General features: G+C 40.3%; 3 long non-coding RNA genes and 1 other non-coding gene across 8 annotated transcripts; all 4 read right to left on the bottom strand.

Moving 5' to 3' along the window:
• Window positions 1-132913: 132913 nt before the first annotated feature.
• Window positions 132914-162732, bottom strand: LOC136007302 (uncharacterized). Its single transcript, XR_010609604.1, has 5 exons — window positions 162515-162732; window positions 146724-146827; window positions 144306-144411; window positions 133574-133664; window positions 132914-133064 (listed from the first exon to the last, which is right to left on the bottom strand). It is a non-coding gene; the product is annotated as an uncharacterized LOC136007302 (long non-coding RNA).
• Window positions 162733-205728: 42996 nt separating this feature from the next.
• Window positions 205729-303747, bottom strand: LOC136007300 (uncharacterized). 4 transcript variants are annotated; one of them, XR_010609600.1, is made up of 7 exons: window positions 303728-303747; window positions 302745-302943; window positions 298578-298759; window positions 259241-259421; window positions 253170-253403; window positions 207152-207287; window positions 205729-205830 (listed from the first exon to the last, which is right to left on the bottom strand). It is a non-coding gene; the product is annotated as an uncharacterized LOC136007300 (long non-coding RNA). The 4 variants fall into 4 exon arrangements; XR_010609601.1 differs by lacking the exon at window positions 303728-303747 and adding an exon at window positions 300948-301016 and having other exon boundaries at window positions 302785-303184; XR_010609599.1 differs by lacking the exon at window positions 303728-303747 and having other exon boundaries at window positions 302745-303184.
• A 6178-nt stretch (window positions 303748-309925) lies between these two features.
• LOC136007301 (uncharacterized) lies at window positions 309926-551964 on the bottom strand. 2 transcript variants are annotated; one of them, XR_010609602.1, is made up of 5 exons: window positions 551885-551964; window positions 550475-550613; window positions 548089-548198; window positions 363280-363346; window positions 309926-310273 (listed from the first exon to the last, which is right to left on the bottom strand). It is a non-coding gene; the product is annotated as an uncharacterized LOC136007301 (long non-coding RNA). The 2 variants fall into 2 exon arrangements; XR_010609603.1 differs by lacking the exons at window positions 309926-310273; window positions 363280-363346 and adding an exon at window positions 525982-526030.
• LOC136007481 (U6atac minor spliceosomal RNA) lies at window positions 351850-351968 on the bottom strand. Its single transcript, XR_010609732.1, has one exon. It is a non-coding gene; the product is annotated as a U6atac minor spliceosomal RNA (small nuclear RNA).
• Window positions 551965-576716: the final 24752 nt, after the last annotated feature.

Below are 576716 nucleotides of genomic sequence, written 5' to 3'. Positions count from 1 at the left end.
ACTTGCTGAACAAATATTTCCAAAGAGGTAGATGTAGAAGAAATATCTGTAGATTAGACAGCCGGTCATATCAATAGGCCAAACGCGGCTATACTCAACAGACATGTTTCACGTGGTTGCAAGGCAGATTAGGGTTTTCTGACAGCTAGCATATTAACAGAAAAACATTGGGTCAATCTCTCTGAATTTAGGTCAAAAGCTTAGCCCAAGTATGAAGTTTGTCTCTGTGCTTTAAAATGGAGTTATTGACTTTTCGCTTCTAAAATGTCATTTTTTACTTTTTGCCCCCAAGTAACAGTTAAAATTTCATTCAAATTGAAAAAATTATTTCCCACCTCATGAGAAAAAGCAAAACCAAATAAACCCACACTGAATTTGAAGCTGGTGTTAATTATTTCTGAAATTTGTATTAGTTTGCTAATGTTCAATTTCCACCACCCCCCCCAAAAAAAAAAAAAAAAAAGGCAAAAAGAAAATCTATTTTTCAAAGTTGTGGGTTTGGTTGTTTTTTCCCCCACAGAATAACAATTGCAATTTTTTTGTCCAAATGTGTCTGTTCGAATAAAATGAAAACCCTAAGACAGTGAAGCTCAACAGATTTCATCCTGCGAAGATCTAGTTAAAAAATCTTGCAGTAGTCAGTCTCATTGAATTTTGCACCCCAATGAGTAACCTACTTTTCTTACAAAGTTGCATACATCCACCACAGCAGTAATCCAAACTAAGTACACTGTAAATGCTCAATCTAATTAATTAGTCTAATGTCAAAGGTCAAACACAAAATTTCCACATCTATTCAGTTTTATAGAAAAGATAACATCATAATTTCCATTTATAAGCCCAAAATAATTTTGATAGGTTTCTGAATGTCACATGTATATATACTTTTCTTGGTTCGTGTATAACCAACATCTGCGTTTTCACATATTGATTTATTTGTTCTTATTGAGAATGGTGCAAAATTCTATTCACGCTTCCTCAGCCATTAGGAAAAAATGGAAAGATTATACGCCAAATTATGCAAATTGACATTGCTGATAGTTTAAAATATTGCTGGGGGTTTTTGAGATATATTACCAGGATAACCTCTGTGCATCAGAAAAACACCAGAATGCTGGCTATCTCATTTCCATTTTATAGCTGTGTTACAGACATGGGTACATTATATTTCAGAAATATATAGCAAGGAGGCTAATAATTTATCCTCATCTGTAGAATGTGAAGTAGTGTTTTAGAGACTCCTGCTTAGGGCCATTCTGCAGTGCAACTTTGATAAAATTGACAACCTATCTTTTTAGTCAAAGATTTACGGGACACATGACTGCGTCCAATTTGCTGTCTCAACCAGAAACAGCATTTCATGTAGAGGGCTCCCACAGCAGACCTTGGGTGCAAACATTACTGTTGAGAGGGAAGGAAAATGGCTTTTGCTGATGTAAATTGATTTTGTACCTAGCTGAGCCTCTCAGAGTACCTGGGGCTGGCCAGTGTAGGAGTAGGTTGCCCAACTCCCCAGCTAAGATAACGGCAAAGAAGACTGGGGGGGTGTGCTCCCACTATGAGCAAACGAGACCTGCAGGGTCATGACTTCCACTAAATTAAGTATATTTGATGTCACAGAAAAGGGTATCATTATGTTACCTAAACTTTAGTTGCTCTAAGACAAAGATCACAGTCTCCACCCCGTGACCATGGTCTTCTGGGGCACATCTCCCTAAGGCTACCTCATCTCTGCAGCCAGAGCCTCTATATTTCCCTAAGTAATTTAGAGAACCTGATTACCTGAAATCCTCTGACATATTCCCTATACAGCACCCATGTGTGTGCTAACTGGGCACTTGGGTGTAAGCCCAGAGTCCTGTAATTTATGCCAAATACAACTGTACCTGCTCAACAGGGGTGTTATGATGATTAATTAATTCATCTTTGCAAAGCACTTTGAATGATTAAGAGCTGCAATTAAAGTTCTTGGCTTCTACAAAGCTGAGACAACAAAATACTTTGGAAGAAAACAATAACCGGTAACATTTAATATTAGTGCTACCACTTTGAAAGAGTACATGGAGAATGCAACAGTAAATTAATGAACTGTTTTTTAATGAATACTATAACCTAGAGGGACAGAAAAAAAGCAAAGATGTGCTAAAATATTCTCAACCACTTAACAACTATAGATAGTATCCAGAGGCTATGAATGAAGGAGGTACTGTTTTTGTATGCTGCTTACCAAGTCTAGGAAAGTTTCTAGAAAGTCACTTATCTTTCCAGTATCTAAACATCAAAGAAAGTTAAATCATAAAGCAGATGTTGCACACTCTGTCATGAAAAAGCTGCAACATAGTGGAAAAATCTGCTCTGCCTAGGAATTGTGTTGAAATAACTGAGGTAACTTCAGTTTCACGTTCTAAGCCCTGATCAGTGCACAGCAAAGAAAAAGCCATCTCTTCATCTGCTAACAGTAATGCAACTCCTGTTCTTAAATTTGTACTTGAAAAGAAAACAGATTTGTTCTCTTCAGGAAGAAAAATTCCCTATAGAAAAAGGGCCCTTGAGTAATTTGTTTTGCTACTAATGCTTTTATGTTTTGCAGCATGGGTTGGTATTGTGAACCTTGAATTCCACAGTGACTATAGAAGTAAAAGAATGTAACTGCAAATATGTGTGCAAATGTACTCTGACAGTGTTTTACTCCCTTCCCAGAAATAAAATAAAAAAGGCAGAAATTGCAGATCTCTAATAGAAACCCAGCACTGAAATGAGCAGCATCAACTTGTTTTGTATCTCTTAATTCTCAGGGTATCCAGTTGCAGCCAGGGTCGTGCGTGAGTATGACTCAGCACTAGATAATTTGAAATTCATCAGAGGTAGCTCTGAAGCAATTTGTTTTACCTCTCATTACACTATGGTGTTTCTTCCATTTCGCGTGAGATCCTTTACTGCTGTCAACTAGACTGATGTTATGACAGCAGAAGAAAACTGTGTACAGCTACAGAAATGAGGAACCCAGGAACAGATAAACAGCAGAGGATAAAATAAGTGGCAGAAGTAGCATGGGTCCTCTATGAAATGCCCACACCACATAAATGACACATTACAAGACAATATGATTCTATATATCATTAGAAAGGTAGAGCCTGGAAACCTGTGCAGTCACATCTCTACACACTTACGTGGACCTGAACTACAGGTAAATAGCACTGTCTTAAGTTATAAATATTATCAAATTGTCACATATATTGCATAGGTTAGGTAATATTTTCAAATAGTTTTAGATGTGATTATTAGTTGTTTATAACGCACAAATAATCTTTAATATATGGGATCCAAGCATTGCTCAACACTACACCATTCACTCCCTGATTTTATAGAGCAAATTTATTGTTTATTATTTGTTCTTCACATTTATACAGACATGCAATGGACTACATTCACATATCAGCTAGAGCTGAGGAGTCAGTGTTGTTTCTTTTTCTTAATTAATCAAAGATAACGATTATATTTCTCCAAGGACTGCAGGGAACAGCTACCATATACCTCATTAGTCTCCAAGTCTTTCTACAGCCTGATCATTCCTGGCTACAATACAAATGCATATGGACTACCTATGACAGCAAATCCCTTTTTGGCCCGATGACCATAGCACTGGCTGATCTTACAAAGGAGCACAGACATGGTGCCCACACCTCCCACCTCTCTAATCATCAGAATTTCAGTCCCAGAAAAGCACTGAACCCAAAAACCTCCATAATCTTGGTGCCAGCAGTCCCCAGGATATATCCTCCTCAGAGGTTTTCCATTTGCCTGCCTGTTACATTCCCCATCGTTCACTTGGCTGAATCAGTCTCGTGGCCACAGTTTCTGCTTCATTTCCAAAACAGTGCGCACACTTTCACAGCAAAGCAGCAGATCTTGAGATAGTTTCAACTTCCTGCTAATTTCCTCAAAGCTCTGTTGATTCTACAGTGTATTGCCATGCAGCAAAGATGCCAATAACTCTATTACCACACACAATTCAAAGCTTATTTCAGAACAGCTGCATATCCTTCACATTTTTATTGACATAGCTATCATAGGCTAGTAAAGTTTCATTAGCTATACTTAAAGACATGATTATCATGTTGTGTGTTTATATTCTACAGAAATAAATCCGGAAGGAATCTTGCATCTTTTTCATCCGTAAATGCAAAGCCATTTACACATGCGTATGCAAGTATGCAATATTTTATGAAATGCTAACTTCCCTAGACTTTCCTCATGATAAGACCTCGCAGGCACCATTCCTGCCTCAGGGATAAATTGCTCCTCAGTTCTTCATCATTCCTTGGCTATCTTTGAAAATATCAAGACACCATCAGTGATAATGGCTTCTGACCTGGGTACCAGAATGCCTAGCAAAAGTCCTCAACTGTGAAGGAATTTACAGTATTCTTGCAATTAATTTGTTAGAATGAACCACCAAAATTCTAAGCCCTTCAAGTATATATTTGTGCAAGGTTTCATTTCATCAGTTAAAACACAACATCTTTTAAAATATAATAATTTTCTCATGTAAATTTCAAAGCAAAAAAAATAAAAAAGCTATGCTTTAATGAGGCAAAAAGCTACTTTGATATCTTTTAGAGATGGAGTTTAATTGAAATCTGTACATTTCAGAGAATGTTTTGATCTTTTTGAATAAGCAGTTTCTGTTGGAAAATTGTATTTCCATCATTTCTGTGCAGTTTGGAGAAATTGGTATTGCTCTATCAACTTCAGTGATTTACAGCAAGTGAGGAGCTGGCTTGTAACAGCAGCAATCTTTGTCAGTATCTCGTGGACATGTTTAAACAGAAAAGGTATTGCTCAGTGACAAAGCATGCATTTTGGAAAGATTGAAAATGGTGGACGAGCAGTAAATTACTTTATATTAATAAGTTTTGTTTCAATATCATTCTTGGCAAGCAGAGCAGGCATTGAGCCTTAACAAAGAACCATTCCAATATGCCCACCAATAGCTACCATGCCATTCACTTTATAAATAAACTTCAAAATACTGCCTAAAGCCAGGTAGAGGGATCAAGCAGGGTCACAGTAGGCAAGGCTATAGCTGGCTGAGAGAAAATATGTTTTTCTGTAAGCAAGAACTGACTCTGACTCTTATCAGCTACTAAACAGTAGGGACAGAAACCTGGCTCAGAAGCCTGCTTAGTGTGTGTGTAAGCTGTGTCAAGTATGTGTGTGCATATACACACACACATATATAAGTATGTATAATATGCATATGCATGCAGCAAATGCATCGTTAATTATAAAAAAAAAAAAGGAAAAAAAAAAAAAAGAAGAAAAACATCTGCTAACTTGCTGATGTCCTCAGATGACACTGTGGGTATCCAGGAGGGATTTATCATAAGTTCTTGGGCAGCCTCCTCTCAGAGTGGCACATCTTTATTGCACATTATGGTCCTTTGTATTCACCTGCCTGTCAGCATATTACTTTCTTCTTATTCTTAGAAAAATAGGAATATTTTTTATTCTTTCTCTGTGTACATGTAGCTACAGTAAATTCTCTGTGACTTTGGTATCAAGAATAGCTATAATGAACATGCTCTATTAGTCCTGTTTCAGAGCCAAGAGAAATTTTGAGCTGCTTCAATAGCATTTTTATTTTGATGAACTGAAAGTTAGTTGCGTGGCAATTAAGAACCATTCCTACAGAAGCTCCTATGGAAGCATAAGCACCCAAACCAGTCACAGCTACACTTCTCTTGCTCAGGCTGTTTCATCATCTGACAAATTTTAACACTTGAGAAATAAATTATTTCACTCAGTAGTTAGAAAACAAAATCTTATCTTGTTACTACATAGAACTCATTAAATTATTAAATTTAAAATGGACACAGGTCAAATACACCTAGAACAGAGCATGTGATTCCCTCTCAGCTGCAGCACAAAGCAAAGCCCTTCCTTCCTCTTACTTTAATTCCTTAACTCTTACCTCCTGACAGTGCTCATGCCATGGGAAACAATCCCTACAAAAGTAGTCCAGAACTTACTCTCTAAAACAGCAGGAGCAACTTGAAGTAATTCAATGTGCCATTAACATTGATTAAACAATTGACAAGGCAAAAACATGGCGGCTGCAGTGTAAAGCAGTTGCTTTCACAACAGCTAACACAACATGGGCAAGTCACTTCAGTAGTGCTAATAGCATCTCTGTAAAATACAAACCTCAGTGTGGGAGGTGTGCCGTGTACAGGTCCTTACCTTCATAACAGAGATTTACCCTAACAGAAGTGAAAGCACACAGAGAAGAAAACAAAAAAGTGAACAAGTATGTCTCTAACATGATCATACTAATGGAGAGACAAACGTTGACAAAGATTACACCTTATGGTTCAACAGAAAATTTATTCTCTAGAATATTATATTGTACAGTTTTTATTATGAGTTACAGTGATTCATTTCTCTGAAGTAATTAAATTTCTGTTGACTCAAAAATCTCATAACTGAAGAGGTTCAGCAATCCCTTGAGCTACTTTCAAGGGAAAATGAAATTAAGGTATGTTGGATATAGACAAAGTGAACAGACAAGGCTCATAAAAGTAAGATAATCGAAAAAGTCTGTGCCATAGACACTCACACACTCAACTACTTCTGTAGTCACTTGATTATTCTAATGTCCTTCCTTTTATCGCTCATACCTGCATTAATTTATGGTCCATTGCACCAAAATGTCAACTGAATTAAAAGTAAAATTTTATAGTGGAATAGGAAAGCATGATTGCACTCTACAGCTCCAGGCAAAAACAGAGGTGATATGTCACCTGCTTTCCAAGGTAAAGATCACAAACTGAAAATAAACAAGCATTGAGGTTTTAAAACTATTTTTACTTTTTAAATTGGTTATATCTAACACATTTATGACAACATGTTCAATCACAAACTCCAGCCTGTTAAAGTGCAGTTAAGGTCTGGGTGTCTACTAGACTGCATGTCTCTTACCTTTAGGGAAATCAAAACAAATCACAATGCATAGCATCCAACAGTTACCCTGTTGTGCCCTCATTTATAGGAAGAAGGATCTTACTCCACAAGTTGCTCAGCTTCCACTAATAGAGTTGCCCTGCACCAAAAGTCAGGCATGGCGCCCGTGCCAGGTCCCAAGAGAGAACAGAGCACCAGATCCACAACTCTCATGAGAACTTCCTTGCTAAAGAGACACAGCTCCTGGGAAATAACGAACCTGCCAGCCTCAGTTGTCTCTCTTCCCAACCAACTGCAGGAAGAATAATTTTTGTTTTTCAGCAAGCTTTCCAGACTATCCATGTTTTTTTCTGGCATTTATCTTTGAAATGACACAGCATAATGCACTACTTTAACATTCACAAAACTGTAGGTCCAACCTAGGAAACTGTACAACCCACTAATTTAACTGTGAACAGAATTAACACTGAGATCAATGTGTTTCACAGAATCACAGAATCCCAAGGGTTGGAAGGGACCTCAAAAGATCATCTAGTCCAACCCCCCTGCAAGAGCAGGGTAACCTACAGTACATCACACAGGAACTTGTCCAGGCGGGCCTTGAATATCTCCAGTGTAGGAGACTCCACAACCCCCCTGGGCAACCTGTTCCAGTGCTCTGTCACTCTTACAGTAAAGAAGTTCTTCCTGATGTTAACGTGGAACTTCCTATGCTCCAGTTTACACCCATTGCCCCTTGTCCTATCACTGGATATCACTGAAAAAAGCCTAGCTCCATCATCCTGACACCTACCCTTCACATATTTGTAAACATTGATGAGGTCACCCCTCAGTCTCCTCTTCTCCAAGCTAAAGAGACCCAGCTCCCTCAGCCTCTCCTCACAAGGGAGATGTTCCACTCCCTTAATCATCTTTGTGGCTCTGCGCTGGACTCCTTCAAGCAATTCCCTGTCCTTCTTGAACAGAGGGGCCCAGAACTGGACACAATATTCCAGATGCGGCCTCACCAAGGCTGAGCAGAGGGGGAGGAGAACCTCTCTTGACCTACTAACCACTCCCTTTCTAATGCACCCTAAGATGCCATTTGCCTTCTTGGCCGCAAGAGCACATTGCTGGCTCATGGTCATCCTCCTATCCACCAGGACCCCCAGGTCCCTTTCCCCTTCGCTACTTTCCAGCAGGTCACCCCCCAACCTGTACTGGTACATGGGGTTGTTCTTCCCCAGATGCAAGACTCTACACTTGCCCTTGTTAAATTTCATCAAGTTTCTCCCCGCCCAACTCTCCAGCCTGTCCAGGTCTCGCTGAATGGCAGCACAGTCCTCTGGTGTGTCAGCCACTCCTCCCAGTTTTGTGTCATCAGCAAACTTGCTGAGGGTGCACTCAGTTCCCTCATCCAGGTCATTGATGAAAATATTAAACAGCACCGGTCCCAGCACCGACCCCTGAGGAACTCCACTAGTCACAGACCTCCAGCTAGATTCTGCGCCATTGACCACAACTCTCTGCCTTCTTCCTTTCAACCAGTTCTCAATCCACATCACTACTTGATCGTCAAGCCCACACTTCCTTAGCTTATCTATGAGGATGCTGTGGGAGACAGTATCAAATGCCTTACTGAAATCAAGAAAAACTACATCTACTGCTCTACCATCATCCCTCCACCTAGTCACTTCCTCATAGAAGGCTATAAGGTGGGTCATACATGACTTCCCCCTCATAAAACCATGTTGGCTGTACACTTTCCCTTTTTTCAACCACTTGATCAAAGCCCACTAAAACTACTTTTAACTTCGGTGGATCTGCAACTTGGCTCAATTATGTTAGCTTAGTATATCAAACTGAAACTTCCAGAGCTGGATGGCTGTAGCAGCATTTCAAGTTTGAATGCTAAAATTTAATACAACTTTGCTCCAAGATTATATCTTCTCTTTCTATTTTGCTCATCTAGGCACTGTTTCTTCCCTTTTATATAAGGGTGGGGGATGGAGGAAGAGACTTCCTGAAATCTACACATTACAGGTTTTTCCAACATATGCAAAATTAAAAAAAAAAAAAAATTATAAAAGCTATCCAAAAGTAAGAGTAGCTAAATCCACAGCTAACAGACATCCACAACAGCAGGAATAAATCTGATCTACACTACCTGACCAGTAGTTTCGTGTGTTTGTGTTCTTTATGAAAAAATTATTACATAGTAGTACTGCATTACTAACATGATCTCCTAGCTTGATTTGCTCCTTAATCAGTTTTCAAAATTACATAGTTGTTAGTCCTGAATATCTTTATGTGTCTTTACTCCACATTCTTATATTAGATGTAAGGTGAAGATAAGCCTTAATCCAAACCCTTCATATCAAACACACCAAAAAGGAAAAACAACCAAACCAAAACAAAACAAACAAACAAACAAAAAAAACCCCACAAACAAAAAAAAAGAAACAAACCCAAAACAAAATAACCTGATTAAGCTTCAATTTTTTTTCAAGAAGCTTCCACTTAATATTAAAGAACCAACAATCTTGAGAACACTTTTTTAAAAACAAGCTTCTTTTGATCAGATTGGAGCACTTCAAATGTTTCTAGACTCAACTTCCAAAAAGAGTTCTGAAGACCACTACTAAATTAAAAAATGTCTCAAATCTATAATTAAAAGTGTCACCCTAAAATTTTATAACCTTGTGAGAGATACAAATACCTAACAATGGGAAGCCAAACAAAATACAATACAAATCTAAGCAATTAAAATCATGGTTTAGCACCTATGCAGCATACAGTGTTTTCTCACTCCTGACCTCATGTCCTGGCATCATCTGTCCCACTCAAATTAAGATATTACTACAGGTAACTACAGAGCAGAGATTCCTCCTGGCTATCCTCATGAGATGGGACAGGACCATGAGATGATTAGGTTGAGAGTGTGTGTACATCAGATAGATAGCCTCTGCCAGGCTTCTGAGATCCTTACAACTTAATACAGGCGATATTCAGGACATACCTCTTGGTAGTTTGGCATTTTGTATGGTGCCCTGACAGTGTGGCAGGAATCAAGGAGCCTCAGACAGGCACAAGTAAAAGGAAAATTCATCCTGCTTGTAATGGGAAGAGAACAAGGAGTAAAGACTACATGCAACACTGTTCAAACTTCATCAGCAGTCATGTGCAATGAGAAATATTAATAATATCCAAATGAAATTTAAAGAAAACTAAATATGCCTCTCCAGCCCCTCGAAATACACATACATTGAAAGAATATCAACCTGCTGTCACACAGTGGATTTGATCACACTCTTCCCCAGAATCTGTCATAGTCTGAAAATAAGCATTTTCACCTAAACAGAGACAGGCTGCAACTTTTCTTATGTTGGAGCATCCCTTTGCTAGTGGGAGCCTGAATACACCACTTATTGACACCTCTGGCAGAAGGCTGTTTGTTTTGACTGTTTTGAGCTCAAGCCTATTTAACATCTTTTTGCTGAAGTCTTTAAGGAACCTTCAAGTTTTAGGCTTACTTCAAGAGGAGTGCCAAGAGCTGTCTTGGCTGACTCATTACCCTCACCTAATCTCTCCTGCTGAGCAGAGTTTATTTCCCTCTTTGTTTTGTTCTCCACATCCTCCCCATATTCACTGAATATAGACATTCACTCCACTGAAGGTCCCAATCCTGTCATCTAGATTAAAAAACTGACTAGTCTCTAGGCAGCGGGCTTGGGCCCTTTTTGTTCCCCCATCCTGACTTTCCTTGGAAAATCAAAGGTTTGTATGCCAAAGCCTGCTGAATGAACTGCCAGCAATCCATATCACTCAATTTGCCATGCAGAGTGAAAAAAAAGGGAAACTGAAAAACCTATTCTTCCAAGAAACAGAAATCAAAGAGCAGGATGAAAACAAAGCAGCTCAGTGCAGTCTCAAAACATGTTTCGCCTCAAAAGGCACTCAAACACCCAAAAAGTGGCAAAAAAACACCCCAACTGTCAGTGCTTGGTGTGAGGAAGTTTCCTCTAAACATCCATTTCCTCATGGGTTTGATTCTCCTCTCTCAATGAAGTGTACACAAATTCCTCTCCTACAGTGCCATCATCGTTGCACAGAATCCATGGCAGAAACAGGTGAGTGCTGTTTTCTGAAAGCTATTGCACATTATCACAGCTGACTTCAACAATAACTTCTAAATGAAATGTAGATAAGCTCCCTTAATTCCAATCACCTTTTATTTTAAAGCTTAATTACAGCAGTACAAGATTGTCACGGAATGATAATTACAATTTATTTAAACATCGATAAGTAAACATTAGGTTTTATTTTCCTACTGTGAAATATATCTAATGTAATGGGATGATAATTCCATTTAATTGTGTGCAAAGAAACTGGGTAATTTCTGTCAGGTATCATAAAATGGCAACGCTACTTTATCACAAGATATTAACATTTCCAAAAACAACTGTTCTTTTTATGAATCAGCATTTCTGCTCAGCTTTATCTAGTTCTCACTAAATGGACAAGGGAAAAAGTTGGAGACTTGTCTAATCAGAGAACAAGGCCTTCTGGGCCTTATCAGTAAAACATAAATGAAATTGTGGCAGAACAGATCTTGCATCTTTCAGGCTTCGGGAGAAGCATAGTGACTGCCACAAGGCTGTGAAAGCCCTACTTTGAGACCTAAGGTAACTATATAGAATTAATCAGCCAAGTATTTTAAGCTATGTCCATCTTAAGCTAAAATCTGACCTGCATCTAGTTATGGCCTCAGTCCTAAATCAGGCAGATACTGATCTCAGACACATCGCTGTAAATCAGGAGCCATTCATTAATAAACCTTAAGTTGCTTTTTAAAAACATTCCCAAGATTAAAATCTTCCTAAATTAACCTTGTTTTCCAAGTATCCCAATTGTATACCAGCACTACTTTATTTGTTACTGAAATAAAAGGATTGGTAGCAGATTTGCCTGCTTAATACTATAAACAGTTGCTGAAGACAGTAAGAAGGACTCAGGTTTAAGGCTTCAGGGCATCCTCAAAAGTTAACAAAACAGTTGGATCAAGCCCTTGGGCACTTTTATTTCCACTCCACAAAATTTGATGAGAGACTTTCTGTAAATCCCACCTACCAGATGGTGGTTCTCCTTTTGCAAACACTCTTGGGTCTATTTCCCTATATGAAATAAAGACTTTTTAATTGGGAAGAGGCGAAGTGGTGGAAGATATGGTAACATGGATACTGAAACTAAGGATTCAAATAAAAAATATTAAATCTTGGTTCTTTATTAAAAACTTTCCTTGCAAATCCCAGAAGAATTTTAATAACTGCAAGTCCACACAGACAGACCCTCTGCATCTGAGGCTGTTACATGTATCCCACACCACACCAAATCATCTTTCCCAATATTCCCAGAGCTGCACAGAGCCTGACTTCCAGAAAGACTACGGCTTCTTTTAATAGCAAAGAAACCCATGTCTACGTGGAAAAGCAACTTTGCCACAGCATAAGCTGAAATCAGCTCAACCTCCTCCTCCCATGTCAGAAGGGGAGCAAAGCTAACTACATGCTGGGGAAAATAGTCTTTACTTATTGAGAAGATGGACTTCCGCCTTTGTCTTCTCTGTGCTCAGACTTCCTCACCTACCTTTCAAAATGCAGCATCAGCAGGAGCAGGACTCAATTCCATAAAGGAATGCATTTTTTATAAAGGTATACAGCATTTCTGACAGCATCCTCTATAACAGTGACCTGGCCACACTGTTTTACCGAGTCTAGCATTAGTTTCTATCTAGACAGTGTTTGCTCTCCCAGAGAACTTTTCAGCGATGGGACCTGAGCTATGGAACACTGTATCAATCTTCTCTCAGTATCAACCACTTGGTACTCCTCAGCTCCCAAGTATGAAATGGATGAGAACCCTTTCCAAGTGCTCTGCTCAAATAAAGACAAGCAACTCCTTGAGATGTGTGCAAGCAGCTGAGAGCAGCATTTGCATTCTAACTGACATCAGTTCCACTTCACCAGCTTGTGTCACTATGAGAAAGTTGAAGCATCTGAACATTTTAGAGACAGAAAAAACACTTTGCAATGCTTCCACTACAAGAACCTTCATTTTACTGAAACAGAATTTTCCTTCTCTCTGCACTAAATGTTTGCCAATGATTCAAGAGGATACTACGTCTTGCTGCATCAGAGCAAATATTGTTTGACCTAGGATATTAATGACAAAAGAAGGAAAAGTTGTGGACGGAAGGTTCCTCTGCTCAAAATGTGGTGTCATTTTAATTAATAAATGTAAGTCTATGCAGTTTTCAGATACAGATTAAGATGGCAACGGTCTAGCAATATAATTGTCACAGAGTTGTGCTAGTAATTTTCAGATTTGTTCTGCATTGGTAATAATTACATTTCTGAAGAAGTGAAGACATGAGAAGGGGGGAATATCATAAAGAAAGAACTATAATTTTATTATTACTACATCTAAAATCATTAACTTTGTGGCATTACAGGATGCAGCAGTCTCTACATGAAAGTTATCCTGATATCTAGGTCACAACATACTTTAATGTTATTTCTAATTAACAAGCACATATTACACTTCCAATCAAACATTTCATAAATTTATGATAGTGAACCTAAGTAACCTTTACCAATATGGTAAGCAATTCCAAAGATGAAATCTGGATATTTATGTTGTCCACAAGCCATGTTAGCAAGAGGAGTCATTCCTCACATCTACCACGCTCAGAACCTCATTCAGTTGCAGCTCTCTGGCTCAATGTCGTGGTTTAAACCCAACCACAAACCTCTTTTACTCACTCCCCCCCTTCTTGCCCTCCCCCTGCTTCTGGAGGGACGGAGAGGAGAATCAAAAAGAATGCAACTCCCACAGGTTGAGATAAGAACAGTTTAGTAACTAAGGTATAACACAAATCACTACTGCTACCACCAATAATAATAGTGCTAAAGGAAATAACTAGAGGAAAGAATACAACACCTCAACACCAGCCGACCAATAACTCACCCCACTCCCCCCAGCCAAGCACCGACCGATACCTCCTCCAACCCTGCAGTCCCTCTACCCCTTCCGGGTCACTCTAAGTTACCTCCTGGGCATGACGTGCTGTGGTATGGAATACCTCTTTGGCTAGTTTGGGTCAGGTATCCTGTCTCTGCTTCCTCCCGGCCTCCCCTCCTCCCTGGCAGATCATGAGGCTCAGAAAGTCCTTGGCCACACCAAACATTCGAGCAGCAACTGAAAACATCGGCGTTATCACCACTGTTCCAAGGCCAAAAGATCAAAACACAGCACTGTACTAGCTCCTAAGAAGGAGAAAAATGACTGCTGCTGCTCAACCCAGGACACTCAATAAGGCTTTTAATTGTCTTATAGGTAAAGGCCAGGTTCAGGTAAGCACGCTATTTGGATTAGATACGTTTCTATGAGGGTGGAGTATCTGCATTGAAACAAATAGATTTGCAGCAAGCAAGAGCTAACTCTTACTTTCTACCCCTAACATATAGGTACAAAGCAAGAGTTACATAAGACCAATGCTTTTTTTACTGATGCAGCAGGACAGATCTTTGTGCGACCTAAATTAAGTTCAGCTACATCGATAATTATTTCAGATTGCTTTTTCCCCTATACAAACAGATGGGTCATTTTATCCTGTTCTCTTCCAAGTGAGCTGTTATAGATTGTTTGCTGATTGAAACAGATTGTTTTACTATGCCGTAGCTGTTCCCTCTTCCCCCCTGCCCCCTTCTTTCCCACTCTGTCACTTCTAAAGATGGCCCTACTATGAGGCAGGTTCCTTTCCCTTTGAGAGCCATAGAGTTTCCACCAATGACTCGAGTCACAGGATGGCTGATTTTACATTATAATCTCCATAAATTAGTGATATCACAAATCAGGTACAAAAATGGCATGCATTATTTGGTGTGCATGTGAAATTAGCACAAACGGATGATTTAATTTACTTAGATTCACCATATCTCTGCAAATTAAAAAAAGGCATCAGCTAGTCTTCTCATCCATATCTTGTTTATGAGATTATCTCTGTGGCTTAGAGTCATTTACAGTCAATGGCATCATATACTATAAACAGCACCAGTTAAAGAAAATGCATCCCCTTCATTAGGATAAGTAATATTCACAAAGTCAGGAATTAACTCCCAGAATGGCATAACTTGTGTCAGATATAAATGCTGCTGAACAAAACTAAGAGCATCAAAATAATATTCTCCAATAGTGAGTCATGGGATTGCTGCCTTGAGAGGAAAATAAAGGGGAGAAGTCTTTTTCCTGTTCAAGACAACAGAAAACGGACTTGGATATTAGTCATAACACCTACTCAATAAGGTAAAGTGACAGGCAGACAGAACAATAGTAGGGAGAAGAAGAGCACAGCGGAGGATGACACTGAATAACTGCATTTTATCTCATTTTTCCTCACCCAACATAGCAGTTTTTCCAAGTACTCCTCTCTTTTTGCACGCACGCATGCATGATGGGGTGTCTTTTTATGCAAGAAGAAGGTGAGGTAGGCCCCTTATTTCCCCTGAAATCACTGTAAAATAAACTGCACACAAAAGTCAGGCTCCTGCTTCTTCAAAAGCAGATTCTTGGTTGTGGTGGTAAATCCAACTTTTCCCTATTTTCTTCCCATACATTAAACACTTTCAGTCCTAGCTCAGCCCTGAACCAATTAATTGGCATAGCAGAGCAAGAAACCTTCTTTCATCCACAACACTTTGACTTTTCTGTCCCTGCTAGCTAGGAATAACTAAGTTGTGAAGCTTTTACAAAGAGACCTCAGCCCAGCAATTTGGTAATTTACCCTGTGTTTCAGGATACATCTAAAAAGATAGGTGAAGCCTGAAAACTTAACCCAACGTTCCACACTGGTTACAAGACTGGAAGGTGGCACCTAGTGACACTCTGCAGACGCTTAATGTTAGTTACTCTTGTGCCAAGATTGAGGCAGAAGAACATGCCCAAAACTAATGCATTTTAAACAGAGCTTTGCATCCTTAGAGACTGAATAATTTTAAATGCTAAATGGCATTTAGAAGAGTTCAGGGAGCACAGGACAGTGTTGCCTACTCAACATTTTACATCCACTGACAACTTCCAACTACAACTCTCAAAATAGCCCTATTTCACTTCAGTGTACATGGGGTTAAAAGGCCTAAGAAGGGCTTGGGACAGTTTCCTGGGACAAGGAAATACTATATATATATATTACATATAATATAAATATTATAGTTGGCATTTTGGTGGGCTTAAAGAAATCATGCCCTGAGCAGCTATAAAAAAGGGTTATGACCAACAAAAAAGAGAACCTAGCAGAGCTTTGAGGAGCTAACAGAAGGCATCTACTTTTTTGAGATCCCAGACAGCTAATGCTCCCCAGACAGCAGTTCATAGCACTCAAACAAAGCTCCAGGGTACAGTGAATTCCGTTCCAAGCCTCCCTGACAACATGAGGCAGGCTCTGGCACAGAGATCAGGCAGCTTTTTCCTTCAGCCTCCCAAGTTTGAAGATGTGAATACAGTTCTCCCTCTCCACTCTTTGCAGAGAAGGTGCTATGCAGTACTAAGCTAAGACAAATACATCCTCTCCATGAAGTTTCATTTAAATGTCATTCCTTGAAACTGCCTCTGCAGATACTGCTTGTGGTATCACTCAGCAGCACAGGCCAGATGCACTTTTAAGAGCTCCAGAATCCATCCCTTCTCTTATTTATCTGCTAGGTGCACAAATGACGACCCAGGCTTTATCTTGTGCACAGCACACAGCATCTTGGATTAGCAAGAGTTGCTGCCTTTGTTCCTACGCTGCATACTATCTCCCCATCACCCATCCAGTGCCATATTAAATTATTCATGAATGAAATAACAGTTTTCAGCATTAATAATTTACTGCTACACCTAGGGGATGTGTCAGGTAAAATGTAACTGATATGGGAGTCTGAGCTTTGGCAGCTTTTGTAATACTCATTCATCTAGTATTTTCCATCATTAATCCTTGTGCTTTGCTGACTAGAACATTTGCTCAATGACAGGCATATTTCCCCACTGACATGGATCTGGTACATAGGTTCAGTACCTGCAGACAAGAAGCATATTTTTATTAGCAGGACTTAATTTATTAAAGTGCTGACATCAGATTTTGTAAAGTCTTGCTCTCAGGAGTCACACGGACCCAACTACGTCTACTTCCTTAAAAAAAGCCTGCTGACATCAGTACAAGCTAGTGAGGACAAATCCTCACATGATAATAATAATATAGTTAATAATAGTCAATAATTTATTATCCAGCTTCACAGACAATTCCCTGCCTTTCTTGTCAGAAAAATGATACAGCCTTTCACTTTGTGACACCTGAACTAATTATATTTACTGAGAGCCTCATCAGAAAGCTCTAATTCAGTGTGGCAACGTGTAGGCACTGTGGCGATGCGGGTGCGGTGTAGCCACCTGGACAGGTACCAGGCACAGAGGTATTTGCTATGCTTCTCCATTAAAGTAACTGGACACTGGGCATTTGTTGTTTCTTCCTCACAACAAGAAAACCTTAATGAAAAAATATGCCCATAAACTTAAGCACAAATGTAAGATCGGTTGCAAAATATGAAGTTGTCTCTATCTATAACTCATCGCCATTAAAATAATAAAAAGCTCAAGCTTTGCTGATACTTCCCAACAGGAACTCCCAATGTCCAAATGGAATTCAGCAGAGTACAGAGTTAAAGACAAAATTCTCAATAGCTCTGTGGCACTGTATCTACCTCTGCAGTTACACATTAGAGGTTTGATTTGAAAATCGACATAGGATCATTCATCTAACACAGAGTAAACATAAGAACTGAACTGAACTTCAAGGGAAGTTTTCTATTCTAAGCAATTTCACCCATGAGACAAAAATTACTTAAAAAACTTTATTTTGGGGCAATTTTTAAAGTCATAGTTAGCTGAACTCCAAAAGTAATAATGGTTTTGCTGAGAGAATATTCATGTATTCTGACAATTCTGTTTGGTTTGGGGGTTTGGGTTTGTTTTTTTTTTTTTGTTCGGTGGAGGTTTTTTTGAGTAAAACGAAGTAAAAAGAAGCCTATCAAAACTTGTTTTAAAATGAACTCTCCCAAATGACATTTAAACCACCTGTTTAAATTTTTTTCAGCTGACAGGAAATGCAGGAAAAGCAGTATTTCCACCTAAATTCAATGGTGTGGTGATTTATTTCTTTGTTTTACTGAGTGAAGACCTGAATATTGGAATACACTTGAAGACCAGGTTCAGAGTTGTTGGATCTCTGCTTTCTGATAGCAGCCATATTAGTTGTAAAATGTTAAGTAACAATTTGTACATGGTTTTTCTATTGAGATCTGGGCAATGTCCTAACAAGTTTCATTAACTTGGCAAGCTGAGGTCTCTCACAGACTTACAGTATGCCAGAAAACATGTCATTATTTTCATTCATTCACTTGTATTTACAATGATTTGGCTGAGTTTGCCTGAAAAAAACAGTTTTCAGCCTCCAGCTTGCTCCAGACTCATTCCTGGAAGAAAACTTACATTTGCTTATATCCCTACCCATATATACCCCATATCCCCACAACAGAGCATATTCTTCAAAAGCAAAAGACAGTAGCTAATTGCTTTCCAAGATACTTGCATGCTAGTGCTGGGTCTGCCAGTTGCCTGTTGCATTGTGTTGGTCAAGTCACTACTTCCTCATTTCCCCACTCTGGGAACTCGCAGGCTGAGGACCTGTCCCTTACAATGCACTTATGTAATCGGTAGCATAATAGGGCCCTGATTTGACTGGAACTACTAGATACTACACTTAAGTACACCTTAACAACAATAATCAGAACAAACAAGAAATGCTACATAAGGATTCCAGTACAGAGAAGACATTCTCTGGACTGCGCAGTATGTCAGCATCAGTACAGTAACAAACCATATTTGGAGGCACAGAAGGAACATATTCATTAAGTGGATCCCTCTTGATACATTTACCCCTTTTACTGTAATGACAATCTAGTGATACTGAAATTTTCAGAGCACATTATTGAGAAGAGCAAACAAACAACAAATGATGCCACTGTTCTGACTCAGTGGAAAATTGCTACCGTTTCACAATGAAACTGCAAGTGCCTAGCTAATAATGTGATCGGCTCAATTGCACTTTCCTTGCTACACTGCTACTGCAGAATATTCTTCCCCTGGGTGGTGACTTGGTAGTGGTGACTTCTGAACCTTTCGAACCTTATTTATATCGCTCTGTAGGTTTCCTACTGGTGTAGCCAGACACTGATATTTTGCCAAGAAAAAAAGTTAAAACCAGTATGTCTTTGCTTTAAGACACATTAAGGAGGACAGACGAAGAGAGCTGGTGATGTATGCAGCTTGTAACTAAATAATGCATTTTTTTTCTGCAAACTTTTTGCCAGAGAGGGAAAGCTGATAATGCCTATTGCTTAACACATACAAACAACAAAAAGTAACCTACTTGCAGCAACATGCACTTAGCTAACCGAGAATTAAGTAATGAAACAGAGATCTGGACCCCAATTCAGTTATACACTTAAGCCTGACAATATCAGCACTTAATCACCCACAATTTCCTCTTTGACGGGCATGTTGAATCAAGTTGAAAATTGCTTCCTAAATCAAACGTGCTTAAATAATCGAGACAATGTTAGGGACATTTCCTTCTGGTTCTAGCTAAACAATTACCATTTTGCACAGTCAGATTTTCTCAAGGCTTGTGATTCAGTCTTTTATCCAATTCATACAGAAGCATGACCAAGGAAGTATATTAACCCATATTTGCACTAATGCCTTGCTGCAATATTCTTAGCTATGATATGCTGCTCCTAGGATGCATTAGCCATGCTGCAGACCCAGGTGTCCTCAGGACATACATTCCAGCCCTTAAATGACTAGTACTAGCACTTGATACTTGTTACCCACACTAGAGCTCAGTACTGACTAGCTACCCAGTCCCTAGAATGAGTTTTCCAGAGCAGATTAAATCCTGTTTTGAATGAAAAGAATCAGGGGAATTTGTGAAGCCAAACAAGCTGTTGTGTAGAGGCAGGAACACATAAACCTCACCAACATGGCATTAATGCAGATGACAGAGTCCCCTTATGCATAGGGTTGGTAAGCCAGGTGTATCTACACTGGAAGCCAAGCTGAAATTCCCAAGGTGATCTCTTCCCAAACAGTGGGTTTAAAACAAATTCAGATGCATCTATATAAGCTCAGAGTTGTCTATACAGAAAAAAGGAAGTAACGGTGTACTGAGATGTAAGTAGCTTAGTGGGCCTATGCCAGATGCTCCAGAAAGATACAAGTCCCTCAGAAAGGAACCACAACCAGTTACTGTGTGTAAGGGATGATTTCCTGCTATCACTAGCACCAAGCTTATGTGGTGTTGCTAAAATATATATCAGCACAAACAACAGAGCAGGTAAATGCATTACAAAAAGCTGCAAGCAGCTGGCATAGAAAAATTTGGTAAAGACTCATCACAGCATTATGGTCACACATCCTTTTCTTTGTTAACACAGCTGTATTCTTTGGAATGCTCCTTTTTTCCCTGATAGGTGTTGACAGCTTACAAACACCTACCTGACAGCTACACCAGAGGCCAACCCTTACTCAAATTTGTCCTCTTAACCCTTTTTAAGAGGAAATACCTTCCTCAAGTTATTGCTGTAGCTGTATTGCTAGGAGCTGTAGATTCTGCATTAACTGAGAGAACCCTCTGAAGTTGTGCAAAAACTCTGCCTTAAAAGGGATTTGACTTATCTCAAGATGTGTGCCAGAGCTTGATCTAATTGCATTTATCCTTCCTGTATCTTTGCACCTCGTCAGCTTTAAGCCTTTTTTAATTCCCTTGGGAAACATAAATTCATTTATGCTTTTGACCAGTTTCTCCTGCCTGCCTCCTCCCTCACCACCTGTGGAAGATGTTATACGTCTCAGCTGATAGACTGTAGAACAAAGATGTACCCAGCCCCGCTGTGTGATCTAAAGGAGTCTCTCGGACTCACCTATCTTTAATAACACAGAAGAATACACTCTTATCAGTGCAAAAAAAGCCAATATGATGTAGTTTTCAACAACAGTATAAATATACAGTTACATATACTGTTACACAGTTCTTGACAACTACTGTGATTTAATTCTGTTAACTTAAAAGAAAAAAATAAAGAAGGATGAGATCTTCTAGAATTCACTCTCACATGAATCTAAAGCTCTGGGATGCTGCAGAGTGCAATATCTACCTACAAGAGATATTTGGAAGATAAGGAAATAAATTCTGCCGTCAGGCAACAGAGACAGACTGTTGGAACCTTTAAATGGTTCAACAATCCATTCTGCAAACAGACGCCCCATATTGGCAGCTCTCTTCATCAAGCACATTTCAGGAATAATAAACTGGTAAAATACCAGATAGTATGTAAAGCAAATTCATCACGTCTTCTGAGCGCTAATACAGGAAACAAATAACCTGAAATAGAAGAGTTTTCCAATCCCTCAGGAAAGTCATAACATAATCCGTAATTAGAATGGAAGAGAACAGAAAGGACAATTTTAGGTGCATATATTTAACAGATGTGATTTTAGGTACATATATTTAGCAAATGGGATAATCAGTCTTCAGAATTCAGCATAGACAAAGAGTTTTGGTGGGGTTATAGTTTTGCTTGGTCCTAAACATTTTTTTCTCCACAAGCAAAGCAACTGAAAAAGTTTCAGTCAGCTACAGTAGGACAATAGCCACTCTGTGCTGGATTCCTGTGGGGAAGACTGAGTGTGTGACTGACCAGAACAGCCCCTATATCTGCAAAACAATTTCAGTTGCAGTTTTTGATAATCCGTCTCAGTTATGCTGAGATTAAGTGTCTCACTAAGTCCGTATCTCCCAAAACTATAAGCTGTCCTCATACAGATGATAGACTGTTTACCTTCTACTTTTCATAGTTATGCCCCATTCAGCTTCATTCATCTCCCTTGGGAGACAGCTATGCACTTCTAGAATTACCACGATCAGTCCCAGCCTGACAGACTGCTGATAACTAGATACCTGCAGTGTGTGTGACAGAGCACCCTACAAAATGCACCATAAATTCCACAAAGAGTTCTGCCTAATTAGAAGAAAGTATTAGGAGCTGGGGTGAAATCCCAGGCAGAGAAAGATTAAAGTAGCTTGCTCAGGCTTATGCAACAAAGCAAAACGGGAGATTCTGCCCAATTCACTTCAGTTTCACTTCTCATCCACCGGATCAGAGAAACATTTCTTGATAAAGGGTTCTTTTAAACTTATTTTAGTATAAAGACTAAACTAGGGACAAGAGAAACAGCTGCAGTTCTGACACCGTATCTCAGCTGACAGTCTGACCTGTTCATGGATAAATAATTTTTCCTACATCAAAATGTGTTGGTAGCTATTATCAGCAGCTCTTGAATTTTTTGTTGTTGTTGTTAATTAAGAATGAAGTGTTACACAGATCATAATTACATTGGAAAACCAACTATGATACTTGAGCATGTGAACAGACAGAACACTTTATCATCTTTTTAAGGAAAAATACAGCTAGTGTTCATGGAGAAAACTTTCTAAGATTTTAAAAGAAACCTAGAGAAGATCAGATTCAACAACTGTGTGGTATTTTAGGAGAGATTAATAAGAAGACTTTTTTTGTTAATTCATTAAAATCTGCCCTGTGACCCTGTCTCAGTATACCAAAGCCTGAAATGCAGAGATAGTGTGACAATCCGGTACTGTGTGCAGCGTACGCATTTAATGAATATATGAAGCCTGTATTTCACTGCAGTCAGAGGAGGACCATGCTACTTCAACACATTTTGCCATTTTGTTGGGGTTTTTTTTAGACAGTTTTTAGATCTTTACAAAAGTACACAACAAAGCGTTACATTTGCCAGAGGACAAAATAGGTTCAACTCATCTTGCGTTTTGCATTTCTGTAAGGGCTTGATCTAGGAAAGCTGACAGTTGCATGAAAATAGCCTTATCCCTTTCAACTCACCTCAGCAGAGATCCATCCTGATCACCACAGCACTGAATTACTGCTCACCGATATAAATACCTCTTTGTTCATCTGCTTAATCCCCAAAAGGAAGCAGCCAGGTGCTGCCCACCCTCCCCCCTGCCCCCATTAACATTTTTTCATATGACCTTTAAAAGCAAACCTACATGACAGCGCACATACGGAGCAAATTCTGAAAACACACATACACAAACTGAGCTTATGCTCCTCGCTCCAAGCTCCAGCATACATAGACAAGGTCTCCCTCTGGACCTTGGCAGACCACTTGAACAACAAGCAGCCCTTCAGACTGCCAGGCAGATGGTCTTATCTGTTCTAACTCCAGCAGGAAAGGAGAACCACTAAAGTAAGCATCTGACTGGCAAAGAGCCAACCTGAAAAATAATGGGGAAGAAAGGTCTTCTCTGGAAAGTGCTCAATGACGTTAACAGAACTCTTTGGATATCTCCATTTAGTCTACCCTACTACTAACTCGAGCAACATATTTATAGCATTATAACTGAACCATCTTAAACTTTGTACACGAATGTATAGATTAGAATCTATAGATTATAAAATTCTAGATGTTTGCAATAGTAGATTACCCTTTTATTCCCCTAGCTCTGATTCTTGAGGTGAAGTGTTTTTACAAAAAGCACTCACAAACTAATCCAGGTTCATCAACAATTTGCATCTGCTAATGATGTTTAACAGGCCACAGTGATTGCTGTCCAGAATTCTTCTAAGAGGCAAAACAAACATCTAAATTATAACTTTCTAACATCTGCTTCCTCCAGGGGAGGATTTGTATGAGGTTTGACAGATGCGAGAGCTCCGAAGAATGGCTGTTACAAATGAGCCAGCTAACGGAGTCTTGAAAAACGCAGCCAATCTCAGCTTATTGAGATGAGCTCCAACCCGAGGCAGAAATAACATGCAGCTGTTCCTTCTGACTGCCATTCAGGAGAGAGATGGCATCTCATGGAGTTATTAATAGATCTCTTTTACTCTGCATACCACCTAGAAAATGAGCACCCACAGTTTTATCTCATTTGATGCTATTTATAGTGTATTAATAATAGTAATAATAAAAACAACAACCAAGATAGTGCAGCAGTGACAGCGCTGAATAGAACAGTCAACAACTAACAAAGTCTGTACATTAACTTTTCACTCATAACGTGAATTTGAATACACTACAGTAAGAGCTTGCAGGGTTATTATATCTTCAGAGAACTGACGAACAGTTATGTGAATAATTCTTACTACAACTTACTGTGCATTTTATTTACAAAGCCCAGCACAAATTAAAATGGATGCAGCACATTAGCAATCCCCTTTAAGAGAAATTTAAGTCTGCCTCTACAACCTGCTTGTAAGACATTCCTCTGAATCAAGAAATAGATCCCTTCTAGAGAGACTGAAGTGGAAATTCTATGATTACAAGTCCTGCAAATAAAAATTAAAAAAAAAAAGGGAAAACGTCGCAAATTACAAGCTTTTTAAAAATTTGGTGATACAGAAGTTTTGGTTCTTTTATTTTTTTAACAGAGTTAGTGAGAAAACATGGCATGGCTCCTGATAGTACACATCCTGCCAAACAAATATCATGATCAGAAACGGCAGTGCAGTAAGGCTTACAATCGGAAAGAAGACAGGAAGAGCAGATGATTTGTTATGGCCAAAAATGCCTCATGAAACCAGTGAAAGACTGCCAGCTGCCACAGACTAGTGGCCTTAACCAATTCTGTGCAGAATTCCCTCTCAAACATGTGCGGTTTCTTTACTATTTTGGGACTGATGCAGTGCCTCTGGGATGACAAGCTGGGATGACAACTTGGGCTGACCTTCGCAGCTGTACATCCCTGGGGCCATCAAGGGATGACTCCTTCCCTGGAAGAGGTGGACAAGGACTGGGCAAATCTGTTCCACTAGTTGCCTGTTATAAGGTGAGCAGAGTTAACTTCATCAGGCAACACAAGTGAGGGCATATGCTGTCGGTGTGTTGAGCTGTATGTTTTAACACTGCTGCTGATCAGGGGAATAGGTGTTTGACCACATAGCCATTTCCCCTCCTTTGTAAGACAGCCTACCCATACAATGGCTTCCAATTGCTTACAATTTTGGGTCAAGCTACGGACAGGCTATCCAAATCACATGCCAGGTATAAAACCACAATCACATCTGTTTCTCATGCAGCAATTCCACATGGCTCTGTACATTTCTGGCCTCAAAGTACATACTCCCTCTTACATTCTCTCTGTATCCCAAAGCATAAATTCTCATTTGCATCTTATGCTTTCCCTTTCGATATCTCATAGGGAATAACACACATTATTTACCAAGCTAAACAGTACCTTTCCCTGTGCTCAGCTTCTGACACACAAAGAGAAAAGGTATTCGGGTTCAGCTGTAGCAGACTTAATTTTCTTCCCAGTAGCTGGTGCAGTGTTGTGTTTTGGATTTAGTCTGAGAACAATGCTGATAACACACCGATGGTGTAGCTGTTGCTAAGTAGCACTTACCTGATCAAGGACTTTCAGTCTCTCATGCTCTGCCAATGAAGAGGGGCACAAGAAGCTGTGAGGAAGCAGAGGCAGGACACCTGACCCAAACTAGCCAAAGGGTATTCCATACCACCGCATGTTATGCCCAGTATATAAACTGGGGGAGTTACCTCGAAGGGACCAACAGCTACTCAGGTCAGGCTAGGTATTGGTCAGTGGGTGGTGAGCAATAGTATTGTGCATCACTTGGGTTTTCTCATGTTTGAATTCTCTTTTTGTGTGTGTTGGTCCCTATTATTAACACCAGTAGTGTTATTATTGGCATTATTTCTATTAACACTATATTTTACTTTATTTCAATTATTAAAACTGTTCTTATCTCAACCTGTGGGTTTTACATTCTTTTGATTCTCCTCTCCGTCCCACTTGGGAAGGGGGAAGATGGGGCAAGCAAGTGGCTGCATGGTTCTGACTTACTGGCTGGGCTTAAACCAAGACAAAAGGCCAGCTATCCTGCAAAAGGGACCTTCAGCACAAGTTACAGAGTAGGATGGCTATACTCGGAGAGTAACTTCCATTAGTGCCCAAACTGACAGGGTGCTTATCAGCTGCCAAACTGAACAGAAGCTTGATGGGATTACAGCACCAGTGAAGAATGCTAGGCAGCACTGCTGCTGTTGTTTCAGTATATGCTGGGAAAAACATGATACCCATAGGTTTGCATCTGTATTGTCTGTCACCTAGCCCGAAGAGGGAATATAGTTTACAGTTATTTGGTAAAGTATCTGGTTTTGATTTCTTGAGTTTGCTTAGTTTCTCTTAATATGTCTTTACCAACCAGCTCAAAATGAAGGATAAATATTTAGCCTCCTTGCTTCAGACATGCACTAACACAAAGAAACAAAATTTTAATATCAATAAGCATATTATCTTGTAATGCTCACATTGTTACACAAGAGGCACTGAACATACAGTTCATGTCCCAAGACTGAGGTATATTGTCACATATGCACAATAAAGTTCCGATGTGTTACAATACACAAAAGTATAGCACACGTTATACAGCTGATACAGTAATTCAAGATATATAGGTGAGTTGCCTAGACTCTTTGAGAACCACTTTCCAGTCACCTACAATTTACAACCTTGTGTTGTTGAGTCAGAAAATTAACAGCCCACTGTGTGAACCACGTCGTGTTCGCACTGCTCACCATTAGGAGTAAGACTTTTGATTCAAAGGCTATACACTACAAGCTGAATAGAGTAACTGACCTTTACTAGTAGTGGACACCAGTCCTTAGATATGGGGAGGCTTGTCAAGCCATGATGCTGCAGAAGCTTCCTAAAGAAGTAGTTTTAAGAGTGTCAAAAAAGTAAAGTACTTTCCCTTAGAGTGTCCTATCCATCACAAATTATTCTCTGAGAAAAGTTAAGGAACACATCAGTGTCCAAGATGCTCACAGACTGTAGACTGCAAGCAGACGCAGGCAGCACGTGCACATAAGCATGTATTATTTTTCAAGGTACTCCGAGAACTTCTCTTTAGCTATAAGCTAAGGTAACCTTTCCCCAAAAGAAAGACTTACTGGGTTTGTTACTGGAACTGAAATCACCCACATCCAAGGCAGGAATTCAGAAGCGAAGTCCCTGCTACAAAAATGTGGTACTTGCAAAAGTCAGCATTTCACAGCTCCTTTATAGGGTAATGGACTTCCTTAAACCCAAAATTAAACCCCTGAATTCATACTTGAGCAGCTGTAAAGTCTTCTAGAAGAATGAGTGTCAGCACATCCTTGGGGAAATCATCTCCAAGTAGCAAAGCACAGAAGTCCACAGATTATTTATGTTCTAGTAGAAAGCTGTTGTTCCTTTAATAGGCCAGCCAGGGAGAAGCAGAGCCATGTGGAGCTGGTTCTGAATTGGAAACACATGAGAGAGATGCTGCCAGGATCATATCAATCTCAGGGAAATGTAGACTTCCACAGTCAGGATGGACTAGGACAAGCGACTGTTTTCTTACAGCATGAATATTTCTGAAGTACAGAGCCACTTCTTCCCCTTAGTCTAGCTCAATTAAAAGCAAAGCTTTGCTTTGTGAAGAAGAGCTTGAAGTCTGAGCAAAAGATACTGGACTTTTTATTTTTGTTTTCCCAAAGTATAGCAAGATTAACAAGACAATGAAGTAAAGTAGCATCCTAAAGTACGGTTCCTAGTCCTACAGCAGAAGCTTTTCGTGGAGATATAAAAGGAGCTGTGTGCTACCAGCAGCTTTTTTATCTTTCAATGATTCTATAAATGAGAGAAAAAACAGAATTTAGCAGTAGCTGAAAATAGATTTTTTTTCCTGACCATGGTCGTATAATCTGTAGGATGGACAATTCTTGCTACTTGCATTTAGAGCCATTGTCATTTAATCAAAAAAAGTCTGATAAAAAGAAAACCTTTCTGGATCAAATTCTGCCTCCCTTTCTCCTCTTCCCCTGTTTGGTAAAAAAAGCAACATCAAAGTACTTGTTAATGATGCTACTTAAAGACAATGCAAGACACTGAACATACAGCAGGTTCCACTACACGATAAACTGGAAAAAGACAAACACTTCATTACAATAAAATCAGGAGAGGAATCATTTCCAAAACAGCTGTAATGGGACAGAAAAGGGAGAGGCTGCTAAGAGGAATTGATTAATATTAGTAACCTTAGTGCTAATTAACTGGGAAAATCTTAAAAACAATAGGTGAAGATGTTATGCTGTATCGCTTCTCAGGTCATGTACAAGAGGAAATTAATCTAATAATTCAGAACATATTTGCCCTGGGTTGGTGATGGTTTCATATCCGCAGGTACAAGTCTCAGTGGGATGTGAGAGTTTTGTTCTAATCAGTGGCTGGGAAACAGTGTTCAGATGTCCTCCACTCAGCAATTAAAGGATTAGCAGAGCAGGGCAGCAGCTTTAAACCTCTAAAAAGTTCTGAATTTGTATTTTTACATGCTGAGCTTTCAGGGCTGTCCAAGCAGGAGATCATTTGAATAGATCAAGACATAGTTCAAAGACACTAAGAACACATCTAACCCCTTTCCATATCATAAAGTAAATGAAAAATACACATTTCCTGAAATTAAATTGTGATCATCCAGTAAGCCAAATGAGAGAACAGAACTCTTCACCGTGTAGTTCATGGAGGGGTAAAGGCATAGTGGGTAAAGCCTGAGGCCTAGGGAGTTCTGAGAAAGTTTTATCTTTATCTGCAGGGCCTGAAGATAAGAAATTAGTGTGTCAGAATTTCACCAGCAATCTCTGCCACTAAATACTACATAAATCAACTTCCTGAATGCTCAGACTTGAAAATGCTCCTAAATTAATGAGTGACTGAATTAGATACTTGATTACCAAGTATTTGAAATCCACTTTTGAAAGAAAGATTTATCCTGTGTTTGAAATGCTTCTTGAGTGAGTCACCTTGGTTTTGTTGAAACCATAATAATACTTGATTACCTGACATAGCTTCATTTTCTATATGGCTCACATGCTTCTCAACACAGGAACTGTCAGAACACATTAAGCCTGTTCTACACTTATCCAATGTCCTGAACCTGACCACAGCAGTGCAGGCTGCTTCATAGGTAAAGCACAAAATAGCGTGACTGACAGCATGGAATAATCCATTTAGGGAGGATGCACCTCTGCAGTGCTTTCACATAGCTTACCTCCCAAAGTTTATTCCCTCTATAATTATGAAAAGTCATACCAATAGTAATTTCTCATTAGCCAATAAAGCTACCTTGGCTTTACTGTCCATAGTGCCTAGCACATTAACATTCCCCCTACAAATGCACACTCCCTGTTTCCATCATATCTACCCTATTTCAAAGACCTCAACCTCCCAATTTGTTTTCTTCCCTGACCTGTGATCTTTGCCTGACAGACAGACTTGAATTCTTATTTTCTACTTTAATTGTAAAGCTCATTAGGCAGTAGCAGCTCAAACCACGCGACTAGCATCTCTTCAGCTAAGTATGTTAGCTATGAAGCTCTCCTCCTATTCTTAATCTCTGTCAAACCTTTACACCATCTTAACAGTGTGATGCCACTTGGAAATCCTTATAATATACCTTCTTATGCTAAATCAAGGTAGAAGTTTTCTACCTGGACTTGCAAATTCTTTCAATGCTTATCACTTTGTAGGAGCTCTTGTTACTGTCACTGTTAGTCAACCACTCTCTGGAAAAGTTCACTGAACTTCCTTCAGAGATATGTTCATAGTTGGAGGGAAATACAGACAAATACCTGGAAGCAGTAAGCCTGCTTCAGTGCTAATGGTCTCCGTGCCAGTTTGGGGTGATGACAGCTAGCAGGCAAAGCAGCTGAGACACTAAAGGAGTAGCACAGTCTCTTGGGCGATGGGACCAGCAGACACCTTGGGCAGTGCCACCCTCCTTCCCCTGGCCTATCAGGCCAGACCTTGTGACAAGAAGTTTGAACATGCAGGCTCACAAAGTGGGCCAAACACCACGTCTCGTACCGCCTCCCTGCCTTTAGAAGAGATAGATACCACATCACTATATTGTGCAGAGCAATATGGGTTGTCAGCATTACAGCAAACAAAGGTAATAATGTGGAGCATAGGGTGAAGAAACTAATCGTTTTTACCCTATCCTGTAATTCCATATGTGGCAGTGTATAAGACTGATGATTGAAGTTTGACGTTTTAGAGTAGGAATACAGTACCAAACAATGGTGTGGGGGACAACTATGAAAACAGCTTACCTGTTATCTACCTCTAGCATGCTAGCTTCTTCCACAAAAAACACATCTACAAGGAAAAAAGAACTAAGTTCTGATCAAACTGGAAACAGTGGCGAGCTTTTATGATTGTCATTATTACTGTATTTTACGTAATGCTAGAGTAACCGATTCCTCATGGTTGGAAAACAAGTACATTCGTGAAACTGGAAGGCTAAAGACCAATTGAAAACAATACTAATATTTGTATTGTTCCAGTTAAGCTTTGGTGGCAGTAGTCACCTACTCGCAAGTCTGGAAGGCCTGCAAATTTGCTATACCTCCATTCTGCCTGCAAGGACCCTGAGGGATCCCAAGTGGCCACTCAGCCAGGCTCCCAGCTTGCTGCAGCTCTGAATCTCTGCCTAGCCCCAGCAATGGAAGATACGCACTTTCAGCTCTTCTGGGCCAGGATTGTACACACACTCACTTTCCCCAGGAATAGGAAAGGGATAGTTTAAACTTCCTTAAAAAAAAAAAAAAAAACAACCAAAAAAAACAAAACCAAACAAACAAAAAACAAGCCCAAAAAACAAGCAAAACCAAAACAAAACAGAAAAACAAAACAAAAAAAAAAAAAAAAAACCAAACCAAAACCAACCAACAAGCCAACCAACCAACCAGAAAAACCCAGGTAGAGGACATACATCTGAAGAGACAAAAGACACAATCAGATACCATATGGATACTTCCAGAGAGAGTGCTTTAAATGCTCAGAGCTTTGGCTCCCAGCTCTGCATCATTCTTGCACGATTAAATAAATGCATGACTGAGTTTGTGTGCTATTTGGCTTGGATCCACAGCACAGGAGTCAAAATTAGACTCGTAGTTTGAGGAGAGAAGAAAAATAATAAATTTGTAAGCAAAAGTTGTGCCAGCCACCCTAAGCTGTTAAGCGCTGTGGATCTCCAAAGCAGTATTTTTGGCACCAATGCAAATAAATGTAAACTGAGTAAAGACTATATGAAAACAGCATGATGAAATTTAAATGCCAGCAAATAATGTTTTCACTCAACAGGAATTTAATTTAGAGATACCATTTTAAATTACCAACTACTTTAACATTTGCAACTAGAAAAAGAAGATAATTCATGGGCAGTTTTCTTCACAGGTCAGGATATAATTGCATACAAGTATAAATACAAATATTGACATTTTTCTGTTACAGATAATCTGCTATCACCATGCAATCATCAAAATAATACGCAAAGTATCATATATCAAGTACATGATAGTGTGGAGTGTTATTTTTAGCAACATAAGTTAAGAATGAGCCACAAAACTCAGTAGTCATAGACATAAGTCACATGGCTGTAATTAACCCTTCCTGTCGTACTGTACAGTTGCACATTCTTGATAGAACACACCTTGTGGAAGATGATTTTAACTGAACTAAGATGTTTCGACCTTTCCACGTACGACACAGTGCACTCTCACAGCAGACCTCGGAAGGATGAGCAAGCATCAGCTAAATGCAAACAGCGCTTCTAAGATGAAAAGAATACAATAATATGTGAGGACAATCAAGAAGGATTACAGAACCCTGGGAGCAGTGGTAAAGGACTCTGGAGCACAGGTAGTTTTCTCATCAGTCTTCCTGATCAAAGGGAAGGGGTTTGAAAGGGCCAGTAAAATCTGGCAAATCAACACGTGTTTATGGGACTGGTGCCACAGCCATGGGACTCACTTTGAGAAATCTCGTCTGCTTTAGCTGATGAGGTCCACCTTTCAGAGAAAGGGAAGAGTGTCTTAGGTCACAGCCTTGCCAAGCTGGTGAAGAGGGCCTTAAAGAAAACTTGCCGGGAGAGAAGGACCTCAATCCAACCTCCTACCAGTCTGATGCTAGCGCCAGCTGGAAATGCCCAGAAACTGGCAAGTGGTCACAGGTCAGCAAGTGAGCACCTGATGAGCAGCACAGAGGACTTCCAGCCACTCCAGCCAATAACCTAGGATCATCATGGGCCCAACTGAAATACCTCTATGCCAGTGCGCACAACATGGGAAATAAGCAAGAGGAGTTAGAAGTGTGCACACACCTGAAGGGCTATGAACCCATTGGTATCATGGGCACATGGTGGGACACCTCCTGCAACTGGACTGCTGGAATGGAAGGATACAGGCTCTTCAGGAAAGACAGGCTGGGGAGATGAGGAGGGGGTGTCATCCTCTACATCAGTGCTCAGCTGCAGAGCGCAGAGCTCTGCCTGGGGATGGATGAGGAGCATGCCCGGAGTTCATGGATCAGGATTAAAGGGAGGACAGACAGAGGACATTATAGTGAAGGTCTGCTGCAGGCCATCCAACCAGGAAGAGAGAGAGGATGAGGCCTTTTATAGACAGATAGGTGTGGCCTCACCTTCTGTGCCAGAGACTTTCCCATTGCTGTAGCAAGTCAATTGTCCATCAGCAAAATCTCCAGTCCTTGTATGGACAGCTTTTGCTCTGTAGCCTGTGCCCCACAAGACCAGTGCTAGCAGTGCTCTCTGTAATACAGAGGCAGGACTGGCTGTCTGGCTATAACCCTTAAGAGAGCTTTACAGCTTTTTAGAGTTTTGTGTGTCACAGCTTTCATTTTCCCCATCACATTAATAATGCACTCATCACTGTTCTTTTCCTGGTTTATCTGCATATGATAACTTCTTCAAGCTGAAAGCACTCTTGTAATCACAGTATTTCATTCACACCCTGTAATGTCTCATTTGCACTAACGTAGAAATGTGGCAACGTGTTGCCTAGTGACCAAAAGCATTCCCCTCCACCCTTTTCTCCCACAAGTGAGGCTTTTACCATGGCAAATAAGTAAGTATTTTAATGTTATGGAATTAAGTTTTATTAGATGTCAGCTTCCTAATAACATTGGAGAGATCTATAAAATAGAACTCCACACATCTGCTTGCCAAATGGCTTTCTAAGCCTCCTAATGTTTCCATTTATGCAACACAATCCTATTTTATATGGCATTTTACAGCACCAGGAAAAACACTTTCCAGTCAAAATGCATTTTAATACATATATTTGGCTTGCACAAATAAATACAGGATGCACTCCAGCATCTATTCCAAAAGATTTCCTCTCTTTTCTCACTCTAACCTCAAACAGTCATGGTCTGTATTTCACCTGTATCTTAATTGAACTTTCATTACACATTTAATTCAAACTGCAGGAATTACTGGGTAAAGTTCTTTGATTTGTGATCTGCAGGTCATGATAATGGTCCCTTTGGCATAAAAACTTGTGCGTCAGGTGGAAACAGAGAGAATGTGGGACGATGCGGAGAGCAGGATGTCAGCTGCACTGCTGCAAACACCTAGCTCACAAATCTCAGGTCTGGTTCCAAGAATACACAGGTTAGGCTTAAAAAGCAAGAACTGAAAATACAAAGAAGTGATGAGATGCTTGTTTGGTTTAGTGGCCATCTGTTTGTGGGTTGGTTTGTCTTTTTCTTTGGTTTGGGGATTTTTTTTTTCATGCTTCACTTCTCTTGTTTCTCCCACAAGTGGACTGGAAGAGGGAAATATTCAGAAACATGCCATGACATATTTTCAATTGAAAGGTGCAGGTTTCATATCAAATTCTAAGGAAAACAAAGGACTTCAAATTTCAGTCAATTTAGCTGTGGATGTCATGATGACACAGCAGTAAAATTCCTCTGCCATCCAGGTATAACATCTTTTCTGTGTCATCACATGACACTGCACCATCCCAAACCTTCTCAGAGGGTAATAGCATCCTTCATCCTTCTCTGCCTCCCTTGAAACACTGTATTGACAACCTCTGAGGCAACCAACCACCAGCATCCAGAATATTCATCTCTAACAAGAACCAAAAAGAGATGTCAAAAACATCCCCTGGCAATGATGACTCAAGTTTGCAAACTAAATTCTGGCATTTTCCCCTGCTTTGTGAAGCAGATTCAAATATTGACTAAAACATGGCTGCATAACATTTCCGCCAAAATGAGCAGGAGATTAAATGTGCAAAGAATGAAGTAAAAATTCCACAAGAGAAACTAAGAGAAATAACAGGTCCCTTCACATACCATGTTGTCTAATGTTAAGAGTATTAAAATCCATGAATGTTGCAGTAGGCAAATGCTTTCTCTTCTGGACCAGAAATACCCTCTCTCTCTTGTAAGGAAGTAAGAGAACAGCCTGAACAGAAACAAAAAAACACTACTGGGATTTGGTTATAGAGTTAAATTTACTCCGTCCCTTTTTGAACAGAGGTTTGGTTTAAAATTTTAAAAGGCTCTAATTCCCAGTTTCATAAGTGACTTTTATTTTTTAATATAACTGGCTTCTAATTCAGTTGAGCATATCCAAAAAGTGCCCAGTTAAACAGAAACCATATAAATATTGTTCAGGCTCCAGCAAGCCTTGCCGCAGTTGGCAAGGCTTACAACCAGAGTTCAGCTTTGTAACAGCCAAGAGGAAGGATATCAAAGGCACAAGTGAATTAAGACATTTTAAAAAGGGAGATGGGAAAGCTCTGCTGGACATCATTAGGGTATGGGCAAAAAGGAAGGACCTTCAGGCAGCCTGGAGGAATACGCAAAGCCCAAGTACACAGAAAAAGACTTCTGCCTTAGGCTGCAAGCAAGAAAGCTTTCTTGCTGTTAGATTTCATTCCTACTAAGGGAATTTGGAATTTGTCCGCCCATTTATCAATGAGAAAGATTCTTCCAGCTAGAGAGAGGATCAGGGATAGAACCATTAAGCCAAATTTCTACCTTCTGAGTTGGCTACAGCAGTGATAGCAGGAATAAAATTTTGCTATGGGTTGCACATTTACGATCTTAGATTTTATTAAAAAGTGATGGAAAACATTCTCTATACAACCTTGCTTGGGTTTTACTTATGAATACCAAGGGGACAGATTACAAAGTGAAATAGGGATTATTGGTTTTTTTGGCTGTAAGCAGCTCCTTATATCACTGAATGCAAGGGGAAGAAGGAGAAGAGATGCTGTTGTAAACCACTGAATATATACCATTAATTTTACTTCCTAATTGCAGCCTGATCCCATCTATCTCTCCATTTTGCCTTCTATCCTGTCTAGGATCCTCAGATGTCAGCTTTGAGCAATACAGGTGCTTCCTTTAATAAGAGATTGAAACCGGGTACTGGAGCTCTTAGACTGACCAAGGATCATAACTCCATTCCCTACCTGCTCCATCTGGAGCAAAGGCTGGCATGTGAATTGTGGCCAATCCAGTTGGAAAGCCAAGAAATGCAGAGAACTTGGCAGACACTTGCAGAGACTTGGCTCTTGCAGGGGGGTTGGACTAGATGATCTTTTTAGGTCCCTTCCAACCCTTGGGATTCTGTGATTCTGTGATTATATGTATGGATATACATCAGAACAATTATCAGCCCTGTACCAGAGCTCGACACATGCCGGCAATCAAGTCTTTCTGATTCAGGGCATGGAGACTACAGTCCAAGTAATTTGGTTGGGAAATGGGAGTAGGTTATTACCCTTGAGAAGCACAAGCAAACCCAATTCCATCTGTGCTGCTGCCTCTACGCCACAGGCATTAGTTTGCTAGATATACACTCCTGCGTCACCTAAGGCAAACTGACATTAGCTGCCTCACATGTGTAGCTGAAACAGCATCTGTAAAGTCTTCTGTACAAATGTGCTGTGGCCCGTAGGAAAGCAGAGAACAGGTGTTCTCTGAGGGTCCTTCTGGGTCTACTACGCTGCTGCTTGTGGGAAAAGGAATTTTTCCGGCCCTGTTTCTTCCTGCTGGAGCACTTAAAAATTTACGGGCTGTGTGCACCCCCATCCCATCTCCAAGCTCCCCCTTACAGCCAGCTTCTCCTTCCATTTATACTTCTTCCTGCACTGCCACCATCTTGAGACCTCGCAACCCACTATGGACTGCTTCACATTGCAACCTGGCTTAACTGTTTTACATAGGTTTAAAAACAACATCTCCACATTCAAAACCCACTAATTCAATCTCAAAAACAGAAATCAAGGAGTTACCTGAAAACATAGCAAAGAAATGAAATTTCTGTTTCTGGTTGCCATCCATCATATTTTTAAGCATATTATTTGCATTACAAATAGTAGCTTTCACAAAGCTCTGGGACTTGGAAGTCAGTCCTTAACTAAACTGCATAAAAGTCAGGGTAAGGAAGAGAAGGCCAAAAGCTAAAGACCTATTGAGAACAACAAAACAGAGAATAGAGGTCAGGGAAGACAGAAAAATCAGAGAAACAGAGGTCCTGAGGAAGTGGGGCTCCTGTTTTACTCCCTATAAATGTGGAGAACCTGCAGTACTACTAGATCAGTTTTCTACACCTCCTTTTAAAAACAGTTCTGTGGGTGTGGAAAAGAAATGCAGTTTTGATTTCCAAAGCACAAGTGCCACCAAAGCAAATCTTTTCTAGTCAGTAGGACAGTGTGTTTGATAAAACATGGTACAAGTATGAGCAGCACAACCTGGAGCTGTATAATGGGAAAAATAGTAGATAAGGACATGCCATGGGAGTTCAGCTGGGATAGAAGCAAGGTAACTAGGATGTGGACTCTATTTCAGAGCAAATAAATTATTAACAAGCTTTCCAAAGACAGAACTAGATACCTACCACATGCATCACTCAAACACAAAGGGCAAAAAAGCATCAGCTAGCTACAAGCATAAGGGATATTTATACACTTACAAATGGGGAAGTGATTCAATTTACACAGTAGAACAGCAAAAAGCCTTGCTTCACTACACCACCTGTGAGACCAAAAAGGGCTGTTTCTTATCTACTTTGTATTTTCAAGACAGAAGCTATCCAAACACCGCAGATAAGTATGGAAGTATCTTTTTCTGACACTTATTTGACCTCTTTAGTCTCCCAAGATTTTATAACAGTTGATAAATCCTTATGTTTTTATGAATGTTTACTGGAATTTCACAAAACAATTCTGACTTTTTGGTTATTCTAACTTGGGAATAACAGGAAAAACAGTTTTTCAAAGTTTTCTAGATGCCCACATTGTTACAGATCCTCTTTGCACTGGCCAAGTTTCTTATTGATGACTTTCACCTTCAGCATCTTCTCTCCTTCCCTCCCCCACCCTGAATCACAGAATCAACTAGGTTAGAAAAGACCTTTAAAAACATCAAGCCCCAGTGTTTTGTGGGAGTCTGTCACTGACTTCTTTCTCTGGTGATGGCTCAGCACTCTTTGCTGTCTTTTCCGATTTTGCCGTCTGTGCTTTTTATTGGCTACATATTGTTTAACCTCTATTTCTTATCAGACCCATACAGGGACAGAAAGAAAGAATGAGTTGCTCTCAGGTTACAGTGGAAAGGAAGTTTCCTTTCTTGGGGTCAAACTGTCTTTTCAAAAACATACCATACTGTTGCCCCATAATGAGGTCCTTTCCAACCCTAACTATTCTATGATTCTAATGCTGGGTGGGGAGGGTAAGAGAGGGCATGGAGAGAAGTAACGTAGCCACTTAATCCATATTCTGGGTAGCCGTGCAGTAAAATATGCCAGCCTAGGCACACCAATACACAGAATTGATTGAAATCTTATTCCTTTCTGTCCATCACCAAACAAGCACTCTGTTCACCTTGCATCATGAAGGTGGGACTGGGCGCTGGCCAAGGAGGCTCACTTGAAATGGTAGATAAACAGTGTAACGTGGAGACTTCGTTGAAGAAAAAACAATGCACCAAGATTAAAGTTTTGTGTGCTTGCTTAAGTATATTTGAACGTGCTCTAATACCTGTCACAGCATGACTGTTCAGCTGTATGACAAGCAAAATCAGCATGTTTTCCGGGCATATTTCTTTATAGAAGGCGGGGGGGGGGGGGGGGAGGTGTGTGGAATAAATCACTGAAGATCTTGATCATTAGGTGAGTATGATGAAAGCCCCCTTATATGCACACAACATGCAAAATGGAAGTAGCAGTAAACACTGCTTTCTTCCGTACATTCTATTTTTATCTCCTTTTTTATTTTGTTTTCAGTAGTAGTCTTGGAAACATAGACACGAAATTCATGCTGTAAGAGCTGATTAATCAGGTAAGAAAAAACCCATTACAAGATGAGCAAACAATTGATTTTTGTTTTCCTGGGAATCACAACAAGGTAACCCAGAACAAACACCAAACACACACTTACTTCAGGTAAACCTTTTGTCATCTTTTGTATTTATAGATAAGTAAAAAGACTTTAAATCAAACAATGGTTCTTGTTCCATGTCACTTTTGAATCTTGTTTTTAGTACTACATACAAGCAAACCACAACACAAGTTATTTCAGGAGTAAAACTGAAATCTCATTTCCAAAAAAATCAACAACAAAATATGTTTTTCAGTTTCACTTTATTGGCTACAACAGGTAATCAATCCCCAAATGCACCTTTGGCAAAGGGACTTTTTTACCAAAATATATATTTGGCTATAATAATTCGCACACATACACCATTTTGTTCCAAAGCTATAATAAGACTTATCGTTGAACTCTGATATTAGAATCCCCCAAATAAGTATTATCTTACAGCAGCATGCCTTCACTACTCAGACATTCTCAGAGGAATAAGACTGCAGGGCATACAGCCATTTCTAAAATTATACTGAAAGAGATGCTTGAAAGAAAACAGAATACACTACATGTTGGAGGAGTTATCCTGCAAAAATGATGCGCTTCCACAAGCTCCACAAGTCAGCAACATAGCTATTCCACCCCACTGCTGACATCAGGACTATTATATTGCTATATAATCTAGAGGAGTCACTGAAAAAGGACCACGCTGTGCTAAACACTAAGCACTCTACACACATGCAGAGCACCCAGAAATCCCTGTAGTGCCATTAGTTAGAGCCTGGGAAAGAAGACAAGACAAAAGAAGGAGTACGCAACTCTTAGCCATAAATGCTTATCATTAGCAATGTTAGGAGCAAAGGTCCAAACTCCTAAACCTCAGCTCAAGATGTAATCTCAACTACAAAATCTTTCTGAATGTTTATATAATTTAACCAACAGCAAGATCCAAGAACACAGGTTACATGTGCAGAAGTGACCTGAAAACCTATTGTCCAGCATACCAAGTACTCAACAATCAAACTGAAATCAAGGTGACCAAGAACCATGGCTACCTAAGCCAGGATATAGCTGACATGTTTTTCTAAACAGCAAATGCTTTTCTAGAGTGAACTTCTTATTTAAGCATCAATTTTGTGATTAAGGAGCACAAGTAAATTGACCATCCCCAGCAAAACTACTTGTCATTCCAGATTAACCACCAGTGCTTCATAACCTAGGAGGGAAATGACAGAAAATATTTTAGTATTTTACTGTGTACTTCACTTGCTTGAAGGCTGCCACATTTTAGCGAAATTGGACAGAGATTTCCCACTTTAGAGGATGAGTTTCATGCCTTTTAATCAGAAGCATTTGATTTTTTATTTCTTTAAATTCTTGGTGTATGCTCTTCTCTGTTTTGGTTTTTGTAATATGATAGAAATCCTAGTCATGCAAACACTACGACATAGGAATCATTTCATACATTTGTATTCTGCCAACTCCTTCTGCATAGTTTTGATCCAAATAGAGCCAATGAATACACTTCTATGTCCTCTGAAGAAATCACAGATTCAGTTTGGCTCATGCCTGTAAGTAGGGTCAAATGTTGTGGAGGGAGAAGAGAGAAGCTGCTAGGCTTCCATTTATCTACCTGATCATAACATCCAAATCTCCTAAGCCATTCATCTTCAAAGGAAAGTTATGATTCTGTCGGCTAAGCAGCCCAAATATTTGCCCATTCTCTCCTCAACAGGGACAATCATCTCATACAGACGTACTGACTATGAGATATGACAGTCTTGTAAATTAATATTTGCAGTCATATAGCCCATCTCCTGGGGTCAGAAGACCTAGTGTGACTACATGGTGTGCTATTTGCAGCATTCTTCAGTGCTGAGAATGTTTGCAATTAGAGAACTGGCAAAGAACTGTATTAATATAAAAGTAATAAATTCCAAAAGACTGAAAATGTACAGAACTTTCAAAATGTCTGCAGGGAGGCCATAATACAGAGGAGAAAGACTTGCTGGAAAGAAGTCTAAATTTCAGTACTCTCTACAGGTTTAGAAAACAAAACAAAAAATCCCCACCCTCCTGCCTTTAATTATTTAACAGAAATCAGTACCTGAAACTGTAAAGAGAAAGGCCTCAGAAAGAATGAGGGCAGTTCCAGGGTTGGTTAGTTTTATTGTTGGGTTTGTTTTGTTTTTTAAGCCACTGAAACTGGATGTCTTGAAATCTGCTCTGTGATTTCCGAGAGTGCGGCATTATTAAAGTCATGTTATTATAACAAAACTATGGAAAAAATACCCTGAGCTCATTCAGTACCTTTTAAAAATTGAAGTTTATAGAATCATAGAACAGTTAGGGTTGGAAAGGACCTTAAGACCAGCTAGTTCCAACCCCCCTGCCATGGGCAGGATTTCACACACTACAGCATGTCGCTCAAGACTGTCCAACCTGGTTATGTCTGAATTGTCAAAGATAAACACATAAAAATAAGAACCACAACAATATTTACATTATACCATAGAAAATTAATCATTGTATTGCAGTATTGGTTTAGACACATATAGTGCAGAATGAAAACTTCAGGGAACTTAAGTGTGCTGTTGTTTACACCTAGTAAATATTTCAAAGAAAGCAAACAGCTAACATTTTGGAAACAGTATTGTCTTCAAGTAGTAGGGGACTTTATTTGCTGTTGAAGAGGAATTGAGTCTTGACAAAAAAGTGCAACTTCAGTGAAACACAGCTCTTACACAGACTTGACTTGTTAGGGAGCAATATAAATTCAGCAGGAAATATTGACACTTGACTCCCACCTTCCACCCCACTCCCCCCCAAAAAAAAAAAGAAATTCTTCAATAAAAAGCTTCCTTCCAAACAGAATACCATAGAACAGCAGAGTGACCAAAACATTTTTTTTTTTTTTTGACAAAACAAAAAGTCTGACTTCCATTTGAGAGTCCCAAAGTACTCTACAAGTAATGATGGTGGTGGGGGCTCAACATGTACCGTTTGAAATGGAGAGCAAGAGCTCTCTGAACTTTACAGGAGAGACCAATTCCTATTTATCCCCTAGAAAATATTTTGTATAAATTGACATCCTTAAAATCTCTTTAATCTAGTCATATTGCTGACTAGGAAGACTCTTTCTTTCCCATCCTAAGCATAAACTGGAGTTGGTAGGATGTTCACCAGTGCAAGGTGCCATACCCTGAGGCACTCCTCAATTGTTAAAAAGTTTAAGTGGTTCTTGAATTTGAGGACATACCTGTCCCAATGACACAGAGGAGTTTATAACGCTTTCACTAGTGACAGAATCAGTGATCACATTCATGGCTACAAGTCGCTGTTTGCACACGCTACGTAAATATTCTTCAAAGAATTTTTGGCAGGGAACTTCAAAGAACACTGCAGGGGGTTTGCTGCCATAGACCAGCTCCCTCAAGCAACAACATTAACTTTCAACTTTGCCACAGCCAGGGTCAGTAGGAAACTAGGCAGTATTCCTACTGTCAGAGTTTCAACAGGAAAATCTTTCCTTTTTTTACTTATTCCTTTAAGAAACAATGATATTGCACAGGAAAAAAATAAAAAAATACAGAGGGACAAAATATAAAAGAGAGGAAACTACCACTTTGCATGAACAACTTGGCAAGAGTTGCCATTTGGAGTAAAGTCAGTGGCGTCAACCCCTGACTTTCTAAAAAATTGCTTCTTTATCCTTTTTTTTTTCTTCAAAAGCAACTGCAAATATTTGCAAAGCCTCACTGATAACCTCAATGGAAAATCTCAGCAGAACTCTCCTTGACAAGATACGAACACATCTGAGAATGGGAAGACAGGTAAAGGATAGGCCACTACATACTGTACCATTCAAATCTCTCTCTCTTAGTTGGACCCATCTGTCCTTCTGCAGCATAGTCTTGTACTCAGTCCAGACCCTTTGCAATCCTTTTGTTTTGACCTTCACAGCACATAGCATAAAGAGTGCTCATTTGGACTAAGCCAACGCCTTAATGCAGCAGGGCACGAAAGACCTCCTGAGAAGATTAATTATTTAAAGTTTAAATATCACTGCCCATTTGTTTACTTGTACTTGATTTTTCTTCTATTCAGACTTTGTTGCTTTGCTTTTTTTTTTTTCTTTTTTTGAGGAATTCAGCAGCTCTAGGTTAAAGGAAGTGGGCAGAACATTATCATTCTAACACATTATTTTTTGTACTGCACCCCTATTGCCCATGCCCTCTCAACGTACCCTTGTTCCCCTCTCATTGTAGCTTTCTCTACCAGAGAAAAAGGGAAGAAGGAGCATGGTACCTCAGTTTCCCAAAACACACTCCTCTAACACAAATTCAGGAACAACTGACAACCAGGCTGAATGACAGGTTTGTGCCAAAGTACTTTGTGCTGTACCTACAGAGTTGGTTGCGATGCCCCCAGCTAAATCTAGCTATCATGTAACATTTGTCTCCATACCACCCTAAAATAATCCTTTCTTAGAAGTAACAAGATTTTTATTGGATTTGCAAGGAGAAAGAAATGGTCTGTCCCTACCTTACAGCAGCATGGTTATGCACATAAGCTAGTGCTACTTGTTAACAGTCTGGCACCTGAAGGGGAAAGCTGTTGCTCAAGCAATTCACAATAAGTCTCCTATTTTTCGTACCGCTTTACAGGGTCTCCTTTATTTATTGGATTGCCACCACAAAATTTATTGCCCGAATCTATTTTTATTAATGCTCAAGGAAACAACACAAAATCAAATTGAAAAAACTTGGGGGGGGGGAAGCTCAAACTATTAATGCAAAAAATACTTTAAACTTATTAGCTAAATCACCTTGGTAAGCAACCCCCCAAAATGTATATACATACATTTCATAAAGTATAACTATCCACTGATACAGATAAGTTTAGGGTACAGAAATTTAAAACAAAAGCATTGCTTGTTATAGAGACAGATGTTTACGTTCCTTTAAATGAAAAAGCTAGAAACAAGACATTGTGCAATACCTGTAGCATCCACACATCCACCTTTTTAAAGGCTTTATAAGAGAAGGAAAACAATTATTGTTGTACTGTGGCCTTGCACATTTCAAATTCAACATATCTGACTGTTGATGAGGTGTGGGGGATAAACCAATAGCAGCAGCTTCTTCTGGTCAAAGCACTTTTCTGCTTCAGCTTCTAAAAGCAACACTCCTGAAGAGCCACAAAGTTTATAGAAGAACTCCTGGCTCAGGCTGACAGATTTTGCTAACCCTTCCCATGTTGACTATTAATGCTGTTCACTCCAGCCTCAAAGCCCACTGCCTTCTCAGTGGACGGTGCACCCTAGCAGCAGGACAGAAGGACACCCCCTTGTCAGCTGTCACAAATGCTATGCCCTATTCTTCTCACACAGCAGCTGTGTACTGCAGACATCTGCGTGCCTGAAAGTAGGGGCCTGCTATAAATGTGGTCTATCTGTAGTGAGATTTGGTGGAATTCACAAGCCGGACAAACCCACTTGAACTCCTGTGTATTTAAGAACCCAATTCCTTTTGAAAGGTATCTGCCAAAGGAGAAAGGCTGTCTGCACTTTGCATGCCTAAAGATTTTACACGCATAGTTACAGATTCTGTTTCCCAAACAGAAAGCAGCAGGCTTGTTTGTTTGTTTGTTTGAAGAAAGAGAGCGCACAAATGTTGCGGTTGTACAAGTCAGGGCATGTGTCAAACACTGACAAAGAGCAGCATAATAAAAAGTAAGTGCTATGACAAGCTACCAGACTTCCCATACAAGCACCACCAATCATTTATTTATAGCTACAGTTCATCCCACTTGAGTTGTTTTCCAGCAAGTGGCTCATCTTTTGGCCTAGAAAATGCATCAAATCAAACATGTTCCTGTTTCTCTACTTTTGTTGCTCCCCTCTGTTGTCTCCAAAGGCCCAGTTCTACATTTCCTTTGGGACAGAACAGAGAGAGAAGCACTGCAGACAAAAAGTGCAATGTATGTACTACAGCCAAGATGAGTAGAAGGTGCCCTTAGAAATGGAAGATAGAGGCACAAAATATTGTGGAACTATGTCTCCACATGGGCCTCAGAGCCCATAAGAGTTTAACAAAACCAACACCGCAATTCACAAATGCTGAAATATTCTGTTATCACTACAAAATAATGAAGTAAAAGACCTCTGTGCTCTGAACTTTCTGTTGAAGCATTTCACCTTTCCCCTGCTTGAGAGCAATGGCGCAACTTCCCAAGACATCAGATCCAACTCCTTTTGCTATTGCTTTATGCTTGACACTGAGCTAAGATTTCAAAACCACACTTTGCAGCCCTGCTAAGCACCTTCTAGTTTACATTGAGAGAAAGAAAGGTGAAAAACTGACCTCATTAAAGTGCCTAACCTGAGAGATGAGCTCCTCTGAATATGTGAGCCCCTATGCCTGATCATGACACTTTCCAGGTCTAACAAAAATGAGTGGCATTGCTTTCACCTAAGTTTAAATGTCTGTGCCTGTCACTTTACAATTGTGACCGAAGCAGACAGATGTGTCTCCAAAAGTGATTATATAGAGGGCTTCAGTCAGTTTTATGGATTATTTAAACACTGAAAAGTTAGTGCACAGGGATCCCATCTCACACCTTTGGAGCAGATGAAGATTACGGGGCTGCTCTGACAGTTGAATATTAAAGCTAGGGGTATGAGATTGCTACCTTTGAAATCAGAAGTTTCCCAGTGAGGAGCTGCAGTAGCCCACAAAGAGGCAGTTTGGGAAGACAAAGAATGAATCTAGAGGACAACACAGCAGCCCCCACAAAAGCACCTATGTGTTTGCTTGTGTAATATGGAGTGGCAGCATCCTGCTATCAGAGAACTGCTGTCAAAATAATGAGACAAGCAAACAGACATAGTTCTTTTCCAGAAAGTAATCAGTTTTTAAAATAACACAACACTTTCTACTTCAGTTTATTTCTACATTTACAGGCTGACGAGGCTATAAATTTGAAGAGAAGTGTCTTCCATCCTACTCTGATAAATAGATCACAAACAGTAGGATAGCCTTTTTAAATTAAGGACCTGACTTTCATCAAGAAAGATTCTGCAGAAATATCCCCCTCAGCAAACTTAACCTGAACTTTCCCAATCATAAGCAGAAAGCCATGCGGCCATCCTTCAGGAAGTATTTGTTCTGTCCAAGATATTTTTTTTCCTGCAGTCATTCCTGACATAGATTAATTTCTTTGCTGTTGGTGATTAAATTTCAGCTATTACTTGCAGGTTTTGGACCACAGTCCTCAGATTGCCCTCCTTAAAGAAGTAACGTTTGCTATAGATCCATTAAGCAAGGAGTCTATTTCTGTCTGCTGAGATATTTCCTTAGATACACACTTTGAGAAAATAAAGGGTTGTGAAAATACAGTTTATAGCTTTTAATTGGCAGATGCTTCATAGCTTTGGAAATAACTTTTTTTTTGCAGCATGAAAACGAGAAGCAATACCACACCCCAAGATTTTAAGAGTAGGATAGATGCATAAATCAACCAAATGGAGTGGGTGACTACAAGATGTTAGCAAATGCCACACTACTGTTTATCCAGATATTAGATTATCAAAGGCTTGGGAGCAGAAGATGGCAGACATAGCAATTCATATGAGACATCTTCCACCTTCTCCCAAAGCACCCACCCATGGTCCAACACCAGCAACACAGAAACATCAAGAGGAGCTGAAGAATGTGACACTTCAGTTGAGAAGGCTAGCTTGCTTTCAGAGGTCTTCCCCAGTTTTGTTTTGGATCTCAGTTCTTCTGTTGACCATGAAAGATTCCTTTTGGCTGAAACCAACCCAGATACACAATGTATTCAATGCCAGCTGGAGATAAAAGACATCCAAACGATCACATAAATGCAAAGTCCTTCAGCACATACTGAACATGCATACTCCAGTAAGAGTGCCTGAAACTTCGCATTTACTGTAAATTGCCATTCCCCAATTTTTCAGAACTTGCTATTTTGTCTTTCACCAAGACAATTCTGGTCTCAATATCCTGACTAATAAATACAAGCCAAAAGAAATAAAGGGTATAATATCAAGTCAATTGCTGGAAAGATGGTTGTTTAAGCCTGCAGCACCATGAGGAGACGGAAGTAACTTTTTGACAGTGACAGTCTATCAGAGAGCACATGATGCTTGTGGAGCAGGGACTTGGCCATTCTCTGCCAAGCTGACTGCGCTCACCAGCAAGTCCACTCCACTCTGGCCTAGTAAATCTGGCATTATTTTCTGCTCTAAAGTTCCATGAGAAAAGAGAAGGTATTCCACCATAAAACATCTTAGATGCCTAGTTATAGCTTATTCTAGTGGAAGACTTGAAGTGCTTAATGGTTTTGAACCTTGTAAGCAAAACTGAGCATCAAATCTTTCCCCACATCCCAAACACTCCACCTCAGCAGAAGGCCGCTGTACTGCTATTTGATAACTTTTGAACCTAAGTTCCTCCACCCACTTCAGTCTCTTCTTAAACCCTCAAAATGCAGGCAAGGAAATGCCTAGACAGGGATGTCAAGCTGAAGACAGTTTCTTGTTTCCTGTGCCCATATGGAATGAGAACAGCTCTGGGAACACACAAATCGTGAGATGCAAAGGCAGTTGGGGCACTTACAGTGGAGGCCTGTGTCCCACACACTGATTTAGCCACAGAGGGGAACTGAAACAATACTGAGTGCTGGAATCCAGCGAGGAATCTCCTCTTAAGCCTCTTTGCACTACAGTTTGCTAAGTATAATAGGGAGAATAGCATTTTCCTGCCTCTCAGTGTGGTTTGCAAGGACAAAGAAATGTATGCAGCTCAATTCTGTGTGTTACAGCACCAAAGACTGGTTTGAAGAGTCAATCTCTCCAAACCAATCTTTTTCAGAAAAGCATCTGCTCTCAAAAAATGAGCTACACATCCTTACATCAGCTTGCACATGAAGAAAGACAGGCTTAGCGGATGGAGACACTTCACACTGAACCATCCAAATTGGCTCATTATGGAAGTGAGTGGGATGAAAATAGCTCCGAGTTCAGGACAGTCCCTAGGACAGCCCAGGATGGGAAATGTCATCCAGTCTGCAAAAGTAGCACCTGAATCCTCAAAAAAACATGAAACAGGCTTTTACCAGCAGAAGCTAAAATTGTATTCCCCGAGTAGCTAAGGGTAATACATTTTGGAGGGGAAAATAAGATTATTGAAAGAAACCCCTGGAGGACTACAAGTTCTCAGGTGTAAGAACTAGGATCCTCTTCCAAGACCTCTCTGGATAAAGCAAGTCTAAGATGTAGGGCATGCAGAAGAACACAGTCTCTCATGACAAAAGATTCTAAAGGAGCTCTTCTGAGTAAAAGGAGAGATATTCTGTAGATCAGTGAATTTATAACAAGTATGCTTTTCTTTCATTCCTTCACCTGTAATTTCTTTAGGAACTTATATCTTAGATGTAGTTTGTAAGCTGGCTTTCATTTGGGATGGTTTGTGTTCTTTTATTTCCAGTTTCACCTTCACCTAATCTGAAGTTTCTAATACCTGACTACCATCAAGAGGGGATGTAAAAGTTCTTAAATTGAGACATTAGTGCAACAGTTGCACACTTCTGCACATTGCTTCCTAGTATGAAAAGAGTAGCTGAACGTGCTAACCCAGAAACTCTGTGGGCCTTTTTGGTAGTGATGGGAGAGGAGGAAGTGCCTGCCAGTGGTCAGAGAGAGACAGGAAAACCTTCTGGTATGGGGTAAAGCAATCAGAGCATACCTGAATACTAAGGAATCATTTGCAACAGCACACAATGCTACTGAAAGGTAAAGCAATTGGTCTTGCACAGTTGTAGCTTAGAGAATCAATTTGCAACTTGCAAGCATCATCTCTATGATTTTGTTCCTGCAGTGCGAGAATTTATATCTATCAAGTTGCTACAGATTTTTAGCAGGAGTCTTAACTTCGCTCACAATGGGTTCAGACTCACAAACCAAGTTACTAGGGAGCAACAAGATACTGCAAGCTAAACAACCAAGTGTGCTTAGCCTTCTTCTATCCAGCTATTTTGAATGCTAAGATACATTTGGCCAGTCGTGTCTTGGTTTGTTGAGCCTATAATGATGAGCTTAAATTTAAAAAGTTATCCCTGTGCTCTTTCTGCTTACAAATGATACTTGACACACAACGTTAAAATTTCCAAGCTGTTTCTTTCTGGCATTCACAAAAGCTTCAGTTACGTACGTCACATCGCCATCACACCCTAACAGTCATCAGCTCAGAACTATCCTCTCCCAGTACCAAATAAGTATTATTCCTATAGCAGGGCAGTGGATTTAGTGGGAAAAGCAGTATTAAAGTATTTTTTGCTTCTTCAAATACAGCCTAAAGGAAAATGAAAAGCAGACTGGCTACAGCTGTACAGCCAAGTGTCTGAAAGAAGAGTGGTGATATCCTAGTTTATGCAAACTGGTCTGTCCTGTAGGTTGTTCATATGTGTTCCATTTCATCTTCATATTCTTCTCTACTTATGCTACTCAACCAGGCTCTTGAATTAAATGGTATTATGCACCATGAACTGGTAACAGTTGTACAGGATGAGTAAAAAGAACAAGTTATGAGTGTACGTACAAGTTACCATATATGAAAATTTATGAATTTTAAGTATTGTAGAAGTCCCATAAGTCATATGCATACACACAAAAAAGGGCATATTTTAATTCTTCATTCAAAAAGAAAGTTACTTTTCCCCTTTCACTTGGTAGAAGTTAGTTTTGTATTTATTGGTGAGCTCTAGTCAGCAGGCTTAGATATACCAGTAACCTATTGCATGAATTGTGTGTCAACATATTAGAATTATTGTTGTATTTGCATGAATATTGTCACAGAGTTTTGATGGTTATACTTCAGACATATTTTCTCTGATTATACTTTAACAAGATTTATGAATAAATATCACAGCAAGAAGCCTGCAACATCTGGATGAGGTTCACCCAGAGTCATTATGACAGCATTTACTTTATCAGAGTCACTAGAAGATATTTTTATCTCTGGTTACATGACAAGCAGCAAGAATTCAATCTGTGTGTTTGGTGTACAGGCTGATTGCTATCCCATTAGTAGTCTGCATTGTTAACAGTTGTGGAGCTTGAACTGTTTGAAAGTGTTTTTCCTACATAATGGAACATAAAAGCTTTCCATCACCACTAAATTTAACCACTTGTTTGCCCTTCAGTGAAGATGCATGCTTCTAGGGAAGCTAAATCCCAACATGCTCTTTCAGAAACAGACCTGCATAGAGATGTCAGTCTTAGATCAAGTGATGTGTAAATTTAATGGACAAAGGTGTTACTGAAAGTAGTAACTACAGCCAGAGAAATTAAAAATAGAGGGACATTAAGTCAACTACCCAGTCTTTCCTTTCTCTGTTAGCATAAGCTCACAGAGAAAAAACAATCATCAAAACAACCCAACAGAAAAACGATAAAGACCAACTTGTAATTCTTCTTAGTTTCCAACAGAAGAAAATATATTCCAACAATTTTATATAACATGGATATACTATTCAGTTGTTTACAGAAAACCTATCTTTCCCACAACACTGTTATTGTACCATCACAGCATGTTAACTTGCCCTGTTTAGCTGCCATGTGAGATGGTCAGCCTCTTTGCAATGAATGACCAGAAGCAAAGTTACAGTAGAAATGGTTACCAAACTTAAGAACACCCTACCATTTGATGTCCAACATGAGTGCAATGGAGCTTAATACTTTCAGAACTGAACTAAAAAAAAAACACAGTAGAACCAAGTGAGTACATTCACCCTTCTCTTCTTGCCATACTTTGAGGATGAGGCTCTCTAAATACATTCTAAAGTATGACAAACTGCTGCTTCCCGATATAGAATCACAGAATCATGGAATAGTTAGGGTTGGAAAGGACCTTAAGATCACCTAGTTCCAACCTGCCTACCATGGGCAGGGACATCTCACACTAAACCCTGTCACCCAAGGCTCTGTCCAATCTGGCCTTGAACACCGCCAGGGATGGAGCGTTCATAGCTTCCTTGGGCAACCCATTCCAGTGCCTCACCACCCTTACAATAAAGGGCTTCTTCCTTATATCCAATCTATAACTTCATCTATTTAAGTTTTAACCCATTACACCTTGTCTTATCACTATAGTCCCTAATGAAGAGTCCCTCCCCAGCATCCTCAGCATATGTGAAAGGCCGGTGATGTACTCACACGACTAGTGATCTCTGCTTGGAAGGAATAACAAAAGAAAAAAATAAAAAACCTTCATCAGGACTTTTTTTGCACTTTCAGACTCCTGAACATCTTAGTAACAATGCTTTCACATTATTAACTCCACAGCATCACACAATCAGAAGAACTAGGAATGTTTCTACAGTTACTGCTATCAGAAACTTATCAACTCTTCCCAGCAAAACACCTTATCTGTGTTTAAGCATTCAGACCAACAACTCAACTATCTAGTGAAAATCTTTGCTAAAGATGCCCACTGGGGCAGGCTGGAGCAAAGCAGACAAGGGCACTTACTGCTTTTTGTATTTACATCAATTGTATGGGTTTATATTGTTATTATAAACAATACGCCAGCTGTATTTAGTGGCAATATTTTTATTAATTATTGTTCAGGGAACTCATTTAATTCTGAAAGAACAGATGTTGCTCCATTAAAGTAAGTCACAGCATCTCTTCTGAGAGAGTAAATGATGTTTACCTGAGACAAAGTCTTCATGTTAACATTTATGCCTTTATTATATTACTGGCACAAAAATAAGCCTTATACCAATGGAGGATAACAAAGAAATATTACAGTATAATAACAGGTAGAGTTAATTTTATGTGTGTTTCTTCAGCGAAGCTGAAGACCAAGAGCTCCACCATGAAGTTCATATGACGATAATATAGATTTTTTAACATTTAATTATGCATAAGTACCTTTCTTTTTGCCAAGAAAGGGCCTCTTAATTTAGATGGCTATTGTTTAAATTTGTACCCATATGTACGTATTTTGAACATATATTACACTTAATCATTCCTTTGATCTTGATAATCCTTTAGGAAAAAACACAGTAGAAGGAATTTGTGTTTAAATAGTATATATAACATGTAAATTCAAAATTGACAGTTAAATGTTTCTTAGAAAAGGTTGCAGAACAGGAACACTGACTGAAATTAGAGAAATATGCATTAGCACAAACTGTTAGCACATGCTGTAATGCGGGGACTTGGCCAAAGCTGCTGTTAAATCCCCAAATGAACCCAAAGCTTTTCAAACCTTGAGAGAATCCGCATCATTTCAGCAATATTCATTCATTCACACATTTCTCTTTGTGCTGCCATGGGGGTTTGAACACTCTGCTCAGGTAACCACGCTACCTATAACCTGGGGGTACCTTCCACAACCACAGCAGGTGTATGGGAATGATCATCCATCACAAATCCTACCTCTGGTCAAAGGGAGCTGCAAGGACCCATGATCTCCCAGATCAGACTGTCAATACCCATGTCTCTGCATGCAGGTCAGCAAAGATCTACAGCCCCAACTTGGCAAACAGCTATCCCAGCTAAAAGCTGTTGGATACGGGCAGTCTGAGTCATCCATCATCTCCCTACATAGTCATCTTTAAAGTACCAAAGAGGGAACAGGTTGACTCTGACATGACAAGAGCTCATACAAAGGACTGCCTTCCCATCAGCAGTCAGACCTGCTTATCTCGTGTAATCACTATCATTGCCCCATTCATGCAAACTAGAAGAGTGCATTGCACATATGGGACATGCTCATTTTCACTTTCTTCTAACCACTATTCTACACACCTGAAGGAACTGATCTTCTGGTCAAGCCTTTTTAAACAAAAGATGTGGCCATTTGAACATAATAGAAACAAAGTTTAGAACGGGTGACAGACTGAAAAAAAATAAAAATGGAAGCACCAGAAGCTGACAGAGGCCACATACAAATATCCAGAAATACAAGCACACGTCGTGAAAATCTGCAATATCATCATCCACAAATACATGCCAGACTTGCATCATTTGTTAGTCAGTCACAGGGAAGCCATATAGTAAAGATGGATAGCTGCACTACAGTGGCTTCCAACTGTTATGTATAAATGCAAACAGACAGTCAGAATCTACTGGCTTTGACTGCAACACTAAGAACTTCTGAAATGCAACCATGGATCATTTTTTTCCCCAAGCCCACAGTTTGTTTGTTGCACATCCATTTTGGACTGCTATCAGAATTGCCTGGAGTTATAAACCGCCACAGATCTGATTCTTGTTCCTGTGAGTCAGGGCAGTACAAACAACCAAGACTCCCAGTTGAACTTGGATTTGGATTACTGAAGCTTGGCAGAGAACATGCAGAAGGAACAGACATGAGAACTTCAACTAGGTGTCCCACAGCCATACTCAGGAACAGTATGTATGTACCATCTCTTCACAGCACCTTCTGTGCACTTCACTGAAGAGGTTTCTAATCAGTACTCTTTGGTGCACTTAAGAGGCAGTTTTTATGCAGCATCACTAGCAGATCATCTCAGCAACAGACTTCTGTTCTTTCCCATACTACTTCTATCCCCTGTACCACTTCTTAAGCCTGTGAGGTACAAATATGTCTACTTTGGAAAACCATGATTTCAAGGATGCTTCTTTCTATGCTTTCACAAGTAGGTTTAGCTAAAGAGCTTACACCTTCAGCTCAGATGTTTTGCTGGGCATATACTTTGAGGAAGTGAGGAAGGTACAAGCATGAAACCAGTAAAAGCCTCTAAAATAATTAAGAAAATTAAGCCTCTGCTTCCAAAGCAGCCTGGACTGAACTGATCACTTGCTGCTGCATTCCTGCTTTCTTTGTCCATCACAGACAGGTGGCTTTGCACCCTTTCTGTGCCAGCACTGGCCTTCCTCCAACCCTGCCCAGAGCCACTCCATCTTGTCAAGATGGCACAAAGCAAGTCACTGCATCAGCTAGAGATAAGATATTGTTCTCAGTCCCATGTAGCTTCCCACCAGACAGTCTGCCTTGTGGTCAGCACAGATGGCCTCATATCCGTCTCTCAGACCGTGTGAAGAGCTTCCCAAGCTAAGTTTCCAGGTCTCTCCTACAATCACTCTCATGTAACTTGAGAAGAAAATTATATTTTCTCCTTACTTCTCAGAATTAGAGGATAATAAAGATCCCTTTTGAAATCTAGTCACTCAGAGTTTGCACTGGCATCTGAGTATCATGTTCGGGTCACAGGACAAACCGCTGTCCTAGGAACCTCTCTTCTTGAGTACGTCTAGAAGCAAGCCATCCTAGATTTGCTATATAATTATTCCTTTAAAGGCCATCAGTCCACCATTCAGAGTATCCATACTCCTCTCCACACTCCTCAGGACTAACAATCCCCTGTGTTAAGTCTTCAGGAAACCTCCTTCATCCTTCGGCTCCTCCAAAACTCACAGGCCAGCAGAAAACAGCTGGTGTTTCATATACTGCTACTGAAGGATTTTTTCCTCTCCATTCATACTGTGAACCCATCCTCTTTCTCTCTTCCATACAAGCAATTACTATTTCACGTAAGCACAGCTATCAATTATCTCTTCTTGTTAATCCTTGCTTAAAAGATGAGGGATCAGCATGCCAAAGCAACACCAGCTCTGCTTATGGGTAGAGATTTCAGGTGCTGCTTAGATAATATCTATGCTAGGATTTCTCAAGAGACTTCCTACCCAAGACTTCCCTTGAGATGGGCTGTATCTGTATCTCTCTTTGGTATAGTTTATAGAGTACAGAGGAATGTTTTTAGGTAGGAGTCTAACTAGAGAAATGTAAGCATGAAACCAGGAATTCAGATTATTGGCCTCAGACCACCTGGGCAAAAAGGAATTATCATAGTCCCTCCTCCCTCAGTACCCTGGTAGTAAGAAACAAAAATGATGACAGAAAACTTCACAAGCCACCTGTATTGAAACATAAGTACATTTGACAGGAAAATGAACACATTGGATCCAATGTTTGTGGTTATGGCTGTCTTTTACCACTTTTTGTATTGCATAATATAGTTTGAGTGCCTCAGGCCTGAACTGCAGATGCACAGTCTGCTGGAACATTGGTTGTACTAGCCTCGACCCAGCTTTCTCTAAAATTTATCTTGATCCAAGATCAGACCTCTGCTGAGTACACAAACAAAGCTTGGTCATTCTCACATTAATTAAGACCTGCAACATTTGACTGCAAAATTGCTTTAGACATTCCCAACACCTAATCCCATAGAAATGTGAGAGCTGTTAAAGCATGGATTGCTCCAGGAGTTTAAAATCATTGTGCAAAGTAATTAAAAACATCGTGTTCCCAATCATTAAGACACCTCGTTAATTCTTCAATACTCTACGTCACTTTCTTGATATCAAGTACCACATGTGGTAAGCTGCCCATACTTCCTAAAACACAGAGAGGAAATTTGCTTTCAAACCAAACCTAGAACAGTTAATCCCCTAATGACTGCAAACACTTACTTGCAGAGTACCAAGCAATCTTTATGCTCCTTCCCTCAACCCACATTATCAAATGGATTAATTCCTATTTCTCTCTCACCTGCAGATCTTACGCAGAGTTTTCCTCTTGGAAGCAAGCATCCAGTATGGAATAAAGGGAATGGCTACAGCCAGATATATTCTGGCTGTCAAAGTAATTTGCATAATTGTAAGTATTGTTTTGAAAGTTAGATATCAATGTGGATTGAATTTCATGGCTGATTTTCCAGTTCTAGGTATCTGGCCGCGTACAAATACTAACTTCATTCTGCTACAAAGGATTCAACAGTACATCTACAGAAAATAATATTAGTCATATCCTGAATCATCTGCAGACAAAGGTTTTTGAGGGCTTTGAAAGACTTTTTCACAGATAAGCAAACATCTTGAAGCACTAAAATACAGCATTAAGAGTTGATCAATGTCACATACATACTAAACCCACTTAGCTTGGTACTTTGACTTCTTTTAAAAGCTACACTAAAGGTAGATTCACAACTTGCACAGACCCGCAATTTTAAATTTTACAAGGGATTTCAAAGCTGATGGGAAATTTGTACATCTAATTGAAAACGAGTATAGGGGAACAGGGAAGAACCAAGCCAGTGTGTATTTCAGAGTCTTCATTCCCATGAAATCCCCACATGGGAACAGATCTAGCATCAGACTCTAGAGAATAACATAGGACTTACTCCACTACCCAGCACCAGCTGGATTTATTCTGAGCCAAGGCAAAAAGTGATGTTTTATGACAGAAAGAAAGTACCATTACTAAAAAAGTGGAATGTGCCATTGAAGTTTCATGTAAATGGAGACTCCCAAATCATTTTACTAAATATTTTTTAAGATCTCCTAGTAGCTTTTCCACGTAATAGCAATTTCTCTGATTAAAGGCAATGCTATGTTAAGAGACATACAATAGCCTTATTCTGACCTCCAGTCATAGATCTGGAAAGGGCGCGTCAGAAGTTTGCCAGTTGTTGGAGGAATGGTTGTATTTTTACACATAACCCCCATCGTAAGAGCTGTGTGTGCTTCGGATCAGATCTCTTTTTGAAATCCACAGAAACAAAGTTTTTATCTACATCTATCACTGAAATAATTCACCAAACTCGACAAATTGTCAGAAAGGGCAGAAGGTGCTCCTACGGGAAAATTAGTTTAGGAGTCTTGTTTGCATGTGTTTCACTATTCATCCAGACAGGTGATCATTAAAACTACAAGACTAGACAATACAGGCTTCTAATGTGAACAAGTTAAAGTACATATTGTAAACAAAAAGGTGCATTTGAAGGGAATGGAATATGCCATATGAACAGCCTTGAAGTAACTCGAGAAAAGTGCCCAACAGATCACCACTTAGATTTACACAGGGTGCTCTGCAATATTCCCAGCCCACAGCCACCTCTGCAGGAGCACACAGAAGTCATATCCCCATAGCTTCATGGGATGCAACACACATTAAACTACTTTTTCTTCTGGCTTTTGTTTTGCTGGTTCACGTCCAAATGAACTCTACTGTTTGCTAAGCATCTTACTGGGGACAATTGACTATGTGAAGTGTTTTGAGGGAGACCCATACTGCAGTAGTGAATGCCACACTGGATGGAGGAAACAGCTACAAGGGTACAGGACAGAGTTCACCTTGCAGGAATGTTTTGCTTGCAAGAAAGGTGACACAAGGACAACTTAAAGATTGGTTATAACTATTCCAGAGCAAGCCACGAACACTTCAGACAACTAAGCTGGCATACCTCTTCAGGGAAGAGGTCACCATGGAGATGCAGCTCTTGATATATCTAAGTTACTATTTTGCAGTATGCAGTACTTGCCAACACCAGACATTTGAAAGTTGATGAGAAGACAGACAAATAAGACTACAGGAAATATACGCAAGGCAGGCTCAGAGAGATGAGACAGTCTTATCACTGGTTTTATCCCATATACCAAACTCAGCTGATGGAGGTAAAAAGTGACAATAAAGAAGAATGGATATGCGCTCCTCAGAAAAACTCAAGTGTCTAACACCTTCTACGTTTATGTCCCAATAGAATAAAAACATGCTTAATAAAAGAAGGCTGAAAGGCTACAAAAGTGAAAAAGCTACTGGCAGAGCCTTCAATGGCTGTATCAGGCAACCAATTAATACTGTATAACATTCCAGCAATGTCTGGGGTCCTACTAAGCCTTCAATGTTAAGACCTCTGACAAAACTATGTATATAAAAATTCAGTCAACTGTGATATTAAATCAAAAGGTGCAGCAAATTCTAGTGAGAACCTGTTAATAAAACTTCAGGTAACATAAAAAGATTTTAAATTTAAAAAGTTTTGATAGTAAACCATTTATCTACCTCAAAAGTATTTTATGACTATGGAATAACCGTATTTGGTTTTGTAATAAAATACAGGCCAGTATTCCATTTGGTGATCCTGACTAACGGTAACGGCTCTCCCTAACTAGACAGGTGACAGAGATTTTACTGAACATTTTCTTATATAGAGCTCTTTGCAGAGAAGGAAGGTGCTGCCCTCTCAGCAATTACCAGCTGCTCTAATTAACATTTTCTTCCCGAGATCTGCAAGACCTTCATCTCATTATAACAAATGAACAATGAAAGATTATTAGATTTCCTAAGCAACTAGAATAGTCAGCTTTAGAAATTCCAGTAATTTTGAAAGACACTAATCTTAGAAAAGCTGCATTCTTCAAGTGTTAAAGACAAAGGGTAAAGACCGTGGCTAAGCTTTCAAGATGAAAGAGGAGCAAGAATTAAAAGTAAGTTAGTGATTATAGAACAATATATATCAGACCTCTTTATCTGCAGTCAAAGTTTTCAGTCATCTGTGCTCCCAGAAAAATTAAGTATCTTTCTTTAGACATTAAGCTACAAATGACAAAAGTAGGCATAAAATCATATATACTTTCAGCAAGCACCTTTTACACTACACTCATATCTGGACTGCTGCCGTGCTCATGAACATCTCAGTTTGTCAGTGCTATGGAACAAATGGGGAAGGACAAAACACAAACACTTTCTTTTGCACTTTTATTTTCACTCTTCTTTGGGAACATGGAAGTAAGCAGACATTAACTGCTTGGTTCTATATTTTCAGAACACTTGTGTAAGAGAGAAGACTGGGGACTGGGTAGAAAAAGAAGAATATTTATGGTAAACAACAAAATCAGTCCATGAAAGAGGAAAAAGGGATTCAAAGGTTCTCTGTCAGAAGGATGGAGTGGGAAGACATTTCAAAAAGGTAAAAATTTTACCTCACTGGTAAAAGCTGTTGACCGAGAGGCAGCAGGGACCTCTGCCGGCTTCTTCCAGGGAAATGCTTGCACCAGCCAAACTTAGCTGACCAGCTCAGCTGAGAAAGTTTGTTGGCTCATCCTCTAGTGCCCTTATGGAAGCTTAGAGGTAAAGGTGGGTAACTGGGGCTCCTTCAGAGTCCACTTCAAAGAAGATGAAACTGGGCATATTTCAAAACACTGGCATGGATATCTTCATTCTGTAAAGTGGATAATGTGACTTGCACAGCTTCACGGAAAGTGAGGTACAAGAAGAGCCCAAAGCACCAGATAGTGAGATACCTCTCCAACCAAGATCAGCCTGTCATTCCAAAACCGGTTTAGGCCAGAAATCATGTCAGCATGGCATCAAGGATCTGTTGACACACTTCTTCAGGTTAAAAGAAAAATTCAGCCTCCAACCTCAACCAGCACAGGAGTAAAGACAAAAAAAAAAGCAGGCATTTTATGATGTGGATGTCCCTGAAGTAAAAAAAGTGCATTGAAGCCTTGCCAGCTGACTCATCACACAGACATGGGACTAGATCATAAACAAAGCCACAGCTATTAAAGCCTAACCTACTTCTTAATCTTGTCAGGCACTCTGCTCCTCTCCCTATATCAATATTGATTACAATAGTTTCTTATAGGTTTCCCCCCCTCATTAAAATAGGGTTCTGTTTAAAAGCTCCTCCTTCGTGTCTTGTTTGTAAATTCACTGACTCATTTCCTTCTAAGAAGCTCATGAATAAAATATGAAGATTATAAGTTCAGGAGTCTTTGATGTATTTTTAAGCATTAGAAACCTCAATCAGTTCTGTGCAGTTATCCCTTTGAAGTTTCAATTGGGCATTTTCTCCCTCAAAATATAAAAGCTCCTGTCCTTTTGAAGGATGGCTTTCTTAAAGACACACTTTATTTTTTTCTTCTTTATTCTTGATAATTGTTTAAGTTAGAGGACAGCACAAGGATCAGGAAAGAAAATAGTAGATATTAAGAAGAGCTACCTTTGGGGTAAACATGGATTTATGAACCTACAAGAACCTTTTGACTCAACCCATTTCCATATGTATCAACACCAATACAATTATTCCACATCAACCTAGAACAAAGTAAGGCAGACCTCACCCTTGATTATTCACAGCAAGTGATGTACACAAGTGTGTACATGTGACACAAGTCATTCCAAGGAAGGGCTTTACCTCTGAATTTATGAGCAAGTTAACTGACAGAATAGCAATGAATAATTTCAGAAAGGCAAACATGAAAAAAACCATTAAATTTTACCCTGGTTGCACAGAAACACTGCCCTTCATATTCACTTAGCATTTATAGTGTTATACCGCTTCTTAATTTTGTCAGATTTCAGGAATGAGATGTGATTGTTCAGAGCCCAAGTTGTTCCCACAGCTTAAACACCAACTTCCTTGAAGAAGTGCATTAGCGCCTTGCAGTGACATACATCATAAGGTTCTGTGGAGCTCAGAGAATACTTTACCCAAAGGGCTTCCATGCAGTCATCTTAAGAACAGAAATAAAATCAATTTCGTTTAATTCCCTTTCTACAGACATTCTTGTCTGCCAGGTTTTCACAAGGAATACTTCTGTTAGAAGATTAAGTTTCCTCGTGAGGAAACATGGTCTTTTATTCTCTCCACTAATTGCTTTTTTTCAAGCCATATCCTAATGAAGTGGCTTGTGCAATTTCTATAGTTATGGTCTTCTGCAACAATGACATGACTTCGGTAAACCCAGCCTAGCATTACAATAGCACATAGTAAGCTGCAATTTACGTTCAGATCAACACAGCTACAAAAATCAGTCAAATAGCGAGACTTTAATCTGTGTCACGTTCTGTAAGGCTTCATTATGGCTGTCGCTGGTAGCCAAATGAGGTATTTTGGGGCCTGCAATATCTGAGTACCAGTTTTCTTGCCCATAGGTGGATTCATCAAAGCAGCAAGAGGAAAAAAAAACACTCCAAAATACCAACCAACCAAAAAAAAAAAAAAAAAGAAAAAAAAAATCCAAACTCGAGCACCCACATACCTACAAGAATACTATAATTTTCCAAGACGAAATGGCCATATTCATATATCTCTGCTTTCAACCACATGTGAGCAGAAACTTGGGGTCTTACCTTCTAATAATCTCCTCAGTAAAGATGGGTTGTAAATGCAAGTGCTAGTCTCCTAACCCAAATACACATACCACCAATAATCAGTACATCCCATAGGAGATCAGCCTCTCTCTGCTCCCATTCGTATATACAACATAGGCTTGGCTGAAACAGTTCATAAGATGACCCTGACAGAACTCTTCAGAGCCAGTATGTTCTGGTCTGCTTAAGGTTTGCCAAGGGAAGTGATTTCACACCATTGCCTCAGAGGAGGCGATGCACCTGCATCTTCTGTTTCAGAGACTCAAAGGCTGTCAGACCTTAAGCCAACACTGCACATTATTGAACTTCACTCCTTGCTCAACCAAATGGAAATCTAAAATAAAACAAGCGTTTGAGTACACCGAAGAAACCCAGGTTTATTTAATATTAGCATATTAAAAATTAGACTTTTTACGTTCTCTGGCGAAAGACAATTTTATTCCAGCTTAAAAGGCATTAATACTATTTGTAACAGGCTGCAAGTGTGAAAACCATGAGAGAGATATAATAAACTCTGCAATAAACTAATAGCACTCAAATTAATAGTTCAATTAGAAATGAGGATGTTTCACTCTTGACCTAGTTTTTCTTCTATAGTGCGTACGGGTGCCAAGTTGCACTGTGCAATTTGTACACAATTTATTCTCTTACATGCTACTGAAGTGAGATTTAGAAAGTAGTTTTCAGGGAAGATTTTTTTAATACTTCTCATTTTTTGTACTTTTTATCAGTAGTTAAAAATTATTAAAGAATACTTTAAGTACACAATATCAGGCAAAAATAAATACAACTGAAGATAGCCAAAATATAATTTTGATACATTTTAACCATTGAAATAGTCTAGATATGTTGGTAATGAGCATTTTAAAACAATTTCCTTAACTCCTTGGATCGGCTTAAAGGAATACATATGTATGAAAAATTCTCTTCAGGCATAAACGCATTTAAAATAGTTATTACAGCTTTTACAAATTGCAGTTATTTTATGTGCACTTAGCTGAAAATAGTACCAACATTGTCAGCTGAATCCCAAAATGCATCGGACTCCTGTTGCTGTGGCAACACATTGTTCATGGTTTGCCTGTCTGAGGCAATAAAGATATAAAATATTGAATGTTTTAAATATATTTAAGTCCAGCAGTTAAATTGTGGCACCATGTCCCAGTAGAAAGCTAGATTATTCCATTTCCACCTAAAGATGTCCTCTCTTTGTGAGCCAAACTAATATTTAACAGATCAGAGGACAGCAAAAGGCTTTCCAGATGCTAAGTAAAAGGTTCATTTAACACACTGTGGAGCAGCACTACTAACAAAGGGGATTTTTCCTTCTCCACTTTCCACCACGGGATGGGGCAGAAGTCAGAAAGGCATTGCTCTGAGGCTGAAGACATTCTGCTCACGGAAGACAAATTAGGAACTTCTTTCCTATTTCACCGGTACTGGAATCATTCCATTGACCTCTGTTTACTTCTAAGCAAGCAAGATTTGGACGCCTTTCTGCTTTGCAGAACCCCCTTGTGTCAGTTGTGCTGCTCCAGTGGATGCTTTCCTTTCTCCCCAAGGCAGAGTTGCTGAGTGTCAGGGTGCAAAAGCAGTGAGACATCTCCTTTAAAACAGTGGAGCCTACTCTGTGTCTAGTACCAACACTGCATAAGCATTTGCAGAGATGGGGAAGAAGCTAAGCACTACTCAAAGCTCCATCATGTGTCATCTTAAAATCAACCCTAAAACACAACATTAGGTATGGAACATACACAGTTTGAGCAGCAAATGAATATGACCTCAGCATCATCTCTGCCCTCACCTTCCTTAGTAAGCTTTGGTATTTTGCTTTTTATAGTCCTTCTGTAAACAATTCTTCGGGAGAAAAAAAACAGTAAGTGAATTAATTCACATGTTTTCGGGAAATTCTCCAGTCCTGTGGAGCACACACTTTCCATATGTGTCAGCTAACCAGAAATCATATCCTTCCATTTAAGCAGAAGGGAAATAGTCCCTCTGCGAATCACTTGCAGTGACTTTGATTCAGCTTTCATATAGCTGCAAAATGGCTACCTAATACCTAGCTACCAATGTAGATGTCAAATGAGGCTCCCAGGAAATAAATTACTTGGTATACATATAACTTCACAAAGCAGAACGTTACTTTGTTTGGAAGAATATCAAAAAAACACAACACTAAAGCCAAATCTTCAATGCAATTAGTTCACCAGAGGAAAGCAAAAGCACATCTCTCAATTTCACATCCTCTTATTCCTCCAAAACCATCTACACATACTGATGGTAGGTGGTAAAAGGAAAGTCCACTGAGAATAGCAAGGTGACGATCTTCACGGAAGACTTGTTAAATGTGCTTACAAAAGAAGTTACAATGACCATAACCTGATCCTAAGCTATCCTAGCTAACCTACTGTATTCAGTGGGCCTGGCCTGAAATCCTGTTATCTGCACCCATAACCAACTGCCAGTCCTTTAATTGTACGCTACTGCCTTTAGCTAATTCAGGCATTAGGACACAGAAATTTCAGAATCTAAAATGACAACAAACGACCAATGACAGAATGGCTGAGGTTGGAAGGAACTTCTGGTGGTCATCTACTCCATAGTCCTGCTCAAGCAAGGTCACCTGGAACAGGACTGTATTCAGGTGGCTCTTAAATATCCCCATGGAAGGAGACCCAACAACCTCTCCAGGAAACCTCACATTAAAGAAATTTTCCTCATGTTCAGATGGAACTTGCGGTGGTTTAGTTTATACCCGCTGCCTCTCAGCTTATCATCTGGCACCACCGAGAACAGTCTGGTCCCATTCTTTTGACACCCTTCCTTCAGATACTTATATACATAAATCAGATGCCCCCTGAGCCTTCTCTTCCCTAGGTGAACAGCCTTTCCTCATATGAGAGATACTCCAGACCCTTAATCATTCTAGTAGTCTTCGCTGGACTTACTCCAGCAGCTCCATTTCTCTTTTGCACTGGGGAGCTGAGAACCGGACAAATAAAAGCCGTACTATAAATCCTTGACCAAAGAAGACTTTTCTAAAACATGCAGTTCACTGAAAAAGGTGAAAAGAATTCATGAATAAAAAAGGTACTGTAATACATGTCCAAAGTGTCTTGAATATTTTGTATGCTACTTAATTTCCTGTACCATGTTGATAATGAAAACTTTCCAATGACTGGCTACAAATGAAGAACCCCAAGCTTTTCTTGAGCAAGACATTACTACTAAACCAATCTGTGTTATAGGAAGACCAAAACTTTGAGAGGAAATGCTCTTGCAACCTGGACTAAAATCTTCTGGAAACAGATCAATTCAGGCAGACATGCAGGAACAAATCTAGAAAAGCACAGAAATACCCTGAATAAAAGCATACCAAAAAATCCTTAAGGAAACCCTAGGATGAATTATTTTTTTAGGCTGAGTGCTATGTGAAGGGAAGTAAAAAGTCTTGAGCCTTTGACATTCCTACCATTTGGTTCTTTCTCCTGCTCTTTGATTCTTCTTCTGTTCAAGCACAGCACTTTTTATTGTCTGGAAAGAAACAAGACTGAATAATATAAGTAACTGCTTTCACCATTAGTTCTTTGTCTTTGTTCCAGTAACAGCCTGCAATCCACTGACATGTAGTCAAGAAACAAGCACCTGCAACTTCTGTAAAAAGGTGGATTTACCATAAAAATTGAGAGGTCTAACTCGGGTATATTTTGGTATGTGTTTTAAAACAATGGATTAGAACCAATTGTTTTGCTGAAGACCTATTGTGTCAGCCTAAATTAATCCCATGCCCATCCTTAAAATACTGGTACTTTTCCTCAGGTCTATAAACCTCCTCTTTCTGCTGCCTTCAACCTGTCTGCAAACATTACAGCAGAGCCTGCTCCTCCAGGAATTCCCTTGGCCCCTCTCCAGCTAATCAGCAAAACACAAGTTACCCTTCCCCTTCAGTTGTGTTGGATATGCTTTTTAGGGTAAGCAGAACAGCCCACAGTCTCACTTCACTTGGGGGATCAGAGGTTTGAGTAACTAATTCTGTGTACTATATCAGTAGATGTATGAGGGGGAAAAAAAGGATTCAAACCACCAAACCAACTGGGGAGGGAAAGAAAGGTACTTTGTCAAAGAGGGAGCTTTATATCTCAGGGAATTGACATCACATCTGGAGCACATTTTACAAAAGGATTTTCAAGAGAGTCTGAGTTTATGGATATTGGGGTACTTCACAGACAAAAAAACCTCAGCGTGCTGTTAAGGTGGCAGTATCTCACCATTAATGACAACAGTAGTCCTACCCTGAGCTATGGCCCAGGGATTTCTTCAACCCTAGGAACTGCAACTATTTTTGCAGTTCAGAAATGCCCAAATAATCTTTCATGCCACACACCTCAAGGATAAGGTTCCCTTGGGCCATAAATAGCAACTTACTTTCTTTTCCTCACTTTGCCTCAAAGCAAGCTTATGAAAATCCCACATGCCATGTTAACTCTTCTCAGAGCAGGACCAGTGATATTCTCAATTCAGCTGCAATTCCCACTCTTCCTTAGCACTGGAGAGCCAGCCTTGCCAGGCATGTTTGCTGGCATCTGTTTATTCTCCTGTTTTAACAGTACTTCATGACCATCCTTGAGCTATTGGAGAAATTCAAAGGAATTCTGTGTTCAAATGCTATCCAACTACTTATATTTTGCTTTTATTGTTTGGTTAATGAGAAATCACTAGCAGTTCATTTTAATTCTCAAATAATGAAGTCATCCAGAATAGATTTTCTGTAAAGCTTAGTTCTCATTTCCAGTCCTCCAAAAAGCTGCCTTTCTTAAAGTGGTGCTGCTTACAGCAATCATTGGAAGCTGCACACTTATCAGAATCCAATCTTCAGTTCCACTGTTTCAATATTACTATAGCTACATGCCCAGGGAGTAATATCTCTTTCCTCAGGTGAACACATTATGGGCTGTTTAGCTCTGGTAGTATTATCTAGCAGTCCAACTTCCAAAATCCTGAAAATACCAAAGCAAGGACTTTGTACCACTCTTTTAGTACTGCAATAATTGACAATTAAAGTAAAATGTTAATAAAAACATTGTTTGGGGTCAGGTTTGGGGGTTTTATTCTTTTTTTTCCATTCCTTCTCATTCCCTCAAGAAATTTATCGGTATCATATCAGAAAAATATCACTGAAAAGGCATAACAAACATCCATCTGTGCAGTGGGATTTAGAGAAGCTAGTGGTTTACTAATTTATAATGATTTATTGATGTTCCTTCATATTCCAGCATTGACATCCGAGTATATGACAACCCTGGATTTAGTACCTAGAAATACTATCTCTAGAAGTCTGTAATTTTTGACATTCTTCTCATAAACTGAAGACTGTTTTTTATGATGTCTTACAACACAGATATAGACACCTTGGATCACGTCCAGCAAAGGGTCACAGAGATGGTTAAGGGACTGGAACACCTCAAATGTGCTGAAAGAGCTATCAGAAGAGAAATTTGGGGGAAGATATTATGCGTGTGCGTGTACCTGATGGAAGCATGGAGGAGGATGGTAAATAAAACAGAGCCAGACTATTCTCGGTAGTAGTACCTAGTGACAATTCAAGATTCAATAGACAAATGGAAATGTAGAAAATCTCATTTATATATATGAAAAGAAGACTTTTTTATTGTTGGGGTGGTCAAACATTGGAACAGTCTGCCCAGAGAGGTTATGGAGTCCCCATTGAAGGAGACATCCAGAACACAACTGGGCAAACCCCAGGAGCCCTTCCCAACTTCAGATGTTCTGCAGTTGTGACTCATTAGCAACCATGAAGTACCTACTTGATTTATTCCTTGGGAGGGGATGGGGAGGGTGAGTGTTGGGTTAGGTAACAAAACACAAAATGAAAACAAAGCCCCACCACAGGACAGAAATAAATCACTGTTCCTTATGAAATCAAAAAGACTCTCTCACAGGAAAAGAACAACATTTTATCCACAGAAAGAAATACGAAAAACTAATTTCTCAAAACCTGAAATGTTTCTATTCTCAGAACACAAAGAGAGACAAGTCAGACTATTCCACGAAAAGCAGCAAAAGGAGAGAGAAAACAATAGAGTTGTTTATACCATCCCTGGAAACAAAACCTGCTTTCCAGCCTATTTGTATGTCTGCACATCCATAGCTATTTGTCATTCAACTCATTCTAACCTGCCACTTCCCCCACTTACTTGTTAACTTTTTCTTTTCTTTTTTTTTTTTTTCCAGTTTCAAATGCAAGAATCCCTTTTGAAAAATCCTCTTTACAGAAACCCATAGCACTCAAAACCAAGAGACCCTGTTTCCTATGGAGTACTGAATGCTGGCAGGCTGTCAGACTTCACTCCCAACTTTCTCATTTTACACAATATCTTCAGAGCAGTTTGCTTTCAAGGGAGAAGTAAGGCAATATAAGCCTCAATAACAACAGCTTTTCCCTTCTGCCTACCCGGCTTCTGAGAGACTTGAAATACGTAGTTGAAAACGCAAAATGCTCATGGCTGAGAAAAGCAAGCATGAGATTGTTTCATGAGGTAAATTAAAAATTACTTGAAATAGTGTAATTCTTGTTCCAAGCTTTAGAATAGTGACCACAGAAAAGACAGATATTTCAGACATCTCGGTCACTCCCTACTAATCTGCACCTCCCTTACTTCTCCCTGCAGTTTGTGTTCATATTTTGAATCTGCACAGTGACTTCTATTATCCTAAAAAGGACATGATCCCACCAAACCTCACTTTTTCCTAGCAATTTCTCTCATTTAGCGCTTACACTGGGTCAGTATTTTGACCACTTTGCTCTTACTGTGTACAGGGCAAAATTGCTGAAAGTTTGATGGTCCTCCAGGTCCTATTATTTTCAGACCTCAACATTTTTACTTTATGCTTCTGGGATTTTTATATTCTTAGATGGTGCTGAACAGCAATATTAATTTCTAACTAGGTGATGACCAGATTCTTTGTCCTCCAGTACACCTAATAGCTCTGTTGTTCAACATTTGTGATCCTTCTGGTATCAGGTTCTTAAAACCAGCTGCTGTTAATTGCTTGGTTCCTAGAAATCTGGAAATACTCATAGTGGCATCATCTCTTCTGTAAAGCTTTTGACAATAATTCCTGTGTTTGTTGGTAAAAAAACTAGTTGGTCTTTAGGAAAGGACTACCATTTATCTTTAGATTCCCATTGGAATTAGGTGATAAAGGCTTCTATCTACCATCTAAATCTTGCTCTTTCTTGCAAACACTAGTCCATGTATCTTGTCAGTTCACAGATTGACTAATATAATTCCACACTGGCAGGTCTCCCAGATCACACTATAAGAAAATGTCAGCTGGTCCACTGTATTTCTGCAGAGTTAATCATCAGTTCAAAATGTCACCATCCCATTTCCTTCTTTCTTCACTTACTTGCTTTCCTTCTATAAACTTGTGAATTAACTTAAAAAGGCTGACTCTCCTTTGCACCAGCACAGAAGAAACTTTGGAAATGAGTAATCCACAACTGGAGCAAGGTGCACTGAAGCTTGCTGCCAATATAAAGTAACCAAAGCTTTCAATGCTGTTTAGATTCTCTACCCTATCGCTTTGGTACACAAGGGCTCTAGGCTACATCATGTGGTCCCAAGGCAGACAGAGAATACCGAAAGCTGTCACATCCCCAAAACACTAGGAAGAAATCTGTGATTGCTTGAACACACAGGCCTTCCAATCACAGGACTTGACTATGTAGTTCTTGAGGAACAGGCATATTTCACATCAGTAATCCTTATAACTGCCCTCCTTCAGCAAATACTGCTGAAAATGAGCAAGAACTGGAGCTGCAGGCTCAGATAAGGGAAGGATAAGTTTTCACATATGCTGCAGGGATCACTACTACACAAAAAAGTTTACTGTCACATATCAGATAAGATTCTGTTGCAAACCTGGGGGAGGACTGGACATAGCCTTTGACCCTAACATCTTGGATATGTCTCATCAAGATCCTTTCTTCCAAACTGAACAATCTTAGCCCTGAAACTATGGTACCCACATAAGTAATAAGCCCCGCATAGACTAAGTAGCACTACAGAAAGTAGCACTTCACCCGGTGCATGGTTTCATTTCAGTCAGACAATGCTGCACACTTTACCCTGTCAGTGATACCAGTATGCTGTGTGTTATTATGGAAAAGCACAGATGATCCTTATTTACCTCCTGTATGCCACTCAAGATTTCACAGATCCCTGTCATCCGTGATTATTGTCTGTTGTCCCAGTTGATGAGCATGGAAGCCTGCCCATTCTTCCTTTCTATACACCTTTTGAACTCACAGTCAAAATGTAAGCACACTATGGATTTAAAAAATACATGAAAATACCCAGTTCATTCTCCATCTTTTCACCTGATAATCAGTTACTAACAATTTATGTCTTTTTTCGTTGTTACTATCAATTAATATTATAATCCCTAATACACTTCCTGTGTAGTGGCAACCAGTCCAGAATCTATCATGGTATATGTGAAGTTTGAGTTATTCCCCTCTCCCAACACCCAAATACCTGTCTATCTCCGTTATGCTAGTAACATTTTGCTGTAATTGATAATAACAGAAGCTAGCCTAAATATTAATACAGCCATTTAAAAAATGCCACAGTGGGTTAAAAAAAACAACAAAACCAAACAAACCCAAAACCAACCAAACAAAAGAAATCACTTTCTTTAAAAGACGATTTAATCCTGATTTTAAAGGTACAAACATTTTCACTTCTTCAGTCCCTTAAGTGTTGGAATTGCTTATAGCCTCAAGTGAAATACATCCCCAGAGAAACAGAAGCAATACAAATTTGCCAATAAATTTTTTACGACCACTTTGTATTATTTACAGTAAATAAATTTGTGTGGAGAAGGGGTGCAAGTGGAGAAAAAGAGTCTTGACAAATATCTTTTGTTCTACATTTACAAAATAGAATTAAAAGAATAATTTAATTGCATTTTAATAAAACATCTGCTTTCAGGATTTCCTTTGCCCTGTCCCATTTCTTACCCTCCCTCCCTTAAATCTATGGAATGTAAAATGCATGAATGGTGCAGGAGTGCAGGGAGTAGAGACTGCAATTCCTTCTAGTTAATGAACTCGGCTACATTTCTTTAACAGAAAGGCTGCCTGATGCCTTCCAGTCAAGCTTGCATCTCTGTGGTTGGGACTGGCATCTGGTAGACATAGGTCTGAAGGCCTGAAACTGAAAGACAGTTTTCACAGCAGCAGCTCTCTAAAGTTTCCCTGAACAGCATGAGGCCTGCAGAATCCTAAGCTCTGTTCCTTGTCTCTTCTTGCAGGCTCATCTTCAACTTCCTAAAGAGCCACCAGCATTTCAGATGCATTTTTTCACCACTTCTGATATGGAAAAATCAGCCCCTGGTAGGGAAGTTTTGGGCAAGTTTAAGAAGTTGTAGTCCAAACAGCTCATTCTTGATGCTGGATAGTCACAGAATTCCTGCATCTCTGATCATTGTCTGGATCATTCGTTCCTAAACTCACAAAAAGATAGACTTCATTCCAGTGGTAGAAAAATTACGTGATCATGACCAAAAAACAGAGGAAGCAGCTCTGTGTGGGACTATGAGTAAAGTATATTCTTAACAAAAATGTTTTCCTAACTTAACCTTCATGATGTCTCTTCTCATCTATAAACTGAAACCTGAAGTAAAAGAATGAATGCTTAAAACTGCTTATTGACAAGGGCGAACAGTGGAAAACATGATTCCAATTTTTCACATAGATATTCTTGGGTGAATCCAGGGAATTAAAAGCTAACATTCCTGCTGTCCAAGCTGGATCAGCTGAATGAAGTGCAGTAAGAACAAAACAGATATAAAGCTAAGTATATTTAGGAAGACCCTATGTAGCTTTTGCAAAGGAAGATTCCTATCTCATAGGTCCACTAGTGGGTTTTTTTGTTGTCATTTTTTTAGCAACTGCTTAACACATGAACATGGAAGTCTAGCAGATGCAAACCTCTGGCCTAGGAAGCAATCCTGACACATTCACTGGGACAGAGCAAAGAAGAAGCAAGCAACCAATGTCCATTCTCAGTTAGAGTGAACAGGTTGCATCAGCAACTGTCCCCTGGAGAAATCCAGTGCCTATTCTGTAAGCCTTTGTGCCTTTCCAACACCAGCACCCCAACCCCAAATTACACTGTACTTAAACATTATACTGACCACAACAAGAAATTCCCAGAGAGGTGATATGCACTGATAATTGCTAGATAGTACTCACTTAACCAAGAGGTGGGAAAGCCTCTAAAGATGGGCTCTCACCATTTTCTTCCCAGTTAAGAGCTGGGGCTGAGGTAGAAGAGACCCCAAATGGAGCTAGAGCTGCTCCTGTCCCTAGCAGTGGAGGCAAGCACATACAACTACAGATTTCATCACATGCTTCCAGATAAATATCTGAGGAAAATACCCAGGTGTACAGCCTGACTTGACAATCCACTCCAGAACACTGGCTGACATGCCTGGTCCACTAATAATCCATCTCCACCTCTGTGACCACTCTAGACATGAGGCATGGAGATATCCAGTCATACTTTCATAAAGGCTGACTAGCCCTGATCCACATCAGAACAAACCAACACAGGTATGAGGCAGCATCCCCCTTGCCTTGCGTTATGGCTTCAAAGTCTGGCAATACACCCAAATGTGTGTGCTATTTCCTGTCAGCAAGTGCTGTTTTATCCAAATGTGTGTGCTATTTCCTGTCAGCAAGCGCTGTTTTAACCTAGCACAGGAGGTAAGGGGGCAGCACATGGCAATAGGCTGTTGCACATTTTCTAGTATGTCCAAGAAACAGAGATAAACATAAAGGTAAAAGAGTCTGAGCTGTTCAAGATTCAAAAAAAAAAAAAAAAAAAAAAAAAAATGCCAAAAGTTGACTGCAAAGAGCTGCAAAAGGATTTCATGATTCTGAGTAAATGGGCAATAAAAATGGCAGATGAAGCTAAGGTTAAAGAAATGTAAAGGGGTGCACCTAACAAAAGCAATTCTAACTTCATACCCAAAACAATGAACAAATTCTTACCTCTCAGGAAAGTGATGTCAGAATTAAAAGAGTTTTATTAAAACACTCCATCAGTAATCAGTAGCAGTCAGAGGCAGACAAAATCCTAGGAATTACTAGGTGAAAAAAGGCAGAGAAAAAAACAGAAAGCGTGTGTATAAATCCAAAGTGACTCCGACTTTTGAATACTGTTTACAGGTTTGGCCTGTTCACAGATCTCCAAAAATACAACACAGAACAAGAAAGGAGAATAGTAACCAGAGGTATAGTATGATTTCAATACAAGGAACAACTGTATCGCCTACAGCTTTTCAATCTAGAATACAAATCAAGTGAAAGGGATGATATAATACACATACAAACCAAACAAAAAAAGCTATTAAAATTAATATGAAATTAATACTGACTTTTTTGCTACTATAAGCATCAAAGCACATCATCAGGTAGTAGGTTCATAACAAAGAAAAAGCTACAATTTCCCATGCAACATATCGTTAATCCTGTAATAATGGTCCTTACTTTTTATGTGAATACCAAAATTTCATGTAGGTTCAAAGAGCAATTAAACATTTTTTATAGAAGGCCAATGCATTAAAAACCATTAGATGAGAACTTCACCTTGGCTACAAGTAGCGTCCAGGCTGCTAGAAAACATATCCCAGAGAAATTACACCACTCTCTCTCCACTTGAGGCTCCCCCAGACTTATGTCTCTGCCAGACTTGTTGCTTAATTTGATTAGGTCATCTTTATGCTCTCAGTGAAACTGTATTTGCCAATGAAGCCAGCAAAGTCCAGCAGCTTGTGTTAAAAAAGCCACTGAGTGCGCATGGACCATACTCAAGAAGTCTCAGCTATTAGTCCCACTAAAGACAACAGGATTAAAAGCAGCTTGCTGTTCAGCTCTTTCTGGACTCACCACAAAGATGTTCTTACAAACTCATATTTCACCTCCAGTTATAGATATCTATGTCAGGTAGTAACTAGGTAATCAATAATTCATTAATATCCATGAGCCAATAAACAGTTACTGAGTTCAGATGATAAGTTATTTCTATTCCCTTCCCTTAACAGTCTTCTAGAGTTCTACAATTACCAATAACTTACTCCTAATTATAACAACTATTATTTTTATTAGCTGGCAAGCACTTTACAAATCAGATAGTAAAGCAGCTGTAAAATAACTTCTGCTTATTTTGTTACTCAATTTAAGATGCTAACCTGTGACATTCTGTGCCTTTTCAAATGCCATCTGGAAGAGCAAGTAATTTCTCACTACATCTGATCAGCAATTTTATAATTCTTTCCAACACTTTATTTTTAACTATCTATAGCAAAGCAAAATATTGTATCGTATCACAGACTGCAACGTGGATGAACTGGGAATTTGCAATGCTGCACATAAGCGCACATAACAGCTACTACTGTAAGGTTGCCTGAAGCAAACCAAGTATGTCAAGCACTCGCTGCTGGTGAGCTTTGTCTGATTTGATATGTTCACACAGTGCAATGGGAACAATCGCAGAGAACTTGGCTACTGTCTCATCCACTTCAGCTCACACCAGGGCTAGGCATTTGACTGCCACTGCCAATTCATCTTCTCTTTTCTTCCTGTTGTCAAGACGCTTAGAGTACATAAGAATAAAAGGCAAGTCCCATCTATTCCAACTCAGCAACAGATAAAAGGGAATTAAATGGCACACATCAGTTGACTGTGTCAACATGCAGGGCACATATGACCCATGGGATACCTTGTCTTCAGGGCATACCTTTAGCCCAAGTGTCCCATGTCCCTACAGACCTTGGCTCTTTGAAAGAGCATTTCAGCCTAGAATTATAAAACTAATGAGGATAAAGAGTGAAAGATCTCCAACCCCCAACTTTTTCCATTCATGATTGCTTGTGCCACAGTTAACCAAAGTGATCTGTGTTTATAAAAAACAGTATTATCCAGAAGGACATGGAGAACTGGAAGCACAGCTGCTACATTCTCCTTTGAGTTTCCCCACTCATCTCAAATTCAACCTAGTCTAGGTGTTTCTTTTGTCAGATCTTTAAAGATTTATCTCTGTGATTTATCCTGTCCTGCTGGTCTTAATGCTAAGTGAAAAAATATCGCCTTGGCTTTCTGTGGCACAGGTAATCATGAAGGAAAAAGGTGTGGGGTTTTCACTCTTTCTGATCATCGTTTTTGTAATTCTAGGCTGAAATTTGGTTGGGGTTTTGTTATTGGGTTTAGTTGTGGGTTTTTTTACAGCCTGATGAAGATGACCAAAGCTTAGAGTGTGCAAAGTGTCAAATCTTCTTTCAGGGCAAAGGGTAGGAAAAGATAAGACCTGCTAAGGGACTTGCACAGTTTCATGTAAGTCGCAAACTATACCTAACAAATTCTAAACTGCACAGTCGTATATCAACTGCTGGACATGCAGAACAGGTGTGAAGTCTGCAAACACACATTTGCCATCCAAAATTTCACTTGTACCCTAAAGCTTTAATTCCAGACAGACCTAACATCACCTACAGCTCAAAGCCTCTTTTTCTAAGCTACCAACCCTCCATCTCTAGTTCTTAAGGGACCTGACCTTCAAAACCTTCTCCAACCTTACCAAACTAGGCTTGCCAGAAATCAAAAAAGCCAAAACCCTCTGAAAGAGGGCAACAGATTCCTGCCTTCCCAAAGGCTGAAGGAAAAGGATCTTCCTCTGAAGCAGTTTGAGAGAGAGTCAATCCAGAACAGCTCCTAAAAGTTCAAACTATGGGACTGAGCTAAGCAACTGCCACAAGCACGTCTGTGCTGTTCGGAGACAGTTGTATTGACAGCTCCTTTTTCCCCAAATGATAATTCACCTATTCTAAACTAAAGGTTATTCAGTACCACATTATTAAGTTTCAGTTACATAATTATAGATTTTTATGAGTAAAGTGCACACTGCTTCATTAGCAAGCTTCATCTTAGACATTAAGTCATTTCCCAGTCAAAACCACAAATTTTAAACAAAATTTGGCTTATACAGCAGACAAAAAGAGAGGTGCTTTCCCTTTTACATCAAGACTCCTCTTAAAATGTGTTCATAAATGTGCAATAAATACATGGTAAACATTACTTGAGAAGTAGACATGACATACATGAATAGAAACCATTATTTCAGGCAACCTGTATCAAGCCAGTTTATGTAAGAGTGCATTAACCATTTAGTCATCCCTAATAAATTGCATGAAAAAGAAGTAAAATATAAACCATTGCTGAATTTTGATCAGAACAGATTTAAGTGATTTAACACTTCACTTACAGAAAATGAGTTTGCCCTGAAGTGAACTCTTTTTGACAAGCCAATAACCAGCACAGCTTGTCATTAGGGACACTTTCCCAGGTCTGTCATTGCCATCACTACTCCAAAGCAAAAGCAGCTATTGTATCTGTACTCATAAAAACCAGCTCCAACCACAGGAGCTGGTCAGGTATTAGCAGATACCACCTCTGGGAGCTCATTACCAGCAACAAGTCACCATCCAAAGCCAAATATTTAAGCTGCACACAGTAATTAAAGGGTAATAAAAACAGGAACAGCAAAAAAGAAGCTCCAAATCATGTCTCCCTTACCTAGATACTGCTGCTTATCCAGAGATGAAGCACTTTACCTATACTCCCCCACACAGCTTCCATACAGAGAAGAAGTAAGTCGTAGAAGGACCCACAGCTATCTTCATTACTCCTGATTAGCCTTGCCTGGCCTTCCACTAATTGGAGATACCTGAAGGGTGTCTGTCTTGGCCATGTGCAGAGCCCCAGGAGAGGAACCACTGCTCTGCTCTACCACCCCACAGCTTGGCTGCTTTGGAAGTTAAACTCATTTTTCCTTACTCTGAGCAGCCCTACCTTGTTTCAGATGACATGCATGGCAATTCTGTTATAAATACTGCTCAGATTGTCTGTTGTAAATTCATTAAAAGATGAAAATGCCTGGTTGTGTTCTGTAAAGCTGGAAACAACATGGGCCTGAGCTACCTTCCTCTGCTCTGCGCCATCCCACCCCCCCACCCCCCCCCCCCCCCCGTGCATTTAGTAGAGTCACACATTTTGGAGGCTCACCTCCTCTCAGTACCTCAGCAAAACCTCACCTACCTGCTTCCTTGGGCTCACTTTTGGGACCTTTACTGGCTTGCATGCACACCACACACATGGTTGTCACCTGGGGTCCAAAACCCCACTGTGAAAGCCACAGCCTGCCAGCTACCACCCAACAGACACCACATAAACTCTTCAGCAACATCTTGAGCACCAGGAGCAAGCACAGCTCAAGCAGTCGACCAACAGATGCAGTGAATGACTGTGGTCCAGCTGCTGCTTTTGCCTAAGCCCAAACAGAGCTCTGTGGGATCCTCCTGCTGCCCCCAGTAACGGACTAACATGCCAGGTATCTAAGCAACAACAGACACACAGCAAAAGCCTTCAGAGATGAAAGTCTTAAAGATCTAATTGAGGAGATTTTTAGGTTTTGTAAATTTTGGAACAGTGGAGAAATCCAAAGACTAAACAGAAATGTGAAAATAATCCCCCAAGTAAGTAAATGTGACTGCGGCTTTGTTAGCTGGCCCACAGTTCTGAACGCTGCATGGGAAGACTGTGATGGTCAAAACCTCTATCCCAAACAAATCATGTGTTTTGACCAACTACAGCACCCACTTGAAGGCTGCTATAAAAATAATTGACGTCTCCTTTTTGCATTCAAAGCTCCAGAAACAGATGATAGAAACAAATAGTGTGCTGCCTGATGCAGAGTCAAAGCCAATTCTACAAAACTGTACAGGAATCAAAAAGCCATTTACCTGGGCACTGCTTTTTTCTATCACTGTTAAATTGCAAGTCAAACATTCACTAACTGTCCTTTCTTAGCCATGGAAAACAATAAAGCTATTGATTTTCAGCACTTTTTTTGTGTGCTGACTTCTTGCTCCCATTAAAATGACTCCAGAAAAGCAATAGGTTTCCCACTGAGTTTGTATCCATTGTGAGTTTGCATGGAAGCATTAATGAAGAGTAATAAAATACCAATAAATTAGGTGTGACAAGACTTGCAAAATGTCTGCTCAGGTGACTTTGGTTCCTTCTGTCTTCTCCCAGAAGATGGAGCCAAATGACCAACTGTCTGTGGCCCAGGCAAGATGCACATAGGCACTACTGAACAAATCCCTTTTCCGATGAAGGTAAAGTTAGTGTTACCCAACTGCTCCCATGAAGGAGGCTGGCTCGGAAGGCAGTCAGGTTTCTTGCAGATTTTTTTTGCATGTCACTTGCATGTCACAGTTGTTTCATAGCTATCAGATTCACTGATCCCAGCCTGGGCCCTTATGGAATGTTCAACCCTAATGGATTCTGGCTTTTTGTGCTATCACGTTGTTCTCATTGTAATGACACTGGGCTAAGTTCTCTCTCATGTAGGAGCAAGTCCTCTCATCTCCAGCGATGATACCAAGTTATTCAGGAGAGGTGAGGATTGCCTGACCAACTGCCTGAGCTGAGGAAGAACATCTAAGGCATGGTGACTAGTCAACATAATAGCAGATAAAATTCAATGCAGACTGCAGTGACTCATGTGGGGAAGAAAACAATCCTAATTTGACATACAAACATTGATTTTTCAGCAGGCTCCATTTTCCATTCAAGTTGTACAGCATGAAGAAAGGCTCCAGCTACATGGCAGGACAGGGCACAGTAGGCAAACTTTATACCCAGAAATTCAGCAGAGCTGTAACAATTAGGCCAGTTGGAGGCCACTAAAAAGGCTGGTAAGAAAGTCTGGGCTTGGAGTCAACTGTAGATACCCCTGTTGGCCTTACAAATAATCTATAATACAACAAGAAGAAAATAAGGTCAACCTTCTGACAGTTATGATAGCGGTAAAACTTATAACTTCCTAAAGTTGCAGCTAAGGCCACTTAATACTTGAATGCACATTTCAATGGAAATGTAGCAAATCTCAGTTTCGATTCCTCCCACACAGACCTCCACCTCTTACTCTAAAATGGACATTTTTCTCCCATTATTTTCAACAACTAAAAGCCTGTAAAACCATGGATTTCAGTTGTCACACACTGTTTTCAAAATATTTTTTCTCCCCTGCTTTTAAAACACACGTGGAAATTTTAAAATGCTATTTATTCTTTTCTTTCAAGGAATCAGATGACCATTGAAAATCAGTTTTTGTGGCAGAACAAGCTTGATTACATAAGACAGCAAAATTTATTTCAAATAACTTAGAATCATAATTAATTTTTTATGGGATTGAAATCTTCCCTGTTACCCTAAAAATAAATCTACGGTTTTATTTCAGTATCATATTCCATATATCTCCAGAGATTTCAGAGCTTCCACTTTAAACCATATCATACTTTAGGTGAGGTGGGCATTTCTGTTCTAAAAAAAGTCATTATTTTATCTTTGTGACAAAATGTTGAGAGTTTTGTCACAAATTATACAGACGTTTCTTATTACAGGAGATTTAGAATTGAGCCTGAGGTATATGCAGGATATATTGTCACACGCTGCATTTGCTAAGAAAGGGATGCAAAGGGATTAAAATTTGATGGTTAACATAAATATTGATAGGATATTGTAATTATCACATGGAGGTTTTGGATTCATAAAGAAGGGAAAACTAACAAGTGAGCACAGTGAGTGAAAGCCCAGCTGCATCAGTTCTGATTTTCATTTGACTCAGATCCTTAGGCACCATCTAAAGAGCAGAACAGTCTAAACAAGTCATTTGTGCTGGCTAGCCTTGATATAATTGCATATCTATGGTCCCACTTTGGATTTTTTTGCTATACAGAAAGCAGGAGGCTCATTAAATAAAGAAAAGCTCTATTTTCTTTAAAGATGAGTGAAGAGTCAGCTACAGTTTGGGAACAAATGCAAAACATGAATTTAGCTTAGCCTTGCCCAGGCATACGGATGTTGATGAACCCAGAGCAAACATGGAGATGACCCCTTTTTGTCCAAGGAGTTATTTAAAACAAAAAATAACAAACAATAAAAAACATGGGGGGGGGGGGGCACTTAGGGCAAAGGAAACTGAGCAGAGGAAAAGAATGCCCATCAGCCCCTTTCAGCTGCTGTACACCAAAAGGGATGTGGAAGTACATAATCCTGTAGGAAGCAATTGCAGCTGAGCTCATGGAGTACATAAAGAAACAGATCCATTGTGTAGGAGTTTGCAGATGTGCTGTGTGACTAGGTTTAGCCTTCACACTGCATTCTTCTTGGGCAGGTGGGATTCTTAGGAAGCCTAAATAATAGGTATAATGCAAATACAGTTGTGGAAATTCCAGGCATGACAGAATACAAGCCAGGAAGTAACAGAGGAATTCAGAACATAAGGTCTGATTTGCTCTAGATCCATTACCATGCTGATGGATGGAAAGAAAGAGAAATTGATTTGCTCAGTCCTTCCTAGTCTCAAATCACACAGCTGGGAATGTGTTTTTGGAAATGCAGTCCTCACCCCTTTCAGAAACTTAAAAGATGGAGGGTGTCTTTCAAACAAGATTATCACCTGCACAACATCTGTTTGCCAAAACAAGAGCTAGGCTCTTAAAACCTCTTGGCCCATTCTTTGAGCAAATACAGACCAAAGACTTAAACTTGCATTAGAAGAAAGGCGTATGTTTTAAGGAATACGCAAATCCCCATGATTTAGCTTTAAAATCACCGATCACACAACTTGAACATCATTACTCCAATAGTTAGTTAACCACAGGGTTAAACGTTTGTATCTGATTTCCTCTCCAGATTTCAGTTTCTAGCTACTGGATTTTGTTATTTCCTAGGGTCAAGCTCAAAGCTGTCAATTATCAATGTTTTCGTAGCCCTTAGAGGTAATCATAGCCTATGAGGAAGTTGCTCATTTATCTTTGCTTTGATGAGACAAATACAGACAGTTTCTGGAGTCTCCGTGTATAATGTGTAGTTTTCCAGCTCATTTAACCATGTGTGTTTTCTTCAAACATTCTCCAACCTCACAACACTTTGGAAGTATGAAGTCTAGAATAGGACTCTGTATTACAGAGGTGTTCCAGACAAGTCCAGTTGTGGGGCTGGTGGTGTCTTACATATATAGAGGTACTGTCATAAAGACAAGGAGACTATTCACAAAAACTATCAAACGTACTTTTATCCAGAAGAGCTATTTAGCTCCATTGGCAGAATATGGCATGAACATCTGCGAGAGAACTGGGTGAACAGTCTGATTTTATGTACAGCTACTTTAAAGTAAAATCATTGTGTCTGGCAGGATTCCAGTTCAACCCTTTCAAATTATCAGAGGGAGATTTTGAAGGAGAAATGCTTGAGATTCGGGATAAAAAAATCCAACAGCTTCAGGTCAGTAGCAAGAGCACAGCTCCCCTCCACAGTCTCTCCTTTATAATTTCAGGTGCCATGCACCTTTCTCCTCAAGAAAAGGAGGAGGTAATAAAAGCACATTAAACCTGTTCCTGGTAAATAGCACTCCTTTTGAATGGAAGCAATGCCTTATAAATTCCTAAAAGAAGCCTTACATAGTAGGTTATGTGACAACTAAAATTTGCCCGTGGCTATTGCTGCTGCTATCTAGTGGTGTACGGGGGAAGTAAGGCGTAAAGAGAACTTTGCAAAGATGGTGGTCAGTATAAGCATGCTTTGACATGAGATTCACGTCTGGATCAGCCACAGTATGTCAGAAGTTACTGAAGGATCAGGAACTGTGTTAAGCACATGGCCTGCCACTCCCTGCTTCTGTTTTGCAGATGAGACCGTCTAGGTATAGACTAGGAAGGCATTTCAGCTTCAGTTCTTATCTGAAGCTCTTGATACACTTTTTAATGGCAAGATAAAAATGCCTTGCACAAAGTGATTATTTTCTGTCAGATCTGGGTATTAGTGCTAAATTCTGATGCACACCATAAATAACTGCTTCCATTTAATGATGCTGAACATGTTAGGCTATGTCACTCATTCCTTAGAAATGAAGAGGAGATGTGATTTGAAATGACAAGCTGCGGGTGTCTAATCAATAATCTCATTATGTGTCAAGCAAACCAAATTTGATTATCACATAGCAGCTACAATCCTCCTCAGTGAAGCTGCAACTCAGTTACCATTCAAACTCTCAGTCTCAAATCCAGCAGGTGAAACTTGGGGGAGATTGTTTTGGAAGTATCTAGAGGGTTTGTGAGACTGCAGTCCCATAACTGCTGCAAACCACAGGAGATTCTACCCTCTGGTGGAAAAAAAGGCAAAAATGCTAGTGTTTCATCTCAAAAACCCCTAGCTTCCCACCATTCCTTGAGACATCACTTCTCCAGGCCCCTCGCTGGTTTCTTGCATCTCTAAGCCCTTTCAAATATTACTTCCAGGGCTTGACTAGATTCTTCACTTGCCCTGTAAAAACATTAGGTTTTTTCAACCCTTCTAGTTTGGCTCTTCTTAGCTCTATATAACATAGTCCATCTCATAGACTGCTCCTTTTCATTGATCTGCCCACAAAGGCTCATATTCTGCCTTGCTCTTCAACCTCGTAACCTAACTAAGGAATCTGGACAGGAGTAAGCTGCAAATCGAAGGATATTGTGAGATCCAACAGCGTATTTCTACAAAGGGTCTGCAAGACTTCATGGCATCAGTCAAGACACTCAATTATTTCCTCAGTATGCTCTCCACATTCACAAAAACATCAGTTGAAAGCTGTGTTCTGCTTACTCAATATCTACATATATGATAATGACACTGGATGCATTTGGTAGACGCAGATTTAGCAGTTGTGTCATCACCACTGTGAAGGTGGTGATACATACACAGGTACAGTGACATGGGTGTGCTGGAGTTAGTCCAGACAAGGGCCACAAAGATGATCCAAAGGCTGGAGCACTTCTACGAAGACAGGCTGAGAGAGTTTGGGTTGTTCAGCCTGGAGAAGAGATGGCTCCAGGGAGACTTTAGAGCATCTTTCCACTGCGTATAAGGGGACTACAAGAAATCTGGAGAGGGACTTTTTACAAGGGAAAGTAGTAACAGGGCATGCAGTAATTTGGGCTTTAAACTGGAACAAAGTAGATTTATATTAGATATTGGGAAGACGTTCTTCACTGGGAGGGTGGTGAGACACTGGCACAGGCTGCACAGAAAAGCTATGGCTGCCCCATACCAGCAAGTGTTCAAGTGCGGGTTGGATGGGGGAGTGGGAGCAACCTGGTCTAGTGGAAGGTGTTCCTGCCCATGACAGGGGTGGCATCATCAACAGAGTGGCAGACTTGGTGATCTGCTATCCCATACACATTGGCCTCAACAAGGACTACAAGGTGACAACGCGTCCAACCCCAGGCAGTGCCACTGTCATGACACACCAAGTTTGTGCAAGACATGATCAGGGAAGTCTGTGGCTTTCCACTGTATGAGAGATGTGCTATTGTTGAAAGTTTCCAAAGATCTTTAAGGTCCCTTCTAATCCAAGCCATTTTATGATGATTTTATGATGATTATGATTCCAACTGAGTCATTACAAAACCAGATTTTGCTGCAAGCTACCATTTGTGGTGAATCTATATCAAAAATAATGATAAAAATTATGCTAAACAGTGTGTCTATACCTATCTCTAGGCCAGTTTCAATAGACACATGGTCTTTTGGAAGTGATATCAGAATTATTTTTCTCCTTCTGTAGTGGCAACACAGTGAGAGGTTTGTGAAGATGAAGAGATAAAACGGACTCATTTTGATTTCAGAAATGCCAGCTGGAAGTGTTTCCAGTCCGATTAACAGCAGCAGTGTTTACAACCCTGAGATTAAGTTTTCTTATGCCTTATGTAAAACATTAAAAAAGTTTTAACATTTATTTACTAGGTTAATATTCTAAATAAAACTGAAAGTTTTAGCCCAAGATAAGGAATCTTTTATTGAATCAGACCGAAGATTTTTAAGAGGTGATGACTCACTGTACTTTGGGATATAATAAATCGATGCTTTTTCAGTCATAAGTAATGAAAGAAATGCTCCATGATATACTTTTGTAAAAATCAGCTTACAGACAATTCTGTAAAGCATTTGCCTTGGATCACTGTATTGTGGAGCTGAAAGCCAGATTCCACTTGTTAACCACACACAGGACAAGGTTTTTAGGGAGTTCCAGTCCCAATTAGGTACAACAGATAAGTCCTAAAGCATCCAACAGCCAGCAGCTTCTCTGTCACCTTTGCAAAACCCACACTGCTGCCACCATTACTGCTGCATATAGCTGACATAGGAACCTCTGGCATGTTGTAGAGGCATGCAGCCAGACAACAGTAAGGCCACGGCCATGTTCCCCCTCTTCAGAGCCTTCACACACAAATCCTAGAGTTGCAGGTCTCTCATCTTCACTTGCTAAGCTCTCTCATGGTTTCAGCATAGCCAGCGGACAGGGGCAGTTTGTTGAATCAACAGATAATTGGCAGAGCCTTAGATAAAATTTCCCTGTGACTTGCAGTGTATTTTCTTCCTGCTGTCATTCGTTTTTTGAAGTTCTGCTACCTCTCAGCAAAGATTTCAGGAACTTTTTTCCTTCACCCAAATGGTCATTTTTTCTTATTATTTTCTGAAGTAAGGCCTGAGATTATTTCAGCTCCTGAAGGAAACAGATGCCCTCAGGAAAGCAGGCAGTTCACTAGTTTTCTGACTGCGGGAGGTGAGGATGCTTTTACAATGAGAGGTACACAGAAGGGGCAGGATGTGTTTGTTACTTAATTCCACAGCTTGCCTCATAACCCTAGTTGAATTCTGAGCATGTTTCCGTTATCCCTTGTCTTCTTTCTCTTCCCTAACAACCTGGTTATAACAATCATAGTTAAAACCTAGAAGACCTCAGTAGGATTACAATGTTGTGATTCCAGTTTGGTGACATTGGCCAGAACACAGTTTGGTATGAGACAGGTAAGAGCTTAAGGAGCTAAACTTGTGTTGTGCACAATCCGAAGTGTATCAGCCGTGCAATGCTTTTTACAAAGAAACACAGGTTCTGACTTTGAAAAGCCCACATACACTGCACATCCCAAACAGCAGCATTCAGGCCATCGTATTCCCTTCCTCTGCTGAGTATAGAAAAGTGGGCAAGACCAGACTGCTGTGAAGCAGACAAGTTTTCCTATCGACATCAGTAGGAAATCAGCCTTTAAGCATCTTATTGCTTCTCTATTCTTTCTTGTGTAGCAACTGCAAGTACCAATAGCATTTTAATTTGAATTGGAATACTTAAAACTTTGATTTTTCAAGGACTCCTAACAGCACCTACTTATCCTAAGCAATGGCACCCTATGGTGTGCATGTTTATTAATTGAAATTTCTTAATGTTCCTAGAAATGTTGCCTGATTGAAGTTTTCCTCAGAGTCAGGGTGAGTTTTCTAAGGAATCAAAAGGAACAAAAGCTGCATTTTCCTCATTTCGTGTTCTATAGTCTAGCAAAGCACCTTCCAGCTTGGAGTATCTGAGCAAGCCCATTGAGACTAATGGGATTATTTCAAGCTGGTAAGGCTTCTGTATCTTGCTGAACCTTAAATAAGATGTGAAATGATTGAAAAGTCCCCAGAGAAAGCCTGGTTTGATCACCTTTGAATTTAAGGTGCAGTCAGACTCAGAACACAAAGTCCAGCCTGTATGGTAGGATCACATGAGGGAGGTATGTCACTCTCAGAGGAAGGCACACTAGAAGGAACATGTATGTCAGCATGCAGGGTCACATGCCGTGTCTCCAGAACAACTAAAATTTATAACATGCTTACCTCATACCAGCAAATCATAAAGAGCTGTTGTTCTTAAATAAAAGGAAGCCTGGAGCAACACAAGCACGAAGGCTCAGGCCCTGCAGTGCTACTCCCTGAGCTCTGATCCTGCCAACACTTTCCTGCTATGCCTCAGCAAAAGCAGATGTGCCTGTGAAGTCTTTGGTAAATGTCCTGGGGCTAAAGAAGTTTTGTTGATGATTCATTAACATATTTCTCTTCAGTCAAGCAAAGTGCACAAGAAGTACTGTCCGTCAGACTGAGGTTCTCTGCAGCCCCAGTGATCAGTATAAGGTCTGACATCACTTCCCATTCTGGTTTTCCAGAAAAAAGCAATCCCATATTGTGAACTTCTCATTCTATCTTTAGCATTTTTTCTATGCTCAGCTCTGCCAAGAAGGTGTTGGCAACCTAAATATCCATCAGGACAATTAGCTAGCTGGTGGTATCCTTCTTAATTTAAGAATTCTATGCTTTCTAATGTGAATTCTAGTACTTGCAAGTGGGAACTAAAGCATCTTCGCAGACATTTTCATAAAGAGAAATGCAGGTATAAGAGTTATACACCATTTTATTCAGTACGCTGAGGAAACACATAATCTGATTCATTTAGCTTTGCCTTATCAACTTAAATAGGTTCTCATGTACCAGGTGCTGCCAGTATTTGAATACTGAAATTTCAAACTGTACACATTATTAATGCTTCTAGGAGTAGACCTAGCATTTCATAAAACAGAAGGAGTAAGATTTGAAAGTGGTGGCACACTTGCTTTTAACAGTAATGAAAAACTGTATCAAGGAATCTAAAGCAGGTTAATACTTCACTGAGTAAGAGAAGTAGCAAGCTAAGCTACATAGAATATGTCACTGTCCCAAACCATACTTCAACAGCCAGACATTGTGTAGAAAATGTTTTGTAGAAATTTTGTAGAAAATGTTTGGATGTTGTTTTGTAGTTACAGATAAACAAAATACACAGTACTCAGAAGCATAAATTAAATCTCCGCACCAAGACTTTCAATTGGGTTACACTGGCTAAATCCCACATCCACTAAGTTTTACTTGTGACCGGTGTTATTTCTCTCCTGCGGAAGAGAAAATGTCTCAGGAGTGGGCATCAGGCTTGCCATTGTACCAATGGAAAGAAGCTGGTGCCTCTTGCTAGCACCTTTTGAAATTCTTAAGAGAAACTGGAGTGATTAGTTTCTCTTGGAGCTCAATGAAAGTGCATCTCCTCCATGATAACCTTTCTAATAACAGGCAACCCAGTATTAGAACTCCACTTAGCAATATTACCTTTACTTTGCTTTTCTATGCAAAGATGTGTACCTCTCCTAAAAGGTGCCACCTTCTGCCTCCATGTTTAGCATTTCCAACTTTATTCTAGGATATCCAAGTAGTCCCGGTGAATTATTTTGAGAAATAAAAGGTTGTGCTCTATAGTTGGTTTCAGTGCAGTCAGTGTACAGTATATTTAATCCTATAATCTACACTTTAACTGATAAGAAATGTTAACGCCACAGGTCAACCCTCCTGTGAGTGAATCCCATTAATACCTTTCAGTAGTGTTACATAGCATTGGAATAATTTGTTGTTTGTGGAAGTTACATGGAAAAAAAACCCACAACCCAAACAAGCTGTCCAGTGAGCAGTGAAACCATTGAAGGGGGGCATCCTGCACCTATACGATGGATGTCCCATGATACTATACTTGCACCTTCCCCAGACCTCTTTTACTCTTGGACAATCTTGCCTGGAAGAAGCTGTCGTACATTGTGGCTAATCTAAAGCAAAACTCATGCAGATTATACTGCCCAGTACAAGGAACCCAGAACTTGAGCTAGCTATTCCCTAACAATTTCTCAGGGCTATATTTGGTGCCCTACCCTCAGCAAGGACACTAATCTGCACAGCTCACCTCTTCCAGCCACCAATTCTCATGAATCACATAGGAACACAATGACTTTAAATGTCTCCTTTTCCAACTGGATTAGGAGATTTTAAAAGTATTGAAGAAATTGCCTTACCATGTAATTACCTGAGTCTCTCCCCTGGAAAAATTCCCCTGGAAGCTTTAAAAAAATCAGGACTAAAGAACAACCATCTTCTCCTGCAAAACAACCTATCCGCCCTTTTCCATCTATTAATAGGTACACAAATGTACAAGCACGCACACATTAACTTCTAGTGGAATTTTTATTCTTCAGTCATACCTTTTCATTGCTGTTATAATACAAAACCTTCAATTTTTTTTTACTTAGAACTTTGAAAGTGAAAAGCTATTTGCCTTTCCAGAACAGCAAAATATATTTGAAGTGAGCAACAGGAAAAATAAGTCATGCACCTCGCAAATGATAACTGTCAGTTTTCTCTTATGGAAAAGAAAAAATTGTCTGAACAGAGTCAGTCAAACAAGAAGATTCATTGATTACAGGATTGCTTTTCTTTTTTCCTTAAATTGGATTTAGGACTGGGGGAATAAAGTACTGAGAGACCGGGATGGGATAAAACTCAAGACATTAAAACAGAAACACTAAAAAAAGAAAGGTAGGTGCATTAGCAGAGCAAATAAGATATGGAATAATTAAGTGGGAGAAAAATTAAAGATGGACAGCTAGCCTCTGACAGAGATCCAGTCTTGGACAACACCTTGGAAGGATTAGGAAAGAGCTTAAGGACACCAGAGGAGACGGCCCTCTGACCCTAGTTCCTTGTCAGGACTGCATACAGGTGTGTCCCCATATTGCCTTTGACCTCCTCACAGTCTGTAAAAAGCCTGCAAAGGGGTATCTTCCACTAATACAGGAACGGATGATCTGTACAATAGGTTACCTTCACTATCTCAAACCAGTTCCTTAAGTATTTTTTGCCCCTTCACTTTCCATGTGGCATTTACTTCGCCTAAGTTAAAATGTGTCACCAAGCATTGCTGCTTCAGGAAACATAACTGCTCTGCTCAGGCTCCCAGCAGTGCACAGGTCTCAGCCGTGAAGAAGGAACAAGAATTTTGTTGCCAGCAACTCAAAATAAGTGTCAACAATAAGACCTACAGGGTAAAATTTTCCAAACCACCTACCTGTTTTAGGAGCTTAAGATCCATTTGTAGAAATCATTGAGGAGTGTAGAATTTTCAACTGAAAAATCCTATTTGACTTCAGAATGTCCTTAAAAATTACTCTTTAATTACAGGTAGCATTTGAAATATGGGTTGTAGACTAGCATGGAAACATGAGTGGGTATATAGTAAAATTTTCCATAGCATCTCACCCATTTCTGTACTTCCATATATCCCTTCAGCCACTTATGTACAACCTTTATTTATAAATCTTTTCCTCCAGACTCCTTACTGGACGAGGTGGGTCTGAGAATTATATCCCCTTTATCCTTGGAGTCAAATAGAATTTATCTGTACAGCAAACTTACTTAGGTTTGATTTAATTTTGGGGGGGCTGTGTAGGTTGAAAGCAGAAGTTTAAGAAAGCCAAATAGAGTAGTCTGACATGCCCATATATGACAACCGGCTCCTGGTAAAACAGTATATCATGTACTTGCTTGTACTCATTTGCAAAGATTGAAGAGACAGTGACGAGTTTCCAAAACACAGCATGTGGCTTTAAAGCCATGAAATCTCCTCTCCTGCTGTATACTCAGAGTGCTGCAGGCATGCAGGTATGTCAATTATTTTCCCTGAGCAGCTTGTGAAAGAAACTGTAATCTCTGAAATGCTCTGACACTGTCTGTATCTACAGGGTTCTCGCTACAGAGGGGACAGGCATGAATGTACTATATATTACCTGCCTACACACTAGTTTATTTATAGCATAATTGGCAGAGTACAGCTATTGCATGAATAAAAATGAAGCTTATGCAAATCAGTTTCTCCCCCCAAACACAAAGATCTTTTAGCAGCCATTGAGGTATATGCAACACAATAGATTTAGTCAGTTGGGATGATTCACTTGAATTTGCAGACAACAGGTCCCATCTGGGCATTGAGATGATAACATGGAAGATATTCTGAATGGCATATGCTAGGCCAAGGGCAGAGGCCCGTGTCCTATATTAAGCACCTGAGAATAAAAAGGCTAGATGAGTATCCAATGCCTACCCTACCCACCTGAGAACTAAGAAACATTTAAAACCTTGCTTACTCTGATGTACCCCCTTCATCTCTCCCTGAAAGTTGATCTAAGAAGTTAAAAAAGACCCAAGCATTTTAACAAAGGTCTATCAATACCTGCCCTAGTTTAAAAATTGTTTACATTGCAATCTGAGGGCAAGCTGGTCACATATATATATATTACAATTAATGGCAGGAAAGGGCAGGTAGTCAGACACAGCTGTGGGCTTCCCACTCCCTGCCAAAGCAGACAAGTTACAGAAGGGCAGCAACTACACCCTTAACAGTTTTTTTCAATAAACATAAACCATGCTATCCACGGCCTGTGACTCTCATGTAGTTTATAAAAAGGATTTAGCTCATGTTTAAGCCTACATCTTTAATGTTGTCCCAAAGGCAAAGGGGTTCGTCATAATCATGAGTTTAATAAACAATGGAGGAAAACCAAAATGCAATGCCAAGATTTTGCATAGTGTTCATAAAAGTACTCAGTTCTAGCAAATTTTCCTTCGCCTGCTAGAGCTGATAAAACATATAACAATGCACCATTAAAATGAGCAAATCTCCTTCCCTAACCAGGCTGGCATGTACATACAGCTGCACAGACAGATAGTGAGAAGGTTTAGACCCAGCTGGCAGAAATGCTAGGTCTCTCAGCTCTGTATCTCTATTAGATCATATACAAACAGCATTAGCTCCTAGCTGTCCCAGTCCTTCAGGAATGCAATATTTGGATGCAGAAAGATTGGATCAATCTAAGCTTGGACATGGCTGGAGTAATGACAAAGAAAGAGGACATAAGCAGGTGCCTGAACAACTTTTAAAGGCTTGCTTTTAGTATGTATCATTAACTATCACGTTTATCTCTTCTTTTACATGTGCCTGATCTAAAGATCACTAGAAGCTGCTATCTGAGCTCATCAATAAAATGAGCACTTCTCCTGTGCACACAGGACCAAGACATCACACCCACCCCCAAAGAGATGCAAAAAATCTGTTCATTTATTATCTAAGACCAGTTTAAAAACAGAAACTTGTGTGATGCTTCTTTCTTCACAGCTGCTGGAAACAGCACCTTCCTACAGCAAATGTAGACCCATGCCAGGAGAACCATTTGGGAAGAACTGAGTAGTCCTTTTTTGCCTTTGTATTTGAAAACAGGGTATGCATGTAACCTTCAACAGTCTGGGCTCAAAACGCCTTAAATATGTAGCAATACAAGCTGAATCTTTCTTCTTTTGACTTGCTTGCTGTGGCTTCTCACTCAATATAGCAGCAAAAGGAAAGCAGCAGTCCTAGGGACAAGTCTTCCAGGGACTGCTGTTCTCTCAGGGGGACCACTTTGCCCACATGACCAGAACATATGTGTTACCTGAAGAAGCTGACACTAATTCTTCATACTCCTGCTGTTTTTAGGATAGAGACTTGCTGTAAACCCAAGCATCTTCTTGGCAGTTTGCTAACATCTATGAAACTCCCAGATGAAGCTGGCTAGAAGGTTCATGAGCTTCAACGCGCTCCAGCAAAACTAACAGTTCACTTCAGAGCATTTTCAAAGTAAGAATCAAGAGCTAATAAAATAGGCCATTCCCAAATCTAAATCTTTAAAAATTAGCTAAGAGGGAGAGAAACAGAGAAGTGTACTCACATAGACCTTCCATCTGAATGGTCACAGAGTGTGATGGAGGAGAGTACAGACACATTGACAATTATCTGTTTTGCATTCAGTCTCAAACTAGAAATACTTAATTTTCTGACATGTTGGATAGAGCTACAAACAAAAGATAAATATGATTTAATAAGAAAATAATAGTTTTTTCAATATGAGATTCCTTCTAGTCCCAAACTCTGACATCTTCTATGTAAAGAAAAACCACAGTCCATACAATTCCACATACATGCTTGCACACATGTTGACGCCTAGCACAGAACATGGGAAGCTTGGAAATCCTGACTTCAGGGATGATTTTTGCCTCCTTTAGTTCAAGCCAATCAATCTGAAGATGATCAGGGGACTGGAGCACCTCCTGTATGAAGATAGGCTGAGAAAGTTGGGGCTGTTCAGCCTGGAGAAGAGAAGGCTGCATGGAGACCTCATAGCAGCCTTCCAGTATCTGAAGGGGGCCTATAGGGATGCTGGGGAGGGACTCTTCATTAGAGACTGTAGTGACAGGGCAAGGGGTAACAGGTTCAAACTTAAGCAGATGCAGTTTAAGTTAGATATAAGGAAGAAGTTCGTTATTGTGAGGGTAGTGAGCTACTGGAATGGATTGCCCAAGGAAGTGGTAAATGCTCCATCCCTGGCAGTGTTCAAGGCCAGGTTGAACAGAGTCTTGGGTGACACAGTTTACTGTGTGCTGTCCCTGCCCATGGCAGGGGGATCAGAACTTGATGACCTTAAGGTTCTTTCCAGCACTAACTATTCTATGATTCTATGAATCTCAAATCTCCACATTGCCAGGACCACAGACGAGATCCAAGAAGTATGATTGCTCATCAGACTGCAAGGTATTCCAAGCACCATGGAAACTTCTGTGATTGACTTCCACAGAATTACTGAACCTGGAGGTGTCAACCACATTGTCAAGAAATGGAGAGTGACAGTTTTTGGGAAGTTTTGGTGTTTCTAAAACTGAATGCTGTGAGGCTTTGGGAAGGGATTCTTCTAACAAGTTCAAGATCTCATCTCAGAGAGTATGTTGTGGTGACCAAACAGTTTTCTTTCAGTTGTCTTCTACTGGCTGTGAAGAGGAGCCTTCTCAGCACAAAAGGCCCAGGAAGACTGAAATGGCTTGGATTCAGTTCAAAGACTACAAGAGTACAGAGACTCAGCTTTCTTCTACATAGTCTTTCCAGATTGCAGAAATGCATGTTCCGCAAATACCATATGGGAAGTTGCTCATCTGCTGTTAAAGGGATTGTGTAAATAAGCAGTGAGCATAATTTCTCAGAGAAGCTGAGTACTAGAGCAGTGGGGAACTGTAGTGGGAGAGTAACTGAGTGTTGGTCCAAATCCCTCTTCTTGAATGACTGAGACCATGAATACTTTGTCATTTTCTTTCAATATTAAGTTTAAAAAAATGAGAACCCAGATGCCTTAATAAATTGTTCTGTGTTCCTTCAACTAAACTGAGAGTAAGAGATAGACAATGAAGCATCGCTGTACTTTGCCATGCAACTGCGAACAAAATTACTCTCTGGAAAGCCTTATCAACCTTTAAAGTTGCTTAAAGATCTTCAAGGCATCTTTATCAAAACAATGTAATCAACAGAAGTTCTTTCTGACCCTAAACTTTGCACAGAGAATTCCTAGTTCCCAGAGAAAAGCCATGTCTGCCAAAAAAAAAGCAACAGATGTCATCTACATAATGCCCTGGGACTGGTGCCTCTTTTCATCGCTTGCAAAATAGGATGGTCACTTTTTCCTAGGGTAGGCATTTGACAAAATAATTGCCACCAGCAAGGTCCTTATCTGCACTATTTAGTATGACCAGATGCTACCTCTCATGCATTCCTGAAATATTGCACCCAGGAAAAACTTTCCAGTACGAAGTCCCAGTTGGGTTTAATTCACACTGACTTTCGGTCCATGTTATTTCATGAGTTTTCAGGCTTTTCAGTACAATACTCCACTGGGAATCCAGAACAGTATCTCCTAGGTAAGTAACCAGCTTTACTCAAACTGGTGTTGGTCACTGGAACTCTGCGCACACTGGCTGATAGCTGTATTTTAGGATAGGGAAGTTTTACTTAACACTGACTTCCTCTTCAGCAGGTCACTGGTAGCACAGCTTGACAGCCAAGGTTAAGGAAACAGCAAGACCACTTCAAAGGGGCCAAAAGAAGTGTTTCTAGAGAAATGCAGTGAAAGTGAACCAAAATGGAAACCTTCAAAACAAACCTTGCACTATTTGCAATAAGAACTAGCCCTTTATTGTGTACTGAAAAAATATGTACAATCTACTGATCTGTAAATATACAGTAGCTTTTCTTAAAAAGAGAAAAAAATAATCCTTTGTACTTACATGCTTCTAGTTGATCCCTACCCCTAGGGGATTAAACACATTTGTATCGCTTACAGCCACATGGGTTCACAATGAAAAGGAATTTAACAATAATTTCACAATTAAGTTTTCCAGGCCAACAGTACAAGAATCATAAAAGCATGTGGTGTAAAACTGGAATTATACCCAGCAAGCCAGTTATTAGTAGGAGTAAACAGCTGTTTACTTGAAAAGGTGATTAAAGAGGTCAACAAAGATTCTTGTCCATCCTTCTCTTATTTTCATCTTACCTGAAAAATGCAGGCTTTCCTTCACACTTATACTTGTAAATGTCTTTCCTCATATTATTTGGAAGTTAAAGGACCTTATGTGTCTAATATAATTCAAAAGTAGGATTTCTAAAATATATGTGCATATATATGTGTATTTTTTACGACTTAAATGGCAGCCTTTGAACTAGCAACTTTCTCCTCTGGTGTAGTGAAATGCTCACAGAACACATTCATCTCTACTGAATCAATATTTAACCTACCAAGCCAAGAATTTTCTAAGTAAGACTTAAGCATAAATGACCTGAGGGGCTTCAAACACCCCTTACTTCATCTCTAAGCAAGAGGAGGTCTTTGCCTTGCTAGGATGCTGAGACATGTTTTGGGAAGCACTAGAAGACCCCTCTTCTAAAATTTTGAAATATCCCTATTGTACAGTTTTTGAGGTTTCATTCAGTTACTTCAAAAGCCAAAAATCTTACTTAAACTCTGCTGTGTTTGAAGATATCAACATTTTATACCACTGACCTTTCATTTCCTCCTCTTCTTAGTGAGTATTAAATGCTTCTCAATCAGATTTAAATTTACTTCCAATGTCATCTAGACTAACAGAATTAGGACTGCTGCCTTGATATTCAAGCATGGAGCTATTTTAATAAATGTCAATGAGCAAATTAAATATTTGAATTTTGATGTTGGTCTCCAGAAGCAGAAAAGATTTAATGCTCATCTAAGGAAAAGCATGATTAATATTCAGGTCAGAGCCAACCAGCAAAAGCTGCTGAGTCTTCAGCATTAACACATTCCTAGTGGCTTTTGGAAGTGCTAGTCATGAGATTTGTTTGCATATAAACATATGTGACAAAATTGACAAGTCAATTGTATATAATTTAAATATTTGCAGATTACTTCAACATGGTTATCACTGAATTGGTAACATGGATGATGTTGCTATGGGAGCTGGATATGTTTATGTAATACAGGGGGCATTTGCTCCCTCATGGTCAAAGCATGTGCGAGGTTGCTTTGTACTAACCAAGTTCTATATTTCATTTGGTTGTGACCAAATTCTGTTCAGGACGTTGAAGAAAACAAGAGCTGACCTTAGCCTGCCTTTTGCTCCCCAGCATGGGCATTGCAGTGGTTTATAATAGGCTGGATACTTCCCCAGCAGATGCAGAGGTGACATGCTCTATCCACCAGCTATCTTTGGCTCATGGTATTCCTGGATTACCTGGACCCTTTGACACCTGTCATTGCAGATCTAGGCTAGCTATGTGCAGAAGCAGGGCCTGTCCTAGGGTTTCAGGTAGCCCCCAGCCTGGTCAGAAGAGGAGCAGCTTTGCTGCTACAGCACAATGCAGGTCTCAGGATCAGCTGCACTAGCCTGTGTTATCTGGTCCTCTTATTATGTACAACAATATCACAGAATCCCAAGGGTTGGAAGGGACCTAAAAAGATCATCTAGTCCAACCCCCCTGCAAGAGCAGGGTAACCTACAGTACATCACACAGGAACTTGTCCAGGCGGGCCTTGAATATCTCCAGTGTAGGAGACTCCACAACCCCCCTGGGCAACCTGTTCCAGTGCTCTGTCACTCTTACAGTAAAGAAGTTCTTCCTGATGTTAACGTGGAACTTCCTATGCTCCAGTTTACACCCATTGCCCCTTGTCCTATCACTGGATATCACTGAAAAAAGCCTAGCTCCATCATCCTGACACCTACCCTTTACATATTTGTAAACATTGATGAGGTCACCCCTCAGTCTCCTCTTCTCCAAGCTAAAGAGACCCAGCTCCCTCAGCCTCTCCTCATAAGGGAGATGTTCCACTCCCTTAATCATCTGTGAGGCAGAAGGGACTAATATTGCAGCATTCCAGCCAACACAGCAGAGGGGGCTCAGCAGGACACAGGCAGAGACAGGAATGCAGTCTTGATTTCCTCAGTCCTGCCCAGAAGGCCAACATTTATTTAGGCAGGGCTCCAGAAACAAAGTTTGGAATGACATGAATGGACAAACAGGGGACAGCAGGACATGGAAGGAAAGTATACTGGGGGTGGAGTTTAACACATCATTTTGTGCATATAGACCTCACTAAATGAACAGCCTCTCTACTACATTCTATTTTCCACCCCACATTAATCAGCAAGCTCCACAAAGTCAAGACAAAGAGATGTACATTTGATCAGATCCTTGATTATCATTGATAGAAGAGTACAAACAAAACACACAACCCTGAGACAAGGTAAAACAAGGATGTGATTGGTATTATAAACAAACAAATAAGAGATGGGACACTGCAGATGCAGAATTTCATTTGTGAAAAAGTTAACAAGTAAAAAGAAAGCACTTTCACCTAGAAGCCTCCATGACCAAGACACATAAAGACAGCACCTTTATGTGTACTGCCATCCAGACTACCTCTGTGCAAGTTAAAGGACTTCACACACCACTACCCCCTCACCCTGTGCGTCCGTATTAATGGCCTGGGTCCTTACTTTTGATTAGTGCTGCTCCCAAGTAGTCAGTGGGGTGACATTGTGGGAAGTGACTGTGACGGAGAGAAGCCACTTGGCAGTGCTGCAGCCACAGACAAGCCCTTAACAAGTCTAGTACTGAGAGAACAAAGGCCAAAATAAATCCAAACCATGGCCAACACTTTTATATGAAAGAAGAAAGAAAGATCCTCCCAGGAAAAGTGCTGTTCTGAATTCAACCTTGGTTATTAACATGATCACCTTGAATCTCAGTCCCTGGAATCTACCATTCAAACAAAGAAGACTTATACAGAGAAGAAGGGAATGCAAGCCTTTGCTTTCTATCCTCAGATAATCCTATCAATGTGTCATTGAATATAGTGCACCAGAAAATTCTAAATTTCCCAATAAAGCTAATATTGTGGTATCTGGGGTCAACCTCTGATCTCTGTTAAGAGACTGTAAATTCAAATACTTCAGTGAAGTCAGCTCAGATTTACGAATGCACATTAGGCTCTGTGAATCTCTGAACTTAATGCCAATGGAGGTAATTTTGTGAGTTAAAAAAAGAAAAAAAAATTAAAAAGATGAGAGAAGTTAGGTTATGATCATTTCAACATCAGTTAATTTGAAAAGAAACCCCGAAAGGAAGTTTTCAGAGAAAAAAAAAAAAAAACACCAAAAAAACCAAAATTATTAAGACAACATTAAAGGGGCTGAGAAACTAAAAAGAAAATAAAGAGTTGAACAGCACTCAATTAAGAGATATTCTTATACAAGTTTTGTTATGAGCTGTCACTGGCAGAAATTATGATATTTAACTGGTAGAGAAGGCCTTCTGAAAAATGGGGAGTGGCAGAGCCAGAAAAACAGAGGCAAATCATTTTATTATTAACTTTAATGCACTGTGCAGAGACTTAACTGAGGTGCAAAGTATAAACAGTGATTCCTAGCCTCCCAGGGGAGAACGTCCCAGTGCTTCAACCTCTGAAATAAGAGGAACAAACTAAAGACAACAGAAAACTACAAAACAGGATGGACAAAGCATGGGCAATATCTTATATGTCTGAACCACCTCGAACCTATCCCGTCTGAGCAATGCCACCAAGAGACCCAAACATACTACTTATCTTCTAGAAATGGAACATATGAAAACCACACAGGATTATCATGTGAGAAGCATTAGGTTGGTTTCAGTGTGGTCTTCGTGTCTTCTATTAACTTAGGATGTTACGTGATATGGGTACCAGAGATACTATATTCATTCATTATTTCCCATGACGGAAACTAGGAGCTGCCAGGCTGAGATGCCAGGACCCATGTGTTTAGGGTCCAGAAGAGGGAACTATTAAGTTCCCACAGACTGCAGGGTATCTTAATTCCTGCAGTAGTTCCCTGCCCCACCGCTGTGGATCTTCTAGCTATAACAATAACTAAGGCAGTGTTCCTTATTTAGACACTGCCTACCCATTCAGAAAGCAACAAAAATAACAATCCCCCCTGTATCAATTTGTCTTTAACTGACAGTGTTTAACTTGACCCTAGCACAAAGCTACAAGGGATTAGAAGGCCACGTGAAAGATAGTTATTGGGAATCCGTAATCCAGCACCCTCCTGGACATTAATAATTTCAAAAGAGAACGTCTCAAAGTTTTTTTGATTTTGACTGAACAAAACACATTACAAAATTCTTTGCCATCTATTTAATTTATTTGGCGCTGCATTTAAGACTCCTTGAAACTCATGTGTCTTTTCAAATCAACTCAGCTGTGTAATAATAAGCCAAACATGTCAGCTGCTGGGAAATCTCATGATGTCCTGTCTATTTTTACTTCTTTTAGTATCCTTACTAATTCAAAACACCATCATTCTTAATGACATGCTATTCAAATTTTAGTAAGAACCCCCTCAGAAGCATTTGGTAAGATTCTGTCGTACCAAATTCAGGTTGATTAAACAGCAGTAACTATTGCTTCCAGGACCAAGGATATAACAAGCAGGTATTTGAAAAGGAGCTCCTTTGATGTTACCAAACAACTATGGGTCCCAACTGCTTCTATGTTATCAAAAAACTATCATATACCTACAGTTGGTTTATTTTTAAAATTCATAATAGTAAATTTGCATTGAATATTTCCTTGCCAGAAGAAAGCCTCCCTGGGCAGCATGTTTAATACAATTGAGTTTGTTGATTTGTGATTTGGTATTCTCCTTCACTGAGTTTTAAGCTTCTTTACCTGATGATGCATTACATCCCTATGGGCAATGCCCACCAAGTACCTAAAGCTGTGATTTGGGTACTTGATAAACATTAGTTTGATCCCAGCATATTTGATTGAAACACCTGCTGCATGAAAATAATTTGCATCTTTTTCTGATGTCAGAAAAAGTTCTGTTTCTATGGAAGCTGAAGTGGAGCCAACATAAATACATCTGCCTCAGCTTAAGAACAGAATGTGTATAGTTGAAATGATAGCTGTCCATTTTGACTGAGCAGAACAAAATATTTGGATCTACTTTTTCCTGAGTCTTCTTAGCACTTTACATGTTCCAGGTGCAGCCAGCAACAGACCCATGCAATAAGTTGTAAACACAGTATAAGATAAACCTCAGTGCAGGACAACTTCACTAGCCTGAGGGGCTGCTACATATATGGGTCTACCAGCCTTGTTAATGGAGAGTATGCAACCACTTCTGAAGAAGCAGCTGGCAGAAAGAGTGCATACCAGAGTAGGACCCAACTCTGTAAACTGCACAAGTCATCCAGAACAAAATCACAGTAATTGTATTTCCCCACTGGCATCCTATCCCATGACTACTAGATCATAAACCTGAGGTGGATCAGACATTGAGAATGGTAACCTTTCATAGCCCACCAGAAGCTGCTTCAGACAGAAATATCTTTTAAGATATTTAGAAGATGCCTTCTTCCACTGAATTTCTCAAGTATCATCACCAATCTGTTAAACCTGTTTATAAGCTCTTGACTGGCATAGCTCACTTCAAAACATCAACACTCGTTAAAGCATTAGAAGACAACAAACACACTTTATAGCAGGACATCATAATAGACATAGAGCTATTGTCAGTCCTGCCTGAATTTGTTCACCTGGAGAGACAGCAGCAACAACCCAAGCAAGACAGAAAGGAAGAAAAGAATCTTTTCCATTGGAAAATTTCAAGAAACTGAAGTACTTCACTAACCAAAAATACTTGGGTTTAATTATACATATCTATTGCTTCTTAACCAGCTATACTAATGATAATGTCTGTGTTAAATAAAAACAAAGGACAATTACAGCATCCAAAGGGTTTTATCATGTCTTGGGTCCTTTGAATATTTATTGCCAAGGGAATGTGAATTATTAGTGGTGAAAAAAAACTACCTTTAAATTCAATGCTTTAAAACTGTACATAATAAGCACTGTAAGGTTGTGCTGGTCAAGCTACTATCTCTTTCCAAAAGCCACCAGTTGCCACTCCGTATACCTATTACAGATGGTAGTACCGTTAAGTTTGTTCTCAGCTTTCATGACCTTATGTTTTCTTAAGAAGCTGTGGCTGAGCAAAAGGAAACAAGGTTTTTGCCTTGTTCTGGCTACCACCTTGTTCTGCTGTATGACCATCCAGCAGACAGAAATCATTTCACCAACCAGAGAACCCTGCCTTTAAAGTAGACTGAATGGATCCACTTGTTAAGTGCCACAGGCCAGGATGACATGGCCAGGGAGTAGTGGCAGCAGGAACAGGATGACTGTGATTAGACTGATCTGGGCTACTATGCATTTCCAGCCTAAATATACTCAGCTGGATGAACCTGACTGGGGAAAACAGGGAGAGAGAGTTAACAGATCTGAGTGAAAGGAGCAGCTGATAGCCAGCATTTGCATAGCTAAATTCAGGGATGACTGAAAGACATGCAACCCCCTAGGAGTTTGACATGGAAGACATGGAACCCCCTGGGATGCTCCAGAAAACTCCTGAATTGGAATAAACAACCTGCCCTAAAAGGGCTCTGTGGGCAAATCGGAGATTTACTTTCTGAAAATTAATTTACTTCATCCAACAGTCCTGACATTTATACAGCCAAAGAGGGAAAAAGGAAGGAGAAGACGATAGAAGCCAAGGGAAATAAAATACTACAGAGGGGAAAATGGAAGAAGCTAAAATCACAAGCCAGGAAAAAAGGCTCAACACAAAGCCTGACCAGAAGTAGGGCAAGTTTGCTGATGAGTTCTATCCAATACAGGGTGTCTCATCTTCCCCTTTCCACTCAATATATCCTCAAACCTGTTCCAAGGATGAGTCAGTGCATGTGTCAAGGGATCCTGTTGCACATTCTGGCAATCAGCTCCAGAGGACTGTCACCTCTGCAACATGCTGTACACCAGCACGGCTTGTGTGATAGCATACACCCTGCATGATGTTGCCCAAGTTTCCACTATTCCCACCAAATGCCCTAATAACAAGTTATTAAAATCCAGCCTTCCCAAACTGTCCCAAGTTAAACAGCCACAAATTAAACAGCCACACATCTGTTATGTGTGGGATGCAATTAGTTCAAATTCCTATCCTAGGCTGAGCCAGAGCAGGTATAGAACCCTCATCTCCCTTTCTGTGTAAATTCCCCAGGTCCTGTGTCAGAGTAAAATCCCCTCTTCTCACCCTACCAGAGAGTATCCCCCCATCCCTTCCTCTCCAAACTGGGAAATATTTCCTGAAAACACTTTTGTGACAAAAATTATATGTCTATCAAAAAAGTGTTGTCTGCTTTTTGCTGAGCAGAAACATTCCCAGCAATATCATCTGGTCTGTCCAACCAGCAGATTTACCTTACCCTGTCTTCTCATCTATTTCATACTGCTGATTTCTGAAAGTCTCATTGACAGCATTGCTTGCTTCCAGATGGTCCATAAATAGCAAACACACAAAATAACCCTTGAATTTAAGCATTTCCATCTCCATCAACTATTTATCCTGTGTATCAAACACATCTTTGATTACATTCTCAGTGGGACAATAAAATTATCACTTCTTATTAAAATCTGATGGACACAGGGAGAAAAGTGACAATTGCACAGCGTATCTGTTCAAGAACTGTGATAAACTCATCTGTGACGACTTCCAAATAGAGAAAACAATTTCTGAAGGTGGAAAACAGCTCTGTCCATAGGCTGCTATTAAAAGTGCTGTGATTTGTATCAAGCTGCATTTTTTAAAGCAGGAGACTACTGCACTGAATGCTGATCCATGCCCGTGTTGTATTTTTTTTAAAGAAATTTTGCTCCATCTGGAGCAATAAATTTCCCTTGCCTCAAACATTAAAACCATCTCTAATCCTACAGACTAAACAACAGGTGGTAGATTATTTTTCAGAATTAGCAGCCAACTGCTAGAGCAATTGTCAGCCCAATTAGTTTGGTTTGAGGTTTGAATTTCATGGTTTAGTGGCAGCCTGTTTCTTACCAGTAGAAAGCAATGTCAATCCTCCAAGACATGTGTCCCCATTTCCTCAGTCTCTCCAAAGAGAAGACAACTTCATAGCTCTCATTTTTAAAGGGAAATACACTTCCTCACATTAAAACCCTAAACGTAGTAGGATTCTCACTGCAACATATAGGAAGGTCTTTTCAAAGGTGTTCTGAGTTCTCCTGACATTTCTCCTACTGGACCTCAGAAAGGAATCACCCTTTTACTAAAATGGAATCCATTTAGACCAGCACTTGGTAGAGACAGATAGAATATTATTTTACCTGCCTAAGAAAATTAAAAAAATCTGGAAAAAAAAAATCCCCATATCAATTTGACACTAATACTGAAATTGCAAAACCACACCCTAAACTAAATGCACAGTGTCAGCTCAAGTCAGTTTAATACATCATATGTCTTGGTCTAAATTTGATCAGTTATCGAAACAAAAATCACCAAACAGAAGCTTTTATATATTTTTTAGGCTAGAAGACAGAAGCTTTTCAGTCTGCACATGCTGCTGTGAAAACATATTAAATCTAAATTTTTTTTTTCCTAATTTTGTTGTCAACATCTTGCAAACAGACCTTTGTCCCCAAACTTTGCCTTCAATAAGATGGCATTTTATGATTAAAAATATTTGAGATCATCCTGAGAAGTTCAGATGCTAAGTGCTTTTGGAAAATTCCAGCACTGATGGATTTAAACCATTATCCCAAAGTTGCATAGCTGTATATTTTTTGAAACAGAAGGTTTTGTACAAATGGCCATTACAGGTGCTGCCATGGGAACAGGCTTGCAGCAAGCTATTAGATAGCTGGGAGACCAGACATCAGGTAAGCCATGGGCATCTCCCCACTTCCACTTGCCTTTGTATATCTGATTATTAGGTGACCTGTTCGAGGGAGTTACCTTATTCGCCCCCAGGTGACAGCAGACACCTGTAGAGGGCAATTCATCTCATCTATCAAACACTGATCTCATGATGGGGCTATTCAGCCTTCTCTGCATCAGCTACAGGAGGGCAGCTGCCCGGTTTAAACAAAATGTTGTAGCACCTCCACAGCTCACCGCAGGGAACGTGGATCACTGTGTGGGTAATCAGCAGAACTATCTCTTGCAGACGTGCTTTCTTGCAGACTAGTTGTCCCCATGCTCTCTTGCAGACTAGTTGTCACCAAAGTTAGTTAAGGGACAAGCAATTGCTTGAAAAAGGCTCATCTGAGATTAAAGTGAAGCTAAATGGAAGATGACAGGAAGAGCTAAAGTTATCTAACAGCGAAGTTTTTCAGACAATGACACATTTTTATAAGCCTCTCTTCAATTTCAGTTAAACCTACCTTCACCCCACCACTGAAAACAGAAAGAACCATCTACCTTGTAAAGTTCTCCTCCAGACTTAGAGATTTCTTCTAACCATATTTATTAAAAATAATTAAGGCATCACGATATATTGAGCATGTTAATTGAAAAATGAGAGACTATGCACTTAGCTTTAGCAACTGTTCAGTATTTACTTAGGAGCTTGTCATGCTAGAACTTCTTCAGCTTGCTGCTAAGGATATTTTTGCCATACACATTTTTTATGTTGGTATGAAATAAAGGAAAAATGTGGAGTATCACATAAGGATACATACATTAATGCAGAGGCCTAACTTCTGGTATAATTCTAGAGGAGAGCAACAATGAAGACGCCACGATTATTTTTGCTCTGCTCAACCATGTGATAAAACTCAGAGCCTTACTATGGCTGTTTGCCAAACACATGAAACTCCTCCTCCCTCTCCAGCATAACACTCTCAAGCTCTTGCAATAATAAGTCCATCTCCAGAGCTAGTTCCAGCTCAGATCCACTCAACAAGCTGCTGCTGCTCTGCTCTCCTCGCTTGCTCCGCTGGCAGGCCCCAGAAGACTCCTTTTCTCCCTGCACCCCTGTCATAAGTTCACTGGTCCTGCTCTGCCACACAGGTTTTTCAGCTTCCTGTCACACTTACCCTTTCATTTTAGGGTGAGTGTTGCTATTCTTCAGGTGTCTCTATGCTTTCTGCTCTGTGTCCCTGTACACAGGGATCTATTTTATTCATGACAAAGGTCAGCCAGTCATTGATCTCATGTTTTGATTACACATGCAGCTCCAGAGGTATCTGCTTCTTCCATTTAGTTCCGTTACTCCTACTACCTCAGTTTTCTCAGTCTTCGCCCTCCTTCTCCAGGCATCTTGTGCTCCTGTTTCCTCCTATCCATCACCATTACTCAGGGTTAGAGTCATATGAGCCTCTATGCTTATAACACTTCAGCAACTCAGCTCTCTATCAGGGCTTTGCTTCTTCCCCTGACTCTACAGGTGCCTTATTTCTCCTCTGTTTTACTCCATGGATGCCATCTGACATGGTTTCTGCCGAGAGTCAGCAGATCAGACCTGCTCCCTACAAAATGAAGCAAGCTTTGCAAGAGAGGAAATGGAGTGATTTATTCCTTATGCCTGTTCTCATCAACACCTTACTACTGAGTATATCAGTGAGTGTGAATTAGTGGTACTAGTACTAGTAACTCAGTACTAGTAACGTCAACAGTGAGACGGGGCAGTAAAATCTTCAGTTCTATAGGTCAGAAGACGTGTGGTAGGTTGACCTTGGTGGGAAACTAGGGTCCTACCAAAGCCACTCTATCGCTTCCCTTCCTCATCTGGACAGGAGAGAGAAGAATATCTCAACAAACTTGTGAGTCAAGATAAGGACAGGGAGAAATCATTCACCAGTTACCATCATAGGCCTAACACACTCAGCTTGGGGAAATATTAGTTTAATTTGTTACCAGTCAAATCAGAGTAGGATACCGACAAATAAAACTAAATCTCAAAACCACCTTTCCCCTAACCCTCCTTTCTTCCTAGGCTTAACTTTACTCCTGATTTTTTCCTACCTCCTCACGCCCAGTGGGGTCACAATTCCTGCCAGCAAACCTGCTCCACCGTGGGCTCCTCTCTCCACGAGGACACAGGTCCTGCCAGAAGCCTGCTTCACCATAGGCTTCCCATGGGGTCACAGCCTCCTTCAGGCATCTTCCTCTCCTGTGTGTGGTCCTTCAAGTGCTATAGGTGGAGATCTGATGCACTGTGGATCTCCATGGGTTGCACGGGAACAGCCTACCTCACAATGGCCTTCACCTGGTACCTGGAAAACCTTCTTCCCTCCTTCTTCACTGACCTTGGTGACCGCAGACTTATTCCGCTCACATATCCTGACTCCTCTCTCCAGCTGCAATTGCAGAGAGGTTTCCTTTTTTTTCCTCTTAAAATGGTATCCCAGAGGTGCTACCACCATCTCTGATGGGCTCGGCCAGTGGTGAGTCCATCTTGGAGCTGGCTGGCATTGGCTCTATCAGACAGGCTTCTGTCAGGACGCAGCACAGGTCACACACCAATTCAATCAAAGCTCTGGAGTTACTACCTTTCATTTTTACAGCCTATTCTCCTGTAACATCTTCCCTTAAATACTGCATATTATTTAAAAACAGAACTGCTACAAAGACAAAAGTTATTCAACACCACTTCTTTAGAGCCTGCACTGTCTGCAATATTTCCAGACAATAGCAATAAATACATAATTTTAATTTTAACCTTAGCAATATCAAAAGACTACATGTGCTAAAAATTGAATGCAGACACAAAACCCCATAAGCACAATTTTCAATTAAATTAAGTGCCACTTCATTTGTTTTCTTTGATTCTTGACAGCTTAAAACTCAGTCTGGGGGAATTGTTCCTTGGTGAATGTTTTAAGGAGGTAAACACAATCTACTGGCTTTTCCCTTTTTGAAGCATTGTTTTCTTATAGCCAGCATTTGCAAGAATGCAATTATTAATTTTTAAAATGTAGCCCTTATCATCTTGCCTTCTTTTTGGAGAGGACGGGATGAATATAAAGAAAAGATGGTGCTTGTTCAGAATGAAATCATCATAGAAGAATAATTTCTACACCTCCAAAGAACAAATAGACAACAGGCTCCAAGTGTGCAGAAGTTGAACGTACAGCAGAAAAAGGCAAGGGAGGCTTAACCTACATAAACATTCAGAACACAGCATCTCAGCAGGATCTTCTCTTCATCTCATACTGGTGGGAACGAAATACGACCTTCCTGGGCTACACATGTGCAGCAATAGGTAATGCAGCCCTGTTTGAAGTAGGAGAACGGTAGACTGCCAGGGGTAAGAAAACACTGTGCAGTACTTGTGATGAACTACTCTGGCCACTCATAGGATTGCTACTAGCATGGTTATTAGCCAGCTCCTCTGAGCCAACATAAGACACAGCATCCAATACCTAATGGATTTAGGCATATTCGTTCCCAAAGGACTGCTGAAAATCTGCTATATAGCCTACATGCATATCCATGAAAAAGTTTGAAGCTGAAGCTCTAATAAGCCTACTAAGGACCCAAGTATCAGAAAGAGATTTGGATCCTTCCACTGCCTTCATAGTAAATAGCCTATTTTACTACTCTCTGCTATTGCCATATGCACACTTTCAGGTGAGGGTTTGTACTGCCATTATGTATTTTTATTACCTGCTAAGAGAGAAGCTATTGGACTTATAATTATCCATTACTGGTACCTGAATACATTTTCCTGAGAGAAGCTTTCCACTAATCCATACTCTTGTCATGTTTGCTGCATCACAACTAATGTCGTTTTTCTAAATTAGATAAATAAAATATTTATATTTGACGACCTTGAAAAGAAATGTGGACCTCCTGCTCAGGATGTATTTCCTTGAATTCAATAAATATTAATAGAATACAACAAGCACCAGAGCTGAAAAGGAAGGAGTGATACACCTCTAATGAGTGTGGTGGTATTTATTATTTAAATGACCATTAGAAACACTCTTAGCCTTTGAGGAATTCAAGCAGGAGCAGTAGACAAATGCTTCTGTATGCAGGAGATTAATCACTCTCTTTGTGCAGTGCAGGAACAATTAATTTTGGGGGGAGGTGAGGTGTTGGTTTTGGGGTTTTCTTTTTGTTTTTCTTCTCTCCAGTAAATAAAAACAAATTAAAATAAAAATCAGAATCTTCTTAGCTGTTTAATTTACATAGAAGGAAGCGCTACTTTGGCTTCTGGGTGGGAGACAATACTTCCCACACAAACTCCTGTAGCCTGGCTCCAACCAGTTTTGTCAATCCTCATGAACAAATCACATTTCAGACACAAGAGGGCAGGAATGCTGTCACAGAATAAAAAGAATTTTGATGTGTTTGTGCCAGAAATAGCAGTTCTGGTCAGGAATGGAAACTGATGGGTTTTAGCACATCTCACAAGCAGTATAACAGACGGATCTAGAGAACTGGCTTTAAAACTCAAGTTGCACCATGCTGATATATGAATAAGTTACCATCACTCAAATAGATCATCGTGATATACACTAACCAGAATCATGGCAGCCCATTGTAAAAGTTGACATAAGAAAGAATGGCGATATATAATGCCATTCTTCCCCTTACATCTACAGTCACTGGTCCCAGCATATGGCAAAGGAATACCACAAATCCAGGGTGACCCAGTTCCATCCTCTAATCAACTGCCCTTGCTTTACCATAGACCTGTACCAGCACCAAAGGCTTACAGAAATTGTTTATAGGGAAAAGCTGATCGTTTACAATATTCTTCACAGGTTCACAGGAGAAAACAGTCTCTCCATGAAAAATGAAACAACGATTAATTTTATTATAAACTTCTCTAAAACTGTGCCGGGACAAACAAAATTCTTGGTCAGTTATTTTCATAAAAGACATGAAGTAGAAGAAGAAAAGAAGAAAGGAAATAACGAAAGAAAACAGAAATAGGATAACCAACCCTTGGATCCAGCAACATCTCCTCTGTCAGTGAGTCGAAATTCTTTCAGTTGTAGTCCTTTCGGTTTTCAGTTGTAGTTAAGTCCTTGTGATCCTTGTGGTCAGTGAGTCTGCTGGAATCCAGGGCGGAGGGATGCACCACACAACTGAAGTACGGCTCTCTTGGACACCTCCCATAGGTCAGAATCATCTGCAGGGGATCTGGGGAGCTCTAGACCTAGTTCCCGTTGTGACCCACCAGGCGCCCCAGTGTCTGTGCCGTTGTTTCCGGGCAGTTTGTTGCTGGGGCAGTTGCTCTTCGCGGCCTCAGGGCAGACAACACAGGGAGCATCCCCACCTTTGTGGAGAAGAAGCCCTGCTATGCCCCCCCATGCTGTTTTCCCAAGCGATAACCAGCTGTCAGCACCTTCTGTCTTTTGACTTGTTTTGAGACAAACACAAGAAAGGATATCTTGACCATCACTTGCTGCAACTCACCTCCAAAACTCGGAGTTTGCAGAGCATCATCTATCATGAAACCACACGACAGAGGAAAAGGCATCAAGTTAGTATGGCATAAACAGACCCTGAAATCAGATAAAAGCTTTTAAGTTCCACATTGTACATTTTGCATTAGATTGAACAAGCACAGGAGATTTGCCGCAATGAAGTTCTGATGCTGGTTTCAATGTAATTCTGATTATTTCCACAAAGAATTGGAGATGAAAAGAGAAACTAATCATGTCAAATATCATGCTTACTGGCTATATAGGGCAAACACAAGGAGGGAAAAATAATCAGTGTACTCCATTGATATAATCAGTACTGCTTGGCATCTCAAAAAAAAAATAACCTCAAAAATGAGAGACTGCTATTCAACATAAAAATAAATTCAAATAAGGCTGATTGAAAATGGAAACAAAAATTACCATTTTTGTATATGTAAAGGAAGAGCATTAAAGGCTTAATACCACTCGTTCTGGTAAATCTTTGTAAAAGATAACAGAAAGCTGAAGCTTTTAGGCATCCTCTTACTAAACATAAATGCAGCAGTAGAGGCACATTTCTTATCTCTCTTGCTACTGCTTGTCCTTAGCTTCACACCTTGATTTTCTGGCTATTAAACAAGGGTAGCTCTTATTTTACAGCTGGCTTCTAGGGTTTTGAAAGGTTGTAAAATTTTGAGTAGCCTGAACCTGTTTAGGTAAGGTTTAGAAAAAAATAAGTTTGATGGGATAGTTACTCCACCCTTCTCTTCCCCTGCAGACTTCCACTGGTAGGTAGGTGTCTCTTAAAGGCTGGAGACAAGGTGGGCTTTGCCTCCAAGCCTAGCCTGAATCCATAAATATATCCACTCACAGGTTTGATTCAAGTTGGTGAATGGCATCGCTAATATGGGAACTGAGACATAGAAATCCTAATGTCTTTTGGGGGGTTTCTGGGGTGATGAAGGTAAATTTGCAAGATCTTTATTGCAAGCTTTGAAGTTTAAAGCCAGATCTGGTCTTAGTATAAACCAGAAAAGCATCTCTGATGTATGCCAAAATATTTCGATGAAGATCAGACAAGGAAAAGACCAAGTGAAGGGTAGCCTGGTTGCAGAAGAATAGAAGCTAGGAAAAGGATGACATTTGACTTTTAAGGCTGCTTTTGTAAAGGTCAGGTGTCTAGATGCCTGTACATCACATCACACTGGTTAAGGATCAAGTTATTTTACAATTGCCTATATAAAGTCAGATGTCTATTGCTAGGTAGATAATGATCTTGACATCTTGATAACTTGAATATGATGAAAATACTTACTGGATGCTGATATGACCCTTTGAAAAATAAGATTGGAGCTGAGATTTTAATTTCTCCTCCTCCAACACTCTCTATGGCAGTTTAAGTAAATTTCATGTTAAATGTACAAACTTAAATCTCCTGAGACCGATTTTTTTTTTTTAGTTCATTATCAAAGCAAAGAGTAAGGGTAGGAGCTAGACAGCTGGTTAAGCAGAACTTCTCAAGACATTCCCTGATGTCACAACACAGCCACATTTGCAAAAATGAAAACTATTTATTCTTCCTGATATTTAAACTTCTTGCTGCTAAACACACCAGAACCTGGCAGCTTTTGCCACCATTCACTGCTATGCAAAGCTACATTTAAGCTTGTGCTTACCATTACACATTGAACAGGTGTTTATAGTCCATTGATTTCAGTGTTTACAATCACCACACATTACAATCAAGAACTTTTTAGGTATTGTGGCATTGTGTACAAGTAGGTGGTTTGAACACTGGACACTAGACAGATCCTCTGCAGAAAAGCAGTGCTCCAAAGGTTTTGCTATTAGTCTTCAAAGTCATTAAAGAGAAGGCAGTGATAGGGCAGAGAGATAAGTGTTGGCATGGGTTCAAGTACTGCTTTGCCACTCACCTCCTCTGCTATCTTGAATAAAAGATTGAGGATAATGGCACTCCTTTGCTTTCCAAAGATGCTGCAAGAGGCACAGACCCTAGTAACTGAAGATCTTGCAGCCTCCTAGAAAGAGGTGGCAGGTCATCTTTGCATCTGCAGATGCTATCCTGAGGAATACAAGAATGCGAAAGGAAAGCATAGCCAACTGCTATCTCCCAAAACTAATATTTTAATAGGATTGAATTGTCTTGATTGCATCACAAAAGAAAGTCTTGCCAAACACAGACCTACATCCCCATATTAATAGGAGACAAATCATTCCTTCTGCTTCAAGCTACAAGGTACTTTAGAAAGTTCTATGTAAATTGGAAGGAGGAAAATTAATAGTTAAGCATTCACTTAACGATGAAGTTGTTATGACAACTTCTATGTAAGAACGCAGTATTTCCAGCTAATTACCTCTTTTAGTAATATAATTTGTCTATAATGTACACTGATATTTGTGTGTCTTACAACAATAACAATGAAAATGCACAATATATCTTTTGGAGGAGCAACAGACCTTTGTTCCTGTTACCTATTAGTCATGAGGTGCAACTATGTAGAAACATGAATACCTCTGAATTTAATGGAGCTTACACTCCCAGTATCACTCCATTTGTACCTCCACAAGCACTGTTGCAAATATGCAGCAGGCTTTATTTTCAGAATAGTTTTTTAACTAGATAAAAGGACATTCAAGACCCCTATGACTCTCTCTCACAGTTTAGTCACAGCTAGATGAATTAGAGGATGAAACACTTTCAAATGAAGCATGATGTCCATTCAACACTGGCAATCAACGCCCCTAAATTTGTGATGAAGTCTGAATTTTGCAGTTAGGCAGTCAGGAGCACATGATTCAGTCTGTATCAACAAACACAGTCAGGTAAATGGGTACCTGCATATGAGAATTTTCTCTCTGTCATTTGTTATAAATAAATGCAGGTCAGACCAGTATCTAATGAAGTGCTGAACAATCAGTTTTACTCAGGATGCAATGCTTTTCTTACTAACAGTGATTTTTACCATGACATTAGCACCCATAAATGGTGACTATAATGTGTACCTAGTGCACATGAACTTTACAAATGTGCTTGGAACAAAGAGAAAACTCTTAGACATCCATCAGTTGAAAACTGCTGACTAATATCAGCAATATTACAGGCAGAGTGGTATCATCTGTAGAAATAGCATCCTGGATCTCCACACCTCCAGATGGTCTATGGCAAACCAGACTGCCATTCACCAATTTCCTGAAGGGCTCTGGTAATGACACACACTCCTGCCTTCACACAAAACACAAGTCCTTTCACTAACACACCATTATTTTGTTAATGTTGAAAATTGTTAATGGCCCTAATGTTGAAATTGTTAATGGCCCTAGAACCAACAGAAGTGCCCTCAACATGATTCTTCCAGATGCTGTAGCTGCTATGTTAATTTACCTCCCTCCTGCATAACCAAAAGCTCTATGCTTCACTACATATAGTTGTTCTAGTAACAGAAGGCATGGGCTGTCTTGGTCCATGACACAAGGCACCAACAGCAGAGAACACCAACAAAAGAAACTGCAGCGAGTTGTACACACTAGCACTGTCAAAACAGACAGTTTGAAGTAATTTTTAAATAAGAAGTGGTTTAGTTACACTGACACCAGACTTTTCCTACTCTAATCCCACCAAGTCAACTGATGGTTATGTCCCACCATAATAGTTAGAACAGAATAACGTCTTTTGAAAGTCTCATGCCATGTGCGTGATGTTACCTGTCACTGGAAAGATGAAGAACATGACAGTGCTATTCCTAAAGAAAATGACACAGATGTACAAGAGTTAAAATACCTTGAGGCTCCTCTTTCAAGTAATACTGTGTAGAGCACTCAGGCTTGCCAGAGTGGCAGTACACCTCTGCTCACAATGTCAGTTTGACCCATCTCCTTTTTAATAAACAAAGAGCAATAAAAAAAAAAAAAAAAAAACAACAAAATATATAATCCAAAGTTTAACTCATTGTTTTGGTTTTAAAAAAAAAGGAAAAAAAAATACATTGTACAACAGAAGGCAGAAAGAATGTCTAGAGCATCATTATCAGAATTATAATAATTTAAACATTTTTCAGAAATTTTTAGTATTCTGCATAAAAATCAGGGAATTGTATATAGATTTTTAATCTTCTAATAATTTTTACATCCCAGAAGAAGCTAATCCCTTTTACATCCCAGAAAAAGCTAATCCCTGTTACACTCCACTGGATAAGGCACTAAATTACAGGTAAGCATGTGATACTGCAGAGTAGACAATTAAAAGCCTTTCTTTAAAAAAAAAATCACCCTTGATTGAAGCATCTGTGATTTGGTTTATGCAGGTGATACTAAAACCAGTTTCCTGATGAACATTGCATCTCACACGATTATTTATTTCAAAGTAGCTGTAAGTCTGAACTGGATTTCAAAAGGGATTTGGCAAAACAGGTATTTAAAACTTGGACCTATTCTTACACTGAATTGAAATGCTGTTGAAAAAGAAAAGAGTCATTACTCAAACTAGAAGCATGTTTTCTGCTTTAAAGAGCTCATACATACTGGGGAAAAAAAAAACCCTCTTTAAATGTGAGCAGTATACATTCACTATAACTCTTGTCTCAATAATTAATTAAGCATGTGTTTAAGTGCTTTGCTTAAAGACATGCTTGTTTAGTAAAGGCAGAAGTGTCTTAGTGAATTCAGGAGTGCAATATTAAGTACACACTTTGATGGTTCGAAGAACTGCTTTTGATTTGTTGGAGAATAATTTCAGAGGGAAATGAAAAAGATGGTCTCCCCAAGTTCTTAAACTAAACTGTGTATGTGATTTCTGATCTGCTGGAGAAGACTTCATCTGCAGCACTTAACTTCTAACAGAGGAGCTCTGTAATTACCTCTTTGAGCTTGCCAGTGTAAACACAACAGAATCCAAGAAGCTGCTTTGCAAATGAGGGTTAATGTAGCATATCATAGAATCATAGAATCATAGAATAGTTAGGGTTGGAAAGGACCTTAAGATCATCAAGTTCCAACCCCCCTGCCATGAGCAGGGACACCTCACACTAAACCATGCCACACAAGGCTCTGTCCAACCTGGCTGTGAACACTGCCAGGGGTAAAACATTCACAGCTTCCCTGGGCAACCCATTCCAGTGCCTTACCACCCTCACAGTAAAGAACTTCCTCCTATATCCAATCTAAACTTCCCCTGTTTAAGTTTTAACCCATTATCCCTTGTCCTATCACTACAGTGCCTGATGAAGAGTCCCTCCCCAGCATACTTATAGGCCCTCTTCACATACTGGAAGGCTATGAGGTCTCCATGCAGCCTTCTCCAGGCTGAATTTTCTCAGCCTATCTTCATACGGGAGGTGCTCCAGTCCCCTGATCATCATCCTAGCCTCCTCTGGACTTGTTCCAACAGTTCCATGTCCTTCTTATGTTGAGGACACCAGAACTGCGCACAATGCTCCAAGTGAGGTCTCACGACAGCAGAGTAGAGGGGCAGGATCACCTCCTTCGACCTGCTGGTCACACTCCTTTTGATGCAGCCCAGGATACGGTTGCCTTTCTGGGCTGCAAGCACACACTGAAGCCGGCTCATGTTCAGTTTCTCATTGACCAACACCCCCCAAGTCCTTCTCCGCAGGGCCGCTCTGAATCTCTTCTTTGCCCAGTCTGTAGCTGTGCCTGGGATTGCTCCGACCCAGGTGTAGGACCTTGCACTTGGCATGGTTGAACTTCATAAGGTTGGCATCAGCCCACCTCACAAGCGTGTCAAGGTCCCTCTGGATGGCATCCCTTCCCTCCAGCGTATCAACCTGACCACACAGCTTGGTGTCATTGGCAAACTTGCTGAGGGCGCACTCAATCCCACTGTCCATGTCACCAACAAAGATGTTGAACAAGACCGGTCCCGACACCAATGCCTGAGGGACACCACTCGTTACTGGTCTCCAGCCAGACGTTGAGCCATTGACCACAACTCTTTGTGTGTGGCCATCCAGCCAGTTCTTTATCCACAGTGATCCATCCATCAAATTGATGTCTCTCCAATTTAGAGACAAGGATGTTGCGTGGGACAGTGTTGAACGCTTTGCACAAGTCCAGGTAGAATATGATATACCATATAGGACTGGACAGCATTAAACAAAGTTTAATCCTCAGCAGCAAAAATATATTCAATGGACTCCTTATCACATATCAAAAAGGGAGAGAAGAAAAAAGCATTACCTCTCAGATACTTAATTATCTTCAGTATATATGCTAATATCCAGAATTTGATGAGGTCTTTAGTTTTCACCTTTAAACACCACATTATTAATTCATGAAGCTAGTACTAATGTTGTTGAGTGCAAGCAGCAGTGCAAATTAAGCACTAATGACTTCAAAGGTAGGGTGCCCATAAAATGAGCAGATACCTCTAAGGTCATCTGTACTATCTGAATGTAAGTGATGGAAAAACATGCATCAGCTCAGCATTGCATCAGCTGCACATTTCTAAAAAAGCATCCTTAATGCCAAGGGAAGTTATACGGACAGCAGGTGAGTTGCACTGAACAAAACTCACACCACTGTGACTAAAAAGATTCACAAACACTTATTGGCCTTAAAGCACATCAGCTTATGAGACAGTATTTCAATAAGGGCAGAGAATCAAAATAACAGACTAGCAAGTCACTGTCCTGGGGAGGTGTGTTAACAAGTAAGAAACTCTGACCACTTCAGTTTTGTAACCTTTCCTGAAGACAGGAAGATTCAAGTGAGCTGCAGAATAATGTTTACACAGTCATTGGGCTTTTCAGAACCACTTGTAAAATCTGAGCCTCAGTTATCTGAAGAGTTAATCTGTGACAAACCACACTGCAGCAAGTCAGTCAACAATGCATCTGTAATGCTGCTGCAAGAAATCCACTAGACTTTCAAACTATCCAAACAAGCATATAGTGGATATAGCTATTATGGCAAGTTTTGTTCTCCAAACTAGCAGTATTGCTTATGCAATATTTAGTAGCAAGTATTGAATTTACAAGATAAAATTACAAGGTCATTTTGAAGTGAATAATACATTAGTAAATTAAGATAGCTGCTTTTGGCATGAAAGCAATCAAGCCTCCTGTAGAAGATGTTTCCATACAACTCATTTTCCATCTTATTTTGCTTACACTATTTCAACCCAAAAAGAACACTGGAAGAAAAATTTATTACAAATAACTTTAAGAAAGAGGGCAAATCGATGGGCCCAGTGTTTCCACACTCGTGAATTATTTAAGTACTGTTTGGCTTGCGTGACTCCAATATATAGATATGTCAGAAAATGTGTGGTTCTGGAAGACCACAGCCCCTGTTGGTGTCCTTATTTGAATAGCTCATGGAGCTGCAGCAATTTACATCCATGAAGAATCTTCTCTAGACCACGAATAGAGAGAGGAGATTTGATTTTTAAAGTGCTATCTCCATGAAAAGCTAGGCCTGTAGAACAGAGATGTATCTGGCTGCTTTGGCTTTTGACAATAAGCATGAAAACTAGTGGAACATTATATTTAGAATCAATAAACTTGAGTCCTAGTATGGATGGGTGGTAAAAGCACAAAAGCTGATGTGCATTAGAAATAGTGAAATTGGTTCATTAAAAATAAAGAGGGACAACAGGGGGAATATTACATTTTCCAGAATTACAATACACCTCTTTAAGTGGGTTTACAATCCAAAATAGAAATGGCAAAAAAAAAAAAAAATCCAAATACAAATGCTGAGCAATCAGATCAAATGGCACATATTTCATTACAGGCAAAAGAAACAAGTAGTTGATTCTTTGCAACACACTGAGATAAAACATTCATTATGGTTCTAGCAGAAAATGAGGACAGAAGACTGCTGCCATCAGTGGCACTCCCTGATTTTAACAAGGTAGAACTTCTGTTCAGCTGGAACGGTGACATATTCAAGGTCTGGGAAGCACAGGACTGAGAAAGCATAAGTGATTTATAACTGACTTAGGACTCCACCTTACCATGTCTCTCAAAGCCATGAATTCATGCACCTGAGAAAGGAGAGGAATTCCTGACTATCAGCAGGTATATGTCTCTCTCATCTTTTCTCCCAGGCAGGACACCAAAGGTACATGTCAATTGCAAGGAGGAACATGGATCCCTTTTAAACTTAGTATAGCCAGTCCACTGAGTTTCTATGGAGCCATTTTCAGCTTTACTAGGTGCACCTCAGGTCTGCAAAAACTTGCCTATTCTCTGCAAGACTTACTCCAGCACTCCCCACTGCTGCAGTGCCTGGATCTTGCCTATTTACTACTGTGCCAGTCCAGCTTTCTATTCCTTCCAGGAATCATGCAAATACTGAAGATGTGGCATCAAAAAAAATGATGATGCCTAGCAGCTGGGGACCTTTGTCTTTCATCAGGGCCCAGCACTTGAAAGAGCACTGCAACCAAAGAAACAACCCCCTGGCAGCTCAGCACAGAAAGTCCTCCTACCCATAGCAACCAACCCACACGCTGCGTGAGAAAGGCTTGCTAACAAAATGCAGGTTTCCCCAGCAGGGAGTATTTTGCAACAAGTAGATCTTTCTTAGATGCCTCTATGGACTGCTGGCAATGGGAGAAGAGGTACACCAAGAAAGCAGCATGCCATGGCTTCACTTGGGCCCCACAGTGCCCCTAGAAGAACAGTTACCATTGGAGACAATAGAACATGTTCAAGAAATGCTTTAAGATAAGCATGGCCAAACTAGCCCTTTAGGAGCCAGCTGGACTTGTCAGACTAGAAAGCCACGTTACAACAATCAATTCCTGTTTGAGTTGTAAACTTGTATGCTGCAGGGCTGGTACTTATCCCTGAACCTGTGGAACAAGATTATAGCTGACAAAATTGGAATCAAGAGACAATCTGACAGATACTGTGATACATCTGGCACAGAAATGCTAGAAAACAACATTAAAATAAAAATTCTGATGGGGCTGGAAATTCTCAGACTTTGACGTGTAAAAGCCAGTCCTTAGTTACAGGGATTTAGGAAGGTTGTATCATAATTGCTAACCCCAGGACTTCTTTTTCTGAGGCAGGCAGCTCTGCCTATCATCAGCCCCATGTTGTCACTCTGCTGCCAGTCAGTCTTGCTCAGCAAGCATAGAAAGATGTCTAGTCAGTGGTCTAGCTATACAAGTAGTACTATGCTCCTTTGCCTTCTCCCCAGAAGTGGATTTGTGACTATTTAAAATGGAAATACTGCTTTCCAGCATGAGAACTCCACTTGCTGTTGGGGATCTTATGCAAAGAAAAAATAATATATATTAATATATGTAAAACTGAAAGAAGAAAACCTTTGAGAAATTCATGTAGCCAGCTGGGGAACAACTTGTGAGAAAATTGTTATACAGTGCCTAGTGAATTACCTTTTCCAGAGTGGCAGCAGCTAAATTATCAATATCCAGCAAGTGATAGTCTCGATTACAGTAAATCCTAAAGGCAATAAAGCCTCTTCAATGGAAGAACCTACTGCATTGTTATTTGCAGAATTAAATAATTTTATGTCAAGCCTTTGATTTCTGCATGCTTATTTTGGACTTTGAAGGTTGCATAATGCATTAAAGCCTGAGCCCCGCAAAGCTTATCTGCCTTGGAAAGTGAAAAGAGTTTAAACTGTGATGGTGAAGCTGTGATTAACCAGTGTTAAAATTGGTATAGAAAGTCCTGCACAGTCAGCAACAACTTATAGTTCTAGGCTGATACTGGGGACCCAGCAAGGTCTTGATTCAGCTTCAGTTTTCATGAATCCAGAAGAATGAGGCAGTCTTAACCAGAAGAAGACAAAGCAGCTGGAAAACCTACCCCAAACCCAAGAGGTGAAACGTCTTTATTGTGGCTTTATTTGTCCACAAAACACCATTTAATCTGTCTCAACCATTGCAGCTAAACTTTTATTATTTATAGGGTTATATTGTTCCAACCTATCTACTGTGTTCTATTAATTTTAAAACGGGAGATCTCAAGGCTGTGGTGGGCTGCTCTTGCTCATTTTAAACCACATCAAGCTTACTAATGTCAGCAGAAACCTTCATAGTTCCCCTGTAATTTTATTTTTGTTGGATTTCTGGGTAAGAAAGATTTCTGGCAAGTCCCAGATTGCTGCTCAGGTCGGGCTGGGTATTGGTTAGCAGGTGGTGAGCGGTTGTATTCCCTTCCCTTGTTATTTCCCTTATCATTATTATTATTGGCAGTAGCAGTAGTGGTTTTTGTTACACCTTAGTTACCGGGCTGCTCTTATCTCCGCCCATGGGAGTTAGTTACATTCTTTCGATTCTCCTCCCCATCCCTCCGGGAGAGGAAGGAGGAAGAAGAGAGAGAATGAGCAAGCGGCTACGTGGGTCTGAGTTACCGGCTGGGCTTAAACCACAACAGCAAACCTGCGCAAGAGAAAAAGGCAACCTAGAATTTTTCCATACCACCTTTCAATTCCTTCTCACTTTTCAAGATGTTTTTACAAGTCCTTAATTTTAAAGATAGGATATTCAGATGGCAGCTAATTCATTATAATTGCTCCTCCAATTTTCTATGATACGAGAGTGCCTAACTGCAAATACCACTTCCAGATTACAGTTCTCTCCCCTAGCTGAACACAGCTTTCTGAGAATGAGCTTACCTTTTGGAAAATAAATCTGAAGGACTCTAATTTAGACCTCTGGGTGACCAAGGAGCATCAGATTAACTCATGTCTGAAAATACATCTGCACTAGGAAACTAGGAACAAACTGGAGTTCAGAGACCCCAGGTGATACAAAAGGCAAAGGGGGCTGACTCTTTCAGGGGAGGCACTAGATAAGATTTCACCTGTCAGAATGAAAGTAAAGCAGATGCTGGGTTTTATTGATTCCTCAAACCTCCACAGATCAAGAGGGGTCTATTGACATTTAAGGGATGCAGTACGTTTTCCCTGAGGATCACCAATTATCTTGTGCAGACACCTGTCATTATTTAATAATGCTTCTGTCTTGCATTTAAAGTATATTGACATTCAGTATTTTCTCAGGGTGCAGCATAACCCAGAACTCACTGATCTCAGCCTTTCATCTGCAAAATGAGTTTGGCATTAGGAAGGGATAGGGGAGCACACACAACCCACCCCAGTTTCTATTTTTGCTAGGATATCTTTTGAAATCTTGCAGTTATTAAGACTGGAAAAATTAAAAGAATCAACAGCTTCTTTCTTAATATAGATATGCAAGAAAAAATCATCTTACCCAACACTGAGTGGCCAAAAGTCAGGCATCTAGGCTAAGCTAGTTATTTTAAAGAAATCCAATGCCTCTCACATACAACCCACTTTATCATATCAGAGGGAGCTTAAGCCATCACTTGGACACTTGCCCACAGGTGGACAAATTAATCCTTCCCCGGGATTCCCATTTTGCATATCCTAGCCTTTGCTTTACTGCCATAGTTGAAACCACAAAGCAGTAGCAACAATCCTCTATTTACAACTGACACATTTCAGCTCCCAAACAGAAACATTGAAACATTACCTGTCTGAGTGTTAACCCAAGAAGTTTCCATCACTCTTTTGCACAGGAGGAGACACTGGCTTCTCCCAAGAGTAGAATTATAAAGAATTTTTAATGCCGATAGTGTGACCTTCATTATTCTGAAAGAAATAAACACGAAACACGTGTCATAACTATGTTCATTACGAAGCAAAAACACCCTGAACATTTTATAGTGTTTGTTACTGAAGTGAGAAACAGAACTATGTCATAGCATTATAGAATGCTTTGGTTTGGAAGCGGCCTTAAAGATCATCCACTTCTAACAGCTCTGCCATGGGCAGGGACACCTTTCACTAGGCCAGGCTGCTCTAAGACCCCTCCAGCCTGGCCCTGAACACTTGCAGGGATGGGGCAGCTACAGCTTCTCTAGGCAAACTGTGCCAGTGTCTCACCACCCTCAGAGTGGTAATCTACCCTCTTTACGCTTAAAGCCTGTTGTCCTGTCACTACAAGCCCTTGTAAAAAGCCCCTCTCCAGACTTCTTGTAGACCCCCTTTATGTACTGGAAGGCTGTTACAAGGTCTTCCTGGAGCCTTCTCTTGTCCAGGCTGAATAAGCCCGACTCTCTCAGCCTGTGTTCATGGGAGAGGTGCTCCAGCCACCTCATCATCTTTGTTGCCCTCCTCTGGGCTCACTTGAGCAGGTCCACATTCCTCTTGTGTTAGAGGCCCCAAGGCTGAACACAGTACTGCAGGTGGGCTCACATGAGAGTGGAGCAGAGGGGGAGAATCACCTCCCTTGACCTGCTGGACATGCTTTTGTTGATGCAGCCCACCATACTGTTGGCTTTCTGGGCTGTGAGCACACACTGCTGGGTCATGTTCAGCTTCTCATCGAGCAAAACCCCAAATCCTTCTCCACAGGGCTGCTCTCAGCCATTCACTGTTTGTCCTGCAGCTGTGATTGGGATTGCCCCGACCCAGTGCAGGACATTCCACTTGGCCTTACTGTATTTCATGAGGTTGATATTGGCCAGCTCTCGAGCGTGTCAGTGTCCCTCTGGATCCCATCCCTTCCCTCCAGCATATCAACCAAGCCACACAGCTCAGTGTTGTTGGAAAACTTGCTGAAGGCGCACTCAATCCCACTGTCCATGTCGCTGACAAAGATATTGAATGGCTCCTTTCCCAATACCAACCCCTGAAGAACACCACTGATCTCCACTTGAACATCGAGCTGTCAGTCTATTATATCAGCTATCTTCAGGACTGAGCACAGCAGTAAACCTGGGTAATAACAAGTGACAAAAAGAAGCATCTTTGTAGCAGGTTTTTTTTTTTTTTTACCTAATCCTTTTTCACATAATTGGAATGAAAGTGGCTCAAAACATGCTCAAAACAGGTAACAGAAGACTTATGAATGACTCTGAATTAACCCCTCACACCTAAGACACAAAACTGATTGTAAAAACAAATTAATCTGTGTTTGATTCAACAGTCTCTCTTACACCCTGGATTTCCTTGCTGTCCCAGAGATTACGTTACACCCATTGCTGCAGACTATTTGGAGCTAGTTGCTCTTCCACCTCCAAAAAACAACTCCAGAGTTACCCCAGTAGGTTTAGCAGCACAGGGAGGCAGAGGCAGAACTCCACAGTGATTCAGTTTTCATGAACAAAGGCATTAAGACATGCACTAATAGAAAACCTGCTACACAATTCCCTGTAAAAAAAAACTAACAGATGGAAATTCAGAGGAGGAATTCTTGGAGAATTAGAAACAATGAGAAGTAAACCACAAAAACTTTGGCACAATAGCTCAATTCATGACCTTTATAAAGCCCTCTGTGCACACAAAGCCCAGCTGTAAATTTTGTGTCAGACTGAACAGGATTTCTTTACGGTTTTCAACCCCGCATGTGTAGATGAGTAGACAGAAAACCAGGGACAATGGCAGCATCTGCGGAGTAACCAGGGACTGGTTAAGGCATCTGGCTATTGCTTCGGTTTAGACATCACGTGGGGTTTGTGCCTCACATTGCGCTCCCATCATGTATGAGAACTCCATTACATATGGCTGGAAGTCAAAAGCTTGGTGTTTCCCAAAGGTGGAAGACAAGACACAGGCTATGTGCTAGGACAGCTCCTCCATGTGATAGCTGCAGTGATGGACAAGCCTGGATTGCTGCCTGCCACCTGTGTGCCAGAGGCCCTGGTGGTGGTGGCGGCACCAGCCAGAAGGTGCTCTTAGAGGTCGGCTCAGGCATTGTGCCTGGACACACCTCCTTGACCTTCTAGTGTTCTTGGTCCTCACTCACTGCAAAAGTCTTTTGGACAGGTGGATTCACCCTGGCTCCCTTATGTTCACCATCAAATGAGGATATGGGAAGGATTTTTCCCCTCGGTCCTTCAGACAGAAGATACACTGTTGAAGCAACATCTATTCCTAGTTTCCCTGCATGCATGGAGAATTTAAGTCCCTCAACACAAGTCCAGCGTACATGGGAAGGACTCGGTGACCCTTTGTCACTGCAGCTGACAGAAATTACCCTTATCCTACAAGCCCAGGAGTGTTGCATCCTGACTAGAAAGAAGTGCAGCAAGAGGGCCAGGAGACCTCGTTGGATGGATAAGGAGCTGCTGAGGAATCTTAGAGGGAAAAAAGAGGCTTATAAAAGGCGGAAGCAAGGGCAGGCGGCCTGGGAAGAATACAGGGATGTTTTCCGGGAACCTAGGGACCAGGTTAGGAAAGCTGAGGCCCAGTTAGAATTAAACTTGGCTAGGGATGTGAAAGATAACAGGAAGGGACAGACTGGGGACAACGTGGGCCCTCTCTGGAAGCTATCAGGAGAACTGGCTACCCTGGATTTGGAGAAGGCTGAGGTTCTTAACGACTTTTTTGCCTCAGTCTTCACTGGCAAATGCTCTAACCACACCAACCAAGTCTTGGAAGGCAGATGCAGGGACTGTGAGAATGAAGACCTTGGGCCCACTGTAGGAGAGGATAGAGCTCAAGACCATCTTAAGAACCTGAATGTGCACAAGTCCATGGGATCTGATGAAATCCATCTGTGGGTCCTGAAGGAGCTGGCGAATGAAGTTGCTAAGCCACTGGCCATCATATTTGAAGACTCATGGCAGTCAGGTGAAGTTCTCAACAACTGGAAAAAGGGAACTATAACCCCCGTTTTCAAGAAGGGGAAAATGGACGACCCAGGGAATTACAGAGCAGTCCGTCTCACCTCTGTGCCTGGCAAAATCTTGGAGCACATTCTCCTGGATGGCATGCTAAGGCACATGAAAAACAACAAGGTTTTTGTTTGATGGTGTCACAATGGTGACAGCCAGCATGGCTTCACTAAGGGGAAATCCTGCCTGATCAATTTGGTGGCCTTCTATGATGGGGCTACAAACTGATGGACAGGGGTAGAGCAGTTGATGTCATCTACCTGGACTTGCGCAAAGCATTCAACACTGTCCCACGCAACAGCCTTGTCTCTAAATTGGAGAGACATCAATTTGATAGGTGGACCACTCGGTGGATAAAAAACCGGCTGGATGGCCACACACAAAGAGTTGTGGTCAATGGTTCAATGTCCGGCTGTAGACCAGTAACGAGTGGTGTCCCTCAGACATTGGTGTCAGGACCGGTCTTGTTCAACATCTTTGTCAATGACATGGACAGTGGGATTGAGTGCTCCCTCAGCAAGTTTGCAGATGACACCAAGATGTGTGGTCTGGTTGATATGCTGGAGGGAAGGAATGACATCCAGAGGGACCTTGACACGCTTGTGAGGTGTGCTGATGCCAACCTTATGAAGTTTAACCATGCCAAGTGCAAGGTCCTACACCTGGGTCAGAGCAATCCCAGGCACAACTACAGACTGGGCAAAGAAGAGATTCAGAGCAGCCCTGCGGAGAAGGACTTGGTGGTGCTGGTTGATGAGAAAATGAACATGGGCCGGCTTCAGTGTGTGCTCACAGCCCAGAAAGCCAACCGTATCCTGGGCTGCATCAAAAGGAGTGTGACCAGCAGGTTGAAAGAGGTGACCCTGCCCCTCTACTCTGCTCTCATGAGTCCTCACTTGGAGCATTGTGCGCAGTTCTGGTGTCCTCAACATAAGAAGGACATGGAACTGTTGGAACAAGTCCAGAGGAGGCTAGGATGATGATCAGGGGACTGGAGCACCTCCCGTATGAAGATAGGCTGAGAAAGTAGGGGCTGTTCAGCCTGGAGAAGAGAAGGCTGCGTGGGGACCTCATAGCAGCCTTCCAGTATCTGAAGGGGCCTATATGGATGCTGGGGAGGGACTCTTCATTAGGGACTGTAGTGATAGGACAAGGGGTAAGGGATTAAAACTTAAACAGGGGAAGTTTAGATTGGATATAAGGAGGAAGTTCTTTACTGTGAGGGTGGTGAGGCACTGCCCACCAGTTGCCCAGCGAGTTTGTAAATGCTCCACCCCCGGCAGTGTTCAAAGCCGGGTTGGACAGAGCCTTGTGTGACATGGTTTAATGGGAAGTGTCCCTGCCCATGGCAGGGGGGTTGGAACTTGATCTTAAGGTCCTTCCCAACCTTAACTATTTTATGATTCTATGATTATAACTCTGAGCATCAAACCAGGTGGGAAATTCATTCACTTCCCCTTGGACTGGCAATACAGTCCTTCACTAATCTGCAATACAAACCAATCCAACCTTCTCCCACTATTATCACAGAAACATGCACAGTACACCTTCTGTTACCCAAATACTCCATGGAAGATCCAAAATACTAATTAAATTTGAAACTATACCCTTGGGCTTTAAAGACTGCCTCAGACACCCTTGGCCCAAGCACACAGACTACAATGCCTCTTGACTGGCTCTCCAGATTTTGAAAGCAAGGCTGTGCTCTGGGAGTAGTAAACTCAAACAGCAGATCAGAGGATTCCCTGTGGCCAGCTGGCATTGATAACAAGCGGGTGCTCATGCAAGCACTGCCAAAGTAGCAGGAAGGAGCTGCCAGACATCTGGCTTAGTAGTACAGGGAAGAGAACATGGTTGTCTCCTACATTCATCTATCCAATCTATTTAGCTAGATTCACTTAACTGGTACCCATCAGCAAAGTATCTGCCTGGCTATAGCTTGTGCTCATTGCCCCCAAAACATATGAAGCCTGACACAGCCGTTGCTGTGACTAGCATGGGATTGTCTGCAAACAGAAAAAAGAACAGACCTCAGCATAGACCTAGTTCTTTTGCACAAAATAACATGTAACACTGAATCATCTGCTTTGAAAACATGCAACTAACCACAGAATAGCTCACGAAGTCCAACAGTCCTCATTATTTCATTAATAAGGTGTTGTTCATCTAATTCCTCCTGCTGGTCTGTTATCAATATTAACAGGATGATTTCTTACATAGTAGCATACTGTCTTTGCAGTCACCACATGGTGCTTTTCTTCAGGCAAGTTTACATTACAACTTTTAGTAGAGTGAAACATAACTGAGTTTCATAGGAGCATAATTCTTTTAAGACAATAGCACTTCCCTTCCTAATAAGGCTAGTTAGGATTATTTATATATATATATATATATATATGCAAAAAACCTGAACCCCCCCAAAAAAAACAAAACCAACAAAAAATAGAAAGCATTATTTCATCCAAACAAGCTCTCTACAGACAGAGTTTTTATTAAGGAGAGTTTCACTGGGAGAAATTGTGCAGATCCAGGAAAGATTTCCAGTGAAAAGAATATTTTGACTATAGAGAACAGTTTGAGACACCTCTGTCCCTGATAGAAAGAGAAATGGAGCATAGATAGTGCTACACTAGACTTGGCTAATGGGTACAATACCAGATTCAGGCTCAGCTCAAGCTGGCACATAGGGAGCAGAAACCAGCAGCCTTCCACTGCGACTTTGGGATGATCAGGATGACGTGACCGCAGCTAGCCACCAGCTGGGCTGCAGTCATCCTCCTGGCAAGCAGAAGCATGGGCTGAACAGAGGGCCTCAAAAAAATAAAAAGAGCCAAGGCATTTGAAGGGCCAGGCCTTCACCACTGACTGAATAGTCAGCAGTGACTGAATTAGTAATTTATCCATGTACCCTAGAGCTGAGTGGACTGTCAGTGAGCTGTACAGCTTCAGCTGTTTGAGCTTTCTTCCTCCTACAGGAGATACCGGTTTTTCATTCAAAAATGATTCTTGAATTTAGCAACATTTACTTAATTAAAAGAAAAATCATAAAATATTTCATCATGTGAAATAATTTAGTATTTTATTAACAGCAGAAAAATATAGCATGAATTTAAAGTGACCTTTCAAATATAAAGTGGTCTTATTTTATATGTGTAGAGATATCCTAAAGTATAGGAGTTAAATCCAAAAGGGGACATCCAACAATCCACAGTGAGATTGTCACCTCTGAGGAGACTTGGGTGCTAAAACAGTTTTTGTGAGCATAGTCTAACTCTGTCAAAGCTTTTACTTTTGTCTCCCACAAGTTGCATGCCTCTAAAACCCATCCCTCAGGCCTGGTTATGAAACATGAAAGATCAGACGACTGTACAAATGGCTGCTCTTATACAGGATTTTTCTAAAGCATAGGCATACACACTTGTTTGAGCCGTGCCACAAAACTCAATGCCACATTCACTGCAACTTTTCTTATATCTCTGACCATGCACATAGATGCAAAGACAACCTTGGCATCTCCACTCCAGAAGCAGAACTCATGAATAGCAGCAAACTGACATTGTTGGTTTCACTGGGTTTTGGTGGTTGGGTTTTTTTTTTTGTTTGTTTTGTTTTTTTTTTTTTGTTGGTTTGTTTGTTTCAGGTTTTTTGGGGTTTTTTTGTTTGGTTTTTTTTTTTTTGTTTTTTTAAATCTGGTTGCTTGGGGAGAACACTTGAAGTTATCATCTTATTCCTATTCACTAAGGAGGCAGCAATAACCTAACAGAAAAACACATTCCCGCATCCAGCCAGGAATTCTAAGTTGAGAGGAAAATCCCTCAAAGATTGAAACACTAGAACTGAAAGACTTATTCAGAAAGACGGCAGCTAAACCTCACAGGAACTATAGCCATCCTAAAAGATGGTGTGTGCTGCCTAAATCCAGTGCACCAGTACTAGACTATTTCTCCTATAAATCCCGCCAAGCTTTCTTCCTGTGGTGGAGAATAACAATTTTTGGCTTGTCATCTGAACACGACCTGTAGCCTAATGCATTCCAAACACCTTCCTAGTAGTAGAGCTGCATCAAGCCATCATCCGTGTTGTACTTTGGAGATAGAGCCCTAGCTAGTTTTATATTAAAAAAAAAAAAAATACTGACAAAGAAAGGAGGGTCTTGGGCAAGATATTCTATGCCAAAACAAACTTCAGCCAGGCTTTCTTTTCTCCTTCACCTATTGCAGCAAAACCAAGATGAGATATGATATACCATTTACAGGCAGCCCTGTGAAACTTTCAAGTGCTATGCATAGTGAAGTCCACTACTCAGATTGTGTTTGAAAACCCTAATATAGGACAAATGTCAAAGTGAGAAAAGAGCTAAGAAATGTTAAAATGCCTTTAATCGCACACTGGCTCTTTATCACAAGGCAAACTGCTTGCAAAAGCTTCAGTTGTACTACAATAAGTTTGCTGAAATGAATGTAACAGCATTGTTAACGCAGAGCTACTATTATGTTCTTAAGTGTGCATGACTTACTTTTAACAGAACAGTTCAGTTCACATTTGTTACACAGACAATAGCAGCACTTTGGAAGAAGGTATAAAACTTTGAAATCTCCAGAGGCATGTTCAATGTGACAGTTATTCATGGGTTGTTCAAAGCTCACTTTCAACAGAAAATAGACTCTTGTACTAATGCAAGCCTTCCCCCCCCCCCCTTTTTTTTTTTAAGCAGTTGTTCCATTCATAAACTGGAAGTTGAAGTAATAGCAAAAATTTTATGACCACTTCTAAAAATATATGAGGAAAGTCTAAAACCATCTCAAAGTTAGTGCATTTAAGCTGCCAATGTATCTAGAGATCGTGAATTTCACTGTCAGGAAACAAGAAAATAACATCTGTTGATGTGCAACAGCCCACTGTTTATTCCGGGCAGACAGAGGGAGCTGTTGCTATTCAAATGAGAGATGCTCTCAGACGGACAGATGATGATATATAATCAAGTAGTTTGAAAGATGACTGGCACTGAAGACCTCATTTACTAAGGTCAAAGAGAAAATGCATCTGTAATCCCCCCTATTTGCTTGTATAGTTTTTATCATCTCTCACAAAAAATCACCAACAGTAATGCAGAAGTGTTGCAAAACATTTAAAAGAAGTTTTTCAAGCCTGGCTCAATCACAGTCCATTAGCAAAGCCAAATAGATTTGAGAGCATTTATCCACAGATGTGCCTCATATTATTGTAAAGAGAACACTTACCAGGGACCAACAGAGTGGGTTGCAGACTGAAAGGGACTGATGGGCACATCCAGTGCTGTCTCAGGGTATCACGGACCCATGTTCAAACTGACTGCTGCAGGGTTGCAGTATAACCTTTGTCAAGTCAGTTAACTCTGGACTCCCACCCTACAATAGCCTCGTGCCTCCTAGCACTGCTGGTAACAGTTCTATGTAGGACCCAACTCCAGTTTTCCAGTCTCAGGGCTATTTTAGGTGACCTACCTAAAGGCTGGTACCGAACTTGTTGAACAACAAGTTGTCCTCACAGCCTGGGAACAGGAAACTATGAGGACCTGTTCAGGATCAGACTGAAGTCTAGCTAACTGGTGTCTTCTATATATCAATTATTTAGAACAAAAGTCAATACAGATCTCGACACCACTACCTCCTTCCACTTTGACAGATAAGAGATGAGTGTTCCCAAGAAAGATTTTATCTAGAGCACTAACTGCATTCATGGATATTCAACATGTGCATTAACTTTTCTAAACCTTTATGAAGTTTTACTAATACCCCCCATAGCATTCTCTGGCAGTGAGGTCCCCAGGTTAATTTAGCACTGCAAGGGAAAAACAGTTTTAAACTTTAAACACAATGACTTCATTTGCTGCCTTATTTTCTTCCTGTGAGAAGTTTCTAAACAGCTCTTACTCTCCACCACATATACAGGAGCAAACCCACTGTCTAGTTACGAGCTATGGCACTAAACACTAGCCATCACTGTTGTTCTCCCAGGACAGAGTTTAACCACAGGATGGAGGAGAAAGCCAATACCTTACAGGTGCAGCCAGCAGACTCCAACTGAAATCATGAAACCCCACAATTGCTCAGAGTATCTGCCCAGCAATAGGCTAGGTGCACAACTGTTTCCTTTGCACTTCTTTACTTCTGCTTTCTAGCAAAGCAATGTCCTTGTCCTGAAGAACCATGACAATACTAGCAACGATTAGATCAAACTAGGTATCTGAAGCCCTTTCATTAGCAGGATCTGAAGCAAATAGCCTGCAATCCTCTTAAAGCAGGGATCTCAGTTCTGAATGGGAAATGTTAGGAATACAGAAAACATGCCAGAGTATTACCCTGCTGTATTGCTTTTGCTCATATTGGCAAGAGTGTTGTGCTCTGTGAAGTGAGCTTTAGTTCAATATTCACAGAGGGAAATAAAAAAAAAAAAAAAAAAGAAAAAAAAAAAAGAAAGGTTTGCAAAAATTAATGTCATTTTAACTAGAGCTGGGTGAAACACCCAATAAAACAAGAAAGCACAGAAAGCCAGCCTGACTTTCTGATCCATTTCTAGCACCATAACCTTTCTAGGCTTTGCTCTCTTACAAGCAGCAAAGCAACAGAGGATAATAAGAGGACATGTTTAGAAGACATCCTTGGAAGATTACCCGAGAGATTATTGATTCTTTTTTGCCATAGATGGTATACCAGTAAATAAACAGGGAATTCTATTGCATGAATGTATGGACTTGTATATACTCGATATCAGAACACAGGCTTCTTGTCCTGCACTCTATGCTGGAGTCCTTCAGGTGGGATTCCCCAGAGTAACTAGTATAGCCAACCTCATTGCAGCAAGTGGCATAAAACCTCTTAACCTAAGTAAGGACAGAGTTCAGTAATGCAACATCCTAGCTGCTCTTTCTCCTACCGTTGAATTTGTCTCCCTACTGCACAGTTTAATTGATGCCTGTCAAGTTGTTAAACCCCTTCTTGCGTAAGTACATGGAAGAGACATATATTATTATTTTTCTGAGAAAAACCTGAAGGTATCCATTCTACAGAGGGGATTCAATTTCAGAATATAGTCCAAAACTGTACTTTCAATCTTGTTTAATACTTTGATTTATATCCTCATTAGCATGGGGGAATAGCTCCTATTAAAACTATTAAAGATAATTTTTGCAATAATATCAAAGGATATGAGTAGGTGTAATGACAGTACTAACGATAAAAATTAATAACCATTCATTATTTTTAATCATATGTTCAGCTGAAATGAATAATCAGGAAAATAAACAAGACATTTTATATGAACCTAAAACTAAGGGATGTGAAAACACTATAAATTACATGCTACATTATTAGTTGTCCACTCAGCATTTAATATTGCACTTTTGCAGACAGGAAAGTATTCTGCAGGTTGGCCACACAGCCAGGATCCAGCGAGCAGCATAGCTTCAAGCAAACCTCTTGCATACCTGTATCTTTCAATGCCCCTCTCGCTCTGACACATCCAGGATAATGGGGGCACTTGGTATAGTACTTCCAGGTATGTATGGGAGATCACTGGATTGGGCTGTTATTAATGCTGAAAAGCACCAATAAAAACATTTATTTCCTTAGTCTCTACAGTTATGCCTTCGGCATCCCATTGGCCATGTCTGTTCTGATCACCAGCTCTTTAGCATGATGCTATTTCGCACTCATAAGCAGGGCAGCACAGACAATACCTCTACAGACTTCAGCAACAACATATCTTGGATTCAAGCTCAGTTGCCAGCATAAGCAACCAAAAGAAGTACCCATATGACTTGTCAAGGTTTATTTAGCACTTCCAGTCTGATCAGTGCCTACCCAAGCTAAGCTTCACACAAATGCTCTCAGCAGTGCATGTAAGGAGGCTGCGCTGACTTAAAGCAAGAACTCTTCTGTCAGACCGACATACACAGCACTTCATTCTTCCAGTCATGTTCCCTTCCCATTATGGAACAGTTTCAAAAACTACTAATTTGAACTACTTGTTTTGTAGTTCAAACATGCGAGAAAAATCCCCAGCAAATAAGATACTGTACTTCTCATCCTCGTTTCAAAGCTATGAAAACCCAGCTCATGCAAGCATCACCTTCTTAAGTACATACTTAAAAGATACTTGTACCTTTTGGTCTTAAAGGTGGAAAGAGTTCTTCTCATAAGGAGGACTGTCATTCAGGTTTTCTTTAAGGACAAAGAGGAAGGTAGGAAATCAAGCAAGAAATAGACCTCTTAACTGATCAAGTTATTTCCAACAATAGAACTGCAATTTTGTTTTCATTACAGGTCACCTTAAAGGTTTTGCAAGAGCCTTTGCTAGATATTAAATTCTTCAGTGAAAGTTACAACAACCACTTGTAAGTTGAAGCGATTTTATCGTCAGACTCAAATGTAAGCTTTCTGGCTGTCAAAAGCCCTGTGCTTGTGTCATCTAAAACATGTCCTACCTTAATTCTGAAATAACTGATATGGCTTTTGGTCTGCAGACAAGCTGCATCTTTGGAAGTTTCACTGCTCCAAAGCTTCAGTAGTTACATTATTCCACAGCCTCAGTAACAGCATGAAAATACCTGTCACATGGGGCTTTTTCAAGAACCATGCTTTTACCTTCCCCTCACATAAAGTTCTGGGACAGTGAAAAAGAGAGTGCCAGCAAAAGGCTACCAGGAGTGAGCACTACATGCTCATAAAATCCCTTCCCCAGCTGATGAATTGGAGTCCCACATACTAATTGTCACCTCAGCTGCTGGTTGTGGCATGCAAGACTTTCCAAACTTGGCCAAAGCTACCAAAAGTCCCAGCTGCTCCCATAACAAGACATTCTACGTCAGGAACTGCAGTAGCTCCCAAAAGCAGAATTTGCCTCCTGGACCACTGGAAAGGCCATCTTAAAGCTAATTTCCATTATCTTGTAATCCATGTATCCTAACACACCTGAGGTCAGAGGAACGTTTACACTAAATCAAGCTGCCCACATCTCTCCACTTTTGCATGACATGCAGAGCCCTTTGCCAACAACAACCAGGCATGTCAACAAAACCTTTTTCACCATCAGGGAATTAAAAATCCAGAGTCAAAGAGAAAAATAAGAAAAAGGCATCTTCTCTCCTGTAGTATTCACTTCTGCATTCCACCAGAAAGGTGATCATCCGGTCCCTCACACTGTTGGTCTGATACACAGCAAGTTATGCAGGACATTAGGCATCAAGTCAGTGGCCTGTCCTTGTAGAGGGAAGCCTTCACCATCTGGAGAGCAATCATAAGAAGCAACGTAAGTCCTGTTCCAGCTCATCAGAAAAACAAAGGGACTGTTGGTTTGGCAGTCAGAGGATGGCAGAAAACAAGCCCTTTGAAGTATGTACAGGGGCTTTATATTTTGTGCAGCTAATGGATCTAGAAGCTTTTCCCCTCATATTTGCTTATCTGCAAAACTTGTACTCTGACAACAGCGCTGAGTGAGTTAATGAATCCCTGCCCATGGCAGGGGGGTTGGAACCAGATGATCTTAAGGTCCTTTCTAACCCTAACTATTCTATGATTCTATGGATATGAGCACTGCCCTAAGCGCACACGGAGATGCTGGAGCACCCAATTTAAGAGCACTGTGGGGATTGTTATGCAGGACTTGCACAGGCAAGATAAGCAAACAAGTATATGTTAGTCCAAAAAATCCCTCAAACTCAAAAGTTCATGAAACTAGCTGCTCAACTCAGTGGAGGAAAGAGCCTTTAAGGCCAGACTAGGATTAACTGAGGCTTTCAAAGCTGCGACAGCCCAGGCTGACTTGACACAGAGCCCAGGGCAGCTATCCAGGCTTCCCAGGGCACAGCACACCCAAGCCCTTGCCAAATCCTGTCACCGTTTAGAGCCATTTCTCTACTTCAGAAATAAAGCCTAGGAGGTACCAGGCATGACTGACTGCTCAAGGGCATTTAAGACCTGCTGGTACGTACCCTCAGCCACTGGCTGTCCACAGGGAGATGTTGTGGGGAGGGCAAACTCAATGGCTTCCCCTAGGGATTCCTCCTGGTGTGAGCAGGAAGACGGAGGATTAACAGGGTGGGTATAAGAAACCATTAGAGCATCTTGTCTCTTCCCACATCCCTCCTGTTAGCAGAGTACGCCCCTGCATTGTCTTGGTGTCTTCAGGCATGGAAGATCAGGCTTGTCAGGGCCACCTTAAATTCGAGGCAGACAAAGCAAGCCCCTACCCACTTGTAGGATGTGGCCAGCAAGTCCCCCATCAGAAGCCCCGAAGTCATACCAGGAGAGCTGGATTGCTCACAATTTCTTCCTGTAAGTGCAAGAGGCAGGAGAAAGGTCACAGGCAAACCCAGGAACCACTTAGCTGATCCTAGAGGTGCTGATCCCACACCTGTGGCATCACACACCTATAACCCCAGAAGACTCAGAAATCAGCATCAGGCACAAGGGCAGAGCAGCAGCTGGTAAGGAAGGGGTACAAGGCACAGAGGCAACCCACGCCCTAGATGTGGAACCATTGTTATGGTGGTTTTTACTCTGTTTTTTGCCCTCAGAAGCATTAGTTCCTAGATATGAAGGTGCTACATGGCACCCACAAAGTGTGGCTTTCCATTGTTGCTATAAATAAGATAATGATTAGGAAGAAAAGAAGGAATAACAGTAACTCTATGAATTCAAATTAATCTGTTACTTCTCAGCTTTTCAGTTTGCAGTTTCAAGTTTAATAAACCTCAAAGATGACTTAAACTGAGACTTCTAGGGTAGTATAAGATACTGATGCATCCCTTAACATAATATAGGAACCTTAGGGAGGTTCGGGCCATAAGGAATGCCATTCAAATCACTCCTCAAATACAAGATAAAGTGCTACAACATTTTTACAGGTATAACTAAGAGGGCGAAGCTGAATATGTAAGCAGAATACATCAAAGCTCCTGTGAAAATACTAATTAGTAATGATGGCCTGCTGCAGAGGCTAATCACAAAAAATGAGAATCAGAAAGCGGCCCAGAAATCTCAGTTAAAAAGTAGGAAAAGACTGCAAGGTCAAGAAATAGTATCTTTAATTGGAAAAAAATATAACAAACCCAAACAACAAAAGCCAAACCACCACCTCAAAAACCTACCATAAACCAAAAGGAACAAGAGATGGCTACTCAAATCATGAAGCAAATGAAGACTCTGACAAAAAGTCCATACTTCAAGAATAGATTGTTTAAAAAAGTGATTCTCCAAGTTTCCATCAATCGCTAGGAAAATGATCCAAACTCAAGCATCTTCATGGCCTTGGTGGGGCTCTCTGGTTTGTTCTACAGGCTAATCCTCTACCAGACAACATAGAAAAAGAAGCAGCTGAAGCTATTGATTTCGGTCATGCTCTTTCAAGCAACTGTGTGCAAGTATGAGAGAATTCTCAAAGGGGAGAATAATGAATAGTAAAAGGTTGATTCTTCCAGAGTAGGAGTAACATTGAAGGAAAACAGTTGTTGTGGCTTAACCCTGGCCAGGAACTCAGCTCCCCGCAGCTGCAGAATTGGAAGGATAAAGGTGAGAAAACTCATGGGTTTGTATAAAGACAGTTTAATAGGCAAAGCAAAAGTTGCACACACAAGCAAATCAAAATAAGGAATTAATTCACTATTTCCCAGTGTCAGGCAGGTGTTCAGACATCTCCAGAACAGGGCTCCATCACAGGCAACAGGGAAAACAAATGCTGAATGTCCTCCCTTCCTCTTTCTTCTCCCAGCTTTTATTGCTGAGTATGACACCATGTAACATTTGGTCATCTGTCCCAGCTGTGTCTCCTTCCAGCTTCTGCACCCCCAGCCTACTCGCTGACAGGGCAGCGTGAGAAGCAGAAAAAGCCTCTGCGTTGCGTAAGCACTGCTCCGCAATAACGAAAACATCCCTGTATTTTCATTACACATAAACACTGTTTTCATCACAAATAAAAAATGTAGACCTATAAAAGCTACTATGAAGAAAAGTAAATCTATCCTGCTAAAACCATTAAAATAGTAAAGGACAATCATACCTGTTTATAACTGAGGCTTAACTGTTGCATTTCATGTTTCCTGAAGCTGACACTGGGGCACATAATTGTAAGTCACAGGTTAAAACCTTTCCTGTGAAAGAAAAAAGATGGTGAAAATCTATGCCTAAATGTAGCAACTGCAACTTGAAATTATAAGCTTTATCTCTTTGTTATAGGCAAAAAATGGAACCAAGAAATAGCAAAAAAATCTGTTTGGTTTTTTTTAGAATAATAGATATTAAACTGAATAAAAAAAGAATAAGAAGTCTGCTGGCAAGGCTGTTAACATCTGACTCCTATGGAGGAAGATGTTCTAGCCTGAGTAACTAAGACAATAACTAACAACATCTTTATGTTATTTTTAAATGTCTTCCATAAGAATCACAGAAGAGCAAGCTGTTCTTTCCACCCCCTAGATACTAGTAAGTACCTGCTGCTTAACTTTGCTTTAATTATTTTCCATCATTACATATTTATATGAGAAGGAAAAGATGTAACACCTAACTCAGGGCCAGGACTGAAGGTATAAAATGATGAAAACAAGGAATCCATGGTGCAAATTCAAGGGTGTCTCAAAGTCCAAGCAAGAGAAATTCTGTTTCCCTCCCACTATGATCAGAATTACCTGATCATGAATATAAATTGTGAAGTGTATATAAAAGTCTGCATAGATATAATGATATTTATTTGCAAATGATATCTGATTTGGTAGTAACAAGTGATTCAATTAAGTCCAGATGTTTCCCACATGCAATCTGGTAAAGTATAATTTTTTATGATTAAGCTATCTCGGCAACTTTGGCAGTGAGAACTATACTTCCTTGTCTTTGAGAAAACCATTAAAGGAATTGGTAGTCCCTGAATAGGTAAAAAAGAGTAGATCAAAATTAGGTTAAATATCGTACTTGGCAGATAGAAGATCTTCCTCAATTAGAGATTTCAAAAAAATAAATCTGTAGAACATAGAAATGTAACTTTACAGGAAAGTGTTGTCAAATGGCTAACCAAGTAATTATAAAAACATAAAGTTACTATATTCCTTTTTTGAATGTTAGCTATTTTTCCATTTAAATCCTTTGAGCAAGATAGTCAGTAAAAGAGGTAGTGTGTTATCTTTGCAGTATAAGACCACAGTCTGAAGTTGCTACCCACAATGTGCCTGTAGTAAAGAGACTCCATCAGCAACTGAGCCTGTGGGAATCTGTGGACAGAAGGGGAGCAGCCAGCACTGCAGGCTAAAATTGCTTCTAACAGGTTTGCCTGGGTTATCCACCACACCAAAATGTTACTCTGTACAGTCTCTCAATTACAAGACATGGTAACTTCCCAGAGGTTACACAAGTAGTGCAACTCATTCATGCCTCTTGCACTTGGTCTTGTACCCTGTTATCAACTCTCACTAACATCTGCTGTAGTGTGAAGTGTATGCGAATGGTTGTGTTACTGCATCTGGGCTACTGCATGTGTACAGTGCAAGCTTTCACCTTATCAGTGGGCAAGAACAGGGGGGTGGGCTGCAATGCTGGTTGCTGTCAGAGCTGTGTCCAGGGCATGTCCACAGCATGCTGTGCTAGGGTCATTCCCACTGGAGAGCTGTGCAGGGCTTTGACCTGTACCATGTGCTGTGGCTCTTCCCTTGAGTTTCATCACTTTGCACTGGCAGATCCTGAGGGCTGCATGCCTACTAGTATTGTCCTTAATGTCTGAATTATCATTTCTTCTGGGCTAGTATTAAGAGTTTAGACCCTTATGGAAGGGGGGAAATAGAGCTTAGAAGATAAGCTAGTAGCTAACAGTCGCTTAGGTAGCCAATAAGTACTTCCCAGCAATGCACCTGCACAGAGCTTAACAGCCAATTAGTGCTGCAACTTCTGTGCTGATCAAGCATGCTTCCTTCAGACAACACTATTAGCCTTGTAGGTGAGAAAAAGCAATAAGGAGATTGAGCAGGGCCAGATGAAACTAAGATGCTTTTCAAACACCTGAGTACTTGGCTTTCAGTTTACAAAGATCTCTTTAACAGCATGTGTTCAGGTCTGTTTTGTGTGTATATGACCCTCTTTTCTAAGACGTCTAAAGTAAGAATGATATGGTTGGAGGAACCTGAGTATGGCTGACACAGGCTAGAAAACATTGAACAAAAAATTTACCCCTAAAGCAAGAATGAATCTTCTGTATTTGGTACATTGAGTCCCCAGCAGTACAGAAACCCAAATATTAAGACCTCATAAGCCTGATGGGAAATCCCACATAAATCAAACTTTCTCATGCCACTACCAAACTTCCAGGATTAGCAGGTAGTACCTGAAGAACATGAACTGAAGCAGGACTCACTCCTGTCTGGGTCTGAAGAAATTTCCTTTTAGTGTTCAGACGAACTATAAGTAAACAACAACAACAAAAACAAAATGGAAACAAACCAGAAAGCCTTCACCTGCATAATGCCTATTTTGAATATAATAAAATCACTAAAACCGAGAATTTCTATAGACTGCTTTCTCAGGAGCTCCCTCCATCTTTCTGCACATAAAAGACAATCCTCAAACTGTCAGGATCAGGAAAAACTCCTAAAAACTGCATATAAAAATATTTCTCAAGTAAATTTTGTGAAGGAAGTGTCAAGAGTATTTCAAAGAAGACTGTTGATTATGAGAACAATTGCAACATTTCTGAATTGCATTTTTGTTCGGCAGCCCTGTGAGTACTACTGTGCCAGGTTTTTGTCTTGGAAAAACAAAACCATCCACTGGAGCCCAAAGATGAACATCAGTTTCCTGTGAAGGTTAAGTAGATGGAGTGGTGGACGTAGGCACAGCCCATTAGACTGCAAATGAGAAGTTCATGCTGATTTGCCCCATACTTTGCTTTGAGGGCCTCAGGTAACTAACACTTGAGTTCAGGGAAAACTTTATGGGGGAGACAGAACATTTTTAGGTGAAATGCCCAGGTATTAGTCAACAAATGGACTTCTCAATTCTCCTGTCTTTTGGGCTGTAGTCAGATGGACTCTGCCTTCTTTCACACATATTTAGGTTGAGCATTTCAGCTCCAAGAAATACTTGAAACAGTCAAACACATCCATCACCCTGTCTTCATAGCACCTCCTTGTGGGCTACACTAACTCTAGCAAGATTTCTTATTTTTACTACCTTAAAATAAAATCCCCAAAGTAAAACTCAAGGAGCTAGTCAGAACCTTGTTTCTTAAATGTTTATTGCCATTTAAGCTTAGCTATCCTCCCACCCCCCCCCCCAAAAAAAAAAAAATCCCTGTAGCTACCTTGCCATAACAAAGATGTGCAAAGTTACTGATGTCATTCTTCAAAACTTAGAAAAACCAAACATCCTGCCTGCTTTGTATTTCACTGTTTGTCTACGTGCAGCTAACTACTACAAGAGACATCCAGGCTTAGATAAAATGAATGTCTAAACTATTTCTAAGTGCAACCTTAACGCAGGGCACACACACAACTAGGAGACGACACATTTGCAGTTGTCTGACCGATTGTGAGATTTGACCCTGTCAGGCAGAAACCAACTGACTATGCTCTTCCATTGAAGATGCAGTCAGGATCTGTATTTTCCTGTGTGTGCATACAAAGACATTACCTGTTTACTATGTAAATAAGTAGGTCATCTAAGCTGTCTACACCTATTATTTTTGCTTTTTTGTGTACCACTTTAAATTCCTTTCTTGATTTTCTTATAGGAGATGTAACAGAAGAAATTACCCCTCTTTCCTGAGGGATACCTGTGTGGTTTCTGATTTACGTAGGCAACTGTTTTCCAACATGCGAGACCTGAACAAGATGTTGACCTTTGATGATAGGCTGCTGCAAAAAGCATCTGACTTGTAAGGTGTCATGGCAGTTTAATTCTTTAAGTTGAGGGGATTTTTTTGTTAGCAAAACCTGCTTTGTTGTCTGTGGTTCTATGGGCTTGCTGTCAAAGACATGGAGTCATACTCCTAAAAGGGAGTATTGGTAGGAATTTTTTCTCCTAATAATTTAAGTGCCTAAATTCCATTCTTCAAGTGACTTGGTCCAGAGTCAGGGAAGTATTTTGGAACCCAGAGTTATAAAGTAGCTCATTGGAACAATTATTGAAACAGCTCATAAATATTTCCAAATCTGGACCATGGGACCATTCTGGATAATGCACTTGCCAACACCTTTAAGTTCTCCTTAGTTTTCAAAATTCAGGAGTTCCTGAGTGAGGAAGGGGTTATTTGAATATAAAATTTATTTCAAATCACTGAAAAAAATGCAGACCTCTAGAAGCAGCAGAATATGGTTGTGATTTCAAATGAGGAGGGGAAGGAGGTTTGTTTTTTACAAAAGCAGGAAAACCTTCAAGCAAAATATAAAGGAATCTCTTTGAAACAGATAATCCAATCTCTATTCCTCAATTCTCTTCCTGTGGACTCTTTGGGGGAAAAATGACTGACGCAGCTAGGCAGGGAGAAATTGCTCCTAAGGGCTGGGTAATTAAGGAGGCAGGATGGCATCCAAAACCAGGCAGTATGCAACCATGGCATGTGTCATGGCTTCACCTGGGCTAGAGTTAATTTTCTTCATAATAGCTAGCACAGTGCTGCGTTTTGGATTTGGTGTGAGAATAATGCTGATAATACACTGATGTTTTAGTTGTTGCTGAGTAGTGCTTACTCTAAATCAAGGACTTTTCCGTTTCTCAACATCACTTACATTTTTTGAGGTTTATTCCCGTCTCTGTTTCTTGTGGTTTTTTTGGTCGTTTGTATTTTGGGTTTGGTTGGTTGTTGGTGTTTTTTGGGGTTTATTGGGTTGGGGTTTTTTGTTTTGTTCTGTTTTGGTTTGTTTGGGGTTTTTTTGTGACTTTAGCCTACAGTCACGTGGCACACAAACATGGACATGACTTCTTTTCTCCCCATAGGAGAAACAAAGTGTCTTCAGGATAGTGACACTTGAAAGTCAGAGCCTGTTCTGCTAGCAACTCTTTGAACTGCTTGTGAGTGCATTAATCATAGAATGGTTTGGGTTGGAAGTGACCTTAAAGATCATCCAGTTCCAACACCCCTGCCATGAGCAGGGACACCTTCTACTAAGTATGTTCCTCAAAGCCCTGTCCAACCTGATCTTCAACACTTGCAGGGATGGGGCAGCCATAACCCCTCTGGTCAAACTGTGCCAGTGCCTCAACGCCCTCAGAGTAAAGAACTTTTTCCCAATATCTAATCTAAATCTATACCCTTTCAGTTTAAAGCCATTCCTCTTTGGCTTTTAACTACAAGCTCTTGTAAAAAGTCGCTTTCCAGATTTCTTGTAGGCCCCCTTTATATATTGGAAAGCTGTAAGAAGGTTTCCCCAGAGCCTTCTCTTGTCCAGGCTGAACAATCCTGACCCTTCAGCCTGTGTTAATGGGAGAGGTGCTCCAGCCATCTCATTATCTTTGTTGCCCTCCTCTGGACATAGTTGAGCAGGTCCATATAGCTCTTGTGTTGGGGCCCCAGAGCTGAATGCAGTACTGCAGGTGGGCTCTCATGAGAGTGGAGTAGAGGGGGAGAATCACCTACCTTGACCTGCAGGACATGCTCTTTTTGATGCAGCCAAGCATAGAGTTGGCTTTCTGGGCTGCAAGCACACCCCCAAGTCCTTCTCCTCAGGGCTGTTCTCAATGTAGTCTCCACTCAGCCTGTATTTATGCTTGGGACTGGAAATATCTATCAGTTATGACTGGGAAAAGTGTTGTGCTACGTAGCAGAAGAGCCAGCAGAAACATATGCATGTATTTTTAGTCACCTTGTGATTAATTCCCAGGCAGGTCTTTGTTTACAGTGCTATATTTACATGGAGCAGCCATATGGAATAGGGATATTCATCCTGACAGCTGCTCTGCTTTCCTCAAAGCAATGGAGGGAGAGACTGTTTCAATATAACACCTGCCACATTTCTATCTTCCTCCAAACACCACCACAACTACAAAGGGGAGAGCTACATCAGTGCAACCGCTCTGCTTCTCACAACTCACGGGGGTTGGCTGGAGGCATGTGTTGCCATCTCCTTCTAGAAATGCTCCAGGCACAGACTTCAGCTCTCTTCTCTGGGGAGGCACAGTCTAGATCTCAGCCTATCACTCACCTCTCAGTACTATGAGGATGATGAACAGTGTGTAAACAATGCACGTTTGTTCCTCCATTCAGCTGAGAGAAGCTACTTGTTTTCAGGTGCCTTCATTGGCATGTCCATCCTCTCCACTACATTCATTTAGCAAACTGTCATTTCTTAGGGCAGAAGACAAAATAAAAAAAAAAGATAAAAAAAATTAAGTGTATGAGTGATAACCATAACATCTTCTGAAGTTGCTGGTCTGCATCGTACATATCCGAGTTTTTGAAAACAGACAATATTTTCTTCTCCCATAAGTCCAGTTAAGCTCTGATCTCTGAGCCCCCTTTGAACTCCTTCACAGGCTTGGCATGCAAGAAGGGTTTCTTTCCTTCTTTTTTCACCATAATGCAAGGTCAGAGACTCTTCAAGTCATCTCATTTCTAGAGAGCCAAACCTACTCAGGGCCAGACTTGTGGAAGCCCCCCATCAGTATTTTAGTCCTATACTGAAAGGTCCACCTTTTCAAGGTGCCTGTAGCTTCATCTTAAGGTGGTGGAGAACTAACCACCATACCGGTGACTTTTACAAGACTTTTGCTAAAATATTGTCATTCATACCTGTGCAGTGACTGCCTGCGTGGCTCACTATGAGAATCATGGTAATTGCTGAGGAACAAATAAACATAACATGTGCCATGTAGATAGAGAGTTTTCCCATTGCATTTTTCTGTACAGGATTGACGCGCTGTTAGTAAGAGAGGGTGAGAGCAGTTGGGCAGCTCTGGATTCTTCTCATTAAAACAAGATGAGAAGCAAAGCCTCACTATAACCTATCCCTTTGTCACAGGGCCAGCAAGTGGGTTGGACTGCTTTGTTCCTGCAGAGAAGCCCACAAAACAGCAAAATGAGAGAAGTGCATGCAATTGCCTAAAAGGTTGCAGGTAGTGCAGAAAGGTATCCGATTCCCTTCTGCTGTTGTCACCCTGACTTTACTTCATGCTGGGGATACAATGCAGAGACGTATCACCCACAATTACAGGCCATATTGTACATTTTTGAAAAAGCTTCTTCACAAAGGAATGTTCCCCCTATTTTGCCAAGATGAACATCACAAGCCAAATCTCCATTCTCATTCTAAAAAGCCTAACATCTGACCCTGATGAAAATGTAAAAGGTTTTCTTTTCCAAGTTACGCTGAACTGCATAATAGAGCAGTCATTGTTAAAAGTTGCCATAGAAATGGAGAAAGAAAGAAAAATGATTAAAAAGAAAGAGGACAGATGCCACCAGGGGCACAAGAGGTCACAAAACCCTGTCCCTTATCCTGCTGAGCAGGATGAAGTGACCTTAGCCCTCAGAAGATTCAGGCAGCTTACGAGAAATGCATTAAAAAAATCTGAAAATCCTTGAAATGCAAGAAGTGAGTTTTCCCCTTCAGCCAACAGATCAACACTGCAAATATTCCCAGATCCATGTGCTTCAAGTTAGGCTTCCCAGTCAAGAATGGCATTCCCTTAAGGAACATTTGGCGTGATTTACCTGCCTGAACCACAGTCAATTCCCTTAGTTTCAAGGAGCTTCAAAGACACTTTGATGAGTAGACCTAATTTCTATGAGCTGGCTACATATGGAGATGGTGACACCCGTCTCTAATCAGCCAGGCCTTTTTGTTGACCATAAAGCTTCTGAAATAGTTCCTCCCCAACCTATTGCTACAAGCTAAATATCTAACATAGAAAATAATTTCTAAATTGTTCTGTGGGTGACTTTGATGCAGATGATTCAAGTGATTCCAGCATGGATTCACAGAACTCCTTGGCTCTGGCATCTTCTTTTGTGCTCTGCTGGGACCATTGCAGTCTACCAGCCTGCAGGCATCTTTTTTAAAATTCCAAAGAATTGTCTTAGTCTCCTAGAGCTGTGAAAGGAAAGAAGGCATTTGCTAGAAGTGAATATTGCCTATAGGCAGGTCTTGTTGAATGATCTGGGTTCTTGAAAAAGGAGTGGGGAACGCTTATTGCTAAAAAGAAACTCTGAGTACCATTACAGCATTTCCTTAGCATCTGTGAAGGTGAATTAGTGCCCCAGTGGGACTTTTTAAGGTCATGCTTTCAGTGTCATGTTATAAAAGAGAAGCTCTCTGACAAAACAGTGGCAACAGACACTAGAAATGAAGTTGGGAGAAGAGACTGGGTTTGGCCCTTTTGCATGCAGAAACATCTGTGCCTGCACTTAAGCCAGCATGGGGATGAAGTGGAGGAGGATCAACCTGTCACAGTGGGCATTGTAGGTCCTAAGGAGAGGGATACAAGCAGGAAACTTGAAACAGCAATCTGATTTAACTAGATTGGCCATCTACTACTGCAGGGACAGGAAACAAGCTAAAATTTCAACATAACTATCCAATACTGTCAAATAATGTGCCAAAATAAATTTCCCCTCACTTGGCATAAAAATAATTGGGAGCATCCTTAGCATTTTCCACTTCCAGTACCCATAAGAGCAAAGAAGTATATATCTTAGCAGCATTAGGTGCCTGGCTTTCAGGTAAGCCATGCACCACATGCTTCTGACCTCCATTTCTAGGTTTCTTGCAGTTTTCCAGTTGTTAGGTTCTATGCACTACAACATTTCAGAAAAAGGATTCAGCTATTCCAAATCTAACTTGAAAATTAAAGCAACGTAAAATGATGGTAAGAAATTGAAAGGACTTTTGCTCTCAAATATATTTCCCAGAAGCAGATTTTACTGACTGAAGTACTGTATGAATGAATTCCGGCTATATGACTTAATAAATTCCCCACAGATTGGTATCAGTTTTCTTGTTCTTTTCTTAAAGGACTGTGTTGCCGCTGCCTTCAGTTGAAGAGGATTTCATCAACTGAAGTGCAGAGCTAACTCTAAAGCTGCTTTTAGCTGACTGCCGATGATCTGTTGTCCTTGTGCTCACCTGCAACTTCAGATGGATGTTCCATGCTCCTAGATAAGCACAAAATAGATAATTTGGTTTTCTATCAAAGAATGCTTTTTTGGGGAAAATGGTGATCTGCTAATACTACAGTACTTTTTGGAAAAAGAACATTTCAGTTTACCATGTCAGTGAGGGGCTAGGGGGGAATCAGAGAGAGGATTAAAATGATCTAGACATCTCAGGTTGGTATGCTGGGTTTGGTTTTAGTTTTCAAGTGAGTATTCATTCCCTTTCCATCTTACTTTAAAATGTCGTAAAACCTCGGCCAAAACCCAAACAAATAATAAAAACCCAACAAACAAAGAAAATTTGCTCTAAAATATTTTAGTTGACTAAAACTTAGTATTTTGTGTTTGTGTTGCATCAGGCTGAAGCAGAGGTTATCTTACTTTTCAATCCTGAGTAGCATGGAGTGGGTACATAAGGACAGATCATTCACTCTCTCTTCTAATACGACGGCTAAGGGAGCACCATAAAAAATTAAAAGAAAGCAGATTAAAATAGGCTGAAAGAACTGATTTTGTTCAGTAAGCCTCCAAGTCTCAGAGGATACAACTACATGGGGAAATTACATATGTGCCATACACTTCCTTATGCATTGTTTTTTGGCTGGTATAAAACAGGAGATACTGGGTGGAGTAGATTATCCAGAAGAGTACAACCCATTGTTTCCATTTAAATTCTCTGTTCTTTTTACACTAATATATATATATAAATTTTACGCACTAGTTTCATTAAATGAAGCCCTTATTTTACATGGTACCTCCAGCAAGCTAGGTAGAAATTTAATTTTAGATTAAAATAGCTAGCGGGTAACAGGTCCTTCTAGTTATTCTTCAGCATCTCCCTAGTCCCAGTACCAGCTGCTGTGTGTCTCTACCTTTTTCCACGCAGAACTGGTTAAACAACTCACAGGATCACAATTGAATTAAGAGCCATTGCCAAAGGATTGGGCAATGAGTTATATATATTTCAGTCTCACCTGTTTACTCTAAGAGCAAGACAGGACATGCAATGCACATCTGTCTAAGATGTATCCTTCACAAAAAATGTCACAAAGCTGCATGAAAAAGGAAACCTAGGAACAAAACAGCTTGTTTTGAGTCACTGAGAAATCCTACTAACAGACTGCTATCATATCAGTTTCTTTAAGAAAGACAGAGATCTGACATCTCTCTCGTCTAAATGGCTGAGATTTTCAGATGCAAAAAACTGATGGGCAATCAAGAATGAAAATACAGAATCACAAGATTCAGTAACACTTTCAGAATGATGCAGCAAGACTGATCTTGAAAAGGCCAAAACCTGTCAGTACAGAATAACATACAATGCTGTCTGTATTTTCAGGGAATCCTAGTGAGAGAGAAAGATCTTGTCTTCAGGAGAGTGACTGCATGGGCATTCAGCAAGAAGAAGGTGAGCCAATGTCAGCTGAGCAGAAAACGTACTGCCTGCATTTGGCACCGACACTTTGGTAACATCTGACAGGTCGTTTTCATCAGATTTCCTCAAGTCAGTGTTAAACTAGTTTAATTTTTATTTTGCAAAGACACAAGCACAACTCTTCACAACTGTTTCCATATGGTGCATTCAAGATACACTTACCACAGGTTTTTACAAAACAGCTGCAGAAAACAGTGCTGAAAAGCAAGTATTTTATAAGGCATTTCATACCTGTCTTTGGGTAGTCAACCCACAATCTTCTCTCTCAAAGGACAGTCTCGCTGCCTTGTAGGGAGCCTCATGCTCTCAAATCTCTCAGGTGCTTTGGAAAAATCACCTACAGAAACATTAACCCTGTGCTTTTGAAACTGTTAAGACATCTGAATGCTCACTTCCTATTAATTTTCATTCATTTCAAAACACATATATCGACAGCAAACCTAGTTCCCAAGGGATCCCCTGAATGGGGACAACTTTGTGCCAACAGCCCCCTCTGAAAGCAATTTGTCAGCTGCCACAGACATGCAGATCGTACGTGTACTACCATGACCAGCTTAGTTTTAGAGAGTCCTGCAGTGCTACGGGATCAACAGGTTACCTAATGGACGTTTCAGACTATCTCATCAGTTAGCTACTGACTAATGGGAGATAAACCTTTCGGCATTTTCCCTCCAGTTGTGGGCACTTAACTCTTGGGAAACTGATGGTGGAGTACCACAGAAATGGTTATCTCCATTATCTCCATGCTGCAGCATCCCCCAGCTAGATGTACAGCCTTCATGTTGATGTAACAGCTATGCCCTGCAACATCGCTGTTTGCAGCAGAGCCAAATCCAGCCCTATCAACAGTACAGCTGTCCTGTTGTGAATGAACCAACATCCACAGCCCCTTCCATGGGGCTTCCCCCACAGTGAGCCCCAGGGCCTTGATACAAAGCCACGTTAACACATGGCCCTGCTCCCATATCCATCTGAGGGGAGGGATTATTAGCAAGGCCACAGTCATAGAATCATAGAATAGTTAGGGTTGGAAAGGACATTAAGATCATCAAGTTCCAACCCCCCTGCTATGGGCAGGGACACCACACACTAAACCATGTCACCCAAGGCTCTGTCTAACCTGGCCTTGAACACTGCCAGGGATGGAGCATTCACAACTTCCCTGGGCAACCCGTTCCAATGCCTCACCAACCTCACAGTAAAGAACATCTTCCTCATATACAATCTAAACTTCTCCTGTTTAAGTTTTAACCCATTACCCCTTGTCCTATCACTACAGTCCCTAATGAAGAGTCCCTCCCCAGCATCCATATAGGCCCCCTTCAGATACTGGAAGGCTGCTATGAGGTCTCCATGCAGCCTTCTCTTCTTTAGGCTGAACAGCCCCAACTTTCTCAGCCTATCTTCATACGGGAGGTGCTCCAGGCCCCTGATCATCCTCGTGGCCCTCCTCTGGACTTGCTCCAACAGCTCCATGTCCTTTTGATGCTGAGGACACCAGAACTGCACACAATACTCCAAGTGAGGTCTCATGAGAGCAGAGTAGAGGGGCAGGATCACCTCCTTCGATCTGCTGGTCACACTCCTTTTGATGCAGCCCAGGATACGGTTGCCTTTCTGGGCTGCAAGCACACACTGCTCTACTAAGATGAAAATTGATGAAAAGGCCCATTTCATTTATCCAAAAAGCAGAGTAAGGAAGGCAAAACTATCTACAAAACCTCAATAATGGGTTCAGCACCATTTCTAGAATTAGAGAGAGCCACTCTGTGCGGTGCTAAATTATGTGTAGTGAGCAAGTGTGCTACAGGAAGACTTATAGAAACAATTACAGAAAAAAACAGAACTTAATAAAAACAAGGTTAAGAATTTTTTATCTGGTAGCCCCACAGCAATCAAATTGAAGAAGGTACTTTTTGGTGCTTTGCATGTACAAAGAAAAAGTTTTAGTAATTATAATAGCTAACAAGCAAAGCTCAACTACCTAAATACTTGCCAAATTCTGAAATAAATTACCCTTTAACCTGTCTCTATTTTGTATGCTTTATAGCTATAATTTCTAGCAGAGAGACAGTAGACGAAGCTGTACTCGTTGATACTTGAAATGTAGTATTATCACTGGATAAAACATGTTTGAAAAGAGTCAAGATTTTTAGAAACCATGCCCCAAAATTAAAGTTATCTAAACATATTCTGTTACAGTCCCTCCCAATCTGAGGAATTTTGTTGTCTAGGCAACCTGGTCACAGTGTACCTTGGACAGTTCAGACCATGTTCACAGTTTTAAATAGAAATACCATACATTTAACAAAGAGCTGTTTTTTAGCAAAAGGTATATATATGTAATAGATACTAATAGCCCATGTATTTGCTTTGTGCTAAGAGGCCAATATGCTCATGTAGTACTTGCGGAGACTAGTGTGATGTGTAAATCTGAGTGAACAAAAACGTAAGGGTGCTGAAACAGTGCTTAAGCCTGATTAGCTGGGTGGAATAATCATTTGCATAGAGCCCCCCACATGTACGGTCTTGTTGGTCTTATCAGAGATGTAAGAAATATTTAAGAACTGGTAGAGGGGGTGTATACAGGTATTTCACAGTTCTTCATTATAACCAATTAGAAACTGGTAAAGCAAGTGAATCACTTACCAAATTCCAGTCCTAATGTTTTCTTCAGGAGTTGGAAGTGATAGCAAATAGCGTGGGGTTGCACACTACTGGATCCATTGGCAAAAGCATCACTGGAAAACATCCTGGGAGTGGCCAAGCACAGTAAAATTAGGAAGTGTTCAGTGCAAGCCTCAGTACCTTTTGTATAGGGAGGCATGGCAGGTGGAGATTTCTATGAAGATATTAAAATTTCCTGTGTAAATATGCCCAAAAGATGTAGAGCAGCTACACTTTCTTGCTACAGGATTGTGGGAAGATATGCAAGATTCGGTTCTAGCTGAATATTTCAAATCTTGGCCTGAAACAAGAGGCATTCCTGCCTGACTCACAATGGCCTTGTCAGAAAAGGGAACAAAGTTCAACAAAATATGTATATGATGCTTTGCATTGCTCAGTCGCCTGGATAGTGTATATTTGGTGTCACATTACCAGACACAAAAAAAACCACTCACGGCTTGGTTGCAGTCTTGCCACTGCTAAATATCAGCAAGTTCACTTGAAGAAGTTGGACCATAGGGACTATAAGACCTCTGAGAAGAGGCTGGACTGTGAGTAACCACAATGACTGGTGGGAATTATGTTGATGGGCACTGCCTATGTTGAAAAAGAGAAGGAACTGGAACAGTTAGGCTGACAAGGAAGAATCAATTTTTGCATGAGTTTCTACTTATTACCTGCATGATGTTTACAAATGTATCACTTAGCCAAGCAATGCCAAGCTAAAGACTTCTCAGAATCCTGTTTAGTCCTTTGAATCACTACCAAATTCCATTTACTGCCTTTGCAAGCAGAGGATCTCCACACGAGAACAGGAAAAAATCGTTAGTACCAAGGTAGGAGAAAATCCTTAACCTAACTCTGCCTGGCATGGTTTTAAATGGCAAACTCTGCCTTCATACAGCCTAAGTGAGTTGTGGGAAGCCTTGTGTATCTTAAAAGATGTCAAGAGACTCAAGACTGCTGTAGGCAGAATGAGGGAGACATTTCAGAGATTGTACCCCTGTGTAAGTTAAATAGTATAAGAACAGTTACATTCCAGAAATACTTACATTATCTTCCAGTTACTTTTACATATTCTTAGGTATTTTATGCCTGATCCTTGGATAATGTACAGTAGTCACACAAGTTTAAGTGGCTGGGTTTAGCTGCAAGCATCATTCCAGCAATTAAGCCATTTCCTCAAATCCATAAATTCTGCTTCAGAGTTGTTTGGGTGACAGGGCACCATTGATTCTCCCTTCTACAGAAAACTTGCAAAGCAAATCAATAGGACTGTACATTTGGAGGTCCCTGGCACACACGCACTAAAAAACCAAAAACAAAGCAAAACAAAAAAACCCAAAATAAACACCCCAAACCCCACAAAAAAAAACAATAAAAAAAAAAAAAACACCCAAAACCCAGCTAACCAAAAACCAGAAACCCACATTCCATAAATAGTACCATGCTATGAGAAAAGTTTGGTTTGGAACAAGATTATGCTAAGACACTGAATTAATTGAACTGATTTACTGCCACTTGAAAAAGCTTGTAAATGATATTGACCTCAGCTTCTGTGCCCACAGGTACCATTACCTAAACATCTTTATTGCCCTCCTTGTAATTTTTTATTTGTTTAAAAACCTTATTTGCTAATAAAACTCATATATTTATAATTCTAGCATCCTGTATTGCAGGTAAGGAGCACAGTCACAAGGAATATCGAGAAATTTAGTAGAGGTAAATGAGCAATTAGATTATGATATACACAGTGGTTAAATAATTTACGATCCTCAGAGTACAGATAAGCACACTGTTCATTTCAAATAAAGAAGATTTAACTTTCATTTCTCCTTTGATCTAAACTGAATCCTTCCACAGATTATTTATCAGTTGACTGAATCTTGTAGGGAGATGAGGGTTCTGACCTCTGCTTATTTATTCCATTTTGCTATTTAACTTCAGTTTGCTTGAAAAAACAAGGACAAGGCTGTGACAGTTCAGAGATGCAATTTGCCTATTGAACTTCGCCTGGTATCTGTTAGACACACGAAACAAAAGAAACTGCATAAATATTCATCAGCAAAGAAGTCAACCATGATGGTAGTTTTGAAGCATTATATGATATTTTTGCAACTATAATTGTGATTCATCAGCCCTAATGATATCTCACTATATTGCATGACTTATTTTTGCTCATGTGAGCGTAACTGATTTTCCCATTTTATGTCCTGCCTCTTATTTGTTCCCAAATATGAAAGTAGTTTTACACAATAGAATTCTACTCCATAGTATTGGACAGCTTGGAGGTTTTCCTTTCAGGTAACAACAGTGGTATCAGTTTGTTCTACCCTTTGTATCTCATTTGAATAAAGCCTGTAATGTGACGAGTAAAAAGGATATGAACCTCTTGGAGTGAGTCCAGAGGAGGGCCACAAAAATGACCAGAGGGCTGGAGCATCTCTCCTGTGAAGACAGGCTGAGAGAGTTGGTCTTGTTTAGCCTGGATAAGGGGGGATGTCTTTAATCTTAAAGGGGATAGATTTAGATTAGATATTGGGAAGAAATTCTTTACTCTGAAGATGGTGAGACACTGGTACAGGATGCCTTGAGCAGTTTTGTATGTCCCATCCCTGCAAGTGTTCAAGGTCAGGTTGGGTGGGTCTTTGACAAACATGGTCTAATGGAAAGTGTCCCTGCCTATGGCAGGAAGGTTGTAACTAGATGATTTTTAAGGTCACTTTCAACCGAAACCATTCAGTGGTTCTATGAATTGGAAGATGGTGCTGCCTTACAACTATCTAATTGGGTAAGGAATTATGGGGTAGGCATTAGGGAGCACAGGCTCAGCTTTCAAACCTATCGTTACCTCTTCAGAAAGAGCTACTTTTTCAGCCTAGTTTCAAAAGGCAGCTTTATTTATCAACTCTGTTTATCCTTACAAATTAATCTTTTAATGACTTTTCTTCTCTTTTTTTTCCTGAATTGTAAATCTGACAGAACACAGACAAAAATTATCCCATGTTAGAAAAACACACAGTTCAACTTACTGTTTTCTGACTACAGCTATCCCAGCTAGGATTGTCAAGACATTGAAGTTACATTTTTAAAAGCATGATAGGGTCCTCTGCCCGACTGACTTTCAGTAGGTACCTAAATCACTGAGGGTCTTTCGCATGTATTCCAGAAACCACCTGAAAGGTGATGGGGGAAGAATATCTAGTCCTTTTAGACACAGGAAAATTTAGACCTGGGTGACAAACCTGCATATATTCTACAATACTTAACAAAAATGCCTATAAATCTTCTGGATTCCACTGAAAGTGTGAGCTGAGGGCTTGCTTGATTTATTGGAAGAAGGCAAAGGTAGGAACAAACAAATGCATTGTTGTAGCTTCCCTCTAGTCAAAGCATTACGAAAAGACTGGGGCAGATTTTATTCAAAAGAAAGGTGCTCCTCCTTCTCCTTCCAAAAGGAATTGGAGATATTATTTGAAATTACCAAATATGCAAGAAACATTCCCTAAAAAAAAGCTGCAAGGGACAAATGAACATGACAACTGGAGCATAGAAAGGTCTCTATAGAGCTGAGCTACAGCTACAGTCTGACCCTGCCAGGCTTGGCAAACCTCTGAAAACCCCAGTCCTGATCTGCTTCGTGCAGGGCTGGCCCTTTATGATTTGCCCTCCTTTTTGGACTGAATTGCCTGAATTGTCCTCACTTGCTGTGAGGACAGTCAGGTACAGGATTCAGAGGGTCTGCAGGATCTCAGACCTCAGGGGTTTTCAAGTGCCAACTGGACAAAGCTCTGAGCAAACCTGCCTGGATGCAGCATTGGGCTTGCTTCCGGAACTCCACCTCTGCCTCACTGTCAAAAAGTCTTATGCTTTCTCCTTTAGAAAGTCTCATGCTTTCTGAAAGATCACAGCCCACAAGTCAGCAACAGAGAAATCCAGTAAGTTTCTGCTGTTGTGATTCAAATCCCCAGTATTTACAGTATGGGTTAAGTGATTTCAGTATCACTAGCAAATACCACTTCTTGCTGAAAAGAAATGAGATTTTGATGAGCTTTGTTGGCAAGGCCCGTTCATTTTAGTCTCCAGGAAAGTTTTTCCCTAGGAGTCTTCTTTGCAAACTTACTCCCTCAAAATCCATTCTTCACAGTCTCACAGTTCCTCTTCAAGGTACATCCCAACAACACTGGGGCTCACTAGGGTCCATAGCAAACACCATTCTTGCAGCTCCTTTCACCTGTCCTTTGCTGAACTCTGACGAGCACCAGATATGTTGCTTTGAACTGGATGGAGCATCGTGCATAATTAATATATATCCCTTTCTCTTTGCTCATTTCAGAGAACATTTTTACTTATTGCTTGCTTGGTTAGGAACCATGAAACTAAACAAAGTAGGTCTGGAAGGGGCCACATGGGATCACATCCATTACCCTTTCCCTAAGGCCTACAAAGTTAATAATGGAACAACAAGCTTGCAAACTCCAGCTGCCAGGCTTTGAAAGTTTGACTTATCTAAAAGAAGTACACTGCTCTTGTCAACATGGGAGAGTCTGCATGTGTTTGCTGATCTGTGCAGAGATTCATTTTAAAGCGTACATTGTTCTCAGACGGCCCATTGCTACCATTATGTGCATCAGTAAGTTTCATATTATGCAACTACCAGCACTTATGTTCAAGGAAAGCACTTTTTATTCATGACAAAAGGTAGTTGCTATGCTCTCATTAAAAGACACAAGCAACAAAAGATTGGTCCTTGTGCAGCAACATCTTATGCCTATTCTGTTAAAAATATTTATTATATTGAGGAATGTGCTAAGTTTCTGCACCTTTCTCTCATGTAGCACCGCTAACTTCTAATGCATGTCTTCATTGGATCTGACTGCTTAGTGAGTTTTAGCTACTATCAAATACTCCTTTCACTGCACAGTTTCTTTATAGGTCATTCCTCTGAAGACACATCCATACATGACAAATGCTGTTGTCTTTTATCAGTTCTTTGTTTCATTTAGATTATTCTTCTGGTCATTCCCACCTCCATAAAGCTGCATTTAGAGACATTATGTAATGAGGAGCTGAGATATCTGAGTGTGAACCAGATCTGTTCCCTCCTAAGAAGGTTATGTCTATTAAGTCAGGTCCCGGGAGAGTCAGAAAAGACACAAGACTGTTCTAAACTGGAATGCAGACACCAAAGTCCTACAGTATATCAACTGCTAAAGCAGCCTGACAAACATGATATTCAATCTACAATACCACAGATACCCTCAGGTGTTCACATACACAGGGTCATGCATCAGCTCTGAGAAAGGTTAGCCTAAAATGGGAATAAATATGAACTATGTGGGCCCTTGAGGATCTCTTGACTGTTCCTTGTAGCTCGCTGTGTCCCAAAACTTACAGAAACACTCAACACTGTGGTAGGCAAAGGCATAATCATCATTTCAGCTAAGTGGAGGGCGCTGTCAGTGATCATTGGGCACAGTAACTTTTCTGTACCTGCAGTGCCAGCTGCATTGTCCTCTGGGATTTTTCTAACCATATCTGCCTCAAAAAAACCAAAGATTTCTTACAAGTAAAAGCAGGGGAGAATATTGCATGATTAGCAGTGAATTCCTTGTGAGGGTCCTGCAACAATGGGAATGTGGAAAATGCCCAGGGACTTCTGAAATCCTTGCATTGCATTTTCTGCTCTTGCCTATTTGACTACAGCAGCAACAACATATGGCACTAACCAGTACAGTCCAGTGTTCACACCCTGGTGTGAATGCAGCCACACCCAACTATCTACCTACACACACACACACACACACTTCAAAGAGACAGCAGACAAAAGCTGGACCAGAGAATGAAGTGCTTTGACTTTGGCAGCAAAACTCACCAGCTCGTATCTCTCTATGGAAGACAAAATCTCAGCACCACACTATGCTATTCCACAATTTTAAATGACCAGTCTCAAGCTCTGATTCCTAGATTAATTAATAATCACCAGAAAATGTTTGCAGGACTGTTCTATAAAAATAGAGGGGTAGGTGAAACTATGGAGAAATGTGCAGGGTACAAGAAGAAAACCACTGATAATAAAGTATATATTGTATATGCTTCTATACATAAAGGCAACATTAGCTTTCATTGCAAATGAAAGATATTCCTAATTTGCTAGTGAATACCAGCCTTCCATTTTTCGTTTTTCCCCATCAGATTGCAATGCAAATTATCCTTTATGAGTAAGTATCCTCTGCTCTGGCCTAAAATGTAAGCAAGACTAAGATATAAACTTAACAACAGAGCTATACTATGCCAAGATTCAATCAGGATCAGCAGATGTTCTCTACAGAAACCTTCCTCAAACAAGAAATCATGATTTCCAGCCAGTAATGTTTCACACACAACATGAGTACAACTTGAAGAGTATATAGTACTCACATAAAGGATACACAGAAATAGACCAGGTGGCAAAATCATTGTCACTTCCATGGAAATGTTGGCAATCGATCAAAAAAATTCTGCATTTTACTGAACCTTAACTGCTCATTTGTACAAGTGGATAAATATGGCTTTAGCAGGTGAGTCATTCTGCACAGGAAGGACTGTTGGGAGCATTTCACTTCCAGAGCTGTCTGCTCCTGTGTCTATGTACATTATGATCTTCATGCCTTCTTTTAAAAAGGTGTACTTTATGAATTCAAATAATATTTTGGTTTAAATCCTCTTTTAAAATATGTTAAAATTTTAAAGAAAATTTACAAGGAGACCACTGCTGCATCTCCAATAAATTGCTTTCATGGATACTTAAGGCTAACTAACTTTAAAGGCTATAAGCCACTCTTAGACAGCAGGTCTAAGCACATGATGGAGAAGGATTGAGGAAAAAAAACTTTTAGCAGTATTCACTGTCAGCACACTGCTAACTTTAAAAGCAATGAGGAAGCAATGAAAAGCATCACAAATTACAAAGATCAGCATTCTGATGAAACAGTCAATACATTTTCCTTCCACAGATTCCGTATATAAGATGTAGATTAAGAGCTACTCTCTGAACCTGCAAAGAAAACTTTTACTGCTCTATCTGCAAGCAAAGATTTCTTTGAATGCCGATAGTGGAATTTGTAATAGCTCCTAGCTGACTGCAATGTCAGAAAACAGCATTTTCTTTGGGCTTTGCTACAGCTGAAGTAACTTCGTATTGTGTGCACAGACTTCATTTTGCTTAGATGAACAGGGTGATTACAGCATTGTCTTCCTTCCTTTCTTCCCCCACTCCCCACGTTACAATGTGATATAAATTCAGTCACACCTTTGATTACTGTGGATGGGATACTGCAAACACAGAGGTGTGAGACAATATAAAATGCGTGTGATACAGTAGTAAATGAAAGAGCACTGCAGAGGCACTATTTCTCAGAAAAGAGATTAAAAGAGGAATGGAATCCACCTTCTCTTGCAGTCTTCCATGACAAGAATACTTAGTTGGTTGTGAACAGTGTTATGATTTGGAAGTGCAAGACCAAATGAAAAAGGAGACAGAACCAAGCAATATGGATAGTGAAGAAGCACTGAGTATGTTTCAGAGTCCCCCTGGTGTCATGACCTGTCCAGTGAAGTTGTGAACAAGAACCTGCTCAGTTCTGCTCTTAAGTATATTAGTTAGTCTGTGTTATTTTAACCGAGGGAAACTTGACTTTGCTTGACTTAGCAGTGTGCCTTTTAGGACTAGAGCAGCCTTGCTTCAGTTAGATCATAAAGGGAAAAGTAGCAAAAGCTAATTTGCAGCAAAATTCAATAGGAACGTGGATCTAGTTCCTGTAAAATGCCTTGGGAAATCTTCCTTTGTAAAACTGTAATCCAGTCCAATTCTAAGCAGGAACAACAAATCCCATGCTTTTCGAGGTTTTTGATTTCTGATCAGTTTCTAAAGGCATGACTCAAAGGAGTGACAATGAGATTCTTCTCATTTGAATTACGCCTTCCTCTATCCCTGGGATTATCTCTCAGATAACCATCTAGAACAAACACAGCATTTGTCCACCCTATCAAATACATAAACCTCCAGTTAGATGACAAATTCCATCAGGATCTCATGGTGACCTCTGCAACTTGTGCAGTGCTCAGTGCTTAAAAAACATTTAAAAAAAATCTAGCCAGTGCACAGAGAATAAATGAAGATTTATAAGCTTTGATGAGAAATGAGAGTAGGGAATTATCTAGGCATTAGCTGGAATGTGTAGAAACATTTGCAGTGTACATTATGCTACAGGGATGAGATCCTGCAAATTGTTAAACTGCTATATCTAAATCATTAGGTGGCTCTGAAACAAGTGTCACCCATCATGTGTAAATAACAGTTGGAATTTCCAAAGAGTCATTGTAAAGAGGTAGCCACAGTGTGTTCTTAGATTAAAACTAATGTGTTGATTTTAAAGTGGAAGGTCACTCACTGCACAGTAATTAACCTAGGAGGTTATCAGCAGTGATTTGTTCTGATACCCTATCATGGAGAATTGCATGCTGCTCCTCAGAACAGTATTGAAATATCTGTTACCCGCTATCCACTGTTGGCTGACTTAATGCCAGCCAAAAAAATCCCCAAGTTATTTTCCACAGGAGACAAACTGATCCTATACATTTTATGTTCCTGAGGAATTAGGTTTAAAAGAATATTAGCAGCACTGCAGAAGAAAATGAACTATCAGGCAGAAAGGTAGCTGTAGCTGAACTGAAAAAGAAATTTTTACACATACTGAAAGACAGAACAGGACTTGCCAACTGGAAACAAAGAGAATAGAGAACCGTACTTGGATAACTTGCTGTCACTCTTCAATAGTTATTCTGCATGACCATCTGGAAATTCCTCTGTGGTAATTCCTTTTTAACAGTTCTATAATCACATCTTAATTTGTCATTTCTTAGAAGGATTAAAAGAAATGCTTTGCCTCTGCCAGCCCCATCTGTGCCTGTGCACATGAAGACCATGTACAGGCAACGCACACATGAAAGCTGCGAACAGTCACACCAACCTGCCAAAGCCGGTAATGCCTGAGGAAACTCCTTGAGAGTCTGCTTGCTGCACCTACAATCTCTTACCAGACTGTTTCCATATCAGTAGTGTTTTATCTTTAAGAAAACGTCCCTCAACATCAGCGAATACTAAAGGTTAGAGAGACCCTAGAGACGATAGAGCCCTCAGGCAGGACAAGTCCTTTTTCTTATCCTGAGGGTGCTTGTCCTCAAGAACAAGTTTAAAATATCTTGGTGGAGATACTCAGTTAGGCAGTCTTCTCCGAGAGATATAGCACTACTAGTAGAAAATTTTCCTAATGCTTAGCATGATTTTTTTTTTTTCACTGCAACTGGAGTCCCATTACTTTTTCTTCTATCCACCATGAACACAGAGAACAGATTTATTGCCTTCCTCTCTGCAACAGCCTTTTATTTATGTGGAGAGGTGTCCTCCATCATGTTCTCTCCTTCAAATCAAGTAATCCAATTTATTCTCTTCTCCAAACTAAATAAACTCTTTTCTCACAGTAAAAAATTCCCAAAATGTTTTGCTTTTCAATGTGTGCCAACTGAATTAAAAAAAAAAAAAAAAAAAGAATTGCATGAGGAGATAATTTAAACTGAAAGTTTGGACGTTTCAGCAAACAAAAGGTTGAAATTCAGTACCTCAGATAATGTCAGTGTCGCAGATAAAATTTAAGAAATTTTAATGCATCAAAAGAACTAAAAGAATGTGCTTGAAAACATTCTGATATTGACAGATCTACAGCATTTTCTAAAAAAGATGTTTGCTATGAAAGCTTCTCTTGGCTCTGTCACCCCAACTGAACAAAGCTCTTAACAACATGCCTATCTCCAAAAATATGAGCAGCATCTCCTCCTCTGCCCCTTCTTCCCCCCATCCTAATCCAACTTAGAAATTAAGTGTCTTCTTAGAATTTATCCTCCAGGAAGCCAATGCTTGCAGATAGAAATTACCCCTACCGTGAAAGCCCTCACACCTTAGAGCTAAGTGTGTCCATCATCTGAAGGACTGTTTCCGTAAAAATGTATATTTAAGCATTCCCAGTCAGCATGCCTCCATGGAGAAGTATGGTCCAGCACACCAGGAAGAGGGAACGGAAGAGACATGACACATTGAACTGTGTGTGGAGCTGATGCTAATACTAATGTAATCTGGAAAGGGCTCAGGGATATCTTGCATGACCCAGGGCTCAGGGATATCTTGCATGACTCAGTCCAGTGATGACAGCTATGCTGAATTACTCAAGATAACCTTTGAAACTTGATAGAAAGATTAGCTGAGATTTGTCACACTTATTCTGGGAGGGTCTTCATGGTCAATTAAGAGGGACAGGCACCCCCAACATGGAATGAAGTTGTAGGTGGGCAGCTGGAAGTACCATTCGCTCTCCTGTGCCAATTAGACTTCTAACCGCATCTAGGAAATAGCAGGATGAATCTAGGGGTGTCATGTCTTTTGGGATCTCTTTTTGTCCCAAGTGGTACTCAGGAAAGATGGTTTCAGCAAGTTTCCTGCTACACTAGGGAAAAGCAAAGTGTACATGAGAAGTATAATGACTTGCAAACAGGAGGATTAGCATTGTATCAAACCTGTATGCTACCCATTGACTTCAGGGGCTAGGAAGCAAGAGAACACCAATGTTTCTCAAAGGGGAAGAAGAGTGGAATGAGTACTATATCACTCTCCCCAACAATTACTTCTCTATACTGCGGTTACAGTGGGAAATGGATGGATTATAATGGACTTTCTTTCCATTGCTGCAAGGTCCTGATGCATAACAGGCAGCACTGGAAATTATGTACATCAGATTTCTGTTAGAAATTTCATTCGTTTATCTTCTGTCCCAGTGTTTCCCTAATTTTGTGGCATAAACTTTGCTGCTTTCATAGTTAATTCCTAACCACTCTAATTAAACTTATTGATTGCTTCAGAGGAAGGATGTGTAGGGAATGGAAATGCTTTTTACCTTACTTCTTTTTCCCAACTCTGTGAACAGCTGCTCCTCAGAAACAAACTTACCCTTTTATTACTTGCATAAAATTTAGGTCAGGTGTGGCCTAGAGATGTCAGTTAACTGTGAGAGCAGATGCTTTGGGAATCTGTATTCATGGGATCCCACAGTTGAGCAGGACATGCTGGGAGGCTGTACAGAAGGAACTAGCTGCAGCTCGGTGCAGGTCTTATCTACTAGAGATTTGTCAGAAGCTGCAGAACCTGCCCAGGAGTTTGGAAGTTCTCTCAAGATCAGCTTAGACTGAGCCATTCTTTGTCACAGATGGAGAGGAGCACCTGATGCCTATACAAACTATATTTTCTTACTCTCTTCTCCCCTTCCTTCTACCTTCTCAGGAAGTTCTGATGAACAATTTTCCATATGCACTATCATAAGCATTGTTTCCTTGCATCTTCCTCCCAGCCAAAGTCCCATTCCACCTGGTGATACATCCAGAACCCGTCTGCCATATGCATCATGGCTGCACCTCAGCTTTGCTCCCCCACCCAGCTGCTAGTACCTTCCCAAAACATGGATCAGAGCAGCTGGGCTGTCCTGGCCTGGCAGAGCTAGGCTATGGATTTGAACAGCATGTGGGGCGTCCAGCAGAGCCCCCAGTTCCTAACTGTACATTACTAAATACATAGTGACAAGACATATTAGTACCTTGTTAGGGAAATCAGTACAAGTGGAGGAAAAGAGTAACTAAAGATGGGAAGTAGGGAGAAAAAAACCTTTTCACTTGGAAATGTAAAGTCCAAAGCAGAAATAACATATTTCAGTGATCATATATCCCAGTTTAAAGATAATGTATCCTCCTTGAAAAAGTTGCTGCTTAACGCTGAGCTATATTATTTCATATTCTTTGACATAATAGAATACATATATTATGTATGGCTGTAAAACTGTGTTATTTTTAAAAGTTATTTCATTAAAGTGCTTGACCTTTTTATGTTTCATGAGTACATTTCTTATACAGTAATAGAAATAACGACTGTAAACCATTTTATGTTAATGTGCCTGCTCATTTAAATATTATGACTTGGATAATGAAATAGAGACCACCGTGCAATATTTGGGGTTGCAAAGATAAAGAAAAGGTCCATGAAAAAAATGAATTAAAAAATACCCGTTATTTGTTTGCACTTACAGTTGATTTTCTTGTTTTTAAGTTTATACTCCTGGGTGTTAAAATGTTCAGCAATTATCTGATTTGTAGCTACAACTGCAGCATGTTTACTTGCAAAATGTCTTCCAAATTAAGATCATTATTTGTCCTTTTAGATTTTCCCTTAACTTTGAAACTGAACATTTGCAGCTCAACGAGAAGCAGCAGAATTTTTACATTCCAAATGGCTCTAATGCCAAAGCATTTTGCTGATTTAATGGCTGGTTTTGCAGGATAGAAAAACACTAATAATTCTCAGCAAGCAGAAAATCAACAGCTATCGTTTTTCAAATGGGATTTCTATAGCTCTGTCAAGTGTCCCATATTGTACAAAAGAAAGGCAATTCAGTGCTGTGTTTGATTTTGCCTCCAGAGACAAGAGCTTGATATACCTTTTACTGGAACCCAAAATGCCAAATAATGTGGAACCCCAAGTTGGTTGGGGTCCCTAAACACAAGACTTAAGTGTCAGGAGTGCCTGAATCACTTGGGTCCAAATATTCTACAAGATACTCAATGCTTAAGAGCTACTGCCACCTTTAAGTGCCTGCCATCGATGTCTTAGGGATATGGTGCTCATATTTCTATCACTAAAAACTATCTCAAAAGCCTTAAGCAGACTGAACAGCTCACCCACGCTATAACCCAGCAGATAACTTCTCTTGAAACACATGTGAATTGCAACACACACAACTGGTGCATATCCCAGCAGTCTGGATACTCACTTGCACTGGGGCAGAAATCGGTGCCTATCTTTCAGGTTACACTAGCTTAAGCACAAACTGCCTAAGTTTACCCTTTCCCATACATGCGTACTCTGAAATCAGGGCTGGCTGTTTTCAAGTCTCTTCTTTCCTTGCACATAAGCAGAAAAAAGGGCTTATGTCCAAAATTTCAGTGCAGCCAAAGTAGTGGAAAATAATAGACTAGTACATTTTCCTGGCATGGCCAGCTATGTGGGCTCTTGACCTGCATCCTCCCCTCTTTATTTCCTCCCTCTGTGGCTTTGGCAGTTGCTTGAACATCTGCTTTGTGAAAAGGATCCTATTTGCAGACTCCCTGATGTACACACTGAGATTGGGGTGCTGTGCACAAACCTAATGGCACCAGTTATCGCTTGGCTGCTTTGGGTGCAAAAGCAGCATGGCTGTAAGGTATGTGTGTGCTGGGAGTCCCAGGCTGCCTGCTGCAAAGCCTTTCTTCAAGTGTGGTTTCATTGCTATTTGCACAGTGGCAGTAAGCTGAGAGCTAGCTGAGCTGTACCCACATATGCTCCTGTGGCACCTCTGAATGGCATTGTACACATTCGTGCAGGGAGAGGGACAAGGCACTGACAAGATTCACATCTGAACCACAGCTGTAAGCACAAAATTGCAAGCTCTTAGAGTGCAAGCTAGCTGTGAGCACATCTGGATGCACAGAGGACATTTTGTAATCCACAGTAAAAGCAACGGTTAGGTAAAATAATTTAAATACAAATGCCCAGAATCTTAATTTTTTACTCAAGCTTACTTCTGGGTACTCAGGGTGTGATTGAAACTCATTACACACAGCAGCCGCCATGGCTACTCCAAAAGCAGCACAGAGCAAGGGATGTGGCTCTGCACATTACCAGAGTTTTAATGTGGTTGGAGCCCTTACGCCAGAGTCGAATGGGATCGCGCAGGCAGTTTTCAATACCTGAATAACCCCTTCACTGAACACCTCCTGTAACTGGTTAATTCTCAGGGGAAGCTGCAAAGTTTCAGTGTGCTCAGTACTAAAATAGTTTTGGTTTAGAGAAAGATAATTGCAAATCCACACTGCCTTTTTCTGAAATAAAACTAATTCGGAAAGGGGATTGATGTTGAAAAACAGTGGAAAAACTCAGTCAAATCTCATCCTATGGCTGCATGCTCTGATGACCTGCACTGCTGTGATGTCAGCACAGACCTGTAAGCTCAGTTTACCTGATCAGGCAGAATGCAGGACAGGCTGCTCTAGGTCATGGCTGTGTCACACCTGCCCCAGTAACCTAAAAAGCAGTCAGGATTGATGAATGTCCCCCACACTCTTTTCTCAGTTCCCTTGGGTGGCTAGGGGGTGGATTTTTAATTTCCTGACACCCATTATCAGGCATTCTGCATCCCTGATTTTTTTTTTTTTTTATTTTTTCTAAACCAACCACATCTGTGACTCTTGGAAGTTTTTTGAGGGTCAAAGACAAGGCAGTAAATTCCTGGGGACTGACAGTGTGACATTTAAATATAATGACTCTTCAGAGGGAACAAAAATGGTGGCCTGAAGAACAAAATATAAGAGATCCCCTTGTGTGTTGCACTTTCTGTTCTTTGCAGGACAAGCCGGAGAGGCCGGGAAAGCTCTTATACACCAGACAGAGACATGGCGGAGAGGCATAAGGACAGACAAGCAAAGGCAAGATGGTACCAAGTGCTTCAACTGGGGGCAAGAAACCTGAGGTATTGTAAGGATTCCTTTGTTCTAGCACCCTGGAAAATACAGGTTGATGTCAGTTTAGGCACAAAAGGAAGAAGAAAAATTATTAAGGGAAAGTGCTGTACATTTATGTAAGCCAGTAGCGAACTCATGAGCAGACTCAACACTAACTTGTCCAGAGTCTCCTATAACTGTGCGATACCGCACCAGCCAGCTGCCTTCAGCCTGGCTCCCATACATTTGCTTTACCCGTTCCAGAAACAAAAGCGGTGAGACGCTCAGCACAATCAGACATACTGCAGAAAAAAACCCAACAACCAAACTCTCTGCTTTTAAATAGCATTCCTAGTGCAAATTGATGAAATGGTTTGTACCCCCCCACCACACCACCTTCTGACATCCATCCATTGGCTTGACAAAGCAGGTAGTCACAAAGACTCCACATGAATGCACCCGTGGCCAGGTTGCCTTGGAAACCTTCAGTGCTACCTAATATTGTAATAATTGGCAAGAAAATATAGGTTTTCTCCAATGATTCACAGCAGGCTTCCATTTTACATAAATACAAGCTTTCCATCTGCAGTTTTCTGAAGGTTTGCTTTGCTTTCTCCCCAGAAATTTTAGAGACATTTTCTCCCCAGAAAAATTAAACTGTTTAAATGTTAGAAATTATGTTGTATCAGTACAGGGGGCCATAAAGCAATTCCAGCTTCCCTGTGTCTAGTGAGAGGGGTTTATAACAACCAGGAAAAGCCCTCCAGTCATCTCAACCACATTTAATTCTGTGCACAGCTCTGAGCTGTAATTCAACTCTGACAGAATAAGTCAGTCCAATTGCCCCACACAACCTTGCTCAGGCTGCATGCTCTCCATGATACCATCTACCCCTCGGTGATGCGCACAGCACAACTAGTAGAAACTCTGAGCAGCTTTTACTATATGAACATTTCCAGAGTGTACGAGAACTGTTATGGGATGTACTCACCCAACACATATGTCATGGAATCAGTAAATTTAAGCTAAATGAAATTCATTGTTTGAATCCAATTAAAGCTCCACCAACATCAACTAAAGATTTGGGATGTTACATGGACTTGTCACTACACTGCTGGTTCTTAAACTTTATGGTCAGTGATCCAAAATGTATAGTCACTCACCTAAAAGAGAGAGCTCTTCTCTTGCTGCTTCAAGAAGGACCAACTCTCATAGGGCTCCATTTATACCCTGGTTGAATCTGAGCTGTGGTTAAATATGATCACATAGCCCTTATGGGCTTAGGACCCAGCTTCCTGCCCCTGTCCCTGCTGACCACCACCATACAGATGAGATGAACAGCTGTGCATGCACAGGCTCTCCTGTGAGGGGGAAGCTTCTGCAGGTTTTGATCAGAGATTTATCAAAACTTTTGTCAGGGCAGATGTACCTGCCACAACTTAGTCTCAAGGGAGTGAGACTTTGGAGAAGACCCTTACATGCTCACCTAAACAAAGTCTGTGAATAAGCTACAGGTGTGCCCACATTGCATGTACTTACCAGAGAGGGGTAAACAAACTCTTGGTACTGTGGTGATAAATTCCTGTGTTCCTTTGGAGAGCAGCAGCCTTGCAGCTACTTTTCCAGCTCAAGGACCAGCTTGTGGTGGAAGGAAACTGAAAATCCTGTTTTTCTGCTGAACAGCTCTACCTAGAAAAAAGGCAGGAAAAAATGCTGGACCACTGCATGCTAATGGAACCAAAAAGAAATGTTTGAGGATGTCACTTGAAAAAGCATAACCTAAAACCATAACACCTAAATGAGCAACTTGAAACACTTGGTGGTGGTTGAACAGAATGCTTTAAGTCATGCTAAAATGAAATTTTGCTTGGAACAGAGAAGTAATCCCAATTTCACCATTATTCACCTGTGAGTCTGAAGCCCCACAGCTGTTTAAAAAGCTCCTCCAAATGCACTGTGGCCATCCACAAAAGCAAGTTCTGGGGTTGAAGCAGGCTATTCCTGTAGCTGCAGCTAGGCTGATGAAACACCCTAAGCACCCTTTCCTGGGGCTGCTGCCTCAGCTGGGTGTCAAGCTGGGGCAGCATTGCCATTCTGGCAGAGTTGGGAGGCTCCTCACCCCATCATCCTGCTTTTGGAAAAAAAAAGTGAAGACAGCTGATACCAAGCTGTATAAGAGATAGATAGAGTTTTATTATCACTAAAGCAATAAAAACCTCTGACACATGACTTTAGACTGCCGAGTTAAAACTACACTAAATCAACTGTACCAAGACCAGAAACTTTGCCTTCTCCATTTGTTTTGGGGAAAAATATGGAGAGGTTCCTTCCTGTGTTTGTGTAATACAGCTGTTCTGTATTTCTGTCTAGAGCTTCCACAAACCTCCTGAAACTGAGATGATGTTTTTTTTTTTTTTTTTAAATGTAAAAGCATTGACTTGTATTTTAACAACAGAAAAAAAGCTCAAAGCAATTAATTTCAGCATTTCTAAAATTATATCTGCATGTGTTTTGGAAGACACGCTTTTAGCAAATATTTGTGCTTTTGTCAAATGTAATTAAGTGTCGCAGTGCAAGGCTACCTGGCATTTTTCCCCCATCTACCTGGACAAAGCTACTAGAGCTTAGGAGATGCAGTGGTTACCTTAACTTTATCTGAATGAGTTTCAGACATGTGTTTTCAAAAAGAACCTGGAGCCTAAGCATACACATTTAGAATTGCATTTTTCAAATGATCTCAGGACTTTTGAGCAGAGGTGGCAATAAAGACATTATGTTTTGAAAAGAGCTGACAGCTGTAAGATACTCAGGTTCCAGCATTTCCACTCCAGAAAACATGTGGGTATTGGACTTTGAGATCAAATTGGAGAATCTGGCAAGTCTGCCTTGAAAACCTTGGTTTTAATCAACCAGAGCTGCTGCAGAAGGAAATCATCTAAACTAGTGGATCTATGTCTGACATCACAAGAAATTTAGCAAGGAAAGTAGAAGATAAAATGAACAAAGTAAAGGTTAATAACTCACTGGGTGCCACTCAGTACTCATCCTCTCTGAATACCACACTATTTATTAAGGGTGTCTACCTAACACTTCAAACCCAACATCAGGTATCAGTGTATGTGCTATTCTTGCAAATGAATCTGCTCTTAAGTTTGGGTTAAAATAAAAGCAGTCTAAATGTACCATCATGCAAAACTTGTACTATTCCTGGCAAAACCCTTCTTTGGTTCACCTTGCTTTAATTTTGATATGGTTCCAAGATTCCAAACTTTGCAAGCAGGGAGAAAAAATAAATCGATAAAAAGATAGCTTGCCAGAAGGGAGAGCTCGCTGAAGAGTCCAGGCTTATGAGACTGGACATTAAACTCTTCTGTGGAGAAATAGGGAACTGCCCCAAATGTTTTAGTAATTGTTTTAAGCCGAAGGGCTCCTAAATTGACCTCTTTAACACAGACCAGCAGAAGCTGAACTAAATCCTACTTCTCTAACCCTGAAGAGGCTTTCTCTAAAAGCATCTCGTTCATGGGGAGAATCACATTGCATTTCAAAATTATCTTGTACCACATCTTATGTTTGCAATTTTAAGACTAAAGCAACATAATTCTGTTCACATGGAAGGCTTCTAGATCAGCCTTTTATGAATTTTACAAAATTTCTTGGAAATCTCTCATGCTATGGAAAATCAGATGGTTTTACAGTAATCTCAGAAACTATTCTTACATTCTTATGGAACCGAAATACTGATGATCTGGCACATAAACCCTGAAAAAAATTATGAGATTTGGGACATATTTTCTCCTGCTGAAAATGTCAATGCTTGATTTATCAGTGGGTTTCTCTTATACTGCTATAACTTTGCTTGGAGTTGCTTCATTGTTGTTTAGGGGCATGGAAATTTTCTTCTGCCTACCCTTAGTCTGTGCTCATGCTCTTTACCTTTCTGATCGGAGCAAAATGCTGGGCAGATGATACACAGCAGAGGGAAAACGTTCTGAAAGACCAGCTGTTTCCTCAAACGTTAGTGTTTTAGGAAATATGCCAGTTTAGATAGAAGAGAAAACATCTGACATGGAATAAAATGCTCAGCATTTTATTACTGCCTTTTTTTTGGGTCTCAATTTCCTATTTCAATCCCAATTTTATATAACAGCCCATCATTTTGAGTCCTGCATCTTGTAATATACACAATATATCTTTATTTATTGTTCTCCTCTAACCCACTAATCACATCAATGATTCCAATGTGTCTGTTTCACTAGCCTCCATCTACATTTGCATGCAGCAAACAAAAATAGCCAAACACCCACATTTCCAGTGAGATGGCATATGGGAAGTAGGGCTCTTGCCCTGACCTGTTGTAAACAGTTGGAGAAATGTCCAATTACACTGAGAAATACTGTAACAGATATTATAACTACAAAAAATAGCTCCCCCCCTTTTTCTCTTTCGTGTAGTAAATGCTATCAAACTGCTAAACTGGGCTGGGTGCATGCTGCAGTGATTTCAGCAGAAAAGCAGCACCTGGCTGCAGGAGGTTCTGCCGGATGGGAAGCAGGTTTGAAACTCAGCAGATGGAACAGATGAGCACTGTGCCAGCCAGGGGGTAGTACCTGGTGCACCTAGCAGATCACTTGCCGCATTTGTTATCGAGCTGGGAATGAGAGGCATCTTTGTTTTATTATCCTTTTTTTTTTTCTCTCCCTTTATGTGATTTTGCTTCTAGCCACTAGACAACAGCAGTGCTCTTCTCTGGAGTGTGAAAGATTCAGTAATAAAAGGAGCTCAGAAAATACAAAACATAAAACCAAAGCAGCCTCCCCTCCCCTCAAAAAACCCTCAACCCTAAAAAAAACAAAACAAAACAAAACAAAACAAAAAAGAAAAAGAGAAGGAATCTTGTTTTTCTGTAACAACTGGCCACCTCCAACCTGCAACCTGTTGGCTTCCTGTGATTGCTAATAACTCTGTTTACTCGGAGCTAGACCACAGCGGTGCTTTTGGACCACAAACTGGGCTAGCATCGTGTAAGCACGTAAAGAAGCAGTATTTATCACTGTCATGATTTTGTTGCTTTTTCCTACACTTTTAAGTGTTGCTAACAAGCAACTCAAGATAGCACAGCTGGTCTGAGATATGTCTCTGCATGAGCAAAGGAATGGCTTTGTTCAGAAAGCAAGCACACGTTATTCCTCTCAATCCACAATGAAATGCTGTGGTAATGGAAAAAATATCAGTTGTCCTTGCACTTTCTCCCTTTGTTTTAGCTCAGGGCTTTGCTTTCCCATATATTCCATGGGGCAGATCTGGAGTAAGTGCTCAGGATAGTAGGGTTTGAATGGAAGAGAGGATAGGTGTTGGGGTTTTTTTCCACCTCTACATTTGGGTCTTCCCAGGCTAGGGGTGAGAAGAGGGCTGGGCATTTATTCTACCAACATGTCAGCCAACATGTTAGACTCTATCATCTGCAGTCAAAGTTGTCGCAGGAAAATCTCTGGTGTGTACCTGGAAATGAACTCTTGGAAAATCAGCAATAAGGAGACCTGTAATAAATAAAACCTCATAGATTTCCTGGATGAGTCTGATGATGTGAATTTTACAGATGACACACCTGATATCCATAACCCCCAGATTGAATACATGGACAGAAATTAATTAAATATTTTCTTCTGCCCATTGATGTCTTTTTTTTCTTCAGCTATAACCAGCAAAACCACCCTCTACTCCAATACAGCTCAGCAAGAGTAAATCTTTTCCCTTGGGAAGGTTTGCAGCAAGGCAATAGAGCATTTCAGGGCAAGTCTAAGGTAAATCGACTCAGATTCCCTCAGAGACACTTACCTAAATCACCCTTCTTGTAGTGCCAGCACAACTATCCTTCATTTTCACAAGCACTGGAAAGAAAACAGAATAATTGAATTCATTTTTTCCCAAATAAAGAGATGTTAGAAAGCAAACTCAAGTTAACCACTTGAAAAATACTTTCTTAGTGCTGTAATTCAAAATAACAGTGAAAGGAAAAGGAAACAAAAAGAAAAATATTTTATATTAAACTGCATTAGCCAGTTATCTAATAATCAGTCGATTAAATTTCCTTGTGAATAACCCCTGCTATATAATGGCAACCCACATACAGTACATTGATACTTTATAGTAACTGTGTATTTGCCCTCTCATTATAAAATAAAACATACAGTATTTTAATGTAAAGGATAATGTCAGGTTTGATAACATCAGGCAGTTCATAGCTACATTTTAATATGGCAACAGCACCACTCAGGCTTCCTTTCTTGATGAAAAGTAGATTCTTTTTGTCACACAAGGAAATATTCGTTGTTTCAAGACTTTTGTGAGAAAAATGGTACAGACATTAAGTCAGAGGCGTGAAAGATTATTCATGTTCAACTTGAAAGTCAGGGACATCCAAAATACTCTCTTTCAAATTGCATTTCTTTTGATCCACTAGACTTCAGCTGAGACAAGACAGGAAATTAAGTCAAAGACTGATTCCCTTCCAATTAAAATCTAGTAGAGACAGCAGTATTAATCCTCTGTCCAAGATGTGCCCCTGCAGCTACCAGGGACAATGCTGCAGCTGATAGATGCAGGTCATCAGTGATTAATTCCTCCAGAGCAGCATGGGATGCCCCTTGTCCTGACATAAAACACGCTCTTGCCCAAAATGCTTCTGAAGTGTAACAGTGGAAAAATTATGCAGGGCTTAGGTATTGTGGGCTTCAGTCTGAGCTTTTCTGAAGGGGGCATCAAGGCCAGGGAAAGGGGTCTCTGCAGCCATGTTCCTTTGGGCAGGAGCTTTTGGTGCATCAGAGGCTCTGAGCCTTGCTTTCATCCACCCCTCCAGTAACCAGGCTTGGTGCATCATTTATTACCTGACTTAACTGATTTTGGGAAGCAGAACTTGAAAATGGGGAGGGTTCATTGTCAGAGACCTCTATGCAGTGTGTCACAAAGCGTATGCCATAGTCTTCTTTTGAAAAAAAATATGCTTTTCTGCCTAAGCAAGAAGGGGTTAAGCTCTATGAAGCTGATACATGGTAGGACTGAAAACTGCCAGCAGTAAAGCCCACATCATTCATATGTGTATGTGCATTAGGATTTAAATGTGGATGCCAAAAATGAAAATGTAGCTTACTGATGAAAGCAACAATACATTTCCTAATATAGATAAATTTTTCCCATTTCTGGATGAAATTGGGAGAATTAGCAGCACCTGCAAAGGCAGAAAAAAAGAAAAGTAAAAGAATTATGGATAATTGATACTCCAAAGGCAAAGACATCTTTCATGGAAAAACATAATAGGCCAGAAATTCAGCTGCTGTACATTAGCTGATTTACATCAGCTGAAGAATTTTCCAGTATAACGTTTTTCTTATGTTACCTGGGAGATAAACTATTTAAAATAGAGAAATAACTTAGCATGCATTATCTGCCATCTTTTGTTGCTTGGTAATTTCAGATGTTGTTACTATTGTTTAAAATAGAGAGTCATTACACAGTAAATTACAATACAACAAAACATCAAACGCAGCAAAGCATTACTTAAGCAAAATCTCTTAAAATCCAAGCAAATGAAGCAAATCAATTTCAAAGGTCATTAAGGGAAACTGAAGCCATAAGTATGAAATTGCCAAATTACCTCAGGTTCCAGGCTACTCCTAGGACCGCTACTAGACAGGGCAAAGACAGAGGCAGTATTTCCAATTTTGCTCTCACAGATCACAATGAAACACTCCACTGTGGTAAGAACATCCTATTATGTTCTTACTCTTTAGCTAAAACAGAATGTTTCTGGCCCTGGTTTTCTAAGGACATGCATTTGCATGGTTGCACTGTGGCTGTCTGAAAAGCTTTTCCAAACAGCATTTGAGCTGCTCACCTGGTTTCAACCAAGTTAGAAAGAAGGGTAGAAATCTCAAAGATGAATTGCAGCAAACTGTGAAAATTTGGTTCAAAATAAGAAGGGTTCAGTGATCCCCCATGACACACAACCTGCCAAGCAGGAGAGCAGCCACTGGGCAGTTCAGAGTAAGCCTCAGAATGTGTTGTCTCCTGCCTGGGCAACCATCAGCAGAGGGATGGAATTAGGGGCAGGGAGATAAGGACAAGAGAAAAAAGAGGTGGTAAAGATGAGGAAAAACTGGAGCAAGTGGATGGATGAAAGTGAGAATAAGGAGCATCCCCTTCAGCACTGAGAAGCATTCACATACTTTTGCAAATAAAGAAACTAATGGGAGGGTTTTTTGGAAAATATATCAAAATAATGTGAAACATTCTCCTCTATAACATTTTTCCTTAGCAGGACAATGGTCTGCAAGAGACAGCCACATTTGCTTTGGTTATCCAAATTTTAGTGCCAGGATAACTGTTGGAGAATTACCATCCAGCCTTGCCTTGCTTCCTCAAAGAGGAGCAACTGAACTACCCCATTGTTAAACAGCCACAGATTTGAAGCTCACACCCCACACCACAGCAAAAGAGCTCTTACAGCAAAAGAAAATGCTGAACATTAAGGTATGTAAAAGTGCATCAGAGATAAATCTTGCCAATAAGGGTGATATAATCCCTCTATCTAGGAATTCTCCCAATATGAAATATACAGCAGCCAAAAGGATTCATGACACTAAAAGGACTGTTATTTTTTTATTGGCTGAATGATTAAAATAAAGGACATGGTTGCTCTCTCCTCAAGCACAGATGCAAATGATCATGAGCTACTGAACAAGGGCCGTTCTCTGCCCTGTGATGTGGAAGCTTGACAAAGCTCCTTAAAGGAGAGATTGCTCCAGATTTAGAAGGACCATCACCTGCCAGTTTGTTTTGCAAATACACTTTGCTCTATTGTCATGGTTTAAGCCCAGCCAGCAACTCAGCACCATGCAGGTGTTTACTCACCCTGTGCCATTTTCCCCTGGAAGGAATGAGGTGAAGAACTGAAAGAATGTAAAACCCGTGGGTTGAGATAAGAACAGTTTTATAACTAAAGCACAATATACTACTGCTACTACAGCTACTGCTACTTCTACTAATAATAATGATAAGGGAAATAACAAGGGGGGAGAACATAAAACTAAAAGGGGAAAGAAAAGATAACAATAAACCCAAGTGATGCACAATACAATTGCTCACCACCTGCCGACCAATAACCAAGCAGTGACTTAGGCCTTCCAGATGACTTCCCACAGTTTATATACTGGGCATGATATGCTGTGGTAACCCTTAGGTTAGTTTGGGTCAGGTGTCCTATCTCTGCTCCCTCCCAGCTTCTTGTGAGCCTCCTCACAGGCAGAGCATGAGAGAATGAGAAGTCCTTGAGCAGGGTAAATGCTCCTGAGCAACAACTGAAACATTGGTGTGTTATCAGTATTGTTCTCAGACTAAAGCCAAAACACAGCACTGCATCAGCTAGTAAGAAAAAAAAACCAGGACAACATGCAACAGGCATGTAGCTCCCTGTAAAAGTCTAATTTTCTAAGTAGCACCAACCATGTCATTCAGATCACTTTGGGTTGTGGTAGGAAAGGATCATCATCTTTGTTTTTCGAGCTAAGTTTTAAAAAAAAGCATGAGCATTTTTTTCTGAGTGGACAGAAAACATTTTCTTATGCCTGGATCACATATGAAATTCTACAGGAGCCATGACAAATGGTATGCCTATCATCCAGAACCTGGAACGACAAATTGTTGTTGCCAACATGTATGCATGTATAGGTCTAGACAAAATTGAGGAGAGACTGCCTATACTGAATCAACCCACTGGTAAGGTTGTTGCCAATGTGTCACCAATGACAAAGATGTAATTGTTGGAGCCAGAGCTGTAACAACCACTGTGTCTGGTGCCAAGGAAACTTGCTCGCATGATCACTGGAGTTATGGGCAAGACTAAAGAAGCAATGCAAGACAGTGTAAAAATGACCAAGCCAGATGTAAACGGCAGCATTAACACTGTCCTGGCAAGCCGCATGGTGCAAATGGTGAGCAGTGGAGTGGACAGTGCTCTCAATAAATCAGAGACCCTTGTAGACCAGTATTTCCTACTTACAGAAGCAGAAATAGAGAAAGAAGGTGCAAAAATTGAAGGTTTTGAAATTGAGTTCAAAAGCCAAGCTACTACATTAGACTAGGATCCCTGTTTTAAAAGTTCTACATGTGCGCCTACCAACAAGCCTTAAACAATGATCCCAACGCAGATCACTGATCTGAGTTACCTCTTCCTGCTGGGACCTAAAAGCCAGCATCTGAGAGCTGAAAATTTTGTCAAAGGGAGGAGAGAAAAAACTTTGAGTGCACCCAAAGGAGGAAAACACCTGCAGGTGCTAAGCCCACTTCCCATTCAACGTGCCTATAAGGATGCTGGGGAGAGACTCTTCATTAGGGACTGTAGTGACAGGACAAAGGGCAACGGGTTAAAACTTAAACAAGGGAAGTTCAGATTGGATATAAGGAAGAAGTTCTTTACTGTGAGGGTGGTGAGGCACAGGAATGGGTTGCCCAGGGAAGTTGTGAATGCTCCATCCCTGGCAGTGTTCAAGGCCGGGCTGGACGAAGCCTTGGGTGACATGATTTAGTGGGAAGTGTCTGTGTTCACAGCAGGGGGGTTGGACCTTGATGATCTTGAGGTCCTTTGCAACCCTAACTATTCTATGATTCTACGTATACAACAGGTTGCAATACGCACACACAATACATATGCATACACCAGTATGTATAAAAACAATTTACAAAAATCAATGTAACCAAGCAATCGCATTTTCCTGCTTTCTGAGCTGAACTCTGAGGTTCTAGTTTATCCTAAGAAAGACAGATGGAGATCTAGCTATAGGAAGAAGTGGACTTCTACTTACCCTACAGAGTAAGGTTTGGGGAGGACTACCAATTGCCACCCTCTCTCCTTCCCCTCAAGCTTGCTAGACAACACCACAGTGTCCAATACCAGTGCAGATACCCAGTGTGGATTAGAGCAGATTTGAAAAGCCCAGGAACTACCTGGGATATAATTCCAAAACAAAATGAAATGCCTGCCTTAACCAGCACGAAAAGCTGAATGCAAAAATAATTAGGGATAACATAAAATGGCTTCTCCCTGTGAGCAGCAGGAAAACATGCGTTGCAAGTAAAGCTGCATGACTAATTGATTTGGGTTTGTTGGCAGTCTGAAACCACAACTGAGGCACGGTATCAGTAACCTAAACTCGCATCGTTTTATTAGTTACAATCATGAGGGTAATTATCTAACGTACGGAGGAGGAGAAGAAGAGAGGAAAAGAGGTTAATAGTAGAAACAGTCGCCACCTGGGACCCTGCGGCGTCCCATGGATCTGCTGACGGTCCGCAGCAGCCGGTGGTGGGTGCACACAGGGGTTCTTCAGTGATGCTCTTTTACGGCTCCATTTCGCCAAGTCATTCCGCATGATCCATTTCATTCCAATCACTTCTCGGTGATGTCAGTGCTGCTGGGTGTGGCCAGGAACTTCGAGCCCTTGAGCCTGCAGCTGCTCGCCGGGTACCTGCGGTGGGCACGACCCGCAGCTGATCCCCATCTGCCGTGCAGGAACAGGAGCAGAGGAGGACCAGGGGGAAAGGGGGGTCCGTGGCTGGCATCGAGGTGTGGTGGGTTGTGCCAGTAGGACTCCCTAGCCCCCTAATACACGGTCTCTGCAGCCAAGACAGCCCTTGTTCAGTCCGCCATTTTGATCAGAAGGTAAAACTTGAAATGGCAGCATATTTTCTGAGGCATCCCAAAAAAATGGCGGAGCCAAGTCCCACACACCCTGCTCCACTGAGTCACTTCAGCTCTGGATCCAGACTGTGTTCTTTATGACCTTCACTGGCACCAGGAGACAAAACTGAACCACCATCTTTGCAGAGAGTCACAGGTTCTAACCTTGTGTGCCCCATACCACTGAGCAGTATTTGGGCAAGAAAACTGTTCATATCCAGCTGTATGAAGATGTCTCTTGCAGTAAAGGTTGAATTACCTTCATTGCCATGGAATTGCAGAGAAAAGAATTATTCTGACTCTACCCTATCGTATCATTTTTGTATCTCCCAAACAGGCTTGCTTTCTCCTTGGAGGAGTATATTAAAGAGTCAGGTGAAGGGGAAAAAAACAGGTATCTTTGCTCTAAGTTTTCAACAAACCATCACTGGATAATGACCTGATCCCTTTCCTTTACCAGCAAAGCAGCTGTGGACACTAGCAGACAACAGCTGATTGTGTCAATTCATTTTGGGAAAATTTCCAAAATACTGCGCTGCTCTGGTGGTGCAGTGGTCAGGGAAAAAAAAAAAAAAAAAGGAAAAAGATAACATTTTTCATAAATAGACAATGGGGGAAAATAGGACTTCCTTATTCTCCCCCTGAAAGCACTATGAAACAGGCCTTCTCTTTATTTGTCAGGGTACAGTGGAGCTCCTTCCTGAGCCAGCTGATCTCTGCAGTTATTACAGCATTTGTCATAACAACAAGTTTTCACAGTGAGACTGTTACAAGAGCCACTGAGGCAGAGAGAAGTATATAAACACAGAAATGTCCTGACTTGCTCATTACAGGAGAAAGCTGTTGCACAGGCAATTGTCAGGCAGTGACCAGCGTTCAGCTGTTCTCCAGGGCACAAGCTTGCAAGAAGCACACAAGAAATCCCTTTTTGGGACAGTTCCTGCTCAGAACTGGTAAGATGACACCAGTTCTTGTAGCTACAACAGGGATTTTATAGAGAGGATTCAGACTCATATGAAGTTTTAGGGCAGTCATTTGCTATGCAAATTTTTATTGTGTAATGCAACCACAGTTAAATGTAAGGATGAATTGCCTTCTCCCTTGGACCAAAAAATACTTGGGTCAAAAATCGATAGCCTGGATTGTTCTCTGCATGCCAGCTTTTAAGAACAGTGTCACTTCTATCTCAAAAAGTATGCAAGATACATGCAAGTATCTTTTGCTTTGTTTTCTTAAATATGATGATCTTTGCAGAGAGACAGAAAGAGGTGTACTTGATTTCCTAAGAGCTACATAGCATATTCATTGCTCAATTCCAGGCCTGAGAAAGAATTCTAGAAGCTAATTCACATCATTGAATCTGACAGCTTGGTCCAGCCACAGAAGAGCATAACCTTCAACCATACCTGAGGGCACAGTATAAAGGCACATGTAAGACACAGGGTTTTTACAAAAGTAGCATAAACTTAACAGTTAGCTATTAGTCTTTATGGACACAGAGGGTTTATTTCCCAAGAAGGTTTGAGGCCATGAAAAAAAAAGTCTCTGTCCTCAGGAGAGTTGAAAAGGAAGACTGAAGAGTGCAGGAAAAAAGGCTGGTGACAAGGGATCTTGGGAGGCTGCACAGCTGCTTCAACTTTCTTCTTTACCAGTGTGAAATGTCATGACACAAGCAAAAGCCACATTGAGCCATCAATATTTATAAATCCCAGAAACTACCAACTTGCTTTTGAGAGAAGATTTTTATATACAGTGCAACTCCAGCAGACTAAGAGACAAGCTCAATACCAAACTAATGAGAAATGAGATCAAGTTAATACACTGTAAGCCTTGGCTAAATCTGTTTATCCTATTTATTCATTGCCTTGTTGATCTGGAACCTTTAAATAAGAAATCTGGCCTGTCCAACAATTATTGCTTTATTAATCCTCCGAAGGTCTATGAATAATGAGACAAAAATAACAGCTCCCATTGTAGAAATAAGGAATATAAGTAGAGATGAAATATTCTGTCTGGAGCAGGCATTTAAAGAACAAATATCCCCACTTCTGCTCCTTTAGCAAATGTAAAATACCCTCTTTCCTAAAAAAATGAAAAGGATGCAAGTGTAACTGTCAGCCAGCAGCAAGTTGATAATCATTTAACCTGAGTTCTTTAGTTGAAATTTTTGGTGAAAATTTTCCAGGAGAGCTCATGGGCAGTAATGAAAAATAGCAAAAATTGGGTCTTGAATGAACGATCCCTACAACCGTAATACACTGTGAATGAAAGTTCAGCTAAAGCTGCGTGTCATCTAGCTCCCCACTCCATAGGCTTTTATATGGTGTGAGGCTTGGTCTGGAAAACTCTTATTTAGATACATAGTGATGTCTGAAAAGAGAACCTGAAGGACTGATAATATTTCAGGTAGCAAGGACTAAAACCCCATTATTAAAGATTCCCAAAACAAAGCAGCCTCAGGTTGACAAAGCCATTTCATTTTAGTTGAAAGGAAAGTCTACCCCAGTTACCATCAGGGAACTTTGTTTCTTGGCTAGCCAAAATATGTTGCTTCTTTTCAGGGAAGATCCAGCACTCCCCAGTGGTGATTGAAGTTGCAAAGAGAAGTTACCTCCTTGTTCTGAATTAAAAATAAACCCCAGGAGAAAGAGGCTACATCCATGTCAGAAAGAGAGGATTGCTGTAAACTTCTAAGGAACCTGATGATTTCTTTCATAGAATCAGAATGGTGTCTGTATCCATGCTCTTCTTCAGCTTGTTCAAACTCATCTTACATGTCTGGACTCTTCTCAGAAGGCCAGCATTAAATAAAAAGCAGAGGTCACTTGTGAGAAAGGGATTTTTTTGAGGAAAAAAAGAAAAATTATGGAAGAAGGGGAGACCTCCAGGGAAAAAGAAAGTCAAATGACCAGCTCATTTTAAAAAGGAAGTCCTTCATCTCACTGACAGGCAACATGCACTGAGCACTGAGTTGGGGCCCAGACTGTCAGCCCTGTGTTTTTCTAGCAAACTGAAGAGTCCAACATATTGCTGTATCTTATATAGGGTAATGCAGTTTTACCGGATGTGCTATTGGAAAAGCTCCCACATTGCTGAATTAATACATACAAGCTTTGCCAGTCTGTAGAAATTGAACCCCAACCACACACTTGCTCTGGGTGCTCAGGAAGGCCAGCTAGACGCTAGACTAACTTGGCAATGTGATAACATACTGTTTAATTCTTTCCTTTAGCACCAGGGTGGGAATTTTCTTGAATGCAGGCTGTCTTCAGTTTACTTTTCGCTATTACTCCTATTGCCTCTATAATTTTGGAGTGGGTGTTCTCCTGCTTTTTGGGCTGAAGGGCATTCTCCTTGGGCTGGGTCAGTTCCCCTTCAGAGAAAGGAGCAGCTCTCTCCAGCCTGGTCAAAGAAGTGTGTGTCACTTGCACCCACTCTAACAAAGACCTGACAAAAGTTAACAAAAACTTCCCATGAAGCTCTTGTCACACAGCAGGCCTGCAGCTGGGGACTCTCCCCTTGGGTCAGGATGCCATCCAAGGCAACTCCTTGAAATTGAGAACCCTTCCTTTATTAGGTGACTGATTGAGCATTTTGGATCGTTAGCCATAAAACATTAAGAATTAATTCATGAATCAGCAATGTAGAATCACAGAATCATAGAATGGCTAGGTTTGGAAAAGACCTTAAGATCACTTAGTTCCAACCCCCCTGCAATGATGAATTCATGTAGTTGATGTTGATGGAATTTGAACAATAATTTTTGTCTGGTCTCAAATGATTGGTCCAATGACACAGTGCAAATGCCAAAGTAGGAGTCTATTTTGTATTCTGAGGTAATAAGAAGAGACAATGAAGACAAAATAAACTATTTATCAAATTTTCCCTCCTAAGATATGTCATCTTGCAGTGAGAGACAAAGTTTGCAGTTTAATTTTTTCTCTTCCTAGTCCATTCCTGGAAGGGGAACTCCTTAAATCAGCCAGCCAAGGGCAGCCCACAAGGAGGGAGGTCTGGGGAAGGGGCTGCCAACCTCCGGGGAGACAACAGCTCTCTGGGCCCAGCCCCTGACGCTGCCTCTCGGGAAAGGGAGAGGAGGAGGAAGCCAGCCAACGAGCCTGGAATCTCGCAGTCCAGAGATGAAGGGCCACCTTTTTTGTGCTGGTGGAGGGGGATCAGAGCTGTCACTCAGAGATGAAGCACGGTTGGTCCCATGGAGGTGTCCGGGCTGTGTGCTGGGAGTTTGGGCCCGATGTTGCAAGTGGGAATTGTCTTGCACCCATGTGGACCTAGTGGGGATGGAGCTCCTGCCACTTTCCAGCGCTGCAGAGCCAGAGGATGCTGCCGATGGCTGCTGCCTGCTGGTGCTGGGGCTGCTGGTGTCAGGTATTGGCAAGCAGTGGGATAGCCACTCACCGCCTGGCTGTGTTTGCTCCTCTCACCATGTAGTGCTGGTGGTTGGCTTCTCTCCTGCTGTCTTGCGGGCCACGTGTAGGGAGCCTGGGTCTATCAGTTCAATCAGGAGCAGTTTCGCCTTTGGTCATGCCCTGGGGGGCTGGAGCTGCCACTGCCCTCACATACTGGGGAGCTGTGGCGTGGCCCGATTGCTGCAGTGCCAGAGCTGCTGCTGGTGCCAGGGAACTGTGTCATGGTTATAATGTCTCCTGGCTGTCAGTGCTGGTGCTGCTGCTCTCTGACTCCTGGGAGCCAGAGGACCCCAATGACTCCTGACTCTCACTGCTGGAGCTGCTGGTAGCACATGCTGGGGGCCACTGGGATAGCCCCGACACAGCCTGTGCATGCATCTCTTTCCACGTGGTCCTGGCGTGCGGCTGCTCTCCTGCCATCTTTTGCCCTGTATGGTGGGAGTTTGGTCCTGTTGTTCCAATGGGGAATGGTCTTGCACCTGCATGGGCCCAGTGGATCTGGAGCTGCTGCTTCTTTCCAGAGCTGCGGAGCCACAGGATGATGCCGATGGCCACGGTCTGCTGCTGCTGGGCTTGCAGCTCGCATGTGCTGGTGAGCACTGGGCACAGCCTGGCTGTGGGGGCTCCTCTCTGCTCGTGCTGCTGGCATTTGGTTGCTCTCGCAGCGTCTTCTGAGCTGTGTGTAAGGAATTTGATCCTGACATTGCAAGTGGGAATGGTCTTGCACCCACACGGGCCCAGTGGGTCTGCAGCTCCTGGTTCTCCCCTGTGCTGCGCAGCCATGGGATGATGCTGATGGCTGTCACCTGCTGGTGCATCGGCTGCAGGTCTCACATGCTGGGGAGCATTGGGAAAGCCTCAGCACTGCTTGGCTGTGGGTGCTGTGCTCAGCACATCTAGCTGGTTGTTGGCTTCTCTCCCACTGTCTTGTGGGCTATGTGTAGGGAGTCTGACAGTTGCCCCGAGTTTGGTTTCACCGTCAGTTGGGCCCAGGGCGGCTGGAGCAGCTGCCGCTCTCAGGGACTATGAAGCTCTACCATGGCCCTGATGGCATCTGTCTGCTAATGCTGGGGCTGCTAGACTCCTGTGCTGGAGGCCCCAGAGTCTGCTCTGAGGTGCCTGGCTGCTGGTGCTGGGGCTGCTGGATTCCAGTTCCAGAGATGCAGGAGACTGCCCCGGTGCTCCTGGGCCAGCAGTGCTGGGACCAGCAAGCTCTGGGCTTGCAGTAGAGACTGCAAGGGGAAGCAGGAAAGTCAAGGATATGGCTGCTAGGCCTGGGGCAGGATTGGCCGGAGCGGTGCCCCAGCCCTCCTGGCACAGAGAGGCTCTGCCAAGGCCACACCAGGCACCCACTGCCAGACCTTGCCTGGCCCCTGGCCCCAGCCCAGGAGCACCCAGGTGCTTTGACACTTACAGGTGCCCAGGCCAGCGCAGCTGTCACACTTCCATCTGGCCCAATGGCTGTGCTTCAAGCCAAGCAGCGCTCATGCGTACCCTCAGCAGTGCAGGAGCAGCAGAGAAACAGCTGCCAGGGCCTGGGGAAAGAAATAGGTTCCTATCTCTGAGGATAAAGTGCCCACAGCACGGCTCTTATCCAGCAGAGCTCTTGTTCTCAGCCCTTCTGCTTTGAGCCCTTGCTGAGACAGAGATCCCGTGCTGATCCCCGGGGTGCAGCTTTGGCAACTTACCAGTCTCTCTCTGCCACCCTCCTGCCCCCTGGACAAAGGCACTCCCTAGCATCGCAGCGTCTGTGCCTCTCATTCAATTCCGCACAGGCGTTGTTGTCGTCCCATGATGGAGGTCTGATGGATAATGGAAAATTGATAAATCACTGCTGCCCCGGCATAAGGCAGATGCAAACCCCCCTACTCCTCCCCCCCCCCCCCCCACACACACCCCTTCCAACTCCTCCATGGAGCTAAAGCCCAGACTCGGGGGACAGCTGACGGCCATGACCGCTGGGACAGGTCCAGGTGTAGCACAATGCAGGGCAGGAGGACACTAACCTTATGGGGATTCAGATCCCTATGTCGAACATTTCCACAGGAAACCAATTCTGATTTCTTCACAGAGGGCACTGTAAGTAGAAAATGCCTGAGCACATAGCCTGTCGCTGCAGGAGAAACACAAGCAGCATGAGTGAGGCTCTGGTGATGCTGAGAGCCTGCTATGCCTGGGATGAGGGAACGGCTCCTACCTGGACACAGCCCGGTGGAACCAGGCATGTCTGCACGCTGGGCACACCATGGTCCCATAGCTGGTTCTGCCTTCCACAGAGTCCAGGCAGATGAGGCAGGTGGTGCTCTCTGGAGCCACCTCCTCTTGCTGCTGTGGGCAGTGCTCCCAGCAGTAGGACCTGGGGGAAGGGGTAAGAGATGGGTGAGATGAGAAGTGCTGGGTCCTTCCAGTGACGGTGAGCAGCGGAGAGCAGATACCTGAATGGCAGGGTATCATGAGTGACGCGTCTGTCCTCCATAGCACAGGGGAGATGGAATCTGCGGTCGCAGCCCATCTCCCAGCAGGTGACGGTGGCCTCTCTCTTGCCACACACGAGGCAGACCTAGAAAGAGCAGAGCAGCCACCATGAGCGGCAGCCTCAGGGCCTCCACAGCCAGCCCCACACCTCAGGGCAGGGTGCAGGATGTGACTGCTGCTGGGTCACAGGACACAGATCTGCCTGGCAGAGAGGGCTCCTGTGCTGGAGCCTCTGTAGAGCTGCTGGGAGCAAGACTTTTGTCCCAGAGCTGGTTGGAAAGGCTGAGATTTTGTTCTTGGTGTCTGGGCTAAGCTCCCGCAAACCTCTTCTGACAAAAACCTCCCTGATCATCTCAGATCCTCACCATGTGGGCTGCCCGCTCAATTGTACTTTGAATATCATGTAAGAGAAAATCTCATCCGTCCTTCGTATTCGGTCTCTTCTTGAGGAAACTCAGAGGCAAAAAACTGCAGAAGAGGAGAGACGAGGAGGTGATGAGGGTATGCAGCAGGTCTGGCTTGTTACAAAGCTGCAGCCATCCCCAGAGGAACTCACCAGGCAAAAGAGGTGGGCAGAGATCCCTTGATTGCCCAGATGTAGCCCACACATATCCAGGTCTGCCTCTGTGCAGCGACACAGCACGCATGCTGGAGGGGAGAGAGCAAATGCCACTTGGAATGAACACCTCTGCGGGGCCGGAAACACATCCCTGAGAGCCATGGCTTCCTGGTGAACTTGACAGTGTTATGTTTACGGTTGGACTCAATGACCTTTAGGGCTTTCTTCAACCTAAATGATTCTGCAACTCTATTACCATTACACAGTTTCTTTATCACCATTTGCTTACCTTTTGATTTCCCTTCAATCGTTGATTTGATCATCACTTCACCATGAAGAAAGCCCTTTCAATCCAAATTTCTGATTATGTTAGGGGGATTAATTTAAAGCTATCCATGCCAAATTATACCATTTCTGAAGAAGCCTCAGGTATGGTATAAACTGTAGGACATAGTTTAATTCAGCTGATAAATATCAATGATTGTAAAAGGTAAGTGCTCCATGGCTTTGAAACAATTTTCCATCAAATTAAGGTTTTCTTAAAGAAAAAGGAAAATATAGGGCATGGATTCTAAATATAGGGTAAGGGATATATGTGTGAAAGAAGTGCAAAACAAAGGAAAAACAAGAAAAAACGGGTTTAATTAAATAATGAGAATGATCCAAATATTATTACATTTACACTAAATACCAACAAAAACAATCCCAGTGGTTTGACCCTTTAGTAGAGATGTGACTAAAAAAAAAAAAAAAAGATGATGATGCAAGTTCTTTTCCAGAAAAGTATACTTAAATGTGATGAAAGCACTGCAATAAAAGACTGAGAAGGCCGCTAAATAAGGTCACAGTTAGGTGCGTTGTGTGGAGGAAGTCCCACACAACTTACCTGCACCCCAACACCACTTAAAAAGGGCGACACAGCATACAGCATTAATATAGATTCCTCATCCACAGGGTTGGAAAGAGCAGAGTCCCTCTATGTACCTCAAGCCAAATCTCTTCCCCATCCTTTGACATTAGATGCATGGTTAAAATCTTTGAAACCTTATTCATGTTACCAAAAAGAAGAATCCTTCCTGTTAATTCAAACCTTAACTATTTTTTTCTGTCACTTCACTAAGAAAAACAATCTTCAGAACAAGAAACACAGTCATACCCATATGAGATTGCCTTATAGAATATTGCACTCATTCATAGTATCACGTCCTCATGCATATTCCTGAAACTGGCACCTTTCTTCAACATCTCATCTACTTCAGCTTCACTTTCCACATCTGAATGGAATATCACGTGTGTATGCTTGTCTGCCTGCTGGCTATCCTGTGGAAGAGTGAAACTTTGAAGTCAGACTTAGCAAATACTTGCTGCAGTTATACATAGTATCTAAAAGATGTTTCCATGACATGAAAGGAGGAATCTACTATTCCTCTTGCAACTCTAGATACTTTCCATGAATTAGGTACGCATCATTTTTTATACACTCACAAGAAAAGTGGAAACATAACCAAAAATTACAGAATATTATTTTTAAAATATCTTAAACCACACCTATTAATTCCCTGTTTCTTTTACTGTATACTATTGGGACAGAAGTTGTGAGTCTCACTACCAGATTGGAGAGGGCTCCTTGAATGAGTTTCTTCTGTAACTCTCTCTCCCAGAGCTGCTAGCTTCTGCTAGTTATCCTGCAACTGTTTCTTTTTTGGTCTACATCCCTTTGAAGCAGTAGCCTGAAGACAAAACTCTTTGTTTTCCAGAAAGCTTCTCTTCCCATCCTCACATTAATCAGCTTTACATTCTGGATTTTGATTGCTTACATCCCACTTTGATTGTGTTGAAAGCAGTCTGGGACTTATCTGTTGTCGTTTAGCGTGTTTCTGGGACACTGCAGCATTACCATCCATGACGCTGCTTTCATCTTCACTCTGATGCATAGAAGAAACAACATCTCCATGCTCTGAATTTTGCTTGTCTTGTGTAGAAGTTGCATCTCCATTCTTTCCTTGCACGTGTGGCCTGGACACAGGCTGACCCCTCTCACCTGCAAAGGAGGTGGCATCTGACAGTTTCTCATGTGGTTCACAATGCGTATTTTGTCTCTTTTTACTGCTGAGTTCAAGTGAATACATTGGATGTTTCTTCCACTGTCTTTTAGACAAATCCTCTCCAAAGTACAAAACACAATCCTCAAGATCTAAACTTTCTACAGACCTCTTCTCTAAACCAGTTCTGTCCCTCAGTAGCTCTTTTGCACAAAGGGACTTCATTCCTCTGAAGGGCTGATATTTCAAATGCAAACTATTTTGTCCCTTGGAACTTGCTTCATCAGCATCTTCCTCCCCCACCAAAATCCCAGCAACTACATCTTCAGGACAGATACATTTTTTCCTAACTGCAGGGCAAAATTTAGAGAGTTTTGTTATGGCGCTATTTCACAATGTGGGTCTGAGTTAAGGAACTAACCCAACATGATGCTTTCAGCAAGCAAACTTCCAGTCTTTACAAACAGGCTGGATTCTCTGTGAAAGGACAACCCAGAGTCCTTTTTCATGTCAGGGTCATAAGCCTTTAAGCAACCGACTTGCAGCCTAAACAGTGTATTCAAATCACACAAGCCTACTGCAAGATTTAATTCAGGAACCCAGTGAATCAACGTTAGCTACTATGTCACACTTCCAGACTGTGAAGCAAATGTTTCCCCATATGATGAAAAAAAGAGGGGAATCGTGCCTATGGCCAGCCAAAGTGAAAAGGGTATTTTCTTTTTCTGTTGACTCCTAAGGGTCAGGATAGGCAAGACTGTGCTAAATTTACCAACAACCTGTTTCTGAAAAAGAAGAAAAACAGCCAGTGTTAAACAAAGAATGAATGGAAGTAATCCTGGGAAAACAAGACGTATATTCTTGATAACAGAAACACTCATAAAGAACCATCTGTTATTAGTTCTTTATTTGTTTACTCTCTTCAGTGAGATGCATTTGTACTGCGCAAGTTAGCCAGCTTCCTTCGCAAAAAGGGAGAACAAACCAAAACCAACCAACCAAAAACCTGAAATTCTGCAACGTCCAAAAAGAGAGTGATAATAAAGAAATTAATTTCTTTAATTTATAAGTACTAATTTTAATCTAAAGCTTCTGGTTTATGAACTAATAGTGGTAACTATACAGACAGGATCACTATTATTTTGCACTTTTCTCAATACATGAAAGAAATCACATCCTCCCGCACCCATTCTATTTTATTTTATTTAAAACTGACATGCCTGTAAAACAAGGAGATAGGAAATGAGTAATTTCTTCTTAAAAAAAAAAAAAAACAAACAAAACAAAAAACAACACTTCAGGTTTAACTTTGCCTCTTTCTACAAGTTTCTTCAGCATGATCTTATTATTCACTTGATTTAAGTTTCAACATGAAAAGTCATAGAATCATAGAATGGTTTGGGTTGGAAAGGACCTTAAGATCATCAAGTTCTGATCCCCCTGCCGTGGGCAGGGACAGCACACAGTAAACCGTGTCACCCAAGACTCTGTTCAACCTGGCCTTGAACACTGCCAGGGATGGAGCATTTACCACTTCTTTGGGCAACCCATTCCAGTGGCTCACCACCCTAACAGGAAAGAACTTCTTCTTTATATCTAACTTAAACTGCATCTGCTTAAGTTTGAACCTGTTACCCCTTGCGCTGTCACTACAGTCCGTAATGAAGAGTCCCTCCCCGGCTTCCTGTAGGCTCCCTTTAGATACTGTAAGGCTGCTATGAGGTCTCCCAGTAGCCTTCTCTTCTCCAGGCTGAACAGCCCCAACTTTCTCAGCCTGTTTTCATGCAGGAGGTGCTTGAGCCCCCTGTCGTGGTTTAAACCCAACCACAAAAGCTCGTTTGCTCACCCTCCCCCCACCCCGACCATCCCCACTCCCGGAAGGATGGGGAGGAGAATCAAGAGAATGTAACTCCCACGGGTTGAGATAAGAGCAGCCCAGTAACTAAGGTATAACACAAATCACTACTGCTACCACCAATGATAATATTGATAAGAGAAAATAACAAGAGAACACGATACCACCGCTATCCGATAACCCGATAACACGATACCCCCCCGAAGAGAGAGTGTGCCCTTCCGGGTAACTCCCAGTTACCTCCCTGGGCATGACGTGCTGTGGTATAGAACACCTCTTTGGCTAGTTTGGGTTAGGTGTCCTGTCTCTGCTTCCTCCCGGCCTCCCCTCGTCCCCGGCAGAGCATGAGACTCACAAAGTCCTTGGCCAGAATAAACATTACTTAACAACAATTAAAACCAATCGGTGTTATCAGCTCTCTGCCCAGGCTGGAAGTCAAAACACAGAGCTTGCACCAGTTACTAAGAAGGAGCAAAACAGCTACTGGTAAACCCAGGACACCCCCTGATCATCCTCACACCCAAATCTTAAACAAGGGAGCTCACATCCAAATTTCAAGTTCTAACTTCAAAAGACTCATTCAAATCATTCAGATACATGTACTCTGATGTTTCGACACTACTGACAAATAGGCTCTTCTTTACTTCACTTCTTGTGCACCCTGAAAAACACAGTTAAGGACTACTGAAAACCAGAGGGAAAAGTCCCTTTTAAGTAGTCCCTGCTCTTTCTCTTCATAGACACACATGCATTTCCCACCCCTCTGAAAGTAAGGGCTGCAGCAGAAGAAAGGATGCAATCATTGAAATCCAACCTGCGAAGAGTACAACACCCAGTACCATCTTATGCAAGTTTTGCAGGTAGAAAAAGCCTGTCTGTCATTAAGCAACTGAAAGTTTGAGCCCTGTTTCCTTCAGAATGATGATAAAAGCAAACACAGATGGGATCAGGTTGTCAAAGAAAAAAGCCAAGCTTTTAACTCAGTTATTTAATCCAGACTGAAAATAAACACCCAGCCTGGCTGAATGCATTCAGAAGACTGACAAAGGTACAACAATGAGTAACTGCCATGTTCTCTCTTTACCTGGCATTAAACTGTGTGACAGAGGAAACAGTCAGAGGCCTAAGCATATTTGCAACCTGGAGTAGGATGGGTTCAGAAGCACCAGGATGCTTTGGGACTGAATTCCTTTTGTAACACCATTCTGCGTGGTTGGAGAGAAAAGGAAAGGGGCACTCTATGTCCTACACTTCAAGTAAAGTGCTATTTTTGTGCTTCAGTTTGAAGCCAGGGATCAAGGAGCTGGATGGTGTCTCCTAAGGAGCAGTGTAATTAAGGATCAGGTGCCAGATGCTCTGAAAACCTTCCAGACTGGAATTTTTGGCTTCTCTGCAGCTGGAAGTGCCGAATCTCACGTGACAGAAAGCTAAGCAGTACAGACACCACTAAAAGAGCCAGCTAAGAGTCATCTCCCCAGTCACTCCACGACTTCCCCCATCTCTTGCCATGTCACAGAACTGGGACTGACTTTGTGCTCCACCACAACCCTTTCTATGGCAGCCAAACTCTGTTGCACAAGCAGATGGCAAATGAAAGTAACCATCCCATTGGTACACAGGCAGATCAGGAATGTCTTCTTCTATAAAAAGTGGAATGACCTCAAAGCAAATGAGGTGTTTCTTACTACCTGCCTTAAACGCCACTAGAGTGTGGAATGAAGCCAGCTTCTTGCTAAACAGTTGAGTGTTTCAAGCCCAGACCTGACTCTATTGAACACTACCCAAACAGCAGCACTCAAACTAGTCAATAAAAAGCATTCCTAATGGTCACTTTTCTCCTCTAAGCCAAGTGGAAAAAATGGTGCCACACTGTTGCTGAGGATACATTTTGCAGCTAGCATCATCTCAATAAAACACATGCATTTCCAATTAAGAAATGTTTCCTCAGCAAGGCTTAGCACAGATCTCATGGAGCCACATTCAGCATTGGTATGAGCTCAATGACGATCAGGTCTCATATTGAGCCAATTGCTACACCCAGCAGTGTCTCAGTGGCCCCAGACCAAAACTTGAGCAGTAAAACAATTAGCAGTATGCTAGTGCTTTTATACAGTCCCTGCAACCAGCAGGGTAAAAGATAAGTAAGTTGTTAGCCTCTCCTAAAGGCTTCCAGACTATTTATTTATAGATTCATTTATAGGTGCCCTTCACAGAAGCATCTGACCTTTTCATAATGATTACTGAACCTCTCCCATAAAGCCTATGCATAATGAGACAGCATTATAGTGCCCATTTTAAAGAGATGAGAACATGGACTGAAAACAAGTAAATTAAATGATCTGGTTGCAGAAGCAATCTGTTCCACAGACATGTGCCAAACAAAGACTCTATTACTCTATCACATCTCCTTTGAAAACCACTCAGATGGCTCTGGTGCTGCTGGAAGAACTTTGTAACAGTCTAACATCTACAGATTGGCATTAGACCCAGCAAAGGCGGGAAGAAGATGCAAACCGTCAAGCAATCCCACCAAACACCATCAGCACCTTCTGATTACCTTCCTCTTAATGGGATGGACCTGTGAGTCACAAAACTGCAGTTCTAAGGCTGGCTTTCCTTCAATCTCCTAAATTGGTCTTGGTGCATGTCTCAAGGTGGGCAAAGGTTTCCTAAGCCTGGAAATGAAAACATGCTGAAGTGTCAGATCAAAGCTTCATTTCAGCCCTTAGAACAACCCCATCACTCACAATATTTACTTTTCATTTGCCATCACTAAGACATAGGTTGCTAAACTGGCACTTGGCCGTAAGTACCAGCTGCAAACTTGATATCTTTCTACACTACCCTGCTGGAAAGTTTCCAGACTGTTTTTCACAGGTGAAGATGCCATCTTGTCACAAAAGTAAACACAAAAAAGAGATTACTAGAGCTGCATCTAGTGGGTGAACTGAACCTCTTTATTGCTAGAGTACTACTAGTTCGCAACCTGTATTTCAGAACACTAAGAATCACCTGACAAAACCAAAGATGTGTGAAAACTTACTGACTGTTATTATCAGAAAAGAGATCAGATGCAAATCAAGCACTGTCATGTCCTAACTTTCTGCTTATTGCCACAGCAGCTGACATCTCTGCAAAAAATTCTGCAGGAAATGTAAGAAACATAACGGACCACCCAAAAACTCTTTCCAGGTTGTTATTTATGTCACAGTACTTTTGTCCAAATTTAGGGTAAAAAAAAAAAAGTAAAAAATTCAAGCCTGAAAATTTCTCCAGTAGTAAGTAACAGCAGCATGGGTGTAACATGTCTCTCCCCTGAAGCTAAGTTGTTAGCACATTGCTGGAAATTACCTCAATTCTACTCCTGTCTGATGTTGAAGGGCTGCACTACTGAGAAACATATTTTTCTCTTAAGCTGTGCTATCAACAGCCTCTTTTTACTACATATAGAATCATAAAATAGTGGAGATGGGTAAATCTGGCCCATTTCTTTTCACACCAGAACATTTTCCAGAACAACATAAAATATCCCCTCACCTCTCATGTCCAAGAGTGCCACGTTTGAGGCACCCAGGGTTCATCAGCAATGACTGCAGAAACTCACCCAGACAGCAAAGAGTAATTCCAGCAAAGCACATCAGACAGCTTGAAGGCAAACTCTTTTATGAAGGATTTAATGACCTCGTTGGAAGCTATTGCTCTGTTCCCATACAACATGTTCAGATTATTAATAGGTATTTATCTTCCAAAGGAAAGAACAAGAAGATTAAATGCACAGTTTAAGAAACTGAGAAAAGAATGATTTTTTAAGTATGACCAGGCAGGTGATCACAAGCACTTTTGAAAAGATATCTTCTGAGATATGCAATGATTTACCCAAAAATAGCCAGGCTCTCTTGGCTGCCCCATACAGCCAATGGGGGGGGGGGGGGTGGGGGGGGGTGGGGGGGGGGTGGGGGGTGGGAGAAGAGGAATGGGTGAGTATTGAGAGTGCCCAGTTTGTTTATGTATATCTGAAAAGAGCCACTCAATGCAAATAGAATTTAAACTTCAAGATAAATGTTATGTTTAAAAGTCAACATTTCAATGATTTAGGTGAGATAAAATTCTTTCAACACACTGGAGTCATATTTTCTTCCAAGCAAGAACAACAAGAGGTTTTATTTAACTTTTTTTCCTTTCTTGGCCTGTAAAAAAAAAACAAAAACAACATAGTATTTATATAGTTTTGTTTTACATTAAGGTTTTGTACTAATGATTTTATTTTATACTATAGTATTTTAATTGAAGCAACTGCTAAGGCAATCACCATACAAGTAACTTCAGACATCTGTACCACATTAACTAAATCAAATTTTCAAGTAGGAGCTCAAAAGCCCTCACCTTACATTTCAGCTGGGTATCAGTGTGGAAAACAGCACCATCATATTGTGTTAGATTATACAGCTACTCATTTAAAACAGTGTAGTTTAGAGGTTACCATGCTATAAAGTATTTATTTTTATTGCCTTCCTCTTTCGATACTTTGAAGAAAACAAGTGTATGAGAGGGACCCATAGAAAGCAATTTTATTGTCTGTGCACTCACCAGGTTACACAAAGATGCAGTGCTTTCTTTCCATTTTTTTATTATCATTTTTTAAATAATAAAAACCTTGCAGGAGACACAGAAATGGTTACAATTATTTGTTCAATTGACATGAAGCCTCTTAGGCTAGTTTCTAGTTTTAAGCTATTGTTCTGTCAAATAAAGATTAGACTTTACACACCAAGGTAGATATGCTAAGCCCCCTTTTTAATGCCTGCAGAAATGAAGATACTAATGAAAAAAAAAATATCTTTGGGATCTAGACCTGGCCACAGGTGTACCCTTGCCAGATATTTAATGAATATTTTGCTGCTCTGCTCCTTTTGCTAGTTATCTGCCCTCCAACAACTGCAGATTCTGGAAAGACTGCAATCACAAGAGATTGTGCAGTAACAAGCAGTATTTTAACTAAAAGCTCAAAAATATTTTTGATGGGTCTTAAAGGCTATTTATTTTTCAAAGGCAGACTTTCTTGTACTTCTAAATCTTGCCTTTTTATTATTATTAATTTTTTTATTCCCTAAGGATGCAGTGTTTTGCGCTGATTCGGAAAAGAGCCTGCCTGTGGAAAGCAACTGGGAAAAGAGAAAAAGCAAAACAAGCCCAGCCTTTTTCTACTCACAGGATTTCTAGTGAAAATCATTAAACAGCAACAGCTGGTCTCCTGGGCCAAGTAAGTCCAAGCTAAATCTTTACTGAATGGAGCTGACCTGTGATGCTGTCACGCAGTGGCAACAATCTGGAGGTGGACTTATGTATGATTTGAATTCACTACACATTGCTAAATCCTTCCATGACCATACCCTTACCCCCAACTCAGCCAGCATCACACCAAGGCACCAGATGACCTCTGCCTTGTCTGTGAAAGATGTGCTCCTGCACTTGGTTCTTGGCTGCAAGAGCTGGGGATGCCCAGTGCTGGGGATGCTTAGGAAACACAGACCTGTATTTCACAAAAACACAGGCTTAAGACCTGGTGATGGCACAGTGTAAGACACACACCTGTCGGGTTCAATGCATGGGACTTAAAAGGGGTGAGAGAAGGTTCAATTGCGGTCCCACAGCACAGCATCAGACCCACTCTTCCAACCCAGACTTAATAACCTGCAGTACTGGTTATCCTTGCTAAAAGTCCCAGACTCCACTAAAGTGTTACTAAAACTACTCCTCAATTTTAAGCAGTGTTTAAGTGGTCAACAAGGTTTGTTCTAGACCCCATATTTCCCCTGTGCCATAGCAGTACAGTATTTCTTGCTTTTATGAGCATTTCAGTGTGACTGACATTGGGTAGCAGGGAGTTGAAGTCATGCCAGACCTGTTTCATTCTGACATTTATTTGTGCAATGAAGTCCAAGGATCTTTTCTCCTTTTTTCTATGTGCTTCACTCTGTACTCTGTGACATTAAAATCCATCATACTGCTAGCCCTCCTGTACCCGTTAGGTTGCACGTGCCAACAATGCTAGAACGCTGTGGTGAGGGAAAGGCAGCAGAAAGAAAACAAGTACGTGTGTCCTGAGGAAGTAAATTTTAATTTCTTTCTAAGCTTTCTCTGATTTAGGGTAAGATTCTGTTGCCATGAATCAGTCACGGGTGGAGTTACACACTTCACTCCTAAGAAGCATCAATATACTTTGTTGATATAAAGTAGTAAGTTAACAAAGTTCAATGGTAAATGTGACTATAGTTTAACAAGATTTGGTGGTAAGGTATACTTGATTACTTACATCACAGATGACAGGGTCAGGCAAAACTGTATCAGGGAGATGCTCCTGTTGAGTCATGAGTTTCAGAAAAGACCCCCTCACTTTCTGAACTCCTTCTCTGACAGGAGTCTAGGTTGCAGATGGATCCACTCCTAGTCCCAGACTTGGTCATTTATGTCTAAAGGATTCTGTATGCACAATCAATCCTCTATATCACTTGGCTAAGATTTCAAAGTTCAGCATGTTATTAATCACTTACCAAGAATCTGTTGCAGCAAGGAATCTCTCATTATATAGGAGTAACCTTAAGAGGTGTGCCTACTCAAGGGGAGATCCTCGCGTACAGCCCATTGCAATGAAGTGCTGTGCTGTCCTCTATAAAGTAAAATGCTTGACTTATGTTTGCATATCCACAAGATATTATTGTCACTATTACAGACAGCCCTTGGCTGACATGTTGCCATCCATACCCCAAAGTCCAGAGTAAGATGGATGCAGCATCACAACCCCAATTAGTGGTTATGGCCTGATGAGGGGGGTGCTGGTGTTGGTGGTGTAGCACACTGCCACAATCATGCTGCAATACACTAACTTCTGTCTCAAGGAGGAGGCAACGAATAAATGCCATATAAATGCTATGCAGTCAAGTCACTTTTCCTCCCATTCATCTGAGTGCTGCACAAGACACCTGAAGTAGCTTTTGGTAGCATTAACCTGCCCGGTGGATAGATACACCCATAAAAAGAGCCATTTCTTAAAATAAATAAAGTTAGAAATGTCTCTTTCCTACTCCTTATTACTAAGCCACAGAGCTCCAGGGTCTGGAAGAGAAGCCATCTAGTCCTCTAGCATTTCCCAGACTCCTGCATTTTTTACTGTTCCCCCCTCCCCCAGTCCAGAAACTGGTTGGAGCTCCTGTCACCAATGCCTGTAATTTCAAAGCCCTCCTGTGTTGCTGATGAGCAGCCAATGGAATGAGCCTTCCTTCTGTGCGAAGGGGAAAGGTCACCTGAAGGACAATGCAGAACAGCCTTCCCATTGCTGCCTGTGTACCACTGGGGAGACAACAAACATCAGTCCCCACTGTCACAAATCCTATTAATCTTCAGTGGTTACTCAGCATGCTCACAAAATGCCATACAGGAAGGCAATCCATTTAGCCAGTGTTCGAGCATGCAGTGGCAATCAAGCATTGCCAAAGCTATGTGCTCTCAAACATGAAGCAGCAGGGAGGCAGGAAGAGCAGTATTGACATTTAGGGGCAGAAATGCAATGATGGCTCACTTAAGCTGCATGAGGCTAGTGGCTCTACTGCTAATTTTATCTGAGACCTTTTACATGCAGTTCTAGGTGATCTGTGTTCAATTTGGCTTGAACTTCATTCATAGCAAATGGCCCAAAATAATAGCAAACTTAAAAAGCTGAGAGCAAGCTCTCATTTTCATTGTGTCTCTTGGATGTGAGCACCATTAGCATTCCTGGGTTCACCAAAATTGCAAAAACATGTGTGTGTCTAATGATACTGGGTAACTGTAGTTCTGCTCTGACAGAGTTCAGCTCTGTTACTTACAGTTAGAAACAATTGGTCCTTATGGCATGCAATTCTTCACACCCCTTAGGGCTGCAGAAAAGTCAGGGAAAGACATAATATTGATTCAGTTAGACTACAGATGCTCAAGGTTGGTCCTTAGTCAAACCCCATCAAATGAAGGGTCTCTTCAGTACTCAAGGAAGTCTGCTGTCCACAGTGTCAGACTCCGCAGTCTGAGTGACAGTGTTTGAATTTAGGCAGTATCAACAGAGACAAAGGTGACAAAATAAAGAGAGAATAAGAACAATAACCACAAAAAAAAAAAAAAAGTCTCAGCAAAGAGTTAAACGGAACAAGAAGGCTCAAAAGAGACAAATATGTTTTACCTGGAATAACAAAATAATGGGGAGAGAGTGGAAAAAAATATAAAGGGAGGAGCAAAGGAGTTTGCAAAAGAAGAGAGAAATGGAAGATGGTTCGGAGGCACTGAGGAAGCTGAGATACACATGGAAATGAACAGAAGAGGAGAAAATTTGTAAAACAAGCCATACCTCTAACTACTGCCTTCTCCCTTCCTGAAAATTGTCTAAGGTTTTGCATGCACTCTGTTAACCTGGCCTTACGTTTAAGCTGTTATTCTAAATGAAACACGAAAGCTCACAGAAGTGAGAGGACACATTCAAAAATGGTGTCTTAAAATCTCCCATTCTGAGCAAAACACAACTCTCTGTTCATGTGTTGCCACTGTGAACAAGTTGCAGCACGCACAGTTTTCTGAGCACACAGCATTTTGCGGACCAGGCAGCTTGCTGTGTCAAGCAGTGCTAGCTCTAGAGAGGAAAATCTGATGATGCTACCCTCCTTTTCTAGCAACTACTGCCCTTATTTACCAAGACAGAGCTGCAGACATCAGCCCTCATCTTCCTAAGTAGCTTTTAAATATTTTGTCCCACTTGCAACATGTTTCCTCTGGAAAAGAGATGGAGGTGCAATGGATAGTACCCAAGAGGAAGTTTTTGAGCCCTATATTCTTATAAAACTCCATTGATGGAGAACAAAGCTCAGGATGAAGCTCTTTCTTCAGCTGTGATATTTACAGAATTGCTCTGCTTGTCTTTTGCTAAGCTTAAACACCATCTTTCCTCATTAAGGACTGAGAGAGACACTCTCCTATACTTGGCTTGACAAAACTTGTAAGAATTGACATACTTGTCAGATTTGTTCAGAGTAAGAACTACTAGGAAGGAAAAAACAGAAGAGGATTACTACATACGCCGCATTTCCTTTTGAAACCAAGCTAAAAGCATTATCTTGGTTTCCAAAGATAGGCTTAGAAAATAGTTACACCCATTAGTCTTTCATTGACCTTTCTGATGATATCAAAACTGAGAGCAGCGAACCATGTGTTTTCCATTTGATTTGCTGTGTTCTTGTTCAGTAGGTTAAGATCTTGAAAGACAACTGTTTGATCAGGGCAACCAGAAACCATCTGCTTGGTAATGCTCCTACACACTACCTGTAAGTTTTCATAATGCATTTACTGTCTTCCGATGGCAAGGGAGCTGTCAGCTCCGGAGGGCCACAGATCTGTGACATGAGTCTGACAAACAAAACAGGAGTTGCTGCTATTGCAAATCAACTTCCCAGTCCTATTGGAATCCCATGTCACTAACAGGTCTAATGAGGATTTGCCTAATTCAGGTTCAGAAAGTCAGGAAAGAGTTCAAGGTATTTCCAAATGCTAAGTGCTTCTTGCTCCACACCAGATTTCTGCATATATGACAATTCTGAACTCTGAAATAACAGACTGGCAAATACAAGTATCCAGAGGACAGGAGGGCTGAAGCTGCACAAGTCAAAAACAGTGACAGAAACCACTTCTGGGCACAGAAGCCTGACAGTCAGCTATGCTACATCTGCAGATCAGCTGCTGCATGCTTCAGCCTATGCCAGCAAGGCATTTCTCAAATTCTGCTGTTAGCACAGCCCAGGAACTATGTCCAAGAGGCAGTTTCCATGCGTGCATGTGGTGTAACTGAAGGAGTTTAACAGTATGGACAAGGTCAAGTCCTTCCAGCTGGCCTGAAAACCAAAACCAGCTTTCTGCTGTTTAATCTACTAGCACAGATGTAGTGCACAGCTGATGGGAGCTCTGACAGGGCTCACTTACTCACATGCCATCCACCATTTAGTTTTTCCAACCTGAATCCTTGAAAAGATGTCTTATGCTTTAAGGATCACCATCCTAGAATGTCCTACCCTTCTAACACTCTGTGTAAAATCACCCCCAAACACAACTCTAACTAGTTACCAATCCTTTCCACAGTTCCCAACTTTCCAGACATGGTGGGTAATATTTTTAAGAGATGCTGCTGTTATGTCTGCTATTGTGATCATCTAGATACCTCTAGATTTCTGTATTTTAACCCAGTCTTAGCACACGGGGGGAAAGTTTGCTGTTCGTAGTTCCAAAGAGTAATGGTGCAAACCGATATAGCTAGACACCACTGGCTAATGCTTACAGAGGACTCTAAGCAGTCAGTAATCCTAACAAACAGAAAGAAAAACATTTTGGTATGTTTAAACTCAATATCACAAGTCATTCAGCTGCATTTGAATGGGTAACATAGGTAAGAAAGAGGAAGTTGAGGTCAGATATCAGATCGGACTCCCTTTTCACGAGGAGTCTCATGGAAACTGATCATCTTTGTGGTCCTCCTCTGGACTCACTAGAGCAGGTCCATGTCCCTCTTGCACTGGGGGCCTCAGAGCTGGAATCAGTGCTGCAGGTGGGGTCTCACGAGAATGGAGTAGAATGGGAGAATCACTTCCCTTAACCTGCTGGTCACACTTCCTTGGATGCAGCCCAGCATATAGTTGGCTTTCTGGGCTGCAAGTGCACATTACTGGTTCATGTTAACCTGTTGTCAAACAAGACCCGAAATCCTTCTAGAGAGTGCACCAAGTCACTGAATGGTGCCTCCATACCTCCTGGAAGAGAGTTGTCTACTACAGTCACCCATCACCTTTTTTTTAATTACACTTGTTATACAAAGAGCAGACTGGGCTACTGTACTCTGCTGCTCGATCAGTCCTGCTGTGAAGCATCTTTCCTCTTCAGCCTGGAGAGTGGTAAGGATGTTCTGCAAGGGCACCTCAGTCTTCAGGGAAATCTCTTCCTCCTGCAGGTCTTTGCTTTTGCAAGCTTCATTCCCCTTCATTACTGGTGCCCCTCTGTTCTGTGTGTGTCACTGGGGGAGTTTTTAGCTGTTTGGCTGCAGTCTGTGCTTGGAAGCAAGTGTCTAGCTTGTAAGCAACTGTCTAACTCCTTCTCAGCCTCCCCGATGTTCCTCAGCCTCCTTACCGCTTCCTGCAGCTCAGCCACCTGCTCCAGGATGTCCTCTACCCAGGCACACCATCTGCAGGCAGGTCTGATGCCTGTCCCTGTCCCAGGAGACAGCTCTAGGCACCTCCTGAAGCCTGAGGTCCGTTCTGCAACTTCCGTCTGCAGCAGCTCCATCCAGTTGGAGGCATCATCCATCAATGATGTAGATGGTGCAGATGCCCCAGCTAGAGGTGTGGCCTTTGCTCTTAGACAAGTGCCCACTTGTCATTGGCATTGAGGGTCAGGTTGGGTAACTGCTCTGTGCAGATGCTCTCACAACAGTGCTTGTTTGCTGGGTTATGTGTATTTCAAATCTCTCAGCCTGTGGAATGTCCCTCCTTCGAAGAGATGCTCTTCCCTTTGTGCCGTCCTGCATAAATTGCTGCACCATGCCCTGGCTGACATGCCACACTCTGTTTGTGGTCCTCCCGGTCACTTGTGCTCTCTAGGGCTGCCTTTTGTGGGAGTGGGAGGTGGCTGCCACTACTCCTGGCCCCACACAAGCCTCATCTGCTGCTCTTGTGAGAGCTGCTGGCTGCTGGCAGCTTCATCTTCCAGCTAAAGGAGCCATGTGGCCCAAACTACATGAGAAAAAGCAGATGTTAGGACATATAAGAGAAGAAGTTGCATGTCCTTAGCTCCAGCTGAAATAAGTGACAAAGTGTTGACAACCTGAACATTTTTAGAGCTGAGATATCATACCCCAGACAGCTTTATTGTTTTTTTAAATCAGGCTTATTTATCCTGGTGCTAACACAAGGTGTGAAAATGAGGTATGTAGTTATCCAATCTTAGTGATCAGGTCTGTCAGCCTGTTCTCCAAGCTAACCCAGAAAACTTGGCAGGCTGCAAATCTGCCTTACTGACTTCTAACAGCAACCCTTGTCCACAGTATTAGAACACCAGTTCAGCTGTCAGAGCAAAACCCCATTTTCTGGGTCCTAACATACTGAAGGGTTCTTGAATTTTGTCTTCCAAAGAGGGAAAACAGACAAACAGACTGCTGTTCAGGCTGCCACATAAACTGCACTTCCAAAAATCTTCTGCAAGAACAAAATGTATAGGCACTGTACAGAAAAAAATTGCTTTTATTGGCTCTGCAGTCTAAGCCACAGCACTATTTTAAGACTGATAGACACAGGAGAGCTAGATGCTCCTAGACTGTTTTGGCATTAATGATGTGGCCAAGATAAATAGCTGAGCTTCACAGAATACTGCTTTCAGAGCTCACCCACAGTCTGGCATCTGTGCCTCGCTAAAGCCCCAAAGCATAAAGAATTAGCTCATGACACCTGCCCCATCCAAAATTCAAACAGTGGAACTGGCCTAGGCAATTAGGGAGAAGCTTACTGCCAGGCAAACGCTGTGTGTTGTATTCTTGCAGCAAAATTAAAACAGCATCTTTAAGAGTATTAATTTTGGGGAGGGGTGGGTGGGATCTATGTAATCAACTCAGCAAAGAACAGGAAGTCTGAAGCACCAGGTTTCACATTTTTTCCAGGGATTCAGCACACAACAGGTGCCCTTGGTCTTAATGAGGTGAGGAAGATGGGATTTCTCTGGTGCAGCCAAGCACGATTTCTTTATTTGAACATTTTTAAAGAATTTCTGTCCCACACTATCTCTCCCACAAAATACTTACGTCCGTGCTGAATTCAGTCGGACTCAAGATCCTAAGAAGTTCAAAAGAGTTAATGTCAAGATTTTACACAAGGAAATGCTAATGGTTTTTTTTTTCAGATTGAAATATATATTTTTTTAAATAAAATTAACTCTTCAGTGTGCATTTTAAAATATGCAAAAATTGAAACCCAGACTAAACAACCAGACACCAATTTCCTTTACTCTGAGTCTGTGGGAAAACAGAACATTTTTAAACCTGACTAAATATTCAAATGCACATACCAGTTGTGAAGCATGTGACTACTACAGGGATAGGGTAGGAAATACACAGAAGAAAGAGACAGAGAAGTGGGTAGGATGGAATTCTCATTTGTTTCTTAAGCCATAGAGACATCAAAGAAAGAAAAGTCCAGAGAAGATGGATCCTGAGAACCAGCTGAAGTGCAAAAATCTTGTTTTGCTTATTCCCTGGAACCCTTTCACTGACCAGGGAAACATAACGGTCCCACTGTGGTTATGACTGCCCAACCCAGCAACACCACACCAACAAACCCAAATTTCCAGTTCACTGAAGCCTTCAGCTGTTAAAATCAACGAAACAGAAACATGCTACACTAGGTCAGACCAGTGTTCTAAGCAGTACTACAACAGCAGGCATCTGAGGCTTTTAAGTATCATTGATATCTCTTGTATCACAGGAAAAGTGTAAGCAACCTCATCCTCATCACTAGTGCATATCTCACCTCTTTGCTCCCTCCTTCTTTTCCTAATCATTATTAAAGTCTTTTTTTTCTAGATATTTTCTGCTTCTTCCATTTGGGCAAACTGTGGTAGGCCCACTGCTGAAAAAGTGAGCTGTAGAGGGCAACCTATGCCTCACTGTAAACAGCAGATAACAAGGAATAGCAGCTAGACTATAACAACAGACCATTGATGCTCACGCTCCAGGACACTTAGCGAAAGACCATCTTCAGAGAGGATGAGCCTGGTATTCTCCTCTGCGTAGGAGGACTGGCTACAGCAGATGAGCCCTATGCAACCACAGTGATGCCTGTAGCCTGTAGTAAAGCAGAGGCTCACATGCAGACACAGATCCATGTGCAACATCTGCCTAGTTAATTCCACTGAGAACCTAATTCAAGTACATTTGGCACTGGCACAACAATCCATAAAGCTCTGGGTAGAAAAGAAAATGTTTGCAGAAACGAGGCACTGCCTAATCAGATGCCTTTTCACACGCATTTTGCTTCATTTCACAAAGCACCACTAATGTTGAAATCCAGGCATTACACCTCAGAACTCCTTCTGCAGGAAGGCTTGTGACAGAGCTGGTATGTCACCTTCTTGCTAATGAAGTAAAATCATCATCCAAAGTAATTTAGCCCAGTGAGGGTGGCCAAGTTCATCAAGACAGCCATGACTGTGACTAAGCAATAGCTTAGCTTGCCTAGCTGAAGCAACCACATTCAGAGCCTTTTTGCATCTTTTGCCAATAGATGGGCAGAGACACCAGGCTTCAGAACTTGGGGGAAATGAACTGCTCTGGAGCTCCTGTCTCTAAGGGTCGAGACCAAGGATATGGTGTCTGATTAAAGCTCCTCAACAAGGTATCTGAGACTAAATTGTGTAGGCAATGCTCTCTGGTTTTAGAAAGCTCAAGGATCAGCCTGAAGTGATCCCTAAAGAGGAGCTGGAGTTTGCATGGCCAGAGACAGTACTAACACTGACCTTCTCATTGCTGCAGCTGTGACTCTGCTTTTCTATACACCACCAGAGTCTGGCCCTGTACTTACAAAAGAAATCACAGAGCAATAATTTTGCAGTCCCCATCTATAAGTAGCAGGAAGCAACATGATGGATAATTGAAGTCTGTCTCTGGTTGAGCAAGATATAGATGCTTCAAGCTTCTTTCTGCAGTTGCATGCCTCCTCCAAAACCAGAGAGCAACTCATGGTCAGCGCTACTTAAGGTGGTAGGGAATCAATTCCCTTAGCAGCAACTGTTCTGATTTTCTGTTTCCTTCTGTAGTTTTTCTAAGAGGCCAGGTAATTACTGAGGACTGAAAAATCTGTGTCAACGCAATCAGTAGTGTCACCTTGTTGACTTCAGAGAAACTGCAGCAGAAATGAATCTGACGTCACAATTCTCCTTTCACTGTAACAAATGGAATAAACTATGTAGATCCTGCCTGTAGGCAGCACTGAGCAAGAAGTCCCTCCAACCACATCTGAAAGGCTTTTTCTCATTCAATTCTCCCACACTTGGCAACTAATATTAACAGTTATATGAAGCAGCAAGGCACAAAGATGTCCTCTGTCTCAGCCAACAGATGCAAAGGAGAGCCAACAGTATCCCTACTCATTCTTCTCCTTCCTTATCCATAGCCTTAGGTGGGCATCAAAGTTCACTGCTGGAATTAGGGTCAGGAGAGAAAAATGCCAACACAATAAAAGTTCTGTTTCTGAACTTGTGGAAATGCACACAGTTCACCTTGGTTTCTAGCCCATGTACGGAGAAGTAGGGAGAGATTTTATCAGACTGTCGTGGTTTAAGCCCAGCCACACAGCCACTCTCTCACTCCCCTCCTTCCTCCCACCCCACCCCACCCCCCCCCCCCCACTCCTGGAGGGATGGGAAGGAGAACTGAAAGAATGTAACTCCCACGGGTTGAGATAAGAACAGTCCAGTAACTAAGGTATAACACAAACCACTACTGCTACCACCAATAATAATAATGATAAGGGAAATAACAAGGGAAGAGAATACAACTGCTCACCACCCGCCGACCGATACCCAGCCCGACCGAACAGCGATCTAGCCCTTCCGGTAACTGCCCCAAGTTTACATCCTGGGCATGACGTGCTGTGGTATGGAATACCTCTTTGGTCAGTTTGGGTCAGGTGTCCTGTCTCTACTTCCTCCCGGCTTCCCCTCCTCCCTGGCAGAGCATGAGACTCAGAAAGTGCTCAGTCAGAGTAAACATGACTTAGCAACAACTAAAATCATCGGTGTTATCAGCGTGGTTCCCAGGCTGAAACTCAAAACCACAGCACCGCACCAGCTACTAAGAAGGAGAAAAATGACTGCTACTGCTGAACCCAGGACACAGAGACTTTTGAAAGACAGGTAAATAGATCTTTATCCTTGCTCTAAATGCTACTTCATTTTTGCACTTTCTTCTCCCCAGAGCTCCTTATAGCCTAATCAAACCCAGTCTGTTGAAAGGGAAGGACAGAAAAGGAATTGTAGTGGTAGATGTCAGCTTGCTGAACAAGCCACCAAAGTGTGAAGAAAAAGATTTTCTCCTGGAGCAGCGGGGCTTGTTCATCATTTGCCTCATGTGTTTACCCTTGGGCTATCATTATACTAGCGACATTTCCCAACTGAGCTGGAGCACCTGGTAGCTATAGTAACCACTTTTTCATATCTGCCCATAAATTCCCTTGGTTCTAATTAGGGCACTCATTTATAGCAGCAATAACAGCACGGGAGAAATAACAGCAGACTCAGCTCAGATGCAGTCACCTCTTTTTCCCTCATATCACAGAAATGACCTGTATCTAAGCGGTCCATATACTATAAGATGTTGTTTATGGCACAAAGCCTACCTTACCTGCCATGTTGACCACTTTCTGTCTGTTACATTGTCTATACCTTCTCACTTTCTATAAAGTCTGTTCATCAGCCATCCACTTCAAACAAAAGCCTGACTCATCTTGCCAGCAAGCTTCACACCAGGTTGGGTAAACGTGTTTTTCTTGATAAAAGGAAGAATTCACATCTAGTCTACAACGAAACTGCACACACAGCACTGTAGTGAATTTTACAGACAGTAGGCGGATGCTATTACACCAGAAAGCCTAAGCAGTTCAACTTACAAATTTACCTATGCAATCTAGATAGCTATGAAGAAAGGATAAACCACATCATCCAAAACAAATGACAGGTAAATCATGAAGCACAGTGTGCAAGAAATCAAGACCAAGTAATAAACAATTGCAAAGTTCAATGGCTCAGTGTATTTCACCACAAATTATTTCTTTCTCTATGAAACAATAAAACTTTGTGAACAATTTGAAGTCTGCTGACATGATTTAAAAAGATGGATGGGCTTGTATGTAGTCAAGAGTGTTTGCTTTATTGTTCACAGAGCCACTGCTCAGAAGCACATTTGTTTTGGAGTCCGTGTGAATTATTACCAGAAAAGTCACAAATCTCTTTCTCACTTTGGGCTACAAGGTGCAGCCTTACATGAATTTCTTTAGCTAGAAGAAAAAAGACTCTGTATTGGCATAGATAATTCAGCAAAGTCAATCTCTGCAAAGATCAAGAGAGCAAGGCTTCTGTGGCTTCAGGTTCTGAGGGACCTGTTGCCACCAGAAAATTTTCTCATGCTAGAAAAGAATGTAAATTAGTATAACAACCTTGACAGTCAACAAGAATATCTTCTCTTGACCCTTTTATCCACTTTTCATCCATGTCCTCTGGAGGCTGAGGGAACTGGGTAAGAAAATGTACTGGAGCTTTTGCTGGTGCTGTTGGTGATTTCCACTTTGGAATATTAACTACTTCACCAGTTACCCTGTTTGTCTTCCTAGTGTAGCAAGTCCTTATGACAGGGAAAAAGACAACAAGCTCAGCAGTGGTTTCATGTAAATGGGTGTTAGCCCAAGCTACAATGGCTTGGTGGCTAACTTCAGCCACGGGTTTGGGGACCAGATGATCACTGTATCATGGTTTAAACCCACATGACAACTAAGTACCATACAGCACCCCGCTCACTCCTTTTCCTTCCCCCCCGCCCCCAGCTGGGATGGGGAGGAGAATCAGAAAAATGTGAAACCCACATTTTAACAATTGAAATAAAGGGGCACGTCCAGGCTTACTTTGATAATGAAAAATTGAAGATATTTCACTGAATTTTTAACATTGGAATCCACTGGCATAAAATGCTGTGGCCAGGCTCCACAAAGTTTCCCCATTCCCATGTGCCCTGCTTTCAAACCAAGTACCCACCAAGAGAAACAGGACATTCTTGGCCCAGTGAAGTGATACCTGGCACTGGTGAAAGCCAGTGTGTGTACCTCTCCCGTGACTCCTCAACGGGTTTACGTCAAGACTCAAAGAACCGTGGGCCAAGTTGGGAAAATCACCTTCAGACTGTGGTTGTAAAAAGTGGATAGGATTTCTTCATTGAATGTTATTTTATTGCTTTATCAGCTGTTTACACTAAATAATAAGAGCTTTCAAAGAGAATATTGTGATGACAAAATGTAAACTGGTGGATTGCCAAAGAAAGGTTCAGTTTTTTTGCCAGTTTAGTCATCAAGCACCATTTAGAAGTGTGGATGGGAAACACGCTGATGATCAAATTCTAATAGAACAACAAAAATTGATTTAAGATGCTGCCAAACTTGCAGCAAGTTAATATTCAATACCACATATATGGTTTTTTCATTAAATAAGTGAAAACTAATTTCAGTCACTGCCAGTCTGGATTAACTTTTGAAGCCTCCCTCAGTTCATGAGATGCTGTTACGGACGTTGGAGAAGAGTAGTGTGTTGCAAGTTGTGTCACTCATTTCTCCATCAATCTCTTATTTATTTAAGCTATAGTTTGTTAAGAGAGAGAGGCATTTGCAGTACGCATGATGCATAATGAGGCTCCAGTGTCTATGGAAGCTTCTAAAATTTACCATCCTACTTTGCTTACTGGCTCTTCCACTTTCATTATGAGGGAATGCTCGGAAACTGTCAAAATCTTTCCAAATGACCCCTTAGTAACCACCGTAGCTTAGAGTGCTTCTTGGCTTATTAAATATTGTAACCAGAATGTGAAAAATAGGATTTACTTGATTCTACTAGTTAAGTAAAGCAAGTGTTAGACAAAAAAAATAATTGCTCAGGAAATCAGGCAAAATGCTAATTAAAAATAAGATTAAATAAACAGTTTCTACATGATCTCTTGAGCTAGTTTCATTGCAAAGACATCCTTTACCTGGCATACTGTGTGGTTCATGAGAGCCCTATATAAGGTTAAGCATTCTTTGGTATTTGCCTGGGAACAGTGCCAATGACAGTTTGTTCTCATTAAAGGCAAGTAATGCAGGAAGACTGTCGCAATTGTACATCTGTATGTTTAAATCAATTCATTTTGGCCATTTCTTTTCTCTCTAAAGGTGCAAGTTCTGAAATCTTACCAGAAGTGTTGGCAGGAAATAGATTCCCACTTACATGCATGAGTACGCACAGAAATTAATTTCAAATTACCGCTATTACTATTATTTTTTAGCCTAATTAGTGCTGAGCAGCAAACAATTGCCTTGGCTTTGGGGAGCTTATGAGGTTTTCTTGGTTTTTCTTTCCTCTTCTGCACCATGTGAAATTCTCCACTTTTCAGAAAGAATCTCTGGGGGGAAAAAAAAAAAAAAGACAACTTTCTAAGCTGCCATTTGGAAAATAAGCGAGAAGAGCAGAAATCCATGCAAAAATAGGTACCATACCGGAAACTGGTAAGGTCCTTCTTGGAAATGAAATCCCCCACCTTTAGTCCTTGCTTCACAGTTCACTGAAATCAGACCGCTGCACTGGGCACAAATCAGTGATGCTTGTGCTCACCTGGGGACGTGCTTTAGGGCTTCAGGCTCACAGCTGTCTATTTTTATATAGGTTTGCCGTGCCGCAAGTCTTACAACACGTGCTTTTACCCTGTAAGATTCAGCTTATGAATGTGTTAATGTTCCAACTTAATTCAAGCTCCTCTGAACCAAATGCAAAAGCATTCTGCACAAATTTCACTGTTTTGGTTGTCCCTAAAGACACCACGTCCACTTTAACTTTCTCAGTTCACAAAGCTGTGACTTCGAGCCAGCTGCCTCTGCTTCACAATCAGGTGAAGTCCTGGTCAATAATGGGAAGCACAGACCAACCAAAGCACCTGCTCTACAGAAATCAATAACAACATGAACCATCACTGCTGTAAATTGAAAGAAAAACTAATAAATTTAGGACTGGGAGGAGGGCATCTATTCTTACAGTATTCCAGCCAAATATTTCCTTCTGGGGATGAGTGGGTGGAGAAGTGGACAAATTTGTGATATTTAAATGCCACTGCTGGCAATTCTGCATGCTCATTTCACATTTTATCTGCAGCTTGCCTGTTACAACGGATTTGCCTTAGATTCATACATCCATTTGGAATTGATCTGATGGAGGAGAAGACTGCAGTGTTACAAGTAGTAGATATCTTATTGGTGCCAGAGTCAGGAAATGTCTGTTCCCATCAGGATATCCACAGACTTTCACTGGAAAGCATCAGTATATTTAGTACCTCTACTAAATTTAACACTGTATTTAGCAAAGTCCATTCCATCACATAAAATTTTCTTCCTTCTTTTTACTAGAAATAACAGATTTGGAGGAGCCATTAAGAATAAAAGCTAAAAAAAAAACATTCCAAAAACCAAGCTAACCATCTTGGCACAGCTTTGAGAGGGTTTCTGTTGTTGTTGTTGTTGTTTTCCCCCTCCTCCCTTCTGTTTTTTTCAAAGGGAAAACCACACACCACATAAAAGATGATTAACAACAGAGAAACATCTTCCTGGATGGACAGAGTGGCATGAGGCTGCAATGAAGACAGGTTAGCGACCTATACTTATGCAAAAAGGGAGAATTTATCAATTTTTTATCAATTTTCCTAAAGCAATACACTAAATTTCCTAAAACGCCTAAATCTTCACAGAGAAGATTACAAACAGCTGGATGAGCCAGCCACCCAGCTAGATACCACCAGACAACAAACAGATTTTATAAGCAACTAAAGAAGTTTGTCATCTTGAAACACTGGGAATAAGAGATAAGAGCAAATACCATCCCATTAAAAGAAATGTAGACAAAGACTTGTGCCAGACCATGAAGGATGCAGGCAGGGTAACCACCTGCAACATCACTTTCCACGAGTTTTTTCTCTTCTCCACTGCTGCAAAAGCAGTTTACAACCAAACAACCAGAGAGTGCTGAAAGAGCTAATGCAACATATTTTTCCTGTCTTTTATGTTTCTAAAAAGCATGTGGCATAATGGTAAATCTTCTGAAGAAAGCATAGTTTTTCTTGGATAATAATGACTGTTAAATAGCTAAAATCTGTGCTCCAGCTCAGATGTTCTCCTATGAAGGACTGCAGAACTGAAGCTGAATCACACACCTATGTGAAAAACCTTGGAAATAAACCACCACATACAGCAAACTGGCTCATGTCTTTGGCCTCTCAGGCTGCTGGAACAAGCTAGTTGATATAGAGAAGCCTGAATTATTAATGGAAAATAAGATTATCTGCAAATTTATTTTCTTTCACTGACCATTGGAAATTGGAATATATTTGCAAGCTCAATTCCATGCATGTTTATCAGGCATCTGTAAGAAAGATTTTACAAAATGTCGAATTTGATGCATCTTCAAAGCTGTCATTTGCTACGCACAATGCGTTACACCAAATTGCACGTCTTGCATGTCTTACATATCTGTATGTCTTCTCTCTGACTGGAAGACCGAAACTTCCTAAACAGAGAAATAGTAAAAATTAATAAACAACACGTTCTCAGGACACCGACTCCGTCCTTATCCAGGTACTTCTATTCTTCCCAGGTGAAGGCAAAACAAACTGCAATTTAGCTGCAATAAGAATACACGAAGGCCATGTTGCAACATTTTACATCCTCCAATGAGAATACTCCTGTGTCTTGTGCAAGATAAATAGACAAACCCACTCAAAGAAAAGAGTTGTTTTGACAACTAAAAAGGTATTCTAGATACAAATTAAAATTGTAGGACTGACAGAAAAGAAATTGAAAAAGAACATGCCTGGTCTTAACACTGGTTCTTTCTACCCAGATAAAAGCGTGTCTACAGTTAAGGTGCTTAATCTTGCCACCAACGCGTGTTTTTTTAGCTCAGTGTGTCACCATCGCCTGCAATCCTTTTCTTTACACACATTAAAAGCAGACTTTTACATAAAGCAACTAATGAACAGCACCTTCCTCAATACAAAGTCATAAGGCAGATGGATGGACATATGTACAACCACAGCTAACTGTTAATGTAGCCATTAGCACTCAATAACATGACACCAGTTTAGGACATTTTCTGGAAGAATTTATTTTTAGAAATAAAACCGTACCATCCTGAGACTGATATAATCCTGCTTTCATGCAACCTATGTGAGACATTTAAAGGGACACTGACCTCATTCTCCTTTTGTCCCTCTCTGCTGAAGTTTCAACAATACCCCTTCCTCTTATCACGAAGAAAACTATATTGACATTAAAATTCACTATATGACCCTGAACTTCAAAATCCGCTTTACTTTAACTTCCGTTTTTATAACACAGAACATATTCCTGATGGAGGTATTTAGGTTTTACTCAAGAAAATTCCTATGCTGGCCAAAATGAAATTAAAATGAAGTAAGAGCAAATGAGAAAATACAATGAAAGACTACAACAGTAAACATCTTCCAAAATATGTGTCTCCATATCAGGAATGGAAATGAGTACATGTCCATTCGTATATTTATCACTAGGTCTATCGCTATGGATATCAGAATTTTCCATATGTGGAAGGACTATAAATTCACAGATTAAGTAACAGCAACTGAGTCTCCATTACATAATGAAAGACAGGTTGGTCCTGAAGTCCTTCCACAACTAAACTAGGCAGATGGTTAAGAAAACATATAGGGTCCTCTCCTACTTAAACATTCAATTGGCAGCTGGTTTCTGGTTTTAGGTGAGGTGAGGTCTTCCCCAGGAGGTTATCTCTAATGAGGCAGCTAGGTTAAGGCTGACAATGCATTACCAAACTTCAGAGGAATTGTCTTTACCTTTTGCATATAAATCCTTCCTTTTAATGAGATGGTTATATCATCACATGCTGTTCATATATGCATACACACACATTCAAAAGGACTAAGAGCTCTTTTCCAGACTCCCATGTAAACACTTACAGCCTGATTGTTCCTGAAAAAAAAAAAAAAAGAACAAAAAAGTTTATTTTTTAAAAATCACTCATTCATAAGCATTTTAGGGTGAGGTTTTTTTTATGTTTACCCAGCCCTATTAATAAATAAATTAGTAAAATAACTTTCCCCCACAAAATCAGTTGATTTATAAAATTTACAATAGAGCTTTAATTTATATTTTCCATCCTTGACTTTCTTAACAGACTGTTTACTTCTCCCAGGTGAAGCCAGTACATAGCTACAGGGTAAAAACAAAGCACACAGTGAAAAGAAAAAGACTTTTTCAGTCACTGGGTCTTTTCTATTGGCAACTCTTCAACAAAACTTCCTGGGTTTTCATCTCTGAACTTTCTAAGGTAATGGCCAATCTTAAACCAGGTGCTGAAGTAATAATTTCCTGATAAAACTAATCTTTCCAATAAACAGCTTTCTGAAACACTCTACTTTTCATTTTCAAAGAGTCAGAAGGATCATGGTAGTGATTTGGGTATCTATTTTTCTAAAATTATCCTCCAAGTCTTCCTTATTCTAATGTAATGCTCAGCGTCCTTAGCAAATAGCAATTGCATCTACAAGGGGAGAAAGAAATACAGCAAAACCAGATGTAACCTTAGAAAATCACTGATGTAAGTAGTTTCATTCCTTGTACTAAAAGCCATTTCAAAACTGATCTACTGCATATTATTTTCTTTCAGAAAATGCAAATTGACCTTTCAGTTTGAATACCTGTCAAAGTACAGCCACTATACTGCTGATAAGTCATTTTTTTCATTAGTTGATAATGTCTGATACACTGCAAACTTACGCATAGCTCCACAGGAACTGCTGGACCAGATTACACCCAAACCCTGGTGGGGCATGTTCCTCCTTGGACAATTTGGCAACAGCATGAGTAAGGAGTGTCTCCCACCAGTATCTCCCAAAGTGGTATGAGAACCCATCACAAAAAAACAACTAGATCAGCTTATGTTAGTTTCCAACAGGATGGGGGCTCGTTAGCTTTCCACAAACAGTCACCATTCCCCTTCCATACAGTGAATGAGGAGAATATTACTAGCTGCCAGGAACCTAAGGATGGGTAAATATGCTAAAAAGGTTTGCAGCCATTGTTACTGGGACATTCTGACAAGCTCACAGCAACGCTGCTACAGAGAAGCCCACTTCAAAACCCACAATGTTTAATATTCACTCTGGAAAAGCTGGATGACACTGTGGTGTACTCTACCCAAAAGCACTATTTAAAAAACAGACAAACTCCCCCCCACTCCCTAAAGAACAGCCAAAACTAGATACCCTTTAATTTCATCCACTTCACTTAATTAACCTGTTCTAGGTTGTGGATTATACCAGTTTTAATAATATTACCTTCTAAGGGAAATAATAAATAAATAAATAAATAAATAAATAAATAAATAAATAAGGCTTTTGGTAAAGCACACACTTTTAATGTTTAGCACTTAACCTACCCTGTAATTTTGTACATTTAATCTAAGCTTCTGGGGGATATTGCTTCCTATGCAGGAAGACTCTTGTTCAGAAAACACTGAACAAAGGTAAAATTGCCTTTGATCGTAACGAAGCTGGGAATTCACTCTGTGAGCAGCTCTTTTCCCCTGACTTTACCTGGTTTGAAGAAAGATGTCTTGACTAACCCTGGGAAGAGCAATGAGAAAGGACAACATCTTTAAAGTGAGAGGGAACTCATTTAATAAGTGTATAGACCTCTCTGCTAGAGAGTGCCTGCAGATTTAGTTAGACTTTTTAGACCAACATAGCAAGGTGAGAAGAGTCCCAAAATATCCTTTCAGATTTGATACCTTCTTTCAGGTTTGCATACTATTCATGAGCCTCCCCTTTCTCTCACAAGTACATATATTTTTCACAAGCACTCACTAGTCATGAAAAATTACTTTTAGCCTATGAACTAACTCTAAACACTTCATCTCAATAATCTGCTATTTGTGGAGTGCAACTGGTCTGCTTAATTATTTGCTTCTGTCTTTTTGTGCCCACGACAGATGGCTAAGTGCAATTAAATGAAGAGCATAACTAAGTTGAAAAATAACAAACCCATTTGTTTAGGGTTTTTTCGCTGAAGAAAGACTGATTAGACGCTTTGAAGGATTATCACAAGTCACCACCAGTTAAATATTAAAACTCCCACTGTACACCACAAGTAAGCATGCAAATTTTGTTCTGGCTCTTAAAAACAAATAAACCAACAAACCAACCTACAAAAGCCCCTTCAAACCCAGGAGACAAAAACAGAGCCATAAATGTCAGTGCTAGTATAGTGCAAAGAGTGTGTATGGACAAGGTCCCACTGTCATGCAAAGCAGTTTTGGAAACTAAATCTTCAATTTTCAGTTGAGTGATGTCCTGCCTCAAGTCAGTGATGAATTTGACTGTTCATCTAGAGAGTTATTTCAGAGGGTTGTGTTCAGCTGGCAGAACTTTCCACCCACTGCTCATGTGGCTCTGGTCTGGCTCCTAATCCTCATGTACTCACTCATATAAGGGATGCAAAGTGGATGTCACTTGCTGCCGTGCTGCTTAATGATACACATTTGCTCAGCTCCACCAAGCCAACCATGATCTGTGTAATGATATGAACTAATATTATTTTATTTGACAAAATAAGTCCAGCTTTTAGTCTGGTTTGCTTTAGCCCCCTCAGGTTCCCACTGCCTTTTCCAAATGCAAACCAAATTCCTTTAAGGACTCCACTTCCCCCCTCCCTGCCCCCTCTTTTCTCAATCATAGTGAAAGTAAGGCTGTCTCTAAGCCTCTCTCTGCTTTCAAACACAGTTTCACACTTTCTGTCTCAATTCTGTTACATGCCTGTCAATCCCATTTGCTCCTCAGAGTGGATAAGACCAGGCTGGCTGTGCTTAAAAACAACAGGATTTTTCTGGGAGTTACAGTATTTCCTGAATATTGTTCGGATTTCCCGCAGAGTGAATTGACTGCAGAAGGCAGTTATTTTTAAATCCTCTTCCCCTCCCCCCCCCCCTCCCCTTCTCAGATTAATTCCCCCAGATTAAAACTCAGAGGGATTTAGAACAGAATGCTCCCAACTCAGTTAACGTGTTAAATCAGGAGGAAGGCATCTTCGAGTTTAGGTTTTCTTTAACCTACTGAAGATATGGTGCAGATACCTTAATGACTTACACATCATTAGTTACCTGGCAGCTCCTTATTGACATCAGTAGAGAAAATGCTGAACAGGTGAACCCCACAGGGAGCAATGGAGAAGCAAATGCTGAGACTCTTCAGGAAAGATAAGAAAAAACCATGGTGAATGAAACACCACAGGTTAGTACATGAAATTAGATGCCATGCAGATTAACTCACTCCAAAATAGGGCTATAGCCTCACAGGCTCATCTGAAACAGCAAGAGACAGTGTCTCTTAACTGAATGAGGCCCAGATAGAGAGGCATGAAAAGGTTGGTACCTGGCTTAGCTGAAAAGGAAGACCAAGCTGGGACAGGGCACAGCCTCCATGGGATAAGCTATTGAGGCAAATGCAGTGCTTGAATTATTTTATCCTGCCTGCTCTTGGGTCTGGGTCATGGTAGCAGCTGAATGAGCATAAACTCATGTATTGTACTGGTGACAGATCCAGGCAGCTCCAGAGGAGGAGGCAACCCTGGGCTGACTGCATGGAAAAAGGAAGAGTCTGAAGGAAACAGAGCACTTTCTCAAGTTAAAGTGTGACTGGGGATGCTGCTGCAAGAATTTCTCCATGTAGAATGATGTCAAAATCCAGTTTCATGCAACTGAAACTTTGAGTCAAACAGGACAGGTAGTTATAGCCAAAAAAGTTATATGGAGTGGAGGAATGAGAAGGTATGGATTCCACATGTGAAGCATTGTCTTACCCTTCTTTTAGACAAAGGTGTTCAACTTCCCATGTTGGAACAAAATTTCACTTTAAAAATTGAATAATTAAAAAGCAAAAGCATCAAAAAAGTAGAACAAATGAAATGGTTAGGTAACTTATTTTTTTTTTCCTCTTTATTCTCCTAAAAGAACAAAACAAATTGTCTGGGACAACCATATTGACTGATGAACTAAAAATCTATTTTCCCAACACCTCTTCTCTGGCTGAGATTCCATTAACACTTAGCAGGGCCAGGTATTATAAGAGCTAACCTAACTTGGCCTGTGTTAAGTTAGAGGGACCAGAGTGATGCTCTTAGACAATGCTAGCTCTCATTTGTGCTTACACTAAGCACAGTTAACTAGAGTCTAGCCATATAAACAGCTCTTAAACCAAGAGTTTCTTCAATTTTTCTGTCTGAAATACTTTTTTACACCACCAGGTAGCAGAAATTATGAAAGTCAGGTCTCTTCCCAGAATGGAACTTTTGATTCCAGGTTGAGTATTTTAAGGGAGAATTCCAGAGGCAGGGAGAAGTGCCCTGAAATACCCATGGTGGACATCCTTTGGGTGCTGCCTCATCTTTTAGGAAATTTTAGCAAAGTATGAAAGGAAGATCTGTTTCCTAGATTTCTTGCTTGCTGCAAATTATTCACCCACTCTGCTACCAAGTGCTGTAATTTCAGGCATTGCAGAAGCTCTTGTGACTGGCTTCAGACTCAATGGCTGGACAATACTTGGTAGAAGGTGGAAAAGGCCCTCTGGCTCTAACCTCACATTTATGTCATGGAAGTATAAGTACCTTTCTAGCAGTTTAGTGCCTGGATGCCACTGTCTGCATATCTTAAATCTCCAGTATGTTGAATATTTAGCTACAAAATGTGATCGTGCAGTCTATCCAGTGTGTGAATTCTGTCTTCCCAACTTTGAATGATTTCTTACGAGACCTTGGGCAAACCCCTTAATCTCTCCATAGTTTAGTTTCTTACATGTAAACCAGAGAGAATGCTTATTTTTTTCCCCTCCTCTATTTTGTCTTATCATTAGCAGATGCTTGAGGGCAAGGACTGTCCTCACTATATCTTTATGCCTCACCTCATGTAGAACTGAGTCATTAACATGAGCACCTGGGTCTACATAAAAGACAAATACCACACACTACACAAAGAACAAGTGAATGCAAATAAAGATTAAAGGCTGTTGATATAAGGAGGCATGCCAGTGTAGGAGTTACATGGAGCAAAGTTAAAACTGGGTTTCTTTTATTTTCTCCTTCACACCTAAATACAGTTTAATTCCTCTCTGACACAGGCATTTACGCAACACTTTTTTTTCCTGAATGCTGTGTCACACACATCAGTCTTTCTTCAAGGTCAGAATTTTGTTTGCTGACTTTGTCGAGCAAACAAAGGTAAATGGGAAAGCAAAAACACACAGTAAACTAGAAAGTGCTGAGCCTTCTGCATAAATGTTTCCATTTGCTCCCTGAGTTGGCTATGTTTTGACTCTATTTATTCTTTTATAACTATATAAACAAACTGATTAATTCAACTGCTTCATATTTCTAAATGAAAAATAGAAAGCCAAAATATGGTAGACACCATAGTGTCCAGCTGGTGCCAGTTTTTGGGACACTGAATCTTAAAAGTAGCCTGTAAGTTGTGAAATGAGTAACTGAAATGCCAATACGGAATATTCTTTTCCTGGTGAGAACCACAGCTTTAAGATCTCTTGCTCCTTTATAGTAAGCGCTGCATCAACACAGAATGGAAAGCAGTCAGTCCTGCTGGATTAGAATAAACTGATAAATGGTGATACGAATGAAAAATTAATGGTTTACACGACGAGAACCAAAGCTATGAGACTATCTGTCTAATCTACTCAAGGCTAGAAGAGTGGCTTGTGCCAGAGCTAGGACTTGAACTCAGCCCTCCAGTGTCTTAATGTATTTGGCTGTTCTTCCTGAAGTAGACCGTATATTTTGTAACACCTGAACTTCACGATCATTAGAATATGAGTGATGGTAAATTCAACAAATGCCAAGCTGAAAAGCATGGGCTTCTAGCAAATTCTTGAAAACCGAGTATTCTTTCCAACACTAGAAAAACATAATAAATGTAATGAGCATGGGAAAAGTAAAGGGATTCTGAGCAAGATGTAATTACAGCACCTAGGGTAAAACTCAAGGAGAAAAGGCACAGCTGGCAAAGAAAAGGGGATGTGCTGTTTCTTTGCTCAAAAAACCACACCAGACAAGTTGGTGGGTTAGCTCTTTTCCTGTATAACTTCTTCCTTCCTACTAATAGGAATACTGAGGTCACCCAGCAATTGGTGACTACTGTGTTGCAAAGGCAACGGTCCCCTCTTGGCCCTTTCCAGCTGTCCAGCAGCAGCTGGCAGCCCTACAGCAATGCCCTGGTGTAACATGCTCTCCTTGAGAAGTAAAAGCTTACTTGATAGCATGTCACTAGGCAGCAAGTTAAAAATGACCTGAACGATAGCCTATAAGAGCAGGAAAATGACATTTGTAGCACTTTTTCCTGATTATATAGAGAAGATATTCAAAAGAATGGGGACTGGTGTAATGCAGCACAACTCCACTAAAATCAGTGAAATTAAGCTAAATGGGATGGACTGAGGATATAGCCCATTTCCAGTGACTTTTGTGTGTTCATTTGCTTATAAAACAACTGCAACAAAAGTAAAATATAACCTGAATACAGGTCAGCTGCTAAGCTAATACACACTTCCCATAAATGACTGGAAGGCTTTACAGACATAATCCATGTACAGCAGAACTCGGCATTGCCATGGAAACAATTACATTCAAAGAAAGTAATTGATACCAATTTGATATCAAGCCATTCAAAAAGCATTTAAAACTTGTTATGCACTTAAAGTACAAGGAAATTAGTTTGCTAATTAACACACTGTTTCCAACCATTGTGATTTTTTTCTGTAATGGTGAGAGTGGTACTTGCTGCTTTGCTTTCCCTCCTAATGCTCCCTCTAACAAACACACTTAGCTTAAATACAATATTTCAGCATTTGTTTCAAGACACGTAATAAAAGCTCAAACTGCAACTAGTCTCTATCTTTTCTTTTTCAGCCAATGCCTCCAACAGATCCTTTTTAATCTCTCCTAATGTCTGCAATGTAATGAATCCCATACATAATGACATTATAATGGTTAGAAAGTGCTTAGGCAAGCCTTCCAAAAAGAAATAGACTTCAGACCCTTTAAACAAAAGGCCAAAACAACAGTAACAACCCTCCCTCCAATAAAACCACCTTTTAATTAACCGCAGTGCTCAGGGCACTGCTTAGTTATGAATTATGTTTTCCAATATCCCAGCACTAGTTTTGCATTAGGTTATTTCCAATTTTCCTCAAGCTAGCAGCACAAGTGCAGTCTAATGATCCCAAATGACACCTAGCACTTGGAAATGCAATGCTGTTGCATGTTAATAGAAAAAAATCTCTTCTTTACGATGATTTAAGCATAAGCCTTCAGAAGTGACAGGATACTGGGAGAGATTAACCATGTGGATGGCACTCTCTTCATGTGCCTCCAAGAAAAAGGTCTTTTGCATATTACACTTTCAAAATTCCTAATGGCCAGGGAAAATACTTCAGACAGTGTAAATTCTGTAACATCTGTATCTCTCAAGATCATGATTCATTCCACTATCTAGCAGATATTTAATCAAGATGCCTAAAAGGGATCTGCAGTTGTCTTAACTGTCTTCTCTAGTCACTGGACAGAGCTGAAACTCCAGAGAGCAATTCAGACCTCAGCTGGGCTTATTTGCTCTCTGGAGATTCTTCTGTCTCTATAACCTACAGACGGACTGCCACATTATTAAATCCTGTGTTATGAGGGTCTTCATAGAATCACAGAATGGTTTGGGTTGGGAGGGATCTTAAAGATCACCCAGTTTCAACCCTCTGCCATTGACAGGGACACCTTCCATTAGACCAGGTTGCTCAAAGCCCCATCCAACCTGACCTTGAACTCCTACACACTGTGGATGGGGTATCCACAGCTTCTCTGGGCAACCTGTTCCAATATCTCAACACCCTCACAATAAAGAATTTCTTGCAGTAAACAGTATTGTCTTTCCTTGCAAATGAAGCATGCATTTCCAAATGTCTCATCCCAATGCCTTCTGCAGGAATGTAAGCCCTGCTATCACTCATTCAGATACAAATACTGATTTTGGCAACAGCTGAAATGAAATCAAGTCCTGAACTATTTTCATTTCTGTTTTTCAAACTGCATGTCCCATCCTGGGCACAACAGTCTGCAGCAGGTTTTTTTTCATCTCTGTGCAAAGCAACTACATGTTTTCTGCCTTTCTTTCTTGTCTCAAAGCTCTTGTTTCAGTGGGCATAAACCACTTCCAAGCTCCTTTCATTCATTAACTGGTGAGGAGGAGGCAGCTGCATTACCAGCACTGCCAATAAACAGTACAGTTAGGGAGAAGAGCACCCTTCAATCCTAAATACTGTAGACAGTCTGTAAGAATAACACACATTCTAGATAAAATTGTGTCCCAGTCCTCATTATCAGAGAAAGAAAACATGGCCCAGCATTGCCACACATAGATAAATACACTGCTTCCAGGTGTGCTGCTGGCACCAAAATGTAGCTTGAGTTGAATAAAACACTCAAGGGTTCCCAAAAGTCTGTTTTGCATGAAGGAAAATGAAGCACATATTCAAAGTTAAAACTATGCTTAAGAGTTTTGCTGGACTGAGATTTTGGTGCTTAGAGTGCTAAAGCAGTCATCTGGCAATTCCCAAACCATTTTGGGCTAGTAGCTTGTAGAAAATAAGCCAAACTAAAAATGAAATCAACAACCAGCCTAAATAAACCCCAAAACCAGTTGCTGTGTTTTGCTGTACCACAAGGCCATAATCATCAAGGCAGTTTTCATGTTTATACTAAAAGAGAAAAAAACAAATTAATTGCCCAAACCACACAAAATCCCCTTGTGAGAACTGTTTGCAGAATCAGGACTCAAGGAAGAAGAAATTCAGCTATTCAGTCTTAAAATTGTGAACCTCTGAATAGTAAATCTAGGTACAAGAAATTCTGCTATGGCTAATCATAAAATTAAAGGTTGGAAGCTCAGTGCTATATACGATTCTACCTTGATGAGCCAGAAAAGCTGTATAGGAAATAGTTTAAGAGCTTTTCTCCTTTTATCCTGGCCAGACTTCAGGAAAAGACAAGGATGATCTCCACATATAATTTTCACAGAACATAGGAAAATATATAAAATCCCTAATAAAATGGTCATTACCTAATTAATTTTGAGCCTTCCTATATTACAGAAAATGAAGCTTTCTTCACAAAAGGACTCACTGGCCATGTGTGGTTAATGACTATAGCCTGGCTGACAGTTCTTGACTATGCCTTAGCCATACTAGGTGATGCCAAAGTTATACCAAGAAGCTGATAGCATCATATCCCACATGGGACAATAACTGTAGTTTTATATCCATCATAACCTTAAAAAAAAAGAAAAAAAAAAAGTGTAAAAAAAAAGCCCAAACCAAACCACACACTTCCAACCCCCCCAAACTAGCACAATAATTGTACTTTCTGCCATATTGCCTCTGCTCCTGCTAAGATGCTGTTCTTTGAAAGCCAGGCTTTGAGCTAATTGTGAAGTATTAACTATGATCCTATAACCCCCTCTCCCATTAAAAAACCCTGAAGTAGACTAGAGCATATTTAGAATATACCTCCTCTCTTTGGGAGCCAAATGCTTCTCAGAGGTAATTTGATCATGAATTACCCATAAACTAGGTGCAAAGTATTGCCACTCAATTTAATTTGCTTCCTGACAAAGAATGCCTTCCTGGGGAGATCAATGTGCGACATAAGAAACAGTTTGTGAGACAAGAGAAAAAAAGTACACAGAATTAGAGTACATTAAGGCTTTAACCTGCCTTTAACGTATACACATTGTAACTGCACAAGGAAGGCACACACCCCAAACGATGACACAGACCAAAAAGAGAAAAAAGCTAATACAGGAGAAGGAGGGATGCACATAATGCTTCAGCAGCTTGACCTTTACAGTAGAATAACCTCAAAGCACAATATCTAGCCTAAGGGAAGAAATAACATGACCTCTAAGCACAACCCAATACTCTGACCAGAAGCCTGATGACTCTTACTTGCTAGAAGGCAGAAAAGGCCATTACAGGTTATGCAAAAAGTCACCAAAATGTTTGCATTTGACTTTGCCCTGGGGCTTACTTGCAGCCACAGAGCCTGAATATTTATTTCTGTGTATTCTGTAGCCTGATGGGGGAGGAGAGGGAGGGGGTATAATAAAAAAATATCATTGTTTTTATCAGTTTTATAATTGGCTGTAGCATTACCTAGAATGACTATGTCATGACCTGCTCACTCCGCACATCGCTGGAAGTGGGAGCTGCATGGACATCCCCAGTTTCAAACACAAAGAGGATGTCTCATTTCTTCACGGAGTCAACATTGCAGGCTTGCCTGGAATTACACACTGTGGACAATGGGCAAGTTTCTAGCAAAATGGGTGACCGTTCCTTCCTCAAAATACACTGCTCAGGGACAAAAAGGGCACGCTGGTCAAAAAGTTGGAGATGACAAGATGGGAATGGACAGCTCAGCTTCACTGGATACCCTTTGTTATCACCCATGTCCCTTGAGTAAAAAGACAACCTGAACATATACACTGTCAAAGTGTATATGTTCAACATATATGTTCAACGTATATGTTCAACAACCTGAACAATACACTGTCAGGGTATTGCTAAACTAATGCACATTTGAGTCTTGAATAGCCAAAGATGATATTTGAAAATAACCATTTGGAGTATTATTAGCTATTGATTGCTCACTTCCAGAAAGCTGTTTGGTATCTGAAGATACACACCTGCTGAATAAATATTTTAACTTGCGTAAATGCAATCCACCTGACACAGTGGAAAGGCACTCTCCTAGCCATCTATACCAAGTGCATGAAAGTCTTCCATGTGCAATATTTAAACAGTGCACTCAGCCAGTGTCCTCCTCCTCCTCCTCATTTCTTTAAACTAAGCCAGTAACCCCTCAGTGAACAAGCATCACCATTTCATTGCAAGACTCATAATATTTATTCTATGAACCCTTAACTTTCATGATTATCAGATAATTTGCGGGGATTTTTTCAATCTTTTCTTGTAACTCAGAGCGCTGTAATTAACAACTAAAACACACAAAGCAAGTTACTGCTGAACAAAACCAAAGAAGAAATCTAAGGATTTAGGTCTCACTCCTACTGTTTGGGAGACTGTGTTTAGCAATATAAATTGCCCTTTCCTTCCTGCAGTAATTCTTGTTCTTCTGTCAGAAGCAGAATAGAATAAAATATCATGACAGCCCCTCTACATTGCTAGGAACATTAATTTGAGATCTGGCCTTGGTTTAGGACTATACTTGGTTGTACCCCTTCACTGAGTTTTTGGATTTTATTCAAATGTTCCTGAAACTCCTGCTCTGATTTCTGTCTCTTCTTTCATGTGATGCAGTTTGACCATGAACACAGCCCACTGATACGTAAAGATCTTTCTCTCTCACCTTTATTTATTACCTGTTGTGTGAAAAGACATATTATTTGCTCTGTGAAACAATGAATCCTTCACATTCTTGTGACAATAAGACAAGAGCTTCAGTAATACTTCTGGCTGTTCCCTCAGTTTTATGGTACCAAAACACATCTTTTATTCCTCTTCACACTAATCATCTAGCCAATAATCAAACAATGTCCAATGCCATGGAGCAGCCAACACTCTGTGCGCCACCATCACCTCTCTGCAAGCTGCCTGCTGCATAGATAAGGCCTCAATGGTAGCTTACAAGTAGCTTCTTGTAAAATATTAAAATCTACTGCCACATTTATCCATACAACTGATACAAACATGTCTCCAGTACTCTTAGCTTCATCATGCAAATTTCAGCTATCAAAGCACTGCCAGGACTCCTTTGTTCAACACTCACTACCCCGAACTATTCAAATTATGGCAAGGCCGTGACAATCTATATAAAATCCAAAATCCCTGCCTGTGGTCCAAAAGGCCTTGCAAAGAGTAGTCTGTGTCTGTTGTGTGTCTTGGTGTGCGCTCTGGTGGGATCAGTCAGTTCTTTATGGGCACAATAAGTGCCCCTGGTTGCACTGAAGTCCCCTCCCAAAGCAGCCCTTGCTAGAGCTGTAGGATAAATTGCTCAGTGGCTGCTGAGCAAGGAAATACAAATTTTAACATTGCTTTTATTTAATTGGCTCAGAATAACATAAACAGTCTGTAGGAATATATTTCAGGGTAAAGTTAGCAAAGCCCTTAAGCAAGCTATAGGAAACAAGGGAGGTGCATAGGCCAGCATCTTTGAATTGAGGGGGATAAAGCACTAGAGTGGGGCATCAAATGTCCATTTTGAATTTCAGCCCTGTCTTCTACAAGACAGGATGTGGGAAACAACATATGCCCCCTGTTAACCTGTGCTGATTGTGGCTGCAAAGTCATAAATCTCTGCTCGGTCCCCACATTAAACAGGGGTTTGGGAACTGGAACAACAAGGGGACAGATTCCTAAACAAATACAGTCAAGGGCAATTATCACACCCAAGGGAGTATAATGGACTATAATCAATTTCTCTTCCAATATTTGGGGGAAAATGGGTCAGAAACAATGAAGAAAAGATACCGCACTCATTAATGCAAACCTCAAAGATACCTGTAAGCTGCACATACATCTGCAGAGGATAAACTAGACCTGCAATCTCTTCCAAGCAGTAGCAAGTCCCTGGGGAGCTATTTCTTTTGTACTGTAAGTAGATACCTGGCAAGGGAACCACTCTTTCGTGACTAAATGTTTTTGTAGTGTTATTTTGCAATAGTATTGCCATGGCTGCATTATTATTGTTGCTGAATTCTTCCTTTTCTCTCCTGTAATATTCCTCTGGGCAAACTGCGGCTTACTACAGGCTTTTGCAGAAGACAGTCAGAGGCAGAGCAGATAAAAATCCAGTTAACTTAACAGGCAGTAAAGTGTAGCATTGAAAGAAAACAAGCCTTAAGGAATGCAATAGTTAAACCAGCAGAAAACAGTACCATTTCCTGTAGCAATTTAGAACCTTCGTGAAAGACAAGGGAGTCTAATAGTGTGCAGCAATGGAGAAAGGTGTTAAAGTGAGACATATCTAAATCCTGTAAATAGTCTCATCCAGCGGCAGGCTAGACTTTGTTTGTAAGCATGGTCAGTGCATGCATACAGCCTCCCAGGGAAGCCAGTACTCAGCTGCACCCAACAGGCACACACCAGCTAGGCAGGCACCTGATAGCTGACACTGATGGTTGCAATGCAATGACTCCATCATCTTCCTGGCCCCACAGGTCCAAGTAGAAAAGGGCAAGAGACACAGCTCCACTCATTTCTAATCAAACTGCACCTGGGAGGGAACTAGCTATGCAGCCAATACCCCAGGCTGAGGAACAGAGATCAGAAAATGGAGCTTGCTATCAGTCTGTGAGCCTGTGACATCTGCCATGTTGTGTGAATAATTACACTTGCATTCAAATCTGGCTTCAACTTATCCACTTGAGTAGAAAGCAGGCAGGTTGGTTCATCATTTTGCATTTTGCAAAGCCTCCAGCTTTATTTGTTCTGTGCTTCATGGTGCAAACAGGGATCATATGGACACTTTGAAAAGACAGCATAGGTAGGCATAGCAGTGACTTGGGCTTCAACAAGACCACCCAGACACTGTTTATAGTAGATGAAACCCATACTGCTAGTTAAAAGCTACCTCAGACATGAATATATATATGACCTGCAATCCATCACCTGTACTGCAATGTAAACAAAACAGCAGAAGATTCCCATTTAGCTCCTGGTCTGCCACTGTGTTGAGTGACCTTGAAAAAGTCATACCACTTTCCTACCCCACTCTTTAAACTGTAGAGCAAGCACGGGAGAGGCAGCCAGCTATAATAGGACCTTGATCTTGGCTGGCTCAATAATCCCAATAATAAACATTTCAAAGATGGAATTACCTAGTGTCATCCTCAGGCACTTTTTGCACTGCATATGTATATATTCTAATTTAGGTGCCTACACATCAACTGTAAGTGAAAGCACCACCTTGTGCTTTTATTACCCAAAGTCCAAAGAAACTGAACATCCTAAAAGCCACCTCATAGGATGAAAGAAGGTGAAATACAGAAGCTGGTAGAATGCCTTTAGCTACAAAACTGCATGGTAAAAAACCTGGTCTCTCTTTCCTCCAGTCCCTTCAGATTGGTTTTTATCTACATACTGAAAAACCCTACTCTATAAACTGTCTGAGGCAAAACATCCATGGTAGACATATGGAGCCTCCAGGGGCATTGATAACTGAAATAATTGGCATATTACCACCAGAGACTCAGAAAAGTCACCTTCCAATTACAATGGGTTGCTTCTGACAAAAGTCAACCGAGGCGCATAATGACGTTGTTCATTAGGTTTCATTAATGATAAAATTTCTGATTTCAATATTTAATACACCTCAGAGATCACAGTGCATAATTTAATGTGCAAGCAGATAATTTGCTGATCAAGGTACATGTTTCACATTAAGGAAAATTGTTGCACTCTTTGCTGATTAACTGAATCACACGTACACACACAAACTATGCCATTCTCTTCTATTAGTGAAGCATTGTCCTCCCTGAAGCTACTTATTCATGGCAGACAACTAAACCCTGCATACCTGCTCTTTTATATGCAGTATAAATGCTCTATCACCCGTGCTTGAATTATTTTCTATCTTGACCCACTGGTGTCTTACACATACATCATTTCAGGACATCATTGGTAACAGTGAAGTAGCCCATGTGCTGAGGCTGCTGTGCCGTGTGCCTCCTGGTATTACTTCTCGTTTTGCTGTTTATGTGTCTGCACCTGAAGCTACTCCTTGCCTAGCATCTTAAGCATGGAGAGCAGCTCTCTGGGCAGGAACTGTTTTGGGGGGTTCTACACTTCCACAGCCAAGCATGAAGGTACCTGAATGAACAACAGGTACAAGTTACTTTTAGGATGGTGTGCTAAGAGCTTTGTGGAAAGACAGGGACATTACTGTAACTAGCACAGGATTTCAGGTTAAACGCAGAGACAGGTAAAGTGAGGAAATTTTTTTGTTGTTTTCATTCAGCAATTCAGAAGTCTCACTTTGTTCGAGGGAGCAGCAAGACCCAGATGTCAAATCTCAGAATGATTCAGAAAACAGAAGGGTCATTTTTCACTTTCCTGCTCTGTTAATTCACTTGCTTGTTTTGTAGGGTAGTTTAACCCATCTCAGCAAAGAGAAGAGCTTAGTCAATGGACAAGTGCTTCTAATCACTCAGTGAAACACAGGGGGAGGAAGCAGTCTGGAGCAGCTACTCAAGGGCTATAGCCCAGAGGCATTTCCACAGATCTCACTACTATTATTTGGGGTATATATCTTACAGCAGCTGCTGTTGATCTGGGCTATAAATATCCACACCAATTTTATTTACACTGTGAAAGTTGGGAAGAATATCAGCCTCTCTGAAAGCCTAGATTATTCCTGGAGATAGTATCACTCCCACTAAAAACCAGAACTAGACATGACAAGGTTTACACTGAAACCATTCTGCAACTTTTTACTTGCACACTGTCCATTAACATGCTGCTAAACCCCCATGAACCACTTAGAAAAAGTACCCCCAAGCCTGAATTTGTTAGAATTTCTCAAGACCTGTATATGCCTGAGATCCCAGAAGGTACCAAGCAATTTAAATAGGTTTTTGTATTTCCTTTCTGTCTCCAAGCTCAGTCAAATTAATAGGAATATATTGGCTCAGCCAATCACACTGGAGGAAATGGAGCTGGCTATTAATGATCCCAAAACAGCAAACGGCCCCTGGGTTAGAAGAGCTCCCAGGGGAGCACCACTCCAAGTTTTAGCAAAAGCCAAACTTTTTCTAATAGCTTCACTAGTTTTCCCCCTCACTCTTTCACTGCCAATCCATCCCTAGACTCTCTGTGGATACCAATATTCCTCACCAATTGCTGTTTGCCTATGCCAGAGCAACTCATGTCTCCTGGGTCTGCTTTAATCATCTGCTCTCCCCTTTGGCTAATTAATGCCATAGCCTTCCCTGGATTTGAAGTCAAAAACAGAGGGACAGCAATGGCGCCATACGTGCAGTGGAGACAAGTCAGCTTTCTTGGATTTACACCAGCCAAGAGCTTGGTCCAGGCAGGTAATAACTGGTGGGCTAGCCCCTAACCCGTTTGTCCAGATATCTGTAAATAACCAGAGTTTAGCTGATCCAAACAGTGGTTGGAGAGAAAGACAAACTCTCCCTTATCTTTCTTTCTGTTAAGATATTTGGGAAACTATTCTCTCCTGAGGACAGCTATAACTGAATGTTCTCATGCTTTCACGTGACTGTTAATCATGGCAGGCCTTGTCCTTTTATTAACATACCGGTTAAACTTATTCTCTCTTTGAAGCCAAAGAGAGGCAATCTGTGGCCAGCAACAGAGAGGAAAACTCTGGCCACTAGGCAAGTACAAATGAAGTATAAACAAAAACAAAGTAAAACCAAACCATAAACAAAGCGGGGGTAAAAAATAAATCAAATTCCAAACCCAATGGCCAGGATTTCAAAAGCTCAACTGGATATTTCCTTTGGTTGCCATCTTATTTTGGTGTCAGACCAGGGAATGAGATCTATTGTACTTTCTCTGTTTCACCTGCTGAATTTAAAATGCTGATGGTACTGGGAAGCAGGGCCTGGCATACAGGCTTCACCATTGCCTGCCAGGTGAACAACCTACCCACTGCGTTACAGACAGGTGGCCTTCCTCAAATACTGCCTGTCTGAGGATAGCTCTGGCTGCTCCAGGTCAGGAGTTCCTCTGTTACCAACAGCATATTAACACAGAATTTCATTTTTCTAAATACTACAGGCAATGCTCCTATACCAAGGGATCTCCCCATACTCCTTTTCTGTCTAGGTCACACACCCAGATGCAGTTGCAACACAAGGAAGTGTGTGGGCCAATACATGCCTAACAACCTTGGCAGAACAGGCATGGCAGCATGAAGCTACATGTGAAGGCAATGCTTGCTGGAAGACTCCAGACACACACAAAGCTTTCTATCTTGCAAAAATACCAGACAGACTAGAGAGTCCATGGCATCCTGACTCTTAACTGAAGTAGTGAGTTTTCTGCACTCAACCTTTACAACAGCAAAGTCAACAATCCTTACCTACTTTAGGAGCGGTGAAAGGGTTGTGATAAGCCTAGCTGGGCTTTAGAGCAATACATCACCTGCCAGAGTCCTTCCTGGTTGTCTGCAATGAATCACAGTGCAGATCTCTGCCAAGACAATTCAAGAAATGATGGAGGTATTTGTAATAAGAGCTTCAGCCCCCTCTGCTAGCTACAGATTGAGGGCTACAAAAGCCATGTAAATCCTACAGCCAGATGTGCCAAATTCATTCCATTGTACAGGCAGGTTATTTACAGAAACTCACACAGAAAGCTTTGATTTTGCCTTGATTTTATCAACTTGCAGAAATAAAATCTTTCTCATTCATTGCCAGTGACTCTATGTCCCTTCTACTATGGTTTGCAAAAGCTACTGTCCCACTATGTGCATCAGGCTTCTAAATCCAAAGGCCAGATCCATCCAAATATTCAGGCATCTACTTCCCACTCAGTCAGCAACAAGCTTCTTCCTGCAGGAGAAGGGCACTAAAACAGAGCAATGTAATCACCCATTATTATAAGCCATCCCTCCCTCCAGCTGTGCCAGCTTAAGTTCAATGTTTTGCAGGTGTCTGTGTGGCAGCAGACTTCAAACTAAACCACTCTCCAACAGTCTTAAAGTCAGAGATTTTAGGCTTTAAAACCTTAAGCACAAAAAGTGCACTTCACAACAGCTCCTGTGGGTGTTATAAGGAGCAACAAATGCTTTTAAGCACTCTTAAGAGAGAAGGAGATGACAATGAAATTGAGGGAAATGGAGAAAAAGATAATTATGCTGCAAGTTGCTGCTCTTATCTCCCAACTACTTCCAAGGCAGCAAGAACCTAGGGAGCAGGCTGCAGCTGCCACCCTATTAAACTCAACAATTTACAGGTGCTTAGAAGGAGCACTTAGAATCATAGAATCAACTAAGGTTGGAAAAGACCTTTAAGATCCCGAAGTCCAACCACTACCCCAGGACTGCCAAGATCACCACTAAATTATATTACTGAAGGCCTCACCTGCATGATTTTGAGCACTTCTAGAGACATTGATTCCACCACTTCCCTGGGCAGTCTGTTACAATGCCTGATCACCCTTGCTGTAAAGAAATTTTTCCTAATATCCAGTCTAAACCTTCCTTGGCACAGCTTGAGGTTGTTACCTCTTGTCCTATCATTTGTTACCTGGGAGAAGAAACCAACCCCCACCTACTACTGCCTCCTTTCAGGTAGTTGTAGAGAGTGATAAGGTCCCCCCTGAGCCTTCTCTTCTCCAGACTAAACAACTCCGGTTCCTTCAGCCATTCCTCACCACACTTGTGCTCCAGACCCTTCACCAGCTTTGTTGCCTTTTTCCAGACCTGTTCCAGCACCTCAATGTCTGCCTTGTAGTGACAGGCCCAGAACTGAACACAGGATTCAAGGTGCAGCCTCACCAGTGCCGAGTACAGGCGGATGATCGCTGCCCTGGCCCTGCTGGCCACTCTATTGCTGATACAGGTCAGGATGCTGTTGGCCGTCTTGGCTGTCAGTCAGCACCCCGAGGTCCTTTTCATCCAGGCAGCTTTCCCCAAGCCTGTATCGTTGCACGGGGTCTTGTTGTGGCCTAGGTGCAAGACCCAGCACTTCAGCTTGTTGAACCTCACACCACTGGCCACAGCCCATGGATCCAGCCTGTCCAGATCCCTCTGCAGAGCCTTCCTACTCTCCCGCAGATCAGCACTCCCACACAACTTGGTGTTGTCTGCAAATTTACTGAGGGTGCTCTTGATCCCTTCATCCAGATCATCAGTGGAGATATTAAACAACACTGGCCCTAACAAAGAGCCCTGAGTGACACCACTAGTGACCGCCCACCAACTAGGTGCGACACCATTTACCGCCGCTCTTTGGGCTTGGCCATCCAGCCAGTTTTTAACCCAGTGAAGAATACAGCTATCCAAGTCATGAACAGTCTATTTCTCCAAGAGAATGCTGTGAGAGACAGTGTCAAATGTTTTACTTAAGTCCAAATAGACAGTGTCCACAGTCTTTCCCTCATAAACCAGGAAGGTCACCTCACCGCAGAAGGAAACCAGGTTGGTTGAGCAGGAATTGCATGCAATTAGCTGAGCAAATTCACTTCAAGATGCAGGGCCCAGCTCTTGGCTGCTTCAGTTTGGCTGTGCTCCATTGACTGTGGGGTGTATTGTCAAGTTACTTCAGATGAGGGTCTAGCTCTAGGAAGTGGGAAAGCCTTGCTCCTCAGCATGATATTGCAAATGATTACAGGTGTATCAGAACGTGCTCTTTTCTTGCTCTGCAACTGCTCTCTGCCTGTAGCAGGTACTGGTACACTCTGTTAGGCCTGCACTAAAAAGAGAAAATACAATTCCACCCCATACAAGCCTATTAATCTATCCAGTCCAGATAACAGGGATGGGAAAGACACAGGGGAGTAGACTTGGTGCAAGTAACAAAGCTCCTAGGCTTGCTTGAAAGCCTACTGCAGGCAAAAACTGTGCATCACCGCTAAGGCTACTACTAGAAATGGTCTAAACATACATGACAACATGGACCTAGACAGTTCTGACAGGAGCAGGTGCCACGCTACTTGTGCTGGATGGTATGTGTGTACACAGAGAGCCCTGGCCAAGAATGTTGTAGTCCAGACAAAAAGTAAAATTATAACAAAATCACACAGTCATAAATACCATCCCTGCTGCTGAGCAGCAACCTGCTCCCACCCTGACCTTCGCCCCAAAAGCCTCTCATCTAGCCATCTTTGTTCCATGCTTATTATGGCCTCCCCATGCTTCTATTACTTGACTAAAATGATAATCAAGGGCAAACATCTAGCAAAGCTACATCTACCGGGAGGTCCCATATTATGAATTCTTCGCTTAGTTGAGCTGGCATGAAACAGGGATATTTTGGTGAATTCAGTCCACTGCAATCAGTAAAACTACTTGCATTTATTTTTGATGAAACTCTGGCCCAGTGATTTAAGAATCAGACGAAAGCTGGGATAATTGTTTTCAGTGTGGTATATATAAATATGACTACTTCATGATATGATGTCTCTTCTTGTGCTGTTCTTTCTCTTCCAGTTAATCTCATTATTGCAAATTAGGGAGTTTCTGTGGCAGTTTAAAAGGTGTACTCTCACACATACAAAGGAAATAAACAAAGTATTTTGCTTCAGATCTCAGCTGCAGTCGATTTATTCTTTGAGGCACTTGACTTAAAAACCGTAAGACTTCGGTCTCTCTGCTTCTATCAAAGTCACACATAAATTGAAAAAGCCCCTGCTCACATCCACTCAAACTCAGTAACACTGCTGCTCTGATTTCAAAATGACCTGAAAATACTTCTGTATTCTCTTTGTTTCTAGCTGGTTCTTTATTCCCATTCTCCAATTAAATAGCAGAAAATTCAAAGTACCTTCTAATTGAGGCTAATCCAAAATGAAAGCTGGCTAGAAGGCTGAAATCAAAGAGCCGAATAGGATATCATTACTTACACCAAACAGTCCCATGATAACATCTAGGAGAGGATGATGGCTTTTCTCCGTAAAAGGCAGGGTTATACTCACTGTCAAAGAATACAAACCCACAGAGGACAGTGAAATAAAAAGGTGATGTAGTTTAATCCTTGGCTACTGCAAATTAGCTATTGTTTGGTGCATGTTCTGTGACAATGTACCCAGTGCTCAAAAATATCCTTTTTCTGAGAAAGCCTTGGTTTGAGCAAGAACAGTGCCTGAGAGTAAGATGAGAGGAATTGATGTTAGGAAATCCTTGCTAAATCAGTGTTTTATTTAACATGATAATTAGAACAAATATCTCTGAGACCTTGGGCAATGTTACAAATTTAAGACAGCCTGGAAGCACTTAAATTGCATGTTTAAAATTGTCAGCATTCTGGGAACTGGCTATGATCCTGTTTTAAAGCTCTTGTTAGCACCTTTGGGCAGAGACTGGTTTTTGGACTCTGTACACTGTGCAGTGATTGCCTTAAGGTACAGTACACACCAAGAGAAAATATCTCTCTGAAGCCATCAGGGACATGGGCCGATAAGAGCAGCAGAGCCCCCACCTACCGCCAGGGACCAAAATTAAGAACTTCATCTCCTTAGGTTTATGCTCTACTCAGCAGAGGGAAATCACTCCAAAGAATGAACCTGGCTCTCTGGGGATGCTTAAATCCCACAGACTACAAAAATTATGATGGTCAAGACCTAATGTAGGTGCCTTCATTAGATACCCGAAGCTATTGGATGGATCCAGACTAAGCACCTGGGAACTGTGATATTTAGCAGTAATGCTGCCTGGCTTCATGAATGTGGAATAACATGAGAGCAATAAAGAGTGCAGATTTTTGTCCTTCCTGCTATAATTTGTGCACAGAATTTTGGACTGCATTAGTCACAGCAAACACACAGTCACATAACGCAAGAAAACTTTCATACTTTATTTATTATGACATCCAAAAATCAGAGGACTATTTCTCACTTTGTAACTCTTAACTGCATGGTAATCCCCAACTTCATCTTCTATTTTCATTGTAGCTGCTGCTTATTGCCATAATCCCTGCAAATAACTTGCTTTATGACATACCAATTCATCCCTAGACTCAGCCTTAGGCTTCCTGAGCATTAACAGAAAGATAAGATCCATTGAGAGATGTGAATGCAGGCTCAGTCACACAATAAACAACCTTTTACCAACTGGGCGTAATCCCCTTATCAGATTGTGCCTGATGCATTGTATTCTCTAGTCCATAAATGCTTTTCTGGGATCAATTAGAAGCAGGGTTAAGAGGAAAGAAAAAAATCCTTATAGAGGAATTTCATCATTTCAATAGGAAAATTTCTCCACTGTAAACCAGCTGGGCTGTTAAAATGTTGGTAGGCTTAACGGAGAGCAGCGACTCCTATCATTTGAAAAGGCATTCTCCTAAAATCAACTGGGCACTGCCGTTTATCCCAGAGCACTCAATTCATGAGATAACTTATGTGCAAACAGTAGAGAGCCAGGAGAGGGTGCTCAACAATAACTAGAAGAGGTCCTGTATACTGATTATGCCCTGGCAAGGGGCTCACATACAGACACTTTACATGGAACTTCCTGAAGCAGCATGAAGAATAGAGGATTTATTAATTAATACTTTTAAACTTCCAAAGGTAGTTTAATCTAGTTCTTAAAAAAACCCGGTTTTGCATACAGAGAAATCCACAGGGAGTCTGCCTGCCAGATTTCAGGCATAAACAGTTACAATTCCCCCCAGATCTCTGTGCCCAGGTGTCCTGCCAGCAAAGAGTATGAAGGTCTCCAGTCAGTCCACTGAAAACACCAAACATTGGGATCTTGAGGAATCTGAACTAGTTGGATTTATGTTTAACTCATTTCAACAAAACATTATGTACTAATTCCCCAAAGTATTTAAGTGCCCAAGGATTTTTGTCAAGCCATAGTTTTCACTGCTTTTCTTTTCCAATTTTGAATACATGGTTTTAGTCGGATGTTAACTGTACTAAACATATGGGCTTCAACTTTTCAGAAATAAGGAAGTGTTTCTTAAGCATAGAAAACGCCACCTTCTTGGAATGAGGTTTTAGAATAGAGAAAGAAAAGAAATATTTCCTTTCAGATTAAAATATTTTATTAGAACTAATTACCCTATTATAGTCATTGCCTTTAAAAATGATTCTTCAGCAAAAAAGACAGAACCTCAGCTCCCCATGCAACAGGTAGCAGGACTCCAAGCAAAAGCTGTGCCCTGCAATGTGAGGTCCAGCAGGATGGGAGTCTGAGGTTATGAGTTTACTAATAACATGACCTATATTGTGCTAACTGCAAAGGTTATTACACAGTCTGTACTGTTTCTAACACAAACAACTACATGGGATTACTTTTCCCATTGCAGAATGACAGGGATAGGGAGGAGGAAATAAATTTGAAGCAGGACTTTTTCATGAAGTCTGCTGTCACAGCTGCCTAAATTGGAAAACTGAAAATTCAGGTTTTCTGGGCCAAGTAAATGACTATAATTTGGATTTAAATGGCATAGGAATCAAAAGTTGACTGTACTTGCTGATTCTATAGCCATGTTTTCCCTCATTGTTTCTTTCTGAGCCTCCTACTGTTAATAAAATTGAAAAATCAAGCTGAGCTGAATGTCCAGTGCTTTCACTATGATTGAATCTCTTTCTGTGCATGTGATTGACAGCATCAGAAAAGAGCGTTTTCCTTAGCTAATGCACACACACTTTGGCTTTATTTTATCTGCCCTTTCTTGGGATCATTCACCCCTGAAAAGAAATCAACTGGGAATATCTTTCTTGTTGATAACCTCCTAGTAACACAGACAGATACTAAGACCACTTATGCCAGACAGGTGCTGGTCACAGTCAACCTGGCTTCAGTAAGGGCAAATCATGCCTGCCCAATTTGGTGGCCTCCAACAACAGGGCTATGGAAATGATGGACAGGGGCAGAACAACTGATGCTGTCTACCTGGACTTGTGCAAAGCATTTGACTCTGTCCCTCACAACAGCCTTGTCTCTAAATTGGAGAGACATCAATTTGATGGATGGCCCACTCAGTGGATAAAGAATTGGCTGGATGGCCACACACAAAGAGTTGTGGTGGGTCCCTTAGGGCTGAGTGTTGGGACCAATCCTGTTCAACATCTTTGTTAGAGATATGGACAGTGGGATTGAGTGCTCCCTCAGCAAGTTTGCCGATGACACCAAGATGTGTGGGTCGGTTGATATGCTGGAGGGAAGGGATGCCATCCAGAGGGACCTTGACACGCTTGTGAGGTGGGTTGATGCCAACCTTATGAAGTTTAACCATGACAAGTGCAAGGTCCTATACCTGAGTTGGAGCAATCCCAGGCACAGCTACAGGTTAGGCAGAGAAGAGATTCATAGCAGCCCTGCAGAGAAGGACTTGGAGGTGTTGGTCGATGAGAAACTGAACATGAGCCGGCTGCAGTGTGTGCTCGCAGACCAGAAAGCCAACCGTATCCTGGGCTGCATCAAAAAAGAGTCTGACCAGCAGGTTGAAGGAGGTGATCCTGCCCCTCTACTCTGCTCTCCTGAGACCTCACTTGGAGTATTGTGTGCAGTTCTAGTGTCCTCACATAAGAAGGACATGGAACTGTTGGAACAAGTCCAGAAGAGGGCCACGAGGATGATCAGGGGACTGGAGCACCTCCCGTATGAAGACAGGCTGAGGAAGTTGGGGCTGTTCAGCCTGGAGAAGAGAAGGCTGCGTGGAGACCTCATAGCAGCCTTCCAGTACCTGAAGGGGGCCTATAGGGATGCTGGAGAGGGACTGTAATGATAGGACAAGAGGATTAAAACTTCAACAGGGGAGATTTAGATTAGCTATAAGGAAGAAATGTTTCACTGTGGCAGTGCTCAGGCACTGGAACAGCCTGCCTAAGAAGCTGTGAATGTTCCACCCCTCGTGGTGTTCAAGGCCAGCTTGGACAGGGCCTTGAGCAACCTGGTCTAGTGTGAGTCATACATGTCCATGGCAGGGGGAATTTGATGATTGTCCTGGGTTTACCAGGAGCCGTTTTGGATCTTAAGGTCCTTTCCAACCCAAACCATTCTATGATTCTATGATTAAGTAGACAAGCCATGCAGGCTAGTCACTTACCGAGACTTCCTAAAAAAACCTAGTAACAGTCAGGTTTTAAGGTCTCCAAGCCTGCTCTTCAAGTGATTCTGAATGCCCCTGAACTGCCTTACTTTGTTAGCTGTCCTTCTTGAAACAAAATTTGTATTAAAATATTACTCTGTGTATGATATGCCCTTCTCAGCATACTACAAATTAAAGTCCCAGCTACGTAATATTGGTGCACTGTCTGAAGAGTGCCCACCTTCACAGAACTGCAAAAGCTGGTGTTTATAACCAGGATATTTTTACAGTCCAAATAAGGCTCAGAAGCAAGATAAGTTGCAATTACAAATGTAACCAACCAGTATCTCCCAATTAAACTAGCTGTGGGTAAAAAAACCCCAACCAAACAAAAGCCAGAAACAACACAAGAAACCTTCAAAACCAACCCTGAAATACTGATTCTCTCCAGCCTCTATCACTTTTACTTAAGGGATCTCAGCTGATCTTATTACTCAGTACTTTAGGAAATCTGGCTACTTAAGCCTCTATATATGAACTCCTCATGCTGAAATATGTCCCTATAAAAACACTGGTGGTGGAGAGAAAGGCTGATTTCCACAGAGAAACATTATTATCCCTTACTCTGAGATAACAGAGATGTCTCTAGGCTAACAGTACGTACAAGGCAGCACAATTACACTTGAAACTGAGGGAGGCAGAACTTCCTTTGCTTTGGCAGCCCAGTGCCCAGAGGGTGCAAACTGAGACAGGGGAGACTGAGGGGCAACCACTGATTTCCTTCTCTTACAAGTGCCCAGAAATCATTTGATTAATTGTGAAATCAGTGCCTGAGGAAAGTTGGAAGTGATGGAGGAAATGTTAATGGCAAGGCTGTATTTCAGAACCTGCACTTGCTTTACTTCAGGTGCATTTTACTGAGCAACATGTTCTTATGGTGTGAGAAAGTCTATGAGAACTTAAAGCCATGCAAGGTCAGAAAAGTGAAAACACAGAGTGTAATTTTGGAGTTAGAGACAGTAAGCAGTCCAGAGCGTGAACATGAAAGGAAAGCTGATGTTGGTAAGAAGGGAAGACTCAGGAGATATAAACTCTGCAACATCAAGGATCAACCCTGATTCAAGGAGAAATAGAAGAAGACCCTATCCTCCTGGCTTGGCCAGTAAAACTGAATATTTCATTGGGATAATGAGTGGGTTAATGCTCAGCCTGTTGGCCAACTCATTTTATTTGGTGCATTAGCCTGTAAGTAATGCTTTATATTTTTCATTTATGCACATCCTGTTTACAGTCTTTTTGTAGACAGAAGTGAACTAGAGGATGGTGGTTATGATGCATGTAAGAAATCACATATAAGTACAGTGGGAAAGAGTAAAAAATATTTTAGACTAATAAATAGCACATTCTGGCTTTCTTAAGAATCATCAGATTTCATCATGTAACAATTAGCTCTGTATTTTTTACCTGGCATAATATTGGAACAATAGTAGATGAATATTGGCTGCCTGTTCTCAAAATCTCTGAAGATCATCTTAAATACGCAGGTCAACAGGCACCTTACCTGATTTCTAATGTTGGCAACCACAGCTCTTTGATGCAGAGCTTTAATTGAATTAGATGCTCCTGCAGTCACTGACTCATCATCCTAGTATTCTGTGCAGCTGTGCTGAAAAATCTGCAACATTTCTAGTCCTTTGGAGGTGGCCTTACTGGGAAGAGGATTCCTTTCATCCCAGAAGCTATTAAAGATGCAAACAGCTTGGCACTGAATCATTTTTATGTGACTGCTGGAATGCTAGTCTGAATTAGGGCTGTATTTATGTAAATCAGTGTTGGTAATGGTATTCTCTGCCTTTTTTTTTTCAGTTAAAAAGAGAGGGGGAGTAAGGAGTGAAAGAGTTGAAAAAGAATAGGAGCTGCAGTGACATTCAGTGCAATGATTTTGTGCTGCTACAAATCAGTGTCTAACCACTAATGACAAGCTATGGATATATATATAAACAGCCTTAATAAAAAAGCCCTATTCCAATCACAGAAAAGCAGCCAATATCCAGGTTGTAATGCCACAAATTCAATCATAAAAGCTTTCAGCCTTAATTTGTAATGCTGGACTCAGAAGTGCTCTGCTCCCCCTATCGTCTTAGTATAATGTTTCTGGTCACACCATAGTCAGGTCCTTCAATGATGTCTCAAAGATCAAATTGAGAATGACATTTTCTCTCCTTTTTTTTTTTTTTTTTTACATATGCTACAAAAATTCCCAAATTGGGCTTGTTCTTGTTTCTTTTTCAAGACCGGATAGTCTCCAGCAGTTCCACCTGGGAACAATCAAATCCCAGCCACCAAACTCCCTCCACTTAGGTATCCGAAAGCAGATGTGCTGGATGCTGAGCCATTTCCAAATCTGGCCCACAACCAATGGCAGGGCTATTCATGACAGTATGATTCATAACAATAAATGCTTCAGAAGTACTTCTCCTTAAATTATCTGCACAAGATGATGGCAATTCCTCTGTGACGTGGAATGAGCCTTTGCAATGTTGGGAGCCTACTAAGTGCTCTGCAGAGGAACATGAAGGCTCTGACAGACAAATTTCCATGGCAAACTCTGTGCCTTGTGTTTCCTGCAGCAAGACCCAGAGGCAGCTTGTGAGAAGAACAAGCCCAGAGGACATGATGCAGGATGATTTATGTGCATTTGTGCCTAAAATTTTGCTCCTTCTCTGTAGGCTTTTGTATAAAAATGAAAAAAAAGTCCAGCAACTCTCAGGCTTCTAACCAAATCCCTCTGGGCTTTGGTAGTTTCACTGTGAACAAAGAAGACCCAGTCACCACAAGCTTGTGGAAATGCAGTGGGGGAATGCCTGTCCCCTGTGGTGTGCTTCAGCTGTCTTCTCTAAATTAGCCGTATTTCAAGATCTCGCTCTAGACATAAATGCTCGGTCTCATGCCATCTCTAGAGGGATGTGTAATGATATATACACACAGGAAAACTTCTGAGTTCCTTGACTGCAAAGGACTAACACGTAAGTACTATTAAATATGGCATATCATGCCAGGACACCAGAGTCTGAAGTACTGCTACCAGCCTCATCTAGCCTAACATATTAGCCCTTAATCTGGTTCCCCTATAAGGAGCTCTGCTATCGTGTCCACGTGTAATCAGACCTGTGCAGCTGCCGACATGTTCTTTTTAATTGGATTGAAGCTAATCACAGTAGGATTAATTTGAAGAGATCAAGGAAACAGAGTGATTTTTGGTGGAAAGCAGATGGTTTCTTCTGGATGGAATAAAGCTCTGAAAGCAATATGAGGTGTTTAACTTTCCAGGTTTACTGAGATTAAAAGATCAGGGCTTCTGTAACTTAACTGTAGTATATTTAATCACATTATGCCATGTCAATAAAACAACCCTTTGGAAATTTACTGTGGGTTTTTCAAAAAGAAGTGGCTTACTGACAGATACCAGCATCTGACAAACTTCAAGCGCTGTGAAGAGGAGTATGAAAGCATACTTCCAAAGCTGGCATAATTATTCCCAAGCAAACAATAGTTAAGCACTGCTGTTTTCATGAGAATCAAGAGCATCATGCCTCTCCAAATGGCATAACGTGTTATTCCTAAAAACTAACCATAATAAATGGACTGTCAGCTCAGCACTGACTTGTGATTTCAGCCATTTCTCTTTTTGCCCTCCAAATGGAGTTATTGTAAAGGAGTCTGATATCAAAGTACTGAGTACGTACACAGTCTTTTTAAAATAAGGCCACTAAAATTCAACCTAAAACCTTCGGCACATTTGAAAATCTGGACTTTAAAAAGTTACAACAAACTTGAAGAATCACTTCATTAATGAACTACAGTTCTTTTTTCCATTATTTATGTATGCATGTAAAATATATTTGCCCATTCCTATAGCAAAACACGCACAGACATGCTGATTTCTCTACAAAGTCAGACCCTGCTGAAGTGCTGTAATTTGTATATGACATACATGTTAAACAGGAAGGAAGTATGTCACTACAATGAGAATGTAAACTAGATGAAGCTGAGCCAGGAATTGAGATAGCAGGTCTGTGGAGCATGGAAAATGGGAGTCTGGGGAAAACTTATGCAGGGTAACTTTGTTGTGTCCCTCAAACTCCAGAAAGGAGAAAGTTCTTATAAAATGCCAAGGAGCTATAAGAACCTTAGGTCTTCAACCACAAAAAGGGCACCTACAACTCACTGGCGCACTATAGTCACTGACTTCCCTAAACTAGTGTGAACAAAACCATTTTACTCTCCATACAGTATCAAAGAAAAAAAAGCTTCTTCAACCATTCTGAATTTGAACCACAAGAAAGTGTTACCTAGGATTGCACAAGTCCTTTTCACAACATGGTTATACACATGGGATTGTCATGTACAAAACTGGGACCAGCTAAGGCAGGCTTAATCCTGTTTTAGCTGGTCCCAATGAAAAGATCTACGCAGAGGTGCTGGATTTTATTTTACAATTTTTCTTAGCACAATCTGTCCCAAATCTGATCAGACAGTTCAGTTCTGCACACAGTATTTTTCTTCTACTGAATTTAGGGCAAAATCTGGAAGTGCATGTTTTATAGCACCACATTTCTATTTCATTTCTAAGACCACTGAACAGCAATGATTACTCAGCTAGATTCACCCTTTGAAAAGAGAATCTTGACTTACTTGAGAAGTCTGCCCACTTTAATTATATCTTTTTATCTTGTGTAGAGATATTCAATAACATACCTCAGTAATATTAGCAGGTCAGAATACCATTACAGTGAAATGCATTGCTTCATCCAAAACTTCTAATCAGAGCTCCCATGTGATACAAGGCACTTCCCACAGATGTGTTCCCTCATCTTCCACTTACTGCAAGTACTACAGCCTCCATTATCGTAATAGATAACGGCCTCACAAACTGCCACCACTTCATCTTCACACAAAAATATTAGCATGAGGTCAGTATTCTCTGAATTCAGAGAATAGGGGCAGGGTACAAAGAGATTAAATACCTCGCCTTTTTCTGTGCCTGCAAAAATGGGAACAGGTGGAAGAACAATAGATTCTGTAAAAGGAAAAATGGAGACTCACCAGAAAAGAAGGCAGCACAGCACTAAGAGCACAAGGTTATTTCTGTATGCCCACAGGCTTGCAGTGCATACCCTCGTTAAAACTAAATACAACTTTACGCAGAGAAGGCTATAAGAAGAATGAAATCCATCAAGATGTATTTTAATCTGCTTTAAACACAACATAACTATTCATTTGCTATAAACATGCCTCATTTAAACCCTGGGGTCTACTTCTTCTCCCATTATATGCATTTATTTAACATTTCATAATCTGCTAGTGCAGAGGCAGTTTAGGGCAGGACCTCTTAGTGATTATCACTTAGTGCAAAGGAGCTTATTACCTTACACCCACACTCCAGAGCAGTCACTAGAGGTTTGCTAGAGTTTACATCAGCTAAAATTAAGGATTATCTATGGATATTAATAGAGATATGATCATATTTCCCAGTTAGATTTACATAACTACAGACTTGTTCCATTGTAAAGTTTTGCTTTTTATCATGTAATTAAAGGAGATATACATGCAGCTGAAGGTAATAACAACATTGTATATGTTACCCTTTCAACAAACTAAAATATATACTGCTAATAACTAAGCATATTTACCCTACAATTGTTATAAATCATGTAGGAAAACATTTGATGATATTATTAACAGTAAATTACAAATATGAAAAAAGTATGATTAGGCAGTTATCTTGTAACTAAAACATAATTACATTGCAGGTTTAGTGACCGCTTTAGCTTTAAATATGAACATAGGCACATTAATTTGTTTTGGACAGCTTTCAAACAAAGATGGTACCTGGATAAAACTACTTCACAAAACAAAGCTTTCTAGCATTTCTTTGGCAGAGAGAATACTGCAGCTGCCAAAAGAACTAGTTTTTTCACTAAGTAGGTTGCATTAACTACTTCTTTGTTCAAACAAAAGGTGTCCTTTCACCATTAAATAACATCTACAATGTTTCCAGCTGTCTTTTGAGTATCTTGATCACTGCCTTGGGGTCATTGTATTCCAGTGCAAAATGGGTGAGAGTTATGACACACCCTCAAAGGCCCCCGACTTGACAGCCCTTCTACTTACAGTGCAGAGTTTATTTAATCTGGGGGCACTAGGATCAGCAACTGAAAAGAAAAGAAAAGAAACCTGCTTGTAGTTGGCCCTATTTGGATACAAAAATCTAGCTCAATATGAGAAAAAAGTCATGTCACCCTGATCTCTTCTTTTGCAAGACCGCAAGCCCTCTGGGACATAGTACAGTATGTACCAATACAACTCGCTTTGCATAGCTCAGAGGCAGAGGACTGTAAGCTGCAAAGAAAATTTCCTAGAATGGTACTTTTCTGCTTTTATGATTTCATCTAAAATTATGGCCTACAAAATGTACTATCCTTTGTTGAGTGTTAATTGAAACAAACTCTCCCATTTATCATACTCTTAATACAGATTCTGTTATTATTAATGGCAGATGTAGAGAGGCCACCTCAGCAGATCTGCTTCTAGTCAAGCTGCAAAAGCTCTCAGGGGAGGATGAAAGAGTGAATTAGAAAAGAAGGATCAGAGGAAAAAAGAAAATAGAGTACAAATGACTGATTAAGGGAGAAAACGAGAGATCAAATTTTATAAAGGGAATTGTATTCTAATGCCAACTTCATCCAGCAATCTGCATAATTCATGTAATATTTCTAGTCCATACATGCTAGTTGATAGCTGTACCTGTTTGAGGACACTAATCACACACTAGAAAAGTCAGTTATCGTGTTAAAAAAAGGACAGAATAGATTATTGAAGTAACAGGTATTGAACAGGAAGAACATTAACTCTGATGCCAAGACATCACAGACATGGGTGGATGGGGAATCTGACCTTCATTCTATAGCAGTATTATTTTAGCGAATGTTATTTTACTATGAAAAAATGAAATTAGTGTAGTATAGCCTCTGGGCAAAATCTTTATCTAATTTCAATTTTGGAAAATAAAGATTACATTAATTTGAAATGAATAACTTTTCAAAGTTGATTTTCCTGAGAAAATAGCAAAGGACTATAAAAAATGAAGTGTCTACATAATGTAAAAATTAGGCATTAGTTGCTGCTGTAAAAAAAAAAAAAAAAAAAAAAAAATTGAAAATGCCCTTTTGATTACTCAAAGGCTCAAAAAAAAAAAAACTTCATATTCAGCCAAAAATAAAACCCCATTGAATTCACTGAGCATTAAATAACACCTTTTTGGACAGTCATTCTACACTAATCCTGATAGGTAAGATAAATATTGTCTCTATCATACTGCCAGCTTCCCAATATCCACAGCACACACATTTTACTTATTTTATCTTATTCATAAGCTAGGATGGCCAAACTACAAATAGTGCCAGACCCTGGGCTGCCTATATTGTCTGCAGCTTGGGCATGGGCACCTGGCCTGAACACCCTGAGATGTTCTCAGTAGGTGCATACAGCTTGTCCCACAGCACCCCAAGCTGCTCATCCAAGCTTATCACTCTAATGTGTAAGACAAAAACTACCTCAGGTGTGTCTTGCATTACACGTGGTTCCAGCATGGATGGTTTGAATTGACAGATCAGAGTCAGCATCACCCCAGAAATAAGGACTTGGGGCTTCCTTCACTGGATACTGAATGGTTTTCCCATAAAAGCAAAAACACTTGTTGAAGTCTTTCTCATTAGCAAGCCTCAGCACATCCAAACTTCTTATTCCCTTCCAGTTCATTTCCCATCCATGTCTGTGGCTCCTATGATGAGGGTCTTTCAGTGTATGTCATCCCCTATCTTCCCTATTGCATTTACCTCCTCACATGGACGATACTCAGAAGCAGGTGTGCTTCACAGAGTTTTCTGCTTTCTCTACCTCTTTTCTCAGCTGTTTGTACAATTTGCACTGTCTCCCGTTCCTTTTACAGTAAGGACCATGATCTCTGTACATGAGTAAATACAATAGGACAGCATAAGAACGTTTAGTAATCAGTTATTCATGCTGCAACCAGTTGCTTCCCCTTGATTGCTCCTTTTGTGTTAAGAGCTTGTCCTTCACGTCTTCGACATCAGAGAAATCCTGCAGCTAATCAGTGCACTAATGAAACAGTTGTTCCATTAATAAAAATTTTTAGAAACTGGTAAAGAAAGAAGCAGCTTTACAAATTAAGCCTCCTCTTCAGCTGGGGCTCCCATTCAACTCGAGTGCCCCAAAATAGCACTTCAGCAGTGCTTAAGTAGTGCTTAAGCTTTACTACTTCAACTGTTGATTTCTTTTTCCCCAGGATCATGGACTAATTAGAAGTGTTGCAGGAATTTATCAAGAACAACCAAGTCAGTCTTAAAGGCTATTACTGTAATAAAGTCACACCTGAAGAGTCCAAACTCCAGTTGAGAACAGAGCCTTCTGAGTCATAGACTGCATGAACACACAGCAAGGGTCCCTACTCCTAATATTACTTGATGGGGACTTACTGGGTGCATGCCAGGACGAAGAGCAGCCAGATCAAGCAGGGGCCCATCCAAGACACCTCTGGAGATGCAGTTACCTACCTACCAGTTGCCTGATAGGCACTTATCCTTGTGCTTTTTGTAGCTGGACAAACTATCATTTTCATTTACATTTAACAAGTGGGGCAGTAAAAAGTAGCAGTCAATGTGTATCCTGTTCTGCCAACACCTTCAGGAAGGCAGTAATTGCCACCAAATGGCACAGGTTTTGGTACAGACAATATCAGACTCCCAAGTAGAAATTGGGTGCTTCTCTCAATTTGTGTTGGTTTTGATATCAAAGTCATCATGGCCAAAGGTCTGAGGCAGCAAAAACAATGAGAGGAAACTTAAATTGCAGAATATGCATTTACATTATAGCTGCAAAGCCTCTTGTTACTGCCCAAAGAAATGCAACCACTGAATAGGGAATTCTTCAGAGCAGTCCTGCAGAGAAGGACTTGGGGGTGTTGGTCGATGAGAAATTGAACATGAGCCAGCTACAGTGTGCACTTGCAGCCCAGAAAGCCAACCGTATCCTGGGCTGCATCAAAGGGAGTGTGACCAGCAGGTCGAAGGAGGTGATCCTGCCCCTCTACTCTGCTCTCCTGAGACCTCACTTGGAGTATTGTGTGCAGTTCTAGTGTCCTCAACATCAAAAGGACATGGAATTGTTGGAACAAGTCCAGAAGAAGGCCACGAGGATGATCAGGGGACTGGAGCACCTCCTGTATGAAGACAGGCTGAGAAAGTTGGGACTGTTCAGCCTGGAGAAGAGAAGGCTGCGTGGAGACCTCATAGCAGCCTTCCAGTATCTGAAGGGGGGCTATAGAGATGCTGGGGACTCTTCATTAGGGATTGCAGTAATAGGACAAGGGGTAACAGGTTTAAGCTTAAACAGGGTAAGTTTAGATTGGATATAAGGAAGAAATTCTTTCCTGTTAGGGTGGTGAGGCACTGGAATGGGTTGCCCAATGAGGTTGTGAATGCTCCATTCCTGGCGGTGTTCAAGGCCGGGTTGGACAGAGCCTTGGGTGACATGGTTTAGTGTGAGGTGTCCCTGCCTATGGCAGGGGCATTGGAACCTGATGATATTAAAGTCCTTTCCAACCCTAACTATTCTATGATTCTAATTGCTCCCTAGTCTACAGGTGAGAAAAGTATTTTGGTGTTATCACAGCTGTACAAACTCCAGCAACTTAATATTTAAAAATCAGGGAAGTAAAGGAGAAGAGAAAATAAAGATGGAAAACTGGGGAATGAAAAGGCCAAGTAACCACAGAGAAAATGAACAGTAGGTGAAGGACAGTAGAAGGACTGGTGATGAGTTTACACCAAAGTGAATGATCAATGAATCTCCCCTTTCTGTTTGTGTTTTGGTTTTTTTTGGTTGTAGGGGTTTTTTTTGCTCTGCTGGTGGCGGTTGGGTTTTTTGTTTGTTCTTTTTTTTTTTAATTGGGGCTTTTTATATGAGAAGGTGATGCCACACTGGCTTTTTTTTTTTTTTTTTTTTTTTTTTTTTTTTTGCCAAAACCACAGAAATTCCTCCTGTCTTCCTGCCCTTGACATTACAGAACCTTCGGATGCCTACAGAAAAGCCTGTCTTTTCCCCACAAAATGAAGTTCTCCCATTGCCAACTTCGAAATATCTCTCTGCTAGAGGACTTAGCCTGGACACTCAGGCCACCTGGACAGCAAGGTTTGCTGAGACCTTGACATGCGCGGTATGTCAAGCTCAGATAGGGTGTTCATGGGACTGTGGAAATCTTATTTCCCAGCCTGGCCCCCTTGACAGCTTCTTGTGAAGCATTTGGTAATCAAGTGACTACATGACCTGCCAAAGTCCTTTGGGAAAGAGAAACAGAAATTATACTCAGTATTATTTCAGATGTGAAAAGATAAGCTACTTTTGTGCAGTACTAAGTAAACAGTTAAGGACAAAGCAGTTTTTAACAAAAAGGGGTAGCAAGATACTCATGAATTAGTTTTGCACTTCAGCAAGCCTCAAAGAATTGTGTCTAATATCTCCCCATTCTCAGGATGTAGCTTTTTCTTTTCAATAAGCCTGTCACCTCCTGTCAGCATCCCCTCTGCCTTCCTTCATCCTCTTAATTAGTGACTGTGAGCTCTGCCTTTGTTCTCTTTATTTGGCTTTAAACTAGAGAAACTAAACCAAAAGAATTCTCCAGAAGGCTTTGTACCTGCACATGAAGGTGTCATAAATAGCTTGTTAATGATTTGAGAAATGACTAATAAGTAGCTACATCGGGTAACCTTTCAGCATGCTGAATAATTTGTTAAAAACTTAATCTGTTTAATGGGGGCTAGTTTAGTACCACTATGGAAACAGGCAAATTGAAACTCATACCAGCACTTTTGTCTCTCTGTTCCTCTGCAACTGAGATACTCCCCCCCAAGTCTGGGACAGAGCCAAGAATTACAGGGTAAATTAACACAAGGGCCAAAGCCTGAAGCAGATGTTATGCCTAAATCCATAAAGTCTGCTTAGTAGGAAAGCCTGTAAATAAATAAATCCAATCCAAACACCTCAGCTACAAATAATTGTAAACTTCAGGGGATATCCCTATATCTATTAAATCCAATGAAAATTAATTCCTCAATTTTGTGCACCTATGATGTCATTACAATCTCATTTCTAATCTCTGCTTTATTATGGCAGGTTCAACATCATGATAGTGCACTGGAATGTTATTAAATACTTCACCTTCTAGCTGTTCCTGACAATAAACCAAACAACCTCGTAATCTGAACAATAACAAGACCCTGACGTATTGTTCACATCCACTGCTAGATCTGCCAATACTGATTGTTAGAATTTGAGATTAAGGAAAAAAAAAAATTAATTAAAAATATTTGACAACCCCCCTCCCCCCCAACAGAATTACGTGTTTGCAGAGGATTCATCCATACTCCCCAACTCCTCAGATGTTCATGTATCATATTTAAGGGGAGCACGTGTTAACAGGAGCTTCATTTTTACAGATTTTGTGCATTAATGGGGACTGAAAAACATGCTACTATGGCTGGCTACATTTCAACTTGGGATGCAGTGAGACTGCAGTTGAACGAGTATATATTTTAAACCCTTCTGGCAGAAAAGTACTCAACTGCAATTATTAACTAATAATAAATTACTATGGCATTGACCTACAAGTTTAGTAAGAAATTAGGATGCTTGTATCTAACTATGTAGAAGTGACAGAAATACCCTATGGAGGATAAACCCACTGAGAAGCTCGGTGTGCCTATCATTAACAGACATGACACTATGCACAAAATAAAATGTTTCTATCATTCGCGACAAAGAATCAGGGTGCTTCTGCTCACAGCCAGGCCAAGCAAAGGGGTTTTTCAGCTGCAAGACTACAGATTTCACAGTATCAGCATGTCACAAATCCCTACCCTGAACCAGACTGCTTGCTCTGAATCTGTCTAAGAATCTGTGACAAAACATTTAAATTTTTCTTTTTATAACCGTTACTCCTTTGGAAATATCCTTGAAATTGTCTTCTTTTTTAAAGAGTTCTGAGGTCTTATTCAAAACACAGTAGTTCAACACATGCTTTGGCAAAACGAGTGTCAGGGAGAAGTGAGATAAGAAACATCTGAATATTACTTATTTCTTCTTTTTTTTTTCTTTTTTTCTCTTTCTGTTCTATCCTTTTCTAGAACTGGGAGGTCACCCACCAAACCCTCAGTTTCCTTCTTTTTCCTCAAGTGTAGACTTCAACTGGCTAATTTATCACCATAACTGTGAAGCCGCTGATCAGGGATCCTAGTCTCACAGCTAATAGCACAGTGGAGTTTCTCAATGTATAAGGATTGAGCTTCAGCAGTGAAAACAATTTGAAAGTCTTCATCTGGGAATCTGATCCAAAAACTATCAGAAAAAATAGCAGGAAATTTCAGTGTTAAAATCCAGGACAATGAATCACATCCAACCCAAGCAGTAGCCCCAAGAGAAAACAAAGTGCAGTACTTTCTTGGGAGACAGCAATTTGGGGGTCAGGGGGGTTGGGTTGGTTTTTTTTATTTCTTCAGTATGTTAGAAAACAGATTTTATTTCACACTTTACATTAAACTAAAACAGTAAGAAGGAAAATATTTGAGTTACAGCATGAAAATATCATAAGGGTTTGCTTTTTTCTTTTTAATTATGTGAGCTTTGATTCTCATTTATTTGTCCCTGAGTCTTTCACACACAAAGGCCGCTGATAGCCTATTTATGAAGCATGATGCTGGTATTATTTTTTTTCTTTTATTGTTTGGGAATGTGCTTACTTTTTCCTGCTTAAGCTATGTCTCACTAGCCTTGACTAACCTTCAACTCTGTAACTTAAACACATCACACTCACACTTCAGTGTGCTTTGGAAACCTTGATACCCACCTATAAATGGGAAAACATGACTCTACTGTAGTTTCTTCCATTTGTAGGAAGATAAATATGTGTAGTATCAGTGTTTCTTGGCTTTCTAATGGCAGAGCTGTCACCTCCTGATCTGAGGCAAGCTTTAATGATGAAAATCAGTAGTGCTTTCTGACTTGGTACTGACAGAGAGGCATTAGTGAGATGGAGTTACAAGTATTTTTTGATTAGTGCATTTATCTGGGCTAGAGTCTGATTGAGTAGTAATTTCCAGGCTGAAGCTCTTTGGACCATGGAGGCATCCTTCACCCATCCGAGTAAAGTCAGTGGCAAATAATTCTATGACTTTACTGGACTGAGACCTTTCAAAACTTTCATAAAAAGGATGGCTACAATCATAGCAAGTAGAACAAACCAAAAACAACCAAGACCCTAATTTTGACAGGATTTCCAGTTAGCCCAAGACTTTTGCGTCTTTATATCCTGCCATACTTTAATGCTGTGCAAAAATTGCAGTAGAGAGACTACTTGTACATTAATACTTCCCAATACAAAACCCAAACCCCTGTGTTTCTCCCAGTATGCAAAGTACACAGTTCAAGTAAAGAAATTACACTTTTTAAAGCATGCCATACAAGAACAAATCTGCCATTTGTGATCAATTTTACTGATTTTAAGAAAAATAAAATTCCATTAATTTCAGCCTATATTTCTCTCATTTCACTGGTTCATGATGACAACTTACACAGACTCTAGTAAAACTAATTATTGGCTTATCTGGCTTGCAAAGGTAAAATCCCTATGGATTTCACTGGAAAGATGACAACTGGTTTGAAGAATGGTATTCCTGGCCCTTTGTACCAAGGAATTAATTAAAAATTGGAATCTGTGATAAACAAACATATTTTTCTGACAAAGGCCCATGGTAACAGAGCAGAAAAGATGTAGGCATTTTATTCTTCCTAGGTTTTCTTACTGCATTTTTATTTATGCTTTTACTGAGGTCAAACGTATATAATGCAAAACCCTTTACAAGCTTTCTAGCAGCTATTCAGTACAACCTGTAGGCCTGTAGTCTTTTATTGCTTTAATGTATGAATCAATGTTTTACAGTGTTTTCTGGACACATTTCTGAGCACAAAAATCTATGATTCTACTACAAACATTTGTTTTGCTTTTCTGTAAATAACAGCAGCTTTATACTTCCCTGTAACCAAATAAATCACTGCTGAATCTCAGAAAAAATAAAATACTAGCTCAAACCGAGTATTTATTACTTTTGATAGAAAAGAGAGAGTAGGGTTGTGTTTGTGGGTGGGGTTTGGTTTGGTTTATTTTTACATTAAAACAGATAATATGGAAAGAAATGCTTTTCAGCTTCAGATTTTGAAAATTGAGATTTGAAAATGTAGCCACAACATCTTCCCGCACAAAGCAATTTGACCTCACTTTAAAATTTCATCTTTGAAAGCAGTTGTCAGTGTATTCTGAGAGACTGCATAATTTAAAACCTGCTGAAAACAATATTAGGAGAATAAAGGGAAATTTCTTGCCTTTGTATCCTCCCACCTTGACTGTATTATAGCGTGGAGGAGCACTAGCTGTCACATGAGCCTGTGTGATGTGATGTGCTGTACAGATTCCTCCACTAATGAGGAGCAATGAGCACACTTCCATGTCCTGCTGCATTTTACTCAGCCTGCCTCTTTGCAAGGATCTCTTCTCATAACTTCTCAGCAGGAATTTCTTTCTTTTGCAGGGGAAAATGGAGACAGCTTGGTGGGTGTTTGTCTGTATATGGCTTCAGAAGAATGTTTGAAAGCTGTATGTTGCACAGAATAATACTAGGCTGCTTAGCCTCTCTGTCTCACTTGTCCCCGAAATAATAAGAGCTATAACACAGGGTGGTACAAAGATAATTGCGCAGAAAAAAATTTAAGGAAGCTCTAATGTTAAAAAAAGAATTTACATAAATACCACAGACACAATAATCGCTCACTGAACATACCAGACTTGAACAAATAACATGCATGCCTGTCAACATGGACAAGTTGTAAAAGACTTCTCCCTGCTTTAATGAGTAACTGGACCCTGGTATCTTCAGAAAAAGATTTGGAACCTCAGTTCCAGCCTTTCAGACTCATCACCGAGCTCCAACTTTTCTTTAGTACCTGATTTCACTAGGTGACTACAAATGACAGAGCAATCTTTTATTTATTTATTTATTTTTAACTGAGAAAACACCCTGGGGAGTTACAGAAGGGATCCTCTCTGCTTATCATGGGCATTTAGTTTGAGCTTAGGCTGCAGGCATATATTGAATCAGCTCTCTTCAAACAGTTATACTAGACAGGCTTTCAAGTTCTTGTAGAGAAAAAAAGCCTGTTATAGATGAGCCTGCCACCACCCCTCTTCTAGGGAGGAGCATAGTCCAGTTCTGCCTTTACAGCCAGAAAGCCACATGATGGTACAGGCTTGCCTATCATCCACCACTGCCTCCTGACATTTACAGTTTCGAATGAGGGAGGAACAGACCTGAGAAGGTCAGCCTTCACCTCTGCTCTGACATGGGAGGAAGGAGAAGCAGCCTGTGTTTCCAGGCTTATGCAGCAGCCTGGACCAAGCTCTATGCTGCTTTGCAACTACTTCTCCAGGCAAAAACATTTCAAGACAGCTCTGGTCCTCATGGTTGAGCCATGTCTCCCACACCATTACTTTGAGAGAACTCAGTTCTGAGCTTCCACATATTCTTGGATGCATTTGAAAGCATCATGTTTGTGCTCTGTCAGCTCTTTTGAGCAACTACACATGATGACTTTTCTCAAGGCTTCCTACAATGCTAAGCAGCTCCCTGTTTCCCCTCAGAGCCTGCTCCCAAAGAGGAAAGAGGACAAATATGTAAGACAAATATGAATTTTGCCACAATTAGGTCACATGCAAGTTTGAAAATACTTAGATGAGGCCCCCAGAAAGACAGTCATTGGTGATACATGGCTGAGAGTAAAGGGTTAAAGTTGTGAGGGCTGAAGCCTGTTCCAGTATCAGCTGAAAAGTCTGTCATACAACTAGTGGCACAGATAAATGGAAAAAAAGGCTGAGACAAAAGTTCTCTAGCGGGCTCTGTGGAGTAGTTTAAGATCTCACTGCCCTGACTGGCTATAACACATTAAAGCTAACATAGCCAAATGGCTCATCTAAGTGCTCTTAATTCATTTTAGTAACAGAATGTACATTTACATGTAATGTAAACATTCAAGTCATTCTCATCACTGCAGCAGATCAGAAATCTTGCACAGGTTTGAGAGACACCACAAGTGTCTCCCTCCTGGAGTGATGAGAAAGGGAAAATAAGGAGCAGATAGTGGCACATCTTCAGAAACTCCCAGCAGACCCACAGGAGCGACCTATATAGAACCTAAAAGAAGAGGGGCACATAGGTGAGCAGGGGGCTGGCTCAGAGACTGTTTATCAGTTCTTTGCTCTTATTGATCTCAAAGCACTTCTAAAATATCTGCATTTTCTTTTCTGTTTAGCAGCTGGAGAAACTGAGACATGGTCATGAGGAACTGACTCTCAGCTGCAGAATGCAGCATATAAACCAGTTCTCTTGAGTCCTAGCCCAGGGTTTTATTAACCAGCCCAGGCTAAAAATCAACCAGAAATTTAATTATACTACGTTGTGACAAGGAAGTATCTGGCAGTGCTCATCTGAGATAGAAGAGGGGATGAAGTCATAATTTAGTGGAGACTGGTCACTGTTGCAAATGAGTGATCTGCAACTCCCTTAGTCTGAAAGAGCCTCTATTCGGTGCTGGGCATTTGTTACTTCCAACAACTCACCTTTTCAGGTTATATTATCAATAAACAAGGGAGTGATTCTGTCCTCTCCGCAAGACAGAAAGCTTCTTTCCTGCCTCCTCTCCTCAACTGCTTCTCAAGAGATCTCTACTTTATTTTCTTGCCCTTCTGTGTCCTGTTGAATCACACTGTGAATAATAAGTGGTTTGTGATCTCTTGTATTTTTCTTCTTGACTTTCCTTTCAAAGACAGAAGAACCATAGGAAAAAATACTCCTTTAGAAAAGATCAATTTCACAGATTATGAACTCTAGGAGAAGGTTTCAAGAGAGAAAGTCCTTCATGAAATAAAGAAATTGCCATCCACCCTGCAAACAGAAGGTCACAGTAATTCTTTGTGAGATAGTCCTCACTTAGACTTTCTCAGAGGGAAAAGACCAGTTTAGACATGTCTCCATCATGCTGATAGTGAGAAGAAAGAGCTCTCTTACAGACCTAAGTAAGGATAAAATAAAGGATTCACATGAAATTCAATTAGAAGCTACAAACTTCAATATAACTCCCTCCATGCATAAGTACTTGAAGCTCAGGAGACCTCAGACACACAAGTGTCATTGTTATTTGAACAGGTAGCTTTTCATACCTCTTGTGTGGATCTTTCCATATCTCTTGTGTGGATCTTTCCATTGGTGTGGTTTGTTGGGTTTTTTTTATTTGGTTGGTTGGCTGGTTTTTTGTTTGCTTTTTTGTGTGTGGGTTGGGGGTTTTGGGGATTTATTTTTGTTTTGTTTGTTTTTTGGGTTTTGTTTTTTTTTTTTTTTTTTTTGAGGTTTGGGGTTTTTTTTGAATACTTGTAAATTTCAGTAGTTACAACATCCTGCATCAAGAGTTTCCATGGCTGAAGTATATGGTTTATAAAGAAATGCTTCCTTGAATTGCACTGTTCTCTACCATGAACTCATTTCACAGTCCTACAGCCATTGCTTTTCCATCTTGAATAGTCCTAAGCTGCTTGATCACTCCCTGTGCTGAAGCTCTTCCATATTTTTATTGTCCTTGATATGTCCTTTGGATCTTTTCCCAGTAATCTTATTCAAACATAAGGCTGACCAGAAATACAGAGGGAGGGAGCGCTCAAGAAGTGGGAGTCATGGGTTTATACAGTGCTATAATAATGACTTCTATCCTGTTGTCTATGTCTTCATAATAACTCCTAACCTTAGACCTGCTTTTAGGACTGCTACTGATCATTAAGCCACTGTTGTAGCAGAACTATGTGTTTTAATTCCATCATCTTCCTCTTGAAAGGCTAACAGATAGCTGGTGACCCTTTGCTGATTGTACAGTTAGGATTGACTTTTTCCCCCAGTGTGCACCACTTGGTTTTTGTTTTTTGTTTTTTTTTTCCCTACACTGAATTTATTTGATATTATATTATCTAACCATCCAGAAGAGTGAGGTTAATGACGTCGCCCCCCTGTTCACAGATAAGAAATAGAAGAATGAAGACTTATAACAGAGTTTTCAACAGAGCAGAGGGCAAAAGATGGGTCTGTTTGCATCGTCACTTTTCCACCATGTGAGAAAATGTTTCTTCTAAAACTTCTTTAATGTTCTTGTATACCTGTATACTTGCAGTGTTTGAGGGGGTCCACACAGAAGCAGCCATTTCCCTTTGCTTCCAGAAGTGGGGAGCATGTAAACAGAAGGAAAAAAAGAATCCCCAAAACTGAACATGGGAAGGAAGATGAGATCAGAGAGATTTTAAGGAAGCAAGAGCAGCCAAACAAATCCTTAAAGTGCCACAAATTAGGTACAAGGACAGGGGGGTTATGTCCTTTAGGCCAAAGTATTCAGAAGCATCTATCAAAACATTCAAACTAAATCTAAACCACCACCTAAAATCTTGATATCTAGTAACCAGCTAGCTAATAATTTCACAGTTGCACAAACCACAGGAAGGAGATGCAGCTGGGATGGGGAGACCAGCACAGGGCCCTGAAGATGGGGCTTGACTTTTCTTCTGTCACTGCGAAAGCGGGTGTGTGCATTGCTCAAGGCTTCTGTAGACTGGTGTGAGCCACCCAGCTACAGGTCAACAGACCTATTGCTGCAGCCTGCTCATGGAGAGATCTGCAGCCATGGCGGGCTGGTGCTGTTGCACACCTTTATGGAAGACCAGCAGATTTTAATATTGAAATTAATCTTGCTGCTTGCTCAGCTCCATGTTCAACCCCCCTCTGAGCTACAGCACTCTAAAAGATGTGACAGCATTTGGGGATGTAATTGAAAACATTGCAGCCAGGATGCAGGTTTGGGAAGCATATGGGCAATATCCTGCAAATCATTTCCATATATAGCTGTTATTTCAGAGCAGATCTTGTGTATGTAACTGCAGCTTCTGTTATCTCCTTTTCTCTCCTACCTTCCCAAAACTTCCCATCTGTTTGGCTCTCAAATTAACTGGGCATTTTAACACAATGGGCAAGCTCCTCTGATCTATTATCTTGAAGGAAATTTTTGTGACTTAGACTTGCTGGCCTGCATATTAACTCTTAGTTTTCTGCAGTTTGCTACAGCTCTTTACAAAATGACTGGCTACATGCCACACATGGAGACTACCATGAGATTTCAGGATGTGCATGTCCCTGTCAGATACACATGGCCCTTCCCAGAAGAGCAGCCTGAAGCAGGGTGAAATCCAACATTTCACACCATGTCAGGGTATGGTAGTATACAACATCTGGAAAGTGATTTCCTGAAATGACACTCATCTATGACCTATGAGCCCTGGTACTGTAGGACAATTGCAGTCCATATTAAAACTGAAAATATCCATATCACTAGCTTCATGATCATAACCGTTTCTAGAGCTGAGCTAAAGGCTTTCTCCTGCAGAGAAATTTCTTCTTGCTTATGTGCATGTTTATTGAAATGTGCGTTGGTCAAAACAATGAATGTTGAATATGTTTCTGACCAATATAAGCAAAAACCCACAAGCAACAAAAGGTCTGTATTATCCATATTGGAAATTCCTATCAAGGACACTATATAGCCCAGCACAGAAAGGAGATTAAATCAGACTCTCATGCCTGGAGGTAAATACTTGGTTGGAAAAGAGCCCAAAGGCTTGACTAAACTGACTGAAAGCAATCAAGAGAGTCTTGGGAGCTTTAGCAAGCTTGGATGAGACTCCATTGCAAGCTCATCCTGGGCAAAAAATATTACTTCCATAACCAGAACTGCTGCCTTCTACTTCTCCCTGCACAGGTAGTTCACAGCTGCCTCAAGCTCATAGAACAGATTGTTGCCTGTCTTTTTATCAGGTTCCCTGACAGAGAAAGACCTTGAGACACTTCCAGCACAAGCTCGAGGAGTGCCTATGCTGAGACAGAGGCAAAAGCACACTTCCTTCTAGCCGGCATGCTGGTTGATTTACTTTACTACGTAAGATAGCCTAGAAGAGCCACCTATGGCCTGGAGCTCCAGACAATAATTAAGTTGTTGGTGGGTTGCCCCAGCATTACAGTAATTGATGATTAAAGCAGGAACAGGACACCGCTGAGGCCTGGCACGCAATAAGGCTGCTCAGTTACTCTCCTCCAAATTCACACCACTGAGCAATTTTGTTACATGCATCGTTCCAGGATGCTAACAGCTTTGCTGTTTCCTAATCAGCTGTGGCAATTTACACAATTTCTGGCTGTGTTTTACATCAAACCTCATTTGATTCTCTGGTATGTTGCAATACTACTAAAGACAACCATCCTTTAAATATGCTTTCCACACACATCATTCCCTTTCTTTATCAGTTTTAGATGAAAAGGGCAACACACAGCTGTGTGTGCTAATTAAGAGAGTCCTTATATATTGCACTCAGCATACTTCTGTTTCCAAAACAGTTCTTGCATCTAACCCAACAGCTGATATAGTAAAAGACTGATAAATTGATAATGACAATGGTATCACTGAACATGGGTTTGAGATAGAAAGGATGACATATTTTCTTGTCTCATGTAGGCAGTGCTACATCCAGCCACCAGACACAAAGGAATCTGAGCACCAGCTTAATCTAGCACTAGCTTAAGCTTTTACATATGCAGAACAGAGAGAAGAAACTTGTGACACTGCTGTGCATAAGCTTGTATTGCTAATTTATAGATCACCATCTCAGAACAGATCTCTGATAACAAGGACCTTGGGTGAGAGGGAGAGATCTTCCTGAGTCTAAAGTACTGCTTTGGAAGTACTGGAAGAAAAGTACCTCATGACATATTCCAAGCATTGTATCATCAAATGCTTACCCAAGCAGATGGCTGGACTTGCGCAGTGGGGTTCCTTCTTGTAATCTGCTGCCACTAAGAGCCTTTTGAGCCAGATCCAAAACCTCTTCAAGTCAATGGGAGTTTTTTCAATTAACTTCAGTGTAAGTTGGGTAGGATCCAGAGAATTAAGTGTCCCTGGAGATGCCTTCTGGGCATCTGCTGACACTCCAAGGGGGAATTTCCACCTCCTTTGGATATTGTTTTTAGAAAGTTCTGAAACAAGAGAGGTTACGTTTAAATTTCCAGAAATTCACATTACAGGAAAATCTTGGCCCTGTTGAAGCAAGAGGAAATGTTGCCTTTGGTGGGAATTTACACTTCTGACTACCATTTGCTCCACCCGAGTGGTTTTACCAGCTCAGAAAGCTGATGAGATCAGCAAACTGGTTCTTTCAGCACCAAACAATCGAGGCCAAATATAAGCACCTTATCATCGGTCTTGAGATGCCCCCTACAACTCTAATGTCTGGAAACTTTCCATCATTCCATTTCTTGGGGGCTTATAGCAGCCTTAACCTATGAGATCTATTAACATCAGCCTTTCCATTCCTTCCATACTTGAACTATTTTAAAAAATTCTGTAATTAAGCTAAAGTCTCTAAGTTTTGCATAAACCTGGTCTACTTCTTGGATGTGAAGTGTAGCTATTCCCTAGTTCAGTTTTACTTCTCCTCAGAGCAGAAAGACCTACTAAGTACTGCTAAGAGCAAAATTAAGCATAACTTTCACTGAAAGAAAGCAGCTTAGATATTCAGGACTCAGTCTTTTCAGATAGCTATTACAGTGGCCTACTGGGGGTATGGTAAATAAAATTTTCCTACGTTTACCTCAGGTAATTATATTCCTCTAGCAAAAAAAAAAAAAAAAATGAAAAAAGGAGTAACAAGCTCTGGTAATGGTAGAAGAGAGTTAAAAATGGTTCCTCAAGGTAACAGCCCACAAGTAAAAAACTAAAGCCCATTCTGAAGCTCTATCAAGTGGGATGCTCTTTCTCTTACTAAGTCCTGCTGGGGGCTGAGGGGATTGTATCCATTGGAAAGGCATCTTCAGTGGTGCAGAACACTGTGGTGAAGTCAAGGCTGAACAGGTCATGCTAAAGATGCAGTCAAAGGAAAAAGCCTTTGACTTAAGGAATTTTTCTATCACTACCTCCTTCATGTCCTCAATTTCTGTGCCCCCTGAAATCTTAAGGCTAAAAAGGTTTGACTTGATGACTTTTTCATATACAGCTAAAAGAACCTGTTATATAGTGATATGGAGGTGCATATGCCAATTCAGTATTCTAGTGTTCTGTTTATTTATGTAGTGTATCTGGATTTAATTTAACCTGAAAAATTCGACTTTACCTTGGAATTTGAAAAATTAAATTCTTTTATTTCTTTCCAGTCACAAATTTTCCTTTTTTAAGAGGCAGAATACTCAGAATACTGAAAAGAAGATGTTTGGATTTTGGAAGAGATTAATGCTTTCAAAATTCTGTTTCAAAAAGCAATAATTGGAGAGCTTTTTAGGTTTTTGTTGAACTTGAATGCATATATTGGCCATTTTTCATTTGTAAATTGTGGAAAGCCTGCACAATGATCTGGCTCTGGCTGGAAGACCTAACTTTACCCACTGCTACATTGGCTTCCCAATGGAAATCCTACGGGCCCACAAATGGAAGGGCATGAACACTTTTTCCTCCACTCCACCTTTGTCCTATGCCTTCAACGTGGAGAAACTGCCCGGGAAAGAGTCCTGAGAGACTGTGTGGCTGCAGACCTGGTATCAGGACACCTACAGACCTTCATCAGTTTGTGCCTCCCCATCAGTTCAAATCCTTACTGCTTATTCCAGGTTTTCTAAAATATTAGCAGAAGGGTACTGGAGAAGTCAATATTCTATTTGTTGGCATCATCAGTGACATCGTAGTCCTGCTATGCAAGTATCACTTTGATATAATATGTTCCACAGAATCTTAATCTTGACATTCCTTGAAGTATGACGATAGACAAAAAGATCCAACTTTGTAAAGTGTTAAACTACTAAAAGGAGATTCTTCTGCGAGGAAGAATTCAATCTTTCACTGCTTTTTCAAATTAATCTTACCCAATCTTCTGACCTATGTCCTGAGCTACTGGATATATTTCTGTGCTGTAAACACCAGGACAAAGTCAGCGTAAAAGTCTTGCTATCAGTTAACTAGCTCAAAGTCTTTTGTATATTTTGTGTTGACTGGAATGATAAATAATTTATTTTCAGAGTAGCAGATCTCAAATAAATTTCTAAAACAAAACTCCTGCAAAACACAATTATTATTCAACTCATTTTAACAATTCGATAAATGCAGTGGAATGAGTTTCATTAGCTATTCTCCTAGCCAAGGTCTACTACATCATTAAATATTATCGAGTTGGGTCTGCCATTTTACTTGAAATTATGTGCCTGGCATTTTAGTCTATGGCCATAAATGCTGGAAATGTCAGTTATATAAGCATCCATCTTTTTCACTACTGTCTCACATCAAACATTAATGGTGAGAGCTCTAATCCATTCTACACAGTCCCAGATACATACATTTGCTAGGAAAGGAACTGTAACAGAGCACACTGACAATTCACAGTAAGTAATTACTCTTAGAAATATCTCAGTAAACTCAATTTGCTCCCAGAGGTCTTTTAAATTATGTCTCGTTAGAGTGCAGTGTTTTTTCAAATGACAAGGTCACACAAAAACCAAAACTATTTTATCTTTATCAGAGCTTTACTCCCCCCACCATAAAACTGTTATAACACATAATTCCAACCAGATAGAGATATTGTGTTTTACTGTTGGAGCTCAGGAAAGCTATAAAGCAAGCAGAGTTGTTGTTTACAGTCACAATAAATTTGGAATATCGTATAGCATTCTAGGTGAGGCAAACACATCTACTAATGTCAGCTGAGTGGGAAGAAGTAAATTTTTTTTAAACTTCACTGGTAAAATAATTTTATTTTGAATTTACACTAAAAACCTCATAATCAGAAAAAAATAATCTTAAACTATATTAATATAGCAAAACACACACTATCTCATCACCCTGCATACCTGTCTTGGTGACTTTGCAAGCAAGAGCTTATTGAAAAGCAACATGGATTATGTAGTTAACCAACACTTCTAATTTTATCATGAGTCTTGATAGTTGGTATTCTTTCTTATAATCCCAGCTTCTGAAGCCATGCAATTAGGAAAGCATATAAAATAATAGTTTTTGCATTGTTTTTCTGAAAAGCACAAAATTATGTTGTTGTGTACCCTGAGCAGAAGCCCAAGAGCTAAATAAACTCTTTAAACAGTGTAAGGCTCTTTGAATTTATATGCCAATCTCTTGCTACTCAGGAATAGGGTAAAAAGTACTCTTCAGTCTTCAAGTCTTCACCAAATGTACCATGGAACAACCCCATAGAACAATGAGAAAGACAACTACAGTGTAAAAGCAGCAACATAATCACATTTTAGCAGTATTCATTTTGGGTACTAAAGGTGCATCTTCTGTTAATAAATAAGCAGAAGCAGCTAAGCAGTGCCTTCATTAAGGATATCCTCAATTTTGTTCCTATTTGAAAAACTACTCCCTCAACTGAAGATGTGCTTTTATTCTTAAGTCCAAGTTACCTGGCACATTAAAAGGATAAACCCAACAGCACTGATCTATCTTAGCAAGTAACTACCTCTGAAGGCAGAACCCAGTTTTAGAAGCGTATACAGGGGATGGGTCACAACATCATTCTGAAAACAGGGGTAAGCCCAAGTCTTTCCAGAAATGTATCTAAATGAACTTACCTACTCAAAGCAAAGGTCAGAAAAGCAGGAATAACTTTGGAAGAACAGATGTCCTCATAGTGAGTGGGTTTTTCTTTTTAATCTTTTTTAATCTTTAATTCTTTTTAATCCTTTTCTTTTGCAAAGATATTATACAGGAGTGATTTGGGAGAGTCTTGCAGAAAATTAAATGGGCATAGCACAAGGACTGTCATAACAATCAAGAAATTTTCTGAGCAGTACTTCTATGAGCTTTACCATCTCGCATTTGACTTATTTCCATTCTTTTCTTTGACAAGCACATGCTGAGATTTGCAAAAAAAAAAAAAAAAAAAAACCAGCATCAGCAGTCATCTTACAATCATCTTTTCCAGAAAGTTTACCTTCTGTAAGCCCTGTCAATGAAAAGCCTTCTTCTTCTTCTGACAAGGGATCTTCTCATGTTGTTACATATTCTTACATTGCTTAATCAATACAATGTAAAAAAAGCAAATGCCTAAATTAATGTTTATAAACAGACCACAAAGTAACATTAGCTCAGACCAAAAAAGCACCCAACATGGGTGCTTCAGGCTCTCAGCCTGAATTTGGGGTTTGCTGCTCTGTTTCTGACAGCTAGAAACCCATACCTTTCTGACAGGGGAGAGCAAGGACTTGAGTAAAATCTTGCTGGCATGGCATGACTCCATCTTTCTGCTACAATGGCATTTGCTTCTGTTTGCCATAGGTAGAAAAAAAATATATATTACCTTATTCTATTTCTTCAGAGGGAGTAGTGACTGAAATACAGAGGTATCTATGCATTCAGAGGAGGGTAGAAGGACTCAGCAGAAAATCAAAGCTCTGTCTTAAATGTGTCTGGCACAGTTCTAGACGTGTTAAAGTAATGTAAGGGTGCCCAGTAAGGTACTAAAGGGCTGTCTACTGGGAAATCTGTCAAGAGGGGCTTTTTTGACACATGACACCAACAAGAATTGTGAAGTCCTCTTTGAAGTCCTCTTTGAATAGGACAATTTCTTTGATCTTCATTAAGGTTTAGTGGCTATGAAAAACCTTGCGGATGCAAAACCTCAGACTATTTATTAATAGATAACCACCTAAACTCAAAAACAATCTCCCTGTGAGACACCAGAAGGCAGCTGCTTGAGCACAAAGCAGAAGCCACAGTGAAAGAAAGCGTCTTTGCCCTTCTGAGCTGCTTCTGTAAGTCGGGCCACAGTCAGCTTGTGATTTCTATCCCTCCACCCCACACACATGATGGTATCTGCAGATCACTTGGTGCAGCAGTAAAAGTCATCCAAGAGAAAAATAAATAAAAATTGACAGAATGGAAAATAAAAAATGATAGCGCAGAATGTACAGATTGCAGGTTACTTCCTGTATCCTTACACTATTCAGACTGTAATTTGCAAGGTCAGCAAGCATCATTCTTTCCTCTTCCTTTTCAGCTCTTCTATGACGAACAGTATTAACAATGTTAATACCTCTGAAGACTGATTTTAGAAACATCTGACCAAGCCACCCTGTCAAAGCTTCTCAGTTATTGAACTCTGCGTTGAGAACTCCTCAGCAACGGTTCAGACTGTTCAGTAAAACTTCAAATAGGTCAAATCTGCATCAAGGTAACTTCATGAATTTAGATCTGGTCCACCTGACTTAATGAAGTAAGCTCTGTCATTTTATTTCAGATGTAAATTTGACTTATAGCTCTGATTCATATCAGCTAGGAATTTGATCCCATGACTGCAAAAGAGCTGAGCTAATTCATGTTGCTGAAGAAAACTGGGACAAATATCCATATCTGTAAAACCACAGTCTGAGTTCCCTCTTACTATTGTATCAAGCATTTCAAAACCAGCTCATAGCCTGAATTCTCCTTCCTTTTTTGGCCCACATCTTTAGTGAATATCAAAAAATCCGTACATATTTAAAGAAAAGTAGGACTGGCTGATAAAAAAGGTTGAATAAACATAATTGGAAGTTAGATTTATCTTATTCTAAAGAAATACGCCTTGTGTCTGAATTTTTTCATGGTTTTTTTTGCTGAGCTTTGACCTTCTAACACAGAGCTTTATTTTGTCTTGCCCCAAAGAAAACCAGAACATTTCAAACCCCAAATGAAAATAATACATTTAAGTTCATCACAGCAAATTTTGCTCCAGGAAAACAGACTTTCATCCTAACCACAGTTTTCAATAGGAAAGCACTAGGATGGAAATTTTTGGCCAACTGTACCAAATACCTGCATCCTTTCATTCTGACATTTTTACCTTGCTAGTAATGCTTCACTCCACAGTGAGCCCCATTGATCTCCTGGAGCTAAGTGACACCTTTGCAGTCAACACATGCCAGACAGCAATGCCTGACCCACGCCACCTTGGCAGAGGAGTTAAGTGAGTTTGGGCTCTGGATTCATAAGGTAGGATGTCCTCTTGGCTTTCTCTCTGCTTCCTAAAAAGAAATGTGAAAGGTTAGTAATTAACCACTGTCTTAATTTCTTCAATCAGAAAGAGCATTTCTAATGCTTTTAAGACTCTTCAGTCTATGAGGCACACCATTCCTACCTCTACAGGCTGTAAATTGAACTCAGAATAATGAAATAGAGAGGTGTGCTCTTTACATTTTCTTTAAATTGAGTTTATAACTGGCAGAAGATTATCCAGAGGTCTTGGTGGATGTTCTCTATCTTCTTAAATCTTAAAGTTCTCTACATCTTTTTAAGTCTTTAAGTTTTTAAATCAAGACTGATATATGCTTTAAGAAATTTGAGTCAGTTGAGCAACAAGTTCTTAAGCTTGCTGCAGTACTCAGTGGGTAAAATTTAATGCATACAGGTCAGTTTAGAAGGGCGTCACAGTCCCTTCTACCTTAGAAATCTACAAACCTATGCAATGAGCAACAGAATGTAATCAACCTTTGGCTACCCTTACTCATTCCCCTAGTTGTATTTTTTATTGCAACCCCACAGAGACATAAAAATTCAAAACCTAACAGCAAGATTGAAATCAAAACAATTAAATGGAGAGAAAATGAAACAAACAAATGACCAAAGCCACAGCTTTTTTTTTTTTTTGCCTTTTTTTTTTTTTGCCTTTTTTTTTAACCCTTTTCATCAGTCCTTTTCTTTTTATGGTATAGATCTCACTTGCAGCTTTTTAGAACTACCGAAAAAGCTAAACCAACCTATTACACACACAGCTCTGCCATGAAAATCCAGGCTTTGCTGTCACTTTCATTTCCCATTGCAGCATCACTAAAATTCAGACCTCCCTGCACAAACAAGTTTTTAACAGAGCATTTTGTTCTCTTTTTACCATTCTTACCATGAAAATATCTTTTTAACTTTCATCAAGCTGAAGGATGACCAGGATTTTTGTTGTGTGCTGGTTACAAGCAAACACAGGGAGTCTGCGGCTTGTATTCCACAAGTGCATGGAGAAAGATCACAGGCAGCAGTTACCCCTTTTCACTTCTCTGCATCAGTCAGACAAGTCACCATCTTCATGACTTTGAGGTTGAGGAAATTTGCCATAGCCTGCAGCAGGCTTAGGTATTGCAAATCAAGCTGGAGTCAGAGCAATGGCCAGGTGGGAACACAAAGAAACCATAGTCACTTCCAAACAAATCACACAGGTTTATTCATAAAACTTGGAGAAAATCCATTAACTCCTACAAGGTTTAATCCAGATTACACCGTCAGTGCTGAAACTTGATGCTGGCCCATAAACTGCTAGAAATGAAGTTGAACTTTGCCACTTGTGTTTCTATAGCAAAGAATGGGCTATCATTATTTTAATGCCCACTATCGCCCACAAAAGACGATAAACTTTTACACAATGATAAAGCTATGCTTTAGCCTTTTAAATGATCTGCATCTTGACTAGCTGTCCATTCTACTTTCTCCTTGCCAGTTATATTCAGGGGCCATAAACAAAGGGGAATGAGAACAGACAGTAAATTAAAGTGCAGGCAGCTGAAAAGGTCAAAGTAGTATGCTTTATTATTGTATGTCAGTGACTATATGGCATGTTAAAATTCATACACTGGTCTTTCAAGAAAATAGAAGCAATGAGAAATCAATCAGCATGCATCAGCTACTAAAAATGATGGGACCAAGTGCATCTCAAAAGGCCTATGGATATCAAGAAACAAACCTCTGTTTCCTCTCTACTGCCTTAACAGATGGAACTTTGGGAAGGGACTAAATAACAGATGCTTGAACGTATTACAGCAATATTGCAAATGCAAAGCTGGTGAGAGGAACTGAAGCAACAAGGATTGCATTGCAGTCCATTTGCCCCCACTCAAATCCTAGTAACATCAAAAAAGTGTTAAATTCAACTGTTAAAATCAGCAGGCAATTAATTTTTACCTCAATTGTTAGCTGGTGGGGTGGCCAAGGATGAAATTAAAGAAATGAGATTGCACCCTCAGCTGCAGATTGCTCACTTTTTCCATAAATGACCTGCAGCATATCAGAATTAAGGCACTGATCCACAACCCCAAGTGAATCTGCCATTGTTAATGCTCTTGTTGCATTCAGTCTCATCCACTGGAGGAAAATACTGCATTTCAAAATGGGATCGTTTGAACTGCAAGTGCTTTCTTGCCTGTTCATCTCAGGAATACCTAGTATGACCAACACCAGTTTTTGAAAACTGAATTAAGCTAGTTACCATAACACACCGCACAGACCAATTTTGTATCATTAGCTTGGTTAAAAATTACTGCTTGCTTATTGAGAACAGCCTGCCTGCTTTTAGTCTCTCAGAGTGCAGCTGCTGAAGCACATGCACCTTTAACTCCACAAGCAAACTATTAGAAACAGAACTGGCCAAATCAAGTCTCTTTCCAGGAATTGACTATTTTTGAACAGGACTGTTTGTGAGTATAAGCAGAGAAGAAGAACTAGAGGGAGTTAACAGTTTTGAAACATGTCACTTATGCTCAAGTCCACCAAATAAAACACAATGTCTTGCCTGCAGCACAGACTGATGTTGTGGGTGTTTTTTTTGTCGCATAATATACGCTACTGTGGCAGAACATATTTTCCACAGTGACTTACCCTTTCTTCCTTCCTTCCTTTCTTCCTTTCAACCAACCAATCATGAGGGAGTGGACCAGCAATTTACAAAAAGCTGTCTTAAAACAAGGATAATATATAAGTAGTGTCTGCTCTTACCATTTTTCTTACAACATGACTGAATGCTCAAGTTTGCTGATTCAGAATAAATATATTTTCTTCTACTTTTTCCTACAGAAGGGCATGGGAGTTGTTTTCACAGCTGTTGGTTTCATTGCCACTGTGATTTTTTTCTCCCACAGAACCAAAAACTATTGTACTTTCATTCTGCAATCCTGTGGTCACAAAACGGCACCTCTCCTCTGGGGGTTCAAGAGTGTGAAGTGGCCACAGAAGTTGCTTGCGGCTGGTGTAGTGAATAAGTAGTGCTTACGTCTCACCACTTTGAAAAGAGAACGTAGGGTCAATCCTTAAACACACCACAGTGTTTCTTCCTTCACATGGAGGAAAAAAGGCACAAGCAACTTTTATTGTTTGTTAAACACTGTCTTTTGTCATGCTTTGGTCAGCTGCAGAGATAATTTTACCAAATTCTAGTCCCCACAATGGTTTCTCCTCTCAGTTATTATTGTTACAGATAATGAAATACCATTCAACAGCACAGTTCTGCACTGAGCCTTACTGAAACTGAACTAACAATCTTGTCTCAAGATTAAATACTTTGGAGGTTTAACTTGTGAGAAAAGCTGTCTGGGGAAGCATGATCCAAGCCTGAGTGAGACACACTAGAAAGATAAAGCAGCACATAGATTCCTGGGGTTAAGAATATAAATCCTACAAAAATCTTGTAAGAAGGAGACCAGGCTTTTGCATACTCCTGTCTCAAAAAGCCTTGACAACAGGCTTTTCCAGCACAAGTCATGTCAACTCCCACCCTCTTGGCCCTGCTACTATCCTCAAAAATGCATCCAAAAGGGACATGCATCTATGAAGCTGCAGTACATTTTCTGAAGACTTTCACAAGTACTAAGGACTCTGCTTTTATGTTCTTTAACCCCTGTCTTCACATTACCTACAGTATCAGTATTACAGCTCACAGAAAGGATGCATACTTTTACATAGAGCAATCAATGCGCAGCCCAGAACAGGAGGGACACGATGAATAGTAAGCACAATTTCATCTTTGGGGAAAGATCCTAAAAGCCATTCTTGTGCCCTTTTTTGTCATAGCAAAACTTGTTCATACATTTTATAATAATTTATAAGAATTATATATACAACAAACTCTGGGTACTGCATTCTATCTGTTTCTATAACTTAGAATCATGTAATCATAGAATGGTTTGGGTTGGAAAGGATCATCAAGTTCCAACCCCCCTGCCATGGGCAAGGACACCTCACACTAAACCATGTCACCCAAGGCTCTGTCCAACCTGGCCTTGAACACCGCCAGGGACAGGACATTCACAGCTTCCCCGCGCAACCCATTTCAGTGTCTCACCACACTTACAGTAAAGGACTTCCTCCTTATATCCAATCTAAACTTCCCCTGTTTAGCTTCTTAGAGCATACGTTGTAATGATGTTAAAAATCCACCTGTGTAACATTTTGTGATGAGAAAAAAACTGTTCCTTCATAAAATTCTAGTCTTTGCCATCTTTAATCTAAACCACATCTTAATAACACTGAACAGTGATTTCCCTCCTGTTAACCAGAATAGAGACTGGACTGATCATTGTTACATGCTCTGCCGCTGGCTGGCTCCATGTAACAATACTTTCATCAACAACAAAACATTCATCCTCCATAAATGCCAGACCTTTGCTTCTTTGATCTGTATCTGAAATACTTTGGACAGCCAACAGCACTGCTGGCTATCTGTCCAAGTGAACACTAAGAAGAACTATCCTAGAATGGTTTGGCTTGGGAGGGACCCTAAGAATCATCTAGTTCCAACCCCCCTGCCATAGGCAGGGACACTTTCACTAGACCAGGCTGCTCAAAGCCCCATCCAACCTGGCTGTGAACACTGCCAGAGACGGGGCAGCCACAGCTTCTCCGGGTAATTTTTTCCAGTGCCTCACCACCTTCCCAGTAAAGAACTTCTTCCTAATGTCTAATCTAAACCTACTTGCTTTCAGTTTAAAACCATTCCTCATAGTATTACTACATGTCCTGATAAAGTGTCACTTCCCATCTATCCTATAGACCCACGCTGAGGTACTAGAAGGCTGCTATAATCTCCCTGGAGTTTTCTCCATGCTGAACAGCCTGTCTTTGTAGGAAAGAGGCTCCAGCCCTCTGACCATCTTCATGGCCTTTTCTGGACTTGCCCCAACAGCTCCACATGCCTTATGTGTTGGCAGCTCCAGAACTGGATGCAGTACTCAGGTGGGCTCTCATGGGAGCAGAGTAGAGGGGAACAATCACCTCCCTTGACCTGCTGGTCACAGCTTCTTTTGACACAGCCCAGGGTGCAATTTGCTTTCTGGGCTGTAAGTGCACATTGCTGCTTCATATTAAGTTTTCCATTCACTAATTGCATTATTATTAATTGCATATTAATAATATTAATTATCAATATTTCATGACACTGGTGCTGAAGAAAAAAGTAATGTAAAGTCAGCATCTGTCATGACTGTCACGTTTTCTGCTTTTAGTTTGAATTCTGCATAGCAGGATAACGAGGTGATAGGCATAAGCAGTATTCTTAAATAAGTGATGAATCGTCAGCTTCCATTGTGTAAACTGTGTTCAACTCTTTCCACACCTATTTATGACTTATAAAATTTGTTTTATTCTACTGTATTAGAAAGATCAGCTCACAACTTCTCTTCCTTTTGGTTCGGGATTTGCAGGAGATCATTGAAGGCTGTGAATCTAGAGGTCACAGAAAATCTGATAGAAAATTCTCCTGGCCTTAACTGGGTGGAGTATGGATTCAATTCTATCCCAGCAATTGGGAAAGGATTTCATCCCTTTGCAATCCCTCAGTTGGCACTTGTCAGAGATTTGCATTAAGTTACCTTCCTCAAACAGAGGAGATTGTCACAGAGACTGCTAGAAAGGGCTGTAACTTACAACATTGCTTCCAACAGAACTTTTTTACTCCTTTCCAATAGTTTCTTGTCAGACTGTGACTCATATTTATCTTCTTTTCCTGCTCATTAAAGCTTCCATACTTATGACTAAAAATGCTATGAAAGGCTTTGGTCTAATCAAAGCAAATTCCTTTTTCAATCTCCTTTGCATAGGCGGTTTGTTCATCAGAAGAGGGCAGAGCTAGGAAAATGTTGCTGGGGAAAAATAAGAGAAAACATGCTTCCAGTGGCTCCCAGGAAGCAGATTTTTACCAGTCTGCTATATCTCATTGCAAAAACCTGGCTCACTGCTCAACAGTATTTTGCCCAAGCTGGATGCAACCTAAAAACACACACATCCCTTAAGAAAAGCCACTGCCATATGTACATTTTCTATTTGGGGTGTTCATGGGGCTCTCCAGAAGCCACCAGGTGAGAAAAAGTGTGTTGTAAAATACATCCGTTGCTGGCCACTGCTCCCAGTACCAACTGAATACTGAAGATGACAAGGGCACAGGCCAGGCAGACATTTGCCAGAGCCTGCAAGCAGACATACCCAGTGTCTCTTCGTGGCTGAATTTTGGGTGAAACTGCCACAGTTCCTCAAAAGAAAATTGAAATTCCTATGCTAAACATCTAGTATGTACCATCTGCAGCAACTGAAGGTTTTGAAGGGTGCAGAGTCACTACATTCAGCCACTTCAACCTTACAATTTAGAAAACTAAAGATAGATTTTAAATAAACTTAAATCCAGCCAGCAGGTAGATTTAAAGACTCTCTTTAAAAATACTTCCTTTTCCTTCAGGAGCAGCTTGAACTCTGGTCATGTATGCCATGCCACTGCTCAATTGGCAGTAGGGAGGAATAGGACATGTTTTAAAGGCATTTTGTCTCACTACCATTAGTAGGAGAAACTGTGTTATCCAGTGGTTACACTACACAGCACATCTAGAATCGTGTCAGGGAGCACCATGTTGAATGCAGACTCGGCTTTTGGACCAAAAGCAGGAAAAGGCATGACAGCACCATGCTGGACCCTGCTGCTTAGCTCTGCTACGAGCTCAAGATTATTAACTGCACTATGTCACATCATTGATGTCACCATGTTGCTCAGGGAACCCAAGGGAACGTCATTTGACAGGCTGCAACACAATGCCATTGATCTTCTTTGATTGGCATTGCCATGGCTGCCCATGCACCAGGCTCTATGACAGTGCACAAAGTGCCCCTTTAGAAACTCAAGCATGGCAGCCTGCTCAGATACCACACACTGCACAGGACCTGTCAAGTCTCTCTACCTCTCCCATACCTTCTTGTGTTTGTTGGTTGGGGTCCTTTTGTTGTTCATTTCTTTGTTTTAAATTCACTAACTTACACATTTTCACACCATGTAAGAGTTTTGGTTTTATATTGTAAGATCCTGGTGTTGGCAAGAAGCAAGACTTCCCTACTACAGTCAGTGGCAGAACTACACATGTTCTGGGGTAGCCTTCTAATCTTGTCTAGTCCTCAGGAGGGAAAAAACAGTCTCACAAAAAGATTCTGCTTAACCAGGATCAGGCCAATATTTCTCTTTTTAGGTCAAACACCAGATGAGAGATGCAAACAATCTAATACCTCTGTCAGACTCAGAAAAAGAAGTCTTTAATATTATGACTTGGCTCCACCTGAATCATTTCAGGACAGAGCAGGGCAAAGCAGAGACTTGATCCCGAACTACTACACATACTGTCACTACAGAAAGCACAATGAAGCATTGCACATAACTGTAACAAAAAATTATCAGTAAAAACTTGAGCAAAACCAAACCTGTCCACAAAGCATTTCAGTTTTAATGAAAAGAGTCTGTTTAGACAAAATTCTCTATCATCAAAAAAATGCCTGACTGAGTTGAGGCGGCAAAACTGCTGTGTTTTTCACCACCTGAGATGTTCCCCTTCTGGAAAGTGCATCTGCTGAGATAAAGGGATAATTCTGATGTGTTGGTATTTTACAGCAAAGGCCTATGTGAGAATTTTCCATCGAAAATGCTGAAGCAAACTGGGCTTTTGATTAAATAGGAAAAAGCAAAATTTTCAACTGAAATAAACCCCAAATGGAAAATCTAGTGCTTTGTTACTGCAATGCTTCAAAAGAAAATTAAGTTCCTTGTCCTCCTCTGAGATCCCATTCTACCCTGTTGGCCAAGCATCCTGGTTGATCTGTCTGTCTCACACCATGGGCAGGGACTCTAGCGGAAACCTGACACCCCCTCTGAGGGATAATCATTACTCACTAATCACTGAAGATATACTTCAGATAAAGTGTCCGGCACAGAAGAGGAGGAAAGTATAGCTTCAGGAAGGCAAAGTCAGACATAGGGGTTCACCAGCTCATGTATACTAGCATCATTCTAGATGTACCCAGAACTCACTGCAAACCCCATACCTCTCTTACCCGTTCTCTAGGTATTTGAAAGTGGTAGGAGTAGAAAGCAGTGGAAAAATGTGTTTCAAGTATCAGGAAAATGTACTGATGAAGAGGCAAAGGGCTAGGTTTTTATAGGTTCCTGCTTTTAAGCTGGATTCATTTATGTGCTCCTGCCTGCCTTGCAATCAGTTTACCGCACTTCTCTTTCTTTGGCCATCTATACGGGCTGCAGCTTATGCCATTTCTCCTCCTTAAGGCTCCATTCCCTCATTGTTTCTTGTTTGAGGCAGAGTATCCACCAAGCAACACTCCCCTGTGCAAAACAGCTTCATCCTGAGATGTTCTAGCTAAACCAGGGATCAAAAGGGAATATTATTCCTCACCAGGACTTCAGAAAATCTTCAGCAGAGACATGGGTTAATCTAACCCTGTGTGTAATGAGCCTGCCTCTAGTACCATCACAGGTATCCCTCTGTACCACAAAGAATATTCTCTATCAGCACCTTCAAGGGGGCAACAATCCACTGATGATCAATCCAGCACATGAGACAGGTGACAAGGCAGAAACCTGGGAGGAAATTTAACAGCCTCTCTGCTTCTGCCCCCTGTGTAGGTGATGTCTGTACTCAGCACCACTCTCTTGTACTCTGCGTGTCTTTAGCTCATCACTTCCCCAAATCAAGGACTGCAGACGCTGCACAGAAGAGCTTAGTGAATTATAACTTTTCCTACTTTTTTTTAATTCAAATGAGATTCTTGTTTAAATCAGACTTTGGGGAGAGGTTCAAGGTTAATTCTTTTTTTTTTTTTTTTTTTTTAATCCAAATGTGGCTCTCCTGTCTTTCATTTCAACCTGCAAAAATACCTCTGCTCGGCGTTTTCTGACGGCACTGACTTTATCTTCACCAGCTGCTGAGCTGCTTTGGACATACTTACCCTGTTCTTAGCTAAGAAAATCAGCCTTAAAAACAAAAAAAAAAAAAAAAAAAAAAGAAAGAAATGGGAAAACAGACAAGTGAAATAATGATGATCTCAGGCCTTCATTCATTCATCAGTTCATTCGGAGAAAACAGCTCTCAAATACCATGCAGGTGGCAGTTCTACTATTAACTGTTTCCTAACTGGTTTATTTACCCAAAGTCCCTGCTCCCACTGTGCTGCATTAACCAAGCCCGTCTACCACAGTCGGCCTCTCCGCTGCAGCAGCCAGTCTCACACTAGAGGGTTGGCATCTATGCATACATGCGCTGGCAGCAAGAATAGAGAGGTAAATTCACAAAACCCAACTGTGACTTCTTGCTTGATGGTAACCCTTTAGATTTGCCCAATTTCCCTAGAAAGCCTAATGAGAGTATTTTGTTAACAGAGGGCAGAAGTTAGGTCATTTCTCCCTGAAACAAAAAGGCCAGGGATTGTGAATGGAGGATGTCTCCCATATCCATGGGAACCACTGACACAAGCCACATGTACAGGAACACTGTGACCCACAAAGTCCCTAACTCTGTGCCCTGATATCCACTGCTACAGCGAAGACATCACACAGCAGGGGAAGAGTGTGCTGTGCGGTACTGCATGCATTTGGCTCAGCAAGTAGATAGCCTAATTTATGCAGCCAAGAGCAACTCTATCTCCTTCATCCTCAGTTACCCCTCATGTCTGAGAAAACCTAATACTTTGGGAAACCAAAGAAGAATTACTCCAGATTCTTGAAAAATCCAGCTGAATGACACCTGTCACAGCTTCAGATGATTGCTACTATGGAGACAGCCCCAGCTCAGCCACATGGAAAAGGGGACCTGGTGTGCCTTATGCGTTTGCTGCGTTACGGCAATGTAACTGAGGTAAGCATCTTTGAATTAAGCTGCTCTAGTAATGGGCTCCCCGTAAAGCAGGACTAAGCTGAGTCCAGCAAAATGTAGCTGCATACAACTTAAGTATTTAGACGGATAGATGTGAATATCTGTGCCATAATAAAGAAGTAATTTGTGTAGAAGGGAAATTGCATTATGCTTATTCAAAGTCAAATTTATTTTTTTCCCTTTCTTATTAAGAAACTCATTTTAAAAATCCCAGCCTCAGGTCAGGGTTATACTTATAGGGCTGACTTCATATCTGGCAGTGCAGAACTTAAAATTCCTTCGAAATTCCTTACTGTACTCAATCAGCAGCATAAGCCCCCTACTCAGGCAAAGAATTTTCTATTTTTCTTTTAATTAAAAAATAGCTTGAGGGCATGTAAGGCTTAAATTACTTGCATACAGAAAAATGCTTCTCTAAAAAACCTATTAGGAGATACGGTTTGAGAGCAACAGAAGCCCTTCAGAATAAACAGAAGTTTAATTTTTTAAGGTAATGGAGAGGAGGGGAGATATTCTGGAGTGTTTTCTTCAGCTAATTTTGGACTGTCATTTTCTGCCCTGAAGCCATAGTTGAATAACCTCTGAGGAGATCAAGAGAGAGCTGTTGGGAGAAGAATCAGTCACTTAGCAGAACAGTGGCAGGAACTTCTCTGCATGTGGATCTCTGCCAATATGGCTTTATTTAAAATATGCAAACTTTGGATCCAAGTCAGTTACAAAAATACAACCCAGTGATTGCTACGGCAATTTGGCTTGCACATCAGCTGGCGATTTTATGACACACATATTGTTAGTTGGCATAAAGCACCTGTAAGTTCTAATGCAAACAAGACTGGCAAACAACCTCCACTGCCCTGAAAACAATGAAAGGGGAAAAAGCAAAATACCAGAGTCACACACTTTGGGGCTTCCCTGAGCTGCACTGCAAGCATAGCAACCACCTGCGTAAGTAGCCTGTTTGCCTGCCCTAGAGGGAGATGCAAAATCCCTATGCCGTTTGAACTCAGGAGGAGAAAGATAGAGCCAAAAAGGGCTGTGAATTGTCATTTTTACATGGCAGGCAGAGAGTCAACAGCATCAGGTTGCATTGGTTCAGGCAGAGCCAATAGCATTTTGATCAGTCTGCATTTACAGGGGACTTACAGTTGGCATCCTCAGTTAACCTAGTGAATACCCTTCCCTGGAAAGGGTGGTATACGTTTCCAGTAAGATAGGACCTGACAGAGAGGCCGTTCAGCAATCTCTTTTAGGGAAGCATCAGGAACATGGCACACTTCACTACCCCCTGTTATTTTCTTCTGATATCCCTCATTTTCATTTAACAGATGTGGAATCCTCCTGCACCTCACTCTCTAGTAGCAACACTAAAAAACTCACCCAGAAATAGCAGATTAGGTTAAGAATTAACCTTCCTTTGAGAGGCAATGACCACATAATAGTGTTAAATTCTAGTTAGGCTTAAAAGCAAAAGCCTTGAAATAGACAGCAGATCATAACATCACAGTGACCAGACATGAGGCTTAAATGACTTGAGAATTTCGTGCAAAAATATGGATGAGATAATTTAAACATTAACAAGCTGTTGTCTTGGCCTATCTGCGGAATAACTGAAAAGGACAGATAAACTTTCAAGCGGCTTTCAAATAGGAGATGCAACTTTTGAACTACTCTTCAAATTGATGAGAGGGATAGACCAACCTGATGTTCATAAGTCTAAAGAAAACCAGAAGGAGGTATTTCTCTCTCATCACCAAGACAGGAATTTCTTTCTTCCTTTGCTGCTTAATGAGGATTTCCCTAGCCTTGTGGCAAGAGTCCTCTGGAGCTCTCTGGGCACATTCAAAGACCAAGGAGCACCTATCACTCCAAGTTCTCACCCTTGGTTTGCTAAGGAATATGAAGGAATTCAGCAAAGAACAGCAGGCAAAACAAAAGGGAATTCAATTTTTTTCTGACTGTTTCCGACGTTTCATTGTTCCTTTTTGACATTCCCAGTTACACAGACACAGGCAACAGCATCATATAGCATCATGTAGTGATTGCTGAAATAAAACAAACTTGACTTCCCTAGGTATCACATATCTTGGGGCAAGAAAAAGCCTGCAAGAGAACTTGCATGATCTAGCAAACTCTGCCAGGATGCATGATGTACGCTGGAGGTAAGCACAAGGAAAGTGGCCCTTTAGAAGATGAAAGCTATATCATCCCTTAATCAACTCTGTTTTGTGGCATTTGCACACGCAGTCACATGGAAAATGGCAGCAAAAAGTTGCATGGAGGCAAACTCTAAAAACATCTTTCAGGTGAAACTGCCACAGAACAGCAGCAGCTTATGCTGACACATTAAATTCTCATGGAAAGAGAAAAGCTGCACCACAAGCTCTATTCAAAGACAGCAGAAGAAGCTGCCACCTCTTTGTTGCTGGTTACTAGCTCTGATTTTACACAGATGACCTTAACATGCACTAACATATCAAAAAATAGTACAGATCTGACCTGGCAGGTTTGATCCTGTGACTGCCAAAACTGGATTCTCCCTCCTCACCTCCTGCTGCTAACAGCCTCTGGGATATAAAGAGCATTTTCAGTGGCTCAAAGAAGCCTTTTCAATACAGAAAAAAAGAAAAAGGATTTCACAAGTTTAATGCAGAAATCTTGCAATGTGCTGAAATTTCTTTTATTTATATGGATTTTTTTAACTACAGGGACTTAGGCTATCTAGCAGACCTTGTACAGACAGGGTAAGCATTACCCTTTCCAGATGGGTGTCATGCCACCTCTCAAGCTTTATGTATGTTCTCCAGACCTCACCTTCTTAAGGCTGTATAGTGGAAACGAAACACAGGCCATCTCCAAAAGAACAGGAGAGCCTGCTGTACAAGATGAGGCAAAAAACATGGAAGCAGCAGCCACTTTAGAGACTCATGGCACAGACCTTCGCAGATAGGGAAGAAAGAAATATATTCTACTGGGCTAATTAGGAGGCTGAGTGAAGGTAACACTGTCACATTTTCCTGATTGTTTAAAAGAGTGGAAGCTGGAGAGAGGTTTCACTAAAAGAGATAAAAAGCGACAAGGACATAATAAATATAACACCTTCTGCCTGGGTTGCCTGGGATACAGCGTCTATGATAGACAGACAGAGTGGGTGAAGCATGAACCAGTCCCAATTCTCACAACAATCACTGCCACCACAATGCATTTAAGTTGTGGCATTTTCCATCTTGTTATTATATTTGTCACAGGAATCAGGTTATTGGACAAAAAAGGCTTTTCCATATTGGCTTTAGCAGTACTGCTGCCACTTCCTTGATCTTTTCAATATTCCATCATTTGTTGGTTTTCCATCCAAATTTCCCCTTGTTTTCAGCCTGTAACTTGTTGCTGGCCAGGCAATTCAAGTAGGTAAAGAACCACTGAAAAATCTCTACCTTGTAGCCCTCTGCTCCACCAGAGTAACTAAAGATCACGGGTCACATCTTTCTGCTGGTGTAAATAGATGTAGCTCCAATTATGCCAGCTGGGTTTACTCCCTGCTACAGGCCTTAAGCAAGCAGCGGCCTGCAGGTCCATTCTGTAGTCTGTTGAAAGGTCACTGCTCTACATGAAGGCTAAAATAAACTGAAAGTTTCCATAAAAAGATGCTGTATCCTGATGTTTTGCTTTTTCTAAGGCGTTTCTGGGGAAATCAAAAAATCTAAGTAAATTCTGCCTAAAATAATAATAACAAATAGTGAAGAGGAAAATCTCTTCATTAGAGATTTAAATCCTTTAAAGTAGTTCTTAAATTCAGCTTTATCTGTACTTGAGGCAGGGGTCTAAATCTCTTCTTGGCAGTGCCAAGATGAGCCCTTGGCAAAGGCACAAAATCCTGAAGCAACTTGTTAAATCCTGCCACAACTTAATGCTTTTCCATCTACTTCACTGGGTCTTAAAACATTCCTCGGTCTGCAACTTGATTTTTCTTTTATAAAAGTGGAATTATGGTATTTTTTCCATCTCATTTACCTCAGTGAAGAATTTTTAGGACAGGGGTTCCAAACTCTGACATGTCTAATACCACAATATTCAAGTAATATCAAAAGAAACTGGCCCAGCACAGCCTACAACTCACTACCAGTTGCAGAAGTTGTTTAAATAGGTTAGCCGGCCAGATGTATGGGTGAGAATTACTTCTATGTACAGAGCACCACAATGATATCAGCAGCCCATGGAGGCAGCTCAGCCCAAACACATTTGCACTATGAGGGCTACTGGATGGCGCAACATTCACCAAAATTGCCATCACAAGCCTGCGCACCTCTTCAGCAGAGAGAGTGTCATTCTCACTCAGAGAGCGGGGGTCCAGAGGCTGCCCTCCAGCTCCAATCTGCCAGCTGATGTTGCAATTATCAGGCAGCTCACAAAGACTGTATGTAAATTTGTAACAAAATAATCAATCTGGGAGAGCAAAGCACTCCTTTGAGTGAGACACTTAGTGTATTGATTGCATTGGGTATGGACACAGAACAGTGAAGGTCAGCACAGAGCAGTTCTACAGAGGCTGCTTATTTTTTCACTCTGCACAAGAGTGTTTTCTGTTTGCAGTCCTACAACTGAGTATTAAAAGGATTACACTGTGTATACATGCAATATACTTTCCACCACATAGGATAAAGCATAAGTGCTCAGAAAAATATAACATCCTTGAGCTTTCAAGATCAATCTGATCGAACTACATGCATCATTTTAAGATTACAATACACCTCTTGACATCAAATGAGGGGAAAAAATAAAAAAGGATAGTGTGGTTTTTTTTTTAATCAGGCTGATTAGGAGCACTGCTGTGACATCTCTTCTTTGAAGTTTCCATAATTTAGTGATTTTCTTTCAAACTGCAGTATTTTGTATATTTTAATCTCTTGTTTTATTTGGCTGCCTTTGAATTCTTTTCCAGGGAGCTCTTGTGTTAGAATCCTGGTATTAGTATTTTTCTTATTCTGGCATTTTAGGTGTTTAATGTTCAACCTGAATTGGAAACAATTTGGCTTCATATTACGAAAATAAATTGATTGAAGACAATTTGATAAACAATCACAAAAAGAAAAATCACTTTTTACTGATCTATTATGGATCTACTTGTTTCCTGCTGGAGTTAACTTTGAGATAATTGCCTTTACTCTTAAACAGCTCATACAATTTCAATAGAGATATAAAGCTCAGGATCAACACATAGACCTGCCTGGAAAAAGCTGTTCAATTTGTTCCATCTACATTGGTGTAGTGAGTGGGAGCTGTTGATTTGGAGGCACATGTTTAGCTCTTGTAGATCAGATCAGCTGCCTTGATATACACTGGATTATGCTGATTTTCATCAGTTAAGAATCAGCCCCCTGATTTTCCTTTAATTTCCAACAATTTCAGTAAAGCACAAGTTACATTAGAGTACTAAAGTAGCACAGCTTCTTTTCTAACCCTGTGCAGCAAGCAGAGGTCACTAAGTAAGCTGTTTCTTCTTTGCTCTTTGAATTTTAATTGTGGCTATTTCACAGCCAGTCTCTAATTTCCATCACTAATTTATAATGAAATCTCTGTACTTTGCTTAGCTCCTGGCTTTATGCTTCGTGCTTGCTGGATTTCTCTAAATATTGTTAGCTGACTCCCTGCTGAAATACTCCACATAATTGCAAAAAAAAAAAAAAAGAAAAAATTTGCATTTCCCTTCCCCAAAGGTTTTTCAGGTAGAGTTAGCTATAATCAGATCTCTGTCCCACAACTTTGCACTGTTTGCTCTTTCTGCATCATCTCCCTTTGACACGGTGATTAAACCAAATGCAAAGACCTTCAAGAGCATATAAAACTTGTGATAATTTAGGACCTAATTATGAAAAGAGTGTTGACCAAGCCTGTCACCAAAGAAACTGAGCTGGAAGAGTCACTAAAGGTAACAGTATGTATGACAGTGGCATAGAAGGACCATAAGACATTAAATAAAGTTAGTGGTCAAGCAAGTTGACTGCATGAAGTACCCAATCATTTCCTCATAATCCTCCCACCAACAGTTCTCAGTCTTGTTTCATTTGCTAACTTGGAGGCTGGAATCAGACACCTTCCCCTGCTCAGTTCACTGTGTGTGCTAAGAACAGCCAAAATGCTGTTAGTGCTATCCTTTTTGCAACTTTTTTCTCCTTTGCTGCAAGAAAAGAATGTCACAAGCTGGCTCTAAATCAAGGTATTTTTAAATGTCAACCCTGCAAACACAACTTAATACAGCAAGTGCAAGCCCAGCAGTCACTGGAAGATTTTACAGCTGAAGCCAGATGGGACCAGAAGCGACAATGCCTAACCAGGGATGAGATATCCCCTGTTCTTTATCAGCCACTGCATGCGAGGAGACAAGGGAGAATGCACACAGCAGAGCACACAGCCATTTCACACATCACTTGTTCAGTCCTTCCCAGTTTTAAGTTGAATGGCTAGGGCCCCAGCCTACTGATCCTTGCTTCTGTTAGCCAAAGGAAACATTCCCATGAGTAAGGCCTAAGCGGGCCCCGTCTGGTTTGCAAGATCCTGCCTTACGATGCAACCTGGCACCACCGTTGTGCTGTGCTTGATTTATGGTTAATATTTCTGTCAACACCACAGGCTTTGACACTCAAACTACATTAGTCAGTTCCATCTACTGTTGCCAATAACAAGCACTGAAGTATCAGTTCCCAGCAGTTTAATCTGTGAAGCTGAAGAATAGTTAGATTATCACTAGTTATGCAGACAGCACATCTGACAGCCTCACAATGATGTTTTCAGCAGTCAGTTGTTGCAGCTACAATGTGGAAACCACAAAAGAGTCATATACTGTCCTGGTTTTGGCTGAGATAGTTAATTTTCTTCTTAGTAGTTGATATAGCACTGCATTTTAATATAAGAATAATGTTGATAACACATGGATGTTTTAGTTGTTGCTAAGTAGCACTTACCTCAAGTCAAGGACTTTTCAGTCTCTCCTGCTCTGCCAGTGAGGAGGGGCACAAGTAGCCAGGAGGGAGCAGAGACAGGACACCTGACCCAAACTAGCCAAAGGGGTGTTCCATGCTTGGTATATAAACTTAGGGGAGTTGGTAGGGCATCAGTCAGTGGGTGGTGAACAATTCTATTGTACATCACTTGTCTTTCTTGGGTTTTATTCCCCTCTTTCTCTTGTCTCCCTTTTTGCTACAATTATTATAATTATTATATTTTTATTATATTTTATTTCAATTATTAAACTGTTCTTATCTCAATACACAGGTTTACTTTTTTCCAATCCTCCTCCCCATGCCACTACGGGTGTGGAAAGGAGTAAGCTGGCAGCTGTGTGGCACTTAGTTGCTGGCTAGGGTTAAACCACAAAGACATTTACTCTGGAAAGGTTAGGCTTCTGGATAAACACATGACATTATTTATAACATAACTGTGGTAATTAAAAAATTATCATCTTTATCTCTTAGCAGAAAGGCAGCTTTCCACATGCAAATTAATTTTAGTAAGCTTGACTCACATCAGCACCAAAAGAGAGGGTGGGAATGAACATTTTCAGCACTAATTCTGTGCTGCAGCAAACTCACATGACAAATGTCTAAGGTACTGCATCCTACTTGTGTAGACATCAGTTGTAACTGGACTGCAGTATTTGGTCAGATTAAAAGAAATAATTCATTACCCACTTAAAGGGTTTGCCTATATAAAAGTAATTCTAAGTTATAGAAGTCAACATTTCCACTTACATAGACACGGTTTACAGAAGGCGTATGATCAACTTTTCTCTGGAAATCAGGCTTGTTTGCAGTTTCTCAAACCAGGCAATCCACTAATCTCTTCAAAATGATAGTTTAAGTCAATTATTGCTGAGTAAGAGGGACTGAAATTGTAGTTTTACTCTGATTATTTTAATGATGGGCAATACAGACACATAATCCTGATTAATGAAGTCTTCGAAAACAGTGACATAGTTTCTTGGAATCCTACCTTTAAGTGACACAATCCACAATTTATTTGCAGATATTATAACGTAAATAACCTAGAACCCTATTGCTAGTCACTGTTTAAGCATAACACATGCTGATAAGTTCCTATTTGAGCTGTCAAAGGTACCCAGCTACTATTTTCAAGTAATTTTTTCCAACAAAATTTGGAATAAACATGTAAACTCGAAGTGGCCAATCACCATAGCTCAGGGGAGAGTTACAAGGACATGGCAAGCTTCCCCTGTGTGCTCAGCCTGCATTATATCCTTTGGCAACTATTTGAAAAGCTGGCTTGTATACTAGTTACATACCTACCTGGGTGTGTATGGAATGCTGTACTCCAACACAGCCAATGTTGTCACCTCTGATCTCACTGAAGACATGAGGATATATATTATTTGCCTTCAGTCCTGAAGAAGCTTGGAATGTTTCAGCATTAACAGTAGAAATATCAGAGAACTGCCAGCATCTGATAACCATTTTTGCTTCCTCTGCTACTAATCCTGTAGCACAGAGAAAATATCCTGAGCTAAGCATGGTCAGACATTGGCATAACGGTACAGAGAGGCTGTGGAATCTTCATTCCTGGGAAAACTTGTCTAGACAAAACCCAAGAAACCTCCTTTCATAGGACCTACTTTGAGCAAAGAATTGGACTAGAGAACTCCAGAAACCATTTCCAACATATATTATGCCCAAATTCTATAGGAAGGCTTTGAACTCAAGAGGGCTATCTCTGCTGCTATTTTTCTAAATGCTGGAGAAACAACAGTATCACAAATCATCCCCCTCCCACAATGAACAATGCAGGACAGGTAAATAAACAGCCTGTACATTACTCTTCCTGACATATGCTTTCCCCCATGAGGGAGTGCTCTGATTTGCTTCAAATACTCAGAAACAGGTTTTAGAGAAAAGGCCTGCAACCAGCATTATCTCACATGGGCTTTTTGCTCACCACGCAGTGGGCTCTAGACCAGGACATTCAAGAAAAGTGGAGGGGAGTTTCCCATTCCCAGTTTCATACAAAATTAATAGAGAAGCATGGGTATCTTTTATTTAGGAATGGCTGCATAGCAACCAGAACTCAAACATTTCTTAGCAGTTGAGATGAAGGTTTTTGCAAGGAAGAGCAAACAGGCAAACCAATGCTTCAGACAACATTTCACTTGTCCTTTCAAGAGACGTTTTTAATGTGGTAATCAGAAAAAAGCCCTAATAGATTTAGCACATGAGAAAAAACAGAACTTGGATCACAGTGGCCAAGTGCCATAAGCCAGTGATTGGGATTATCTGTGTTGTACTAACGTCTCTTCCACCCACAGGATTTTGACCAGCAGGCTCTGGGCTTGTGGTAATACTCATGTGGCTTCACCAACAGCACACACAGTTGGAGATCTGCACAGTGGGGACTCATCTCTTAAAAAATAAGGATAAAAACATAGCCAGCAGCAGTGAGAGTGTTCCCATTGATACCGAAAGCAGCACAACATTAAGAGCAAACATGCTAATGGCACAGGCCCGGCAGACAGGTGGGCAGCTATGGATGCCTACAAAGAATAAAAATACTGCAGACCTCTGTTGAACAACTTGTATTCAAGATTTATTGATTCTATCTCCTACCAAATGAGAAACAAGTGAAGCAAATCAAAGCAGGAGATAAACGGAGCAGAGCAACAAGAAACCTGTGCGGGATGAACAGCTCCATGCCCATTGCCTGAGGCAACCCGCTGCTGAAGGATAACATGCCAATGCTAATCAGATGATCAGTTTTGCTTCCCATTAGGCATTCTGCTAACTCAACAGATAAGCATTCACTGTCTTATCTCTTTCTCCAGGAATGCCACCTCAGCTTGAGAGGCAGCCCTGCTTTCCTTCTGAGTCACATTTCAAAATTCTTGCTATTTGTCAGCCTGAAGTGCAGTTCTGGAGATGTTGAATCCTACCTCGCCCTTCCCCCTGTGGTACTGAGCACTAGCTATCCTGCAGCAGTGCACTGCCAGCCTTCCAAACCTTGCCAACTATCTTGTCCTTTGAAGAAAAAATATGTGATCCTGCAGAGCATGGTCTGTTGAAAGACTCTGCTGATTTCCAGATGGGTAAAAGACTGAGTTACAGCAGGTATGGTATACAGTGATCAGAAACCAACTACAATTACTACCCCTTCTTTGAGGGGCTAGAAACCTTTCCTGTGCTGAGAGCCAAAAAAGCCTGCAAACAGCTTTTTCCAGTCACGTACTCACATGCACTTCTGTTTCATCCAGCACTAATGCATTGAAACCCCCCAACTAACCAAACCACAGAAGACTGTGGAAGAAGTAAAACAGTAGTCTGTTCCAGTCTCAAGATCATGAGTTTCCCACCTCATTTTATTCAAAGGTAAATACAACACAGCATTCTGGCAGAGATAACTGCTCTCTTTGGGACACGACCACAGGGCAGGAAGATTTTACCTACATTGAGTCTTGCCTGATGACCAGCTGGGCTGGCTTACAGGGACTGGTGCAAGGTTCTTGGAAGTCAGTGGTTTCCATTAGGCTTCAAATGCATCCCAGTGGCCACTCACCAAGTCGGATATATCACATACATGCTCAGAGACATTGCCTACTAAAAAATACAGATTAGCTATTCACATCAGAATATGCAGCATACTCAAAGTTACCACCTACTGACTCATACAGATAATTTAGTAAGCCACACCTACACAGAGTGTATTTCCCATCACAATCTACAATAAGGTAAACTTGATATAACGCCCCTAGCTGGAATCCAAGTTATTGCTGTGTGACAGCCATTAGTGGAAAATATATCACCCTTGAAAATTCATCTTTCCATGCACACACTAAGCATGTGCCTGGGTGAAGTCACTGTTGAAAATGTTGCAGTTTGCAGTAGCTACACAGGAATAGGAATTTTTTCCACAGCTGATTATTACTTTTCAAACACCAGCAAAACTGTTCAAATAACTGGAACCAGGGATTCAGCACCATCAGAAGAGAAGTGCTCTCTCTAGCATAAGAGACCCAGCATCAGTCTTTTATATCAGCTTGCAGAGACATTTCTGGAAAATTTCGAAAGCAAACAAACAAAAAATCCCCCTAGGCCAAGCAGAGCTCAGATACGAGGTCATTGCTGATGCCTATACTACAGGATAAGGTAGTTATTTATCCAGGTTTTTAGACACATCACACTTCAAATGGCTCTTTATTTCTTTCAGGAACACAAACTTACCCACTGCATGCAATGACCTGGGGTTGACTTATTGCTGATATTAGCTTTTTGTGAGTGAGATAAAGGAGATTATAGGATGTTAGTCTACATTTTCTTTTACACCCATTTCCTACAACGCCAATGAAAATACATTTTAGGAAGCTGGCAGAACAGAGCCTGGAGATAAATAACCTGCCTCAGCATTTGCATTTTTCAGTTCTGTATGACAGATATCCACCTCTTTGCAATGTCCACCTAAAATAGCTCAGGTAATAAAACTTGATTTCTTTTCTTCCCAAGCCACTAGCTCAAATTAGCAACTTAAATCATGCAAACAGGAAACAAGGGACTTTGTACATCCTTACAGATTATTTTTATCCAGTTCAAACCACACAAGAGTCTGAGCTCTTCATGGTAGTACCTTATACATGCACATGCCTGCCATTAGTGATGTCCACCTGGTCCATGCCAGCTCCTTGGCACACTCAACATTTCATGGCACCAGGAACTGAAACTCCAGGAAAGGGAACAGCACAGATTAAAGATCAGGTCTGCATGAAAGAGGACAGGACAAGAAAGGATGAGGCAGGGAGGTAATCACAGGCCTGCATACAGATACTGCCTTTTCCCAGCTGTCATTTTGCAAATGCGGACACAACAAAGAAAGGGCCTCCCCAGCGCCATAAAGAGAATGGAAGTGGCAAAACCTGAGCGCAGGAATATCTTCACCTTCAGGCAGTCCTTCTCTTCATGGGATTTCCCTATTAAAGTACTTCCCCCTCATTATCAGGCTTGGTAACAAACCTGCTAATGCTTTGCTCACTCTGCTAGGCTTGAATGCTCCCCAGTCCCTCACACACCCTCTCATCTTGGGGTCAGTTTGCTTCACCTGGAGTTTCGAGCATCCAAATAGAACTCTAAACTGTTAGCCCACCAGCCCCTCCCACAGAACACTCAAGCAGTCCCACATGCTGTGACTGCTGTTCTGTGAGAAGCGGAAGACAGGACTGTCCTTTTCATCCCTGTGAGTAGGAAGGGACCGAGTTGTAACATCAGGGAATTAATTCACAGTCCCTAGTACAATTAGTACATCACTTTGTTTTTTCAGCATGAAAAACAATATTAACATAACACAGATCATACTGGAAACTATCAAGGGTCTCAGTTGAAAGAGGTACTTAAAGAGGAAATATAAATCCATTCATTTGTAGGAAAAAACTCAAATACCTTGCAAGGAGATGACAGCCGTTGCTAAGACATTCACAGTCAGAACTATGCACAGCGTTGCTCAAGATTAAGACTGTACCAATGCTGATTTCTCCCATCAACACTGGTTTCTGGAGGGGACGTACTCCAACCTTTCCACCTCATCACAGCAAAGCTATTACATGTCACGTACAACACCAACTGTGCTAGGTCCCACTGAATGCATCTCATAAATTAGTGATGAACTAGAATGAATAACAAGTACAAATAAAAAGGTGCAAAAGGACCAGACTGAGAAACCGGCTATGCCTGTTTGCTCCCACAGAAAAGCATGGGAGCAGAAAGAGGTTGAGCTCTTCTGTGCCTCTGTTTACACTGTTGCTTAATAAGAGTTAAGCTCCGTGGAAAATCTAATTCGTGGTCTGTGGTTTAATTTTGTCAATTAATTTTCTTTCAGTAAGTAATATCTCTTTTGTTATTTTCATTTAGTCTTGGGGTTTCCTCTTTTACATTAAATTTAATATTCGTTCCATAGAAACAAGCTGATATGTCAACAGTTAAGCAAACAGGGTTCCACTGCAGAAATTTATAGCCGAGGTTTCTCTAAAACACAGAATCTTGAATGAGGGTACAGTGAAAGCCACTGAGATCAGTTCCAACCCTAATGATTCTTTGATTCTGTGATACGGCTTAGCTTTGTAAACCTGATGACTTTTTAAACTGGATGACTCCTAATGATGTTGAACCTCATGAAGAGAATAAGATGGTATCAAAGGCTCTGGCTGCAGAGCTTCATGAAAAAACAGTCACAGGAAGCCCACTCCTTCAGCCCAGTTCCCATATGCTATATTGCAACAGGTCATTTTTTTTAGTAGAGAACAAAACCCAGCTGTTTTGCACTGAGATTTGTTGTGGCATGCAGTAAAATTGCTAGCCATGCGGAAAACACAATAGTATGTTGTATTTCAGACTGAAGTCTAAAGATACTTGTTTCAGCTCACAAAGTCTTCTTTAAATGTAATAGGTTATTTCTTGTTACAGTAGATTTGTTAGTGTGTCTCACTGTGTTCAGCACAATAAACAACATCTGTAGCTATTCACTTGGCAATCTGTGGAGACAGTTTTGATAGTCAGGATTAAAAGTGAGCAATAATGGGTTTTATGGTGAATTGGTAATCAGGTAAAAAAGCTTTGGGAACAATCTCTACTCAAAGCTCAGCACAGGGGAGTATTTTAATCTATCCTTTGAAAACAAAGCATTGGCTTTTGCTTGCCTGAACATTTAGGGACCTTTAGAATATTCCCCCAAATAAGATGGCCAACACTGAACTTATGAAGTGGTCAGAACTTACAGAATCCATGTTCTCGATTTAAAACCAGTTTCCATCTAAAAAGGTTACCCAGCTCAGCCTATGACACGTGAGCCTCCCTGCCATAACCCCAGCCTTACCTGGTTGCTGCATTCCACACTGAAAGACCAGGGTTGTACTGCACTGCTACAAGTAGTTTGGCTGCTTTGGCAAGACCAGATGTGCAGACCATAACCCCTTTCTGAATCACCAATAAAAGCAACATCCAGGGAACACCACTTCAATGTCTGGCTGGCAAACAGCTACCCCATCTCCTGCTCCTGGCCACAAGCCCTATACCCCTGTTTGCAGAATTACTCAGAACCATCTATATTTTTCAATCCCTTTTTGTCAGAAGACTTGGAGAAGGAATCCTCAGGCATAGAGGCAATGCAAGAAGGCATAGCGGCACTGCAAGAAGGCATAGCTCAGGTGCCATCACCTGTTTCAGCATCAATGTTTTTCCAGCCTGTGCATTTGGGTTAACTTTCATGGCCTTAGGGGTGGAAATCTCTATAGTCTTCCTACTGCAGAATTTAACCACAATTGTTTACACTTTCTTAGGGGTATAGGACTTTCTTTATTTCCCCTCTAGAAGACGCAAGTGATTACAGTTCTTTATCTTCCTAAGGAGCTGGAGCAAACCCTGCTGCCAACACAAGACATCTGCTTCAATCCCAAATACAAAATTGCTGGCATTCCCACACAGCCCAGGAAGAAATCCCTATGGACAGAATGGTCAGGTTTTTCATAGCTTCACCATTTATATCAGGAATGAACCAGAGGTCAAATAGTCTAGCAATTCACTTGCTAGTTTAGCAGCTTGAGGCTCTGCCTCAGGGCTTTTCACACCAGCAGTTATTAACTACAAAGAAATGTCACCTGAGCAGGTCATTATTGTTAATTATGGACTTCCTCTATTCACACATCTCCATCCTAAAAGCTTTTCCTATCAGACCCTTTCCCTCATCACACATGGCCAGGTTATTATAACACAACTGGAAGCACAAAGCAGTAGGGTTTTATGAAAAGTCAGGCTGCTACAACCTTATTCCCGCTGGCTACAGTAATGCAAACCAGGCAATGGGCTAAAGCCCTATTCATTGTTGTCTTGCACTCCGTGTATTTGCAGGGTTTCCTGGGATTCAGGCTGGCCAGTCTTGAGGTATATGAAGTTGGAACTGTACACCCATTTCCATCTGGGGCAGATGAGATCTTAGGATCTGGGTAAGATGACAGAATGTGTGGGATTTCTAGATTAATACAAGACTTTCACTCAAAGGGCAAGGACAACTTTGAAAACAAAGAAGTGATAGTAGAATCTGCAATGGTCAGAGCAAGCTACCTGAATCTCAGTCAGTATTTTTCTGCTGTGTATGATCTTTGAGCTGCTTTATGTGCTGTGCTGCCTTACAGCACAAGCAGACAAGGGCTGCAATGAAAAAGGGGATGAAGATCACTTTTCAGAAAAAGTAAATGACAGTTGGAAACAGCCACACTGTAGCACAGAGACTCAACGCGTACAACAACCACCACCACCAAAAATAATGTGATACTTGCATATGTTTTGCAGGTTTATGTTAAACCAGTAAGGCCCAGGAGACCATCACCTGCCCTTACCTACAGACAATTTTGATTCGTAGCTTTCAGCTCACCCATATGGAAGATATTTAGGGATCTTTTCAATCCTATGCCATGTCTCCACAATATTCCCGCAGGACAGAAACCAGCTAAGTGGCTGCTACTCAGTGGCATCTACCTCTACCGCAAAGCAAACAATAATCCTTCCATATCCAGTGACAACTGCTGCAAGATACAACTATCCTTGCAGACAGTTATTTCTATTCTCCTCTGGAGGATGTACTTTCTGACTCTTGGGTATTGGTCAGCTATTCAAATCCGGAGTCTGTTTCACCAAAACTTGATAAGTCCTGCGATCTGTAGTTTCTTTAGAAAGAAACATTCGTGAATCATCTCTCTCCATAAATCCTGTCTGAAAGGTCCCTGGGAGGTAATATGAATGCAGACTCTAGAAAATATTTTCTAATAATTTATGTCTATTTTGACATACGGTTACAGCAGCCACAGAGTTATCCTGAAAGCTATCTGAAATACGAGCTCACTATTCCTTGCACTTCTTGAAAGTTTTGTATGTTGTATTATTCAGGGGCTGGACTCAACAGGCTAAATAAAACTTTCTCTTGCTCTTCCAAACTGAAATGTGAAATAACACAGGGGAAATAAGCATTTCTCTCTTACACAGCAGCACATACAAAGTCCTTTCACTGGAAAAAAAAAAAAACCAACCCCAAAAACAGCAGTCAAATACCTGCATCATTCTTCTTTCTGTGAAAAGACTGGTTAAAAGTATATGTTATATATATGTCCCTTCCAGTGTTTTTTTTCCTCTTAGCCTCTTCCTTTCAGGACTCTCATTACATTCCCTTTCTATGTTTTAAAAGGTTTCCTTGTTTGACAATGTTGGTGTTACTTACCTTCTCCTGAGCTCCACATACAACAGCACAAGTGTCAAACAGTATATATGGTTAAGATCTATTCTAAAAACACTTGGAGATTGCTACTGGATCTTGCTGTGTGGCTTGTCACTTGGATCCAGCAGAGTCTGTAAAGCTCTAAAACTCCATTATGGGATAGTCCCACATTTGAAACTCAAGACACACAGTGTTTATTGTTCAACAGAAGAGATTTTTCTGTATTGAAAAAAAAAAACCCATATTTAGAAACTAGCCACGAAGACAAGCGTCTTGGGATGACAGTACAGCTCCATGTGCTGTGTTAAGTGCTCAGAAGTCACCTTTCTGATGAGAAAGCAATTCTTATTTTCAGTTTGTAGTGGCACAAAGGGCACACCACTGGTCATACTGACTGCATCTTCAGGATGCTTCCTCTGTGCATAACAGAGCTTGACATTCACCTGTGATTACCAACCAGTCCACAGTACAAGTCCTGCTTTGGAGTTATCAAAGCCAATGTACAAGTAATTACTTAATCAGAATTGTTTCTGAATTTTGGTTTCTGAGTACTTCCATTCTGTATATGTCTCCTGCATGTGGATTCCTTGGTGTAAAGCTATACAGTTGAACTCAAATTTCAGTTTTTCCCTCCAGAGGTGCACTGATATGGATTTGAGTCCTTTACTTGAGTTCACAGAAACTCAGCGCACTCAAAATTCCTCTTCCCTAAAATAAGTTGCAATCAGCTAATGAATTCAAATATTACCATGATTGAAAATCTAAAGTTAAAAAAAAAAAAAAATCAAGCCAAAATAAAGGCCATGCAATGAGTAGGTAATCTGAGAAGCTGATTAATATGAGAAAATAAAGAAAATGTATAAACACTTCCATGACCAGAGGAAGGGAATCAATCCCTGTGGGCAGCCAATCTGCTTTCCCTGCCCAAGCCCTGATATTGCCTCACTGCCTGGGTATGCTCCTAATATGTGTCCCATGGATGCTGCTCATGGTACTCCAGGCAGGATGAATTCACAAGAAAGCAATACTGTGGCTTCAAAATGAGTCACTCCCTCCCTTTGCTGTTGGAAGCCTTTTTACTATCTGAAATAACACTTCAAAGAAGAATCTGCTCTCTCAGCCACCATCTCAAAATACCCACTTAACTGCGGAAAACAACCCTGTGCCTACAATGCAAGCACGCTTCATTTGCACCCTTTGGGGAAAATGTGGTGCAGCCAGGCCCTGGCATCAGCCTGGTCCACAGCAACCCCACTGATGGGAATGTGACAAAGACATCACAATCTCACTGGAGTGCAACAAAGAACCTGTATGAATTCAAGTTAATCAAAGGAAATTTAAGAACCTTTGGATTGCCCAAATTCTGACAGTTTGAAATGATAGCTTTAAGATCATATTAGTTTAGATTTGCATTAATTACTGGTTCTTTTAAACACTTGTTTTCTTTGCCTGGCAGACCTTCCCTAAGGGAATTTAAATGATATGTGAGCCATTTAGGTACGGTATATATTGCCACAGGACAAAGGACATTTGGAAAGCTGAAATTGGATGAACTTTGCAAGAAAAAGCCAGCTTGGGGAAAGTTATTTCTAAGTATCACTGCCAAGTTTAAGTGATATAGTAATGATATCGTGCTGGACACATAAACCACCATCTGGATAATTAAAATATACACAAAGGTGGTATGCAGACAAGTATCATCTGAATTTTAGCAAAATAAAAATTAAAATAAATTAACCCTTCATGGACTCATTCCTGGCAGAGACAGGTGTTAAGTAGGAGTAAGGAAGTCTGGTTCTCCAAGACTCAAAGCACACATAATTCTGTGGCCAAGCTCATCTTGAAGGTCTTACCAACATTTTAGCCACAATTCTGTAATGCATTTAACACTCACGTAACTTAAAACATAGGCTCTGTGCTTGTAAATCCTTAAATTTCCATACAATGTGACTAAGTGCTTTTCCTTACTTTAAATAAGTTTTCTGTTGCCTCTCCCCTTACTTGTAAGAAATCGTACATTTCCCTCATCTCCTTATACTACTATATACATAGTCTCACATACAGTGAAAGTTGGCCTGACAAAACAGATGGTGCAACATGGCTCGAACATTATAAAATCAGAAACTGAATTATTACTGTTGATAAAGACTTTGACAAATTCTTTGTAATTCAGTTCTCTATCTCAAAGTTATCAGAAGGTGGCAGTATTTCAAAACATTACTTTTTGGATTTACCAGAGGGGCATTTATTTGTTAATTGACTACTTGTTACTAATATATTTTATTATTCCTAACATTTAAAGGTCAGGAGTTGTAACTCTTAGTGACTGAGGTGCAGTGAAAGCAGTAGCCTGCATCACTCTGCAGATTTGAGAAGTCTGGTGAATCCATTAGTATGGGGACATACTGGGGGCTGCATTTGCTTTGCTACTGCTTTTATTTGCTGTATAACATTTGTTTGGTTCTTTTATAGAGGCAACCACTTCTATAAAACATAAGAATTTCAAAGGTGTCCAAAGCATGCCCTTGTGTCCTAAAGCAGTCCCTAAATTCAACAACGTTACCAGGAAGTATTTTGCCTGATTTGTACCCTGTACTTTCTACCAATTTATATAAACTGTTCCCTTACGTGTTTCAAGCTGCCATCCTTTTTTTTAACAATGGTTACACACACTGTGCACTGCTCTTCCTCAAACTAAAAATAATCTACTCTTTGAGCTGCCACTGCTTTGCCTTCTACCCATGTACTACAGAAATCATATTTTAACAGCCACAATCCATTAGCACCTATCGCTTTACATACAGAAGAACATTCACACTCTGCAGAAAGACATTCACTGAACAGTTTCATAGCAAATCTACCTGTGGCTTGAAGCTTCATATAATAGCTCTGGATCAGCTAGGAGCCAGTGTATTCAGGAAAACCACTGCAAACAAGGCAAGAGCCTACAGTCTATCATTCCCATGTGCATGACCCCACAATGAAGCCATCTGATTGAATTAAAAAGAAGATAAGAGAGAACAGGAAGTCTGCCTTCATCTGGCAAGTAAAGCAGCAAAGGTTCCTATGAAAATAGGATGACAGAAAGATCTATGCCTCTGAGAGTATTCTTCCATTATATACTCCTGTTCACTTTTAACATTATTTTCTCCAGTAACTCTGGAGTACAAAGGAGAGAGTGTAGAAGTTCCAGACTAAAATACAGTTGCTCAGACTAGTTCACTTTCTTCTCCCCATTTCTTTCTGCATGGCTACAGGAATTATGCAGAAAAAATGAATATTTTGTTGGTAATTTGTTAAGCCCACTTGCTGTATCAAATCACCTGTGTGAATGTAAAGAAAATATTAAATGGTGTAAAAATCACTCATGAGACCATTACACAGTGTAATGTACATGAGTACCTTACACACAGTGAAAAGATCTAAGGCAATGAGATATTTTAGCAAGCTGAAACTTGCACTGAGAATACTGCAGTATTCCTAAATCAGCTTAGATTGCTATAGGTTTGGGATAACATTCCCCAGTATTTATAGAGTTTATTCGGATTTACAAAAACTGTTTAAAATCATGGATTATATTCCTATAAGTGTATTTGGCATCATTATAGAAAACACAGCAAGAAGTACACATGCGGTAAAGCACCTATATTCACTTGTCAGGGGAGTGAAGTTGGGTGTTCAACTTCTGCTGCATTTCTGCATAAAAGGGTGCCCAGGTGACAAGCCACCTTTACAAAGAATATTTATCTGGAGTCATACAGTGTAATCTACAAAATTTTCACCAGTCCACCCCACTGTTTCTCTCTCTCCTTACTATTCTCAATTTTTCAGTTCGACAGAACAACAGACTCTAAAATAAATCTTGTTTCTCAGTTTGAGTTTTGTATCACTTAATGGGAACAGAAAGCAAATTTCCAAGTATTACCAAGGACAATGTACTCACTGACTGCAGGGTAGTTTCACTTTTAAAGGAGAGCAAAATAACACACAAAGCAAGCTTGTAGCATGGATATGGAGGGAAAGTCAAGGAAATTTGATTAAATCCTCTACACATTTATGTTCAGAAAACCAAAAGGCTTTCTGGTCTTTGATAACAGATAACCTGCTTGGACATTCAGTTTCCCAGAAAATGTTTCTAGATCTTCAAGCAGCAAGATGAGAACAGTATCCCCATGGTAATTAGTAGATACTGTAAATTTACATCTTAGATAGCTTAACAGCAATGTCTGAGGTGAGGATTCATCCAGAGAGATGCAGAACAGTTAAGTGGAATTTAGCCCAAATTAGCTTCACTGCAGGGAAGCTGCTCAGCCATCTCTTCATTAGAACCATCTATTCCTTCTCTTTCCTGCACACTGACCTAAACCTAATGCATAAAAGGGAATGGAAACTATAAAAATGAAGAATTCAGTTAGGATGTTCTTTCCTGCTGTGGTCTTGGTTTAGGATAAGCATTTCTTATAAAGTGACAACAATATAAACACATGTATATTTGCAGCATTACCAATCTGTGACACTTCTGCACAGGGAATTGCAACACTGTCAGGTGGCAAGCAGAGAGGAAGCAATTGCTAAGAACATTTTAATTCAGTTAAGTCGACACATTGAAACCCTCTGAGATTCTAAATCCTAGATGGTTTTATGATTTTTCTTGTGATGGAATCCTGTTCATCTTTAACTATGCCCTTTTGCTGAGATCTCTTCAGATGGCAAAACAGCATTCAGTTCCACAGCCAGAATGAAAAAACCCAGTGTATCAAGGTAAACAGTGGATGGAACTGTTATGAATATGGATTCTCAGCTTCTCTTGAATAACACTGATCGAACTGACTATTCAATATTCTGTGCTTACCTGGGAAAATTACTTCAGGTGCTGGATGTTGAATACAGCTTAAATTCTACTCACATTAAATCAATGTAAACCAGAGACATTTAGTGGATATACTCGATGTGTACAGCAAGGCAACTAAGAGGAAGCTTCATTCACCTTTACTTCGATAAGGGAAAGTTAGGCAGGAAGGCATGGAGTTAAAACACTGATGGTTTATAACCCCAAATACCAAAGAAAGAAAGGAATTTCTGTTTACTTTTCTTCAGAGCAATTAAGACTACCAGCTGCCTGAGCAAACAAAACCCACTATCTCCTGCTAGCATTTTGATGTATCATTTTTGATATATCAAAATATATTTGATATAGCATTTCTGACAGACATTTTTGTCAGAAAAACGCATTCTGTAAACTCTTGACAGTGGTCTCCATTGCCTTGTTTTGCTCCTGTGGTGAAACACAAAGGGAAATAGCGATAAAGGAATATTACCACATTCACTTGCTCTCCTCTTAAAATAGCCAGGCTTCTTTGGAAAGACCTCCGTGTTGGCAGGCTGCTTTTCATTACAACAAGGCAGGCAATTTGGGGCATCATATGCAGCTGAAAAATTGTGAGTAAACTGTCATTACTTGCAGCAGGAGCTCAAAGGGCTTTGACTTGCAGAAGGGAAGATCACAGGCCAACAAGAAATTCTTTTCTGTTTAGGTGGACTGGAGAGAAAATGAGGGTTCAGGCCTTCAAATTGCAGCAATCCTTTGTTCTGTTATCTCCTTATAAAACAGTGCAAGAGCCAAAAACATTTCACTGTACTCAGAGATGAGAGTTACCCCCATGCTCAGTTCTACTGGACAAAGCTCTATTGAATTGGCTGTGACAAAAGCATGAGATTTGCGTTAAGTGCAAATTCTTCTTACAATGCCATCTGGTTTCTGAGGCAAAAGTTTTACAAGTTTTTAAACATTGTTTTGCTTAGTGCTGCTGTGTTTAACCGATTAAGGAGCTTGATTTACTTTTACAAGGAATTTAGGCACACAAAAGTCAAAGTCCTATCTGATATTGCCATTGCTTAGAGGTTTTCTTAATGGCCCAGGGCACACAGGAGTTCATCACCTCTCTCCATGTGCTAAGTCAGCTGGGTCTGAAACAATGGGAATCCCCAAAACTGTAGATACATCTTGAGGATATATCAAAAACTGGTTCTAAATGACAGAAGAAAACAATACTCACTAGGGGTGATGTGACACTAAAAGCCAGTTGTGTTCTTTTGAAAGATTGTACAGGACTCTTAGTTTCACAAGCAATCTGTCTCACCCTCAGGAAGGAGTTAAAGTCCTCTCTGTACAGTAGTTAATGCTAGAGTGAGTTTTCCTCATACTGGCTTCCAATACACTTTGATTCTAGAGAAAGATGGTTTTACATTGGCATCAGATGGGAAAAAAATCCAAAACAACAGCTTTCCAATGGCTTCGCCAGGCAAGGCACTGCCACAAACAGCTTGACTACATGGATACTAAATGCTCTCATATTCTCCATAAGTAACAGTGCTTGAGAAAAGAGCAAGGTAAAGTCTCTCATTACACAGACAAAAGGTGGTAGGGAGCATGAGGCATCTTACCAGGTTGTTCTCCTTTTTGCCCCCCTTTTCTGTTTTCCTGAATTTGAGTTTTAAAATGGGTTATGTTTTGCCTGCAGCAATTTCTTTTAATAACTGCAATTATTCTCTCCCATTGTTCTGACTCTTATAGGCAAATTAGGGAAATTCAAAGGCAATTTTCATGATTGTTTGCTGTCAGGGGCTTATGAATGGCTGTTCTATTTTGCTGGGACATTTCATTAAACAAATAATGCGTATGGCACAAGAATCGCAAAAAGTCAGATAAAGATCAGTTCACTTAGGGATAGGTCCTGTGCGGTGCTTAGGTGGATGTGCAGGAGACCCAGCAGGACCCCGTCCAGCTAGGCATAATTACTGCTTCCAGGTTTAAGAAAGGGCAATACTGCTCTCCCCACATGTGAGTGTGCCTCTTGAGAGATCTCTAGCATGTTTTTCACACCCTACCCAGAAATTTGTGCAAAGAAGGGGGTAGCACTGTAAGACTTTCACAACTGCCCCTCTCCCAGTGCTTGCACAACAGGTAAAGTTGCAGACCACAACAAAGGGCATTTTGAATAAATAGCACCAGGACCTCATGACATGCCATGTGGGAAATAACATTCATGATGTGAGCTAAGAACCATAGCAAGACTACATTTTTGGAAAAAATCCAAAGTCAAAGCCTCTAAAAGGACTCAAGTGCCCATTTATCCTGCTCAAAATTTCATGCAAATGTGTCGCTAAGTGGCATCCATCAATGACAGAGGATCAGGAACACATGCCAAATCATTTCGGGTTCGACCTGGGTGGAAGAAAGTAAATGTACAAGGCAAACTTAAGCTAACAACTTCCAAACATTACCAGATCTCTGAGGTTTTGAACATATAATAGGACTGATTCCCACTTCCAGCAGCATGCAGACACTCCTCTGCTAGATCACTGTAGACACAAGCTAGGTGTAAAAGATGACAAGCCTAATGTTTTTAGCATGTTTTAGCTTTCTAAACCTCTGATCAACAGCCATAAAATCAGTAAAGTGAGAGAAATCTAAGTTACACAAAATTAAATTTGACTCGATACAGCCAGCACTGTGCTGGTGCCTTAAAGGACCATACAGGCTCAACAGCATCAGGTATCTCTACAAATGTTCCCAGTTGGCACTCATAATTAGCCCTGAGACATGAGACAGGTGTTTGCATGATACTGAGCCTGAATTCCAGTGCTTGCTGAATTACTTTACTACATGCTTTACTAATTTGCTAAGGAAAAACAAATGAGAAGGTTCTCCAAAATACCTGCAACCTGACTAACAATTCATATGTGCAATCTTCCCTGTTTATCTAATATCATTTGCGCATCACATATTGTGTGCAACCCACCTTTGCCACAGAGAAATCAAACCATTCTCCTTATCCTGAATGACTCAGCAGAGAAAAAGTCAGAGACATTACTAAAATACGTATCATAAGGTGCTTTGAAAAAAAACCTACTCCATAGACACAGCTATCATCTAGAGCTTCTTTTCAGAGATGTATGTGTATGATAATTACTAAAAGCCCAGAGGCAAAAAACTAACTCTGACAGAAAGGGATTAGCAAACTCTCCTCCATCTGCTTATCTCAAGGCAACTTGAGCCTGGTTCAGGAGGCATTAATCTACTCACAGTGTTAAAGACAACAGGAATGTGGACCATATAGAATAGTTAGGGTTGCAAAGGACCTTAAGATCATGTAGTTCCAACCCCACTGCCCAGAGCGGGGACACCTCGCACTAGAGCATGTCTCCCAAGGCTCTGTTCAACCTGGCCTTGAACTCTGCCAGGGATGGAGCATTCACCACTTCTCTGGGCAACCCATTCCAGTGCCTCACCACCCTCACAGTAAAGAACTTCTTCCTTATATCTAACCTGAACTTCCTTGTTTAAGTTTAAACTCATTACCCTTGTCCTATCACCACAGTCCCTGATGAAGTGTCCCTCTCCAGCACCCTTGTAAGCTCTTCTCACAGGAGGACCATGGACCACAACCTAAACAAATAATTTTTATAACTATTACTCCATTTTTTTGAATCATCGTTATCTGTCACTTTTGTGACATGTAACCCTGCAATTTGGTCTCATAAATTTACTCAGCCTCACATTCTCCTGAGCTCTCCAGACCTAAGGACTGCTGTCTGAGAAGAATTAAGTTTTTCTCCCTCTGAAAATAAAGGTAGTAGTTTTGTTCAGAAAATACTTATGTATGTACTTATGTATGTGCTTACTCAACATAACTGATATGCTATTGATATCCCCCACAAAAACAAAGAACACATATAATAAATAAAAATTGAACATATCAATCTGGAAACTGCTCTTGGGACTTGTGAATTTTAACTGTGAGAGTCTGCATCACTTCAAAGCCACAATTTTCAGCAGTACCTCATAATAGAAAAACACTTCCCAGGTCCCTTTTTTCCTCATTCTGTTTGGGCTTGAGTATGTGCTCCAGGCAGCAGGCATGCTCTGCTGCCCTGTGCTCTCCTTGCTTGATGGCAGCTTCTCCCAGCCAGCCATGCCCCTGGCAAGGTCTTTCTACCCTCTGTCCTGATGGGCCCACCTCTGCCAGACAGCAGCAGTCAGGACAAGTTAGACAAGCACATCTTTCTTGGCTACATAACCTACGTAAAGCAATACCAAGACTACAGATTTTATCGGTAACAGGGCTCTGCTGGCCAGCCTAAGCACCAAGCTGTGGGCTCTGCACTCTGATGTATATGCTCAAAGTGAGAGCAGAGGTTATACTAAATTGCAAGACACAGGAGGATGCAGGCAGCCTTGGCATGGTCTTCCCCGGTACTGTTTGTTCAGACATAAATAACAGGTCAGGCCACAAAACTATTGCAGAACCTATTAGTTCCTACCAGTCCTCTTTAAACAGCCAGCTCCCTTTCTCTGCCTTTAGCTAAAGGCATTCCCATCTGAGGCTACCTGCATGTCTTCTCATACTCCAGAAATCACACAGCCCCTGTTGCCTGGAGGACTACAGGGTGAAAGAGCCCTCTGCATCCTCTCCTACATAGCCATGCCAAGAGACAAGTCACTGGTCATGAGCCATGGGCATAGTTAAACACTTTTGCCAGAAAATATCTAGCCCAGTCCTTTCCTCTAGAAGCATTTACAAAACTGATTTTATTCCAATTTCTCTGTGTTATGAAGAAATTAGCAAAAGGAATAAAAAAAAATTACTGATTTTCATTTGTTCAGATGTGTTTTGTGGGGTTTTTTTTTTGTTTTGTTTTGTTTTGTTTTCCCTAATCTAAGCCTACATGTAGCAGGAGAGAGAATCCTAGGCAAAACAAATCAGTAAAGTTATCCAGGGTCATTTAGACCATCCATTTAGATCTTTGTTTTGTTCTTTCTCACTCTCTGGTAAACTAAATTTATAAATTGAAGGCAGAGAAATAATCAGTGCTTTCTAGTGCCATCATTGGAAACATCTGATGATAAACAACTCTGTTGGCAAAAAATCCCAATTCTTAACACTGTATCAGCAGTCTTATGCTGGCATTGTTGTCCCTGGTCAATAGGAAATTTATGACAATTTAAGAAAGGTTACACTGTTGATTGCTGAAGAACCATAAATAGTGGTACACTGATGGAAAAAAATAGGGCTGGGGAGATAAAGAGAAATAATGATTTTAAGCATTCTGGACATAACCTTCTTTATTCCAAATGACATTTTTGGCCGTTAAGCATGATTTTAAATAGCACATGCTTGCCATCCCAATATATAACATCCAAACTACTAAAATGATGTTATCAATACAGACTTTTATTTAGCAAGGGGCCTGATCCAAAGCAAATTTATGTAAGGGAATTTTCCTGCTGATTGGAAAAAATGAAGTCATGAAACAAGAACAACTACTAAAAGCAGACAGAAGACTAAGGGGAGATATAACAACAGTAATCAAGTACATAAAAGCTTGCAGAAAAAAGGAAGCGAGCAATCTATTCCCCACTTCCAGGGTGGATAGGATAAAAATAACAGGCTTAACTCACAACAAGAAACATTCACATTTCATAAGGAAAAAAAAAAAACAAACCCACATCATCAAAGAAAGCACTGGAATATGTCACAAGAGGAAGCAGCAGTCTCTCTCCCCACCTTCACAACAGATACCTGGACAACTTTGAGGACATACGGCTCTGCTTAGACACTGGAAGCCCTTTTCCTGCCTCACTTATAACAATTCTTTCATGCCCACTTTTCCAAATCACACTAGCTGGCTGCAACGGTGAGAAACCACATTCTCCCACAGATCCCACCATTACATAGGCGTCCTCTGTTTCCTAAGGAAAGTTATGGGTAATAATGTAGTTATTAGCATTACTTTTACCCTGGAGTGTAGGAAGAAGACCACCACCTATGGAGAGAAGGAGCTGGTGGAATCTACAGCTACTAGGAACAAGCAGTAAATTCTTTGCAGATCTCCTGTTTTCAACCTGAGAAGTAGCCATCTTGGGTCAGAATACACGCATTCAGTTCAAGGTCTTCAATCAGCCAGCAGCCAAACACTTGAGATAAGATGTAAGAATGGGTCATATACATAGTAAAATTCTTCTCTCCCATCATGTTCTGCTAGGCCTTTACAGAGCTTTCAGAGACCACAGCCACACTCTTGCATTTGTGACAGGGTTAGAAGCTGGCCAGACATCAGAGATGGAGCTTCCCCATCTTTTCTTGGAAGCACATGCACCAGAAGACCCAAAGGGACTTCCATTTTTTTTAGCTATACTGTACCAGACTTGGGAAAGGTACCTCTGCAGGTACCAAACACAGCCTTAACTCCACTGTCCTTTCAGTGGGAGCTCAGACACTGAACACGGTGCTCCGTGCTCACTCTGGAGCCTCAGGAAATTCCCTTCCACTCATGCATATGTCTCTACAGTCTGGCCACGCTCTCCTGCCTGAGACAAGCAGGGTCCTTGCTCCCTGCCACAGCTCTCCCCCTATACCCCTTCGCTGTTTCCCAGAACCCCCCAATGGCTCAGACCCTTTGCTAGTAGATACACATCCTAGGAGAACCTTTGGGCTTAAAATGGATGCTCTGCCTAACAGTAAATTAAGCACAGCAACATATTCAAGAGTGCTGAAGAGATTTAGAAGCCTAATTCTGACCAGAAATGAGACAAGCACTGCACAGTGCTGCTTCTAGAAAGAAAACATAGCATAGGCACCCTTACAAATCATATTCCACATTTGAAAAAGAATAAGCCCATATACTGCTGTTCATGAGGAAATTTTATGTCTCCTTTTACAGTCACGCTTGCTATTTGGATGCCAAACATATATTTCATAAAGAGCTGATAAAGAGTTAATCTGCATGTTAATACCTAGTTAATCAGTTGTTACGGAGTCCAGCCGTTTTGCAAGTTGGTTGTAAATTTGGCTTGCAGTTGTCTACAGCACCCTCAACTGATGAGCTAATAACCTGTTATACACACCATCCAAAACTGGATCCACCTCTGCTTTCAATCTATCATTTATTACCTTTCGTAGACTAGAGATAGACCCTTAATATAAAGAATGACCATTTTATGTTTGCTTGCCTGAATATATACGAGCACTCAGCCACATCATTAAAATAATTTCACTGCTAAGGCATACCTAATATTCCAAACATATAGAGCAGAATTTAAATTAGGGGGAAAAGATTCCTTACAAAAAGGTCTTGAGATGTGACAGGAAAGAAGAAAATGGAATTGTACAAAATAACAAGCCTATAAAAATATGAACTTTACTGAAAAGTTTTCTGAGCTTTACAAAATTTCAGTTCACTTTTAATTTTAATTATGATTTTGCATTATCCTTGAAATCTTGGTGTTCTGTTGGCCACAGGAGCAAAAATATTAACATACCACCACTGACAAACTGGGCATTTTTAAGTGAATGCAAAAGTTTAAACAAGTTCAGGTTTCAACTTCTGAAGAAACGACATGCTTGCTACAATCCTAAACTGCCTCAGATTAAGGAGATCAGGAAATTAGGGCAACTAAAAGCAAAATGTAAAGAAGAAAGTGATGTTAAAGATCCTAACTAAATATATGCATGTATTTTTTTTTTTTATTTTTTTTTTTTTTGGTAAAAGCTTAGGTCCTGGAGTTGTGGGATGGGAAAGAGAAAACTCTGTTTTTTTCTATACATTTATCATATCGTGATAACAAGCAGAGGCCCAAATCCCTGATGCAAAGGGAAATAATAAGAATATTGAATATCCTCAATGCTTTAAAAGTTATGGTTTTCTACAAACATATTGCACGGGTATTTGGGTGGGCAAGTTTTGCAAACAGTCCGAGAGACATGAGAACAAGGGAGGGTACTACTGCTCAGAGAAACAAAGGACCATTTTCTCAGTTTTTCTTCACCTAGCTTAATATAAACCATCCTTCATTGCAGCTAGGATGTTGCTCCTGACACTACTGTGTGTGCGCAGGGGGCACACTGACACTACAGTGGCTTTCACTTGAATTCAGCTTTATACTAAACGAACACTGCTTTTGGCCCTGGCAGTACAGGCAGATTTTCAGCTTACCTGAATGCTGGTCCATTAAATTCCTTGTGTTGCATGCCACAGTGGTGGCTTCCCCACTATCCTTCTGTGGGGAAAATGAAACTTTTCCTTTGCCTGTAATAGTCTTGGTGGGAAACTCAGTTCTGGCTATTTAAACTCTCCTCTTCTGTGACCCCCTCCTTGCAGCTGGAGAAGTGCCAAGCCTAAAAAAAAAGGACAAAACATACTACTCTGAGGAGGTGAGAGATACAGGAGCTCTGTCTGAGGAACCCTTTGTGGGGGCTCATACACCAAGTATGATGTTTGATAGGCCTTTATATATGATCTCCACTTTGCCCTTCCGTTTACCACCTGCTCTGCTCTGATGGTGGGACTTGTTTCTTTTGCAAAACACAGAGCTGTAAAACTGCAGAAATTAAATCCATGTAATGCAATCCTCTGGCCTCCTTTTTTCACAAAGCTGTCAAAATAAGGATCTATTCATGGTATTTTACTTGATGTGTGAAATTTCCAGCACACAGATATGAATCAAAGCATTCTGTACTATTTATCCTCTCAAAAGGATTTTGAGCCTCTTTCTTTTAATAGATGGAAACTATAATTTTAGAAGGTGGGTAGCAAAAATTCTCTTTACACTTGAGTGGACATCTCAAGGGCATAAAGGAAGTGCTTGGGAAGCACAGCAGGCAAAAATGTTTTATGCCCAGCTACAGCACGGCAATTCCATGCCTTGGCTGATTTAAGGCAGGACAATCTGAAGTAGAAGACTGTGTGAGGATATATTCATACAACTATGTATATCCAACAACATTCTCTTTTGGGACATGCATACCCAATTGCAATTTCACAATTCAGAGGTAGAAAAGCGGCAAATCTGTGCCATTACTATAAGGGTAAGCTTTAGCTGGAGGGGATGCTACAAGCTCAGCTGTGCTGTCCAGCTTTACTGCAGCGAACCTTGTTCAAGGAGGTAGCCTTGGGCAACCTTCAATCCACAGGTAGATATTTAAAGAGAAATAATTCAGCAGAGTTGGTTCACAGTTACGTATTTAGTAAAGAGATAGTCTGTTCTGTTTCTCATACACCAGCTAAAACCAGTTAAGAGCTACACTGGCTTTGTATGGGAATTTATTTGCTATTTATTTTTCTATTGAATACAGTCAGGTTAGAGTGGGAAAATATCAGGCCACATATTCAAAATTCATGATGTATTATTAAGCTGAGTTAAAGTTCCCAGCTGGATAAACTAGTACAGACACTTTGACTTTTAGGTCTTTAATGGATTTGTAGTCAGCTCAAGACCATAATGTATAACCACAGAGATCATGCTTTGTGCGACAGAATAGCTTTTCCATTTGTGTTTGCTCTGCTTCTATCTCATCACCATTGTCAACCATAAATGGGACTGTATAATAATAGAATCATAGCATGGTTTGGGTTGGAAGCTACCTTAAAGATTACCTAGTTCCAACTCCCCTGTCACAGGCAGGGACACATTTCACTAGACCACGTTGCTCAAAGCCCTGTCCAACCTGGCCTTGTCACTGCCAGGGATGGGGTAACCACAGCTTCTCTGGACAACCCATGCCAGTGTCTCACCACCCTCATAGTGAAGAATTTATTCCTAATGTCTAATCTAAATCTACCTTCTTTCAGCTTGAAGCCATTACCCCTTGTCCTGTTACTGCAAGCCCTTGTAAAACACCCCTCTCCACTGTGCGGTGTAATGTAAATAGAATGTCTTAACACTGAGATGAAGACTAGGTGAACCAGGTTCTGGGGACCACGTCACTGTGGATTTATACTATAGAACTGAATCCCCATTAGAAAAATAAAATATGTACTCCAAACCTATGGAAGTCAATCAAGAAACTTGGGTAGGGAGATTGAACTTGGGTTTTTTAAAGGTCTTTTATAGAATTTCAACTTACTGAGCTTTAATAATGACTAAAAAGACTACAACATTAATGATTTTTTAAATACCTGCCATGTGACTTTTATATGAACAATTACTCAACTGTAAATATTTTTTGAAATATGCAATTCTTACCAACAATTTATTTTCTGTTCCAGAAGAATCTAACACAGCTGCAGAAGATGCAATGCCGTTTCTCTAGATTTCAAACCTCCTGAGAAACCAATTATGTTGATTGAAAATTGGTTATTTCCATCACCAATTTCCCACCAATCAGGATAACATCACTGCACAGGTTTCTAATCAGGATTCATTAGGGTGGATGCAAGAGGTTTTTGAGGTATTTTGGATTATTTTGCACTATTCTTTAGGATAAGAGGATTGACTTCTTTGTTAAAAAAAAAAATAAATCATAAGAGCAAATTATATATGAGTGAAATACAGAAAAAAATAATTACTTTTATGAGAACAGTTACCTGAGCACAGGCTATTATCCAAAGCATGCATCTCACAGATGCAACCCTTTACAGAACAGTCCTGTAAAACTGAAAACAAAATAACTTCATAGGACTTCTCAGTCACATCAGAGACTTTCAGAGAACTAAATTCCACCTGCAGAATCTTACACACAAGAGAAACATCCTGCCGCAGAAGCATACACAATTGTTTACCATAATTAACTCTTGACATGCTGCTAGAACTGGTAAGCAGCTCCTGGACATGCCTCAGCAGCAGCCCAAGTGCCTGTCATCAGACTTTGCAAAATTTGACCTCTTATGCTGAAGCAAGTTATGGCATCTTCAGGGCAATTTACTACTGGAGATTGTGTCTTGCAGCAATGTGATATAAGACACACTGGGAGCTGTCCCAAGTCCTCCCCTTGCATGCTTTTTGGCTACCCCTTTCTACAGCTCTTAGCATAGACTTTAATACATTCATAAGCCTAAGTGACCTTGCAATCTTTGAGGGTTCAGTACTCCAAGTATTCCCTCCATCAAGATTAAGGTCCAGGCACAGAGCTTAGCAGTCTCCCATTTTCTGGTATTATTAACTGCAAAGACTCAATTGTTTTTCACTCTTTTACCTCTCTCTAAGACTATCCAAAATCAGACAGCAAATGTTGCCAGGACGGGAATTATTGACTCCTTCTTGGAAGGTACCCTAGTACTTAAATGTCACAGAAAAGATTCCTTATAACGATTTCCCCAGTAGAAAATTTATTTAATAATTGCATTGGCTATTTAAAAAAATCCATAGACATGCTTTAATGGCAACCCATTTTGGTTACTGCAGTGCATTTTTTGCTAAGATAGTCTAATAGTATTTGATACTGGTTTTGCTCTATACTTTTTGTCTTTTAGTCAGGCTGTTGCACTTTCTTTTTAGTTTGTTTCTAATCCTTAATTAACTTGGCAAGCTTTATTTTTTTTTTTTTATGAAATGTGTCCTTTTTCCACGAAAGGTTATTACAAAATACAACTTCTGAAGTCAAAAACATAATCTAAGCAATAGATCACAGGTATGAAAAATACCCAGGCAAGTATATGCACACTGAAAGCAAATTAAGAAAAAGATTAAAGAAGGTATTTACTATCCCTTGGATAGCATGCATTGCAAGTAATGTACCAACAGCAGCACTGGCCTCTGACTATCAGTGAGAAGGCAACTCATTCTCCTAATTTTAAAAATTGTTATCAGGCTGTTCTTCAATCAGCACTGGAAGGCAAGGTGAAGGTATGGATGCATAAATGGATGGATTACATCAGTATAAGTATGCCAATGCTCAATCATTTTCAGTGTGACAGAAACAATACATCCATGGAGCCATCCCCTCCTTTGGTTGGCATGGCAAATTTTGAAAGGCTGAATTTCAGGGCTTAGTAAGAAAAGAGAACTATGAGAGAACGGAGGACAAAAACTGAGTTGGGGGGAGGAATCTTCCTCTGTATAGAGACAACGTTGTAATCATGCATTTTGTAATCATGTGGTCACCTCCCCAGAAACAAGGTGTACATATGCTTTCTTTCCTTTTTGTCAGTTGAAAAAGTTTGAGACTCAGATTGAGTACATGACCCTAAAACTGTCAGTCAGGCTCCTTCTACACAACACAATCACAAAGCTCTGCAGATTCACAGAGGTTATCATTGCAAGATTAGGCTATTGATTAATAGGAACAATTAAGGCTGATAACCTTATTTCAATGCATTCATAAGAACTGAGTCATAGGTGTCTTTTCATCTGCTTTTCATCTCTAGGAACGTCAGAAATTTTACCACATTCAGTGACTTAATGGATGATTTGGCTTAGAATTACATTCCACAACAGCAGAGCACCCTGGAGATACACTTGCTTGTCATAATATATAAAGCTTCTTCAAATCCATTGTGCGTGGCTTTACACTGTTCACTGCAGACCTTGAAGGAAGAAAAGACTCTTTTCTTGTCTCATTGCTCCCAGGATGATGCTTGAAAGCTGGCAAATGAAATATTGGAAAGGAGTTTCAGAGTTCTGTTATATATTTGTTTTTCTCTAAGAAACAGAGTGGAAAATGGCTTCACGGAAAGTTGTCTCAGAACAGGATTATGAATGCTATTTACAGAATACCCTAGGCGTTAATATTTGACTTGTACAGGTATGCTTGCTAGAAAAAAAGGTACACGTATCTTGTACAATATTAATCAATACAGCATCCCAAGATATAAATTTGCAGACTCAGACACGTGGTGCGAAAGAAGAGAGAGAAGCTGAGAGAAGCTCAGCCACTAACTTTGTCTGCCACCAGAAACATACCCCTAACCTATCTCTGGTTGACCAGCTGTAGTGTGTCAACATCAGGTACTTAAGCCAGCCTCAAACCATCTGTAAGCAGGCATGCAGATAAAAAAAATCCATTCTCTTTAGGGAAAATAAATCAGAAGATTTTTCTGCTTTGCCACTTGAATTTTCATCAGTCTGGATTTTCTGGCCACATCATTAGTAAGTTCAAAAAAGTAGTAAATAAAAACAGGTCTTTCTTTCATCTTTGCACACTTGTTAAATACTTGCAAAATGGGAGGTATTGGCTTTGTCTTTTGGTGGCTTTATTACCATAAATATATAGAAATGGAAATACCCTTTCAAGCAGCGGCACAAAGTTTTTGACTGCTATTATCAGCACAAGAAACTGCCTTCCAAAGGGTCTATGAGTGAATGATATGAATAGATTTAAACTTTATATCTAGTGTCAGGAAAGCTGAATGGCATTTTCATTTCATACCTGTGGAAATACAAGACAGACTCAAGCTAGTCTATATATTTTCCAAATGTACTTAACTTGGGCATCTCAAGGATGCAAAATTCCATTCTTCTTTAGGATTTATGAGAGCATCTTGTGCGAATCCCAGTATTGAAGCCCATTCTTTTTTACCCTGCAAATGAAACCATTAACAGTGTATGACAGTCCTGGTTAGAAACAGACAGGGGAATTAATGTTACTTAGGTGATCTTATGTCCTGAATGTTGCTTTACTTTCAATGCTCAACTTGCAATCTCCGCTTTTACATGTTTTGATTTTCATTCACATAAGATGCATATATGTCCATACATATAAAAGTTCTGATATTTTAAAAATTTAAACGGAACTCTTCTCTCAATACAAACAGCATTATGGGAGACCACAACAATACTGATATGGGTAACTGGAAGGCTAGAATCGGTACTGCCATGTGAACCAAGAGAATAACATGGAATAGCCAAGCCTTCAGAATTTCAGGTGTCATGTCCCTGCTCAGTGATTAACAGTATGGCAGTCCTTCTCATCTTCTGCTGCTTAACTAAAATTTCAAGATATGGGAGGAAGGACACAAGCAGGAAACCAATAGCACCAGCCTGTCCTGTTGTACACTCAGCTTAGGTCTCACCTGACAATGTAATGGTGGGGTGTCCAAGAAACCTCACCACCTTCTGCTTCTGCATGACTTGTGTCTGAAATATGTGGTGTGTCCTGTGGCTCTAAGTCAAACAAAAGTTTTTTGAAAGCAGCCTGTAAGCTTGGCATGACTGATTCTGAAACAACAGGTAAGCAGTTCTCTGCTTTCCCAGCCACGGATTGTCACAAGGAAGAGACACTTACTTTGGTCAGGCCCTCATGCAGTATCACTTTCTGTACTGTAAAACCCCACATGAACATGTATCAAAATATACACAGATGTTCCCTCTCTCACATCTTCTTTCTCTGGTACGTATGTTTACAGAGATTATTAATATATGTATGACACAGTGACATTTGCTTCTAACAGCATGAGCCTTTTGTTCTCATTTTGCTTACCTGTCACTTCCTCTTAATCATGCAATTGATGCAGTTATAACCTAATACAACTAGAAGGCACTGCCGAATGCTTAATACTTTGCAGACTTCTTTCCTTCACTGCAGTCTTGGAGTGCAAATGGCACAGAAGAAGCATGCTTGAACTCCTGACCTGGACAGCTGGCTCAAAAATTAACATCAACAAAAAAAAAAAAAAAGTGTCAAAGGCAAATTTCTGGCATCTGCCCTTCTTTGTTCTTTTGCAGATTTCAAGTATCTTGTAAGAAAATTAATCTAAATGAACAAACTACACTGAAATGTAAAGATCAGAAATAAAACAGAGTTGTGTATGAACAAAGTTCTTTCCTGCAGTGAATTCACACATGAAGAAGACATTTGGTGTTTAAATCATTTTGATGGTCTGAGTAACTTTCAAATAGAAAAAAATACAGGTCAGAATAGTTACTGTACTGCTTTTACCTCTGTGGCATCAAAACATCACCCAGTATGATTGAGGCCAGCTACAACACTGTCAATGGCAAACAACATATCTTTTTCTACTTTCTTATTCCAGCCTTACTTCCACTTAGCCAAGAAAACTACAAGCAGCTCAGTTCTTTCTGACTAAAATACACCGTAATCAAAACTGTTCCCAAAAATATTAGTTCCAGATTTTCCAAGACTTAAATGCCCACACAGGCATCTAATTCCACACCTGCAAAATCTCTGGAAATCTGTGGACCCTAGCGTCAGTGCAAATAGCTGTCCCATAAGCCCCTTACTGTCAGTCTTCTTAGTGATATACCAAACATAATGCCACATTAAGGCCCCTCTATTCCATAGGGCGTGGCTGTGGATGACAAACACAGAGGCTTCCCACAGCTGTTTCCAAGATTTTTCCTACAGGTACTGAGGACACCAGTGACAAGTACAGAACCTGCTTCCCATAGCAGGCAAATGTCACAGACACTCCTTTGAGGGGTGTCTTCAGAGCGCCCTTATACCCTAATCCACCACCCGTACAATGAGTTTGGGCACACAACAATAGATGCCTCACAGAGGGTATAGTCCCATGGGTAAATGAAACCAAGGACAGATCCCTAGAAATGTCTGTAAAGGTACAGTGGAGCACATTCCAAGGTGTCTGGTCACTTACTGAGCACCTCACTATATCTAAATACAATTCCAGTCCCCAGCTCCATTTAATTTTTCTTTCCCCAGCAAGCTAGACCTCTGCAGAGCAGTTGATCAGACGAGTGGGACTGTGCACTTAGGCACGAGGTATGTCATGACAGTGCACAAGGCTGCGATGACTCAGGTCACCCAAGCACTTGGTAAAATCCTCTTTCTTGTGTCTAAATGTCAGTTCAAGAATCTAGTAGAAAATTACCAATGCCCTGTAAAGGCCATATCTGAACCCCCCCTGAAACACCTCTTCAGGTCTGCTAATGATGAAGAGCTGGAGGGGACACAGCTAACTCTAAACATAGCAAAAGGTTAAAAGTGCCATTGCAACTGTCAGTCACATCCATACACAATTGCTGATATAGATGTCAACTGGAAATAGGCTGCAGAGAGCACAGGCAACATTTCCAACTGCAGTCAACAATGTCAACCTTGTCTGCTTCTCATGCCCTTCTGCCATGCTCGCTGCAATACCTTTAGGAAGGCAGATAGTGTAACTGCATAAAGCTAACTTCTTACTTAATTACACTACCAGCAGAAATATATATATGAATAATTTATCAGACATTCAGAAAAGGCAGGGGCCTCCTCAACAGAGAAACCACCATCAGGCATTTGAGATAGATCAGACACAGCTATTGTCCTTCTGTCATGAGCCTTGGCAAAAATGAGGTCAAAATACTATTTAAAATCATTTCTTCCTTCTAAAGTGAAATCTGCCTCTTTAATTCCCACTGTTTTTTTTTTTTTTTATCCTCTTTTGCCTTGTTCCCTTTTACAGCCCTTTAGTTTCCAATTAAAAATATTTCCTGTGCTGAGAAGAAGGACAAGAAACAAGTCCCACCAGACAAGACACAAAACCCAGGCTGTACCAGCAAGATACAGCAAGGGTAGTGCTGGAGTGCCAATGACTGAAAGCCATGGTCTCAGACTCAAGCCAGACATGCAGTGTGGCTTATACCTGCCAGCACTGAACTTTCATTTGGCCCTTTGTGTTTTGTACATAATTTGCTTCTTACGCTGAAAGTAGTTATGGGAATCTGAGCAAAATCCAACAAGCAGCTGTATAGGTTCTGTACTAATAAACCTCTTTTTTTTTTTTTCTTTGCTATTCTGATGCCACCTGAAGGCAGGCGTAGTTATAAATCACTGGGAAATGTGCCATTAATCAAGGAGAAAGGCGTTCTACATGAGAAATGGGCATTCATAGCTAGAGCTGCCTCTTGTTTTATTTGAAGCTGTGTGAGAGACTGATCTGAAATCAGACTCCACTGCCCATTGTCTCAAAGATGGGTCTGAGAAGCTGAGATGGAAATCCACCTATCTTTTGTCTCAGAGATGGGTGGGAGGAGCTGAGGTAAGGCTCCAACATCCATTGCCTGGGAGAAGGGTGTGAGGAGCTGAACTGGGACTCCACCATCCATTGCCTGAGGGATGAGTGGGAAAGAGCTGACTCTTCCATCCATTTCCTCGAGGACTGGTGTGAGGAATTGCGACTCATTTTCCCAAGAAGTGCTGCATACACTTGCAGTTGAACAGCTGGCTGCAAAACCAGGGAAACTGGTCCACCAGAAACATGGAATATGTGACATGAAGAACAGAGGTATTCCCCCCAATTCATAAAAGTGGGAAAAGGTAATCACTAAAGGCACATCGCCAGGGAGCCACTGCCACGAGGATGACTCCAGAAGGATACCTCTGTGAGGACACTCTCTACCACTGACTACAATGGACCCTGAGGGACACCCTCCATGAGACATCGCCATGTGGGCAACTCCACGAGACACACTCCATGGGGTACCTTCAAGGGGACTCCAGAGGGATGCCTCCACGAGGACACCCACCTCCAACAGATTCTTGGGGGACACTGCGTGATACCGACTGTGAAGTCTAAAGAACTTCCACCACTAACAACGACAAAAACAGGCCCCCGGGACACTGCTGGATCCATAGTGATGATTATCTCTCTCTTTCTGCACCCTGAACCCTTGCTTCATTTTCTACCTTTTTTCCAATCTGTCCGATTGCTATCCCCTTTATTACAATAATTTCCATTTTTTCTAATAACTGTCTTTTGTAATTTGTAATAAATGAACTGTCCAATTACGGTACTTGACCTCGTTTGTGTCTTAATTTCACTCTTGGGATCACAAACTGAAACAGGGTCCAGCTCTGGGGTTTTCTCAAATCGGACCCTGACAGGCTGCTTCATGATAAAGAGGGCACATGAAAGGAGAAACCCACCATGGGTTCCTCTTCTAATAGCCAGCCCCTGTCTTTCCTAGGTTTTATTCTGCAGCACAGAAATGAAGCATAGAGTAGCGCTTTTTCCACCACTGATATATGTCATTGTCCAGTAGGTGTTACATCTGATTAAGGGTACAGGCATACAAGCAATTTACACTCACCATGGTCCTATTGATGCAAGGGGCTATGGCACATTCAAAACCAAAGCCAGATGTCAAGCAATGTGTGACAGAATTTTTCTCAATTTTTTCAATGCTTTTTATCTGTGTGCATGCATTTCATGTGACTTTACACCACATCTAATTTTAAGCACTTTTCTTTAATTTACTAAAAACAGTAGTGGCAGTCTATATCAAAACTTTGAGACTGCCAAGGCATTTTCATGGTAAAGTCATTCTCTGAAACTTACTTTACACAATTTTTCTAAAGTACCCTTTCCTGTTTTGTTGTCAGTTATTTCCTTCTGCTGCTTTAAGATGAGTAAAAGGTTTTGGTGATTTATTCCTCAAGGCATTTATAAAACTTGACTTGATGATACACCACAAAACAGTTTCTGATGTCAGCAAATGCTGGTGCTTATGAAAGGCCCATGAATTTATTAGTATATTTTCAGAATTTTTATTCAGAAGTATTAAAACCTATTACTGTTATTTTTATTTCATAGAATTATTTCTACCATATTCAGGTGTTTTGTTTAGAAGCATTTCAAATCACCGAAAGTTACACTGTTAATATTTTATTTCTTGACTGAGCATTTCATATTCGTTTCAAATATATATATGTGGACATAATGTTATTTTTTATATGAATCCTTGCAACTGCTTCTGAAATACACTTTTTGTCTCCTCTCCTGACAGAGAAGCCAGACTATGGTTACGATATCATTTTTCCTGACATTTGCCTTTAAATCTTCCTGAGCAAATTTCAATAAAGCCATTTGTTATGAGGTAGTTTACTTTGCAAGAAATTTCATATCTAGTTGTAGAATTTCCTGAGACTGGCCAAAAAAAAAAATAAATCTGAATCTTCATATAGATGTTTCAAAATAAACTCAGTGATAAATAGTCTGTACTTCAACAAATATTTTGGCCTGTAGACATTTTCTCCACAGATTCTCTCTGCCATGAGAAGATTATATTCAGAAAACAGTTAAAATATGTGCGACATTTCAAAGAATTCTTAAAAATATATTCATCTATATTAACTGCATTAAGGCAAGAAATGAGCTCATGGCAACTGCCAAATTCACCATCCTCTACAACAAACAATTACAGGAGTTGGGATATATAGAGAAAATCACATACCCTACAGCTAAGTAGGATATTAGATTTGCCTGGTTATAAGTAAGCCATCAACTGGCTTATGGCTATACTATTTATGAGTTATTCTGTCTTTCAAGATACAACTCACATTTTGCTTAATGCCACATGACACATTCAATTTAAATCAAGATATGGCAGATAAAAACACTGTCCTTAATAAGCAACTCAAGTATTTAATATTTTTGGGGCTTCTTATTCTGAGTACAGGGAATTTAAAGGCAGTTTAGAGTATCTCTCATTTTGTACATCTAAGGTTTCTTTACCTAATGCATAAGAAAATCATATCATTGTAAATCTCTCAAGACGACAAATCAGCTCAGCAAGTAGCCACAAGGAGGATTTATTTTTAAAACAGGGATGATTGTTACTGATGTCTCTGTTCCTCCTATGGAAAAATATTTAGGGATGAGCTCTCTTAGAGCACTCTTGTTGCATCTGCATCTATGTTCCTAGTGCATCAGCATCAAGGCTTCAAGCACTGTTCTGACCACCCCATCTCAAGGATACAGACTCGAAAAGAGTGATATCAAAAATAAACAAGACTGCTTTGTTTAAGAAGAGGCTCTACAGGTATAGACAGCTGAGGTTGGAGAGAAGATGGCAGAGGTCTGTAAGATCACGAGTGTAGGAAGATGAATATGAAACTATTGTCTGCTGCTTTTCCTATCGGAGAAATGGAGGCATCCAGGGAAATGGTGATGCAGCAAGTTCAAAAGAGACAAGAGGCACTCCTTCCATAGAACACAATGGGATATTACACAAGCTGAAAAATAAGCAGATTAAAAAATGGATTAGCCAAATTCCTGTAGTTCAGGTCTCTCAGTTGCTACTAAATACAGTGGCCTGGTTGCACCCCCTGATCAAGGCAAGCCCTGAGACAGTGACTGCCAGAAGCTGGGAAGCTATCCACGGGACAGATAATTCAAAACATGTTATATTTGCTAAACTCCTTCTCTGAGCATCTGCAAGGGGACCTGTACAGGGCAAGACAGGTTTTTGTCCTGCTCTTACACAGCCACTCTCTACTCCTATGTTACATATTCTGCCCTGCTGCCTGCAAAAACTGCTCTAGAGCCTGTTTTACCACTGTCCTCTCATAAGGAGTAATCATCATTTTGGGCTTGCCAGAAGTTGAAAAAATGCCAGCTCTGTACTTTACAGTAAAAGTAGGGCATAAAAATCAATCCCCTGACAGAATTAATGGGACACTTCAGCCAAATTCACACAGAGGAAGATACACTTAAACTTTGGTGGGATTCTTGGGGGTGTTTTTTGTGCGTGTGTGGCACCACCACCATCCCACAGACAGTGATGAGGAGAATGTACCTTTCTGCTTGTACCTCCTTTCTGACAACTGCTAAGTACTGGGAGAGGCAATACCACATAAAATATTACCCCACAGGCACCAGTAGAGGAAGAGGTTTAGGCAGCAAGCGAGATAGCACTGCATGCCCTTATTTCTGCAGCTGCTTCAACTTTTATGCTAAGTGTCTAAAGTGCTTTCCATAGTAAAAATATTCCTGAACCTGCCCTAGGGAAGTAACTGGCCCTGCTCCTTTGCAAGCCATTTTCACAGTGGTGCCTTCCACTTTGTATTAATGCTGAATCAAAAGCCATCCAGATATTATTTTTTTTTAACGTTACAAATATTCAAAGTTTTAAACACCATGTCCTATCAACCATCTGCTAGTGTTGGACAGGATGAGCAGGAAAATAAATATTTTAGCATGAATTCAATTACTGGATCTTTTTACACAGGCAAAATAAAATCTCTTTCTAATACTATGAAATACAGCCAGATGCAATGGGAAATGAGCAAGCTCTTGCACTTAAGAGACTGTGGCTCAATTCCATCATCTGCCAATCAGGATACTAATCATAGAACAAAGCTCCTGCTACTGGTAAGGAAGAATAGCCAAAAAAGGAATAACAACCCAAAAAATACACACACATCCCCCACAAAAAAGAAAAAAAAAAAAGAAAAAGAAAAAAAGAAAAACAATTGGCGTTTGAATTAAAACTATGCAAAGTAAGAGTGCAAAACTGGTAACAGCCCTAGAACTGACAGCTTGCCTTAGAAGTGAAAGGAGATTCCAAACGTTTCCTTGAAGGAATAATACATGATTACAAACACATCAAAAGCATAATCTGTCAGAAAGGAGAGAACAAAGGTAATCAAAAATAGTCTAAGAAATGCATTTTCTCAAAGCAGTCATGAAATAACTTCATTGATAATCTGTTTTAATATATCTAGCAGGCAGTTAGTGGAGTACATTAGTGACAGAAACACATTCTCAAAAGAATATAGGTAAGAAGAGATCAAGCCTTAAATCAGTGCCATTAGATTGAATTTGGAGGAACATCACTGACATTTATCTTGATGGAGTCTGTCCTAGAAAAGTTCAGTAAGAATTTCCCCAGGAATCCTGACTCCATAATAATGAAAAAGATCAGGTATTGTCTACAGCAAATATATGTTTGAGTATACAGGTCACACATGGAATCCACCCATCTCATCAGCCACAAGCAGCATACACAGAAAGCACTGGCTCATGAAGATGTACTAAATATAAAACATTAATTTATGAACATGTAATGCATATAGGAGAGGCAAAAATAATAGTTGTATACGTGTGTAGCAGTTCTCAATACTGTCCCAATCTGTGCACTGATAGGCATCTTCCACAGAAGGTGCAAGTCCCTGCATATTCACTTTAAGCCTATCTACATAATGCTTGCTTCTTTCTGTTGATTTTTGCAGAACTTTACACACTGGGTACAGATCCCCAAGGAGGTGGACACCACAAGATAAACACTGTCAATGTTTCATATAGAGAAAATGGATTTGACTAGCTATTTCCACCCTTATACCCACAATGTCATCCTAGCAGTGTTACTTTCCAGCAGATCTCAACTTTCCCTTACAAAGCACAAAAGCAATTTGGAAGCACAAGGCTTCCTAACCCACCCACTGTTCCTTCAGCTCTTTCTGTACTTCTTCCATGCAGGTTGGAAAGCCTCAGCCACTGACAATTTCATGTAATCTCGTAGTTACCATATATTTTTTGTGACAAGAAAACTAAAAAGATGACAGGATATCCATAACTGAGAGGAGCTCTCACTTGAAAGGCACTCCTAGCTCCTGGTGAAACAGCTATTGAGCAGATCTTGCGACAATATCTGTCTGTGTCACTTCTCTAATAAAAATACAGCAGTTGCACGGTTCATTTTACAGCACAATTGATATATTGGAACATTTCCTGCAGAGTTAATAGTACTAGACAAAACACCAAACTTTTCCAAGGAGACGTGTAGCATTAGCAATATCTGCTCAAAGAGGGGACCAAGCAAGTTCGCTAATAGAATTGAACAAGCTGAAAGAAAAAATCCAGAAGCAGGCAAGATGCTCAGTGAAGTTTTAGCCAAGCAAATATGCATGCTGGACCTGATAGGAATCTGGGTCTAGTTCCTGGCTCTGCTGTAAATTTCTTTTTGTGACCTTGGCTAAGCTTGCTCAGAAACCTGTGTTCTCATCTGGTAATGAGACACTGAAATGGGAGGCTGAGTGTCTGTGTGTGACAATATTCTGTTTTCAAAACAGGTGAACAGAATAAGAAAACATTTTCTGCCTCAAATATCCAATGGTACCTTCTCTGCCATGAACTATTCCTTACCTAGCAATGTTCAGCACAGAGCACATGCTGAGTCTTTGATGCTGGTCATGGTCCACAGATTGTATTTTAATACAAACAATAACGAATAAAAAGTGTTTTCCAAAGTAACTATTTCTGGCTAAGTATAAAACCTACAAATGCAGCAGACAAACTCACTGTTCTTTAAACATATCTATACAATTACTTTGAAGTAGGAGAGAATGGTTTATTATTGCAAAGTGGTTAGCCTTAAACACTGAGAAAGCATCCCACATATCCCCTCCCTCCCCCCCATTCTCTAACAATGGCAAGGAATACCAAAAATCTCATTTTAAATCTAGTGGTATGTACACATAAAAAGTGTTACATTTATTCTGAGCTCACAAAAGGTTACTCAGAATGAATCTCAGGCTAACTATATTTGTATGCAGCGATAAAGCCTTACTCTACATTAAAATCACTCTGACAGTTTATGAATTCAAGGCTTCACCAATGTAAATAAAAGAAAGTCTCGTTATTATAAAAATGGAATTGGAAATGCAATGATGGAATAAAACTTTGAGATAAATTAAAGACTTGATAAAAGTCTCTCATCCTGAATGAACTGTACAGTGACAGTAGTGAGATTGTAAGTCGCTTCATGTGGCTACATTTTCTAAGAAGGTTTTTTAATGAATTATCCTTTGAGAGTCACAGCCAAGCACACACGCATAAGAAAAGATGATCTTAAAGAGGAAGGTAACAGGGGGTTGCTTTTCAGTATTGCTGCTCTTGGTTTTGCCTCTGTGATCCCTACTAAACAAAGGGAACCATACAGTTCAGACCTCTTTCAGCTCTGAAAGGTGCTGGTGTGAGCCTGACAAGCTCAACCAACAAAGGCAGGCAGCCAAGAATGCTTGGCCAGCAACACAACCCACTGTGAAAAGGGCTGCGGGATCTCAGCAGGCTGTTTTTCTCCTTCTCCCTTACCCTATCCTGTAAAACCTGAAGTGCACAGGATAGAAAATCACTCCAAGTCACAGTGAGACAAGAGCCTGAAGTGTTTCCAAACATCCTCTGAATGCACTTCAAGCTCCAGCCCTTCCCAGGCCAGCTTTTTTGTTGCCCCGTGTCCACAGCATATTTCTGCTTTCAGCACCTCAGTATCTCCATCTTCCCTTATACTGAGTCTTGTCTGCTCCATTCTTGGGTTTCCTAAGCTGGCCACAGCAGCTATCCCAGCATACCCAGCTACTTTCCCTCCCTCCCCTTTTCCTCATCACTCATCTTTCAGCTCCATTTTTCCATTTCTTCATTTCTCTCTGCCTTACCCAGTCTCATGATCTGGGCTGCTGCTCTAACTGCGTCTTCATAGAATCATAGAATAGTTAGGGTTGGAAAGGACTTTAAGATCATCTAGTTCCAACCGCCCTGCCATGGGCAGGGACACTTCAGGTAAGACCAATGCAAGGCTTTCAGACTCCAGCTCGGCTTTATACCACTCCCGGTACAAATCCTCCTCTTAACATCCTCCTACTGCCACTATAAAAACATAACTCCCCTAGACTCACATAAGACAGAGCAAAAATTCATAATGTTTCCCAGACTTTGGGTTAATCCATATTTGGTCCTTCCCAAGAAGTTCATGCATACACCCAGAAGATAGGTGAAAGGAACACTCCACTCCCAAACCCAGTATTTATTTCTTCTGCACCTTGGGAAGAGAAGGCAGAAGAGAAAAAAAAAATAATTTAGAAAATAAACCAATAAAGGAGCCAGAATGGCAGCTAGCCCAGTGGCTAATTCATCAATGTCCCTGTAGTCTCCTTGTTCCAGGTGAATGCCTAACCTACAATTTGTTTGGCCTAGAGTTTGTTTGGCTTCAAATAGCCTTTAATTACTTATACAAAATGAAACTCTAACAAGAAATAATGACCAGGGCATAAGTCCCCTCCAGAAATCAGAAGGCAAAAGCTTGAACCGGGATCACTTAAACAACATGTGCTGGTCCCACCCAAACCAACTGTTGACTGGAAAATAAATAAATAAATCCTACTGAAAAAGCCAATGAAGCCAACATACAACAAAAAGAAAGAACAGCAAGAACAATGCAAAAAAGGGGCAGATAAAGGGAAAGAGGAGAGGAGCAAGACACAAAATCCATCTTGCCAGAAACAAACATTTCTTATCAGTTACAGGCAAGGGTACCCCTGCAAAATTCAATTTCAAATGTCAGGAGAGAAGCGATAGGGAATGAATGAATCACCTACATAAAGGTGCAAGTTCCTTTAAAAACAAGGAAAAGTTTTAAAATCAATACTGGGAGGTAGAGAGAGGTCTGAAGGACATAGGGATTTGAAATTAAGGTGGGGTTAGCTAGGAATAGGAAAATTTCACCACTTAAGGTAAGACAATAAGTAGCTTGAGCAGCTCTGCAGCTCCATTCACACCTCTCCAGGCCATACAGCTGCAATTTGACTGTCATTGACACTCACCCTTATTTTTGTATACAAGAAACATATTACTGACCTTAGATTTATGCTACATGAAGACAAGTCCTAGCTTGCTGGTTTAGAAAAGGAAAACATATATTTCTCCTGTTGTGTCAATACTGACAGGTACACCTACTTAGGAGTGTGATATGCCAGAGGTTCTGCAGTCATCCTGTGACACTCACTTTAACCTAGTCCCCAGATGCTAGATGCACTGCACACTGTTAGGGGTGTTCCTGCAAACTTCAGAGAGTCTTTTCTCACAGCGTTAGTAGCGTAACTCCCCTGCTGTGAGCTCTGTATGTGGCCTTTGAGAGGAGAAACACCTCATGATTAGGTTCTAAATAAGACATTAAAAATGCTACTTAAGCAAATCCCTAAGGCTAGGATTTCCCAATGATGAAGCAGCAACCATTTCAATATTTTCTTATGGGTATTTCTTGTGCACAATGAACTGCAGCTATATAAAGCATAACGCTACCTGAAAAGAGCTGAATATCAATACAGAAGAGAGAAGGAGAGAGACAGGCTAACAATAGTCACTGAAATCCTTTGTTACATTTATCCACAGCAGGCCTTCTCTGGTGAACTCTTTACATACAAAAATAACAAGTATCTGAAATACCAGCACATAAAATCAGTGGCATACAGTAACTGTATATAGATCCATCAAATAATAAATAGGACCTCAAGACATTACTTATCCAATAACAGTGGGCTTTCTTTCCAGGGAAGAATATAAGAATATTCTACAATATTCTGTCTCATATTTGAATCTAGATGAGAAGAGGAAGGTACATTGAATGGAAATTGTCCCTTGCAAAACTAATCTTCCTAGACATTTTAAGACATGAGGTAACAGTTGGAATACAGCTCTACAGCTTCTTGACTAGCTATAAGACCAAAATAAAATCATGTAACAGAGATAAACATTTTATACTCACTGCCTACATATCCAACTATATCCAAACTCAGTAAGAGTGTTGAGTTTCCTTTCTTTTTTTTAAACTGTTTAGAAATATAGTAAACCACCAGAAAAATATGCTGGTGGCAAAAATCCATGTCACCACAGCATAGATCACAGAAAACTGTGATCAAACTGGCCATCATCCCAGTCCTTCAGAATAAATGCATGCACCATCTGCAAGAGGTTCATCTCTTCCGACCCAATTTTTGGAAGATGCCTAAAAAAGAGGCAGTGCGACTTGTAACAAACTTTTGTTCTGTCTATGGTATGGAATAAAAGATGATGGGATTTTGCCTGTGGGGAAATTCTGTGCTCAGCAACACAAAAAACTTCTTGCAGCTAGACAGATACCAGCAAGGCACTGTTACAAAGATGACAGCCAACTGTGCCCTTCAATTGCTAGGCCATCATAAAACATAATTTCTTTATGTTATTTAAAGCATATACAAGATTCAACTAACACAGACTTTTTCAAGATTCTGATGAAATAGCATTTGTTCTTTTCAAAGCTTCTTTGACAAGACAGGAATACTTCATGTCGGGAAGGCTGCCATTACAGGATCATGGCTACCCAGAAGTGTAAAACTCCCATTTCTGAAACTGCAGACTTGTCACATACCAGGCTTGAAAATTCATGACAGTTTGTGTGCTTGGTTTTTTTTCCTCTCTTTGTTTTGTTGTTAAGAAACAAAGCTGTTATATTTGCCTTACTGAATCCAATCTAGGATTTAAAAAAATCATGCTCTTAACAGAAGACCCATTGTAAGTAAATGAAATTGCTCTGACTGTTCTGAGTTTGAATGAAGAAAGGCAACACTTTTCTATCAAGCTGGTAGAGGTTCATTATATTGAAGAATTTTAACTAGCAATTAAAAAAACCCCACAAAACAAACACAAAACCAAAAACCTAAAATAAAACAAACAATGGTTTAAGCTATCTAAAGATGTAAAACGTTAGAATGAGTTTTTAAAAGCTGTCAGTAGCTCTTTGGGTCAGACTGTAATTACAAGGGAATTTAAGCTGTGAGTTGTCACCGATTTGGATGAATGTCTCCTACTCAGAATGACCATAAAGCTTGTAATTTACTTGCAATGGGACTAAAGCTCTTCCTTGGCACTGGATCAATTTACACCAGTGAGAACACTCACTTATAAATGGCTACCATTCATAAAGTAGTGGAAGTGCCCACATTTAAAACGAGACAGAAGACAGGGCGTGCTCTCAGGAAACTCAGTATTACCTAATAAGTTTGCTGCCCTATTTTTCAATCTCCAAACTTGTGAACAGGTGACAGAAACCATAAACATGTGCGACAAATTACCAAAAGAGAGTGTGCGCCTTGCTGTGTGTCATGACACAATGTACAGGTTATTTTCAAAGATGTAGTTTTTATGTTATCTAAATAAACTCATTTAAGATTACTTCTGATCACTAGCAGTAACTCAGTCTTCAGTCTTCATATACCTTCTTGATATCTCCAAGACATAGTAGTGCCAATGGTTTACCAGAATATCAGCTGTCTGAGGAAAACTTCATGCTTATATTAAAACACTATTTTTCAAACAGTTTCCCACATGAAAATGAGCATATTGGGTGAGCCAAAAGAAACACTAACAAAGGAATTCCCTTCCAGAGTAACTAAAACAGCACTATTTTAAATAAGGGCTCCAGAAAAATAGCATATTTCTCTTATGATGTCTGTGGCTTTTTTTATTTTCATCACAATAATTATCTGAACTCATTCCAGCATGCTACAAGTACAGGATTGAGCACAGGGAATTCCTGGTAATCAATTCAGAAGCAGTAACACAGGACAGAATAACTGAGGTAGGCTTAACTCTTATATAAATGAGTTGTCCTAGGCTCCTGCAATAGACAGTGGAGAAACATGCATCACGTCCAGCCCTAGACTTTTTTGGCCCATAGAGGACACACAGGATTAGAAAAAACACATAACTCAGGAAGCTAATCTTACATTAATTGGATCCTCGTCTTACAATTCAGCTAGTATGTAGAACAAATGCTTCGCTTGGCCAAGAAACAGGATTCCTGAGAAGATGGAAGCCAAGGTGAGCAGCAGGAACCTGAGCAACTAAGGCATTTTATATGCATAAAGAGGCCATGGGTGCTTCCAAAAGCATAAACACATGAATCCTACTAAAAATGAAGATGATTTACACATCAAAGTTGCAGAAGATGCATTTCTTAATCCCCAGTAAGACCAGTCTTCTTTTGAAGTACTAAATACCTTTGTAGATGTGGTCCAACATCCTAGAGATTGAGAAACACAGTTCTCTTTTATTACATGTTAACATGGCATGCACTTAATTGCCAAACCTTGAACTCTCTGTAGCACCCTCTAAAGCACTGGGAGATGCTAATAATGTTGCTAGTGTGCCATTACAGCAATGGAGCTTCAAAAACTTGTTTTGATAGGCTCCTTTCTGGAGGGATATATTAAACAGTATGTAGCTGTAACTGGCTTTCACTCCTTTAGCTTCACCTGTAATATAGGCATAATAATTTCTACCTTCTGTTGGTTTAGTCTTCAGTTTATATGAAGCATGCTTTTAAGGGCAAAATTGCAAATGTTCTATTTGGAGCAACTTTAAAGTAGAATAGGCATCTTGCTAATATTTTGCAGACAGCACTCAATGTGAATGTCAGGGACACCCTGAATATCAGGGAACAAAACCATAATAAACACATCTTTACAGGGAAAGAAAGGAGAGGACAGACACAAGATCAAAATCTGAGTCAGCTGGAATAACACATAAACTGTTGAGAAAATGACTGCTTATTTTTCTTGGGATATATTAAGAGTGTGGATTTTTTTCTACCTGAAAGAGGTTGGTGGGTTTAGGGAGAGAGGTTGGTTTTGCTTTCCTCAAATTAGGAGTTTTTTTCCTTCTGGGTTATACAAAAACTGAAAGAGTTTATGGTTTTTGAAAACTAGAAGCCCAAAAGACTTTGAGAAAAACACTTCCATAGCTTAATAGCTTTTCATTAAAATCTTTGCTTGAGGGTAGAGAAGCCACTAAAACATCATTGTCAGAAATGTTGAGCAACTTCATGAGGTGAGTGCTTGGAGAAAAATAATAAAATGCTTTTAGTTAAAATAAAAACTTAAAAGAAACAATACTAAAACAGGCTTTGGTAAACAACAGCAAGAAACTAGGTAGAGAAATAACAGTGGGTTTGCAGGTTAAATTATTGGCCAGAATTTCTCATTTTTGTGCTTCTCAGCGATACATCTAGGAGGAGACAGAGTTGTGATATGTTAATAAGGGGTTTATATATAACCTGCTGACACCTGGGAGAAGGCACTTACCTGCCCACAAACCTGTGAAAGCTATCAGCTACTGCCAAGGAGAAAAGTTTTCTTATCTATAAAAAGCCTTCAGCCTTTTATTCAGGAAAATATAAAACACAAAATACTACCCATAAAATTTCATAAGTCTCTAAAGAATAGAAGAAATTTTCCATTTTCAGGGGTTGGGGAGTGAAAAATTTTTTTAAAAAGTCAAGTTTGGTTTTGGTGGTGTTTTTTTTTTTTTTTTTTTTTTTCAAGAATTCCAAAACTTCCTGCAATGGGCTTTCTTAAAACACAGAATTTAAACAGGAAATTTCCTACAGGCTGAAGCATAATCAAAGAAAGTCACCATTTTACAGATCAAGTCCACATTAGTGAAACAGTAGGGAAAGACTAAGAAACCAAAGGTTATGAACATGAATGATAGGGGGAAATTTTTTTGAGCTCTCAGAAGCAAATAATGAGGAAGAGCTCCCCAATGAAATAGAGAAAACCAAAGTGAAAAGTAAGGTCTGAGTAAAACATCTTGTTAGTGAGATAAGGCATCTGCCCACCTTTTTATCCAGCTTTGATAGAAACAGATGAACACATGCTAAGATAAAACAATTTCTCAAAGTTCACATTGAGGACATGATCTGCTAGCAACCAATGCTGTTTTAAAACTAGCAAGCTATACTACACCCTTGAACTCATTTAGAACTGCTGCAAGACCCCCAGCAAATCAGTGGATGATCCATCATGTGGCACATGTAACACTGCATACAAAAAGACTTAAGAAGCATGCTGGAGAGAACAATCCTGCACTGGAGGGGAGATGGATGGGGCAGTTTATAAATCTTTTTCCTCTGTAACTTCTGTAATTAAGCAGAACACATTGCTTATTCTTACGACTCAAACATAATCCTGCTGTTGTCTTGACTGTACAGGATTTGCAGACTCTAACTGTTTTAATGACAATGCACCAAAGAAAGCTTTTTCCATGCTTTCACAGACAAATCCACAGCCCTCATCAGGAGGGAAAGAATCCAGTGGTGTGTGAGGGATTTTGGCCTTATAATTACCCTTCCAATTCTAGCAAATTCCATTATTTGAATTTCATTTTAACTGCTTTAAAGCTGCAGCTTGGGGGAGAGAAAAAGCAAAGGAAAAAACCATACCACATTTCTATTGCAAAGGATGAAGAAGCCCTTACTATACAATGCAGCTTCACTAACTCCAGTACACATTGCAGACATGCATGCCTATATTAAAAAATAGGTACAAAAAAAAAAAAAAAAAAAAAAAAGAGAATGACAACACTCTACCTTCTGCTAATGAGTATTTGTTATTACCAGCTTTTGCTAACAGAAGCTCATGGTATCAAACCGATACTGTACAGGTACTTGCCACCACATTAATGGTTCTCCTGAACTCATTTTATCGATCTTTTCCAGACCAGAATGAGTTCTGCTCTTTCCCCTTCTCCCTAATTTCAAATCAGCGAAGTAAACCTGGGCATTGGTTGGTGTGGGGCTCTTTTTTTTATCAGGCTCCCTAAGTCCCATAGCTTTGGAATTCCCAGTAGCAGCTTCCACTGAAGTCTGTCCAGCTCCATGACCTGTTGCCTCCTCTGAATGACTGTAGTATCAACGAGTGCTGGTGGGGGAAGAGGAAGGGTCTGTCTTAGTGGTGTTAAATGCCGGAACAACATGTCACTGAAAGACAGCAGGTAAGCACTTACGTGCTTTGAGACCTTCTGTTAATTCCCACAGAGTCTCTCTCTCACTACACAAACATAAATAGTAAGATCTGTTTACAGGGAATTCCACCTATAGTGGTGGTATCTTTAATAGCACACATAATCCCTGGTCAGAAGGACAACTTCTTTTCATGCTTTTCTACACTGTAGCGGAAGTACGGAAATGAGGATTTTCAGTTACACTTTTCGTCCTTGCTACACCATAGAGATGGCAAAGCTTTTCCTTACTGAGAGTTCATTTTAACACCTTTGGCCAACCACATTTCAATGTGCCCAATAGTGTTAATCTGCTACAGTGTAGAAAATTAAATAGTTACAGACTGCAAGAAATTGTATTGCGGGCCATGCCTGTCACAGGGACCATGAATTCTCCATCCTTGCTGCCTTGTAAGGCAAATGAAGACTTGTTTTAATGGAAACTGCTCTTCTGTTTCTAAAAAGCATCCATAGAAAGTAAAAGATCTGACATCTTTGAGAACAGAGCACTCTCAACCTGCCATTGCCAAGGAGTTTGCTCACTGTGGTGCAATTGTTTAGCAGCTGCACAAGTGTCATAAGTAAAACGCATGGCATTATCTTCTCCTTTGAAAGTTGGCTTATTCTGATCAATAAACTATCACAGTTATGAAGCACAGAAAGATTTTCTTCTGTGGCAATATCACAAAGTGATAGGATCTTTTAAAATCTCATTCTAGATTCTCCAAGACTCCACATGAATGCGGACTGAAGGTAAACATATTGATACTGATAGAAATGTTTTAGACAGTGATCCTTCGACTTGAAAGACAAAAGCAAAGAATTCCTTCTTGGAGAGTGCTAAGGTGCTTAAGTGTTATTAAGGACCCTTTGGCTTTAGGTAACTTTGCTTGAGAAAGACCTAAGTAGTTTTTGAAAGTACTGAGGAGGCGGCAAACTGTGGGAGGAGATGTGCTCCTATTGTGATGGCTTTGCAGACAGCAGCCTATGAGGCACACATTCTTACTACACCAACACAGGTTTCCCTTGGGAGCATCAGTGCCCTCCTGCTTGAGAGTGGCTTAATTTTTGCCCCATTTCCACTGCAAACCAATACTCCTACTGCCTGCAAAGACTGCTGATATTAAAAGAAGAGTTCCCATTGCACTTGTGAGGCTTTGGAAGAACACACAGCTGAGGGAACACCTGTCTCTTGAGCCTATACAGTGCTAAAAGCAAAAGGGATCTCATGCTTTTCCTTCCAATGAATAAAAAAACCCTACCAAACCTAGAGCCCACTGCACTGAAACTTATTTGTTTCTCAGCACGGCTTAAGTTGCAAACTCCACATGCAAGGCCATTACATTAATTCATGCGCCATCCTTTCTTGCTCTCCGGAAGACTTCAAAAGAATTTATGTGATGAACCCCGAACTGCAGGCCAAACTTGATTTACCTTCTCTTGTGCCAGCTGCTGGTTCAGGATCTCAGCAGCCACACAAGTTACCACCTCTCCTGAAGCCCTTCCTATGGTAGTATCTCAGGCAGCCATGAAACACAGAGGACTATCCCTAATACTCTCACCTAGTAGTAATTTTCTCACTTTTGGAAAGCTGCTTCTCCATTCTGTGCACCATTTCCTCCCTCTGAACTCAAGAAATCTTATCTGAAGACAAGAGATTATAAACTCTTCATACCTTTAATATCCTTTTTGAAATTTTGGTACAGCACTTAGCACATCAGATCTCAGCTGGTATTTTTTCCTCCATTATAATGAATACTCAAAGTCTGGCTGATTGACTATAGAAAACCACAAGCTACTTCTGTTTTACCTGAAGATATCCTAAATCCCATGCAAATGAAGGACAGATACATTTGTTTGTCTACACAAGCAAGGACTTTAAATTCAAAGGAAGTGACTAATTCAGATAATACACAACTGCTGTGCAAAATTATGTGCTGAGTTGCTACCATTAGTCTTTCACTAATCTGCAATATGCAGAAACTCTGAATTTAATGAGCTTCATAATTATTTTGTTCTCAAAATTCCTTACTTTTTGGTAATGACATTATTCTAAATGATAATTTTTACACCATGTCCACAGTCAATCATGTCAATTCTCTGAAAGATGCACCTAAAACAAAACAGTGAAATCAAGAGAGAGAAGAGGTTGATTTATCTCAAGGACTTTTCACCTTAAGTAGTCAGTAAAATATTAAACATCCCTATCAATAACAGGTGGACTGCATTATAAGCTTCCACATAACTGGAGTTCTTAGGAACAAAATGACATCTTCCTGAACAGGTGTCAAGAATTTCATCTAGTCCTTTTCATAGTGGGGACCATCAATCAATTTTAACGTTTATCGTAGAGAAAATAATTGTCTTTTCTTTTTGGTGATGGTATTTCATTACATGCAATAGGATAAATAACCACAGTTCAAAGCAAAATAAGATTAAAATGTCCCTGCATTTTTTCCTGGGGTTTCTTTTCTTCTTCTTGTTTAATTTCATGATGAAAAAAAGAAGTATAATTAAATTAAGCTTGATTCTGATTTAAATGCGCATCTTAAAGTGAAAGCAGAGAAATGATTTTCGCTTTCAAAGTTGTTATATCCCAATTGATCTTCCACACATTGGCATTATTATCTGATTGTGAAGATATATGCATTTATCAAAAGCTAGAGCCATCTGTCTCAATTCTATGTAATTTCATTATATATTCATCATTTATCTAGTCTGAGTATGTGGCATGGGACCCTACTGACTAGCAATTCTATACTTATTATCACTTCACACTGTGTTTGGTTGGACATGAGGCTGTCGGATTCCATTAATCTACTTTTGATGTAAAAATCATCCTCTTGGGACAAGCTTCAGAGCTCCTGCATAATCAGGCCACACGACTATGTAAATATGGAGGCACCAGCATTTTTATGAAGAAGCCTGCACATTTCCTCTTGTTTGTTTTTCATCATCATAAGACAGATGTCACACTGCAAATGCATTTGTGGAAGAGAACTATAAGTCTCAGCAGACTGGTACACCTGTGTATGCAGGCACACATTGTCTAAAGGTTACTATTACACTGCCAAGTGTGATGCTCCTGAACATGGAGATGTGCAGGAGTTAACAGATGTAAGGAGATGTTTTCTAACCCAGGAAACCAGTTCAGTTGCTGGAAGGTCTAGCATAATTAGAGTAGGGGCTGCATCGACCCATTGCAAATCTAAAGTATTTAACTTCAATCTATCAGAGTAACTTGAAACTGCCAGTTTATTTCAGAATGATCTTTGGAGAAGTTGTTGTCTTTACAACAGTATCCTGAATGCTTGACAGCACAACCAGCCATCTTCTTGACCTGTCTAGCTGCATAATGCAAGCATTCATTTTGTTTCGTGTGTGTTTCAAAGGGGAGAGACCTTTGGGGAGACAGGCTCTGAGCCAGATTCTCCACAGACACAAACAACTGGCACCAGCTGACAGCCTGGGTTTCATGCGCTTCCCGTGTTCATCTACTGCATTGAAACAAAGATGACAGAGATAATGCAAGACAGTTCATTATGCACATGGAACTGAACTCTGATTTAAAAAATGAGGCAAAGTGATGCACAGACATTTGTCTACTTCCCATGAATGTACTTTGACTGTACCCAGTTCCGGGTTGCAAACTCTTCTTGTGAATGCTGTAGTGAGCAAGCTACCAGGCAAGAGTATGTGTTTAAACCTACGGCTACTGGAGAATACTTAAATAGGTGGAATTTGGTTTTGTGAACATGAACATATACTCACCTCAGTTGCTGAGGTGAGTAGCCCGAGAGAGGACGCCTTCAACACCTGAGCAGTGGGGAAGCTCAGCGTCCGGGAGCCTCAACTCAAACCTGCAAGAGCCACCGAGGGAGCCCCACGTCCTCGACAGGGCCTGCCCAGGAGCCGGCAGCTCCGCTGACGCGAGCAGGGACTCACAGGGGGCGGAGCCAGGAGGGGCGGCACCAGCCCTGAGTGGGTAAAACCTGCCCCAGGGAGCGCGGCGACCAGGGCGGGTCGAGGAAGTTTGCGCGGGGAGGGGAGCGGGATGGTGAGCGCTTGCCATATGAGCGGGGCCGGGTCCGGGGGCTCTGCTCTGGCTGCCCCGGCGGTGGCCAGCGTAGGCACCCAGACAGAGCCGATGAGAGGGGAGGCTGCAGTGCAGGGCTCCGAGCGTAGGGAGTGCCTGCACTGGTCTGGTGAGGAAAAGGTGCACGATGGGCAGGGCTGCACTCGGTGCGCCCTGGTGGAGGCCCTCCTGCAGCAGGTGGCTGAAAGATGTCAGGGAAGCTGAGAGGAAGCTGAAACAGAGCTGCTTGCTCCAGGCCCAAACTGTGCAGGGGCCTCAAGCGTCCACTGTAGCTCGTGGAGCAAAGGAGGCCGTTAACCCAAGAAGCTGGGAAACAGTAACAAGAAAAACCAACAAAAAAGGAAAAAGAGGACACTTAAAAGCAAGGGGCTTCCTCCTAAATCTGATGTCCCCAAGCAGAACCACTTTGCAGTTCTGCAGGGGGCTAATGAGAAAACACACTCGCACCATGAACAACCGGCTAATACACTGTCAAAGATCACTACGGGTGCTGCCAGGAAAAAGCAGTGGGTCATAGTAGTTCGGGGAGTCTACTTTGAGAAGAATAGAAGCACTCATCTGTTGGCCTGACCCAGTCTCAAGGGAGGTGTGTTGCCTACCAGGGGCTATGGTGAGGGATGTTGCAGAGAAGCTGCCTGGTCTAGTAAGTCCCTCTGACAATTACCCACTTCTAGTGATCCATATGGGTGCTAGTGATACAGATAGCAGTAGCCTGGAGAACATTAAGAAGGACTACAGAGTCCCGGGAGAGGTGGCTAGGGGCTCTGGAGCTCAGGTTGTATTTTCATCAATTCTACAGGATAAAGGGATGAGGATCTTAAAAAGGCTAGGAGGATTGGCCAGGTTAATAAATGGTTAGAACAGTGGTGCCATAGTCAGGGGTTTGGGTATTTAGAGCATGGGACTCAATTTGGGAGGCCAGGTCTGTTGGAGGCTGGTGGAGCTGGTCTGACAATGAAGAGCAGTTTTGGTAGGAGGCTTGCCAGGCTGGTCAAGAAAGCTTTAAGCTAGATGTGTTGAGTAAGGGGGGCATCATTCCATCCCAATACTCCCAGTCAATTGCCAGCACCTATCATAAATGCTCAGAGCAATGTAGAGATACCCCAGCTGCTCCAGCCAATGAGCTGGCTTCATTTGGAGCTCGGCTCAGATGCCTCTATACAAATGCCGTAGGAATTAAAGATGTGTGCAGATCTACAGGGATATGATATCACTGGTATCACAGAAACATGGTGGGATGGCTTGTAAGACTAGAGAGTTGGAATGGAAGCTTACAGGCTCTTTACAAAAGACAGGCCCATCAGACGAGATGGAGACTTGCTATTTATGTTAGGGGTAGGCTGGAGAGTATGACAGGTGATCAGTTTACAGAGAGTTTGTGGGTCAGGGTTAAAGGGAGAACAGTGATGGGGGACATTACAGTGGGGATCTGTTACAGACAACCTGATCAAGAGAACTCTGTGGATGAAGTGCTCTATAGACAGGAACAGCCTCATGCTAGCAGGCACTTGTCCTCATGGGGGACTTCAGCCATCCTGATATCTGTTGGAACGATGATACAGCGCAGCATAAGCAATCCAGGAGGTTCCTCGATTGTGTGGAAGGCAACTTCCTTCTTCAAGTAATAGAGGAGCTGACAAGGAGAGGTGCCATGCTTGACCTTGTGCTCACCAACAGGGAAGGGCTGGTTGGAAATGTGATGCGCCAGGGCAGCCTTGGTTGTAGCGATCAGGAGAAGGTTGAGTTAGAGGTCCTCAGGACATTGAGAAGAGTGTGCAGCAAGCTCACTGCCCTGGACTTCAAGAGTGCAGGCTTTGGCCTCTTCTGGAACCTGCTTAGTAAAGTTCTATGGGATATAGCCCTAGAGGGCAGGGGGGGCCTAAGACTGTTGGTTAATATTCAAGGATCAGCTGCTACAAGCTCAGGAGTGTTGTGTCCTGACTAGAAGGAAGTGCAGCAGGAGGGCCAGGAGACCTCCATAGATGGATAAGGAGTTGCTGAGGAAACTTAGAGGGGAAAAAAGAGGCTTATAAAAGGTGGAAGCAAGGACAGGCAGCCTGGGAAGAATATAGGGACGTTTTCTGGGAACCTAGGGACCAGGTTAGGAAAGCTAATGCCCAGTTAGAATTAAACTTGGCTAGGGATGTGAAAGATAACAGGAAGGGATTCTATAGGTACATTGCAAATAAAAGACGGACTAGGGACAACGTGGGCCCCCTCCAGAAGCTATCATGAGAGCTGGCTACCCTGGATCTGGAGAAGGCTGAGGTTCTTAATGACTTCTTTGCCTCAGTCCTCACTAGCAAAGACTCTGACCGCAGCACCCAAGTCTTGGAAGGCAGACACAGGGACTGCGAGAATGAAGACCTTAGGCCCACTGTAGGGGAGGATACAGCTCAAGACCATCTTAAGAACCTGAACGTGTACAAGTTCATAGGACCTGATGAAATCCATCCGCGGGTCCTGAAGGAGCTGGCAAAGGAAGTTGCTAAGCCACTGTCCATTATATTTGAAAACTCATGGCAGTCAGGTGAGGTTCCCAACGACTGGAAAAAGGGAAATACAACCCCCATTTTCAAGAAGGGGAAAATGGATGACCCAGGGAACTACAGACCAGTCAGTCTCACCTCTGTGCCTGCCAAAATCTTTAACCATGCCAAGTGCAAGGTCCTACACCTGGGTTGGAGCAATCCCAGGCACAGCTACAGGGTGGGCAGAGGAGAGATTCAGAGCAGCCCTGCACAGAAGGACTTGGGGGTGCTGGTTGATGAGAAAATGAACACGAGTCTGCAGTGTGCGCTCACAGCCCAGAAAGCCAACCGTATCCTGGGCTGCATCAAAAGGAGCGTGACCAGCAGGTCGAAGGAGGTGATCCTGCCCCTCTGCTCTGCTCTTGTGAGACCTCACCTGGAGTATTGTGTGCAGTTCTGGCATCCTCAACATAAAAGGACATGGAACTGTTGGAACAAGTCCAGAAGAGGGCCACGAGGATGATCAGGGGACTGGAGCACCTCCCGTATGAAGACAGGCTGAGAAAGTTGGGGCTGTTCAGCCTGGAGAAGAGAAGACTGCGTGGAGACCTCAGAGCAGCTTTTCCAGTATCCGAAGGAGGCCTATAGGGATGCTGGGGATGGACTGTTCATTAGGGACTGTAGTGATAGGACAAGGGGTAACGGGTTCAAACTTAAACAGGGGAAGTTTAGATTGGATATAAGGAGGAAGTTCTTTACTGTGAGGTTGGTGAGGAACTGGAATGTGTTGCCCAGGGAGGTTGTGAATGCTCCATCCCTCGCAGTGTTCAAGGCCAGGTTGGACAGAGATTTGGGTGATATGATTTAGTATGATGTATCCCTGCCCATGGCAGGCGGGTTGGAAATGATGATCTTAAGGTCTTTTCCAGCCCTAACTATTCTGTGATTCTATATGCACACTGGAATTCTCATTTTAAGAATCAGACTCATCCTGTCTGGAAGCAGATAACATGTCTCAAACTGTATATTATGTACACTTGAAATTTATGAAGCAGCCGTAGGGATGGTAAGAGACAAGATTTTATTCCCAATGGCTAACTGTCAGCTCCACTGCTTTTCAGAAATTGTTTTTCATTGCTTTTTTTCCCATCAGCTAAATGAGGATGAGAGCACTCACCTTCATGTGCAGATTACTCTGATTGCTACAAACAAAAAGTTCTATATCACAAATCAACATTGGTAACAGTGAACTCAGTTACGCAAATAAGACAATGGCTGATTATCTCAAGAGCAGGAAAAAAGGGCTGTGGTTGTAGATGACAAATACACCTTGCCACTAACCAGAGCTCTGACTGAACAGATCAGCACACTGCAAGGGCCTAAGCTCTCAGGAAACTTGCTAAACCTGCTTGTCAGATGTTCGTGGTGGCAGGTACTGTCCTTCTGCTGAGTGTAGAGATTTTCACAGGGAAAGACAGTGCACAAGTTCATACGCACTAAATTCACATTGAACTTAGTGGAGCCTCATCATCTTCACGCACACAGGCCTTATGTGCTAGCTTCTTTCCCAAGGAGGGACAACATATTTAAGAATGTGAAAGCCATGACCAGAAAAATCCAAGTGACCGAAAACAGTGATGTAGCCTGTTCCCAAACCACGTGGGAAGTCACAATGGCCCTTGGAAAACATTAGGTCAGCAGTGAAAGCAAAATCCTGTCATCACCTATATAATAGATGAATGCAAAAACTAGAACCTGTGTCCCAGAGAGAAGTATTGCCTGATCACACACAAGCTGGTCACAAGGCATGTAGGATGATTAGATTTACAAGAATGTGGTGTTTGATCCCAGAGCTCATTCAGAGGAGACAGGACAAATGATCATCATGCCCAAAGCAAATTGCTTATTCTTGTGGAAAGCAATGCATGGTTTCATACAGTCCTCGAGATAGCTCTGAGCCTGTTAAACCATGTGCACAGGGTGCAGGGGCTCAGGGCTCTCTAGATCTGCAGCCTCATTGTCTTTCTTTGACTTCAGCTTTGCATTCAGCTCTGGCACCAGAGCAGATGATGCTAGCTTGGGGTTTCTTAGTGCCACAAAGCACTGTGCAGTCTGCAAATGCTGTAAATCACTTGGATGCCTTTAAAACTCTTACCTGCACTCTTTCTAAAACCAACTTCCTGACCACTGAAAGCCATTAAATACTCCATTACATCTCAAATTTACTGTAACATTGTGTTCAAGTGCTAGTTTGGATAACTGAAGTCCTTTCACTTTCCTTACTGTATAGGATTATTGCCCCTTTCTGTACTTTCCTTGCTTTGTACAGTTCCACTGAATGGTCCTGAACTGTGAAATAATGGTTGCCTTTACCTCAACTGGTAAGCTAAGTTTTCATGACTGACCAATTTCTCCTCTGGTTATTTAAGGGGAGCTTCACTGACTTTGCAAAGTGCTTCATGGTTTTGATAGCAATAAAGACTTAAATACAAGTATTTAACTCAAATAGCTGGTTTACTTCGGCTGAAGTTTAGCCTACCCGTGCCTGTCAACACACACCGGTTTTAAAGTGCCCTTCCTTTATCAAAGTTACAGATCCTGGCAATGAAACCCCTGTAGCTATAACATTTAGGTACAAGTTGGTCAGAATTAGGAAGGGAACATGTGCCAACACCACCAGAAAGTTGGTAATTTCTAACTGTAACTGCTAGCTCTCATCTTTAATTACAATCCAGATTTTTCTTTTTTTGCCAAGTGTTCCTGTTAGTTCTGATAATTGTAGTGAATACTTACTAAAAATTCAGCCACCTACACAAATCTGTCCCCAAAATAAGTGCTTGAAGCAAATTATAACATCTTGCTGTCATTTCATGTGTATCCATACAGTCACTAGATTTATGTTCTAATGCTACATTATTACCTATTACCATAGTTGTTAAAACCTTACTTTTATGCTAATGAAAATGATGAAAGACAGGGGTTTTGACATAAATACTGTAATAAGAACCATATTAATGTGACAGACGATTGCTCCTCTGTGACAGACTATGAAATCCTGTGCAAGAGTTACAGAAGGTTCATTTACATGTCTGCTCATCTATCTCTCCCCACAGGGAAACACGGGACTTGTGCTCAATATTGGAGTGGGATGAAAATCAGAAGAAGATGGCAATCAGGCACAAATAGTCATCCTAAAGAGAAATGTATCCTAAACCTTACTTCCTTTCTTAAGTGCCCATAAACATAAAATGTCAATTACGGAACCCAAGGTCAGACTCCTAAAACCTTCTTTTCAGGTAAAATTTCCAAAATGTAGGACAGAAGCAGCACTACTGGCAAAATGGGATTTGTGCTCTTAAGCCACATCCTTCTGTTTGAATATGCAGCATTTTTCTTTTACAAAGTTTGACATGAGTGTTGCCATCTTCCAGTCATGCTATCACCCCAATTCTTTCAACAGTTCTAGCAATTTTCACAGATTGCATGTGTGCCCTACTTCTGACAAATATATCCTGACTATCCTCAAAGAGAGACCTGCGTAACAGGCAGAAAAGGAGTCAACATACTCAAACATTCCCAAGCATGGGTGATCAGGAGAAGGGCACTGAAAGGCAATAAAGACCCAATCACTCATCGGCCATGTGTCTTTTGGAGTACTGCGTTCAGTCACAGAAATTAGAGAAACGTAATCACATTGTACATAACTGACTCTTGTTGCTGATCACACTCAGTTTTACTTCAGTTGTGACGCAAGTAATTTCAACCCAATCAATGACTTGGGCTGCTACCTGATCTGCTAACACCACAGTAACTAGGATACTGCATGATGGGTTCCAAATGCAGACTACTCCATCATGAGACAGCAGTTCTCCCTACCCTTAAAAACAAAAATAAATAAAAAAAAAAAAAAAAAAACACGAAAAAGGAAAAAACGACCCACACAAAACCCCAAAAAATCCGGCACCTCACAAAATTAAAGAAAATTATAAATTCAGACTTGTTTCTGTTTGCTTTCCACTAGTAAAACACCATATTTGCAGCGATATATCTCTTCATTTTAGAGCTGCTCTCCTTGCAAAGAGAAAGAAAATAGCAATCACATAGATAATTTATTATTAAAACTCTCATTTACTGATAACGTGGACAAAGATAGGTTTTCCCATTTTTAACAATGTAAACATAGTAGCTGTTAGAGGGACTCTCTGAAGGTTGCTTGTCTTTTCAAGTCTTTGCTGTCTCCCTATCCCCTCTTGCTTTATTTTGATAAAGTTTCTGCAAACTTACAGTCATATTCACATATTTTTCTGCACATTTAGTGTTCATATGTTTGTTCTTTGGCATTCTTTGAGAATTGTCTAGGACTGATTTCTAATTCGTCTTGAAAGGTGAATTTACTATTTTCCTCAGCGAGGAAAGTAACAGGGGAAAAAAAAAAAGTTCTCTTTCATCTGTTTCTTATCCTTGAAAAACTAAATTAAGTGAAATTTCCAAGGCTGCTTGTGGCATCACCTTTCACTTTACAGTTTAGCACATTTGCTTTAGCAGCAGTTCAAAAGATCACTATCCTACATCTGATGCCTTCTGCTTGCTACAGATGTCTGCAGCACAGCAAGAAGTTAAAAATGTTAAATTATTACAGCACACAGGAACCCACAGACCACACAAAATCAGCACTAGCATGCTTACGCAGAAAAAGCAACACAAATTCCCAAACACTCATTTGGGTTTGTAACATATGATCAGTTGAAGTTTAGACTTCGCTGATTTTCATCTACTTTCACCAAACACGTTTGCATTTTTAAGCTTTCCTCTGAAGGCTGTGAGGTCTGAAATGTCAATGTCTGTGAAAAGGAGCAAAGGCAAAATATTTAGCAATGAACTAGTATCTTTTGAGGCTCCAGCAAATCCCTAAAAGACTGTCAGTGGAGTTATGTGATACATACTCTACCCCTCCATTATTCTGAGGACAAGCACTGAGCCACAGAAATTGGCCCCAAGGCTGTCAGAGAGGCTTTCCCAGTATGGCTTATTAGTGCTATTTACTCTGTATGCATTAAATTAGATAGGTAGGAAAGCCCAGTACTGAAAGCCAGCTCTTTAAATATATGGCAACTGTGTCATGGAAACTGAGCTATGACTACAGGAATCTACTCACTCGAGGTCACACAGAGCATCCTAACATGCTGGTTGCCCAGCCCATTCTGCAGTGCTTAACACACCAGGCCACATGCCTCGCAAAAGAAGTCGCATTGCCTGTGTTAAATATTGTCTTTGTATGGCACCTTTTTTCTAGTCTTTTTTGGGGGTACACAAGATACTGTCTTTCATGTCATGCATTTGTCTTTGGGATGCTGCAAAGTCAGCAAGCTTTGATAAAGCTAAGAAGTAAGGACTACATGACTGGAGGGTTAGTTTGGGACTCATGATTCTTGTGCACTGGGGAACTGAGCCCTGACAATGATTTATTTGTCAGCATACTATACTGACAGCCAAACCAGCTAGAGACCAAGTAAGAAATAAAAGGGCAGAGGGAAAATATTTGGGTTTGAAATTGTTCTGTAAATTTCTAATAAAAAATCAATTACAAACACATGAAAAAAAAAAAAAAGGTGTGTAGTGTCTAAAGCTATGTACACTGGCCTGCAGTAAGGAGCAAAGTAATTTATCTTCAAGGCCGTGATCACAGACAAAAATAGGAGTGCCTTTTTTTTGCCCCCACTTGAAAAACCTAGGCAAATTGGGTTGCTAATATGATTTCACCACTTCAAGAAACCACTTGCTTCAATTATTGGACATACAAGTTTGATATACCAATTTTCAAACAGCTTCCAAGGAGCCCTTCTCAGAAAAGTTCTGTGTCATGAGTTTAAAATTGCAGCTAACAAAACAGCTCAAAAATAGCTTGAAAAAACAGCAGAGAGGAGGAATACTTCTTGTGGAAAACTGAGGTCTCAGCAGACTAAGTTTTAACTCCTTTATCTGAAACATTTAGCAAAGCACCTTCTCAATTTCCAACCACTCTGAGAGCCAACTATCTACCTGAGTAGGCACAGACTGCATGTGCTTGCAGACACAGACCTGGCTCCTCCATGTTTCTGCCTATACAGATGGAGAAATAATGGCTGCTAGCACCCTTTGTAAAATTAACAATAAAGGAAAAGCTTGTCTTAGGGAGGGGAGAAACAGCGGAAACACAACGGGTTGCAGACTTAATCCCTAAATGTCTTTCCAACATTTCCAGCCTTGCCGGTGAACAAAGCGTGCCAAAGGGACATTTCTACTCTGATCATCATGCTTCAGATCCCTGATGGATGAACACCTTAACCCCTAATAGCACCCTGATTAAGATCTGTAGCTGTTTAGAAGAAAACAAAGCTAGGAGCAATTATTGTCTGTTTTTCTTTTTCTTTTCTTTTTTTTTTTTTTTTTTTTTTTTGAGCAAGGTATGAAGCCAATATATTGTTAGTTTTCAACAACTAACAATAGTTACCAGGAGTTTGACGCTATTTGACTTAAAGAAAAAACCTGTTAACTCTATTTTCAATCAAACGACTTATATAATGTGTAACTCAATACAGCATTTGCTCTTGTGCTAAGCAGGGGGGAAACGTTATATTTCTCATTATCAGTTTTTCTTAAACTACAAATCCAAGTATAAACAAATATGATTTAGTGTTTATTCTTTGGAAGCACAGGAGCTAAAGGCAGAAATGACCCACACAAAAACCTTAAAGGAAGATTTCCTATGAAAAATCATCACATAAAATCAGGATCATCTTATTCAAAGACTAGTTCACCTTATGTATTCAGACACATCTGCCTATTTTCTTATGAAAAATTAATTTTTCATCTGTATTTCTGATAACTATTGCACAGCTCCCTGGGAATGAACTATCTATTTTGTCCTGGAATCACATGAATCTTTTGTATTTTTCTATTCATCCCCATGCTATCAACTATAGCTATTCCAAAATTACAAGATAGGAGATGAGAAAAGAAAGGAAGCGAAGTCCTTCCTTTTTTTTTTTTTTTTTTTTAATGTGTATATGTTCAACATAAGCATCGCTTTGGGGGGATACAGACTTCAGTGACTTGATTCAGAAAGACAAGATCACAGGAAAAAAGGTACCACAAGAACCATGATAAATTCTCAAGAGATGCGAATGCTGTGCTCAGAGCAGTGTATTCCTAAAAAGGTTTTGATGTGCTGATCCTGAAAGCTATATTTAAGTATAGCACCAAACAACTGACTTTCAAAGCACAGACACACTTTGGAAAGCAGACCTGCTCCTGTGATGTGGGTTAAGAAAATCACTCAATGAGCTAAGGTATCTTTCCAAGATAAAGGATTTCATCCGATATTTTTCACCTACAAAATTTCCTCTCCTAAATGATGCTGCAGAGACAATCATTTCCAAGCTCTGCCTTCCACTAAAATGTTATGTTTAAATTCAGCAGTCCAGGCCCCACACACTCAGCAGATCATGGAGATGAAACAGCATCGCCACAGGGACAACTGGTTTTAAGTGGCCTCTGAATACTTCCCTTCCTGCTTTGAGCTGCTGACCTGGGGAGTGAAAGCAAGGTGGAACGGCTCCAAGCCTCCTTTGCTTTATAAAGTCAATTTATAGTAAATCTACTGAAATCAACACAGCAAGGAGTTTACCTTTTATAGCATTTTTTTTTTCTGTGCATAGAAATGCCATAAACCAAACATTTTTTTAATGTGAAAACTGCAAAGGTAAAATTACTGTGTTTATATCCATGTTATGCCAGAAGAAGGCATTTGACTAAAATAGTTACCGTAAATTTTTACACCATAAAATGTGCTGCATATCAGACAGAACCATAAGCCTTCTTCCCTTCCATATTTATGAACTTCAATATGGAAGCTAAAAAGGAAGCGATTTGAACAGATGTGATGTTCTAGAATTTCATGTTGTGCTATCATCAGCCAGCTAGGAGACTACAGAAATAGTCTTAATGAAATTCCTTCAGCATGCTTGTGTTTTGCATGTGGTATGTACAGTTCTTGTGTCACTTTTTTTCTTTAAATAGCAAACTGTAACACACTCAAAAGCCCAAAGAGATGCAAAGCTTTGAAGAGCAATATGAAATAGCTTCTGCCCAAAGGATCAATGAACAAACCAGTTTTAGTCACTCTTATGTAAAAAAGGGTAAAAGTGTAATCCCACTTCATAGATATATGGAAAAGACCTCTGTTACTGGTGAAATAACTGCAACAGAACTACTTAAGACACCAACAGACCTTTCACATGATACTTCAGCATTTTAATTAAGACAAACTATAATTAAGGCCAAATAGCTTCATGCACAACTGTTTATATTACACAGTTCCTAAACTTCCCAACAGACAGTCAGGTTGTCCAGGGCTGTCAGCTCACAAAGATGTGGTACGAACTCACTACAGTCAAATTAACATGGCCTCAAAAGAGAGAATGGAAAATTCCCCAAAAGTGATTACTTGTCAGGATTTTTAGGTGGGCACTGCACTGATTTAATCTTACAACTACCAAATAAGAGCAGATAGTGTAGACATGGTCCTCATTTCTAACAATAAGTACATCATGGAGACCTGTCTCTTGTTTGCTTCCAACAAATGGGGTGGAAATAAATAGAAACAGGCTTCACAAAAAAAGCTCAGAATTTTAAATTCTCTGTTAAATTACTTGCTCTATCAAACAAGATGATGTCCCAGAAGAAAACCTGTGAAAACTGTACTTTGGTTTGTAAACCCGTATTGTTGTAGGGTCAGGAGGAATTCCCCGTTTAGCATATAATTAAACAATGTGAAATGTTTAATTAAATTAAGAAATGAGAGAAAATTCCCTCAGGCTACAAGAACTCTGATTACAGTATTGCAGTTAGTCTAAACAAGGCTTAACATAATGTAGGGCACACAGGGCCAAAGCCTTTGAACTATTTTTAACATGTGGTGGAATACTGGTAATCAGAAATAGGAAGTGTTAGACATACTCATGCCAAGTTCACACAGGGAATCTCATCAAGGAATAATTGAAAGGCTTCCAATACTGTGGTGTGATACACACTCAGTTTTAGGAAGATACCAACCTACGGCATTAACATCTGGATTCACACTTCAGGAGTCTGGATTTTCTCTATAGTAAGAACAGGAAGCAGGCTTGTTGTTATTATGAACAAAATAGATCTAAACAGGGAGTCTGGTTGCTTCCTAATCCTCAGGCTCATCTCTTATAACTAAGAGCGGACAATATTTAAACTGTATGACCTCCTCCAATTTCTGATGAAATCTATGGAGACTGTATGTATTTTAGAGGTAAAAATGCCCAATAACTGCATGATAGAGAGGGAATTGTGAATTGTGTGTAAAGCAGTACAAGATCTAAAATCAAAAGTTGTTATTAAACTACCCATAAAAAATCCTATGCAAGCAGACTATAAGCAGAGGGATATATAACAAAATATGGATAAAAAGAAAAAATACGGATAAAGAAGATCTGTGCAAAACTTCCCATAGGCCAATAGGACTCCCTTTGGCTCAAGCAGAAAAGTTTCCCTGATCTAAGCTGACACAGCTTCACTAGCACTACAGCTGTTTGTTGGCCCTGCTGATTCCATACATGTCATGTCATCTTATCTTCACCAAGTAACATGCTGAAATCACGAGAGCACCCCTAATTTCTGAGGCGACTGAAACCATCAGCATCAACTAAAAAGGCTAACCAAACAAAAAATATTTCTGAAAGTATTTACCCATGTAAATATACTTTCATCACGGAAATGATAACAGATCTGTAGCCCATTGAAAGACTATACAAACTAGTGCTCTACAAACTAGACAAGTATTGCCAAGCAAAACTACTGTTGTGAATCCCTTAGTCTTTCCTCTCACCAGAATTCTCCTGTCTCTGTCTTTTCACAAGTACTTATAATCATTGCAACATTAAACAAAATTCCTCCTGTACTGAACACAAAGATAATAAAAGGAAGAACATTGTAACAAGACATAATTATGCTGTACTGTAAAAATTCTGAAGGGCTGCTTTTGAGTTTTTCATTTGCTCATTTTCCTCCTGCAACCTATATGGAGCTTAGGGTGGGGTTTTTGGCTGGTCCCCATAAAAGGTTTGCTAGAACACCATCAAAACCCTGGGAGCTACCTTTTTCTACATAAAACAGTGCATGAAGGCACCTAACTCAAATGGACATCCCTCCAAAATTACAAGATCCTGTCAGTTCCTATTGGATGGATAAATAGGGACTAGGAACATGGAATATCTACGTCTGAAGACAGAATACAAATTGAAAGTATTTTTGGTAATCTATTTCTATTTTCTTCCTCCTTTTACCACCTCCTTCGCTGACTTCTTACATACTAGTTGCTTTTCCTTAGTGCAATATGTATAGAAGAGAAACATTAAAGCATTAAGGAGACATTAGGGTTTCAAAACTACTTCATTTTACAAAAGAGTACATTGTATTTGCAGAGGGGAAAGGTCATAGAATCATAGAACAGTTTGGGTTGGAAAGGACCTTAAGATCATCTAGTTCCAGCCCACCTGCCAGGGGAAGGGACGCCTCACACTAAACCATGTCACTCAAGGCTCTGTCCAACCTGGCCTTGAACACCGCCAGGAATGGAGCATTTACTACTTATTTGGGCAACCCATTCCAGTGCCTCACCACCCTCACAATATAGAATATCTTCATTATATCTAACCCGAAGTTCTGCTGTTTAAGTTTGAACCCGTTACCCCTTGTCCTATCACCACAGTCTCTAATGAAGAGTCCCTCCTCAGCATCCTTGTAGGCCCCTTTCAGATACTGGAAGGCTGCTATGGGGTCTCCACGCAGCCTTCTCTTCTCCAGCCTGAACAACCTCAACTTTCTCAGCCTATCTGTCTTTATACGGGAGGTGCTCCAGTCCCCTGATCATCCTTGTGGCCCTTCTCTGAACTTCCTCCAACAGCTCCATGTCCTTCTTATGTTGAGGACATCAGAACTGCACACAGTATTTAGTGGGGTCTCATGAGAGTACAATAGAGGGGTAGAATCATCTCCTTTGACCTGCTGGTGTCTTTTGATGCAGATATCTGTCATCTCTAAATAAGAGTTTGCAGCTATCATCCATGGTTAAGTTCTTACACTAAAGGGACACCTGAACATAGAACATGCAAGTACAATTATTTTGTAACAATTAGAGGGAAAATTAGATTTAAGGCCTGCCTCCAGCAAAAAGATCCTAAAGTGACACAATTTTCTACAAGATTACAGTTGGAGCACAAGCTGTGGTACTTGGAAGAACATGTTCACTTTCTTAGTTTTTTAATAAAAACAATTATTTTCATTCTTCACCTGAACAGACTGCACCATTCAAGGTTTTGTCCTCATCCTACACCACTCAAGGAGAAAAAATATGAATGTCAAACTGTGGAAACTATGGTATTATCAAGAGCACAGGATGTGCTGCAAAAGCTGCACATGGTTTTGGTCCTGCACTAGTACTTGTGCAAACCCACTTCACCTACAAAACTGTCTTCTAATTATGAAGTGCCAGGAGCAAAAATATTTAGCAAGTACATCAAGTGTCTTAAGAGTGTTTGACATTTCCAGATCTTTCTTGTTTTGTGGCATCTCAACAAAATGCATTGCACAAGCTGGTTTTGTCAAATCATGACTTTAAGTTAGACCCCATTAAAACATTACAGTTTGGGCCCCCAAAGCTCTGCAGTCACTGGTGCACATTGGGGTACTGTGCACATTTCTAGGTTGCAGTTAGACTGCCCAGACACGGTTCATGGTTTCATGACGTGTAAAGCAGAACCCACATTTATCAATGGAGGCTTCCACAGCAGAAACCTGAGTTTGCTGCCATGACTTTCAGCAGCCTCTGATTTACATATTTTACAATTCCATGTTGTGATTTGCAGCACAGCTAACAAGCACAAAGCAACCTATCTTGCTAGGAAGACATACATGGTTAGGGGTGCAAGAATTGGACCAAATTCAGCCTTCATGTCCCTCCTGGCTTTAGTTCTTACATGCGCTAGCTAAACCTTAGGTTTGAAACATTGCGCCAAAACTCAAGGAAATGCTAAATTATTCTAGTTAAAGAGAATAAGACAGCCTTAATGGTTCTGGACACCTTCAGGGCATTGTGCTGGCTGGAAAATCATGACCCAAGCTCAACTTTTAACTCATTTCATATAATCTCTCTTGCATTATTGAGTTTAGAACATACTTATTGTTCCAGTTATAACCAAGAAAGAGAACTGGTGCTGCCTTTTGTCACATAGATACTGAAGCCTGTAAGTCATAGTAGAATCTAGTCCAAACACACCCCTCATTAAAATAGTCTTCTTTTTATTGCCATTAATAGGGATCAGCTTTATGCATGTGGGGGGTCTTGTCTGAGGGTAGCGTGGGTCTTCTGAAAAGACAGGAGAAAGCAGCAGCATCTTTGTAAGAAAAGAGGTCTGTGCCTTGCCTCATAAAACCTTGGGCTTTTAAATTATTAACTTTACTTGGCAGTATATTTCCAGTTTGTACAGCTTTAGCTTAACTGTCTGTCGGAAAATTATATAAATCTGATTGCCCCTGTCAGAGCCAGATATGCTTTGGCTCTCAGACTTCCCAGAAATGATGTTACTTATCCTTTAGAGATGGAAGTGGTGAACTGCCAGAGCAACCAGCATCTCATTATGGAGCCTGAAGCAGTTAATGCTGTTTTTGTGCAATACTGCATTCATTTGGGAGCACACTGACAGCAGAAGAGGCAGTAATAGCCATCTCCAATACACAGGGGAGTGGACCCATGAACGGTCTGCCTGGAACCATGAAAGGCAGGGGTGGGAGATTGCTGAAAGTTGCAATTCAGGCAGACAACAGCCACCAAGAGCACAGAACAGCTCCATCTGCTTGAAGGAGGGAAAATTCCTGGAGAGGGATCTACTGAACCAATGAACATTCTCATGGTGGCCACAATACAAACCATAGCCTCTCTGAAAGTTAAGCCTGGAAAAGGCCACATGTTGGCTAGCCCCAGCTTCTGCTCTACAGCAGGATGAGTCTGGTGGAAAACTTGTATTTCTAAGTAAAGTCAAGGCATGCTTGAGAGTTTATATACACCACACTGGCAGTTTGTCTCTTCCCTTTTTTACTATGTTCAGCACTGTATTGGCAGGTCTCAGATACAGGAACAACTCAGTCAGTAACTGGACCTTCATTTCTTCCCCCATCCTCTACCCAAAATAGAGCAGCGCTCCAGATTCATCTATTTGGCCCAGGATGTTCCAGTTAACTCTTGTGCCTCTGCCTCTGAGCTGAATGTTTAGCTATATTCTCCCAAAAGGTTTGAAGGATTGCTGTGTTCTCCATCAGGGATCAGTCCCATTCATGTTGTAAAAAGAGAGTCAAGAGAGAAAAAAAGCAAAACAATGTCTAGAGACTGATTTGTGGTGAATTTTCCATTTGTTTCACCAAAACAAACAACAAATGTTTTCATTCAGGTTCAAATGATATTTTTTTTCCCCAATGCGATCTTAGTTAGGTCTTGTTGCACATATGCATTTTGACAGCCTTTAATTAAAGAACCATATGTTACATTTCTAGAGGGTCTCAAAATATTATCTTCTGCAGGCCCCACAAATTGAGAAGTCTTGATAGAAAGCTGATTGAAGGACCTACATAAGCAGAATGATTATCTTTAACTACATCCTTAAGACTTTTTGACTGATGGGTCTGTTTGGGTTTTTATTTTTTGTGGTTTGCCTTGTCAGAGGGACTGTCACATATGAGAAAAGTCCTTTAAACAAATCAGTAAGCAATGAGAATGGCAACACTAATAGCCATTCTATGAAAGTTTCTTCCTAGGAATAAAAATAACATTAGTTTTTATCACAAGCTGTGTTTTTCTAACATAGTTTTCCATCTTTGAGTAATGACTTGGGTATAAAATAAAACTGCTAATTTGCTACGCTCGAGTTTTCACTCTCATAACTGCTGTGCTTTAAGCTGTGTGTGCTGAAACCTGTTTTTTGCATATGCCTCAGAAGTACTGCAAGGTGTTACTATATTGCTTCCGAGAGCTTTAAAGTGCTCAAAAATGGTTAAGGTCCCCCAATGACAAGCCATGCCACATGAATTCTCCACATGCTGGCAGAGCAGCTGCTAATACCAATTAGGTCATTATTCAATCTCTTGAAATTTTTCTTTAAGATGAGAGGAAAATACAGACCTTAAAAGTTTTCTATATGATTCCAATAAAACCAGTCCTTTTAGCGTACAAACCCACTGAAATAATTAATGGAATGAGGCCTGTCAACAGCACCTTTGCATTAAAACAAAGATTAATAACATCAAGATGGCATGTAGTTGGGAGACAGTCTTGGACGTTTCATCTTAGACTACTCTACTCCTTTTGAACAGGTTCTTGGAGTCATTTTAGGCTGTATTTAATCCTTTAATTTCTAGTGTGTTCTAGTGTAATAATGTTGAAATCTTGATTGTTATCTGCATCTCATTTCCCCACCTTAATTTAGGTCTAAAAATAATAGTTTCAGAGCCATAAGAGCTCAAATATTTCCCCATTAGCAAAAGGCTAATTCCTGAACTCATTCCAGAGGCAATTAAGTTGGAAAAGCAATTAAGGTTTCAGAAATCTCTGACAGTAGGAAAGGTTCAACCTAATATCCACAAGTACATGAAAACAAAACATATTTTAGGGTTATTAGGAAAACACGGCCTCAGACTGTGGCCAAGTGCTCACAAGAGCTGGGTTATTAATAGCCTTGCTGTGTAAAGCACGTTTCCACAGCAGGTGTCACATAGGTCCTGCAAAGCAAACTGTCAGCTCAGTGCTGAATTAGTCCATGCCACAAGGACAGCTGAAGAAATTTCTTTCTAGAGAGCAGCCCTCTAAATGGGCTGTGCACCACTTAGATATTCCATTTAGCTAAAGCTCTGCTACCTTTCCAAGAGCTCATATCCTTTTGCAATGCCTTCGGACAGAGGTTTCCTGCTACAAAAGGTCTTGATAATGGCAAAAGCTTTTGGTCCTCAGCCTCACCATCATTTACAGCTAAGCTTCATCTTACGCAAACCACTTGTGGTTATGCCAGTTCCTCCCACTCATTCTTACTCACATGCTTCTCCTACCAATGAAAGTCCAAGAGGAAGAAAGGAAGTGCCTATGAAGAAGAGCATAACAGAAATGAGTAGCTTTTATGTCAGAAATGTAAGCCATGTTCAAGCAAGAATCTTCATGATCTAAGAGGTGGAAGCAGAAATACGAGGTTTACTGGGAAAGCACTTGGGCATCTCATGCAGAAGAAACAATATTTTTTCTGAATTTTCAGATCCCTTATACAGAGCAATTGAGCTTTAACCTTGTGTAAACTTCCTTACCAGTCAGATTAAAGTAAGTTTGAAGGCTTAATTCAGTTAAACTGCTTTTCCTTGAGACTTGTGGTCAGCCTGAACTTACAAGGTAAGCTGAGATGACAGTATGAATGAGCTTTCATGTAAGTGTCACTATTTCCCACTAACAGCCAGACTAGGAAACCAATGAAATTTCTCATTCCATTGAAAGTGCTCTACTCAGCACTTCTGCCCTTCTGCAGTAGGGCCCAGCCCCCCTAGTAGTGTAGATGCAAACACCAACAAATGAAACCAGAAGGAGGAGGGCAGTTTTGGATTTCAGGTGCAAATGGTGGTGTTACAACGAGCAGGCTACAGAGGCACATACAATCAAGAGCTCTACATAATGAACACTTGACACTTCACAGATACACAGAGAGGAGATACATCTGAACCCAAATTGCTCAGCAGTTCACAAGAAAAAGTGCTTGTGTTTGGTTTTTGTTTGGTTTAGTTTTGAGGGGTTTTTTAAACACACACGAAAACAGCACAACACCCAGCTGGTTGTGACAGTTCTTCTGGTAATTCTGTCTGCCAGAACCTGGTCTGAGTCTGCCAGTACATTTCTGTGTGTCATGCTGTCACAGTTTTTGGATTTCTGATGCCATAGACTGCCCTTATAGGCTCCAAGACTGCCAAAAGCCCCTCCAGAACTAGGCAGTTATCATCTAAAAATAATCATCACCAGTATGTACCAGTGCATCAAGCCATGTCGTAGCACATTTCAGAGAAGTGAGATGCCATCTGTGAACCCAAGCCAGTTTATGCCAGCTGAACCTGTGACAAAACTGCAATTCCCTGGCCCAAAACATGACTCTTGGCATCCTGTACTGTAGGGTTTCCTCTGCAGCATTAACTTAGAAAAGTATTTGAAAACAGAAGAAAAAACCTAATATCCTTATCGATAGTACATAGCAAATTAGTTGTGCTTTTAATCTTCTTGTTACGTACTTTTTAATTCAGGAATCTTTGCTCCTGACACAGTTGTGCAAAGATTCAAAACATTCAACTGTATGTTCATGCCCAATCCTAGTCTTGGTCTCACCTTAACTGCAGTTTTCCATACCAGTCAGCCTTAGTTACACATTCAACAGGGAGGCATCTCAATGCTTACCTCACACAGAGATATTTGAACACCTCATGGATATGCATGGGTGACCAAGAAGCACAGATCATGTTGTCATTTCTTGCTCAAGTCAAATTCCATAGAAATGAAGATACCAGCCTGCTTGGTAAGGGTAATAAAGTTGATGAATAATGATACATATTCTGTGATAGCAATTTCATTCACTGAACAGATTTGACAGTACAGTGAGGTTATTATGCATTATTTTTAGTACTAGAAATCAATAGCACTATTGTCCTTTTCAGTTCAAATTGATTTAGATGAAGCTCGGTGTGCAGAGAGAATAATGAGGAGCACTGCCTCACATTAAATGGAAACAGAAATCATGTTCTTAGCAGGGTGTGTTTTATGATAAGGCAATTGTTCTGTGAACAGCTTCTTATTTCAATATTTTGTATGTTTAACCAAAGTGTGTGCTCAAGACAGATGGAAGTCTTTTAGGAAATACATTTCCCCAGTAGAAAAATTACTTTTTTTTTTTTTTTCCTTTTTGAGGAGAGCTACTATCAACATGGTTCTCAAGTGCCTGCTGTAGAGTGGATGGACACTGAATTCATGAGGGAGGAAGATGCCACTAAAGAATAATGATGTGTCTTGGGCATCTGTCTAAGCCTGATTTTGAGTTCATTGTTCATCTGGGGCTTCCATCACCAGAAGAAGTCTCCCAGTCTATCTGGTGCCTCATTCTTGGTGAAAACCTTTGTAAAGGTCTCATTTTATTCTATTGCAGAATGGAATTTTTCATATATCCTTTTAAATGTCAAACAGTTTTGCAAGGCAGAAAAACTACTTTTGCCTAATCAAGGCAAGCAGCAGGACAAATTTTCCTTACAGAGCTCTGTCAGAGGGCTTCATTTTTAATGTGTTGATATAAGTAGCTAAGAAAGAGTATTCCATCCTCCACAAAACCAAATGCAAGTTACCTCCTCTTCAGAGCAAAATAGATCCAACCACTTCTTACCATAACTGTGGGTGACAAATTGTCACCTTCCTACTTACCTACCTTCTGCTCAGGCTTTACCCCTGCCATGTTTTGAGACTACACCTGTGATACAAAGAAATCTGCTCTGCATGAAAAATAGATGAATGAGGGACCTCCTGGTGATAATTATACTGATATGGCTCCTATTTCATTAAATACTTCTATTAAATTGATTAAATGACAATAATAAACCCCTCCTGTTGTGCTTTCCTTCAGAGCTGCAACCAATTTCCCAGCTTCCTCATCTGACTGTATTAAGAGCCAAGGGAGCCTACTTGACACCTGAGGACATGTGGAAGAGTAAAAGCACATGTAGTAATTCTGATAGAAGCTAGCTAGGTGTGTACACCCTTCTGTGATATACCACACCATTTTAGACAAGATCTCTTAACAGGTTCCATTGACCTGTTTTGCCCAGGCAACCCGGTGATCCATTCAAGTAGCAGGAGGTGGCTCTAGTCCATGAACTCTGCCACAGAGAGGATGTGGGGATTTCCACAGTCTTTATAAGGGCTGGAAAAGGCCTAAGAGCTGTGGCCAGCTGAAGAGTTACAGATAGGCTGGCACCTTGCATTTAGGGCTTGCCTGGAAGCCATTCAACATGAGCTGCAGCACTCATTTCATCGGTTTTAAAGATGCAGAAAATAAAGGCATTTTGTGCCAGTAGATGGCACTCTGTTAATGACCTACACACACTTAAGAGCCATGCACAACTTTTTCAGTAAACACAGAGCTGGCATCTCTTTCTGTCTCCTCTGTGAAAGGGGCAGCATTTTCCTGACAGAAGATGCCCAGCTCTATCCCTAGACCCTTTGCTCCACACACTAGTATAGCTTAGCTCCTCTTTGTACTGACCTAAGCTGTGCTGGTTGATGAGCATCCTGCCTGTCTGCAACCTATTCCTAGGCACAGATGGGAGGCTTAATGTCCTGCTTACCAGCCACACCCATAGCCTTACATCTTCATCTGCAGCACAGGACCACTGCAGAATGATTCTGCCTTGGATACAAACAGAAGGTTGGGCAGGTTGAGCTTGAGGAAGAAGTTATGCAATTACTGTCCCAGGAAGAAGGTGGCAACTTGCAGAATAACCCTCTCATTTTGAGGCATGAAACACATATGAACAAAGTCTTGCTTCTAAAAGCAAGCAGCATACTGTAAGTTTTGAACTACACATGGTTATCTGCCAACTCCAGTACACTCTGAAGACCTCCAGCTCCCCTCTCTCAGGCCCTACATGCAAGTGGTACAGCATCTTGGCAAGGCACTTTCCATTTGAGCAAAAAGCTCAAATCACAATTTGCTTTCAGTTCTGTTGCACAGATTCAGACCAACCCAGGTAACTGATGCTTTGAAAATGTGACAGAAAGCCGTGTTCTTCAGTTAAAGAAAAAAAATATATTTGAGGCAGTCATTGTCTTCAACACAATCAGTTAGTTCTAAGGCTTTCTCAGACACTCAACACACCATTGAAGGGCAACTTCACAGCAACTTTAAGTCATAGAGACACAGTATCTGCAACATCATTATATTGCTGGCATCATCCTAATTAAAACTGCTTCTTCCCTCTCAGGAGGCAGCCTTGACTGTGGGCACCACTGGATGCCTTAGAACAGAGGAATTTCCTCTGAAAGCAGCACTCCTGTGGCATTGAATAGCAGACATCTCATGTGTTTGCTTACAACACCTTTCTCCTTTTGATTAGAAAGTAGCAAATGATCCTTCTTCACTTTGGTCCCATTTTGCTAAACTCTCATGCTTTAAATGTCTTTCATGTTAAGCATGTAAGATGGGGGGGAGGGAGGGGGGCAGGGGGAGGGAAAGGGGAGGGGAGAAGAATAAAAGAAGAATGAAAGAAAGCTCTTGGAAAATAGGGCATAAGGAGTGCCTCCAATAGAATGAATATAAACTAGACACCCAGAAGCAAGAGGGGTTGACAGTTGCCACATGATAGTGCTTTTTTGTTTATCCCGGTAAATAGCCCCACTTTGATGTCTTGCTAAAACTGAAGTGCCCAACAGCAGACTGAAAGCTGCATCTCATCAATTACAACAGTTAAAATCTCCTTTAAGAGGTATTATCCACAAAACACAACTTGGGGCGAACAGAGCTGAAATTCCAGGTCTGTCATGAAATGATGAGGCAATTTATTGATCTCTCAGTGGGAAACACCAGCTTCCAAAGAGAAAGCTCGTTTTTCTCCATCATAGCCTGAAAACACATACTATGTGTAACTATAAAGCTTTCAAGTAATGAGGCTTCAGGCTGCATTGGCAATCAAAATCCATTAAACGGTCTACTTAATATAGCATAAAAAATGTGTAAGCATTCCAGAGAAGTTTAACAAAAATCTAACCCACTTGCAGTTACTCAAATTCTGCTAGAGCTTTAATAGAGCTTGAGATTATTCACTTCAATTTGGTGAAAAGCTACAAACAATGTTGTTTAGAGCAGGAGTGAAAAACTTTTTCCATTAGACAGCAGGTGCCTATTTGAATTTTCCACCCTTGTGAATATATGATTTATGGTTGGACTGATGGATTCAAAATCTGGCCTGGAGAGTGACTGCTGTACACAAATTCCTCTCTGGGTAAATAACCTCAGATTCTAAGTACTGGCAAAGACTGTCCCCCTCCTTCAGTCTGCCTTCTGTGCATGTGTAAAAGGCACTCTGAAAAGCACAGGTTAGATCACAAGCTGAGCATGCCAACAGCAAAATACTGTTGGAAAAGGCAAATGTCTAAGACATAGAAAAAGGAGACAAGTCTATATGGTACAAAACCCCATCCTTCTCCCCTGCTCCATGATAGTTTTAGCACTGCTTTCAAGTGCCACACTGAAAGCAAGCTAGTCACCAACATCAAGGAATGCAAAATAAGTTATGAAAATCAAGTAGTGTGGTAAATGTGCATAGAAAACATGCATAACATGCCACTGTCAGTGATATCATCTCCACAGGTATTTTAGAAGAAAGCCTGGAAGTTATTTTAGTACATGCATTTTCCCACAAGCATAGGCATAAAAAGTGATCATCCAAAAATTCAGACAATGTTTATACATATAAATGTGAGCTCATAAAAAAAAAAACATATATAGAAAAGATATATATATTTTAAAACTCCACAGCTGCCCATAAGCATTCAAATGCTTAAGCTTAATTTAAAGGAAAAGACAAATATTAGTGGAACACCACTATAAATTGTTGCAGTTGGCCACACTGCTGTTGAATATACAAAGAACAAACAAATACAAAGAAAACTGCTTCTGGCATTCAAGCTAGAACTTTGGCTTTCACTGACAGTTTTTGGATAAGCTGCTACTAAGCTTCTAGCAGCTTCTCAAAGGAGCTACACACAATCCACCTCTCGTCCCTTCACCACAACTACAAAAACATAAACTCCCCACAGTCATTTCACTCTTCTCTCTTCTAGCTGTCTTCAGTCCATGTTTTGCCTGTTACCTCTTGCATACACTACTCTTATCTTGAATTCCTCAGGGCCCATGTTGGGTGCTGAAAAAGAGAGTGATGGGTTGACACTTCTAGATGCCAAGTGTCCACCACAGCTGCTCTGTTCCTCCCCTCCTCAACTGATCAGGGGAGAGAAAATATGACAAAAGGCCTGCAGGTTCAGATAAGGACAAAGGAAAGATCACTCACCAATCAAGGCCAAAACAGACTCAACTTTAGGAAACTAACTTAATTTTTTATCAAACAAATTGGAGTAGGATAATGAGAAATAAAACTAAATCTCAAGAACATCTTTCCCCCACATCTCCCTTCTTCCCAGGCTTAACTATACTCCTGAATTCTCCACCTCCTCCTCTGCAGTGGCACAAAGGGACAGGAAAGAGGGGTCGCGGTCAGTTCATCACATACTGTTTTTGCCACTCCTGGCTGCTCTGCTGCTCTAGTCCTCCTCAGTATGAGGACTTATCATACTCTTCCCCTGTAACCCCAGTTTGAGGTTCCTTCCACCTTAGACAGTCCTCCATGAACTTCTCCAATTTGAGTCCCTCCCATGCACCCCGCCCCCCCCCCCCCCCCCCCCCCCCCCGGTCCATGCAAACCAGTTCACAGCTTCAGACAGGAGAAGGAATTTGTGGGTCCAAGCAGTGTATCCCACAAATCCTCCTCCAGAACTCCACCCATAATGGAAGCAACATACAAATGGGATACAACCTGTAAGTTGCTTGTAGGAGCACAATGAACTAGACCTTGATTTCTAAAGCCTTGTGAATTATTCCCTGAAATAGTCTGGTCATTGCCTTCACTGACTCAAGGACAGGGCCTTAAAATCCATACAAGTCACGCCAGGTAGGCACTTTTGCAGGTATTTTGTTTACTAAAGTCTCTGAACAATGGCTTATTTCCCTTGACCCACTATACAGGTTCTGGTACAGAGATACTTTTCCTTATACTAGGTTAGGCCAAGAAACTTGGGTATTAAGTTGGTCTCAGAAACCACTGACTTACAATCTTCTTTGCTGAAAGTAATTTGTACCCACTGAATGCAATGTCCATGCTGCAAAATTCGACAGATGAAACCTGTTCTGTTGACTTTTTAAAATGATTTTTCTTGAAGAGGATTAGCAAGCAAAGAGGCACTTAAATTAGCACATCACTGAGCTAATATACTACAATTTTACCAGGGTAAACAAAGACAGAACAATGTGATGATCACATTAAGGTCATGATTAAGATCAAACCAATAAATTGAGAAGTTCAAGTGATGTAATCGCCAAGAGATCAGGATGCAAAATGAAGCAGCAGAAATTACAGTAAAAATAAACTCTTTTGTTCAAATCTTCCTTTGGAAGAATGCATGAAAACCAATTTTTATCTAGTTTGATGTCCCAGCCCCACTTTCAGAAGAAAGTGGACTGATCTGATTGAAGAAAAGTGCAGATGGATGCTTATGTCCTACAACGTAACTTGAACATTTGTTCTGGTCTGATGTCTTTGCCAAGCAGTTTTAAGCAAGCTCCACAATATCTTGACAGCATTAGAGAAATATTTCTGCTTCCTCTCACTCCCTGACCCAATTCCATGTGGTCTTTGCAGGTGGAAATGGGGAGTATCGAGGTTCTGTATGCTTTTGGTTGGACCCTTTCATAGTTCTGGCAGAGACAAGAGAAATGCCCAGTCTGAGTTGCACTAAACTCAAACAGACAATTGTAAAGGACATCAGTGAAAAAACAATGACTGTACTCAACCTTTTTCTACTTTGATTAAACCAAAAGAGTTTCTATCTCCCTGTCGTGGTTTAAGCCCAGCCAGCAACCCAGAACCATGCAGCCATTAACTCACTCCCCCCCCAGCACACACACTTCTTCCCCCAACTCCCAGAGGGATTTGGAGGAGAATTGAAAGAATGTAACTCCCACGGGTTGAGGTAAGAACAGCACAGTAACTAAGGTACAACACAAACCACTACTGCTACCACCAATAATAATAATGATAAAAGAAATAAGAAGGGAAGAGAATACAACCGCTCACCACCTGCCAACAGATACCCAGCCCAACTGAGCACTGATCTAACCCTTTCGGGTAACTGCCCCCAGTTAATATATTGGGCACGACGTGCTGTGGTATGGAATAGCTCTTTGGCTAGTTTGGGTCAGGTGTCCCGTCTTTGCTTCCTCCCAGCTTCCCCTCATCCCTAGCAGAGCATGAGACTCAGAAAGTCCTTGGTCAAACTAAACATTACTTAGCAACAATTAAAAACAGTGGTGTTATCAGCGCTGTTCCCAGGCTGGAAGTCAAAAGCACAGCACTGCACCAGCTACTAAGAAAGGGGAAAATGACTGCTACTGCTGAACAACCCAGGACACTCCCTTAACAACAGCCCCACAGCTAGTCTGCCCAACACATGTCCTCGCATATAACTACATTATGCTTTGGGTAATATCTAGAAGGAGCTCTCTTAAATACACCCTTCTTGCTGGAAGCACTCAATTCTCTCTTCATCACTAAGGGATCAAAATAGCTTTAGGGATACAGACTTTTTTCATTTTAACCCTTTCTAATTAATGAGATAATCTGTCTGTTCTTTCCAATTAAAATCATAGAATCATAGAACAGTTAGGGTTGGAAAGGGCCTTAAAATCATCTACTTCCAACCCCCAAAACATGGTTAGATGCCACTAAGTAGGTGGCAGTGCCTAAACCATATGCATGTTGTATGGGCTATGAGGGCCTTTTCCTTCAAGGGGAGTGCTAACCTTCTCTCCTTTCACACAACACAATGAACAAGGTTTCCTTTCTTCAGGTAAAAAGTACCTCTTAAGCTGGTTAACATCTTCTGCAGTTGACTAGCAGAACAGTAACAATTCAAATAAGAAAAAAAAAATTCTTTATTTACATAACTCATTGGCTTATTTCACTGTTAAACATCTCCTACCCTGGCTGATATTCATATATCCTGTATTTTGTTTTAAGTACTCTTGTTGATGTACAGGCTGACACAATATATATAGCTGTATCAGATCTTATCAAGATACAATCCCTTTATAAAGAACCATGTCAAAGAGACTTATGTCAGCCACTTTCTCCTAAGCATTCTGTAACACAAGCTAATTCCTCCAACCAGATAACCTCCTGCATCCTGTAACTCTGTTCAGCTTATGGTGCTGTCCAGTTGCCTGCATCTTGACTTATCACTTCTTCCTTTAATTTCACTCTCATTGCAAGCTACTTAGGATGGTTATTTTCTTCAGCTTCATTCCTGGCAGTGTTCAAGGGCAGGTGACATGGCCTAGGGTGAGGTGTCCCTGCCCACGGCACAGGGGTGGAACTAGATGATCTTAAGGTCCTTTCCAACCTGAACAATAAAATCTACCACTGCCTAGGTCACAGGTCACCATTTGGGCAAGTGAGCTGACGAGAGGTGCCAGTCACAGAAATACACCTTACTCAGGTATTGCTCTGTCTCATCAGTACCTCACTGGCAGTGGGGCTCTTAGGTCCTATAATCCAGAATGTGACAATAAACGGTAGACTGTTGCAGAACAGAAAGGGGTAGGTTCAGATGACACAGGAAAATGAACATACAGGATATGAAAAGATTCTAGGTAGCTACCAGCCATTGAATCACCTAGAAGGCACATGTATTGATGGTTTGAACTTTAGTGACATCCATTACTGTGAACTTTCACACTGTGACAGATCTTCGATTTATAATTGTCTTTCAGTTTTCCTAAGAAAATGGCAGTACAAGTTACAGAAGTAAATGCAAAAAAACCCCAAACCCAAACAAACAACAAAACAAAGAACAACAAAACCCTAACAGACATTTTCATGGAATTACTTTCTTTCACAGGAGAGGTAATAAGAAGCCTTGTAACCACTGCTCAGCTCTGCAGCACTTGTACTACCACACTACTGCTGCACGCAAGGGTACTCGTTGCTCCTTGGAACAACTCAAGCTACCAAGTCAGTACACCCATGAAGCCTCAATGAAAACTGAATGGATGAGCTTTTGCGGTTATTTTCTTGCAAGAAGACACTAGGACAGCATGTCAGTAAATGGGGTGTTGGTCTGCCTTTATGAATAATAAGTGAGGAATAAAGCTGTTTGAAAGTAGTTTACAGAAGAAACAATAGATGGGTAAAACCAGTGCAATCTCAAGCCCATCACCTTGTGACTGGTAATGATTAGTCACAAGGTGTTCAGAGGAAATACTACTGTAGACAGGTGTGGCTAAATTTATCTTCTGTTAAAAACTCTCCTTCTTAGTCCAAATAATTTGTTTAACCTTGAAGCACATAATCAAATTTCTATTATTCATGCTGCACTGCCCATAAACTTTTTATTTTATAACTATAAAAATCTGTTGCTTTTCCATTACTTTTTTCTAGTCTACAACAACTTAAAATTTGACACAAATGAGAATGCACTACTTATTCTTAAACTCACACATCATTTGTCGTAATCCTCTGCATTCACAATGGAAACCACTATCTCAGACTACTTATATTCTTAAGTCACTTTCTGAATAGTGTCTTGTTTCAGGAATGCACTATCAACCACAGAACTCTAGTTGACATATACTGTCTATTACATAGGCATTGCTGTCTGTTACAGATACACTGCAAATTATCAACATTCCTGACTTCTGGATAGAAAACAGGGAATTAATCTGATGAAGATCAAGTTTTGTTCATATCATGATGCTCTTGGTATCATGATCCGTCATGAAAGATTAAACAGAGGTATCCTATGAATCAGATTCATTTTAGGCAGTGACCACAATGCAAATTCTTTCACTGAATAAATTTACTCCACCTAGGCTACAGCAGTAGCTTTCTTTGATTAGAGCTACACGTTCTGGTCATGGTTACACATCCTGTTTCTGATTAGTTCACAGCCAGCTAGGGCAGTATTGTTACCAGACAAAGCAGAGTCTGTACACCTCTCATTGACTATAGCAATAACTGTGCATTTCAGCAAATCAAACACGAGCTACAGATATTAACCCTGCAAGTGTCCAGCAGAAATATCTTTTAATCTAAGGTGGGACAGGCACATAATTAATTTACAGGGAGTTATGACTTTATATTTTCTAAGTAATATATCTGGGAGGTAGGACTAGAATCAGTGGTGTGGGCTATTCTCCTCTGAGATCTGTAATAAATGTCTTACATTACAATCTGTTGTGAAAAATACTCTGGTTGTCATGCTCCATACATTGGAGGCATTCTAAGTGGCCTGCCACTGAGTCCCCATTGGATGATAACACTGGCCAAATTTCTCATCCTTTCACACTATCGCTCCATAGCTGTGTGCATGCTGCAGCTCACTGCTATAAAAATGATTTCTAATGGAAAAGATCTGACAGAAACTTTATGCTTCCCTGACAAAATTTTTATTGGGCTGAATACTGGAGTATTACTGACGTAGCTTTGGACAGGCAGCTACGAGCTGAGGAATTGCTCTGGGAGAAGGGTGGAAAAGAAGCTTTTATTACTGTCTTTACATCTCTGAAATGAAATGCCCTCAGAGCAGAGGGAGAATCTTGGATGCTGCTATCAGAGAATGGTATGATCTCTTGGGGCTTATCACCAGACTCACACTATCAGAAAGAAGTCATATATTTTTTCTCCACATGTTTAATACACCCCCAAATCTTATGCCCTTTCTTATCACCATAATACCTGAATGCCTCCTAGTCTTGTAGTCATCCTCAGTTGATGCCTGCAAAACGGAAAGTGGACAGAAACTAATGACTCCTGAACACATGGGACCATTTCCCTCTTCTCCCTTTACTGAATGAGGGATTTGAGCACACTGCATCTCCTTGCCATCAGCAACCTGGGGTACTGATGCAGGGCTATAATCCCATGCTGTAGCTGCACAAACTGAAGATAAGAGTGAAGCTATGGTTGTATCCTCATCTTTGTCCTCTCTTCCCACAGCAGCATGCCCTTGCATACTCCTTTGTGAAGACAGAACTCATAGAAACACAGAATGGTTTGGGTTAGAAAGGACCTTAAAGTCATCTAGTTCCAACCCCCCTGCCATGGGCAGGGACACCTTACCCTAGACTATGTCTCCCAAGGCTCTGTCCAACCTGGCCTTGTTTCAGAGCATCAAATAAGAGAAAAGACAAAAAGAGATTAAAAAAATCCACAAGCCATTTTTGCAGCAGTAGGATTGCCACAGCTTTTGGTTAACTTGGCCAAGCTGCTGTGGAACTAGAAGCTGCTCTGTGCTCCAAGAAGAGTAGAGGGGCAATTATCAGCAGCTAAACTGCCTGGCCAGTCAAGGTTAGATGCCTCTGCGTGATTACCGTCACAGTCATATCATTCAGGAAGAAGCTGTGTACAGCAGTCCATGAGCTTGGCAGTGCAGGACAATCAAAGACGTGTTCATCTGTTTCCCATCACAAACGCACTTAGAATACACACCCAGGGGCTTCTTCCCCTCCAAAACCCACTGCTCCAAACACTTTGCTCAAGGCAGGTATCAAGGCCAAGCTTTCCTGCTCAGTGCTGAGGAGAGCCATGATTGTCTGTCTTTTGAACAATGCTGTGGAGCACCCCCCTAAAGAGGAGAAACCAGAACTGCTCTATTAACTGTGTCTTAACATGTCTACCATCTCAAAGCAGGCAAGGTTTATTCAAGCCAAACTTAGTAACAAACCTCAAGTAACAAACCTCAGGGAGCTAAGCGCAGTGACAGTAATAAAAGTCTGACCTTCAGAAGCTCTGACTACGCTGAAGTCTAACATTCAGATGCAGCCTAAAGATGTTAGGTCTGGATTTATGGAAGTATTTAAGGGCTTAAAGATGCAGATACAGACAGCAGCAGAATTCTGAAAAACGCCTAAGTACCTAATATTATGAAAATCCTCTGAGAATCTGACTAGCGAGATATCTGTATCTCAAAGTGCTTAATGCTGAATAGACCAAAGGTCACAGTCCCCCAACACTTTCTTAACAAATGCTGCTAAAAATCTGGCCTTAAGGAGCCAACGGCTTTTAAAAAGACTTACAGAGTTTGGCTCAGACTCTGAGAAGGATTTACATGCCTATAAGACATGTAGATATATTCCTGTCTTAAATCTGGCCGTTGGTGCACACATTGCTGTCTCCCTGCTTTTTTGTGGTGGTGATTTTCTGCAGGTAATATTGTGTGGCATAAAAATTCCAATGCTACTTTGCTGGCATCTGCAGATTAGAGGAGCTTTCTGATAAAGCTAGATCAACAGTAATTGAAATCACACGCTTAATCAAAAGTACTGCATAAGGCAGCATAATGTATAGAGGCCTCTTGCTGTTCTCTGAGTATAAGTTGACCTAGTAGAAATCAACATCTATTGAAATAAAGGTTAATTACAATTTATAAGCAGAATTTACAACTGTGAGCTCTCCCTCAAGGGGCTCCTCAATTGTACAAAAAGTATCATTTACCAGGAAAAATACTTCAGAAACTTCAGCTAAGAAATAGGGAGCATGCAGCTCCATCCCTTAATTCAGAATACGACTTTTTGGTCTATAATGCGTCTCCTAAGAGTTGCAAAGACTCACACTTACTGCACTCAACATGACTGACTCAGCTTTGCAAGATAAGGATGACAAATGGTCATTTGACTCACTCTATGTAGTCCAAATGGAAAGAGAACAGTCATGTATCTAAAAAATTATATGATGAATATTAACACAGCTTCCCCCAAAACTATTACTAAAAACATTATTTTCCTCTTGCTTTGTGATCAAAGCTTGCTCTTCCTTCTTATAGTAGCACTAATGGCTGTGACAGCAATACACCATTTGCATTGTCTAGAATAAAGAATTGCTCGCTGCAACGGCAACAGTAAAACCAGAAGTGATGTAACAGCATCTGATCATATCTGAAAGGCTTTTGCTATGTTCTAGTCTTGTTATATGTATTCACTGGATGTCAAGTCTCTTTGTTGTGAGTGGTGTGAGGTTTTATGGCTACAAGTATATCAGTCAGGCAGTCACCACTTGGACAATTATCACAAGAAGCCAAATGTAGTGACAGCCCAAGCCCAGATTTACTTTCCTGACAAGCTGTGCTACAACAGTTGCTTCATGCTGCCAGCATTTCTATGTAAAGGGTGGACCCATCTGGAAAACCAAAACTGTATTTCATCACAAACACCGAGTGACATTTGGTTCTGTTCCACAAACAGGAAGATATCAAGAACTTTCATGGAAAAAACAGCGAAGCAACATGCAAGCTGAACACACTTTTCCAAAACAGCTGAAATCAATTACCTGGGCTATGAGAGACAAAGAATAAAAATGCACAGGACTACAAATACAGATGAACGCAGCCCTGCTGAGCACCCACAAGCTATTGAACCAGTTGCTTCCTCCCATTAATGTTTAAGTATCCATTGTGTCCATGAAGAAGAAACACAGCAAGAGAAACTGCAATAAAGTTTTTTAAAAAAGAAGAAAAATTCAAATCCCTGTTCCCAATTACGCTAAGCAGATCTTCATGTCTGGCAACTGTGGGCAAGAGTGCTAACTAATTAGCTGTGGAGAGGGGCCTGCTTTCTCTTACTATCCCTAGCCAGAAATACCATCTTGTCTCTGAAGTAAATCTGGTTTTGGAAAAAGTTCTGATGCAAAGCCTCAACCCCTTGGATTTGAGAGAGGATTTTCTCTTCTCAACAGCAACTGGAACCATTAAGAAATGTCACTGGGTAGACTAAAAGGTGGTCAGGAAGAGAAACTAAGGCTAGCAAAACTCTCAGCAGCAGTATAAAAAGCAAGAGGACAGCAATTGGAGGAATTTATGTTTTCATTTATTATCATAGTACCTTTCTCTACTCAGAGGGAGATTGAAAATAAATGACATGCTCAAGTGAAATACTGAATGGATCAGGTTTTTGTGTTGTGAATATAAAATCTTGCCTGCTTTAAAGTACTCTGGGAGAATGAAAGCTTTAGATGAAATTTTGTGTTTTCATTTTCACACGAAGATCCTGCTGCAATAGCAACATGATGTACACACTGGAGATCAGAGAAGGCAGCTCTAGGTTGATTTACTTTAAATCACTTGTCCCACTCCTCACTGATAAGCCTACCTCCAGTCTACTAGCTGAGAAGTAACTTAACCCCATTAGAGAGTTCTGTTCTGATAGGTTTAAGCTACAAAGCACCAAGCTGCAGAAACCGTGTCTTGACTCACAGATGGATCAAAAACTGCTTAAAAGCATAAAGTTACCTAAAAGTAACTATATAGATTTAAACTAAGCATTCTACCCAGGATCGCATCTCTGACAACAGCCAATATTGATGCTTAGGAATGCAGATGAAAGCACTGACTGTGTTTAAGAGGGCTATTTCTCCTAATAATGTCCATGCACAGTTTAAAAACCTCATCAGCAGGAGGTTACATGGGGACCATGATGTTTAGTGGTCACCAATTGACAACAAACCTCTCTAGTGTCAACTTCATAGCATCCTGAAGCACCAAGTTGCATTCACAGCTTTACTTATACCTGGTGTTAAGAAAGCCTACCTTTTAGTTTCTTTAACCTGATGCCCACTCACTTGGCAAGAAGCCACAAACTAAAGATTCCCATTCATCCTCTTCACACTTCTCTTAATTTCAATGTCTCCTGTAATTCCCCTTCTGTCATTTCTCTCCCCATCTAGGAAGTCCTTGTCAAATTAGTCTCTTCTCAGGGAATTCAGTGTAGTATGGAGCCTCTCACCACCTGGTCAGACAGGCTAATACACTAATAAAGGTTATTTGCATGTGTTTTACAGGCTAAAGCCCACCTCATATAAATACCAGTCTGACTGCTGAAGAGTGAAAGGGCTGACTGGCATGGAGAAATGACCTCTGCAGACCTATAACTATGGACCATCTACTTTGTAACTGAGAAAGAGTTTGAGACAACAGGATATGGTGTAAAGGTGGAAAAGGTCTCCCACTGATTTACCACTTCTTTACTACTTCTGTATTTTATGGCCAACAACATGGAAAGCGAGGTCTCCCTCTTCCTCTGTTGGTTGGCTGACTTGAGTTGCTTATGACTCTGTTTCTGCTTCAGAATAACAACTCTTGCCATTTCATGGCTCACAAATGCCCTGAAATTCCTCAGTTCATATCCAGCAGTTGACCTAAGTGAAGTGAGTCACAAAAGCTGTCTAAAACAGGCTGAATTGGATGGCCCTTCCAAACCCTCTGCAAAAGCCATTTGGAGGGCAAGTTGATAGGTTTCCAGAAACAATGGTGATTAATGCAATGACAATTTCTGTGAGTGTAGCTGAGTCATTGGCTGACTAACTTTATTTGCTGCTACTGAACAACCACTTTCTAGAGCTGCTGAGTATATTATCCTGTTTGAAGGTCTAGTACATGTCACCATGCCATGAACTCCTGGCTCAGCACTGTACTGTGATACGAAAGTGAGCAGCAGAGAAGCAACAATCAACACAGGCTTACAAATTCAGTCTGGTTTCTTTCATGACAAATTTGCCCAAACTGTGCTTCAGGCTGCAGTGATGTGACAGCTACTGACACCCCAAAAGACACTCTTTGGGGGAACGGTGCCATCTTGTCACAAACTGCTATCTGTGAAAACCACAGGAAAGATTAAAAATCCCTGAAGAACCAACCATTAGCAAGCAAAGACTATAGACTTCCCAGCTTATATTCAATAATCCTGACAGCCACGTCTACAGAGGTGGATGTCCAAGAGACACTGTGCTTCTTAAATCCCTGCTAGTTTCAGGGGAAGTCTTGTACCAGTACATATGAGGCCCCACAAAGCTTTTAACTTAAACTTTTCAGGTAATATAAAAAATATGTCTTCTCTCTAACGCTCTTTCACCCTACCTGCCACAAAAAGCTTAAAAGTTTATTTTTATATATACTTATATTCTTTAAACACATCATAATTTAACACACACAGCCTTACTGAGGGGTCTAAACAGATGCAGATGGAGCTAGGCAAGGCTGTAATTTCAGGAGGTGGGTTTGCTATAGGCTGGCTACATTCATGCACTACCCCTACAATATACAGATTTTGCTGACGTTGAAATAAAGATCTGATTACTCTATCCTGCTGCACAGACAGCTGTGACCACTGTCAAAAGGCAGGAATACAGACTGTGGGCAAAACAAACAAGAAAACTTACCTATCCTCTGGGCTGGAGGGAAAACCATTGTTCAGAACCCCTTTGTTAATAAATCTACAACACCCAGGAAGAGTCAATGGTCTTTTTATATCTAGTCAAAATGTGGGTTGTATTTCACAGCAAGAACAAGCAGAAAATGGAGGGTGACAGCATAGATTAACTCTCACTAACCCCACACTTAGGGGTTGCTTTCGTAGATTACATTTTAAGAAGGCACCTGCAGTGACCAACTGAGCTAACTGCCTCATTGTGACAATAAGATGCTGTGGGTGATTTAACAAAAAGAAAGAGAAAGTAGTATGTCTGTGTGCAGCAGCACTGTGTAGCAGAGCTGAGAGCCCAGACCACGGACTCCAAGTCCTCTCCTAGCAACACAAACCTGACACTCTCACTGTTTTTCCTTCCTTCTTCATGTTCTTGCAGAGAACAAGCTGTAATGTCCTTACACTGTTTCACAACCATCTGTATGTAGGTATCATTGCAAGTGACACCTATTTGTGTACCTAACCACAATATTTTTTCACAGAAGGAGGTATGGTTTTTTTTTTTTCAAGATTTCTATATGATGAATCAAAATCCAGCCTTGAAATCCTATCAGGTAACACTGATTGGAAAGCAAAACTAAATGTGTTTATACTTGTAAAGACTGCACCGATAGTGCAGTTAAATGACAAAGAGAAATTATTCTTTCCTTACTTTCTGCCAGGTAAACAAGACTTTTCCTTTCTTTAGTAAACAGGCTGTGTTATGATCAGCATGGGACATGCGTATATACCGCTTTTATAGCTTTGGTGATTTACTTCCAAATCTTTTGTTATTAAAGTATCACTGAAAGATACAACAGCTAATACTTGCATTTTATATGGTTGCTTTATCTAAGTTAAGGAACAGTTTGTTGATTACAATTTCGATATCTGCTAGTGAAACTTCACACTACTGCAAATGCATCTCCAGCTATTATGAAAATATTCATTCACACACTATAGATGTAATAACCAGACATCTGGTGACAAAAATTCACTATCCAATGGTAACGGAGAAACCCATCCAAAATAAGACTAGAGTTCTAAAATAGAATTATAGTATGATTTGAGTTGGAAGGGACAGTAAATGTTACCTAGAGCCAACCCCCCTGCCATGGACAGAGACATATTCCGCTAGACCAGGTTGCTCAAAGCCCCATCCAACCTGGCTTTGAATACTTCCAGGGATGGGGCAGCCACAGCTTCTCTGGGCGACATGTGCCAGTGTCTCACAGGGGAGATGCTCCAGCCCTCTCATCATCTTTGTGGTCCTCCTCTGGACTCACTCAAGCAGGTTCATGTCCCTCTTGCATTGAAGGCCCCAGAGCTGAACACAGTACTACCGGTGGGGTCTCATGAGAACAGAGAGGGAGAATCACCTCCCTTGAACTGCTTGTCACACTCCTTTTAATTCAGCTCAGCATACAATTGCTTTCTGTGCTGTGAGCACACACTGCCAGCTTGTATTGAGCTTTTTGTCAATCAACACTCTCAAGTCCTCCTTAGGGCTGCTCTCAACCAGTCTGCCCATCCTGTATTTGTGCTTGGGATTGCCCTGACACAGGTGCATGACTTTGCACTTGGCCTTGTTGAACTTCATAAGACTTGCACGGTCCCACTCTCGAGCCTGTCAAGATCCCTCTGGATGGCATCCCTTCCCTCCAGCATATTGACCACACCACAGAGCTTGGGTCATCTCCAAACATGCTGAGGGTGCACTCAATCTCACTGCCCATGCCACCAATAAAGACGTTCAACAGCTTCAATCCCAGTACCAGTCCCTGAAGAATACCACTCGTCACTGATCTCCACTTGGACATCGAGCCTTTGACCACAACTCTTTTAGTGCACCCGCCAAGCGGTCACATCCACGCCTCTCCAGTTTATAGGCAAGGATGTCATGTGGGACAGTGTCAAATGCCTTGCACAAGTCCAGGTGAAGCAAATCAAATCAAACACAAAGGTAAATCACTGTCAAGTTCAGTTGGAGTCGGTAGCCTGAAACGCCAATCCATTAGTAAGTAACATAAACCCAGCCTTGATCTTGAGTAGATCCTGTCCTGTGCTGTACAGAAAAAAGGTTCACCACATATCCTTGTCTCTTCACAAAACCCTGCACAGTAGATCTGCCTCCTGGCAGGTGGCAGAACAAATTCTATCCTCATCTCAAGCTCTAACCCCCCCGTGAACTTTCCTTACCTGTACCAATCCCTCCATCACCACACCCTGGCTGGCAATAAGTTTTAATGAGGTCTGAGCCCCTCTGTATGACAAACTGTCTTTCAAGGTTACATGAAAATGTCATTGTCAATGCTTTGGATTACGTTCCTTAAATCACATGACAAAAATAGCATGGAAGGAAGATGTTCGTATCTGTCAGTATTTGTATGTACATTTAATTCCATTCTACCGCTGTTTAATATTTCTTGTTCTCATGAAAATGAGAAGGACCTGAGGCTGTAAACATCTGTTTGTCTTGTATGACAATTTGTAGGGAAAAAAAGAACAACAAAAGAGTGATCAAATATATTCCATATTTGGGTGGCTAGCTAATGTACATAAAAAAGCCCTTATTCTAAATCCTTTACTTCCATGGATGACATACATTGTTTAGACTGTAATTAGACTCAAATTGCACCTCCTAGTCCCCTGACTATTCACTCATATAAAACTAGAATTTGCTGTGGTTGTATTCACATTCTTTTTCTGCTCTCTCTCTACAAATACTCTGGCAAGTGAATTTCCTGGCAGGGATTTTATAGAAGCAGCAAGTTTTAATTTAACATCGGAGAACAGACAGAAAGTGTATTTTAAAACTCAAACGCAACTATGCATAGCAGAACCTTGCTTTAAAGAATACTCTCATTATACTCAGGACTCAGTAAAGTGCTGAGGATTACACTTACCTTTAAGCATTTTCTGAAATCCCTTTGAAATCTCTGTTTTAACATTTTCCTGAACTGGAACATTCATCTGGGGAGAGAAACAATACCTTGTTATAAGTGATATGTCTAATCAAAATGAATCAGCACAGCTTGCATTTTGATTGCCAATTACTTGCAATCAACTGCTCAGAAAAACTTGCTGACCAAGAAATATTCATTAAAAATATTTGCGAACAACATCAAGTGTATACAGGAAAGAATATTTATGAGCAAGTTCAACTGAATATAGGAACAAAAACATAAAAGTGTTGCCAGATAAGGCAGGAGGCTGAATTTGAGGTATCTTAATAGCTTGTTTTCTATCAATTATTTATTTAGATATTATTGTAAGGTGATGCAAACTAAAAATTAGTTTGCTGTTTGAATTGCTAACAGTGCAATTAATAGCACTGGTTAGTTTTGGAATATGTTAAAATAAAATGGTTTATTTGAATTTATATATATTCACTATCAAAAAACTTCATTAAGTCTCAGTTATAGCTACTACTCAGAATTTAAGTTAGACAGAATTTATCATAAATGCTGAAGGAAAAATTAAGCCTATAAAAAGTATGGCAAGTAATAGGAAAGGGAAGTAAGATAAATATTCAGATCCATTTCCATTTCATGCACGCTTCTGAGTAACTGAGAACAGAAAGGAAAAAAAAAAGTTAAAATGGCCATTAAAAAAATAACTCTGACCTTAAAAACTGGCCCTCAATCAAATTGAAAGGATATGCTTACTCAGCATCTTTGTTACGAGAGGATATTTAAAAGGTTCAAAGACATTCAAGTTCCTGTGAAAGCTGAGAAGCAAACCTGATTCTTATTTGGGTCCTAAAATCTTCCCCTTCTTATTGAGAAGCTGGCTAAAGCATTAAATACAATTTAAAGGGTAAATTGTCTAGTTGGTCCAGATAGACAGAACTGGATAGAAGGAACTGGAATGTTTTAAGGGAAATTTCCTATTTTAATTGAATTGTTTCATACTTTTGCTGAACGATAAGAAAGTGCAAAATATTTTCACTTGAGGAAATAGAACATTTTGATGGACCTTCTAAAGTCAATAAAAGAGAGGGTTTTCTTGTGTGTTGTTTTGTTTGTTTGTTTTTCATGGAAAATAAGTTTTGCTTTGGTGAAGAGCACCGGTGACCTATTAAAAACACTATCTAAGTTTAATTCAGTGGCATCTCCATCTGACAGTTGACCCATCAGCTAGATTCTGCCTGGGTTCCCGTCTCCTGGAAAATCTGCTAACTGAGCAACACTTACAAAATCACTAACATTCAAACAACATCCAAACAGCAAAATAATTAGCTGACCTTAAGGACACATTTCCTTTCTTTTAAAGTGAGTCCAACCCACCACATAACACACCTGTTATGTGTCACTGTTTCTGAAAGTATTTATCAAATAGATACCTATGAGGGGATATGTTCAGATGTCTCTCATTCAATCACAAAGGAAAGCAAGCACAAGGGTACATATGAAAATGACTAGAAAAAGCAGCAAAAAGGTTTTATTGCTAACTCCAGATCTTGCCATTGTCTGCTAAATATAGTGGGTCATGGCATGTTACAGTCTCTTGTCATGATGAAACCACAGCCAAATTCAAGACACATTTTATGGCAAAGCAAAAAGGATTTGCACTGCTGCTTCTATTGACTTTTCTGATGTTGTCTTACAGTTTGGCACCCTTTATCCTTCTATTATTTCCTTTCTAAAAGCAAAGTATCATTTGTATTAAGTAGGTGACAAAAAACTTTAACTTTTAAGAAGGGAAGAAAAGGAATTGGATAATGGCTGTATTATTCATAGGAATGCATATCTAATTCAGATAGTGCTGTTAGTATGCCTTCTAAAATTGCTATAACTCCAATTAAGCCCATTTAAGCAATGAAAAGGACTACTCTACTGTGTCTGAATATTAATTTCATGGTCTGTTTTACATATCAGAAAGTAAAAACATATTCCTGACTCATGTAGTCATTTTACTATAATTACTAGCAACACATTCCAAGGTGCAAAGGACCTTCCAAACAATATTATTCCTAGATCCTATGATCAGATTTCTAAGTACTGGACACTACCTTGGGACAGACTGTCACAAAAATACTAAATCTGCATAAGTATGTCTGTCTGGAGGGGACTGAACTTTAGCCACATTAACTAGCCCCCCACTACCTAGAATAATCTGCAAAAATCAAGCCCTGAAAGTATCCCTAAATTGGAAATCCAAAAATCATGTAACAGCTTTGGAAAATCTTGTGCCTTTGAAACCCTTTAGAAAATACAGAATATTTAATAAATAAAATCTTATTTCAAGTTTTACACAAAATATTGTTTTTCTAAAAGGATGTTAAATAACAATCTCATTTCAAGACAAGAAATACCATTCACATTGGAAATCCATTTTGGAGAAGAGGCAACCTATGTGTTTCTGAAACACAGTATAAGGAGAGTAGAAATTCATTAAATGACATATCAAACCAGCATTTATTTCTGGTTTTTAACAAACTCCAGAATTCAGAGTATGTATATCACATTATTCTTGGTGCCCCACATATCAGTGTATATACCTACCTTCAAATAAGCAATTCCCACACTCATCACCCACAATCAAGTGCATACATAAACCTATGTAGGATGGAGTCCAATGTCACTAAAGACACAGAAGAGCTGAAAGAACTACAGGAGTGATGAGTAACTCTGCAACTTACTCTTCTTGTAGGTAATGACTCCAGCTGCTGTACATCACATTCAAGGAGAAACTTAAGCAGCTGCTATTTAGTAGTAGCTAAATAGCAGCTGTATTAGTAGTATTCACACACTTTGCATTTGTACCTCTTTTTCCAATCCATTAGTTCTTTAGTAAGTCATATGCAAGTAATTCTATTTTAGTTTCTCAATTTCTTATCCCTAATGCTACCTTCAGCAGCCCATTTCTCCTTCTTCTAGCTAGTAATAGATAAGAGAAAGATATTATGATGACATTTTGGAATGCTTGAAACTTACTCTATTGAATATAACAGTAAAATGTGACATCTAGCAAGCAAGGGGAGAAAGAAGTTAATGATACAAACGATACAGTGGGAGTTAGTTACGTAAAGATTTAGGGATCTCATCAATTGCATATCTTGTATAATACAGAAGCTGTCCATTTGGCCCTGCTTAGACAGTCCAAGTCCTATAGAAAGATGAGGTGACTTGAGGAGTAGTGCTGACATGTTGCACCTATGTACATTTGGGAAAAGAAATCACCCACACTGAAGAGAGGCACATGTGCTCCTCATTGCTTAAGACTTCAGTCTTTGATGTTCCTGTACTGGTACTTGGTGGTGAAATGAGTTGTTTCCATAGAAATACTTTTGGTCATAAATGGAAATAGAGAAGCAACGGCAAGAAACTTGCTTTGAATTTTGGTGTCTAGAAGATGCCCTTTGTGTTTCACACTCAGGAATTAACCCTCAAAACAAACAGACAAAAGAAGGCAAAAATCTTCACCAGCATACCAGACAAGAAAGAAAGACTCTGTACAAGTCCAGATGTAGATACAAACAAATCAGGGAGCAAAGAGAGAGAGAATTAATACATGCCCTATTTTTCTAGATCTTCTAGTGCATACAAGGGCTCAGGTTGCCATGTCAGCCTTGAACCTTACCCACTGTCCTCGGAAAGGTGTGCCCTTGCACCAGGCACAGATATGTGCCTGGTTTTCTGTGATTAAGATTCCCTTTCCTGTACCTCAAACCTCCCCTGTCATAAATTGTTTAGCTTAATTTTATCTTGTCCCTTTCAATTATCTCTTCCCTGCCTGTGCATGGATGCAATTCTCTTTTTACTTTGGTAGGCAATTATGGAAAAGGAGCTTTTCAAAATCAAAGCCAGCATTCTCAAGCATGAACTCCCACTGGCCAGGTCCTACAGTCTCCAGCTTGTTTTTCTTGGAGTAAGGGCAACCTCCAAAACACTGCAGTTGAGCTGTGCCTGGAGGGGGGCTGTTCTAACTCTCCTTTCAGACACCCAGGTTGGGGGCCTGGACTTCTGATATAGGCAGCAGCATCAGGGAGGCCTCTCTGAAGGCAGAGTTACAGGAAAAAAAAATGCAGCTCCTGCTCCACCATGTTCCTTGCAGAAGCGAGCTGACTCTACTGCCCACTTAGTGCAGCCTAGTAGCTCAGGAAATATGGTAACCAGCAATAGGCCATGGGTTTTGTTACAAGGCCTCAGGACTGGGGCATCTCTGGCTTGGGGTTTTTTTTCAGAATACATCATGCCTTTTTTTCCCAGAGGGGTTAGGCAGCAAAGCAGTTTTTGTGAAAATCAGAGGACAGCAGAACCAACATGGAAGAGAATGGGACAACAAATACAGGTAAAGCCTAAAAAAAACTATCTTAAAACAAGGTCACATGTCCAAATCTTGCAATTTCTGAGGGTGAAGTTGTGACAGGGAAACCAAGTGTGATCACAGCCAATACACAAAAACAAGACGGAAAATGGACTCTATTTATGTGAGGAAATACTTTTGAGTTTAATGCTTCGGCTCACAAACATGCTTCAAGAATCTAATCCCTGCACCCCATCCATCTAGGACATTTAAGACTCTGCTGTTCCTTCTACTGGGCTCTGGGCTTGCCAGTAGCATGGCATTAACTGTGGCTGTTCCTGTCAACTGTTTTGGGTTAATTCAGGTACTGTTAACAATGATGATGCAGCAGGACAGACCAAAATACAAGCTGAAAAATATTGTGTCATTGCAGTCAAGTGGTCCCTGCTATTATAGCTGCGAGAGTGAGCAGATTTAAAACAACAATGTTGTGACCATATGGCCATCAGTTGCCCTGCTTTATGTGCCTAGGCATCCAAAACTATAGTGGCTGCCTTAAGATTCTGCCTGTATTTCATAACCTCCAAGCGTTCCTAGTCATTCCCCGGATATTGTACATGAGACAAATGAAAGGTAGGGATGGCTAAAAAATAGAGGGAGAAAAAATCTTAACAAGAAATACTTACATATTAAATACCCATTAAAACGTGCATTTTAGAAGTGCAGGAGTAAACAGTTAAGGTCACTTGAGCTTCTTAAGAAAGCCTCACATTCGATTGCCTCACATTTGTGCCAAGAAAACTTTAAAATAAGCAACACTGCTTTGCACAGTATTAAAGAGAGGTCAAGAATCAGATACACACATTCATCACAAGATGAATGGATTATAAATAGACTTTTAAGATGGTAATAAAATAACTCATTACACTTTCTAAATGAAAAGTTGGAGTGAAAAAGCAGCCAGTGTAATAATTGCTATGAATAACCGCAGCTGGCAAGCAGCTGGATTTCAAATGGCCTTTCTTTCCCAAATGCCAAAAGCACTAATTCATTGCTGTGACTCTGCCTATGTGAATTACAACTTTTGCAAACACTGTCTATTAGCATGATATACACAGCCCCTGCGTGTTCTGTGCAGAGCACACTGTATTAATCTGTGGAATGGCAAAACAGAGGGTATGACTAGGACCTACATCATCAGAGCCATCTCTACAAGCACGGCACTGGCAAAACTTCATATCCAAGATAAGCCCCTTTCTGAAATTGCCATGCTGGGAACAGAAGGTTCTGGAAAAGGGGGTAACCTCTAGTACAATTAAAACCCTGCATCCACGCTTTGGGAAGAATACCTTATTTGTGAAGACTGATTCTTCAGAAATATATGCAGCAGCCATGCATGCAAACTCAGATTCCCAGCTAACCTGCGATCATGATTAGCTCAAACCAGCAAAGCTCCAGTGTTTACACTGATGTTTTCTCCCCTTGTATTAAACATCTTTCTACAGTTACCACTAGAAGTATTATTTGTCCGTGTATATAAAAGTGCATGGTACCCAAGATGTATCACCTTCCTGCCTTAATTGCACAAAAAAAACCCTGTGGGTGTCTGCTGGCAAAGATTATGGTTGCAACAGCAGTTACAATATCCCCAAGCAGTTAAGTTTCACTGAGCATTCTGGAAACAGAACAGATCTCTTTAGGCATCTCCAGAACTAAGAGGTCTTCAGAACCATCTGCCATGAATAACATCACAATGATGTTGCTGCAGTTGTCTAAAAATACAAGAACATGATCATGCTTGCAATTACAGATCTCAGATCTATGTCTATACTTTCCAGAAAGCTCCCCTATTCTTCTTCAGCTATGAAGCAGAACAGATTTAGCTGTCCCTGCACTGCATCAGCGCAAAGACTAATGGAGCCTTTGCAGTTCCTTCCAGTCCTAACTTCTGTGTATCTATGACTTTGAGATCTCAACACAGAATAGAATCTTAATGTTCAAGATGAGAAGGGATTAGTAAAGACTATCAGAGGTTCTGAAAAAAAAGGAGTACTGATCAGAGAAGTACATTCTCCTACCACACAAAGCCCCTGTAGGCTAATGTAGAAAAGTTACTTTGGCTGCTAAGATGATAACTGAAATGCAGGGCAAACACAGGCTGTGCCTGTATCAGATTGACCACAGCACAGCCTGGGCATTTATGCTCTGCTGCAAACAGCAGCTGTTTTAAAAGCTCTAAAAATACATTATGTGTACACGCTTGTAGTGTGGCAAGCATAACATGTTCAGGAAGGGTGCCAAATATAAAGCTAACTTTGATGAAAAATAGTCCCAGGAACAAAAAGGAGTAAAGTGGGCAGTCAAGCAGCAAACTTAAAACCGCCATCTTCTGAAGTTATAGTCTGAGCTCACACTTCACCAAGGCACTGAAAAAATGCTTCGATTGCTACATGTTGCCCTAAAAACATTCCTTCTGGTTGTCAGTGAAATCTCCTAACTAGCGTAATAGTCCACCTTGCTAAACAGTGTTAATTTATCACAATTAAACTGGCAACCTTTGCACCAAACCCACTGAGTGAAATTACTGAGGGTTCAATAAAGAATACTATCCCTACAGATAGTGAACACACACAAAATCAGACAGCATACTCTGCATACCAGGAACAGAAGAGCCTCGTACCATTGCCTATTACTGCCTGTGGTACATATGCATCCATTAGCACAGTATTGGAGCACCCTGTGATCTTTAGCCTGTTTCTTGCATGTCTCCTATGCTCATATCCCCATGTTAAAAGAATTAAAGCACAGGCAGGCTGACTTGCCCACATTCACATGAAAACACTATCTGAGTGTGGAGTTAAACTTACATCTCCAAACTGCCAACAAGCCTGTTACTGCTGGCTAGCTTCCTTCCTCAGTAACATAAGTGTCCATGTAAAACTTTGTCATTGGGCTGGTACAGAGACGGGAATTGCTGCCGTATTTACATAAGCCTTAGGCTATCTTAGTTTCCCTGTCTTGCTATGTAATCCATTCTCCTGGATAAGAAATGGTTTAACATCTGTTCTGCGGTAGAGATAAAAGCTTACGAATAATCAGAATGTAGATGCTTCAGTGAGCAGAGGAACTACTCTGGACTACCCAGAGAAGCAGGAAACATGTTCCCTAGAATGCAAAACCCAACGACTGAGCATTAAAAATAAAACAGAAAACAGAGGTTTATTTTAAATTTGGCCAGCATTACAGGGCTGATGGAGAGAGGAGGCAGGTACCAGACAGCATGACCCATTGAAGGTCTGCTGGTCCTACTCAAAAGGAAGCTAGTGACACTAGTGCTGCACTGTTGTAGTCACTTCTGGATGCATCGTTTCCCCTCAAGGTTAACTCAGACGCAGCTACTACTCTTCCCAAGGCCATGTTTCCCAGAATGCACTCTCAGTCTCACAAGGTCTGTGGCTTATACTTCCAGAGTGAGAGATGCATATAATAGCCCCATAAATTTCTCCAGTTGCTTGTTTTAAAATCATGTTAAACCTTCAGCATTTATGTCAAGAATTCCATGTGAACCCAGGTAAGATGGTCTATATGATATACGAGAATTATGACAGGGGAGGGGAGTGTTATTTTTAGATAACTGTATTCGTAACCCCCCAACTGGAAATAAGACCTTAAAGATGTTACCACAAAGGCTATTTCACTAGCTTAAAGGACTCATATAACCTATATACTAAAATATTACACTTAGTTGATTTTTTTTTTAATTAGAGTTTTAGACTTGACTCACTCCATTTTTTCAAATCCTGCAGTTTCTAGCATGGTCCAAGACATATAAACCAGGCAAAGACAGACAGCCTTTATTGCTAATGTTGCTTCTTTACTCTGCTCAATCAGGATTACATCCTGTGGAATATGATAGTAAGAACGGGCAAACCGATTCAAATCTGAAAATACATCAAAATCCACACAGAGCCACAGGATAGGCAGAAATCAGCAGAGTCCTGTATTTTTCCTGTCAGAATTTTCTTCAGCCTTAGCCTGATCTGGATATCTTACAGAGGCCTGAACATGAAACAGTATGCAATTCTCTAAGACAGTTAGAGGAAATGATATAATCGGTTCCACAATAACATTTTTCCTACTAATTTTCTTATTATTCACTAAGTGCCTTGTAATCTACGTATTTCCTACAGCACACCTTTTTTGTGCTTGCCTTGAATGCTGATATTGCAAGGGAAAAAAAAAAAACAAAAAACAAAAAACCCAAATAAACAACAAACCTGCTCAGCATTTAAATGACAGAAATTTAAGTATTTTCTCTTCATGCATTTGGCATCAAAATTGTTCCTTCTCCTCACATATTAAATGTCAGCAAACAGAGAACTAGAAAGAATACACATGCATTTTCATGCTTCTTTATATATCATTTTTACAACTGAATTTCTTAGAAGCTAGGAAAGCTCAGAGCCAAAGAAACCAATGCTATAACACAGACCTTTGAACAACAGACAGTTTGAACTCATCCTTCACACTCAGATACCTTTTTACTCACCCACTGAAGAAAACTCAAGACTGACTGTTCTGGTGTTAGAAAAGACAGGCTATGATTATCTGATGTGAGTTAAGCTGACAACGCACATGCATGTGGCAAGGTGTAAGGTAAAGGTAAGCAGCTGAGGCATCTAGCTGGTTGGTTGGGCAAGTTTGGATTTTGCTTTAAAAAGAACACAAGTGAGAATAGCTGTGAGGGTAATTTTAGCCTCAGGGCTTTGTCACAGCAGCTACCCATGTATGGGGCACATAAGCTTTTCTCTGGTTGTTTTTCGTTTGCTTGTTTGTTTCTTTAATGAAAACAAGCTTGTTGGAACAACTGATTGAAATTAGCTCTGTGGCAAGTTCACAGTGGAAAGCCCAGGTGAGTAAAACAAACTCAATCTGAGAGGTAGATCAACAAGGAATGCAGGGAAAGGTATTTTCTCAGTTATGAGAAGAAATACGATGCTGCATTCAATGTATCAGTAGCACAGGTATTGCGTCAGTTAATGAGACAGTGTGTGGTGAAGCTTTCGCTGGGCCAGGAGCTTTAAACCTTAGTTTGCTGATGATTCAATACCCACAAACACTATCCTCTGCATGGAGCCTGAGCTCCTCAAAGCACTGTTAAGGTCACTGGTTCATTTGGCCAAGCCGCATATGAGGGGATTCTGGCTGGCTGAAGACTGAGTGTGGTCTTTCTATGAATCCTCATCCATTCTGTTCTTTTTAAGAGAGAAAAAAATATCCTAAATAAACCCCTGTACATGAAATTCTGCTCAAGGAAAGGATGAGCAGTGAGAGATATTAGATACATTAATTAATACAGTAGTGTAACTTATGAAGGAACATGGTACTGAACATAAGGAGAAGCACATAACTGTTCAAGACAACATGAGCACAAATTTGAGAGTACTTCAGCTCTGCATGGATTGTAGGGGCTTTCTTCATCTGGAGCTGCCAAATAATGGGTTATTCTAATGCTAGGAGAAGGTGGAAAACAGTACAAACTCCACTAAACATTTTACACCTAAAACAGTGCCTTTAGGAAATTAGACTTCTTGAGCTTCCTACACAACAAATGAAGAAAGATTTCTGCAGAAAGCAATAAACAGTATTTTTCCCAAAGCTCAATATACAGTCAATAGAGAAAAAATAACCTAATTTGTGCACAAGAAAACTAAACCAGTTGTGTTAGATTGGGAGGTATGCATCTCCTTCTGCAGCACAACACAGAAGGAAATGTTTCAACACGTGCACCTGGGAAGACAATAACTGTGCCTAAGTATTTCCAGAAAGTAGTATGCAACACGGAACATGGCATGCACAACCAAAAAGGAAACAGGACTTAAAACATTGGCCTGTCTTTTCACTGAGTAAAATCCTCTCTCTACCTTTTTTGACAGGGTAGAGAAAGCAAAAGTGAACAGCTCTGCTCATCTCCAGATGAAGCATGCAATTCTCTTCTTTGTATCAGCATCCATCTCTCACGGCTAGCGTATAATAAGTAATGGCCACTTCATATTCATAGGAACTACTCAGGAAAAGAGGCATTATCTGAGCTTAGGGGCTGGAGTGAAATCATCAAGAAATAAATTGTACTTCTTAAGCATGTATCATTTATTGCCCCTTGTTTTCTACTCCTTCTCTATCCCAGTTTCTCTACTTGCTCTGTTTTCATCTACCACAGATGACTAGATTTCTTGGTCTTACACAAGGCTCTGCAGGCTTCCTTGTGCCAGCCTTTCTCCCCTGGGTGGGAACAAAACACAGAACACAATTTTTTGAAGCTGTACATTTCTGCCCTTAGTGGTTTCTCTCAAGGGTCAAATCCAACCATGCTCGAGAAGTTGCACTATAAAAGCATCGTCAGCAACAGTACAGTATCTGGCTTTGCAAGATACAAACCACCCCTGCTCCTACTGAATAATGTTGTGTGCTTACCTCAAAAGTAAGCAGCCACCTCATTGTGGGGCACTGAGACCATACACATTGAAAAGTTTTTGCTAAGACTGAGCCAGAGTTGTGCCTGCAGAAGCAAGTCCACAACTTCCTTGGGCAAGCTGTTCCAACGCCTCACCACCCTCACAGCAAAGAATTTTTTCCTAATGTCTATTTTATCTACCCTCTGTCAGCTTAAAGCTGTTCCTCTTTGTCCTGTCATTATATGCCCTTGTAAAAAGTCCCTCTACAGATTTCTTGTAGATCCCCTTTAGGTCCTGAAGGTCTCCCTGGAGCCTTCTCTTCTCCAGGCTGAACAAGCCCTACTCTCTCAGCCTGTCTTCACAGAAGTGCTCCTGCTCTCATCATCTCCATGGCCTCCTCCTGATTCTAACAGGTTCTTCTTGCATTGGAGGCCCCGGAGCTGAATGCTCTACTGCAGGTAGGGTCTTATAAGAGCAGAGTAGAGGGGGAGAATCACCTTTCTCAACCTGCTGCACATGTTCCTTTTGATGCAGCATTGTGAAGGGAATTAATAGGCCAAAAGAAACCAGAAATGGTTCCCAAACTAAAAAAGCAGCCCATAATTTGTTGCGACAATGCTTGTGCAGATTCATAAATAAATTAAAGATAAGCTGGTTTTGAAGAAGACAGTTTAAATTTGAACCTATAGCGTCCATAGGACTCCCCAAGAAACAGGCAATAACATTCAACATGTTACACAAGAGCAGGATTACTCTGGGGACCACTATGTAAGATGCAGAGCGCATAGAAAGTCAAGACCACATCAGTCAGCTGTGTTGCTTGATCCTAACAGAACATGCAATAAAATTCCCTAAGTCAGGAAGCAAAATGAGGGGAAATAAAACTTAGGAAGCAAAAATCCAAAATGCCAATTGAAGCTTTGACTAAGCTCCATTCTAAAGCCAGGTTACCAATATGGTGATTGAAATTATATAGAAATGTTAAATAGATCTTTCACTTAATAAACAAACAAATGAAGGTAAAGACTGGCCTGGAAAAGGAGCATTGCACTGGGGAGACCGCTAATGGCAGATGTATGATCTCTCTCCCATCCATTTCCCTGCCTGCTTTTTGTCATCTTTAGTTGATTTGCTCTCTGAGGTTGCTTCCTTTCTAAATAAACACAGCAATTGGCACTAGGGAGCCCTGCTTCATTGCAGACTGCAGACCCTACCATAAGGAACTGATTATATTCATATTAATGAGAAATTGTCTGCTTTATCTGTCTGTAGTTGGTGCACTTTGGTGCCATGGCCCATTCCTGCTGTCACCTACGCTGAATCAACAAAGCAGATATACTCAGCTTCTAAGGTAAGAACTTTGAAGGTGAGAAAGTAAAAGTATGATTTTGTTAATGTAATCAGGAAGCTGCACTGGAAACAAGAGAAACATAAATTATGCAAATCAGTAACTATTTATGCTGCATTATTAAATGAGGCACTGCAGATTGCTGAGGTTTCTGGAATCAGGTGGACTGTTACGTGACTGAATACAAGCAAAGTCCCAGCAGCTTAAGCAGACAGCAGCAGTGCTTTAGAAACCAAAAGAATATTTCAGAATCAAAGGAAAGGAAAATAATTCCTGCAGTTAGTTTACCCTTTTTCTGCTTCAAAAATATAAAATAAAATAGAAAATCAGCACAACCTGCTGATAACACAAGAGATTTTTAAAAAAGAGCAGGATCACTCCGAACTGCTGACGTGTTTTTGATGAGTTTAATAGGGACTTTTCGACAGATGAGATCCATGACCAAAGCAGAGGATTGCTGAAGATCAGCATCACCTGAAAAAAATGATTACAATTCTACATCATAAATAAAAATGAGACTATTTCCTGCAAAGAAATTTACCATGAAGAATTGTTGTTTTATTTGAAAGAAAGTCTTGTCTCCTTCTCAGTTGTTAAAAATCTATTTGCAATAGCTAGGTATTTGTTTCGGTTTCCAAAATAAGCAGGAAATTGGCTGGCTGAACATGAGCCAGCTTGTGCCCAGGTAGCTAAGAATGCCGATGACATCCTGACCTGTATCAGAAATAGTGTGGCCAGCAGGGCCAGAGCAGTGATCATCCCCCTGCACTGGTGATGATGCACTTTGAATCCTGTGTTCAGTTCTGGACCCCTAAGTACAAGAGAGATATTGAGGTTCTGGAGCAGGTCCAGAAAAGGGCAACAAAGCTGGTGAAAGGTCTGGGCACAAGCCTGATGAGGGACAGCTGAGGGAAACAGACTCGTTTAGTCTGGAGAAGAGAGGGCTCAAGGAGGACCTTATTGCTCTCTACAACTACCTGAAAGGAGGTTGTGGTGAGGTGGGGGTTGGTCTCTTCTCCCAGGTAACAAGTAACAGGACAAGAGGTAACAACCTCAAGCTGCACCAGGGGATGTTTAGACTGGGTATTAGGAAGAAATTCTTCACCAAAGGGTGGTCAGGCATTGGAACAGACTGCCCAGGGCAGTAGTGGTATCACTGTCCCTGGAAGTGTTCAGAAAACATGTAGATGAGGCCCTTAGTGACATGGTTTAGAGTTGGACTTGGCAGTCCTGGGGTAGCGGTTGGACTTGAAGATCTTTTCTGACCTAGCTGATTCTGTGAAATCAATGTTTGCCTTATTTTTGGTAACCACTTAAACATCAAACATTGCACTTCTCTAACAGAAGTCACTGTCGTGAACAGTCCTTCAGTTTCTAAGAAAGCCAGGGGATGTTCAAAAGGTGTTCTCACACAAACCCAGAGCATTCAGTTTTCAGCAGTACCTAGAAAGGGACCCGCAACCTACTCCAAGCAGGTGACCAGCAGCCTGCGGCTGTTGGTTCTTCTATCAGCATTTTGGAGTGTGGTCCATTCTTTCCTTCATGGTAGCTTACTAGCCCTGCTTTGCCTGGAAGCCACTGGAGCCAGTGCGATCTCCTAGTGAGATCTGAGGCACCTAACATCAAGGCTCAGGGGCTGGCTTTGCTGCCAGACAGAAACACGTCCCCTTCACAGTTTCACAGAAGCCTGTTAGTTTTCTCTTTCCTTCTTTTGCAGCCCGTGGCGTTTTCCATGGTCTGGATCACATACGTATTTTTGAACTGTGTAAGATCAACAGGGATCCAGGTTTCTGGTACTCCTCATACATTTTCTTAGCGTTTTATAGGGGTATATGTCTTCTGGCACGGCCAAAATGTACACGTGCTTTTTCAAATCAAACTTCTAAAAACATGATGTTTGCGGATACAATTTATATGCAAGGGGCAGGTTCTGTTATTGTGTCCTTTCTCTTAACATCTGCAACCTTTTCAAATGCATTCAGAAAATAGAAGTAACTACCTTGCACCAAAAAGCCATTACAGTTTCCTGCCTTTAAGAGTGTGTTAAGCTTAGCAGAATTCAATTAAAGTTTATAGTGCACTTTACCAGGAGGGCAATTTTGATGTAATCGTAGACAAAATAAGATAAGAAGATTGTCATAATGGCTTCAAAGTATGCAGAGACAACACAGCTAAAGGAGGGTCTTTGCTGTGTATTCAAGGTCTAAAATACATCCCTGAAGGCTTCTGCTTTTGCTTATTAGCCAGATAGAGCCAATTTCAGCAGCAGAAGGAAGAATTTTACCCAGATCCCAGTGGTTTAGGTGTTTTGTCATAAGCAAAAAGAATCAAAGGCAGAATTTAGCTTTACTTTTTTCCCCATGAGATTCTCTGAATGAGCATCAGGATTCTGAGGTTAGATTTTAATTAAAGGAGAACAAATTAAAACCTAACAATTCACTACCTTTTGAGTTACATCTCATTAAAAATGTGAAGTTGCACTACCTCGTGGCTTTCTTCAGAGTCACTGCCATAAGGTTAGAAGTGTCTCTAGACATTTTTACCTCTACATCAAGGTGTAAAATATCTAGTCATCTCTTTCCAGAACTAAAGACCCAGGGATAGTAAGATCACAGCACCATGCAAATGATATACACAATTAAGCACTCCAAGCTAAAATACCATGGTTATTTGCCGATTATTTTCAAAAGCAAAAGTTTAGAGGTAGGTGGGGTCATTTTTCCAAATACACAAGGGCAAAACATAGGTTTTAAAGAATGACAGTTGCTAGTGATATTGCATCCCCTGGTAACACTGCATCATCACAGAAGCAATGCTTGGGACTGAGTGCCCATGGATAAAACACACCTACAGAATGACCTCCTACAGATTTTTACCCATGCTTTAACTTGATTTCAGCTTTCTGATGTGACATAAGTTTTATCAAGCTTCTCTGTACAAGGAGGAGATCAAACACATGACACTATTCTGGCAGACCAAAGATAGTCTTGGAGAAACACCCAGAGTGTAATCCCAGAGTGGGATGCTATGAGCAAGAACACCTATCAGTGGACCAGGTTGCTCAAAGCTGCATCCACCCTGGCCTTGAACACTTCCAGGGATGGGACAGCCACAGCTTCTCTGGGCAACCTGTTCCAGTGTCTCACAACCCTCACTGTAAGGTATTTCTTCCTTATATCTACATTTTTTATTTTTTTTTTTTTAGCTTTAAACCATTACCCTTGTCCTATTACAACAGGCCCTATTAAAAAGTTTGTCTCCATCTTTCTTATAAGCCCATTTGGGCGCTGAAAGGCGACAGTAAGGTCTTACCAGAGCTTTCTTTTCATCAGGCTGAATGACTTCACCTCTCTCAGCTTTTTCTCATAGAAGATGTTCTTCATCCCTCTGATCATCTTCATGGCCCTCCTCTGGACTCACTCCAACAAGTCTATGTCTGTTTTGTATTGAAGACTCCAAAGCTGGACACAGTACTCCAGGTGGAGTCTCATGAGAGCGGAGTAGAAGGGCAGAATCACTTCCCTTGACCTGATGGTCATGCTTCAATTTGTGCAGCCCAGAGTACAGTTGGCTTTCTGGCTGCAAGCACACATTACCAGCTCATGTTGAGCTTTTCAACCACTAGTAACCTGGTTTTCAACAACTAGTAACCAGGGGGTGCCCTGACCCAGACATGAGACCTTGTATTTGTCTTCTTTGACCTTTGTGAGGTTCACATGAGCCCACTTCTTGAGTTTGTCTAGGTCCTTCTGGATGGCATCCCTTCCCTTAAGTACATCAACTGCACCACAGTTTGGTGTCATCTGCAAACTTGCTGAGGGTCCAACTCAATCCCACTATGTCATTGATGAAGATATTAAACTATGGTCCCCATACGGAGATCTGGAGATGAAGGAGGCAGAACCATGCAGAGTTTTGAAGATTCAAGCATGCCACAGCTTTGTTCAGCACCATGATTTTGTATTTATTTCTATTCTACTTTTAATATCCCAAATACTGCTTTGCTTTTTGAACTCTGAGCTGTTGTGTTCAGGGAACCCTGTCATAAGCCCAGATCTACCTTCCAGGAATAATGGCCAGTCCAGAACCCATCATATAGCATGTGAAGCTGGAATTATTCCCCCTCCATGCATCACTTAACATTTATCTATGCATAATTTGACCTCTTCATCTATTGTCCAGCCACTCAGTTTCATAAGGTCTTTCCATAATTTTTCAGTCAGCCTTCATCTTTACTGTTGTGAATAATGTTTGCTGATGGCGCTACTTCATGCCTTTAATAGCAGTTGGCCCCTTTTCCAGCTCATTTATGAATATATTGAGAATGAATAGATGAATATGAATGAGTGTAAGCATTGATCCTAGCATAAACCCTTTGGAACTCCACTGGCAATCTTTTACTACTGCGAAAACAGATCACTGAGTCCTGTCCCTGTATTATATCTTTAAAAAAATTCTCTTTGCATTGCTAAATTAATGGCCATGTATGCAAGCCTCACATCACATAAATGCCTTGTTTTCTTAAAAGCTTTCAGGTTTGTGATCTTTTTTCTAAAAGTTTACAAATGTCATTTCTTCCCATCTTCAAGTTTCTTATGAAATTTCTAGCAAGAGACATAGGAATTTCTAATCATTACACGCATAAGAATCTACGAATTTCACATTAGTTGTACAGCTGGTTTGGGAGTTTTTAGGTTGTTTTCCAAAACAAATCAATTAGACCTAAGTAAAGATGCTTTCACTCATCAAATGGAAACTTAACTGAAACTTCTACAAAAAAGTTTTTAGAAAATAAATCAAATTCACAAAGTCATTCACCGATATTTCAGTACACATGGAAAATTTCTTAGAATAAACTGAAACAAAAACTGTCTGCAACTTCAACAAAGACCTGCCTTTTGTCTCATATGTACAAAGCTGTTCCTTACTTTCCGCACTGTGCTTCAAGATACTTCAAAGTACAGCATCACATTGGGTGTTGTGCTTTAAAAAATCACCCAGGCTAAATATAAACATTTATCTCAAGGGCAGTCAAAAGATGATTCTCTTTCATTATAACATTTCAGTGACTCAGAAATGGACATTGACCAAGACAAAAAAAGACCAAAAATCAGTCTGCCACTCCTCATGTTCTCCTACATCAGGAGCAACGACACCAAGGCTAGGCTGATATAGAGCTGCAGCTGTGTTGAATATTAAGAGTTACAGAAATTTTTCTCATAATCTAGGATTTAAAGTCATGATGTTTGACCTCTTCCTGCTGTCTCATAGTTGTGTTTAAGCCACAGAAAACATGTTATCTTCCATGCCCACATGACAAAATTCATTTCTACATGAAACCAAAATACTAAACAAAACAAGAAGGCTGACCTCTCCCTCCTCTCCCATGTATCTGGAGCCACCTCGAGCTGAAGTCCCTCAGCTCCAGCAGCAATAGTACTCGGATGATAACAAGCAGCTCTTTCATATCAAATGTGAGGCAAACCCTATTCCTGAACAATCTCATGCTGTAAGCAACAACAGCACCAGGATGGATGCCTGCAATTACAGCAAGGTTAACCACTGACTTGGGTGACAGTAAGAACATCCCAACACATTGCTGTTGCAGCCTGCAGCCCATTACATTACACTGAGAGAGAGGACAGAGAATGGTGCTCAGGGTGATTTTATGGAACCTGGATCACAGGAACTGTCCTGCACTCATGGACACAAATTCCCTGGTAACTTTTGCCCTGAGGCCCACGGCAACTAACAATACAATATTGTCATTTGGATTTTGAATTGCAAAACTCTACTTGTGGTTGTGCCAGCCACACCCTATCCTGAATAATAGATTCATAAAATAGTTAGGGTTGGAAAGGAGCTTAAAAACATCTAGTTCCAACCCCTGAAGGACCTACAGGCATCATTCTGTCTCAAGTTTCAACCAGTAGAGAAGTGCACGAACCTTTTATTCTACCCATTTCAACAAAAAAATAAAAAATCTTGTCTTTTCATTGCCTTTCGCTGTAATGTCAAAGAGAAATACAGGCAATTTTTTAAAGTTATGTTTGAGATGGATATGTGAAACTGCAATTTCATAACCAAGATCTGTTAAAAAAATACTGATTCATAAATTCTCCTGGACTTGCTTACTTTAAGGAAATTGGGTTCAATTGTCCTGTCCCTAACACTATTCTCAAGTGTCAAGTAACTCTATAAAAGTCAATGGAGCTGTGCTTAAACGTGTCCTCTGGAAACAAATCAGAACTGTGATTTTCATAGCATGCAAACTTCCAATCTATTTCTACATGATTAATTATATTTTCAACATGTGCAGATAATCTGTTTCTTCCAAAACTACTGTCTGTGCACCAGCTATAAGTACCCTCTCACAAACTCTTTTTGGCAGGTTTTTCACCTATACCTCACCAATATGCAAGGCCAGGTATCACAGACTCCATGGAATTTAAGTTCCTGAATCATTAAATTCTGAAAATCTTACACTGAAAAAAATATGTCTTAATTTAATGAAAAGTAGGAGCAATTCTCTTATGGTCCTTTTTCAGCCTGTCACTGGCAGATTTTTAATATTTTAGAAGGAAACCCAGAAAATTTCAAATTAAGCCTCAAAACTGTAATTAACAGGAAATGCATTTATAGTGACCTATTGTCATTTAGCAGCCTATATTAATTTGCTTTTTATTATATTAATCTCTTTTGTGATAGGAAGGAAAAAAGAAAGTTAATCTTTGTGTTAATACTATCAGATATTGGGGAGGGAAACAGTCATAATGACTGCATCTCTGAAGATGGAAATAATATTCAGCACAACCATGTAAATCCATACAGCAAATTAAAGTTTGCTGTCTACCTTCAACACAAGTATCTATACTTAGTTGTTGTTATGTGCTTATGTTGTGCAATCTTGGTAAAGCATTGAAGAAAGCTTTGCTTTGATTAGAAAAACACTCTTTAAAGAGCCTGCATAATCTGGCACTATAGATTGCATCACTCTCTTAAAAAACATCCAAAATCAAACCACAAAGAACCACCAAAATATGTTTTTTTCTTTTTCCCTTAAAAGAAATAACTCCATGGTATTTCATTCCCTCTCTATTTATATTCTTTCTCCCATCAGACAACTAATACCCACACTAATCCTTTAGGGAAGAAAAAAGTTTGGCTCCAAGTATCTTCACACACCTTTCCCCTTACTCCCTGCCCCCTCTCCAAAGGCAGCAAAAGAAAAAGAAATATGCCTGCAATTCATTCTTATCACAAGCCCTGCAGGGCTGTCATGTTAGGGGCTTCTAAAGCTATTTCTCTTCACTCTTCCACCTGCAGACACTGGAGGCAGCAACAAGGAAGAGGAAAAAACTAAAGCCTTATTCACCAAACAGCAATTAAATATAAAGTGGCAATGCCTGCCTTTACTTGCAGCACTTGGCAGCAAAAGCTGAGACTATAGCAGGACAGAGGTTTCTTTCCAGCTCTTAATTGCTCCCTGCAAGCACTTCAGAGTGACAGAAGACTGAGCAGTAACTTGTACCTTAGCCCCTTCTTCTTTCTAGCTGTATTTCTCTGCTTCTTGGTGTTCACCTTGTTTTCTCCTCTGGTTCTTTTTGTCCCAGCTGTCCCTGCTTGTGCAGCTCACCCCTTCAGCACCATTCTACACCTAAGCTAGAGCAGGTGCTGGTGGCTTTCCAGAGTGCCAGCTTGTACCAGCCCTTCTCCAGACCTCAGATCATGTGTGCTCAGGGAACATTAGCAGGAGACTGGGGATCCTTCTGCTAAGTCTAAACCACCCTGACCTCTGTTGCAAGGAGCAATTTGAAGTCCCTGTGCTTAACACAATGTTAGCTTAAATGCTTTTCATAGCTGCTCTTTGCTATTATAGCCTGTCTGTAGGCTTATGGTTGCTATCTTAGGACAGGCAGTGAGAGGAGATTTATCTCCTACACCCTCTGTTCCCCAGAGCATCAGGATAGGCAGCTCTGACTCGAAAACCAGTACCTGCCACTACTATAAGGGCAAAAACACAGCCACCCTTGGTTCCTGGTACTCAGGTGTTCCTCCTCCACTTCCAGAAGTCTCTTCTGGAAGAAGAATCAGAAGCATCTGATCTCCAAGTTGATGACTACTCACCAAAGCCCTTTAAACAGAGAGAACACTAATCTGACCCTTAATATATCACAGTGGCCCCTGAGTCTTGATGAGAGAGAAATGTTATAATTTTTTTACACCCCAGATTGTCCCATAAGGCCAAAGCTCTCAAGCACCCACTGGAGCTGCCTGGATCTCTGAAGCTGCCCAAACCTGGTTTTGGTATCACTCTTCCTGCTCATGCCTTTCCATTGAGCCAAGAACCTGCCTGCAAGCCAGGTCTGAAGTCACCGAAAGTCAGCTATGAATCTGGTGAAGGAGGAAAACATGCTAAAAGGTTGTAGCTAATTCATTTGCTTCAAATAAAATGCCAAGCTGACAGCCTGGGCAGGAGTTTATGTGTTTGACTTCAAAAACAAAAACATCCAAGAAAAATCACAGCCATAAAGTCAGAACCAGAGGAAGACAGGCAGGGTTCAACCCAAGGTCTTGTGAACTATTGCACACAGCATTTCAGTCAGATCTAGTGGGACATCCCCTTTCACACTCCCCAACACCTTAGACACTACTGGGCACAGAAAAATATTCCTGTCATCAGCTCCTGCTGTAAGACCACATGGGCTAAATGCCCTGCAACACTGGTGGGGTGAGGAAGAGAAGTTCCCACTTAATTCTTGAGCCAGATGAAAGAGGTCCAAGGTTTCATTTAATCATCAGCTAACTCCTGAGAATTAGATACTGCAGGGGACAGGGAAATTGAATGGTTTATTTTTGAGTAAACAAACCCAAAATTAGGAAGTGAGACTATCTGTGCTGGGCATTGCTATTAAGAAGGGAAGTCTTTGAGGGGGTAGGAGGATGATACAGATCTTATTCAACAGGACTGCTTTGCTTTGGGAATATTCAGAAACCTACTTCAGGTGCATCAAAAAGGATATTTGCAGTAAAGACAGGACCCAAGGCAGGAGATGGTCATGGGAACAAGACTAAATCACAACTGTAAATCTCCAACAGAAATATTCCTGCACCTACAGATCAAGAAGTCAGCCTCCCTCAGGTACCAAAACATCAAGGTAAGTTCAAGTTCATATATAACAACACCTTTCTAGAAACAGTTTTCATCAAGATGAATTTCCAGTTGATATCATTACTTTGCTGCTGCTTCTGAGCAGCACATCCAGGTTTTAAATCAACCCTGGCTCCTAATCAGAGGCAAAAAAATCTGTCACATGAGGCAATTATATTTTAATTTCTAAGCACAGATTTTGTTCAGCATTACCAGTGCTGAAAAATCAAGACTGAAAGTTATCTTAAATAAAGTACGGAGAAAAATTCTCAGTCTATGCCAAAGTATTTTTATGTTTTCCATAACTTCAAAAACATATGGGTATCTCATATGCCACTTTGGAAAGGTTAAATGAATAGGGGAGTTTGAAACATCTCAAATTTCTTTCATTTCATCTCATCTCCTTTATTATCGTTTCTGCAATGACTCCAAAATCCCCCTGGTATTCAGAAAGCGCTCAGAAAGGGCAAGAAGTATTTTAAGACATCACTCCTTAAAAATCAATTGAAACTAAGTGAGCAAATGCCTTGCTTTACCTTGGACAGTTATTCAGAAATGTTCCTGGCCACGACTCTACTTGCAAATTTGTAATTCAATGCATTCTCAAGAATGAGCATAAGCAGCTGGTGAAACGAGATTAGTCAGGCTCACATCCCTGCTTCTCATTCTCATGATACCACTTGGTCACGACCCCTAGGCTGGAGAGGATAGCCCTCACTTGGCCAAACAATCCAAACATGCAAGATGATCTGAAGGACTAGATCCTCTGAAATTTATTAGCCAGATGATGTGCCATCTTCTTCAGAGAAGCAGAATACCCCACTGTCTCCTTCTTTGGGACTATTTAAATACAGTTCTTCTTCTAAATAAAAACTCTCAGGACCTAAGGGATCACTTAGTAAAAACAGATGTGCTGGAGAGGCAGGAGGGGACAAAAAAACACCAACCAACCAACCAAAAACACAACACAAAAAAAAAAAAAACCCACCACAACAAACATGGGACAACCGAAGTGTGCTCACTAACAGGTAGGCACAAGCAGCAAAATATCTGCAGCCATTAGGACAGAGAGAAATGTGTTCATGTTTCACACATTAGATAAAAATATAAAAAAAAGACAGGATGCATCTAAGAGAGTTTAACAATTTGAGGTAACAGCTAAACAGCTAAAACTCACATGCATACATAGTCAATTCATTAAAAGAAGCTATTACAGCCAAGCATTTCCTAATCAGATAATTAGCAGCCTCTAATGCAATTAGGCTTACACAGTCAGCTGGCATAATTAAAAGACATCACTAAAACTGAACCATTATCACAGGATAAGGGACTTTTGTCTGATTTTTATTTTTCTTTAGAAAGCTTTAGCCAAAACTGAACGTCCAAGGGAAATCCGTAGACTCCATTTAAATGCTAGGTGCATTTCCGCAGAAGAGCAGAGGTTATTCTCAAAGTGCAAGATGAAAAAATTCCATCTAAGCTATCCAGGAATATTTTAAAACTTTTATTATAATTATTTTATTCTACGATTTTGTCAGGGCTGTTGGCTGAAATTACCATCTAGCTACCTGCTCTCCCAACAGCTGGCACCTACTCTCAGGTCCCAGACAAAGACTCACAGTGCTAGGCTACAGCCCAGAAAGACTTAAAAGAACAGCTCCTACAACTGTAGGACTTGCAAACAGAGAAGATGTGTGTTTAGCTAAAAAGCACATGATACGAGCATCACACACCAGCAATATCTACCCACAGAAACAGCATACAGGAGAAAGCAGGCAGCTTCTGCCACTTGGACTCATCGGACTCATCAGTACCTGAACTGGCAAGTACTGCTGGGATCTACATGAAACAGCAAACTGTGGACAGCCTTAGGGTCAATTAAAGCCACCAGATTTCCACTACCCCTCACAGCATGCATTGCACTCATTCAAGAGTATAGTTAACTGTTTAGTGATTAGTTCTGGATTATATTCCTCTTTCTGAACAGGGACAACATTTGCATTTCTAGTCTTCACTACTAGTGTCCCTATCAGAGGTTGTTTCTTGGTGAATCAGGACTACCTACTCATCTCTGACTGAGGAGAGGAAGAGGAAAATCCTCAAAAAAGCAAAAAGCCAAATCCTGCAAGTTCCCTAGGCAAACTGAATCTCTGTATTCAAGTATACAACAACTGGTCATGAAACATTCTGAAACTCTTTCGTTAAGAATTTATTTAGTTTTTTTGAAGCATCTATTCGTGAACCTGAACTCACTTGCATACCCCTATGTAACCAGCTAACCAATGATCTAGGCGGATGGATCCCATTCTAGCTGCTAATGTTGACAGAGAGCAATCTATCCCATCTTCTAAGCCTGTTGCCCAGAATTTCTGTAGAGGCAGGCAGGCCTGCAAGGTGCAATGATCTCTACTGAGCACAGAAGCCAAGACACCTAGCTTAGAATAGATGCCACACTTGCAGAGGTGGAGGTTAGGTGACTCACACAGAAGGCCTTGAAGACTGAATTAGGGCAAGTGGATAGATGCACCTATGCTACAGAAGAACAACTACAAACTGATACAGATATCTTTGCACTGTGATAAACAAACATGCTTTTCTTCTTATCTGTTTGTGAAAAAGTTACATAATCTTTACACTACTGAAATATGGAAGGTTATTTACATTCCCCTAAAAGTGAATCAGACCCAGCTGTCACCCATGATAACACAATTTAAAGCAGCAGTACTCTGTGCAGTGCAAGAGGAAATAAAAGGGACCTTGATAAATATGCAGTGCTCATAAGGAACCACAAAAGCTATGAGTCTCACTGGAGCAAAGGGAACCTGGAAGCGGGGAGAGGGAACCTCTAGCACCTTCAAGTCACTCAGCAACGGCAACCAGGTTTAGCAAACCCGAAAGAGGTAGAGCTGGGCTGGATTGGTGGACATTGTCACATTTTATATCTGCTTTATTACCTGTCTAGGCAAAGCATTAATAAGAAATGATTTTCACCAAAGAAAGATTTATACGGGAGTCACAGTGAGAGATAGGCCCAAACCTGAAGTGACTTAAAAAACTGCAAACTGTTAAACTTAGACCAAAATGAAACAAGTAAATTAAGTCACATAAGACAGTACTTTACTTTCCCATAGCTTTTGAGGTAGTTGAAGGATCCCAAGAGCATGATAGGTCATGCAAACTGACACATACAAAGACCTTATTCAAGTCTGTCTGGATGGAGAAGCTCTTAGAAGTCACTAAACGTGGCTGTCTTTCCTTCGACATAAAAATGTAGCTAGAGCTGGACAACCTCAAGGGTACACAAGAACAATCCTATTTTTTTAGTATGTGGGGAGAATGTTGTCCTGGGTTCACAGTAGCAGTCATTTTTCTTCTTCTTAGTAGCTAGTGCAGTGCTGTGTTTTGATTTTTTTTTGGCCTGGGAACAGTGGTGATAACGCCGATGTTTTCAGTTGCTGCTCAAATGTTTGCTCTGCCCAAGGACTTTCTGAGCTTCATGCTCTGCCAGGGAGGAGGGGAGGCTGGGAGGAAGCAGAGACAGGACACCTGACCCAAACTGACCAAAGAGGTATTCCATACCACAGCACATCATGCCCGGGATGTAACGAGGAGTTTACCCGGAAGGGCTAGTTCACTGCAGGGTTGGACGAGGTATCGGTCAGTGCTCGGCTTGGGGGAGTGGGGTGAGTTATCAGTCGGCTGGTGTTGAGGTGTTTTATTCTTTCCTCTTGTTACTTCCTTTATCATTATTATTGGTGGTAGCAGTGGTGATCTGTGTTATACCTTAGTTACTAAACTGTTCTTATCGCAACCCGTGGGAGTTGCATTCTTTTCGATTCTCCTCTCTGTCCCTCCAGGAGCAGGGGGAGGGCAAGAGGGGGGGAGAGTGAGTGGACGGGCTGTGTGGTTGGGTTTAAACCATGACAAAAATATAAACACTACTCGCTTTTTAAAATTTGTAATATAGGGGCCTTAAAAATGGTGGGGAATCAGCATGAGGATGTAACACAAACACTCAAATATTTGTCCAGATCATGTTTCCTCTGACTAATACAAAAGTGACTGCAAATCAAGAGCAAAGCTCCTCTGACTGCTTATTAGTAACACAGGACAGCATGTGTGCTCCCATAAGCTGTGTTGTCACTTACTACATGTTCTGGTGTTGAGTGCAGAGAAAGTAGTGACTCACCTTGCAAAAGCTGATACTGTTCTTGCTAGAAATTACTAGTTTATGGAGCTGCATCTGAGCACAGCCTCAGACACCTGCTGGCTTTCTGACTCTCCTTAGGTGAGCCTGGTACACTTCAGTGAAAAAATGAGTTGACAAAACTACTGAAGTCTCAGCAAACTGGGCCCTGATGAGATTTAATTTCGTTCACTTTGTTCTGGCTTTATCATCAAGTATATGGAAGGATGGCAAAAGGCCAGCAACTTTTCTAGCTGTTTTCCTACCTGTCTGTAAATTGTTTCCTCTCCAGGAGCAGTCCTCCATTGTCATAGATTATACAATGGTTTGGGTTGGAAGTGATCATCTAGTTACAGCCCTGCTGCCATGGGCAAGGACACCTTCCACTAGCCATGCAGCTCAAAGCCCTGTCCTATTGCCTTATTACTAAGACAACTTTCTGTCTTTGTGCTCCATTAGAACCGACTTGTTGAACATTAGGAGCTGTAGGGAGCCTGATCCAGACTGTTTTATAGCTTCCTGGCTCCACTGGAAATCAGCACAGCAGGGAGCAAATAGAGCCAAGGAAGCAGATAACATCTTGCTGACATCCCTGCTTCCTCAGACTAGAGAATTCCCTCACTATTGTCACTCTGGCTCACTTGATTTGACTCTTTATACTGTCCAGGATCTATCTTGACTAAGGATGTTAAGGATAACAGGAAGGGATTCTATAGGTACGTAGTGAATAAAAGACAGACTAGGGACAAGGTAGGCCCCCTCCGGAAGCTATTGGGAGAACTGGCTACACAGGATTTGGAGAAGGCTGAGGTTCTTAATGACTTCTTTGCCTCAGTCCTCACTGGCAAAGACTTTGACCGCAGCACCCAAGTCTTGGAAGGCAGACGCAGGGACTGTGAGAATAAAGACTCTAGGCCCACTGTAGGAGAGGATCTGGTTCGAGACCATCTTAAGAACCTGAATGTGCACAAGTCCATGGGACCTGATGGAATCCATCCGTGGGTCCTGAAGGAGCTGGCAAAGGAAGTTGCTAAGCCACTGGCCATCATATTTGAAAAATCATGGCAGTCAGGTGAAGTTCCCAATGACTGGAAAAATGGAAACATAACCCCCATTTTCAAGAAGGGGAAAATGGAAGACCCAGGGAATTACAGACCAGTCAGTCTCACCTCTGTGCCTGGCAATATCTTGGAGCATATTCTCCTGGATGGCATGCTAAGGCACATGAAAAACAACAAGGTGGTTGGTGACAGCCAGCATGGCTTCACTAAGGGGAAATCCTGCCTGACCTATTTGGTGGCCTTCTATGATGGGGCTACGGAACGGATGGACAGGGGTAGAGCTGTTGACATCATCTAGCTGGACTTGTGCAAAGCGTTTGACACTGTCCCACACGACATCCTTCTCTGTAAATTGGAGAGGCATCAATTTGATAGATGGACCAGTTGGTGGATAAAGAACTGTCTGGATGGCCACACACAAAGAGTTGTGGTCAATGGCTCAATGTCTGTCTGGAGACCAGTAACGAGTGGTGTCCCTCAGGGATCGGCGTTGGGACTGATCTTGTTTACCATCTTCATCGCTGACATGGACAGTGGGATTGAGTGCACCCTCAGCAAGTTTGCCGATGATATCAAGCTGTGTGGTCCAGTCGATATGCTGGAAGGAAGGGATGCCATCCAGAGGGACCTTGACACGCTTGTGAGGTGGGCTGATGCTAACCTTATGAAGTTCAACCATGCCAAAGTGCAAGGTCCTACACCTGGGTTGGAGCTATCCCAGGCACAGCTACAGGTTGGGCAGAGAAGAGATTCAGAGCAGCCCTGCACAGAAGGACTTGGGGTGTTGGTTGATGAGAAAAGTAACATGAGCCGGCTTCCGTGTGCGCTCGCAGCCCAGAAAGCCAACCGTATCCTGGGCTGCATCAAAAGGAGTGTGACCAGCAGGTCGAAGGAGGTGATCCTGCCCCTCTACTCTGCTCTCATGAGACCTCACTTGGTGTATTGTGTGCAGTTCTGGTGTCCTCAACATAAAAAGGACATGGAACTGTTGGAACAAGTCCAGAGGAGGGCCACGAGGATGATCAGGGGACTGGAGCACCTCCCGTATGAAGACAGGCTGAGGAAGTTGGGGCTGTTCAGCCTGGAGAAGAGAAGGCTGCGTGGAGACCTCATAGCAGCCTTCCAGTATCTGAAGGGGGGCTACAGGGATGCTGGGGATGGACTGTTCATTAGGGACTGTAGTGACAGGACAAGGGGTAACAGGTTCAAACTTAAACAGGGGAAGTTTAGAGTGGATATAAGGAAGAAGTTCTTTACTGTGAGGTTGGTGAGGCACTGGAATAGACTGCCCATGCTGGTTGTGAATGCTCCATCCCTGGCAGTGTTCAGGGCCAGGTTGGACGAAGCCTTGGGTGGGATGGTTTAGTGTGAGGTGTCCCTGCCCATGGCAGGGGGGTTGGAACTTGATGATCTTAAGGTCCTTTCCAACCCTAACTGTTCTATGATTTTATGATTCTATGTGGAGGGGACAATATATCACTGCTGTCTTTCTTAATCCTGACAGGCCTCAACAACCACTCTTCCAGCAAACAATTGGATCATGATTTAGGTGAGCTTTGCTCTGCTGGAAGAAATTGGAATTGTATGAATTACTGAGTCTCAGGAAACTGGCTGTGCTATTTAAAAGGAGCAGGAGACCACAGTCTGCACTATTTCTTTATCTGTGGAGTTTTTTTCCCAGACTCCTTCACCTGAAAATATTAAATTCTGACAGAACATGCATATCTCATCTAGCCAAGTGAGTAATACAGATCTCCCACTCTTTTACCAGCCCTCGTCTCTACAGGAACTGATGCACATCTTATGCAAAATAGTCAACCTCAATTCAAACATTAAATGAAGAGATTCCAGGGAAAATAAAGCAGCTAAGCAGAAGAGGGAAAGCTGTCCACTTTCTAGGGAGAATTCGTGCTTTCCTCATGTTGCCTCCTGCCTGCAAAGGGAACACAGGGTGTTTTTACACCGTTTTTCCCTTTCACTTGCCGTTCCATCAACCTCCTCAGGACAAAACCTGAAGAGAAATGAGAAGGTGGAGCAGCCCTCTCTTCCATCATCCCTTAACATAGTGATTTTCAAAATCATTATTTCCCATATGGGTTTCCTCACTTTCCAGCCTGCTGCACATGGTGAAGGCTTTTTATATTTTCCCATACTGCTGGAGCAGTGGCATTTATTTCTGCTTTCTAATCACCTCTTTCTGCTAAGCAGCATTCTTTGTCTTAAATAATATAACCTTCACCAAATAAAGATCTCTTTTAAGTCCAGCTCCTGACTTCTCCCAAAAAGTTTTGCGAAATCATGTTATGCTTACCCAGAGCATACAGCAACTAATGCTGCTAGCAGAGTTCTGATACTGATCTTGTCTCTCTAGTTAAATATGTGAATAAGTGACTGTAAGCTTAAGATTTTAATGGGTGGAAATCAGTCCTCCGCATATTGTACTTGTTATACTTTCTGTCATCTAGCAAAGCATCTGACAAGGAATTTTTGAAGTATTTTTTTGCTTCAGCTCAGCATGTGGCAAACTGAAGAAATCAGCTGAAGTTTCATGTGAGAAAGTGTAAGCAATGTTTCAAACATTATGTCAACACCTTTCTCTGTCTCAGTAAACCTGGGCTAAGGCACTCAATGCAAATCATCTCTGAATGATCAGAGATGCTGAACGAACTTTAATATGTTGACTGCAGTGCCAGCTTCCTTAAATTTGTAAATACAAATTTGTTATGCTTTGTTTTACTGTGTGCTTCAGAGAGCATGCCCACACCCCTGCCAAATAAATACCATTGCTTCCTCTCATACAAACACTGAGGGATTGAAATCAATTTTGCTTAATCCAAAACGATCATAGAAACCTGCATGACTGGCTGCCCTCTGTCCATTCAAATCCATTCTTTTTCTTTTATATATATATATATATATATACACATAATATATGTGTGTGTGTGTGTGTATTTATATATAGATAAGTAGCTCTAAAACCTCAAGGCAGCAGAATCTTTTACCTACAGGGAGATCTGAGGCCCTGTCTCTTCTCATCAGGTTGGGGACCTTAGCATTCCTGAGCAAGAGGAGCTCTTTTGTCCTGACAAGACAGCTTGACAAATCCAATCACATTCACAGAGTATGTGTGACCCACACAACTCATAGGAAAAAAACTGGGAGGTCAGAGACAAGGAAAAGCTGTAAGAACAAGCAGACACAGTTAGAAGAACAGAGGCTCAGCTCTGTTGTGTATTTTGTTTTGAGCTTAGACTGGCCCCAGCAAAGAGTTAAATCTGATTTCTAAGCCCCATCCAGAGTTCTTTTACAGCAGAGCGGGAGAATGTGCTGCATTATAAACAAACTTTCATTGCAAGCCCAGAGCCCCTGCAGGCTACCCTGTTAATAACAAGTAGTCTGTGAACTACACAGTCTGATTTCCTGCAGTGTGCTCCTGCACAGATTCTCCAGTGCCTAATTAAAGTAGCTGGGCTCCTGCTGCCCTCCTTTCCACTGTGGAGGCATCAATTTGGATGTCATTCTCCTCCACCACATCAAGAGTTCTCAGGTATGTTTTAGGAACATTTTATTCTACAGTCCCTACCTTTCAGCTAACTTTGGTTCTAAGTGGCAAGCAAATTTAAGTGCTGCTGGGAAAGCAGAGAGGCAAACAGCCTGTGCAGCCACATTAGCCTCATATCCTTGGGAAACTGCTCGTAAATGTAGCTGAGGGACCTGCCACCCTTCAGTAGGGACAACTGCCTTCCTTTGGCTTGCTAACACCCTTCAACAAACCTGCCATCTTCTGCTTTCGCAGCAGTCTATGGCCCTATGGCTTTCAGTATTTCTCCTGGTTAGCTAAAAGGCAGGGAGCAGGCATGCCTGCATATGCCTATGATACCAATTTCTGAGCTTATAATTTTGGTAAGGATGTTCTTATACAGTATAGGCCTTACAGGAGCAGATGACACATGCTGCTGTGCTATACTTGTTAGCAGCTGGCAAGGTATCATAGGTTGCCTTAAGAAACATATTTCTTATTTTAATCACCTAGTATTTTTAGTACCTTCATTCTGAGCTGGAGACACTACTCACTATTACCATGTCCCCTCTGCCTCCTGGATGACAGTACAGCTGAGCATTCAGTGAAGGCTGGATCTGATAATGACAAAAAAAGGTTACTCGTGCTTTGTGGAAATAGTGTGGCTCATATTTTTCAGAAGGGTGTAAGTCCACACCTTATTTGTTACCTACAGCTTCATGTATGAAATTGCATGTGCAGAAGTCATTTCAAGTACTTTCAAATGGAACAGCTCATAGTTTTAGCAACATCTTTTTTCATAGAAATGCTGTTTCTGTGCTCATGAGCTAAGGTTCACAATTCCTGAGGAAGAGCTCCAAAGCCTTGAAAGACTCTTTTTCAAGTTTTTTCCCTACTTAGCAAGTTCTCCCCTGGCCATCCTCACTAAGTCTGGAAAGTTTACCTGTAGGGTATATCTCAATAATCAGAGGAATGGAGACCATTGCACATACTCGGCTTGAAATCTTATTTCAGTCTAAATGGAGAAATACTACTACAAGCTTCTGAGTAGGCTCCTCTGACTGTTTCTGGGTTGGAGTTATTAATTTACAAGTCAGGGTCTCAATGAATTGCTGTTTTATCATTAAAAGGGTATTTTGAGATGGGCATAACTTCACATCCCCAAATGTTAATCTCCTGCTAATAAATATAAACTGCTATATCACTGCAAACAGTGACAGGAGATGATAAAATTTACTTTCTTTGCTCTTTCCCCTGCAGTTGCATGTGGTATTCATTCAAAAAGTAAACAAACAAGAGTACAAATAGGTTTCATTGAGTTACTTGTGATTGGATGTACCTTTAAACCTATGGCTCTGTGCTGCCCAACTGCTTTAATTTCAGCCAGTGGAAAAACTCCCTTTGATTTTAATGGGACCTAGCATAACACCGATGCTGTGCAAATCTCATCCTAGATGTTATAATATGGCAATTGCAAATCATCTAAAATCTGCAAATCCAATATGAGAGACTGCACTACATAGAAGGGTTTAATGACGCATGTTTATAATACCAAAGTATCAGTATTATATTTGCCGTCCAGGAGTTTCTGCTAAGATAAGTTATATGACACAAAATCATTATTTAGAAATCACACAACAATTTGACACTGGTAGGAGGGGGCCTAGTGCCCACTGCTCGCCTGGTGATCTCAAGCAGCATGAACAAGACAAGATGAATAGGAATCATTAGCTTATTATTTACACAGTATTTCTCAAAATGCTAAGGAACTCTACCAAGTAAATGAAAAGCACAAACTGTAACACAAGGAAAGCGGAAATAATGAGTTTTAAGAAGAAATGGAAATTATTCATAGAAATCTCAATCCTCATGCCTGCAGAGAACACCAATTATTACTGGTTTACACGCACACGCATTCCTTTCCTGAAACAAAAACACGACTCCCTAAAATTTACCATCATCCTCAGTTAATACCTTACTCTAACACATTAGTACGTCCTCGAAATTATTCACACACTGAACTGAGTTGCTGCACAGGATTTTAGCTTTTAAAAGAGAAATTTATTTCATAGAATGACATCAGTGCCCAGAAAGAAGCAGCGAGTCTTGTAAATGATTAAAAAAACCCCCAAACCATCAGAATAAAATAAATCTCTTTTTGCACACCCAAACATGAATCACAGACATCAGAAATCAAGAAGAGGAACAATATTATCTACCTGTTTTGCACTAACACCTGCAGGTTTATAGCACTGGATTGCAAGAAAAAACGTTTCCAGCTGTATGAAGGAGCTGTTGAGTCTTGGTGGAAAACTCAAGAAAAGCTAGCCCCTGGGCCAAGCTGGCAGGCGACAGTCACAGTGCGGAGAAATGCAATTACCCCAACTGTATTATAATCAGCATAGGGACATCCAATGCACTGCACCTCTGCTGTCCGACGAGATCTCTATCCAGCTTCTTGCTACCCAGCCCTCCACAGACAGAAATGCAGGAGTCACTTGCCCCAAGACAGCTGCAGTGATACCTACCAACTAGGTAGTGTAGCTGTCATACTTGAATGTTTCATGGCAGGGGGTTATGGATGCATAACCACTGTGCTGAACTGCAGAGGGAATGCTAAGAAAAAAGTCTGTTAAAAAAATCTGAAGATGCAGAAGGACAGGCTCCTTGCCAGAAAGAGGAAGTACCCAGCAGTGCCTCAACACTCTCTCAACAGGTACCTGGCCCCAAAGTGCAAGCCAGAATCTATGTGAGAAGAAACAAGCAAAGCTATGAAACATGCCCTCACCTCTATCAGTTTGCTGGTGCCTCCTAGCAAGAACTCAGATCTTTCTTTCTGGTTCAGTAACTTTACTGGCAACCTCTGAAAGTGTTGGTATGAGCAAGTACATGCAGGAAGTGCCACTCTTAAACAAAACTATTAGTTTGTCACTAAAAATAGTCCAGAAAGACCACAATTGTCAAAATATAAACTACCTAAAATGGCTCATTTTGTTGGTTTATTTCAGCTCCGCACTTAATGCGGCATCTCTCACAACAGGCAGGTTGTGGGAGACATCCCAAAGAGCCTGCAAGCTGAAGGGGTACAGTGAGGGGCCTTCCAGCTTCCCTCAGGCCAAGACAACCTCCTCTGCCATACAGCTGCCAGTGCCTAACTCCCAGTCCCTTCACTCATGCTGCTTGTAATAATGGCATCACTAATGCAGCGATAACAATGGCAAAAGAGTACAGGGATAAATTTTAATTCCAGGTAAAGTCTGGAGCATCTAAATAAAGCTGAACATGTGCTTTGTGTTTGGAGGCTTAACACAACTGCAATTCTGAATTCTCATAAATAGCCTAAGTGCTTTCTTTCTCAGAAATGTATCAAAGACTGTAATACAAGGTGCTAGAACACTTAACTGCCGGCGCCCAAGCAAACACTATCATTACAGTGTATATAAAAGTCTCCTGGGGGATAGGTTGGGCATAAAAATTCAGCTGGATCATTAGGAGCCGATGATTTAACAGAGAAAGCAATATAAGTCTCCAAGTTGGCAACAGAAAGACATAAACTGAGTCAGAGAAATTATTTAATGACTAGCAGACCAATAAGGGAGGTATTTCATTGTGTTGTAAGATACTCTGCATCATAAGAAAACTGCAATTTATTAAATATGAGTTGTTAGCTTTTTTCTACCCCTGCAGCTAATTCCTGTCACGTCAGTCACATTGGGGTTTTATAAATTCCAAGACAAATAAACCTGAACAAGAGTCAGAGGAAGCCAATAGCTCTGAGTATTGGGGTCTCCCTGGTACCAGACAGAGCAGAAGACTTTGGGGCCTGCATATGCTGTGTATAATTTTGCACATGTGGAAAACAACCTCCTTGCACTCTATACAGCCAAAGGATGTACACGATACCAGTCGCAGATGCCAGAAGGTTGCATTCAAGTCCCCAGTGTGCCTGGGATAAGAAATTTAGCCTTGACTCATGCAGATCAGAACCCAATACCTCATCTATCTACATCCCAAGACATCCACTCCAACTTCTCGATGTGGGTTTCAAAGTTATACTGCAATACATAACTAGAGCAAGCTGGGCCCTGGGTTGGTGTCATGCTGATGTGCAGTCTGCACTGTCCCACCTCCTCCCCTGAGCTCCAGGGAACAGGAGGTCTCTCCACTCTTCTTCCTCAGCTTCCTTATTCCACTGCAGAGAGAAAACAGCCTCTGTTGCAGAGTGCTGGTGGGGGATGTGAAGGACATGCAGGCTATACCAATTGCATCACACTTTGCATGTTTAAGACAAAATAACAAAAGCTAGGTTTTTCTTAGGCAGCCACAGAAATTAGACTCCTGGTCATCTCCCACTAGCTTTCAAGGATAATGTAAGCTCAAGTGTTACTACAAGTCTATGAGAATGCCACCCCAGAAGCAAAGCAAAAGAATAAAGAAAAAAAGCACAAAACAAAAACCAAACATCCAACAACTTGTGTTATTTTTCTACCCAAGATTGGCAGAAGATGGTGGCATTTTTAGACCCTGTACTCCTTCACTTTGGCAAAGATAAGCAAAGCAAAGGACACAGACCCAGGGGAAGGAGTCCCTGGGTGGTAAGGTAGTGGAGAACTCCTTTGTAGCTCACACCACAGTAATGAAAGAAGCATACCACAACAAATGGAACTGTGTACAGCCATGAGAGCAATATAGCCTAATTTGGCTACAAAAGAATCCAAATGGAGCTCATGGAGCTCACGGAGCTCTACAGTGATTTCTCACTTCATGACCCTTCTAGATACAGGTCATTCTCCATTATATACCTTCCTGACTCATAGCAGTGAAATAGTTAAACATAGAATCATAGAATGATTTGGGTTGGAAAGTACCTTAAAGATCACTGAGTTCCAAACCCGCTGCCATGGGGAAGGACACATTCCACTAGATCAGGTTGCTCAAAGCCCCATCCAACCTGGCCTTGAACGCTTCCAGGGATGGGGCAGCCACAGCTTCTCTGGGCAACCTGTGCAAGTGTCTTACCACCTTCACAGTGAAGATGTTCTTCCCAGTATCTAACCTAGATCTACCCTCTGTCAGCTTAAAGCCAGTCACCCTTGTCCTGTCATTTCAAGCCCTTGTCCCTCTCCAGGTTTCTTGTAGGCCCTGTTTAGGTATTGGAAAACTGCACTAAGGTCTCCCTGGAGCCTTCTCTTCTCCAGGCTGAAGAAGACCAACTCTCTCTGCCTATTTTCATAGGAGAGATGCTCCAGCCCTCTCATCATCTTCATCATCCTCCTCTGGAATTGTTCAAGAATATTCATCTCCTTCTTGTTTTGAAGGCCCCAGAGCTGAACACAGTACTGCAGGTGGAGTCTCATGAGAGTAGAGGGGGAGAATCGACTCCTTCGACCTGCTGGCCCACACCCCTTTTGATGCAGCCCAGCATATAGTTGGCTTTCTAGGCTGCACTCTCATATTACCTCTCCAAGGAATGGGCCTACATTTTCCCTTGTCTTCCTTCTATCCCCAATGTACCTATAGCAGTTTTCTTGTTGCCTTTAATGTCCTTGGAAAGATAAGTTCTGTCAGGGTTTTAGCTTTCCTAACCTGATCTCTCGCCGCTCTATTTCGCTACATTTTTCTCAGGCTACCTGTTCTTGCTTCCACCTTCTCTATGTCTCTCTTTTTATGCCAGAGTTTGTCCAGAAGCTCCTTGTTCATCCACACAGGCCTCCCAGAGTTCTTGACCAACTTCCTCTTTGTTGGAATGCATTGCTCGTGAGCTTGGAGGTGATCCTTGAGTATTATAGAGCTCTCTTTGACCCCTCTTCCCTCCAGGACTTTATCCCAAGGCACTCCACCAAGCAAATTTCTCAGGAGACCAAAGTCTGCCCTCCTGATGACAAGAGTAGAGAGCGTTCTGCACAACGTCCTCACTGCCGTAAAGGTCTCAGACTCCACAATTTTGTGGTCACTGCAGCCAAAGCTGCCATCCAGCTTCACATTCCTCACCAGTCCCTCCCTGTTGGTGAGGACAAGGTCCAGCAGAGCCCCCCTCCTTGTTTGTTCTTCTATCACCTAGAGAAGGAAATTATCATCAATACATTCCAGGAATCTCCTGGATGCTTTGTGCCCTGCTGTGTTGTACCTCCAACAGATATCGGGGTGGTTGTAGGCCCACAGAATCACAGAATCCCAAGGGTTGGAAGGGACCTAAAAAGATCATCTAGTCCAACCCCCCATGAGGACCAGAGCTTGTGACCATGAGGTCATATCTATCTGTCTTTAGAGGTCTTAAGCATCATCTAGCAGTGTCAGCTGTGCACTGAGTGTTGTTGAAGCTGGTTTAAATGTAAGAACCAACTTTTCAGTGAGATGAGTGAATGCAAAATGGGGAAAAGGCACTTGGGGAGGAAAGCTCAGACGCAAGATTGTCAGACTGCAATGAAGCAGAGTACAGTCACTTCTGAGCTATAAGATTTTTTTTTCCCTGTTCCCATCAGGGAGGATTCTTGGAAGAGAATAAATTGTTCCTAAAAAACCTAATGGCAAAATACCAAACAATCCTCTCTGAAGAACATGTTTGGTTCATATTCTTTCAGCCATGCAAACATTTAATGAGTTCTGTGAAATCTTCATTTCTGTCATCTCCAGGCTGGCAGATGCAGTCTCGGTAACTGAATTACAGTTTAGATTCCCAGAAATCTGTGTTGAAATGGGAAACATGTGAGCACTAGAAAGTGCAATAATGTGCATAAGTATACACAGCACAAAATTCGTTATCAAAATACTATCAGTAATAACCATCTGACAAATACAGATCTTGGAAGATTGTATAGGAGCATCTCTGTTGTTCATGAGAAGTATGACTGATAGGTCTAAGTAGAAAGGCTCATTTTTGTCTTGGTCTCTTTGTGCTAAATATATGTGGTTTTCTATCCAGTCAGTACTTACTCTTCCTAGAACTTTCCGATTTGTGAGCTTAAAACATCTCATCATTAATTACTATATAGTTTTAATTTTCTGTAGAGGACAAGATTCTGCTTACTGTCATTGAAAACAGAGATGAGCTAAAGCAAGAAAAACTGATGGGCATTTGATTTTTTCAGTAAAGATCCTCATATGTGCCTACCTGACAAAAAAGTCCTTCTGGGATGGGATTTCAGGATGTTTACAGCTTCAAGGGTGGGCATGCAGCTGTCCATCATTGATTCAGAGATGCATTGTGACAGGTAACTTTCTTGGTTGTTGTGGCGGAAATTTTTATTAATCAAAATATGTCCAGTCAAAATAAAGTATTGAAAAATTCTCTTTTTAATATTCTTAAGGAAAGACATGGGGAAAAAGTACTATAGTGAAAAAAAATAGATATTTTCTCTGAAAAATTTAGAGATTAACACTTATGCTTGTTCAGAGCATTCTAAATGAAAAATTGCTTTATAACCAACCAAAAGAAATTGCATAAATTCATTGTTACAATTTTGCTTGCTGAGGTTCAAATATCTTATACTTCACTGGAATGACTTACTGATATTTGGAAAAAATAACCCATTTTCTGACTTAAAAAAGAAATCTTTTAAAATAATCATTAGGTCTGTTCAAGTGCAAACAATGACAGTAAAACTCTGTCTTCTGCTAGAAAACTTATGTAGGAAATGAAATGGGCTGGGTGTTTTACCCAATGTTGTTTCATATATATTTGGAAAATTAAAATGCCACTGCTGCCTCAGTAAAGTATGCATTACTATTATCAAATATTAGAATTAATTTAGAATCCCAAACTTCCAGTCAGGAGCAGGCCACGCTGTAGTAGAATGTGTTAAAACTCATAATTCAAGTAAAGATGTTATGATGATTTACTACTATTTTTTTTTTCCTGCACCACAAGGCCCAGTTTTCTTCAGTTTGTATAACTAAGAGAAAAAGTAAATTAACTCAGTACTTAACTGGAGTCAGAATCTCTCTGGCTCAGCAGTTTTTTCCTGTGTAGCTGGGCTATTACATTATACAGTAATTTCTTCCTAAAACAACATTAAATGGAACTTGCACTATGTCTCTGAAGGATCTATTGGAATGTGTGCTGGGTTTGTCTGGGATAGAGGTAATTTTCTTCATAGTAGCTGGCATGAGACTATGTTTTCGATTTGTGCTGGAAACACTGTTGATAACACAGGAATGTTTTTGTTATTGCTAAGCAGTGCTTACAGAGAGTCAAGGCTTTTTCTGTCTCTCACATCACCCCACCACTGATCAGGCTGGGGGTGCACAAGGAGTCGAGATGTGACACAGCAGGGAAAACTGACCCCAATTGACCAAAAGGATATTCCTCTGTCCTTATGGTCTGACATTATTAGCAATTAGCGAATGAACTTGAACAGAAGAAAAAGCACTTTCTATTCTCTACCTGCAGTCAATAGGTACCCGAATGTTCCAGATATTGATTTTTTTTTTTTTTTTACTTTATAACAAATGCAGATGTTTTAATTACATTTAATTACCCCTGGATTCTTACAAATATGAAATAGATACAGATAGATACAGAGGTGTCTTCTATAAAACTACCTCAGCTACCCCAGACAGAGGACCTTGCTGCCTTAGCAGGATGTAGTGTAGGAGTGAGCTCCATCACTCCTATGGGACAAAGCACATGATGTAAACCCAACTCTGGATGAGATAAGATGTTAGTCCTAGGACAGAAAAGAGTTTGCTGCCTTCCTGCTGCTCTAAGCTATATTATTTAGTATATTATATTGGAAAAAATTCAATTGGCTTTCAATTGGCTTTCACCAACCTGCTTTGGTATTTGACAGGGTTTCCTAACAAATATGCTTCTTTCTTGCCTGTTTGCCCTAGATTATTCTTTACCCTCTTTTTTTTTTCTTTTTTTTTTTGGGGGGGTGGGTTGTGGGTGTGTGGGAGGGGGGTTAGAGGGATGTTGTAGCGACAGGGACACTGGGATTCTCATTTTCTTTGGCTTTAGAAAAAGTGAGCAGAAAAATCAAAACATTATTAGTGTAGTGGATTCCTTCATGAAGCTATTACAGCTATCAAATATTTGCAGTTCTGATAACAAATCGATTTGTTTTGCTGTAACAAAAGATCTGGTCTTGCTGGAGTGAGACTGTTGTTGTTCCTGCTGCTACATACTGATGCATAATTATTAGTGATTTTTATTAACAAGGACAAAAAATGAGCTTGGATCTTTCCCAGTGACCAGACTGAAAGGAGCACGCAGAGAAATATTTTTACTATAGTAGTATGCAGAGATCCCAGTACGCATGAGGGTCCCATTAATGCCAGAGGTTTGCTAACATGGTGAGACAGTGCTCCAGATTCAAAAAAGAAACAGGATGAACAGAGGACACAGAAAGGGGAAGAAAAAGAGGTAGAGATGCATATGTTGATGCCACAGTTTGATAGGCAAGATGCTTTACAAAAAAAGATGACATTTCAACACTACTTCAATGAGCTGGGAGTCTATCTCGTGCTTGCAAGATGACATGAGCTATCATCTCACTGAAAAGCAATACCTTTGACAGCACAGCAAATGTAAATAATGAGGACAAGGAAGAGGAAATTCAAGCAGCTTTGTCCTCTAAAAGCTAGCCTAGAGGAAGGAGAGACCTCCAACTTCAACAAACATGTATCAGGGTGACACAGTGTCGGATGCTCTAGGCTTCCCCATGGCACAGGGATTTCCCAGGGCATCTGCAGCACTCAGAGCACTGTTCCTTTGACATCACAAGGATTTGAGGGACAAACCTTAGATCTGGCTTATACAGAGGATTCCTGGATCAATCAGAAAACTTTGGTGATCCTTTGGCCTTTTAACACAGACAGCATAAAGTAGCCAGATTAAGGACAAGAGATCCAAGCAACTACAGCAAATGGGAAAGTTGAAGGCATAACTCTATAGTGCCTACATCTTACAGTGACCAGGGACCAATTCCACACATGCCTAATTGAAAGCCATTTAACCATCAGTTTGACTCAGAAATAGAGTTGATCACCTACGCTACGTTATAATGCATGCAGCATATGAACTTGGCAGCACAGACATCTTTCCTTCCTCAGTCTGTGAAAAATACTCTAATATGGATTCATACTTTTCACCATAGTTTTAATCCAGAACAATAATTTTGCTACTGGGGGAAAAAAAACACAACAACAAAACAACAACAAAACCCAAATACACCAGCACCCAAAACCTCCCCCCAAAATACCCGATGTATCCACAAAACAAAATCTTAAGTCACGTGTGTACTTTGTCTAACCTTGCCACGATACCTGCCTTCCTTTACTGATGACAGAGACCTCTGACCAAATCCAACAGGATACACAATATCCCCAGCTTCCTGCCACATTCCACTATCAAATCATTTTGCTCTTAGTCCCAATGCTCCTCTCCATACTTGCACAAATCATAATCCATTTGCCATGCTGGAATTTAAATACGCGATTCTGGCAGAAGTAAGAGAAGAATTAACTCAAACTGTGCGACAGAAAGCATCATAACCACAAGTGATGTGTAAAGAGGCCATCTCATGTTCTCCCCATTCACATTTACCAGAAGTTTCTCATGCCTGTCAATCTTGTTTTGATTAAAACATCTTTCAGGGCAGTCCCTCTTGCATTTGTAAATGAATCCTTTAAATACACAAATCTCTCACTGATGCCAGTCCACTTAAGCACATCTCCTCTGTGGAATTCTCTGTAAGCTCTGAAACTACCAGCAGCCATGATAACACAGAGAAAAAAAAAAAAAGAAAAAGAAAAAGAAACAAACATGAAACCAACAACAAACCAAAAAACCCCAGGGCAGCTTTTCTTCACGCTCTTTGGGACTAAAGAAAGGATCAGATAGATTAATAACCAAACAGAATCGGGAGTGCCACATCAGGGAAGATTAATTGGATTATGGCCAGGTTATACAGCTGATTGCTGGGGAGAAACAAATTGCTGGGAACATTCCTCCTGCCCTGGTTTCTGCAACCAGACAGACAACTCTTAAAAACATTTCTGCAGGTTTCTACAGAGACTGATCTATGAGTCTGAGTACAAGGTGAGTGCCAGAATAGAGTTGTTTAAAAAAAAGACAAATAAACAAACCAGCTTCATCAAACTCTGTTCTGGAACAGATCATAAAAGTAAAAATAATAAGGGTATGCTCCTTGGGAAAAAATTGCTGATCACAACACATGGGAGTAGGAGATGGGATCTCACCTAGAACTACATCTAAGAAAGGACTCTGACACCATGAAGAAGGACTCAGCACAACTACCTAATTCTGTAATTTAGATTAAAACTACTTGACTGAGGCCCAGCCCAGGAGATGCCTCAGTTCAGCCACTGTTTACCTCTTCTGCCTGAAACATTTCCCTGGCTGCTAAAGCTGTGATGTTACAGACTCCCAGGATAGTCCCAGACAGCACAGGGAGGTATATGATTATGTTCGCTATCCTATGGTAACCTGTTCATACACCAGGACATCATACAAATAACACAAAAATGTGTCAATAAATTATTTCTGTTCAGACAATGCAGGCTCATGGTTCTCAAATCCAGTCCAAATGTCAGGCAGGCATTAAGGATCTTATATCAGGTTACTGACAAAATTTAATCACTTAAATTAGATCAGGTGTTAAGGCTAATTTGCAGAATTAAAAGCATATTATTCTGTCACAAACATGGGGTTTTATTGGTGGCCAGAGGAAACGGTGAAGGAACCTTATTTTGCTGGAGTCCCATAGGGCCTGGAAAGTGTCAACAAAGACTGTGTTTCAGACTTCAGCATACCTGAGCAGAAGGCAGACCCAATACCATCTCCAGTACAACTTTGACTGCTCCAAACTCATGGCTGATGATTCTCTGGAAACTGTTTTTTCTGCAAAATACTGATTTATTAACAGAAAGCCTAATATAAAATAAAAATAAAAATAAAAGAATAAATAAAACTGAGTTAAGTAGAAGCTCCCCAGGACTTTGCAAACCATTAACAAAGTGGATTTTCCTGTTCCCACTAATTCCAATCATGACCAACTTTCCAATGAGTAACTAAAAGAATACTGGATAGAAAGGAAGGTGTTCACAAATGTTTCCTGGTATCGATTATTGTCCAGACAAGGATTTCTTGCCGTAGGTCCAAGATCTTCAATTAACTGAATCACCAACATTTCAGTGACTGCCAGAGACTTCAACTTTCAGAAATCAGCACCCTGCAAAAAAGCTGCATTTCGCTGGGGAGATTCTGGCTCCCCAGAATCACAGAGATCTTTGTGGGAAAATTTTATTAAATGGCTCTTTATGCTGATTAAAAAAAATTGATCAGTGGGTATCTCTGACTGAGACCACTAATGGAAATACTATCAAAATCCATTCCAACAGCTTCAGCTACAGCAGAAACACCAGAGCTAAAAAATCAGCCCACAATATTCCCCATCTCTCTTTCACAGGTTACTGCATAGTACAGTAACTGTGTATCCTTACTTCTACAATCCACCTTGTCTGTGTCATTTGTATGAAAGCAATCTTGAGCTTGCAGGATTGTCCTTCCACAGTTTCCTCTGGGAAAAGGAAATTGTTTGACAATGCTCTAAGTTTAACAGTGGTGAGCTGTGCATTAATGTCTGCCGTCTACACTCCACTCAAATAAAATATGATCCTTGATAATTAAGATACGTTACAGAGGGTAACATGACTCAAGTGGTGGTCTCAGTCAGCCTTGGCGAGATGTGCTTTGTATGTATGTTATGACTAAAGGGGCAGAAAAATTAATGGCATAAAAGCCCAAGTTGTCCCTTTTAAGCACCACTCCAAAACAGCACGGTGACATGCCTCAGAGATGTAGTGATTAGATTATCACTAGAGAATATGGTATTAGTTTGGGGAGCTTGGCAGACATCATTATTTCCTTTATGACAGCAGTTAAAGAGCCCAAATCATGCACTGTGAGACTTGAGATGGTGATTATACAGAAAAAAGGAAGAAGAAAAATCCCCACCCAGGGAGTTTACATTCTAAATGATACTCAGGTACGCTAATTATTAGGTTGCCTGACATTTAATCAATCACTGAACAATTTAAATGCTTGACAGAAATGAAATATCTGTCTTTGATTTATGTATGAGCAGGTTTCTAACAGCAAAAACTTAAAACTCTATAAACCAATTATTATTCCCATTACCTCATCCTGAGTGACTCTCTGGGATGATAAAGCCCATCTTATTTGGACTTATTGCTGAGAAATAGACTTCTAAGGCATAAAGTTCTCCAGATGGATGCTTTTGGAGAATTAGTTGAATAAGAGAGATTTAATCCATGGAAAAGTCAGTATACTTAAATACATGATGATCATAAAAAACTCACTGCTAATCCAAAATGACAGGTACTAATAGGGTACTTAATGGATTAATAGCTAACACGCTATGTTGCTAAGACCATGCTGTTTATTTCAATCATGTGCTAGAACTGATGCAGAAAATAAACTCAGTCCCTTAGGCACATTTAATTCAAGTGGACAAAAATGCTTGTACACCTAAGCAGACAACTGAACCCGTTATCTTTAAGATGCCATATTCTTTCAAGCTCTTGAGAAAAAAGTCATAAATCCATTTTGGGAGATCTTTCAAATGGCTGCACATGGGGGTTTTGCTGGTTTTCATTGCACTACCTTTTAGGAAAGTGAATTTTTCAGCTTTATAGCACTGTCTCCTTAGGTCTTAATTAATACCATGCACAGGTGGCATGCAGGATAACCACAGTAAATCACACAAAGGGTTATGAGTCTCTGAAGAACTGTTATTAAAGATAGTCACATCATAAAACAACAGGCTAGAAGGATGAAAGTGTCACACACTACCCATTTCAACTGGAGCTTTTCATGTCTGAAATCTTTCCTTCTACAGAAGGAATCAAATATATTTAGCCAGAGGCCCGACCCACAGAAGAAAAAGACAGACAAAAATGCATAAAAAGATTCTGTCTCAAACTTTCTGTGACTCAGAGTGCAGCAAATAGCATACTTGATGAACAGATGATATCCCTCATACTCCTAGTGTATTTTTGCAATTGCTGTTTTGAAGAAGGTAGCACGAGGCTCCTAACAGCTAGCCTCTGAAATCCCCCTGACTATATGGCATCAGAAGTTGCAAGGGCCTGGTAGGTAAAAAGTAGAAGGCAAAGTTACTTTCTGTGATTGATTAACAAATAGCCACCCTTCCTTTTCTCTGACTGTACATTAGCCTGTATTTCAAATGTATACTTCATGACTTAGGTTGCATGTTTTCCTATGGTCACACACTACAGAAAATATTTAGGATGGTAATTTTTTTCCAAACTGACAATCTGCTTGCTGCTAGCACTGGAGTATGACAGACTCTTCCAGAAAGGCAGACTGAATCAGATATTGTGAGATTTTCCATGTTTAAAGGACCAAATCATGTTTCACGTGGTTTTTTGAAGATGGATTGATGAGAGGTTGCTCAGTGCACATCAATGTGCTCTTGGGAAGCTGCATGGATCAGGCTCTCTAGGCTGCCCTGCTCCCTGGAAGACTGTTCTCACCAAGTCTACAAGTCCTTGGGAAAATAGGCAAAAAATAACTTCTCTTTGCTTTTCTAAGTACTCTCTCAAATCTCCTGTTCCCAAGGGATATTTCTCATTCTGCTAAGAAGCTTTGTCCTTTAAATCAAACTAGAAGACCCCCTACTCAAGTGGGAATTTCTGTTTTAGCACACTAAGTAGTACTAAAGCAGTAACACTAAAAGATGTACTGAGCATTGAAACAAAGAAAAGCCAATGATAACAACGACCCACAAACTGTTCTCAAAAGCTATCATTGTAAGCAGAAACAGCGTTCATAGCAACCCACCAAAAAATTCCTCTACCTCAGTTTTTTGTGTCAGCAGTGGTAAGCAGAAGATGCACAGGAGGAAACTAACAAAAGCACAAGCATACAGTGTGCCTTTTACCATTTACCTTGTCACATTCTAGCAATAAGATGGTCACTGACTGCCTGAGCCAGAGGCTGTGCCTATGTCTGAACTACTCAACAGACTTTTCTACTACGAATTTGTTTAATAATTCAAAATGTTTTACTGTTCACTGGAGAAACTGAAGTATAAGAAGTAAAGGCCACATCTACATTTGTATTATTTCAACTTCTATGATTCTGTACTTATAGTAACCACTTGTGCAACCCTCGTATGCTGTCAATAGTACCGTTTTAAACCATAGAATCATTTAGGTTGGAAAAGGCCTTTAAGATCATTGAGTCCAAACGAATATGCTGAAGTAGAGCTCACAAAGCCTTATGGAGTGTCACAGTTTGATACAGCTACAGGAGATGCTTCCTAACTATAGACAAGGTATGTTTGATTTGTCCAGGGTCATGTTGGAGATTTATGGTATATTAAGGAGTCAACCATTTTTTTTGTTGAGTACTATTATTCTGCATTGACTGCCAAATCACGTTTCCTTTTCACCCGCCACTGAAAAGTGAGTTACAGCACCATAAACAAAACCAGCAGAACATGATCACACTGTCATGAAAAGGAGCATGAAGATGAAAACCTCTTGTCTTCCATCAACAGAAGCAAAACAACAGTAAGCAAACAAGTAAGCAAGGAACCATTAGAGAGTCAGGGATGCTGCTTCCTTGAGCTTACATTCCTCTTGGCAGTTTTTTTGTTGGTTTTAAACTGAATACTTCATTCACTCAGAAAAACTCTGAATATCTGCCAATTTCATAATATGGAAGCAAACAACCTCTCTGCTTACACTGAGAAAACAGAGAAGGCAAGTAAGTAGGTAGAAAATGTTTTAAGACAGTGTCATGAAAGTTCAGGTATGAGCAAGAGGAAAGAAAGCTCACTTTTTAGATGAGGGGAAAAGGTATTTCTCACTGTAGAGAGGCATAGTGATGTAAAGGTATTATAAAACACATTGGAGTTTTCTGTCAGCAGATAAGTATCAGAAAATAAAAGCAAAGATAATCAGGAAAGTTTTTTATCAGCTGGCTGTGCAACTGAAAGAAAGCAGCAAGAATTACTAGTAAAAGGAAAAATAAACTGACAAAAACCTCAAAGGCAGAAAATGTCATACACAGTCTTCCCTCACAAGGAGTTCATATTTTTAGCAGACACCAAAATTTAATCAACCATTCTAGAAGAAAAACAAATTTCAACAATTTGTGTACTAATATTTTGAAGCAGAAGCAAACACACATACTCCTAAGCAGGTTTTAGCAGTACCGCACCCAGGTATTTATAATCAAAGGATTCTGGAAGCAAACCGTACTGCTTGAAGTACTAGATTAAAAATATATTGCATCTTTGCAATAGATTTCAATCTCCATGTGTATCCAGTGTTTCTCTGTACATGAAGACAATGATCATCTAACACAGTGCTTGGTGTCTAAAAGCTGAGTTCTAGAAAGTCACATTTTTTTCACTTGAAAGCTAAATAACACTGTTTTTTTCCAAGAAGCTTTGCACTTTTATCAGTATATAAAGAGCCTCCCAAACAAAATGTAATTGGTTTACAGAGAGTTTCCAGGTAAAACTGTAACAAATTCCAACCATGCACTTGAAAAGTCATAATTTTCTGCTGCCCCATGATCTGGTGCAAACCACAGCACTAATCAAATACAAAAACCTAATTGTGTAATTTCTGGTTAATAAAAAACCCATCATATTCCAGCAAAAGTTTTCAGAAAAAATCCTTTGTGGCACTACTCAGGAATCCGTTTCTCCTTGATATCCAGAAACGAGGTGACAGTTCTTACAGTATTCCTGAAGGACATATTGCAACCATGAGTGAGTAAAAACACATTTTGGAATTTGCTGTCTGGTCATATCACAGAAACTCTTCACCCATCCAGCTGGGGTTTCACCAGGTGCAGTTACGCAGACAGGACAGGGTGTGCAGAGGCCCAGGACAGCCCAACAACAGAGAGGTTTGGGTAAAACAGTAGACTGCTGCTTGTTTTTCTTATACATAAAATGAGGACAAGTTCTGTCAAAACTAAGGCAGCCTGTTTCTTGAATCACGCCTTCTAGACCCCAAGTGTGAACAGTCCTACTTGACTGCTAACCCACCTACAGGCATTCATTACAAAAGGTATGGAAGGAAGAAAATAAGTTTGAACAGGCATCTATTTTTGCAAATCTAATCTTACTGCAGCTGTTTTGTAAGACTTTGCCTACATTTACCCTTGATCCCTAAATGATTTCCTAACAGAAATCCTGCTTCACTGATATACCATCTTTTATTTTCATAAGCACATAAGAAACAAACGCACACTCTTTGCTGGACGATCAAACTCATCCTTTCCCTGAAAAAAAAAAAATGGTGAAGTGACACAGCACCAGTTGTACTATCCCACCACCTCAGGAAGGAAATTTGTAGGTACAGCTCTTCTTCAGTGATAATCTCCTCTCACAAAACTACACTCTAATTAGGAAGAGCTGACTAGGTTTCTAAAGAAATTTTGTCCAAACCGTCAATTAAATGCAGCCTGAGTTTATTGCGATTTTCACAAAACTAGCACAAATTGGTTTCATCAGCTTTGCTCACTCTCACAGCCCTTCTTCTGGTTTGAGCTCCGGCCAGGGATGAGAAACAACAGCAACAAAACTGCCATAATGGGGCAAAATGTTCTTCTTGCTGAATTTATAATACGCAAGTGTTCATTATCTCAGTCACTCTCACTCTCTGAATGAACAGCCTCTACTAGACTGTACCAAACTCCTCTAGTTCTAATTTCTCTTTATTTAGGGAAAGCCCTGGGATACAACACCAAACTGTGGCCCCAAAACTCCCTCTGAGATTTTAAATGCAGGGACAAAGAAAGAATTGTTCTGTTGCTGCCTGATTGCTTTTAAAAGCAATTTTAAAGCATCAAATTGTATCTGTTACTGATTCCCACAGAGAATAGGAAATCACTGGCTCTACAGCCCTCCTTTCGGTAAGGTAGCAGCTGTTGCAAGAGTGATTATACATCCCTCGCCCTCAGAGGGTTAGGCAATGCTAACACCTCTCCTATGTAAAAGAATGGAGTAACAGTCTGCTTAGAAAGCTGGGACACCCAATATATCTTTACATTTCAAGTCTGCAGGGATTGTGAACTCATGATATCTGCCACCCTGATTAACACCATGGAATTTCACTTACTGACCCCATAACTTATTAGTGAACCAAGAAATCTATTATTAAAGAAAAAAAACCAACAAAAAACAAACAAAAAAAAAAGAAAAACCCCAAAAAACCAACCCGGACCTTGATTTGAGATTTAATTTTTTTTTCCCCAATGGACAATCTTTTATTATCCTTTCTTAAGTTCTGTTTCTGAATACCCTCAAGTCCTCAAACTCATTCCCTTTACCTGATCTAGATTCCTCTAACATGAAACAGTTACTCCCTGGATACTGGCATACCTGTGCCTTGACAGAGCTTTTCTGTTTCATCTCCACACTACAATTCCGGTCAACAGCACTTTCATGTTGTTGTTGGGGCACCAGCTAGCCATGATCACAGCTCTGCCAGATGAGCATTGTGCTGTTTTCTTCTGCTTTGTCTAGAAAAGCTGGTGATGGACCAGAAAATGGATTGACGCAAAACACACTGAATTCCAGTATACAGAAATAGCAAACATTAATTAAATAATAATAACCTAAATGTTCCTTTTACCAGACTGTAAACTTGTTTATCATTTGATTTATTACACCCAACTTGTTCAAGAAAAATTCAACTGCCGAATGTTCAATGAACCTTGGACGGCCAATTGTTCTTATCTGTTATTTCCCTTTCCACCCTACTGCTGTCTGCTATACTCTGCTTCAATTGTCTTCAAAATTAAATACCTCTAATAAAACATCTGCTTGTTTCAAGCACACACACACACACACACACACACACACACACACAAAACCCCCCAACCTCAGGTTCTCATGAGTGACTGTAAACCAGTCTGAAAATCACAGCTGCATAAATCCTATGAGGTGACCTGAACTTTAAGAATTGTCAGGTACATGTACATGGATCTAGCTCCCCATCAGACCATGCATGCGACAGGATATAAGAAATTTGTTAATGGTCATATTCAGATGTTAAATGCAGCTACCCCCTTCACTGAAAACTGGAAGGAGCTGTGGGATCTCTGAATGTTTTCTTTAATGGGATCTACTTGTTTAGTTGTATGCAGTGAAATCTATGAGAACTTCTTTCCTGGTTTACAGGGTTTATGTGTAGAAGAAATAAAAATAAAATTTAAAAAAACCAAAAGAAAAAAAAAAGGTGATATCATTCTATGTATGTGGTAAATGATTGATGTTATGAATATATTTCTTAAATGTTTCTTGTGCTTGAGTCTTGAATTTGTCAGGATTTGTCAAGAACTAGACTATATTTATAGATCTCTAATGAGTTCTAGGCTCATCCTCAGAAAACCAGAAACGTCCCACTGGCTAAAAAACAAGGAGGGTGTTTGTTTTATGAAACATTTTTACATTCCTAACATCAACCTTATGCAGACTCTGCAAGTCAAACAGCAACACCGTGAATTTAAATAGTACTTGAAGAGATTATTCCTTTTTTTTTTCCTTTTAACTGATGTTCCGCAGTTGGAAATCTTACCAAGGTCACCTTGGTTAAATTATACACGCGACTGACAAGAGAAACAGAATAGGTAACTACAAGAACTCAAAACCCCTAATATCTTAATCTCCTTGAGACACTTAGTAGAGCCATGGGCTTCAGGATCTTATAAGGCAGAAAAACAGAATAGCCTGAAGAAAGAAACTCAACACAATAGAAATAAACATGGGGTACCAGTTTTATTGTAGAAATTGCTAATTTGACTACAACAGTGTCAATAAGAATCATACTAATACTACTATCCTCCAAAACATCAGTCTAACTTGAGTGAGGTTTGTGTACAATTTTCTATGCTGGCTTGATGCTTGCAGTTTTCATTCATTCATTCAGACTCATTCCAGTGTTCTATGTCATCTTTCTAACAGCTTCTTTTTGTAAGAATATAACACAGACAGACAAAAGCAGAAAAGAAAAAAAAAAACAAACAAACCCAAAACCAAACACAAAACAATGTAGAGACAAACTGAACTTTCTTTTTGTTGTTTTTTTTTTTTTTTTCCTCTGCACTTTGACTGCATTTCAATGGAGTACTGGCAGCAAGACGCTTGCAAGCACAGAAGATATGTGAATGTACTAGAGAAAACTAACAAGTTAAACCTTGCACAGAAAAGTGGCTGTTTCTGTCTTATATTTTAAACCATATACAAAACATCACTATTCATTAAAAAGCAATTCCTTAAAATTTGAAGGTTTGAAGGTCACAGAGAACAAAAATAATGTGTCCTTTTAACACAGCAAAAGATAGATCTGGAACTGAGTAACATGCATATGGTAAACCAGGATTTGTTTTTCAGAGAAAAGACCTGCAATTTGAGCCCTGGACAGCCTTGGATCTTACAATAAGATTGTTTTAGACACTCAGAATGCACATGGCTTTCCCTTTAAGCACCCCCTAAAGTCAGTGCAAGTCTGCTCTTAATTCAAAGGGACAATGGATAAGGCTGTGGGGCACATCTATTAGTAAATAGCAATAGGACTTTGGTAGTAAGAATAGAATATGAAAGCTCTTTTTTTTTGATGGATAAAAGGAATTCAGGCATTAAACAGTACAAACACTACCCCATAGTTTTATGCTATATCTCACTTTCCACTAGGAATACAACATGATTATTATTATGAGAAAAATAAAGTCCTATCACTGAAACAGAATTGTTTCCAAGGAGCTGTTATGATAAATCTTCCACTGATGAGAGAATCAGGAAAAAAGTGAATAATTTTTTGGAACTCACATACTATATATCAAACAGAAAGATATAAAAAATAAATGCACTACTGCTGTAAAGAATCTTTTGCTGTGTGCCGTGGTTTGAAGAAAAGCTAGTTTCATCCTGATCTAACTTCTTGTTTCTTCATTCAGGTTCATCACTGACCTGAGCACAAGTCAATATATGTCCAGGCCTATCTTTGAATTAAGAGCAGAGACTTCTGTGTCCAGAAAGCCCTTCCTGCTGCTCCAGCACAAGTTTTCCTTGCTCACAATACACATATTCAGTTTGCGTGTCTTATTTATTCATCTTATTCTCAGCTGTTTTGACCCTTACTGCTCCAAGAGGACACACAATGTATTTCCAAGAAAAAACAAGTTTCCACAAGAATGGCAGTGGCAGCTCTGAGTTTCTAGGTCCCTGACAAAGAATTTGAACCCACCTGAATGAGATATCCAGTGATTTTTTTGACAAATTGAGCAAAACTGTTTATGCTCATTCCTGCTGAAATATAGGCCCTATTTAAAAATTGAATCAGCCTGATCCTTGGATTATCAAGGTTATTTGGAAGAAGCCTCCCTTGCACTTCTCAGTGCAAATCCAAGTTTCATTGTTCTCCCTCTTCTATTTTTCTTTTCTCTCTCTTAAAGGTACCTACAATCAAAACAACAAACAAGCAAAACTCCACAACTCCAATCTCATTAAAAAAAAATAGAAAGAAGAAAGGGAATGGGAAGCACCAGTCTTTGCCAAGACTGAACACATTTCTATCCTCAACAGTAACTGACAACAAAGAACAAGTATTCAGTGACATTTGGAAAACAATAGGATTAAACCTCAAAAACCAACCAGTTTAGCAGAGTACCATTTAAAGCCTGTTGAAACCAGAAGGATTTAGCTGGATTACTGGAATATGTTTAAATCTCACACGAGTTTAGGTTTTCTTACTTTGTGGTTCCATAAACACACAGGGAGAGAATCCTCCGACCCATGGAGCTGGCATGGCCTATAAAAGGGTGCCAGCCTCTTTTCCTAAGTGACAAGCGGTAGGACAAGAGAAAATAACGTCAAATTGTGCCATGGGATATTTAGATTGGACATTTGAAAAAAATTCCTCAGAGTCATCATCCCTGCAGGTATTTAAAAGACATATAGGCATAGCACTTAGGAACATGGTTTAGTGGTGCACTTGTCAGTGTTAGATCTACAGTTGAGCTTGCTGATCTTTAAGGTCTTTTCCAGCCTAAACGATGCTATGATTCTATGGCATGAGATAGAGCTACTGCCTGATGACCCTTTTTGTGCTTGTTTCCATGAGCGCTTTCATGGCTCAGACACCCTTTCTGCAGCTTTGCTAATCAAAGGCAGTTTTCACAGATGGGGTGCACCCCAAGTTCATCATTCTGTCCATAGGCACAACCATCTCAGGCTGACTTTGCCCTATGAAGCTCAGCTCCAGCCACCTAAAGCCTTCTGGGAGGTGCTTCCACCTGGGCTTTAGCATGGTCTCTGCTCTGGAAACTAGTGTCCAGTGGCAGTATCTATGCCACTAAATGTAAGACAATCCAAGCATAGACACAGAACCACTTAAGCAGTGCAGCTATTGGAATGGTTTGGGCAAGGGTTTGACCAGGCTAGGAAGGATTGTCCCAGATAGTGTTAGGACACAACTAGGGCATTATCAGGACCCGTTGCCGTTTGGCAGATTGGATGAGGCCATCAAATCTGAAAAGAGAAGGATTTAGCAAACTGGTTGTGAACTGAGCCATGCCATTCTGCTTTACCGTTATGGCTAAGGAATACACCGTAGCCTGGTTTATCTAATAACAGGGACAGCAAGTTGGCATAGTCAGCTGTTGGCAAGCTTTAGCCCCTAGGATCTAGATCTGAGCAAAAGCTCATGAAATATGCCTGAAGTCAGCCCTGCTGCAGCTGCCACTCACAATTCTTCACTGATATCAGCCATTGCTGATGCTAGGCTGAACCTAGTCATCCACAAATATTGCCATATAATTGAAGTTTGTGGCATTTCCCCATGGTCTGCTAGAGACTGAGAAGATGGCACTTCCCCAGCACAGACATGCAGCTTTCTCATGCACTGGATCTTTGTGCAGATTTGGGTGACAATCTGGGGGAAGCTGTGTCCTGCCCTGTCGTATGATAGGATGTAGCCAGCTGCAACCCAGAAGCCTCCTAGCCCTGGCAGAACAAAGGTCTCAGGTATTTCCTAAGGCAACTGGGAGGTCCATGAACTGTGTTGAGACATTCTACTACCTTTGCCTCATGGCGTTGAACCCTGCACCCTCGGTTCTGCAGCCAGCTCCAACTTCTCTGTTCACCTTGCGAATACAATACTCTCACAACCAGCACAATCTGCTACAGGAATAGCAGGGCCCAGGATAATTTCTGACCCATGCTCATTTTTCTTCAGGGAGATGCTGGACCATAAACATCATTCAACAAGAGCAGCCTTTTCTTTCCGTTCCACAAAGAGGCATTTAGCTAGGCTTGGCAGAAGGAGGTAAGCCTCCGGGAAGACATTATCCTGACAGCAAACACTGGTGACTGGCTTTGTATGTATGAATGTGTGCGTTTGGCAGGCTCTAGAAGCTAAATAAATATGGGTTATTAATAAAGCACTAGCTGGAGATGGAAAATAAGATTGAATGCTTCATTTTCCCAGAGCTGTTTCAGGATCTAAGGGGGGAAATAAAGAACAAAGACAATGGAAAATGGAGAACCATAGGAGAAGGACTGGGGGAAGGGAAGCCAATAAAGAGGAAAAGAGCAGTAAGGAGGCAGTAAATTTGGCTGGCTGTAAAAGAAGCTCAAACAAAGAGTAGCAAAATAGCACTGGTATAAACAAAATGCCAACCACCACTTACCCCACCGAGATTCAAACTAAGATGTGAAAATGCAGTACCTTGGCCATGAACACTTGCTAGAGACTAAGAAGGAACAAGAGACAAGCAAATATTCTCTTTTCTTTTTCATATAAAGCAAGAAATCCAGGCATAACATGTGCCCGGAGAAGGAACCCAAATATCACAGAGGGGTTTTAAAGTGCTGCAGGACTCTACAGAAACAATTAAGGGTCCCCAGAAGGGCTCTAGCTCTGCTCCTGCATTCACCTCTATTGACATCCTACCCAGCATAGCCATGGGTTTCATCTGCTCCTCTGTGCCCCAAGTCAAAGCCTGTGCTTGAGACACAAATGTCAGCAGATTTTCCTTGCCATTTTCATAATCTTTTCTAACTCACATACTACACACACCTTGGAACCATGTTTTTATACCCTCGCCTCTAACCACATGCATTACTTCCATGACAGCTCTATGCAGTCATATAGTGACACTACGATAACATAATGCTTTGATAAGACATTTGCATATTTTAGTACTACAATGATCTTTAAACTTAGATATCATGCATTTTAGCCTAACAAGTCTTTACAATTTTATAGTTCCTAGTTAATACTGGGGCTACTTTTCTGGATCAAATGGCAAACTGCTACATCTATCCTTATGTACATATAATTCATTTATTTTTGCCAAGCAACAAAGCACCTCATTAATTAGGTCTCTTGGGTCTAGTTCTCTTCTACTTGTGCTACAATAGTCCTAAAGCTGTCATGCAATTAATGAAGGCTACAGCTTAAAAATACTGTCATATTTTTGACCAAGGCTGTAGAGTGTTTCAAATTTGTCTGCCTGGACTTAATAGTCTCAGGAAGTAGTCTAATTTTCAGAGACACCATCCACATCTCCATTCATTTTAATGGTGGATTTCCAGACATAAGTCAAAATCGGGATAACTTACATTCCTTTTATGTAAGAGTAGAGCCCCTTACCTCCAGGCTCCTGAAACCTAACCTGCAGGTATTTCTTTAACTCTCCCTGACACACACCATGGAACAAAACCTTTTTTTGAAAAGCACACCTTAGAGGTTTTGACTTATCCAGGCTTTGATCTATCACCTTTGTTCTTCATGATGAGATACAGGCTGAAACTACCAGGACAATAGAAGCAAAAAAAGACCACATTGTAAAACAAACTTACTAGTTCCATACATTCTTTTTAACACAACTCGATGTATTTATTACATAGGTGGGCTTTACTGCCTCATTTTGCAGAAATCCAGCTGTGCTGCTCAGCATGCCGATGTGCTGATAAAGCACATGCATGGAGCTGCTTCAGCAAAGCACACTGGTCTGATGGTCCGTGAAAAATTGATGTGCAGATGCACAAAGGCCAGGACATGTGGGTGCATTGTTCTTGCTTCACAAACCTAGGTCAGCTATGTATAAGATGCAGTGAACCCGTGTCAACCATCAGAATACAAACTATTTACTGGCACCCAGCAAAGACTTACAGGATAAAAACTCAAATGGCAGGACAGCTGAAAACCTTCCTACTACCAGTCTTACTCTGGAAGACTATTACCAGCAGCAGCTTACTGAAAAATAGTTCATACTCCAACAAGGGCTGTTCAAAGATAGCATACAATTCTTTTGCCTTCTCCCTCACAGAAGAAATACATGATACCCCTGTAAGGACAATGCAAAATATTCACTAAAAGGCATCTTAGGTGGCTCTCAGCCATGGACCTAATTTTAGCACTCATTTCTACAGGTATTACTGATAATTTCTTCTACTCAGGTACTGGACCTTTACATGAAAATGCTTGGTTTAACACTGTAAGCACTGTATGAGACAGTATGTACCATGTGGGCCTTCCCACAGTTCTTAACTGAGAACATACTATTGGGTGTTTATGGTAGGGTTATGAAAGTGGAGAAAAATGAGCTGATTTTACAGAATCATGTGACTTTGTATATCTTTTGATAAGTACTGTCCACTGAAGTAAAACACACCGATAAGGCAAATGCTCATTATGTCCTGCCAGCTAATTAAGTGGAGGTCATTTGTATCTTCAATTAGTTGTGTATACTATGTATCACTCAGAAATCAGTTTTATACACCAGCTCTGTTTTGAAGGTGACATAAAATGCATGAAATCAAATCAAGGCACTGCTATAAGCAGTGTGAAGACAATGACAATTCTGTTTTGCTTTATTATTCAAAGAAAGATTTTCTAAGAAAAAAAGTCACTGGAGACTAAAACACTATTCGAGACACCTAGCATACAGAAAATCCAGGAGCTGAAACAACAAGCTCTGCAAAAACAGCTATTAGCCACAGATCAGGTTTCAATTTTTCAGGCAAAACCAAAATATTTCATTTAAAAAACAAAAGAAAACAAAAACAAACAAACAAACCCCCCACAAATAAATAAAAAACCCCAAACAAAGAAAACCAAAACCATTCTTGTGGGCAAAACATCTCTTCTGCAAGCTTTACACTCACCTCTTTTCTTTGTTCTGCTCTCTTCACTGGACAAGGGAAGAGTAGCTCAAAGCCCATTAAACTGCTAAAAACTTTCTCTCTTCTCAATTAACTATGAATGTATTTCAGCATCAGTATATGCAAGCATTTTTGAGCTCCTCTAGTAAACAGAATAAAGGATTGCAGCTACTGTTTGTGTAACAGTTTTCATTTCCTTTCTCCTGGGAGTTTTCCTCTCCTTTCTCCTTGGGGAATGTCTTTCTCCCTAAGGTCATCTGCATTTCCTAAGGGGAGAAGCAAGCAATAGTCGCAGCTTACAAAGCCGCATCAACAGCCCACTCATTCACTGTACTTCTGCTGGTAGTTTTGCTTGGTGTCCCAGTTTTGTTTTCTAAGGCAGCAAGGAGAAGACCATGCCTCCTTGTTTTCCCTGCTTCTGTCAGTTTGCTCTTCAGGAAGGGAAAGCAAGGGCCATTATGTCCTCTCCTCTACCCAGTGCAGGCAGCAGATCCATGCTATCCTGCAAGGTCTCTGTCACAGCACTCTGGGGCAACAAGGGTAAGGGTGGACTTCTAACCCGCCACACTGCTGAGCTACATGCTCTCCCGAGCCAAGGTCAAAACAAAAACATTAAGTGAAGGGCCTAATGCACATAGGCGGTCACTCCTGCTGGCAGGATAAACCCTGCTGCAATGGAGAGATTATTCACATGAGCATAGAATACTCCAGTGGCAAACAGCTTACAAGATAAAGCTTGCAAAGCAAAGAACTATGTGAGACTGCCATGCATGTCACATGTAGCCGTTCTTAATTACTCTCACACCTGAGGACAGGCTTCTACGGTCACCAAAATCTGGTTTCACTTCGGGCATTTGATGCTACACTCTCTGCCTGCCATTTTTTCCTGTAGCCTAGGTTTAGGAGTGGTACTGTCTTTTTAAGTTAATCTGGTTACTGGCAAAAGCACACATATCCCACAGAGTGACATGCAATGAAAACAATTAGGAAGATTGCTGATTAATCCCCTGACACCCCTTTCTTCTTGGTATTCCACCCTGCTCATCTAGCCCAATTTTCAGAAACCTTGGAGCAGATGCTGCCTGCAGCAGAGAGTAAACCTTCAGATGATTCATGGCTGGGGATTTCTAGCTGCCACTGCTTGTCACCATGTTGCCCAGAGGAGCTTATAAGCTTGCTGAAGGCAATGAATAGCTTCATAAACCCTATAGTTTATACTTTGATTTAATGAAACAGTAGGATCTATAGCCAACAGAACACAAACAGAACAAAATTTTCACTGCAGTTTAACAAAAATCTTTTTTCTGCTGGAACTTAAAAAGTATACTACAAGGTGATAAATCTTGGTAGCTGCTCAAAAGAGTTCCTTGTCTGTGATAGTGTCGGATTTGTTTCCAAAATCCATGCTATCTTACACCTGTGGCCTAACACTTTTCTTACCCAGCAATGTCATTTCCTTGTAGTATGTCCTGACATTAAAAATCTCTACTTATGCTGGTTAAGGAAGCATGGCTAGCCACAAAACCTTTTTAGAGACTCATGGAAGGCGTGCCATGAAGCCCCAACCCAGCTAAACTTTAGGTCCAGACCCCCCAAAGCACATGTATCTACCCCCAGGGATTACTCACGCAGACAATACCCAGGAGACCTGGAATCAAGGGCACTAACAGAAATGCAGTCACACTGAGCAATCTCCTTGGCTGACAGCAGACCCCTTGAGAGGTTTCCTTTGAAAAACAGAAAGCCTCCAGCCCCTGCCCCATACAGCCATCAAGTACATTGCTATGCATATCTCAGGAATCTGATCCAAAGCAAGTGAGGAAGCCAAGTAAGCCAACAGCCTTTGGAAAGTAGTATTATTTCAGCCTCCTTGGGGAAAAATGTATTTAGCCATTAAGTACTGATCTCAGTAGATTACTGCAAGTGCAGCTGTTTCCGTTTATTCCTCCCAACTCCTACAGATATACTGAAGCCTCTCCAATCATCTGGCTCCTCTCTCTTGATGGGAATATTAAGGTATTAAAAAAAAAACCCTCACAAAATCAAGGTTGGACATAAGAGGCAGAGAAACAACAGCACCTCAAAAACTTAAGTCCTGGAAAGAAGGACACAGGCTATGTATAGGCTCTGCATGAAGCTGTATCTCACAGTAAAGAACATCTTGGGAATGCAAAGACCATCTGTTCAAACCCAGCCAGAAGTCAGAGCAGACACAAAGGCCAGGCTTTCCTACGAGCACCAGGAAAACTCAGTCTGTGCTCAGAACTCTTTCAAATGCAAAATATTAGATAAAATATCCTAACAACACTGATCTTCTCCCCACCTTCAACTGGCTAACAGTTCAAAATTCTTTTACCCTCAGCCTTCTCTGTACTAAAATGATGGCTTCCGTTCTCTGTGGTACTGCTACTCTTAAGCAGTCTCTGAGCCCATAAAACATGTACTGCAACCCCAGCCTTTCTCTACATGCTCTTTTCTACTGCACTGCAACAGCTGGACTGATGGGCTACAGGCTTCCAGTCTTTCTTGCCCTGGGCCACAAAGCCAAAACCTTGTCAGGCCTAGCACCCAAACTCCGAAACACACCAATCCAGTTCGCTTAAGTTTATATCTGGGTGCTCCCTACCCTTCCATTCTGACTGAGGAATCAGCTGCTCTAAACTTCTGCTTGGGTTTCTAATGGCAAACATCTCACAAAACCAGTATGCTGGATCCCTGCCATAGTGGTTTCCCATGAAAATGGTGATCAAAAAGGTGGGATGCAAAGTTACGCCATGTAGCCTTCCAAATACAGTGCTGGTGCACTATTATCAGAATGATGGCACTGCTGCTTACTGTGCCAGTAAATACACATCATGCAACAAATATTCAGTGGATGCGTCTGCCAAATATACCCACTCTTAGTGCAACACTAGTACTTTGTACAAAAGATTAGATAAACTGAAGAGTGCATTTACTGCATATGCTTCCCATCTCAAGTCTCTGGGCTTATATCTGCATTATCTTATCAAGTTGCTTTAAATAACCCAAGCTGACAATATACGCTCAGGAAAACTCTTCATCTTGATCTGGAAATGTTGAAGTATTCTCCAAATATGAATTTCAACAATGAAGGGTGTACACCCAATGCAAACCTATTACTCAAGGCATAAATGAATCCCTGCATTAGATCAGAGACTTAGAGCACTTAGTACATTCCTGAGGTATGGGCCTACTTGCAGAGTGCAGAGATCTCCCCACACTCCCTGTTCACCATGCTGTTTAGAGCTCTTTAAATCTCTCACTGAAGCTCCTGGCTTCGCTGAGATCCTATGGGGCCAGGTGGGCCTTGGAGCTGCCGCTTACGGATCTCTGGGCTCAGAACCCCCCCAGACAGGGGATGAGGAAATGAGGGGAAACCAAAATATGAGAAAAAGAAAATGGCTTGTAAGCAGGAAAATAAATTAGATCTTCTGAATCGCTCACAGGCAGTTGCTTTTCTCCACCTAGGGAGAAAACATCTCCGAATATCATGTCTTCTTCCAATACAAGCAGGAAGAGGAAAAATCCCCAAACCCTCTTTATGAATATGAAAAATATCTTCAGAACATAAATCAAAATATTCTTATTGCCCATACAAATTCAATCCCTTTTGAAAGAGCATGAAATGATAAAACAGCATTAAAATATTAATGGAGCACTAATCTGGTAAACAGTGTAATTAGGTGAAAAGAGCATTCATGGAACAAAAAGATTTGTCCTTACTGCTGCATCCTGAAAGAACTTGAAGCACAGTTGAGCAACTGTCTTTGGAAAAATGTCCTCCACACCTAGCTCTAAGTCTCTGCCTGTAAAGACACAGGGAAGCATTTTTTCTGTTTGTGAAAACAGTGAGGCTTTAATCCACATATTTTGGCAATGGTACCTGGTTATATAATGATTTCCATACGTTTATCACATCTAAACAAAAGCAAAACAGTACAGTACCAACTAGTTCTGTTTACATTATGATTTAGCCACGGCATTTGTTTTTTTGAGAGGATGTTCATCAGGGGCAAGCAAATGCTTTTCAAAGTACCTTTCCCTCTTTGACATTGAAATCAATGACCCTGCCAGTAGGAAAGGGAAAAATCTGGATTAATTAAAAAAGGAGCAAGGTCAGAACAGCATGAAAGGAACGCTGGATAATATAGATGTAACTAGCAGTAATACCAACATTTAAAGATGTCTGGAGTGTCTCATTATAAGACCTTTGTTCAATTACTTACAGCTCTGCCAAAGTAACTAATTTGCCAGCAATTGCTTTTGCTGGGCGTCTACCTCAGGCTGGGTGGGTTTTTTGTTTTGGACTTCTTTTGTAGGGGGAGAGTTGGGGTTCAGAGGAAAAAAGAAATTCCATTATTTCTGAATATTAAAAATATTTTATCTCAAAACAAATATTTCCCTCTTTTAAAAATAAATAAGCAAATCAGATTTGAACAACTTTCTCACTGAGCAGCAATAGCATAGAACTGGACCTCACAATTTTGCAGTGCTAGTTTTGGAGGTATGAAGATTTCATTGATGTCATTGGAAAAAAAAATAAATCCTATGATGTAACATACTTGGTTCAGTCTTCTAGGAAATCAGCAACTGTGAAACAGAGGAACTAGCAGTCAGATTAACTCATAAGTCATGAAGGAGACCATCTGAAAGGAAAGCTTCAACAAGGACTGGCTGTAGCAAGGGAATAGCACTGAGCACCTGAAGAGAGGAAGAAATGAAGTTTGCAAAAACTAGCACTAGATGATAAACTCCAGGAAAGCAGGGGCAATCAGCTCTAAAGAGGAGACTCAAAAGAGCAGAAGAATTGATTAACTGAACAATATTAGGGTAATGAAGAGAAATCAAGGGACAGGAGGGGAAGGTTGCCATGAAAAATTCCACCAGTTTGAAAGAATGACTGAGGGAAAACTGGCTATGAGGATCCTGATATACACCTCCTGAAACCAGGAGCTGAGTCTGGTTCTCTAGTCTCCTCATTCCTCAGCTATGACAGCCAAAGGTCTGTGCTATCCATCCAGCATGCAATGTCTGTGCAATACTGCACTGCAAAATTTCAGTATTTTATGGTGTTACAATAATCATCATAAACAAAGTTGAGAATTCAATGCACACACTTTTGAGTTAAGCGCTCAAACTCTAAGCAGTGCAAATTTAAGCTTCTCCATGCAACCTTGATAAGGCCTTTTTGTAACAATGCTTTTGTTATGCAAGGCACTATTAGACCTAATTTCTGTTCTGCAGCACTTCTGAGAGCACTCTAACTAACCCAAACACATTTTTTCCTTTTGATTTTTCCCTAAAGAAAATATCACCTAAAGGAAGCTTTCACCAGCAAACACATTTCTCAGCAAGAGAAGACTTTGATTTGCAGCACTAATAAGCATGTAATTATGACTGTCCAGATATTGAAGAACCAAGTCTAAAAGAAAAAGCAGACCGAGGAGCAAAGAAGTGTTTTTGTGCTATGCAGCTTAGATCTGGCCAGTGATAACAGGTGGTATGCTCAGGAAACCCAGCCATGTCAAAGCTAGAATTACTGTAGAGCAAGGAAAAGAAAAATTAAAGACAGGCACAGCACAAGAAGGATTGCCTCAGTTACTGCAAACAACATTGGTATTGTCACTTTACCCAGGAGAGTCCTCAAAACATATTCTTTATATAAATCCATATGTCACAGGCTGAAAAACATGTCCCCCACCACCCTATAATAAACTTGAGATGCCCAACAAAACAGGCCAACATCCACAGGAGCTATAAAAGACTTTCTGAGGAAAGCTGGTGGAAGTAGGTACATCACATATTTCTTACAGCCAGGCAACAGCAGTAGTCTTCTGACATGAAAATACCCAGTTGACCCTCTAATCATCCCAGGCTGACAGAAGCTTCAAGGACATGAACCAGGTGTAATGTGTGGAGAAGTTCAAAGCACTGCCATTATGTTTTCTCCAGCTCCCACCCAGCTGAGATGACCATAGCAGTAAGAAGCAATTTCCCCATTCTGAGCGCACCTAGATGTGGAAGTAAGTAGCAGCAAATACACATGACACAGCTGCAAATGAGCTCCCTACCTATGCTCTGCTCTACTAACATCACTAGCAAAAAAATCTGGAGAAGATTATAAAAGTTTGCAAAATGGCAAAACTTGGCTTTTCCTGCAGAGCCAAAATCCTGTTCACCAGTCTCCACAGCTTCCTTGAGAAAGCATTTTTCCAATTTGAAAGGGGAAGATAATGTTGTTGCTGGAAACACATTTAAAAAGAAGCACACACTCCTAAGACAGTTCTCAGAACTGCACAAAGTAACAGGCTTAATCCAGCATTGCTGGTGCTAGAAACTATGCAAACATTTAGGGCTTTTCATTTCTAACAAGCAAAATATTTAATTATGGCAGCAGAGGTAATGAAGAACAGAAAACCCATTATCAGAATGCTGAAATTTACTCATTTGGGGTCCACACCTGCACTGGAAAATTTCCAGATATCTACAAATTGAGAAGGTTGAAAAGACAAGTATAAAACAAAACAAATCAAAAAAACAACCACACAATCCCTCCCCCCTCCAAAGAAAACCAAAATCCATCCATGTAGAAAAATTAGAGACAAGTCTCTCCAAAAGTTAATCATGCAAGTCAGACAACAGTCCTGTTCCAGTAGGTTGATAAGCCAAACTGATCTGGGTGATAGAAGGGAGAAGTGCTTTGCTGAAAGTAGGAGCTTCAGCCAGTGACAGAAATGTGACCATATCTGTCCTGGGGCTTTTAGTTCACAAGTCAATGATGCTTCCATTAAACCATATCCAGAGAAGATGACTACAGTAAAAGAGTGGCTGTTCATATATTCTAATAGAAAAGGTCTCACATGTTATACACACTTGTGTGCATATACAAGTATGTTATATAGGGGTTTACTCAGGCCTCAGCAAACTGTGCAATTATCAATAAAGATGCATCTGAAAAATCCTACCCCACCAATCTAAAAGGAAGTCACGCAGTATGTGGGATGAAGCCAGGTTTCACTGGAAGCATTGCTGCAGGATAAACTGCCTCTCTAAAGCCTCCCGAGTCTCCCCATTGGCTTTCACAGCATATCAGTGCAAAACAAGCATCTAGCCAAGTCTAGATTGTGGGTTGTAAATAAACTCTGGCAGGTCAGATGGCAGAGGCAACTGCTTCCTCTCTTGCTGGGGCAATAAAAGGTTTCCTACCAGGGATAAATATGCATTACTGCAAGTTTACACACTAGTACTTTTATTTGAGTAGCAAGAAACCAAATCTGAACAGTTGTGGTAAGGTTATTAAAGTTCTTGTTTGAATGCTTAGGTCATACTAGAATATGAGGACATGTGAGAGCAGGTTTGCATCCTCCAAAAGAACAGACATGTTCCCTTGATCTATCAGATTATAGCCATTGTCACAGCCAGCAACCCAGGCTGTCTCGTGTCTTATTGGCTCCTTTCCTATCTACTCTCTAACTTCACAATAGGCTCTGGTTTTTAACTTACTCTCTTGTTATCTCAACACCATTCATTGATATTCTTTGGGTAAGCATATAAAACTGGCTTTACAAAACAAGAAGTGAACACACCTGTAAATGCAGCTAAGCAAGGAAACAGCTTCAATCCTTCCTATTTGTTGCTCCAAAGAGAGAGTCTGCTACTATCATCACTGAAGCCAATGTTTCCTTTTGCTTCGTTCCAGCTTCAGGGAGCTTCCTGAGGAGGCTACTCTGGAAAAAGTTCCTGGACACAAACCACTCTTTATATCTAGAAGGTCACAGATAGATAGGCAGAAAATACTGAAAGGCAGAAGCGTCAACCTATGAGCTGGACTACATATCTCTGCCGTAACGTTTAGCAAGACCCAGAAATCCTGCTCAGTGTCTGTAAAGAATTTTTCTCTGAACTTTTCAATCTATGGTCAATAAAATGAGTGGAACATGAACCTCTGGCCTCGTTTCCCCATAGGATTCTTGCAGTGTGCAGAAAGAGTAATATTCAACATCACATTAAATAAGAACAGTATCCAGAAAACTGTAGGACAAACTTTCATATTCATTAACATTTAATTCATTTTTTTACTCATTTTCTTTTAGAAATCACCTTCTGAGGAGATATGCAGTTGCTTTTATGTAATGAATTATTCATACCTTTTAAGACAATAAAATGTATCACTACAGTGTTCAGATTCCTATTGGTTCAAGAGGTTCCCTCTGAACACCAGAAAACACTTCTTCATTGTGAAGATGACATGAACAATCACATGTTGCCCAGAGATGTTGTGATGTCTCCATTGGAGATATATCAAAAGTCTTGGAGATATTCAAATGCCATCTGGACACAGTCCTGGGCAACTGGTTCAGGGTGGTCCTGCTTGGGCAAGGGGATTAGACCAAGTGAGCTCCAGAGGTCCTTTCTGACCTCAACAATTACATCATTCCACTAGAATACTTACTTTCATATTTACTTTCCACAAAGGAGAATTTATTTTAGTAATTCAGCACGTGAAATTCAGCACTCACCAGCACATGAAAATACTGCTAAATTCTACCAAAACATGGTATGTTACAAAACCAAACAAAATCATGTGTTGACAGCTGACACCCTCAATACAGGTCCTTTCATTTAATTTCAGGGCTCAGTAGTTCCATTCTAAAATAAAAAGCATGAGACCTAGTTACCACATCACATGTGCTGATAAAAGATGTATTTAAGCCTCGGGGAGAGCATAGAGCTAGTGGCCAACCCAGGCTAGAACTAGCGTTCTACTAAAGCATGGTGTGCTCTGTAAAGTTAACCAGAAATTAAATTTTAGTTTTCATTATATCTGAAACTTTTACACCCTGATTTTAGGCTATTTAATGGCCAATGAGATGCAATTATTCCCAGTTCTAATAGTAAAACTAAGTAGAGAAAACAAACAAGATATGAACAGTCAAAGCATAGGAACAATCATGGTCACAGGTATATGATGTTTAATTAAGAACTAAAACAGCTCAATGAAAGCAGTATAAATAGAGATGGATGAAAAGACTTGAGCAGCAGTATGTCCTATTTGACAACATGTTCCTATACATATCAATGCACATGATAAAAATTTCCTTTTAGAAAAGAACCAATGTAGAGAGAGAAAGCAAACAAGGAGCAGTGAGACTCAGCTGTTCCCCCCATCCATAACTTTCCTTCCCAACCATACTCCAGTGAAAAGTACTTGAACAAACCCTTTGCAGGCTAAAGGGGAAGCCTAGCTCTGCTGCACAAATCCCTCACCCAAGCCTGCAAACTCTATTTGTGCCTTTCCAGAGCCCCCCAAATTGCACTGTCTTCTACTTTGATGGCTGTCTAAGAACACTAAGTCACACTGCTCAGAGTTGCATATTCTGCTATTTAGTTAGCTAAGTCCCTTTTGTAAAGAACCCATAAAGACCACAAAGATAAGCTTAGCTTCTCCTAGAGGCAATTCAGAGCAATTCAGTCCATCCCAAGGTACTTTGGAAAGTCCCTGTTAAATCTCAGTTGAGTATAACTTGGGAAGATTAAGGGGTTTAGGGTGGAAGTTATGTCATTTTAAGCTAAATATAGCCTGACTAGCCTCCATGGACTCATCTTTTACCCCTTTCATATTTAAGGTTACAAATAGCTTTGATTTACAGAAGAAATTGCAGCATTTATTAAGATATAAAGTCAGGCACCTAGCTGGTTTAAATTCAATAGAAAAATAAGTAAAAAAGCAGCAAAAGCTTTCACCTTTGTAAGAATTCATTTTAAGAAATGAACAAAACAGACCAGTAAAGTCAACTGGATTGACAAGCACAAGGACTGAAATGTGAAGAAATTCATCTCCATTAAGATGCCTCTCACACAAAGTAGAAAATCTGTAGGACTAGGGTGCAGACTTGAGCAGATTTAAGCATATTAAAAGTAAGTAGGGAACCTATAAAAAAAGGAAAAGGGACTGATAAGCAAAGTGTAGGGCTTATGTGAATATTACCAAGACTCAAGTCATGCTAGGTCTTGAACAGATATTGAAAAATTTGTAAAAGTATATCAAGCTGTAGAGAGCAAGAAAAAGTAGAAAGTGCTTTTGTCCAGAGAAGACTGAGCCAAGATTAAACATCTCTCCACAAACTGTGGAGCAGTTTTCAGTAAGAACAGCAAGACCAAGTAAAGAAAAGAGGATGGTGAGAACAGAAACTATAAGGAAATCTCTGGCCATTAAACCTGGGAAACTTTTCAACAGTAGGAGTAGTGGGAACAAGGAGCAATACTGGTTTCTGAACAGAGTTAAAAGTATCTTGAGCAAGCTGCTGTGTCCTCTTTCTTTTCTAGACTCACTCCAAGGCCCAGACAGTTACCTTCAGTCTCTCTTTCCTAAATATTTTTATGTACTGTTTCCTTAGTCAGGTACATAAATTCTTATCTAATTAATCATGGAATCCTTATTTGTTTGGGTTGGAAGGGACCATAAAGCTCATCTAGTTCCAATCCCCTGCCATGGACAAGGATGCCTTCCACTGGACCAGGTTGCTCAAAGCCCCATCCAAACTGGCCTTCAGCACTTCCAGGGATGGGGTATCCACAACTTCTCTGGGCAACCTTTGAGAATGGCACCTTTAATATGCAGAATGGCACCTTTAAAAATAAGCTTCCTTTACACTTTTATTCTCTTTTTAGGCTGCAGAAACATCTTCCCATAGGACAAACATTGCATACTGTTTGAGACCTCAGAGCAGAAAAGATGTGAGCTTTACTGCAGATGATAATTATTAATACAGGAGGACCAATAATCACAATACACTTATATAAAGTTGCCTTTCTATATTACAGCATGAAATAAGAGAAATTTACTTTGCCATTTAAGTAAGCATTCGTCTTTGTTTACAAAGCTGAAGCACCATGAAAAAAAAGTGCATTATTTTTATCCAGAGGTTGCAAACAAGGGCCACAGGTCTCATTCAGAAAGCTAAGGAAGGTCTGGGATTTTTCTAAAAAACTTTGGTGCCTAGTGGCAAAGACCAGCACCTCTCAGCATAGGATCTTACAACAGGATGAGCTGGTACATCTTTAACATCTAAGCATGCTTGAAAATCTCACCCTCCAACTAAACGCAGCAAAGGAACAGCACGCCTCCTTGATTAAAATTAAACACATGCTTTACTTAAGATGAGTGAGGGTGCTGGAAGAGGTTGATACACATCCTTCAGTAGTCTGAGCGTTGTGCCTCCTCAGCTGCAAATGCAAGCTGTAGATACCTACCTCCATTTAGCAAGAGCAAAGTATATTCAGTGCATCTGAAAACCCTCAACCCCCTGCAAGGTTACTGCACAGGTCAAGCCGAGCTTTATTGAAAAACACAAAATCTTCAGCTTTTCCATGAATCCTTAAACATCAGGCTTTGAAGCCCTGTGATTACTATCATTTTTTTGATTCATAAAATAAACACAATTAGGCAACACAGACATGGAGAGATAAATAATACCATTCCAGGTAGAAAGAAATCGTAGTAAAGGAAATGGAAGTAGTAAAGACTGAATCACTGGTACTTGAGAACTACTGCTCTATCATTACAAGAGGAGAAAAACTTGACCTTTGATTTTGTAGTAAGTGATGGAGATGGACCTTAAACCCCTGAAATGGGAGAAACTGCATTCACTTCTGTGTATCCTGGAAGGGTCAGGGGCTCTGTCATCAGCAACTTGTGGTGCTGCTGAGGTCCCCTCTGATATGATGCTTTCTTTGCCTGTACTTTAGGTAGTATTTAGACATTAGTTGACAATAGCAAAGGAATGATCACCTGGGCCTGTTTTTTTTTTTTTTGGTTTTTTTTGGTTTTTTTTTTTTTTTTTTTTTTTTTTTTTTTTTTTTTTTACACAGGGAAAGTGTGGTCTTCAGTGCCAGGCTCTTAAATTAAGCCTTTTAAGGAGATTACAGAGGCAGGAACTACACTCAGACCCTTGTCTTCTTTCAGTAACCTAATTAAAATGGATGAAACTTGCTTCCCTGTCATCTGTGTTAGCAATAGAAGGGAAATTTAGACTACTCAACATTTCAAAAAATTTTAAAACCCTTTCTCTTTAAGTAGATATTTACTATCACAAAATCATGAATAACTGTAAAACAGCACTGCATTTTTCTACCATGGTTGAAGAAAATGGGCATTTAAAAAATCTCCCAGTTTTTAATATCCAGAAAAATTGACATTCAGGGGAGAAAGCTAAAAACGTCTATTTCTGCCAGAGCATGGAAACAGTGTTTATGTTTACCTCCTTGACACTGGTGCACACGAAAATAAAACCAAGAAGCAAAGCCTTCCTGACCAGTTTGTACTGTATTATATGAATGCCACTATTTTATTTTTTTGTGAAAACAGGTTATTTTTTCCTCAGTGTCCAGAAGACTTATGTAGATGATGTACTATTAAGTTGTTTTATGAACAATATTCAGCATTTTTAGGCCTTCTGGTAAGAAATAGACCGAGGTTTAACATTCCGTAAAGACTCATCTACTTTGAAACTATCCATGGCTTTTACTTCCATATAATTAATGTTCTTTCATTTTGAGCCAGTTACTAATATGAAAGGAGCCTTGCGAAATTACGTAGGCCATTGAAAGGATTGGGGTTTTTATCTCTCAGGATATCAAGACTAAATTCAGAGTCAAATGTTCTTTCCTTGTAATTTGGTACAAACATAAAAATATATATACACACATTTAAAAAAAATAAATCAGCAAAGCACAGAATACATCATCACTTCAGTTTTACGTCAAAAAAGAAAATTATATAAAGGTAAATTCTAGGGGTTTTCCAGTCCTATGAAAAATAAGTATTTTCCATAAAACATTCCTTTTGTTACTTGAAGTTCCCATCAGTGTGGAGTAGATGAGTGACAGGGAAAATACTGCAGACATCCCAGAACTCTAGAGTAACAAATCAACAGTCCTATCCCCAGCCAAAATAACACGCAGGTACCTCAGCTAGCAGTACTAAATTAGGAGAGAGCTGCAATTTCCTTAAAGGTTTGAGGGCTTAAAGCACAGAGCTTTACATAGTGTTTCTGAAACAGAGCACTATCATGTAGAAAGACGTGGTATTTCAAATCTGTTTCTTTCCAGACAGGACACATCTTTGCATAATGATTTCTGATTTTCCGCTGTATAGTTGAAACTGTGAATACTATCTTAGCACACTTGAAAAAAAAATTAATAAAATGCACTTTTCAAGTAAAGCATTTGGCCTTCAGTTACTTGTTTCTCCATATAAATTGTTATTTCAGTCTTAAAAGTCTTATTTTTAGGTTTACAGACATTTTTTATATGAGCAAACTAGAGACTACTTTGAAACTCTGACTGTATTCTGAACCCTGCTCTCCCTGAGGTCTGTTCTCCCTGAAGGGGACTTTCAAATCTTTGGTATCTGATTTCACCATAAATTGTTAGGCTTCTGTATACTGCCTCATAAACTGACCAAACCAAGCACAAGAAAGACCACTTGCATAATGACTAATTCTTACACTTGGTTATTTGCAAGCAAATTCATCACTGAAGATTTAAGCAGATTGATGGTTAAGTGCATTAATTACAATAAGGTGTTTTATAGATTTTTCAAAAAAAATCAAGTAAATAAATTTGCACCTAATACTCATCTCCTTTGTCGTTTTGAAAGATTGCATATTGTACCTGCCCTGGCATTAATGATAATTTTATAAAACCTAACAAGACACACACAGGATTTTGGAAAGTAAACTGACAAGGTAAAGTTAAACACAACAACGTGAGTAAACACCTAAAAAGGTTTTTTTTCCAAAGTTGCAAAGAATAAAAATACAGAAAAGCTTGTAAGACTAAGACCAATGTTTAGGCATCCCTGAAATGCTAAAAAAAAACCCAAAAAAAACCAAACTATTCAGCTTCCACATTTCTCTACAGAAAACTGCTCTAAGTTCTTCAGTGTCATTTTCCACTCAAACAAGCAGACTATCAAGAAGAGTTCCAGAAAGCTCTTTCCTACTCCAGAATTATCCAATGCCATTTCTGACAGCCTGGACAATAGTATACAAAGTAGGCTTCTGAAATTCTGCAAAATTCCACCGAAAATCATTATCAGTAGCATAAGATGACTCCCAGCTAGCTCTAGACAGGCCAAAATACAGGAACTGACACAAATAAGTTAAACGCTACAGAAGGAAATGTAAAGAGAGAGTACCTGAATAGGTAGAGTGCTTCTCATCTCAATAGCAGCAAGGGCAACAGTAGAAATATTCAGCACAGATTGACATTTTAGAAGGGATATGAACAAAGCAGAAGGCCAGTGGACAACAAAAGTTAATTATGAAACAGGTAAAGAAAGATCGGAAAACTGAATATAAACTGTAAGGCCACTGCTACACAAATACAGGTTGTTAAATACATAAAAGGTTGCTGCAAAAGGAACAATGTGTTCACCACATCATCAACACCATGGGAGAGAACACATACGGGAGACCCAAAGGTCTATTAAGCCAGTAGCACGAGGCATGAAAACCAGGCCCAGACTCCTATAAGTTTTACCCTATGCAAAAATAAGCACAGTATAAATAAGACAGCTCCCATGACATTGTGTAAGTGAATCCACTCAAAGATCAAATCACACACACAAAAAGTGTACAAAACTCTTCTTTTATGTGGTGCTGTCTCTACACTAATGCAAATGAGATCAGCAGTCCTACTGAGCATCCCTCATTAAACAAAAGGTTTCTGAGTTGGGACTACAGCCTCAGTTTTGTTCTGTTAACATTTAACCTTTGATAGCATTGAACTACAAGATCTTATTAAGTTTCTTGAGTTCAGAGTAAAACTGAATTATTCTGGGAAACACAATCAGATGGGAAGAAGCAATCTCAGAGAATACACAGCCTTGTTTGCTATGCCTTAATTGACTGCCTAACTAATTTAACAACATTACATATGCTATTTCCTACTTATAATTACCGTTTTCTGTCATATGTAACATTCCACTACTAGTCACTCAATTTTTACTTATGTCTCTGTGACTTTCCTGCTTGCACACTTTATTACAGTTTCACTGTTCGACAGTGCTGGTTTGTTTGTTGGTTGTTTTATTTCCCATAATGTTAAGGTCTTCCTAGTTAAATTCTGGTCTTGATCAGTAGGTTTTCTGAACTTCTGTGATGTGTCCATTAAACAAGTCTGACATCATTATTTTCCATCTTTGACAATTGCCTGTTTTTACCAACACAGTCTGGCTAGGATTAGGAAATGAAGTCATGAGCTGCAGTCTATGGTCCCTGCTGTCAGGCTTGACTGAGGAAACCTGATTTCTGACAGTGAGTTCTTAGTTATGACTTGATAAATTCAAACCAAAGGACTTGTCTGGATAAAATGATGAAAACATTCAACTGACAAACACATATGGAACCAGTGCAACGACGACAAAAAAGCATGGAGGCAGAAGTATATACTTTGTCTTTTCATGATGAACATCCTGCCCTGTGTTTGTTAAGGTAAGTGCGGCATTAGACTGTGCTGAAGTAATTAAGATACATCCTTGACTGGGAATATAACATCTTCTGAAATGTGCACTAAGAGAAAACAGCATTTAGTTTGGTGAATATAGTTCAAACATCTAGATATTAGTTCTGTCAGCCAAAGCCCTGAGGCAGCTAAACCACTAAGTATACAAAACCTGAGTTAAAATTCAACAGCTCATACTCTGTGACAGTAGCTTTTTTCTGTTTTCATCCCCACCAGTGACAACACTCTCACCATGGGTAATAAGCACAAGGGTCATTTGTCCCAGTGACATGAGATGCTTAAGCTTGGGCACTTAAAGCATTCAGTAGGTTAATGAAGAATCACCTGATGAAGTAGAGAGGGCAAGAAACCCTGATGAACCTTTGTGAAAGGCTGTAGGCTTATGGAGATCCTGGTAAAGATCTGAATCCCCCATGTTATACTCTCTCAGATATATAACATCCTCCTCATTTCTATGCCTACAAACATGCAAAGGATCCCTTGAAGGGTTACATACATTGCATATATACAAAGTTATACTTTTTTTGCTTCTTCATATTACAGGAATAAATGCAGGTCTTATTCCAGAATTACTGCTTCCTTCTGCACATGAGCCTTGGAACAGCTTACTAGCTAGGGACCAAATGCGTACATCTGAGCATGCAATGGCTCCATTTCCCAGTTCAGACAGCACCTGCTTAGTTAACCTCATCTCCTTCACACTTCATTTTGCTAATGAGCACCCAGCCCTTTCCAAGGAGTGCAGCATTTTAAAATATTAGTACACAAATGAATAGTGCTGGCATACACAAAACATTTTGCAGAACACAGGGCATAAATTCTGGCAAGTAAATAAACATATACTGTAATTTTAGCTAGATGACATATGGGCACTTCAGAGTCTTAGTTTTCAGTGATGGTAGTGCTATATACAGTGATATGATTGATGTGATATTTCCCAGATACTGAGAAATCCAGAAAGACTAAAAAGTAATTCAAGCAATGCTCTGAAGCACAGTCAGGACAGACATAGAGATTGTTCTTTCATTATACAGAACCTCAAAAGGTTTCCAAGCCTAGATTGCTGAGACAGGCACAAAAGTGCATTAAAGCAGATGTCACTAACACATTTGCCAAATATAGGAAGCAGAAAATACCATGGAGTTCAGGCCACCCATAGCTTCCCTTGCTGGAGCAATGTAAACTGCAGTGACAAGGTGTGGCAGAGCGGAGGCAAGTTAAGGTACAGGTCCTTGTGCTTCTTCCATCCCTTTTGTGAACACCTCTCCTCTCCCACCAAACTCTTTGCATTAGGGTAGGAACTAGCAAAAATATCAGTTAGAATGATTCAGATTTCAAATCAAAGTATTTTTCACAAAAGTCTTACCTGTAAGTGTTCAAAGACTCTTAATAATAAGGTTTGCTTATTTCGAAAGTATGACTAAGTCATTAGGATCCAAATTTGACACCTAAGGGACGTTATTCAGAGCCTACCTAAGTTTCTAGAAAGGTTGCTTGTAGGCCAACTCTAGGCTGCATTCTGTTCAGTATCTTATTCCAATTCTCAGAGTCATTGCTTTGAAGAGTAAAAGACCAGTGAGCTTTCTCCACCGAGTATGCAAAGGTAATATAACTACCCAAGTATGCTCCCCAGCTTTCAAACCTTGGCATTCTTCCTCACTTGGTGATGAAAAAAAAGGGATACAGTGAAAACTCAGGAGCTCCATTGTGATCCCTAGAGCTAATTTTTAATTTCTTTACTTGCTCTTCAATTATGTCTTTCAGTGAACTAAGAGCTATGGTTACAATCAAGATATATTCTCTACAATAGCATCAGATTTTACCTAGTGAGAGAGATATTGAAACCTCCCTTTTTTTGCTTCCAATTGTTATTTTTGACTTACATAAAAACATGCCTGCAGAAGCAATCCAAATCATTGCATCATTATATGGGGGTGCTGCTTTTATTAAGGGATTTCTCAGAAGTCTGGAAGCATTTATTGTTTAAGGGCCATTCCTTTGCGTACAACAGGTATTAATCACCTAGTTCAGCTTCATCATGTTCAGAAAAATCACAGCTGGGTAAGCCTTCAGCTGCTAAAGCTCTACTATAACAAGATGCTAATTACTTTGTTGAGGGGTGAAAGCTTAATTATTGCAGATTTGTAACCCCCTGACTGGCACTTTGGAACAGAATTTGTAGTATTTCTTTCAATCATCAGGGAGTCAGGCTGCATCATACACAAGGGAGTAGTATAGCACAAAGGCATAATCCTAGTTACAGCATATTGTAAGACATGCAGAATTATAAAAGCAATACAGAAACATTTAGAAGGGTCTTCAGGATTCTTTTTCTTCCTCTCACAAAACCCCCATATAAAATCTGGGTACACATTTTGGATTACATCATACATAGACGTAAATCAGCTTTGTTTTCAATAACTTTTAAGGGAGTTGTGCTAACTTACATCCACTCCATGTCTGAGCCAAATGAGACAACTGAACGCTGCCTGTACTTGCCCACTGTACAGTGCTCTCCTTCCACACATCAAAACATCCCCTCCATGCAAACAGACCAGGAAACTACCTCACTCCAAAAACATAACTCCTTTACTTCTTTTGCAGTAATCTCGCAACAGTTCCACTAGTGGTCAAGCAGAAGTTACCTGTTATTAGCCAGTGGGCCTTAGTGGAAGACTGTTCTATGATCATTCATATATAAACCCAGACAAATTATCTCTGGATGAAGTCATTGTAACTTCCTTACTGGGTTTACTATAATGTTTATGTTGTCCTCATCACATGTTTAGTATAAAACTTTCCTTCCAACACAAGGAGATTAGAGTTCTAAGGTGAAAAAAACCCAAACCCCACAGCAGAGAAGATAATGTTGCCCTTTGGATTTCAAATGAAGAATTTCCATGCAAGGCATGTATCTCAAGAGAAACTAAAACAAAAAAAAAAGTGTTACTGGCCGTATTACTTGTGGGTTTTGCTCCAGTCTTTTGCTGCGCACTTTCAAGGTCTGCAAGTGGGTTCTCCAATCAACCACAAAATTTACGGCATGGCCAACACAGCAAATGCTGCTGGTTCAAAGTCCCATGGAATGTGCATCAAAGAATACAGTTGTGCTACCTCTGGGTACCTTTGCAATGCCAGAAATACTTATTTGCACCTTGTAAGCCTGTATTTGCAGAATAGGTAATAATTTGTCATTTTCAGTGCTAAACTGCCTAAGTGTAATCTTATTTTAATTTGCTGGTTTACTGCCTCTAAGGGTTTCTGTTCCTCACATGGGAAAGCTATATTATACTTTAAAATGATGACCAGAAACAGAGTACAGATACCACTCCACACAGATGGGGTAGCATTATTTCCTGCAGCTGGAGCTGCGCAAATTCAGACCCTAAAGAAGTCCTTGGTATGAGCAGAAGGCAGGAGATTTTTTCTTTAAGTACTGAATTAACTCCAGCAAGTAGGGCCAAATGATACTGAAAGAAGAGAAAGTACCACTGACTGAATGTTTTCCTTTTTTCTAGCCTAAAGGATTTAAAACAGGGCTCCTATCATTCTCTGAAGAAACTAATGAACCTCATTGTTAAGAAATCTGACTTGACATTTTCTTTAATTCTCTTTCAGCCTATTTCTCTGAGTTACTTTGCCTCAGCACAGCCCAAAAAGCAATTCTTGACCTTTCGTCCACATTAAATTCTTGAATTCCATTTTAGAAACCGTTTTTCAGAGGAGAGTTGACCTCTGGCAAACATACACACACAAAATCAAACCTAAAAACCAAACACAAATAATTTCAGGTGAAAGCATAGTGTGTGCTTGACTATATCTTTGGATCACCAAGCCTTCATCCTCACCTGCAGCTCAGATTCTATGAGGTACCATGATCTCTCCTCCCCTCAAGGTCTTGGCAGCACACTGGGGTGTGTTACTGCAGTGGCAGATTTGGGGGAGTGGGAGGAGAGAAGGAGAAGGAGGAAGGAAAGGATTTACAGAACAGAACAGAAGGATAAGTCACCTGCACAGCAACATCCATTACAAGCTGTTCAGGAGTGCAGTAAGATATACACACAAATCTTTTGAAAACAAGGTATTTAACCACATAAAATCTATTTTGTTTGTTTGTTAGATGGAAAATCTCAAAACAGCTGAAACAAACGTAACAGCTTGTAGCTCACATCTAGGTTATTTAGTAAAAGGACATCTGTACAGGATCACAAATTGACAGAGCCATATCAGAATAGTTGTGTCATCCCAACTAGCATGGGAAGAGCATGTACAGAAGGAGAGAGTTAGTCCCTTTTATTTTCTGGGTTCATTTTCCTCAAGTCTTTTGTCTCTTCCTTGCAAGAGGCAATTTATCAGGTTTGTTTCATGTGAAATAGAGCATTATAAGCTGTACCATGAGACGACAAGTGCAGCACTACAACTACTTCTGAACATGACCTTTCTCACGCAGTCACAATTTATAATGTATATATAATTTACAAAGTTTTCTGGAACCCATACTTCACAAAACAAAGGTGAAAAGCATTACCATGGCTAGCAACCTTCATTTTTAAAGGCTAGATTTCCTATGATAGATATATTCTACTCTAACTGAACCCTGCACATGCTCTAGTTTTACCAAGAATTTCATGTGTTCATTTCATTTAAAAAAAATAAAAACTTCTTTGCCTAGTACTTTCTTATTGAGCCATCAACACTTTAAGATGAGCAGAGACCATCTCTTTGTCATGTATATAAATAACGTGCCTGCTAAAAGGCATCTTTATCACAAGTTTCCTATACAGTATGATAATACAAGCAGTGAAAAGCCTCATACAGTATGATAATACAAGCAGTAAAAAGACTCATACTCTACATTTGGTGCTATTCCTTGGTCCCATAACGAGACATATCACCTGCTTTGAGAGTCTCTGAAAATCTCATTTTAATGAGCTTTCTCATTTCTGTTTAAAAGCCAAACACAAACAATCTGTGAGTTTTATTTGTTAGTTTGTGCGAGGGTTATTTTTCCCCATACAAAAATGGCCACTGCATGATGTTGCCTCCAAGTACAGAATTGTGAGCACTACTACAATATAAAGCTCTAGCAGTTTATAATTTGAAGTAGATTCTGTGCCTTACATTGGGCTTTATCAAGTTTTTTTCTTTCACATCCAGCAGTGTAGTTGCTCCAGATAATTATTAACTGAGTTTAAAACTTGCTATCATTCCCTTTGTATCCCATGTAGGTTCCCATTACTACGGTATTTCTTCCCTCACAAAATCTCTGATGTATGTATCTCACAGCTCCTCTGACTAGCTGATACAGTGGCTTTACAAGGATTTCTCTCCACTCTGAAAGATAATTTTAATCCATAAAGATACTTATTGATAGCTTGTTTCATGCACTGTTTTCTTTAGCATGTAATTCACTTCCAAAGAATTTATTTTAATTTGCTTTATGATTTCTACAGACTTTGTACGTAAAGATAGCAGCGTCCCATTTTTCAAATATTTCACCAGGTTTCCAAAATAGCTGTTATCTGAGTGTCTTTAATTGTAACAGACATTCCCACTTGCCCTGGGTATTTTCTAGTCTACCCAGGAAGGCCACACATTTGGGGTCACACTAGTTGTGTCTCCATATGCTGATAAATCAAGACTTCACCTTTTCCAGCTCTTTTTTCTTATTCCCTTTCTCAGTCCTATCAACTTGTGTCTTAGTTTTGTCTAGAATTATAGTTTCTTATCTTCTCCCTGAAAAGATGTTTCTCCCATTAATATCTCCCTTCAACATATCTAAATTTCTTAGGTTCTTCCTGCCTCTGATTTTAAAACTCCCTTAGATTTCTTTTTGTTTGGTTGGTTTTTGTGGTTTTTTGTTTGTTTTGTTGTTTTAGTTTTTTTTTTTTTTATTTAAATTTCATGTACTGACTTGCTGGTTCACATTGGTTCTCCCTCCCCATACAGCCTCCATCCATCCACCCATCACAATTTTTTCCCAGTTGTCTAATGGGTATTATGTCTGCCCCTACGCTATTTTCTTTTGAGCCATGAGCTGAGATTCCCCAGCTCCACCTGTCCCTGCACATGACACTTGCATCATGTCAGAGAATGCTATCACATAGACAGTTGTCCCAAACCTACTACCCAAGACCTTACTACTGCATTCAATAATTAATATATTTCCCTTCCATCTGATGGGTACAAATATGCAAAAAACATAGATAGTAGCTCCACTACAATATGATATAAAAGCTATATCTGTCATGCTCACACACATACAAGGTAACCCTTGCACAGCTCACAACGGCAAACACCCCCAATACCTGCATCTCTTATAGCCAAATTACCAGCTCAGTAATCTGTCTCCTTTCAAGAGCTGAGATATATGTCCCTAGGTGTGTGTCCTCATTACACTGGGATATCAGACCACCATCCCAAACAGAAGGAAGGAGACAGCAGTGGCTACTCAGGCAGTATTTCATGTGCCCTAGCATGGTTTCCAGGAGAATCTGCTCCATGATACTGTCAGGCAGAAAAGATGAAACTGACTGATCTGTAGTTCTTTGGGTCTTCAGTTTTCCCCTATTTAAAAATGGGGCTTTCCCATTTGTCAGTAACTTCACCAGAATTAAGTAGACATAAAAACCATAATTCACTTTATGTTTCATTGGATGTATTTGTCAGGTCCTGTTACTTCTCCACATGCCATCAGCCCTGTTACCTCCATCCCACAGGACTTTGTTCCTGCAAGGGTACTGCTTTTCCTATGATTATCACTTTGACAAGATGTTACATGGCCTTGAAAACAAAAATGAGGATTCCTGAGCTACATATGTTTGTGGTCTCCACAGCAACAGAGTAATCAAATCTGTGACCCCTGCTGTATTTCAAAAGGACATAAATATTGCTTGAATAATACAAAGCTGTAGAAATAACCACTACACATCCATTTATTTTGAAATAAATAGTCCTTTTACCTTATTTCTTCAGAATAATTAGTCTTACCAATGGTGATAACAAAAACTAGGCCTCCTTCAGCTTTGCCGTTTCTTTAGTTTAACAACTGCTCTGTTCAGACTCTCAGGCACAAATGCAATTCTTCTGTAAAGCATAACATGGCCACATAACACAAGCCCCTCTTAAACTGGAGAGGAATCTCCAAAGAAGCAAAAGCTTTTGAAGTCTGGCTCATCACCACTAATATTTTCAAATATATAAGCACAGAGTAATTAGAAATTAAATCAGAAATCACATCAAAAGACAAACTTTGGTGAGGAGCATAAGGTGGGGCTCTTATGGCATACAAATATTTGGTTTATCAGAGTGGCATTTGATGAAATTTTGATCTTATCTTCCTCATTTGTTCAAACAGTTGAATTAACTGTTTTGCAGTAAGGTTGAGAATACAATAATATACACAATTATAAAACATGAGATACTAGCTGAAGTGATAAATGGAACTAGAATATATAAGCCCTAAACCCAGGAACTATTTTGGCAGTATTTGAATAGCCTTCAGATGGGTAGATGCAACTGATCTAATTTTCCTACAGGGGGCACACAGAAATATGGGATCATTGTCTTTATGGTTTCTCAGGTTGGTAAATAAGATAAAAAAATAAAGTCAAATAGGGATACCCAAAATCAATAGTCCCTTTAACAATGCAGATTTCAAACACCAAAGCCATATCGATAGGAGAGTAGGCATAGTGTGCAAGTAAGCTAACTAATTTAAAAGTTAATAGATAAAGAAAGTCTTTGCATGCAAGGAGAAACATTTCTAAAATTACACTTTTCAGATGTCAATAGCACTACTGCAGGGCCTTGCTAACCTCTCCTTTCCAAAATCATACTCATTGCAGTTAGCACTGGCACCAGATGTTCATTTACACCTTTAGGTTTCTAAACTGAACACTCCTGTGTTATGCCAGTGTGATTTTAACACCCTCAGTGTTTTGGTTTCCTTCTCTTCTGTGTCTTGAAATCTACTGAAAATTTTAATCTAAGAATATTACACTCTGAGCTCTAAGATAAACTTCAAATAGCGTCATTCAGGGAGGTGACTCAAGTTCCTTAATGTAGCTGTTTACCATCACATCACACCCTAAGTACCATGGACATCTACATACAGCAGACAAATGTAACACAGAACCTATGAGAGATCAGCACCTTTCTGGATAACAAAACCTATTCAAATAAAACAAAATCTCTCTGTCATATATCTCAAATGCTCATCTAGAATCTTTTATAAATGTAAGGCTGACCCATATTAATTTTTCACGTGACAAGAAACAAACTTTAGCACAAAGCCAGGAGTATGTTTTACAGCAGAATACATAAGTTTTAGGATTTCCAAATTTCCTGGAGTCCTGTGTCCTGGAGTGCTGCAGCAATTATGAACATTTTAGGTTAACCTACTTCTTTCTGTAGGTGTCTGTTCTACTCTATTTTTAAAATGGAGATGCTGTAATATTTGAGCAAAGTCCATAACTTCTGTCCTTACCAAACAAGTAAATCCTTGAAAGGCATTGTCAATGTGTCTTGAAGGCAGTCACATTCTAGTGATGAGTCAGGTCTACAGTCAAAAAAATTTCTCCAAAAACCTGTGAGCTCTTCTATCAGCAGGAGGTTTCTGGGATGAGTGTTTCAGATTGTTAGAAACTGAGAATGTTGTCTCACGCCACCTCAGGAGGTGTTTTCTCATGTTCTCAGCTGTTTTGTTGTTGTTATTTTTTGCCCTTCACTTTTTAGAAGTCTTCCAAAATTTCATTTTCCCTACCCCGAAAGACATTCTGTGACACAGAAACCCCCAGCTACTCAGCTGTCTCATACGTGGACTCTGCTGAGGTTGATTTTGGGCAGCACAGAGTGGACACAAGCCCCTCTTAGCTCACTGTGAAATCTAAGATTACTGGCAGAAGCCAAGTTCTTCAATAGAGACCTAGAGGAAGAGTTCATCATGACATACATTTCTCAAATCAACATGTTAAATGACAAACATTTCATGAAAGTTTCAGAACATAAGAGGCAACCTTCCTGACCTTACAAAATCGCAACTGCAAACTTCACAACTCATGCCAAGTACCTCATATAACAAAGAGAAGTTTCTAAAACTGTTTGCAAACAGGCATGACATGATGTCCTCATGCTTTGTGTTGAGAGGCGTGACCAGGGTGGACATTAAGATGAGCCTGAGGGTCTCTCAGTCAGCAGAACATTCACCTCCCTTGTTTTCATTTATACTTCCTCTGTAAGAACTGGAAGCAACTTCACTCAAGCGTGGACAGGCAGCAAACCATTCCAGAAAAACGAGTAAGCTGAAGGAGTTCTCGAAAGAGCCCCAAGAGTTACCAACCTGTAAAACAGTCACCAAGTAAGATGTTCATAGCACTGAGCACTTCCCACTTGAAAAGGAGACACCAAAACACAAAAGGAGGAGAGGAGTGATAATCCACAGCATTCTTTCAAGGGTATGAATGCCAGACATCTAAAAGAATGGTTTAGTGTAAGATAAAGACTTTCACTAAAAATAATGGGTGATACTACAGCAGTGAAAATGTAAGCTGAATATCACAGTCGAAAACTAGTGTTATGCAACTATTTCATGAAGGAAACAAGTGTCCTGACTGGCATGCCTAAAATAAAACTAGATCAACCTTTACAAATGATTAGCTCTTTAAACATGCTCCCAGCTGATCTCCTGGAAAGCCACAAAAGCCAAGTCAGAAAATTTTATTTACTTATCACTTTCACCAGGAGCTGGCCCAGAGCATGTTGGACCCATGCATTATCCAGCCCACATAAGACTCATTTCTCCACCCAGTGTTTTAACCTTAACGCTATTAAAAAGAAAACCAAAACACAGTAAGTTGTGTGATGGCATTTTTTTTCTTTTTTCCTGTCAACATGTCAACTAAGGCTGGTTAAGAAGAATCAAAGTGAGCGTGATGCAGAAAAACAGCAGCTGCTTTAGAATGGCTTTACAAAAATCCATTCAGCCCGAGCATGATGATGATGAGTTAGATAAATTACACTAAAAATATTATTATTGTTGCAAATATGTTTTCTATTACAGACATCCCTATAAGCATGTATACCTGTTATTTTATGGTTTAAACTGTTAACAACCACCAAAATGCACCTTCTCAGAAAGTTGTTCAAATGCATCAGACATTGTCTTTGTGGTTATACACAAAGAGGCAAAGTGACACAGAATGGAATATTATGATAGCCAACACACCTCAAAGGTGCCAGTAAAAATATTAGGACTGGGTTAAGCTACGAGCACCAAGTCGCATACCCAACCTCTGAAACACCTAATGTCAGGTATCTCGGAAAAAGAGGCAAGGAATAATTTTGGACCAAGGTACAGGATGGCATCCTTCCAGCTTCGAATAGAGAGATGGCGATGGCTGTAAAGTTTTTACTTCTGCCAAAACCCTCCTTTGTTTAGTATTTTCTCTTGCCAGCACACAATCTAGTTCTGTCTGTAATATTCCACTTTATGTTTAATTCTGTTGAGATTTTCACACGACAAATTTTTGAGGAATTTTCATAGGTGAATAGAAGGAAGGAAAAAAAAAAAATCACTGCATTTGCAGAGGTTTTTACTATGTTTGTAATAATGGCTTCCTTTGGTCAAAAATTCTGCTGGCCTACCCACAGCTTTACAACACAGAACAATCTTTTCTGGGGTGGGGTAAACTCTCTGGGAAAATCCTGAAAGCATTTCAGCCATCAACTGTTAGACTGCCACATATGAAAAGAAAAAAAAAAAGAAAAAAAAAAAATCGGGCTTTGATATTAATTTTGGGGGCCTTTTGAACACTGGCAAAAGCTAAGACTGAGCAATTTATGAATTTACCAGTTTGGGGTTTTTTTGAGGGAGAGTTTTCCAAAGATGGGAAAGCAAGGTGTTTCTCATGCAAAACCAGCCCTGTGATGCTGGACCATAAAAGAAAAAGTTGTAACAGCTTGCTACTTTGCATTTATTAAAAGAGCTTTTATTGCACACGTGCTACTGAAATAAATGCATAAAGGACGGGCAGTCTTTAGATAAATAGGTAACCATTTCAAATACCAAAACAAAGAAATAATTAAAAGGCTTCGCAATAAATGCTTACCAGATGATGCACTGACAAAACACTACAATTACAAAACATTTTCAGCTAATATGTTTAGCATAATGTACTCCACAAGCATTAATGGATTATCAAGGTGGCTGTAAATCACTTTATCAATTATTGAACTGCAATAAAATATTTATAAATGGGCCCTTAATATCAAATTCAACTGTAATACTTTTAAAATGTGGCAATGAGAGGGAATGTGCTTATGTTTTCATTAACAGAAACTTGTGGAGTGTTAATAAATGACTTTGCCTTAACCCGTGCTTTTTCATCTTCAGTAGTTCTGGCTTAAGGGAATAATACAACTGAACAGTGACTCTGTTTTGCCACAGTCTGTGCAATGAAACAACCCATTTATGAGAGCGCTTGGATATTGTTGTGAATTTGAACCATCATGGGTAAGGAGTCTACCTAATTTAAGAGGTCCCTTCCATGAAGACTACAGAGAATGAGTACCTGGGTAAAATTATCAGGTGATCTTCTATGAACTTTTTGCTTTTCTTACAGTAAGAACTATTTTGAAACCATTGCATCTTTCATTTAATTTTGGGTCAATCAGCAGAACACATAAGAACATTTTCAATTAAAAGTGTATGTCCAGAAATATTCAGTGTCAGCTCAAAGGGAGAGGTTTGGCAAATACCACCCTGCAAAGTCTGAGAGCATCCAGGATGCTTGCTTCAGCCTACCCCATCACTATCTAAAAAAAAAAAAAAACAAAACAAAAATCAAACCAAACAAAAACCAAGAGTACCAAGTATCTGCTGTAAAATCTGGATTTTCATTCCATATTTCCCTTTGAAATTTCGCCAGTCTCCCAAAAAAAAAAAAAAAGCTTTTTCAAATTTTCTGCTTAAATTCTAGTGAAAAAGGAAATCATTACTAAGCCTCCAGATTCAACACCACTGTCCAGTTACTGTAAAAACTATTATCAAGTGAAAATGATAATAGTAACATTTAATAAGGTGTGTCTCACGAGTCCCTGAATGGAAATCATACTTGCTTTTTAATGTTGCAAGGTTAAAATTGTGAGGATATCCTTTCATAGCAAAATTGGAAGAAAGCAGTCAGGCTACTATTATACTGCCCTTTATGCAGTAGGACAAAAGTGAAGTAAATTACTGAATAGCAATTCTGCCAAGCAAGAAGTTGCTAACCACATTTTTTAGTAGGTATCTGCTGGTGTTTTCAGCACAAGGGGTGTGACAGGGCTTTACTCATCCTCAGGCCAAGAGTTTTATTTTAACTGATAAAAGAAATATGCAAGAAAAGAAGACTCAACTGCCAAGTGATACAGCAAATAACAAGAACTATTATACAAAAGCAAGTCTGATAAACACCCACAATCACTGATAGACTGTACCAGAGCATCTGCCAGATGCACAAATTCTTCCTTCAGGCCCTTTAGCCAAAGTTCAGATGCTCATTGTAAGTTCACACTGTCAGAAAAAGCATTGCTGAGAACTACCTTTGCTGCTGTCACTACAGCCACAAAATTGCAGTTGTCAGAGCAATTCTGAACTGTAAACCATCTAATCATAGTCTGATTGCACAGTCCAAATATCATCTAGGAACACTAGATTGCGCTGCAGAGAGCATCATTTTACTTTGTAGAACAAACTGCTGAATATGGGTATACTTGATGGGGTAAAACCAATACACTGAAAAAGTCTGTGTTAAACTCCTCCTGTCCTCCCAAATGCCGGCTGAAAAACACAGTCCTATAGTAAACTCTCTGAAACATGGGGCATACACTGTCACTTATTAATGCCCATTTGGTTGGTCATAACCAAAGATCAGTAATTTTGCTGAGTGTTGCTGAGTGTTTCCTTCAAAGGAGAGAGCATTCTAAAGCCACAGCTGGTATAAAGAGGTATCTGAGGCTGATTTCAATCTATATTGCAGAGAAATGTTGTTTTTGATCTACTGACTGCCAGGTTCCTACAACGTATTTCAACAGCAGCCACATATCAGTGCCTGCCAATTGAGCTTCAGCTGAAGAAGTGACACAACAGGAGGCTTACCTAATGAGCAGAATGAAGGAAAGCTCCCTCTGGAAGAGAATAGCAGTCTGTCAGTAGTCTCTGAGCCTGCCGACAAGAGGGGTTATGGACCTGCATGTCCTACAGCCACAGCAGACCATTCAGCACAATGATGTACCCCTCTCCAATACAGGTCTGCAAACTGCTTCTTTTCTGAAGGCCTTCTCTGGTTCATTTTGGCGTGACCTACGTAAGAAAAAGACTTGGGGTGGAGGAGTTGAGACCCTGCTGACAGCACTGTCACTGTAAGCTCTTTCCTCTAGGGACAGCAGCAGGATATCTCTAAGCTTGCAGGAGGCAAGCACTTGGATGAAGGGAAAGCTGTTCATGCCCAACCAGAACAGCATGACCCTGGCAGGATCCCCTGGACCATTTTGCCTGCCAGCTCTGGAAGAGTGTCCCATCTACTGCTACCTTGCATCTGGAAGTACACAGACCTTATGAGTGATCAAATATCCCAGTATTTCTTCTTCTGGAAAGGTTTCTCATAATCTTTTCCATTTCATTCTCCAACCAGAGATACAGAATCATGTTTTTAAGGAAGATAAGCAAGGGAATAATAGAAAATCCTTTTACAGCCATTTCATCTGATCTCTTGGATACTCTGACCCAATAATCCTTCATTTTTTGATGCTGGAGAACAGCATGTTTTTTAGAACATTCTCTTCATCCTGATCAATTATGTGAGTGATAGTGTGCTAACCTGTGTTCTTAAGTAAGTTTTTCCAATAGTTAGGTATCTTTGCATATAGCATTTCTAACTGTGTTTAGCTTTGGCATCCATCCACTAAACTATCATATTTAGACAGATTTTTAAAAGCATGCAGTAATGAATTAACTTTGCTTCCACAGAAATAAATCTTGAGCCAGTAAGACTACATGGCTATGTCTCTCACGCATGTGCAGTACAGGTACACATCATAAGTTACACACTCCCTAACACCATGCTGACAGCTTTACTGCATGCAAAGAGTACCAGCTTAAACAGACTTTTTAGTTCACCTTGAAAAGTATTTCAGGTTTCTGAACTTCCTTTTACAATGTAAAAAATTCACAACCACAGCAGATTTAGCAAGAGTGACAGTGTTAGATGCTATTGGTGTCCGGAACAGTTGTTGCCCCTCCTCTCATAAAACATTGCTTCTAGAAATTACTGGGCTGCCTGCAGAGAAGGGTTTTGCAGCTCCAGTGTATTGTTGTAAACAAAAATCAGTAGTGATTTGCTTTAATGTACTAAATGGTAAAATCCAAACTTTTCAGGTAGCTTCACAAGAGCTGCAGCTTCTCTGCAGTGGAACAGCAACGTGAAAGTGAAAGGCATAAGTGTCTGCGACAGCAAGACAAGTGTAATACCTATACATTACAAGCCTGGATGTGCCTTGCCACTCTGCATAACAACTTTCACTCAAGCAACCCGACAGCTGAGCAATGCTAAACCCAGTCTAATTCAGCCATATACAAAGCCTTCCTGGTTGCGATAAGTGGGCTGAAGACATTGAAATGTCAATGCTTCACTGACATTTTGTGCATGAAAGGTCTATGTCATTCTGCACATGAAAAGTCTACAGCTAAAACAAATGCTTCCAAGATAGGTTTTCTGTTACTGCTGTCTCCCTTGTCATTGTTTGCCCTAGCCAGCACAGAGTGTTTGGGAGGATTGATATCCATCAGTCAATGGCATGTGGATCAAGAGCCCCCATAACAGCTTGACCTACCCCATAATCTTTTGATAACTAACTTGCTACACAGGTGTTTTTAGGCTTGTTGTGAAAAAAAAAAAAAAAAAAAGGAAAAAAAACCCAACAACAAAAAACCTAACACACAAAAATGAAACCAACAAAAAACTCAACAAGATGGGCTGGGAGTGTATGCCTACCACTACAAGGCCAGCATCCATGCAGACTTTATCTTGCAGCAAGAAGGAGATTCTCTTTAGAAGCTTAAGAGGTGAAACATCACTATCATCTCAAACAATCTCTTTTTTTATATTATATTTTTAAATTAAACATCTAGTTTGAAATCCACTACTTTTTTCTAATAGAGCTTTATTGTTTCACCAGCATAACAAAAGTAACTGTCTGCAGTTTCCTAAGTGAAGGAAAGGGTTCTTTTATTTTCTTTCAGCTAATTCTGCAGCCTTGATTAAAGAACTTTTTACAGAAACACTTCTGAATGAATGACAGCACTTAATGATATTCTTATGGCAGCAATACACAAGTGAGACTATTTTACTTAATTTTTCTGCAACGGTAGAACACCCCTGCTACAAAGCTATGCTAAGTCAGGCTGCTTTCCTCTTCCTTAGTTATTACAATGACACTTAAAATGCAGATCTTAAATAGACACAGCAATTATCTGGGGTTTACCTAACAATGACTACCTGATAGTTATGCAACACAGCAAAGATTTTGCATCATTTACATTGCAGAACAGTCTCTACCTTAATGAAAATAAAGTTGGAAAAGGGGACTTGCATACTTAATGAAAGTACAGGGGGTAAAATGCCTGGAATTTAGAGAAAAACACCAACAAAAAGCATAAATTTAAAACTAAGTCCTTTGGAAAACTTTGGTTCTCAAACCAGCTTTAATTCACAACCTGGGAGGTTGCGCCATGGTCACCCTACATTCTCTATAAGAACTGTGCAAAGATGTTCTGAAATAGAAAACTAATGATGAGGGAGGCATGTGCAGTGCAACCAAGTACAATGGTTCTCCTGTACCCAAACTGGTCCTAGCCCAGTAATGCTCAAATGCAATGTTTCAGCTAAAAGATTAACATGCTGTTGAAAACAAAATGCTCCGCTTCCTAAACAACATACATTTCTAAGAGACAAAACATATATCATACTTCCCATGCTTTAAATATCTCAGTAATTTTTTAAGTACATAAACACAAAGCTTTTTAGAATTCCAGAGTTGAAGGTACGGTTTTATTACTCCCATTTATTGTCATAAGTCTAGACTAACTGCCCTAAGTTAAGAACTCACGGTGCTGTCTTTATAAGCCTTGGGTTGGAAAAATTATATGAGCCTTTAGAAAGGAAAATACATAATATTTACAAGTTACTACATAATGTGAAAGAGGATTTAATTTCTCAGCCTTCTTTTTCAGTCTTTCCCAGAATACCATTATCTACTCATTAACAAGTTTTCATTCAGTTCACCTCACCTTCTGCCCTTGACACACTCTTCCTGCTTCATTAGGCATCTGCTGCTCTCATGTTTTATAAGATAAGGACCTAAAATAGAACTTTACAGAGGGACAGAAAAAGTACTTCTGTGAATAAAGAAATACAAATAGATCTATATACAATGCCAGTGTCCCATACAAATAACAAGGAGCTGTCCGCTTTGAATGTTAAACGACCTAAATCTCTTCACACCACATAACTTTTATTTTTACTATCACTTACATGTATGATGCAATGTTCATTGAAAACACAACATGACTGGTGTTCAGGAACTGATAGCACAGTCATAGGATAGATCAAATGCACAGATATTAAGAGTCTGAGACAGAAGGCAAACAGTTAGCTCATTATACATCACCTGCACAGTTGTATGTCTTCTGTTTCCCACCTACTGCTGAAGACTTGCAAAGTTGTGTGATACCACAATTCTGTTTTGCTACAGTTTAGATCTCCATTTCTGCTTAGTTGTAATGCTCCTATCCAAGCAAAAATGACATTGTTACGCATTTTGAAGGACAGATCTGATCTCCAGCCAGATTAAAACACAACTTAAGCACTCATCTATGACCAGGAATGCACAGAGTGGGCGGGAAGCAAGCATGCATCTTCACATATATTCAGTGTCGCAATGAGCACCAATGAGCTGGTGCTTCACAGATCCAACAAAATGGCTCTAAGATGTCTTCTTCCCCAAAAGCAAAACCAGGATCAGCAAACTCCACATTGCACTCATACGCAACAGCTGATACAAGCAGCTGGAGCACATGAATTCGTGAACCATCTTAACAGAACAAAATATAACAACAAGCCATTCTCTTTCATTCTCTGTGAACCTTTCTTCTGACAAAGACTCTGGATTTATATATGCATAATGCTTGGTGAACATCAATCTTGAGAAATAAAATGCTTAGCTAAACTCACTAAAACTGATGGATACATTAAAGAGAACATTCAAAATATTCACTCTTTTTTGTGGTTCAGTCACAAAAGATACCTTTGTCCAAGCTCACTTACTGTCCCAAACCTGACTGATCCTTACACCCTTACATCAGGTCTTATTGAATCTGAAATGCCAATCAAGTTCTTTCATAAACCCGGCTTTATTTCTTGAACTATCGCCAGAATTTGGAAATCAGAGGTGCTATAACATAAGTAAATGTACAGTCAAACTCTTATTATATCCAAAAGCTTTGTTCATAAAGATTTTTGGTGTATTCCAAAAGCTTCAGATCTCATGAAAAGACTGTTCTGATTTCATTAAGACACCCCTCAGCAATGCTGCCACTTTAATGGTTTAGATATATTCCAAATATGCAATGTGCAATTGTCAACAATCAAAATAGTTATTAAATTGGCTTATGAAGAAAAGAGCTTTAAGAACATGCAGCTTCGGTTTAGTGTTAAGAACAAGTCTGCATGAATAGAGACTTCTTCTTAGGAAACAGCATGCTACTGGAAAAGAAGCAAACTGCTAACACACCGTGAGGAATCATACACCATTTTCCCTGCTTGGATTGTGTCTCGCAGCTGGAGAGAAGTCTTGTGCAATAAAGATAATTGCCCACCAGCAAAGTAATAAGACATATACAGGCAGTCTTCACTAACCCTAAATAAATAACTGTTGATTTCCCTTTCTCTCACCATGCAAAACCAGAATACAATTTGGCAATTCATTTGTGAGTTCAAAGAAAGTGCCAGACGAGGAGAGAAGGCAGGACTGGATGGAAAGCCATGGACATATTAATGTATTAACCTTTGAAAAATCAAGCTGCTTTTGTTTTTAAAAAGCTGTGAGCTCACAGCTGTGAGCAAAGTAAAACAGTGACAACTCAAAGAGGCAGATTTACTCCATGGTCATTTCAGAGTCATTTTCTCACACTTTAAAAGAAACAGTCTGCTTCTATATGCTTATCTGTTATATCACAACCTGCCTCAGCCTAAGGCAGAGTGTCACTTATTAATGTACAGTCCTGGACATACGCAGGTTGGCTTGGGGCACTGGGAACAGAAAAGTCTGTGCACCTTAGGGCTGCGATGTTATCAGAGGTTACAAAAGGTGAGTCCAAGGAGAGATCTTCTAGAAGAGAATGCAGGAAAACATGACATATAAAAGAAAAAAATCCTCTCTCATAAAAGCCATGTACACTTTAAGTATTTCAGTTAATTCTCATTGCAATATAGTCATTGTCAGTGCCTGCGTCCATTCTTAACATTTAGCCTGTTCCAAGCAGGAACCTAAATACAGACAACAGAAAGCAAATTAAATACCTGGCCTCCCTCTAAGACATTTTTACTCAGGACACACAGCTGTTTCTTATGCTGTAAGACCTTTGTGATCTGAGCTTTAAAGCGTTATTTAATTTTTCTAGCTACACATTCCTCATATCACCAGAGAACCTGAGCACTCTACAGTCACTAAGGCCAATATAGTCCAAATACTCTCTTAAAGCAGAGAGTATAAATATCCTTCTAGAGTAATCCTCATGTGATAACTTTCATTGTGGCAGGAGACTCCACCTCACTCGAGACGACCTTCAGACAAAGTAAAGACTGCCTTGCTGACAGTATGAATAATATCTGTGCTTTGCAAAATATTTCAATTCTGCTATTCCTGAGCCTGTTGAGTCTCTCTTCTGGAGATTCAGATCTTACCCCACACACCAGGGCCTAATGACTTCAGATTTGCACTGACTCTTTCCACCTTCCTTTCCAAGAAGGGCTTGATATGCAAAAGAAATGCAATCTTGTCCTGTATGTTGACTACTACAGCAGTGCTTCAGAAACCATTTTAAGATTATTTAGTGTAAAAAGCTAATAAAGCAGTATGATTTCTCCCGATTTAAGGGCTGTTGAAACACAAAAGAACACAGACTTAAGAGACACCCTGAGCTCCCATGGAAAGAAATAAACCCAGTCAGTTGTTCAAGCTATACCAAGGCACTCAGTGGTGCACACTCTCCTAAACCACTTGCCCAAAAAATTACTGACAACTGCACTGGCCACAAGTACAGTCCAGACCATTCAGGCTGTCGCTCCTACCCAGAGATACAAAAGCATGAGATAAAAGCACTACCCTCAAGGAATCTTCTCTCTCTTTTGTGCTGCTGTAGTCTCTCAGGGAGTTTGGAGTGTCTCTATAATGTAGATAAACCTGACAAGGTCACCCAGGCCTTGATGTGAATCCTATAATGAGGCACAGGGATGCCAGTATGTTTTCTTAAGGCTATTTAAGAAGCAGAGACTGTAATCAATTATTATCTACTTTGGAAATGAGGCTGATATAGAAGGTGAAAGAAAACTGCTAGAAAACACACAGATTCCCACTACACTGTTTTTCAAAAATCTTTGAAAAGGGTTTTACTGGAACTTTTTTTTTTTTTTATACTCACAGAACAACACTAATATTCCAGAGACTATTTCCTTGAAGAAAGAGTAACAGACTTTGATAGGAGATTAGTTTGGACATTCAGAAGGAAGGATACTTACATGCAACTAAAATCCAACCGGCAACTTTCCACAACAAAATATGAATAAAAGGAAGGGCTGGAGGCAACTGGGTATTGTTAAGGTATAAAGAAAATTTTCTGCCACATCTTTGAGCTACATTCCCAAGGGGAAAAAAAAAAAAAAAAAAAAAAAAAAAAGAAATCCCAAGATAAACCATCTTTAAATTATTTCAAAGTGTACACAAGAAAGCAAAGAAAAGCTTAAGGAAAGAAACAAAAATGCCACCGGTGATTCCAGTACAACTAGACCTCAGGTGCTCATTCTTTCCCTGGTATATTTCTTTCTTGTTACCGTGGTTAAGTAAAAATGGATTTTCAATAAAAGCCAAACAATAACCACCCACCCTCCCAAGAAAACAAAGAAAGCTCTCCAGAGATTTTATTTACTTGCAGAACTCTCTTTAAACTGGCCTATGATCTCACAGCAAGTTTTTTAAATATGCATTCAAAACACAGAACTTATGATGATGCAAAAGTATTCATTTCTCAATGGTTTCCAGAACTGTTTTGCAGTGAAAAAAACAAAAACAATAGCAACAAATCCAATTGTTTTGCTACAATCCATGAGTTAGATTCTCATTTAAGGTAAACAGACAAATTTACCAAGACAGTGGAACTGAAACACATTGTCCGACAGTTTCCTTACATACACCTTAACCATATGCAGCTTTAAAGACATTCTTCAAAGAGGCACTATGGAGGAAACACTTTTCTGTAGTAAAGCCAAGTTTGCCAAGACAGTAATATACCTGACAACAGCTCCTTTGAAAGAAGTGCTGAGGACTCCCAGATGATGTAAGCTGGCATTTATAAATCAGGACAACCCTTTTTCTGAAGCATATACATTGTAGGGAATCAAGGAAGTCAGGGTATTAAGAAATCAGGTTTATAGATTTATTTTTTTTTAAGCATCAAGGTTTATAGATGCTACTGAACAGAAATATTTGCAACAAAGGAATTATATGGGGGAAACACAGAAAACTGAGCAACCATTTCTACTGAATTACCTTGTACCAGCTGAACTGGGGAAACTACCATGGCAGTAGTCTGTAGCAAGTACAAGATAAAAAATACTGCAGCTTCATCCTCTTGATGGTGATCACTTGACATGGTCTAAGTACACAAGTGCCACAGCCCAATGAGGAGTCTGAATCTTTAATTACAGACTCAATTGGCTGCAGCTGGAGGCAATCTTTTTCCAGACTCTTTTGGAAAGCAGCAGACTGTAAGCAGCTCTGGTCATTATCCTGCACTGACAAAGTCTCCTGTGATGCCCTACTCAGTAATGATACTGTCCATTCTGGAGGCAAAACTACTGTTTATTTTATCTGCAGTCCAACATATCTATGTAGCAAAATAATGCATTTTGGACTGAGTTAGCTGAGCTCAGCACAATGGACAATAATGCCTCAGGATGGTCAAGGAAGAAGTCAGATGCACCATGTTTGATGAAAAGAAAAAATCTCTTAAACAAAACTTCTGAAATTTCTTGCTCCTAACTACCCTATTTTTACTGCTCTCCACTGACCACGGGGCACTTAATTCCTTTTGGTTTCTTGAAAAATTCCAGCACACATTGCTTTAACCAGATCAATTGGCATATCTCACCATAATGTTGTAGCTCTGCTGAAATCCTCACCCTATTCCTTTACTCCTCCAGAGTGCAAGAAGCACCATGGCTGCAGCTGGGCAAAACAGAAAGCAGAGGCCTGCAGAAATCGGCAGCTCCTCTTTGCTAGCAGCAAAACTGAATTGAAACTTACAAACTGCAAAGCCTACTGGAAATAGACTGTGTATGGTTAGCCCAGACTGATCCTGTGCCATCAACCTTACTTTGCTGAATAAACGCAACCGGATCCTTTAGCTTCACCAGACTGGAATAACTAAACCCTAGATATTCATGGCGGTTTAACGCACAGGGTTCCAAGAACAAAACTATAAACACAGCACAGAGTTATTTTATTTTGGGATGCCCTAACAAACAAAATCTCATTTTGGAACATCTTTCCAGAGGCAAAAGAAAGTTACAATGCCTCAGCAAAACCTGTAAAACAGAAAATAAAGCATTTCTTGTTTACTGTATTATGAAACAGGATTAATCTCTTCTAACACGTAGTGTCAAAAGGGAAAATTCATAATTTATGAATTCTCATAAAAAATTGTCATCCCATGACGGCTGTTAGCTTACAAATGACAAGTCTTATTGCTCAAAACCCTCCTGAAATGAGACATTAAAGTTGATATTTAGATCCAGATCTGTCCTGTTTTGCATACACTGCTTTATGCATTAAATAGCTAGATTTGCTGCCAGTATTTTCCCAAGGATGGTCTTTGCTCTTCAGAGAATGTTGCGCCTCTCTTTTTGTATCAATACCATATATTTTTTATTTACTTCCATTCTCACAGACATTCTATTTTTGGTGTAGAGTTGTTATGCAATATACATCCAAGTCTTTCTTGTCAGATCAACCAATATTTTATTTACAAGGAAAATGTCTTATTTACATTGTGTCAGAAGCAACATTTGCTGAAACACGGTTGCATTAATAAAATACTGAAGAAGCCTCTGGAACCGGAAATTTTTCTCTAAAGAACACTGTCCCATGTAGAGTGCAACTAGTAGTTTGAGTTAGCAAAAATCACTGGGTGAGCATTACATCATAGTATAATATGTGCTTTATGGGCCTCACAGACAGCAACCTGTCTGCATTAAAGTAGCCTGATATCCTGTATCAGGCTATTTTAGCTACACTGCAACCACGAGCATGAAGAACTACACTGGTATTTTCTCCACACTTATGCAGGAAAAAGTTTCCCTACCTTGGGACCCTCTTTAATTTAGGGATTTTCTGTCCTGTATCTGGACAGCACAGATAGTTTTGAAAGGATGCTTTTGTTTTGGGAAAAATTGTTTTTGAGAGAAGGTGGTGTTGATGGCAAACGGGAGGGGTAAGGTCAAGATGCAAAAAGAGAGGAAGAAAATTAAAGGGAACAAGAAAGAGACAAAAGAGCTATTTTCCAGAGCAGCAGAGAGCTCAGCTGATGACATGCTTCTTTTCATAGGTCAGCAGGAAAACTCCTATGAGCCATGTGTTGTGACAGCACATAACTTTGCTTTCCACACCCCCACACAACTACCTTGCTTCTACTGACCCTCCTAAAGGCTTGCTAGTTTTGGCTTGAAACTCTATTCAAAGCTTGAGAAGATTTTCCCATTAAAAAGAAATTCAAAACTGGTATCTTCTGGTTTTAAATCAAAACCATCTAATTGGAAATTCCCAATCAGTTGTAATTCTACTACCTAATGGTCCTGGGAAGACATGATACAGATATTACTGAAATCAATTCTGTGAAATTAAAGAGTCTTCTTACTGCCTGGTTTCTTCTTCCCATAAAGGTCCTTCGACTGCCATCAGGTCACCTCCAAACTTTTTTGTGAGCTGAACAGATGGAGTTCTTTAAGTCTCTCACCACAAGGCATTTTCTCCAGTCCTCAGTCTATTTTCTGTGGTTGTCACCTGCATCTTCTCCAATTTTCTATCAGTTTTTCATACTATATATTTAAGTTCCTAAATAAGAACTTAAAAGCCTACCTTCCAGCCATCTCTTATTAGAGAAATTGAACAAGGTCCATCATCAAGTGATTACAGTTAATCATAGAATCATAGAATAGTTAGGGTTGGAAAGGACCTTAAAATCACCTAGTTCCAACCCCCCTGCCATGGGCAGGGACACCTCACACTAAACCATGTCACCCAAGGCTCTGTCCAACCTGGGCTTGAACACCACCAGGGATGGAACATTTACAGCTTCCTTGGGCAACCAATTCCAGTGCCTCACCATCCTCACAGCAAAGAATTTCTTTCTTATATCAAATCTAAACTTCCCCTGTTTAAGTCTGAACCCGTTACCCCTTGTCCTATCACTAATGAAAACTGTTGCATCAAGTACAGCTCAAATTAAGCCTTTCAACAAGTACTGCACTGCAGTACATTTCTTACCCTACAACTACACCTCTCTACATTTTCAGGCATTTACTCACTGTGTTATAGTAGCTTGCACAGGAGCTCCTGACAATGCTTTTGCAGACTCAGCTTTGAATAATGTGAATACTTTCATAGAATCATCATAGAATCATAGATGATCCATAGAATACATTCAGATGATCCACTTCTTCCAGATTTCAACTTGTTTGCTTTTTAAGTCATGCTCTGTTTTTTTTCAAATACAAGATTTTTACACTTGTGTTCAAAGTAAATACTTGGAGCTTCAGTTTGAATTCTTTTTTTTCCAGGCATGGTGACTTAAAGAACTGTTTTGTTTCTTAAACCAGTGCCCACCTGATCCACAACTCTAGTTTTCAAGACAGGACCAGACTTTCTAGACAACACACTTTCTCTAGTTGCTGGATTCTTTTTGCAAGTAACCAGATGAATAGGATCATACCAAAAGATTTCAGGAACCATAAAAGTGCTGTTGAATAGTGCTGTTTTCCCTAGTGAACAGAGGTAAACATGGTCTTGAGGCACAGGTTCTCCTGCTGATCAGGGGCAGCAGGGCAGAAGATGGAAAAAGGATGCATTTCCTACACTTAACACAACAGAAAAGCTCCCTGGATCCTCCAGATGTTTTGCACAATGACATAAAAATACAGCATTACTTTCCAGTGTCTCAGCTTCTCTTAGAAGGGAGTAGCTAAACAAGGAATGATATTACTATGTATTTCATAAAACATTTCCTGATATCAGGAGACAAGACACAATTGCATAATGAACTGGCATATAGCATGATGCCTGTGCAACTCTGTAGTCTGGTCTCCAAGAACTAACCTCTATTTCAGTAGAGAAATCAGTACGTAATGAACAACAAGGAATGAGTGGAGAATGGTTTTGTTGCTGATATTCTTCAGTAAACTGAGCTGGCAGCCAACTGTCAGTCCCACTGGCTCTGCTTCCCAGACCCCAGCCAGAACAGTAAGGGGGATTGTGGAGACACCCTCATTTCACTTGCTAAAAATATTTACAAAAAAAAAAAAAAAAAAAGGGTTTGAAAAAATATTGCCTAGAATTTTGCATTCCTTTAGATTCCTACTTCTGCTCTTCCACTACAAGCAATATATTTCCCTCTTCACTGCTTTGATAAAAGACTGATCCTAGTGGGAGTTTCAGATTTGCCACTGGAATGGAATATTCATACAAGCAGTTCTGTTATTAGTTGGCTGCCCTGTCTTCGCTATGTTCTGTGATTACTGTGCAAGATCACTTGGGAAGTGATCTAACAGCAGCTTGTCTGCAGAAGCAGTAATCTCATTACAAATTTTGATCATGAGGATGCCAAATATTTTTTAGACAAATGAATTATCTCTGTGCTGAAAGGTAAAGCAAGCATTGCTCGGTAGAACATATATCTTGCAAGAATTATAAACCTGACTGATGAAATTATAAGCCTGACTGACAACAGAGAGTGTGACTAGGACTTGGGAGGAAAGGGCACAGGACTCTATAAGATGGTCCACAGAAGGCCAGCAGAGTGCAAGCACTGTTTGTCCACAGGTTGCTGTGCAAATGTCACATAAAAAGGGAGGACACTTAGACCTGGACTTGTCCCATATAAATTCAGGTGCTTAGTTACAAACACTTAAATGAGAATCAGTGCACAGAAAGAGGAAAAAAAAGGCATTCTAAATCACCCTCTGGAGGGGACAGAGATTAGAATTGCTTTCTGTGTCCTGTTTCTCTCTGTTAATATAAAGATGAGAGGGGCAATGCAGAAGCATTCCACTGCTAGCTAAAGCGCTCCCAGTTAAGTATGTAGCAATGGACGAGATAAGCTTCAGCTCACTGCCCAATCCTCTATAGGCACCCTAGTAAGAGAGAATGCACTGCTACACTCCGGCTACCTCAAAGCATCTACATCAAATTTACTACATGTGCACAGAGGACTTTAGCAGCAGGACCTATATAGCTCAAGCACATCAACCTTAGAGCTCAGGGGAAAAATAAAGGATCAAGATATTCATGGAAAGACTTATATTTTTAGACTAACCTCAGCATATGAAGGAGGCTCAACATATTCTCCTTTTCCACAAATCAGGAGCTGAGACTCAGAGAAAAGTTCCATTAAGACAAGCCCTTCTTATTTTCTCTGCTGCTGGCTGTGAAAAATTAAGCATAAATGGTAAGTTCCTCTTCAGGGCTTAACTCTGTGGAAGGTCATATCTTCTTATGAAAAGGGAGTTTCTCTTAGACATCTGCAGCTGGAAGTGTTGGCATCTTTTTCTCTCATTCACAAGATAAAGAGCCCTGTAACCTTTAAATGGGTTGCAAATGGACTTCACTGTTTACACCTTATCTTTATACCTGAAGGAGAATGCAGGCCACAGAATCATGGTGAAATGACCTTTAAAATCATCTTGTATGCTGCAGTAGAAATAGGCATGATGCCCCAAGGCAAAGCTGAGAATCCTCTCACTCAACCTGTAAAAGTTCACTGTGGCAAAGGGAACAGAGGGGAAGAAAGAATGGAAAAATTTATGGGGAAGCTGGGACAAACAACTGATCTGTCATGATGTTTGAGGTGGATTCCCCATCACAATGCAAAAAACACTGGAGGAAATATTTTGAGTGGGCTTGGGTTAAAAGTATAACTTTCTTCACAGGAGGTGAAGAAACCTCAGACAGAACAGTTTATTCATCGGTGCATTTTTCAGAGTGGAAGAACCAGGGATTTTAATCCCCCTCAAACTGAGGAAGGATTGACTAGGTCTCACAGTCCTTTAGTGAGTGTGAAGGGCATGAATCCCTATGGGAATTTAGAAAGACTCTAAGAAGGCTAAGCCTGAAGCAACACAGCTACTTGAACTGAGAGTCCCAGCTCTACTTCCCTGAATATCTCAGGGTAAAAGAAAGTAAATACTTAAAGAAACAACACCTTTTATGATTGCATACTTGCCAGCAGTTTTTTGTAATAACAATTTTGGGCTCTAATCCCTGAATTTTTGTGAACTTTTGCTTTCAGCACCTAAACATATTACGAGTATATTTCTGTGACACAAGGCAGCTCAAGGTTCTATGAAGGACATCGGGACTTTGGAGTGTTTGGTGCAGAAGTCCCTTTTCAAAATAGGACACAGACTTCTATAAATAGTCCTAGGCAATCAGAAAGTTTTAGCCACTGCATACGTTCTCTAAACTAAGTCCTCAGCAAGGTTTCCATCAGCAGAAACTAAGGTTTAATGAAGGGTTGAACCAAAGGCTTAGCCCTTTAAACAGTCAATTTAGTGCCACAAAAGATGACATTTATTGAACTCCTTTTTCTGTCCAAGAAATCCTATGGTGCTTGAATCTTAATCTATTCCTCAACAGTTGATTGGAGAAAGCATAAAATAAAATGTTTGAGTAAAATAGAAATATCAGTCATCAAATCTGCTGTCAAACTTTCAGCCAGTGCAATCACAATAAAGAAGAAGGTTATGTGAAAGTACATTTGAAATTTGCCACAGCCAAACCAGTTGTAAAACCAGGTCTTCTCTAATAACACTTCATCAGGAATACACATGCAGGCTTTTTTTCACATCACAGAGGACACTTCCAGAGCATTACTGCAGTAAGGTATCCTTTCTTCTTTTTCTTACTGTAAAGCCTCATTTGTAACAGGTAAGCTTACAGACTCTTAGAGCATTATCTAGTGAGAATCATCCGGTGCTTCCAGTTTCTTACAGAGATGTGATCAAACCAGCAGAAACTGTCTATAGCATTTATTTCTCTAAGTGACTCTGGGAGAGCTCCAAAAAAAGATCTAATATACAACAGCCATGACACAAAAAGATCAGTCACAGGAATTTAGGGGGTTCTGCTGCAGCATTCAACAAACTCTCAACTACAGCACATCTGCATTGTTATATTTTACAGAGGCATTGTACACACATTGCATATGTTCTTTATAGTGTACTTGACACACAGCTTCAGGGTCATTTCACAGGTTATTTATGCAGTCTCACCAGTACACCCACCATAAAGCCATCAGAGTGGGAGAGATTTCTAGAGATGTCTTTCTACCTCTTTCATTGAGGTAAACCAAGCTAAATTTACATCCCTTGCAGTTCCTCTTTACGTATCGCACTCTCAAAAACTTCCAGGGGTGGTCTATTCCATTCAGCACCATCAATGCTGTTAACAAGACAACAAAACTCAGAAGCCCAGACCCAGAGAAGCTAGCTTTGTGAGTAATACAGGCCAAAACATAGCCTCCTCACCTCTACTGCTTGTGGCAGACACCACTGTATACTGCATACGATAACCTACAGCAAAGCAGTGAATTGTCTTTTAAAAATTAATAAGGAAGGATTGGATTGTGATATGGAAGTCATATTCAAGAAACCTTTTCAAAAACAGCTTCTACTGGAGCTTCCAGCTGACACCTGTTTGCAAGTTTGTTTGATCTAAGCATTCTGTCATACAGGAGTTTTGGTGGCCACAATTTCCACCCCAGTAGAATAAATGGCAGCTAATGGCATTAGCATTTTAAAAGAACTGTGAGGCAAGGACTTTACAAAACTGCAGTCTCTGGAAAATCATGCCCCATCCGTTGTCTCTGTAGCTACTAGGAATTAACCCCTGTGAGTAAGACTCCATTTACAATGGAGAGGGTGATAAGCAGCCAAGAGATGGGGCAAAATATTGCATGCTGCTTTCTCATCAGGAGCCAGACACTGTCCTCAGTATGGTCATTGTAATCTACCATAATGCTGAGAGACTTGCGCAAACAAACTCAGGTGACCCATACTTGTATCTAGCTCTTGAGACCTAATCCAGACCCACTGAGGTTAATAGTGTGAATGCATCTGTGAAACTAACATTACCAGCTAAACCCATGACATGCGTTTATTCATGGATAGTTCTTTAGTTAAAAGAAGTCCATTGCTACATCCTCCTGCCTTTTCACAGCATATGCTCCCAAGTCACAGTATGCTAAAGCAAGCTTTTCTTGCATGCAAATAATCAGATGTTCCTGACAATGATAATAACCTTGTACAGAGTTTTTTGAGATAACCCCTGTCACTGAACAGCAAAGTTTTCTTCTGTCTTCGGGACCATCTAAGTAAATGAATGCTGTGAAACTTTTTACTTGGGAATGATCTAGTAAATCCAAATCTTTCCTTGTGCCATTTCAGTGCCTGAGTAGTCCCAAAATGAACAATGCCAGCACAAGAGACTCTCTTACTCTGGTACCAAAAGGATGGCACAGACCTTTCCTACTGCTCGTACAACTTATATTCCTCCAGAACTGGAAAGGAACTAGACCCAGCAGCAGCTACTGGTCGGGACAAGCCTAGAAGAGGTAACTGCCTGACCAGCATACAAAAAGGCACATACTCATCATTCTCTCATTCACAACCCTTTTGTGTATCATTAACAACCTGGAAGCTATTCATCTACTTAATTGCAACACTAGCTTAGTGTCTGAGAACAGGACTTAGATCGTTGGTATTTGACAAGCACAGACTTGTCAATTATTATATTTTGGACTTAAACAGAAGTGTTGAAAATTGATAGACATCTCTCGAGGCACTTCCTCCTTTGCCTAAGAGAGCTTTTCCCTCAAAAAAATCCCAACAACCAAACCAACAAAACATATCATCACCTCCACAAAAAAATAAATACTCCCACTACCCACAACAAAACAACAATGGTCAGTTCAACTTTGCTATCACAAAATAACACCTAGAATGAATACAATTCAATTTTCAAGCTACAGCTGTGTCATGGTTTTAGACCAGCCAGTAACTCAGAACCACATAGCTGCTCTGTCATTCCCCCAGTCCCTTCCTCCCACTCCCAGAGGGATGGGGAGGAGAATCAAAAGAATGTAACTCCCATGGGTTGAGATAAGAACAGCCCAGTAACTAAGGTATAACACAAATCACTACTGCTACCACCAATAACAATAATGATAAGGGAAATAACAAGGGAAGAGAATACAACAGCTCACCACCTGCTGACCAATACCCGGCCAGACCGAGCAGTGTTCTAGCCCTTCTGGGTAACTGCCTCCCCCCCGTTTATATACTGGGCATGATGTGCTGTGGTATAGAATACCTCTTTGGCTAGTTTGGGTCAGGTGTCCTGTCTGTGCTTGCTCCTGGCTTCCACTCCTCCCTGGCAGAGCATGAGACTCAGAAAATCCTTGGTCAGAGTAAACATTACTGAGCAACAACTAAAATCACCGGTGTTATCAGCTTTGTTCTCAGGCTGAGAGTCAAAACCACAGCACTGCACCAGCTACTAAGAAAGAGAAAAATGACTGCTACTGCTGGATCCAGGACAAGCTGTTATGGAAATTCAGCAGAGATATGAATTGAGATTAAAATTCCAGTCCAATGTATATTTGTATTAATGAAGAATTGGCTAATTGTAAAGTGATCAGCTGCAAGGAAGTGCTCACAGGATCAGTCACCTTTATATAAAATTAATGGAAAAGGTCACAAGACACCAGCAATGAACACCCTGTAGCCTTCAGAAATCTGAAGCAGCAAAAAAGAATCATAGACCAGAAAAACCTACATACGTACTTTTGAACTCTCTGAACAGGCAGTTCTAAAAGTTCTCACAAGTTAGGGTTTCATTTTCTGATGAACAACTAGTTTTCACATGGGATTAAGAAAATTTTCATATTAAATAAAAGAAACAAAATGGAGATCTGAGGCTATATGGCAAAAATCAGCAGTAGAACCAGGACCCTAATCTTAAAGCAATGTTAAAGGTCCTCCTTTTTCTAGTAATCACAAGACCACAAGATTTGGTACAACTATGAATTTTATCTTCTTTCTTCTAATGTAATGGCCACCTGACTTCCAAGTTGCTTGAAAGAGCCATTACTTTCTGCATTTGTTATTCTTTTATTATTTTACTGCACCACATGGCTGCACACATAATTAAGGATTTAAATAATGAATAGATATTAGCATTATGTAAATCATCATAATTTTCCATGATGGGAACTTGTGGTAACTGCCTGTGAATCACAAGTATTAGGAGTCACAGATTTACGCATTTTAAAATCTGAAACTATATGTCTGTTATAAATTACAATCTAAGCAGCTCTTTTGACACTCTTAGATTGTTCCCATCTCAATCTGTTGCACATCTGCTGGCAAAACTTTAGGTCTGAGGCCCTTAAGAGAACATGGAATATATTAGTATCTTGAATTAAGACAGCATGGAGTGCTCAAGCCATGATTATCCCAAACAAAATTAAATCCTCTGAGTTAACATCATGTATGTCTGTTCAAATTATGTTTTGCTAAGGTCAGTTATGAAAAACAATTGCCATCTCACCACTTACTGCTCTCATCCATCTTTTTTAATAAACTCATTACTGAGCTATAATTGGAGAGGTTCAGATAGGCCGCGACTGTAAAACATTGCTTTTCTTAATTCTTCTTGCACTTCTTGCTCTATTTCCACTGTGGCTTAGGGCTTAATCTACTTGACACCCCAAATAATGAGTTCAAAAAGCAGCCAAGACAACAAAGTCTATTCTGAAAGTATACTGCACAATTTGATGTTAAAACATATTCATGTTTTAACACCAATTTCAATGAAAACTACTGATTTATCAGTAAAGGCTTATGGGACACCCATCTATATCACTGTGGAGCTCAAGAGTCAATGAATAAGTTTATGATGCAAATTTTGCAACTATTCATATGCTGGCTGTAATAATGATGAATGGGGTCCTTAATCTGCATTTCTTGTAACACAACTCATTTTCAAAGGTCATGCAAAGAGACCAGAAAATCCAGTGCTAACAAGATGAAATTGCTGATGAAAAGAAGATTTAGAGAATGCAGTTTAGAATTGGAATCTAGGTGCTTAATCTACAATGTTTCTTCAGCTCCTCCCAGCACAACAAAAAGAAATAGAGATCTCCTGCTCTGTAGGGTAAAACTGGCTATGAAGAAATCTGTTGGGAGAAGTTCCATGTGCCAGCTACGTACAGATATAGACCCCAGGGTGGCCACTCAAATTTTAGGCTGCTTAGAGTTCCTTCAATTCCCTCAAAATATTTTGTCCCTGGCACATTTCCTTTAACCATCCTTCCTATATTCAGCCTAATTTTTCACATCAAAACCCAGGATCCAAATCTTTCCCAGAATGCACATTTCCTCTACATGAGTCTAGGAAATTAATTTCTTTTACTACTAAAAAAAAAAAAAAAAAAAAGTAGAAAGAAAACACAAGATGAAACACAAAAGAACCCAAACAAATAGACTAGTAGGACCTAAAAGACAGCAAAAGACTTGAATAACCTGATAGAAGACTGATATGAAGAGATAATTAAGACATTGTAATTAGCTGTTCAACTGCATCTGGATGTTCAGTGCTGGATTTTTTTAATAGCTCTCTCTCAAAAATACTGGACTAAATGTGTAAGGACTTTAAACATAAGTTGTGATATGTAAGTACAAGGATATCCAAATTCCACCTAGCACAGTAACTTTACTGCCATATCAAGTGGAGACAGATGCCTGGAGACGAGAAGGAACAGGACAATCAAAGGTACATTCTGCCAAATGCTTATTTAGCGTTCTTGCTGATTTTGGTTTGGAGCACTTCCTGACTGATTCATCCCATCCTCATTGTTTCTTTACAATAAGAAATTAAAAAGGTCTGTGTACTGTATAAAGAACCTCCTCTTACCTGGTTTGTCTGAACCTACAGAACCTCTCTACCACCTCCATTTGCTAGACCCCATTGTTTCTGTGGAAAAAGCAATGAAGAGCATCTGTACCCACTCTTAAGCTAAGACTATGTACCTCTCCTGTATATTCTCCCAATTTTTTTGTTCAAACACACAGGTTAGTAAGTCATTCCCTATTCAGAATCCTGTAGGAATCTCCAGTTTCTGCTATCTCCCTCTAACTTTCCTAGCTCTCAAAAAAAATTCTGAGACAAGGGGGCAAAACACATACTTTTGTCAAATTGTAGAATGAAGCCAACTCAACTCCTAAAAAGGAGTCTAAAGCTAGCCTTTCCCCAAAAAGAACCAAACATTTACCGATTTACCTGACCCACACCTGTATGTGCACAGAGTACACGCTAAGGATTAACCTCAAATTGACAAGGATGCAGTTGATTTGTGTGATGAAGACCCAACACCAATATTTTGAGTAAGGCAAGGGTTTCAGTCACAATGGATTAATTTTAATGGCTTAAAATGTTAACAGTATATGTTCACAGATAGGACAAGACTTCATTGTCTTTCTCACGTATAGCATAGAGTGCTTTAATAGAGGAGGTCAGCATTTTGTAATGAAATCAACAGGAACTGATGAAACAGCACTGAAGGTTGTCTGTATTATGTGCTCATTGCACAGAAACTCTCCGTCTATCAGCCCAGCAACCCAATGCTACTATTGGTAATATTAGAAGTTGGCTTTATACTGTTTATACTTTTTCTGTTAGATGGACTACATGACATAAGAAAAAAACCAAAACAAACAAAAAAAAAAAAACCCATCAAAAATGAACAACCAAATAATGCCCAGAGAAATTATCAAGTTGAACTAATGAAAAGCAGACATTAGACAATGGCTTTCAATTCAGACTCTTTCTTGGCAGAAATCCCATACACCATGCACAATAAAACACCAAAGAGAAGTTATACGATCACACTCCAAATGTTACCCAGGGTTGACTGCCAATAATACGCTAATTCTAATTAGAAATATAAAACCAAACATTTGCAAAACATCATTCAGTGAGCCAATATCCCCCATAAGCCTCTGATCCTAGTCAGGAGCTATGGAGTTAAACTGAAGCCTTTCCAACTCACGGTTTAGCTTGTCCTGCTTAGCTGTAATTGCCATGTTAGTGACTTTCAACACACAAGGAAAACAGAGAAGTCATAATCAGTAACTTCAGATGCTTTAAAAGCACAAGAATCTACTGTCTTTTTCAAAATGTAGCTAAACTACTTGAATTATTAAAACAGGGAAGGTATGTTTGAAGGACGATCTATAGCGTAGTCTGTCATCTTTCCCACATTCCACCCTGAGATGCTTATCCTTTTTTTTTTTCCACCTCTTTTGTTAACCCTTCTGGGTTTTGTCCATAAGGACAGTGGGAGCAAGCAGTAGCTGTTTGACGTTTCCTTTTCCCAGCACACACACATCCAACTGCTGATGATAGAACTAATCTGCTCTGTACTGGTCACTCCCAGAAAGAACATCCAAAATGGTCTCTGCTGGTCCAGAAACATAAATACCCTCTAGGGATTATGCACCTCTGCTCATTTTATTTCAAAATCAGACTTTTCTTGACTGATTTTTCACTGAACAGGAATTCTGACAAGGTAATGACTGTATCCTTACCTGTTTGCAAGCTTATGGAGTGAGAAAATAGAATGCTTTTGGTTTCCACAAGATGCAAATAACTGAAACGCCACTGAATCCTTGCCAGAATCCAGCTCTACAGTGGTCTTGCTCTGCAAGAGCAGCAGAGCAGTAGGTAACCAGTCCTTTCAAAACAGTCTTCTTGGGATCAGCTATTGCGCTCGTCGCTGTTGCCAAATGAAAAAGAGAATAGTCCCTCTCAAAAACAAATATGAAGGCCACCCCATCTCCAGAGAAAAGCTTATTACCAGGGTGGTCAGACATACACAGAAAGTATGGAAAGTTCTGCTTCTCCTGCAAGGAAGAGCTAAGGGATCTGCCTTGAAAGTCTGCTGAAGGAAAAACTCTCATGAGCACCACTAATACAGCTACTTATCACCTCGCTCAGACTCTTCCAGTCTTTCTGCTTATGGAAGGAGCCTAACATAGCAGAAGAAGAAATAGCAATGTAAGGAAAGCTGTCATCAGTACAGAGATGCATAACTGAGTCCAGGGGGTCCTGCATCAGCAGCAATGGCCATGATCCCCAGCATCATAGGGCAAACTTGCGACCTTTACATACATACAAACAAGGCCTGAAAAACTACTGCACACAGCAGGAAGAGATCAAAAGAGGTCAAAACTACCCAGTGATTTTAAGATCTCTGAACCAGCAGGGGAGCTGTTAAATGAAAATATTCAAGTGATCTTGAAAAGCAGATTCAGATACCACTATACAGAGGAAAGAAAGTTTGGATTGGCATTCAGGTGAGACATTGCCAATACTGAATGGGACTAATAATTTTCTCTATGAATTGTTATTATTCTCTCAGAGTCATTCAAAGAATAAATATGAGGTTTCATTTCACCTTAATGATTTTCAGAATGAGACTGAAAATAGTCTTGGGGGTGGAGGGAAAGCAGAGGAAGGTTTAGTTATCTCTTAGTATCATGAAGCCTCTAATCCCCAGACCTGGATGAAGGGCTCTGTGAGCTAAATCATCAGCTAAATCAGAGACAGAAAGGTCCTACCCCACATGTAATCTGTTAGGTAGGAAATAGACAAACAACAAAACACAAGGAAACAAACTTGTCAGCAACATTTGGTGAATTCAGCACACCACAGGGAATACTTACACTATTTTAAAGTGCTTAGTTAAGAGCCCTGGATAAGTACAGTGGGAAAGATAATGGTATTTAAATGCTTCAGACCAGTAAAATTAGAATATAACTAGACCAGAATTTTCCTTCACTGCTCAGGCACTGCAAAAATAATAGAATAAGCCTGTGTCCAGATCGTAATTTCCTGGATTTAAATATATGTATCATGATTATTGATGAGGTTTAAACCTAGGTCAGGAAATTCCTAGTGGTGGAGATAAATGCTTATCACACATGTCCCTAGACATCATACAGTCAGGTGAGTATTTGACCCCAGTCCTCTCTGTTAAATATGTACTAGTTGTGGGTGAAAAATTCATAGAAAAGAGCTTAAGTCCCTTAACCACTGTGAGATGGACCTCTCAGCTGCTGGCAGCAGACAGCACCAGTCAATGACAAGCCGAATCTTTCTGATTTAGGCCAGCTTGAACTTGGGGCCTTTGAAGTTGAATAACTGGATTCAAAGTCAAGCATTACTTAATTTCACAAAGCATTACAAGAGTTACTGTATCCTCTAATGCCACGAAATCCAAAGGCTGAGTTGTTCCTCAGAGCCCAGGAATCCCTGAGATCATTTTTAAGCTCTGATAAATCTCACACAGTGGAGGAGATGGCAGACTAGGTGCAGGTGAAAATGAGAACATTCCTCTTCCCATTTCAGCTCTCTCCCCTACCCTGCCATTCCCTCTGATGAGGAGAGGAAAGCAGTGAGTCTGGCACATATAACACTCGAGGAAGGTCAGTGCACTAATGACTGCCATTGCCACAAGTCAGTCACACAGAATTTGATCTGAAGATGCAGTATATCTATGGAGGGTTTATTTTTTAACTGAGTTGACAGAAACAAATGAGCAGGTCATGTATTCAATCTCTCAGACAACATAGGATTGCTTCATTTACTATAAAGGTCAGAAACAGTGACCTGCTTAAGGGCTAGGTGTCTTTTCAAAGGTGAAACATTGATGAAAGCAAACAAAATTTATTTTTAATTACCTACTAGAAGAGTATTTGATTCTTCTCCAAGCACATTGTTCTTTCTCTACCTCTTATCTCTAGCAAAAAGGTATCACTGCTTTTGAGTAGAAATCTACTGATCTGGAAACTGTTCCACAGCAAACAGACTGAGCATCTCCACAGAGCCACTGCTGATAGAGGAGCCCATCATCATCATTTTCCTGAAAGTCTGAATTCTCCAGAGTGAGCCAGGCCCAAAAATTGCAATAAAAGACATTCCAGCCTCTTAACTGAAAGTTTAAGCTCCACTTAACATGGAGCTCTGACCCACGGCCATCTCTGTGACAGCTGTATGTGAAATGGGGCTATGTGGCTAAGAGGCCTTTTCCCATTAGGGGAAGGGAGCTGTCAGGCTCCCACATCCCAGCTGGATGGATCCTCTACCACGACATGCAAAGCCAGGACTCATAAACCAGTGACTTGCAGTTGTCTTAGATGTTTCAACTCTGACAAGAAATACCAAGCCTCGTATTTTAAATAGCCGAATGCCCAATGTTTCAGGGAGTTGCATAGGATGGATACATCCCAGGCTAAGTCTCTTATTATGCCCAATTCAGAATTTGGGTCTTTCTAATCCCAGCCCAGCCTATCATAACATCTGATAGTCTGCATGTAGTTGAGGTTTGACAGCCCTAAATTTCAGAAACCTTTATCTCTCAAACCATTTCCAAAGTAGACAAACTAATGAAAGAAAATATCATTTTAGGCAAATCAGTACTTTCTATTTCACTAAAAGCATCCCAGACTGCTCAAACAATTGGATTATCTTCAACTGCCGCTTAAATCTCCTTTGAAGAAAGATCTCTTAGTATTCCTCTCATGTGGCACCAAACTGTGACCCGGACCTTGAAATTCTGCAGCAGGGCTGCAAAACACAGATATTTGATCTGGATGCATAGATACAGGAATATGCAGAAATCTCTGCCTGAAACTCAAACTCAAGTGATACTCAGTATGGCTTTTTCTAAGTTTATGAATAAAAAGGAGGAAAACAAAATAAAATAGGCATTTCACTGCATTATACCAAATTTTAGCAAAAATGCTGAAAAATCAGAATGCCTTTCAAAAGGGACCATTGTCCCTTTGGTTTTTACATTCTGATATTCTGATCCACATCCCACCTAAAACCAGCTGTAGTTTTTTTATTCTTTTTTATTAAGAAAATATTTTGCTTAAGACTGGCATTATTAAGATAGACTATATTTTGTTTGAGAAGCACAATGTCTTGAGATGTCTCAGAACCTTCCCATCCCTGAGCATAAAGCAGAGAATATTTCATGTCCCATGACACATGATGGAACAATCTTATCTGGATAGCTACTACTTCTGCGACGATTTGCTTGCATTCAGTTAAGGTTATTTCCCTGATCTTGTCACACCACACAAATACATGAAATAAGCAGAAACAACAGCTCACATAAAAATTGCAGTCACAAGCCTGTGATTAAAGATGTCCTAGATGCATCCTTGTCATTGCCTGCATTCAATTTTTAGCATTTTCCCCCTAAACAAAGCTTGTTTCGTCTTCCCTCTCTCCTTTTTTAATTAAAGCTTCTCTTTAAGATCATCTTCAGATGATCCAAGGAGTATTCCCCTATGACATTTTACTGTCAAGCAATGAGCTACTCTTGGTGGTTTCCAGATCTCTTGCCAATGTAACCATGGAGACCTTGCCAGCTGCTACAACATCTTGAGGAATTTTGACTCTCTCTTATTAGCTTCCCCAATGACAAGATCATTACCAAAAATGCAGTCGCGGCGGCTGTAGTATTTTCTTTGTTTTTGCAACACTCATGAGCTTACATGCTTATTATGTCAATTGTTGAATTTACTGCTCGTTATTAAAGTGTTTGGTATTTACATGCATAGCATGCAGGGGAAATGCACAGAGCTTATTTGGTAAATGCCTATACTCTAAACTGTCCAAGGAATAAGACTCCAACCTAACCCATGACATAAGACAGTACCTAAAAATAAAAATGCCCAATTAGCTGAAACAAAAAGCCGTATCATCTTCCTTCAGGTGGTATTAGAGCACAGCTACTGAACGAGAACAGCATGAACTTGCAAGCCAGAGGACCTGGGAGCCTATGCCAAACCTACTTTTAAACAGTGAACCCACAACAGAACAGAAAAGGTTCTGTTTACTATTACTTCTTTCCAGCATCCTTCAAGTGGAAGTGGTCAGAAGGAAAATTCGAGGATGCTGAGAGGAAATGAAGGGGGAGAAGAGAGAAAGAGCACTATTTCCATCATTTTCTTAGACCTTAACTGTCACGCATTTCCACTCCACTGTTATGGATGCGTTACCAAGGTTCTGTTCCCACAACAAGGCAGAGAAAGAAATTCTTTTCTTCTAGGTTCTTTCATTCCGCCTTCATTTCTTCTCTTTCCTACCACTCTCCTCTTTCCTACCACTCTCCTCTTTCCTTTACATATTAAGGGCATGGCCTATCCAAACAATGCAGAATCTTTTTGCAACTTTTCTATAAAAAAATAGCTGAAAGCACAGTGAAAAGCAAAGGTTTAAACATCCCAGAACAAGCTAGTACAAGCTAGTCAGATCTTTGTTTGGATGATAGACAATGCACTCTGCCCATTTCTACAGTACTGAAGCTACTGGCTACAGCCAACACCAGGTGCAGAAACTGAGTTTATTTTGTTATCTTCGCTCTTTAAGAGCTTTTTAATTCCTTTCTTTTTAATTCCTTACAAGGAAATATGATCACACTTCAAGAACAAGAACTCCAGCAGTTTTAGCCCATCTCACCTATTTTGTGTGCTTTTTCAGTCTTTAATTCAAACAAAGGCTTCAAAAGCATTCTTCCACTCAATCACTCCTAAGAAAAAAATAAAGCAAAGCAACAAAGGCTGAGTATGCCTTATTTAACCCTTTACATTTTAAATACTGCAATAATTTTTTATCTCTTCCTATTACATTTACAAATTAAATGTAACAACTATTTCTAACAAGCATTGCTGCCCGTGAAGCAAGTGAGTTCAGTTATCTGTACAGCACCTGTATCTCTGGCCCATTTATTCCATTGAAATGAATTCACCAGTGCTGTGTTCACAAACAGCTTACACAAGCTAGAGACTCACAGACATGTCTCTTGGAGAAAAAGCATCTGCTTCCAGAACTCACTATAAAACTGCCTCACCTACATTTTTTTGGCATCAGTCCATGGTTTTGTATGTTTGCAAACATAGTCTGGGGCAACTAGTCCCACTGGCCTGTGGTGTGATATCCAAGAGAACCCCAGAAACTTCAGACCAGTTTAAACCACATCAGAGAAACAGTATCAAGAAAGGGACATGGCACTACAAACACTGTGAACCTGTCTGTGGTCAGTTGGATGGCATTGCTGTGCCCATGGATATTAATGAGAAATAAGGGAAGACGACTGCATGGACTGTAAGGAAAAGTCTTGTCATGAGGTGTTGAGTAAGACAATCAGTTTTCCACCAGCAGTTCCAGTGGGCTATGTCACAGAATCAGCTGGAACTGAAAAACACAGCTGCTAGTTCAATACATTCCAGCTTTTAAATGTTGTCTCTAGTTAGACATACTCCTATTTCTACATGGTTTGAGATGGAATAAGAGATGCACAGCTCCTGAAACTTTTACAGCAAATAAGAGTTTTTCTTATACTATGCTGTCCAATGAATAACACTGCCTCTTCACACCCCAGAAAGATAGATCTTGGTATCTTTTACAGGTAGCACAGCATTTGCTGGAGCCCTAGCTATGTTTTCGAAGTATGCGAAGACATCCAGTTACTGCCAGTTTTATGCAATACGTTTAGAATCTATTCTGATAGGAGACAAAAAGTGTTCATGCTGTACTAACATGCTGCAGCAATGTAGAGCTCTCCAGCTTAAAGCAACCCTTGTTCTACTTCAAAGCCCTCAAAGGAAGCTGAAGTATACCTGTTAAGTGCACAGCAGCTTTTTAAGCATAAGCAATCTTTACTGAAGTAGCTCTCTACCTGCATTTAAGATACACACAGTCAAGAAGAAAGGGGGATACTAGGCCTTTTTTAAAGCTTATAAGAAGATTATGTTAAATAACAACAGCTCAGAAAGTTCCATATCTCTACTAGGCAAGTGTATGATCAATTTATTAGTCAAAACTGTTGACAATGGTGGTACAAAAAGGTCCCTCATGCCAATTGGTGTACAGACATTGCAGCAGTAGCCCTCAAATTTTAAATTAGTTCCTACCTCCCCCAGATCCTCCACATTCAAGCTTAAGAGCTGTCATAAGGACTGGTCACATTCAGGAGCCATGAGTGAGCCTCACATTCCATAAATATTACATAAAATTAAATAGTTTATTTTTATAAGAATCACAAGGTTTAGAGTAGGGAAATATTTCATACACATGGCTTTACAAGTGGAAGAGAGGTGGCAAGCATGTGATGAGAAAGGATCAATAATCTGGAGCAGAAGATGAGAAACTGAACAAGTCCTTACTTAAGCTCCTCAAGCACATTCTCCTGCTCTAGCAAAACATCTTTGCTGAAAAGGCAGAGAACATAGTAGAAGCAAGCTGCCTACCCTGGGTAGTCTGGCATTAGCGCCAATTTGACCAAGTAGACACAGGGAGAGCTAGAGATTTACCATCAGCAACTTCCAGAGGTTATCTTGCTGTAAGTGAAGTAAGTATATTATTTCTTTAACTTTTACTTCACTATTATAACCATAAACATCCTTTGCACCAACTTTGACTGTTTTGCTTTTCATTAGTATGCTCACATTTTCTTTAGATTTTAACCTGACTTGAGCTAAAAGTGCTATGAAGGTAAAATCGTTTTCTTCTGTATGTAATGACCCTTCAGAACAGATACTCAAGGAAGAAACATCTTCTGGTGAGGTGCATTAGCCAGGAAAGCTCTCTGAGGGAGAGTCAGGTATCAGGCAGAAAACCTGAAACCCAAGATTCCTGGGAGAGCACATGGCAATTTAAAAGCATAAAATTATTTTTAACGTAAAGGACAAAAACTATGCTTTCATTGTAAAAGCAAACAAACAAAACACCACTCCCTCGCTACATTCTCCCCCACTATTCCACCCCCCCCAAAAAAGCAAATCCAGTTCCCCTAAACTCCAGGCAGATAGCTTAAATTTAAAGTGTTGACTGTGAAGGTAAGCTTCTAATTTTTAACTGACCCTGCTAATCCATGAGAAGATTAAGAACTGTTCTGGCATGAGTAAGATTTTAATTAAAGTTCATTACCTTGAATACTTTCTTCTCCACAACACTGCCCACCACCCCCCACATGTAGTAGCAACGGAGAGAAGTAATTTTACTTTGAAAGCAGGTGTAAATGGGCTTATCCAAGTGCTCACCAGCAGTCTACCAGGGCTGCTAATACCAACAACTTCAGCGACAAGAAAGGAAGCCCAAGGCCAGCCAGTACTGAAAATTTTGCCTGGTCCAAGTATACACAAAATTATCCATTGTGAGTAAAATAAACCAACAACCTGTATATTGCCCTCACTTCTTAGGCTGGAGTGGTCCCTACCACTCAGAGTCTTAGCACAATGTGGGAACTTTTTCTCCACTGTTCACATAACATAGAGTACAGCTTGAGCTAGAATAATTAAATCATAATTAGGTTAACGTGTTAAACCTTTTTTTTTTTTAATTGTGAAAATGTCAATTTGGTGATGTCAAAATGTTTAGAAACGAGTTAAAGTTGAACAGAAAAGGATATTGAGGAATCTGAAAGTAACAAATAACTTCTGTTTTCAACAGCTTTTCATTTCAAATGTAATTTTATTATTTTTTACTAGCTTTAAAAATGGGAATAAATAATTCAATTCTAGGTTGTCCCAAGACAAAAATATAATTTTTCCTGAAAATAATACACACACAGCCCCACCCCCCCACCCCCTTCTATTCAATTCAGAGCTTTTTTTCATCGGTACAGGTATGACAATGAAAGAAACTGCCTGGGGGTTTTCTCAGCATCAGTAGCAAGAGAATGTGTCAAAGTATATCAAGGCTACCTGAGCTTTCTTTAGTTCAGCAGCAGCTACATAGACTACATTCGCAACATATTTTTATTTATAACAGATGATGAAGTATTAATCAGACTTCAAGAGCAAAACGTAGAGCTGAGCCCCTGTTCAAAATATATCCTTAAAGAATTAGCACTTTCTCCTTGAGTGAACTCCTGATTTTAGATCAGTTCAGACCATGTATCCTCCAGGTGATTATAGCTGGATTCACAGAAAATGAACCCCTCATACGCTCTGTTCAGCTTCCAATCCTATTTTATACCTGTGAGCTTTTCCACAGTGACTGTTGGCTCTAAACACTACAGCACTTGAGTTTAATAGCACTCCAGCTTAACAAAACTCTTTATGATCATTAAGCGAAAATGATCAAATTAATTCAGGACTTCAAGAGCATTCAGCTGAACTGATATTAAACCTCAAATATGCATGAGCCAAAGTCCACTTAGGAAAAGGCAAAGTAAAAATTGATAATAAGAAATAGGCACAATTCAGTTTTAATCTAACTAAAGCTTTTTAAGAAGAAAACACTCTAATGAAGCACTTAATGACTACTTAAAAGTATTTTAACAAATGGTGTCTTCTGAGAGAATTTAAAAGGTAATTTCTCATCAAAAAGCCTTATACAAAGTCATACTGCTACCCCTTAAATCTAAGAATTTGGGTTAAGTATTTCTGCATGGCCATATCACAGAGAAAGGACATGCATGTTTTCTAGGCAGAGATGGTATTTTGCGTTTTATATATTTCGACATACACAAAGCACAAACAGAATTACTTTCACAGAAGCATAGAATCATCATATAACACATCATGCCCAGTTCTTCACAAGCATCTGCATAATACTTACCAGGCTGAGCAGGGCCCACAGAAGAAATCAGTCCAGACTCCCCCTCCTTCCTGTCCAAATCTCACAAGCCAGAAAATGTCTCTCAACATGATACATAAAAAATTTAAGTCCTTCAGTATGAAACACACTACAACATCAAAATCAAGAACATGACATAAAACAAAGAAGGATCAGAAATCCCTAAAATCTTTATAATACTATAGACTTTGTGAGATTGAAATACTGAAGTAATTCTAGAAAGGAGCCAAGCTCCATGTTAGAGGTAAATCTCACAACTGGTTTAAATTTCAGCTTGTAGTACCCTGGGACTTTCTGACTAAGCATAAGAGCACTAGGGTGCCTGTGCCCCCTTTTCCAGGTGGTGTCAATAAGCAATTTTTCCCAGGAAGGTTACGGAAGGGAAAAAGTCCCTACAGCACTTTAATGATACTTCATATAGAAGGCTGCATCATGCTCAAAATAATCAGTCTATTTGTGAAAATAAACTCACATGCTTTCATTTGAGCCTAAGCCCTGGGTAGCAATATCCTATTTACTACCTACTCCAATACACATTTTGTTCTCTCCTGTTCCTCCAGTAGTATAAAAAGGTAAAATAAAGAGAGGTCAAAGGTCTACCCACACCTACTTGGTCCACTGCGTTAGCTAACATAATATCTGTTTCCATAGCAATGGCACAAACAGGAGAAATCTGACAAGCAATACAGCTCATCTTCAATCCTCTACCTCAAATGCCTTGATACTCGTTTAAAGCTAGATCAGCTGCAGCTGGTTTTCAGAAGAAGCAAAGGTCAAAGTCATCTGAGGTCCCCAGCAATGGGCACTGCCCCACCAGATGGAATACGATTGCAAGTCCTGCACAAGTGCTCCAGATTTCTCCCTATCAGCCTAAAAGAAAACTTGCTCCTCAGGCCAAGCTCTTCCCTTTTTTTTCTCACTGTAACCTATTCTCTTTTGTGTTCCTTTTAAAAGTTAGACGGTCCAACCAATCCTCAGGTATACAGGCCCTCCTCTCTTCTCTTTCAGACTCTTGCCATGGTACAAAGTGTGTAAATTCTCTTTTTAATAACCACATGGCTTTGACTTTTGTTGCATGTGGTAGGTTTAGCTCTGTTTAGGCAAACATCCAAGAATCTGGACTATAGGTATCATAAAGTTAGCTCTCAGCTAATGTATTTGCATGAGAATCATTTTATATTACTTCGCAGTATGAGAAATGTTGCTCAACAGTTCAGGTTTTCACCTAAGCTAGTCATGTACTAAAGCGGCAATTCTTATATCTGATAATTCCTTTACAGATGTTTTCATCTCAAACTGATTTCCCTTGTGTTTCACTGTAGTTACTGTCAGAATTGTTAATTTATATTTTCTTCTACAAGACAATAAACTGTTGCACATTTTCCCTGAAAGGGAGGGATATTACTGGTTTAGTTTGCAAAACAGGAGAGTCTGATAACAACCATGGATACAGATGAGCAAAGACCACTGCAGAATCTTGATGGAATCAACACAGCAAACTACAAAATCTCACTAGTTTAGCAGATGACAATAGCATCCTCTGCCTTAACATTTATCTTCACCACAGAGCAATTTATTTGCACTATATAACTACTTAAGCTGTATCTTTAGAGAAATCAGGATGTTTAATGTTTCATGCTTGCCAGCTCTCTGGAATTTAGATTGAAAATATCCAGGTTAGAGCAGCTATTCCCAGCACAGCTCCATGAGAAGTAGAATTTGTCATGGTCATAGCATATGGATGCCAAAAAGGACATGTACAGCTCTGACATAGAGGAAATCCTCTCTCAATCATCAATACAGAACAAGATTTCCCATGGTCTTGAAAGACAACAGGAGAATATGACCTTCCAGGGGACCTTTCACTTCAGACAATCCAGACTGCATAGAGGAGATTCATTCTTCAGTGGCTGCCCTAAAACACCTAGAGAAGGCTCTGTTTAAAGCTCAGACATCTCTGGTATCTCACAGAATAGTACGATTCCTCATCTCCCCCATTAATGCACCATGTTTAGATTAGATACTGAAGAGATGAGGTAATAGTAGCAACTGAGGAAGAAGAGGTACTGATTTAAGTTTCACTTGCTGCTAACACAAGTTCCATTCTCAACAGTAGTCAGATCATTTAGTTCCTATGTAGAGCTGCTGTTCTAGAACAACACACAGAACTAAAGATGTGGGACCAGTCCGTATACTCTGAGGGAGAGTAATTTAAAGTTTGTAATGTGGTGACACAGGATTAATTCTTTGCATTCACAGCTTCAGTGCAAGCTTGTTACAATGCAACCGAAAAGGAAATACAACAGCTCTAGACAAAATACTTTCCAGTAAGTATGGCAGGAAGCTAGTAAACACTGCCTGCAGTCAGAGAGTTGAAGAGAGTGCTTTCCCGTTTCCCCTCAGAGTCACACTGCTCTTATGCCAAGCTTAGGAAAAACAGTCCAAATGGACCTGATTCATGGGAACAGGAACCTGTCAGCAGATTCCTGCTCAGGGCTAAGACAACGCTAGTGATTTTCCTAAATTTCCAGGAGATAGCAAGCATTAGAATAGATGAAAGTACCTGAATTGGCTGGTTTTTACAGCTACTGTGTCAGGCTTCCCTGTTTCCCTTCCTACGGACATTTCACAATGCTTTGGTTCAGCAATGGTATCTGGTTACAGTCAACAACAGTTGTAGCTCTCTTGGAAAAATTTGAACATTTCCCACTGGGCAGTCACTGCTGATCCATACGTCATGCTGCCCTAGGAAAAGCTCCACCACACAACTTTACCTTTGGGTAGAGGATAGTAAACAGCTTCTCTTCTGTGTGCCTGCACCCAGAGAGCAAGCATACAATGCAGAAGCAGTTTGCTGTGCCTCACTTTGCAGATAAGAAAAACACGTAGAATGGGGATGATTTGGGTAGACTTAATGATGAGACCAGTTACAAATGTTTAAAATATTTCTTTGAAAATAAGTCAGATTGATGTTTCCTTAAAAAAAAAAATAAATAAAATAATAGAGAAAAAATACTGTCTTGGAATAGAATATAACAAAAACTATTTCTTCCAGACTTTCCCCTTTGGATTATTTTCAATAAGAAAAGAAAGTAACAACAGAAAGAAAAGCAAGAGCAGAGACAACAGATGACTAAATCCCAAACATAAATCTGCCAACATTTACAGTTTTGTCAAGCTATTTTGTTAAAAAATTCTAGCAGAAAAGTCCAGTGCCTCACAAAATCAACTTCCTAGACAAATGATTTTTCAAATAGAGTGCCTCACCACTAAACCAAGGCACTGTATTTTTCAGAAGATCACAAAACTGAAATAGCTTATGGGCTCAAGGAGAAATTGTATACTTATAGCACAGAATTCAGTGCTTGAAAACCGTAAGTAAGCAAACAGAGGCCTGAAGGCTGAATCCATCTAAAAAACTCATGGCAAACTCAACTGAAAGGTGCTTACATCCCCTTAGACCCTCCATTCAAGAAGTCAGCTAGGCTCCATCATGAAATTCACCCAAGATCCCTGACAGCCAATCTGCTTTTTGTTGAAGTAATGCCAGGGTCATAGTCTCCCATACATGTCCCCTGGGGCTTCAGTAGAGTTAGAAAAAATATTATAGTAACATGTGTCTCTTTGGAATTAAAGCCACTAATACCAGCATGTCATAAAAGACAAAATAACACTACACAATAACACACAAATAAAAAAAAAAATAAGGCCTATTTTCCTCCCACAGTTTCATAACACAAATGTTAAAGAAAATTCCTTGCCCTAGGTTTCCCACAGTAGCCTCAGATGTCAGATTCTTAGAAATATAATTTAATAATTAATTTGTACAGGAACAGGAACATCTTAAGCTGTCTGCCTTTCTGGAGGGACCCAGAACAAAGGAATTGCTGGGATCCTGACCACCTTGTGCTGTTCCATATGCCTTGTATTCATCTCTTGGCCCAGTGGTGAATTTTGGTCTGGGGTCTCCTTGTCTATCATTGGGTTTTTTGTTTTTCGTTATCTTGAGGTGGGCTGTAAATTTCTTCTTATCTCTCTGATTGTTGCCCCTCGGTATCGATGCAACTCCTTTATCTTCCAATTTGCATTGTTTTTTCACTTAGGCTTTTATTTGTAGAACACAACAACAACTGTCACGACCTAAAGCTCCAGAAACTTCAGCTATCTATACTAAGTGACTGTGTAAGCTAGGCAAAATCACCCAGTCTAAAGAATTCGGCTAATGGAATTCAGCTAACTAAACTCAATTCACAACAACAAATACTTCAAAACTATTTCTGTAAAGGTACCGTCACAAAGACACTGTTCTGTGTGTACACACTGAGCCAAAGAGTTTGATTCATCTCATGATAACGTATTATTTTCTTTCTCAATGTCTTAAGCAATAGAGAAGTATACAGTCACAGTATCTGCCCTTACTACCCTAAATAACTTTATATAAAACATGTAAACAAGATCTGAGACAGTTTTCAGAGAGAAGAAGATTGGCACTGGAATGGGTTGCCAAGGGAGGTTGTGAATGCTCCATCCCTTGTGGTCTTCAAGGCCAGCTTGGACAAAGCCTTGGGTGGCATGGTTTAGTGGGAGGCGTCCCTGCCCATGGGGTGGGGCTTGGAACTAGATGATCTTAAGGTCTTTTCAACCCTAACTATTCCATGATTCTAAGATCTGTGATCAAATACATGCCTAGAGAAAAAAAAAAAAAAAAAAACAGAACCAATGGTTCCATGGAAAAAAAGCTAGTAAATTAATGCCAGGGAATCCACAAAGTCAAAAACAATAGGAAGGAAGGTTGCTTTCATTATGCTGCTCTTATTGTAGTTGGGTGGTCATGTAGCAACAGCCATACTTGAACTTGCAGATGTTTTTCTGTGCCCAGAAAGAAAGCACTGCCTTCGTGAGAACTTGATGATCAGCTTTTTGGACATTTTTTGGGCTGGTGTTTTTGAATTATTTAAGCAATCTGAATTCATCTCTCTTGAATATACACTTTCCACTTCAGATACCCAGAAGACAGGTGATGTCCCTTGAAGCTGAATTCTACCTCAGACCAAAGGCATTATATGAACACAAAAATCTGGCCCACAGTGTCCCCAGACAGCTTAAAGGTTTTGTGTTATCAGCACTTGACAAAAAAGTATTGAAGGAGATGGGGGTCTAGGTTTAATCAGTTTCTCTGCTTAAAGAAGGAGATGGAAGCAGAAAACAAAGTAAGTGAGAAAGCTTAGAGATCTAGTGGTAGAAATGGGCAGAAGTTCTCTGTTCCCTACCTTGGAGACCATGTATGATAGCCATCACTGGATGTCATTATCTCTATGAAAACTGTTACAGGAATGGCTTGCCCACAGAATATCTTACAGAAGTAAAATTTTGTGCAAAAGAAGCAGACAACATCTTCCAGATGCTCATGAATTACATTTAAGTTGACTTTTCATTGCAATTAAGTATTTGCCCAGAGAATTTATTTTCTCTAAGGAAACTCTGATAGCTCAGAGTTTACTGAATTTTTAAGAGCCCACAGCTGAGTCAAGAGAAGAAATTTTACAGAGCAGTAGAAACATATTCAAGCAGTTAGTAGTGTGGGAGAAAATCCGATCAATAAAAAGTTAGGACACTGGGAGGATTCCCTCTGTTTATTCTGTTCAGCTGTTCACTGTTCACTTGGTGCACCACCATTGCTACTTCCCCAGCAGTGCTGCTTCTACTTGTTCAATATACCATTTAAGTCAGCTGCAATACTTTCATAGATCTGACCATTGTATATATTTTACAAGAGTGTCCAGTAAAAATAAACAAAAAGCAAATCAGCCTCTGCTATCAGAGGCTCTGATCAAACCAGAATCACTGGGCTCAATAACTCATAACCAAGTAAAATGAAAAAAACATTTTCCACGAAGTAACAACGTCCCTTCTAAAACAGAAAGTATATTTTCCAGCAAGTAACACAGTTTTCCTTCTAATAATATTTTTTTTTCCTGAAAAAGAAAAAAAAAGTAGGGGGGGAGGGTACACTTGAGAGCAAATTGTACCCTCTTTTAATTCACGAATGCTTGTCAAATAGTGGGGTATCCTTGTAGACTCCTCTATCTTTCTTGTACTCAAATCTTGAAGGATAATCTAGGATGGGATGTTCACTTATACAAAGCCTCAACACCTTCTACCTTGGAGACTGGGGTGTTACACAGTGTACCTGGAGCATTCTAGAAGAATCTATTTTACCATTTTTATGCGAAAGATCCCATGACCCGCCTCAAAAGGTGCATCTCTTCCCTCTTCCTTTTAAAAGCTTTCTCATGTGTACAGCCTCCATGGCTTATATGAAAGTTGAAAGCACTACTTGATGTTTCTCATAAAAATCAATGCAGCTTGGGTCTTATCATAGCCTGAACACACTGGCCTGTTCTGATGAAGAGAACAAGGTCTATAGCAAGCTCTGAAGCAAAGAGCACTGAAAAGACTCCTACTGCTCTACTGACCATAACACATTTAAAAAAATCCCAAACCAAACCAAAACCCCAAAAACCAAAAACCAAACCAAAAACCAAACCGACAACAACAAAACCTCAAAAGCCACAAAACTCTGACACCACTGAACTCTCATCTTGAACATATTCACTTGCATAACACAGTCCCTGAGGAGATGCTAGCTCAATAGCTAGCTCAATACTGACCTTACAGCATGGCACAGAGCCAAAGAAAATAAACTCTGACTCCTGGCCAGGCTAATTACACCAGGTTTAGTGCTATGCTGACATGATTATACTGCCTCCAGATTTGATGATAGGTCTGTCAAATCTAACTCTTTACTTCTGCTTCTTTCTTGTGCACAGGATGCCCAGTGTCTGCCGGCATACACTCAGTTCTGCCAATTTCATTTTACTTCTGATGAAACATTACATTGTTCAATCAAATGAGTGCAAATTAAAGTGGGTGTCAGAAACACAGTTCACAAATTAGCTCAAGTATACATCTTCTAAACAGAAATAAGTAATTTTGGACAAAATACAAGGGGAAACACTTACTGGATAACTGAGGAAGAACAGTCACAGCCCCCCCACATTTCCCTTTCCCATCCCATTTACTCTTCAGCAGAGGCCCCCATAACATGCACAGCTCATGAAGGATATGGAAGTGAGTTTCTTCCCCTTTATCCACAGTGCAGACCTGGATGACTTACAGCACTTAATACTGAAGTCTAGAAACACCCTTCTGAATCCCAAACAGAGTAAAGATCTGAAAGCAGCATAGCCCCCTGCTACTGCTGAACACAAAGAAGCACCTTAAGTGCAGGGCAGAGTATTATGCTCTCTCTCAGCTACATGCTGATAGAAAGGTTTGACTGCTGGTTCAGCCCTGGCTGTGTAGCCACCACGTCACAACAGCTTCTTCCATCAGGTCCAGTTTTAAGGCTTATACAATGGACACGAATGAGGGTTCATAGCTTTACCACTAACATGACAATCACTTCCATACTTTCATCCCTGTATTTACCTCATTGATCATCTCAACTATATAAGCTCTCTGGGGATGAGAGGCTCTCCAACACATACAGATACAATCTAATCTGCAGGATTCCTCATCCCCACAGATAATTTAGGGAAACTCCAGGCATAGCTCAAGGCACAGCTTGGGAAAGGCACTCCGCAGAAAGATGTAGAATCTTGTGATCTTTAGTATTGACAATGAAGATTGAGTTCCTGGAATTCAGTTTATATAGGAACCTGAGTTTTTCCCAAAAAGCAAATAGCTAACCTGTCTAACTGCAGGGAAAACCTTGAAGACACATTATAAAGCTTGAAACATCAATAAATGGTCTGATGGGGGATGACTTTGCAACTGGTTAGTATTTCAGGTCTTTTGATGCTGTAAAAGCAGAGAAACAAAAAGCAGTGTTCGATGAAACACTGTGAGGCTCTGACTGGACATAAATATCAGAAAAAACAAATGCCTCAAGAAATGCAACATAAGGCTGCATGCATCCTCACCATGTGCTGTACAGGTCATACTACTACACCAAAGCACAGAAGTTTGTTTGGGAGCAGTGTCTCACAGGTACAGTGTGTAACAGATGAGTACTATGTATTAAGGCTACCAAAAGGTAAAGATAGTAAGATTGGGTATTAGTCGCATGAAGAAGCAACAGCCTTTTTTTGAAAAATGTGTTTCTCCCGTACTCAGTCATCAATTGGGGTGATGTGTGTTTATTCAGTTCTTCTTGGTATTTGGATTGGTTTTGTAGTTTGGGGTTTTGGGGAGCTTTTGGGTTTTTGTTGTTGTTGTGGGGTGGGAGTTTCTTTGTTTTGGCTTGGGGTTTTATGTTGTTTGTTAGGGTTTTGGGGGGGGGTTGGTGTTTTTTTTTTGTTTGTTTGTTTTTTTTTTTTATTTTATTTTTAATGGAGATGGTGAATTATAGTCCAAGAAACAATTACAGGTGTGAAAAATGCTGCCTGTAACTTTACTACCTGCTTTGCTTTTCAGTACTCCTATGGAAAAACCTCTTGGTTACTCAGTGAGCTAGAGCTCATGATTTATTGCCCATGTTTGGCACTTACTTGATCTATCCTCAGACCAAGTGCTTTAGCTCATTTCTAGAGACAGCAGGTGCCAGCAGTTGGAGTTTCAGAGACATTTCAGCCATGACAGCCCAGCCGCATTTAGTCTGGTAGTTAACAGAGGTTCATTCTTCTGAGTTCATTCAGCAAACTGATAAAAACCATCCTGGATTTTCAGAAATACTTAGTTCATAAATTTCACTGAAGCATGCTTTAAGCTGCTGAAAAAACTATTTCATTTCCCAGTGTAAAAGAAGGTGCTTTTTTCCCCCATTAGAAATATAAAAGACTATTATATATCCTATTGCTCTATGGTCGTGTTTTTAAAGCACGGAAAATCAAGAAAACACGATTTTACCGAAAATTAATTCTGTCTCAATCAACTTCGCTTTTGAAGGAGTCCTGGTTTTGATACAAAAGGGACTTTTAACATAAATCCTGCCGATTTCAGGCAGTGCTCTCTTATATCCATTCTTCTGTGCCAAAGAAACTGAGAATTATTCTTGGAAAAGACAGTGAAGTGTTAAAAATATGTACCATTTCCTGAGAAAAAGTGTAGAATTTCCTTAGAGAATAAAGTATAATTGCCAGGCATTGATAAATTGTGTAAGAAACACTATTGATGATTCATACCAGTAGAACTTGCTGCTAAATAAACTCTGACCTTGATACTCAGGAGACCCACTTAGAACATCCTGCAAGACAATGATATATTTCTCCACACTAACCTTTGTGAGTAGTCTGCCTCTTCAGCTCCTTGAAACAAGCTAGTTCCAATTAAAGAGGAGAAGTGGAACTGTTTCATACATTTGTTTTAGTGACAGGATAAGCAGGGGTTATGATGTCATAGTGCCAAGAATATCAGACAGAAAAAGCTAGGTATGGGCTTTCTTCAGATTTCAGATACATCTTATTGCAACACCACAGAAAATCCTTCCTTCTTTATGAAAAAGAATGAGATGTTTGAGGGGGAGAGAGGAAGAGAAAATGGCATAGAAGCTAAAGCTTAGATCTGAAAGGAGGCAGCTTTTGTCCACATTTCTGACGAATGTTCACTGTGCAGAAACAAGCATGTTATTTCACTTTCCCAAAGTTCAGCTTCTCGACTGCAATGTGGAGAGAATAACACCAGCTTTCTCCAACTTCTAGCTTGTCAGGTGTTACCTTCTGCATGGGGCACTGACACACAACACAGTTAGGGTTTATCCTGCCAAAGGGGTAACGCCCAGCAGAGGAGCAGTCAACAGAGAAGACCATCATGAGACAGTAGTGTCTTCATGGACAACTATCTCAGTGAAAGAACTGAAATCCCTCCAGCTAAAGGCAAGGCAGACACTAGAGATAGCGAGAACAAAAAAAAAAAAAACCCAGGAGGTTTCAATATTAAACTCCTCCATCTCAGCCTCTGAGGTAGAATGAATCAAAAATTTGCAGGAGAGTCTGCAGCAAAAGACAGTTTGCCATGCTATGCTGTTCTAGTGGCATTCTCTCCCAGACAATGTTGAAGCTTCATGTCCAAACAACAGGCAGCAGTACAACTAGAAATCATTACCCTGTGAATCTAGGGACTGGGGATTGAACAATGCAATTGACTTATCCATGTCTTTCTCTTGTAAACACTGTTCACCATGGAATGCATATCTAGAAAGTGCCTGAGAAGCCCACTAAACATGTCACAGAACACTTGACAACACCAAAGCAAACCAACAAACTTCCCAGCATTCTTTGTATAGACCTTCAGTATGAAACAACAAAACCCGTAACACTGACAACACTCCTAAAAAAAAGAGCAGGAAGAGTGCAGAGTGGCACCTATATCCTGTGTCACCTTTCTTTTGCAATTAGGAAAGTCTCATTAGGTGTATTTAACGTGTTCTGTGCCTTTTGTGTTTCAGCAAGAATCACATAAGAGAGCCAAGCCTTGCAATGGGGAAAAAAGTGAAGACTTTACAGGCAGTTCTTCTTAATCGCTGGACCTGTGTATCAGGGAAAGAGGTGAAAGAATTTGCACACTGAGAGGTAAACCCCATCTCTGAAGAACAGAAAATCCGTCCTTTCATTAAGAAGCTCCTGAGGAACCAAGCTGTGAAACATGACCTTTATCCTAGAGCTTCAGGCAGTCTAGGCTCAGGATGCAAAGAGCAGCCAGGATGTATTTGCTGAGTTTTGAGAAGGAAGCCCACAGAGCAAGTAGAGGACAGATGCAATATACTCATGGAAACGAACAGCCATGGCTCAGTTTGCTGAAACACGGAGGAGGGGCAGAAATAAGAGAAGTGACAGAGATAGAAGTAGGTGGGATGTAGGGGATGCTTCATAAAATAGCATGAAAGAGACATTAATGTGTTTGAAAGCAAAATGAAAGGACAGCGACTGATCCAGAGAAGTAATGAAGGGTTGTAGGAAACAGCATGCCTGGTGAGTACAGGGAACAAGTTGAGTCAAGGGATTCACTTCCATCCTAGTATATGCTGAAAAAAGTATCAAAAAATTTAGTTTTTTCTATGAGAGGAAACTAACCTCCAGTCACATCCAAAAGGAAAAGCAAGCCTGGTGAGAAGTCAGCTTTGAACTTTCCCATTGCGCAAGTCAATTTGCTTCAGGCTCACTTCTTTGTTTTTAAAGTCTGAGTTGCATCCAGCTATGCCTATGATGATCAAATAATGACAGAAATCAAACAATAAATGAAAGAAAAATCCCTTGTGTCATGCCATTTCCTTTATGAGGACTGCTTGCCATATTCTCAATGTACAGCAAGACATTTCTGGTTCTTGCCTCAGTTGCAGTCAAACAGGAAGAGCTCAGCTATGGGAAGGAGTGGTGACGTTAGCTGACAACTGTTCTCCAGTTACCTTATTTTTGAAATCAGTCCTGCTTGTAATTAAAAACAAACATCTATTTCTAGTATTTAGGATGGATTCCACACAAACTCTATGTGTTCAATAGAAGCAAGTGAAACTCTATTCAGTGATGAAAAAGACTGAAAAACATTGATTGCTTGTATTACATAAAGGAATGCAATATGTATAAACAATAATGGGCAGTAAATTTAACTCTCTTCCTGGCTCCAACCTTAATTCCATAGAAAAAATAACTTCAGCTGGTTGAATGCTAGATCTCTCTCCTCCACCTTATAAGTTTTGTGCTTGTTAAAGATACCACAAGAAGTTTCGTTACTAGATTATGTTGGTAGATGAAATTTCAGCTACTAGTTTCTATAGAAGAGGAATGGTCCCACTGACCACTTTGAATTCAAAGGCTGTTATTATAAATGATTTATGTAAGGCTGCTCTCTTCTAATTTCCAGGTCTGCTGCTGCCATTCTCAGAACATTCAAATTAATTCACCTGATTTGTCACTAGCTTTTCTCAAAGGAGATGAGACTTTTATACACTGCTGATTGTTTACAGGCTGTTGCAGCAGGTTTCCACAATGACTTGCATGTCTTTAAAAGAAAACTCACACTTGAGGAAGAGTACATATAATGCTCAGAAACCTACTAGTAAGTACTGGCTTTTGGGTAATTTTCCACACAATTAAAAAGGTTGTGCATTTTCTATTTAACTTTAGCGGAATCTTCAAATCTTACAAGCTATGGGTTTTGTCTCCATACGGATTAAAGGGAACGAACTTCCTTATGTTTGAAATCTAGAACATGTCAAAGACCAAAGACATCTCCAGCTCTCAGCAAGCCATGTCTCATTATACTCCATCCCTGGCAAAGTTCAAGTCCAGGCTGGACAGGGCCTTGAGCAACCTGGTCTAGTGGTTGGGGGTGGGAACTTAAGATGACCTTAAGGTCCTTTTCAACAGTATCCATTCTAAGACTCTATGGAACTCCATGTTCAGTTTAAGATGCAATGTTATCAGGTACCCTTTTTTGTAGAAGACATAAATTATGTTTTTATTTTCATAATACCATGTTACTTCCAGTATGTATGATCTTATATAATTTGGTCCATGGAATTTAATAGTTCTTCCCATTTTGGAAAAGACACAGTGAAATCAGAAAGTGAACTAATTTTAAACTAAAAATATAATGGCAAATGTTTTATATGCAGCCCAAAAAATATAATAGGAAAATTAAGAAGAAAGAAGAAACTTGCTATGACAAAAGTAAGGGTATGTGCAAAGAAAAAGGAAAAAAAATAACCCAAACCATTGGGAAAGTGAAAACTGAATCAGTGTTGTCACTTTGCAGAAAAATGCATATTACAGCCAGACCAGATGAGAAAATAGAAGTCCTTTTCAAACAAAATGCTAATTTTTAAGTATTTTAAGAGAAATAAAAAAAAAAATCTATGAGAAAAAATGGGGAATTAGTCGGGTCTCAGGCTCCAAGCTGGCTGTCTCACAATACAGTACTAAAAGCAACTAGCTGCCTCTGTCCTTTCTATAGGCGTTCATGTAGCAGCTTCCATTTGATAAGTTAGCTCTTCTCCCAGGGAAGGGAGCATGGAGATCTGTGCTCCAGTATAGATTTCCACCAACAGTGAGATTTTGTAGATAAGAAGTTTCCTATGGGAAAATCATTCTCTGAGAAAACATCTAGAGTATGCCTAGTCAGTATGGGAGAAAGGTTAAAAATGCACATCTTTGAGAATTTCAACTACATTGCAGGTGGACTTTCAAAACCATAGGCCTGACCTGTGTTGAAATCAACATGTCTCACCAATTGCATCACCTTGGTACGGTGATGAAAATACATACAACCACACATACACAAACATATTTCAAATTAAATAAAAGCTAAAATAACAGTAGAATTTGTTCTAAACTTAAGCCCTAACTCCATCTCCAAATTGAAGAGCTCTTCAGGCCATAAACTGCAAGACATGGACTACATACATTTTTTTCAGAAAGGTGCCACAGACCAACATTAGCTATATCTAGACAAACTGGTTCCTAAGTCTGCACTGCATTTGGCTAAGGTACAAATATCTTACCATCAACTTTAACACATATCCACAATACTCTACTCACCTCAGCTGCCTAATGTAAGAAATGAGTATTAAATAAAAGCTGAATACATTCACACAATACAAAGTGCATAAAAGATAACTCTTCCAATGTCAAAAAGTGAAGCCGAAACCATCTTTCAGGGCACATCTGTGTGTTCACATAAAGCAAGCAAGTTTGCTAGCACAAACCCAGCAGGCTGCAGAGCTATCAGTAAGATACAAAGAAACTACTCCTTCAACAAAAACATAATTACAGTGTCCTGCCTAAAAGGGTCTGCACAAAGCAACAGATCTGAGAGCCATTGTGGTACCATGGAAATATTTTAAAGGCGAGATTTTCCCCATATTAATCTAACACTTCACAATAAAAATGTAACACCTTTGAGGCAGTACACATCTATCTTCTATTTTGGGGGAATACAACTGGGTGCTGGACCTCTTAGCTAGTTTAATACAATATAAAAATGATTACGCTCACAACAATAAGGATCTATAGAGATGAAATAACAAGGCACAATATAGTGAATTATATAATAGACATTATATTACTAGCGTTGCTATTATTGGTGATAATACTGTAACATGCAATTCGCAACATTATGACCTAGTTTATTTCAACAGAGAAGTGAGTTTACTAAAAGCAAATCAGCTCTCACTAGACCTGAAAGTATTTTTCATTTCCCAAAGGAGCCCTTCAATCCTTCCAATCTTCTCTTTAAGACTGGATCAAAATTGTTATTGGGAAAGCTGGTTAAAACAATGTTGACAGCTGAGGAAATGTTAGGGGCTGGAAGGCAGAGATATTTAATGGGTTTCTGTGTCTTTTTAAAATTTGGTTTCAACCTGAACTGAACATAAAGTTCTCCCTTCCTCTCAGAAAAACAAGATGCCCACATCAGGTCCAGTTCCATGGATACCCAAACTGGACACAGAATTTGTGCCCCAGCTGTATCAATTCCACAGAGGTCTGATGCCAGCTTTCAAACCAGGCTACCCTTCATCCAGGGAACCCTGAAGTCCTGCATATAGAACTAAACAGCTCAAAAGAAGCAGGCTATCTTTCTCTTGCACATCTCCTTTAGGCTTAAGCTATAAAACACAGAGAAAACAGACCTGCCACCAAGAACAAAAAAGAACTTGTCTGCAATCTTAGAGGTTTTTGAAGTGACTTTGCGGAAAAAGGTCAGCTCCTATTGATAATGGTTTTATATCCCTATTAGTGAGGCCATATATATGCATTTGGTAACTTTTGTCCCACAAGAACAGCAGAATCTCATGGTGACTTTCAATACAGCTGGAGCTTTATAGTCTCTAGGAGTGCTCAAATGGACACATGCCCTTTTTTTTACAAATCTTGTTCCTTTTGGAACATGGTCTCAAAAACAGTGACATGAAAGATATTTGGCTATGAAAACACAAGGTTTATTGGTACTCTGTAACAAGAGACAGAACAAGGACAGAGAGAAGGAGAATGACTTGGCCATGAACCCGCATTTGGAAAGAAGGCAAAGTATGGTGCACTCACTTGCCCTGCTGCTCTGGAGAATCAATAGAGAGGCAACAAAATGCAGTGCATCTACTCTCCTTGCTAGAATGAAGGCCAGAAACATAAAGCTTCATTCAAGCATCTCAAGAGTAAAAAAAATGGAATCTTCTGATCAATACACAAGCAAAAAGCCTTCGTGAAGAGTCAGGTAACACAAGGTACAGCCACAAGAATCTTATGGGCACATGCATGGTCTTAACTACTCTAAAGACTGAGTTGGTAACCATGTACCCCAAAGAAGGAGTTTCCAAAGAAGGTTCTGTGGATGATTCTGCAACTCTGAGCTAAGTGGTGAGTTTCTGATCCAAAGGCTCAGAAACTTTGATCTTCAGCTTTTAAGGCCCAGCTACTCTGCAAGTGACTGCATATCCCAGCCTCCATGCAGTCTTCCTAATCAGAATATGGACTAGAAATGCATCCCTGGTTATTCAAGTGCGGTAATGGATGTCCTTAAGCAAGCAGCCAAAAGACCCTCAGCAGCTGTGCCTTCCGCAGACCCCCTCACAAGTCTGTCTACTCATCTATCACACCAGAGCAGTATCAATATTAAATTAAGTAATGAAGTTAATTTAGAAGGACCTAACTATTCTTCTCAGGGAACATACTCTAAATTCAAATAAGTGTCCCGCAGGGAACAAGAAGAATTACAGTAATCCTGATGTGTGGTTTTCAGTTGCCTTTTTTTTGTTGTGTTGTGGGTTTTTTTTGGTTTTTTTTTTTTTTTTTTTTTTAAGACACATTTTGCAGGAGCCTGTGGGTAGGAAAAAATTGCTGCCCTGAGTAGAACACAGATGGGGAAAAAAAGGAAGGAAAAAGTACATCTGCAGAAAGAAGAGAAAGTTAGAAGCTGATGCAACATGGTCTGGTGAACTTCCGTTGTCAAGCAAGTTCTCGTGCTCTTTATGCCTAAAAACATTTACCGTTACTCATTACAGAAAGAACAGAGAAGATTCCATTATTATTCATTAGATACAAACACAGAATAAATTGATCTTTGCATATCCTATCACTTCAGAGTTTAAAGACACAGAGACGTGATTAAATCAATATTCTCAAAGGAGACAACACTCTCTAATAGCTGGCTTTAATAATCATAATTTTGCAGCCCACTGTGCTTTGAACACAGTAGTGAATTAGACATGGCAAAGCAAAATCCTCACAGGAAGAAGGTAAGCATTAGTATATCATAGTCTTTCTTGCAGCTCTGGAAACTGAGACCAAGAGATTACTGGCAGCATTTACAAAAGAAGGAGGCACTTAAATACCATGATGCCCCTGGCTTTTGGGTAACTTCTACAAGAATAAATGCCTAACTCACTTCTGAAACAACATTTTAGAAAACAAAATCATTTAATGGACCAATTTCTGTAATGATGTTTGAAATCCCTCAAGATAACAGGTAGTCATCCAGGAGGTAAGTAACATTTCACTAGCTGTCTAGTACTACCAGGAATGCTACTGGCTTCCCTTTCCTTACCTTCAAATACATACCTGACTTTTGAGACTGAGTTACTTTATGTCATCTGCACTGCAAGACACCTTTCACAGGCAGCCCTGGCCCCCCAGAGTTTAGATAGCTGCTGGAGATTGCTGTTGCTCCTGTTTGTCAGGCTCTATTGCCAGTGCAAAGAGATGTACAACCTAAAAGTTGAATTTCTTTCTCCACCATGAGTTCTTGTCTCTTCCTCTTGACTCTAAAAACATCTCTGGTGAGTAAACAGCTAAAAGAAATACATCCACACCACACCTAACAACAGGAACAAATCCCAGCTGTTTGTAGTATTCAAGGTTTGAAAGAGAAGACAAGGAAGATGTCTTACTCAAGGTTGAAGGGCAATTCCTACATGACATATAAGCACTGCTTGCTCCCTAAATATTTTTTGAGGGAAACACACTTCGTGTGAGCTGCAACCAAATCCTAGATGTCTGTGGTTACCAGAAAGGAACACAACAGAGATGTCTTTCTTCACTTGCTGAGATCTTCTCAAAAGGAGCACATGCCTAAGCAAGGTATATTATTAGGCTCATGATAGTTGCTGAGAGAGGTCTTGCTAATGCACCTCTCTCAATTAACCAACAAATTCCCTCCTAGAGTCATACGAAGTAGGATGACCGAACTGAAACTGACTTTATCTCCATTTCATTTTTTAATCCCTTTTCCCCATTTAGATTACACATTTTGATCTAGAGCTGCACTCACAGAGGCTAATCTCCTACTGGTTTCTTTCTAGGCAGCTCAAACCCTATCTTCAGTTTTAATAGCTATCAGCTTGTAACATTTGTAGATCAGGATGTAATTAGATATAATGATAATGACACCAGAGCAGGTAGACACAACCAGTTGCAGGATTGAAACAGCACTACCAGAAAATTTATCTGAAACTTTCTTTAAAGACAACAAAATGAAGAACAATAAAAGTTGAAGGACTGAAAAGATTCTAAACCTGAGTATTTTTACTATACGCCCCAGTGTAAAAAATCCCAGACCATCTTCCACAGGGAAATGTATTGACGAGAAACTGTTACATCTAGGAAGGTTTTTACTATAACACAAGAAATACTTTTTCTTCTTTTTTTCTTGCTCTATCCTGAGTTTTGTCAGACACCAGAGCTGAATTTTGCAATGAATTTTACTCAGGAGAATATTGGGTTAGGATACACAAGACCCCATCTCTCTTCCCAGCTTTGCTTCCAGTGAAACACTTGCCTTGAGTTTGCATACTTTCTTTGTCTGTTGTTTCTCTAGTATGACCCTCTAGATTACCAAAAGATAAGCAGGTGGTTTCCAGAGGGCACTGATCAAGTACAGCAGCAGTAGAGAAATAATATTGGTATGATTCCATTGGGACATGCTGAAATTAAAACAAGGAGAACATGCCAGCCAGTTCAGAATTCAGGCCCAAAACCCAGAGACATTGGTACAAACGAATAATTTAATTGTATTACTCAATAATTAACCCCAGCTTTCTGAACCCCAGGTTCTTAGAAACAGATGCCTTTCTCTCCAGATCTGAGCTTTTGCAGAATTAGATGTGAGGCGGAGATCAGCTGTGCCAAAAAGTCATGGAGCCATGAGAAGTATCTTAGGAGAATATCTGCTCTGTACAGTTGAAGCAAAACAATTTAGCTGCATGAGGAGAAGCTGGTGTTTGCAAGCAAGCACCAGCAGACAAAAATAAGCAGTAGAATCACATTTGCAGAAAGACTGAATTATCAGTCATAAAGCATAACCTCTAAAATGCTTATCTTGTAAGTCCAGTTTGATCCTGCCTATATTTTATTTTGAGATCCTTAAAAATGCAGATAAGTGTCCAATATATCCTAAAACTATATATGTATTCCTTGGCTTTACAACTGAAATTGTTCAAGATGTTGTGGTTCCTGGTAGTAAATGAAAGCAGCAAATGTTCTGTAATCTCTGCAGCAGTAAAAGATCCCACTGAAGGAACCTGCTGCTATGTCATGGACATCTGCAATAATCACAGTCAGGAAGGGAATGTGACACCACTTGTTCGATGTGATTGAGCTATTGCAGAGACTCATGATAGCTAATTAATCACCAGGATTGCTGAAGGGGAAGAATCCTTTCCAGACAGATTTATATGCATAGCTGGAATAAGCCTGAGAATTTTTTTTGTGCTTTCCCTCTCTGCGTGCAGAAAGGAGTCAATTGTGAGGCTGGCACTTGCTTTGGGGATCAGTAGTGGGCTAACAGTGAAACATTATTCTGCTAGACCTGTAAAATCCAGCCTAACCTTGAATAAGTAAAACCCTCCTGTGAATTTCCTCTGCAAAAGCTGAAATCAAGATGAAATAATTGTAACAAGTATCAGTAGAAGTATTGTAGTGACAGCTACAATAATCTGTTTAGTATTTAAAATGTTTTACAATTCATTGCCATTTTTAAAGACCCTGATTTTTTGTTTTCCTTCAACAACATGAAAAGAAATATGTGGATTATCAACTTCCTACCATTAATGTAGATAGGATCTTCTTTTGTTATCAATAACAATTAGCTGTGATGAGTACCTTTCAAAGCACTTTAAGTTCTTAAAGCCCCAATCCTATAGAGCTGCATTCACATGCATAATAGTAAGCTTAGGAACAGTGCTTCCACATGCAGTGGGAACACCGAGTTCCATCACATCCCTAAAGGGTAAGTATACCTTCTCTTTCTCAGATGACTGGAATTCCAGTAGGTAAGGGGTTTGAATTTTCATCACTGCAGTAATAACAAAGCAGTGACATCATTGTATCAAAAAGGAAAAGGGAAAGAATACTTAATAGAAAAGATAAGCATGCAAGCAAGAAGTCAAGAGTTTGACACAAACTCATGTCTTTGCTTTGTAGATGCCTACAGCCTTCAAACAGACTAGACTGGTTGGAACTTGTTCTGGCATATTGCAAAGTCAGAAGGAATTCCTCCTATTTAATTTAGTGGACAGAAGATTAGACTTAACAATTAATTGACTATTCCATACTTAGGGAGATGCTTAGTACAGCTGAATCACTGGACCAAAGCAATCTACCATAACTAGTAAGTACTGATAGAGATGCAAAAATGTAGATTGACTACCAAAGCTTTCCTGATTAGGGTTCTGACAGAAACGTTTTTATCATTGTAAGGAGACAATTCTGAGCAGTTCGGCTACACATACAGGTTCTCAGCCTCTCTGTCATCACCCTCCTTGTCTGTTGCTGTATTCATGGACTTCCTCTGAACTTCCCTTCTGGCAGTTCTACTTTCAGACTTCATCATTTTCATTTATTTCTTAGATCAAAATTCCCTATGACATTCCAAACTGGAACATTTCTCTTTCCAGATCCCAGCTACTACTTTAAAATAGTCTGTACACATTTTGATTAAGGAAATAAGATGATTGACTTTCAAGAAACATGACATAATTTTCTCAAAGATGCTGGTCCTGCACCTGTAATTTCTTGGTTAAACAGCCGCACAAGTATCTCAGGGTTTATATTCTTTTGTTGGATTTAAAATACACTACCAAATTGAAAATGGGGTGTGTGCGTGCACCTATTCTGTTGTTCCTTACTCTTTCTTTCATTCCCTGACACCTCACCTTTTAACAGGCAATTATTTTGTACCATTCTCCAAGCAAAGATCAGGAATACCAGTTTGCTCAGGAAAGCTCAAGGTAGAAATGAACACAGCAATTATATTTATGTGAAGGCTAATTCCAAGAAATATTCTGTCTCAGGGAAGCAGTCGAGCATGTGCCTGTCCCAAAAGACACTATTATATGCTTCAGTGACTTTCTTACACTGAAGTTTGAGGGATATAATCTAGAAAAATTCTCCTGCCCATATCTAAGTCACTTTCCTAACTGGCAAAAGATATTCACTATTTCAGTATGTATTCCAGTCCATAGCAGGTTGAGCTGGATTCTCTTGAAGAATTCTTCTTCCTTTTGCCTCCAAAGAAACACAGACTTCCCATATCCAGGTACACTCACACACTGATATGACAACTCAAGTAGAAAGGTTTTACTCAAGTTATTGATCTAACTCAGATGAAGCAGGATCTCACAATCCCACATGAATCAATGCCTTCATCAGCTACCAGAAATTGGGAAGAGGGTGAACATTCCTTGATTTCAATCACAGACTCCTCTCTTTGTATAACGGGCTTATTTTGCACTAGAGTTACCTGCAATGAAAGGTACCGTACAAGACTGAATTCTGGAACCATCTGTATGCAAAAAGTGAATATATGGGAAGAGTTTGCATTCTAGCTCTTTACTCCAGCAAAAGGTAACCATTTTAAGGATGATCCACTTTTTTTGGGAGGAAGAGGAAGAGTATCTGTGCTGCAATGCACAGACAAGGAGACTGATTTAATGAGGCATTCTATTCCATTTCCTTTTAAAAACTTCTAACGTAAGAAAACACATCTGCCTAAAAATGATCTGTGAAATTTATTTAAAATGCATTTGAGAATGGTTACAATCACGTCTGAGCCTCCTACCGGTGGCAGCTATCAGGATGAAATAGAATCAGTGACATGAACAGCATGACAGCATTATGTAAGAGATTATGAAGCAGTTTCAAGCCTGCTTTGATACAGCATTAACAATCAGCAGGAAAAACTTTGTTTAATATTTCAACAACATGTTTAAAAGTTAAACACTTTCATTCCTCTGATGGTGCAAAAGCCTGAACAGTACAGAGACAGAAAATAAGGAGACATTTCAAGGCTTTTACCTACAACGTAAGACTATCACAGAAACCTTGCCAAAAAATAACCTTGCCTTCCAACAAGATGTCCAGTATCAGCAGGAGACCAGACCTGCAAACATATTCAATGCATTTCCTTATGGACACATGTTGCTTTCACTTTCATTCTCATGCCTTGAAAATGGAGCTTTGGAGTGAAGCAGTTTTATAGAGCCCAAAATGGGAACAGAGAACCTCTAGGCTGTGACATTGTTTCAGTCTTGGGCCCAGCCATGGACAAAATTTATTTTTGCCAGAATCTGAAGGTTTTAAATGAGAAGAGCTTACTCCCACTTCTTAGGAAAAAAACCATAACAGTAACACAGTGAGGCCTAATATTAGCCCCTGGGGAAGACAGGCTGAGAAAACATGCCTCTTGAAACACATCAGGGACAAAACACCCAGGCCTCTGCTTAGAGACTACAAAATCATAAATCAGCCTGGATGAAAGTGATAGGATGACGGTTCTTTTCAAAGATACTCTTTTCCCACATACATGCTGTCAATATAGGGCAAACAATTCATTCATGAGGCTATAAATGCCTCCAAATATCCTCTGCATTTCTTTTAACTCAAAACATGGTTCCTATTCCCAACCATTTCTTCTTTTTCCCAGGTGTTCTGTGCTTTCAAAATGAAAGCACAGAAATACTCTGGAAATGCAGATAGACTTCTAGAGGAATAATGAAGCTCAAATGGAAGCTGTGAATACTGGCAATGTTCCACAACATTTACTACAAATGCCAGACAGGATGAGAACAGTTCATTCTAGCCTTAGCATCTGTGGCCTCATCCAATGTGCGAATGATGGTTAAGTGTCCCCACAGTGTCATTCAATGAACAGACTTCTTTTCCTCATCATCTTTTTGGACTGATCCCCTCATTCTACAGGGTAAATACATATTATTCGTGGTTTTTAGACATATGAAAGACAGTATCTGTTTCAAAATGGTGTCAGACACTTTAAAGCACCCTGTAACTGTATCACATCTTAAGCCATTAACATTAGCTTCCTATCCAGCATTTCATAACAAAATGAGAGTAACACACAGATTAATAATTGACATTTTTTTCCACTACTGTGGAAACGAACCTACTCCATCAATAAAGGAAATTGTGAGACTGGGGATATGTATTATCTTCTTGGGATTCAAAAGGAACTTTCAGATCTGTTAAAAAAATAACATATCTGAAAAATTGTTTCTGGAATTGTTATGACTAAGACAGAGAACTACTTACTATAGAAAAGGTCACAGGTCTAAGTGTCTAGATCCTGACTGGGATCAGGGAACTCCACTGCAAATAGTTCTCTACCATTTGATCATGGAAACTCAGCCCCATCTTTTCAGATGTGTTTGTCATACTTGATTCTTACAATCTGTTAATCAAGATTGTCAGTCACAAAATCATTGCCACATTGTTGCACAATTAACTGTGTAGATAATTTTGGTAATGACTATTATATTATTTAGGCATTCTTATTATGAGGAGATACATGAACATTTCCTGCTGAATGTTTAATACATTGCCAACAGGTAGTTTATGCAGTTTTTGAAAGCACACTAAATCATCCAGTATTTAACTGTGGCACAGATAGATTGATTCAGCTTTGCAGTGAGAGTAGAACAACTGAATGTACAGTAGAGTGCCACCAAAAGCTGAAAAAATTAACAAGATATGCTGCAATGCTAGACCCTAAAAGAACATAGAATCTTTTCCTATAAAACTGTGATCTAGCAGGTTAAAGCAATTTTCTGGATCAAAATATTGAGGCATGGCCAGGATTCTGACATTTGCCTGCTTACTTTCTTCTTCTCTTCCTTGTTCTGCTCACCAATCTGTCCATTTTGAGATACCTTCTATTTTCTGCAACTGAGCTTCTCTTGACCATATCCCAGGTAATGTACATGCAACTGTTAAAATGGAAAACAAACAAAAAAAAAAAAAAACACACACACACAAAAAAAAGAAAAACCCAAGCAGCAACAAAAAATCTAGCCAACTGTTCTGTGTTACTGGCACTTCCTACAAGTCATGCCAGTGCCTTTAGCTACCTCTGTTCCATTTGGTTAGATGCTGGAGGCAGCAGGTCTATTCTCAAACATCAGCATAAGTATGTGGCATTTCACAAAAAGGAATACCTCTTTGTGCAGAAATAGTAACATTTGCATACAGTCTCACCCTGCACACTGCCACAACCTAACTGGCATCCAGCTAAGGATGACTTTTTACCTTCAGCATACCTTACACAGTCATTGGTATCACACAGGTTCTCCTCAGCTCCAGATAAATTTGAGCAGAAACCATTTATGTCTTTCTAATGCCCTATCACCAGGAAAACTGTGAGTTCCTTTTCAGACTGCTGGATGGGTATGTCCCAGATCCAGTGAACAGGCTGATGGCACCAATGAGATCTGAATGCTTTCCATCTCTCTCACTGCCTTGTTGTTCAAAAAGATTTTGTTGTCTTCCACCACCGGTGCGTCTCCCTACAGCATGGCTTGCTCCCCATGTAATATCCCAAGCAGAAAAAATCATTGGCCCAGCCACTTGGCGATAAAACTGCAACTTGCACTTCTTCCATCATTCCATCTTGATTGTATTAGGAGCTTAGTGCCAAATGATTTCCAAGTACCACTTTTGTTTCCCCTAATTCTCCCCACATCCTATGAAGAAAGCCCAAGCCCTTACTCAGAATTAAGGATTTCCTTATGTAGCAATGATCTATGCATACCACATTGCTTATGTGCTGCAGGCAAACATAACTATCCACCTGAGAAAGGGCCACATCCCGAGAGTTAGATACCAAACTGTAGCCCATTTTTTTGGTGCCCAAATGTCTTAAAAAAGAAATAACTACTCCTAACTACCAGGGCACAAATATTAGACTATACAGCTGTCTTGGGTTTACCAGTAACCATTTTGCTCCTTCTTAGCAACTGGTGCAAGCTCTGTGTTTTGACTTCCAGCCTGGGCAGAGAGCTGATAACACCGATTGTTTTTAATTGTTGTTAAGTAATGTTTATTCTGGCCAAGGACTTTGTGAGTCTTGTGCTCTGCTGGGGATGAAGGGAGGCTGGGAGGAAGCAGAGACAGGACACCTGACCCAAGCTAGCCAAAGAGGTATTCTATACCACAGCACGTCATGCCCAGGGAGGTAACTAGGAGTTACCCAGAAAGGCACGCTCTCTCTTCAGGGGCGTCAAACTCGTTCGGCTGTGGCGAAAACTAACACGGAATGCACCGTCATCATATGCCCATTCATTGGCAACAGTAACCTGGAATGACATAGTACCATTAACAGTGGATTAAATGATTGCACCAGTTACTAAGACGGAGCAAAACGGCTACTGGTAAACCCAGGACAACAGCTAACACTCTTACTGATTTCACTAAGATCTCTCTTAGTAAAGCTTTCTCTCATCTACTGGCATATTTTGTATTTCTTTCTTAGGGAGCTCAATTGAAAATGTCAGTTATTCCCCACTACAGAAGAACTTTGACACTCTAAGTTTAGAGAATACACAGAGTCTATAATTATTTATTCATTTATGTTTCTTTTATTTTTAATCCTTTGATTTCTGAGTATCACCAGCTAGATTTTCTAGCACAATAATTATAAATACTTCATGATAGTGTATGAATGTAAAAATTCTATTTGAACCTTTGATGAGAATTTGTGATGAAATGTTGGTGCATTGTTTTTACTCATCTGGGAACTGCAATGCCACAGTAATTTTCAGATGATGAAACTTTGCATTTACTTTCCACTTTTGTCATTGCTTGTTGTTCACTTTCTCGGCTTGGAGTGTCATCTCCCAACAGAAAATTCTACTGATGGTTTTTATGTGGTATATATGCTTAAAATCTGGAAGAAACTGAGATAGATTCAGCCAGACAAACGATATATAGTTGGCAAGAATACATATATATGAAAGCTTATTGCAGCACTAGCAACATCAAGCGAATGACAAGCTGAAAGCTACCTGTATCACTGACAAACAGAGGAGGCTGTACAGCTCAAGAGTGTAACATTAGCCCACTCTTTCCACGACTCTGTTGAGAAAAAGAACCATTTCAAGCACCAAACTGCTGTTTAGCTCTGAATAAGTCACCATAAAGTTTGGTACTTCTGTTTCCTCCATTTTCTTTGCTATTCTCTAGAGGCTGGGTGCCAGGAGTCTTCAGTATGTGCCACATAAAACCCTAAACAAAGTACTCATGTAAGCTGTAGCCCCTGAAATAGAACTGTAAAGATAACAGCAAGCAAGACCTGTTTCCGGTTCTGAATTTCAAGTTTGATGAGCATGGGCTACACTTGGAAATGGAGCTTATCACCTCCTCTACACATCTCTTTCAAAGAGCATGTAGCAATATTGAGATGACAACTCATCCTAAAGGAGCATCTTGGAATAGAACGATGCAGCAAATACAGTGCAAAACCAATAGCCAGGCAAACACAATATGGAGAAAGTTACAGAACATGTAGTGAAGGGGAAAGGGACCTGGGGGTCCTGGTGGATAGGAGGATGACCATGAGCCAGCAATGTGCTCTTGTGGCCAAGAAGGCAAATGGCATCTTAGGGTGCATTAGAAAGGGAGTGGTTAGTAGGTCAAGAGAGGTTCTCCTCCCCCTCTACTCAGCCTTGGTGAGGCCGCATCTGGAATATTGCGTCCAGTTCTGGGCCCCTCTGTTCAAGAAGGACAGGGAATTGCTTGAAGGAGTCCAGCGCAGAGCCACAAAGATGATTAAGGGAGTGGAACATCTCCCTTATGAGGAGAGGCTGAGGGAGCTGGGTCTCTTTAGCTTGGAGAAGAGGAGACTGAGGGGTGACCTCATCAATGTTTACAAATATGTAAAGGGTAGGTGTCAGGATGATGGAGCTAGGCTTTTTTCAGTGATATCCAGTGATAGGACAAGGGGCAATGGGTGTAAACTGGAGCATAGGAAGTTCCACGTTAACATCAGGAAGAACTTCTTTACTGTAAGAGTGACAGAGCACTGGAACAGGTTGCCCAGGGGGGTTGTGGAGTCTCCTACACTGGAGATATTCAAGGCCCGCCTGGACAAGTTCCTGTGTGATGTACTGTAGGTTACCCTGCTCTTGCAGGGGGGTTGGACTAGATGATCTTTTGAGGTCCCTTCCAACCCTTGGGATTCTGTGATTCTATGAGAGAGATAACCATACCCATTTGTCACTAAAAAACGCATACAGCAATTAACTGTATGCTATGAAGTCTGTAATTTAAAGATACAAGAGACTCGGGTTTTAGTCATGAGTCCACTTACACAGCTGAGAAGTCAGTCACCTGACACAGAACAAGATCACGCTTAGCAGATGCAGAAAGGGAAGAAAGTAGCAGAAGTCAGATAGGCAAGGACACCACAGTCAGAAACAGAACCAATTCTGGCCATACTGGTTTGCATGTGCAGCTTAAGCTGAACCAGAAAGAGACGTGACTTCCCTATAAACCAGGAAATACAGTTACTGACTTGAACTCATAGTTGCCCATTTTCTTTCAGAAGCAGCCCTTTCATAGGATGCCATGAGATGAGCTGAAAGGTTTAAATGCAAGGCAGAACCTATGTGCCTTTTTCACATACCAACACCCATTCACCAGACCACTAAGCAGCCTTTGCAGATCATGCAAGCAAATGGCTTGAAGTAGGTAATTTGGAAGAATCAGGAAAACGGGTTTCTGAAGTACTAATAGCAAAAGCACTGGCAGCAACAAACTGTAGTAAAAACAAATGTTATCTTAAAAAACACAATGATGACAGTGATTTCAGAAAACAAAAAAAAAAATTATTTTAGCTCCTCAAACATCATGTCAGCAATTCTGAGGCAGAGACTAAATTGTATCTGTAACTAGCTTTATCTTTCTTCCCATAGTTAGAGCTTTTATTACAATTGTCACCTAAACTTAGAAATTAATATTGACATTTTATTCAGTGCTTGTGATTTGTTTACAATGCTGGCATTTTCAGTCCAAGTTCCATAAAATATGAAGAAAGAAAGAGATAGATAACGTACAACCAACTACAGAAACTTGCAAGCAGTCTGTGAAAGCTAAAGGCAACTAAAGTTGCCAGAGTTCAAATGCTTACAGAAATATGACAAAAAACAGCCTTGCTCATCTTGTGACTTAATATCTCCTTTCACCTCTTCCTTGAACTTATCCATCTCAAATGTGCTTTCTAGGTTTAACTCAAGAAAACACACCTGTCATTTTTAAACCAAAATAATAAAAACAGTTCCTCCTTTGAAGTCTTTATTAGCATTCATTATATCCATTTCCAACACGGTAGCAACACTGACATTTTTAGATTTTCATGATTATGATTGTCAAGCTCAGAAAGAACTAAAAACCACAATGAGTTAATTCCTTTAGGAAACATTATTTAAGAATAAAAGATAGAGAAATCATAATGAGAACGGTGAAAAAGCAGTCAAATCTTGACCACAGTAAGCAGTAGTATGCAGAATGGAAAAGGGAAAACCATATAAAAAGACTTTAAAAATCACACAACCAGTTGCAATCCAGGCTGTGGCTGGTCAATTTCTTATGTGATGATTGCTTTCCATCTGAGTCAGGAAAACTACATGTTCAATCCTATATGCATAAAGGATGGAAAAATCAGAGCCACTTTTCCTTATGAAGCACTTGATTCATTGGACTTTTACATATTCCACTACACTGAAAGTGCAGAGGATATCCAGGGAAGTGTAATTCAAGACATTTTCCATTGCCCCATTTGCAAAAAGGCTTTTAAATGGGATTATGTAAATTATGTGAATATGCACACACTTATGTAGGGACACAAACCTCTGCCATTTCTGAGGGACACATACTCTTTCACATTTTTTATTTCACAAAAAACACGAAAACACTACTGCCAAGTTCTCAAGTCATCACCACGGCAAATTAGGTTTTTCCATTTGACCATTAATAAAAAAAAAAAAAAAAAAAGGTAATGGAGTACGTGCTGCATTCATCCCTTTTAAAAATACCTTTTACTTGATGCATTACATTTTGATATATCCCAGTCAAATTAAGCAGAGACTGGAAACTACATATGGCAATCTGATTAATGACATAATATGATTTATGTTCTTCATTTTTGTATATTGGGTCATTCTAAATTTTTAATATATTCCTACAGATGTGAATGGCATTGCATTAAATCCTGTCTCAGACAAAAATCTCCCATTGAGACTGAAATGACTGAACATTTTCATTTAATGAGGATTGTGTAAGGGATTTGAGTTAGATTTATTTTTTTTTTTTTTTAAGGCAGCCCAAGTGCCATCTAAAGGAATTTTCAGAGAAGCCTATACTAGCAAATACCAGACATTTTAAAGACACTAACTAGCTATTAAAGTGCACATCTATGCACATGAAACCTACAGAAGATCCAAACCTTTTCAGATTTGGCAGCTGTGTTCACCGAAGTCCAGACATCAGTTTATCACAGTTGAGGCTTTGACCCAGGCTTCAGTACACTTTCACATCTGAATGAGCCAAAAGAACACGAGTGTCAGACAAGGATGTGTTTCCAAACCACTCTGTGTCAAGTTCCACTATCAAAGGCATGGAGGCAGCACTGTAGTCTCTTTGTATTACTTTTTCGTTACAGCAGGTACTAATAGCACAAGAAGAAACTACATGATTCAGTATCCCTTTCCATCCCTCCACCGCTTTCATCAACTGCTCATACTACACACATATCTGAACCTATTTGCATTTAATGAAATGCTTCTTTATACTGTGGACTGTATGGAATGTTGAGGGTCAATCAATTACAAGCCAAAACTTTGGGTAATGTACCTTTTTTTTTTTTTTTTTTTGCCATAATATCCTGTCCAGAATCCCCCCCTTTTTTTTTTTCCTTTAAATTATAGTTATTTTTAACAAGTCTGCAAAACTGAATGAGAAGAAAATAGTTTTCTAGTCCTTAAAATAACTCAAATTGTAATATTACCTTGGAGCTTTCTGCTGGCCCTAATATTACTTCTTCTTATGTCAAGTGAAGAACAGAATTAGGCCATTCTGGAAAACCTTGAAAATCCAGCTTATTAATGACTATTTGATTTATGCAACTTCTTTCCTGTTACAGCAGTTTCAGAAATAATGCGAGAAAGTGAGCTAAACAGCACAAACACACCATCAAAATGTTTTTGGAGTTCTGGATATTTTCAACAAGCCTCTATAACCAGGGGGTGAAGGGAGACAATGGGCTAAAATGCAACTACAGCATTTTATTTGCATATTTTTTCAATAAATATGTGTTCTGATCAGTTATAGGTATTTCTATTTTAAAGAAACATGATGTCATAATAACCTTGTACTATCCCTGCAAAAATATTTTTGTTATATCTCCTTTTCTTGTAGTTTTAGGCAATATTTAGGCCTGACACTGAAGACAATTCAACTCATTAAGCTTAATTATAAAGGATTGATTGGAGTCATGGATTAGTTTATTGCTTAAGTGTACACAGTAATTATTACTGATGTTAAAAGGGATATGCAGTCACTAAGAGGATCCTATTGCATTACTGCTGGTGGCACTGGCACTAGATTACCAAAATTGTGTCTTCAGGGTTCATCAGTATCACACAAACATATGGAGTTCCTTTATTTTTTTTTCTTCCTGCATTTTTTACTTTCCCCTCAAAAAAAAAAATCTCCATACACTAGGTAGTCTAAGCAATCCTGCCTTCCCTCCAATTCATGTTATTTTGCACTGACTAGTAAAAGCTGTGATCTCTTACTGGCTGGACGTACCTGATTTAATTAAAAGATTAAGAGACATGTATCAGGAGGTACAACTGAATATAATTACAGCTCCTGAAAGCAACATCTGCATGTCTCAGCAAGACCAAAATTTTGAACTATTGAGCAAGCAAGAGGCTGCTATGATATGTTGCAGTGGGAGATCACCTGTCAGGAATCTAAAGTTCACCTTCATTCAAAATAATGCTTCATATTCTCTGCAGAAAGTAGCAACTCAAAATAAATAAGTCCTTCCATAACTTAGCACTCTTTTGTTTGTTTATAAAAAGCCATTTTATATTGCCCTTTCTTTTTTTTTTTTTTTTTTAATAGACTGATGTAATAGAAGTCCATTGCAAAGGTCATCCCAGAACAGAACTTAACATACCCTATTCTAGTAATCTAATTTTAAGTCATGCTGGTGGACTCTGCTCCACTTTATACCTAATAGATGTAACAAACCAGTCATGTTCTAGAAAGTAGGATAAACTAGTATAAACTCTCCTTCAAAAAAAGAAAACTGACAATCCTGAAAACAGTAATGTATGTTAATACCCTAAATCAAAACTGGAAATGCATTGTTGACATATAACCACAGGGAAATAGAAATGCAGAATTAAAGGTGATTAAAGATTAAAGAATTTGCAGGGTGTGTTCTCATGGAAGGTAATTCTGTAGCTTACTATTCCTGTAGTATATTACAGAAGTAGTTAAAAACCAAGAATAATACTTTAACTCAGCTGTTCATCATGAACTCATTTGGCTGGTAACAAACTATTTACCTAGAATATGTTACACCAAATGATGGTAAGTCACTTTACAGGCAAAAGTATTATACAGCTCTTACAGATAGCTCTCCCTATAAATGATGGGTTACTTAGTTGCTTCATAATCTTCATTTACGTACCATGCCTCTGCCAGCCAGAGGAGGCTGGTCTGTTCTTGTCAGAGAAAGCCAAAACGGAAACCCGGACTACCTATTCCTGCTTCTGATATCAGGAACATTGCTTGTAGAGGCAGTAACTGCTCTGAGGGTCCTACTCCTATCTTCCCCCCCTCAAAACTAGCTGCAGTTTGCTATGACTCCATCTTGACTTTGTCAGAAACCATTAAAGTGGTTCCCTGAATAAGCAAGGAAGAAAATGCAAAGGCTATGGCAATTTTTCTAGCAAATCTGTCTCTGGCCACAGCCAGCCACAGCCACCCCTTCTTCCCTGCACTGTTGTACACCTGAAGCAATATCAGATCTAAGTACCTGACTGTGAAAATGACATATCTTTGGCAGACATGTTATTTTTCTTTAGTCTACTCGAAATTAAGCAGATCTTTTTTTATTTAGCCCAAGCAAAGATATGTCAAATCAGCAACAGAAATATTACTATGGGGCAAAGAAAACTAACTGCTCATAAAATGGCTTAATGCAAAATAAAATAAAAATCAAAAAAGAGAAAAAAGAAAAAAACAAGATATTTACATAACAGATTCCTTCTCTTTAAGTTTTATGGAGAGCTAGGGAAGCCAGTAAAACTCAATATGAAGCAGAAATCATGCTTGTTTCAACTGTAGCAAGAAATTCACTGCTGTAGAAAGTTCCTCACGAAGACTCCCAAGCTTAGGTACCAACATGCAGACAGTATTCTAGTACTTGCCAACATGCAGAGGTAATCAGAATTCTGGTTCTCTACATCTGTGTCTTCTACCACAGAGAATACTAGTAGAACTATTAACAGACTAGCTGTGATAAGATCAACATCTGTCTATTACGAGTCTATAATTCAAATAAAGCCAAGTAATCTGAAGTACTTGGTTTTAATCAAGGTTTGTATTTCCTTCTGTGGATTATAGAACTAGTTTACCATTTTTAAGAGTGGTTTTTTGGTAAACACACTTTGCAAGACAGCATTACCAGGTCACCTCCCAGAGGACCCTTCTCTAGCCCCCTATACTTACTCCAACTCAAGCCTTCAGTATGTGCTAATTTATAACAAAAATGCCCCATAACATCATTTGAAGAGCTTTCATCAGATGTGAATTCTGCCTCTAACACAATTTAGTAGGAGGAGACGTAGATGCTTTAAAGTTTCACAGTGACACATACGGAAAATAAAAGCTGCATTCTATTAAATATGGCTTTTTCCCTTATGCATTAAGAGCAAAGCCACATGTCTTCCAAGTGCATATTACCCATAAACACACTAAAATTCAGGAAATGCACAGTGTCTGAGATCAGGAATCCAGAAGCAGTGATCACCATCTCCTTCATCTGGTCTTTTTCCATACCATTAGCCAAGGGCTCCACCGGCTAATTACCATGACAATCTCATGACTGATGTCTGTAAAATCGTTAGCAGAGACTTTATAAGGTTTAGAGAGTTCATCCACATAACAATGAAGTTGAACAGGTTCTTAATTACCTTCCCTGGCAAAACAATGTGTGACTTATTCCTAGCTTCTGCTATGCAGAAACAAGTGTAAACCTTATATTAGAGTTTTTTGCTATTGCCATTGCCAACCTTTCTTGCCTTCCATAGGTAGATGAATGAAACAGACCCATTTAACTAATAAAACGGCTTCTACTGGGACAGCAAAATCAACATATCAGCCAATGTGGTGACCTATAATTCCAGTGTTGATCTCGACACGCTCTCTGAGGACAACACTCAAAGAAATGAAGAAGAGAAGGTGGGGAGAGGGAAAAAATTTTCCCAAAGGAGGAAGAAAATTTCAGGTGATTTGATAGCCACTTGCAAATGATAAAGTTTTGCACAAGTCCTGGTGACTCAGAGATATGCTTGACTAATTATCTTCATTGCTAATATTTATAAAGAAAGTATAAGGTACATGCATAAAGTGTGCAGATTTTATATAAATGTACATACTTTGCTATAAAAACACTCTCTTTGTCCCCTGCTTAAGAATAAAGGTGATAACATCATCCAATCAAAGGAAGAAGCAAGAGCAGTTCAAGGGGAAAATTATTTTTATTGTAAATTTCCAGAGGGAATTAACCAATTTTCTGTATTATGATATAATCAGCATATTGTAGATTGAACTTGTAGATAATGTCAAAGTAGAAGAGGCTCTTTCAGATTTGTGTGCCTGCTGAATCTCAAACACAAAAGGCTGCCGTACTTCTGTTTGCTTTGCAGTTTTCTCATCAATGTGCACATTATTGGACCTTACTGTAGTTGCAATGAGCACTTCAGCCTGGCTGATGGAAGAAATGAAAATACCCCTTGGACCTCCAGCAATTCAGTACTTGGCAACAACTGTCCCTCCCATCAGTGCACGTGTGACAGTGAAAGAACAGGAAGGAAATGAGATCATGGCCATATTCAAAGAATTTTGAGCATGGGTGCATGCCACGCTGTTTAAAAAAAATAAAAATAAAAATCCTTATTACTATTGCTATCCTACAATCTAATCCTGAATACCTGAATATGATTACTTTATACAGAAAGAAGCTGGCAGGGAACTGCCATGAAAATAAGGGCAATACAAAATAGCTAGGAAAAGCAAGAGGGAGCTCATAAACTTAAAATCCTGCTTTCCTGCATTCAATTAGCATATACATTTTAACATGGCTCCTGCAATGTTCAGGAAAAATGACACAGTGCCCTTCTGGATATATTTTATTGAAATCAGTGGATTCAGTGCCAGAAATAATGAAATAAGCATTAAAGATTATATTTTACACTTTCGAGTTTGAATGAATTTTTAGAATAGCAGGGGAAATGAATAGGAAAGAAGACGGTACAACGATACTCAAGTAGCAAGCTATCACTAAAATCTAATATACAAGTAAATTTTGTAGCACTGCAGAAATGGGATGCCCCCTAGTTTCCTACTAAAATTCCTCATAATTCTTACTGTTCTCCTAGTTTCCTTCTTAGGGAGCAGATGCAGCAGACCACTGCAGCTTCTAGTATTGAGGGCACAAACCATGACATGTAGAGCTGGAAATAGGATGTTGCTTTCTACGTACAGGAAGCTTAAGAAAAAGGAGGAGGGTTAAAAAAATCAAGTCGCCCAAGCCTTGGGATTAAGTACTGCCCCAAGAATCACATGATAGAGCTATCTAGAAATAATTTCACCTTCCAACTTCAACTCTGGTACGACAAACACTAGGAATGCTTTCTTATTTAATCTTCATTGTGGGGTGGATCCGCAATGATGCTCAAAAATGTCAGTCATTAATCATTCTGCTCATTCAAAATGAAACTTCTCTTTCAACTTTTGCTCAATTGGTTTAGTCAACTTTTTAGTATGCTGCTGTTCCTTCATTTAATAGCTGGACACCTGTTACTGTATTTCTCAACATTTCAAATAGGTATTCATAGACTGTGATCAGTTTAATCTACTCTTTCTTTGAAGAAATAGAATACATAAGCAAATATGTTTACAAACAGTAGCTTGATTTTCAGGATCTCAATTATCTTCCTTGTTGTTCTCCTCTTAATTTTACCACTACTTCTTAAACAACAGACATGAAAATTAAAGCTGCATTCCAGTAGTGGTTATAACTGCAATAAAGCTGTTGTAAACATTGTACTCCTATTGTACATTGATCTTTGTATGTCTGGGATTCATATAAGTCTCTTGACTCGCAAGCACTATAGGGCATCCATCATTCATTATCCAGTTCACCACCTGTGACAATGCGTAATTACCTTCTAGAAACACGGTGTCCTAGGACAGAGCCCACCCCTACTCCCCACTCCCCCATCATGTACAGTAAGCATTATTTATCTTTTCATATAAGCATATGGGAATGCACATCATTTGCAGATTTTTAATCATCTGCATGCAGACTGCAACTATTTTTTTGACTTCTTTATCATTTGCTGAATAATATTGTAGCCTTAATGTCATTTGCTGACTTTATCAGTAATGATTTTAGCTTTGTTTGATGAAAATGTTATACAGGCAGAGCCAAGAACCAGCCTGTCCAAGACCTTGCTAGACACACATGTTCAGCTACAATGATTCTTGATTTACAATTTCATTATAGTTTGTTTACTACAGACTGTATTGATACTGCTTATTTTTGCTTCTTAAGTAAAATGTCATGCAGTACCATCTCTGTACTACATCTCTTCTGCAAAGTAGATGTAAAAGTACTTTTTCTGCTTCACACAAATGTGAGTCTGTATTGAAGCACTTTGATACTGTGGCATTAACAGGCAACAAAGAAATGCAGATACCTGTTTTAAACCACAACCGTTCGACTTTCTCACGGGAAAGTAAGTCTTGAAAAGCACTTACTGCTTTAGCATAAGACTTTATTCATGGGAAAGCAGCGTAAGAAGATCAGTAAGTCTCAAAAGTCAGCCCCAAAGGCTGAAGAGAGGGTCCTGGAAAGAGAGAGAGACCAAGAAGAAATTAAGGTAGGCTTCACTGTTACAGCAGACAAAGACCTTGTCTTGCCAGTGGGAAGCGACTGCAAACACTGTGAGGGAAATACTAAATTGGTGGGGGGCTGAGGTTTAAAAATGGGGGTGAATGCAGCAGACCTGTACTAAGCAGATGTGGAAAATTTTCAGGCTGGAAACAAACTTGTTCTTCCAGACTTAGAAACTTGTAGTTATACTTTCCAGTATGCCCTAGCTTGCCCAGGAGGGCAACTGAGGAAAAATAAACATCAATTCAAATCCCTTGGTGCTATTGCCTGCTGAAACCAAGTCTTTCTACTGGAACCTTCAGAGAGAATCCTTAACAAAATGCACAGTCTAAAGCTGTACAGATGAAGTTTCAAACGTGCTCAGCACCTCACAGCTCCCTTTGTTCTCAATGGGGAAGCTCTTCTCTATTGTTCTGAGTGAGAGCAGCTATAAGCTCTTCCAAAAACCTAGTCCATAATCTCAAAACCCCTTCAATTGCAGTATCAAAAAATAACTTTTGCAATGCATAGCTTTACAACCAAAAGGAGTGAAATTCACACCAATACTGGGTAAATAATTTATTAATTTATTTTTAAGTGTCATAACCTCTTAGGCAAGATAAAAAGTATCTCTCTACCTATGCTAATGTGCAGGTTTGGTACTCAGAAATAAATCCCAATGAATAAAAGGAAGACAGTACACACTAATAAAAAATAGTAAAATAAATAACCTAAACATTTTTTTTTTCCCTGCAATGCAGTACATAAGCCAGCAGAATTGCTTTAAGCATGGCAGCTGCTCACCAAAACCAGTAATCACCACGAAAAGACAGTTGCATTTCTAACATTTGAGGGAACCATGCAGTGTCCTGTCCCTGCAACAAAGGCACACCAGAAGGTTCTGTGTCTTTCTGATTAGCAGGGTCATGAAGTCATGCATCAGGGTAGTAGTAAAACTGGACAGAAAATACAGGCCCTTCTGTGTCTCCGTTAGTGCTCTGTCCACTGACAGTGAACATATCAATAGTGAACAATAATAATGAAATGACTTTTTAATTTTCATCAGGCACCATGTCCTTGAAGGTCCAAGAAAGACAGAGACATGGGACTGAAAAACACATTAAAAGATTGCTTAGAGTAATCTCCAACCTCTGTGAAAGCTTCTCCTACAATATCTCTGCTACTTGAAACTGTGTTATATCCAAGTAGCCCAAGTTCTTACTAGTCTTACTGTTACAAAGTTTCACCTACACAACTTATTTAAATCATCATTCCTGAAGTTCAGGCCTATGGCTGCTTGTCTTATCAGCCTTTTATAAACTTGAAGCCTTTTATAAGCAGTTACAGCTCTCCTTCATTTTTCCCTTTACAGGAAAATCCTTTCCCTTTACCAATGGCAGAATACTGCTCCTTCACAGTGAAACAGAAAAGCTTACTAAATGAAACAGCAGAAGCTACACTAGGTAGGACATTTAGAGTCAAATAGACTATACAGAAACAGATTGTATGGGGAACAATTTGGCACCTAAAGGAAGGCGTTCGAGTTGAGTAACCCACAAGGACTATTCCAGTTTCCTTAGTCAGCATATGATGAATGGGTCAACAGAGTAAGTAGCTTCTTGGTGTACTGCTTGCATTCTACTTTTTTTGAGTATCTTGTTCTCATAGGCTTTGTGTTGAATATGCTTTCCCTGTGTACAGAACTGAGTGCTCAGGAGCCTGATCTCAGCTGGCATTTCTAGTTGTCATTTTAGCAAAAACCACAAACTGTAGGTTGATGTTTGATCCCAGCTAGAGTCAACTGCATATCCTTGGGGAATCCCAACTATCCTCAACCAGCTGGTAACACTGTTTGTGATACACATACGCCCCACACTTACAGAGCATTGAAAAATGCAGACAAGGACAATATTTACTTAATAAACAGATTTGGTTTCTACTCAGTTTCTCCTACAATATCCATTATAGCTAGCTTCAAAGTAATTTTCTATCTAGAACTTTCAAGCTAGAAACCTTATGCAACAAAAAAATTAAGGGGGGAGGAAGAGGAGACAATTATTTCAAGAATCCAGTGTATAATGTGCAAGGTCTATGAATAAGCATGTTAATCCTTTCCTGCATTTATTTTGCAAGAATCTGGCATCAGCCTATGCAAATACACTGTAATTATTCTTGTACTCTACAAGGAGCTCAGGTGTCAGTAGCTGGTGGGAAATCCACAGAACAGGTAGCGCGATTTTTCTAACTTGATGTATCCCTGTTTGCTAAGGTTTTTAATTGGAAATTTCTCTGGTGTGGGACAGATGTTTTAATCAGGCATCAATCTTCAACTTCCTGATGTGAACTGGGAAAAAATGGATTGTGAAACTAAAATACTTTGACATGATAAATTTCCAACTAGGATCATTCAAGGAGACTTTATGAGGAAAAATGTATATATTTAACCACCTTTATTAAAAAACAATAAGTAATATGTCTTCTGTACATCTTGCTTTCATTATCACTTAGCAAAATAATCTATGGCATATAGTCTACACATTGTCTCTTATGTTGTTATGTGAATAAGGAGGACTATAATTTCAAAAACAGGTTTTAGGCTAATTTCCGAAGAAAGAAAAAAATATAAATTATTTTTTACCCTCATAATTAGGTCTGTAAAAGACAGATACAGAAGTGGATTGTACTACATTGTATAAAACAATCTTGGTTTGGGCAAGAAATCAGTGCCTAACATTCAGAGCTCCTCTTCCATGTTCAGCCTGTTTTTCAAAATCCCTTTGCAAATGGGGTCTTCCAAAGTAATTTATAGTCTGAAAGTCACAGTCAGTCCTGGCTGCTTTGGAATACTTCACTAGCACCACCCATCAAACATAAAGCAGCGTTCAGGATCCGCTGATCTCCTTACTTGCTCCGCAGTGTCTCTGCCATCGCTAACAAGGTTAGTGTTTTTTTGTGGCTGGTGAGATATAATTTCATATCTCCCTGCAGTATTTGGGCTCAAGAAAACCCTCTTCACAAGCATGTGTAAAGGTAGACAGCCATACATAGGAACAGGAAAAATAATTATATTTTGTTCTTCAGCTTAGATACAACCCAAATGTTTGTTTGACACATGGAATGGTTAGAATATTAAATATGCTCTGACAGCATTTTGGATTCTGGGATGAAACAATACATAGAAACAAAGGGGTTGTAGAAATCCTCAGGCTGTGATCCTGATAAGAGAGCTGCTGCTCTAAGGAAGGCAGACTGCTGTCATAGACTAGATTTCATCAATTCAATTTTTTTTTTGAGAAACTGATTTTTCTGTCATGCAAGATGAGATCATGGGAGTGACCTTAAGCAGAACAACTGTAAAAAAGTACAGTCCTTTGTTGACAGAAGCCCAGCATAGCTGAGGAAAATGAAGAAGTGCCAGGTACTAAGGCTGATACCCTCCTTTCACTCTGTTTAGTGCCATTACACAGTTTGCACAGCAGATGACAAAAGCTGAAGCTTATCCAAAGAAGAAACCACTCAAGCCAATGCACATGACCTTTACATCCTTAAAATAGGGAAGACAAAGGGCAGTGCAACCATACTTCTGGGCAGGTTCTTCTAAATTGTCTTACTTTTTTCCTCCTACATTTTATCCCTTTAGATCACTTGTTCAGCCCAATAAGAGATCTAAGCATAGCTGCAGCCTGCAAGCACCACTATAATACAAGGAAATAACACAAATACAGAAATCGACAAGGAGCAGTTGAAGCATGTCAAAAAGAAATATAATTAGATTAAGAGTTCCACAGTTATGGATCACCAGAATAGCACAAATCAACTAGAGATTGCATGCATGTCAGGATAAACATATGGAATACTCAGTGATTTTAGGAAAAATGTTCAGTTTGCCATATAATACAACATTTTCTTTTGATATCAAATCCATGGATTTAAACAATAAATCTTGAGATAAAATAGTGAAGCAATCTCTGAGTCTTTGGAGTCTACTTCCATAATCTGTCTTTAAAGCTCCAGAGCCAGACCTCAAAGACATACAAATATGCAAATCCCATCCCTACTTGGGTAATTTTTCAGACCTTTGTTTACGAGGATTAAATGAAGTCTAGGTCTTGTGAAACTTTGAAACCCCTTCTTAGAGGCAATATTTTCAAACCACCTAAGTCATTTAAGAACTTGAGTAACTTAAGGTACTCTGGTAACTTAAGCTAACTTAAGACTTTGGCAGAACTAGCAAGTTTACAAAACTTAGATTCCATTTGAAAAACCCACCATCTCCACACTCAAGTTGTTTTAATTACTATCAACAATTTCCTATGGTTAAATTGGCTTGTCAAAAGTAGCAAATTAACAAGCTTTGCAGACAAGGCACTGCATATATCATGCATTTCAAATTACTGTGCTAATATTTCTGCTCAATCTGTGTAACTCATCTCAGCATGAAAGTCTCTCTGTTGATATGGACTTGGTAACCAGTGCCAGAAAATCATAAATGTTTGTGAAGAAAGATACACAGTCACCCAGGGGTGAAGTTAATCCTGATGAGTTTTGACACGTTGACACAGCAGAGAACTGAGAATATTTTCCCTGCCATTTGTCTATTTGTTCATAAGAAATACAGCAGCAGCTCTGTTTGCAGATGTGCTTAATTTATTTAGATTTCTTCACCTGTGATAGAGACTTACAGAAAGTTTTTATTTGGAATAATGAGCAGATGAAATAATTCAGCATGGGATAAGCTGTAAACAGCGCTAGATTCTCAGGTGACAACAAACGCAAAAAAAGAGTGTGAATAAGTTCTCATGAAACTAAGCGAATCCATTATTCAGTTACCTGTTATTTAATTCATTCACTACTGCTCCCTGCCTCTTCCCAGCAACTGCTGGGACAAACAGTTCCCTTTGGTACACTTACAAATCTGCTTCAGACAGAGGACCACTTGACTGTACTTTATTAGTGCAATCCCTCCTGCTACCTACCAAAACCAAACATTTCAGAAGCTTATAAACTTCTAAGGAACCCCAGCTTCCAACTGAAAAACACTGGGAGTTAGGGATGCAAATGTATGGAAGGATCTGGGTTGTTAGACCCCGCTGTATGACTCAGATGCACTTTGGCTCACACACTTAAAAGTCTTTGAAAATGGTATTCTGTGTTTAACTCTTTTTGACATTTCAAAACCAGGTCTAGGCTCAGAGACTGCAAGATTAAGCAGGATGGTAATTTTTCGATATTATTGTTGTTTCTCCTAGGTTGGGTACTTACTAACTATGGCAGTTTACATTGCACACAGGTTTGCCTCTACCTCCTACCACTCTTATACTCAGTGGTGCCGTTAGAAGGCTTAAGCAGCTTGCCAAGATTTTCTCCATGCCCTTCTATTCTTCCTTCCATTACTTATGCCTCCATTCTCTTTTCAACACAGAGACTACAGGTACTGTAGTCTCACTGAGAGAGAAAACCTTCTATCTACTTTGCCAGAACATAATACTTGGCTGTACAATCAGAATGATTCAAGCAGTCCACCAGGATGTCAAGTTTAGGTGCAGCTGAATCTTTCAACAAGCTTGCGTTCATGGGATAAACCTTGTAACATGAGAGGGATTACCCCACCTCACTTCAGTCATTGCATACACTGAGACATCAGTTTGACTCTTGGTCACTGAATATGCTCTCTGGTTCCTACAGTACCAGCTGGGACTATCTGGATTACTCTACTGTCTCCATAGTAGAAAGCTGATGAGTCTTTTCCCAGCTCACAGAGGAAAGAAGCTGATGAGTCTTTTCCCAGCTCACAGAGGAAAGAAGCATCCCTTTACCTGTACGACATCTCTTTTCAAGCTGTTCTTCAACACATCTTGATGTGATTCTGGAGCATACCTTAGGAGGAAATGCCCTCTGCAGTGCCCCACTTATTCTGAAATTTGTTAAAACTCCCCACCACTTTGGCTGTGCCTGAAATCAGTGGTACTTGTGTTAATCATGTTTTTCCATATGTTTTCACAGTAGAAGAATCATCTCATATCAGGAATGTCACTTGAGTTCAGTAAGTCTTGTCTCAGTCCCATTGCCATGTTTCCAGTGCATCAGAATATCACCGTCAAACCTAATGACTTAATCTTAAAATCATAGAATAATAGAAGAATAGAATAGTTAGGGTTGGAAAGGACCTTAAGATCATTCACTTCCAACCCCCCTGCCATGGGCAGGGACACCTCACACTAAAACATGCCACCCAAGGCTCTGTCCAACCTGGCCTTGAACACCGCCAGGGGTAGAGCATTCACAACTTCCCTGGGCAACCTATTCCAGTGCCTCACCACCCTTACAATAAGAAACTTCCCCTGTTTAAGCTTTAACCCGTTACCCCTTGTCCTATCACTACAGTCCCTAGTGAAGAGTCCATCCCCAGCATCTTTATAGGGCCCCTTTAGATACTAGAAGGCTGCTATGAGGTCTCCACACAGCCTTCTCTTCTACGGGAGGTGCTCCAGTCCCCTGGTCATCCTCATGGCCTTCCTCTGGACTTGTTCCAACAGCTCCATGTCCTTGTTATGTTGAGGACACCAGAACTGCACACAATACTCCAAGTGAGGTCTCACAAGAGCAGAGTAGAGGGGCAGGATCACCTCCTTCGACCTGCTGGTCACACTCCTTTTGATGCAGCCCAGGATACGGATGGCTTTCTGGGCTGCGAGTGAACGCTGAAGCCAGCTCATATTAAGTTGCACATCGACCAGCACCCCCAAGTCCTTCTCCACAGGGCTGCTCTGAATCTTTTCTCTGCCCAACCTGTAGCTGTGCCTGGCATTGCTCCGACCCAGGTGTAGGACCTTGCACTTGGCATGGTTGAACTTCATAAGGTTGGCATCAGCCCACCTCACAAGCGTGTCAAGGTCCCTCTGGATGGCATTCCTTCCTTCCAGCGTATCAACTGAACCACACAGCTTGGGGTCATTGGCAAACTTGCAATCCTACTTGCAATCTAACTCTAAAACGTGCTACACTTCAGAAAACTCATTCAGCTCTTCCTTAGTAGCTTTCTCCAGTGCCATAAGCCTGGGATGCATCTCTGCAAGGTGGAGGAAGTGCTTGTCTCTAACCACTCCATGCACCCTTCTCCTCCCATGCATTCATTAATCACACTGAGGAAAGAGAATTTGGCAGAAGATCTCCCAGAAAATGAAGACACACTTCAGTAAGCATGCCTGTGACGAATGAGGCCCTGGGGACCTCCATACCCAACTAAAACTTCTGTGACTTGTAAGGAAGAAATGTCAAAAAGGGAAACATACATGACAAAATTTTAGAAACCATTCTGGTAGGTTTCCATTTATCCAAGTTATTATTACATGTTAATGATTTGCTATCACTGCCTGTTTTAAGTTGCACCACACTACTCGAATTGAAATCACTTGCCTGTGAAATATGCCTTGGGAAAGATCACCACATTCAACATAGATCATTTTTGCTGTGTTTCAGACAGAAACATGTAATGAAAATAAAAAAACGGCATCACAGACTCTAAACTTGTTGGATTAATTTTGCAATGGGCGTAGGAAACTGTCCACATCAAAGATGCAGACCTTACAAGTAAGGCAAAGCAGATGGCAACGACAGACAAAAGTATTCTCATTAAATCCTAATCAGAAAATTTCCTGGTTCAAATCAGTTCTCTTCTCACCCTGAATGTGACAGCAGAATCAGAATCTGGTTTGGGTCTTTTCTTTCTTATTTTTAATGCTGGTAATACTAAGAACAGAGCATTAACTATTATATACAGAGACATACACTGACAGTCTGGACATAGCTGAAGGGCAGGAAAAGCTGGCTTCAAGGGAAGAAACAGGTATTTGCACCAGCTTCAGCTGGGCTAAGATTTCAATCCAATATTAAACACTGCAGAATTTAAGCCTTATCATAAACAAGTTCTGCCCAGGTTTGGGTATTTCAGAAACACTCTGCTGCACTCAGAATATCTAAAATGAGTGGAAACAAATAACAACAGCACTATAAAGCTACTATACAATGCAGTGATATAAAGTAGGTATGCTGCTTAAAAGACAGCATAAAAGAAAGCTCAGCTTCCGCCATACAGTTTTAGAATGAAACAACATAACTTGCTTCACCCATAATACAAGCCAACAAAACTCTGACTTTTGTAGTACTTAAACAAAACCATATTTCAGAGCTGCAGAAAACATCTCATTGAACCATGCAGGTATGAAAATAACATAATTTTGACCCCAAAGGAGAACTTGATTTTATAAAAACCCCCCACTCCAAGTAGGCCAGCCTCTTGTGCCCCACGTAACATCCTAACTTATAAGCTGCTACTTCAACCTGTCTTTTTCTGGTCTAGTAACATTTACACAAAGCTTAATAGTTTTTTTTTTCAGGACAGGCAGCTGAGAAAGTCACACAGCATAATCTTTTACACTGCTTTTCAAGAAGAAGGAGAATGAAGGAAAAATATCTTGTTCCGGTGTTGAACCATGTAAAATGGAGCCCTATACCGTACCTTGCACAGTGCCAAGATTCATCCCAACTCCTGAGCTATTTGATGATCTGGCATTGAAAAGAACAGGTTTTCCACCACAATCTGGTGAATATGCCAAACCCCAGTGTGAATTTTAGTATTTCTAAAATCAATATTTTGGATTGAACAAACTTTGTTAATACTTTCAGCAACCTGAAAACCAACCAACCAACCAAACAAAACTTTTCAAGAGCAGTTTGTGATTCTCCATAAAGAAACCTGATATTTTCTCTTCTGAGGAGTTCCACTACTTCTGAAAAGGATCAATTTTGTTGCCAACAACAAGATGCTATTATTTTTATTCTTTTTGAGCAATCCTCAGTTCACAGATAAACACCAAATACATACACAAGCAATTTTAGATGTCTCTGCATCTCTATGTCTTTAACATAAACTAAAGAGAGAACTCATTCTTTTCTATGTACCTAGAGACTTGTGCCTTGCCAGTCAATCCTCCCTGCCAGTGATGCTAAGAGAAAGTGATGACACTTCTGTATGCCCTTCAAAACATATTATCATGAAGGGTGCACAAAACACACGGGGGGAGAACCACCAGAAATGCTGAAGCAATTAAATATTAAGTATCTGCTGTTGAAATGAGTAAGAATGTTCTTACTGAGATTGGCAGCAGAGCTTTTGGGCTTAATTGTCAGTCAGGAATCCACAACTTCATTACGAGTAAACTTGAAAGGAAAATTAAGCTTTTCACCTTCTCCACTGACATAATGAAAGCTTTTCAATTCCCTGTTCCCATTCAAGTATGTACATTTACAGGTGGGGTTTTTTTTTTCCTAATTATCCTAGTAAAATACGTTTGCAGGATTATATCTTTGGTATTGTCTGGCATTTGAATAGCACTTTTCAATTCCTTTTCATCTGTTCAGTGTATATTATTAGATTAGATGAGCATCCTTTCGGAGTATTCTCTGATGTGATTTGTTCATCTCTAGCTTTTCTCAGCAATTTTAGGTGTAATCTATAACAAAGTAAAGGGGTAAGTGAACTACTGATTATAGCACCATAACCACCAATACCATCTCCATGAAGAAGAGATGTTAATGAAGCAATCTGGCTAACAGCCAAAATTGGCATGATTGGTCTAAGCATGGTCATGCCTGCAAGATCTATTGAGCAAATAGCATTCACCTGCAGATTTACCAGTTGCACTGTTTTAGAAATTACAGAAAATCCTAAGCAAAATCCTAAAAAAGGAAACAGGGACCAAATCAAGACAGAAGGAAGAAACTGAAATTTTTGAAGAAGGGCTAGGTGCGCACCTCACTTGGGCCTTTCATTCTTGGATCCTGTCGCAGGAATATTCCTCCTTAAAATCTGAAGCACTATGGATATCTTGGAAGAAGCAGGAAGAACAAAGTTCTTAAAGTACAAGCTCCTCAATTCTACTCCTTAAAGCACATAAGATTATGGAACCCTTTATACACCCAAAGCACAACTCTTTTCACATCATCCGTAAAAACTACTGAACACACAGCATTATAATCCAGGCTACTAGGCACACACAGTTGATAAAAATATGTTGGAAAATATTACTTTACAGGTTTTTGTTTACTGGGCTAAATCCAAACACATGCAAACCTTTGTAGCAACATCACTAAACCCATCAGGGGGTGGTTCATCAGCCAACTTCTCTTACTGCATTTTCAACAAATCAATGTGGAGTTCAGACTTTCATGTATCCACTGATACTAGCACACTTTAATACTCCTCAATGGGCAGCTAACAAGACAGAAGCCTATTTCTGTTTTAAGGGTATGCTTACCTCTTCACTCATGAAAATTAACTCTGCAACGAAGCCAGTGTGTGAACCTACCAAGAGGTGGCACTGAAAGGACATGCTTTGGAAAGAGCCAAACTTCTGCCCCAGGAAAGGGTGGAGAGAATCAGCTTGCATACAGAAAACCTCAAGAAGTGCCCATGGTTCATATGTTTCAACATGTAACTACAAGACAGCGGTTTTACCTACTTCTGCAAGTTCATCACACTAAACCTACTTACGTAAAACAATACTCATATGTACACCAAATAATGAAGGGTTCTTTTGGTCTTGAACACAGGGAAACACTAGGAAGCACTAAGAAAGTTAGCTTAGATCATATTATTTTCACAAAAAAAAAAAAATTATCATCAGGCCTATTATCCTTTTTTTCTTTTTTTTTAAACACTGTTGGTAATGAATTGGAAAAAAAAAAAGCCACTAGGAAGACATTCAAACTTAGTTCCAAGCTGCTATTAATCTTATGATTCCCTACAAATCTGTGACAATTCCTAAGACTACCAGGAAAAGCAGGCTTGCTTTTAGTGAACTTAAATCTACTACACAGAGATCGACATCACCCATGGAGAAATTTTAGCAAACTACAAATAGCAGAATGAAAAAAAAAAAATAATAAAATGCAAATCCCAGCATTAGAAGAGTACCTGTGATATTACATATGGCAGGGCATCCACACTTGTAATGTGTAGATGTATGTGTGCATTTACACTTATAAGTATGCACAAATCTATCGATATATTATCTAAATTAAATTTTAGACACTTTTCCAACAAAACATTCCAATAATATCCATAACAATGTGGCTCAGTAGTCCTGAATTAACTTATTGGAGATTTACATTCTGTAGGAACTTTCAGTCAGGTTTTTCTTTTCAGCTGGTAAAAGAACAGTTCTCATTTTATTCTCACTCCTTTTATCCTTCCCCAGATTCTCCACCAAAACAACAGTTTCTGGTTAGTCTGGTTTTGTTTGGTCTTGCCCATTCCAACAAAACAATTTATCAGAACATATTGAATTCCCCATGCTGAGAGAATTTATACACATACTTTAGTTCATTGTAAATGAGCAAGCTGCTGTGGTTAATGAGTCTACTCATATGTAAATCTAATTGCATGACTGGAGTCTAAAATCAGGTTACTCAGGAGAAAAAATTGGCTATGGAGAATCTAATAACATATAATAGCTTTTACCTATATAACATTTGAAGTATTTTGATAGCTTATTTCTGAATAAGGGGCTTGTGTGTTGACTTGTGAGCAATCAACAGTGGCCCAATCAACCCCCAGATATATTGCAAGATAGAAATAAAAATACTTGCTTTAACCAACATTTCACATAAGGTTGGTCTTCCAGTTTCATCACAAGTAAAAAGTTGTAACAGCTTTTACAGATGTTTACCAAATATTGAGCAGCTCTGAAGTCTTTAAATAACTGCATAGTTTTCATCATGATCAAGAACTACTGGATAACTTACTTGTGAATACTAATATATCATATTTGCAATGGCACAGTGTGAGTTTTAAGTTGATATAAATTCATTATAATCTACACCTAAATTACCAAAGTATGCTTAAGCCTGGTTTAAAGTCATTGGGCAGTAAGAGCTCTATTGCTGGGTTTATTGGCTCGAGGAGGGAGGTTTGGGTTTTTTCTTCCAGAAGAGATCACAATAGAAAGGCAAAATAAGATAAATGCAGTGCAAAAAAGGTAAATGTTTCATAAACATCTGTATGGCAAGCAGATGAAACCTCTCCTTTCTTTTACATTTATGAAGGAAAAAAAAAAAAAATCTGAGAAAGAAGTTGAACTCACCAATTTGTTCCAACAAAATGTTATCAGAGTCTGTCACATTTCAATTACCTGTGTAATCAAATCACAAATGAAAATCACACAGCATTCAAAATACCTCTAATGTTCCAAGTCAAAATATATTCTTTATAGAGAGAGGTAACTCACATCGTTATGCTTCAAATTGATTATCACAAACTGTACCTATAATTAGATATAACTAATGCAATTTAAGGAAGAGAAAACTAGTATTTGAAACTAAACACCGTAAGTAATCATGTTGCCTTCCAGTCAGTTACCAAGCAGAAAATGTACCGTCTTGCTAATTTATTATTATTAGAAACATCAGAATCTTAATCTATTCTAAGGACATAACTACATTTTTAAGGTAGTATTTCCCTACTGTGTTTCAAAGCAACAAACTTGATGGATTTCTGCTGAAGTAAAAAACACAGATTACTTCCATTATTACTAGAAAAGGAAGAACCAGAAAACGTAAAGTAGAAGCCAGTTGAAGACTGCTGCAGTATAACTAATTAATATTATGTAATTTTTAGATACTTAAATGCTTTATCCCTAATGAAAATTAAAACAAAATAAACAATGAATTAAAAAAAAAAATAAAAATAGACCTTTGTGGAGGTTCGTATTACAAGTGCTATACAACCAAGGCAACATTTGGCACCCTTTCAGCTAACATCTCTCTCTTAGGACCCCCAACTAATTGTTGTATCATGCAGATGACAGGACACACAAATGTGCAGGTGCTACTCCATAATAATTCCCTCCACTAAGCCTTTCAGATTTTTCTCAAGCATTCCCATAGGATTACTTATACAATTAAGCCTTTACTTATGTACAGAGTTTCATTTCGACATCAGGTATTCTGGGTTCCACTACCTTCATGCTAACCCATGTTATGATCTCATTCACCCAACAGAATCATAGAATCATAGAATAGTTAGGGTTGGAAAGGACCTTAAGACCATCTAATTCCAAACCCACTGCCATGGGCAGTGACACTTCCCACTAAACCATGTTACCCAAGGCTCTGTCCAACCTGGCCTTGAACACCGCCAGGGGCAGAGCATTCACAGCTTCCCTGGGCAACCCATTCTAGTGCTTCACCACCTTCACAGTAAAGAACTTCCTCCTTATATCCAATCTAATCTTCTGTTGTTTAAGTTTTAACCCGTTACCCCTTGTCCTATCACTACAGTCCCTAGTGAAGAGTCCATCCCCAGCATTCTTATAGGTTCCCTTCAGATACAGGAAGGGTGCTATGAGGTCTCCACACAGCCTTCTCTTCTCCAGGCTGAACAGCACCACCTTTCTCAGTCTGTATTCATATGGGAGGTGCTCCAGTCCCCTGATCATCCTCAAGGTCTTCCTCTGGACTTGTTCCAACAGCTCCATGTCCTTGTTGTGCTGAGGACACCAGAACTGTACACAATACTCCAAGTGAGGTCTCACAAGAGCAGAGTAGAGGGGCAGGATCACCTCCTTCGACCTGCTGGTCACACTCTTTTTGATGCACCCCAGGATATGGTTGGCTTTCTGGGTTGCGAGCGCACACTGAAGCCGGCTCATGTTCAGTTTCTCATTGACTAACACCCCCAAGTCCTTCTCCACGGGGCTGCTCTGAATCTCTTCTCTGCCCAACCTGTAGCTGTGCCTGGCATTGCTCTGACTCAGGTGTAGGACCTTGCACTTGGCATGGTTAAACTTCATAAGGTTGGCATCAGCCCACCTCACAAGCGTGTCAAGGTCCCTCTGGATGGCATTCCTTCCCTCCAGGGTATCAACCGAACCACACAACTTGGTGTCATTGGCAAACTTGCTGAGGGCGCACTCAATCTCACTGTCCATGTCAGCAATGAAGATGTTGACCAACACTGATCCCTGAGGGACCAGCTGAACATTGAACCATTGACCACAACTCTTTGCATGCGGCCATCCAGCCAGTTCTTTATCCACCGAGTGGTCCATCCATCAAATTGATATCTCTCCAATTTAGAGAGAAGGATGTCGTGTGGGACAGTGTCAAACGTTTTGCACAAGTCCAGGTAGATGACATCAACTGCTCTCTCCCTGTCCATCAGCTCTGTAGCCCCATCACAGAAGGCCACCAAATTGGTCAGGCAGGATTTCCCCTTAGTGAAGCCATGCTGGCTGTCACCAAGCACCTTGTTGTTTTTCATGTGCCTTAGCATGCCTTCCAGGAGAACCTGCTCCAAGATTTTGCCAGGCACAGAGGTGAGACGGACTGCTCTGTAGTTCCCTGGGTCATCCATTTTCCCCTTTTTTCAGATGGGGGTTATATTTCCCTTTTGCCATTCATTGGGAACTTCACCTGACTGCCATGATTTTTCAAATATGATGGACAGTGCTTAGCAACTTCATTCGCCAGCTGGTTAAAATAAAATAGGTTAAAATCAGCAAGTACCACATACTAACGGTTGATACTCATACCACAGACTCATTTGCTCTGTCTGTAATAACTCCAGTATGAGCATTACATACCTTCTAGCCTCCCTAGGTGAGGTATCAGGAAGAGGTATTTCCCAATAACTGCTTAAGTAGGAGGGTGGACGGAGGTTCCCCATCATTATGGCTACAGTAACATCGGGTTAGATGAAATATGAAGATGTCCGCCTCCTATTAGCCACCTGGCAAACTATGCAGAATTCTCTCCTTGTGTCCTTATCCTCTTTCAGACACTCCAGGGATAATGGCTGAACAAGGAATTGTTCTGTTCTCCTCTGAGCAGTAGCTGCTGTTTCTACTCCCTGCTGCATCCCAAAGGCTCCTATCCCATGACAAAAAACATAGCACATAACCCAAGGCAACAAGGCAAATACAGTTAACTTAAACTGCAGTTCTCTGAAGCAGCAGTACATGAAATTTCAGCACAACCTCAAGAGTGGTACAATTCACACGTCCAGCACTACTCATTTAGTTTCATACAGGACTTATACTTTGAACACATTAGCAACACGGTTTTTATCTGTCTTATTGCTAGAAAACAGAAACACTATGCTCCTTCCCACACACTAGGAATTATGATCATATCTGCCTAGTTGCCCAGAGCCAGAGAAAAGTGACATAAATATTATGTACTGCTTGTTACTATGGCTAAAGCAATCTAGCAGGGAGGCAGAAGCAGGCAGGTCCTGTACTTCAGACCTATCCTGGGAGGTCCTAAAAAGGACCAGAATCCAGAATCTGGCAAGGCTAGATTCAGAAGACTCAAAACCCACAGTACTACATTAGCATTTCACAGCAAAAAAAGTCTTATCAAGCTGGCACTGAAAGCTCTGTTCTCTAGAACTACTCTAGCTCAAGAACATTACTCAAGCCTCCACTACAATTTGCAGACAACTTGCTGTGCTGTTACATTCTCTGCTAGCCAGTGAGCCTGAGGTACTATGGTTTCCAAGGCGATTTGTGGGCTGAAGGCCTCACACATACAAGCAGGCATAGCAGTCATTTACCTTATTTATCTCAATTTTCAAGCTCTGAAATACAAGCACACCACGCAACAACACTTCATACTGAGCATGACTCACCCACACATAAGGAAATGGTCCAAGACCACTTACTTCTACAAAGGCCACTGAACAACATCATCTGGCAAGTAATTTACCAGCATGACTAATTGAAACTCTTAACATCACACCGAAGTACCTTGATGCCTGGTTTCATCACTGCTTATAACAGCAGCAGTATTCTGAGCAGTGCTTTCACAATCTTCGTTTCATGATCAGAATCACATGCAGACACCACTTCCCACACAGTGGGAAATAGAAGAGGAAATATCATCCAAATAGCTCTGAACCCTTGTAAAGGCACAGAACTCATTTTAAAAACTAGTTCTACAACATCAGGAGAAAATGCTATTTATTTCTTTATACAGGTCCACATTCAAGGAAATTTTACAAGCAAAGAGTGCTGCTGACTTGATCTCTAATCTTTAGTGCCTAAAAGACGACTGCTTTAAAGAAGCAGTCTGGATTTGGCAGCAGGGCAAACTTCCTGCACCAATATGCTCTGATTCATCATTCAGTTTTTTCTTCTTTTCCTGAAGGCATTTAATGTTCCCTTTATACTTTGCAAGAGCAAACACCTGACCATTCAAAAAAGGAAAACAACTGAGGTGGGGGCAGCAGCAATTCTGCAACATTTACCACATGCTGGACTTCAGCAGTTTTCCTCAACTGACCCACAATTTCACATAATGCAGCCAGCAGCTCTGAATAAACACAACTCTCTGCTGTCAGGCCCCAATCTAAAGCCTAGCAATGCAAGTGTGAGCCTCTATTATGAAGAGCTTTAAGACCAGAAAGGTGCCAAACAAGAGTGTGTATGTCTGTGTGCATATGTGCATGCATACACACGTTTGAGAGCCACAAGTGAGACAGATTCAGCCTCTCTCCCTTAAATTCATTGCTAGCACTGGGCAAAATGCAATTAAACGAAAAAAAAAAAAATCACACACGTAGAAATTACAGAGCTGAAAAGGAGTTCTTTAGCTTTTTCTTGTTTCAAGGCATCTAAATGTTGCATATTTAGTGTAAGTTCTTATTGCTACTAACACACCAAGAATCATCGAGATGAATACAAGGACACCTTTCTGCTAAAATTCAGCATCTGCAAGGACCAAGGCATACCAATAAGCAACTCAATACAACAGGTAAGTTCACTGCTTCCCTATGACCCTGCGGCAGGAAATCATGTTCATTGCTGTCACGGCTAAGCAGCTATGAAGGAAGTACTTAGCATCTGTCATTGAACTCCATCTAGTTTTTCTGCTGGACTGGGTTCAATACCATGAACAGCAAGGTAAGGAATATAAGAACATTTAGGTACACCACCAAGCTATTAAAGAAACCAGGAAGTACCATTTATCTTCTACCAGAAAAGAAACAAAACAACATGGAAACACAAAACAGCACTAAGCATGTAAATAGCATTGAAGAGGTGACCACAAAGAGATGCAAAAGAGTTAATGCTAGGGTACAACAGATGCATTTTAGCAACTCGACCTACTCTGAAAAGATGCTTGGTCACATTTGGTGTGAACATAGGAACCAAGATCTTTACCTGAGTTATAACTTCTTTGTTTTGACGACAGAACTTCTCTTGCTCTACCATCAGAATTACTTGTCATCACACAATGATACACATGATATAACCAGAGCACTGTGCAATAATATAATTTTCTTGTTATATAAATGGCATGCAGAAAGAAAGCAGTGGAAATGTTCTCTGGGAGGAAAAATAAAGCAAGCTGGCATCAAAGGTGGAAAAACTACCGAGAATTGTTATTGTTCCAATATTTCATTTGATGATGCAACCACTGAAATTCTCAAGAACCACAACTTGTCAAACTTTAATACACTTTGCCAATTTTGTGAACAAATTAACTCTAGTTTAACTTAGGGTCACCACTCAAAAAAAAACCAAAAAAAAAACCACACCTAAAACCAGAGATTGCAATTAGGAATTATATGCAAAGAAGAAAAGACAGAGAAATTAACATTATGCTTTTATAGCTCCCGTGTTGATACTCAACAGCTGATGTTGAATTTTAGTGGTCACACCATTGGTTTGTTAACAGCAGCAGTCATAAAAACCCTAATTAAGCCCCATGCGCACCTTGACCACACAAACTAACATCCTGTATTCTCGTCTCAGCACCTTGGAAAAATCACATCTTTCCCTTATGCTCTGACTTTTAATTATTATTATGCTGGGGGGTTTGGCTCCTATTTTGTTTGCTTTTTCCTAAGACTACCCCTTCAGTTCCAGTGTTGACATCCTGAACTGCCAAGAGTTGATGTGTAAAAGCTCTCAAACTTGATTGTCAAAATACTGAAACAATTTTCTTGTGTTTATCTTCTTTGCTCTCTGAGTGTTTGTAATAAAACTGCTTCCAAATTCAATATTTGTATTTAAGAGGCTGTAGTATTAGCTAGAGAGGCTCAGAGTGCAATCCTGGTGATATTACATACTATGAAGCAAGCACAAAAGAAATCCAGAGCTTTCTGTAGCTAACTTTTTCCTATGTAACTCAGGAAAAAACATTTTTTTCTCTCACACTCTCTCTAAGACAGTTCATTAAAAAGTATCAGAAATTGCTAGCTTTCTTTGTGATGGATTTTGTGGTCATGAGAGGAGACAGATAATGGTGGTAGCTGCTGCTTAGACTATAGGATGTTAGTTTGCCCAAGAAGCCATCCCTATTCCCAGTTCACCAGTCAGGTTTATAAATTGGGCAGTGGCAAGTCATGTTAAATGGAAACTATCTCAACACTACAGTGTTCATTGCCACAAAACAATCTCTGACCTATTGATACCAGTGATTTAATATGTTCTTTTCCATCCTCTTGCCACAGGGTTTAAAATAATCCTTTCTTACAGACTATCGTCAGAAGAGACACAGGGCACCAAATTGCCTGCCATGTAAAAACTGTCAACAGAGGAAGCACTTGTCATGATGCCATACAAGAGCGACCTGTTCTAGCAGCTCTTAAGTAAAATGTATCAACTCTGTCTCATCCTACTGGAACCACTGACAGCTCTGCACAATCTCCAGTGCAAAAACCAGCTTCAGGAAGTAGAAAATCACTGCTGAATTTTGCAAGGTATTTCATGTAATTAGATGGCACAGTGAAATTAAGCATCATCACAGAGTCACACCACGAATATATATAAATAGCAGCAGAGTACAACCATATCTTTATGCCTAGGTTCTTCCTTCTGACCTATTATAGACCTGAAGTCCCACATTTTCCTTCTGTGGCAAGTCTAGCTGGTTTCAGAACATACAGTACGGATATGTGAATTCCAGAGGGAGAGCTTTACACAGCCAAACACAAAGTCACCTAGCTGAAGCCTAAACTGATTCTTACCAGCTCTGAAGTAGGGATTTGCATACTTTACATGTACAAACACCTGTTATCACGGAAAAAAAAAGAAAAAACTGAGGCGGAAAACAATGTCTCAGTTTCACAAACCAGTATTACAGACTAGTTCACAGTCTTGATAGACTCAAGTATTCTTATGACAAACACAACATCGATTAAAGGTCAGATAAGTAGAACAGAAGAAAGAGGGGAGGAAAAGAAATATTTCTCGGTTTGTTTCTTTTATATATATATATTTCTAACAAAAATATCTGGGCATTTGTTTCATTTCCTTTTAATAATCAATTTAGATCAACTAGCTTAATCCATTCTCTTAAAGCAGTGACAGCTGAAATCATAGAATGTTTTCATAGAATGGGTTTGAAAGGACCTTAAGGTCAAGTTCGAACCCATGGCAGGGACACCTCGCACCAATTTCAGCTACCTGTTAAGATGAAGAGAAAGAATATGAACAACCAGGTGCTGCAGAAAACTTGCCTCTCACAATCCCTCCTCCTGCAAGTGTTTAACCAGTTACTATAGAGCAGACATTATCTGGAGGACTGGAAACCTTTCTCTTCAGGCCCTGAAGAATCTGCTTTATCTGCTGTTTTCACATTAGTAAGAGCAGCACAATTGTTGGGCATGAGGCAATCTGATAAGCCAGCACTTCTACAGGAGCTAACCTCACACTGAATCCAAGCATGTTAGACAAACCCAGGCATAACCAAGTATAGTTTTTTACCTAAGTCAGCACACCTGTGACATATACCTATCACTATGGTAAGCAAATTGATCCGGAATCATCCAAAACACCTGAACAAACAAACAAAAATTATAATTCTGATAGGTAATATTCACACATTGTTTTATGTTAATTGTGGCAGAGGTTCAATAGTTTCAGGCCCTGAACCACAGCATAGGGTTGCAAACTGCGCTTAAGATGTTCCTGCTTCCTGAAGAGATCTAAGAGTTAAATCAATGCTTACAAGCAGTCTGGAGGTAGATGAGTGCCTGGACTTTCTCTCTTGGCTCATTAAAATCAGTCTTCTACCACTGTAAACACAGTGGCATGCAATCACTACTGTTAAGTGATTTCAGAGAACAGCTATTGTGCCTTTTCTTTGCATAGCAAAACTGAAGTCAAGCAGTGTAAGCACATATAGGATGCTAAGCAACAGAAAGAAAAATCGGAGCATGGGCAAGTGTAAGCTACATAACTACTCAGAGGAGCAGTTTATGAGTTTATTAGAAAACTTTTGCTATTTGCAATTGACTTCTCTGGAACCTAGGCTCCTCTCACAGGATATAAATGTTCACAGGATATAAATATTTGCTACTCCCTTCAACCCATACCTGAGAAAACCACAAAAGAAGGTCTGACTGGGCTTTCTTGCATCTGTCAAAATTAAAGTGGAAGTGTGAAATGTTTGGGTTTGTCCCTTGCAGCACTTTAACACTAGAATGAAGACACCCCTGATGTACTCCTCATTTATGCATTGAAACCACAACAGAATTTTGAGCTGGTGTCTCACAGAGACTAGAAACTGAATCCTATTTACACTGTAAAGGTGTGGGTTCATAAGCCCTGCACTTTGTCTTTAAAGTAAGTACTTCATGTATCCAGAACTATGGAGAGTACAACTTCACACATATATCAGCCAGTCTGTAAACTACACACTGAAGTGTACTGCTGTGTTTTCTGAGCTAGGATTACTTTAATGAACACAGTACAAGTGACTATCAGGATTGCCTACGTGTCCAAACAGAATAAATAACTGTTCAACTTGTATCTCATCCATAAGGGGAATCTCAGAGCTGGAAGGGAACTCAGCAAGTCACTGCTCCCATCTCCTATATGGCACACAGTGGAAGTGTTTGTTTGCTCACGTTTTATTGTATAGTTGAATATAATAAACAGGTTTTGTCTTTTTTCCAGAACCGTTCCCTTCATCTAATTTAACTTTTTAGAAAAGGAGGGAATGTGTCTTCCTTAAGGGTGCCTGAGAATGCTCTGCAGAGCGTGGATGATGAGAGACCACTAGATCAAATGGAGAGAAAGCTTGACTGTGGCATGCAGTACAATTTAATGTAAATCCTGGAAATTATGAAAAGCAAAATGATTTTACAAGATACGTAGAGGGGACTGTTTGGATTGTGTGAAGTGCAGAGCAACTGAAATCTGTTAAAGCAGGACAGAGAGAAACTCACTGAGCAGTGTGGAATTTTATTCCCGCTTAAAGATTTTTTCACTCTGGATCTAAACGTTCCTTCTTTAGAGGCTTACCTTGTCTTAGTACACTGTTCTGTCCTTCTAACAAAACAAAGACATAATGACCAGAAGTCTTCACTCAGTATGCCCTTTCCAAAAAAACCTGAACCAAATAGGAAAGTGCAGGGTCTGATCAACTTAGAGATGTGATAAAATATGGTAGGCTCTGTCCTTGTCTGTTTGTAGCGTACTTAACTCTTCTACCAGAGTTCCACTGCTATGAGGGCAACAGACTTTATTGCTTAAAGTTAAGAAGCTTTTCTAGTATCAAGCTAAGATCCAATTAGATTAACTACTTGTTTTAACCTCAAAGAAGCAACACACGGTTGTTCATTGCACTTCTCTTGTACTTTATACACTAGAAGAGATCTCATTTTTAGATTGAGCAAGCAGTTTCTTTTCTTAAAGGTAACATCCATTAACATTTAGAGCTTATCATTCTTGATAAAAATGATAAAAAATCACCATGGGACTCTAAGATGAATCTACACCTTCCTGCAGTGCTGGCAGGAATACCTAAACTAGTAATCTAACTAGGTTCTTACTTTCGTCAAATATAGTAGAATAACCACAACTACCTCTCTCACCTAATGTAATTCAGTCTTAGTAACAAATCCCAGAATATTAAGGATCACATTTCTTCCAGTGATATCATCTTGATGCCTTTATTATGTATTCAAATACATCAAAGAGATTCTTACCACTCTGTATCCCAAGCCATTTTGAAGCCACCTGATATTCCAAGGAATCACATGTATTTAAACAGAAACCAAATGGCTGAACACCTTCAGGTTCAGACCTTTTCTGTGGCCTCAGGTAATTGTTTTGTAACACTCATCACTTTGCAAAGGCAAACAGCAAAACCAGAAAACTCCCAAAAGAACTAGAAAAATTCATGATGAATATCGATGGTGTGGCTGGAGGCAACTTTTAGCCAGGAGTCCTCTAACTAATGATCACTGCAATGTCACTCAGCTGACCACTTCTTACCATTTGTCAGCTCTAGCCTCAGTTAGACAGGATCTGGAGCTACCAGACAAATTCACCTGGTCCTTTCTTACATCTACCATATGTCCACACAACGTATGGAAGCAGATCTCAGGAAATATGTTTTCACTAATATATAAATCAGTTCTCTATAAACAGTACCTGTGTAAGATGAAATCAGGGCTTCACAATCCCCATGTTTGAAATTAACCAGCTTCCCTGCACCTTCAGTCCCGTCTTCCATGACGCAACAATTTCTCCGTGGGCTCAATTTAGAAAGCAGTTAGGATAGCTGCATGAAATAGCTGGCAGTCACCCTAGACACAGACTAATTCCATTTATTGTGCTGAAAGCAGGTAGATTGGCTGGGATGCTGTCAAGTGTTGAAAAATTTTCCACAGCAGTTTCTCCTTATTTTAAAGAATGCATTCCTCACTTGACCTAGGATTTTAAAACCAACTAAATTTTTCAAAATATCAACAACATACATACACACACATTCTTTATTTAGAGACAAGACATATAATTCAAGTACTTGAACAAAACATTATCAGCATTCAGCATCAAACTAGATTTGGTGATCTAGTTTGGTAGATTCTGTCCTATCATCCTTTAGAGCCAAAAGGTAGGATGCTGTGGAATTGGGGGCTGCTACAGACCAAAAGACAACCTTTTCCAGATCACAACTTTTCCAAGTTCCCACCTCAATAATGGAAATGCTACAGAGGCCTGGAACCCAACACTACAGCAAGCCTTGGCTGAGGATCCTGAGAGGCTGAGCAGGATCCTAAGAGGCTGAGCAACACCCTCTGTCCGAATCCACTCTCATCTTGCTGTAGCAGGGAAGGTATACACTCCCACCTGCATGAGCAATAACTTTTTGTGCATCTGTGCTTGTGACACTCCTGTGAAACAACTAAGTGTTGCTAGTCCTTTTTCTTACAAGGGTAATGAGACAAAAACCTAAAGGACTTGTCCACATGGAAAAACTGTTAGGATCAAGCAAATACAGAAACTCAGTAGTATGATCAATACCTTTAAAAGCTTACGTTGAATGGCAGGCAACATGAAAAGCAAAGGTTTTCATATGCTGTAGCTTTTCTGCAGGAGATTTAACACGGAATTGTTTAATCCTTGTCTACTTGCGCATCACTTGTTGACAATTTCCCGTACAAAGCCAGAACAATTCATGTGTGCAGTGGCAAGAAATCCTTGGCAAAGCAAGGGCAAATACCAATATCCAAAGAAAAGACCATAACTACTAGGCCATTTTTCAGTGCAGTTCAAGTGTATGCTAATTTACTCCAGCAGTATGTGGAAGGTTTACACCCTGGAAGTCTATTTGTAAATCACTTCCAAGAGCAAAGCTGCCTTTTGACCAGGATATTCTCTGTGTGCTGCTCCAGGCAGGTGAATATGGCTCAAGTGACAGCAATCTTACCTCCTGAAGCCTCTTATTTCCACTGCAAATAAAATTCACAGACAAAAAGCTTGCACTTATAGCTTGATTTATGATGCTTGATTTATACTGACAGGAGTAAAAAAAAAAATAAAACCGCAGGTGCTGTGCAAACTCCTCAAAAGAGAGAGGTAAATCAAGGCTTAAATTTGAGGTGGTAGTTGTATGAAGGATTTGTACACATTTCCCTTTTTAACTGAAAAATTTTAATGTCAGAAGTAATGTGTCATCAAATCAGAATTTCCATCTGGCCTTCCAACCATTATTGATACACTAACAAAGCCAAGAAACACTATAATACACTTTTACTCCTCACTATTATGATGCAAAGCATTAAATAGCTAATCTGTCTCAATGCACTGCAAAGGTAAGACCCCATTGACAGCATAACAGGGACAACTGAGACTGGCTATCCAATCCGTCCCAAGGAGCAAAATCAAAAACAGAGCCATAGCATCTAAGAGACTATATTTAAGGAAGGTTTACTGTGGACTTGGGCCTGCTTTTACTGCACAGACAAGATGGAAGACTATTTCTGTGTGGATTAGTCACAAAGGATGAGCAAATGATAATCAAGTTCAACACACAGGCTCCATAGTCTGTAACTTGCTAATGACTAGCCCTTGTATCAAGGCTTAGAGAACTGGATCTGAAGGACTAGATGCAAAAGGTCTCATGGGTCTGTTTCTGTTGCTAAACCACTTACGTGCTCATGCTTGTGTCAGGCTGTGCCTAAACACCTGAGACAGTCTGTTGCAGGAGCACTCAGTATTAGATAGATTGCAAGTAGATCCATCTCCACATGAGCAGATCTTATTTTCCACTATGGGATTTAAAAAGAAGCAAGTTAGTATTGCTTGCGCATGTCAGCAGACAATGAAGCAGAAGTTCGGTACATTTTATAGCCTTTACACTACTAAATAATACCTAGCTAAGACTGATTTTTTTTTATAATTTCATCCCTGGTTTGTTTTTAATTAAATTAAGACTGAATCAAAAGTATTTCGTATACAGAAATTCACAGCCCAATATCATTGCCAAGCAGAGGAGAAACTTATCCAGGGGAATCATAATTATCATAACAAATCCTGCATAAGATTTCCTGAAACGTTACCATGGGGTAATAAGGTTATAATCATCAACAGCAATAATTACAGCTGAAAGAGAACTACAAAATGGAAGCATACCTTCATCTATCCAGTGCCATCAATGTCAGGCAGTTAGGACAGGACCGGACCACATGGAAAAATTAAGACATTTCAACACTGCTTCATCATAATGTGCTTGAATTATGTCGTTCAAAGCAGATGCAGAATATCAATCATTGTTTTATCCACAAGTCTTTTAACAGAAGAGGTTTTATTACTGCTTGTTAATACATGTGGCTGTCTCCCAGGCAGGAGTGTAGCACACAGGTTGGATACAGATTCAACCTATTTCAGCCCTGATTGGTGTGCTTTCTTCAAGCTCTATGTTTCCAGAACTGTGAGAACAGGAAGAACCAGCATTTTCCAGTTCTTGTAAAGAAGGTACGCTGAGATATTTGTAAGTGAGAAACCCAGCAAGAGGCGAGGGGAAGTAGAAAAACCCTACCTGTGGGAATGCAGTCTTAAACATCAAAACCTCAGAAGAGTCCTTTATAACTCATCATTCTTGATCACTGATTGCTCTTAAGTTACATGGTATACAGTACACTTGATAACAAATTATTCCCTTCATCTCTGCCAGAAGAAGAATGGTGTCACTAAACCAGTGTTCAGGACATTTCCTGTAGAGAATACATTGGGCCCTTAAAAATAAGCCTTCTTGCCCAAGTTTGGACAGGCTTTGAAAAAATGCCACTGTCTACTTAGCTCTGTTAAAAATAAAAGTTAAAAGCACACACTGCCTTAACAAATCATTAAAATTATATGTTGTAAAACTTACATGGCTTTTGAAAATATATGAGTAGATTTTAATAACTCCATGCCTGATGCATGGGTAAAGTAGTATGGATTCCCAGAGAGTACGTGCATACCATGTCAGAAAACAGGAAAAGAGGAGAATGAAGAAACAAAACAAACCTGTCATTCCCATGCCAGGATTTGGAGTGTCAAACATTCAATCTCAAGAAGTGGGCAAGAGCCAAAGATGTGCCTCTGCTTCCAATCCAATCCCCTTGAAAATCCTTCTTTTTATCTTCTTCTTCAAAACCAAGATTATCCTCTGGGTGATGAAAGAGACTGCCACTGAACTTCTGTGCAGCCTTGGGCAAATTGCTTTCCTGACCTATATGTAAGTTACTTTCCACTACAAAAGTGTTGTCTTGTCATTCATTTCACATGTACTGCTTGCACCACTTGGAATCTTTAGCTGCTGCCCTAGAATTAGTAGAGGATAATAGTAATCTTATTGCTCATTTTCAAGGGAGCTAGTCGCCTGAGCAACAGTTCACAAAAATTCCTACCCCTACACATCAAGTAATGATTGTCCTCAGTCAATGAACTTGGTTAACTATTTAGTTTGGTTTGCAGACCCAAGTAGCTCAATCAAACTTAAACCAGAACTTTGACAGCACGAACACAAAGCTAAAGGAGAATCATCTAGCTGCATCTATGATCAACTAGAAACTGCATTTGTTGGATCTGTGGGTTGTCATACATCTAGGTAGAGGTCAATAGCATCTTTTAAGTCTTCACAATGCCAACTCTCTGCTGTAGACACTACAAACTTCACCTCCTGCAGAGTTCTCAGTTTTGCTCTTCAGCTCCTACATAACAGACATTTTGCCTGCCTGCCTTCCACCCTCAGACTGCCTGGAGCTTCCAGTACTTCACAGCTTTCCCTGTGGCTGAATTAACTGCACTCAGTACAGATTATGCAGAGACCCTCAACCATGCAATTGAGCACCAAGTGGAAAAGTTACTCTAAACATACTCAAACTATCAAAGGCAGCCTGAGTGCCTTTTGAACTAATTCTTTTCTCAGAGATTGATCACCAGAACACCTAGGTGTCTATCAATCACAGAATTCATCCTTCTTTTCTCATGAAAAGGCTAGTCATGAAGGGATCTGAACACAGTCTTTCTACAGTTACACTACAGATGCTAAGCTTACCCAAGAACTAGAATACAGTGCTCAAAACGTCACCAAAAAAAAAACCAACCCTCAAAAAACCCCACAAAAAATCAATAAACTAGCACACCTACTCACAACACCTACCACATTTATATTCTTTGCTCATTCCAAATAAGACAGTAATCCAAATAAGGATTTCTGATCTGGGAAGTAAGACATGTAGAAGACAAAATTAAACCTTTTGGTATACCACCATCTGAATACCTCTCTCCTCTGCTTTCTTAAACAAAAAGAATATTCTTAAAATTGGAAAAATTAATTTCTATGCAAACAGGACTTCCTTCTCCTCACTTTTATATGCCAAACATTTCCCGAAGTTCTCGTCATTCAGAGAGAGGGGACAACTCACAATGCACACCATTAGAGAGGAGCCAGAAATTTCTTCAGCACTCCTCAATTCAGAGAGAGAGCAAGAGACACAGTGCTGTCTCCTAACACGCTCTAAGCACACATTGATGCAAGATGACTGTTTGTCAACGTTAGCAGTTCTACTATAGGAAAACAGAGAAGAGTTTCCATATATTACTAGAAACTCTAGAAGGGACAGTCCCATTATTGGTACAATGTAGGAAGAAAGCTTACAGCTATTTTTATTTAAATTCAGAGAGAAATTGGGGCTCAGATGCCTAAAGAACAAAACCTCATGGCAGTCCAATATTGAGTTTATGTGCATTTTAAACATCTTGACCCCCAGTTAAAAACAAGCTGCTATACACAGTTGCTGATTTTGTACAGGAAAAAAAAAGAGGTTACTGTTCATGGGGAAAAAATAAATATAGCCAAGAACTGTAAACGAAACACAAAAATGGAACTAGGATTAACTAACTGCTTGATGCTCTATTCAGTAGTTCCATCAAAGTAAACATCACACATGAATACTGTGGTTGGTTTCAAACCAAAAAAAATGCACTGCGAAAAGCACTAGTGAGGAGCACTAGATCAGGTAAGCCATATTAAGACAGGAGGTCAGAAATGACACATTTATTTTTCAGAAACTTTAAAGACCTGAGTAAAGAGTATATAGCCAGGCTGGATAGGGCCAAGTCCAGTATAAGAGCACAGGCCACCTTCCAGCAAATCAGAGCAGCTTCAATGAAAGATCATATTAAATAGGAACTTCCAACCAATCTGCCATCTGACATAGCATGTTTTCTCCCAGAACATGAAGATAAGCCAAAGAATGGTCTTCTGCACATGTGGATCAAACCACATCCTCATCACCTTATGAAGTCTTTGCCAATGACAGCTAGTATGACTAAGCCTTGTGTTCCTGCATATGACTACCAGGCACTAGGACCAGTCACAATCATTCTTCTATAACCCTGTTTTAGCCATGGGAACGGGAGAGCCAAAGGCCTCCCAGGGGCAACTAAATGTTCTATTTAGGAATGGCAACAGTCTGTTGGACTGTGTTCTAGATACATGTTCTTTATTGCAGGTTGTGCCCTCACAACTGAGCCAAGGCTAGGTGCTTAGAAGCCAGGAGACACAATAAATCTGGATCATCACACATCTGCCTCATTTCAAGAACAACAGCAGACCTTAAAGCCCATAAAGGCAAAGAGCCATTAACAAGTACTGCAAAGCACTATGTGATGCTCTATTCCAACAGGAGCCAAAGATGCTGTTTTTTGGTTGCTGCCCTGAGTGCTGCATACTTATTCCCATTTACAGAGAAATTTAAAGGATACATATTTCCTGCACCGAAACCTTCACTTCTAGGCACCTTACTAGCAACAACTGCTGCAAGAGCTCAGCATATGAAGAGATAGAAAGATAAATGTGTAGTCCCAGTTCTGCTGTTGTTAATTCACAGTTAAAAACACAAACCATATACCAACACACTCGGGGATGCCTTAATGCCAGCTCTGAGTTAGTCTCTGCTTTGACAGAATCTCCTTGAAAATAAAAAGGATAAAAAAAACAACAAAACAAAACAAAACAAAAAAAAAAAAAAAACAACCTCACAAAAGCAAACAAACAACAAACCCAAACAAACAAGCAAATGAAAAACCACCAACTTGTGCTTGCTTCTGGCTATCTAAACTAGGTACTTCAGTCTGGATTAGATATATCTCCAAGTCTTTTCCTTTCAAATAGTTGTTTCTTTGTCTTCATATTTTAGTTAGGGCATTTTTAGCTACTGTTTTCATAAAAGCTAAAGGTCTTCATAAGAGACATCTGCTTCCCAGGCTGACTGTTCCAAAGTTCACAATTGAGTCATTCTCCATTATAATTTCAACAGAAGTATTTTTAAATCTGTCCTTAGAAATCTCTTATATCAAGCCCATAAGTGAACCCATGCTCATCAGAGGCGGTGCTGGGCCAAGTTCTTGTCATTGCCATTAAAAGCTGCAGATCTGGGATTTGAAAAAAAATGACATGGGCTATTAGCCATTCTACATCATAGCATAAACTGATCCCTTTTAAATAGAAAAGTTTTTCCAAATACTTAGGAGGATGGGTTCCTTTTTAACTTAAAGAGCATCAGTCACTATCAGAGATGAGATAATAGTACAGGCAGCCAGGGGCCAAACTGAAGATGACCAGAAAGCTCCCTTGGCCTCCCACTCACCACAGCATAAGATGCCCTGCCACTACTTCATCACTTGCTTGCTCGTTGTTCAGAAAATCAGTTCTCAAGCACGCCTGCATATAAAGTTCTGATAGCACAATGCCAGCTATACAGATGGACAGCACATTGTGGTATATGCAAAACTATGACTCAATTTAACTGGGGTAGTATGATAAATTGTCAATGCAAGCTCAATGTGCGACTTGTCAGGACATTCATTTTCAACACAGCAATCCATTTTCTTTTAAAGATATGCTGCTGTTTTCCATTTGCATTTGAAATGCAAATGGAATGTGCTTTATATTTGCTATTGAATTGTTTCATAAAATAAACATGTCCACTCCCATGCTAAAACCATGTGTTCTCTGAGAGATTCCAAAAAGAGAAGGATTTCTCTGCCTCATTCTTTAAGAGCTAGAGCTGATCATATCACACAGGCAATATTAGCCATCCGTTGTTGGTGGAGCAGCACCCGGACAGGCCAGCTAGGTACCTCCATGCAATCAAGGTGCCTGATCTTTGAAAACACCCACTTTAACTTGGATTACACTATTGTTTTTGTTGAAAGGGCGTCACAGGAAACAGAAGCAAATTAGGATCCTGTTGTAGAAACAGACTACAGGAAAATTTCTTTGCACCCAGGAGTTCTCAAAGGAAACATCAAACCAATTGCAAGTGGAAAAGAATTAACAGAAATGTCAGGAGGAGAAAGATAATTAAACAGCGTCAGCCAGTACCAGCTCAGAGTTCCCCCGACTACAAAAGCTTTGCAACTCCACCTCACACTTTCATATAGCAAACAACCAGCTATTTCTAGAAAACTGAGCATTTGGGAGTAAAACCAGAACATCTTATCCATTTGAAATATTAGATTTTCTAACCGAATGAAATGATCTGCAGACCTAGGAAATGCATCATGGCAGGCTATTTTAGAGATCTATACTGATATACCACACAAATCCCTACTGACAAAGTCTAACAGGACACTTGATCCAGAAGTTTGTCAGGTTTTATCAATACTCACACATAATTGTAAATTTAGGCTTTCTAAACTCTGAAAAAAGAGAAGCCCTGTTTTCCTTAAAGCTGGCACTACGAGGTCAGTATAAGGGGACCATAGGAAAAGACTGTTCTGGAGAAACTGGTTGCTCATAACTCAGATAAGCATATTCGTTGCTGTGTAAAGAACTGGCTGGATGGCAGAGCCCAAAGAGCGGTGGTAAACGGTGTCACATCTAGTCAATAACTGGCCACTAGTGGTTTCCCCCAGGGTTTGGTATTGGGGCCAGTAGTGATGATCTGGATGAGTGCACCCTCAGTAAATTTGCATGTGGTACCAAGCTGTGTTAGAGTGTTGATCTGCTGGAAGGTAGGAAGGCTCTGCAGAGGAATTCGGACAGGATGGGTCAATGGACTGTGGCAACTGTACAAGGTTCAGCAAAGTGCGGGTCCTGCACTTGGGCTACAACAACCCCATGCAACGTTACAGGCTTGTGAAAGAGTGGCTGGAAAGCTGCTCAGCAGAAAATGTCCTGGGGGTGCCAACTGACAGCTTGTGCCCAGGCAACCAAGAAGGCCAATGACATCCTGGGCTGTATCAGAAATAGTGTGGCCAGCAGGGCCAGGGAGGAGATCATCCCCCTGTACACAGCAGTGGTAGGGCTGCACCTCCAATACTGTGTTCAGTCCTAGGCCGCTCACTGTAAGAGAGATATTGAGGTGCTGGAGTGGGTCCAAAGGACAACTGAGCCGGTGAAGGGTCCAGAGCACAAATCTTATGAGGAGCAGCTGAAGGAACCGGATGTGTTCAGTCTGGAGAAGAGAAGGCTCAGGTGGGGGACCTTATTGCTCTCTACAACTACCTGAAAGGAGGTTGTAGTGAGGTGGGGCTTGATCTCTTCTCCCAACTAACAACTGATAGGACAAGTGGTAATGGCCTCAAGCTGCACCAGGAGACATTTTAGACTGGATATTAACAACAATCTAGTTGCTAAAAGGGTGATCAGGCATTGGAACAGGCTGCCAAGGAAGTGGTGGAAATCACCATCCCTGGAAGCGTTAAAAAAAGGTGTAGACAAGGCCCTTAGTGACATTGTTTATTGGTGCACTTTGCAGTCCTGGAGTAAAGACTGGACTTGATCTTAAAGGTCTTTTCCAACCTAGCTGTTTCTATGATTCTTTTTGTTTGGCTGGCTTGGATTTTAAAAGGGCACTACAGAGCAGCCAACAGCTCAGGTTTCTGTTAAGGTTTGTCTGGTTTTGTTTTAGTTTGATAAATATCTGCTAAATCAAGACATTACCCTAGACTCTGTTTTTAAATTGATCTGTTAAACATACTAAACAGTTACCATGAAGCTTTTTACTTTCCTTGAAAAATACAGACACACTTTCATTTTATTTCCAAATGACTTGTAATTCCTGAATCACTTTCCTGCCATCTATTTCAGAGTTTATTATGTTATAGGCTTTGTGCCAAGGTCATCAGTTTGCACACAATGTAGATGTTAGGACATTTTACTGGAGTTTAGGGGTGGAAAACATTTCCTGCCTATCAATTTGCAAACTGTTTTGATATTGGAAAATTTACATTTTCTTTCACAGATGAAAAGCTGAGGCAATATGGTTGCCACATAAACACTTTATGGTGTCAGGAACATACAACTATAACTATGGGAGAACTGTGTTTCAGTAGTTTTCAATCTGGACTTCATTCAACACAAATCATTTTGTCTTTATGTCTTTCTTGTGCTTGACATACCCTTAATCTGTTTACTTAAGAGCCCATAGAAATGTAAACAAAACCATGAAATACTTCAATAATTACTGTGCCTGACCTCTGGCAAAACGTTCTCTTAAATTAAAACCTATTTGAATGGGGATACCTTGTAGAAAAACATCCAGTAGGAATTAAAAAATGTCCAAGATCAGAGATTCAACCAAAGACTAGATACTAGAAAAAAGTTCTTCACTGTGAGGACGGTGAGACACTGGAATAGGTTGCCCAAAAAAGCTGTGGATGCCCCACCCCTGCAAGTGTTCACGGCCAGTTTGGATGGGGCTTTGAGAAACCTGGTCTAGTGGAAGGTGTCCCTGCCTATGGCATGGGGTTGGAACTAGATGATCTTTAAGGTACCTCCCAATTCTAACCATTCTATGATTCTAAGACAACACAAGGATTCCCATGAGCTCATGATCCTCTATGATATTCACAGAAAGAAACAGAGCAAATCAGAATTTCAGTCTCAGGCAGCATCCTGATAGTTTTGTTGATGCCATCAGTTAAGTTAAACAGCATGCTAAATAGCAAGCTGTTATGCAGGAAGAAAGGAAAAGCATACCTCAAAACACAGCATGCTAGCCTAAGGCCCACAAGACAGCAAACTGCACAGCACCTTCACTGAAGCCTTAATACACTAAATATTCTTATAGCTATGGATGGACTATCATTACTCTGTGGAAGAGGAATAGATTTAAGAACATATATTTAAACATTTTGTTGATCTTCAGCCTGACCTGCTCAGATGTATGAACAGACAGTTTCTGCTCTGTTTAATCCTTTTAAAATATGTCTGACACTTTCAATGCTTTTAACTGCAGTCTTCCATTACATTCCTTAGCAAAACTGGCTGAGCTAATGTTAAGGGTCTTACACATATATAACTTTCTTCTGTAAGAAAGAGCAAGTATGGGGAAGACCTGCTGTCTGAGGACATGGAGCTGTGGGTCGGTCCTGGGTGGCTAGAAACCAACTTTCCTGCTATTGCTATGTGCACACAATTCTACCACCACATGGCTGATACACAAAACCTGCTATAATGGGTTTACATTATACTCTTCTCTTTTCCCAAGTATTCTTGTTAAGGAATCTCCATGCCCCTGTAAAACCAGAGCACAGTCTGGTTTCTGTCACAGAAGCCATCGTTCAGAGATGGATTTATTTATTTTTTTCTTTTGTGTCTATGTTACCTCTTAGACTATGCTTTGTATTCCATAAGATACTTTAATTTGGCCTGTAATTAGAATCTACCTCCCTACCTTTATATAGCTTTTCCCCATTTCCTTTTCAGAGTGCTAGATCTTAACAATATTAACATTATCCTCTGGAACCTCTGGAGATCCTAGCAGTAATTTTATGCACCAATTATGTTTTACTGAAAATAAACAGACCCAAAACACTGGTAACCTGGGAATAATCAAGAAGTCACCCATGTCTTGATATACTGCCAGACTGCCTAGTGACCTCTGTAATTACGTCACTCATTAACATATCTCCAGCCAGCCCAATTTCCCTCTGGGTGATGGAAAGCATACCTGACCAGCTAAGCAGACTGAAAAGGTGTGACCAACAAAGGCAATGAAAGCTAATGGGATAGAGCCCAGGTGCCATAAAGGTTTAGGCTCACTGGAGTGGTTTTGTTGTAAGAGCTGATGGTCAAATTCCAGGTCTGCAGCAGGAAACTGGTATTTATTCTGGCACGGCTCTAACATTATACATTTTAAAGGCTTCAAGGCACCTCTTGCATTCCTACTAATTACAGGCCAACTTCTGCCAAACCATTCTGGACAGAGAAGTGAGATTCCTCTATTGCCTAAAATAAGGGAACTATTACCCTCAGATGCACTGATGCCTCTGTATTTTTGCTTCTCCACAAGCAGCATGGAAACCTTGGTCATGTGCCAAGGAATGGGCAAATGTCAGAATAAAATGTTTAAAACAAACTAAAAACCAAACAATATGCACACATACAACACCACACATCACAGCTTCAATCCTTCGAACACTGAGATATATTTGGAAGAATGAGGCAGTACCTTTTCTTGTTACACACAGCAAATCTCTTTGCACGAGCAAAACACTTCCAGTAATCCCTCACAGCATAAGTCCCCAGTTGTTGCTCTTAGAATTATAAAACTTGGCACATCTGAAAAAAAAAAGAAAAAAAGAAAAAAAAAGAGAAAAGTTAGCTTTTTCAACTCAAGATCATCTTCCTATTTACAATAGGAACTTCAAAGTGTCAGACTACTGAAACAGGGAAACAGATAACTCTGGAGATTGTAGAATCTTGGCTACTAGTGGGTTTTAAAGAACTTGCCAAATAAATGTACACCAAAAAAAAAAAACCCAAAACCCTAAACTTATCCTTTCTCAGACTGAAAGAAAGGAATATCTGTCCATTGAGATTCATCCTTGAACAATGTTCCTATGATTCCGTGTAGTTTTGGAGGAAACATCTAAAAATAACTAGGAGATGGACAGTATGTACTTTCCCCAAAATTATTCTTCACTTTCCTAAAACTCAAACATGAGCAAAAGAAAAGCTACTCCAAAATTTGGTTCATTCATTGCCTTCTAAAACATGCAAGTTGAATTGGCCTCTGGCACTTATCTTTACTCAGAAGACTACTGTCAGAGTCTGGTTCACTGGCTTAGCCAAAAATCTAACTGTAAGCATGACGAATCTTCCTCTTGATCTGGCTGAGTCAACAGGCAAATGGAAACAGTTTGCAACACTATCAGGCAGAGAACAATACAATTCTCTATATCTTCAAACAAATTGCTATATTTGTAAAATACTTTAATTCAGTTCTATTTCTTTGGTCTTAAATACAATTGAAGTCACTTGTCTCCATTTCAGTGAACAGCTATTTTTCTGAATTTACAATTAAACTAAAATGGAGAGAGAGAGTTTGTGGTTTTCATCAAGGTTTTCTTTTTCCTTTGTTTTCAATGACATGCTGAAATCACAGAAGAAAAATCACTTGCTCTCATTATGTTTCAGTCTTCAATTACAGCACTACAGAGGAGCAATCTTAGTTCCAAATTACTTTTTTAATGGGAGTAAGTCAATTTCATAATTTATTGAATTCTCAAACTCTAGCTACAATGGCAAATACTGTACATAAGCTAAATCAAGATAACAAATTACAGTAAGTAATATAAAACCACAGAAATGTGATTATATAGTTTCAGCAGTTGTTCTTGTCAGGGCAATGGAAAGCATCCAGATGAATCTGGAATTCATACTGAACTTCATTGAACTTAGCCAAAGAACCACTTCACATGGCGGAACCAGAGACCTCTGGTCCAGGCTTTGGGGTCAATTCATGAAAAAAGACAAGGGCTTAAGGAAAAGCTGCTAAAATAGCAGCTTTCATGGATTAATTCTCATTCCCTTTGGCAGAAACAGGATTTTCTTTCTCCGTCTAAAGTTCTAAGTATCATTAAGTATTATTTTTATGGGTACTAAAGACAAACCTCCAGTGTGTCATTCTAGCACTAATGCTGGGTCACAAGTGAGTTCCCTTTCCCTGCTGGACAAAAGGTGTGGATGAAGCAGAAGGAGAGGTACACAATTGTCTATGTCACATTGTACACGAAGAGAGCAGGAAAGCACATTTATCCACAGTCAAATTATGGCCAACAAACAAGGGGGTGTGCTAAGACTCCAAAAAGATGTCAACTCAGCTGTCAGAGACTTTTCTATGATCCTGAGTAAAAAGTTTATATTCTTTCTCCTCTATCTCAGCAACTTAGATTACGTCTTCTTTAGGAAAGAACTACGTGCTGTTATATAGAATAAGAGGCCTTCATCTTAATTTGACCTTCTAGACTCCACTGTAATTGCAAACAACAATAATCAAGGGAAATTATCAAATAATAAGAAATATGAAAAAAGAGATTAATTTTATAACTTATTCAAGTAGCTGCAGTTATAACTTTCTAGATCACTGAAACTAAGCCAACAATAAAAATCAGATTCATTTTTTTTTTTATCACTTCCTTCCATTACCATCACTCTGTAAGACAGAAAAATACAACGGCACATTTAACCTGAGTGAGGACACCACCACTACTAAGTGTTGCCTTTGGACAAAAAGCCTTGCAGGGGAATTTTTCTGTTGCAATGATTTGCAAAGTCATAATAATATTTCTACATCCATATTAAATTTTATAGAGGTTATTTTTTTATTACCAAATATAAATTTGAGGCCTCTATTACCTGCCATGCTGTCTTAAAATAATTCCAAGGTTATGCTGTCATAGCATAACTCTGGAAATTTGTAACCCTAATTCAAGCACTGGAAATATAACACATAATGTACAGCAAAAGAAACAACGTAACGCCAAGCATAATTTTCTGCTACAATAACCTGGGGAGTGGCTGAGCAGGAAAATTGTCTTTCATATTGTACGCACCAATAGTCCGTAAGCGAAGATCATGCGTCTATCAAATGCATGAACGGCAATGTCTCTTGTGAAGCCATTTCTGAAGTGTCAAAAGACAACAGTAATAGTTTTCTGAAGTCTTGAAGTCAATTGTTTGGCTATCTGGAAACTGAAAACAGAGAAACCTGGTTTTGCTCACATTCACTTTGCTTTCCGCGTACCCAGCCTTGGCTCCAGGTCCTTTACCCTCTACTTTATTTGTGAGATCGAAGACAAAGCATTCCTATAAGATGCAACTTTCATACCAATATAAAATAATAGGAGAAAGCAGCAAAGCTCTTTAGTTGCCAGATATTAAGAATGAACCTCAGAATAGTGTTTCTGCCTCCATCCCAAGGCAGGAAAAGTACAATTAGGTTGTTTTTCACGCAGCAACTCAAACTGCAGGAGTAGGAGGACCAAACCCTGACCATACAGGGAAATTTAAATTAACAGAACACAGGAAATCAGGCACAGATCAATGGCTTGTAGAAAAAAAGCTCTGCTCAAGAAGACAGCTGAGCAGAATCTAGTTGTAGTAGTAAGAAAACCTGCAGTCTCACATTAGAAAGGGCACTTTTGCATGAATTACACAGGACAAGTTTCTATGTTGATAGAGTCAAGCACCTAACAGAGGGTAGCTAATAAAAAAAACCCCAACCACAACATACAGTGACCCCTGGGTAGATACTTGTTATCAAGTCTAATATTACGCACTGAAAAGTAGTAACACTAGGAAACATCGCAAATGTATTCCCCACGCTTTCCTTCAGAGTCTGTGACTTTGCTTTACTGATATGTGGGCTATGAACATATACCAGAGAAATGGTACACAGCAATATTACCCTTTCCCCCTGAGCTGTATTTCAGAACTGCATAGAAAATGAAACCCAATAGCACCCACATCATGGCTCTTTTACTTTTGGCCAATATGACTTTTGCAGCATGAAAAAGATAACATGAAGGCAGTGACTTCGAAGAGTAAATTTTCATCTTTATCATGTTTAGCAACCATCAAGTTCTGCATGATATTTAACAGTGTGTCCCTCATTTTCTGAACACCCAGGCTGAACCACCTTGTCAAAGAACAGCAAGTACTTAAAGCTGCTGTTGATGTCTGGGCTTTGACCACAGAAGTGAAAAAAAAAATAAAAAAATAAAATAAAATAAAAAAAATAAAATAAAATAAAAATAAAAATTTACACAGCCAAATAATTGAGTTGAGACAATAAATGGACATTTGTACTGATTCTACCTTGTTTCCCTCTCTGACTGCATCTCAGCTACTGGGTGAAGCTGATAACAGTGAGGTGTACAGTGATAATTCAATTAACAGAATATTCAAGTGTTACTGCAGGAAGCCACACTGAAAGTATCTACTGGAAAATAAAGATGCTTTACCTTCAGAGCAAGATACAGTGTGCAGCAGAAAATGTACAGGGACTGACTCCAAGCACAATCAACAGTAAACAGCTATCAGTTCTGCAAGCACAGCCATACTCTGATCAGGCTGAGACGGGGATCCTACAGGAAAAAAACAAAGCATCATCATGCAGCTAAAGCCCTATGAGAACATATACGTAGTGAATGACAAATGATCAAGGGAAACCTACCCATAATCAGGGAGCTTAATAATTGTTTAGCATCTGATTTGGGAAGTATATCCTTTCTTAATCACACACCCACTTCTTTTCTCCCCTCTTTAAATGAATCCTGAGTTTATAAAGCACAGAGCTTTCTCTGTATAAGCAGACAAAAGTCACATATATCGAACGAGAAGCAGCAGGTGGCAAGAAGGGAAGACCACAGTGCATGTAACTAACACTATCAAGCCCCCTGCCACAGGAATGGAAGAGACTTCAAGAAGTTACAGGGCCAACTCCCACTTTAAGGAAAGCTTGGTTTTATCTGTGTCATTCTTGATCAATGTTTGCCTGACCTGTGATTAAAGACCAGCCATGGAGACTTCAGATCCTGACCAGAAAGTCTAATCACTATCCTTTTCTGTTGAAATGATTTTTCTTATTTTTTTTTCTTCAGAAACAAAAGCCTGCAAATACCCATGCCATCTACTATAAGCATGGGTATACTGAGTGTTTTTCCTCTTCTTTTTTAAAAGGAAGATTATTCCAAATATGTTGATATTCTGATAATCAAGACTACCCTTAAAATGGAGAAATACAGTGAGCAATGGTAATATATCTCCTGAGAATACCAGAGTAAGATTAAACAGGGATTGAAATAACAAAAAAAAGAGGGAGGGTTAGGGGGGGAAGAGGACCAAAAAAATCCAAACAAAAATAACCACACTACAATATTTTCAAGATTGTTGACAATGAAATTTGCACATAATGGTCCTGCCTTTTACGATTAATGTTACTTGCTTTCTGGTCAGCATAAGCTCAGTTACAAAATCTATTTACTTAAGACAAAGATAAATTTATACTAGGAATAAACCAGAGCCATTTAGTTTTATACATACTGAAACCAGAAGGTTTTGTTCTGCTCTTAGCAGCAAACACCCCAGATCTTTAAATCTCAAAACTCAAATTTTTATCAAAAATAAGCAGAGACAGTCAAGTTATTGATTTGAAGTAACTGGAAAAAAGAACAACAGAAAAACCACACAAAAACCTGAAGAGAAGCAGATCATAAACAATTGCCCTTCTTGCTTTGTCTTCACTTCATGTCTTCCACACAGAGTACTGATCGCAGCTCCAGGGCTTTCTGCAGACTCTACAAGAGGCTTGGGGTCCCTATGATGTGTCCACCTGTCACAGCAGAGGCCAAACTGTGCATACCCTCCCTGTGCTCTGCAGTGCCCTTTGGTGCTCTTCCATCTTTCCAGCAGACTGAAGTCTTCTAGCCTTCTCCCATAGGAAGACAAGTGTCAGCTCTTTTTAAGGGACTCATTCATGCATGCAAGAAAAAAGTATATCTATGCATACATATGTATAAGTAAGCTCTAGGAAGGGAAACGAAAAGAGGGATTTTCCGTGAGGTTTACCGCAGATCTGAACAGAAACAGAGTTTGGCCAGTGCTTTCTACATTGCAAAATTCACCACTGATAACTGTAAAATTAGGTCAAAAAAGCTCAATGAAGATTAAGGAACCAATTTTTTTATTTATTTTATTTTTTTTTTTTTTTAAGAAGGCTATCCATGTTGCTTGTTCTCCAAAGGATGTAATAAGTGTGTAAGCAAACAAGCAGTGAAAATCCTGTCCCTCTGGAAAACTTAAACCAGCAGATTCTGGGAATTTGTCACATATGTTGCTGTAAAAAGGCTAGCAGTATGTCTCAGAGTTGACTTATGTCTACACAGAAACGGCAGCAGGCCTTGCTCAGCAGAGTTTTTGCTACTGAATCATCAAAATTCTCCTGATCCAACTTAGTAGTCTGGAGCCAGAAGCATTCATTGTTCAAATGAGGTCCTTTCTCTAAAAAGTATGTGCCTGGCCTATGTAGCATGATTTTGTCCCTCTGAAGACAAGACAGTAATATCCTTGTACAAAGAGGAGAAAGATAATGAAAGACAAGTGTTTTAGTTTTGAAGTAACTCTGCTTGGAAATGCATTTGCATGTGTAGGATGAGCTTTAGCATACATATGCTCATCCTCTGTGAGTAAAAATTCAAAAAGTTTGCTTTTACAAAACAAACGTGGAAAAGAACAGCCTTGCATCAAGGACAGCTCTGCTACTGCTGGCCCATGGCACCAGGTGACTGAGACCCAGCTGTCCGCCTTTACCATCCTAATGTTCTAAGTCTGCAACCACATTGTATCCACTGCATCTCTAGTAAGCCTCTTCAGGACAAGCCATGCAGGCCCTCAGCAGCCTTATTAATAATATGTCATTATGTCAAATGACAGAACAAGGTTTCCATAGTATCCATCATAAGAAATGCGAACTCTTGTGAAAATCTGCACTCAAACTCCAAACAGTGTTTGTATCAGTTGGTCCCCAAATAGCCAGGCCCAGTCAGCCACTGGGAAAGGGAGAATTCACACAAGAAGGCACACTAGCTGCTGAATAGAAGGGCTTTAGCAATTTACTGGCACAGGAAATGCAGTACTTAAGTCAAGAGTATTTATTTAAAGACTGCTCAGTTTCAAAAAAAAAAAACAAAAAAACAAACAAACAGAAAAAAGAAACTTCTGGTTTTTTCCTAATATGATTTTGTCCATCTCCCACCTGCATTTTAAATTCACAGAGCCCTTATTTTAATATGACACTCAACTGAGGGAATTCAAGATTAGGTTAGAATAAGTGGAAATTCTAGATTAGCTTTCAGTTAAAAATACTGTGGGACTGTGGTTCGCAGTTCTACAGTCAGCTTGCAAACATACTCTGGAAATATAAGACCCTAAATAACAGATGATATGGCAAAGCTAGTGGATGCCACATGGCGAGATACAAAGCTGTCAAGGAAAGAAGACATTTTGTAAAAAGTAAATAAAAATGTAGTACCAAAAATTGACTGTATTTATTCATACCCCCATAGGATTTGGTTTCATTCCCAAATGTTGCTATACCAATAAATCCTCCTTCCTTAGGAAGTTACAGAAACACAAAGGATAGAGGAAATGACACATAAACAATCTGTGTGTTGACAAGAAGGCAATTTTGTAATATGTTGTTATTTATGGCCAACACTTAAGCAGATGGAAGATGCATCAAAATGAGAGTTTCATTTAGAACATGCAAGCCAGTGAGAAGTCTCAGCAGGAGAGATGCACCATGGGAAAATACAAGGCACTCAACAACTAGAAATGCATTATAATATTTGTTTTAACTTGAAAAGAAGCACATAGTAACATCCTGGAGATGACGTAAAGATGCAACACAGAGATGATCTCTCAAACAAGTAAGGAAAGGACAAGTACAGAATGAGGCCTTTTCCAGGGGCGAACCTACCCTAATCAGCCCTTTTGTTTCCTGAAGGAAGTGTCAGATCCTACTACACATCCTGCTGGGAGACTGCCATTTTGCTGTTCCTTCTCCCAGAAGAGGTGACATCCCTCCCATTTACAGCTGAAGGTTCTGAACCACAGCCATGATGGAAAAAGCAGGTGCTGAACTTGATCCTCCCTCTGTGCACTGACTAGGTTTGCATTTGTTAGTCCACCGTGTTCATTAGACATCCAAAGGGTTTGCCCCTCTTCAGCACCGCTTAGAGTACATGGCGATACAGTGAGGGGAAGAAATAGGTAGACCCAACATGACACTGAGCAATTTCCACCCATAACTCTGAGCAGCACAGCACCAGCTCCCAATGAATGCACTCATTTTAGCTGCATTGCTTTCCATTGTATTAGCTCATGCATGAAAGAGGAAAATAAAGAGAAAACTATTTATGCCTCATCCTTCCCCACCTCTCTCTTCCCACCCCCCTCACCCTCCCCCCCCCCCCCCCTTTTTTCATTTGATTCTAAATCAATTTGGAAGTGGCATCAGGGCCCTGAAGCATGGAGAGCCTCAGGGAACTTTTAATATCTGAGAGTCTAACCCTCTATTTTCCTCTCAATTGGCAAGACCCCTTAGTCATACGATGGGACTCAAGAGGGAGCAAAGTAGTTTTAGAACAGCAGTCTTTTTCTAATAACTGGTTTAACTTCCCAATACAAGCTAAATTTTAAGAGTTTCCCACCCACTGATGAAGCATCCACATGCAATGCTGGGATAATAATCTTCTCACCGTGCTTCCACGCCCACTGGCAATCCAGCTCCTTATGTCACATGATTGTGTTCACCAGGGGTTAGATGTGTAGTTTGGTTTTCAAACCAGTTAAATGCTCTGTATGTGCCTTTCTGCCTCCCTCTGCTAACTCTGAGATCATTAGCCTGCATTTGGCAGGAAATAAGATCCCTCAAAAACATTTATGCCTTTTGCAGGAATCAGCAGCCGATCTAGTGAAGAGGCCTTTAAGACCCTAGCCAGGGGGAAAGGCTGAATGCTTTCCCTGACCAGGCCCCAGCAAACCTACATGGGAGATATGCCCCGAGACACAAACCCATAGGAAACTAATTCATTAGCTCCACTTCTCCCTGGCTATTCCTTTTTTTTTTTTTTTTTTTTTTCCTAGGCTTCCTACAGCTTCATCCAGGCTCTGTGATGCTAACCACACACTCAGCCTGCAATGTTTAACAATATTCTCTCTGCCTGGCAAAGTACTTATATTCAATCTGGGAAGCAATGGACAGGGAGCCAAGAGCACAGTACCAGCAAGTAACATCACAGAAGGACCTCAAACGCAAGTCAGACATGCTGGCCTCCAGCCTCTGCCATCTTGCCAAGAACATCAGACAGCAAGCCCATGCCACTAATGCCCATGCCACTAATGCCACCAAAGGAAAGGCATCTGAGACGTCCTCTTGTCGTGGTTTAAACCCAGCCACAAACCTCATTCACTCACTCCCCCCCCTTCTTGCCCTCCCCCTGCTCCGGGAGGGACGGAGAGGAGAATCGAAAAGAATGCAACTCCCACGGGTTGAGATAAGAACAGTTTAGTAACTAAGGTATAACACAAACCACTACTGCTACCACCAATAATAATAATGCTAAAGGAAATAACAAGGGAAGAGAATACAACACCTCAACACCAGCCAACAGATAACTCACCCCACTCCCCCCAGCCGAGCACCGACCGATACCTCGTCCAACCCTGCAGTCCCTAGCCCTTCCGGGTAACTCTCGGTTACATCCTGCGCATGACGTGCTGTGGTATGGAATACCTCTTTGGTCAGTTTGGGTCAGGTGTCCTGTCTCTGCTTCCTCCCAGCTTCCCCTCCTCCCTGGCAGAGCATGAGGCTCAGAAAGTCCTTGGTCAGACCAAACATTTGAGCAGCAACTAAAAACATCAGCATTATCAGCTCTCTTACCAGGCCAAAAAATGTAAACATAGCACTGCACTAGCTACTAAGAAGGAGAAAAATGACTGCTACTGCTGAACCCAGGACACCTCTGTTACCAGAAACTCACTTTTACCCCTGAAGTATGTTGATATAAGCACCTGGGTTCCTGAAAGGATGTACTTAACAGGGAAATTGATCCAGTATATGGATCACAAGGGCAACAGGTACAAGTTGCACAAGGAGAGGTTCCACCTTGATAGAAGAAATTTTTTACAGTGAAACTGATCACTGGAACAACCACTCCAGGGGTGAGATAGTGCATCAGTCACTGGAGGTTTTCAAAATGCAATCAGATAGCACACTAGATAAACTCATCTAGGCTTCCTTTCCCACAGGAGGATGAACCAGATGATCTTGAAAGGTCCCTTCCATCCTGGGCTGTTCTGTAGTTCTATGATTCTGAAAGAAAAGGTTTGTCCATTGCATTGATACACAGTCCCATGCATACACTCATGCTGGGACAGAAACATTCACAATAAAGAGGCTGAGGAAGAAGCCAAGACTGGGGGGCGGCTCCTGTTCTTTTGGTGATGTAGATGGCTCAAATGCACAGCAAGTTTTTCAGAGCTCAGGTCATGCCTGATCTCTGTTATGCTAACAATTGCTGGACAACAGCCTTGATGTGAAAATAAAATCAACTACCAAGAAAAACAAGTTTAAAATATAGTTCTGGTTTGTCTGGGAGTATTTACAAGCTCAAATTAAATTTAGCCAACAGGTATGGCAGGTTAAAAGTAGAAATGAAAGAGGTCAAATAAACCACTTAAAAAAATGAGTATTTTGATTTATATTGAAAATATTTTCCTTTCCTCTGAAAAGTATTTGCTTTTTGGGTTGGTAAAATATATTATTTGCCCTCTGCTTCCACTGACAGAAACAGTTTTGCTTAATACTCTCTTCATTTTTTTTAATATACCTTGAAAGGCTGAAGTTTCTGCTTTACAAAAAAAAAAAAAAAAAAGCCACCAACAAAAAAAACAAAACAACCAAACAAAACAACAAAAACCAAACAAAACAAAAAAACCCCAAAAACAAACAAACCAACAAAACAACAAAAAACCAAACCAAACAAACAAAAAACCCAACAAAAAACAAAACAAAACACCCCCCAAAAAACAAAAACAAACAAACAAAAAAAAACAAACAACAAAACAAAAAAACCCACAAAATTTATTGCTTTACTCTCTCTTTAGGAGAAATCTGTAATTCCATGAAAATTTCTCTTTGTTTCCCTACAGCTCTCACAACTTTGCATAGTTAAACTGAATATTGGGTTTGGAAAAGTTACAACTGTTCCATTGTAAAAATACAAGTAGGTCTTTTCTAGATCTGAAGCCTTAAATGGTGTAGCATTACTTAAGAGTTACCTCATTGTCAGTATTGAGACTGAAAAGATACAGCACGGACTGCACAAGTTACAATAACCAAGCTAAATGAACAAGTTACAATGTTATGTTAACAGCTAGAGTGGAAAATACAGCTATCACAGCTGGTTAAACTGTGGTTAGAAGGCAAGCCAGATTTGTTTTGGCAGTGGACACACTGATAAGCACCCACAAGGTGATCTGCAGCAACACAGCCACAGAAATACTGCTGATATCAGAGAAACATTTTACACAAATGTCCTAAGAGAAAGCTGCCTGGTGGCATAGCAGAGAACTCCACCAGGTATTGCTTATAAGGTCAGCAGCAAACCAAATATACAAAAGAAGTTAGTGCAGAATATATCAATCAACAGAATTAGGGTTTTTTTTTTCAGGAGTCCCTTTTCTTGGGTGATAATTATTAAAAGCCTTGATTTGCTAACTATAAAGATTAGCCTAATTTTAAACCTACGAAAACTAATATGGATTACATTCTGTAAACTACCTTGTCTTATTATTCTACAGATCTTGATAGTGATGGCTGGTTTGGCTTCTCCAAGGAAAAAAACAGACAAACAAACAAACCAAACCAAACAAACAAAAAACAACCTAAAATCGAACCAAACCAAACCAAAACCAAAACAAAACCGCCCTGTTCTGGGTTCAGCAGTAGCAGTCATTTTTCTCCTTCTTAGTAGCTGGTGTAGTGCTGTGTTTTTGACTTTCGGCCTGGGAACAGCACTGATAACACTGACGTTTTTAGTGGCTGCTCAGTAATGTTTACTCTGACCAAGGACTTTGTGAGTCTCATGCTCTGCCAGGGAGGAGGGGAAGCTGGGAGGAAGCAGAGACAGGGCGCCCGACCCAAACTGACCAAAAGAAGTATTCCATACCACAGTACGTCATGCCTGCTATATAAACTGGGGACAGTTACCTGGAAGGGTTAGATCACTGCCGGGATCAGGCTGGGTATCATTTGGCGGATGATGAGCAGTTGTATTCTCTTCCCTTGTTATTTTCCTTATCATTATTATTACTGGTGGTAGCAGCAGTGGTTTGTGTTATACCTTAGTTACTGGGCTGCTCTTATCCCAAGCCGTGGGAGTTACATTCTTTTGATTCTCCTCCCCATCCCTCTGGGAGCAGAGGGGGAGGAAGTGGGGGAGTGAGAGAGAGGCCTCATGGCTGGGCTTAAACCACGGCACACCCCAAACAACACATTCCCTCTGTGGAGGAAGTCATCCCTCCCCCAAAATCCCGCCCACACAATTCACCCCTTCCATAGCTTTCCTAATTCCTAACAACGCTGGAGGCACCTACTAGCAGAAAGCAGCTCAAACTCCACAAACCAACTGTCCGTCCACATCCGAGGTCCACAACTCACTCTGTGATGAGTTCTCTTTGGGAAACAGGGGCAACAGAAGGAGGTGGCTGGCACCTGGGCTAGTCGTCCGCTTACCCTGGCTCCTGAAAGGAGGGAGAGGAGAGGAAAGGCTCCTACCATGAGCTGCCACATGGGCCGCGGGATGCTTCCAAAAGTGACATGAAGCAGCAAACTGCATTACCCTCCTCCCCTCCCAAAAATAAAAATAAAAAAATAAAAATAAATAATTAAAAAAAAAAGCCCCAAACCCCAAATCCCCTGAAATCCTCACTCACATTACCCCTAAAAATATTCTTTTTACTAGCCTCTCTGGAGTACTAGGCCCATTATTTCTCACAGTCAGACTTCCCCACCATAGGAAATTTCTGAATCAAAACGATATGAAAGGGGAAAAGCAACAATAACAACTAAAGAGGCTCAAAGGCTATCCAAACTTCACACAGTTCATAAAGACAAAAGGAAAATTCTAAATATTGATTGCCCTATGTTTGTTTCCAAAGGGCGGCTGAACCCAGAACAACAGGTTAATAGTCTCTCATTGAGCCTTCACACATGGCAACAACTGCCATTTGAGTAAAGAAGCAGCACAAGAGGATACTTGGGCAACATCTTGCAAGAGAGGAAGTGAGAGAGAGGCTTCTGTTCATTGAACAGCCTATCCTTCAAATAAAAAAAATCCGAAGGTGTGATATATCTATCCATGAAGCTGGCAGAGAAGAAGAAAAACCACCTTATTTTGATGCAAACAGGAATTTTAAAGTTATTTTCACCTCAAAGCTTTTAAAACATGCCCTGCCTCCCAGTGCATTTCCTTCTCACAATGTATGCATTAGCCAGAATGCTACAAAAATGTTTACCAAAGCTTTTCAGATGGGTAAAAAAGGAGGATTATTTCTTTGCTCTGCTCATCCATCTAGCTTCTCTTCCTGCATCAGGCAGCAAGTCAAGTTGCTTCCTTGCCATACCCTCATTGTTGATCATCATGCCCGCTGTCCCAATTTTTCACATTTGAAATGCACATGGCAGTCTTTTGAGGCAAAATGGGATGGCCAGGAAGCAGGAAAAGCAAGCTGGTATATACCCAGTGGTGTCATGGAGCTGTAGTGATTTACACAAGCTGTGCCAATGGCTCACTTTGCCTCCTTCGAAGTGCAGCACAACTTGCATGACCATAAAACAATAAATAACAAAAATAAAAGTGCTCTGCACACATTCTAACTTGAATAATTGCTTTCTGTCTCTCTCCATTCCCCTCCAAGTCTCAGTAAGACAGAGCTACTCCCATTACTTGCTTTGCTAACCCAAAGAAACCAAGCTCTTAAAGCAATACATCCCCAGAGACATTACAAATGTATTTACACAGCAAAGTAGAGGTATCTTGGCAGCAGATGCCAACATCCCTGTGCTGCCTTGAGAGATACAGCACAGAGACAATAGCAGCAAGGTAGGCTCTGGCATATTAGTCAGGTATGAATTTATGAGGGAAACCAGGAAGGCTTTCAGCACTTGCTCTAAATCTCCACCTCTTGCTCGTTCACCATGGCATTGCAAGCTCACGTGCTCCCAGAGCAAAACCAGTTTGTTTTCTCATACACCAGTAAGTGCCTTGCTGACTATTCACACTGGGGCATCCACCTCAGTCACCAAAATAGATATCCAGCTTACTAAAAACATTTGTAACCTTGCTGAGAGCATCATTGCTAGTGCACCTTCAATGGTTACCTCACCTGCGTCAACACAGGACATCACGTTTGCTGGGTCCTGCTACAGTCATACTTGTTCTGTTATGAAAAGCAAAACCAAAATTGCCTGACAAGTCCAGACAGAGAAATCATTGGCAGCCCTGCTATGCACCAAATGCCTCACTGCACAGTATCGTTGATTTACAGATGGTGACAGAGGAATCTACTGATTCACTGACCTTCAGCTATTTGTTCAAGACCATCCAGGATCATGAAGACATTCTCCTGGATGGACAGATGTGGTATTTGTAGAGATAGGTTCAGCCTAGGGCCTTCACATTTCCTCAGCTGTCTTCTAATCCTTCCACTTCTTCTTCTGACTTAGACTGTGCTTCTGACCTGATCTCCCCCATAAAAGCATACATGAATGTAATGAAAGAAATCAATAGAGGTCCCTGGGAAGCAGAAGAGAAAAGAAAGTCAAAGGGCTGGAGGTTCATAGAGAGAAATACTGCAGAGGGAAAAAGGATTGGGAAGAAATGATGAGACGAAAAAAATGGAAAAGCCATGTACAGATTTGTACTGAAATGGAGTAGGGAGATGCAAGGTGGATTGTCAAAATGTCTGTGTACCACTCTGTCTCTTCCTTTTATCTCTTACCAATATCAACACTTAGGTAAGTGGCAAATAGCTTAGGAGCTCCCAATAGGGAATGAATAACACAGTTTAAACTGAGAATGCATAACTGGAGGAAGGGTGGCTGGAGAAAAGAGAAGACGAAGAGCAGGCTCCTGCTGCTTTAGCAGGCATGTGTCTTTATATGATTATACCTGCTCAGTGATGTGCTGTTAGCTTTCTTCTCTGTCTTCCAGAATGACAAAGTTCATACCTATGCAACCATGACAACAGCACACAAATACAATTATCTGCACATAAAATATGCACCTTAGAAGACCAATGAAGGCAAAAAAAGCTTTACGTGGTTTACAACATGAATCTCTTCAGTCACTGTATCACCAGTATAAAGCCAACCACCACTATATGTTTGAAATAAGAGGTTGATTCACATTTGTTGAAAACATCTTACTACCTTTTATATGTCTAAAACAAACAAGTAAACAGAAAAGACTCACGCAGTAATACCAAGCTGTCTTTTCTAAACTTGGAAATCTACAGATGCTTTTAGTATTGTCATTGTAGCTTCAGGCTGGTATAAGCCTTAACATCTGAAATTACTGCACTTAGCCATTCACCATCACATGCTGCAAGAAAAAGTGGCAAAGCCCTCTAATGCTACTCAGCTTCATTTGAATACTATTGGAAATGTAAAACACCTTTCCCAAGGTGTGAAACACCACAACTCAAGCAATATAGTTTTGCCTAAGGCTACATAAGGACATTCCAGAAGTCTTGGACCAGCCTGGCAATAGTGGCTTTACCAGCCTGTAATGTTTTACTGATTGCTCAAGTCCACCAGAAACTGATTGGAATTACAGCCCTGCATTAGAAGGAGGAGTTGAGAGGGTCAGATATACTTCAGAAAAAATTATTTCTAGGAGTCTTTGTGGGAACAGCTTTGCTACTGTGTCTGTAATGAGTTATTATTACTAACCTTTATATTGGTTTAGCATCTAGAAGCTCGAATCAAGATCAAGGCCCCACTAAATTTTTGCACAGCACTCTCAGACAAAATCCCTGCTGCAAGCCTCTCTAGCTGAAAGCCTGGACTTTTTCAGTGGAGTCAGTATACAATCCTGACCCAAGCAGGGAGCAGAAAGCCACACAACACTGCAAGCCTCTAGGGGAGTTTGGCATAGAGTGCAGGACTCCAAATTTGCACCCTGATGTGCCACCTGTCAGACCAAATTCCTCCACAAGGTATAGCCGGTACATCAACAGACTGACCCTTGTGATAGCAGCTTTGCAGAAAGGCAGCGCTGAGCAGTACAGGTAATTCTCATGCGCACAGAAACAGCAGCTAGGTGGCTACTACCATCTGCTCCTGACAGACTTTGACATCACAAGTACATCCCAGAAAGGCAACCCCAATATCACCACGTACCTTGTCCATTATCTAAGTTTCTTTAGAAGCTGACAGAGCTAATATCCCATTCAAAAGCTTTGCCTAAGGGCTCTGGATGCTTGGGGGTGAGGAAAGGAAATTGATGCCATTCACAGACCAGCAGGGAGAGACTGACCAAATCCTACTGCTCCTCCTGCCCTGAGATGGGAGCAATCTAGGGCAGCTTCAGAGGCATGGCATATTGCCTCCCTTCAAAGTGTAACCTGCCTGTACTAAGCACCATGCAGAGGCTGATGCATCTGCTTGCATAATAGAACAATTATTTCAGCCACTGAACCTGTACTTTTCATAGCCAAAGACTGTAGATTTGAGTCCCCTTGTCAACAAAGCACCACAGGGTGCTTTACATTATATCTCTGTACAGTAAGAGTTACCATGGCTTCCAGGATCCTATATTGCTGTTTTGAAATATCACCATGTCAACTAGAACTCTACAAGGAGTTACCGTGTTTCTCAAGAGATTGGAAGTCCATGCTTTATGGCACTAATTATGTCTTTTTTCCTGCCACTGGTACACATTGAAATGCAAACCAGAAATGGTACCATATACAAAATCGCACTTTCAGTTTTTTAAGCCACTGTGATTATTTCTCATGCCTTGTCATCCTTCAGATGAACAATGCGACATCCTTCTCAGTAAAGTATAACTAGCACATAGTGTTCATTTTTGACTACACGAAGGGCAAATTGTTGTTACTATGACAATAAAGTGAAAAAACGCAAGGGTGACTTCCAACTCCATGTAAGCCCTCCTCATTCATCCCCACATCACTTCATGTTTGAGGCACAAGCTTATTCAAAAGAATCACTTATTTTACAGCAAGAGAGGGGCTGAAGTGATGTATGGGGCATTAGTTGCAAGACCAGGAGATTAAAGCTTGGGAGCTCAAGAAGGGATTTTCAGAACAGCTCAGCTTTGGCATAACTCTGCTTTTAACACAGCAGTAGTAAGACTCCCATTGTCTACAAAGTCAGAAGTGCTACTGTTTCGCATGGTGAAAGAAGATCAGCAGCATGCAATTTAAAAATGCCCAGCAGTTTTGAAGTCCTTTGGTACCAGGAAAACATGTTTTACCACTTCTTACAGAGCTAGCATGTTGGGAAATGTGGATTTGGGAGGGCTGCCTTGTTTTAATCATGAAAGCTTAGAGCCTCACTGAAACACCTGTGCTAAGAAGACAAGACCCTTAGCTGACCTTCAGCTGAGATCATAAAATCCTGAGTGCCAGCAGCCCTAATGGGGGACTGTTCACACCAGTTTGTCCTCTTTTTTTCTCAGCCTACCTTAGGCTAATACTTATTGCTGTGCTCAGAAAAAAACAACTTCTGTGTGGGAACAAGGTGTGACATTATGTTTTGTCCTTTAATTGGGTAGCAACAGACTAAATGTAAATCTTGGAAACAAATGTCCCTGTCCTCTGTGTCCTTATGGGGTAAATTCCTCCCTCTATTCTAGTTTTGCGGCCCAGCAACTTCCTGGGCTGAACCAACTCTACCCATTGCTAAGTCTCTAGAAAAACAGCAGAGCACTTTCAGCAGCAAGTGATTTTATACTGCAGTCAACTGCAGGGATGGTGAAAGTCTTTCAATGGCAGTATGGTAAAGAGAAGGTCAAATTGAATTGATAGGAGCAATCTTTTACTCCCAGCTCTGCATCCTATTATACAAAGATGGGAAAGCTTGAGCAGCATGAAAAGATGTAATAATTGGAGGAGCTTCTGCTCCCAAAAAATTTTCAAGCTGACTTAGGGGGGAAAAACAAAATAAAAGAAACTTACTTAAGATATTAATTAATTTGTCCAGTTTCTATTGAAGATCAAAGACAAAATTCTTATCTAGAAAGGTGGCTGGACAAGAAAGCTCAGCATTGCAAAGGAACTTTAAGACAGAGGCAAATCTCAAGCCACAAACTTGAGGGGGGGAGGGGGGGAGTGGCTAGAGCAGGGAACACAGGCCAGACAATACGATCACTTTGCACCTGAAGAAGGTACCCTTTTTGCTCACAGACACAGGCCCAGTTTCACCTTCTGCGTTTGCTTTCTGGATAGCAAGCATGTATGAAGGAGAAATACAGGAAGATGGCAAGGGATCACAAAGGTCCTTCGAGTGGTCCACACCAGAAACACGTTTCCCTTCTGAGCTCAGAAATGCTGGAGAGACTGCATCTGTTGGTACGGCACCAATGCTGGAGATGAGTCCACAATTACAATTTGGGATGTGCTGGTAGCTGCAAATGACTCCACAGAGGTTTATTTGTGCCTTCCTTCTTCACAATAGATAAACATAAGCACACACTAACCCCGTACCCGAAAGCAGCCCCTACAGGTGCAACAGAGCTTCATTACAGGCACTCAGGTCCATCCATACCAGTAAATTTGAAAGAAAATGTTCTGAGCAGACAGCTCTAGATAATGTGCTCTGCAGCTTCAAAAACACAGAGGCCACTAGAGGGTGAGCCATAACCTTGGGTCAAATGATATCCATGCCCTAGTCTTGCCGTGGAAGTTACTTCTGGATACCTCAAATTCCAGAGTCAAAGGTTTGCTTTCTTCTCTGTGTTGTTTTCCCTGTGCCATTTCTAACTGCCTGATCAGCCCCTACAGTTTTTTTATTTGTTTGCTTAAAATGAAATGAGCCTAAGGCTGTGCTTGGTTTCTGAATATTTTATTTGATCATGCTGTACTTCAAGTATTAGATCCCTTCGACAACATCAGGCTTTGGCAGCTCTGCTGGAGCTCTAGCACACAGGGAAGACAGAATCACTGCCTCATGTATTTTCAAAAGAATCTTTTCTCCCGTTTCACTGAGAATTATGCAGGAAGCTCAAGCAAGAACCTTCATATATTCTGCAAAGACCTTTAATTATAAGTTTCCGGGATGTATCCAGATACTATATTGTATCATCTGAAGGCAAAGTAAGAGAACTTAGTGCCCCTTTGCCCTCCTGCTTATACAATATGACTTTAAGAACTGTATTTAGCACTGTATGTCTGCCCTTAAAGGAATGCCACATCTTTAACCTTTATGTGTGCACACTCCCTGTCTCATATATGCAAGCCTCTTGTTCTCATCCTAAACATAGCTCTGCTTACCTTTTCTCATTAAACTAATTAGGCATCCTAGAGATGTGATATGGGATCCTTTTAGCTTATCCCCAAAGAGAAGAAAGAGAAGTTTACTATATCTCATGTTGTATGCAGTTAGAGACCAAATCTGGCTTTGAACTATTACTGTATGAAACCAAGAACATTCCAGAAAAAGGTCACTGAACTTTTTGTTAAGGCTAAATCCTGAGCCTGCCTTTCAGGGCATAAATGGAAAAAAAGGAAACAGCAAATGGAGTGACCTTTACTTTGGCAGCATTCAGCAACAAGTTCAACTGGCAATACCACAACAAGAGCTTTGCGCATAAACTCTGATGGCAACCTGAAAATCCACTTACTTCAGAGAAGGTGACTGTGGAGAAGGGCTTGGAAGCTGTAGAACACAATGACAGCAGCAACCCGCAGGTTCAAGGAGATCAAGTGGGAATGATACATCACTTCTTGCTACCTAAAAAGCCCTCTGAACAAAGACCATGTTATCTGGCTGGTGACTAACAACATGTACTCAGTGTTGATACACTAGATGCTACTGCTATACAGTGAAGACTGGCTTTATAAAACATGCCACTTAGAAATATGACTTCTGCCTACATAGCCAGGCTAGTATAATTCTTCACATGGGTCCAGTTGTGCTTATACAAACATTTTTATATAATTATGTCTGTGTTTCCCTGAAGTATTCAGATTACAGGTATATTTAAATTAGCTAGGCTGGTTTATATAATAACTGGGATATTGCCAAAATTATCCTGTGGCAAAGCTGAGAGCTAAGAACACAAAAGGGAAGAGAAGCAAAGTGACATGCCCAAGGTTATTGAGTAGTTCAGTGGCAGAAGCAAGAATAAGCTTGAATTCTCAAGTCTCATAACTTATGTGCCCAACAATGTCAGTCCAATACCCAATGTTTAATAGATATGTACCTTTTGAAGATAGACAGTTAATGTTATGTGGGACTTCTAATTTAGTGGAGTGATACAAAAATATATTGACAACATTAACACAAATGTAAATTGCACTTACCAAAATATAGCAATTGCAATACACAGTCCAATCACAATAACAACATGATTCCCACTACTGGTCTGTGCAATATGCTGTTGTGACATCAACCATCCCCCAGTTGACAAGAAGGAATACATGGACTGAAGCCAGCTCAATTTCATTGTTCTCTTTGAAGTTATTTTGCTAGTTGTCTAGTTTTTTTTACTATGTGTTGGGCTGAACCACAGATTTACTCCCCCATACTGGTTTACTAACTCAGGGAGACAGTCACACTCTTTTAATGAGCTCAGGGACAAACATTTACACTACCAATTGATCCACTCAATTGGTGATAGTTCTTTAACTAAAAAAAAAGGCCACCCTCTCGTCCCCTCTATGTTGAGATGAAGTCAGCTTCCTTCATAACAGCTCAGTCACATCCTGCATTATACCCTGAGCTTCATGGGCACATTGTCCTTGCCTGGCTTCACTAAACCTTCTCCCATTGTGAGGGTTTACTGGTTAATCACAATCATATATTGCCATCTTATTGATAAGGCTCTACCCCAGAAGTGAACAAACATTTGCCTCTGTCCTGGTCTTTACAGCTTTCCAAGTATGACATGCTGGATAAGGTGGGATTCTAACATGGGCAGAGATCAGGAATGCTTTTCTCCACTTCAGACAGCATGGGTAGTTCAGGTAGCACTTACAGACTGAGGTGTCACAATAATATCACTAAACACATGTTCTGGATGTAGTTAATCTCAGGCTATAGGTACATTTATTCTCCTTTTGAGCCCAGCAGACCTTATCTCTCTGCCTTAAACAGAGGTAAAGCCTACGGCAGTTACCTTCATTTACTCGCTAGATCATGCAGCTTGTGAAGAGGACTGAGTCAACAAATCATAGACATGGCCAGGACCAAGAAATAGAAATAGTTTTAGATGTCAAAGCAGACTTCCAGTAATCTCCTGGTAGCTAAAGTGAAGAAAGCTGAAGTTCTGGGAGGAAGGATACACAATACCTGTAGCTTTCAAGCAAAGTGATAGAGAGATCAAAATAGAGTGGAAAAAAGAGCAAAGACATCAAAAACAACTTTGGTGGAGACAGATCTAGGGACAAAGTAAAACAAACAGTAAAAGAAAACCTGTCTTTCATATTTTCCAATTTCCAATCCAAGTGAGAAACCGTACTTCAGCCTTGGAGGCAGCAAGAGTCACTGACAGCAAACATCAGAAGGGCTAATATAAAAGGACTCCAAGTTAAGCCAAACTTTAGGAGCAATATGGAAGAGTGGGTAGATACATTAGCACTGTTGCTGCTCACATATATTAAAGCTATCGGAGACATTCATATTATTTCTGTAGGCCAAAGAAGTGAACTTAGGAAAGGCCAAAGAGCAAGAAACTAGAAAGGACCTAAAAAATCTGACTTCAGGATGCAGAAATTACATTAAAATCAAATGTATTTCTACCATCAATTAAATCTAATAACACTCACAGCTAGCTTTCTTTTTGAGTAAACCTGAATCATACACTAGATTCAGATTTATTGAGTTGATTGAGACATACCCTTCTTTGCATCAAATACAAATTTATACCTGGATTTCACCTTACCTGGTGTGGTCAAACAAAAAGCAAAGATCTTAGGTGAGTTTAATCATCTAAAAGTCTGGAGACACAGAGATGGCTAGGAAGCAGAGTCACATACGTTACAAACCTAGGAGCTTTTTTGTGTGAACTTTGGTCTCAGCATTAGTACAGATCTTTTACTGTGTTATACAGTGGGAAGAGAGAGGGAAGAGCTAGTCAGCATTTTCTCCTGCCTCTGGGACAACTACAAACTCCTTATAATTGTGTGATGCTTCTAAAATCATCCCATCCATCTCACCCAATGTTATTTTTGAATTTCCAGGAAACAAACAAAAAAAAAAAAAAACCAACCAACCAAACAACAAAAAAGAACAGTTTAGCACTCCCAGATTTCACTAAAGCTAGCAGCTATGTGGTGCTCTATTTAAAGGAGAAAAAGCACTCAGCTGTTTCACATTGTGCTGACCATCAACATGATCAGGTGGAGCAATCAGTAGGGGCAATGCTCTAGATGAATTATAGCCTTTGCCAGGTAGTGCATTACCAGGCATTAAAAAAAAGGTCTGCAAGGGAGCTTAATTTTATAATGCAGGACAGCCTGAGAGAAGGTGAAAATAAAAAAGGGAATTAGTGTTTTATCAGTTCTGCTACCCACAAAACTGTTTATTCCAAGGTGTACATCCACAAATAAGAATTTCAGTGGAAGGTCTGATGAGCTTTGCTATCTGGATAACATTAGGCAAAATGAGCTTGGATAGAAGTACCCCGTTCCTCAAGGGTTCCATTTCTTTGGTTTTAAGCTGAAATGGCCTGAAATTAATTTCCTTTTTACATTACTGAAAAACTTCATTCTGTATTCCAAGAGGAAATGCTGCTCATTTGGGAATGAGACTCTGCATCTTCCAGGCATAACAAAAGATGAGCTGTAGCCTTTGGGAAACAAGCACACCTGCAAAAGCAGCTCTGCTAGACTCCATGTCCATCCCCACCCTCTTTTGCTCACAGCGCTGCAGGGAAGCTTCATAGATGCTCACGACTGCATAAAATAAATGTTCTCCCTCCTGCTTTTTAATTCATTAATTTTATTTAATTCTTTCTATTTCATGAGGTTTATTAATTTCACTCCTGCCACTCCTCACTGGATGAATTTCTTCCAAAAGTAAAGCATTAGCAGTGTTTCTTCAGGAAGGGGGGATTTTATCTGCTATTGCAATGATTCCTAGCCCTACTCCTCAAAACCTAGCATCAGTATTCGTCTTAAAAGAAAACAAAACTCAGTGGGAAAGTTAGCCATTCTGTTAACAGAAATTAGAACAACATGATTTTGACATAACTAGAACAGAACTGTAGCTAAAAAGCTTATCTATATAATGAGCAGCAATGTTATAGAATTAAGCCTTTGCCGTACAGAGTTGAATTTCACACTATGTTGTCTGCTACATCCAGATTAACTATTTTCTCATTTCATGTGTTTTACAGAGATTCATACTGCACGTCTTAAGGGCTTTACTTGGAAATAAAAGAAACCTTTATTTATAGTTTAATAGAAAATATTAATAAATCTAGTTATAAGAATAAATGCTGCTAGAAAATAATAGCAGTTGCTAAGAGCTGGACATGTCTAAAAGTTTTTGATCAAGAAGTAGAACTTAAATTCTTCTTCATACCTGAGCTAGACTTAAATTGCAGCATGTAAAAACAACATGCAAAATTACAACGTGGAAGAAAATAAAGGAAGAATGACCAGGAAACAAGAGGGAGGATGAAACCAGCATCCTAGTAACATATCACATTCACATACATTACACCACCTAGTATTTTCCTTCAAGCTCTCCCAGTAATACACAAGAAAATAACTTCAGCAGAAACTCAAGATTAGAAACATGTCCCATTCCTGAGCACAGTAATGTGCAGAGATCATGGCACAAAGGTTTTTCCCTGATATTTTTTTATAGATTCTTCATTGAAGTGTTGTTTTCTATGGACTGGATAATGGATGTGGCACTGCTGCATTGATAAGCATGATACTGTGTAGGTCAATGTAAGGAACTCCCAGGTTTAGCCCACCCTGGTTCAGTTTCTGATGTCAGTATGCAGAAGAGTCATCTCATTGCATCTAATTTTGGGTAGCTCCATGAGTGGATGAATAATAACAAAAGCTTGAGCTGGGATTCACATTTTGAAATTCTTTTGGGCTTCCAAAACTCTCTGATGGATTTAGATCCCTAACTTTCCTGGATGGCTTCAATACTAGCTTTCCAAAGATAGTGAAAATGAAGTCCAATTCTAATGCAGTCTACTTTATGTGAGAGCAACTAGTTAAAGCATTTTTTTCTTTTGTTTGGTTGATTGTAGATTTCAACTTTGTAGAGGTGTGTCACACTTAAATGCATTTGCAAGGTCTGCTTTAGTGTATATAGCTCAGAGATGACGTGCTAAAACATTAACAGTGGGGAAATAATTATTACTTATGAATTAAGATTGGATGACTTTGACTTCAGGGAAAAAAATATGACCATAATAGAAAATCTGGTTCCAAATACTGTGATATGACTATGATCTCTGAGGTCACAGTGTGCCTTCCCAAAATAATTACTTTCATCTCTCATCTGGAGGGAAAAGTAATTGGTTTACAGTACATGATCTACAGGGTTCTACCATATATACTATTTCATACTGCGAGTACTTAGCAAACCTACATGGCAACTTTGTGCTCAGCAGTGAAGATATCTCTCCACATACATGCAAAATAGCACAATTATCTTAGGAGCAAACTGTCAGGTAAAGCAGGGGAGCTTGCTATTATTTTTTATGATAGAAAAGTACTTCTCTCTACCAGTACATTTCATTTTTCAATGAAGATTGGAAATTCCTCCTTGGAAACCATTGTTGACAATAACTCTTTTAATTAAGCAGTATCCAGAATCACATGATTTCTGTGTTCTGCACCTCAAATAAACTGAGTACTTCTGTATTGCATTTCTTTCATAACATTTTCACCTTCTTGGTTGATGCTTCAAAAGAATGAATAAAAAAGGAACACTACCCTACGAAAAGGTACAGATAACACTTTAAGGTCAGTTTTCAAGCCACAGCATGGAATGAACTTGACATCCTTTGTGTCAGTGGAGGTCTGCATTTTATCTGTATGTAGGAGAAAGATGTATGCCGTTTTAATACTATACCGTATTGCTGATTTTATTAGGATAATTTCACAGTTTTTCAGAGGGTCTGGCTCTTTATTATTATTACTCAGTAGCTGACAGAGGGAGCTGTTATCAGAAAATGTCAAATGCCAATAATGCAGAGTCAATGTCCATTATATCTCTCACTTGTTTCCACTACAGGATAGAAATAAACAAGTTTGGTGCCCAGTCAGGACTGGGAAGTGCAGGAAATACTGAAGGTAGTTTCGGGGAAGGCAGTGGTGAGATTGGCATAATGAGAGAGAGGTTTTTCAGTGAAGTGGAGCAGGCTCGAGTGGTGCTTGGAAACCATGAAAAGCATCATGTCTGATTAGTGTGGCTGTGCAAACGATGTAATGAGGCATTTGAGAATGAAACTGAATAGGAGCTGGATAAAAGATTGGTAATCAGCATGTCTGTTTTCTACCAGAGGCCCAAGAGAGGGCTGCACAAGACACTCGTTGTCATACGCATCAGCAGCGTCTGGATATGGAACTACACACTGACATAAGATGGTGCAGAAATGCTGAAGAAGTCAGTTGTAGGGAGTAGCCAAGCAGCTGAAAAGTGGAGAGATAAGAATGGGGCAGGAGCCCATAGCACCTAGAAGTCCACTAGTACCTGAAACATCAGTAGTTACCACCATGACGGAGCTCAGACATGGACAGGAACCTATAATGGTAAATTGAACCCCAAGACAACCTAGCCATTTAAGGGTTCAGCTGTATGAGTATGGAATACATAAAAGGTCCCTACATCTGCATTTCACATTGGAACACACTGTTGGTGGCTTAGGAATCCAGCTGCCACTTTGATGCCAGCTTACAGCATGGCTAGTATCCAGCTTTACTTCCCCTGGTTTATGTGCAATCACTTGCCCAGGTTACTATTTTCATCCCAGGTGCTAAAGACAAGAAGTTGCCTCATCTCCTCCTTCTTCCCCTCCCTATTTCCATTATTGTTTTGAGGTGCTATTAAAAAAATAGAAGGAAAGTTCCACTTTCAGAGTTATGCTTTTAGGCTGTCTGCAATATTGGGAAGTAATAGACTTATTTATGTACATGATCACTTCTTTTTTTTAAGGTTGCCAGCACAGATGTGAGAGCTGGGAACTTGCTGTATCTCCTCAAAGTCAAACAAAAAGCAGTGTAATCCCATGACTCCACAAGCTGGGACTATATACACTTAACTTGTTGTGTGGCCTGACTGTTGGAATACAGGCATGGCTGAGGGTTCAAGTTTTTACAAACTGTCTTATAGGAATGCAAAATTAAAGAAAATGAGGGATGAAGGGTGAGTTTTGCACAGAGGTAACTCAGAGAGGTAAGTGTAAATTGTTGCTCTGTTAGAAATTTCGAAGTAGCAAGGATGTCATCATTCATTCGCTAGCCGAAGGAAATGACCGAAAGCTGACAAAAACCATCATCCCATTGCTCTTCCAAGACTGTGAGTCAAAACTGATAGTAAGTTACTTGGTGAGGGAGGGAATACCTTTATTAATATTAAAGAAATTACACTAACACCTCTGTCAAAACTCACCTGATGGGGAATGACCAGACCTAGCTACAGTGATTAAAAGACCTCATTCATATCTAATGGTTACACAGAGTAATAATCTCATTGTAAAAGGCAATCAGACACTTGTTCACTCTTCTTATCTTTTCTTCACATTTGTACTTACTAAGAAAGGATCTGTCTTTGATCATCTTTTCCTTTGCTGCCCTTTAAGTCATTCCATTACAGGGCCAGAGTTTCCATCCATTTATCATTTCTCCAAATCAATTTTATATCCAGTCTCTGTTGAGATGTTACAAACATTCAGTCAAATGTTTTTTGCCATTATAGTAGTTACAATGCTGTGCATGAAGATGCTTGGGTGGTTTTTTTTTTTTAAGAAACTGCTGAAACAGCTTTTTTTTTTTTTTTTTTTTTTTTTAAGGTCTGGAAATCTTAATTGAATTTTTCATTTAAAAAAAGAAAGAAAAATATCGATTGAATCTAGTTTTGTCTGCATCTCCAAGAAGTCTTCATTAGTGCAACTTTTCAACCTGATTATTTCTCCTGAATTGCCTCCAGAGCCTGAGCTCAGCCCATCTGTTTTTGCTGAGCTCTTTACTATCTGTATTTCATTTATCTGTCTACCTCTTCTGCTTTTCAGATTCAAGCCTGACCTGTAGACCTTTCGAAAGAGCATGGTATTCCAACAAAATAAGTGCCATGATATAATAGCTTTCTTCATGGGGAAGACCGACCCCTGTGGTGTCTCAGGGAAGCACAGCTGTTCTGTTCATAAAGGAAACTCACTCCATCAGTGGAGAGCTGAAGTTCAGCGGCTGAGCTTTCTTTCAGCATTCAGATTTACCTGGGAAATGGTATTACTGCCATTCTGATGATGAGGGTGGATTTCAATATTTAGCAGTGATAAGTTTTGTCTGGTTTGTTTGTTTGTTTTCTCCACACAGATGTAACTTTGCAGTTCTTCAGTGGCACAAGGAAAGTGCCACTGGTCCTTCCCCATCCTATGCCAAGACTGCTTCCCTTGCAACTTGAGCACATTTTCCAAGAGGTGAAACAAATTTAACACAAAACTTCATACAGAGATCTCATACCTTTTTCAACCAAGCCATGTCCTCATCCAGCAGGTACAATTTATTCTACTTTTACAGTGATGGTATGGAAATGAAGAGACACTAAGCATTCACTAATTGTGCTGTAGCTATTGGGTACCTAATAAAAGACATATGTGACCAGATTTTCACAGTGCTTTTCAGGCAGCTAATTCCCTTGCACATGGATATGAAGTACTGTTAATATGTTAGTCATTAGGGTAACATCAGAGGCCTAATTGAGGATCTCCAAATGTTAATGCCAGAGCTGCTAGACTGTGACTGGTTTCAGCTAAAGAGCTTCAGCAGAACTTTTTCCTCAGCAGCTGAGGGCTAGGAAGAAACATATGCTGGGCTGTCCACCTTCCAGCTGAAGCTCCTGGAAATAAGAGGTATTTCTTATCTCTCCAGATCAAGCACTTGCTGTGTAGTTTGGACAGGGTGGGTGAAGATGTCTTAGTCTAAGTCTGGAGATCATGGCAAATGATTCATGTTCCCAATGGGGTAGAAACACGTGTTGCTGCTAGCATGCAGTCCTGGGACATTACAATTTGCCCTGCTACTAGAAGCCCTCTTTGGGAAGCTTGCGCCGAGAGGAGCCCATACATGCATCATATTCAGTGTGAACTGACCCTGTTGAAAAGTGAGGCTGTCAGGTTTACTCAGGGTCAGTCTCAGCACTGTGAAAGCCACAACACTACATTCTAGTCATCTAATTAGATAGCTTTATCAAATACAACCACAATTTGTAAATGCAATTGCACTGCTTTGATTTTTACTGTTTTAATAGTAATTCACATAAGTAACTCCTATCCAATTGACAGGTGTATAGAGGTCAAGCTTTATTCAATTCAGGCTGTTCAGTTCAATCAGCATTCAATTCTCTTCAGTGAAACCTTCCAGTAGGCTGGCCAGGAGCTGTGGGATGAAATTGTGATATTAACTGCCAGTCTTCTTGAAAGAGGTCTGAAACACCTGACTAGCAAGACAGAAGGCAGCAGAGAGCTGAAGAATCAAAACCTGTAACAGCTTTTCTAAAATCCACAGTGATGTAGCTACCAAGCATCTTAGTAAAACAATAAATGTTATTTTACACAGATCCAAAAATACAAAGGATCCAAGGAAATGTTTTTCCCGACTGAGCGGGCATTTCCCAGGACTTGTTGGTTTTATTACCTCATCTGTACCTTTAGCTGTCAGCAAAGTAGTGCTGAAAGCTCCCTATTTAAAGCAGGTCATAGCAAACAGAAATTTACCGTCTAGCCAAAGCTTGTATAAATTTACTGTGGGCAAAAGCTCAATAAAAGCTTATAAAAGTGGTACCTGTGGCTTCCA

Source organism: Lathamus discolor, chromosome 1 (genome assembly GCF_037157495.1).
Source record: "Lathamus discolor isolate bLatDis1 chromosome 1, bLatDis1.hap1, whole genome shotgun sequence".
Lineage (NCBI taxonomy): Eukaryota > Metazoa > Chordata > Aves > Psittaciformes > Psittacidae > Lathamus > Lathamus discolor.
The sequence above is the reverse complement of the archived record's forward strand: the minus strand, read 5'-3'. Positions and strand labels throughout refer to the sequence as shown.